The sequence below is a fragment of the Lissotriton vulgaris genome, chromosome 11 (genome assembly GCF_964263255.1).
Source record: "Lissotriton vulgaris chromosome 11, aLisVul1.2, whole genome shotgun sequence".
Classification (NCBI taxonomy): domain Eukaryota; kingdom Metazoa; phylum Chordata; class Amphibia; order Caudata; family Salamandridae; genus Lissotriton; species Lissotriton vulgaris.
The window spans coordinates 8,179,722-8,756,437 of NC_141699.1; the positions used below are offsets into that span (position 1 = coordinate 8,179,722).

The 576,716-nt window shown below is 47.4% G+C and overlaps 2 protein-coding genes across 2 annotated transcripts; one reads left to right on the forward strand and one right to left on the reverse strand.

Moving 5' to 3' along the window:
- Nucleotides 1–30,901: 30,901 nt before the first annotated feature.
- CDC45 (cell division cycle 45) lies at nucleotides 30,902–459,629 on the reverse strand. Its single transcript, XM_086942644.1, has 19 exons — nucleotides 459,445–459,629; nucleotides 445,403–445,462; nucleotides 418,503–418,595; nucleotides 402,141–402,278; nucleotides 370,153–370,299; nucleotides 344,399–344,457; nucleotides 322,380–322,428; nucleotides 313,358–313,419; nucleotides 275,036–275,086; nucleotides 258,124–258,243; nucleotides 245,781–245,912; nucleotides 245,478–245,576; nucleotides 244,607–244,768; nucleotides 190,438–190,576; nucleotides 153,578–153,661; nucleotides 116,045–116,163; nucleotides 83,103–83,179; nucleotides 45,625–45,692; nucleotides 30,902–31,085 (listed from the first exon to the last, which is right to left on the reverse strand). The coding sequence occupies exons 1-18, from the start codon at nucleotides 459,493–459,495 to the stop codon at nucleotides 45,628–45,630; spliced, it is 1,707 nt and encodes a 568-aa protein (XP_086798770.1). The 5' UTR covers nucleotides 459,496–459,629; the 3' UTR covers nucleotides 30,902–31,085; nucleotides 45,625–45,627.
- A 54,859-nt stretch (nucleotides 459,630–514,488) lies between these two features.
- Nucleotides 514,489–563,031, forward strand: UFD1 (ubiquitin recognition factor in ER associated degradation 1). The gene is made up of 12 exons (XM_086942645.1): nucleotides 514,489–514,629; nucleotides 518,426–518,558; nucleotides 535,602–535,634; nucleotides 537,296–537,417; nucleotides 538,087–538,217; nucleotides 538,391–538,463; nucleotides 540,148–540,216; nucleotides 549,900–549,965; nucleotides 554,827–554,874; nucleotides 558,006–558,094; nucleotides 561,903–561,984; nucleotides 562,901–563,031. Exons 1-12 carry the CDS (start codon nucleotides 514,627–514,629, stop codon nucleotides 562,970–562,972), a joined length of 921 nt encoding a protein of 306 aa, XP_086798771.1. The 5' UTR covers nucleotides 514,489–514,626; the 3' UTR covers nucleotides 562,973–563,031.
- Nucleotides 563,032–576,716: the final 13,685 nt, after the last annotated feature.

Here is a 576,716-nt window from a genome sequence, read left to right on the forward strand (position 1 = left end):
CCCTGGGAATGTGTCACGGACCCCTGGGGGTCCACGGACCACAGTTTGGGAAACACTGCTCTACTATATCCAACACCCAGCGATTTGCTGTAATTTTTACCAGGTAGAATGATGTACCTGTACCTTTCTCCACAGAGGCATGGAAAGTTGAGTGGGAAGACTTATATCGGCTGCAGTGGGAAGACTTATATCGGCTGCTCCCTTGCTATTCAGCAGACCTTGCTGTTATCTTCCGCCTGACTGCTGTCTCCCATATTGAGCAGTAGGTTGATTTTGGGGATGTATGTTAGGATGCAAAGTTGTGGTAGATCCAAGCTGGAATTACCTTCTCTGGCCATACTGTTGCCTTATATAAAAGAGTAGCCTTAGCTATAGTGGAGAAGTGTGGCTCACTGGTTAGAGCGGCAGTCCCCGGTGCAGAGGTCTGGCCCGGGACCAGGGTTCAATTCCCGCCTCGGCCGGTCTCGGCGGTTCTTGGGCTCATAATTCCTCGGACTTGATTTCTCGCCTCGGTGCCTACTCTGAACACGAGTCACACGCTGCAACTCTGGGCAATAGCTTGCTTAGTCTCTACAACGGCCCCCAACAGTGCTGGGGATGCCTGGTTGCACCCCGGGGATGCCCAGGAGTGGACATTTCACGGGGAAAAGCCCAGGACACACTGGGTTTCCGGGATAACAGTGTGCTTTACAAATACGGCTACATTTACATTGCAGCACTTCTAAAGATCTTGTCTGTCTATATTGCCCGTAAGGTGCCATTCACATGACTGCCAAACATATGCTGGCCATTAAATAGCAGTTCAAGTACCCTCGACCGGGCTGCCAGACGAAAGCTAGTGACGAAAGCTAGTGCTCCCAGCTACATCTCAACACTGCTCATTGGTTTCGTGTAACGGAGCGTCCAACGATACACCTATGAGGGTGTATGAAGTCACTTCATCTCCTCTTAAACTTTTCTTTGCTTGGCCCATTCAGTCATCTGGGTGCTCATCGATGCAGGGCATAATACCATTCCCCACATGCCAGTCATAATGTGGCAAGCTGGCACTAGCATTTGCCATTTTCACTGCTGTGGCAGCAATGACCCCATTTATAAAAAGAATAAAGGAAAAAAACATTGGAAAGATTTTTAATTCAACAACAGTTATAGGCACGTAGGTGTTTTTGCTGATCTTCCAACCGTCTTGTGGAAGCAGCAAGCATCATCTGGGGCGAATCTCTAGGAGCAAATTCTGGTCTGGGTTGATCAGCTGCAACAGAATACCTTAATGCTGGGTCTGAAGCACAAGTTACTACTTGTGTAACGATATATCTGTAAGAGACATTAGTTAGTGATAGATTCCTTATCTTAGAATATCCCCAGGCGTCAGACTGGATCCGGAATTTTCTGTTGCGTAGCAGTACCCTTGCGCGTCGGTAGGCGTCGTCTGCGGCTCCGCGTCTGTTGTCGGCGTCGTGGGCGCCGTGATGACGTCGTCGGAGTACTTAAACGACGCCTCCGCGTGCTGACGTCAGTTCTTAGACACAGCTTTTCCGCGCCAGATCGCTGAGCCATGTTAAAAGCCAACACTGGTGCCATTGAAACTAGGGCCCTGAAAGGGGATAACCTAAACCCTAGATATCAGTTCGCAGAACAGGGAGGATGGGTGGGTCGGTAAGGAATCTATCACTAACTAATGTCTCTTACAGATATATCGTTACACAAGTAGCAACGTGTGCATCTGAAAGAGACACGATAGTGATAGATTCCTTACCTTAGAATAGATACCCCAACAATACCGGTGGTGGGTCTGCGAACCAATAATCACACCTGAAAGTCCTGGAGGACGGAACGGCCAAAGAAGCCATCCTTCTAGACTTGACTGTCCAGGCAATAGTGTCTTGCAAACGTGTGCAGCGAGGCCCACGTAGCTGCCTGGCAAATGTCCTGCAAGGGCACTCCCCGGCCCAGGGCAGTTGTTGTCGCCGTGGCGCGGGTGGAGTGAGCCCGCAATCCAACAGGGGGCTCCTTTCTAGCCAAGGAGTAGCATGCCTGGATACACAAGATGATCCATCGGGAGATGGCCCTCTTATGTACCGCCTTCCCCTTCTTAGCGCCCACGTAGCCAACAAAGAGTTGGTCATCCACCCGGAGCTGGCGTGTGCGATCCAAGTAGAATGAGAGCGCACGTTTTGGGTCCAGACGGTGGAGCCGCTCTTCCTCTTTAGAGGGGTGCGGTGGCGGAAAGAAGGTTGGCAAAGTGATGGACTGCCCGATGTGGAAGGCTGTGACAACCTTGGGCAGGAAAGATGGCTTAGTAGGCAACACAACCATGTCCGGATGGACAGAAAGGAAAGGAGGAGTACAAGAGAGGGCCTGGAGCTCACTCACTCTCCTGGCAGAGGTGATGGCAACCAGGAAAGCAGTCTTCAGTGTAAGAAGGCAGAGAGGACAGTTGAAAAGTGGCTCAAAGGGAGCACACATCAGAAATGTAAGTACAAGGTTCAAGTCCCACTCAGGCATCACAAACGGAACAGGTGGAAATGTGTGTGTGATGCCTTTTAGGAATCGATTTACAATAGGGGACTTGAACAAAGATGGTTGATCAGGCAGCCTCAAGAAGGCTGAAAGGGCAGAAAGATAGCCCTTGATAGTGCCCAGAGCAGAGCCCTGCTGGGCAAGAGAAAGAAGGAAGAGAAGAACCTCAGAAAGAGGGGCAGAGAGAGGATCCACAGCCTTTGCTGTGCACCATGCCACAAATCTGTTCCACCTGCAGGCGTATACCGACTTTGTGGAGGGACGCCTGGCTGCCAGAATGATGTTACAGACTTCAGGAGGCAAGTCAAATGGCCTCAACTGTCGCCGCTCAATCTCCAAGCATGGAGGTGGAGACTGGACAGGTTCGGGTGGAGGACCGTCCCTTGCTGCTGCGACAGAAGGTCCTCTTTAAGAGGCAGACGAACCGGGGGATCGACTGACATACTGAGTAGCTCGGGATACCAGTACCTTCGTGCCCAGTCCGGAGCCACAAGGATGACTTGGGCCCGGTCGCGCTTGATCTTCTTCAGCACTCTGGGCAGAAGTGGTATAGGCGGAAAGGCGTACAACAGACCGCAACTCCACTCACGACGAAAAGCGTCTCCGAGCGAGTGCCGCCTTGGAAATTCCAACGCGCAGAACTGATGACATTGCGCGTTCTCTTCGGTGGCGAATAGATCTAACCAAGGCTCTCCCCACTGTAGAAAGAGACCTTGCGCCACGTCCGAGTTCAGACGCCATTCGTGATCCATCATGCACTGGCGGCTGAGTTCGTCCGCCCTGGCGTTCAGAGAGCCTGCAAGGTGTTGAACCACCAGGGTCACGCCCTGATGTTCCAGCCATTGCCAGAGGCGCAGAGCCTCCTGGCAGAGGGTCCACGACCCCACCCGCCCTGTTTGTTAAAGTACCACATGGCGGTGGTGTTGTCCGTGAACACCTGCACTACACTCCCTCAGACAGATGGGAGGAATGCCTTCAGTGCTAGACGAATCGCCCGCAGCTCCAAAAGGTTGATATGGAGCCGGGACTCCGCCGGAGACCAAAGGCCTCTGATCTCCGCCTCTCCCATGTGGCCTCCCCAGCCCTGGAGGGACACGTCCGTCACAACCACGTGCTCCGGTTGGGGGAGGGAGAGGGATCTGCCGCTGACCCAATCGCGGTCCGTGAGCCACCACTGCAGCTGTCTCGCAGTGCCCTCCGAGATCAGGACGTGGTCGGACAGGTTGCCCTGATGCTGGGCCCACTGAAACTTCAGGTCTCACTGCAGAGCCCGCATCCGCCGCCTGGCGTGATGCACCAGTAGGATGCAGGAGGCCATCAGCCCCAGAAGCAGCAGCGTCAACCTGACCGAGATCCGGGAAAACGGCTGAAAGATGGGAATCAGAGCCTGAATATCCCGGACCCGCTGTTCGGGCAGATAAACCCGAAACCGCGCCGAGTCTAGAACCGCTCCAATGAAGAGGAGCTTCTGAGAGGGGCACAGGTGTGACTTCGGCACATTGATGGAGAACCCCAGCTGGTGCAGGAGGTCTGCCGTCGTCTGGAGGTGGTTGACGACTGTCAGGGGCGAGCCCGCCTTCAACAACCAGTCGTCGAGGTAGGGGGAAGACTGAAACCCCTAACCTGCGCAGATGAGCTGCGACCACCGCCATCACCTTTGTGGACAGCCGTGGGGCCCTGGTAAGGCTGAAGGGGAGCACAGTGTACTGAAAGTGCTCGTGGCCAACCGTGAACCGCAGGTAGCGCCGGTGGGCCGGCAGGACGGGGATGTGGAAATAAGCGTCCTGCAAGTCCAACGCTACCATCTAGTCTCCTGGGTCCAGGGTAGCTAAGACCTGAGCCAGTGTCAACATCTTGAACTTCTCCTTCCGGAGGAAGCCGTTGACGTTCCGTAGGTCCAAGATAGGGCGTAGGCCCCCTTTGCCCTTCTTGGGTACCAGAAAGTAGTGGGAGTAGCAACCACACCCTACTTCTGGCCCAGGAACGCGCTCGATGGCCCCCTTGGCCAAGAGGGCCGTAACTTCCTCCTGCAGAAGTCGCAAATGATCCCCCGATACACAGTGGTTCTGCGGTGGCATGGCTGGAGGAGTCGCCTCGAAGGGGAGGGAGTAGCGACTTCGGACGATCTGCAGCACCCACCTGTCCGACGTGACAGTGCGCCAGTGGAGAAGGTGATGGCGAACCCTGCCACCCACTGGCGTCACATGGGCCTGAAAGCACGGACTAGGAGGGTTTTGCTGCGGGGGAAGGTGTGGACTACCTCGCCGTTGTCCCCTACCGCCGCCACGGCGGTTTCCACAGCCGCCACCGCGTTGGGTATTACCCTGCGGAGCGTGGCTGGCAGCACGTGTGGGTACACCCCTCCCGTGGCCACGAAAGGAGTGAAAGGCAGCCGATTGCTGGCGTGGGGCCGAGAGGCCCAAGGACGTGGCCGTAGCCCTGGAGTTCTTAAAACGCTCAAGCGCATGGTCTGCCTTGTCGCCAAAAAGGCGACGGCCATCGAACGGCATGTCCATCAGTGTGTTCTGGACATCGGCCGAGAAATTGCCTGACCTCAACCAGGCGTGGCGTCTGACCGCCACCGTTGTTGCCATCGCTCTACCCAGTGAGTCGGTGGTATCCAGTCCACACCGGATAGAATATTTGGCTGCATCCCGACCTTCCACAAGGGCTTGGCCGAGTTTGGCCCATACCTCCAACGGACATTCTGGCAGCACTCCCGCGACCGTATCCCACAGAGAGTGGGTGTAGCGGCCCAAGAGGCATGCGGTGTTGGAAGACCGCAGTCCCAGACTAAGGGAGGAGATCTTTTTGCCATACTGCTCATACCTCTTGGATTCCCTGTCCGGCGGAGCCGACGGGAATGCGGTCTGGGAATTGGAGGCCTGGATGACCAGGCTCTCAGGGGTGGGGTGGGTGGACAGGAAACATGGGTCACCCGGGGCCGGGCGGTGGCATCTGGCCACGTTCCTATCTACGGGCGAACCCGTAGCGGGCTTGGACCAAGTGCCCAAAAGAACGTCAGTTAAGGCCTCGTTAAACGGCAGCAGAGGCTCGGCTGAGCATGACTGCGGCTTAAGGACCTCGGTGAGAAGGTTAGTCCTCATGGCCGCGACGGGGAGCTTAAGGGCCAAGGCCTTGGCTGCCCTCATCAACACCACACTATAGGTTGCCCCCTGGTCCGTAGCCACGCTAGGAGGGGAGAAAAAGCCAGTGTCAGGCGAAGTGTCTAAACCACTAGCTTCCCGAAGTTCACCTGTCCAGTCCTCATAAGACTGGCACTCACGTGTCAGAGGGTCCTCAGACCCCTCCCAATCCTCCTCATCACCCATCACCTGGTACTCAGGGTCAGCAAAGGATGGGGCCGGTTCATGGAAAGTGAACTCACCAAACGGCGTCTGAATCGGCTCCAAGCGGCGCCGTTCCGGCGCCGGAACCGGGTTGAGGGAGGCGTCGGGGATGGTGCCGCCCGAGGACGGCGCCGGGGGTGACACCTGTGGGGTCGGCGCCGGGGAGGTCGTTAAGTCCACCGGCGACGACCCGGATCCGGAACCGGATCCAGCGGGGCTCTGCGGCACCAGGCCCGAAGGCGCCGGCGGCGTCAGAGCTGAAGCACCCGACGGCGTCGGGGCCGAAGCCCCCGACCCGCTTGGACCCCCAGACGGGACCGCTGTGCCCGAAGGCGCCGCAGAACCCGTCGGGGGAGAGAGGGACCTCATGGCCATGAGGAACCGCTCGATCTCCCCCGGCGTCGCGTTAGGCCCAGGGACCGGAGGGTATGAAGCCGGACGCGACGCCTGCGACTCCGACGGAGCCGCGTGGGCGGTGCCACCTGAACCCCCGGCCGCGTCGCTCTAGCGTCGGGGGGAGTCGGAAGAGGGATGACGTCTCTTCGACTTCTTGTGCTTACCTGACGACTTCGACCCAGAGGATGGATGTCGACTCCCGGAGCTATGATGGCTCCGCTCCCGCGACCGGTCCCTCGACCTCCGTCCGGACTGGGACCTCTCTCGGCGCGGGGCCGACTGATGGAGTTCGAGTCGCTTACGGGACCGCTCCCGTCTAGCTTTCAAAGTAAGGGCCCAGCAGTCGAGGCAGGTCATGTCGTCGTGGTCGACGCCGAGACAGTGGAGACACCGACGGTGAGGATCCGTGACCGACATCAGCCGGTCGCAATCTTCACAGGGCTTGAAACCAGGCATCCCTATCGGCACCGATCGGAGTCGAAGATTCGAAAAAGGATGATCAAAAGATCAAAAAAGAGTTAGTCAAAAAGTGACTAAGGTACCACTTTTTCCGGATCTGCGCTGCTGGCGCGGAAAAAAGAAGAACATGCATGGGTACTGCTACACAAAAAAAAATTCCGGATCCAGTCTGACGCCTGGGGATATTCTAAGGTAAGGAATCTATCACTAACGTGTCTCTTTCAGATGTATTGCTGTCCCCAGCATCACTGTCTCGCTGATCTGAATCGTTATCATCAGCGTTACCATGTCTTCATTCCATGGCAAGTTTTTGACAAAAAACGTTCCTAGTAATCTAGAAGGTGGGTTAGTCTAATCATCTGAAGGAGTTATTCAAGGAGGCAGAATGAGTTACCCGAGTTTCTATCACTGGAACCTGACAAGGGTTCAAATTTAATGGCAGGTCCTGGGGAAATGGATCCAGACATGCTAGAGGTAACCTGGTATAAAATCATCCATCAACCTCTATATGGAGATTAAAACATTTACGTGTAAGTGAACCATTTGAGTCCCTGAATCTGCAGGCATTTCCATTTCTAAGGAACAACCATAAAATGTAGGTTCTTAGTAGCCATAGGCCTCATCTTCTAATTCAGTCACCAGCTACTTAATAGATATAAACGTCAAGAGATCTTTCTCTGCTTGAAAGGCAGTTTTGGATACCATCTTGTCTGAATGTATGTAATGTTAACAGACTCCACCATTAGCATCATGATAACTATCTCTAACTATGCAGAGATACAGAAGAATCATCCAAAAGTTGCACGGGTGGCCCTGGGGTGATTCTTATTGGAGACAAAAATCGCAAAAGTGGTAGCGTGGACAGATTTGGTCTCTGGTGGAATACTGGAGTCATTGTTGTGGTCTGTGAACTTGAGTGTCAAAAATGGTGCTGGTGTCGATGCAGTTGCCATCAGGATAGGAGTTGCCTCTGAACTTACAGGCTGAATATGCGGTGGCATCGACTACTGTCTTAGTTGACCATGACAGATGCTTCTTCAACACCGAAGTCTTTAGTGTTGATGGCAGGCCTGGCTTTGCCGACGAGATGGTAGTTGCCAATGGTGTTTGATGGTTTAATAGCCAACCGCATTCAAGTGACACTTCTTATCGGTGTAACCATCAAAAAGATAGTTTTAGTGGCAGAATTTTTGCCCTTACTCGTTGATGGAGATGTCATATATACAGATCTTCTTGAAGAGGACTTCGCTCTGGATTCTACTGTAGAAACCTCCTCATAACCACTGATCTGCACCTTCAAGGTAGAAGCAGACGGTCTCTTGGTGGGAGCTTGACAAAGCTCAGCAAATTCGCGTGATGGGATATTTTATGCTAGCAATCTCCAATTCGCCTGTGTAGAATTCTCCAATGACTTTCCTGGAGATTCAGTATTTAAAACTCAGAGCACCAACACTTTTCTTTTTAAAAGTTTTACTGCACATGTTCCACAGCAGTCACAATTGCAGAGTATATGCCTAGCTTTGTGGAAACAAAATATACATTGTGTGTGGGTCCTCAGTTAAGTGTTCCTAATTGAGAAGCTCTAATTCAAAGAAACATTGTACCTCAGCTTCTAAATTACAGAGTAGTGCAGACACTGCCTACCTTCTGTTTAAGTAGTGAGATAGAGGTCTTCCCATCTTAAAATACAAAAAATTCAAAAGATCAATTTGAAGGGAAATGAGGAGAGTTCAGGGAACTCTTGTTGAAGATACTAGTTGTAAAGATCTTGATAGTTGGTGCCTCGGAGGAGAGTTGGAGTCCTGGGCTGATTGGTTGGACTTTGGGTCATAAAAAGAGAGATGGATGAGCTGCCTGTGGTCTATGGCTGTTTTCCAATTTGTTTTCAATGCCATTTGCTCTACTGAAATATTAAAATCTTACAAGTGACTAGAGAGGGTTCCCAGTCCAGCGTCAGGTAATACTTCAAGCATGTGAATCTATGAAAGCTCTAACGCATTACAATAGGTCTATTTTGCAATATACATTTTAGCTGTGAAAGGTGCATGGGTCTGCCACACAATCTGTCTAAGTCCAGAGGAATACATTAATTCATTCAGGAGCCTGGCAATCAAGTTCAAGAATGCAAGACTGTAGTTTAACTCTTGCCTTCCTCTGCCTGCAGAGAGCTTCCTGGTGCCTCTAAATGGTAATTGAATACCTGCAGGACAGACACAAAAGGTCTGAGAACCAGTTTTGTCTCAGTCACACCAGAGTTATCAGTAATGATGTGCAAGGGACTTTCTTGATTTTAATCACTACTTTTGAGACAAAGGGGAAACAGAGGAAAGATGGACACAAACGTCCCTTATCAGTTCATGCAAAGTTGGTAGATTGCCAATGCCTGATTTTGAAGTACTGCGGTACAAAAGGGGGTGGTGATGGACGGAGCATCTGAACCAATCAAACACTCACACCCAGTCAACAGATCTGGGTTTAATCCATCATCGTTCTTTAGCCCACTCTGCCACCCCAGTTCAGACATGGCCATATGCAAAACAGTCTGACCCTGGGCCTCGTGGGAAAAGTCCAGCCCGAACTGCCAAGCCATGCCTTCCCTGGACCGGAAACAAGCTTCCTAGGACCGGTTTCTGGCATTACAGCAGTCTTCAGCCAGGCTTGCTCGAATCCGGTGGCAAAGTGAGCAAGGGACTCACGTCTGAGCATACCCTGCCAACTTATGGCAAACAAAGCGGTACAAAAGGGGGTGGTGATGGACGGAGCATCTGAACCAATCAAACACTCACACCCAGTCTACAGATACCGCCCTGATTTTGAAGTACTGGCATTCCTTGTCATCTTCTCGAACAGGTATTGCTTTGGCGTTCCACACAGCTTGAAGTTTCTTTCAATATTCCTCCCTTTCATAGTTCACTCATGAAAGATGCTAAGTCAACAGTTTGATATTGTGGGCGCTGGCCCAACGTTAGAGAATGTGCACTTCTTACAAGATTGTGATCCTATGCTTGCTCAGGTAAAATAGTGAGGCGTGTTGTTTACCGTGATCAGTACTGAGGAAACTTGTACCCATGGTAGAAACATCTGGAGATAAAAACAAATGGCTTGCAACTCTAATACAATGTGTAAGAGGAAACACTACTGACCTGTTACTACAGAATAGCAACGCTTGGGAACCTTAGTTATAGGCATGTAACTTTCTTCTGCAATACTGGATCTTTAATAGGTTCAAAACCCCGAATCAGAATACCAAGCAGTAACACATCAACAGTGTGGAAGAGGTGACAATGATAGGAAGGCTCACCCTATCTGAAAAGATAAAGAACTCCTTGGCCCACTGCTTTCTCTTTCTGCTATTGCATCAAAGCAGAAGTGCAGAGCGAAGTGTGCCAATTTCTCCATGCCGCTGCAGGGGAGAAGCCGAGAGGGGTACCACTATAGATTGTGTCATAACTGTCCTAGTGGAAGAAGTGGGGTTGTGTCCTTTACTGTGGCCGGGTAGGACAACGTCTTGAACATTAGAAAATAAAGAACCCGGTCACTATTTAGTTCTGCCTCTTTTTTATTTTGTGCAGAATCTCACCCTAAGGTAATTAATCCTTGGGTGATGTATGTACTTTTTTTTTGAGTAATACAAGTTGTGAGAAGGTGGCCTGATATGCAGTGCTCACTATTCTAGTGAACACTATGTATCAGTCCAGCAACCCTTATTGATGATTGGTTGTAAGTCAACCTTATAGACCAGCTATCCTAGTAGCGTGGATACGAGCAGTCTAAGGCTAAAGACTAGAGAGGGCGTGTTAAGCCAGCTGTTATACCACACATATACCCCTTGAATACCCAGTGAAAGGACACCACACAAGTGTAATGAAAATAAACAGTGTATTTATTAAAATCACAACAGCCCTGTACTCTTTATGAGGACAGGGTACTAAGCACAAAACAAAACTCTTACGAAAATACTTAAGTTAGCACAGTATATACAAATGCCCGAGGGGCACGGAAAACCATATACTCTGGAAGTGGAATGCGAAATTTCTAGCAGGTAAGTACAGTACTAATAGGCTTTGGAATCGCTAGGTCTTGACTATAGAATCTTCAGATTACTTCTAGGAGGCCTAGGGGACTCGGGTGCAGAGTGTGCACTCTCACGCGTGATGCGGGACAAAGTCTATGGTAGCTAGATTTCACAGAGTTAGTGTTCTCGGGCGAACCCGACCTGGTAGGAGGAAAACGACAGTGGATTCTGACCCTTGGATAGTGAGGCTATGCTGGGGCACCGAAATGCCGAAGTTACCTAGCCCAGGGGCTGCAGCTGCATAGGTCTCAAAAGACGTCGGGAATCCTCGTAGACGGACCAGGAGCCTGGAAGAAAGATGCTGGCAGGCGACCAGTGAAGAGAGTTCGAAGTGATCCAAGCCTGGATCTTGAAGATAGATGACACCTGAAAGCAGAGGGGACCAAGTTCGTGACTACTAGCCAGTAGTCAGGTGGCACCAGGAGGGCACCTGATGGTAGTCACCTCGACTAGGTGAGTGGGTGACGCTGTGCTCGCAGATCTCACGGACCAGGAGGCGTTGTCGGCGACCAGGATGGAGGAGCGAGCTGTCCCACGATGGATGAAGCTGTCGGCGTCGCTGGACCCAGGATTGGGCAACAAAGCCTTGGCAAATTCAAGCCCACGCGGTGGACTCAAAATGGCGTCTGGAGTGGACCAGGAGGGTCCGGGGTGCCTCTCTTGAAGAAGGAAGCAAGGGCCAGTCTGGAGCAACCAGACCAGCAGCAGTGATGTCGTCGGGCGTCGTGAAGAAGGCCACAAGCCAGCCGGCTAGTAGCCACACAGCGCGGTGAGCAGGCAAAAGCAGAAGGGCCCCACGCAGATCGTGGAGATGCTGGAGGGCTGATCTTCGGTGCTGGAGCTGCTCAGGGTTGGGGCTTCTCGGACCCCAAAGCACTCACCAGTGAAGCACACGGTGGGCTTGTTGCAAAGAAGTCGTGCAGTCTTGGCGATCGTCGGTCCCTCGAGGTCTCGTCGCACTCACGGTTCTCAGCTTGGCTGTAGAGGTGAGTAGAGGTCAGAGGTGCCAGGGAAGCCGGGTCTCGTCGAGCTGGGCAGTCGGATTCCGGAGGAAGGACTTGCAGCAGACCGCAGTGTTCTTAGGATGGTGCCTGCGGATGCAGGGTTACTACTCCTTAGCCACAAGGGCGAATCTTGAAGAAGAAATCTTGATGTCCTTTCGCAGAAAGTCGTGTCTTGATTCCAAAGATGATCTGATCTGAACAGGGGGCCCGCTCCCATCTTTATACTAAAAAAGAGGGCTGACCCGGTGACTAGGTCCTGCCTATGGGTGGGACTAGGAGGGGGGTGGTTACACCCCTCGCCCATGCCGGACTTCCCCCAGGCCAGGGGCTGGTGTGCCCCTGGAACTGGTTCTGACCGGCCTATGCGTAGTGAGCACCGGGGTGCCACTCAGCAGTCACCTTCCTGTAAAGCCCTGCCTACCCAGGATACACAAAACCCTGTCTGGGACGGTGCTAGCACCGCCCTTGACAGGAAACCCTTTGTCCAGCCTCCCCTCGCTGGAAGGACTCCCAGCTGCAGGGGGTCAGACTCGTGTCTGTGGTGGCAGCATCCATTTTGTGGAGCTGAGGCTTCGTTTAACTTTAACCGGGGTTCACAGTTACATACATGTCGTGTCCCTCTAGAAGGGTGGAATGCTAACCCCGTCGCCAGAATTGGCGAGGGGTTAGTATTCCAGTTCGTATGACACCTTACTCGACATGTTTTGATAAAGCAATACCAAAGATAGCATTTAACCGCGAGGATTATAATGCACTTAAGAGTATATGGTATGCGATATCATGGAACAGCTATTAGGACTTGGTTCCGCAAGCTGCAGACAGGCTCAGCTCATGCCAGAGCACCATCTCACACGATTCCAAGCACTCTGCCTTCAGGATTGTCAAGGCCTGCCATAGGAGTGACTGATAGGAATCTGTGCGTCCATTTTAGGTTTAGATATAGGGATACTATATCTACAGCAAAGAGTGGTTACACGACTTTGCCCCAGCTGTCATGCAGCCAGTTGTGTCAAATTTAGGAGGCCAGCCAGGGGTGGCATAATACATGCTTCAGCCCCTGGTAGGCCCTGGGTACACCTATGCCCTGAGTTACAGGGTCTGATAAGGTGGCCCAGTACCAATTGGAAATGTACCCAAGGTACATGGAATCCATTTTACAGAGAGAGCAGTAGGCCTGGGGTCCTGATTGGCAGGGTCCCAGGTCGACTATGTCAAAAACCAGCTAAAACACAGGGCAAAAAGTTGGGGGCAACCATAGTCAGGAGGTACCTTCCTACACAAGTTACATCACTTTTTTTTGAAGATTTCTGAAAACAGTCTGGGGTTTTTTCGCCGCCATACAAAAAACATAAATTATTACATTTACTATAAACACTTTTTACAATCCACAATTGAAATACAATTATCAGTTAGACAATACATTTAACACAAAACATTTTTAGAAAACTTCAAGTTTGTACCCTACCAGCCCTACATTATCCTGATTCTATCTAGTCTAGGGCTGGTCACGCAAAGGCAGAAAGCTTGATATGCATTTTTTTCAATTGCATTTAGGAGGATTTTCTAGGGCTTTTTGCGGAAAGTGCATTCGTATTTACGATGAATGTGCCAAAGCCGACGCGTTTCCAAGCCCGTATCTCATTTATCGGGCTTTTCTTCAGGGCTTCCTGGGTTGCATGTGCAAGTATGGTTGTCGTTATTTTGACTCTTGACTGGCGTTTTGCTTTATAATTGATTTCGGTTGTAATCCTGTCACTACATGTCATCTGTTTAGGGAATTCTACGACTTTGCATGAAGAGGCTCTCAGGGTTTTGGCATTTGCAGTATGTGGGCAGCGCGCCAAACTATCATTTTGGGGAAGGCTTAAAGGATGATGATCTGGAGATCTAAAGAACCTCAATACGGTTGCAAAGCCTACTTTGATCAATGCATGTAGGAGTCCCGTATGAGCAAGTAATTGAAGATCAGGTGTGGTTGTAGAGAGAAAAGAGGAAAGCCTTTTGATGAAAATCAAATAGATAAACTCTACAATGCGGTGGTGTATTATTTGTTAATTGACAGAGTCATGCCTGTGCAAGAATATCCCTTCAGACAGAAAGAATGTCTAAATGAAAGAACACCCGAATTTAGGAGCGAGTCTGATAGTTTAAAGACCCCGCGTTGTGATGAAGGACTTGTCTGTCGGATCTGGAAAGGATGTTCCTTTCCAACCGCATTGAAATCAGTGTCCCTTGCACTAAATGAAGCAAGTCTGTGAACCAGTATTGTCTGGGCCAAATTGGAGTGATTAAAATCATCCGGCACACTTTTCATTTGAACTTTGCTATGGCTCTTTAAATTAGGGTTATTGGGGGAAGAGTGATCATGCCATTCAAAACAGATTCCTCCACAATCCTGCTAGTGGATATCCGATTGGCCCAAAACTGGCATTTTGTATTTGCTGAAGTAGCAAACTGGTCGAAATTTGTTTTTTTACCATGCATCAAACACATTCCATACCAGGCAGTCAGTGAGCTTCCTTTGGTGGCTGTCTGCGGCCATGCAACAAAGAAAATCCACTAGGCTGTTGCCCCAATAAGAGGTTCCACTTGTAGGGAGATCTTGTGCTTTATGGCTCAATTCCAAGGATGTTGAGCTTCTGTCACTTTTGACCATGTACCTCCCTGCTTGTTGACTTAAAAAATAGCTGTTGTGTTGTCTGTCCAAATCAACACTGACGAGCAGTGTATCTGTGGTAGGAAAGATTGTAGGCCTCTTCTGTTGGTGTGTATTTCCAGTACATTTAGTTGTTGGTCTGTATCTTGACAGATGTCAGCTCCTGGAGATGCTAGTCACTCTCTATCCCACCACTGAGGCGTTAAAGAGTCAGCCAGAGTATGAAGGACTGAAAGACTCGCCCTCTGAGTGACAGGGATCTGAGCGTCAAAAGCCTGACATCTGTGCCTATTGTTTGTCTAGTTCTTCCTGTTCTGACTGCATTCTCAGTGCTAATGTAGGCAGTCATGGTTTCACCAACAATGCGCACAGGAACCAACAAGAGCAATGCTCTTTTCGGTCTCTTACAACATACACCTTAGATCACCTGTTCAGGAATGGTAGGGACAGTGGTAGAACCGAGAAAAAGGGAATAGAATAAGAGAGAAAACAGAAAGACAGGACTCCACCATTTCTCTCTAGTCATGTGGCAGGTCAATAAGGTCTGCACAATGTAGTAGATTCTTGCAAAAGACTATCTCCAGCTCCTTGTCATTTGGAGAGCTATATGTAACTGCATATGTGAATGGATTTACCCGGCTTCTAGCTTTGTAACCAGCCACCTTAGTCATGAAACCTATTTGTAACCCATTTAAATGATCTAATGGTAGGTCAACATCCTTTTCATGGTATAGCGATCCATCTATTTCTGGTCTAGTCTCTTGATCCTTTTACCAAGTTTCTTTGTCTATAGATTGAATTCCTGCATGTACTTTGGCGAAAAATGAATCTACATTAATCAAAACAATGGACTGATCACACAACTCCTTTAGAGGAAAGAATAATGGTGGATCTTTAGTCGCTTGATTTTCATTCACCAACTGACGTGATAAGGCATCCACCAGTTTTTTAAGTCCTCACAAAACCGCAGAGGTATGAGAAAAATATCCATCTGAGTTGTTTAGGGATATGTGCTCAGACTGATTAAAAACATTGCAGCTTTCTATGATCTGTATACACTTCTACGATGTGTTGATCTCTAACAAGCAACGTAATGTTTTTTTTAACAGACCTGTTAATGACCAAATGTTTATCAGATATAGTATAATTTAACTCTGCCGATGAATGATTCTTGGAGAATTAAGCCACTGGGTAAAACTACCCAAAGTTTGGATATCTGAGACAAAATGCCACCCAATGTATAATAAGACGCATCCATCTCAACTATGAAAGGACACTCATTAGGAGGTGTAAAATTAGGGAACTAGAAAAACAGTCCATCAAAAAAAAAAAAAATGATCTGCTCCTTTTGTTATGTTAAAAAATTCTTATAGAGCGCACCTACACCGGTTGGTTTCATGGCACTATATTTAAGACTAGCTGGACCAGTTGGAGTTTATTTAAATGCTTGGGTAAATAGCCATGTCTTAAGGGATTTTCTGAAGCTCAACAGTTCAGTACATGATCTAATTTCCAATGGGAAAGGAGTTCCAGAGTCTGGGTACCAGAATAGCAAACCTGCAACCCCCTTGTCGCTTCAGCTTGAAGGCAGGAGTTGCCAAGAGATGGGTTGAACATAGGTTGCGTGAGGGAGAGTACCTTAGAATGAGGTTTCCAATGAATTTGGGGCAGTGGCCATGCAATGATTTGAAGACCAAACATCCTACTTTAAAGGTGCAGTGCTGAGGAATAGGGAGCCAGTGCAGGTTGCTCAGAAGTGGGGTAACATGTTGCCACCTGGGTTGCTGATGGATCAGTCTGGCAGCTTGATTCTGCCCTAACTGTAGACTTTTTATTGAAAATAGTGGTAAGCCAAGATACACTGAGTTACCAAACAAAAGCTACTCCCTTTTGTAATAGATTGGTATCTGGTCATGCAATTCCAGAAAATGGATTACTGAATCACCAATAAAAACTGGTAAAACCCAGTAATAACTGCTAATTGCCTTAAATCAAATGGGTGTAGGCCACTGCACTATTGCTGCAACATTTGCATCCATCTAAATGCCTTCAAGAGTAATGATACACCCTAAAACCTCCACTGTAGTGGTGTAAAACGAGCATTCCTCCATCTTACGAAAATAAATAAAGAAATGTCGATCCCCTAAGCATTGCAGCACCATTTTCGTATACTATAATTTCCAGTGTCACAATAAATCAAGATAGCTTCTAAGATACTTAGTTTATGAGCTAGTAAATGCAAACCCTCCACTACAAGGAATTGATGCACCTCGTTTTAGAGCAATACTGCAACCTTAATGACTGCGCGGGGGACCCCGTACTCTTTACCTCCTCGTTGCAGTCTTTGTCACCAGGGTGACCGTGAGGGAGCAGGGACCTCAACCACCAGCCTGCACAGAGGTGTGGACGCCACCAACACACGTTTAACGCGGCAGGAGGTGCTTAAACCCGGCCAGGGCTCCCGCAGCACAAGAGCCCGTACTCTTTACCGCCTTGCTGCCGTCTTTATCTTTGTCACCAGGGTGACTGCAGGGGAGCAGGGACCTCAACTTCCAGCCTGCACAACGGCACTGATGCCACCAACGCACGTTTCAGGAGGTTTTTAAACCTGGCCAGGGCTCCCTGGGCGCGTGATGGGTTAGGCGTGCCTGTGCCGCGCTTTGTGCAGACCCATCTACGCCCTTCCGAGACAGGAGGAGGCTGGGCCTACCCTCTTGGTCTCGCTCTCCTTGTATTTCCTCAGACCTCTGTTCAGCAGGCTTGTCCATCTCCCTGCCTCTCCACCAACTTGAACACAACTTTCCACGACAGCTGCGGAGGACCAGGTAGGGAGCAAACCCCTTTTACACCTATTCTGGTATACCCGCATTAACTGTTTGTTGGATGTGCATCTAGAGTTTTAGCATCTTAAAGTGTCAAGGAGTTGGACCGATAAGGAAAGTGTGTAAATCCTGTCTGAAAGTTTTGGATTTCGCTTTGTGAATCGAGCTGACCTGAACACCCTAACCATCTTTAAAAAAGAACTTTAAACTGTGCAGGGCCAACCCGGGCATCCTTACCCTGAAAAGATCAAGCATACAAGCAATGGGTAAACATAGGGGGGTGGCTGGGTCTACAAGTAAAGAGCCCCGCATACTGGTGGTACCATGGACGCCTTTTGCAGCGCGCAGCTGGGGTCTTGGACAAAGATTGAATTGGTGGTCAGACGTTTATCTCGTTCACCTTCCCATCTTCCTCAATTGATTTCCCTTGTCACCCCACTTGCTGGCACCCAAACTCGGTTACAGCTCCATCTGGTAGGCCGGGTTGATCAGTCGCCAGTTCAAGTAGGTGGTACTATTCTCTTTGCCCAACCGTCATCACCCGTCGTGGTGCGCACATGCAAGCATCTGGGTAAGGACTGGGCAAGCTTTCTGGAATCGGCCCGAGCTCAGGAGGCGCAAAGAAACGGCCTTGGGTGGGTTTACCCTGTAAACGAAGTAAGAAAGCGGGTCCTCTGTTAACCCCAGCAGCACACTCTCGTTAGACATGCTTCAAACTGCGTTGCAGTCAGCACTCAATACCAAATTGGACCCCATTTTACATTGTCTTGCTGCACTGGAGAAGAACCTCTCTGAACTGACAGCCTCTTTCCAAAGGGACCGCGCCTCTCTTATTAAAAGTCTCCTCCCGCAAAGCCTAGGTCGACGTCCTCGACCGCTATCTCTAGTTTCAACTGAAGTGGTAGGGGGCGGGAGCCAGAGTGGTGCACATCGCTACACAGCAGCCAAACCCCCGGGTAGTGGTCTCATCGGCACCAACTACGATTCAGACTGATTTTCAAGACCTGTCATCCATTCGTAAGGTGGATACTATTTTGAACTCCGCCTCCTCTCAGCCCCGCCAATCCCAGTGTCAAGGTAGGCAACCTGTTTTGTCCTGATGACAGGCGAGATGGGTTTGATGTCAAGCCCCGGGGGATATTAGCTACCATTCCCTTAGTGTGGCCTCCCTTCCGAGTCTACCCCGCTTGTTGTGGTGTTAGCTAACGTACCGTGTCTAGATCCTGGTATTAAGGAAGACTTTTTTCAGTTGAAAAACAAGGTGGTGCACTGGCTTAATTCTAACATCCTCCCAGGGCTTAGGGTGGAAAATCAAATTCTCATGGTGAGTAGGAGACAGTGGGTTGGTAGAACTGAGAAATCTTGGAAGGGGGGATTGTATTAATGTTAATTTTAATAACTCAATCATTGTAAATCACATCTTAAGTATGGTTGTGCAGTCTGATTATAGGTGTTGGAATTCAGCAAGCCTGGCACTCCCGTTGGGTTTCTTCTACCGACCCAGAAATTTCCAATCAGGACCTCTACATGAGCGGCTCTTTGAGGGGCGCCACAGGGGCCATACAGAGGGGTTATCAGGGGAAAGCACTGTAAACAGGTTTGCTCGCTGTAAGATTGTGATTGACACAGGGAGGTTCCCCCGGACCCTGTGTTACTCGTACCTCTGGGAAATGTCCCACCCATGGAACAGGTATTGAATAGAAGTGGAGGGTGCAAGTTCCTTTCTTGGAACATCGCGGGGTTGGCAAGTAAGATTGGCATTCCTGGATGGTTGGCATTTTTGAAAATCATGATGTGATATGTCTCCAGGAAACTTGGGCTACGGAGAATAATTACCATCTGGATGGCTACAAAACCATCTTTGTTGCAGCAATTCCGTCCATATCAGGGAGAGCTAAGGGGGGGGTTCACTACTTTTGTCTGGTTAGCGTTCCTAGATATTTCTGTTACCTCACTTTGTTTCCCCCAACGTACATGTGATGTTGCTGTCTAGTGGCAAGAGTAAGCTCCTCTTGGTACATTTTTATAACACAGGAGTCATACACAAGGACAAGGGTTACCGTGTAGCCGGGGTCAGTTCTACGGGGTGGCACTTTGAAATGTCATAGTTGGCAACACATCTTCTTAACTGGGGATTTCAACATCTATATGAGTGGGGAATATTAAACAAGGAGGTGTGGAAGCTATGGGTTGCGCACTACAAGAAAGGCCTGCACTTGGAACATACCCCACAGGGTACTGAACTTAACTTTATCCTGCTTGAATTTGATTTAACACCAGTCATGAATATGCTGCCCCAAGGTAAAACAGATATCACCCACACCTTCACTGGGAGAGCATGCAAGACCTTTATTGATTTTACTTTTGTGTCTACCCCTTTCTTTTCCTTGATCACTGATTTTTCTATCCAGACAAGTGAATATAGCGACTAAATCCCATTTGTGTTACAACAGGATGGTCCAGAGTACATGGACACACTAAGGTTGTCCCTCTCAGAGTGGTAGAGGCAGGGAGGAGCCTAAAACCTAAAATGGGGGTGTATTACCCCAGAGTTACAAATTGAAAAACATCATTTTTCCCGCGTTCGTATCGTCATTCTGGGTAACCCGCCGCCGGACATACAGAGCCCTGCCGATCATCTTCAGGCAGGGAGATCTTTTAATATTATTCCTTCGTGTTCAAAATCCAAGAACCCTAAAATACTATCCATACCTTTGGAATACAAGGCTTCACTATTTTTGGAAGTTACTTAAAGCTGCACACCTCTATCAGATCGTATCCACAGATCGTAACCTGGGTTCAACTGACTGTACAGCCATCAAAAAAAGTAACAACACCTACCTTTAAAGGCCAATAGATATCGTGAGATATATTGGAAGAGTTCACCTTTTGAGTGCATGTTATCCAACAACACCCTCTACTAAAGGCTCCGGTTGGCGGGAATTAAAACAATAACTTTTAATTAATCAGCTCCTGTAACATTTGACCAAGAGAAATTAAACAAGAAACAGAAACTGAACCCTATTAGTTTCACGAAAACTACTACTCAAATTACGTGGCTGCTCCGGAAGAAGGCGCTGGCCGCCGAAACGCGCATAGAGATTCATTGTGCCACCTATCTACTATAGATATTTTTTAACTTGTGTTTAAGTAATTTTTGTAAAATGTATTTTACACTAATAATGTGTATTGTGAGATTTTAATTTTGTTATTGTGTTTTGCCATTGATTTTTCTATTTTTAACTACCTAATAAAATACCAAGTTTTGTAGCCAGCTGTAGCCGATTGTCCTTTTTTATTTTTACTCAGTTCTAAATATTAGTTGCCTGGGTGGTTGTTTTTCAATTTGTACTGTTTTCCCTGACCTAGGAACTATAATATCCATGTCCTCAGGGGGTCCTTGTTAAATACACGTCATTGTACCCCAGAGTTACTTCACAAGTCACTGACAAACCAGTGTCGTAGGGAGTTTGTCACATGTCTTGATGGAAAGACAAGTGCCTCGGACATCTTGGGTGCGTTTGGAACTATGTCTACTGTTATACGGCGGTTACTATGGGCCCCGGGTGGGGGCCGTGAGTCAGCAGGCCCCAGATGGTTTGACTCGGCTTGTTCCCAGGCTTCCAGGAATTTGAGACAGGCCGTTAGTGTCAAGCCTCGAGATCTGGTGGCGGTCAAAGGTCTCTGTAGAGAATACAAGGCCGCGCTAGCTATCTGTAAGTCCACCCTGAAGTAGGAAGCCTGGTCCGATTTAGGGGAGGCAAGTACATTACGCAACAGCTCTAAGTTTTGGGCCATTATCAACAGTCCACTTCTATCTAAAGATAAGGTCCATCTCTTGGACGCCCACATTACGGAGGACGACTGGGTGCATAACTTCGAGGGTATCTTTCAGTCGGATACTATACCATTTTAGGGGAAGGAAAGGGTGGAAGGCAAGGTGGATCACATCTTTACCACGGGAGAGGTGAGAGCTGGTATATTGGGACTGTCTAAAAGTAAGGCCCCTGGGTCAGATGGTATTCCACCTGACCTCTACATTGCCCATATAGAAACCTTGGTGCCCGTCCTTACAGCGGTCATCAGTGCCTCAGTTCGGGCGGGTCGACAAGACTCTTGGGCTTTATAGACTATAGTTACGGTATTTAAAAAGGGTGATCGGGACAGTACCTCCTGTTACAGGCCCATTTCCCTCCTAGACTCTGCGGTGAAGGTGGTGGGTCACATGATTTTGGAAATACTTTTATCCTGGGCCGAGGAAACTAATCATCTAGCTGAGATTCGATATGGCTACCACCATGGTAGTTCCACTGTGGAGCAGTGCCTACATTTATATCTGGTCCTGAATAAGTATACCGTGGCGCGTGACTGCCAATATACCTAGCCTTTATGGACCGGTCTTCAGCCTTCAACGGTGTGAACAGGTCCAAGCTATGGCAGTTGATTTCATCCATCGGAATTGACAATATTATTTGTTTCTTAAAGGATTTATCAGGACTTCAAGGCGGTTGTCTGTTACTCTAAGGACCTGAAAGTGTCCCGCCAGTTTAACATCATGCAGGGGTGCGTCAGGGGTGTATCTTGGCACCCTTCCTTTTCAACCTATATATCAACTCCCTAGAGAAGGCCCTTCGTGCAACAAAAGCAGATTGTCTCCGGGTAGGCAATGCCTAGCCTGCCGTACTCTTATACGCGGACGATGCAGTCCAGTTGGCAATGGACATCAAGGGGTCTACAACTTCAACTCTTTCGCCTCATTTATGGAGGACCTGGATCTGTCGGTGAACCACTCCACTCCTAAACTAGGGTGCTCGTTTATACCCAACACTAATGTTTTCTCCTACGAGAGTAGTATTTGACGTCTCCTTGAGCTGGTGTCCATTGCTTAATCGGAAGAAAGGGGAGTTAGTGAAAGTCTCTGCAGCTGTCTTTAACTTTGCCAGTAGAGTGAGAGGGAAGCCAATAGGGGCCCTCTTGAAGATCTACCAAGGCAAATGCATCTCAAAGGTTAGTTAGGGGAGTGGGATATGGGGCCATATTGAGCTTGGGACCGTGCAAAGTGCTGAAAACTCTTTCCTGCGAAGAGTCCTCTCTTACCCTGAATTGTATCCCATCTTATGTTGTTCATGAAGAACTGGGGATGTCTTTCCTTTCAGACGAACTGGCCTTCCGTCCCCTGGCTTTGTGGCTCAAGATTTGGGCTATGCAAGAGAATTCACTTAGTAAGGACTTCCGACAGCATTTTCTTTTACTCGATCATGTCTAACATATTGGTTGGCTTCAGTACATAAGAATCGTCCTCGCCAGACTAGGAAGAGTAAAACTTTACGAACCCTGAGCGAACTTGTAAAAGGGACCTTTTTTTGGCCAAGGAGTGTTTTTTAAAAACACGTTATTGTTAACAAGAGTGAAAAGAGCTGTGTAAGCCCAGTGTGAGAAAGTATATAGTACTGAAAACTGTGCCTAACACTGAGCCTTATCTTCTAGGGCTTAAAAGTACTCATGATCTTTTCTTATTAATGAGGTTCCGGCTCGACCTCTTTCACTACCTATTGGCATATCCCCAAGGCTCGCACAGACGACAGTGCCTCATGCGCTGTGACCGTGAGTCTCCTCAGGACATGATGCACTTGTTAATGTTTTGTACTTTTTATGCTGTTCCTAGAAAGTTATTTATCATCAACATTCTAAAAAAATGGGTTTTAGGAGGGTTAGACCAACTTCTTTCTAGTGATTCTGTGTTGCACACTCTATTCTTGCTATAAGTGGGTATTGAGATATCACACCCAAAAGCCAGCAACATCCACTCAGGTAAGTACCTTAAAGGAACAATTTTGCCTACAGGAACACGAAAGCAAACCACTAATTCAACATTGGTTAGAATCCAAACACACCATAATGGCAGCACAAAGGATTGTGCAAGGTCAGCTAAGGCATACCCAGAATAACTTTAAGGTGCATCAAACAAATCAAACTAACCTGATCTTGATGATTTACTAAACAAAACCACAGCAATCGTGTAAGAAATTTCACTAACTCAGAAGATCAGATAGGACTATCCACTGCTTTGACATCAAGGACCTATTTCCTAATGACTCGTATTTTGAGGGACTGGGCAAACTTAATATCCATATCATTTTCAGACGAACATGAAAGTCAAAACACCACTATTTCTTCGTCTTCCAACAAATTCACTTTTATGGGAATCACCAGGAGTCACAGCGGACTACAAAATATTCACAACACGTTGGGAAATGGACTGAATTACGAACACTTTGCTCCTAAGAGTCTTTGATTAACTTTTACAATCATTCACTAAATGTCCTGACCTTCTGCGATCCAAACTATTTTCATAGTGTATGCTTCATTAGAACACAACGCTTGAAGATCGCTAACCCTGTGTGTTGATGAGATTGCGAGAAAGAAACTTGTTTTCTAAGAGGTGTTGGAGAGATGCCTTGTGTATTGGCTCGAATGGGTCCTGCATAAGGTGGGAAAGGACTACATTAAGCTCCCATGGATGCCTAATAGCAGGAAACACCTTCAAACCCTCTAGGAAATCCTTGATGACTGGGATTTAGAAAAAAGAGGTTTGTGAAGGACATTTTCTGTATGCAGGAAGAGCTGGTAAGTGAACTTTTATGGAAGAGAACTGGAGCCAAATTTTGTAAGATGTAATAAGTACGGAGGAATAACCTCTTCCAGGCAAGTTGTAGGATCCACGCTTTTGGAGGAACGCACAAGTTACTACTTGTGTAACGATATATCTGTAAGAGACATTAGTTAGTGATAGATTCCTTACCTTAGAATATCCCCAGGCGTCAGACTGGATCCGGAAACTTTTGCGTAGCAGTACCCTTGCGCGTCAGTAGGCGTCGTCTGCGGCTCCGCGTCCATCGTCGTCGTCGTGGGCGCCGTGATGACATCGTCGGAGTACTTAGACGCCGCCTCCGCGTGCTGATGTCAGTTCATAGACACAGATTTTCCGCGCCAGAAACGCAGAGCTATGCCAAAAACCAACACTGGTGCCAAGAAACTAGGGCCCTGAAAGGGGATGACCTTAACCCTAGCTATCGGTTCGCAGAACGGGGAGGATGGGTGGGTCGGTAAGGAATCTATCACTAACTAATATCTCTTACAGATATATCGTTACATAAGTAGTAACTTGTGCATCTGAAAGACACGTTAGTGATAGATTCCTTACCTTAGAATAGATACCCCAGCAATACCAACCCCGTGGTGGTGGGTCTGCGAACCAATAATCACACCAGAAAGTCCTGGAGGACGGAACGGCCAAAGAAGCCATCCCTCCGGACTGGACTGTCCAGGCAATAATGTCTTGCAAACGTGTGCAGCGAGGCCCACGTACCCGCCTGGCAAATGTCCTGCAAGGGCACACCTTGGCCCAAAGCAGTTGTAGTCGCTGTGGCTCGAGTGGAATGAGCCCTCAGCCCTGCAGGCGGTTCCTTCTTAGGCAAGGAGTAACACGCCTGGATACACAAGATGATCCACCGCGAGATGGTCCGCTCGTGCACCACTTTCCCTTTCTTAGCGCCCACGTAACCAACAAAGAGTTGGTCATCCACCCGGAACTGGCGTGTGCGATTAAAATAAAAGGAGAGCGCACGTTTTGGGTCCAGACGGTGGAGCCTCTCTTCCTCTCTCGAGGGATGCGGAGGCGGAAAGAAGGTGGGCAAGGTGATAGATCGCCCAATGTGGAAGGCCGTGACTACCTTGGGTAGGAAGGAGGGCCTTGTCCGTAACACAACCTTGTCCGGATGGACTGAAAGGAAGGGAGGTTTACAAGATAGAGCCTGGAGCTCACTCACTCTCCTGGCAGAGGTGATGGCTACTAGGAAGGCAGTCTTCAAAGTGAGAAGGCGAAGAGGACAGTTGTGAAGTGGCTCAAAGGGAGCGCACATCAGAAATGTAAGAACCAGGTTCAAGTCCCACTGAGGCATCACAAAGGGAGCAGGAGGGAACGTATGTGTGATGCCCTTCAGGAATCGATTAACGATAGGGGACTTGAACAAAGAAGGTTGATCAGGCAGCCTCAGAAAGGCTGAAAGAGCTGAGAGATAGCCCTTGATAGTGCCCATAGCAGAGCCCTGCTGGGCAAGAGAAAGAAGAAAGAGGAGAACCTCAGAAAGAGGGGCATTAAGGGGATCCACAGCCTTTGCTGTGCACCATGCCACAAATCTGTTCCACCTACAGGCGTATACAGACTTTGTGGAGGGACGCCTGGCTGCCAGAATGATGTTGCAAACTTCAGGAGGAAAGTCAAATGGCCTCAACTGTCGCCGCTCAATCTCCAAGCATGGAGGTGGAGACTGGACAGGTTCGGGTGGAGGACCGTCCCCTGCTGCTGCGACAGAAGGTCCTCCTGAAGAGGCAGACGAACCGGGGGATCGACTGACATACTGAGTAGCTCGGGATACCAGTACCTTCGTGCCCAGTCCGGAGCAACAAGGATGACTTGTGCCTGGTCGCGCTTGATCTTCTTCAGCACTCTGTGCAGAAGTGGTATAGGCGGAAAGGCGTACAACAGACCGCAACTCCACTCGCGACGAAAAGCGTCTCCGAGCGAGTGCCGCCTTGGAAATTCCAACGCGCAGAATTGATAACATTGCGCGTTCTCTTCGGTGGCGAATAGATCTAACCAAGGCTCCCCCCACTGCAGAAAGAGACCTTGCGCCACGTCCGAGTTCAGACGCCATTTGTGATCCATCATGCACCGGCGGCTGATTTCGTCCGCCCTGGCGTTCAGTGAACCGGCCAGGTGTTGAACCATCAGAGACACGCCCTGATGTTCCAGCCATTGCCAGAGGCGCAGAGCCTCCTGGCAGAGGGTCCACGACCCCCACCCCGCCCTGTTTATTGCAGTACCACATGGCGGTGGTGTTGTCCGTGAACACCTGCACTACACTCCCTCGGACAGACGGGAGGAATGCCTTCAGTGCTAGACGAATCACCTGTAGCTCCAAAAGGTTGATATGGAGCCGGGTCTCCGCTGGAGACCAGAGGCCTCTGATCTCCGCCTCTCCCATGTGGCTTCCCCAGCCCTGGAGGGACGCGTCCGTCACAACTACGTGCTCCAGTTGGGGAAGGGAGAGGGATCTGCCGTTGACCCAATCGCGGTCCGTGAGCCACCACTGCAGCTGTCTCGCAGTGCCCTCCGAGATCAGGACATGGTCGGACAGGTTGCCCTGATGCTGGGCCCACTGAAACTTCAGGTCCCACTGCAGAGCCCGCATCCGCCACCGTGCGTGATGCACCAGAAGGATGCAGGAGGCCATCAGCCCCAGAAGCCGCAGCTTCAACCGGACCGAAACCCGGGATAAAGGCTGGAAGATTGGAATCAGAGCCTGTATATTCCGAACCCGCTGTTCGGGTGGGTAAAAGGACTTTTGAGAGGGACACAGGTGTGACTTCGGCACATTCATGGAGAACCCCAGCTGGTGCAGGAGATCCGCCGTAGTCTGGAGGTGGCTGACGACTGTCTGGGGCGAGCCCGCCTTCAACAACCAGTCGCCGAGGTAGGGGAAGACTGAGACCCCCAACCTGCGCAGATGAGCTGCGACCACCGCCATCACCTTCGTGAACACCCGTGGGGCGCTGGTAAGGCCGAAGGGGAGCACGGTAAACTGAAAGTGCTCGTGGCCTACCGTGAACCGCAGGTAACGCCGATTATTATTATTAGGTTTTTGTATAGCGCGTAGTCACCCGTAAGTATCCCAGCGCCGATGGGCCGGCAGGACTGGGATGTGGAAATATGCGTCCTGCAAGTCCAACGCTACCATCCAGTCTCCTGGGTCTAGGGCAGCTAAGACCTGAGCCAGAGTCAGCATTTTGAACTTCTCCTTCCGGAGGAAGCCGTTGACGTTCCTCAGATCCAAGATAGGGCGTAGGCCCCCTTTGCCCTTCTTGGGTACCAGAAAGTAGTGGGAGTAGCAACCACGTCCTACTTCTGGCCCAGGAGCGCGCTCGATGGCCCCCTTGGCCAAGAGGGCCGAAACTTCCTCCTGCAGGAGCCGCAAGTGATCCCCCGATACGCGGTGGTGTTGCAGTGGCATGGCTTGAGGAGTCGTCTCTAAGGGGAGGAAGTAGCCTTCCGGACAATCTGCAGCACCCACCTGTCCGAAGTGACAGTGCGCCAGTGAGAGTGGTGATGGCGAACCCTGCCCCCCACTGGCGTCACATGGGCCGAAAAGCACGGACTAAGAGGGTTTAGAGGCGGATGCTGCGGAGGAAGGTGCGGACTGACCTCGCCGGTTTCCCCGACCGCCTCCACGGCGGTTTCCACAGCCGCCGCCGCGCTGGATGGTAGTCTGCGGCGAGTGGCTGGCGGCACGTGTGGGGATGCCCCTTCCTTGGCCACGAAAGGAGCGAAAGGCACCCGTTTGCTGGCGCGGGCCGAGAGGCCCAAGGACTTAGCCGTAGCCCTGGAGTCCTTAAAGCGCTCAAGCGCGTGGTCTGCCTTGTCGCCAAAAAGGCGACGGCCATCGAACGGCATGTCCATCAGAGTGTTCTGGACATCTGCCGAAAAATTGGCGGATCTCAGCCAGGCGTGGCGCCTTACCGCCACTGTCGTAGCCATCGCTCTGCCCAGCGAGTCGGTGGTATCCAGCCCACACCTGATCGAATACTTGGCTGCATCCCGGCCCTCCACAAGGGCTTGGCCGAGTTTGGCCCGTCCTCCAACGGACACTCTTGCAGCACCTCCACCACAGTCTCCCAGAGAGAGTGGGTGTAGCGGCCCAAGAGGCATGCGGTGTTGGAAGACCGCAGTCCCAAACTAAGGGAGGAGAATATCTTTTTACCATAATTCTCATACCTCTTGGATTCCCTGTCCGGCGGAGCCGTCGGGAATGCGGTCTGGGAATTAGAGGCCTGTATGACCAGACTGTCTGGGGTGGGGGGGAGGTCAGGAAACATGGGTCGCCTGGAGCCGGGCAGTGGCGTCTGGCCACGGTCCTATCTACGGGCGAACCCGTAGCGGGCCTGGACCAAGTGCCCAAAAGAACGTCGGTCAAGGCTTCATTAAAGGGCAGCAGAGGCTCAGCCGAGCATCGTAATTGAATGGGTTTGGTTCGTAGAAGTGGAAATCTCCAAACGGCGTCGGATGCGTCGCCGCCCCGACGTCGGAACCGAAGCAAAGGAGGTATCGGGGGCGGCGCGCCCGAGGACGGCGCCGGGGGAGACACCTGACGGACCGACGCCGGGGGGGTCGTAAGGTCCACCGGTGAAGATCCAGAGCCCGAGGAAGGGCCAGCGGCGTCCTGCGGCGCCGGGCCCGAAGGTGCTGGAGCCGCTGTTCCCTGCGGCGCTGGGCCCGAAGGCACCGGCGGTGTCGGGATCGTGGGGCCCTGCGGCACCGGGCCTGAATGCGCCGGCGGCGTCTGGGCCGAAGCACCCGACAGCGTCGGGGTCGAAGCCCCCGACCCGCTAGGGCCCCTAGACGGGTCCGCTGGGCCCGAAGGCGCCGCGGAACCCGTCGGAGGAGAAAGGGACCTCATGGCCATGAGGAAGCGCTCAATCTCCTCCGGCGTCGCATCCTGCCCAGGGACCGGAGGGTGTGGGGCGGGACAAGACGCCCGCGACCCCGAAGGAGCCGCGTGGGCGGTGTCACCCGAACACCCGGCCGCATCGCGCGAGCGTCGGGGGGAGTCAGAAGAGCGATGATGTCTCTTCGACTTCTTATGCTTCTTACCCGACGACTTCGACCCGGAGGAGTGGTGCCGACTCCCGGAGCTGTGACGGCTCCGTCTCCGCGACCTGTCCCTCGACCTCCCGTGGGACCGGGACCTCACTCGGCGCGGGGCCGACTGACGGAGTTCGAGCCGCCTGCGGGACCGCTCCCGCCTGGCTTTTCTCGAGAGTGCCCGACAGTCGGGGCAGGCCTCGTCGTCGTGGTCGACTCCCAGACAAGTTAGGCACAGGCGGTCGTACTCCTCAAAGTGCTTAAACCCGGGCATCCCTACGGCACCGATCGGAGTCGTTAGACTACGAGAAATGATCAAAAAGTGATCCAAAAAGTTAGTCAAAAATTGACTGGGTAACTGCTCTTTCCAGATCTGCGCTGGCTGGCACGGAAAAAAGAAGAACTGACGTCAGCACGCGGAGGCAGCGTCTAAGTACTCCGACGACGTCATCACGGCGCCCACGACGGACGCGGAGCCAGAGACGACGCCTACCGACGCGCAAGGGTACTGCTACGCAAAAGTTTCCGGATCCAGTCTGACGCCTGGTGATATTCTAAGGTAAGGAATCTATACCTAACGTGTCTCTTTCAGATTTGGGGTTTTGTCTCAAGGTGAGGGGTAAGGTGTTCCAAAGAGTGGGACCCCTGTAGGAAAGTGCTCGACCACCCTGCCTTTCCCTCTTAATCTGCGGGACTTGAAGCAAAACAGTTGGTTCCTAGAGAGCGACCTGGCTCGTAGAGTTTAAATTTTTCGGTCAGGTATTTTGGACCAGTGCCATATAGACATTTATGGATTATGCAGCATATTTTGAACTTAACCCGCTGGTGGATGGGCAGCCAGTGGAGTTTGTTCAAAAGAGGGCACGAGGGGGATCTGGCTGGAACATTAAGGACCAGTCTAGCTGCCGTGTTCTAGGCTACCTGTAATCTGCCAAGTTGTTCCTCATTGGCAGAGAGAAGAAGCCCGTTGCAGTAATCTAGCCTGCTGATCACAAGCGTTTGAATCCGTGTTTTCCTGTAACTGTCTGCTAGGTACGGGAATACACGCCTCAGAAGCCCAATGACCACCAAAACAAGATCCCGTTACCCGAGTTACGTGATCTTTTAAAAGCAGTGACTGATCAAGGCGTACCCCAAGATTTTTTACTACCTGTTTAGGGCAGGGAGCAGGTCCCAATTCCAGGGGCCACCAGTCAGGTGACCAGAGGAGGGGGGCCTCTCCGAAAAGCATGACCTCAGTCTTGCCCACATTACATTGTAGACAATTGGAGGTCATCCAATCGGCTACAGCTCTCATACCTGCAGCAAAAGTGTGTTTAACTGCTGGCGTCAGGGTCTGTAAAGGAAATAAGAGCTGGGTGTCGTCATCATACGATATAGGCGTGAACCCATATTCTCTCACAATGTCGGCCAAGGGGGCCACATACACGTTGAAGAGTGTGGGGCTTAGGCATAAGCCCTGAGGAACCCCCTTGGTGAGCTCCCTAGAGATTGAAGAATGGGAGCCCAATCGGACAGTTTGTGAGCGGCCAGAGAGAAAACTCTCCAGCCATGACAGGGCAGAACCGCCTATCCCTACCCTCATCAGACGGCCGATAAGAATTTTGTGTGTCACCGTGTTTTAATAAGTAAATTCTTTTTGGAAACATTAGTAAAATCATCAGGCTATTTAACATTTCACTGTGGAGGGGAGTATCATTTGGGGTTCTGCACATTTGTGCATTCTGAGAAGAAACTATTAAAGATATCCATTAAGCAATGGCCATTCTATCAAGTGGCTTAGGTAAGAGTAACCACTAAGGCACCTGACTTCCATCTCTATATTCTGATACATTCAATCCAAAGACATAATAGGTTAAAAGGGCTTCACACATTTTTACTCATGTTTGAGACAATAGAAGAAAAGAATGCACAAAAATAAAACCATCATTTTATTTAATAATACTTTTCCTTTGACTACAATCAAGTTAATAATTTACAATTTACACACAAAATGTAGTAAAATAAGAGCAACAATAAAACCAAACATTTACACTGTAGATACAACATACAGACTGAAACATACAAATATAGATAGGGCAGGCTGATCCAGGTGCAAAGAACTAGAAGAGAAAAATAAAAGAAAAGTTAGTAACTTGTAATCTTCATGCTTCACCTTGAGAATATTCACTGAACTCAATAACATTTAATAACTCCACCTATGAACATGTTCCTTAAACAGTTTTGTAGACACACGTCATACACTTTATATTTCATTCAAATGGTTTGTATCTACATCTGATTAATTTTTGTTCTTATCTTACAATTAATTATCACTTGATATTCACTGGGAATTTTTGCAGTTCTACAGTATTGTTAAATGGGGTTCCCCTTATTGATGTGCTTGTTCCTAAAAATTATATTGCTCCTGCAAAACAGTAATGTTCACTATAGCACAGAACTTTGATGGGGAAACCCCTGCTAGCACACGCAATAGTGACTAGGAAAGTTTCCTTCTAGGATAAGTATAGCTTTGTTTATGGGCTAAAAAAACAACGAAAGCCCCTGCTCTAGGAAATTATCATAAAATCTCAGTGAGTCCTAGTTGTGGTAACAATAGTGAAATGCGCACATCGATAGTGTTTCAAAGTCAATAGATAGCGTTGTATCAAGACAGAAATTTCAATGAAGTAGAATCCTTGTTATGGAAAACAGTTTATTGTTCCTCTTGTTCTGGCCAACACGTGTTTCATCGCAGGGAAACAGACTGCGAATCTTCAGGGCTGGGTATAGATACAAAAGACGCATTTGTATGGTAGTTTTACATGAGTGAAACGTGGTTAGTGAACCATTGGTGATGTAAAACGGGCATGCCATGGGGTGACATTGTGTCATACATGTGTGACTTGATATCTATAGTAATGGTGACTTCAGTGTATGTGAATAGTGATAATCTTTTTTATCGTGGGTATACAGATTGTGTGGATATGACTATAACAATCTAAAGTTTCAATTATTCTTAGACGCAAACACAGTGACCAGTGTGCGAGAATAACATTTCAATTAAGAAACTATGGAAAAAACATGAAGAGTGGTAGAATCGGGTGAAAAGTGTCTGTGCTTATTAACGGGTAGACACCCCCTTGTGACTTGTAGTGACTTTATAGCGTGTCAATTTTATTAAATATATTTTTATTTTTAAAAGTTTTTGTGAAATATATTGACAGTTTCATATAGTACGTCAGGCAGAAGTGAATAGTACTGTTGTGAATGTAGAAGGGGGTTTTAGCGTGTTTTTATTAGTTAATGGATTATGTCGATTTACACAACAGTAGATACAGATAGATAGAGCCCTAATACTCATCCCCTGGTATTTAGGACATGTAAAAAGTGCTCCAAGTATTAGTTTGTTGTACAGCCAAGTGATGGTGTCAACATGTTCTATATAGTCAACGATCGTTCCGTACGCCACTGGTCAATGTGAGCGCCAACTCGGAAAAGGAGGATATCTGTTAAAAAGGGTGTGTTTGGAGAAAGCACTTGTATATCTTAAGTCAGAACAGCAAACGTGAGATAACACGTGTTTGTCAAGAAACCGCATTTCATGTTGTCGCAATATTTAGTGCATGTTTCTTGGTGGGTTTGGATTGTATTTTTATGTGAGGCTAAGTTCCAATTCTAGTCTCTGACAGTATTCAAACACAGATGCGAAACTCACCCTCTTGAGAGAAAAGCCGGAAGTAGTGATGTGGCAACAAGTATGGATAATGCGCATTAAAAGCGTAGTTGGATGGTTCCTATAGGTAAACATAATATTTGTCATAAAAGGTGGTAGGACAAGACAGTAGTGTATACCGTGTCATGTAAAACCCTTATGGGAGCTGGTATCATCAAGAAAAAGCCGTACCTTAATAGGGTCATAAGGAGGCCATGACTGGGAGGAGAAGAGATTGAAGCTGTAACGCTCGAAATCAGGTTAGCAGGCGGGTACACCTGTAGACGGAGTGACAAAAAACCAAGAGGTGTGGTGTAATCCTCTTTAATTATATTTCGGTTTGTCTTAGAGAAGTAAATTGTCGGTATGAAAAGCGGGATGAATTACCTGGTTAGATTCGTTCCCCCTCCTGTGGTTCCCGGCGCCGTTTTTCGAAGACGGTCACCTGACAGGAAGTGGGGACGTCTATTAAAGCTTTACTTCCGTTTTTTTCTCTCTTACTTCTAAAAAAAACTAGAGCGGCAACGTATCGTTTTACAAGTTGAAATGTTGACCGTATTTAGAGAAAATACTACAACTCAAATAACGGATTGGGTGAATCACTGGTAATCTGATTCCAGGTAGAAATACCAGTACTTATTAGCTAGTTGGTGTTCTGACAAGCAGAGTATATTATTATTATACGGAAGCCAAGAATCAGTGCGTGTTTGCTAGTTAAGAGTTATTGGGATGAAACCTGGTTTTGATGATAGGAGTGATTGTCAAAACTGAATTATTTGCATTGATTCCTGGTTCAAATGATAGTGGTGTTCAGTGTTGTTTAGTGTATCAATCAGCAGGCGATTTGACAGCAAAGTACATAATTGTAAAGCAGAGTAATCCAGTGAGTACATATAGTTAAGTAGGCACAGTTCAAATAAACAACAATAAGAAAGGCGTTTAAGACCACATATTTTACATACATGTTGTGGTATATTGATAGGATTAAGTCTACTGGGAACATTTATGCAACTGTTGTAATGTGGAGTTGGGTTTATTGAAATGTTTAATTGTCTGTATAGATTGGTCCCAGTTCAGGTCCCTAAGAAGTATTGCATCTCAGGGTCGTAATTTAAGCCGAATTCAATGCTACGCAGACGCATGATCCAAGTCGCTTCTTTGCGTCTCAAAGCTAGCTCTCGATTGCCACCCCTTATGTGAATGGGTACTGTTTCAATGCCATAGAAACTGATGCGGAAATCTTCAATGGTTGATTGACATTTGGCAACATGTAAGGCAACAGGATATTTAGGGTCTTGTTTTTGTATCGCTCTCATGTGTTCAGAGATCCTGTCTTTTAGACACCTTATTGTGCTACCCACATACTGCTTTCCGCAATGACAATTATGTATACTACATATTTTGTAGTGCAGTTGATGTTCACTCTGATGTCATATGTGTCTCCATTGGGACCAATAAATTTCGTTGTCTTGTGTTTAGCCCATTTACACATCACACAAAAGCCGCATTTGTAGAAACCTTTAGTGCGTTGTGTCAGCCAGTCCGGAGTTGTGTCAGTTCTTGGGATGGTGGGACTGAGTCTGTTCCTCAGAGTTCTTCCTCTGCGGAAAGTTATTTGAGGAGTTGGAGGAATTAGATCCTTAAGTGCTGAATCATTTTTAAGCAGATTCCAGTGTTTGGTCATGCTGGTCCGGAGTATAGCTTTGTTTATGGGCTCTAAATCAGGGGCCTTTAGCTTTAGAAGGACATCATTTCTCTCCCAAGGAGAATTGGAGTTCGAGATGGAGGAAATCGCGAAAACCTTCCACAAATGAGGGTAGTAAGAAAAAAAGGATTAGTTACTTACCTGTAATCCTAGTTCTCTTCCAGGGGTACACTCATTAAAGTCATAAGCACTGAATAATCTCCGCCCATAAGCGGGAACCCGGAACACATAACTAAATACATATATATGTGTAAATATATAACAAGAGCACATAGTACTAAACAAATTATACACGTATACACTAATAATATGCAGCCCAACCATAACCTATCTATACTACTATTATGAAGAGAGAACTTGCACCTTTTGGCAAGGTAATCTCGGGAACCACAGCGCCAATCTACACACCCGATACATCTTTGAAAATGTCAAGGTGTGTAGATGGACATAGGCTATATAAAAAATTTTTTAAAAGTAAAATAAAAAAATTAATTTACAAAACAAAGTAGTCCCCTGAAAGTAGCGCCGGCCAGGACCTAGCGCTGGCCGCGATGAGACGTGCGTCATGACGAAGGAGGAGCGGCGGCGTCATGGAGGAGCGGCGGCGTCATGGCGGGGCGGTGGTGCAGTGAGTAGCGGCGGCGACGACAACATGAAGAGGCGGCGGTGCAGTGGTGGCGACATGAAGAGGAGGAGCAGCGGGTCAGGTAAGAAAAGTAAATAGTCGGGGCGGGAGGGAGTCGGGCGGTACTCGGGAGGCTGGAGGCGGGGGGGCGGGAGGCTCGAGGCGGGGCGGGAGGGAGTCGGCAGGTGCACCGCTCGACAACATGCTGCCCCAGCCACCTTCTGACCCGGGCTACAAATGCAGCCTGCAGCCCCCAGCCCCCTTCTGCCCCAGGCAACGCTGGGGCGGGCAGCTAGTAGGCTAATAAAGCCATAATTACATATTTTCTGCAGAATGAAAATAAACCATAGAAACAATGCAAGAAAAAGGCAGCAGCCTAAAATGCATTCCACAGACAGAAAAATCTTTTATTTTCATCAAGGAAACTGTAATAAAAAGGCAATTAGCCTATGTAGGCTGCATAAAGAAATAACATCCCTGTACAGAAAATCAGACTGGCACCTCGCCTTTAAGGCCTCCGAGAATCTGAACACTGCCTTTAAGGCCTCCAGGGGAAACTCTGCTCCCATCATGCCCCACAGGTGAAAGTTAGGTCAGTTCTTTTTTTCGGCTTGTTCTGTGAGGAACCTGGAACTTGAGCTCTGCTGAATTTGATTGTTTTTCAGTCAGAATTTGTTTTTTTCCTGTCTTATTTGACACTCTTATCCCTCTACTCCAGCTGAGAGGGCTTTACACTCTTTGGACCTGAAAAGGGTTTTTAAGTTCTATTTGGACAGGTCCAAGTCGATTCGACATTCTTATCAGTTGTTTATTAACTATGGATCGATCAGAACTGGTCATGCAGCATCGAAACGTTCCATTTCCAGATGGATCGTCTTGTGTATTAAACTTGCTTACAAATTGGCGCAAAAACCTCTGGGGTTTACCCCTAGAGCGCATTCTACTAGAGGTAGGGCTGCCACGGCAGCTCACCTACAGAATGCGCCAATGTCAGATTCGTAAAGCGGCGACCTGGAGGTCTGTCCATACATTTACCAGACATTACTGTCTAGATTCGGACACGAGAGCAGATACCCAGGTAGGCCAGGCCTCCCTGAGGAATCGGTTTAGCAGCTGAGTTATTGGCTGTTATGATATGGTTGGATCATGTACTTCTCATTTACCTGCAGGTGGTTGATGGGCTTGCTATTCTATTCAGTGCTTATGACTATTGATGAGGATCCCCTGGAAGAGAAGGATAAGTTACTTACCTGTAATCCTAGTTCTCTTCCAGGGGAATCCTCATCAAAGTCATAAGTAACCCACCCGCCTCCCCAGGTAAATGAGATTTGGTACTATTGCAATTTTATGGTTGAGCCCTGTCTTCAGGGTTATGCAAAGAACAACTGACCTAACTGTCACCCCTGAGGCATGATGGGAAGCCTGGGGTCATGGCTGCCTTAAAGGCACGGTGCCAGTTTTTGTTGAAAATGGTTTCAGTTTCTATGCTATTGTTTTACAATGCAGCCTGAGGGCTAACAATGTCCATTTATAGGCAATTTTCAGGATTTATGAGTGGTTTTACTCATTAAAACACAAAAGTTCAAGGGAAATTGGACCTAATGTGTTTTTTTGTTTCCTTACTAATTGCAGTACATGTACATGTGTTTACATTGTTTTAGCCTCAGTTTGGAGCTGCATTGGTGTGAGAAAAATAATATATGTATGTACATATATGGGGAGCAAGATATATGTGTTTTTACATATATATTTTTTATATGGTTTCTGGGGTCCCGCACATGGGCGGGAATATTCAGTGCTTATGACTATTGAGGAGGATCCCCTGGAAGAGAACAACTTTAACATCAACGAATCGGGTGGTAATTACAGCACGTGATTTACTTTTTCCCACCACATTAGTCAACTCTGCTGCATAATTTGAGCCATCCCTGCGCATAATTCCAGCAGACCTGCTTATAGTTTTTCATTAAACGACACTGGACCTTTCACAAGTAAAGCTTTGAAAGTCCACCACCACCAATCGAAAAGGAAAAGCAAACCGCGGTCCGAGTGCAGAAAAGTACAGTAAATATTCATCGCTCCTCAAACCAATCAGTTTCTCTTTTATCGAGCAGTGCCAAAAAAAGAGTGATTTGACCATGTGGGCATTTGTTGACGGAAGGGAAAGCCTTATCTGCCGAGTCCAGTCCCTGTGAGTCCTGGACCAGGGCATGCTTGGGATGTGCTTGCATAGACAGCTAGTGGAACAGTACAGTGGGTTGAGCACTTGCTGTTGTGACATGCATGCAACTTGCAGACCACGGGCAGGAATGTCGCCATGGGTGTCTCAGCCGTTCATTCCGCTACAACAGTTAAAATTTAACACTGGAGTTGATACATTACTAATTAGAGCTATGCAGTTCAGTGATGACAGAGCAACTGCGGACACCGAAGGACTGCAAACGGAGGGCCTGGATGTGCTTAATAAGACCCCATTGTGCCGGCTGCGCATGCCATCCTGCCACGATTGTAAAACAAAAAAAAAACAAGCTCTTGGCATTGCTGTGATTAGGGGGGGAGGGGGGGGGTGGGGGGGGGGGGGGGGATATGGAGGAGAAATGCCGCTCGGGAGCAAATGGTAACGAGCGCGTGAATGGGAAGAGCGGCATTGGGAGGTGGGAGGGGAAGTCGGAGAGTGCAAAGTGCAGGCGGGGAGGGGGGCGGGGGTATCGGGGAGCGGAGCCTTTGAAGTGTGTGAGGCACTGAGAGACAGATGGTGGTTTGTGACGTAGCTGGTTTGTGAACGCGCACGGAGTACATGCACTGTGGCAAATCCGCCGTTGGTTTCAAGTCTTATTTGGCCCTCAATTCTCTCGTCCATTTATCACTTAAGTGATAAATAGTCGAGACCTAAAAACAGAAGAGACCTCAGGACGCCAAGGTGGTTGCTAGATGGCTCTGGGCAAATCATTGTGATGCCACTTCCGATGTTGACACGAAAACAGCAAACCCTATTGGCATACGAGAGCTCTGCGAGAAGTTTCCAGATCCAGACTAGTGCCTGAGCAATTCAAAGGTTAGAAATCTGCAGGTAGAATATCCATCCAAATAACTGGTTTTAAGTTATGCATGATCCTGTATTTAGAAGGAGCCTTTCAGAGTTCATGAACTCCGTCAAGAATTCCACGGTGGATAAATAGAAGTAGCATTGTATTTTACAGTAGCAACAAAACAATCTGTTTCCAAGTTCCACCACACATAAATATCATTTGTTTAACAGGATTAGGTAATAAAAGCTAAAACTCAAGAAACCGTGCCAATTTAAGCAATTCGGAACTATAGCATTTCCAGCTGCTTATAACGGCTAGAACTGTGGCACTATTCCACGTAGATTTGATGAGGGAGTTCACAGAGAGGACTCAAGCACGTAAACAAATGTTTCATGACTTCTGCCAAACTTGAATGTTGGGGGTTTATGCATACACAGCTGGGCTGCTTTAAACTGCGATAAAGCAGTTAACTCAGAATGAAGATTAGGTACTGGTAAAGGAGTGTTTTTGGGTTACCAACTGCAGTCACTCCACTTTTCTAACTTCTAGGATTACTCAATCATAGGGGGTTCCAAAAGGGTAAGTGCTAACCGTCTGAGGGTCAAGTTGGAAATATCACCCAAAGTAGAAAGTTTGGAGGTGCACTCGGTCTTAAGCTGGGCACAAAGGTAGCTATTCTCAAAGCCAAGTTTAGGTGTGGAGAGGATTCCTATGAAAAAGGTCAATTTTTCTTGACGTACAGCGCATCTACTACTCTGTAAAGAAGGACTAGAGGAGTAGTCCAGGAAAAGTCAAGTATAGATTGCAAAGGGACCCTGGTAAGCATTGCCGCGTCAACACACCTTAGCAGCAAGTCTAAAATGTGACCGACATATGCAACAGGAGACAAACCCATTGTACAGAAGACAAGCACTTCTGTATTTGTATGATCCTTCCATATACTTTCATTACGTTTTAAATGCAAGCACCACTGTGAGACTTTAGACATTCTGCAGCCACAGACACCCCATTCACAAAGATAATGACACAAACTCTAGGAAGTGCAAGAAAAAGTGGTTGTGAATGATGTATAACTAAGCTCGAGTTCTGCAGGCAATGTATGATAAAGGTAGTAATAAGATCTCCAGCAAACCTAAATTCGAGTGAACTCTCAAGAACCTTTGTAACCACACAGTCTTAGTCACAATTGATGCTGCAGCCAATGGCGGAAAAGACACCGAGACAAAGCAAAATGAAACTTTTCAAGAAGTGTGATAAGAAAAGGGAATGCCCCATGAGAAACTTCCTCCAATTCATTATTTCAGAAGTCACATTGCCTTGTTTTAGCCTTGAGAGCAGGACATTCAGTTGCAGTTGAACGAATTGGTTTGTCACGCTGCCGCTTTTGAATTGCTGCCTGCATTTTAAACACTGTTGGAGTATTAGGCTACTTTTAAATCGAATTTATTGTGTTGCTGAAATTTATGGAATTGGTGCTAGCCTAACATTTTTATTTTATGCTCTTTGCTCCCTCTATAATCGCATTGCCTGCACATTAAAATTTTTTACCCACACTACTCATCACTTGGGTGAGACTCGCGCCGCCTCACTCCCGACCGCCATCTTGAGTGGGGGCTCCCAAGACGCCCCAAGACGCCTTCTCTGGTAGCGCTCTAGTGTCTTCAAGGGCTCCTTGCCATACGCTACTTAAAGAACTAGAATGCAAGTATGCAGCGGGTCCGCGCCAGGGCGGGTCCAGGGGTCAGCACCCCTCGACGGTCCTCCATGGAGACCCTACGGGCTCTAAGATTTGGTAACGAAGGATTAGATTTGACGACATTAGCTAAACTTCGGGAAGAAGCCCTGTTGCAGGGAGAGGGCGAATCCAGACGACCTAAGATCCTGCCACACCCTCACAGGACCCAGGGGCTAAAAATAGTGAAGTTGAACACACGCTCATTGCAAAAGCACCATTTGGAAGTGTTTTCACTCCTGGTGGACGGCGAGATTGACATTCTTGCCCTCACGGAGACCTGGCTAGGGGTCTCATCTACTCCCGATATACTGGCGGCATGTTATGTTATGTTATGTTATGTGGTTTTTATTAGGCGCGCAAATGCTCCAGCTAAGGAGCGTCTTGGCGCCAGACAAGGCAGCTACACAACACAACTAAATAAAACAGCACAGAACACACAAACTAAGGAAATAAAAATGTTTTTAAGGCGCGACGAAAAGAGAGCACATCGCTCATGGCGCGAATTGCCGGGGGCAAGGAGTTCCACAGAGCAGCGGCCCGCACTCGGAATGAGCGACCACCGGCCCTGCTTCGCTTAAAGCGCGGGACCACAGCCAAATCGAGATCTGACGATCTTAAGGGTCGTGCCGGAATGTAATTGGCCATGAGTGTCGTGAGGATCATTGCAGGGGACCCCTTCAAGATCTTATGGGCGACGCAGAGGACCTTAAACTGAATCCGCTGCGCCACAGGGAGCCAGTGCAATGCTCGAATGGTGCTGGAGGTGGGACAGAATCTAGGAAGACCCACCACCGCTCTCGCAGCAGCATTCTGGATCCGCTGCAGGCGCCCTATCTCAGCTACATTCAGTCCGGCCAACAAAGAGCTAGCATAATCCAATCTAGATATGACGGTAGCTTGGATCATGAGTTGCCGGGTGGGGGCATCAAAGAACTTTAGCACCGGACGGAGCCCACGCAAGATGCCGAAGCAGCAAGCAGCCGTGCGTTTAGTGTGGCATGCAAACGTAAGGGAAGGGTCCAACCAGACCCCGAGGTTTTTAAGCTCGGCGACTGGGATGGGAGCGGAACCCAACTCCTCCGGCCACCATCTCTCTCCCCACAGTTCCGGTCGCCTACCAAATACCATCACCTCGGTCTTACTAGCGTTTAGCTGGAGACAATTAAGCGTCATCCACCTAGCGACCGCCCTCAGTCCTTGTTGAAACCTAGGAGCGTCGACCTCCGCATCCCCGCTGATCGTGACCGCTAGCTGGGTGTCATCGGCATATGATACCATGGTCATACCCCATAGTTTGACAACCTCAGCTAGCGGCCTTACGTACAGGTTGAACAGCGTAGGACTCAGCGAGGAGCCTTGGGGGACGCCCAGGTTCAACGGGTGGAATTTAGACTGAAAGGGTGGGACGGTCACGCTAAAGGCCCGGTTTGATAAGAACGACCGGAACCAGTCGAGTGCTATGCCGGAAACACCAGCATCCTCTAAACGCTGCAGAAGGATAGGGTGCGAGACGGTGTCAAAGGCAGCGCTTAGATCTAATAGCACCAGCGCTGCCGTTTGTCCCGCGTCAAGCACGGAGCGGAGGTGCTCCACCATATACAGCAGAGCCGTCTCCGTGCTGTGACCTGCCCTAAACCCATTCTGCGTAGCGTCGAGTATGTCAGCTCGACAGAGATGTTCTGAGAGCGCGGCATTTACGTGTGCCTCCATCACCTTGGCCGGCCACGGCAAGAGTGAAATAGGCCGATAGCTCTCCGGCTTGCTTCCATCCAGGCTAGGTTTCTTCAGGATCGGTCGAACCATGGCTCGCTTCCACTTAAGTGGAACGACGCCAGAAGTCAAAGACGCATTGACCAAGGAACAAAGCGGAGAGATGTCATGTACCGCCAGGTCCTTGAACACTTCGGGGCAAAGTGGATCCTCAGGGGACCCAGATTTCACTTTGCAAGCCAAAGTGCCTAGGCTATCAGGATTTACCAAAGGTAAAGAACACAGCCCCTCAGATGGTGGAGGCTTAGATGATGTCATCACCGAGGGAACGACCACAGGGAAGCCCCGGTAAATAGCATTCACCTTTTCTAGAAAAAACTCTGCCAACTTTTCACAGTGCTCCAGAGAGCTCTGATGTGATGCTACAACCTTTTTGGCAGTGAGGTCTTTCATTACCTTAAAGATAGCCTTTGCTGGGTTCGAACTGTTCCTGAATTGTGTCGCATAAAAAGCGGCACGGGTTCTACACACCGCCCGATGGTACACCTTCACTGTAGCCTGATATACGACTTTCTTAGAGCTGGAGTAGGCTTTGCGCCAAGCCCGCTCTGCGCACCTGCAAGACACCTTCAGGGCTCGCAGAGAGTCATCGTACCAAGGGCTGGCCTTACCTAAACCAGTTCTGCGGGTCACCAAGGGGATGAGGGTGTCCAAGGCCCTGGAGACCCAGTCGGTGAACCTGTCGTACATCTGATCCGGAGGACCTGAGACGTCAAGCGGGTCAGCTGATAAGAGATGGAAGAACTCATCTAGCTTAAGTTTGTTCCAGCGTCTTTTTGGAACAGAACACACCATTGGCTTAGATGGACTAGCCACGATAGGGCAGTGGAACTGTATCAAATAATGATCAGTCCACGCCAGAGGTGTGTAGCTGGTGACACATACTTCCGTCAGATTGGTAAAAAACGGGTCAAGGGTGTGACCCCCTGAATGTGTGGGCTGCGTCACCAACTGAGTAAGCTGTAACGCTTCAAGGTCGGCCAGGAAGCTGGCAACTGAGGGACTGCTGGAGTTGTTAAAGTGCAGATTTAGGTCTCCAATGATGGTGAAATTGGAGCACCCCGTAGCCAGATTGCATTGCCACCTGAATACGATGCTTTGTGGTATAATCGCCCCAAGGAGAGTAAAGGGGGGCCCGCTTTCCTATTCCAAAAAAACCTCAGGGTGACACAGGTCGTAGCTGAAAATTGTGATAGCGCGGTGCTTCTGGGGATAAAAATCTCATTAAAATCCTCTTGCATCATGCTGGTGGTAGTGTACCGCCCACCACAGAGCTCTCCAGACTTCAATGAAGCCTTCTTGGAGTTCTTACCGGATCTGGGCTCCAGATATAAATCCCTCATGGTGGTAGGGGACTTCAACTATCACTGGGATAAGCTACCCAGAGACCCTACAGAGGCGGAGTTTGACAGCAACCTCTCCTCGCTTAACCTACGGCAACTAGTAGTGGGACCCACGCATGTGAAGGGCCATACGCTGGACTTAATTTGGTCCTGCATATCTCAGACAGAAATAACCGAGGTTAGCCCTTGTATATGGTCAGATCATTCCTTGATCAAGTGCTGGGTCCCAGGGGACCTTTCACCAGTAACGTCTAATCTGTTGCGGAGAAAGGTTCGATCATGGAAGAAGGTGGAGGCAGACTCTTTAATCTCTACGCTTCTTTCCATCTCACCGCCTGAGAGGAGTGAGAGAAGCTTAGACTCTGACACCACAGCCCTTATGGTCTGGATCAGCGCTGCTCTGGACATGCTAGCTCCTGAGCAGTTGGAGAAGACCAAAGCCAAAGGAAAGGGAGCACCGTGGTTTGACGCCTCACTCAGAGAAAATAAACAAGTTCTTCGCAAGGCGGAGAGAAGGTGGAGACTCCGCTACAGTCCAGCTGAGTCGGAAACCTATAAAATACTTCTGTCAAAATACAAGGCGGACATCCTGGCGAGGAAGGCAGCCTTCTATGAGGATAGAATTATAGGGGCTGTGAACAAACAAAGGGAGACATCTGCAATCCTCAGGGAGCTAACGCAGCTGGAGGGGAAAATTCCTGCAACCGACCAACCGGACTGCGAAACCTTTCAGAAGTTCTTCCTCAAGAAAGAGCAAGATATTATCAGGGATATTAGGGAGACCCCAGCGGATCCTCTTCTGCCATCTCACCCTGCTTGCAAGGAGCTGGCAGGGATGCTGAACAGAATCCCATGTTTAGATGGAGAGCTTGGCGGTCATCGCATGCCAAATAAAATCAGGATCTAGCACGGATCCATGCCCTCCGAGAATTTTTCAAATGGCCTTGACCGGTATTCCAAGTCAGCTGTTGAGCCTATTAAATGAGTCATTAGAAGCGGGCTATCTCCCATCAAATTTGAAAGAAGCTAGGGTCACTCCAGTCCTGAAGAAAGCAGGAGCGGACACCAAGGCTTTAAAGAACTACAGGCCCATCTCTCAATTGTCATTTCTGGGCAAGATCCTGGAAAAGCATATCCTGAACACGCTGGCTGGCTACCTGGAGCAACCTGGTTTACTTCACTCAAGGCAGGCGGGATTCGGCCTCAACATAGCACAGAACTGGTAATGGCCACAGTTGCTGACGAGCTGAGAGTCCGGGCAGACAATAAACAGCCTTGTCCCCTGATTCTATTGGACTTGTCTGGGGCGTTTAATACGGTCAGCCACACCATCTTGCTGGACTGTATCAGAAGCTGGGAATAACAGGGCAAGCGTTCAAATGGCTTGAATCTTTTCTTACGGGTCGGACCCAGAGAGTGCAGTTGGGAGACCAGCTATCGGAGGCAGATGCTGTGGCCTGGGGTGTACCCCAGGGGTCCGCACTATCCCCCCTGCTTTTCAACATCTACCTTCAACCCCTTGTGGAGGAGTTAATGCATAGGAACTGCCAAATCTTTAACTATGCCGACGATACCCAGCTACTGGTTCAGCTGGAGGATTCAAGGGAAGCGCAGGAATCGGTAAGGAATCTGCTTAGATTCACTGTAAATTGGATGACCAACAACCTCCTGAAAGTGAATGCCGGAAAGACGGAGGTGCTGGTCCTGACCAATCAAGTAAACCCCTGGTGCGATTTGTTTTGGCCCCCAGAATTAGGGACTACACCTATTCCTGGAAGGGTGGTCAAAAGCCTGGGGTTGAAGATTGATGAAGACCTTTCTATGTCTCCCCAAGTCTCGCCAGTGGTTGGGTCTTGTACTGGGGTGCTTAGGCAACTCCGGAAGTTAGTACCCATTCTATCGGCCCCCACACTACAATCCATAGTGTCAGCCACAGTCATCTTGCGGCTGGACTATGGGAATGCCTTGTACCTATGCCTTCCGCAGAAGCTTATGAGGAAACTACAGGTTGTACAGAACGACGCAGCCAGGCTGATCTACTCTCTACCTAGGATTTCGCATGCAACCCCCTTGCTCCGGAAGCTGCACTGGCTGCCCGTTAAATTCAGAATGCAGTTCAAATGTCTTTGCGTGGCCCATAAAGCCATTTTTGGTAAAGCCCCGGAATATATTAAACAGCGTTTGAGGAAGTACATTCCAGGTAGAGCCTTGCGCTCGAGTAAAGCCTCCAATTTGTTTCAACCCAGATTTAAGCTAAAATCCAAAGGAGGCAGAGCTGTGTCCGTACTTCTCCTGCAAATCTGGAACGAGTTACCAGCCAGCCTGAAGGAAGACTCGCAACTACTGTCTTTTAGGAAGAACTTGAAGACCTATCTGTTTAAAAAGTTAACATCCACGCCCTAATCAGGACAGAGGGTGGAGTGATTCAGGAGGCAGCAGGTTATGTACCTTTTCTGTGTGAGCGCTTAGAGACCAGTGGTGATTTGCGCTATACAAAAACTTTTTAACATAACATTTAAGAATAATGTCACTATATCGAACATAGTAGTAAAACCCCAAGAATCCCCTGGCGACAATACAAAGCTGCTTCCAAGATCAAAAAGACTGACTCTTAGTCATAAGGGGTCTTATAGGAACACAACCTGTCAATGTAGGGTTTTTGCTCAGAATAGATGTATGCAGTACAACTATAGTTCCATGGCACAAAAAGAACTCCACATTTCACCACTTTTTTTTTTACCTTTTAGGACAGAAGAGAAATGAGTGCGTCGACAAACTTGCTGCGGTCTTCAGTTTTCAAATCAATGACTAGTGGGAGAAAGGGAGAAAACAGTATGAGAAACAGCAGGTAAACATGTATTTAACATTAATAGTGCCAGATCATGAACAAATGAGTTTTTGTCCGTTCCTTTTTCCCCCACAAAAAGTAAAATATTTTCTAGGTGGGGCAGGATGACAATTTCCTGCAGATGTGCTAGCAGATGGAACCTTGGTCATTAATGGTCACCAATGTTATCTCATTGCCATAAACAAGTCACAGTAAAGAGGCTGCCAGCATCACTGTTCACACTATGGGAAAACTAAGCAGTCTGATGCAAAATCCCAGCCGAAAACCAAATATAAACGGCAGCTATGCAATTTTATGCAAGGTCCATTGGGCCGACTTGCATACATCGGTTAAATCAAGAGCACATCAGAAAAGAGGTAGAACATCAAACAAAGTGTCAATCCTCATAGGTTTCAACAGAGTAAAGACATTTAAGATTCTGATGCACAAGTAATGTCTCGTCCGGCATGGTACAGTATTACATAATAGCCGACTGTGTTCCCCCCCCAACCCCCAAAAAAAGAAAGAAAACAGTCATTGTTCATGGAGTACACAGCTTAAGTCACAACGGCGGTCTTAGGAGACGCAGACAAGGGGTACACTGTGTGCAGCAAAAGTGAAGGGTCCGTCTACTTTCGGGTGCCTGTGACAAAACAGAATAGGGCACAGAGCTATAAAAATGTTGTGGCAGGAGTAGTAGTAGTTACAAGGGCAGAGTTATGGAAACCTTTATTTCAGACCTCCCATCCGGACTTGCACTGCCTCCCCATTACAATAGGTCAGCTTTTAGAGCATTCCATTACTGCACATAATTATTTACAATATAGGGGACGATGATATTGTCAGTGACAAGATATTGTACTGCATCAGCGACTTGACAACAGCAGAAGCAACCTTGTGTATTCAGCATCACTTACGACGATGTATAGGGGGCAAGTTCATGCGACCCGTTGGTCTACAACTATAGAAGGACATACAAGCCTTTGGATTTAAATATTCAAAGACAAGTTATCTTGAGAAGCATATTAAAGCACACTAGTTGACTGAAAGCTCTATTACACAAACAGATCCACACCAAGAAACAGCACGGTGCAACAGCACCACCCCTTAATCAGAGCTCACACTCAAACAAGCACGGGCCGCATGCCATAAAGCAGAAAACAATACTCATCATTAAAAGTTCTAAAAGCCTCAAGTAGCGTGACAACTCAGGGTAGTCAAGAATTTACCAACCGCCAATGCAGTAATACCACGGACACACCTACCGCACAACTTCAAAGTTCCCAAAAGCCCTGATCCTCAAAACCACACGTCCATCACAACTACTAGCATCAGCCCTGAACATAACCTTCCATTTTGGATTGGCCTTAGACCTAAGAAAGATACCAGTAATCACAGCAATGGAAGTAGAGTCATTAGGTGGAACTAAGCGTCATTAGCAACTCACTGGATAACGGAGTAGCCCCAGCCAGCAGCAATAAAACAATCCAGCATCGCAACACCGCTAAAATAATATGAAAAGGCCACAAGACCACACTGCCACTAACAATTAATACCCAACAATTAACACCCATCACAGAACTCCCCATGAAAGAAATAGAAAAAGTATTTGCAACCCAAGAGTCAGAACCCCTTTCAGAGGGCTGAGAGCTACTGGGCCCCAACCGTGGCGGTCTTTCACTCCGGACATCCTGGGCTCGGCATACTAAGGGTTCTAAGTAACTAGGCCAGGTACCACTTCTGCACTGGTCTCTCTGTGGTAGCGCAAATCAAAATTTCCAAGGCTTTTTTGTGATAAGGTAGGCGTATGGTGAACATTGGTGCACAACTCAACATGCTCTCAGCAACCACAATAACTGAATGTTCTGCTAAATACTCGCTTATATAACAAACATTGCCAAAGCTGGATAGGTCTCATCTATGCAAGAGTTATTGGCTTTGGTAATGTGTTTTAGCTATGTTGTAAACCAGTGTGCCTAAAACTTAACGGCATAAAGGAGAATAGTGTGGAGTGTCAGAGTGAAATGGTGAAGAGTGGGGTGGGGTAGGGTAGAGTGCAATAAAGCGGAGTGGAATAGTGTGTGTATTGGGGTGGCGTACAGTGGAGTCGTGCAGAGTGGCGTACAGTGGAGTGATGTAGAGTTAACTGGTGTATAGTGTTGCAAAGTATAGCAGCGGAGAGTCTAGCGGCGTAGGGTGCAGTGGCATATAATTTAGTGATTAGAGTGTTGCATAGTGGAGTGCAGTGGGGCAGAGTGGTGTGGAGTCCAGTGGCGGAGAGTAGAGTATAGTGCTGCAGAGTGCATTGGTGTAAAATGTAGAAGTGCAGAGTGGTGTAGAGCGCAGTATTGCAGAGTAGAGTGGTGGAGTTGTGAAGAATGCAGAGTAGAGTGGCGTAGAGTCCAGTGGTGTTGAGTAGAGAGATGATGAGTACAGTACAGCGGTGTAGTGGTGCAGAGTAGAGTGTAACGGCACAGAGCTAAGTGGTGTAGAATGCAGGAGGATAGAGTGCAGTTGTTCAAATTGGCGTGGCGTAGAGTGGCGCAAAAGAGTGGCGCAAAAGAGTGGCGCAAAAGAGTGGAGTATGCATGGTGTGCTAGCACAGTGCCATTACATGCAGCACATTTTCTATTGAATTTACTATTACATTTGCACAGACATACAGTTTTACTAATACTATACAGCACACAAACGATAAAGTGTGGAAATGACATCCCCTAATGCATTGATTTGCTCACATGAAAGTTTTTGTATCCAAAACACTTCAGAATTAACAAAAAATGTACTTCATTTGAGTTTTTCGCATTTTTATATATTCTGTTGTGTGCTAGAAAACAACGATTTTTAACCCCGTATCCAGCAAGATTGTCACATAAATCCTCTCACTTTCTTTGAAGTCAGAGAAAGGAAGGTAAAGATCGAGCTCTCTTGGAAGAGCGAGCCTGACATTTGACCTCTTTCTTAGAATGCACAGCAGTGCTGGCTGTTGACATTTGAAAGTGGTAGGGCTTAAAAGTTTTATATGAGTGCCCGGAGGCGAGCGAGTGTAGCGAGCGAGTCCAGCCACCATATGGTGGGGTTCAGGGAGATTCTCCTCACACCCCTGCCCCACTCCCGAAAGTTTGAAAAAAGAGCATGCAAATGTGCATTTAAGTAACTTTGAGGAAGCAAGAGAGTTGATAAAGCACTTGTGAAAGTGTCGTTATGCCAAAGAGATGTTATATGATAATGGAGTAGGTAGCTTAAAAAAGCATGCACCTTTAATTCCAGCCACATGCCAATCATGTTTGTCCACTTAAACAAGCATGTTTTGCTTTCATGATTCCCGCACGTTTCCTCGTGTGCAATGAATGGGTGCTTCTTTCTTGCTCATAGAATATAGATGGCAGCCGTCTAGCAGAGAGTGGTGTGTGAGAGGAGAGAGAATGTAGAGACAGGAAAGGGAGCTGGGGGGACAGATCGCTAGAAAGGATGTGGGTTAGAGGAGAGAGTGCAGAGAAAGGAATGGGGAGCTGGGTGGACAGAGAGAAAGGTAGAGGGAGTGTTGGATGAGAGGAGAAGGGAGAGTCAGGAAAGGGGACGCTGGGGCAGAGAGATCGAAAGGTAGAGGGAGTGGTCAGTGAGAGAAGAGGGGAAGGGGCAGGTGGTCGAGAAGATGAGTGAGAGGGAGAGAAATAAGGAGGGAAGTGGTAGAATAACCAAAGGTAGGGGAAGGAGTTGGTGACAAGCATAGAAGGGAAAGATAATGAAAGGAGGAAACTTGGTGGGAAAGAGGAATGGGGATAAGCGGAGTGTGGGTGTCAGAGAGAGGTCAGAAAGGAAAGGTAGAGTGATGGGTGAGGCAGTGAGGAGAGAGACAGAAGCTGTGGGTGAGAGGAGAGAGAGGGGAGAGAAAGGAAAAGGGCTGTGGTGGGTGAGAGAACGAGGAGAGAAAGGCAGATGTGGTGGGTGAGAGGCAGAGAGGCGAGGAAGGAAAGGTGAAGTAGTGGGTGAGAAACAGGAATGAAAGGCAGAGGTTTTGGGATGAAACTTAGAGAGGGCGTGGGGAAGGAAGGACGGGCGAAAGAGAGGAGGGAAAATAAGGCAGTGGTGGGTGAGTCTTGTGAGAACATCTCTTCGCGGAACCACGTGTCCCTTCCTTCGGAAAAAATCTGTGTGGTAAGAATATTCAGCTCTGGTTTTCATCTTGTCCCTGGAGGAGAGTTTCTGCAATAAGAGCTGTTAAGACTCTTGTTGAGAAAAAAGCACCAAAGCTGCCCCCACCCCCTTCTCCGCTGTTCGGCGCCTTCACATCGGTCTGGTCAGTTAGTTTTTGTGCTTGGAGAATAAAACCTGGGGTGGGGGTGAGGGTGTGGATGGGGTGGGGTAGGGGGTACTGTGTGGAGAACTAATGTCAGTCTTGAAAATCTGAATCAGTGGTGTCACTTGTGGCTATCGAGTAATCCATTTCCAAGATGAAATGTGTACACTCTAAAACCTCCCCCACAAAAACACACTGATCCTTTCTTTGTAATCGGGATCAGATCGTGTGCAAACATCTCTTGTGCGCTCTTGTGAATCTCCCTGCTTCAGTAGTCTCTGGGGGACAGACCCAGCGGTGAACAAGGAAAATCATTTAAAAAGGCAGACTCGTAGAATTTTTGATGTTAACGACTTGGTCACTTTGATCTGCATTGAACTCGTGGCTGGTCTCCTTCGTGCAGCGCCTCAAGGCGCTAAGAAGAGGTCCTGTCCCGGGCTCGCTGCTCATTATTGCAAGGCAAACAGCGGCCCAAGGTGTTTAATAAATTAGAACAAAAACTCAATCCACATCAGATAACGTGTTTCCTTGAGGATACTGTAAGCCGACTCAGTGGGTTAACAGCGGGATCATCTACACATAAAATGCAAATCGAGGATCTGACCAGTGGCATAATCGCAGACTTCTTCAGCCCACATGCCCTTCCCTCCGCCAGCTACATCCTCCTAGGGGACCTCAACTTCCACCTGGAGAACAACGACGACAGAAACACCACCGCCCTGCTGGACAACCTCGCCAACCTCGGACTAAAGCAACTGGTGAACACCCCCACCCACTACGCCGGCCACAAGCTTGACCCCCGTCTTCTCATCCAGCAAGGACATCGCCTTCAGCCACGCCACCGGACTCCACTGGACTCCACTGGACGGACCACAGCTGCGTCCACTTCAGCTTTAGAAGAACTACGACTCACCACCACCCGCAACAGGTTCCCCGCCGAAGCTGGAGCAAGATCACCGCCGAGCAGCTCACCGCCTCCCTCAGCCAGAACACTCCCACCAGCACAACGGACCCCAACAAAGCAGCCAGCAACCTCACCAAGTGGCTGACCCCCTGCGCCGATGACCTCGCACCACTAAAGAACCCTCCCAGCAGACCCGGCAGCAAGAAAACCCCCTGGTTCACCGACGAACTCAAGGAATCCAAGAAGAACTGCCGCACCCTCGAGAAAGCCTGGCGGCTCGACCAGACCACAGACAACAGGACCGCCCTCAAGCACGCCACCCGCAAACACCATCAACTGATCCGCGCCACCAAGAAGACGGCACTCAAAGAACGACTAGACAACAATGCCCACGACAGCAAGGAACTCTTCAGCATCGTCAAAGAGTTCTCCAACCCCAGCGCCGGAAACAACATCACTCCCTCGCAAGATCTCTGCAACTCACTCGCCTCGTTCTTCCACCGCAAGATCGCCGACATACACAACAGCTTCGACGCACAGACCACGCACCCTACCACCGAGCCAACGCCCGCCACCACCACCCTCTGCAACTGGACCCCGATCAGCACCGAAGACACCACCCGCACGATGAACTCCATCCACTCCGGATCACCAACCGACCCATGCCCACACCACGTCTTCAACAAAGCCGACGCCATCATCGCACCCCATCTCCAAGACATCATCAACTCCTCCTTCCACACCGCCACCTTCCCGGAGAGCTGAAAGTACGCCGAGCTGACCGCCCTCCTGAAGAAACCAACGGCGGACCCCACTGACCTCAAGAACTACCGTCCCATCTCGCTCCTTCCTTTTCCGGCCAAAGTCATTGAGAAGACAGTCAACAGACAGCTTGCCGCCTTCCTTGAGACGAACGGATCCCTCGACCCCTTGCAGTCCGGGTTTCGGGCCAACCACAGCACCGAGACCGCCCTAATCCCAGCCACCGATGACATCAGAACCCTGATCGACAACGGGGAAACAGCGGCCCTCATCCTCCTGGACCTCTCTGCGGCGTTCGACACTGTCTGCCACCGCACCCTAGTGAAGCGCCTCAGCAACATCGGAATCCGAGAGAAAGCACTGGAGTGGATCATCTCTTTCCTCGCCGGAAGAACCCAGAGAGTCCGCCTCCCTCTGTTCAGATCCAAGGCCACCGAAGTCATCTGCGGCGTACCACAAGGATCTTCACTCAGTCCAACCCTCTTCAATGTCTACATGAGCCCCCTCCCAGCCATCGCACGCCAACACAACCTCAACATCATCTCCTACGCCGACGACACCCAGCTGATCCTCTCCCTCACCAACGACCCCACCACCGCCAGAGCCAACCTACACGAAGGGATGAACGACGTCGCCGACTGGATGAGGAACTGAACTCAGACAAGACGGAAGTCCTCATCTGGGATCATCACCCTCCGCCTGGGACGACTCCTGGTGGCCCCCGGCCCTGGGCACCGCTCCCAAACCTACGGACCACGCACGCAACCTGGGCTGCATACTGGACTCCTCCCTGTCGATGACCAGACAAGTCAACGCCGTCTCATCTTCGTGCTTCAACACCCTGCGCATGCTCCACAAGATCTTCAGATGGATCCCCACTGAAATCAGGAAGACCGTCACCCAGGCACTCGTCACCAGCCGACTGTACTACGGGAACACCCTCTACGCCGGAACCACAGACAAACTTCAGAAAAGACTCCAACGCATTCAGAACGCCTCCGCACGACTCATCCTGGACATCCCCCGACACAGCCACATCACCGGACACCTAAAACCTGCACTGGCTCCCCGTCAGCAAGAGAATCACTTTCAGACTCCTCACCCACGCACACAAGGCTCTCCACGACCTAGACCCCAAGTACCTCAACGACCGCATGACCTTCTGCACGCCCACCCGCCAGCTACGATCGACCAGCCACGCCCTCGCCACCGTACCACGCATCTGCAGAGCCACCGCCGGAGGAAGATCCTTCTCCTACCTGGCAGCCAAGACTTGGAACTCCCTCCCCACCCACCTTCGACGAACCCAAGACCAACTCTCCTTCAGGAAGCAGCTCAAGACCTGGCTGTGCGAGCAGTAACATACCCCTCTCCCCCAGCGCCTTGAGACCCTCCCGGGTGAGTAGCGCGCTTTACAAATGCCGTGATTGATTGATTGATTGATAATTAGTGCGTCATGTGGTATAGTGGACCCCAAAAAGAACACACAATGGTTCGTGGGGAGGTGGATGTTATTTGTATTGATCAAATAGATTTATAAAGGGGTAGCAGCAAACCAGAGGGTACAGAAACATTAGGAATCGCCATGAAGTAGGTGGTGACCCCATTGTGGAGCGCAAACATTACTCATTGAGAGTGAAAGTCGAAGCGCGCTAGACATCTTGAAATAAACTAAATATGGCATGCATGTGATTTTTACACCACCAGGTGAAAACACGATCGGGTGTAATTTGTGGCTGACCTGCACAGCCGCTGCACGCGGGGGGGGGGAGGCTTGGGCGGGGGGGTGCAGGGGAAGACGGGGGAGTGTGGAGTTAAATATAAAAAGGATAAAATACTTACCTCACAGCCGGTCCGCGTCGCCTTTGCTCCCCTTGGCGCCTTCACGTCGGCACTGGAATGGACTAGCAGCCCCACTCAGCCAATCCTGGCACTGTCATCAGCGACAGGATTGGCTTCGGGCACGGTTATTCTTCGCCCGCTGCCTGCCCATTAAGAGACTGGCTCCTAATAGGCATGCGCAAACAAGTGAAAACACAAGTGCACATGACTGGGCACAGGATAAAAATTTGCCCTCTGTCCTCACTCATGCGCTCTTGTATTGTGCTGCTGCCTGTTTACCCCCACTGGTCTGACAATCATGTCAGTCAACATGACGCCAGACTGCCCACCCCCTTCAGACTCAGAGGTCTGACGTCATGCTGACTGACATGATTGTCAGTTCTCCCCTTGTCGTCTTTGAACTTAAGTAAACTGATTCAGTTTACTTAAGTTCAAAGACGCCAAGGGAGCTGCGGGCGGGGTGGCTACACCCCCACGCCCCGCGCCTGAACAGCAATGTGAAAAGAACAAGATTTGCAGGCCTGTTCACAGAAAGGAGCACTTCTGGACGAATACAAGTAGATGTAGTGTTTACTCATTGTTTGGGACAAACACACGACAACCTAAAACAAATCAAGTCAGCAAATAAAAAGCAAGAAAATAGGAGTTACAACCCAAAAAGCTCACAGTAAGCAACGGATGGAATGCATTCCCAGGGAAGCTTTCGGAATGTCCCCAAGATGTTTTTAGCAAATCAGACAGCTGTGCTTTCTGGTAGGCTTCAATCTAAAAAGTAATATTTGTAAGTACACAAAGCAAAATACAGTACTATTATAACATTGGAATGTTGGGAGCTCCATTGAAAACAATGGAGTGCTCCGGGCTTATAATGGCTGGTATAAGCCCGGAGCTCCAACATTCCAATGTTTCTTTGTTCACAGCTTTGGCTGTGATCAAAGGCTTCAGGGAGCCCGAGGGGTTTTCAATCCCCGCTCCCTGAAGGCTTTGTTTTATTTGTTTGAACATTCTGCCATCTAGTGTCGGAATGTTCGAATAGCCTTATAGCCCATCGTAAGCAGGGCTATACCGGCTTTTATAGTCCTGTTGCCTTGTTATTGTCCCTCGCCTTCGGCTTGGGCCTTTAACGCTGCAGTGGGCCTTTAATAGCCGGTATAGCCCGCTATGGCTGGCTATAAGGCTATATTAACACCCTTCATAAGGCTTGTGTTCTAGCACAGTCCTTGCAAGCACCAGCATCCTGCTCTTCTAGCTATGGACCAGGCTGCTCTATTCATTTGGTGCATCATCCAGGGCCTGCTAGAGAATACAAGTCTTCGAAGTCCCACAATAGCTATTCAAAGTCAAACGTCCCATCACCTCTTGCGCTTCAGTCAGAGCACACGGAGTGTGCAAACCACTCCTCCCACTGAGCCACCAGCCCCCCCCCCCCCCTCCTCCCCGTGGCCCGAACCTTCATATTTTTCCTGCTCCGGGAACAGTGGGGCGACGCTCCTTCGCCTTAGCGGAGCCGCTCCAGTGCAGATGTGATTTAGTATCCATGTCTTTGAAGCTCGTGTTCTGGAGGTTGCTCATTCTGGAGTGCCCATTCCTCTGCTATGGTCCAAAGAGTCGCCGGACAACAGAAGTGTCTCCAAACCGGACAGCCCCAAACATGCTCTGGGTTGGACTTACCTGGCCTAGTATGACAATGTTTAGTTAGAACATGCGCCACGGACCGTGTGGCTGCTTTGCAGATAATCTCGCTAGGAATGCTCTTCGAAAGAGCCATGATAGTCATGTTAGCAGCTGTCCAATCCGAAATATCACAGGCGGCAGGCTTGCATGCCAACTCACAGGCATGCACAACCCCTTGTGATACCTCATTTCTTTGGCTAATAAATTTGAAAACCAACAAACAGATGATCATCCTCACTGAAGGAATGTATCCTTGGATGTACCTGCGCAATGCCCTATGGGGAGCTCGTCTGGGAAGGCAGAGCTCCGTTCTGAATGGGAAAGTAGAGGAAAGAAAAATTAAAAAAAAACATGAAACGCCATCGCCACCTTGAGGCGGGATGAAGTCTTGACTGCGAGAAAAACTCCTCGGAGATAAGAGTGAACGGTAACTAAGCCGGCAGAGCAGGACTCTTTCAGTGAACACCTAGCTAATGTTATTTATGCCAGAAGGAACGCCGATTCCAAGAAAAATAGCTCCGTTGTTTAAGAGTCTAACAGATCGACGGTACTGCAAATGGCAGATTAAGGCCCACTGTGCAGCTGGAAAGAGGGCTGCAAGTGCATGCATCAGACATTTCAAATTTCAATTCCTTTCAGGCGTGTGGCAATGTAAGGCTAAATTCTTATCTGCAAGACAATACTACAGTCTGTATCGGCTAAACTGAAAATTGCATTTGGTGTAATGAATATATCAAAATTCCTCTTTCATTATCAAATAAAGCAAAATAATGAATACTTTGAAGGTCTAAAGAAAAATATTTAATGTACACACACACACACACTTACAAATTTGCATAACATTCCCATACGTAGACCAACTCTTTATAAACTCAGTTAGAGCACCGGTGCGTTTCGAATATATTTTTTCCCTGCTGGAAACTTCACTAACTTTTGCCCAAATATAAAAAAAGCGGGAGGATCTTTCCATTGCCAATATGTAGTTATCACTGATCTTCCGATTAGTATTGCTAAAAACCCCTAATGACGCACAGCGTTTGATGCAATTCCCAGGTGACTCGAACCGCCCAATAATATATAAACTTCATCTGGTGTTACCAGTTCATTTATAAATAGAGAGAATCTCACTTTGCCTTATCCTACTGTTTCCCAACGCTCTCTCTCTCTCCAGGATCGTTTTATACAAATTGTTCTTAATGCGGTTCTCTGAGTGTACACTGGATATCTGTAGCTGCTACAGTCTTATATTACAGGAAACTAAACTACATTACCATACAAGTTAGAAGTTTTAAATCCCCATCCTTCCGAAGGTGAACACTAATATTGATCTCCTTTTATTAAATTTAGGAAATAATCAAAAGTTTTAAACTTTGATACGCCGCTAAGGAGTTTCATTAAATCAGCATTTGTAAAAAAATAATTTACTATTGGGATTCACAAATTGGTATACTCTTTCACATCACACATTCAAATTTCAAACTGCTGGAGCAACTCCAAAGGTCAGAACGGTAGTAGTATAACTAAGTTTTTTCGTTACAAAGAATACAATGTTTAAAAATTATCAATTGATCATGGTCAATACAATACACTTTAAAAATAGTGCAGAAAGCACAGTTATAAAACAATAAAAAATCAATAGTTCAGAAGAAAATATAAATGGCGGCGAATTTCACAAAATATTACAATGTACTCAACGGAAGGAAACCTACAACAGGCAACTATGCACCCTTACTGCATTAATCTGTTAATGACTAGGAACATTGCAAGAGACAAGAAATCAGTCGCTATGCCAATTGTCGTGTTACAGATTTAACTGATGTATTTGCGACGACGCGTTTCGGCGGAACTAAGTTTATTTCCACCATCTTCAGGACAATTTATAAAGAGATCATTCCGACAGGTCTTCCATAAACATATCTTGGTATAGTATCTTGATAATGGATCCTGATATCTTATCCTTGTAATGTTTTGTTTTGGCAGTATCCCAAATGTCTGCCTATTTCTTACACATCCTTATCCATTATTAGGTTTGTTTCAGATGGCTGTCTATTTTTTATTTAAAAATTATCTTCTCACAGATGTTGTTTCATTCTTATTTATTCAGCTGGCTCCTGTGGGTAACCTTACCATTTTGCGTGCGTGTGTTTCTGCCTTCTGTATTTTACCTTTATTTTCCTTCCTCGTGCGTGTGTTTTTGCCTCTGAGTATCGCGTCATTGTTCAACCCCCTGTGCCCGCCCCGCTCCCCGCCGCCGTCCAACGGCCACGCCCCCTTTCTGTTCTGTGCCCTCCCCGCTCCCGCCTCCCAGCTGCTCCTCCCTCCCACTTCACCATCAATGGCGACCGTGCGTACGCACAGGGGTCACGCGCAGCGGGCGCGCCGATTGTGCGCCGAAGGCGCGCCAAAGGTAAGCCCGTCTGCGCCCGTCCGCACCTGGACCGCGCCCAGCGCCAGGACGCCTGGCCCCCACCGAGGCAAGATGACCCGACAGACCTACGACGCCGCCGCCCTTAACGCACTCAATGCCGGCCGGAATCCCGCCTGCTGCCGGGCCGCCCCGAAACGCTTCCACGGACCCTTCACCTGCACAACCTGCAAGTTCACCTGCCTCCGAACATGCACCGCGCCCGCCAAGCCAAACCCCAGCAACGACCTCAAATGCATCCTGCTCAACACCCGCTCCGTCCACAGACACGCCGTCGAACTCTGGAACCTGCTCGACACTACTTCACCAGACGTCGCGTTCCTCACTGAAACTTGGATGAACGCCTCCTCTGCCCCTGACATCGCCATCGCCATCCCGGATGGATACAAGATCAGGAGGGACCGCGTCAACCAGACTGGGGGAGGCATCGCCATCGTCCACAAGAACACCGTCCGCATCACGACCGACGCCGACGACACCTACGCCGCCGCCGAACACCTCCACTTCCAGATTCACACCAACCCAAAGACGACCCTCAGAGGCACCCTCATCTACAGACCCCCGGGACCACGCACACAATTCAGCGAAGACATCGCAGACTTCATCAGCCCGCACGCCCTCCCCTCCGCCGACTACATCCTCCTAGGGGACCTCAACTTCCACCTGGAAAACAACAAGGACCGCAACACCGTCACCCTGCTGGACAACCTCAGACTCAAGCAACTGGTTAACACCCCCACCCACTATGCCGGCCACACGCTTGACCCAGTCTTCTCATCCAGCAAGCACATCACCCTCAGCCACTCCGCCGGACTTCACTGGACAGACCACAGCTGCGTCCACTTAAGCTTCAGAAAAACCACAACCCACCACCACCCGCAACAGGTTCCTCACAGAAGCTGGAGCAAGATCACCGCCAACTAGCTCACCTCCTCCCTCAGCCAGAACCCACCTGCGAGCACACCGGACCCCAACGAAGCAGCCCGCAACTTCGCACAGTGGCTGACCGCCTGCGCCGACGACCTCGCACCACTGAAGAACCCTCCCAGCAAACCCAGAAGCAATAAGGCCCTCGTCACCAGCCGGCTGGACTACGGAAACACCCTCTACGCCGGAACCACAGCGAAGCTACAGAAAAGACTACGCCGCTGCCAGACTCATCCTGGACATCCCTCGACGCAGCCACATTTCCGGCCACCTGAGGAGCCTGCACTGGCTCCCTGTCAACAAGAGGATCACGTTCAGGCTCCTCACCCACGCACACAAGTCTCTCCACAATCTGGGCCCCAAGTACCTCAACGACCGCCTGACCTTCCACACGCCCACACGCCAGCTACGGTCCGCTAGCCTCGCCCTCTCCGTCGTACCACGCATCCGAAGAGCCACCGCCGGATGCAGATCCTTCTCCTACCTGGTGGCCAAGACATGGAACTCCCTCCCCATCCACCTTCGGCTGGCCCAGGACCACCTCGCCTTCAGGAGACAACTCAAGACCTGGCTGTTCGAGCAGTAGCGGCCCCCTTCCCCTAAGCGCCTTGAGACCCTTCCGGGTGAGTAGCGCGCTATACAAGTATTATGATTGATTGATTGATTGATTGATTGCCTCTATCCCTCCCAACCATGCTAGAAATGCGGAGGGGAACTGGGCCCTCCATCCACTGGCGATTAAAAATGTCATCATCAGGAAACTACAGCCGTAATTCTAAGATATAAGTGAAGAAGCATCATAACAGGTCTAAGCAGCCAGTAAGTAAAACACATCATAAACCCAGAACTTATGAAATCAAAGTATATCTATAAGCAAGCATATTTGAGAGGTCTCCTTCCCCCCTCTCTTTACTACTTGCGCATGTCCGAATTATCAGGCCCCTAAGTCGAACAGGGTTCTGCATTATTCTTGCTCCTCCAGGCCACTTGGATCCGCATGGCCCCTGTCTCCCCCACTTATGGGCGAGCACTGTTCCGCTGCTCCGCTCTGCCCCGGCGATTCCTGTTCCGGTCCTTGACGGTAGTCCAGCCTTCCATCCAATCCCAAGCCGCATCCGGCGATTCAAAGAACCATGTTTTACTGTCCCATTCCACTCTCAATTTTGCCGGGAAAAGCATTGCGTACTTAATATCCCTGCTGCGCAATTATTGCTTAACAGCCTGGAATCTCCTCCTCTGAGCCGTAAAGTCGGGGAAGAAAGTTACTTCACAGTTGTCAATTTTCAACAGGGGGCCGGAACGAGAGGATTGTAAGATACTGTCCCTGTCCCGAAAATTAAATACTCTAGCAATCAGCGGCCGCGGCGGAGCTCCAGGTCTAGGCCTTCCGCCTGGCACCCTATGGGCCCGCTCTATGGAAAAGTAGCTAGACAGTGCCTTAGGTTTTAAGTGTTTGGTAATTAAGTCCTCCACATAAAGATCTGCAGCCGGCCCCTCTGTTTTTTCCGTAACGCCAAGGATTCGGATATTATTTCGGCGGGCCCTCCCTTCATAATCATCCAGTTGCTGTGCCATTCTGACCTGCCTTTTCTCCATGTCAGCCATTTGACGTTGGAGCTCCGAGGTGTCATCTCGCAGGGCCGTTGTCGCTATTTTGAGCTCTTTCACTTTCTCGGTCATTTGTTTAAAGTCAGCTCTGAGCAGGGAAACCTCTACCGTGACTGAATCCACAGAAGTGCGCATACCACCTATGGCCGCCAGAACATCATGCAGCGTTGGTTCCGATTCAGCAGGTGGTGCTACCTCTGATTCGCCCTTATCCGATCTTCGTGAGTCGCCTTACCTCCACCCTTGGTCCAGGCAAACTTCGACAGCTGCCTTTGAGCGTTATTTCTTGATCCCCCGCTACCTGTCGCCATTGTCAGGATCGTCGCGGACAGCACACAAGGGCACAGGCTGAGCGGATAGCGTCAACCCCCTCCTCACCCACGGAAACAGGAAATTGCGTCAGGCCCAGGCTCCCGTATCACCACTAAACCGTTGAAACAGCTCCAGCATCCACTTAGTGATACACAATCAATAGGTATACGATCAAGCAACACTCATCTAGCACATACACGGCCAGACAATTCCACACCACACAGCCCAATGATCTGTCCAGTCTGCACACACCGATCTGCAGCCCCCAGCTAGGCCTCCGCCTCTGATAAGGGACAAGAAGACAATGGACCCCAGTTGTATCACGCAGTAGGGGTAACGAAAATGGCAAGCAGTGTCCCAGTGTCATACAGTCTTTGGGGGAGAAATACTGGAAGCAAACAGGCTCCTTCCCCTTCGACCAGTGTGTCCAGCATCAACTTGTCCCTGCAGCAAAAGCACAACCAGACCCCCAGCAAAAACCAGGGCTCTCTCCAATTGGGCTGCTTAGACAGTCTTTCTGCCTGGGTACAAGGTCGGGCCCAAGTCTCCCCCGTTTACAAGGGGTATCTCCGCCAGGCCCAAAAGCCGGGGCCTCGTGTACCGCCACTCCCCGGCGTCTCACCCGGTCTTTGCACTGTAGTGGCCGCTGATCCAGCCGCTCTCCTGCTCACACCGCCCCCTCCAATGTCACAGGGGCATCACGGTGGCCGCCGGAAGCGCCGGACAGTGTCGCCGTCACTCGGACCCACACCTCCAGCACCGGACAGGCCGGGTCCTCGATTAGTGCCCCGCCCCAGGCCGATGCGCCCTCTCGTCCCGGCGGCACCAGTGCGAGGGAGGCTGCTCCTCTGTCCAGCGGCGCGCCAGCCGACGCACCCGCCTCACCACAGGACGCCACAGGCTAGAGTCGCGGACACCTCAGTCACTACGCCGGGGAAGCTACTACGTCCGTTCGTCCCTACGGGCCGGCACCGGCATCTTGTCCCCTCGGCTCACCAGACTCCAGCTGCGATTCCAAGGGCACAGATTCCTTAAAACTCACTCCGCTGCCACTGGGGGGGGGGGGGGGGGGGGGGGGGAGTGGGGTTTCGGATAACTTTTTATGCGTTTGTAGCTTCAAAGAACCTGGGTCAATCGGCCATATCGCGATTAAGTCGCCGTGGATGGGCAGAGCTCGTCCAGGCAGCAGCCATCACTCTCGGCTGCTAGCCACGCCCCCCGGGTAAATTCTTTTTAACAAATACTGTTTCTGGTGCTCCATCTCTTCAGATCATATGAGCCCCTCTCAATGTTTTTCAAGTTCATTAAATAGGCAGCCAAAGAAATGCGTTACTTACCTGTAACTGCAGTTATCCAGTATTGGTGTCTTTCATAGATTCACATGCTTGAATCATTCCCCGTCGTCGGGATGGGAGTCCCCGGTACATAAATAAGTAGTGTCCTATAGACATACAGAGAATAGTAGAACTAAAGGACTCACCTTAGTAACATATCCATGTCCTTTTGTAAAAAGGACCAAACTCTAGAGAAGAGCCAATCAGCTGTCATCTCCCTCTAGAACCTTCCAGGCAGGAGCCTCAGTCCCTCAGATTTTCGTACGCACTAAGCTAAGTAGGCGTGTTACTGAGAGAATTAGGTGAGTCCTTCAAGGGGAGGCAGGAGGGTTGCATGTGAATCTATGAAATACACCAATAATGGATAACTGCAGTTACAGGTAAGGAACGCATTTCTTATCCAGTATTATGGGTGTCTTTCATAAATTCACATGCCTGAATCAGAGTAGCAAGCAAAGCAGAGTGCACATTTCTGATGGTACAGTATATACAAGTCATTAGATAATAACATATCATGCGACTAGTAACAGTCAATAGACACCAATAACAAGTATCAGTAAAGAAATGTGCATACCAGAGAAGGATGGAGGGACGAAGGAAGGCTCACCTCAGTGAAATACATGGCGTAATACTGCTTGTCCCACCGCTGCATCTTTCATCAGCTCAGTGTCCAGGCAGTAATGCCTAGTGAAGGTATGCGGCGACTTCCATGTTGCCGCTCTGCAAATGTCAATGACTGGCACCCCTGCAAAGAGTGCCATAGAAGTGGACATAGCTCTCGTGGAGTGAGCTCACTTTAGAGCGAAGTGGCTGTCCTGCTTGTTCATGACAGAAAGCGATGGCCGCAGAAATCCATTGTGAGATGCTCTGCTTAGTAAGTGGGAGCCCCTTCCTAGTTCTGCTGTAAGCTACGAACAGCTGGTTAGACTTTCTGAATGCTTTTGCCTTGTCGATGTAAAATTTCAAGCATCGTTTGAGATCCAAAGAATGTAACGATCTTTCAGCTGCTGTGCTTGGATTTGGAAAGGAGGAACGCAGAACCACAGGCTCATTTAGGTGGAAATCAGACGGAACCTTCGGAATAAAACTCGGATTGGTCCTCAATCACTCTGCTGTTCTTAAACTGTAGAAAAGTATCCTGGATTGAAAACGCCTGCAGCTCACTCACCCTCCTTGCAGAGGTGAGCACAAGTAGGAGCGCTGTTTTCCAAGAGATATATTTTAGGTCAGCTCTGTGCACTGGTTCGAATGGATGTTTCATGAGCTGATTAAGAACTATATTCAGATGCCAGGTAGGTGGCAACATCCTTACAGGCAGGAAAGACCTGTATAATCCCTTTAGAAATTGTTTGATCAACCTGCTTGACCAGAGGGATGGACCCGTTGAAGTTCTCTTATAACGGGATATTGCCGCCAAGTGTACTTTGATGGAGGAGTGGGCTAGGCCTGACTGTGCCAGATGTAACAGGTAAGGTAAGGCTTGCTCTGGTGAGGAAGAGAAAGGGCGTATCCCTTGATCTGCACACCAAACACAAAATCACTTCCATTTCAGGGAATACGTTTTGGTAGTGCTATCCGCCTGTGCTCTGGCAAGAATGTTTCTGCAGTCTTGTGGAATACTCAAATTTCAGAACTCTCGAGCCAGGCGGCTAACCTGAGAGATTTCAGATCCGGATGTTGAACTTGTCTGTCGTTCATTGTGAGCAGAGACGGACACTGCTTCAGACGGATCGGCGGTCTCAGGGATAGACGGTGGAGTTCTGTAAACTAATGTTGTCTCGGCCAAGTTGGGGCTATTAGAATTAGAGTACAAGGCTCCACCTTCATCTTCCTTAGGACTCTGGGAAGCATCGGGAATGGCAGAAAGGCGTACGCAAAGACGTTGCGCCATGCGATGGAAAATGCATTCCCTAGAGACCCTGACTGGGGATGCCAACTTGCGAAGTGTGGGCATTTGGCGTTCTTCCTCGTCGCAAATAGATCGATCTGTGGCGTACCCCATCCGGAGAAGGTTTGGTTGATAATCTTCTGATCTAGCTCCCACTCGTGTGATGATGTTTTCTGCCTGCTCAACGAGTCGGCGAGTACATTGTCTGTGCCTGGGACATATTCCGCCCGTAGGGCTACGTTGTTCGTTATTAGCCAGTTCTAGATTTTTTGCGACTCGCGAGAGTGTGTCAGCGAGCGCGTCCTTCCCTGTTTGTTGAGATAGTGCATTGTCGTAGTGTTGTCTGTCCTGACAAGCACTAGGGAGTTTTTGATCCTTGGCAGGAAAGACTGCAGGGCCAGGAAGACCGCTCTCAGTTCGAGCAGATTGATATGGAGTTTTTTCTCTGCAGCTGACCATTTTCAGCTTATCTGCAGCTCCTGCAGAAAGGACCCCCAACCTTCCAAGGAGGCGTCCGTTGTAATGACATGGGGAGCTGCGGGAAGCAGGAATGTCAATCCTTGAGATAGGTTTCTTGACGACATCCACCATTGCAAAGCTTTGATCATTTGAAAAGTCACCTTTATGTGGTCGTCAAATGACCCCATGCATTGGACCCACTGCTTGGAAAGTGCCTCCTGCAGAGGACGCATCCTTAGACGGCAATGGGGGATCAATAGGATGCACGATGACATCATCCCCAAAAGGGACTTGGAGACGGACCGTCAACACTTTTTTCGAGGCCACTCCAGAGGCTAGTGATAGGAGTTTGCGTTTTCTCTCCTGCGATGGGAACACTCTTGCAGAACATGTATCCAGGGTCGCACCCAGAAAGGTGATGGTTTGAGAAGGCTGCAGGGTCGACTTCTCTTGGTTGAGCGTGAGACCCAGATGATTGAAGAGACCTAGACAGGCGTTGGAAGATCTGGAAGAGTCTTCGAAGGATGGTGTCTTGATTAGCCAGTCGTCCAGATATGGGAAGACTTGGTGGCTGTTCTGCCTGAGGTATGCCGCCACTGGGGAAAGACATTTTGTGAAGATGCGGGGCGCAGACTTGAGACCAAAGGGCAGGACGCGGAATGGGAATAAAATCATTTTCCTCTCTGTGATGGTGGTACCTTCTCTATTGCTCCCTTCTGTAGCATGGCAGCGATTTCTCTTAGAAGCAGCCGTAAGTTCTTGTGATGCATTGGGCGAGGTGGAGTTTGCGGAGGAGTGCTCATGAATTCCATGGAATGGCCAAATTGTATTAATTGAAGGACCCAACGTAGAAAGTGGGTAAGTTTTCCTCCAATTTTTAATGAGTGAGATGAGGTCTGGACTGGCTGAAGAAACAAGTCATTGTCTTCGTCCGTTATTTCTCTTTTGTCCTTGCCCCGAAAGGATGACTTTCCATACGAGCATTGTTGGCCTGGTTGTTGTTGGCGCTGTTGGTACTGAGGTCTACTCTGATTGGAAGAGTAAGATGACCTGTATTGGTAACCTCCCTTGTAGGAAGATTGACCTCTTCCTCTGTTTCCTCGAAAGGACTGATTTTTATACTGGAGCGTGCCCAGTGCCCTTGCAGTCTCAGTGTCCTTTTTGATATTTTGTAAGGCCTCATCAATTTTGGAGCCAAACAGTAGTTGGCCGTCTTATGGCATATCCAGAACCTTAGACTGCACCTCAGGACGGGATGAGGTCGCTTTCAACCATCCTTGACGCCTCAAAACCGCTGCCCCAGCTAGTTGGCGGAATCCTGTCATCGCCACGTCCATTGCACAGTCTATAATTTCTGAAGCTGATGTTTCACCCTCCAGAAGTATCGTTTTACCTCCTCAGAGGAACAGGCAATTCAGACAGGTATGGGGCTATATCAGCCCACAATTGTCTATTATAACGCCCAAGAAGAGCTAGGGCATTTGCCGCTTTAACATTCATTGCCGAAATTGTGGAAAAACGTTTTCCGATGTTGTCCAACTTCCTTCCCTCTTTATCTGGCGGCGCCGATAAAGGAGATGAGGGATTTCTGGAATTCTTCTGTGCCGCCTGCGTCATGCCTGAGAAGCATTTTTAAATTTGTAATTTGCACACTGTGTTTGATCTCGTTGCTGATTTTAATAGCACGCCTGATAAGTATTTTAAAACTGGAATTGGCACATTGTCTTTGAAACTATTCCAAGCTACTCTCACCTGCACTTTAATTCGCTCGTGGCCCCGTTCCGCCCCGGCTCTGTGCCGTTTGCTGCGGAGGGTAAGCTTGAGGAGCGTCACTTCCTGCTAGCTACACCACTTCCGCCCTGCACGGAAACTCCGCAGGTTAGCGGTCTAGTGCTCCCTCACCATTAGTACTTAATGGCGGTATGGAGGAAGCGCAGCGGGAGCGCCGACTTCGCGCCGAAGTCGCGCACAAGTCAAGCCCGTCTGCGCCCGTCCGCGGCCGACCAGGCCCAGGGCCTGGTCGTAATGCCTATTTATTTTCCTACACCTCCTCCGAACTCCTGAGACTGAAATCCTCAGGGCCTATTCCCGCCCGCGCTATCAGAGCGGCTCAGGAATGTGGCATTTTTGTCCCTTCTGATTTCCTGCCACTAGAATCCCCTCACGACCTCCCCCCTATATCGCCGCCTACTTCCGCCTCTTTACTCATTTACTATCTCAATACCCGTTCCCTCATCCGCCACCAGCTTGAGATTTTCCAACTGTTGCATCAAAGAACCATTGATATCCTTCTCCTAGCTGAAACCTGGATCACTGAAGACTCAGCCCCTGACATTCTTGCAGCAATCCCTACGGGATACTACATTATGCAAGCCAACCGGCCCGCTGGGAAGACTGGCGGCGGGGTGGCGGTTATCATCCGCTCTGAACATTCTTTCTCTGAGGTCACTATGACTCCAATTCCTAAAACTGAATGCTTAGCTCTAAAATTTACATCTGCTAAGTCGTCCTTTATCTGTGCTATCGTCTACAGACCCCCCCGACTATATGCCCCTCTTTCCCCAACTCTTCAGCGATTCTATCGCTCAACTCGCGATCAATCACGTCAACATCTTGGTGATTGGCGACTTCAACTATTGGCCATCCGCTGCCCATGAAAGCCAATCTTCCGCGGAATTTACAGACCTCCTAAATAGTATGAACTTCTCCCAGCATGTTCACACCCCTACCCATCATAAAGGTCACATCCTTGACCAAGTCTGGACGTCCAATCTCGACATCTCACCTCCCGATGTCCTCCCTTGCTCTTGGTCCGATCATTGCTTCATCTCCTTTCAACTTCATCTACACACTTTGTGCCCTCCCCCCCCGTGCTAAGAATCTCGTGGCTCGTAACTGGAAAAGGGCCAATCTACCTGAATTCCATGATCTACTGGCCTCCACTGCACCCACGTCATCGAACTCACTAGGGGACCAGGTGGACCATCTAGATGATTGGCTACGCCAGGCTAGTAATAAAGTAGCCCCTTTCAAAAAGATCAACGCTAAGCGCCCTCACGACGCACAACGGTGGTTCACGGACCAACTTAAAGCGGACAAACTTGCCTTGCGGCAAGCTGAACGCCGTTGGTGTCGCAACTACGACCCACAGCTCAAACTCGTTTACACGGACTCCTTAAAGTCTTATAAAAAATCGATTTTGATAGCTAAGACGGCCTATTTTTCTCAAAATATAATGGACTCGAACAACAAAACCAAGGAGATTTTCTCTATTGTCAACGAGCTTTCCCTACCTGACAGGGTCACCCCCCAACCCCAGCCTACCCAAACCCTGTGCGACTCGTTAAACTCCTACTTTATTGAGAAAATTTCAACCATAAAAAACAACATTCCGACCCCTGCGTCCCCTACTCCTCCTCCCCTTCCCCCCAGCAACACTAGTATCCTGACGGAGTTTCCTCCTATCTCCCTACAAGACTTTTCCTCTCTTCTTCTCAAAGTCAGCTCGGGTTCTCCCAATGACTGCTGCCCCCCGCAGATTCTGAGAGAAGCATTCCTTGCGTGTCCGGACCCACCTCTTGCATTACTTAATAATTCTTTGGCTACCGGGGAGGTCCCTCGCTCTTTCAAGCAAGCAGCCGTTTTACCCATCCTAAAAAAATCTAACGCGGACCCCACAATTCTAAGCAACTACCGACCCATCTCCCTCCTCCCCTACCTAGGCAAAATTTTGGAGACCTATGTCACCCGCTGTCTGAGCTCCTTCATAGAGAAATCCTCCTTTCTGGACCCCCAACAAGCTGGATTCAGACCCCTTCACTCCACCGAGGCGGTCATAGTAGCAGTCATGGACGCCCTTAGGAAAGGTGCAGACAAAAACATCTCTCAGGCCCTTGTCCTATTAGACCTCTCGGCGGCATTCGACACGGTCGATCATACAATCTTGATCGACCGTGTCCACAATGCCGGCATCCAGGGGGTGGCCCTTGACTGGCTTAGATCATTCCTTGACCAGCGATCACAATCTGCTCACCTGTCCACTTTTTCCGCACCCTACACCTCCCTCACCTGTGGTGTCCCACAGGGCTCTGCACTATCCCCCCTTCTATTTAATTTGTATCTGCAACCCCTCTTAGCTTCCCTCCGCAACTCCCCGGTCACAATCTTTAATTACGCGGACGACCTCCAGTTAATTTTTCCCATTGACTCCCTTCCTTCCTCCCGTCTTAACTTTCAGTCGATCATGATGACCATCGCAGAGTGGATGTATCACAGCCAACTAAAGTTGAACCCCACTAAAACTGAGCTCGTACTTGTGGGGGCTCCCAATCATCCATGGAATTCCACCTTCTGGCCAACATCCCTGGGGACGGCACCCACTCCAGTGAGCACAGTGAAAAGTCTGGGGGTGATTATCTCTGAAGACCTTTCAATGAGACCACAAATTAACTCTGTCACCTCATCCTGCTTCTTCCATCTTAGGCGGATTCGCAAAATCAGCAGGTTTCTCACCAGAGATGCCCTGATTCAAGTTATCATCGCTCTCATCACCTCTAGGCTAGACTACGCCGACATGCTGTACGTGGGGATTCCTGCATGCCACCTCCATCGACTGCAGCTGGTGCAAAATCAGGCTGCCTGCCTGATTTTCCGCCAGCCTAAACACCAGCATGTCACCCCCCCTCCTCCGCAGTCTGCATTGGCTCCCTGTCTCCAAACGCTGCACCTTCAAGCTGGCATGCTCAGTTTAAGGCCCTCTCTGATGAAGCCCCTGCGTTCATCTCTTCTGTCTTGACTCGCCACATTCCCCTTAGAGCTCTTCGTTCAGCATCTCTCAACCTCCTAGTGGTCCCCAAATTCAAACGTAAGAAGCACGGTGGTTTGAGCTTCTCTGCTCTGGCCCCCTCAACTTGGAACTCCCTGCCACCTTCACTTCGTCTTTGGCCCAACTATGACTGCTTTCGTAGACTACTAAAAACCCTGCTTTTTCAATCTGCCTATGAATAACCCCCCTCACCCTTGATCACTGCACCTGTCAAAGAGCGCCATGAAACCGTTGGTGAAAGTGCGCGGTATAAATAATTTTAACGTAACGTAACCACCGAATCAGGTTTAGGATGACATGTCAGACAGGCCGGCGCCGTATTTGGAGCTTTGTATTTTTTGTCCAAACGAGGGACCATTGGTGAAACCGAGGCGGGATTCTGCATAACTTGAACCCCCTGTGTCCAAAGATGATCAATATTCTGGATCGACCTAGTTGATTTTTTAAGAGGTTCCTTGAAATCGTACAGGAAGCAGTCCTGCTCCTGGGAATCCATTGTAATTTGGAAGCGCTTAGCGGCCCTTTCCACCACATTATGGAAACTACCGATGTCAACCGGTGGAGAATCTGAGGTTGCGGGTACTGGAGATGTTGGGGAAGGTATAACGTAATCCTCCCAGTACTCATGGACAGATTGATCGTCCTGCAATTCACCTTCCTCTTGTTGTTCCCCCTCTTCTTCATCAGAAGATTGAGGGTTTGGCAAATTCACCCTTTCCTTCTGAATAGATAAGGGCGGCGGTCGCGGTCTTGGTGATGGCGCTGCCATGGTAGTTGGAGGAGCTCGAGATTCTGGGAATCTCTGCTTGTAATCTTGGATGAGGTATCACAGATCTGTAACCAAGGACAGACCGACCATAGGTGTAATAGGCGGATGAACTACCTCCTCCTGAACATCCTCCTCATCCGAGCTCTGGCATTTAACATGCAGTTCTGAGGGGCTAGTTGCTTGAAACATATCCTGTCATCAGAATCCTCATCTTGAAGGAGACATGCTGGTGGTAAATGCTGCACACAGCTAGGAGAAGTTAACTCAGCCGTCAGCGTCTTTCTGGTGATCTTCAGACGCACAGAAGCTGTTTGAAATCCAGAATCACTCACAGCATCAACGGGCCCGTCGACGGAGTGATCGTCGACAGTAGTGTCTACAGTTTTCAAATTCTGTAAATCTGGCGTCGTCGTCGGTATAAATGGTACAGTCGACAGTGTCATCGTCGATGGCATTGATGCGGTCGTCGACTGGACCTTCGTCGACGGTGTCGATGTTGACGGTGATGATCGCGTCGTCGACGCTGTTGTCGACTAGGCAATAGTCGACGGGATCTTGGGCGTTGATGAGGTCGTCGTCGAAGATAAAGATGACGATCCCGGCGTTGTCGAGACTGTCGTCGTCGACGAAGAGACAGACAGGAGATACTGCTTTCTTGAACGCTGATGATGTCGTCGACATCGTCGTTGTCGACGGCGCAGGCTTCTTGAAGGTGTGAACCTCCTTCTCAGAAGCTGATTTTGACATAGCCTCCGAAGACTTTCTTGGGGTCTTCTTTTGAGGAGCGTCCAGGGGGCTAGGGGAAGCTACCTTTGGCCTTTTAAGAGATATTTGAGGAGGGCGAAGAGCCCTCACTTTCCTCAGAGGAATCCAAATTATCTCTATCCTTGAGCCTTTGGAGCCAGAATAAAAGGCGTCCTTCTCGGTCTTTGAGAGGTTTGACATAACTTGCAGTCCTTAGCTGAATGATCAGGGTACAGGCAGTCCTTATGCTGGTCATCTATGTGAAGTATTTTCTTTCCACAAGAGCCACATGCTCTAAAGAGACCTTTCTTTGGAGTGTCAGCCATAGTTTACAGCTTCCACTTGAAGGAAATATCCAAATGTTGAAGAAAAAATCTTTGAATAAACAAACCTGAGCAGAACTCAGGGGGGAGACTCCCTTAGCACAACGTGCGGTAGAAAATCTGAGGGACTGAGGCTCCTGCCAGGAAGGTTCTAGAGGGAGGTGACAGCTGATTGGCTCTTCTCTAGAGTTTGGTCCTTTTTACAAAAGGACATGGATATGCTACTAAGGTGAGGCCTCTAGGCCTACTATTCTCTAAATGTCTATAGGACATTACTTATTTATGTACCGGGGACTCCCATCCAGACGACGGGAAATGATTCAGGCATGTGAATCTATGAAAGACACCCATAATACTGGATAACAGTAGTTCCAATAGCCTGTAAGAGCCAATCATTCTCTTTGAAGATGTAATTTTTTTTCAAACTTATTCTAGGTTGGTATTTCCTCCCTAGTAAGCTATTAATCATTGCTTCAATAGTTTCTAAATAATTTCTTCCACAAAGTACAAGGAAGCGTAGAATAATGTAAGAGAAGGATACTCATTGTAAACTAACAAACTATGTTTAATAAAGGAAGGTTGATCCATCTTTCAATTAAACTAATTTTCTGTCTCAATGGATCATAATTTATTTATAGAGGTCATCAACATTTTCAGAAACCCGAATACCTACATACTCGTTTAGTTAATTATTATAGTTCTGGGCTAGTAAGTGTGGGAGAGCTTGGTAAGTGGTATTATAAAGCACTTCTATTTTGGCTTTATTCACTTTATAGCCTTCTACAGCTGTAAAAGAGGTAATTAACTGAAAACCTTTTCAATACAAGCTCTATTAGAATCTCGAAATACCAACATATTCAGTGTAAAGTTTAAGCTTGGGTGTTCAGGGCAAGGCTGATCTAATCAAATCTGTTGATCTGCATTCAATAATAAGAGGTCCACTAAAGACTGTAAATAAAATAGCTGCATAGTCCCCAGTTTGATATCAATGTCCTAAACTGGCCTTTAGCTTAATATTAAAGATGGTGTTGCACTCTGGTGTAAGAAAGCAATCATCCTCATGAGTCGGGAGAGAAACCCATCTCCTAAAGAAAATGAAATGAAAACTTGAAGCTCACGAGGTCAAAAGCCTTTTCGGCACCTATGAAAAAATAACGCCCCTTTGCACCTCACAAATGGAAAGTAATCTATGGTTTCCACGAGAAAATTAGAATTGGAGTTAAGTTCACGATCCGGAATAAAACCATTCTGATCCCTTTGTATCAGATTTGTAATTACAGAATCAATGTGGGTAGCCAACAATAAAAAAAATATTTTACAATTGGAGTTCAAGAGGCTTATAGGTCTATATGAATTCCCATCTCTTGGTATTTTTTTTTAATAAACATTTTAGAACTCTTATGAAAAGATGCCGAAACACTTCCTCCTGCAGCATTGTAGTTAAATAACTGGGTTAATGGAACCTTTAATTCTCTGATAAATGTTTGATACCATTATGATGGATATCCGTCATCACCAGAGACTTTACATTTGGCCAATTAGTAAAATTATTTGCACTATCTCATCTTCCTGAAATGGGTATATCTGAAGCCTCATTGGAGGAGAGAGAGGGAGAGGGAATATCTGGTTGGCTCAAACAAATGCAAAACCTTTTCATTGGAGGTACCTGTGTGTAAATGTGTAATATTTTACTTCACATAAGCTGCAGCCATTTTGGCTGTGGTGTCCATTTAGTTTCCTTCATAATTCTCCTGTCCTCTGCTGCTCGTCTTTTTACTGTGCTTGGGTTATCTATTTTAGATAACTTCCTGACTCAGCTAAAAGCAATGTACGTGCTGAGAGTTTGTAGCTGCCAGAGCACCTGGTCTCAGATGTTAACTGTCAACCATTTACTGCCACCATAAGCATTTTTGCTCCCCCTCCCACTTTGCTGACCATGTAGGTATTTATCTGCCTTTGTTTGCTGATAACTATTTCTAAAACTTGTTCTTCCTATTTCTGTTCACATGCTTACAGTGCAGGAAACTAGTATAATAGGGACAACAGTTTGTGAAGTCCGTGTACTACCTCATGCACCACTTGAGTGCTGTGTGGATGTGGTCCCACTCATGACTGATTAATAAACTTGTTATTTATTCCAACTCCAGTGGTGCTCTCTATTTTTTTTTATCTTTGAACCCGTGGACAAAAGGGTGACCCTGCACCAGTGCACTCCGAAAAAGGTACATTTCCACACCTGCTGGATCTCAATATATGATTTGGAAATGTTCAAAAATAGCCACTCTTTTTTGTGTCATCAGTGAAACTAGATTTCGTTCTAGGATCTATCAGTTTTGTTCTCACATTTTTGGGAGAGCGAGTTTTTACATGTCAGGCCAGCAGTTTTCCAGTATATTTACCTGCTTCACAGATCTGTCGCACAACGGAGAGTAAACTAATTCTCTCTCCAGTAAAAACTCTTTGAATTTATCCATTGCTATTTCCAAACAGTGATTGTTCCGACTAATATTTTGCACATTAAGAATTACTTCTTGATTATACGCATTTTGTAGTGCAGTTAGCTTATTTATTTGAGCTGAATATGTCATTTTTATTTTATAAGGACTACAGAATACCCATACTTTTTCCATAGTAGCTGTTCCTAATATTACTTGGAAAATTGTCTGATGTGCATACTTTTAGAAAAATCGGAATCTAGGACTAAAGATCTGCCTAACTTGCATTTAGAATATAACTTTAATTTTGCTGACAGATATCCTCAAATACGGTCATATGATGTAAAAAAAAAAAAATATTGGGAATGAATTTGGAAATTTAAAAAACAAAAATCCAGACCCGAGTCTGCCTGAAGACGGTTTGAGAAATAAATACATTGTTTAGGTGTAGCATTGAAAGCCCTACACGATTTCATTACCCCCAAATTTATTTTTGATACGCCCAATGCTCTTGAAAATCGTGGCTTCCTTTAGGAAGTATCTGATTTAGAGGAATGTAAAGTAATAGATCCAGGAAAATCCAAATTCCCCCACGCCCCAGTTATCACTTGTTATTGGGAATTTTGTCAGGCACCTGATTAAGGCAAAAATTGATTTTGGATCATCTTCTAGCGGGCCATAAGGTGACAATTGTAGATTGTTATTGGTTAACTTTGACTGCTGCAGCAACCCATCCACCAGCATCGCCCCAGGTAGTTTTAATTATAGCTGCTGCAAGTCTGCTAGATATTAAAATGATGACTTCTATGTGCTGCAGTAGCAGAAGATAATGCAACTAAGTTAAAACATTTAGAAAAGAATCAGACATGGTTACCTTTTAACACAGGTCTCTTGCAGCAAAACATCTGAAGGGTTTTGGCTGTTAGGCCATTTTAGAATTGCTTTTTCTGAATAATGAGGAAAGCATTTCCTTTTAAATAATTTTTCATGCCTTGAACCTCTGAGAAAATGTTTAGCAGTAATATAATTACTAAAGTTGACTGATTCCTTGTCTGGGATTTTAATAATGGGTCTTCTGGTAGCATAGTTTAAAAGTCCTTTGCTGGATCAAATGATGTATCAGTCACCGGCGGAGTGTTTCCAGCAAATTGTGTGTCCATTTAATTGGTTTGGATCATTTCTTCTTTAAGTGCATTTAATTGCAATACTCCAGACTTCACTTTTGAACTAGCCATTAACTGAAGACTTGAGCGCTTATTAAACATTGAGAAGAAGTTTGCCAATTGTGCCTGCTCTTTGTCTTTTCTAGTTTAAGTACTGGTTTCATTTTCAATGTAATTTCCTCTTTTGCCTGTTATCTGTACTACAATCCGATAATCATTAATCTTGTCTTACAGCCTTGTCAATGCATGCTCTTGCGCCTGAATACTCAAAGTATCCCCGTCTTCTATTTCTGGATTTATCAAATATTGAGAGCCAGGAGTTACACTGAACAGAGTCCCCAAGTCTCCTCCTTCGCTTGTTTATAGTCCACAATAGATTCTGTATCAGATTTTAGGCAGCCAAATTAATGTGCTGTATTAGATGGTTCCTACATACTTTCTATGCGTTCAGATCCAGTGTTTCTGCGTTTCCATGACTTTTGTCTCTCTGCTATTTTACAGTCTTCACAATTGTAACTGCTCAAGCTGAGGCAATCATGATATGGGGGTGCCGAGGCAACCATTATTTTGTATATACAGATGCCTAATTCCTCAGTTTTAAATTGTTGTATTAATTGCAAGTGATTTATTTAAATACAATAAAATTACTTACACATGATGTGGGGTGTGGCTGCATTCACATACGCTGTTAGGTGGAAGAATTTGACATCCCCTATAACGAATGATGAAGATACAGGGACCGAGAATGATTTATTTATTTTAAATCGGCCCACATTTCTTAGGTTCCCAGGCAACTTAATGTCTCTGTTGTGATCACATGGCATCAAAGTGGTCTAGTTTAGTCACACCTAGTCTACGAGACTTCTTGAGGTCTGATCTTTTTTGGCAAGTCCTTTCACTATTTGGACCCACTGAAGGCCTGGCTATTTAGACATCTTCCGGCTGGTAACATGGCATCACTCTTGCAATATGTTCAAGGCAAACCTCTCTTTTTTTTGGTATTTTGCTATCATGAAGACTGCTTGATGCCACAGAATTTTCAGCAAACTGAGGCTCCCTTAAATAGCCTCCCCCTACCACTCAACATTATCACCGTACTCCCAACCCCAACGGGAGCTCAGCTACTGCACATCAAGGAAGCCCCTCTTGTCTTCTAGGCATGCACTGTCTCAACATCATGAGTTCCTTAATCTCAATGTTTGTACCTTGGGACATCCTCAACATAAAGGGCAGAATAAACCTCTGAAGAGCACACAAATGTTCACATGGAGGCCAGGGGTGAGCTGCAATCTCAAAACAGGCAGGGGAACCTCAACAGTGCCTCTATGCTGCAGAGGGAAACAATCTCAGAGCCAGTCATTTTAACAAGATTCTGGCCTACAGTTCCAATAAAAAGCTTCCCTCCATAGTGCCAACTGCAAAGAGAGAAAATATTTTCTTCTCCACTAAAAATAATTCCAAAGTAAATTAAAAAAAACTAATTAAAATGACAGTATGGTGAAAATGAAATGAAATTCTTCACCGATTCACACAGGCCTCATCAATAAACTCATTTGAAGTGGGATGGAGCCTTTCACGCAAGTGAAAAATGTAAAATAGCATCTGTACATACCTAGTGAAAACTCAAACCCATGGAAAAGGGGATAATGAAAAAATTAAAGAAGGAAAAGGGACGGAACTACTCATTGCACCACATCAGTCCTGCTTTCAGGCACAGCGTTCCACTAGATACAATCTTCGAAGGTTATCTGTCTGCCTGGCGCAAAAGCAGCCCATGTGAGCTGGGAGTCTTGTTCGCACTGGATATCGAGGACTGGGACTACCTCTGGCTGGTCCTGGACAATATGGGGTTTGGGCCGTTGGTCTCCTCCAGGGCGGGCAGAGTCAAGGGAGTGATGATGAAAGAATTCCAAATGGGCAGAGGAATGAGACAGGGTGTCCACGTGCACCCACTGTTTGAGCTGGCATTGAACTGTGGCATATTGGGCGAGAGTGGACGCGCAGATCAGTCTCGTAAGATGGAATCATGCATAGGAGAACGCCATCTTACCTTATGCAAGCAACATTTTGCTATACCTAGCAGAATCGCACACACTCATACCAGGGCCACTGGGGTTGCTACACAAATTTGGGCAATACTCAGGGGCAGGTGTTAACTTGCATAAATCAGTGGCGTTTGTGAGATCACCAATCCAGAAAACCTTCCTCCCCCAGTTCTTTCTCGGTCCAAGTTCCTGCAGAACCCCCTCTTCCACCAAGATTTTGAAACTCTCCCTTGCTCTTACATGCACTTCTCAATCCCTCCATGCACTATCCCTATATAACACGGAGGTAGCCAGCAAAAGCCAGACACTACCTTGTATGAGCACCTCCACTTCAGGAATCATACAGAAGGCAAATCCACCACCAAGGGACTATTGGTCTACCGGTCACCGGGTCCCAGACAAGACTTCAACAATTTCATCACTGACCTCATCACCTCCTTCGTCCACATCTCCGAATAGTTCCTCCTCCTAGGTGACCTCAAGTTCCAGCTGGACGATGCCACTGATTATTATTATTATTGTTATTGGGGTTTTATAGCGAGCTCAATTACTCACGAGTATCCTGGCGCGGAGAAATGCAGAGGAGGCAGGGATAGCAAGGGAAATTACAGTAGTATTTTAAAAAGGTGAGTTTTAAGTGTTTTTTTAAAAAGATTAAAATCCTGGATACAGCGAAGAGACAAAGGGAGAATATTCCAAGCAGTTTCTGCCTTAACAGTAATGGACTGGCCACCAAGGCGGGATCGATTGAAGCGAGGAACAGCCAACAGATGTTGTGAGGTGGACCGTAAAGGGCGACCAGGCAGATACCAAGCAAAGCGAGTTCTCAGGTACGCAGGACCTTGATCATGGATGGCCTATGCGCCAGGGTGAGAGATTTAAACACAACCCTTTGTTTGACAGGGAGCCAATGAAGACTGTGCAGGTGTTGACGGACACTAGACTGCCTTAAGATATTAAAAAGGAGTCTGGCCGCTGCGTTTTGTATAACCTGGAGGCGATTAGTAAGGTAAGCGGGAATACCAGAGAACAGGGCATTAGAATATTCGAGAAGAGAGAGTATAAGGGCCCTTGCCACTGTCTCTTTGGCCGTCCTTGGCAACAGGGGAAAAAACCTACGGAGGGCTTTCAGAGTGCAAAAGCACCCACAGGTAACCTTTTTAATGTGCTCCTCAAATTTGAGGTCTTCCCCAATCCAGACTCCTAGGTTCTTAGCTAATTTGCCAGCCGCACTCGGGAAAGGGACATCAGGTGGCCATAAGGTTACCCTAAAACTGCGAGGGAACTGCCCGTAGAGAAGTATTTCGGACTTGTTTATTACATTTTAATTGGGCCTGAGCGAGCCAGGAAAAAAACGAAGAAAGGCAGAACTGGACCGCAGATGTATCCAAATCCCCGCCAGGCCAGGTAAACAGCTGCGTGTCGTCAGCATAAGCTATTATTTTTGCCCCAAGCTTCTCGGCCAAAAAGATCAGGGGAGTCAAATAGATGTTAAACAGCAGTGGGTTTAATGTAGACCCCTGTTTTACCCCTGTAGAAAGCAGTTTGGCCGAAGAAACATGGGGGGCATCCACACCTGCTATGTTCGATTAGTCAGGAAAGAAGTCAGCCATGCCAATGCGGAACCGGCAATATCAATGGATGCCAGCCGAGAAATCAGCTGCTGATGGGGCACAGTGTCGAAAGCGGCAAAGGTCTAACATAATCAGAGCCGCTCTGCCGCCTCCGTCCAGGCACTCCCTTATAGCCTCGGAGATTTCCACTAAAGCGGACTCCGTGCTGTAGGTGGCACGAAACCCAGACTGGGCAGGATGGAGTAGGTGAAAATCTTTCACAAAGGCATCCAACTGACGAAATGCTATTTTTTCAGTGACTTTGGCCAATGCTGGGAGCAAAGAGATAGGGCGGTAGTTGGCTGGAATCTCTGAGTTAAGTCCTGATTTTTTGAGAAGCGGCAGGAGTTTGGCCTGTTTCCAGCAGTCTGGGACAGTGGCCGTCCTGAACGAGAGGTCCATAATCTCTACGACCTCAGGACAGACCACCTCCGCCACACCCCCTAAAATGTGGGCCGGACAAGGGTCAGTGGGGGAGCCAGATTTCATGGACTTAAGAACAGCCAAGGTGGTTGCCACAGAGGGGGAGGAAAAAACATTAAAAACAGGAGAGATAGGGGAACAAGGTTCAGAGGGACACCTATCCTGGTTACTCGGATCCTGGCAGATAGCGCGCAGGCTGTCCTGGATCCCTACAATTTTATCAATGAAAAAAAGAGGACAAAGCCTCACACCATTGAGCAGAAGAAGGAACCAAAGGTTGTTCAGCATTGGGAGAAAGAAAACTTTTTGCAATCGAGAAGATCTCCTTGCTGTAATTATTTGCCCTAGAAATCCTGCCTGCATAGAATTCCCGCTTTGCTGTTTTTATGGCATCGTAATAGACCCTCTGTGAAGCACGTAGAGCCTCTTTGGCAGTAAGCGCGCCTCCAACACTTCCCCAGCTTTTTACAATCAAGCTTCAGTGCTTTCAGACCCTGTGAGAACCAGGGCTTGGAAGGCGTAGCACGCTTGCTCGAACTTGAGCCCTGTTTAACAGAGGCTTGCACCCCTGAGCTAATCCAGGTGTCAAATTGCTGTACAGCAGCTATAAGCCCGGGGTCAAGCACTGGGCGGCTCTGTTGAAGGATATTAGATAGGGCTGACACATTAATCTTCTGATGGAGAGCGATGGGAGGGGCCAAGGGGGAAGAATTAAATAAAGACCATGAAAACCTAATGAGCCTGTGGTCCGACCACGAAAGAATTTGGGGGTCGGAAATAGTCAGCGGACAATTAGAGCAAATTAGGTCCAGGAGATGGCCACCCGAGTGTGTGGGTAGTTTTACCCACTGGGTCAGCTGGGCCAAATTAAGAGATTCTAGCAGACTAAGTGAATCAGGTGACTCCTTCATATCAGCACGAATGTTGAAGTCGCCCAGAAGCAGAAACTTGGTGAACCTCAGAGCCCGAGGTACAATCACCTCCTCCAGCGCCTTACGGAAAAAAACGCAGGGGCCCGGAGGACGATCAGTGTGCCACTCAGAGTGATCCCAACTTCACACACCTACTGAACAGCCTCCACAAGATCAGCCTATCGCAGCATGTGACAGGACCAAGGCATACAATAGGCCATACCCTGAACCCCATCATTTCTACCTGCAACACAGCTGAGGTCAAGCAGACAAACTCCAGCTCACATGGATGAACTACTTTATTACGCACTTCTAACATTTTCACCCTCCCCGTAGCACCAGGATCTTACCCATTCAGGGATGCAACTGGAAGAAAGTAACACAACACGCAACACCCATCCGCCATCTCCAACTACACAGACAAAAGCATAGATCCTCAACAGTTGGCTCACCACCTGTGACAATGAACAACAAGCACCTCTCAGGACAAATGACCCCGAAAGGACGCACACAAAGTTGCCAGCTGGTACACGGACAGCCTCAGAACTGCAAAACGACTCTGCAAACAACTGGAAAAAGTGGCACTCCTCCTCCGAGGAGCCAACCAATAGACGTCTACAGGGACTTGCTCAGAGCCCACCACCGAGACCTAAAGAAGTCCAAGAAAAGGGCTCTAGCTCAGAATCAAAGTAAGTAACATCAACCTCAAAGAAAACTTCGCTATCGTCTAAGAATTCCTTCACCCCACAGCCTCAGCCAACTCCTTCTCCCCATCACATGACTACTACAATCACCTAAACAATTTTTTTCAAAACTAGATCTCCAACATCTGCAAGAACTGCAACACATAACCTCCTCCTTCGACCCATCAACTATCACTGGGCATTCACCAGAAGAACCCCCACATTCTCCAAATGAACCCCCATCACCACTGACGAAACCCCACTAGGGGCCCACACTAACCAGTGCCCACAGTCTCTTCACACTTGGAGGACCCACAATAAAAACAGTACTCAAAACAATCAAACACTTCCATCAACACAGCCAACTTTCCGGACGCCTGAAAGCACACAGAAGTCCCCCACACGCCTCAAGAAACCATCCATCCACTGACCCGGAAATCAATCAACACTCAACTATCCCAATACATCAAACAACACAACTTCCTGGAAGACTCACAATCAGGCTTCCGCAGCAACCACAGCACGGAGACAGCCTCAGCGCGGCAACAGATTTCATCTGCGTCATAATCGACAGGCCACATCACAGTCCTGATACTCTTGGACCTTTCTGCCACTTTCAACACTCTCCCACCACACCCTCATCATCAGGACGCACAACACACATATCCAGGACTAAGCCCTCCATTGGCTGTGCTCCTTTACGACCGGAGGAATGCAACTTATCTTGATGGCCCCTTTTACCTTTGCCCACAAAGAAGCCATCTGCGGAGTCCCTCAGGGGTCTTCACTCAGTCCCACCCTCTTCAGCGTCTAAATGGCACCACTAGCAGAGATCACTTGATCCCAGGGCCTCAGCATCATCTCATATGCCGGCGATACCAATCCATCCTCCCCCACTAAGAAGACCCTGCCAACACCAAACACAGCTTCAAACATTGCAAGGCGTAAGCGGCCAAATGGATGTGAACCAAGTACAAGACACTCAACTTCGAGAAAACAAAAGCCCTGATCTTTGGACCCACCAACTCAGCCTGGGATGTCACCTGGTGGCCTGCAGAGCTGGGGCCCACCCCCACCGATCAAGCAAGAAAGGTGGGCATAATCAACACCAACCTCTCCACAAGACTACAAATAAATGCCGTCTCTTTTGCTGGTTTCAACATCCCTGCAAGCTCTGAAAGATCTTTAAATGGCTCCAACTGGACAACCAGAAGAACGTCACGAAGGCCCCCCATTGCGGGCAGCCCAAAGTACAGCACTCTGTATTGGCATCTTCAGCCATGGGCTCCAAAACCCAGTAGCCCAATTGATCCTGAACCTTTCTAGCCACACCCAAATCAAACCACACCTCGGAAAGCTCCACTGGCTCCCCATCCAGAAACGCGGCCAGTTTAAGATCCTCACCCACCCCAACAGAGCACTGTACCACATGGGCCCTGCCTACTTCGACCGCCGTTTGAACTTCCACCAATCAACCTGAAACCTCAGCTCTACCTCCCTTGCTCTCACCCGGACACCAAGGATCCACAGGAGTAGATTTGGAGGACTCTCCTCCTGGAAATCAGTACAAGCTACAAGGCATCACCTAACTAAGGCAAAGCAATCATCCTCCTCAACAACATCAACACCACCCAGGGGTGCATTGTGTGCTGTCACAGGGTCATAACCAAAAGAAATTGGGGCCTCTGTTGATAGTTGCATCACACTAAAGGCACTAGATTGCAGTCAACCTGCATGACATTTAGATGTGCTTATGTAATTTCATTGCACTACATTAGTCGAGCTTGGGACAATGTTGGTTCGGGGATCCAAAATGGGTGTCAGCACTGGAACATTAACTGGTACAGCTAGAGTCTATCAGTGATGGGGACAGGCTTGGATATCATGGTCAGAGTGGAAGCCTGTATCTGAGTTTGTATAGTCCCACTTGGTTAGACTGCACCAGGGGAGGACCTCACAGCAGTAACCTGACGCAGTAACCTGACTGGAGGTCCCCTGTGCTTGCATAAAGCCCAAAGGACTGTCAAAGTGAGTAGCAGAGTGGCCTTGTTATAGGCTTCGATTTGCTGCTGGGTTGAAGACAGCACAACGAACTCTGGATGCAACAGGACCAGTGGAGGTAACTGTTCTGTGATTGGTGACCTTACTGGAGTGCAACTCAAATCTAGACTTCTCTTTGGAGTCAGAGCAGAGAGATGGGGCCAAGTCTCAACTGACTTTCTAATGCTTACTCTTGGATTTCGCCATCCCCACATTTCAGATGGCAAGGGGAATAGTCATAGGAAAGGTCTTGAGAGTGGGACCACAACTTGGCGCAGAATCGGAGTCAAGACCACAATTACTTCCTATGTTCAGGGATGTACAACTTTGCCTCCTGGTTCCACACTGTCTTCATGTACATGAGGGAACATTGCTTCCTGCAGTAACAGCATGGCTTGAATCCAATTGTTTTAAGTGGGGACAATGTTTTCTAGTACACTGTTTGAAGAATTGTTTGCAGTTATGGGAAGACCGACCAATGTGGGAGCAGAGCTCTGGATCCAGGTCAGACAGCACAAAAAGAAAGGAACTGACATTAGTGCGCAGGGGTGGCACTTAAAAGCAGCTCCACACGATCACTTCCAGGATAGTATAGAGTCAAAGCACACATCCACATCACTTATCGATAAGCAGGAACACTTCTAGAAAATCCTCTGGATCTAGTCTGGTACCTATGGGTTAAATATTCACATTCACTTCATGTAGCCCATAAAAAGACTGAATGAAGCGGAATGTTAGAGGTGTGGAAGTAGCAGAAGCATCCCACTCATGATTAGTCAATAGCTCTATGTTCCGGATGTCTATTATGATAAAGTCCAACTGGAAGACATCTCATAGGCACGACTAGAAAGCAAGATGTCAAGCGGCACAAACAAGAAACACTAAGTATGATATGGTTTGAGTAGAAAAGATGTTGAATGTCTTTTGCAAAATGCCATATCAATGGAAAACCACTGCACAACTGTATCAAAGACAAACTTACTAGACATGTCGAAGTGGTTGTGTAGCGTCCGGGAGCTGGTGCTCTCTGCTGCTTTTTCGAACGCCCTCCCAAAAAAACTGAAAAACAGAAAACCAACATTGGTGAGCGTGGGAACATTCACGCTAAAGAACAAGTTACTTACCTTCAGTAATGTTCTTTCTTGTGGATAGTCCATCTCAACAGAGATTAATCACCTTGCGAATATTCCCCAGGAATCAGACTAGACCCAGACATTTTAAAGAAGTACTCCTGCTTGGTAGGTTGTGTCATGCATCTCTGGGCCAACATTGCACCACACCGCTCCTAAAGTTACAGGCAGAGATGCATATAAGCGCCACACCTGGGTACTGATGTCAGATGCTTTCTTAGGCTGTCTGTGCCTTCAGATGCAGAACCGAACAATGGATTGGCATGACAAGAGTGAAGATGGATTAGTTACTTACCTCTAATCCTAGTTCTCTTCCAGGGGTATACTCAAAGTCATAAGCACTGAATATTCCCGCCCATGTGCGGGACCCAGAAAACAATATGAAAATATATATGTAAAAAACATTTTTTTGTGACATTTGTAATAAAGTTTGAAACATTGAGAGAACATATTTGAATCAGTTGTTGGTGGTGGTGTGGGGCGGGGGAGGGATGGAGTGTGGGGCGGGGGAGGGATGGAGTGTGGGGCGGGGGAGGGATGGAGTGTGGGGCGGGGGAGGGATGGAGTGTGGGGCGGGGGAGGGATGGAGTGTGTGGCGGGGAGGGATGGATGGAGTCAGGGGAATGGATGGATGGATGGATGGAGTGTGGGGATGGATGGATGAGTGGGGGGATGGATGGATGAGTGGGGGGATGGATGGATGAGTGGGGGGATGGATGGATGGAGTGGGGGGATGGATGGAGTGGGGGGATGGATGGAGTGGGGGGATGGATGGAGTGGGGGGATGGAGTGGGGGGATGGAGTGGGGGGATGGATGGATGGAGTGGGGGGATGGATGGATGGAGTGGGGGGATGGATGGATGGAGTGGGGGGATGGATGGATGGAGTGGGGGGATGGATGGATGGAGTGGGGGGATGGATGGATGGAGAGGGGGATGGATGGATGGAGAGGGGGATGGATGGGTGGAGAGGGGGATGGATGGATGGATGGATGGATGGAGAGGGGGATGGATGGAGTGGGGGGATGGATGGAGTGGGGGGATGGATGGAGTGGGGGGGATGGATGGATGGAGTGGGGGGATGGATGGATGGAGTGGGGGGATGGATGGAGTGGGGGGATGGATGGAGTGGGGGGATGGATGGATGGATGAAGTGGGGGATGGATGGATGAAGTGGGGGGATGGATGGATGAAGGGGGGGGATGGATGGAGGGGGGGGATGGATGGAGGGGGGGGATGGATGGAGGGGGGGGGGGATGGATGGAGGGGGGGATGGATGAAGTGGGGGGATGGATGAAGTGGGGGGATGGATGGAGGGGGGATGGATGGCGTGGGATGGAGGGATGGATGGATTGATGGAGTTGGGGGATGGATGGGTGGATGGATGGAGTGGGGGGATGGATGGATGGAGTGGGGGGATGGATGGATGGAGTGGGATCCCCTTACAAAGTCAACTGGTAACTTCCAAGTCCCTTCTTACAGCCAACTTGTAGAAATCATCAGTTCAGCTGATGACTTGGATTTCTGTTAAAGTATGGTTAAAGACATTTCTAGATTAATCTTGTTCTCATTTGGAAGATTTTGGTGGATACCCTTGGCTCACTAACAAACAAAAACAGGCCTCTAAACAAAGCCATGCAACATGCCACATTTAGCTCCTCCCAACATGCCACTCATCTTGACGGGTCCAAAAACAAGTTGTTACCTTAATCCCAGGGAAAATGAAAATTGTAGACACGGGTGTTTCCAGGGAGAGCAGGTATTTTGCTGACCTAAATACGGAAAAGTGATTTTTTTTATCACTACACACTCCCCAACTAACAAGTTACTTAACTTCGGTAACACTCTTTCTGGTGGATACCCTAGCTAACTGCAGATGCCTCACCGTTTACATTTTTCCAAGGAGTCAGGCTGGATCTGTAAAATCTTTAGCAGAACCCCCTGTGCGCCGGTAGAAGGCGGTTTGCAGCTTGGCACAAACATCGTTCCACTCCAGAAGTGACATGTGGGCCCACATACAAGCACTAACTATGTTGTGCACTGACGTCAGTTGCTTTCTAGATTGTCCGCCCTTCCAGATGCAGAGCCCAATAGCAGATTGTATGTGACCAGTGTACTGATCTCTAGACTTGGAACCTTCTTAGATGGAGAGCCCAGATCACAGAACAGTGAGGAATCTGTGGTTAGAGTATTCAATAAAAACAATATTACCAAAGGTAAAAAAAACTTGCCAAAAAGTCAGGCAAGACCAAGTCAGCAAAGTGCTCCTTATGATGAACCTGGCTATCCAGGCAGTAGTTCTTCATAAACATATGAAGAGATGCCCAAGTAATAGCTAGCGCAGTGGTAACAGCCTTGGCTCTGGTTGAAATTAGCCCATAAGTCTTCTGGGGGCTGCTTCTTTGCCAATGAATATATAAGTCCAAGGGGTTTTGCCCTAATACCCCCCCAGTACAACTGGGAAAAAAGCAAACAGAGGCAAACACACAAGAAGATGTGTGGGGATCAATCAAGAAAAAATATAAGGTAAGAAAAAATGATATTAGTTCCTCCACGTGGGCGCCCAGTCCCCAGGTAGTTACTTTAAATAAATCAACCACTCACCAAACTTTCCATAATTCTTTCAAAACAATTGTTATGTTTTTTTTTTTTTTTTAGATATTTTCACACAGCACAAAACATTACACATAAAACATCAGAGCTCGATGTTTAAAATCCAAAAAGTGTTCCTAGTCCCTTCGGACAGATAATATCACCTCGGTGTACTGCATGCCAAAATATGCTGAGAAGAACCAAGAGTGCCCTCCTCCTCTGTGTCTGGCCATAGCAATCATGCGGTCTAGAACTAAGTAGACAACCATGCTTTTGTGCTCATCAACTGCTGGGTGTGTCCCGTCTGATAGTAGTCTACATACACCCTGTAGAGATCTACTCACTGTGTTTTGTAAGGAAGATTGACTTCAGACTTGCTCAGCTCAGTAAAACCTGAAAGGGCCAAAAATTAGACAAACTAAACTCCCAGTCAGGAGCCTGTAATATGCCTCGTGTTCCTGATAAACCACTCCAGTGTGACTACCTGCAAGTACCTCGAAGTGTTATGGCTGACCGTGGTGGCCGATCGCACTATTCATCAAGACTGTGGTATATCAGCTTCAAAATGGGCAAGTCTTACCTGGGATAAACTTAACGGCCAATTAGGGCGGAATCAGTTGGAGCAGGAAAATCCGCGGTGCGGGGAAAGACGCCCACGCCAAAGAAAAGCTTTCTGCTGGCAATATGTTCGGCATATACATTGCGCCAAATACGTAAACCAAATCGGGAAAACTGCACGCTTCTGCAAAGGAGTGTGTATAAAGATGTAGTACACCGTCTAATCTCCAGGGGACAGCACAAAACAGGCACCTCTGACTGGCAGGCCACTTTATTCAACCTGCTTGAGCCTGCAATAACAAGTCAATGCAATCACGAGAATATCAGCCGCCCGGGGGCATCTCTATTAGTCCCGCTACTTCAATAAGCCAACTTGTGCTTGCAGCAGACACTGCGTATTGTAAAGGAATGCGTGTCTAATACCCAATATTAAAAACACCACAGAGGACACAACCTGAACAGATATTATCGATCCGACGTTCGTCACGTGTAGGAATAAAATAAACAAACATGGCAGATATCACACATAGCGGCCAAGGTTTCAGATTGCCATGTGTGAGGTTTTCATAATTTCAGTGTAATTATGAGTAGACATGTAAACAATTATGTGTGACATTTTCTCGCAAACAAAATCAAGCAATGAAGATGAGGAAAACATTTAAATATGAGAAATTACATTCTATTGAGGAACGAGAAACTGTAATATGTTAAAACAGTTGTAAAGCAACAGTAATGGAAGGCCACTAACCTAGTACAAGCCCTCGGCATTGCTGTGGTGGGGAGGGGGGGCAGGGAGAGGCAAGAAGGGAAGAATAGGGGAGAGTAAGGATGACGAGACGTACAGGGAGCAGCAGCCTTTGATGTGCCGGCCGGCCGTGGGCAGTGAATAATTAGGGGAGGAGAAATGCCAGAGCGCACGCTGGGGGAAGCTTGTGGGAGGGAGGCTGGTGGCTTTGATGCGTGCACGCGTTTTTTTTTCACGGGCACAGCATCAAATCGCCCGTTTGGTTAGGCTCTCGTTAAGCCCCAATATGTCTCGACATCTGCAATGCGCAAGCGCATTGGCAGAGGTCGAGCCCTAAAAAACACATTAGGTCAAGGAGGTCGAGCCCTAAAAAACACATTAGGTCAAATAGTCCTTGAACTTTGTGTTTTAATGAGTAAAACCACTCATAAATCCTGAAAATTGCTCATAAAAGACATTGTCAGCCATAGGCTGCATTGAGAAGCAATAACACAGAAACAAAGCATTTTCAGCTAAAAACTGGCACCGTGATCAGAGTGATGAATAACCGTGGACCTATCCAGATAGAATTTCAAAACTCTTTTCAGGTCCAAAGAATGCAGAGCCCTCTCAGCTGGAGTAGAGGGATTGAGAAAGAAAGTGGGCAGAGAAATGGTCTGATTTAAATGAAAATCTGATACCACTTTAGGAAGAAAGGACGGATGTGTCCTTAGTACCACTCTATTCAAATGGAACACAGTATACGGTTCTGAGGAACAGAGAGCTTGAATCTCGCTCACCCTACGAGCTGACGTGATTGCCACTAAAAAAGCTGCTTTCCAGGAAAGATGTTGCAAAGTAGCTTTATGAATGGGTTCAAAAGGAGGACCCATTAGTTTTGATAGAACCAGGTTCAACTCCCAGGGAGGAGAAGGGGGACGTACTGGAGGGTACACTTTTTTCAGCCTTTGCAGGAAGTCTTTTACAGCTGGCAATTGAAAAAAAGAGGTTTGGGAAGGTGACCGCCTGTAAGCTGTTATAGCAGCCAAGTGCACCTTAATAGAATTAAACTTTAAACCTGCTTTGGCCAGATACAATAAGTAAGGAAGGACTGCCTCTTCCTGACTCTGAATAGGATTATGACCATTCGTCATACACCACATATATAAATCGCTTCCATTTGCATGCATAAGAATGTCTAGTGGAAGGACGTCTTGCCTCTTTTAGGATGGACATGCAGTCTTGCGGCAGTCCTAGATGGCTGTATTGTATGACCTCAGGAGCCATGCTGCCAAGCTCAGTGACGGAAGGTTGGGATGATGAATCCTCCCGTTCATCTTGGATAACAGGTCCTGCCTGCATGGTAGCCTCTTGTGAGGAGTCACTGACAGGTGAAGCAGGTCCGTGTACCACCACTGCCTCGGCCAGTCTGGGGCGATGAGGATCATCGTCGTGCACGAGTGTGTCAGCTTGCTCACAGCCTTCGGGATCAACAGAAGGGGTGGAAAGGCGTACACAAATTCCCTTGACCAGTCTATCAAAAGAGCATTCCCTCTTGATCCTGGCCGGTAGAACCTTGAGGCGAAGTCTCGGCATTTGGTGTTTTGGTCGTCCGCGAACAGATCTATGGTGGGACGACCCCAGGACTGGAAGATGTCTTCTACTACCGCGTCGTGGAGGACCCAGTCTTTCCTGTCGTCGAAAGGCCGGCTTAGAGCGTCCGCCCTCACATTCTGCTCTCCTGGGAGGTGGACTGCTGTGACGGACAACTTGTGAGCCAGAAGCCAATGCCAGATGCGTTGGGCTGCCAATGACAGAGTCCTTGAGCGTGTTCCCCCTGTTTGTTCAGGTAGTACATTGTGGTGGTGTTGTCCGTCTGTACTAACACCGAAGTTTCTTGAATCGAGGGAAGGAACGCTTTGAGAGCTAAGTGGACTGCTCTCAACTCCAGCATGTTGATGTGGTAGGTACTTTCTTTGGGAGACCACAAACCCTGCTGACCCATGTGTGCTCCCCAGTCTAACAGTGAAGCATCTGATCAATGTCTGCACAGGAGGAGGTTGATGGAACAGAACTCCCACCTGCATATTTTGCTTTATGGTCCACCATGGAATGGACGCTCGAGCTGCGTTTAACAGAGTAATCTGGTCGTCCCAGCATCCGAAGTCTGGCATTCGGGACCAGGAAGATGCATGATGCCATCTACCCTAGCAGTGAGGCAATTCTGCGCACATTCTGAGTCTTGCTGCGAAGTACCAGCTGACATTTCAAAGTTATTGAACACTGTCTCTCTTCCGAAGGAAACACTTTTCCTACCTCAGTCTAGCATAGTTCCTAGGAAGTGAATCTTCTGGGTGGGCTGAGAGACTGACTTGCTGAAGTTGACATGTAGCCCCATTAGCTGGCAGAGCTCGATGCAAGTCTGGAATTGACTTCTTACACTGTCTGGGGAAGGACCTTTCAACAGCCAATTGTCCAGGAATGGGTATACGAAGACCCCACTGCGGCTACCACCGTCACACACTCGTGAACACCCGGGGAGCCGACTTCAACCCAAACGGCAGGACCCTGACCTGGTAGTGGGTAGGTCCCCACCCGGAATCGAAGAAACCTTTTGTGACTGGGGTAGATCGGGACATGAAAGTAGGCATCTTGCAGGTCCAGCGAACACATCCAATCTCCCTTCCTGAGAGGTGGATATATTTGGTGAAGTGCCAACATGCGAAATCTTTCTTTTTTGACATGCAGGTCATTCTGGACTTGAGTGTTCTCAAGTCCAGAATGGGTCTGTATTCCGCCTTTTGGCCCTTTTTTGTAACCCAAAATATATCGGGAGTACACTCCTTTTCCCCTTTGAGCCACTGGAACTCTCGATGGCCGACTTCGAGGAGAGTAGTTAAATTTTTTCCCAGAAGGTGTAGTTGGTGACTCAACGTTGGCATTGGGGGAACAGATGGAGGTGGGTGACTGAAACGAAGACAGTATCCATTCTGAAGTGTAGTCAACACCCATCGATCTTTTGTGATGCTTTGCCACTCTGTTAAATGCCCTGTGATGCTTCCCTCCACTGTAGCGGTCCACGGCGCTGGGGGAAGGAAGACCTCATTGTTTGGACTGGGCTTTGTTGGAATTGTTGCCCTGGCTTTGATTCCCTCCTCCTCTGGGATTACGCTTGCCTCTGTTCTGGGACTTTTGCCGTCTCTGCTGGTCTTGACTCTTCTGCCAGTGCGGGGTTTGAACCTGCTGTTTTGAAGAGTCTTTGTTGAAGGAGCGATATTTCTTTTTGAACTCATTCTTCTCAGGCCCTACTGCTTTGAGAGTGTCCAACTCTGCCTTCATACGTTGCATTTCGTCATCCGCACTTGCACCAAACAATGAAGTCCCGGCAAAGGGTAAGTTCAAGATTCTCGCTTGAGCTTCCGGTTTCAAAGCAGTCAGGCGCAACCAGGATGATCTCCTTGCTGATATTCCATGGGCATAGCCATGAGCCGCGAGGGTAGCTCCGTCAGCTGCGGCACTAATGACTTGGTTGGAGACCTGGCTGCCTTCCAAGAGAATCTCCTCAAAGTACTTAGGGTCTTCCTGAGGGAATTTTTCCACAAAACGCTGTAGGGAATCCCACAGGGATCTGTCATAACATCTAAAAAGGGCTTCTGCGTTGGACACCATGAGGAAGGAGGATGAAGCAGTACAGACTTGTCTCCACCACAAATCTTGTGTCTTGCTCTTCCTTGTCTGGAGGTACCGTGGAGGAGGAGGCGACCGCACTGGACTTTTCGCTGCTGCGATTATTTAGAGTCCGGGAGGCGGATCAGCTCTGAGAAACAGAGGGTCCTCCTCTGGCGACCGGTACTTCTTGAGGAGCCTCGCCGGAGCAGCTTTTACCGTTGCTGGAGTGAGAAATACCTCCATCACCGGCTCTATAATCCCAGGTACCAACGGCAACAGAGGTTTGGGTGCAGCCCTGTGATGCAGAGTCTCAAAGATCACTGAGGTATTGATCTGTGGAGTTGTTAAGGGCACTCCCAGTTTCAAAGCCCCCCTACCCAGTATGTCCTGAAACGTGAAGATATCATCAATCCTTGATGCTGGAGAGTCCGTCAAAGTAGGCGAGTAGTCCCTATGAGAGCGTGTAGGAGAAGAAGATGGAGTAGGACATCTTCGATCTCTCCTTCTCCTAGATCTTGTTTTCCCCAACCCCCCCCCCCTCATTTCCCCTCCCCCCCCTCCTAACAACCATCACTTCTTTTTCTCGTGGGAGCCATTCTGCTCTCTTTATTCACAGAGTTTCTTTATACTTAAACTTATTCAGCACTTACTGCACTGTTCTGTGGGAGTTCCTGGCCTCGTGCTCTCCTGCCATTGCTCTTTGATACTCATCCTCACTCTCATATGCTAAATTTCAGCAATAAATAATAGTTCCATCACCCTCTGTATTCAAAGAAATCGCTTGCATAGATATACTTCTATGAATTTGCAAGATTGGAACGATTTTGTAAAAGACACCTCCTGGAAAAATAAATTTTGTTTTTAAGCTGTCTGTCTTACAGTTCCTATCTTTGTGTGGAACTGTGTTTCTTAGAAACATCAAGTAGACAGAGTCAATAATTACATCATGACTCAGTCTTTTTAATGACATATAGAATTTTAACTTTTGTAGAAGCTGCACTGTTTTTCTGTAAATGTTTGTTTTTGTTATATGAAATGAGTTTCGTTTTCATATACATTGTTTGTTTGGGTTAACAGCCCTGAAGAAGTCCCCTGCGTGGGATGAAACGCGTCGGCTGTATGGTGTTCTATTTACACGCATGAAATAAAGATCTGAGAATCAAGAAATATCATCGTACGAGACTCATTGCAAAATTGATATTGTTAATTATATTGTGGTGCATCTGTGTTGTTGTAAAAGATTAATTCAATTCCCTAGGGAATAGGCGCAATTTCGGTGGGTGCCATTCAGTGTGCACACAACCCCTTATCTGATGTTTAGGGGAGCAAATATATATGGGGTTATTATCTGTTAGGTGCTGTCAAGAAGTAGGGACCACCGTAAGGTCTGTGCTATCCTTAGATCTTGTTCTTCGCCTGTTGGACTGCACCCTGAGCGTGACCTTTCTCTGTGCCGCGCCGGGGAGCGTGATCTTTCTCTGGGCCTCACCGGAGAGCGGGACTGTTCTCTTGGCCTGGAGAGAGGCTCTTGCATCCTAGACGCCGTCTCCTTGTCTGTAGCCCAGTGGTGTAGAGGCCTATACCAACTTGGAGACAGCCTGGGTGACTTCTGCGCGGTGTCCCTCACTGGGGAGCGTGCAGGTGTTAGATCCTGTTGACCATGCGGGGGATGTGCAGGAGAACGCCTCGATCCCTCGCTGTCGGATGAATAAATGACTACATCCGGTGATCCACCTCGATGAACAGGAGAGGAGCCTAAGGAGGATGAAGACAGGCTCACAGGAGACGCCTGGGATCTCGAGCGACTGAGAACCACGGTGTTCTGGTATTCTCTTCCTCTTGGTAGAGCGAATGCCGCTCACTGGAGAGCCATGCACACCTTCCGCAGCTGAGGCTGATCTTGGAGACCTCTGCTGACCTGGAGACGGAACCGGGCAACTCTACGTCTTGGTCTGCTGCGCCACTGCTGGCTGAGACTGCTGGGATTGTATTGGAGACCCTCGCTTTGACGACACCTGTCTCTATGTCGAACGCCTGTGAGGAGACGTCGACGGAGGCCTTCTCGACGTCGAGCGTCGATAGCTGGACGCCAACGGAGGGTGTTTCGATGCCGAATGCCCTCGACTGGACTTCGATGGATGTCTCGACGTCGAATGCCGATGTCCTAGCGGTGACGGAGAGTGCCTCGACGTCTAGCAGATGATGGGACAGCGACGGAGGATGCCTCAACGTCGACCGTCTAGGACTGGACGGCGACGGAGGATGCCTCGACGTCGAGCGTCAATGACTAGACGCCGACGGAGGATGCCTCGATGTCGAGCGTTGATGACTAGACGCCGACGGAGGATGCCTCCTCGTCGAATGCCGATGACTAGGCGTCGACGGAGGCTGCGACGTCAAAGACTGGACCTGAGGCTTCGACGGTGGAGGTCTCTACGTCGAGCCCCTCTGCTCCAACGGAGACCTCTCTCTCGACGCTGCTGTAGGAGAGTAGGGTCTGCAATCCTATGATCACCCAGATTTTTTGCTTTTGTTTCATTGGTTTACGACTTTCTCTGGCTGTGGGCCTGCCAATCAGACCCACAGCCTGACTGTTCTCTCTCTAAAATTACAACATGTACCCTAGGTGCATTTACAAATTGGTACTGGGCCACCTTATCAGACCCTGTAACTCAAGGCATAGGTGTACCCAGGGCCTACCAGGGGCTGAAGCATGTATTATGCCACCCCTGGCTGGCCTCCTAAATTTGACACAACTGGCTGCATGACAGCTGGGGCAAAGTCGTGTAACCACCCTTTGCTGTAGATATAGTATACCTATATCTAACCCTAAAAATGGACACACAGATTCCTATCAGTCACTCCTATGGCAGGCCTTGACAATCCTGAAGGCAGAGTGCTTGGAATCATGTGAAATGGTGCTCTGGCATGAGCTGAGCCCGTTTGCAGCTTGCGGAACAAAGTCCTAATAGCTGTTCCATGATAACGCATACCATATACTCTTAAGTGCATTATAATCCTCGCGGTTAAATGCTATCTCTGGTATTGCTTTATCAAAACATGTCGAGTAAGGTGTCATACGAATTGGAGTACTAACCCCTCGCCAATTCTGGCGACGGGGTTAGCATTCCACCCTTCTAGAGGAACACGACATGTATGTAACTGTGAACCCCGGTTAAAGTTAAGCGAAGCCTCAGCTCCACAAAATGGATGCTGCCACCACAGACACGAGTCTGACCTCCTGCTGCTGGGAGTCCTTCCAGCGAGGAGGGCTTGGACAGAGGGTTTCCTGTCAGGGGCGGTGCTAGCACCATCCCAGACAGGGTTTTGTGTATCCTGGGTAGGCAGGGCTTTACAGGAAGGTGACTGCTGAGTGGCACCCCGGTGCTCACTACGCATAGGCTGGTCAGAACCAGTTCCAGGGGCACACCAGCCCCTGGCCTGGGGGAAGTCCGGCATGGGAGAGGGGTGTAACCACCCCCCTCCTAGTCCCACCCATAGGCAGGACATAGTCACCGGGTCAGCCCCTTTTCTTAGTATAAAGATAGGAGCGGGCCCCCTGTTCAAATTAGATCATCTTTGGAATCAAGACACGACTTTCTGCGAAAGGACATCAAGATTTCTTCTTCAAGATTCTCCCTTGTGACTAAGGAGAAGTCACCCTGCATCCGCAGGCACCATCTTAAGAACACTGCGGTCTGCTGCAAGTCCTTCCTCAGGAATCCGACGACACAGCTCGACGAGACCCGGCTTCCCTGGCACCTCTGACCTCTACTCACCTCTACAGCCAAGCTGAGAACCGTGAGTGCGACGAGACCTCGAGGGACCGACGATCGCCAAGACTGCACGACTTCTTTACAACAAGCCCGCCGAGTGTTCCACTGGTGAGTGCTTTGGGGTCTGAGAAGCCCCGACCCTGAGCAGCTCCAGCACCGAAGATCAGCCTCCCAGCATCTCCACGATCTGCGTGGGGCCCTTCTGCTTTTTGCTGCTCACCGCGTTGTTTGGCTACTAGCCCGCTGGCTTGTGGCCTTCTGAACGACGCCCGACGACATCACTGCTGCTGGTCTGGTTGCTCCAGACTGGCCCTTGCTTCCTTCTTCAAGAGAAGCACCCCGGACCCTCCTTGTCCACTCCAGACGCCATTTTGAGTCCACCGCGTGGGCTTGAATTTGCCAAGGCTTTGTTGCCCAATCCTGGGTCCAGCGACGACAACAGCTTCATCCATCGTGGGACAGCTCGCTCCTCCATCCTGGTCGCCGACAACGCCTCCTGGTCCGTGAGATCTGCAGAGCACAGCGTCGCCCACTCACCTAGTCGAGGTGACTACCATCCGGTGCCCTCCTGGTGCCACCTGACTACTGGCTAGTAGTCACGAACTTGGTCCCCTCTGCTTTCAGGTGTCATCTAGCTTCAAGATCCAGGCTTGGATCACTTCGAACTCTCTTCACTGGTCGCCTGCCAGCATCTTTCTTCCAGGCTCCTGGTCCGTCTACGAGGATTCCCGACGTCTTTTGAGACCTATGCAGCTGCAGCCCCTGGGCTAGGTAACTTCGGCATTTCGGTGCCCCAGTATAGCCTCACTATCCAAGGGTCAGAATCCACTTTCGTTTTCTTCCTACCAGGTCGGGTTCGCCCGAGAACACTAACTTTGTCTTTACTAGCTACCATAGACTTTGTCCCGCATCACGCGTGAGAGTGCACACTCTGCACCCGAGTCCCCTAGGCCTCCTAGAAGTAATCTAGAGATTCTATAGTCAAGTCCTAGCGATTCCAAAGCCTATTAGTACTGTACTTACCTGCTAGTAATTTCGCATTCCACTTTCAGAGTATATGGTTTCCCGTGCCCCTCAGGCATTTGTATATACTGTGCTAACTTAAGTATTTTCGTAAGAGTCTTGTTTTGTGCTTAGTACCCTGTCCTCATAAAGAGTACAGGGCTGTTGTGATTTTAATAAATACACTGTTTATTTTCATAACACTTGTGTGGTGTCCTTTCACTTGGTGTTCAAGGGGTATATGTGTGGTATAACAGCTGGCTTAACACGCCCTCTCGAGTCTTTAGCCTTAGACTGCTCGTATCCATGCTACTAGGATAGCTGGTCTATAAGGTTGACTTACAACCAATCATCAATAAGGGTTGCTGGACAGATACATAGTGTTCACTAGAATAGTGAGCACTGCATATCAGGCCACCTTCTCACAGCTGCAAGTCGCCCGGTTGACGGCAGAGGAGTTATCTTGACTCGACACCAAAGTCTTCACCGTCGAGGGAAGTTGACTCGTCGTCTTCATAACCTTCGAAGACGATCCCGACGCCGAAGAAGAGCAAGTCGGGACATCTCTCGACGTCGACCGCGTCCTCCGCTTTTTCTGTCTCTTTGGAGACCTACCTCTCAGAAAGTCCATAAATTCGAATTCTTTCTCTTTCCTTGAGAGTGCTCCTTGACAAGGACTTGCAGTGATCACAATTTCCTGCAGAATGTGTGTCAGGAAGAAAACAAGTTACTTACCTGTAACTTTAGCTCCCCAGTATTGGTAACGTTCATAGATTCCCATGCTTTTGTATCATTTTCCGTCGTCGCAATGGGAGTCTCGGTAACAAAAATAACATGGCAGTAGGTACAAAAGAGAAAGAAAAAGTCCTAGGCCTCATTCCCTTTTGTAGCATATCACCCTCTTTTTGTAAAAGAGACCAAACTTAGGCATCAGCCAATCAGAAGAGCCTCACCCCTTAGAACCCTCCTGAAGGAACCTCAGAGCCTCAGATTTTCGTAGCCGTTGTGTAACAGTCACCATATCTGCAGTGCTGAGAATTCCCCGGGGAGGTGGGTGGGCGCATGGGAATCTATGAAAGTTACCAATACTGGGGAACTAAAATTACAGGTAAGTAACTTGTTTTCTTGCCCCAGTATTGGAACTTTCATAGATTCCCATGCTTTTGTATCAGAGTAGCAAGCAGTTGGCAATAAAAAAAACATTTTGTGTCATAAATGCATTGCAAAAGCCAACATGACATACAAATACAAAATGTGCAAAATAACGGAAGGTGGGATAGAAAGGAAAGCTCACCAATTATTGGAAGAGGTTTCTCAGGACAGCCTGGCCCACTGCCGCATCCTCTTGCTGTAAGGATTCCAAGCAGTAATGCTTAGTAAAGGTGTGGACGCTGCTCCAGGTAGCAGCTCTGCAAATATCCTTAATCTGCACCCCCGCGAAGAGGGCCGTTTAAGAAGCCACTGATCTTGTGGAATGTGCCCGAACCCTGCCAGTCAGTGGTTTACCAGCTGCAGTATGGCAATGTAGAATGGCACTCGTAATCCATCTTGCAATCCCCTGTTTTGACAGCGGGAGACCTTTGCTCGGACCACCAAAAGCAACAAACAATTGGGATGATTTCCGAAATCCTTTGGTACGATCCAAATAGAATTTTAAACATCGTTGTACATCCAGAGAATGCAGAGACTTCTCCGCTGGTGTAGCCGGGTGAGGAAAGAACGCCTTTAGAATAACCGGCTCGTTCAAGTGGAAGCCTTGAGGGTACTTTGGGTGTGAACCTTGGGTTAGTTCTCAAGATAACTGTGTTCCTTTTAAATTGCAGGAAAGGCTCCTGGATTGTGAGAGCCTGCAATTCTTCAATACGTCTTGCCGATGTGAGGGCAAGAAGGAGAGCCAATTTCCATGAAAGGAACTTCATGTCTGATCGATGAATTGGTTCAAATGGGCTTTTCATGAGTTGAGTGAGGACTAGATTCAGGTGCCAAGTAGGAGGCGGAGGCCTCACTGGTGGATAGACGGGGAACAAGCCTTTTAGAAATTGCTTAACAATCCTGGAAGACCACAACGAAGATCCACACTCAGACCGTCTGTATCTTGAAATGGCTGCCAAATGAACCTTTATAGAAGAATGGGCCAGCCCCGACTTAGCCAGGGACAAGAGATAAGGTAGAAGCTGGTGAGGCTTTGAAGTAAAGAGGTTAACTTCCTCTCTCCTGCACCAAATACAAAATCTCTTCCATTTGAAGCGGTAAGTCCTGTTCATGGAAGGAGCTCTCGCCTGGGAGAGGACTTCTTTAATTTCGTTTCAAATGGGGAGATTCATAAATTCTCGCTGCTCAGGAGCCATGCTGTCAGGTGTAATGACTGTGGATCTGGATGCCAAACCTGTCCTTCGGACAATTGTGAGGAGATCTGGAATAGTCCTCAAGGGGAGAGGAGGAGCTAGCGACAACAGATGGAGCTCCGTGTACCAGAACGGTCTCGGCCAAGCAGGGGCTATCAAGATAATCCGGCATGGTTCCACTTTGATCTTCCTGATAACCCTCGGGATCAGTGGGATGGGAGGAAAGGCGTAGACAAATGTCCTTGACCAGGCTATCGAAAGAGCATTCCCCAATGATCCTCGGTGGTGAAGCCTGCTTGCATAAGACCGGCATTTCTTGTTGGTCTGTGTGGCTAAGAGATCTATTGCTGGTCTGCCCCACTGGCTGAAGACCTCTTCTAGAACTCGCTGGTTCAACTCCCACTTGTGACTGACTGAGGATAGCTTGCTCAGGCTGTCAGCATTCTCGTTTAGAACTCCTGGCAAGTGTTCTGCCTTTTGCGACATCCCGTGAAGGATCGCCCATTCCCAGATCTCTTGAGCTTCCTGCGACAACGGAAGATACCTGGTTCCTCCTTCCTTGTTCACGTAATGCATGGCCGTGGTGTTGTCTGTCCTGATGAGCACTTGTGAACCTCCTAGGCGAGAGAAAGGCTTGTAGAGCCAGTTTTATTGCTCTTAGTTCCAAGAGATTGATGTGTAGCCGCCGATCGTGAGGAGACCAATAGCCACTGACATGCAGGTCTTGCATCACAGCTCCCCAACCTTCCAACGACGCATCCGTTGTCACTACTTGAGGAGACGGATCGCTTACGAAGGATAGACCTTGGGACAAGTAAGTTTCTCTGGTCTGTCCACCATAGTGCCGCTCTTCTCATCGTCGGAGTGAGGGTCACCCTGTCGTCGAATGATCCGCAAATCTGTTTCCATTGGATGTCCAGTTGTTCCTGCAGAGGACGCATTTGCAGTCTGCAGTGAGGAATCAGAGGAATGCATGATGAAATTATCTCCAGCAGAGATTGGTAGCGGCGTACTGAAAGACACCTTTTTCGTAAGTCCCGAGCCATGGTCTGCAGTTTTCCCGCCTCTCTAGGGTTGGGAAAGCCTTTTGAGAGTTTTGAGGACCGCAACTCAAGCCAACGAACGAAACGCCGTCGTGGCAATGTCCATGGCGAAGTCAACGATCTCCATTGAAGTCGCCTCTCCTTGTAAGACCTTTTTTGCCTCTGCTTTCGATTCTGGAGGAAGCTGATCCAGGAACGGTGCGACATCACACCAAAGCTGGCGGTCGTATCTGCCCAATATTGCCAGGGCATTAGCTGCCCGCACCAGAAGACTCGCCATTGAAGAGAATCTCTTCCCAGCATTGTCCAATCTCCTTCCTTCCTTGTCTGGAGGAGTCGTTAAAGGAGCAGAGGGGTTGCGGGATTTCTCTGTGCCGCTTGAGAAATAACAGAGTCCGGTCCTGGGTGGCCCGTTAAGGCAGCTGGACCAACCTCAGGCGCTTTGTACTTTTTATCCAGACGCGGTAGTACAGGGACCACCGTTGCTGGGTTTTTCATGGCCTTAAGGCCTTCCTCCCACAGATGTTGCACTATTGGTATGGACCTTGTCTTCCTATAAGGTTCCTTGAAATCATACAAGAAACATTTGGATGTCACCGCAGGCATTGCCAACTTGTATCTGCCAGTCGCTCTTTCCATCAGCTGATGGAAACCTCCTATATCCGCTGGCGGGGAATCCACCGGATCCGGACATGGAGGGTCCGGAATGATGTATTCATCCCATTCAGTAGCTTGATCAGTTTCATTATCCGAATCATGATCCTCATCCGAGGAATAATCATAGCTGTCTGCTGGTCTGGAAGGCTCTTGTGGAATTGATGCCCGTGGCTGAGGGGACACCTGAGCAGGTAAGTCAGGAACAGCTGCTGAGGCAGGATCCGAGACAGGCGCGGCTTGCGCAACTGAAGACGGAACATGCCCTGCAGCCTTAGATTTGTAATCCTGCAGCATCTTATGCAGGTCCTGCAGGAAAGAAGATAGTACCAAAACCATGTCTTGATAATAATGCTGCGATTGGGCAGCCTGATGACGATAACCATCTTCTTGGTCATACCCTCCTTCAGAGTCAGTCTTCTGACACTTGACTAGAAGTGGAGAGGGACTGTTAGCGTAGCCATATGAGTCCTGATCATCCTCATCTGACTCCTCCTCATCCAATAGTAGAGCTGGTGACAAGGGGGTTACCCTCCTAGGAGATGTCATCTCCGGTGTAATTCTGGTCAAAGAAATAGTGATTCTTTTCTCCGATGCCAAGATCATCGACGGTCCCGTCGACGATGGTACTGTGAATGCCGGCGTCGTCGACTCAGTCGACAGAACATGCCTCGTCGACGAGATTGATGTCGTCAACGTCGAGATTGACGACATTCCAGCCGTCGTTGTTGTTAATGTTGTCGTCATAGAGGCCCTCGCCGTCGACACTTTCGTCGACGATGCAGTCGTTGTGACCTTCCCGTCGACACTCTTGCAGCTGTCGTCGACGCTTCCATTCTCGTCGACTATCCCTTTGTCGTCGAAAACCAGTATCAGTTTTGGCTTCAATTTCTTGCTCCGTCGACGACGCCTTCATCGTCGATGACTTGGAACTTCTTTCAGAAGATTGGGAAGAGGGTTTCATGAAGGCTGGATCAGTCTTCAAACCCTTAGAAGGCATAGATGGTCCTACCCTCTCCTTTTCACTATGGTGAGGAGTTTCGCCTGGACCTTGGCTCTCAGACTCTCTGGGGGTCTTTTTTGAGGCCTTAGAAGGATGTTCCACAGAAGGAGAAGGGGAACCCCTACCCCTTTTGACTGACCTTCTAGATGACACAGCTGACGATGAATCCTCACTGTCACTGGAAACTGCGAGTTTCCTTGCCATCTGCTTTTGGAGCCAGGTAAGAAGTCTACCAGCACAATCCCGGAGGGTTTTGGTGGAAAAAGTGCAGCAGATCTTGCAGTCCTCTGCCTTATGATCCGGAGAGAGGCAATAAATACAATCCTTATGTTTATCGTCCACAAACAACCTTTTCTTGCCACAGGTGGAACATGGTTTGAAAAGGGCCTCCTTTTCCTTGTCAGCCATCCTTATACAATCCTGAAGAGAAATCCTGTAGAAAAGTTTTGAAAGGAACTGAAATGAGCAGAGCTCAAAGGTGACTCCCTAAGCACAACGTGCGGTAGAAAATCTGAGGCTCTGAGGTTCCTTCAGGAGGGTTCTAAGGGGTGAGGCTCTTCTGATTGGCTGATGCCTAAGTTTGGTCTCTTTTACAAAAAGAGGGTGATATGCTACAAAAGGGAATGAGGCCTATGCCTTTTTCTTTCTCTTTTGTACATACTGCTATGTTATCTTTGTTACCGAGACTCCAATTCCGACGACGGGGAATGATACAAAAGCATGGGAATCTATGAAAGTTCCAATACTGGGGCAAGACAGAGGATACACACAGGATGTGTATCAATCCAAGCCTTTTTCTTCCCACAGGAAGAGTCAAAAAGCGAAGGCATTTTGACAAAAAATTAACCTTTTTCAAACTCAAAAAAGGCAGCACTATCTCTCTAAGGAAAAAAAACGCCGAGTGAATACAAAAATTGAAGTAAATCACCAAGAATTTCTGACAGAAAGTCAAAAAAAGGTGGGAGCTGTTTGACCAGGGTCCTGACAGAAGGAGCCGGAAAGAACAACTGACCTGTCACCCCTGAGGCATGATGGAAAGTCTGGGGTCATGGCTACCTTAAAGGCATGGTGCCAGTTTTTAGCTGAAAATGCTTTCAGTTTCTTTGTTATCGCTTCTCAATGCAGCCTATGGCTGACAATGTCTTTTATGAGCAATTTTCAGGATTTATGAGCGGTTTTACTCATTAAAACACAAAGTTTTTTCTCTATGGGATTTTTGAAAATTCTATGTCTAATAACTTTGGCGTTTGTGGACGGAATTGGCTGAAATTTTCAGGAAAATGGAACATTTTGTTTCTGAGCAGCCCCTGACAATTTGGGGGGGGGGGTTTCATCAAGGGGGGGCCGAGAAAAAAGGGGGGTCCCAAAACGCGTTTTTCCCATGTTAATTTCCATAGGGCGGTTGGCCTCACTTTTAGCTCGAACGGCTGAATGGATTTGCACGAAACTTGGCAAAATTGTAGGGACTGTTAGCCCGATGTGCCTTTGCTAGGTCTCAATATATGTGCTCCAGTGGATTTTGAGTAATTTAGGTTCAAAAAAAGATATATATCTGGGCGGAGCCTAACCACACATCTGATCTGATTGGCTGTCAGCACTTCATCCAAGAAGTGTTGGCAGCCATCTTGGGACCAATATACATGATAGCACCTCATTAAAAAGCATTGTAGTTAGACGGTTTTAGGACTTTAGTTACATTATAAATCATTTGTTGATGGTACCATACTCGTTTTAGGAATTGTGGTGGGTTCTAAGGTGATTTTACCATGTGAAAAAACCTTCTGCTGTGATATCATGAATATTGTTTGAAAGAAAACTAATCTCATGATTTTCCCACAGTGGTTTGGAAGGGGATCTTTAAGCTAAACTGAAAGCATATTTTCTGTAAATTCACATTATCTTTCTCAGTCATGTGAAAATGAAGTCTGACATTCTCAGTAAAACATGTACATCCAACAAGGACAGAGACTGTCAGTTGATTCCTTTGTGTTCTACTGCAGCCTCCTAGAGTGTTCTAAAGAACAACTAGAGCGCTAACAGTCCTACTTATTACAAAGGTATGGCACACCTGAAGCCATCTTGATTGGAATAAAGTGGTAACTCTTAAAACATTTAATTTAAAAAGAAACAACATGAGGGGGTATATTTTGCCATAGAAAGTATGATTAGTGCTGCAGAATGAAAAATTAGGGCACATTTTGAGTGACTTCTCAAATCCTTTTCTATTTCATTAAAACATTCTGACATGCAGTCTCCCAAAATGGCCACCAGAGACAAAAGAGCCGAAATGTAGCCCAAATATCACCCAGATGTAGCCCAAGTATAGCCCAATGACAGAATGTCCCAGAGTGTTCTAAAGAACAACTAGAGCGCTAACAGTCCTACTTATTACAAAGGTATAGCACACCTGGAGCCATCGTGATGGGAATAAAGTGGTAACTCTTAAAACATTTAATTTAAAAAGGAACAAAATGAGGGGGTATATTATGCAATAGAAGGTATTATTAGTGCTGCAGAAAGAAAAATTAGGGCACATTTTGAGTGACTTTTCAAATCCTCTTCAATTTCATTAAAAAATTCTGACATACAGTCTCCCAAGATGGCCACCAGAGACAAAAGAGCCTAAATGTAGCCCAAATATCACCCAGATGTACCCCAAGTATAGCCCAATGACAGAATGTCCCAGAGTGTTCTAAAGAACAACTAGAGCGCTAACAGTCTTACTTATGACAAAAGTATGGCACACCAGAAGCCATCTTGATTGGAATGAAGTGGTAAGTCTGAAAACACTCAATTTAAAAAGTAACAACATGAGGGGGTTAATTTTGCCATAGAAAGTATGATTAGTGCTTCAGAAAGAAAAATTAGGGATCATTTTGAGTGACTTCTCAAATCCTCTTCTATTTCATTAAAAAAATTCCGACATGCAGACTGAAACATGCACTTTGAATACCAGCAGCAGACGTCCCTGGTGAGCAGTAGCTTTACTACAGTGATCTAATGTGCAACTAGAGTGCTAACATTCAGAATTTATGGCAAATGTGTGACACATCTGAATGCCTTCTTGATGGAACCAAAGTAAACAAGCATTGAAAATGCAATAGATCTCGCCCTCGTTTAAGTTAAAGCCATTCTGTTTGTAATGAGGTGGCTTTTTAGCTTTGCTTTTATTAGTGTTTTTTCAACTTTCATGTAAATAACATGCATCTGTATGCATATAAGTATATGTATGCATGCATTTATGTTTGTATTTATATAGATATACAGATGATATATGTTTATATATGTATGTATATATATATATATATATATATATATATATATATATATTCACTGAAAAAACCATAGGCTATAGACCATATATAGTTAGGAATTAGCATTTACAAAACCTTGAAAATTCACTGAAAAAACCATAGGTTATAGACCATATATAGTTAGGAATTCGCATTTACAAAACCTTATTTTACTCACACAAAACCATTGAAATTCCATATATAGTTAGTTGCACTAACTATATATCGCGCACCCGCAGTCCACTGCTGATGATGTCACATATTACATCATTCATGACATGGTCAGTGACATCACTGATGACATCACTGATGACATCTCAAATGACATCACTGATGACAACATCCAGTGACTGTATGTTTCTGTAAAGTTAAAATATGTCTTACATATTGAAGAATGAGTGGATGTATAAGTGTCTGGATGAAGGATTTAGTAGGTGCATGACTGACTGTATGAGAGTGATTAAATGTGTCTCACTGAGTGCATGGGTTAGTGACTAAACTGTCTTAATTTGTGCATCATTATGTCTGTTGTTCTGTAAACTGTTGCATGTGTTGATAAGTAGCTATATGAGTAACTATATGGGTTATTGATTGGTTGCCCAAGTATTTGTATGGGAGACTGAGTGTGTGTGTGGGTGGCTGGGAGGTGTATGACTCTGTGCATAGATGTGTGAGCAGTTGATTCACTAGATGTATGGTTTCAAAAGTGCATGTGGAAACTGCTGTATGGGCGGTTGACTGTGTGCATGAGTGTATTGGTGAGTGAATAGATATCTCAGTGCTACATGTCAAAGTAAGTACATATGTAAAACACAGTACATGTGAGAGTTGACATATATAAATAACTGTGCATAAGAGCCAGTGAATGTGTGAGTGGCTGTATGGATCATTGTGAACTTGTATCAGGGATTGTATAAGAGAGTAAATATGTGTTAGTATAAGTTTGAATAAGTAAAGTTTGTATAACTGTATAGTTGAGGAAATGGAGGTGTGATTGATTCTTTGCATGACTGACTAGGTGTGTGAGTAACTCCATGGATGAGTGAGTCTGCGAGTGTCTGTTTACACTGATTGTATCTAAGGTTATATTAGAGTCTGAAGAGGTTCATCGTATTATCTATCACATGAATGATATCATCAGTGATGTGATCAGTAATGTCAAATGAGATGTCATCAGTGATGTCATCAGTGATGTCATTTGAGATGTCATCAGTGATGTCATTTGAGATGTCATCAGTGATGTCATCAGTGATGTCACTGACCATGTCATGAATGATGTAATATGTGACATCATCAGCAGTGGATTGCGGGTGCGCGATATATAGTTAGTGCAACTAACTATATATGGAATTTCAATGGTTTTGTGTGAGTAAAATAAGGTTTTGTAAATGCGAATTCCTAACTATATATGGTCTATAACCTATGGTTTTTTCAGTGAATATATATACATTGTCTAGCCTTGGTTTTGGGGCTGCATTGGTGTGAGAAAAATAATATATGTACATACATATATAGGGAGCAAGATATATATGTTTTTTAATATATATTGTTATATTGTTTCCGGGGTCCCGCACATGGGCGGGAATATTCAGTGCTTATGACTATTGATGAGGATCCCCTGAAAGAGAAGAGCCCAGTTCACAGAGTGGAGAAACAAGTGTTGCAAACCTTTCTAAAATCTCATCACAGATGACTTAGATAAAGAATGCTGATCCAGTAACCGCAAAAAAATATTTAAAAAAATAAAAGCGGAGAAATAGATATTTTTTTTTTTTTTTGTTAAATTTATACTTTATTACACCTTCAAGTCACATACACAGCCAGCATCGCCTACAAACCGGAGGCCGGCGGCATCAGAAAATCACCCTCCAATCCCTGGGTAAAGGTAAGTCACACAGCCGTAAAGACCAACAGCCCGAGGGCCTGGCGGCGAAACTGCAGGTGTGGAACAAGTGTGCAGAGGCAATAGTTCATAGCAGCTACATTTGGATGATCACAACATATAAGCAGGATGCACACCCCACAACGCCAACAAAATCAGACCCAGGTGCAGCTAGGCGTGCCAGATTGGCAGGATCGAAATAGCCACCCAGGAAGTACTGCGTATATACCCAGAGTCGAGGGCATCACCAACGGGGACCCAGGGAAAGGTGTATAAAGGGGAGGAGACCCCCCCAGACAAAAACAAACCCACCCACCCCGAAAGAAGAACAAGCCAGACTACCTAAATCCGTGTCCACCACCCACCTCCCACTCTGCACCACAACCCTGGACCCCTCAGCTGAGCCAAGGGAGGTAAGCAAATGCTCACTAGGGCGGGATAACGCTCTGGGAAGGGGACAGCGGTAGCCACAAGCCAGAACAGCCGTCACAAGCAACCCCCAACACAAAACACCACAAAAATCAGGCACGACTCACCACACTGTCACAACATTAAGGCCTTCAACCGACACACTCCTCATCCATAGCTGACGCAGCCCCCTCCTCCTGTAGCACATCCAGCTCCACACTCTCTGGATCCGACTCACCATCCTCTTTCGAACTTTGAAACGCCCTAAACAAACCCCAAAAGTTTTTGGGTCTACTCATCGGAGGTAGGAGTTCACTATACACCTCCGATTGCGTGCAACAGTAAAGCAGGTCTGTTTCCCATCGTTTTTTAGTAGGGACTGGCCCCCGCATCCAGCACAGAGCTATCAGCCGCTTTGCTGTCAGTAATGCCATGTCCGCAAGTCGCCGCATAGCCACAGGAAGAGGTTGTGAAAAACCGAGTAAGGCGAGCGCCGGGTTAGGCAAGATCACCTCACCAAGGATAGCGCTGAGGTCCGCAAAGACCTCTACCCAGTACTTATGTATGGCAGGACAAGTCCAGGCCATATGGAGAAAGTCTGCTGTGTGAAAGTGACATCGCTCACACTCCGCCGACTCCCTAAGGCCATACCTGTGCAACCTCTCGGCGTGTAGTAGACACGCTGTAGGAATTTAAAATGCACCAGGCGGTGCCTACCGTTGAGCGAGATTTTCCTAGTATTAGTCGCACAATAACGCCACATGTCGTCTGAGATGGGAGATTGGAGGTCAGCCTGCCAGGCCAGGCGGGCCTTGGAGGGGGGATATTGCCGTTGTCTATCACCCAGTGACCTAAGAGCTGTGATCAGTTTGCGAGATGAGGGGGTCTTGATGACATAGGTAAGTTCCGGCATTTCCGGCGGTTCAGCTAGGTCCGGGCCTAAAACGGCGAGGGCCGCTCTACGAACTCTGTGGTATTGAAAACTATGAAGCAGCGTTGCCCCGGGACAGGATTGAAGGACCTGCTGCAACGTTTTCAGAGTGCCCTTTGAGAAGAGATCTCCCATGGTAACAATGCCTAGGTCACGTAGCGCCTTCAGGACGCCCTTCTCCGTCAATGGAGCCAACCAGGCCGCCCATTCTACACGGAGCAAAGGTGAATATAGCAGCGTGCACTCACGGGAGCCAGTCAGTGCGTGCCAAGCGTGATTCGTGGCAGCTATGGAGTCCAGATTGCCGACCCTTCTATCAGGTGGATAACATACTGTCGCCGGAAGCGGGACGGGGTCTGCGAAGAGTCGCTCCAGTTTCACATGAGGGATACCTGGATCCCCATGAATCCACGTATGTAGATGTGCACCCTGAGCAAGCCGATAGTATCGCTCCAGGTCTGGAGCCCCAAGGCCTCCCTGTTCGTACGGAAGGGTGAGCGTCTGCCACTGCACCCGCGGCTGTTTGCCCCCCCACGCCAGGCGGACAAGTGTCTGGGTAAGTTGCCGGAAAAAGGCTTTGGAAAGGACTACCGGTATATTCACGAATAGGAAAAGGAATCTGGGGAGCACCACCATTTTCATGAGTGCAATCCCGCCCATAAGGGAAAGCGGGAGCCTGGACCACACTTCGACATCATCCACCAGTTTGGAGTAGGCAACCCCATAATTCTCGCGTATCAGGACCTCCGGGTCCGTATGAATGCGTATCCCTAAATAGCGGATAGAGTCCGTGGTCCATTGCAGAGGGTACTCCGAGTCGAAAGGGAGCGTCACCGGCGTCAGGGGCAACGCCACTGATTTATTCCAGTTGACGCGGAGGCCCGAAAGAGCCCCGAACCTCACCACCTCCCGCAGAACCGCAGAGAGGTTAGTCTCCGGGTCCCGGACATATAGCAGAGTGTCATCCGCATATGTTGAGATACCGATCTGGTACGTCGGAAAGTTTATCCCTTCAAACCGATGATACTCTCGTATAGCGCAGGCGAGAGGTTCCGCTACCATGGCATACAGCAGCGGAGAGAGGGGGCAACCCTGACGCGTGCCCGTCCCAATCTCGATGGGAGCAGTGACCAGGTTACCTATCTTTAGCCTCGCAGTGGGTTTGTAGTATAGGGCTCCCAACATTTGTAGAAACGGTTCCCCTAGGCCGAACTTACGAAGGACCCTCAGCATGAACGACCACTCAACAGAATCGAAAGCCTTCTCCATGTCCAAGAAGATGGCCACAGCTTTGTTTTCGTGCTTGACATGCTGGATCGTGCCTAGGACCGTGCGTATATTATAAGTGAGATTGCGTGAGGGAACAAACCCAGCCTGCTCCGGAGCAACTAGGTCCGGGACCAGCAACGCCAAACGAGTCGCAAGCACCTTAGCATACAGTTTCGCGTCCACATTTATCAGCGATAGCGGTCGGTAGGAGCCACACTGATTAAGGGGTTTGCCAGGTTTCGGGATGGTAATAAGCAACGCCTCTCGCATGGATTTCGACATGCTGCCCTGCTGGCAAATGTCATCGAACAGGAGCATCAAGTACGGGACCAGTTGTTCCTGAAAGGCCTTGTAGAAGGACACCGTGAGACCATCCGCTCCAGGTGCGCTACCAGATCTCATGCCCCCCAGCGCTTCCGTTACCTCCTCTTTCTGAATGGGGGCCATAAGGAACTCCCTCTGCCAGTCAGCCAGGAAGGGCATTTGAATGTAACTCAAATAGTCGTCGATTTCGTCCTCGAGGTGTGCATCCCTCGAGGAGTAGAGGGCAGTGTAGTAGGCTTGAAATTCCGCCAAGATATCCTGCTCCTCCGTAACCACCGCCCCAGCAGCTGCCACCAACTCCTCGATAACCAATGGGGGCCTACTGTTGCGCATAAGTTTAGCTAGGAGTGCACCAGGCCGCTCCCGTTCCCCATACACGCGCGCCGTCGCGTATTTGCCCATGTGTTTAATTTCCCTGTCCGCTTCCTCCTGAAATTCATCTAGCAAGGACTTAAGCTTGACCGTATCAGCTGCGTCCCCCGAGTTCACCGCCTGACTATCCAGATCAGCGAGCTGCGTCTCTAGCAACTGCAGGCGTCTCCTGATAGCTTTGAGCACCCCAGAATGCTTCGACATAGTCATTCCTCTTATGTAAACCTTAAATGCGTCCCAGAGAACTTGGACGCTGTCCACGGAGCCCACATTGGTTGCGAAATAGGCCTCTATGTCTTCGGCGAGTTCCCCTCTGAAAACCTCATCCAAGAGGGAGTACGGGGGGAACCTCCACGTGAAGGGGGGAATCCTCCTGGGAGGAGCCACCAGCAACAGGAGCAAGGGCGAGTGATCAGACAGCGTGCGCGGGAGAACTGTGCAATCCTTAACCATATCTAGCAAAGAGCGGGAAACAAACCAATAATCTATGCGCGTATGAATGTTGTGATAGGCCGAGTAGTGAGTGTACCCACCCCGCCCCGAGTGCCTATGCCGCCACACATCAAGTAAATCAAGTTTCACACATTCCGACAAAAGGAGGGACGCGGAAGCTGCAGGGGACCTAGGGGGGCCCGCAGATCTGTCAAGGTCCGGGTTCAGCACCAAGTTAAAATCCCCCCCCCCACAGCATTCTAGAGCCCACAAACTGCCTGCAGCTGTCAGCAAGCGAAGAATAGAACTCCGGGGAATCGTAGTTGGGGCCATACACATTCACCAGCAGGAGATCATGATCCTTTCCAACACAACGTGCAACCACAAACCTCCCTTCCGGGTCTACCGCCACCCGGGTCAGCGACAGTCGGGATTTGGGATTAGCCCATATGAGCACCCCCCCTAGCATGCGTTGTAAACCCCGCAGCGACACAAGCGGGGCCAAGGCCCCTCACTTGCAACATAGTGCTGGAAAGTGGCAGATGTGTTTCCTGCAGTAAGGCAAGGTCAACGTGATGGCGTTGCAAATAGGCTAAGACCTTCCTGAGTTTGCGGAAATCGTTAAGCCCCCCCAGGACAGCAATCGCAGAGAGCCCAGGGAGCTCTCCGCACTCAGTGATTCAGCAGTCGACATGGCAGTTTAGAAAGTAAAATGTCGCAGAGCAGATAGTGTGGCAGACACAGTGCAGTAGTCAGCAAAAACAAACCCCCCACCCGACGAACCCTGAACCCCAAACAGCATGGCAGCAGCAGTACACAAACACAGCTAACAACCACCCACCCACAGCCGACCAACCCCAACCCGGTCAGACAGAGCATAGCACTACCCACCCTGAGCCCACCCGAAACACCCCACTACAAACCCAGGACCCCCTAGAGGGTCGGAAAGCCAAAAGCGCAGGGGCAGAGGTTCTGACCAGATCACTATACTCTCCAACAAGGGCCAGATACAGTCGTTGCTCCCAGCCCCACCCCCATTGCGTTCGGCACCCCACATAAGCCCCAGCAGCAGAACAAGCAGAGTGGTGAAGAAACAGTCCCCACGTGCCACCGGGAGCAACCCCCCCGATAACAGAAGGAAAGCAACAAAAGTTCGAGCCCCAGGTCGTGGCACCACCACGAGCCAGGCAATTCAAGAGTCACAACCAAAAAGTTATGGTGGCAAAGGAGAGACACATCGAGAACTGGAATGCAATACATACAGTCGCGGTGAAGTAGCCAAGCCAAGCTACACAGCCAGGGACAGTTCAGCCCTGACCCTCCAAAGACACAGCTTCCTCATCCTCCGTACGCTGATCCCTCGGGCTGTTGCGCTGTTCTCTGGCCCATTCCTTAAGCGATTTTTTCAGATCAGCCGGGTCGGTGAAAAAATGCGAATGTCCTTGTTTATTGATCCGGAGTCTCGCCGGGTATAGCATGGCGTAGTCGAGCCCCATGTCTCTCATCTGTTTCTTGTAGGGGGCGAATCGCTTCCGCTCCTCTTGCACCCTAGCTGTGAAGTCAGGATAGAGGGAGATGTTCATTCCTTCAAACTGCAATTCCCCCTTCTCCCTCGCCAGACGGAGGGCCAGGTCGCGGTCCCTGTAGTTCAAAAGTTTTGCAATGATTGGTCTCGGAGGGAGGCCAGGCTGCGGTTTGGGACCGAGAGTGCGATGGGCCCTCTCAACAATAAACATGGGGGAGAAGACGTCCTCCCCTAGGAGCTTGTGAAGCAACTTCGACGAACAGTTCCATCTTTCCGGTGTTGGTGGATTCCGCAACCCCCGTGATGCGGACGTTGGAGCGCCGTGAACGCGTGTCCAGATCCTCCGTTTTGTCCTGTATGACTTGGAGGAGGCGGCCGAATTGCTTACGGTCCTTATCCCACTCCGTTTGGGCCTCCTCCGCCTCCGTCAGCCTACGCTCCGCCATGTCCAAACGTTCCACATGTTTGTCCACTCTCTCGGACATCCTGTCCATACGGAATGATAAGGCGTCGATTTTCGAGCCGATCGCTGACATGCTGTCCTGCAGGCCTTTCTCCATGGCGCCGAGCATTTCACGAATGTCCGCACAGAGCGAGCCCTCCGCCGCCTGTGATGATGTTTCCGGAGGAGCACCCTCCGCGCCCTTCGACCTCCGTTGCTCAAACGTGAGCTTCGGCTGATTTCTGTCCCCTTTCCCCATGGCAGAGTTCACAGAGTATGTGCCAAGCAAGGAGCAAGAGGCGGCTCGATGTAGGGGGAGAGCCGGGGGGAGCGAACTCCGCGAAGCAGACCGGTGCGCAGCAAGGAATGGAGGTCAAAGACGGCGGCCGCGAGCCGCGTGGTACAGACTAGTCCAGGGGAAGAAAGCCAAACTCCAGACTCGGTGCAGGTCACACCGCAGGGTGTCGAGAAACGCCAGTACACACCAAAGCACACAGCCCAACACCAGTGTCTCTCCAGTCCTCAGGCCGATCAGAGTAGCGGCGGAGCCCGCCAACCGGCAGCCGTAAGGCGCAACTTCCCGCGGTCCGGTCCGTAGTCCACACCGGGGAGCCCCAGGTCTCCACCCAGGAGTTACAGCAAACACACACGAGGCAGAGGGGCAACAGCGAGCCAGCACTGGCGAGGATCGGTCCAGAATCAGCACAGGGTAGAAGGCAGTCCGGCAGATCGAGGCCACACAGCAACCTCACGCCGCACGTAGCGTTACGTAGGGCGGGCAGCCCCCAAGGATAGTCCGCGGATTGCGGCCTGGTCCGCAACTCCAAACTCCGCCGGTCCGTTGATCGATGCCACCACCGATTTCGATCAGGAAAGGTGCCCCCAGCAGCCCTAGGGGTCGTAGAAGCAGAATCCGCCCTCGCTGAGGACAGTGAGGCACCAAAAAGGATCAATTTGACGAATATTAAAGGAGCTAAGGCGAGGAGCTCAGCTCTCACACGTCTTGCATGGACGCCAGCAAGCTCCGCCCCGCGGAGAAATAGTTTTTACTAGTGCCCAAATACGTCCTTGCCGAGCCAAGTGCAAAAACAAAACAACTTGACTTGTAGTGGCTCAATTTGGCAGGTGCCGCACGAAGCCACACATTTGTTCCAATGACTGGCATACATTGAGTTTGTAGAGGGATGCCTTGCTGCCAAGATGACAAACGACCTCAGGTGGAAGGTAAAATGAGGTGAACTGCCGCCACTCCAACTCCAAACGAAACCCAATTGGACGGAATGCAGAACAAATCAAAACATTCACCCAGAGTCAAGAGATCTGGGTTAAATCCATCATTCTTTTGCTCACAATGCCACCCCAGTTTAGTCCTGGCAATATGCAAATCAGTCTTGATCCTGTGCCTCATGGGAACAGTCCTACCTGAACTGCCAAGCCAGGTGATCCCTGGACCGGAAACGAGCATCCTAGAACCGGTTTCAGGGTTTCACTCCTCATCAGCCAGGATAGCTTGATTCCAGTTGCACAGTGAGCCCAGGACCCACATTTGGGCATACCTGGCGCACTTAGGGCGAGAAAGCAAAAGACACAATTGATGGATGGAATGCAGAACAAATAAAAACATTCACCCCCAGTCAAGAGATCTGGGTTAAATCCATCATTCTTATGCTCACCATGCCACCCCAGTTTAGACCTGGCCATATGCAAATCAGTCTTGACCCTGTGCCTCATGGGAACAGTCCAGCCCGAACTGCCAAGCCAGGTCCTCCCTGGACCGGAAACAAGCATCCTAGGACAGGTTTCGGGGTTTCACCCCTCATCAGCCAGGATAGCTTGATTCCAGTGGCACAGTGGGCCCAGGATCCACGTCTCCAAGCATGGAGGTGTAGATTGCCCAGGCCTGCGTGCAACACCCTGCCCTGCGACATACAATACTCATGAAGTGGCAATTTGCTCAGAGGATAGATGCTCATGTCCAGGTGTTCTAGGTACCACAGGGTCCTGGCTTAATCTGGTGGCACTGGGAGACTTAAACAGTTGTTCCTAATTCTCTACAGAAATCGGGGAAGGGGAGGCAGGAAGGTTCTCTGGAGTCCCAAGCTCATCTCTAGGCTGAAGGATTCTCTCTGAAAGAGCCTTCTTGGGCACTCCAATAAGCAAGAGTACTGGCATTTTGCGTTCTTGGCAGTGGAAAAAAGATCGAGCCAGGATTCTTCCAAGTAATGGAGGACCCAGGGTGACACCTCCGGGTGTAACTACCATTTGTGGACCGCTAAAAGTCGGCAGCTGAGCTGGTCTGTGCTGATGTTAAGAGATCTCGCCAGGGGGTTCACCACCAGAGACACTCCCAGGCATTCCTGCCACTTCCAGAGGTATAACGCCTTCTCGCAAAGGACCTAAGAACCCACCCCTTCCAGCTTGTTGCAGCCCCACATGCAGTGGTGTGATTTGTCAGCAGCTGTACCTGCCTTCCTCTGATAGTGGGCAGGAAGGCCTTTGTTGCCAAAAGAAACACCTTCAGTTTCATCAAATTGATGTGGGTTGAACTTTCGCTAGAGACACAATCTCTCCCAATTGGCCTCTCCAACCCAGAAGCAATACATCACTGACCACTGTAAAATCTAGGTGGGGTAAGGAAAGTGGTCTATCACTAGACCAAGCTCAGGCCGCTGCCACCACTGTAGATTTCTGGCAACCGCCCCCGAAATTTGGACACATTCTGACAGATTCCCCACATGCTGCGCTCACAGTGACTTTAGGTCCCACTGCAGAGCTTGCATATGTCATATGGCATATCTCAACAGCAGGATGCAGGAAGCCAACAACCTCAGAGTCATCTGCACTGATACCCAGGAAGAGACTGAAATATCAGGATCATAGCCCAAATGTCCTGAACTCTCCGCTCAAGGAGAAAGGCATGAAACCGTACAGTTTTCAGAATGGATGTGATGAAAAGGAGGATCTGCAGAGTCTAATATTACTTCTGCAAGTGTTTGTGAACCCCAATGATATAAGGAGGTTCGCCATCATTTGTAGATGGTGGATGACAGGCTGGGGCAAGGCTGCCTTCAATAGTCAGTTCTCGAGGTAGGGAATACCAGTACCCCCAACCTCCGAAAGTGTTCTGCAACCACCACCAGTAAACATCAGAAGGGACAGTAGTGAGGCTGAAAACAGAAGGAGCACTGAAAACTGAAAATTCTTCTTGACCACTGTTGACCGCAGTTAGCGCATGTGGGCCTGCAGGGCAGTGATATGGAAGTAAGCGCCCTGTAGGTCTTAAACCACCGGTCTCCGTGGTCTACAGCAGGCAGGACATGGGATAGCGTCAGCAGGAACTGGGCTAGCATCAGCAGCTTAAATTTGGCCTTCTGCAGGAAGGCGTTGAGAGGGCAGAGATCTAAAACAGGACACCAAATAGTAGCCGCAGTAACACCCATCTCCTACTTCCTATGCTGCAACCCTTTCTATGCACCTTTTGGACAAAAGCACCTGCACTTCCTGCTGCAAGACGGACATCTGGTCCTCCGTCAGCTGCCTGATGGAGGTGGAAGGTGCAGTGGGTGGAAAGAAATGGGAGGGCATAGCCTCGTATAATTTGAGGGACCCACCTGTCCAAAGTGATCGCTTGTTAACCTTGGATGAAATATCGTATCCTGCATCCAACAGGGTTGCTGTGAGCTAGAAAGGACACCCTAACACGTTTTTGAGGCAGAAGATGCTGGAGACTGAACTGACGTCTATGCAGAATCTGCAGTTAGAAGTAGCTATCATAATGTTCTATTAACCAAGGCAACAGTGGATCAATTTTTAAAGATCACCCAAAACTCATTTTTAGGGGTTTAAGTTTGGTAAATAGCATATCCCTCTTCCACCTTAATGTGGGTTTTCCATATATGCATCTCACGTAGATCTGAAGCGGACACACAAGATAGTGTGCATCCACAGTCCATTTTTAGCACCATCAAGCACTGCTCCTACAGTGTACACAAATCACTAATAGTCACAGACATCAATTCTGTATAGGTTCAAACCTTACTTTGGCACTGACCGGTTCTCTGCTGATTGTCATGGTCTTTATTATTGCTCATAAAACAGGTGAAGATCTTAAAAATTGGCTTGACATAAATACCACATGACCGATACTAAGAAATTACTAATTTGACATTATTAGACATTATCCTCTAAAATAAGTGATTACCTCAGGCTAGTGCTGTCCCAGATTCCTAACTCTGGAGGTGGTTTACTCTCACTCAAGGCCAACGTTCTATCTTCCACCATTCTTATTTGAGACTGTACTGTGGAGCTGTATGCATCAACATTCCTTCAGATAAAAAACCCTTCTTAGCCTGCAAGGTTTCTCATCAGATTAGAGGTGATCCCAAGGGTAGACGGTGTACACAACGGAATACTATGCAACCTACACTTTACGTAGTTTATGACTACTGAACAGCCCACTCACCTGCTGATAGACGCAAAGCTAAAGATCTTGCTAGAGAGGTAAGTACGTGCAACAACCTCAAGCTGATAGAAGCAATAGCCAGGACTCACTTCTTTTTATCAGAGCTCTCGGTTTCTGGAGGAATTCCAACCATGATTACAGTTCCTTTTTCGACATCAAGGGGCGCAGCCATGATAAGTGGGAGAAGCTTGCATCTTTTGTTCTTAGTCTGGAAAACAAAAAACAGACTACTGTAAACTCACGTGGAATTATCAGCCAACCAGCCAGCTTTGTTCCAAAGCTCTAAAGGAAGCTCACCATGAAAATCCATTTAAAAAAAAGAATTATTGCATAAATATGGTATCTTTGCAGACAATGCTTTTTCCATATTGGAAGCTCAGTGCATCCATATTCAAATGGAATTTGTTTGACTTAACTCTAGCTACAGTTATCCATGTTGATATTTTTAATTGATTTAGATACTCACTAGATTACCACCAGGTTGATACTTATCAGCACTTTTATAATGCCATAATTAGCTAGATAAATTTAATTCAGCAAGCTGCATAGCCTATCCACCTTATCTCAGTGTGCAGTGCAGCCAATGAGGTGAATACGCATTAAGTCCACTTCCTATTGGGCATCATTAGCTTTTAAAAGCATTAATGTGGGAAAAAAACTTAAAATGCTTTCGGTCTGTATTTGAGTAGTTGTCACCTGCTTCAGCCATGTTTTCTTGGTCAGGCTAACACTGCGCACAGGAAGTGCCTGCCTCATACACTCAAGAGCCTTGCGTTTCAGCTCTTGCGGTGAGAAATAACTGGATAGTTTGCTAAGCAAGGAATTCTTTACATTTGTTACTAGTGAAGGCCAGTCTGTTCTCATGATCCAAACCAAGCACCAGCTCGTATTCTTTGTACGAAATGTTACCATTTGACCAATACTAGAACCTCGAATGAGATACAGTATACATTTGGATCTGGCCTGTGCTTTTCAAGCTTTTTTATCAATTCTTTTTCAGTAGTACTCCCCTGACTGGCTGGCTTTCACAGACTATTCTTTTTTCTTTGGTCAATAAAGAATTTCAGACATTTTGACCCTGTGAATTTCACTGACATTGATGATGAAGGAATAGAACCTTACCTGTAACTCCTGTTCTCTCGTAGGGGAATTTCCATTATAGTCCCTATGCACTGAATAGTTCCATCCATGTGCGGGACCCCGGAGCACTTCAATATATATCTTCTTAAGTGTAGACTTTGACTTTTCTTCAGAAAGGCCTGCAAAGCCACTTAAGAGACAGATTATGCAGCCTATATACATAGGCTACAATGACCAAATTCTTCATCATGAAGTCAAAATAGGGCCAGACTAAAGCATTTATGAAGAATTTCAAGATTTAGCAAACCACATCAATCTCCCTCACAAACCCTTTGTTAGGATAGAGATGAAGGAGAGCAGGGCAGTTAAGCCTCATAGGCTGTCATTATTTGGTTAAAAAATGAAACTATGCCTTTAAGAACCCAGAGACTACTAGTATCCCATAATGCCAAGCAGGGGGCAGTTGCTTCAGTTTGTTTTCAAGGCAATGTATGATAATACGTAGATTTCCTGGATACTTCTGCCCACTCCACTGGGAAGGAGGGAGGGTTGCTTATGACTACAGAGAGAACAGAGGTTACAGGAAAGAAACTATTCTGTCTCTCATAGGGGATTTCCATTTATAGTCATAAGCACTGAATAGAGTAGCAAGCTCATTCCCACTAAGAGTGGTGGAGAAGACCGAGGATCAACTAAGGTAGCCTTTAAGCAAATAGATTTCGGAGGAAAGCCTGCCTACTTAAGCGTCTGCTATCAATCAATCAGGGGGTTTATAGAGCGTGCTACTCACCCCAGAGGGTTTCAAGGTGGTAGGAGTGGGGGGTGGGAGGGGGGGTAAGCTCCTACTCAGTCGAAGAGCAGGGTCTTGAGGTCCTTCCTCAAGGCGTGCAGGTTCGGGGAGCCTCTGGTGCTGATTGGGAGCTCGTTCTAGGTCTTGGCTGCGATGTAGGAGTACGTCCTTCGTCCTGCTCTGCTTCTACTGATGCAGGGGACCTCTGCTAGGGCGAGGTCGGCGGACCGGAGATTCATTTCGGGAGCATGGAAAGCAGACTCTTTAGTTGAGAAATTTGGGTCCGATGTTGTGGAGTGATTTGTAGGTGTGTGTGAGAAGCTTGAAGGTTATTCTCTTCTCGACGGGGAGCCAGTGTATGTTTCGGAGGTGTTGCGTCATGTGTTCGTGCCCGGGAGGAGGGGGAGGGGGTGTACCGGCCATGAGTCTGGCCACGGCATTCTGGATGGTATGGAGCTTGTGTAGGAGGGTCTTGTTGATGCCGGCGTAGAGGGCGATACCATAGTCCAGTCTGCTGGTAATGAGTGAGTGGGTGACTGTTTTTCTGGGCTGGGGGGGGGGGGGGGGGGGCCAATGGAAGGTCTTTTGGAGGATGCAGAGGCTGTTGTAGCTGATGTAAGCGTCGGCCTTGATCTGGCGGGTCATTGAGAGGGAGGAGTCTAGGATGATGCAGAGGTTCCAAGCGTGGTCTGTCGGGGTGTGGGGCTCCCGAGGGTGGAGGGCCACCAAGTGTCTCAGGCGGAAGCAGAGGGTCCCAGGATGTGGACCTCTGTTTTTTCCAGTGTTGAGCTTCAGGCAGCTGTCCTTCATCCTAGCCGCGAAGTCCTTCATTCCTTCCTGGAAGCTGATCCTGGTGCCATCTGGATTCTTTGGGAGGGAGAGGATGAGCTGGGCGTCATCAGCGTAAGGTACTATGTTGAATGCGTGCTGTCTGATGATGGCGATGAGGGGGCCCATGTAGATGTTGAACAGTTTGGGGCTGAGCGATGATCCCTGTGGGTTCGGAGATGAAGGCTAGGAGGGGTGGGGAGTCCGATCCTCTGGGTTCTGCCGATGAGAAAGGAATGGATCCAGTTGAGGGCCGTTCCCTGTATCCCGGCGTCGTGTGGTCTGGCTGCGAGGGAGGGGTGTGAGACGGTGTTGAACACTGCGGAAAGGTCCAGTAGGATGAGGGCTGCGGTGTGCCCCTGGTCGAGTAGCATGCGGATGTAGTCGGTGGCAGCGAGGAGAGCGGTCTCGGTGCTGTCATTGCTGAGGAATCTGGACTGGGAGGTGTCTAGGATGGCGTTTTCTTCGATGAACGCGGTCATCTGGGCATTCACGAGTATTTTGATGACTTTGGTGGTGAAAGGTAGCAGGGAGACAATAGTTCTTCAAGTCTGTGGGGTCGGCAGTGGGTTTCTTGGGGAGGGGCTTTACTTCTGCTCGCTTCCAAATGTTGGTGTAGATGCCGGATTGAAGGGAGGCATGGCTGGTCAGTCGTAGTTCGGAGGCGATGGCGGCCCTCTGGTAGATGTGCGGTGGCAGGGGTCCGTTGGGGTTCCAGACCAGGTTTTCATTATGGTTGCAGTGATGAGTTCAGCCGTGGCGGGAGACCAGCTGGTTATAGTCGGCTGGTGGTCATCGGAGGGGGTAGGGGCGGTGAACGGTGTCTGGTCGCTGAAGTGGTTGTGGATGGCCTTGATTTCTGATGGAAGTAGGAGCTGAGCTTGTTGCAGAGTTCCTGGGAAGGTGTAATGTCTGGTCTTGCTGGGGGGGGGGGGGGGGGGTTGGTGAATTGCTGTAAGACGTTGAAGAGTTCCTTGGTTTTGGTTCAGTTAGCGTCGATTTTGCTCTTGATGAAGGTCTGTTTGGTGTCCCTTATGAGCTGGTGGTACTTCTTCCTGGCGCTCCTGTGGTTGTTAAGGTCTTCTGTGGTTTTCCGGCTTCCTCAGGTCTTCTTGAGGGGTCTGCAAATCCAACTGTGGAGTTCGGTGGCTGCAGAGTTGGCGTCAGTGGCAGTGATGGTGGGGGGGGGGGGGGGTCGAAGAGGAGGGTGGCGTTGAGGATTTCTTTTGTGATGTTGCTCCAGTTCCTTTGTGGCGGGTGGGGGGCCAGTCTGGGTGCGGTGGTGGAGTTGAAGGTGAAGTGCACGCAGTGGTGGTCGGTCCAGGGAGGCTGCGTGGTGTGGCAGAAGTGGATGTTTGATCTTCCTGCGAAGATGGGGTTGAGGGTGTGTCCTGCTCTGTGCGTGGAGGTGTTGACTGGCTGCTTCAGTCTGAGGTTGGAGAGGTTGTCGAGGAGGGTGAGGAGTCGGGGTCGCTGAGGTTGTAGAGGTGGAAATTCAGGTCTCCGAGTAGCATGTAGTCCATGGAGGTGATGTCATGGGGTTACGATGAGGTTGGTGATAGCTGTTATTGCCAGAGAGTGGGGTCCCGGAGGTCTGTAGACTAGGGTGCCACATAGTGTGGTCCTGGGGGAGGTTTGGATCTGGAAGTGGAGGTGTTCTGTGTTGGAGTGGGGGTTGCACCTGCTGAAGGTGGAGAGTCGGAGGCAGGTCTTGTGTGGGATGGCGAGTCCTCCTCCTGGGCGGTCCTTACTCTGGATTTTGTAGCCTTCGGGGATTGCGGTGGCGATGTCAGGGCTGGAGGAGTCGGTTGTCCAGGTCTCCATGAATAAGACGTTGGGCACGAGGGTGTCTATCAGGTCCCAAATCTCTACGGCGTGTCTGGAGAAAGCGCACGTTGAGGAGGATGCACGTCAGGGATTCAGTGGTGCAGGCGTCCCGGGAGCCTGCGGCTGACGTGGGGGCACTGTGGGTGGAGCAGGTGCGTTGGCAGTGTCTGCAGGAAAAAGGTACGTGTGAGGTGTTAGAAGAGGAGCTCTGGCAGTCAGGGTGTCTTCCGGGGTTGAGAGCGAGGAGGGTGGCGTTGTCATATCGGCGAGCCTAGGGTATCTAGGGTGCCTGGCGCTGGCCGCAGTCGGGTCGTGGACGGGCACAGACGGGCTTGGCTTTGGCGCGCCAGCGGTGCGTCTGCTGCGAGCGACAACACAGCGATCGTCATTATGGAGGCGAGGGACGGGACGTTCAGCTGGGAGGCAGGAAACGGGCAAGGGCAGGGGGGAGGGGCCGCAGGAACAGCGAGGGGAAGAGAGAGGGGCAGGGACAGTAAAACAAAACAGTGCACAGAACCAAGGAAAACAGGGCCACAGAAAACAGCAGGAATCGGGGCACAGTTAAGCAACGAGAACCGGGGCACAAATTGAACAACAGGAACTGGGCACAAGTGAATACCGAAAATCGGGGCAGAGTTAAGCAACAACACGGGCACAATTGAACAACAGAAATCAGGGCACAATTAAACAACGTAAATCGGGACAGTTAAGAAACAAAACGGGTCAACAATTTAGCAACAAATATCGGGACACACCACACAATTTGCCCAATCAAGGACAGCAGCCTCGAACACCCAGGCAGGGGGCTCAGCGGAACGTTGGAGCGTGGAAGCTTGCGGGGAGTGCGCTGGCTATGGCATCAGAGTCCAGCCAATAGTGCTTGGTGAATGTGTGAACTGATCTCCATGTGGCTGCTTTGCAAATATTCGCTGTAGGGAGATTTCTCATTAAAGCGGCATTAGCCGATTTACCTCTAGTGGAGTGTGCTTTAGGTTTAGCTGATAGTGTTTTGTTAGCTTTTTGATGGCACAAGCAAATACAGGAAATTATCCATCTGGAAATTTATTACTTGGAATAGGCTATACCTGTACGGACCGGAATAATGTTCAGGCGCGACAGGCACAAGCAGTTGGTACCCTGTCGATATACGGACCGGGTCGTTGTTGATAAACAATTGTTTCGATCCGTGGATGTCTCGTGTTTTATTAAGATAGAATTTAAAAACTCATTTCATATCCAGGGAAGAGTTCTTTCAACTGGAGTAGACGGATTCTGAAAAAATGTTGGTAATGAGATGGCGTAGTTGACATGGAAGTCCAAAAACACCTTAGATAGGAATTTTGGGTGAGTCCTCATGACCACTTTCTTGAAGTGGAAGACTGTATATGGTTTGTGAGAACACAGGGCTTGAAGCTCACTAACGCTGCGAGCTGATGTTATTGTTACAAGGAAAGCGGTCTTCCAAGAAAGGGGCTGCAGGGAGGCTCAAAGGGATCCTGCATAAGACGTGAAAGGACAATGTTTAGTTGCCAGGGAGGCGAAGGACGCCTAATGGGAGAGAACCCCTTGAACACTTCCTAAAAATCCTTTGTTACCGGGATAAAAAAAAAAATAGGTTAGTAAGGGACATTTTCTGTAGGCAGCAAGAGGTGCCAGGTGAACCTTTATAGAAGAGGATTGTAAACCAGATTTATTCAAGTGTAAAAGGAATGGAAGAATGCCATAATCTTGGCACATAGTAGGGTCCACGTTCTTTAGAGGAACACCAAATGCATAAACTCTTCCACTTGAAGGCCTATGAGGAAAGGGTTGAAGGCCACTTAGCCTCCTTGAGGATCTCCATGCAGTCTTGAGCAGGAAGCACAAGGAGGAGATCACATGTCCAATTCAATTAAAGTTGGACTTCTTGAGACCTTGACGTCTTTATGATCCAGTCGTCTAGTTATGGGTAGATGAAGTTTCGGTGCTTTCTTGGATGGGCTGCCCACACTGCCATGCACTTTGGAAATGTGCTGGGTGCTGACTTTAGGCAAAATTTAAGTACTGTGTACTGTTACTCATAATGGTCCTTTCCCACAACAAATCTTACAACTGAGATGCTTACTGGTAACTGGAATGTGAAAGTATGCATTGTGAAGGTCAATGGAGCAAAGCCAATCTCCCTGGTGAAATTGGGGTTAGATTTGATGTAATGCCAGCATCCAGAACTTCTCTTGCCGAATCCACATGTTGGCTATTTTGAAATACAGCATGTGTCTGAATTTGTTTTTGTCTTTCTTATTCACCAGGAAGTACATGAAATAAATGCCTGTCCCCTGTTGACTGCGAGGAACGGACTCCACTGCCTTCTTCAGTAAGAAGATGTTGACTTCTGACTGGAGCAATGTAAGATGGAAATTGGACAGTTTTGGAGGAATGGACAGTGGCAGAGTGGAGAACCTGAGACAATATCCATGTTGCACAATATTCAGAACCCATGCTTCTTTGTAGTATGTTAGTCAGATAATAAGAAATGCTTCCCCCGACCGGAGTAGGTAATAGAAGAGGGGGAAGTGAGGACTCATGGCTTGGATCCTGTTGCTGGTCTACCCCCTTGGGCAGGCGGGTGGGTAGAGCGTCCTCTTGTCTGTTTACCCTGTTGCTGGGACAATCTGTGGTGCTGCTGCTGAGATCTACCTGTGTACCACTGAGGCGTTTGACCCTCTGAGAACAAAACAGACGCTGGTAAGGTGGGAACGATTTTCTTTGTTCTTTTGGTTTCTCTAGACCCACTTCTTTGAGGGACTCCATTTTGCTTTTCATTCTCACCGTTTCAGGGTCAGCATGACTTCCAAAAAGTGTGCAACCTGAGAATGGCAAATTCTGAATGCGTTGTTGCGACTCCAGCTTAAGGTATGTCAATTGGAGCCAAGCAGGTCTCCTTAAGGGTCAATCCATGACAACATCCCTGTGCAGCTAGTAGGGAAAAATCTGCTGCTGCACTAACCACCTGATTAAATACCATTGCCCCTTGTTGACTATATCCATGAAGTCTTCTCTCGTCTTTTGGAAGAAGATCAGCAAAATGCTGGAAGGGCTCTGTCATATCTGCTTAAGAGAGCTGTAGCGCTGGCTGCTTTTAATTATGTTGCTACAGTGCGGCACACTTTGCTGAGTCCAATTTCCTGCTCTCTATCCGGAGGAGCAGATGATGATGATGGAGATGTTGAATGGTATTTCTTAGCCACCAATATGACCACAGAGCCTGGTGGAGGGTCAGATCAGAGGAATAGAGGGTCTTGATACCAAGGTCAGTATTTCTTTTGAAGTCCTGACGGAGCAGGCTTTATTATGAGTGGTGTCAACAGCTCAATGGCAGGCTCTAAGAGGTCAGGGACCAATAGAAGTAGAGGTCTGGAAGCTGGTGTAGAGTCTCGAATATCACAGATGGGGAAATTGTTTAAACAGACATCTGTTTATTCAGTTTGGCAGTCCCTCGCACCAGGACCTCGTCGAAAGTTATAATGTCAACCACAAGGAAGACATGAGGTGGTGGAGAGTCTGATAATGTTGGTAAATATTGGCCTGTAAACGTGGAGGGAGTATCTGTAGGTCTACGATGAGATGAGAATGGCTTGCTCTTCCTTGCACCAGAGCAAACAACATCTCATCTATTCGGAATGAAAGTCCTTTACAAATAGAAATTGAGCTCACAGGGTCCAATATATGCAGCTGTTTTAGCACGTTCGAAAACGCGACAGAAGACTGCAAGCAGGATCCTATGAGAAAGATGGGTGCCCAAAACCAACTAGGAAAAACAAGTACACCCTCAAGACTTTCTAATTCTGGAAAAAGAAAATTATTGGTTAAGAAGTCTGCATTTTTATTTTTTTATTTCCTGGGTAAAAAAAAAAAAAAAAAAAAAAAAAGTGGTGATAAAAGTAATCACTGTACGACAAGGATTAGTTACTTACCTGTAATCCTAGTTCTCTTCCAGGGGTATCCTCATCAAAGTCATAAGCATTAGAATATTCCCGCCCATGCACCGGACCCCGGAAACATTATATTATATGTGCCCCACACACACATATATATATATATATAAAAATAAGCAATTGCAGCCTAATAAACACCAGAGCTGAATTATGCTGCAAAGAATTTCCATAAACCATGAACAAACATGCATTATAAACATGAGCGACAACAACAGCTTTGTTTTAGAACTGTTTTAATGCTCATAAAGCAGTGGAAATTCTCATGAAACACTGAAAGCATAGGAAGCTCCCAGGCTGCATTGCAAAACTACAGTCTAAGAAGACTGAAAAGCTAACCTGCATCAACATGCAGTAAACTGACACTGTGCCTTTAAGGCACCCATGACCCCCAGCTTCCCATCATGCCTCAGGGGTGACAGTTAGGTCAGTTCTTTGCGGGGACTGAAAAAACCATGAAACATTTTGGTTAACCATATCTCCAACTTAAAATAATCCTTTGCCCGGGGAGGCAGGAGGGTTGCTTATGACTTTGATGAGGATACCCCTGGAAGAGAACTAGGATTACAGGGAAGTAACTAATCCTTCTCTTCCAGGGGATCCTCATCAATAGTCATAAGCACTAGAATAGAATAGCGAGCCTCACCTCATCTCCCTGCGGGCAAAGGAATAATGAAAACAGTAATATCAATACTAAGCCTAGAAAAACTAAGCTTGTACAGGTCGCAGGCTACCCAAATAGATTCCTCAAAGAGGCTTGTCCTACTTGAGTATCAGTCCTGGAATCAGATTCAAGACAGTAATGCCTTGTAAAGGTGTGAACTGATCTCCAGGTTGCAGCCTTGCAAATCTCAGACATAGGGACATCATGTAAGAAAGCTACTGTGGCCGCTTTCCCCCTAGTAGAGTGTGCTTTAGGTGACAACAGTAATGGTTTGCCCGCCAGCTGGTAAGCCAATTTAATACAGTAAACAATCCATCTGGAGATGGATCTTTTGGCAGCTGGAAAGCCTGTTCTCATTGAACCATAGTTGACAAAGAGCTGATCCGTCTTCCTAATACTTTTGGTATTTTCCAAATAAAACTTAAGCACTCTCTTGAGATCTAAAGAGTGCAGAGACCGCTCAGCAGGGGTCGCAGGGTTTGGAAAAAAGGATGGAAGAGAAATGGACTGATTAATATGAAAATCAGAGACCACTTTAGGTAAAAAGGATGGATGTGCTCTTAAGACTACTCTGTTGTGGTGGAAAACAGTGTAGGGTTCTTTTGTACACAGCGCTTGTATCTCACTTACTCTTTGCGCTGATGTAATTGCCACCAAGAACGCAACCTTCCAAGAGAGGTGTTGCAATGAGGCTTTGTGGATGGGCTCAAAAGGAGGCCCCATCAACTTGGATAGAACCAGTTTCAACTCCCAAGGAGGAGAAGGATTCGGCACAGGGGGATAGACTTTCTTCAACCCCTGAAGGAAATCCTTGACCACTGGAACTTGAAAGAAAGAAGTTTGGCTTGGTGATTTCCTATACGCCACAATGGCGGACAGATGTACTCTAATGGAAGCATACTTCAACCCAGATGTTGCTAGGGAAAGGAGGTACGGTAGAACAACCTCCTCCTGCCCCGTAGTAGGGTCAAGATGACGCTTCCTGCACCACATATAAAACCTTTTCCACTTGAACGCAGAAGACGCTCTTGTGGAAGGCCTCTTAGCTTCTTTTAAAATGTGCATACATTCAGGAGGCAGGTTCAGATGTCCGTACTGCAGGAGCCATGCTGTCAGGTTCAGGGACGGAAGGTTGGGATGCAGAATCCTCCCGTTCATCTTGCTCAACAAGTCTGGTCTGCAAGTTAGCCGTTTGTGTGGACACGCAGACAGATGTAGAAGGTCCGGGTACCACCACTGCCGTGGAAAGTCCGGAACTATTAGAATCATCTCCATGTTTGACCGGAGGAGCTTGGAAACCACCTTTGGGATCAGCGATAGGGGAGGAAATGAGTCTCTGACCAATCCATCAAGAGAGCATTCCCCTGCGTCCCTGGCCGGTGGAATCTGGACGCGAAGGTGTGGCATTTTTTGTTTTCGTCGTCTGCAAACAAGTCTATAGTCGGACGACCCCAACAACGGAAAAGCTCGTCTACCACCTCGTCGATTAGCACCCAGTCTAGCTGATCTTCGAAGTGCCTGCTGAGTGCGTCTGCCTTGACGTTTAACTCGCCTGGAAGGTGCACTGCTACTACTGTGATTTCAAGCGAGAAGCCAGTGCCAGATCGCCTGTGATTCCAGGGAGAGAGGGCGTGACCTTGTGCCTCCTTGTTTGTTCAGATAGAGCATGGTGGTTGTATTGTCAGTCTTAACCAGGACTAAGTTGGTCTTGATCGCTGGAAGAAAAGCTTTGAGCGCAAGATGCACCGCTCGGAGCTCCAGCATGTTGATATGGTAGGTCTGCTCCTGCGCTGACCACCGACCTTGATTCTGAAGGCACCCCATGTGTGCCCCCCAGCCTTGTAGAGAAGCGTCTGTCACTATTGACTGCGTTGGCAGAGGTTGGTGAAAAAGCACTCCCACCAGAACCTTCTGCGGTCGAGTCCACCATTTGATGGAAGTCTTCGCTGCTTGGGGCAGACTGGTCCGGTCCTCCCAACACCCTGTCGCTTGGTCCCATTGGTCCTCCAGAGCCTGCTGTTGTAGGAAGGTGGATATCGGACTATGGTTACCCCCAACTTTTTGCCTAGTGTTTCGCTGGTTTTCGACTTAGTTGGCCTGGGATCCTGCTATTCAGGACCCCAGGCTTCCTGCTCTCTCTGTTAAAATGGACATCCATGTACTTTAGGTGCATTTACCAATTGGTATTGGGTCACTCTTGTAAGTCCTTGTACAGTGTACCATAGGTAACCAGGGCTTAAGTGAACCCAAGGCCTACCAGGGGCTGCAGCATTTATTATGCCACCCCTGGCTGGCCCTCCAAATCTGACACAACTGGCTGATCAATCAGCTGGGGCAAGGTGGTATAATCACCCTTTGCTTTAGATATAGTATACCTACATCTAAACCTAAAATGGACACATATACTCCTATAAGTCACTCCATTGGCAGGCCTTAACAATCCTGGAGGCAGAGTGCTTGGAATTATGTGAGATAGTGCTCTGGCATGAGCTGAGCCTGTCTACAGCATTCGGAACAAAGTCTTTTAGCTGTTTCCATGATAACGCTATACCATATACTCTTAAGTGCATTATAACCTTGCGTTATTGCTAACTTTGGCATAGCATTATCAAAACAACTCCAAGCGCCGGGACGCCCCTTTGCTGGGGCAGCTGTGCGCTATAGAAGTTTGCATAACATAACATAACAAAACATGTCGAGTAAGGTGTCATAGGAATTGGAATACTACCCCCTCGCCAGTTCTGGCGACGGGGGTAGCATTCCACCCTTCTAGAGGGACACGACATGTATGGAACTGTGAACCCCGGTTAAAGTTAACTCGAGCCTCAGCATCACAAAATGGAGGCTGCCACCACAGACACAAGTCTGACCTCCTGCTGCTGGGAGTCCTTCCAGCGAGGGAGGCTTGGACAAAGGGTTTCCTGCCTTGGGCCCAGACAGGATTTTGTGTATTAGGTAGGACAGGCCTGAAAGGAATGAGACATGCCTGGGGCACACAAGGTGCCCTGTGCATATGTTGATGAGCTCCCTGGCGCTGATGGTGGTGGGGGGGGGGGGGGGGGGGGGGGGGGGGAGGGGGGGGGGGTTTCACAGTAACTGGGGATTTTGAGGGCGGGGTTTCTTTTTGGGGTTTGGGGTTTGTTTAGAAAAGCAGATGACGGACAGTGTGTTATCCGGACCAGCTCCAGCATCCTACTGACCCCAGCTGCATTTGCTGCCCAACCCCAGGGATATGGGCGGATTGGCTATATAGCAACGTTATGGAAGGAGGACGGTGGGCTATATCTTGTATAAGTTGTTTATAATACGATGCTGGTCGTTACTGTATTGTTTTACTGATTCCTGCAATAAAAATATATTTAAAAAAAAAAAAAAAAAAAAAGGTGCCCTGTGCATACACCGGTTCAAACCAGTTGCTGGGGCACTCCAGCCCCAGCTCTGGCGCGAAACCGGACAAAGGATAGGGGGTGTAACCACCCCCCTTCCTGGTCCCACCCATAGGAGGGACCTATTCATAGTACAGCCCCCTTTAGGAGAATAAAGGTAGGACCTGGTCCCATTCCAAATGAGATTATCCTGATTTAAAACTCTACAAGAAGAAACTCTGGACTTAGACGTTCTGCTCCACAGAAGACTGAAGAAATCTCCCTTGTGGGCAAGGAGTGTCCACCCTGCACAAGCAGGCACCATCAAGCGTTCCAGCGGTTCACTTTGTCATCTTCCCGAGTGGGTCCAGACTTCGGAGCCAGACGAGACCCGGACTTACAGACCTCTCCGACCTCTACCTACATCTGCAGCACAGCTGAGATCCGTGGGTGCGACGAGACACGTGGGACCGGCCATCTTGGAGAAACTGCACTTCGCTTCCAGCACGACTTCAGAGGCATCCTCGACGAAGTGCTTTGGGGATTGAGAAGCCGAAGCCCCAGCCCGAGCAGCTCCTGCACAGAAGATCAGCCCTCCAGCATCCACGAGATCTGCGTGGGGCCCTTTTGCTTGATTGCTGCTCAACGCGTTGTCTGGTCACTTGCCGGCTGGCTAGTGGCCTCCTAGACGACGATCCTTGAAATCCACACCGCTGGTCTGGTTGCTCCAGACTGGCCCCTGCTTCCCTGCAAAGGAGAAGCAACGCGGACCTGGTCCGCACCAGACGCCTTTTCCACTCCCCGCGTGGGTTGCCTTTGCAAAGGCCTGTTGACGCCGAATCCGGAACCAACAATGCCGACAGCGAGAGCCTGCGTTGGACAGCTCGTGCCTCCATCCTGGTCGAAGACACCACCTGGTCCACGTGGCTGCAGAGTCAAGCGTCCACTCTTCACCTGATCGCGACAACAGCATCTGGTTCCACTCCAGTCACTGGCTAGTGACTGAACATTGTCCCCATCTGCTTTCAGGTCTTCATCTTCCTTGATCCACCCTTGGATCACTCCGGACATCTTCCTTCTGGCCGCCTGCAGCATCTTTTCTTCCAGGCTCCATAGACTGCAAAGCGGAAACCCGACACACTTTGACACCTATGCACCCACAGCCTGTGGGTGAGGTAACAAGAGCATTTCGGTGCTCAAGGGTAGATTGACTCTCCTAGTGTCCAGATTTCCAGTCGTTTTAGTCCTAGCTAGTCGGAACTGTCTAATACTTACCTTTTCGTAATTTGTACTGTCCATTGACTTTGTTACGTATCTCGCGTGTGCGTTCACACTCTGCACACGTGTCCCGTGGGCCGCATATTACTTACCTCAGATCAGGATAGTGTAGTCCCAGCGATCCTACAGCCTTTGGACAGCTCCATTCCCTCTATCGATTTCCTTATACCATTTACTTAGTAGATGGTTTGCCATGCCCCTAGGGCACCTTTGTAACTTGTGCAACTTAACGTATTTTTCTTAAGAGTCTTGTCATGTGCTTAGCCCTCTGATCTCAAAGAGTTCAGAGGTGTATGTTAGTTAATAAATATCTTGTTTATTTTCATAACTACCTGTGTGGTGTCCTTTCATTTGGTATTCAAGGGGTTATATTTGGTAAAACAGCTGGCTTCACCTGCCAAAAGAGTTTAGCCTAAGACTGCTTTGTCCATGCTACCATTAGGATAGCTGGTCTATAAGGTGGACTTACAACCAATCACCATAAGGGTTGTTTGGACGGATACAAGGTGATCACTAGAACTAGTGAGCATCATATATCAGGCCAACTTCTCACAGCTGTAAAGGACGCATTCTCAACCTGGCGTTCGGTATGAGAAAGATGCAGGACGCCATGGAATCTAGCAGGGAGGCAACCTGTCGGACTGTTGGGTTTCGAGACTCGAGCAGAACTCTGCATTTCTGCCGCACAGCAAACAGTCTCTCCTCCGAAGGAAACGCTTTTCCCAATTTTGTGTCCAGAACAGAGCCTAGGTAGTGGATGGACTGTGTTGGCCGCTGGACTGACTTCTCCATGTTGACGTGGAGCCTGAGTTTTGCAACTGGTGCAGGCAAAGCTGGAAATCGTTTGCTACCTGTAGAGGAGATGGACCTTTTAGGAGCCAGTCGTCCAGGTACGGATAGATGAAAAGTCCCTTTTTGTGAAGGAAAGCCGCCACCACTGCCATGCATTTGGTGAAGACTCGTGGTGCGGACTTGAGCCCAAAGGGCAGCACTTTGTACTGGAAATGTTGGTTGCCGATCACAAACCTCAAGTACTTTCGGTGACGCAGTGCAATCGGAAAGTGAAAGTGTGCATCTTGCAGATCCACCGAACACATCCAATCCCCGACTTGCAGATGTGGACATATTTGGTGAAGAGCTAGCATGCGGAACTTTTCTTTGACTATGACCTTGTTTAGAAGACGAAGGTCTAGGATGGGTCTGAACTTGTCCTCCTGATCTCTTTTGGGAACAAGTAAATATCTAGAGTAGACTCCCTTGCCCCTTAGAGAGGAAGGTACTTCTTCTATGGCTCTTTTTTGCAGAAGAATTTTCACCTCTCTCCGGAGCAGTTCCAACTGGTGGGGGAGAGATTTCTTCAGAGGAATGTTCTTTGGGAGCGCCCGGAAACGTAGCGTGTATTCATTGCGCAGTATATTCAGCACACAACGATCTTTTGTGATGCTGACCCACTCTGCCAGATGATGTGAAGCACTTCCTCCCACTGGAGTGGGCAATGGCGCCAGAGGAAGTCACTGCTCAGGCTTTTCCTCCCCTCGCCGTGTTAGAGGACTGCTGGTGACCTCCTCTTCTGCCCAATTTGCCTTCTCGAAATTGGGACTTGCCTTGACTCTTGTTTTGGGACCACTGAGGGGTTTGAACCCTCTGTTGAGCCCCTTTGCCCTTGTTGGTTTTAAAGTGGCGCTTGAACTCGTTTTTCTTCTCTAGACCAGCCGCTTTCACAGTGTCCAGCTCGGTCTTCATTCGACTCATCTCCTCGTCCGCGTGTTCCCCGAAGAGAGAAGAACCAGAAAAAGGAAGGTTTAAAATGCGTTGTTGTGCATCGGGCTTGAGGCCTGTGAGGCGCAGCCAAGAAGACCTCCTGGCACAAACTCCATGAGAATAAGAATGAGCTGTTAGCATTGCGCCGTCCGCCGCTGTGCTAATTATTTGATTAGACACTAGGCAGCCTTCTGTCAGCGTTTCCTCAAAGTCCTTCTGGTCCTCTTTTGGTAGTTTGGACTTGAAACGATTCATGGAATCCCATAGGGCTCTATCATATCTACCTAACAGAGCGGCCGCACTGGAGATCTTTAGAGAAGAAGAGGCAGAATTGCATACTTTTCGACCCTACGAGTCCTGTGATTTGCGGTCTTTGTCTGGTGGCACTGAGGAAGAGGCAGACACTGCATGTGTCTTCCGAGCCGCCGCTACAATTACAGAGTCTGCTGGAGGGTCAGCCTTCACAAAGACTGGGTCGGAGTCAGCTGGCTTGTATTTTTTCTGCATGCGAGCCGGCACCGCCTTAATAGTCGCTGGAGTTAGAAAAACGCCATTAACAGGATCCATAATACCCGGAACCAAGGGTAGTAATGGACGTGAAACTGATTTTTGATGCAACGTTTCAAAAATCACTGTCATTGCCACTTGGGGGACAGACATTTCAATGTTCAGTTTCTTAGCCCCTCTCTGCAAGACATCTAGATACGTGTTGATGTCGTCCACTGGAGAAACTCTGGAGATAGGACTATCTGTCAGTGTGGGAGAATAATTTCTCCTGAAAGATCGGGTTGAGGAAGAAGAAGAAGAAAAAGAAGACGACGACGATGGAGTTCTTCGACTCCTTTGATGAGCCATGCCTCCTTTCAAGCGATCTTCTTGGACGCTCTTCTCTTCTTGGATAGCGAGATCTGGCTGGATCTTCCCTTCAGGGAGAACGAGATTTGGCCGGCTCTTCCCTTCTGGGAGAACGAGACCTGGATGGCCTCCTCATAGGCGATCTTTCAACTTGGCGCCTGGGAGGGCTGCGTCTGTCCACTTCCGCCACCAGTCTTTGAAGTGGAGACCTGTGTTCGGGACTAGCGTACTCTCGCATCCGCTTGGCAGCCCCTGAGTCTTGCCAACGATCCAAAGGTTGGTACCATCTTGGGGACAACCTCACCCCCTCCGAAGAAGGATCTGTCGGTCGTAAGGGTGTTTTACTGACCGGACTTCTGAACCTTGAGCCTGACGCTGAAGCTGAAGGACGTGAAGACTTGTCCCTTGAAGGTGTTCTAGCCCTCTTAGAGCCCTTCTTCACTGGAGATCTTCCTCTGGATGACCTTTGGGCCAGGCCATAAATGCGATTCCTCTCCCTGTCCTTAAGAGTTCTTTCTGACAGGCGCTCGCAGTGAGGACAGGTCTTTGGGTCATGATGCTCAGGCAAATAGATTATACAGACATCATGACTGTCTGTTTTGGCCTTCTTGTTTTTTAAACCTTTATTTGGAGATAAGCAAGGAAAAAAGAAGTGCATTCATGGAACATGCAGTCGTAAATGGCTAGTACAGTACAGCGAAGCAATCAATGAGTCCGGAAGACAGGGTAACATATTGATCAGTACAGGCAATAATGGATGAAGTTATACATCATTCAGAAATGGACGGCACAGGTTACACAATAAACGGATGAGATGTTACAGCACGGGCAGGCTCTGTCAATGCAAACTCCAAATAGGCCCACCCTGTTCGCCAACTGAAAGCAGACAGGCGTTGGATCTCCACTGCCACCACATGAGTGACACAGAAGGGAGTACAGCCCCCTCAACCACGCAGGAAAAGGATACAGTCCACCCCCCACCCAGTGCTTGAGGACCAGCAAATGCAGTATCATATCACAGCCATTATGCAGGTGTTACCCAACCCCAACTCGGTCCTCATGTTCAGAGTCAGAGTCCTGCACAGCTCTAGTGAGAAGGTACACCTGTAGCGGGCTCCAAAAGTCCTTGGGCCTACACCTCACGGGCATCAGTTCAGAGTAGACATTGTATTGGTCCTGACAGTATATGAGATCACTCAGCCAATCCTTAAAGCGCGGTACCCTGCCACGACCCCAACAACAGGCCACCCTGCGCTTGGCCAACAGCAAGGCTACGTCCGCAAATCTACGGTGGGGGGCAGGCACGTCCCTAGAATAACCCAGCAACATCACTAAGGGGTCAAACGCCACTCCATCCTCCGTCATAACCTGCAGGGCCGCATGGACTTGAGTCCAGTATTCCAGAACCCCCGCACAACCCCAAGCCAAATGCAGAAAGTCGGCACCCTCTGCTCGGCACCTAGCGCACCTGTCATCCTCCGCTAAATGAAACCGAAGTTTCCTTGCCGGGGTGTAATAATACCTCTGGACAAATTTGTAATGTATGATTTTCAGGCGGCAACTAGAAGAAACATTGGCAGTAAGCCCACAACAGTACTTCCATTGCTCGTCAGTAATAGGGACGCCCAGCTCAACAACCCACTGCTCGCGCACCCGACTGGACGGGACAGAGCGCTGTCGGCGAATAGCTCCGTATAACTTCGAAACTAGGTGACGACCATCTGAAACCAGCAGCACGTGGAGAGGGAGGGTTACCTCCGGCTCCGAAGGAAAATCCGGTAGCAAGGCGCGCATGCCCTGCCTCAAACGAACATAATAAAACAGCTCCAAAGGGGAGCAGGCAGCAGTTCCAAAAAAATGAGCCTGGGTACGAAAGGTACCTTCATGAAACACGTCACCCCACGTAAGAACACCTAGCCGCCTACACAACCGCTGAAACCCCGTTTCCAGCAACAGAGACAAATCAGGATGATAGGATAGAGGTAGTGCCGGCGAATAGAGAAAGGAAACGCCCAACAACCGCGCCACCCGTTTCCAGGCATCCACCGTGCAAGTCACCGTCGTTTGATGCGTGTCTACATCTGACACATTGCCCAATACCATTCCCTCCAGTGGGAGCGGATGAGCAACCCAATGTTCAGCCGCAACCTGGGGCATAAACGGCGTGGGGCGCATCCAATGGTAAGCGTAATGCGTTTGAGCGCTAAGATAGTAAAGTTCAAAGTCAGGGACGTCAAATCCTCCATCAGTGTAGGGCAGCGTAAGGGTAGCCCAGGCCACCCGCGGCTGTTTGCCCCCCCCCCCCAAAACAATCGAATGAGCTCAGAACGAAGCCTGCGAAAAAAGTAAGCCCCAGGGTGATACGGAAGGTTTTGAAATAGGTACAGAAACCGGGGCAGGACAACCATCTTGATAAGGGACGCCCGACCAGCCATGGAAAGAGGCAAGGACATCCATCTAGTGACGTCATCTGCCAGTTTAGTAATCGCTACACCATAATTAAGCCTGACCGTTTCCTCCCTGTCCAATGACACAACAATGCCGAGGTACCGCAGCTCCGAATCGCACCACTCCAAAGGGTAATCAAGAGGAAATCTACTCACAGCCGCAGTAAGCGGGAAGAGTTGGGATTTCTGCCAGTTGATGTGGATACCGGAGACACCCCCGAAAGCGATCAACTCTCGCAAGAGCGCATTAAGGTTGTTCTGAGGATCCTTTACATAGAGCGTGACATCGTCCGCATACAAAGAGATCCCGACCTGGCGCTGAAGACAATTGAAGGCGCTCTGCTGGTGTAACTGGCGAATCCTGCAGGCCAAAGGCTCAATAGCAATGGCAAACAGGAGGGGCGAGAGGGGACATCCCTGACGAGTCCCCCTAGTAAGAGGGAACGGGGGGGATAGCACCCCATTCACCACCACCCTCGCCATCGGGTCAGTATATAAGAGCTTGACCCATGAAATAAAGATCCGAGGAAATCCCATCCGGCATAGCACATCAATAAGGTAGCCCCATTCAACGGAGTCAAACGCCTTAGTGGCATCAAGGAAGATGGCGGCGACCGGGATATCAGGAGCAATGGTCGAAATAAGGGAAAACAAAGTACGAAGATTGTGGGAAGTAGCACGGCCAGGCACAAACCCCGACTGATCGGGCAAAACAATAACAGGCATGAGCTCAGAAAGTCTCATCGCAAGGACCTTCGCGAGTATTTTGACATCGCAATTAAGCAATGAGAGGGGCCTATAGGAACCCACATCCAGGGGATCCTTACCCGGTTTGAGCAGCGATGTAATAGCGACCTCCCGCATGGAGCACGGCAGACGTCCCTCCTCCAGGGATTCCTCAAAAACCTCGCGGAGAACGGGGGCCATAATGTCCACATAACACTTATAGAATTCAGCAGGAAGGCCATCCAGACCAGTGGCCTTCCCATTATTCAGAGACATGATGGCATTCCTGACCTCCTCCACCTCTAGAGGTCTACCCAAGAACGCCCGGTGATCGTCCGACAACCAACAGAGCGCCAACTCATCCAGGAATCCGCCATAACGTGTCTCCCCAGACTGCTGTGTCGTGTACAATTGGGTGTAATGGTCAATAAAAGTACGTTGAATCTCCGCAGTGTCCCGACAGCGAGTGCCATCTGGCAAAACCAATTCCAGCACGTCCGAACCATGCCTTTGATGTCTAGTAAGTGCAGCAAGGACCTTACCGGGCCTCTCCCCCCTCACAGTACCTCCTCGCCGTCCAGTATTTCCCCCTATGTTTAGTTTCCCTGGCAGCTTCCTCCTCATACTCTGAGAGCTTGGAGCGGAATTGGCTCAACAGATCGGGATCAGAGTCAGCCTGCATCCTGCGTTCCAAGTTACGCAAATCTCCTTCCAAGCCCTCGAGAGTTCGGACAATCAATTTAAGCATTCCACAACTTTTGGAGACAGTGATTCCTCGGATCGTAACCTTGAATGCCTCCCATATAACCTCGACACTGTCAACAGAGCCCTTGTTTCTAGGGAAGAACGCCTCCACCTCCTCGCCAAGCTCCGCCCTGAACACAGGGTCAAGCAAGGCAGTTGGAAAAAGGCGCCAAGGTGGACGCGGCCTGTGCAGCCCGGGAACAGATAGCACAACCTTCACCGGGCAGTGATCCGAATACGTACGAGCAAGATGCACCGCCTCCCGCAGACCAGCCACCAGCCCCCTGGAGAGGAAGACATAGTCCAGCCTCGCCCATGTGCAGTGTAATGAGTGCCCTCCCTAGTGGCAGGGTGAGAATACCTCCAGCTGTCGATCAGCCCAGCCTCCTCCACAACCCCACGCAAAACATCTCTAGCTTGCACATTGTACTGAGGACATCCGTCCGACCTATCCACCTGAGCATGAAACGCAAAATTGAAACCCCCCCCCCACACAATGTGAGCGGCATCGACAGCAAGCACATGGCCCCACAGGGTAAGGAAGAAGGCCGGTGTATCAACATTGGGAGCATAGCAATTAACAAATAGCACAGTGATTTGCCCAAGCCGCCCCCACAGCAGTACATAGCGTCCCTCATGGTCTCCCATAGATCCCAGTTCTTGAAAGGTGAGCGATCTTTTAACAAGGATAACAGCCCCGCGAGCATACGAGGAGTACGAAGCAAACATCCTGGCCGCAGCCCACCGCCCACCAAAGCTGGGGGAAGGTCCAGGTCGCAGATGCGTCTCCTGCAGGAGGGCCACATGAATAGCATGCCTATCCAAATACTGCATCACATTGCGACATTTCCTGGCATCATTAAGACCCCGTACATTCCAGGACAAAATTGATATCTTGTCTATAGTGTCAGACGACATTAGCCATATTCAGGGCCCCATAGGACCCAGTGATAAAGGGCAGCGTGTCCGACTCCCAGCGCCAGCCAGCAGCGGGCCACCAACCCAGGACGCAATCGCCCCATCACATACACTCCGCACACATCCCAGCCATTTCCAAACCAGCCAACCAGAACCCCAACAACCCCCCCCCAGCAGCACCATCCGTGCAACAGGCACCCAAGAAACACATCGCGCAGCGCGCAGCAAACACAGCTCATCCGGCACTCAACTCGCACAAGCATCCCCCATGTAGCGCGCTCACTACCATACGGCCACCAGAGATAGCGGCTACGACTCACAGGCTTAATGCGGACGAAGGCAAGGGTCCCAGGACCGATACCGTCTAAAATGACAAAGGACCAGCCGGAGCATCGGACACGGAGCCGTGCCTGCACACACAGACAGCAGTAGCAAACAGCGCAATGGCCTAAGAGACCAGAGCGAGCACGTGTCGCCCGCATCATCCCAACCCCCACCTCCTACCAGATGAAACCCCAACTATCAGGCCATGCAAACCCCCACCCCCCCCATTCCCCAACACACATCCAGTCAACCAACAAAGGATTAGAGTCCAAACCAAAGGCACTAATGGGGTACACCCTCCGGGGAACCCTCCAGAGGTGCACAGCACCACTCCCACACACCACGCCAGTGTCCGAGCCAACGAGTCCCATACGGCCCCAGGCGCAGCGCGGGGGGGGTGGGCGCCCAGAGCGCGAAAAAAAAAGGCGCCAACCAGCGGTCCCATACTGACCCCAAGAACCGTTACACAACCATACAGTAGCAAACAGTCACGGCAAACCCCCTCAACACAAAAGTAGGCGGCATCGAAGCCTTCGAAACAGTCAAGGGAGTTAGTGCACCAGAAACACGCCAACAATGTCTCAAAAAAGCAAGATCACCCCAGTCAGGCGACCTCCTCCTCAGCCGCCGAATGTTTGCCCTCAGGGTCCCGATCGCCTCCTCGGTCCGCAGCCGCTCGATCACGCTTGAGGCGCTTCACAAAGTCCTCAGCATGCTGTGGGTTAGTGAAAAAGTGTTGCTTAGCCTGATGCGTCACTCTTAGCTTGGCAGGGTAAAGCAAAGCATAGTCCACTTGTAGTTCTCGAAGTTTCTTTTTCACCCCTAGGAACTTACGACGTTGGTCCTGCACCATCGGCGTGAAATCAGGGTACATGGTGAAGGATACCCCTTCAAAGGAGAGGGCCTGATTAGTGCGGGCAGCCTGGAGGGCAGCGTCCCGATCCCGATAGTTTAGAAGACGTGCAATAATGGGGCGCGGTGCAGCCCCAGAGGCCGGCCGAGGCCCCAGTGATCGGTGCGCTCTCTCGACGATGAACTGGGACGAGAAGGCATCCGCACCAACGGCACCCACCAGGAGTCTCTCCACATAAGTTTCCATCTTTCCCACATTCGTCGACTCCGGCACACCTACTATACGGACGTTATTGCGCCTACTTCTCGCCTCCAACTCCTCATTCTTAGCGGCAATTACCCGCAATATATTATCCATCCTCGCCAACTGTGTGGTATGAGTGGCAGCAGTATCGTCGTGGTCCGAGATGCGCTGTTCCGCCGTGGTTAGGCGCTCCTCGTGCACATCCAGCTTCTGGACCACCGCATCCATGCGCGACGACAGTTTGTCCACTATCGTGGCAAACCCTTGCCTCATCTCTTGCATCATCTGCTGAAAGTCCGGGGTTTGTGGCTGCGGCACAGTATCAGCGACAGGTGGGGGGGAGACCGCGAAGTCCCAGCTTCCTGTAGCAGTCGTGTTCCCCTCCTAGCCACCCCCGAGTCAAAGGATAATTTAGATTGCTTAGTGTCCGGCTTCCCCATGATAAAGCGCTATCAGCACGGCGGGGCACAAAAGTCAAGGGCCAGACTGCAGGTCGGTCCAATCACTCGACCAATCGCCAAAATCGGGGGCACGAGCAGGCATGGACGCCCCGCCACTCCCGGAGAAACAATGGCCGCCTCCACCCTCAGGCCAAAGGGTTCGCTTCCCAGGCGCTCAAATGACAATCCGCGGCGTCTCCGCAATCAATAGTTCCGGGATAGGCAGAGGTGGAAGCCGAAATCCAGTTCCCTTCCAGGGGAGCACTCAGCAGCGTGCCCGGCCAGTCAACAGGTCCGGAGGAGAGAGGAAGAGCAGGGCCTCCACCCCACGTGCGAAGCCGCGGGCTAGCGTGGAAAGTGACGCCGGGCTACGGAGCACCCGACATCCAGAGCGCAAGTCGGGGAAACTTGGAGCCCTCGTAACTTCGGCCAGCAACCTCCGAATGGAACAGGAGTTGGACCGTGGGTGGCCAGTCGGTATTCCAGCAGATCTATAGGGTCAGATCAGGGCGCAGTGATGGTCAGCAGGATCTATAAGCGGATAATAGCTCCGGGCAGCAGGAGCCTCACGACAGTGCGGCCATTCTGCAGTGCGCCCTCTAGCGCCCCCCTTTTGGCCTTCTTGTTGCCACAAGAAGGGCAGTTATCAAAGAGTGAGGGCATTCTAAGAGAAAATGCCTCAAAACAACTGCCAATAAAGACCGATACTTACTTGACTAGATGTAAAATGTCAAAGTAAGTCAAAAAAAATCAGAATAATGAAGGAATTTTCTGACAAAAAGCCAGAAAAGATTGGAGCCGAGTTACCAGGGTCCTTCCTGAAGGAGCCGGAAAGAACTGACCTAACTGTCACCCCTGAGGCATGATGGGAAGCTGGGGGTCATGGGTGCCTTAAAGGCACAATGTCAGTTTACTGCATGTTGATGCAGGTTAGCTTTTCAGTCTTTTTAGACTGTAGTTTTGCAAAGCAGCCTGGGAGCTTCCTATGCTTTCAGTGTTTCATGAGAATTTCCACTGCTTTATGAGCATTAAAACAGTTCTAAAACAAAGCTGTTGTTGACTCATGTTTATAATGCATGTTTGTTCATGGTTTATGGAAATTCTTTGCAGCATAATTCAGCTCTGGTGTTTATTAGGCTGAAATTGCGCATATATATGTAGGGCACATATAATATAATGTTTCCGGGGTCCTGCGCATGGGCGGGAATATTCTAATGCTTATGACTATTGAGGAGGATCCCCTGGAAGAAAACTTATGATACCGGAATGGAGCAACTCAAATTAGAGTCCATCAAGATTGTCAGAAATATTATTATTGCTGCTCCACCCCAAAGGACTGTCCATCACAAAGTAGCTTCTTACACTTCCTGCCCCAATCCAAAACAATTGCTCCAATACACCTACCCACTTGCTTACTTGTACCCTCTTACTGACATTACTCCCCCCTTTAATAGTCCCACTCCATTTCTTTTTTTTTTTAACTTACAGCTTTATGTCACTATGCTTCGTATCTTATTTTAGGCATACCTCTTTTAACATGGTTTTCCCTGCCCGCTTTGTTTACTTAATGCTAGCTACATTGATGCAAACATGTAAATCTATGAAATATTCAATACTGGAGAAAAAAAAGTTACTTACCTGTACACTGTGGTCCTCCAGTATTGATATCTTTCATAGATACACACCTCCCCATTTAGGCCGACCACTATTATTCCTCATCAAAGTGTTGTGCAGTTCCTAGGAATCCCCAGGACCTGCGTACTTTGGATGACCTAAACTGAGGGCTTGGTGTCCAAACTGATTCACGACACCCCCACAAGATACGTCAGCCGTTCATCCAGCTAGCTCTACAGTGCCACTACCACCCCCTGTATCTTACAGGGGTGTAGGTAGTTTCTAGCAACCACTGAACATGACAATCCCGATTCCTCAGGGATCGTGGAAAACAGTACAGTACTTTTAACTCAGTCACACGTGCTTACTTATTCTCGGAAAATACACAGGATGTCGGTTAGGATGTTTCAATAAGTATTTATTGGTCCAGCGTCAGTCTTTGTGTAAAACATAGTAGCTGTGACAATCAGGAGACAGAAGCATACAAAAGAAATCGCAAGTACTAATATAGTAAACCGTAGATACATTTCTACCTTAGTGCTAAGAAGATGAACATATACAGTTCAGATAAGACAGTAGCACTTGCATATTCCTATAATGCACGCACTATGTAATTTGCCTAAATGTACCTAGCCTGAATATGTAGGTGTAGCATGTATAGATGTGTATGTATATATATATGCATATAGCCAAGAATACAGTGAAGAACCAACGCCCTCATCTGATGGTAGAGAATGAAGGACCCCGTCTCTGCTCTGAGGATAATACACCGCAAGGGATTTCAGACCGATTTGTGACGAAGATTCAGCATGCAGGACCCTTTCTTAGCGTGGAAGGAATTCTCAGCTCATTTGCATGGGGGAATAAGGGTCTTATATACTTGAGTGGTCACTCCAGGGTTTCTTCTAGAATCAATATGTTTTGGTAACAATCAAATGCTTTTCTAAAATAATGCGATCATGCACCGCAGGCCTGTTGGCCAAGGATGAAAAAGGTGGTGACCCTTATACAGAATCACTATGCAATCCCTGAGGACAGGTGGTATGTACTTTCTGCTACAGAAGACTGAAGAAATCTCCCTTGTGGGCAAGGAGTGTCCACCCTGCACAAGCAGGGACCATCAAGCGTCCAGCGGCTTCACTTGTCTTCCCTCGAGGATCCAGACTTCAGAGCCCGACGAGACCCGGATTCCCAAACCTCTCCGACCTCAACTCACATCTGCAGCACAGCTGAGATCCGTGGGTGCGACGAGACACGAGAGACCGGCCATCTTGGAGAAACTGCACTTCGCTTCCAGCACGACTTCTGAGGTAACCTCGACAAAGTGCTTTGGGGATTGAGAAGCCCCAGCCCCGAGCAGCTCCTGCACCGAAGACCAGCCCTCCAGCATCCACGAGATCTGCGTGGGGCCCTTCTGCCTGTTTGCTGCTCGACGCGTTGTCAGGTCACTTGCCGGCTGGCTAGTGGCCTCCTAGACGACGATCCACGACATCAACACCGCTGGTCTGGTTGCTCCAGACTGGCCCTTGCTTCCCTGCAAAGGAGAAGCACCCCGGACCCTCCTGGTCCGCACCAGGCGCCTTTCCCACTCACCGCGTGGGTTGCCTTTGCCAAGGCCTGTTGACGCCGAATCCGGAACCAACACCGCCAACAGGGAGAGCCTGCCTGGGACAGCTCGTGCCTCCATCCTGGTCATCGAAGACACCTCCTGGTCCACGTGGCTGCAGAGTCAAGCGTCCACTCTTCACCTGATCGAGACGACAGCATCTGGTTCCTTCCTGGTTCCACTCCAGTCACTGGCTAGTGACTTTGAACATTGTCCCCTCTATTTTCAGGTCTTCAGCATCTCCGATCCACCCTTGGATCACACCGGACATCTTCCTCCTGGTCGCCTGCAGCATCTTTTCTTTCAGGCTCCATAGACTTCAACGTAGAAACCTGACACAACTTTGCACCTATGCACCCACAGCCCGTGAGTGAGGTAACAAGAGCATTTCGGTGCTCAAGGGTAGATTGACTCTCCTAGTGTCCAGATTTCCAGTCGTTTTAGTCCTAATTAGTCAGGATTGTCCGTACTCACCTTTTTCTTGAACTGTACTGTCCATAGACATTGTTACGCATCTCGCGTGTGAGTTCACACTCTGCACACGCGTTCCGTGGGCCTCCTATTACTTATATAAAGTTAGGATAGTGTAGTCCCAGCGATCCTACAGCCTCTGGACAGCTCCATTCCTTCCATCGACTTCCTTATACCACTTGTTTAGTATATGGTCTGTTGCGCCCCTAGGGCAACATTGTAACTTGTGCAACTTAACGTATTTTTCTTAAGAGTCTTGTCATGTGCTTAGCCCTCTGATCTCATAAAAAGTTCAGAGGTGTTTGTTAGTTAATAAATATCTTGTTTATTTTCATAACAAACTGTGTGGTGTCCTTTCATTTGGTATTCAAGGGGTTATATGTGGTAAAACAGCTGGCTTCACATGCCAAAAGGGTTTAGCCTAAGACTGCTTTGTCCATGCTACCATTAGGATAGCTGGTCTATAAGGTTGACTTACAACCAATCACCATAAGGGTTGTTTGGACTGATACAAGGTGATCACTAGAACTAGTGAGCATCATATGTCAGGCCAACTTCTCACATGCACCATGCCACAAACTTAATCCATCTGCAGGCGTACACCATCTTAGTGGAGCGACGACTGGCGGCCAAGATTACAAACTTTGGGGGCGGGGGGGGGGGGGGGGGGGGGGGGGGGCAGGTCAAAAGAAGTCAACTGCCGCCGCTCAATCTCCATGCAAGGAGGTGGAGGCTGGACAATTCAGGTGGAGGACCGTCCCCTGTTGCTGCAACAGAAAATCCTCCTGAAGAGGATCAATAGCCATGCTGAGTAGCTCGGGATACCATACTCTTCGAGCCCTGTTCGGAGCCACAAGAATGACTTGGGCCCGGACGCGCTTGATCTTCAAGCCCTCTGGGTAGAAGTGGCATAGGCGGAAAGGCTGATAGTAGACCGCAACTTTACTCGCGACGAAAAGCGGCGCCTAGCGAGTGCCGCCTTGGAAATTCCAACGTGCAGAACTGATGACATTGCACGTTCTCTTCGGTGGCGAATAGATCCAACCAAGGCTCTCCCCACTGCTGAAAGAGACCTTGCGTCGTGTCAAAGTTTAGACGGCATTCGTGATCAATCATGCACTGGCGGCTGAGTTCGTCTGCCCTGGCGTTCAGAGAACCTGCCAGGTGTTGAACCACCAGGTAAATGCCTGCTGTCCCAGCCATGTCCAGAGGCGCAGAGCCTCCTGACATAGGGTTAATGACCACACCCCTTCCTGTTGGTTGCAGTACCACATGGCGGTGGTGTTGTCTGTGAACACCTGCACTACTCTTCCCCGGACAGAAGGAAGGAATGCCTTCAGTGCAAGTCGGATCTCCCGAAGCTCCAGAAGGTTGATATGGAACCCAGACTCCGCCGGAGACCAGAGGCCTCTGATCTCCGCCTCTCCCATGTGGCCGCCACATCCCAGAAGGGACACGTCCGACAACTGTGTGTTCCGGTTGGGGAAGGGAGAGGGATCTGCCATTGACCCAATCGCGATTTGTGAGCCACAACTGCATTTGTCATGCAGTGCCCTCCGAGATCTGGACAGATTGCCCTGATGCTGTGCCCACTGGAACTTCAGGTTCCACTGCAGAGCCCGCATATGCCATCTGGCATGATCCACTAGCAGGATGTAAAAGGCCATCAAGCCCAGTACCCGGAGGGTCATCTTGAACGGAACCCAGGATAGAGGCTGAAAGATCGGAATCATAGCCTGAATATCCCGGACTCGCTGCTCGGGAGGATAAACCCAAAACTGTGCCGAGTCCAGAACCGCTCCGATGAAGAGGAGCTTCTGGGAGGGAATCAGGGCTGCCTTCAGCACGTTGATGGAGAACCCCAGCAAATGCAGGAGATTGGCCATAGTCTGTGTAGGAGAGTAGGGTCTGCAATCCTATGATCACCCAGATTTTTTGCTTTTGTTTCACTGGTTTACGACTTTCTCTGGCTGTGGGCCTGCCAATCAGACCCACAGCCTGGCTGTTCTCTCTCTAAATTACAAAATGTACCCTAGGGGAATTTACCAATTGGTACTGGGCCACCTTATCAGACCCTGTAACTCAGGGCATAGGTGTACCCAGGGCCTACCAGGGGCTGAAGCATGTATTATGCCACCCCTGGCTGGCCTCCTAAATTTGACACAACTGGCTGCATGACAGCTGGGGCAAAGTCGTGTAATCACCCTTTGCTGTAGATATAGTATACCTATATCTAACCCTAAAATGGACACACCGATTCCTATCAGTCACTCCTATGGCAGGCCTTGACAATCCTGAAGGCAGAGTGCTTGTAATCGTGTGAGATGGCGCTCTGGCATGAGCTGAGCCTGTCTGCAGCTTGCGGAACCAAGTCCTAATAGCTGTTCCATGATAACGCATACCATATACTCTTAAGTGCATTATAATCCTCGCGGTTAAATGCTATCTTTGGTATTGCTTTATCAAAACATGTCGAGTAAGGTGTCATACGAATTGGAATACTAACCCCTCGCCAATTCTGGCGACGGGGTTAGCATTCCACCCTTCTAGAGGGACACGACATGCATGTAACTGTGAACCCCGGTTAAAGTTAAGCGAAGCCTCAGCTCCACAAAATGGATGCTGCCACCACAGACACGAGTCTGACCTCCTGCTGCTGGGAGTCCTTCCAGCTAGGAGAGCTTGGACAAAGGGTTTCCTGTCAGGGGCGGTGCTAGCACCATCCCAGACAGGGTTTTGTGTATCCTGGGTAGGCAGGGCTTTACAGGAAGGTGACTGCTGAGTGGCACCCCGGTGCTCACTACGCATAGGCCGGTCAGAACCAGTTCCAGGGGCACACCAGCCCCTGGCCTGGGGAAAGTCCGGCATGGGAGAGGGGTGTAACCACCCCCCTCCTAGTCCCACCCATAGGCAGGACCTAGTCACCGGGTCAGCCCCTTTTTTTAGTATAAAGATAGGAGCGGGCCCCCTGTTCAAATTAGATCATCTTTGGAATCAAGACACGACTTTCAGCGAAAGGACATCAAGATTTCTTCTTCAAGATTCTCCCTTGTGGCTAAGGAGTAGTCACCCTGCATCCGCAGGCACCATCTTAAGAACACTGCGGTCTGCTGCAAGTCCTTCCTCAGGAATCCGACGACACAGCTCGACGAGACCCGGCTTCCCTGGCACCTCTGACCTCTACTCACCTCTACAGCCAAGCTGAGAACCGTGAGTGCGACGAGACCTCGAGGGACCGACGATCGCCAAGACTGCACGACTTCTTTACAGCAAGCCCGCCAAGTGTTCCACTGGTGAGTGCTTTGGGGTCCGAGAAGCCCCGGCCCTGAGCAGCTCCAGCACCGAAGATCAGCCTCCCAGCATCTCCACGATCTGCGTGGGGCCCTTCTGCTTTTTGCTGCTCACCGCGTTGTTTGGCTACTAGCCCGCTGGCTTGTGGCCTTCTGAACGACGCCCGACGACATCACTGCTGCTGGTCTGGTTGCTCCAGACTGGCCCTTGCTTCCTTCTTCAAGAGAAGCACCCCGGACCCTCCTGGTCCACTCCAGACGCCATTTTGAGTCCACCGCGTGGGCTTGAATTTACCAAGGCTTTGTTGCCCAATCCTGGGTCCAGCGACGCCGACAGCTTCATCCATCGTGGGACAGCTCGCTCCTCCATCCTGGTCGCCGACAACGCCTCCTGGTCCGTGAGATCTGCAGAGCACAGCGTCACCCACTCACCTAGTCGAGGTGACTACCATCCGGTGCCCTCCTGGTGCCACCCGACTACTGGCTAGTAGTCACGAACTTGGTCCCCTCTGCTTTCAGGTGTCATCTCTCTTTAAGATCCAGGCTTGGATCACTTCGAACTCTCTTCACTGGTCGCCTGCCAGCATCTTTCTTCCAGGCTCCTGGTCCGTCTACGAGGATTTCCGACGTCTTTTGAGACATATGCAGCTGCAGCCCCTGGGCTAGGTAAACTCGGCATTTCGGTGCCCCAGCATAGCCTCACTATCCAAGGGTCAGAATCCACTTTCGTTTTCCTCCTACCAGGTCGGGTTCGCCCGAGAACACTAACTATGCATTTACTAGCTACCATAGACTTTGTCCCGCATCACGCGTGAGAGTGCACACTCTGCACCCGAGTCCCCTGGGTCTCCTAGAAGTAATCTAACGATTCTATAGTCAAGTCCTAGCGATTCCAAAGCCTATTAGTACTGTACTTACCTGCTAGTAATTTCGCATTCCACTTTCAGAGTATATGGTTTTCCGTGCCCCTCGGGCATTTGTATATACTGTGCTAACTTAAGTATTTTCGTAAGAGTTTTGTTTTGTGCTTAGTACCCTGTCCTCATAAAGAGTACAGGGCTGTTGTGATTCTAATAAATACACTGTTTATTTTCATAACACTTGTGTGGTGTCCTTTCACTGGGTGTTCAAGGGGTATATGTGTGGTATAACAGCTGGCTTAACACGCCCTCTCGAGTCTTTAGCCTTAGACTGCTCGTATCCATGCTACTAGGATAGCTGGTCTATAAGGTTGACTTACAACCAATCATCAATAAGGGTTGCTGGACTGATACATAGTGTTCACTAGAATAGTGAGCCCTGCATATCAGGCCACCTTCTCACATTGGTGGCAGCGGTGGGATTTGAGCTTGCTGTTGTTTCACCACACGTATCCTAAGAATATCTTGTTGAAAGATCACATAAGTACTTTTAGGTACATATAACTTAGCTTAGAATACTCTGAGTTCTACTGAACCAGCTGTTGCAGCTCCCCAAGGCTTAGCACACCTTGGCTGCAACTCTTAGCAAGGGATCAGTAGGCAAACACATAGTGTAGGTAGGTGCATCACTTACACCACACTAGAAGCATGTCTAACCTCGGAGAGTCTACTGAGACCCCTCTGATGGTTGAGGACCCTCCACAGGCCTCTTCTAGATATGCAGCCCTTAGCTTCCAGGAGATGAGACAAGTGTGTACCTCCAGGAAACTAAAACAGGGGTCTAACCCCACAATCCCATTTCTGATTGGTCTCTTAGAGACTTATGATGCCAGGAAAGCTGAGAAACTTCTTAGCTCTTCTCATCCAGAAGGGGACATGCCAGCCCTAGAAGGAACCAGGGGTGACCCAGATCTCATCCATCTCTCAGGTGAGGAGGATGATGATCAGGAGACATCTGGGGATGAGGCAGACAAAGGTCCAGAAATAGTTAGTCCGCTAACTAGGGACAACTTAAGCAGGCATGAGAGTGATACTAGGAGAGCCCTAGGACCCCTCTCAGGCCAGCTTAACATTGGGAATGGACGAGTTAGGTCTCTGTCAAGAGGCTCTGGCAGATCCATTCAAACCAATGGCTCTCAGGCCTCTGCTCTGAGGAGGATGACCTCCCCTCAGAGGAGAGTTTATGAAGCCAAGGAAAGGGAAGTCAATCTGAGGATTGCCAGGGAAAAACTTGCCCTGGCCAAAGAGAGACTTGCCTTTGCTAGAGAGCAGGAATTGAGTGGGTCAAAACCCACTGGTGGCAGCATTATACCTAGCAATAGGGAAAGGAGTTTTGATACAAAACACCTGAATAAGATAGTGCCCTCCTTTAAACAAGGGGATGACATCCACAAATGGAGTACTGCTTTGGAGAGGGCCTGCACTGTGCAGGGTGTTCCCCAGAGTCAGTGGGCAGCTATCTTGTGGCTCTCCTTTGAAGGTAAAGGTAGAGATAAGCTCCTCACTACTAGAGTGGAGGATGCTAACAATTACCAAATCTTGAAAAATACACTGGTTGATGGGTTTGGCCTAACCACTGAGCAGTACAGGGTGCTGTTCAGGGATACCCAGAAAACTCAGTCTCAAGATTGGTCTGACTTTGTAGATTGTGCCACTAAGGCTTTTGAGGGCTGGTTGCTGGGCAGTAAGGTTACTGATTATACAGGATTGTACAATTTGATGATGAGAGAGCAAATTTTAAACAATTGTCAGAACCAGTTGTTGCATCAGCATCTTGTTGACTCAGATCTGACCTCTCCCCAAGAATTGGGAAAGAAGGCAGACAGATGGGTCAGAACAAGAGTTAAACAGAACCAGGGCCAGAATCAAGGTGGTCAGAAGAAAGCAGACCAGAAGGGTAAAGATTCTAAGGGGGAACAAAATGACCAGAAGTCTTCGACAGGTCTCCAACAACCCAAAGAGGGTGGGGGTCAGGCTCCCCAGAAAAAGAAGAATCAAGAAGGCCAATCAAAAAGGTGGTGCCAATACTGCAAAAGTAAAACTCACTGGTTTAGTGAGTGCACCAAGAAAGGAGGAGGGCAGACTCCTGCCACTGCAGCCCCTAAGGCACCTGTGCCCCCTAGTACAGTCAGCAGTGGTAGTGCACCTCCCAAGGGTTTAGTTGGGTTAACCTTGGGCTCTGAGGGGTATGACAACTTAGTTGGCACACTCACTCAGGCTGTCCTTGTCTGTACAGGGGATGTGGATATATCCCCTGATATAAGTCCCAATACTTTGGGCAAATACAGACAGACACCTTTAATAAATGGAAAAATGGCTCAGGCCTATAGGGACACTTGTGCCAGTGTCACCATGGTGACACCTAACTTTGTGGACCCTGGACAGATCATGCCAGGTACAGATTTCCTGGTGACCAATGCAAGCAATGTCACTACCAGTCACAGTATGGCAATTGTAGCTTTCTCCTGGGGAGGGGTAACTGGCCAAAAGAAGGTTGTAGTTAGTTCAGACCTCCCAGTGGATTGTTTGTTGGGCAATTATTTGGAGTCATCACAATGGTCAGAAGTGGAGCAGAGGACTCACATGGAAATGTTAGGCTTGCCAGCACATGTGTTTGCTGTGACTAGGTCACAGGCCAGAAGATGCCCCACTGAACAGGTGCTGGATCCTGGAACAATGGACCAGACACCTCCCAAGAAGAAGAGCAGTAGGGTTAAGGCTGTGCCTTCCCCCTTGCCCCAGGTTGAGGATCAAGTCTCTGAGGAGGCTGACCTACAAGAATTGAGGGAAACTGAGCCTAAAGAGTTTGAACTTGATCAAGTTGAATTTCTGGGCTCAGGGAGACCCTCAAGAGAAGACCTGGGGAAGGAACAGTTAGACTGCCCTTCCCTTGAACCCCTCAGACAGCAGGCTGCTGCTGAGGCTGCTGGGAACGCCACAGGTACCCACAAGGTATACTGGGATGATGGACTCCTGTACACTGAGGCAAGAGACCCCAAGCCTGGCATGACCAGGAGGCTGGTTGTACCCTTGACTCAGAGAGGTTTCCTTCTTACCTTGGCCCATGAGATTCCCTTAGCAGGTCACTTAAGCCAGACAAAGACTTGGGACAGACTTATCTCACACTTTCACTGGCCTCACATGAATGAGGATACCAAGGAGTTTTGTCGCTCCTGTGTCACTTGCCAAGCCAGTGGTAAGTCAGGTGGCACAACAAAGGCCCCCCTTATACCAATGCCTGTGGTGGGGGTACCCTTTGAAAGAGTGGGGATTGACATTGTTGGCCCAATGGAACCCCAGACAGCATCAGGGCACAAGTTTATACTGGTGGTAGTGGATCATGCCACCAGGTATCCTGAAGCTATTCCACTTAGGACCACTACAGCACCTGTAGTGGCAAGGGCTCTAGTTGGAGTGTTCTCCAGAGTGGGCTTCCCTAAGGAGGTTGTCTCTGAGAGAGGTGCAAACTTCATGTCAAGCTACTTAACTGCTATGTGGAAGGAATGTGGTGTCAACTACAAGTTCACTACACCCTATCATCCACAATGCAATGGGCTTGTTGAAAGGTTCAACAGGACCCTAAAAGGGATGATTCATGGACTACCTGAAAAGCTCAGGCGTAGATGGGATGTCCTGATACCCTGCCTTCTGTTTGCAAGTCCAACGCTACCATCCAGACTCCAGGGTCGAGGGCAGACAAGACCTGAGCTAGCGTCAACATCTTGAACTTCTCCTTCCGGAGGAAGCAGTTGACGTTCCTGAGGTCCAAGATAGGACGCAGGCCCTTGTCATTCTTGGGGACCAGAAAATAGTGGGAATAACAACCACGACCTACTGCACTTAATGGCCCCCTTGGCCAAGAGGGCCGTGCCTTCCTGTGGAAGAATCGCAAGATAGTCCCCCGACTGAGGTAGCATAGCTGGAGGAGTAGTCTCGAAGGGGAGGGAGTAGCCCCTTTTGACAATTTACAGCACCCACCTGTCCGAGGTGATGTTGCGCCAGTTGGGGAGATGATGGGGAATTCTGCTGCACACTCGCGTTTGATGGGCCTGAAAGTTCGGACTAGGAAGGCTTTGAAGTGGATGCTGCGAGGATGGAGATGGACTGACCCGCCTCAGCGGTTCCCACGTCCGCGGAAGCGCTGACGATGTTGCTGCACAGGCCTGTGGCTCCGAAACGAACGTGTTGGGGCACCCCTTCCATGGCCACGAAAGGAGCGAAAAGCAGAAGGTGAAGCAGGGCGAGAGGCTGATAGGCCCGAGGACTTGGCCGTAGCCTGTGAGTCCTTAAAGCACTTCAAAGCACTATCTGCTTTATTGCCAAAAAGGCGAATGCCATCAAAGGGCAATCCATCAGAGTGTTCTGGACATCCCGTGAGAAGCCAGTTGTCCTCAGCCAGGTGTGGCGCCGAAGCGCCACCGTCATGGAAATTGCCCTGCCCAGCAAGTCGGCGGTATCAAGCCCACAACGAATGGTGAACTTAGCTCCATCTCTCCCTGGTGCTATAGCTTGGGAGAGTACAGTCCGTGCCTCCTCAGATGGGCAGCACCTGTGCAACCTTGTCCCACACAGAGTGGGAATAACAGCCCAAGAGGCATGCGGTATCTCACGAGTGGGGTATTGGGAGAGAAAGAGGGGGTCGCCCGGAGCCGGGCGATGGCGTCGGGCCACGTTTCCGGTCCACAGGAGCCCCTATGTTGGGCCTGGACCAAGTGCCCAAAAGAACCTCTGAAAATGCGTCATCAAAAGGCAGCAAGGGCTCCGAAGAGGTTGCCGCCGGCGGAAGCACTTCTTTCGGGTTAGTCCTGACAGCCACTGTAGGGAGTTCGAGTGGAGGGCCTCAGCCGCCCTACGCAACACCACTGCGTAACTGGCTCCCTCCTCCGTAGCCACGCTAGGAGGAGACAGCATGCCAAGGTCAGGTGAGGTGTCAAGATCACTGGCGTCCCCCAAGTCCTCTGCCCAGTCCGGATCATAGTCACACTGTTGTGTGAAATGGTCCTCAGACCCCGCCCAGTTGTTCCCTGCCTCCGAAGCTGAAAATAAGGAGGACAGACATAGGGGTAAAAAGGCCCCATCGGCGTTGGAATCTGCACCTAGCGATGCCGATCTGGCACAGTGTCCGGGTCGGGGCTGAAACTGGGGCCACGTCGGCAGCGGCACCCGACGATGTCAGAGGTGGTGCCGGCGGAGGGGTCGACACCGGTGGAGGTGTTATGAGGTCAACCAGTGTCGCCCGGGATCGGTACCTGGATGCAGTTGGGCCTGCAGGGCCCGTAGGCGCATCAGCGGGGCTAGACGGCCCAAAGAGTCAGGCCATGGCAGCAAGAAACTCTTGCACCTGAGCAGGCGTCGCCGACGGACCCGGGAAGAGCAGGTAGGCCAGCGGCGAAGTCGCAGGCTCTGCCGGGGGTGGCACCACCCGCACCCTCAGCCGCGTGATGGACGATGGGAAGTTGAAGAGCGACAACGCTTATTCGACTTCTTCTTGGAATGCTTCGACTTATCTGACCCCAAGTGCGAAGACTTGGATCCAGAGGAACGATGGTGACGGCTCCGCGACCGGTCCTACGACCTCCCATGGGACCAGAACCTTGAGCGGCGCGCAGCCGACTGCTGGACTTCCAGCAACTTTCTGGCCCGCTTCCGCAAAGTCTTCAGCGCCATGGCCCAGCAGTCTAGGCACGACTTGAAGTCGTGGTCGCACCCCAGGCAGTAGATACACTTGTGGTGTGGGTCTGTCACCGACATCATGCGGTGACAGTCCCCACAGTTCTTAAAGCCTGGCATCCCTACGACACCAGGTGTCTATCAACTATAAGAATTGAGACACAAAGCTTCGAAAAAAACTCAGTCAAAAAGTGACTGGGGGTACTTTCTCTTCCTGAATCTGCGCTTGCTTGCGTGAAAAAGAAAGAACTGACGTTAGTCTAAGTAGCTCCAGCGACGCCATCTTGGCGACAACGACGAACGCGGACCCGCACGACGATGCCTACCGACGCGCAGGGGTATTGCTGACGAAAACTTTCCAGATCCAGTCTGATGCCTGGGGGTAATTCTAAGGTAAGGAATCTATCACTACGTGTTTCTTTACGATTCACTACTACTAGCTACTTTACTTGATTATTGTCTGATGGTAATATTCTCAGGCATCACCAGGAACTTAACTGGCAGTTAATGGTAACTGAAACAGCAGCATATATGTACAGAGACACTTAATGAACTATACAGTGGGACATCCACTAAGACCCAGTGTCAGTTTGCATTGGGAAAACTATCCAAACGCTTTGAGGTATTTCCATTCATGTTCAAATAAAAACCTGGTCATATTTTTCATAGATAATGTACAATATTTTGTATTTAATACCTACTAGATTTGCACATTTAAACTATGCTTTCAATAAATGTAGGTTTCATTTATAATACCCCTTGTAAACAAGTTGTAATATGGGCAACACACCTAAACACACATTCTGTGGTCAAGGTGGAGGACCTCCCTCAACCCCTCGCTATCCTACAAAAAGCACTGGCAAGGCCGAGGTTATCACATTAAGGAAGCCAAATAATCAAATAGAAGCACCATTCAAACAAAAAGTAGGCTACTTACAGAGCACACAAAGGACTTGAGCAAGTACTTGCTGAGTAAACACAGGGAAGCTGGCTTAGAAAACATTTTCACGTCTGGTGTGCCCTAAAAAAAAAAAAAGAAATTATGGAAATGCAGTTCAGAGAAAATGCCACCCTCCATCAATAAAGTGTACAGAGAGGTTCTCGGTACATTCAATAACAGATGAAGATGGAAAAGTTACTCAGCTGTAATAAAGCGTTGATTTTCTATTCAAACCAAATTTCTCAATACTTGTGAGGGACCCTAGAAAACTTTCAAACATAATTTAGAAATCATTTCTAAAAGAAAATCTTTATGAAGCATGCTTCGGCTGTCCTGAAAGCTAATTAAACCTAATTAGTCAAAAAAGGTATAAATCGACTGAAATCTTTGAAAAAAAATTGCCAATTAATCAGGAAATGGTAGTCCCTGAAAAAGGCTGCTACAAAAGTATATATAAAAAATTAACCACCTTCAAGCATTCCAGAGGCAGCACCGGTCACTCACAGAAGTTTCTCTAAGGCAGTTTGTTTCAAAAGACCAGTACGCTGTAGGATATGATGAGGCCACCTGCACAGTCAATCATTCTGGTTTCTGAAGAGGAGGGAGAGATGTTCATGAATTCAGACAGAATACTTCCGATGGAGAAGAAAAAGTTAATTCGCTTCTGTAACTATCTTTCTGGTGCATACCCCACACTCCCTTCACACATGAAGTGCAGTGAAAATCTGAGGGAATCAGCCTCTTTAGGGGGTGATCTAGAGGATGCTATCACCTGATCGGTCATAGTTAAAACTTGGTCCTTTTTTTTTTTTTAAAAAAAAGGACAAATCATCCATTAAATTTATGGTCGAGTGTAATTTTAGCCCGTTAGTTATACATGCTTCTTTACTATAGTACCGTGGGACTCCCACTTCGACAACGGGGAGTGATTGAAGCATGTGAATCTATGAAAGATCCAATACTGGATAAACAGACATACCTGCCGGCTAGCTAAATGCACTTTAGATTGTTGAGTGGTCTGGAGCGAAGAGATGTGTCTTCAGGAGTATTACTGATGGTGGTTTCAGGGTCCAGTCTAAGGTTATGGGGGAGGTTGTTCCATAGCTTGTGGACAAGATACGCGAAGGAGTGCAAGCCACATCTCGCTTTGTTGACATTAGGCACGGTCAGCAACTTTAAATTTACAGACCGTAAAGGCCTCCTGGGAGTGTAAGGGTGAGTAGTTGCGAAATGATAGGTGGACCTTTTCCATGTACTGCCAGAGTAGCATTGCACAGGGCCTTAAAATGAATTATTTTCTGCACCGGAAGTCAGTGCAGAGCAGCTAAGGCTGGGGTAGCAAAGTGGTGTTTAGGGAGTCTTTCTGCCATTTCAAAGGCAACTGACCCCTTAAGGGCAGAGAGACGGAGCATTACATAAGAGAAGCTTCAACTGCTGCCCTCAAAGCGAACATACCTTTGGTGAATATCTGCAGGGCAGTGATGCTGAAAGGTTGCCACACCTTTACAAGTTAGTACTGCTTGTGAAGCAGTATAAGAAAAGACTGCAGTGAAGCACGCAGTTCCATACAAATTGCTTCAAATAATGCGAGTGTATGCTGTTTCTGGTATTACCTTGATACTGCAGGTATTGCACATTAAACTGTTTAATTCTTCTCATCATTCATAATCAAGCATGGGAATCTAGGAAATATTCAATGCTGTAGAATAAATTAGTTACTTACCTGTAACTATAACCTCCAGTATGGCTATCTTAAAAAACATAATATGCAGCCCTCTCCCTTTAGAGGCTCACCTATTCCTATCCCCACACACTTGCATTCTAAATCTAAAACAGTGATCTCTTTAAGGGGAGTGGGAGGGAGCTCAACACACTGACCTAAATGGCTTCAGTTTTGGTCTTTTCCAATTCGGTGAAAAGGCCATCAATAAACAGTTTCATGCAGTTGTGCACTGCTATTGTAAATGACTAAGGGACTCCAACAGCAACAATGTGGAATAATTTAAGCTTGAAAATGTACGAAATATACTAAAGCGAGATACCTGAAGTGACACATAAGAAAACAAGTTACTTACCTGTAACTTCATTTATCCAGTATTGGTATCTTTAATAGATTCACATGCCTGAATCATTCCCCGTCGCGAGGCGGGAGTCCCACGGTAAATGAAAAGCAGTGCCAAAAGCACTTTGTAGTAGTAGGCCCTAGAAAAGGCCTGAGGCCTAAATTATAGTAGCCTATCTACGTCATTATGCAAAAAAGACCAAAGTCTTTGCTCCAACCAATCAGCTTACAGCACCCTCTAGAACCCTCTCTGCAGAGCCAGTTCTCCTCAGATTGTCGTAGCACAAGCGGGAAGAAGTATCCCAAACTTAGAGAACTGACTCTCCGGGGAGGAGGGTGGGTGCATGTGAAACTATGAAAGATACCAATACTGGATAACTGAAGTTACAGGTAAGTAACTTGTTTTCTTATCCAGTATTGGGGTATCTTTCATAGATTCACATGCCTGAATCAGAATAGCAAGCAGTAAACCAGGCAAAGTCGGTTGCGGATGGTGGGAGACTTATTGTAGTGCACCCCCATGAATGTATAGTTAATAGATCAATCTCTAGGCAATTGTTGGTTGTTAACAAATCATGTTCACATTCAACATAGAAATTGTGCAATTTCCTACAGGAAAGGAACTTTAGCACCATAGGAACACACAATATGTTAACATATGTCTGCATATTATAAACAATATACTGAATCATATGTACCTTTTATGAAATAAGCCAATGTTAGTACCTGAATGTACTCCTTATGGAAACAGGTGACGTAAAACAGCTTGGCCCACTGCCGCATCATCCTGATTTGCTGATTGCAGGCAGTAGTGTCTTGTAAACGTGTGGACATTCTTCTATGCCGCAGAACGGCAAATGTTCTCAAGCGTCACTCCTGCAAACAAAGCTGCAGACGCTGCCACAGGAGTGGAGTGGTGTGGCTCACCGGTTAGAGGCGGCAGAACTGTAAGCAGAGAACGGCCCGGGACCAGGGTTCAATTCCCGACGCGGCAGGTTCTTGGACCAGGGTCAACGGACTCGATAATTCTCTCCTCAGTGCCTACTCAAACCAGGGAACACACTCGGCAACTCTGGGCATTAAGCTTGCCTATCTCTACAACGGCACCTCCACAGACGCCGGGGATGCCTGGTTTCACCCTGGAGATACCCAGAAAGGGACCATCTCACAGGGAAAACCAGAACGGGTTCCCCAGCGGTCTACAGCGCCAGGACACTCTGGTAGAGTAACAGTGCGCTTTACTAGAATCCCACATTTACAGCTCTTGTGGAATGAGATCGAACAGACCTCGTCAATGGTCGGTTAGCCTTGATGTGACCGAACTGAATGGCGGAAGCTATCCATCTGGAAATTGTGGCTTTAGTGACCGCTTTACCCAATGTAGTCTAGCCATAAGCTACAAACAGTTGATCTGATTTTCTTAAAGTCTTGGTTCTCTGGAGGTAGAACTTTAAGCATCGTTTGATGTCTAAAGAATGCAATGTTCTTTCCGCCGGGGTTGTAGGATTTGGAAAGAAAACTTTCAGTTTGACTGGTTCATTTAGATGAAATTGAGAAGGCACCTTTGATATGAATGTTGGATTTGTCCGCAAAGTGACAGTCCTGGGAAAAATGCAAAAAGGGTTCTTTTATAGTGAAGGCTTGAATTTCTCCCACTCTTCTGGCGGAAGTTAGTGCTAATAAAGCAACCTTCCATGTCAAGAATTTTAGGTCAGCTTTATGGATGGTCGAACGGGTGCTTCATCAGCTGTGAGAGGACTGTGTTGAGCTCCCATTAGGGTGGTGAAGGCTTTACTGGAGGATAAGCCGGGAAAAGACTACTCATGAATTGTTTAATTAGCGATGAAGAGCAGAGCGATTGAGTGTCAGCCATTTTCTTGTATCTGGATAAGGCCGCTAATTGGACCTTTATTGAAGAAAAAGAAAGACCAGATCGCGCCAAATGAAATAAATAGGGCAGTATTTTCTCTGCTGGCGCCTCTATAGGGTGTAAAGTGTTTGAGATGCACCAAGCACAGAAGCGCTTCCATTTGAGACGATAAGTTTTTAATGTACTCTGAGCTCTTGCTTTCTTTAGGATGTCTCGGCAGTCCTGAGGAATTTGAAGATGTTCAAATTCTAAGAAGTTAGGAGCCATGCGTGCAATTTCAGCGATTGAGGGTCTGGGTGAAGTATCTGACCCTCGTTGCGTGACAGTAGCGTTGGGGTTACCAACAGCCTGATCGGTGGCTCCTGTGAGAGTAGCATGAGCTCCTGAAACCAATACTGGCGAGGCCACCTGGGAGCAATTAGAAGGTGGCAACTCTCCAACTTCATCTTGCATACCACTGGTGGAATCAAAGGGATCAGAGGAAAGGCGTAAGCATAAATCCCTGACCATCGCATGGACAGGGCATTCCCCCTTGATCCCTGTTGAGGGTACCTGCTGGCGTAATACCGGCATTTCTTGTTCTGTTGGGTTGCAAATAAATCCAACGTCGGCTTATCCCATCTCTGAAACACCTTGCTCAATTGGTTGTTGTGCAGTTCCCACTCGTGGCAATCTGACGAGAACCTGCTCAGTTTGTCTGCTAAGGTGTTGTAGAGACCTCTGACGTGTTCTGCCTTGAGAGTTATGTTGTGAATTGTTACCCATTGCCATGGCTCTTGGGCTTCCCTGGACAATGTTGCTGATCTCGTTCCCCCGTGCTTGTTTATATAAAACATGCTGGTAGGGTTGTCCGTTCTCACCAGGACCGAGGATCCGGTTATCCTGGGGAGGAACGCTTGAAGAGAAAGAAAAATGGCTTTCAATTCTAGACTGTTGATGTGGCATTTTTTGTGCTGCTCAGACCATTTTTCTTGCACCTGTAAGTCCTGGAGATGACCTCCCCAGCCCTCCATGGACGCATCTGTCGTTAGAATGAAATCCGGAGGAGTTTGCAAGAATGTGAGCCCCTGTTCCAGATTGCTCAGCTGTGTCCACCATTGAAGAGCATGCACCATCCTGTTGGTGACTGTGATGGTGTCCTCGAAAGAGCCTGTCGCTTGTTGCCATTGACGATGTAGCTCTTCCTGTAAAGGCTGCATCTTTAGACGTGCTAATGGAATGAGGTTGATGGCCGAAGAGCACATCCCAGAAGTGATGCAAATAGGCGAACTGAAAGTGACCTTTTTCTTGACAGTTTTATGGCCAAAGCCTGTAGTTGGAGTTGTCTCTCTCGAGACAAGAATGCCTTACATTCTACTGTGTCCAGAAAAGCTCCTAGGAACAGAAGGTTCTGCTTTGGAACCAATTGAGATTTGCTCTTGTTGATTGTGAGGCCTAGCGATGCAAAGAGATTGCAGCATATTGTAATGTCGGACTTTACTTTGGCCTTTGATGGACCTTTGAATAGCCAGTCGTCCAAATACGGGAAGACCTGTACCTTTGCTGATCGAAGAGCTGCTGCTACAGGAGCCAGGCACTTTGTAAAAATCCTTGGGGCCCACTTGAGGCCATATGGGAGGACTTTGAACTGATAATGGGCGCCAGCGACAGTGAAACGGAGGTATTTTCGATGCTTTGGGTGGATTGGGATGTGGAAGTATGCATCTTCCATGTCCAAGGAAGCCATGTAATCTCCCTCGTTGAGGCAGTTGAGAATGTCAGAGAGAGTGACCATTCGGAATCCCTGCTTCTTGAGATATCTGTTCAGATTGCGTAGGTCTAGGATAGGTCGCCATTCCCCGGATTTCTTTTTTATGAGGAAAAAACGGGAATAGAAACCTGTCCTTCTCTGATGGATTGAAACCTTCTCTACAGCGTTCTTGAGAAGCATTGCTTGAACTTCCTTGATCAATAAGTGAAGACGAGGGGGGGGGGGGGGGGGGGGGGGGGGGGGGTGGACCCCTGGGCGGAGTTGATGCAGGTTTGGTGATCAACTTCAGGGTGTGACCATGTTGGACCGGGTCCAACACCCACTGATCTGTTATTTGATGCCATTGTTGTTGGAAGGCAGATATCTTCGTGCCCACAGTAAAATAGGGGGTTGAAGGTGGCGCCCAATTGACCTCACTGTTTCTTGTTATTGTCTCGCCTCTAATTGTTCGTGCACCTTCTTCCTCCTTGGCGAGAGAAACCAGCCGATCCAGACTGGCGATACGGGGACTGATAGTTCTGGCGGTATTGCTGCTGGTATTGCCTGCCTTGCTGATAATAACTTCCTCTGGACGAATAACCGCGTCCTCTCGCGCCTCTTAATGATCCTCTTTTGTACTGCAATGACCCCAGTGATTTTGCAGTATCCGTATCTGTTTTAATTGCTTGGAGAGCTTCGTCGACATGTTTCCCAAAGAGGGACTCTCCGTCATATGCCATGTCCAGTACTTTCAATAGGACCGGGACGCTCCTTCGCTGGAGCAGCCGTGCGCAATACAAATAGCACTAACATAACATAACATAACATAACATAACCTCTGGACGAAAGGTAGTGGCCTTCAACCACCCTTGACGTCTTAAAACAGCCGCTCCTGCCAACTGTCTGAAATTTGTGTTTGCAATATCTAATGCGCAGTCGATGGATTCCGCAGCTGCGCGCTCCCCTTCCATTAATATTTTCCACGCTCCCTGCCTCTTGTCCTCTGGAATCAGCTCTATGAAACCAGCCATTTCTGACCACACTTGGCGATCATAGCGCCCTATAATCGCCAAAGAATTCGCCGCTCTGATGGAGGCCGCAGCCATGGTGGAAAACTTTTTACCAATAAGGTCTAAACGTTGCCCCTCTTTATCAGGTGGTGTAGAAATGGGGGTAGCCGGGTTCTTCGACCTTTGCTGTGCAGCCTTAGAGATTACCGAATCGAGACGTGGAGGACCAATAAGGCACGCCAGACTATTGAGCGGGGCACGGTATTTCTTCTCAATTCTTGGCAACACAGCAGGCACAGAAGCGGGGTTTTTCATTACCTTAAGGCCCTCTTTCCAAATGTAATCAATGATAGGAATGGCTCTAGACACCTTCCTGGTTTCCTCTTTAAAATCATGAAGAAAGCACTCCGCTTGCTCCACTGTCACCAGGAGTTTAAATCGGAAATCGGTTTGCTGCTCTCTGCATTAGATTGTGGAACTCACCTACATCTTCAGGTGGTGAATCTGTAGGCTGAGGAGTCGGGGGGCGGGGGGGTGGCATGGGGATAATGTAATCATCCCATGGGTCTGATGAAGGTGCGTTAGGCAACTCTCCTTCCTCTACTTCCTCTTCTGATGACATGTCCGGGGTTTGTGGAGGCAACTCGGGTTGCGTAGGTTCCACGACTGGAGAAAGCGGTGGAATTTGAGATGGAGGAACAGAAGTACTAGGCTGAGGCATTTGTGGCGGAAAGCGTGGTTTATAATCTGCCAGCATAGCCTGTAAGTCCTGTATCAGGGTAGGCGGTAAATGAGTGACTTCGGAGACCTTAGGCCGTCTCTGATATTCCAAAGTATGAGGCACTATAATGTCCTCCTGGTAGTAATGTTCAGTGTAAGTGTCATCTTCATCATCATCTTGACACTTGATGATGAGATCAGATGGGTGACGCGCCACACCAAAAGCTCCTTCATTATCATCATCCTCAAAATCATCTTCCTCATCGGAGTAGGATTCTAGAAGATGTGAGGGCATAAGTGGCGACATACAAGAACCTTGTTGCCTCGTGTAAGATACGAGTTGAAAGGTCTTTGTTGAAAGTGGCGTACAAAAAGCCTGATTCCCAGCAATAGGCTTCACTAAAGCTGAATCCATCAGTTTTTATGGCACCGGTGACAAAGGTGCAGCTGCCAGCTGAAAAGATGCGGTCGTCGACGGGTTGATTGTCGACGACTAGGGAATCGTCGATGGAATTGCCGTCGACGGGACCGTCGTCGATGGGCTCGACGTAGACGTGACCGTCGTCGATGGACTAGACGTCGACGGAGCTACCGTCGACGGGACAATCGTCGACGGGTTTGTCGTTGACGGAGCAGCTGTCGACGGGCAGCCGTCGACTGATTCGTCGCCGATGCTTTCTCCGTCGACGAGACAGTCGTCGACGGTGGCGTCGATGACTTAGTCAACGGGCTCTTTTTAGACGGCGAAGGCTTCGTTCATGATGATGTCTACGTCGGCGAGCCATCTACGAGAGTTTTTAGCCACAATTCAAATCTTTGTACACACAATAGGCGAAGTGATAGATGTAGTGGAAATCATAGCCGTAGAAGAGGAGGTTGAAGTAGAAATAGTAGTCAGAGCAGAGCTCTTACTCACAGGTTTCTTTGAGGAATCGTTGGTGGCTGAGGCTCCAGAGACAGAATGTTGAGATCTCTGTGAAGAGCCTGAAGTGGAGTGGGAGGTTTTCGCATGTTTTCTCCCCTCACTTGTCTTATCCTCTTAAGACCTCGCCCTCTTGCTAGAGGTAGAGGCTCCGTCATCATCATCCATGGAAGAGGATTTTAGCCACAAAAGGACTCTGGCCTCCCTATCCCTTAAGGCACAGCTTTCCAAACTTTTCATGTTGGTGACACACCTTTTTGTGAAAAAAATGTCAGGGACACGGTAAAGCGAGCGAGCGCAGCGAGCTAGCCCGAACCACCCACAACCCCACACACAACCCCACATACACAAACGCCCACCCACAGACACCCAACACACACCCACACAACCCCCCCACCCACACAACCCCACCCCCACACACACACAACCCCACACACACCAGAGCTGGAATTAAAACCAAAAGTTCCAGATCACCAGGTCACCAGTAGTTTCGCCCCTAGACTAAATCTCTGTGGTCTAGAATCCCAGAATGTTGCATGTTCTTGGAGGAATTCTGTCTCGTAAAACTCTGCTCTTCATGGCCACACTTTGGATCTAGTATCCTGGCTTCAGCTGGGTTTGCTTTTCCTCACAGTGGGCACTGCCCTCACTGCAGTGAGAGCCACCACTTCTCCCCATTCTTATGCTTTCTCTCGTGGTTTTCTCTCACTTTAATCACCCGGCTCTCTTCCTGTTGTTGTATTTCTCCTCCTGTGTTTCACCCCCTCCCCTCTCCTATTACACCTCCGCCCCCAGAGCTCACCCTTCAGTGCAGGGCCTCTTCCCAGAAGCTGCTCTTAGAATGTGTGCCTTTCCATTCCTGGTGCACTACAGCTCTCTCTCAGGCGGACCTCTCTCCAGGGCCACCTCCTGTCTCTGCTGAAGACTAGAGGGCACATGTCCTGCACCCCCTCCTTTCCCCGAAGCCACGTCTTTACTGCCCCCTATACTCCCCTGCCCCGATCTCACCACTCTTCCTTTACCCATGATTCCCCTGTGCACATCTATAATGCTGCTCCCTTTTCCACGCCCACCTCTTTCTAGCCCGGGCTGTGCTGCCCACCTTTATTTATCATCAAGAAATGCTGAAAATCTACTGCTTGAACCTCCCACTTTCAAGTGTCATTGCTTGATTTTGCTCCTTGGAAAGTGTCACTCATAGTTGATAAAATGTCACTCATAATTACACTGACATTATAAAAATGCCACACATAGCGATCTGAAACCATGGCAGCTATGGTGAAGAGTCACTCCTCCCATACAGATAACTGCCTGCTTCCCTCTCATGACCCCTGCTGTGAACCGTCACTGCGTCCCTGCACACTTCTGCCTGCTTCTTACCCACGGCCCTGTGTAATTACTCCCTTCCTGTGGTTGTGGCCTTGTCACTGCCTATCCCATCTTTCTGAGGATGGTGGAAAATATGGTGAATTTCCATTCTATGCCTTTTAGAAATTACCAGTGATTGCTTCAATCTCAAACTGTAGGACAAGGTCGAAAACACAGACACAGCCTTATATAAAAATCATTTTATTTCAATAAGTTCGTTCACAACAGAAGCAATGTGGCCACTCCTATTTGAAGCAGGTGTTGCTAATGGCTGCATATCAACAATACTTTGCCCAATATTGTTGTGCCTTCAGGCACTCGAACATTTAGCAAATGGAAATTGGTACATAAATGTGTGATTGCGCTTTCGCAGTCAGATTCTTTTATTACACGGGCAATAAATTGAAGAGGGCGACGGATGATTCATTAAAGGCAGTCCAGCTCAACATGTTTGCGGCACTATTTATAGAGACCCTGCCAGGTGTTGTCAGAACAATAATTTTCGGGTAGAAGTTGGAAGTAAATAAAATATCCTCTCGTTTTTTTGTGGCTGGCTGGCTGCAGGTAATGCCCGTATGAGAGAGAAGAGCATGCTATCCCGCTCTTGTACTGACGCCGACTGGAAGGGTGCATTTCTTATCATAAAGGAGCTGGGGGCCGATTGTGGGCCATTGTGAAAATATTTGTTAATTGCAGCGCATGATGGTGCTGTAATTACCAAATATGTTCACAAAGGCTCACTAACAGCCTCTGGCTGCGCTTCATTAGGAAATAAATGCAGCACTTGCAGAAGAAGAAAGAAAATTAGCATTTTTCGCGACGCCACTTTTAAATGCGAGCGGCGGAATGCTCTCCTGGGATGTGCTGTGTGTGCGCGCTTCACACACAGCACTGCACGCTCCTGGGAACAGTGGTCATCACATCACATCCCGTCACGACACACCTATGCATGGGGCGCGACACAGTAACGTGTCGCGCCACACAGTTTGGAAAGCTGTGCCTTAAGGTCTTAGAAGGGAAGGTGCGGCAGATTTTACAATTGTTTGCCTCATATTTGGGATAAAGGGAATAAATACAGTCCTTATGATGGTCATCAACATGGACCCTCTTCTCGCAGGTCCTGCAAGGTCTAAACAAGGCCTTCTTGTCAGACATCCTGAAGCTCTGAAGAAACAACTGAGTCAAGACGCAGGGAGACTCCCTTCCACACGACGTGCGGTGAAAATCTGAGGAGAACTGGCTCTACAGAGAGGGTTCTAGAGGGTGCTGTAAGCTGATAGGTTGGAGCAAAGACTTTGGTCTTTTTAGCATAATGAGGTAGATAGGCTACTATAATGTAGGCCTCAGGCCTTTTCTAGGGCCTACTACTATAAAGTGCTTTTGGCACTGCTTTTTATTTACCGTGGGACTCCCGCCTCGGCGACGGGGAATGATTCAGGCATGTGAATCTATGAAAGATACCCCAATACTGGATAACTAATCTGTTTAATTGTAAGTAGCTAAAATAAGTTTTCAACACAAATGCCAGGGCCTGAAGAAAACCTTTACAAACAGGAGAGCTCAAGAGAAGAGGTTAGACCTGGCAATATGGGCAAAAGATAATGGGTTAGCTTCTTATTAGCTGCACTTTGCTTAAGCAAGTGAAGGCTTGACCTGGACTTAAACATAAAAACAAAGGTGACGATAACATGCAATTTTCTGAAAATATTCTCCATAATTTGCTACACTGCTGTTGAGTACGAATATTGTTTTGTCAACCAAATGTGAGCTAGACACTAACATCTTTAAGGGAACCAACTCTACCAACAATATATTTGCCTGCTCTGCAGTAGACATAAAAGATATAACTTCTACACCAGTTTCCTTTCCAACACAGTCACTTGCAATAAAAGTAGAGGAAGGGATGAAAACAAGTTACTTACCTGTAACTACAGTTATCCAGTATTGGTATCTTTCACAGATTCAAATGCCTGAATCATTCCCCGTCGCTGAGGCGGGAGTTCCACGGTAAATACAAAAGTAGTGCAAAAGGTAAATAACAGTAGTAGGCCCAAAGAAAAAGGCGGAGGCCTAGATCTTAGTAGTCTATCTACATCATTATGCAAAAAGAACCAAAAGATTGGTCTCAGCCAATCAGTACCCTCTAGAACACTCAGCAGAGCCAGTTCTCCTCAGAGTTTCGTTAGCACAAGTGGGAAATAAGTATCCCAAAACAGAGATCTGACAACGGGGAGGAGGGTGGGTCCATGTGAATCTATGAAAGATACCAATACTGGATAACTGTAGTTACAGGTAAGTAACTTGATTTCTTATCCAGTATTGGGGTATCTTTCATAGATTCACATACCTGAATCAGAGTAGCAAGCAGTATACCAAGTATACAGTCGGATGCGGATGGTGGGAAACTTGTGCTGATAAACTCCCAATTGCATCCATAGATTGTTAACAAAAGGTATAATAAACCAAACCGTCAAAGTTAAAAGCATGACCTATAATAAATAGGAAAAGAAACATGCTCAATAATATCACTATATGGATATGTAAGCATTATGCACATATTATATACAATGAGCATGTTATAATCGCAGAAATGTGCGTGTATCATGAATAATGACAACCATAGATAGTATTTAAAAGGCTGAAAGGTACCTGAAACTGGTCTCAAAGAAAAAGATGGCGTAGGACAGCCTGTCCAACCACCGCATCCTCTTGACATGTAGATTGAAGGCAGTAATGTCTCGTGAAAGTGTGGACATTTTCCATGTCGCAGCATGACAAATATTTTCTAAAGTCACTCCAGCAAACAACGCTGTAGACGCTGCCACAGTTCTTGTGGAGTGGGCTTTGACTTTCCTTAGCAATGGCCTGTTAGTCTGGTCATGACAGAAATGGATTGTAGATGCTATCCATCTGGCAATTGTGGCTTTTGTGACTGCAGTCCCCAGAGTAGCTTGTCCGTAAGCCACAGACAACTGGTCTGGTTTTCTAAAGGTCTTTAGAAAACCAGACCAGATAGAACTTTAAACATCTTTTCATGTCAAGAGAATGTAAAGTTCTTTCCGCTGGTGTAGACGGATTTGGAAAGAAAGTCCGTAATCTCACTGGTTCATTGAGGTGAAACTGTGACAGTACTTTAGGTATAAATGTAGGATTAGTCCGGAGGGTCACAGAATCCTGAGAGAAATGTAGAAATGGTTCCTTTATAGTGAAGGCCTAAATTTCACTCACTCTTCTAGCAGATGTTAGAGCTAGAAGTAAAGCAACTTTCCACGTGAGAAACTTGAGCTCGGCCTTGTGGATCGGCTCGAATGGGGGTTTCATTAACAGCATTAGGACAGTGTTAATTTCCCACTCAGGTAGAGGAGGCCGCAACGGAGGAAATGCTCGGAAAAGACCTCTCATGAATTGTTTGATTAATGAGGATGAACAAAGAAGGAAGCTTAGCACCTTTTCTGAATCTGGAAAGTGCGGCTAAATGGACTTTAACTGATGAAAAAGTGAGTCCAGACCTAGCTAGATGTAGCAAATAAGGGATCATTTGTTCTGCAGGAGCTTCTATAGGTTGAACCTTGTTAGCCTCACACCAACAGCAAAACCTCTTCCACTTTAGACGGTAAGTCTTAATCGTGCTCTAAGCTCGTGATTTAGTTAAGATGTCACGAGAGTCCTCAGGGATGTCAAGGGCCTTGAATTCTAGGAAATGAGGAGCCATGCGTGTAAATTTAGAGACTGAGGGAACGGGTAAACCACCTGCCCCTTGTTCCTCGACAACATTGTGGGTGTCGGAAGATGACGGATCGGCTGGTCCTGGGATAGTAACAGCAGTTCTTGGAACCAGTACTGATGTGGCTACCGGGGTGCAATCAGGATGAGATGGCGGCCCTTTGATTTCGTCTTGTGTAACACCCTCGGGATTAAAGGTATTGGGGAAAAAGCGTAAGCACAAATCCCTGACCATCGCATGGACAGGGCATTCCCCCTTGATCCCGGTTGAGGATATCTGCTGGCGTAATATCGGCATTTCGTGTTGTGAACAAATCCAATGTCGGCTTGCCCTAAGTTTGGAACACCCTGTTCACTTGTGTGCTCTAGCTCCCACTTATGACAGTCCGAGAGGGACCTGCTGAGCGTGTCCAACAGGGTATTTTGGAGGCCTCTGACATGTTCCGCTTTGAGGGTTATGTTGTTGTTGGACTTGGCCCTTCTGGCAGGTTCACCCCTGAACTTTTTGCATTGAACTCGGAGATAAGTATAGTGATTTCTGGTCTTTGCGCACTTTAGCACTGTGGCCCAGTGTAAAGTGCGTGCACTCCCTGAGTGCGTGTGTGAGATTGGCCTGCACTCCCATAGGAATGCATGGGGGATATGTGTGTCCATGGTAGTTCCTGATGTGTGGAGAGTGCAGGGACGAGTTTGGTATGTGCTGACTCGTGTGATTAAATGCTGCGCGATGATGTGCGCGGATTTATTGTGTCTAGTGTGGAAGTGCTACTTCTAGACTCTGTGCAGTGAATGTGATTTGACTGTCTGGCTTGTGATGGGCTGGAGCTGGCTGGTGTGCCTGGCTCCAGGAGTCAGGATGGGTCTGCCCCGGTGGTGAATGGAGAGATCTGCATGTTGATGGCAGGGAGGAGTGCACCTGGGACCTGAATAGGGCTGGTCTTACCCTCCACAATGCTGGCTTTGCCCCCTGTGGTGTGTCTGATGTCCCTGGCCTGTCCTGTGAATAGGGAGAGGGGCTGAGCAAAACAAAGTGCTCAGGAACCAGTTGCATCTGGTTTGCCCCTTGCCTGTACCTTTGGAGACAAAGGAAGTATAAAAAGAGGCTGTGACCACATGTTAAATGTTCTTGTTTCCTGACTTGAATCTACCAGCGGTGTGCTGCTGCTGGGGCCCAGGGGAAGGCATCCAGGGGCTGGGCCTCCCTGGGCCCTCCCCAGCCCCTGGATGCCTGAAGACCTGGAGTTCTTGCTTGGGTGCTAACAGGAGGGGGCTTGCTGCTAGTGGGGCCCAAGATGTACCGCCATGGGGGCTGTCTCCTTGCTGGAGTGCTCTATGTGCTGGCCCCTGGGCCCTGCATTGCCCCTCCTGATGCCCAGGACCTATGGGACCCCTTTTTTGCTTTAGGGGGATACTTCTTTGGGGGATTTTGTAGCTTTTGTGCCCCAGCGCCTGGTAGGTGCTTTATTTTGCATTTATAGGCAGAGCGCTGTCGTGTTCCCTCGGGGGGGTGGGGGGAGAAGCATTCCAGCCTTTTTGTGGACCTTGTCCACCCCTCGTTATTGCCCCCGAGAAATCACTGCCGCAGCCAAAACCGGAAGTCAGGCAGCCTTGCACCTGGTAGGCGGTGCTTTCTGGGTTGTCGAAGGAAGTCCCGGCCGCCGCCGAGCTGTGATTGGCCGGCGCCTGGCGGGAAGAGGAGATTGCTGCCCCGGAGCCACGAAGACTCCACACACTAAGTCTCGTTTCCGAGATGGGGGACCGGGTGAAGACCGGGGGAAGCGGTCACATTATGAAGGCGGGGCTCCCATGAGGAGAGAGCCCCGCCAAGCGCTACCGCCGCCCGAGTAAGAGAGCCTCCCCCGCGCCAAGCCGGTGAGTGAAGCCGGCAGGGGGAGGGTTGTAGGGAAGCACCACGCCGGTACCTCCCTCCAGGGCAGCCCCGCTTGCTAGAGGGCTACCCCAACGAGACCCTCATTCGCGGAGCCCCGGCGAGTGGGGCTCCTTGTTCCACGGCGCTTGGGGGGGGGGGGGGGGTGCGGAGGGGGGTCTCCCGAGTGGCCCAGTCTTGCAGCGGGCTGCTCCCCAGTGGAACCCAGCGGCCCCGGATGGCAGTGGGCCCCCCCCCATTTTACTGAGCCATGTGTGGCTCCAGCAATGGCCACAATGATCGAGGAGATCCCAGTGGGGGTCGAGGGCCCCCAGTGATTTCTAGAGTCCAGATGGCTCCCAGAGGGCCCAGTTGTGCCAGGGCCCATGTTGTCCTGTCCCCCGCAGTTCTTTAGGGGACACATGCTATTTCTAGAGCCTAGAGGGCTCCAACGTGTTGGTGCAGCTCTGTCCTAAGGGACCCTGTCGCAGTTTGCTTCACAGCTGCCCAGCAAGTAGTGGGCAGCTGCACCGTTTAGGTTTTCTTTCTAGGGACAGGTCTTTGGACTTAGGAGTGAGTCGCATTCCTTCGCCCCTACTTTGGCATTCCCCAGCTGAGAAGCACTTAGTGCCAGCTGCAGCGTTTAGGCCCCTTGCTCTTGTCCTCAGCTGCCCAGCAAGTAGTGGGCAGCTGCTACGTTTAGGTTTTGGCAGTGGCGTAACCTGGACCCTAATGTGATTTATGTGCTATTATGATTTATGTGCTGATGCTTTTGGGTGTTAGGAAATGTACTGTGTGTAGTATGTTTTGCACACCCTGTCTTGATGCCTCTAGATATGGTTTATGCCTAGGAGGTTGTTTTACCTAGTATAGTTGTGCTAGTGAGTTCCTGGTTACCTGCGTGATATATGCCTAAGGTGGTTAGGATTGCGTAGTGTGTACCTACCTGTTACCAGTGGTTACTGGTTGTGTTCTGCAAGTATTATTTGGTGCTACAATTATCCTATGTTCTAAGTGCTAGTTCTACCAAGTGCTTATTCCTGACAGTGGTCCATGTGGCCCTGTCCTGTGTATATAATCCCCTGTAAATTCTGCCTGTGCCAATGGCACAGTGTAAATTGTGTTTATTATCTAATGTGTTTGGTATAATACAAAGGCTATTTTTATATATAACCTTGTGTGGAGTTTCCTTTGTGGTGGACCTTGGATGTTGTTGCTGGTGGGTGCGTGCGCAAATGCTTTACACATTGCCTTCGGGATAAGCCTGACTGCTCGTGCCAAGCTATCAAGGGGGTGAGCAGGGGTTATATGGCAGGTGACTTCCTTGCCCTGACTAGAGTGGTGGTTTTTGCCTGGCTTTGGCGCAAGCCTTAGCCAACCAGAAGTCCCATTTGTAACAGTTGTGGAGTGTGACCCATTCCTACAATTCTTGAGCCTCTCTTGACAAAGTTGCCGATCTTGTCCTTTCTTGCTTGCTTGTTCACGTAAAACATGCTGGTGGTATTGTCAGTTCGAACCAGTACTGATGAACCCGCAATCCTTGGAAGGAAAGCTTGCAGGGACAGAAAAATCGCTTGTAATTCCACGCTGTTGATATGTTGTCTGTACTCTTGAGACCACTTGCCTTGTCTCTGTAAATCCTGGAGATAAACTCCCCATACTTCCGTGGAGGCATCTGTTGTCGCACAAGTTACTACTTGTGTAACGATATATTTGTAAGAGACATTAGTTAGTGATAGATTCCTTACCTTAGAATATCCCCAGGCGTCAGACTGGATCCGGAAATTTTTGCGTAGCAGTACCCTTACGCGTCGGCAGGCGTCGTCTGCGGCTCCGCGTCCGTCGTCGGCGCCGTGATGACGTCGGAGTACTTAGACGCCGCCTCCGCGTGCTGACGTCAGTTCTTAGCCACAGCTTTTCCGTGCCAGAAGCGCAGAGCCATCACAAAAAAACGACACTGGTGCCAAGAAACTAGGGCCCTGAATGGGGATAACCTTAACCCTAGATATCGGTTCGCAGAACGGGGAGGATGGGTGGGTCGGTAAGGAATCTATCACTAACTAATGTCTCTTACAGATATCGTTACACAAGTAGTAACTTGTGCATCTGAAAGAGACACGTTAGTGATAGATTCCTTACCTTAGAATAGATACCCCAGCAATACCATCCCCGTGGTGGCGGGTCTGCGAACCAATATTTACACCAGAAAGTCCTGGAGAACCGAGCGGCCAAAGAAACCGTCTCTCCGGACTTGACTATGCAGGCAGTAGTGCCTAGCAAACGTGTGCAACGAGGCCCACGTAGCCGCCTGGCAAATGTCCTGCAAGGGCACACCTCGGCCCAAGGCAGTTGTAGTGGCCGTGGCTCGAGTGGAATGAGCCCACAGCCCAACAGGTGGTTCCTTCTTATCCAAGGAGTAACACGCCTGGATGCACATGATAATCCATTGTGAGATGGTCCTCTTGTGCACCGCTTTCCCTTTCTTAGCGCCGCGTACCCTACAAAGAGTTGATCATCCACCCGGAACTGGCGTGTGCGATCCAGATAGAACGAGAGCGCACGTTTTGGGTCCAGACGGTGGAGCCTCTCCTCCTCTCTCGAGGGGTGCGGAGGCGGAAAGAAGGTGGGCAATGTGATGGACTGCCCAATGTGGAAGGCCGTGACCACCTTTGGCAAGAAAGAGGGCCTAGTCCTCAAAACAACCTTGTCCGGATGGACTGACAGGAGGGGAGGCTTACAAGAGAGGGCCTAGAGCTCACTCACTCTCCTGGCAGAGGTGATGGCTACCAGGAAGGCAGTCTTCAAAGAAAGAAGGCGAAGCGGACAGTTATGAAGCGGCTCAAAGGGAGCGCACATCAGAAAGGTGAGAACCAGGTTCAAGTCCCACTGAGGCATCACGAAAGGAACAGGAGGAAAGGTGATGCCTTTCAGGAATCTGTTAACAATAGGGGACTTGAACAAAGAAGGTTGGTCAGGCAGCCTCAGAAAGGCTGAAAGAGCCGAAAGATAGCCCTTGAGAGTGCCCAGAGCAGAGCCCTGCTGGGCAAGAGAAAGAAGGAAGAGAAGAACCTCGGAGAGAGGGGCATTGAGGGGATCCACAGCCTTTGCTGTGCACCATGCCACAAATCTGTTCCACCTGCAGGCGTATACCATCTTTGTGGAGGGACGCCTGGCTGCCAGAATGATGTTGCAAACTTCAGGAGGCAAGTCAAATGGCCTCAAATGTCACGGCTCAATCTCCAAGCATGGAGGTGGAGACTGGACAGGTTCGGGTGGAGGACCGTCCCCTGCTGCTGCGACAGAAGGTCCTCCTGAAGAGGCAGACGAATCGGGGGATCGACTGACATGCTGAGTAGCTCGGGATACCAGTACCTTCGAGCCCAGTCCGGAGCCACAAGGATGACTTGTGCCCGGTCGCGCTTGATCTTCTTCAGCACTCTGGGCAGAAGTGGTATAGGCGGAAAGGCGTACAACAGACCGCAGCTTCACTCGCGACGAAAAGCGTCTCCGAGCGAGTGCCGCCTTGGAAATTCCAACGCGCAGAACTGATGACATTGCGCGTTCTCTTCGGTGGCGAATAGATCTAACCAAGGCTCTCCTCATTGCCGAAAGAGGCCTTGCGCCACGTCCGAGTTCAGACGCCATTCGTGATCCATCGAGCACCGACGGCTGAGTTCGTCCGCCCTGGCGTTCAGAGAACCGGCCAGGTGTTGAACCACCAGAGTCACGCCCTGATGTTCCAGCCATTGCCAGAGACGCAGATTCTCCTGGCAAAGGGTCCACGACCCCACTCCGCCCTGTTTGTTGCAGTACCACATGGCGGTAGTGTTGTCGGTGAACACTTGCACTGCGCTCCCTCGGACAGACGGAAGGAATGCTTTCAGTGCCAGACGAATCGCCCGCAGCTCCAACAGGTTGATATGGAGCCGGGACTCCGCCGGAGACCAGAGTCCTCTGATCTCTGCCTCTCCCAAGTGGCCTCCCGAGCCCTGGAGGGACGCGTCCGTCACAACTACGTGCTCCGGTTGGGGAAGGGAGAGGGATCTGCCGTTGACCCAATCGCGGTCCGTGAGCCACCACTGCAGCTGTCTCGCAGTGCACTCCGAGATCAGGACATGGCCGGACAGGTCGCCCCGGTGCTGGGCCCACTGAAACTTCAGGTCCCACTGCAGAGCCCGCATCCGCCACCGTGCGTGATGCACCAGAAGGATGCAGGAGGCCATCAGCCCCAGAAGCCGCAGCGTCAACCTGACCGAAACCCGGGATAACGGCCGAAAGACCGGAATCAGAGCCTGTATATCCCGGACCCGCTGTTCAGGCGGGTAAACCCGAAACTGCGCCGAGTCGAGAACCGCTCCGATGAAAAGGAGCTTCTGAGAAGGACACAGGTGCGACTTCGGCACATTGATGGAAAATCCCAGCAGGTGCAGGAGATCCGCCGTTGTCTGGAGGTGGCTGACGACTGCCTGGGGCGAGCCCGCCTTCAACAACCAGTCGTCTAGGTAGGGGAAGACTGACACCCCTAACCTGCGCAGGTGAGCTGCGACCAACGCCATCACTTTCGTGAACACCCGTGGGGCGCTGGTAAGGCCGAAGGGGAGCACGGTAAACTGAAAGTGCTCGTGGCCTACCGTGAACCGCAGGTAACGCCGGTGGGCCGGCAGGACGGGGATGTGGAAATATGCGTCCTGCAAGTCCAACGCTACCATCCAGTCTCCTGGGTCTAGGGCAGCCAAGACCCGAGCCAAGGTCAGCATTTTGAACTTCTCCTTCCGGAGGAAGCCGTTGACGTTCCTCAGATCCAAGATAGGGCGTAGGCAACCTTTGCCCTTCTTGGGTACCAGGAAGTAGTGGGAGTAGCAACCACGACCTACTTCTGGCCCAGAAACGCGCTCGATGGCCCCCTTGGCCAAGAGGGCCGAAACTTCCTCCTGCAGGAGCCGCAAATGATCCCCCGATACGCGGTGGTGTTGCGGTGGCATGGCTAGGGGTCGTCTCGAAGGGGAGGGAGTAGCCCCTTCGGACGATCTGCAGCACCCACCTGTCCGAAGTGACTGTGCGCCAGTGAGAGTGGTGATGGCGAACCCTGCCCCCCACTGGCGTCACATGGGCCGAAAAGCACGGACTAGGAGGGTTTAGAGGCGGATGCTGCAGGGGCAGGTGTGGACTGGCTCTGCTTGCCTCCCCGACCGCCTCCACGGCGGTTTCCACGGCCGCGCTGGACGACAGTTTGCGGCGAGTGGCTGGCGGCACGCGTGGGGACGCCCCTTCCTTGGCCGCGAAAGGAGCGAAAGGCACCCACTTGCTGGCGCGGGGCCGAGAGGCCCAAGGACTTGGCCGTAGCCCTGGAGTCCTTAAAGCGCTCAAGCGCGTGGTCTGCCTTGTCACCAAAGAGGCGACGGCCATCGAACGGCATGTCCATGAGGGTATTCTGGGCATCAGCCGAGAAGTTGGCGGATCTGAGCCAGGCGTGGCGTCGAATCGCCACCGTCGTAGCCATCGCTCTGCCCAGCGAGTCAGTTGTATCCAGTCCGCACCTGATCGAATACTTTGCTGCGTCCCGGCCCTCCACTAGGGCTTGGCCGAGTTTGGCCCGTACCTCCAACGGACACTCTGGCAGCAATTCCGCCACCGTTTCCCATATAGAATGGGTGTAACGGCCCAAGAGGCATGCGGTGTTGGAAGACCGCAGTCCTAAGCTAAGGGACGAGAATACCTTTTTGCCAAAGGCCTCGTACCTCTTGGATTCCCGGTCAGGGGGAGCCGACGGGAAGGCGGTCTGGGAGTTAGAGGCCTGGATAACCAGACTCTCGGGGTGGGGTGGGTGGACAGGAAACATGGGTCGCCCGGAGCCGGGCGGTGGCGTCTGGCCACGTTCCTATCTACAGGCGAACCTGTAGCGGGCCTGGACCAAGTGCCCAAAAGAACGTCCGACAAGGCCTCATTAAACGGCAGCATAGGCTCCATGGAGCATGACTGCGGCTTAAGGACCTCAGTGAGGAGGTTAGTCCTCACGGCCGCGATGGGGAGCTCAAGGCCCAATGCCTTAGCAGCCCTCATCAACACCACACTATATGTCGCGCCCTCCTCCGAAGCCACGGAAGGAGGAGAGACGAATCCAGGGTCTGGAGAGGTGTCCAGGCCACTGGCCTCCCCAAGGTCTCCTGTCCAGTCCATGTTAGACTGACATTCCCTTGTCAGAGGGTCCTCAGACCCCTCCCAATCCTCCTCTTCCCCCATCTCCTGAGACTCAGGGTTGTAAGTGAATGAGGATGGTTCATAGGGATGGAAATCCCCGAACGGCGTCGAGATCGGCGCCGACAGGCGCCGTCCCGACGCCGGAACCCATAGAGAGGAGGCATTTGGGACGGCGTCGGCCGAGGCCGACGCCGGAGGGGACACCACACGGACCGACCCCGGGGGGGTCGTAAGGTCCACCGGGGATGTTCCAGCGCCCGACAAGGGCCGAACGGCACCCTGCGGCGTCGGGCCCGAAGGCACTGACGACGCCGGGACCGCTGAACCCTGCGGCGCCGAGCCCGAGGGCAGCGGTGGCGTCGGGATCGTGGAGCCCTGCGGCGCCGGCGCCGAAGACGCCGGCGGCGTCGAGGCCGAAGCACCCGACGGCGTCGGGGTCGCAGCCCCCGACCCACTAGGGCCCCCAGACGGGTTCGCTGGGCCCGAAGGCGCCGCGGAACCCGTCGGAGAAGATAGGGACCTCATGGCCATGAGGAAGCGCTCTATCTCCCCTGGCGTCGCGTTCAGCCCAGGGACCGGGGGGTATGGAGCCGAACACGGCGGCCGCGACTCCTGAGGAGCCGCGTGGGCGGTGTCACCCGAACCCCCGGCCGCATCGGGCGAGCGTCGGGGGGAGTCGGAAGAGCGATGATGTCTCTTCGACTTCTTATGCTTATTACCTGACGACTTGGACCCGGAGGAGTGGTGCCGACTCCCGGAGCTGTGACGGCTCCGCCCCCGCGACCTGTCCCTCGACCTCCCGTGGGACCGGGACCGGGACCTCACACGGCGTGGGGCCGACTGGCGGATCTCGAGTCGCCTGCGGGACTGCTCCCGCCTGGCCTTCCTCGAGAGGGCCCGACAGTCGGGGCAGGCCTCGTCGTCATGGTCGACGCCCAAACACCGACATGAGGCGTTCGCACTCGCTGCAGTGCTTGAAGCCGGGCATCCCTAACGGCACCGTCGGAGTCGTGAAGACTTCGAAATAGATCAAAAGATCCAAAAAGTTAGTCAAAAAATGACTAGGGAACTGCTTTTTCCAGATCTGCGCTGGCTGGCGCGGAAAAAAGAAGAAGAACTGACGTCAGCACGCGGAGGCGTCATCGGCGCCCACGACGCCGGACGCGGAGCCGCAGACGACGCCTGCCGACGCGTAAGGGTAATGCTACGCAAAAATTTCCGGATCCAGTCTGACGCCTGGGGATATTCTAAGGTAAGGAATCTATCACTAACGTGTCTCTTTCAGATAGAACAAATCTGGAACATCCTGAATGAAAGTGAGTCCTTCAGCTAGATTGGCTATATGTGACCACCAAAGTAGAGCATTTACCATGCGTGGGGTCGCTGAAGGAACCCACGGCTTGCTGCCACTGAAGGTGCATTTCTTCCTGTAGAAGTCTCATTCCGAGTCGAGCCAAAGGGATGAGATTTATGGCCGAAGAGTACATCCCCAGGAGCGATGCGAACCGAAACAGACTTTCTTCTTGAAATCAGAGTTGTAGTTTTCGAAGATTAACTTGTCATTTGTGAGATAAGAATGCCTAGCACTGGACCATGTCCAGAAGGGCTCCAAGAAATTGAAGGACTTGCATCGGACGCAACTGGGATTTGCTTTTGTTCACAGTTAGTCCTAGAGAATTGAACAGATGGAGACGTTGCAGTGGCAATCTTGACTGCTTGCTCCGAAGGACCTTTGATTAACCAATCGTCTAAATACGGGAATACTTGGATTCCCCAGGATCTTAATGCTGCTGCTACTGGAGTTAGGCACTTTGTGAAGATCCTTTGAGCCGATTTTAGGCCAAACGGGAGCACTTTGAACTGATAACGGACACCAGCCACAGTGAAGCGGAGATATTTAAGATGTTTGGGATGGATTGGGATGTCGAAGTAAGCGTCTTCCATGTCCAGAGAAGCCATAAAATCTCCCTTGTTTAGGCAACCTAAAATCTCTGAAAGTGTAACCATGCGAAATCCTTGTTTTTTGAGGAATCTGTTCAGGTTGCAAAGGTCTAGGATCGGTCGCCATTTCCCGGATTTCTTTTTGATCAGGAAAAAACGAGAATAGAAACCTGTCAGTTTCTGACGTGCAGGTACCTTCTCTATAGCATTCTTGAGGAGCATTGTAAAAGCTTCTTTGACCAATAAGTGAAGACAAGAGGGCAGGGGTTCCCTGGGTGAAGTGGTAGGTGGCTTGGTGACAAAGTCTAGGGTATGTCCGTTGTTCACCAGGTCTAGGACCCAATGATCGGATGCAATTTCTCGCCACTTGTCCAGAAATTTTTAAATGTTCGCGCCCACTGGAATGGGACGAGGTGTGATTGGCGCCCTACGGAGATCACGGTTTTCTGTTAGCATTTCGCCCTTGATTTTGTGATCGTTTCCGACTGCTCTGGTGAGAGAAACCAGCCGTATTGGATTGCCGGTATGAAGATTGGTAATTCTGTCTATATTGGGGCTGGTATGGTCTGTTCTGCTGGGTTTGATATCCTCCTCTGGACGAAAAACCACGCCCCCTTGCGCCTCTGAAGGTTCCACGTTTATATTGCAACGAGCCCAAGGACCTTGCAGTATCCGTATCGGTTTTTATTGCCTGGAGAGCTTCATCAATGTGTTTTCCAAACAACGATTCGCCATCGTAGGCCATGCCCAATATTTTTGTCTGGACTTCTGGTCTGAAAGTGGTGGCTTTAAGCCAACCCCTGGGTCGGAGTACTGCCGCTCCAGCTAGTTGTCTGAAATTAGTATTAACAATGTCCAGTGTGCAATCTATCGTTTCAGATGCCGCACGTTCTCCCTCCAGTAAGATTTTCCGTGCTTTCCTGTCTTGTGTCCTCAGGAATGAGGTCAATCAGCCCAGCCATATCTGACCACATTTGGCGGTCATAACGCCCTCGGATTGCTAGGGAGTTAGCTGCCCTGATGGAAGCAGCTGCCATCTTGCCAATCAGATCAAAACAACGCCCCTCCTTGTCCAGCAGTGTAGTAAAGTGTGTTGCCGGGTTCTTAGATCTTTGTTGGGCAGTCTGGGAGATGACGGAATCTGGCCGAGGGTGTCAAATGAGACAGGATGGATAATTGGCCGGAGCACAATACTTCTTCTCTATCCGTGGAAGCACTGCTGGCACAGATGCAGGAGTTTTCATGATCTGGATACCTTCATTCCGTATATAATCAATTAGAGAAACAGCCCTGGTATTTTTTCTGGATTCCTCTTTAAAATCGTGAAGAAAACATACTGTTTGTTCAACAGTGACAGACAGTTGAAATCTAGCAGCAGCTCGTTGCATGAGATTGTGAAATCCTCCTATATCTTCTGTTGGCGAATCAGATGGTAGAGGAGTCGGTGGTGAAGGCATAGGGCTAATGTAATAATCCCAAGGATCAACATGAGGGTTCTCTGGCAATTCACCTTCTTCAATTTTCTCATCATAGGATGTGTCCTGACTTTGATGAGGGTCTGGGGGCTGTTTTGAAGAGGTTCTGTAAATTGAAGCGTTGGGACCGGACCCTCAGGTGGAGGTTAAGGATCCGGAACCGCCACAGGCGGAGGTGGGACTCGTGGAATAACTTGCTGCTGGGGAAACCGCTGTCTATAATCTGCAAGCATGGCTTGCAAGTCCTGTATAAGAGTTGGAGGCAGAAGGCTGGTCTCAGTCTGGCGAGATTGCCTATGATACACTGTATGATGCGGGAACAATGTCCTCTTGATAATATTGTTCGTTGTAACCTCCTCCACTTCCTCATCATCTTGACATTTGATGTGTAGCTCAGAAGGATGAGCTATCCCAAATGGTCCTTCTTCCTCATCGTAGTAATCATCAGCCTCTTCCTGGGCATATGTTTCCAGGAGATGAGACGGAGTAAGAGGTGAAATATTGCAATACTCATGTCTTTGAAATGTTTTGAGCTGAAAGCTCCTAGATGGAACAGGCGTTGAATGAGTCGGAACCACAGCCAAAGCCTTAGATCAGAGGTCTTCAAACTTTTGGATGCCGAGACCCCCTTGTCAACATTTTCAAATGTAAGGACCCCCTCCTGACAAAAATTTCTAAACCTTTAGGTTATGAGGAAGGTGTGGACCAAATTATGCGACAGGCTTGACTAAATTGTGTGAGTAGAAAATGTAAATAATGTTCTGTGATGCTGCGTATTTTGGGGTAGCATTGCTTTATTATTTAGAATTTTTTTGAACACAGTAATACTGAGGAAAGATTTCACCCCATCAGTACCAGTTTATAACCAAAATATAGCAATTAACATCAGAAAGATGTCTAATCAACCTCTGTGAAGGGCCTCCCAATCCGCAGGAATATGCGCTGCCACATTAGAAGCTCACCTGGCTATGGCCGGGAGCAGCAAGGGCGCATTCAAACCGTGGCGGTCTTGTGAAGAGTTAAACAGTTTACCCATGCCCCTTTCCTCTCACCCCCTTCCTTCCATCCCTCTCTTCTCTCCTCTCTCAACCCCGGATCCCTCTCTCACATTGCAGGCAGATGGTTATTAGCCCCAGGACACCTTTTGGTAACAGTAGTGCACTACAAATGCAAATAATAGGCACAAGCAGGGGATCCACTAGACCCGAACTTCGGGGGTGGGAGGGGCAGCCAGGGCTTGTCCAAGCACTGGTCGCACACGGTGTAAAAGTCTTTCCACCTTCACCCTGAATTCCCTCACTACCACTCACCAACAATACACCTCATCTCTCTATAGCACCCGTCTGACAAACATTTCATTTTTTTATAGCGTTACTCATAGTTTACTAACTTTGTACCAGGCACTTTAACCTTCTGCACTGTGTGGGTGACAAGAGTGCCCATGCCCATGTGACTGCACGGTGAGCAATGCAACAGTGTGAGAGTAGGGTAAAAGGAGTGACTGCAGGGTGAGTGAGGTGACCATATGAATTTGGGTTTGGCTGTCAGTGAAGAGTGGGATGAATTAGTGCATGGTTAATGATGGCCTTGTTTGAGTGAGCTACAGATTGAGCAGTAAGGGGGGGGGTACAGGTAAGTGGCGTGTCACATGAGTGCAGGGTGAGAAGTGTGCTCATGTGACTGCAGGGTGAGGTACAGAGTGAACAATGCAAGCAAATTTTTAGTGCAGAGTGATCACTGAGAGCACGGTGAGCGGGTGAATGTTGTGAGTGCATGGTGATTGGTGAGAGTGCATGGTGATTGGTGAGAGTGCATGGTGATTGGTGAGAGTGCATGGTGATTGGTGAGAGTGCATGGTGATCAGAGTGTGAGTGCATGGTTATCACTGTGAGTACATTATGATCACAGAGTGCAGGGTGAGCGGGTGATCGGTGTGAGTGCATGGTGATCAGTGTGTGAGTGCATGGTGATCAGTGTGTGTGTGCATGGTGATCAGTGTGTGTGTGCATGGTGATCAGTGTGTGTGTGCATGGTGATCAGTGTGTGTGTGCATGGTGATCAGTGTGTGTGTGCATGGTGATCAGTGTGTGTGTGTGCATGGTGATCAGTGTGTGTGTGTGCATGGTGATCAGTGTGTGTGTGCATGGTGATCAGTGTGTGTGTGCATGGTGATCAGTGTGTGTGTGCATGGTGATCAGTGTGTGTGTGTGCATGGTGATCAGTGTGTGTGCATGGTGATCAGTGTGTGTGCATGGTGATCAGTGTGTGTGTGTGCATGGTGATCAGTGTGTGTGCATGGTGATCAGTGTGTGTGTGCATGGTGATCAGTGTGTGTGTGCATGGTGATCAGTGTGTGTGCGCATGGTGATCAGTGTGTGTGCGCATGGTGATCAGTGTGTGTGCGCATGGTGATCAGTGTGTGTGCGCATGGTGATCAGTGTGTGTGCGCATGGTGATCAGTGTGTGTGCGCATGGTGATCAGTGTGTGTGCGCATGGTGATCAGTGTGTGTGCGCATGGTGATCAGTGTGTGTGCGCATGGTGATCAGTGTGTGTGTGCATGGTGATCAGTGTGTGTGCATGGTGATCAGTGTGTGTGTGTGTGCATGGTGATCAGTGTGTGTGTGTGCGCATGGTGATCAGTGTGTGTGTGTGCGCATGGTGATCAGTGTGTGTGTGCGCATGGTGATCAGTGTGTGTGTGCGCATGGTGATCAGTGTGTGTGTGTGTGCGCATGGTGATCAGTGTGTGTGTGTGTGCGCATGGTGATCAGTGTGTGTGTGTGCGCATGGTGATCAGTGTGTGTGTGCATGGTGATCAGTGTGTGTGCATGGTGATCAGTGTGTGTGTGCATGGTGATCAGTGTGTGTGTGTGCGCATGGTGATCAGTGTGTGTGTGTGCGCATGGTGATCAGTGTGTGTGTGTGCGCATGGTGATCAGTGTGTGTGTGCATGGTGATCAGTGTGTGCATGGTGATCAGTGTGTGTGCATGGTGATCAGTGTGTGTGCATGGTGATCAGTGTGTGTGCATGGTGATCAGTGTGTGTGCATGGTGATCAGTGTGTGTGCATGGTGATCAGTGTGTGTGTGCATGGTGATCAGTGTGTGTGTGCATGGTGATCAGTGTGTGTGTGCATGGTGATCAGTGTGTGTGCATGGTGATCAGTGTGCGTGTGTGCATGGTGATCAGTGTGCGTGTGTGCATGGTGATCAGTGTGCGTGTGTGCATGGTGATCAGTGTGCGTGTGTGCATGGTGATCAGTGCGTGTGTGCATGGTGATCAGTGTGTGTGTGTGCATGGTGATCAGTGTGTGTGCATGTTGATCAGTGTGTGTGCATGTTGATCAGTGTGTGTGCATGTTGATCAGTGTGTGTGCATGTTGATCAGTGTGTGTGCATGTTGATCAGTGTGTGCATGTTGATCAGTGTGTGTGTGCATGTTGATCAGTGTGTGTGCATTGTGATCAGTGTGTGTGCATTGTGATCAGTGCGAGTACATTATGATCACTGAGAGTGCAGGGTGAGCGGGTGAATGGTGTGAGTGCACGGTGATCAGTGTGAGTGCACGGTGATCAGTGTGAGTGCACGGTGATCAGTGTGAGTGCACGGTGATCAGTGTGAGTGCACGGTGATCAGTGTGAGTGCACGGTGATCAGTGTGAGTGCACGGTGATCAGTGTGAGTGCATTGTGATTAATGTGAGTGCAGGGTGAACGGGTGAATGGTGTGAGTGTACGGTGATTGGTGTGAGTGTACGGTGATTGCTGTGAGTGCACGGTGATTGCTGTGAGTGCACGGTGATTGCTGTGAGTGCACGGTGATTGCTGTGAGTGCACGGTGATTGCTGTGAGTGCACGGTGATTGCTGTGAGTGCACGGTGATCAGTGTGAGTGCACGGTGATCAGTGTGAGTGCAGGGTGATCAGTGTGAGTGCGCGGTGATAAGTGTGAGTGCGCGGTGAACGGGTGAATGCTGTGAGTGCACAGTGATTACTGTGAGTGCAGGGTGAACGGGTGAATGCTGGGAGTGCGCGGTGATCAGTGGGAGTGCGCGGTGATCAGTGGGAGTGCGCGGTGATCAGTGGGAGTGCGCGGTGATCAGTGGGAGTGCGCGGTGATCAGTGGGAGTGCGCGGTGATCAGTGGGAGTGCACGGTGATCGCTGTGAGTGCACGGTGATCGCTGTGAGTGCACGGTGATTGCTGTGAGTGCACGGTGATTGCTGTGAGTGCACGGTGATTGCTGTGAGTGCGCGGTGATCAGTGTGAGTGCGCGGTGATCAGTGTGAGTGCGCGGTGATCAGTGTGAGTGCACGTGATTGCTGCGAGTGCACGGTGATTGCTGCGAGTGCACGGTGATTGCTGCGAGTGCACGGTGATTGCTGCGAGTGCACGGTGATTGCTGCGAGTGCACGGTGATTGCTGCGAGTGCACGGTGATTGCTGCGAGTGCACGGTGATTGCTGCGAGTGCACGGTGATTGCTGCGAGTGCACGGTGATTGCTGCGAGTGCACGGAGATTGCTGTGAGTGCACAGTGATTGCTGTGAGTGCACGGTGATTGCTGTGAGTGCACGGTGATTGCTGTGAGTGCACGGTGATTGCTGTGAGTGCACGGTGATTGCTGTGAGTGCACGGTGATTGCTGTGAGTGCACGGTGATTGCTGTGAGTGCGCGGTGATCAGTGTGAGTGCGCGGTGATCAGTGTGAGTGCACGGTGATCAGTGTGAGTGCACGGTGATCAGTGCGAGTGCACGGTGATCAGTGCGAGTGCACGGTGATCAGTGTGAGTGCATTGTGATCAGTGCGAGTACATTATGATCACTGAGAGTGCAGGGTGAAGCGGTGAATGGTGTGAGTGCTGGTGATCAGTGTGAGTGCACGGTGATTGCTGTGAGTGCACGGTGATCAGTGTGAGTGCACGGTGATCTCTGTGAGTGCACGGTGATCTCTGCGAGTGCATTGTGATCTCTGCGAGTGCATTGTGATCTCTGTGAGTGCATTGTGATCTCTGTGAGTGCATTGTGATCTCTGTGAGTGCATTGTGATCTCTGTGAGTGCATTGTGATCGCTGTGAGTGCATGGTGATCGCTGTGAGTGCATTGTGATCGCTGCTAGTGCAGGGCGAACGTGAAAGTGAAGGCAAGAATGAGAAGTGAGTAGTCTGAAAGCAGGGTGCATTCCCAGAAACTTGAAGCATAGGGTTTCAGATATAAGTTAAACTATTGCTATAATGGCATTAATCAGGGTTCGAGGGTGGAGGAAATAAATAATGTGCTGATCCTGCAACAAACTTCCAGTCTAATGATTAGGGTACCAGCTTATTATTTTGATGGCCCATAAATAAGCAGTCACCCACAGCTGTATTTTGTGCACTTATCTGTGAATATGTAGAACAGCAAATATAAATAGAAAGCACTTTTAATTGTGTTCTAGGGATGCCTCAATGATCCATGGCTAATAATTAAAGAGAATAAAGACAGAAAAGTCACATAACTAATTAATACATACTTTTTTATTTATAACTCAATTCAGTGTCAAGAACAGGCCTCTGAAGGATCTTTAAACAACACATAGCAGGCATGTTTCTTTTGGCAACACAACTTTATATTTCATTTCATTAAATGCATTCTCACACTACAACAGTAAGTGTTAAAATTCTAATGTAAGGAATAGGCAGAGTGGGGGCCCAGGGGGTACTGGAACCATAAAAAACGAAGCTTTGGTAATCAGTTAACAAAGGCATGTAAATATGCTAATGGTCTTTAAAGACCTGTGAAAAACTCGGCCGGAGATAAAACTCCAGACACTGCCCAGCCGAGGCCCCAGGAGCGCGAGCTGCACTGCAGCAGCCCGGGCTAAGACACAGGATGGGGGAGGAGGGGGGCTGAAGCCCTGGAGGCCAGGGCAGAAGTGACACTGTGAAGGCGCGACCCCCTTTGCATCGCTCCACGGCCCCCCTGGGGGTCGCGCCCCACAGTTTGAAGACCCCTGCCTTAGACGGAACAGGTAAAACCACTGTTGATGGTATGGTCGTCGACGGGCTCTTAGACAGTGTTGTCGACGGGTTCACCGTCGCCCGGCTCGATGTCGAAGAACTTGGGATCTTCGTCAAAGGGACAGTCGTCGACGGTGGAGAAGACAACTGTGTCTTCATCAACGATACATCTCTCGTCGACGGAGGAGGCTTAGTCGACGGTACGGTCGTCGTGTTCTTCGATGATGACTTCGTCAATAAGGCCTTAGTCGTCGATTCTTCGAAGACAGTCTTTTTTGACAAGATAGTAATTCTCGTCGACAGTATAGGAGATGTTATAGACGTAGTTGAGATAGTCTCCGTCGACTAAGGAGCAGAAGAAGTGACAGAAATTGTTGACGAAGGAGGGAAAGCCAGAGATTTTGAGAGGCTTTTACTCACTGTTTTAGTAGATGGTTTCTTAGAGTCCTTGAGAGCAGAAGTCTGAGGAGACTGCGCAGACCCAGAGGAGGTTAAGGGAGACCTCTGAGAAGGGCCAGAAGTAGAGTGGAAAGATTTAAGGTGTTTTCTCCTCTCACTTGAACTGTCCTGTGATCTAGCTCTCTTGTTGGAAGTTGAGGCTCTATCATCATCTTCAGCCGAAGATTTAAGCCACAACAGGACTCTTGCCTCCCTATCCCTAAGCATTTCAGGAGGGAAGGTACGGCAAATCTCGGAATCTTTTGCCTCATGTTTAGGGTAGAGGCAGTAGATGCAGTCCTTATGTTGGTCATCAACACAGACTCTTCTTGTCGCAGGTTCTGCAGGGCTTGAACAAGGCCTTCTTGTCAGACATAAAGAAAAAACTGAGTGGCACACACGGAGACTCCCTTCCACACGACGTGCAGTGAAAATCTGAGAACTGGCTCTGCTGAGAGTGTTCTGAGGGTGCTGATAGCTGATTGGCTGAGACCAATCTTTTGGTTCTTTCAGCATAATGATGTAGATAGGCTACTAAGATCTAAGCCTCAGACCTTTTTCTTTGGGGTCTACTACTGTTCTTTACCTTTGGCACTACTTTTGTATTCACCGTGGGACTCCCGCCTCGGCGACGGGGACTGGTTCAGGCATGTGAATCTATGAAAGATACCCCAATACTGGATAACTGCTAGGACTGAAGCTCACCGTATGACCAGAAACAAACAGACGGCGGGAAACTGGAGAAAGCAATTCTGAATTCAAAGCTCAACCAGAAGAAAAAGGTTACTTAGCTGCAACTGTAAACACTGTAGAACTTTAGGTATCTTTTAACATCCAAAGAAGTGTTCTTTTTATTACATTACTACTAGGATTTTTTTTAGATTTTTTTTTAAGAACCACTAGTTCGTGTAAATGAAAATTTGACAGCAGTTTGAGGATCAAGTAAGGGTTTGCCCTTAAGAAGATCATCCTCATGAAACTGCAAGGAAGGTTTCTTGTTATTGAAAACCTGAATCTCACTTACTCTTATTGCAGAATTTAATCCAATAGATGAGCCATTCTCCAAGAGAAGTATTTTAAATCCACTTTGTGTACGGCTTTTAAGGTCTTCTTGTAAGCTGAGCAAGCAGTTAATTAAGTTGCCATGGAAACGCTGTACATCTCAGGGGTGGAAAAACCTAAAAAGCACTTCAAGGCTCTGCTGTCCTAAGATAAGAAATGCTTGCTAAATGAACCACGTCAAATGCATGGCTAAGACTAGAGAAGGATAAATCAAGTTTAAAAAAAAAGGTATAATTTCATGTGGAAAGGTAACTCTCTTACAATGAGCACTAGTGCTCTGGTTAGCACATTTTGCCCCAACCTGTTACTGGATAGAGCATATCCTTACAGAAGACCCCTCACTCACCAACCTAGTTGGTGACATGCTTCATCATCGGGGTCCCACCCCATAGGCCGAGTGCCTACAGGGTGTGCTGCGACACCTGATTACAGTGGAGCTGGTTTCGTTTTTATGTGTACAAGACTATCAAAATTGTGTATTAAAAAGGGCCAACACTACTCACTTCAAGTATTTATTCTTGAGCGCTTGAACCCTTAGTAAAAATAAAGTGTGGCACCTTTGCCCAATTAGGAAGGCTTTGGTGTCAAAAAGTCGTGTTAAAATATATAACATATATAAAAATAGCGAAAGTGTGCTATGTGAATGTGAATGTACAAAACTATTGTTTAAAAAGGTCTACATGTTTCAACCCAAACATGGATTCAAGGGTTTTCGTCAGGACCGTAGGTGATTTGAACTGGGTGGTCCGCCCACGCTAAGGAGCGTCCTGCCCTAGTTCAATTTAGAGATCGTAAATAGGGGTCTCGTGCAAAAAGGTGCGTTTTTCACTTTTGAAAAAACGCTTGAAAGCGAAACTCTCGCTTCATAGGCACCAGCGTTACCAAGTGGACAGGATTCCGTTCTCTTGTCGCTTCTGTTCATCAGACCGATTAACCTACTTGGTTCTTGCTCGGCGTGCCCCTTTCTCTCTACCCACGAGGGTTTACTCCTTTATTGTTTTTTCAGATTAATTGGGGGACCAGGAGTTCCCACCTCACATAGTGCCTAGCATTATTATTTTCCCTCTCTCTCTCCATTGTTGTGAAAAAAAAAAAAAAAAAAAATAATAATAATTTCATGTGGAGCAGAATAAAATGCATGTATTCTTTGTTGATTACACCAACTACATAAAATACAGTAGTACTGTCACTTTGCTCCACAAGGTTTATTCGTTGGCAGTGCTCTAGCATATTTCTCTGCAATCATGAGGACTGTCCAAGAGTCGACATCCACTGTATTCCGAAATTAAGTCGACATTCTCAACATTGCAGGATTTGGTTGCAAGATCTGACCTTGATTCCAAGAAAGAAGTTCCGACAGAGGTAAGTGTGAGATCTGATGCTCTTCCAAGCACAGCAGTAGCTCTGTGAACCACTATTCTATCGGCCATCATGAGGCAGTTTTAGGCAGCGTGGTTCCTTCTTCATTGTTGTTGTTGGTATTAGAGGAAGTTGGGGACAAGCTTAAGTAAAGGTACCCGACCAAGCATTTTAGGTTTCGATCGGTCGTAAACTTGTTTACATTGAGTTTGCCATAGCAATATTTTTTTCAAATGAGTTTGGATTAATCATACCAATGGCATTCTTTCGATGTTCTACTGAGGGTGTCAGCCCAAGCATTGTTCATGTATGTGAGATGTTCGGCTGTTAATTGGATGTTGTGTTGAATGGCCCAAACCCATATCTTCTGTGCATCTTTGGATAGGAAACTGAACCCTCCGCAGAAAGCGCAAAGCGTCTCTAAATGACTACAGGTAAATCTCTAGTCCGGGGAGCAGAGTCAAAAACACAACGAACATGAAAGAATGTGCTTGACAAAACAACTAAAAGGAGGAAGATACAAAAAAGTTTATTTTATTCAAAATGTTACTATTTCAAAACATTTAATGTATTTTTTACTTTTTTATTTATACACTTGAATATTAGAGCAAAAGAATTAGCATAATAACAAATGTATTCTGTCCAATTGAATCCATACAAAAACAGATGGCATTATGGCTCCCCCAACAGGATAAATTGCGGCAAAACAATTGTAACATCCTCATACCAGCTGCATCCTAACACAATCTAAACAATCAGGCATACTGTAATCACATTCGCACTACTATCTCACTAAAACAGTCGCACATTAAAAGATTTCCATACATATAGAGACAGGAACCTTGAATGAGAAACACAGTGGTATCGTGAACAGTTTTTAAAGCCGAGTCAAAGAGGAGCACATCAATGAGACAATGGCAATCCAGAAGATAGTTGGAATAAAATAATCCAACTACGATTGTTCTGGAAAAGTCATGTACAATTTATAGTCAGTTTAGAGACATTAGTTTTGGATTGGAATCTTTTGTTTGTAGTTCCTTTACATATACCACTATGTGGTTCCCGTCAACCACGAAGCCGCCGCACATTTCGGTTTGGGGATAAGGTCTAGCCGTCACCTTCTTCAGGGCACAACTAAGATGCAATCCAGGGAATAAGCCGTGAAGGACAGGGGATAGAAAGCTTTTTTTTTTACAACTAATGTGAAATGGACACCAGGGCTCCATTCTATAAAGCAAAAAACAATTAAAAAAAAGATAATTCGAAAAATAATGCATGGTCCTCCCCGTGAGAGCAAACAAACTAGCAAATGTGTGAAGGATACAAGCTAATGAGTATCTCCAGTACCAACACCTGCGCCTAGGAATACATGAAGGATAGGCGTGCTGATACGAGAGGACGGTCATAGAAGTAGCAACCGCCAAATAGTGACGTATGAAAAACCCGAACGAAAGTTAACAGTGAACAGAGATAGCTTGCTACTGCAGAGGATATCCACAAGAGCGAGCAGGTGTATTATGAGGCTCTATTAGTAAAATAATAAACACAAGCCAGGAACAAAAGCAGCTGTAGCAGCTGGATTTTTCATTACTTTATGTTTCTCAGATCAGTTGTGCTCTATGATGTGCTCTATACCTCCAACCACTTTACATGTTGGCTTCTTAAAATCATAAAGGAAACAATTACTGTTTCGCCAGAACTGGAAGATCAAATCGTTTTGGTTCTCTGAGCTTGCTTGTGATTGATTTAAGCCTGGTTCTTTAGAAATGTTGCAAATAGTTTAATAACGCAACAGTGTTAAATATGTTCAGTTCATGTTTAACACGGGCTGCTCACTATGACTACCAAGGGTCTTCCAGCTTGAAGATGAGGATGATTTGAGCATGGAAATCTATGAAAGATCCAATATTGAAGAAGAAATAGTTCTGTGTCTTATGAATGTATACATAAAACTGCTTTGTGGAGACTGCAAACCAACTTTATTGGACGGGTCTGCAGCAGCCACTGACAAAATAAAGTGTCCGGTCAAGCAACCGTCATGCAGAATAACTTAATATCCAGATCAGAATAAGTCTCCCTTGCATCAGTAGTGGCCCACTGAGCAAAAGCCTAAGTAGGCTAGATGGTATGCCGTTCTGGTCCAAACTGCCAGTTGTTATAACAGCCCAAGTTCAGTGTACATCAAAGCTAGTAAATTAAGCAATATGAGGTGACCTTGAAGGGAGGCGGATAGGGAAAGCAGTTCTGCTTAAAGCAAGATATCAATCAGGCTGACTAGGTAGAGTCTTGGTAGCAACTTTAATAACAGTTGTGTCAATGTAGGTGCTGACAGGACATTTGTGGTGCACAACACAAAACAAAGGGTAGGAAATATGCTATTAACCACATTAATCCTCTGATTTATTAAACTGAAGAAAATTCACCAACACAACTACACAAGTCACACACACCCAGTTTGCTACCCCTGGCACTGGCCAGGATCCATCTTAGTGATGTTTCCTGGTCGCTTACCTTTGGTAGCACTTTTTCAGCTGAATACTATATCTAACCACAGATTCCTTTACCTTGGAATATTTCCCAGGCATCCGATTGGATCTACAAACTTGATAGCAGTGCTCCCACAATCCACTAGGTAGTACTGTGCAACTCCGCATAGGCTTAGTTCTACCCTGGAAGTGACTGAGCGTAGTTGATTACATGTGCCACCGACTCCAACGTCAGTTTCTTTCTTTAATCTTTCCACGCCTTCAGAGGTGGAGCTCAAAGCATTTGTCAGTACAAGCATGCAGATCTCTAATTTAGGACCTTTTTAGATGGTAAAGAGACCACCCCACAAAACAGTGTGGGAGTGGATTTGGGTTGGGAGGAAGAATGAAACCTAGGAGTCACTGGAGCAATACTCTACAGCAACAGCTCTCTGGTTGTCTTATGGTAGGATTTTCCATTCAAAGGACTGATTGGGTGGGGGCGGGAGGACTAGGTCTGTAATTCAGAAGCAACTATCTGAGGATCAAAGTGAAGTAAATTAAATAAATAGTTTGAGACCTTTCAAAATACTCTCAGATTCTGATCCATGCAACTCATCGCAGCCTGGGGTACATGTCTCTAGTTATGGACTGACCTCCATCAAGTAGCAGTACAGGAACGGCCCCTGGGAAATGATGAGATTTGTGCAGATACAACTTGCCACAGTTTGCTGAATAGCACACAGCTGCTTTTTGGCCAGATCAATCCCTTGACGTAATTTGTCCATATTACTCCTGTAAGAAACAGAAAAACAGTTATATGAAAGCAAGAAGAGAAGCATAAATTCCCAGTTCTCACCTCGGATATAAAACCACAAGGACAGATCCTTATACTCAGACTGGAACCCAGACTTACTAGTAACAAGTAAAATGGTCCAGTGGGTTAAATTCATCCTGAGATTTACCCACCCAAGTCCATCAATCACATTGGGGTGTAGAAGTGTGCCACTCAATGAATCATTGAGCAGTTGATCAATTTGAAATGCAGTGTATTAATCAGATATCTGTGCTAGATGGATAAATTACTTACCTGTAATCCTAGTTCTCTTCCAGGAGTATCATCAAAGTCAAAAGCACTGAATATTCCCACCCACGCGCAGGGACCCCTGAATCTATAAAAAGAAAATGATTTGTGAAAACATATATATATACAGCTCTATGTATATATATACATATCATTTTTCACAAACCAATGCAACCTTCCAAAATAAATCAAAGGCTAATCAATGTTCTGAAAATCTGCTTTTGCAACCATAGATTGGACAAAATAGAAAACAGGAGGACAAGAATCACTCAAACTCTCTTTAATGACCAGAAGAAAGTTAATCTGCAAAACAGCAGGCATTGTTAGCCTATAGGCTGCATTGAAAACTCAATAACATAGAAAATGAAAGCAATTGTTAGCATAAACAAGCAGCCATGACCCTCAACTTCCCATTCTGCCTCAGGGGTGACAGTTAGGTCAGTTATTCTTTGCAGAGGCCAGAGGGTCAGAGCACAAAGATGAGATTTACAACTGCTTCATTAGCCCGGGGAGGTGGGTGGGTTTCTTATGACTTTGATGATGATACCCCTGGAAGCAAACTAGGATTACAGGTAAGAACAAAAGTTACTTACCTGTAAACTGTGGTTCGCCAGTATTGGGGTCTTTCATAGATTCACATGCTTGAATATTCCCAGTCGTCAAAGTGGGAGTCCCACGGTACATAACATAGCAATATAACAATCACATAACCATAGTATAGATAAGAAATAACCATAGAGGAGCATTGAAACATAGAGCTTAATAGATAGAAAAACTTGTCACTTTAATAAAATATCCAAGTCATTGTAAAAAACTCCAGCCAATCAGGTGCTTGCACCCTCTAGAATGTTCTCCTCAGAGGCTCAGGCCCGCAGATTTTCGTAGCACAAGAGTGACATAAGAGTCAAGCAGAAGAGGAGAGCCTCGGAGGGGAGGAGGGTGGGTCGCATGTGAATCTATGAAAGACACCAATACTGGAGAACCACAGTTTACAGGTAAGTAACTTTTGTTCTTCTCCAGTATTGGGGTGTCTTTCATAGATTCACATGCTTGGATAAGAGTAGTTAGCAGTGATACCAAAACAATGTAAGGTAAACCATAAATAATCGTAAAACACAGTACGATAAACAAAAACTCCAGCATAGAAAAAAAGTGGTACCTTGTATACAGGAGGAGGGAGGCAGAGGCTCACCTTATTTAAAGAGATTACATAGGACTGCTTGCCCCATGGCTGTATCAGCGTTGTCAGCAGCTTCCAGACAGTAGTGCTTGGTAAAGGTGTGTCTGCTGGACCATGTTGCAGCTCTGCAGATGTGCTGAAGAGGTACACCAGCAAACAGCGCAGTAGAAGTGGAAACTGTTCTGGTAGAATGTGCTCGAAGAGTTGCAGCAAGTGGTTTTCCAGCTTGCGGATGACAAAAACCAATTGCAGTAGATAGCCAGAGTACAATAGTCTGTTTGGTGACTGTTTGACTTGGCCCTTCTGGCAGGTTCACACCTGAACTTTTTGCCTGGTATTATTAAATAATTATAGTGATTTTTGATTTCTGCGCACTTTCACTGTGTCCCAGTGGAAAGTGCGTGCGCCCTCTGAGAGTGCGTGGAGTAAGGTTGGCCTGCCCTCCCATAGGAATGCATGGGGAATGTCTGTGTCCCTGGTAGTTCCTGATGCGTGAGGTGTGCAGGCTCGAGTTTGGTATGTGCGGACTCGTGTGATTGAATGCTGCGCAATGATATGTGCGACATGAATGTGTCTAGTATGGAAGTGTCACTTCTAGACATGGCTGTGTGTGTGCTGTAAAGGTGCTGGCGAGTGATTGGCTGGAGCTGGCTGGGGTGCCAGGCTCCATGAGTCATGATGGGTCTGCCCGGTGGTGATTGTTGAGATTAGCATGTGTGATGTGAGGGAGTGGTGCACCTGGGTCCTGAATAGGGCTGGGCTTTCCCCACACAATGCTGGCTCCGCCCCCTGTGGTGCGACTGATGACCCTAGCCTGCCTGGTGAATGGAAAGGGTGGCTGGGGAAAACAAAGAACTCCAAAACCAGCTGCGACTGGTTTCTCCCCCACCCTGCACCCTGAGACAAAGGGATTTGCTGTATAAAAAGGGGCTTTGTTTCTTGTTCTTGTTTCTACCAGCTTGAATCAACCAGGGGCGTGCTGCTGCTGCTTGGGCCCAGGGGAAGGCTTGCCTCCCTGGGCCCTGCCCAGCCCCTGGATGCCTGATGGACTTTCCTTTGTTGGGAGCTGCTTGCTCCATCTTTGCTGTCCAGGACTTCTTGGGACCCTGTTACCCTGTTGGAGTGAGTCCCCTTTTGCCCCTAGCGCCTGGGAAGCGCTCTTGTCTTAATGTGCCTTTTATTGGGCGAGCTTGCCCCTCATTGCGGTGGTTGTCCGTGATCCGAGACTCACAGGAGCCTACCCTGCATTGTGCCCGATTCTCGCAATATTTTTTCACGGGGGCTCCCATGTCGAGGGGAGAGCCCTGCGGTGATGGCCCAAAGCCCCGGGTCCCAGGAGGGGGCTCAGGTGAATCTGAAATGGCGGCCGATGCCGCCAATGGCAGTGTGGGGCTCCCAGAGTCCAGGGAAGCCCCGCGCTGAGGGAAGACGCCGCTGAGCCTCGCAGACTCCTCTCTGATCCCCGGTCCCAAGATGGGGGACCGGGTAAGCAAGGGCGCTGTCGGGCAGAGCTCCCAGGAATCGGGAGAGCTCCGCTACCGCCGCCCAAGGAAGAGAAGCCTCCCCCAGCAGCCCAGTGAGTGTTTAAAGGCTGAAGGGGGGAGAAGCTCTTAACGTGTGTTGGTGCCTGTGTAAGGCACAGCGTCTTGGTGCATTTAGGGCGGCCCCAGATGGCAGTGGGCCGCCCCAACGTTTAATTTCGCCGAGCCTCACATGGCTCCAACGATGGGAGTATGCTTATTCAAGGAGCAGGTAGCTCCCCCGCCCCCCATGAGTTCCATGGCTCCAACGTCCTGGGGGAAGTCTGTTTCGAGCCCCCGAGTCTCCAGATGGGCCCGTGTTCTGCCCCTGAGGGCCCCTGTTTTCAGAGCCTGGAGGGCTCCATCAGATGTGTCCTATGCAGTGTCAGTGCCCCGAGTGGCTCCCAGTTGGTGCAGTTTTGGTTCCTGAGGGGCTAGTGAGAGCCCCTTGTCGCAAATTGCTTCCCAGCTGCCGAGCAAGTAGTGGGCAGCTGCACCATTTTAGGTTCTCTCTAAGGACATGTCTTGGACTCAGGAGTGAGTCGCACTCCTTCCTCCCTACCCTGGCCTTCCCCAGCTGCGCAGCACTTAGTGCCAGCAGCAGCGTTTAAGAACCGTCTTGTCCCTCAGCTGCCCAGCAAGTAGTGGGCAGCTGCTACGTTTAGGTTTTGGCGCAGTGGCGCAACCTGGACTTGGATGTAAGTTCTGTGCTAATGTAATTTCTACGAATTGTTCTTTGCTGCACCTCTGAATGTGTTTTTGATGAGTCATGTGCCTTGTTCCTTACACCTCTGAATGTGTTTATGCATCATGTGTTCTCCTGTGATGAACCTCTGAATGTGTTTTGATGCATCATGTGCCTTGCTCTTACACCTCTGAATGTGTTGGTTATGCATCATGTGTTCTCCTGTGCTACACCTCTGAATTTGTTTTGATGCATCATGTGCCTTGTTCTTACACCTCTGAATGTGTTGGTTATGCATCATGTGTTCTCCTGTGCTGCACCTCTGAATGTTCTATGCATGTGTGAAGCTTCCGATTGTTATATGTTCTAAATGCTAGTTCTACGAAGTGCATATTCCTGACAGTGGTGCCTGTGGCCCTGTCCTGTACATAATCCCCTGTAAATTCTGCCCGTGCCTGTTGGCACATTGTAAAGTGTGTGCTTCTATCTAATGCATTTTGCAATACAAAGGCTATTTTTACATATACCTTATGTGGAGTTCCTTTTGTGGGGAGCCTTGGATTTTGTTGCTGGTGGGTGCGTGCGAATGCTTTACACATCACCTCTGAGATAAGCCTGACTGCTCGTGCCAAGCTACCAAGAGGGTGAGCAGGGGTTGTCTTGGTGGCTGACTTCCTTACCCTACCTTAGGAATGGTGGTTTCTGCCTGGCTTTGGCGCAAGCCCTGGCCAACCAGAAATCCCATTTCTAACATTGGTGGCAGCGGTGGGATATGTACTTGTTTGCGCAGTACCAAAGCGACAACTGTCCCCACTACAAAACTCTGCATTTTTAGATAATCACATGAAAGGGGATTATTGTTTTTAAGTTTGCTAAAAATGTCATTTCTGTTAAATTGTGTTTTCTGGATTCACCAGAAGAGTGGGATCCAGTGGTGGCAGCGAAAATGTGTCCTGTGTGTGTTCCCTGTCCCTTTCCTGGAGTAATGGTATCTGCGTCACGTGTGGGCAGGTTGGTAAGGCAGTTTCTACCACCCCTGATTTCTCAGTCTGGGGGGGGGGGGGGGGGGGGGTGTGGATGAATGGTGTGTTGCACTGGACGTGGGTGTGAGTTCTCTAGGAGGGGGAGCTTGCTGAATAAATGGATGTGATTTCATGGGTGGGCCTGAAGCTCAAGGGAGTTTCCCATGCCCCTGTGTCATTGTGTTATTTGTTGGGGAGTGACCCAAGGAAAGTTCTGGTCTTCCAGCCCGGTGGTGGAAGTGGCTCAGAGAAGCACAAGCCTGGTCTCCATAGTCTGGGTGGTTTTTTTTGGGAACACCAGGTGAGGGAACCTAGCATGTATGTATGGAGCGTTCTGTAAGGGAGATCTCCCAGTGTGGAGAGAACGTGGAGCGCCTGTAAGCAGGGCTCCAGTAGTTCTGTTGTCTGGCAGTACCACTCCAGTTGGGAGGGTGCAGAAGTCCAGATGGAGGGGTGCAAGGGGGATAGGTTTCGTAGTGGTGTAACCAGTGGGTGAGGGGCCAGCCAGAAGGGTTGTGTCGCCAAAGAGTGACCATGGTGATGCCACTTCTGTCCTCAGTGACAGGCAGACTTGTACACGACACATTAGTTCTGTGTCCCCCTCAAAGAAGTACTGGTGTGCCAGGCATCTGACCAAAGGGTATGTCCCTCGGTTGGGGAGCTTGCGGAATACTTGTGTGCTCTTCTTTTGCTCAGATACCCAAGTCCCGTGTGTTGAACTTTTCCCAAGAACGTCTGCAGAAGTGGAGCCTGCTTTTGATTTCTGTGGTCTGTTTAGAGACAGAATTTCGGAGTTGGTAAGGTTCTGGGAGGAGAGAGGCATAGGGGATGGAGTGGTTCCAAAAGGAGTGGCTGAGGTGTCTTTCAGTCCAGTGTGATGGAAGAGGTTCAGTGTAGCCCAGCTAGGTCTCGGTGTAGGAGCTCACGTCCTGTCTCAGAGGAGAAGAAGTGGGTGGGACTGCGTGTCTCCAGGTGCCCAAAACCCAGTCTCAGGGCCTGGATTGTTTCTGAAGAGAACGTCAGGTCGGGGGCCTAGGCTGTACCAATAGGTCATTTGAGGAAGATCTCCCAGAGTATTTGAAGAACGTGGAACATCGGTTAACAGGGTTTCAGTAGTTCTGGTGTCTGGCACTACTGCTCCAGTTGGGAGAGTTGTGTTCTGGAGGGTGCTTCGGAAGTAAAGGTAGGGTGGGGCATTCTTGCCCGTGACCTCTGGTCAGCCTGAAGGTGTGGACCCTAGGTTGAAGGATCAGTGGTAGTTTGGAACTACACTGAGAAAGGGAGTGGAGAATGGCTATGTAGGCCAGGGGTTACCACCCCCACTCTGTGGATTGGCAAGGACCAGTGGTATCTGGGTGGCCTAGGGCCTGGTCCTAGCCGTGGACAACTAAGGAGTACTAGTGGGGTAGCCTGTAGGAAGGTGGATATCTGACTATGGTTACCCCGAACTTTTTGCCTAGTGTTTAGCTGGTTTTCGACTTAGTTGACCTGGGACCCTGCTATTCCGGACCCCAGGCCCTCTGCTCTCTGTTAAAATGGACTCCATGTACTCTAGGTACATACCAGTTGGAACATGGATCACCATGTGAGCCCCTGTACAGTGTACCCTAGGTACCCAGGGCATAGGTGCATCCAAGGCCTACCAGGGGCTGCAGCACGTATTGTGCCACCCCTGGCCTGGCCTTACTATTTGACACAACTGTCTGATCACTCAGCTGGGGCAAGGTGGTGTAATCATCCTTTGCTTTAGATATAGTATCCCTATAGCTAACCCTAAAAGGGACACATATACTCCTATAAGTCACTCATATGGCAGGCCTGATCAATCCTGAAGGCAGAGTGCTTGGAATTATGTGAGATGGTGCTCTAGCATGAGCTGAGCCTGTCTGCAGCTTTCGGAACCATGTCCTTATAGCTGTTCCATGATAACGCTATACCATATACTCTTAAGTGCATTATAATCCTCGCAGTTATTGCTAACTTTGGCATAGCATTATCAAAACATGTTGTGTAAGGTGTCATACGCTTTGGAATACTACCTGTAGGAAGGTGGATATCTGACTATGGTTGCCCCCAACTTTTTGCCTAGTGTTTTGCTGGGATTCTGCTATTCAGGACCCCAGGATTCCTGCTCTCTCTGTTAAAATGGACTCCATGTACCTTAGGTATATATCTAATTGGATCCTGGGTAACCTTAGCAGTCCCTGTACAGTGTACCTTAGGTACCCAGGGCATAGGTGTACCCAAGGCCTACCAGGGGCTGCAGCATGTATTATGCCACCCCTGGCTGGCCATCCAAACTGACAACTGGCTGGTAACACAGCTGGGGCAAGGTGGTGTAATCATCCTTTGCTTTAGATATAGTATCCCTATAGCCAACCCTAAAATGGACACATATACTCCTATAAGTCACTCATATGGCAGGCCTTATCAATCCTGAAGGCAGAGGGCTTGGAATTATATGAGATGGTGCTCTAGCATGAGCTGAGCCTGTCTGCAGCTTTCGGAACCAAGTCCTTTAGCTGTTTCCATGATAACGCTATAGCACCACCCCAGACAGAATTTTGTGTATTGAGGTAGGACAGGCTGAAAGGAATGAGACATGCCTGGGGCACACAAGGTGTCCCTGTGCATACCCCGGTTCAAACCAGTTGCTGGGGCATAGGAGGGACCTAGTCGCAGTACAGCCCCCTTTAGGGGAATAAAGGTAGGAGCTGGTCCCATTCCAAATTAGATTATCCTGAATTGAAACTACAAGGAAGAAACTCTGGACTTGGACGTTCTGCTCCACAGAAGACTGAAGAAAATCTCCCTTGTGGCCAAGGAGTGACCACCCTGCATTTTCAGGCACAATCAAGCATCCTAACGGTGCACTTTGTCGTCCTTCCTGGTGGAACCAGACTTCAGAGCCCGACGAGACCCTGACTTCCAGACCTCTCAGACCTCTACCCACATCTGCAGCACAGCTGAGACCCGTGGGTGCGACGAGACAAGTGGGACCGGCCATCTTGGAGAAACAGCACTTCGCTTCCAGCACGACTTCTGAGGTATCCTCGAGTAAGTGCTTTGGGGATTGAGAAGCTTCAGCCCCAAGCAGCTCCTGCACCGAAGACCAGCCCTCCAGCATCCACGAGATCTGCGTGGGGCCCTTTTGCTGGATTGCTGCTCGACGCGTTGTCTGGTCACTTGCCGGCTGGCTAGTGGCCTCCCAGACGACGAACCTTGAAATCTACACCGCTGGTCTGGTTGCTCCAGACTGGCCCTTGCTTCCTTCCAAAAGAGAAGCACCCCAGACCCTCCTGGTCCGCACCAGATGCCATCTTCACCCACAGCGTGGGTTGCCTTTGCCAAGGCCTGTTGACTCTGATTCCAGAACAGACTCCACCGACAGCGAGAGCCTGCGTGGGACAGCTCGTGCCTCCATCCTTGTCATCGAAGACACCTCCTGGTTCACGTGGCTGCAGAGTCAAGCGTCCACTCTTCACCTGATCGCGAGGACAGCATCTGGTTCCTGCCTGGTTCCACTCCAGTCACTGGCTAGTGACTGTGAACATTGTCCCCTCTGCTTTCAGGTCTTCATCTTCCTTGTACCACCCTTGGATCACTCCGGACATCTTCCTCCTGGTCGCCTGCAGCATCTTTCTCTAAGGCTCAATTGACTTCAACGCGGAAACCCGACACTTTCACACCTAGGCACCCGTGGGTAAGTAAACGAGAGCATTTCGGTGCTCATAGGTAGATTGACTCTCCTAGTGTCCAGGTATCCTGTAGTTTCGGTCTCAACTAGTCGGAACTGTCTTTACTTACCTTTTTCGTAATTTGTTCATGCCCATTGACTTTGCATTGAAACCCGTGTGTGTGTTCTAACACTGCACACGCGTCCCGTGGGCCTCCTGCTCCTTACCTAAGGTTAGGGTAGTGTAGCCCCAGCGATTCTACAGCCTCTGGGCATCCTCATTTCTTCTATCGATTTACTTACACCATTTACTTAGTATATGGTTTGTCGTGCCCCTAGGGCACCATTGTAATTTGTGCGACTTATTGTATTTTTCTGAAGAGTATTGTTATGTGCTTAGCCCTCTGATCTCAAAGAGTTCAGAGGTGTTTGTTGATAATAAATATATTGTTTATTTTTACAACAACCTGTGTGGTGTCCTTTCATCTGGTATTCAAGGGGTTATATGTGGTAAAACAGCTGGCTTCACATGACAAAAGAGTTTAGTCTAAGACTGCTTTGTCCATGCTACCATTAGGATAGCTGGTCTATTAGGTTGACTTACAGACAATCACCATAAGGGTTGTTTGGACTGATACAAGGTGATCACTAGAAATAGTGAGCATCATATATCAGGCCAACTTCTCACATAGCCTAGTTGGGCCTGTTTTTTTTAAGTATGTCCTAGTCTTATGGTTCACCGTGGCGAAGAACAGGAGGGTGTCCCTGCAGTTGCGGGCCAGCGTCCGTGTTCTATCGCCCCAAGCAGGGAAGTCCATCACGTTGGTGATTGGTCTGCCCTGCGTTTTGGGTGGAAGGGGGTTGTGTTGGACTTGGCCCTTCTGGTTATTTTTGGTTTCTGCGCACTCTCACTGTGTCCCAGTGGAAAGTGCGTGCGCCCTCTGAGAGTGCGTGGAGTAAGGTTGGCCTGCCCTCCCATAGGAATGCATGGGGAATGTCTGTGTCCCTGGTAATTCCTGATGTGTGAGGTGTGCAGGCTCGAGTTTGGTATGTGCAGACTCGTGTGATTGAATGCTGCGCAATGATATGTGCGGCATGAATGTGTCTAGTATTGAAGTGCCACTTCTAGACATGGCTGTGCGTGTGCTGTAAAGGTGCTGGCGTGTGATTGGCTAGAGCTGGCTGGGGTGCCAGGCTCCATGAATCATGAGGAGTCTGCCCGGTGGTGAGTGTTGAGATTAGCATGTGTGATGTGCGGGAGTGGTGCACCTGGGTCCTGAATAGGGCTGGGCTTTCCCCACACAATGCTGGCTCCGCCCCCTGTGGTGCGACTGATGACCCTAGCCTGCCTGGTGAATGGAAAGGGTGGCTGGGGAAAACAAAGTACTCCAAAACCAGCTGCGACTGGTTTCTCCACCACCATGTGTAGCGTTCTAATCTAGGACCTGATCGATACTGTGACCTTATGCCCCTATTCGGTGATAAATCCATTTATCCCTATATTGGCATAACCGTTCAAGTGCAATATTCAGAAACTCGTCTCTGGCCTCACACGAACAGAGCCACATTCCAGAATAGCTTTCTCTGCCACTTCCTTTGCAACCAATTAGTGCAATGACATAGCAGAAGTTACTATCTGAGATTCCTAGATTAACACTCCGAGTTCTTCAACAAGATAAAAACTCAGCAAACCTGGAAATCCCCGATTGCTGTGTTTTGATTAGAAATAGAACTCTAATGAGCACTGATAGACGATTACTTCCTAGTGACATCTGTGCCCACTCCCCGTTTTTCAACTGTGTCCTCAGTATTCTCGGCATGGTTGATTACTCTAATACTGGCTACCTTCTTTTTTGGAAATTGAGATTTTTTACTATGAGCAGGTTCCTTGTCTTTGGACTTGGTGTGCTCTCCTGGGTCTGACCGTCCTCTTCTTTCCGATTTCTGTGAAAAAGATCGAGAGGGACGTGTATCAATACTTTGATATCTATCAGGTTTTTTTAAATTATCCCTATTTCTAAGGTTGTATCTTTTCTCAGAGGGCTCCCTCTGGGGAGACTGGTGTTCTCGAGTCGGAGTTCTTTCCCTCCGTCGAGGAGACCTTCCTCTGGACTGGAAAACTTTTTCCTTGGGAGTGGATTGTTTATTTCCATCCCAGCTCTTTTTAGGAGTGTTTAAATTATTTTTAATAAATAATTTTTCAGGGTTTTCGAGCAGTTGGGGCTTTACTGGTTTTCCACCCAAGCTGTCTCTACCTAATTCTTCATAGCATTTCTCTATGATTTTGGCAAGCTCAACTGGCTGATCTGTTATATCTGTTTCCTTCAACTTCTGGCGGATCGCCACAGATGCTGCTTCTCCCTTTATATTGGCTAATAATATAGCTGAGACCTGCTTGAAGTCTTTCAGTAATTTCATACCAAGAGTTAAAGCAGGCTCTGGATCGTATTCATTTTGAATCTGTCTTAGCACTTCTGGTATTACCGCCATGGACGGAAAACCATGTGTTTTTGTGTAAATGGAAGCAAAGACTGTACCCCAAGTGTCACAGTCCTCCATGTGTGGTGCGATTCCCATAGGAAGGCAGATGGTCAAGATTCTGTGTTTCTCAATAGGGGTAGTATCCGGAAATACTGCCTCTATTTGAGTGATTTTCTGTGCTAACCAGAAAGGAATTTGTTCCCGTTTTACGGGTGTTTTACCAAGACATGATTGTATGTTCTGTGGTGTAATTTTATTAGTGTTCACCTGATGAGGGGTCAGCTGTGGTACATTAACAGCTGGTTGGACTGTTGCAGTCCGCATTACATATTGGACTAATTGCCTATGTATTTTTATAAGTGTTTTTAGCTGTACTAAGAGCTCTTCCTTTGACATTTTTGCAATGTCCGGATGTGGTGTGTAGCTGGCTAGAACCGGCCACGTTGCTCCTGGTCTACCTAGTGGACCGAGCCTGGTAATATGATCATTATGTTTTAGGGCGCCATTAAACCAGAGCAGGTGCTCTTGGAATTTTAGTGGGATTTCAGTCTCCTCGAAAGGAGCGTACTCATCCGGAGGTTTCTCTATTTTGTAATAGTGAAACTCTTTTGTTCTAGCGTTTGCCGCTGGAAAGTTTATCCATGAATAGAATACCTCTGTCTGCCAATATTCGTGTGCCTCTATCACGAAAATTACTGTACCACCTTGTGGTGTCAGTCCGTTTTCTATAAGTTTTAAAGTTAAATGTGCCGGGATGATAATTGCACCCGGTTCAATAGTCCCGTCCTGCTGAGTCGCATCTGCTGCGGCCCCAGTGGTTCAGTTTTCTCCTGGCATTGTATAAATGCAAGGTTTGCAGAGTAGGTCTCCAAGGAGACAAAGATTAGGTGCACAATATTTTGGAACACTGTATCCTTCAACGTTGAATAAACCAGAGCTTTACATAGGAATCTCTTCCTACTGAGTTCGGGCGGATTTTAACCTTTCACCCACTCCAGACGTCTATTGGAGTATTTACGGGAGAAAGGGGTCTGTGTGAAAAATGCACAACTGAGTTACTCTAAGCAGAAATCAGTATAGCCCGCAAGATCTTGATGAGTCATCTGGAGACAGTGGACACGAATGAATACATTCAGGTTGAAACTGCCGACACCAGACTTAGCGAGCCCCATGAAATATACGAAATAACATTGCGTATAGAGGGTGATTAGACTAGGAAAATAAAGGGTCTATTTTGGGATAGACTCTCAAAAAGCTATGATATTCTGTTAGCTGAAAAAGATTGGCCCCCAGAGTTTGTCAGGGAGTGCCCTTGTGGCGAAGAAATGATTATGCCTGCCTTCTCGAATCATATTCCGATTCACAAAAAATATACTTATGCAAGGAAATGGGCAGTAGCCCAGGCACCGGCATTATATAAAAATCATGTAGGATGGGATGAGGACTCGCCTCCTCACAAAATCTAGTTAAAAAGTGAACCAACTGCCCAACGGCAGTATCCCATTAAGCAACTGGCTAAAAAACAAGTCAGGGAGATCTTAGATCAACTTGAATACCAGGGGGTGATTGAAACATGCACCTCTCAAATGAACAATCCTTTGTTTCCTGTCTCCAAACCAGACAATTCATATCGTCTAGTTTTGATCTACAGACACCTTAATGCATGTTGCAAAACTTTTGCAGTACAAAACTCGCATAGTGCAGCCCTAATGAACAACATAGTTAGGAAAATATACAAACGGCATTAGACATCTCTAATGGTTTCTTTTGTCAAAACATTGCACCAGAAAGCAGATACTTGACCGCTTTCTCAGCATTTGGGTCGCAGAAAAATTTCTGTCGACTCCCACAGGGGTTCAAGAACAGCCCAGGACTATTCTCAGCTAGGGTAACAGAGTTACTACAAATATATGATGATGAGGCATTATCTTACGTAGATGATATCTCACAGACGACTTGGCTACTCACTTGAAAAGAGTGAACACCATTATACTTGGGTTCGCAGCAGAGGGTTACAAATTCAACTTTAAAAAGTCTCGAATTGCCCATCTGACAGTACTATTCTTAGGGTATGAATTATCAAGTGAACGAAAAAGCCTAGCGGACAACTTCTTAGAGAAGTGCGCTGTACTCCAAGCTCCAAAAACGCTGAAGAATTTACAATCCATACTAGGTTTTCTGAATTTCGGAAGAACATACATTCTAAATTACGCAGAGAGGGTTAAACCTCTCTACGAACTAATTAAACCCGATTTTAAACAAATCAATTGGACTCAAAAACACACAGAAATTTTGAGATCACTGCAAACAGACATGTTAGCAAAAACAAAATTAGACACTCGTGACAACACACGCGATCTTGTAATCCGAGTCATCCCAGGAGGATGCGGATTCACGTACCTAACCTCTAATGAGGGAGAAAAGGTACCAATTTCAATTAAATCTCACTTGTACACACAAGTAGAAAAAACATTCAGTCACACAGAAAGAACTGTGAAAGCAGTGCAAATTGCATTAGCAAATGAACGAGAACTAGCACACAGCAAAAGGATTAATATCCTCACAGCGGAATCCGCCTTCGAGGCGCTATTCAGCCCAGTAAACCTGCCTATAGTGTCACTGGATCCGAAATGGATACAGTGTATAGATTCTCTAGGAGCAGAAGATGTGAAATACTATTTCTCCCCGCAATTCGAAGAACTGAATGATTTAGAATATCAAGAAGAATATCCTCTGCCAATCGAACTTCTGCCTCTCCCACAGTACGCCTGTATAATCTATACAGATAGATTTGTACAGCATTTTAACGTAGAGAGCAAATCCTACAATGCAGCCTGTGCGATTGTTAAAGGTTGTTGGCTGTGGGGTAAATTCAGACCGGAAGCAACAAAAACTGAATCAGTAAGAAACTGTTCGGGTCAGAGAGCTGAAATCAGATCTTTAAAGATGGCGCTCGAAAATGCAGAACGTGAATTCCCCACACTTATGGTGTGCGATTCTCATTTATGCGTCAACTCTTACAATAATAAAGTGCAGAGTTGGATTGAAAATGATTACAAAGATGACACAGGTGCCACAATAAAGCATAAATTGCTCTGGAAACAGGTAGCTCTTTTACAGAAAGAACTACAAAAGACTCACGTGATACACGCACAGAGTCTTCAACGTGATGGCTTTCACGTTGCAGGGAATTCATTGGCTAACACAGCCACAGCTGAAGCAACTAAACCGGCTTCCATAGCCACAAAAAAGCGTACAGAAAAATACATAGACGGGGAAACAATGCTGGCAGTAAAAACTACCATAAAAGGCGACTGTGCAGCACTACCCGTGAACTATACACTCAATTATGCATACGTAATCGATGCAAACTCCGTTCCTTTTGCTCGAATCCCAGGAGTGGGGGATAGGGTAATTCCAAACACAAACAGGAGAATATTTTTAATAGCAGACGCACATATGGGTTTGGGTCCTAGGCACAGAAAGATCAAGGAATCCCTGACTGAATTACAATCAGTATACTGGTGGCCGGGAATGAGTGTACAACACCAAATATATGCAAACAACTGTGAAAACTGTAAAAGGGATCGCAGTAGTGAACTATGCTACCGGCTACCAATCAGAAACAGCGTAACGCTGTCTACATCCCATCCTGCGTCCTATTAATCGTTAAGGCTAAACACACTTAAATAATGTGGCCTCCAGCGCTCGGCTGACGCCAGAACGGTTATAAGAAAGATCTGAGAGTCTTTATCGGCACATACGCAATTACCACGTTCCATTCTGACCAGGGTCCTGCTTTTAGCTCTCGAGCTTATAAGGAGGCCATGGCCAGCATGGGAATTGGGTTGCGGTATTCTTGTCCGTCGCACCCCGAAGGGAATAGTGTGGTAGAAAGAAAAAAACAAGACAAAGCGATCTATAACAGCGAAGGTATTAGGTTCAGGCGCTGGGTGGGTCAAACATTTAATAAGTGTCCAGACCAGTCTTAACAATTTGCCAAGAAATTCTCTAAAAGGTTTCAGCCCATACGAACTATTGTTCGGAATTAGAATGAGAATTCAGGACTTAGATAGTCAGGTATCAGTGGTACAAGATAATAAAACAGACTTTGACATCAAAGATCGTTTGGCTGTTTTACAGGAACTGAATGAAACAAGAAAATCCTTAAGCAACATAAAGTTAAAGCAACAGCCAGATACCACTGACGAGGCACCACAAGCAACAGCCCCAGCAAGGCCTGTCTGGATTCCAAAGATTGGGGATCTAGTCAGAGAAAAAAATCGAGGTGAAGAAGGAATTTGGGCCTTCTTACAGAAAAGCAGTACCTGTCTTGGCAGTCACCGGAACAAGATCAGTAGTACTACCGCCCCTTGCTGGTAAAAAGGAGAACAGAGTTGTGTCTATCGACCTGGTAAAACCACAAGCATGTGGCCTATAATCAACAGTAGGCCCAGTGGACTCCCAAGAAATAACAGAATACCCAAACTTGCAACAATCCAAGAGGTTCAAACTGAAAGACTAATACCATTCGATCAGCCTGCAGTGCACAGAGAAGGACTATGCAATAATGCCATGGAACTCGTGCCTCTTGAGACACAGATTGAAACAGTTAGTCAAGAAACACCGGTCTACAATAATGTGGCATCAGAAAGTGCTACCGAAAGACAGATTGAAAGAACAATCCTAACAATTGACAGAACTGCCTCTGGTTATTTCATCGACTTCGACAACTTTTCCGAGTATCAAAGTAACCCAGAAGTGATGCCAGAAACAAAAATGACTTTTAAAGAAAAAACAACGGAACTCTTTCATCAACTGAAGGAAATCTACCTTATTTCCCCTTGGTTAGAGTTCTGGTTCGGTCTAGGTGTATTTTTCCTCCTGCTTTGGCTCATCATGGTACTTTGTTTGGGAAAATTCATTGAGGGAAAATACAGTTCAATGGACACAGCAAGTCAGAACATCAACCTAGTCCTCAAACCACACAGATCATCCCACGTGAAGAAAAGAGAACTGTCAACAGTAAATGTCACAGCCATTCCAATACCCGGTGGGGTAGTATGGGAGAAAACTGACTATGAGATCTATGGTCCGGTCGAGATCCTGAAGTATCCTCATCAACTTAAGGTTTCCTTAAGTGACTTTGTAAAACCTAGTACATTCTCTGATGATTGGGACTTTAACAGTATTAATGACATGATGTCTGATTTAAGTAATGTCAGCTAGATTCACGGAACATGATTATTTACAAGGTACATCTAGTTATGAACAGTTGTTCTGTTTTACACATTATGGCGATCATTATTTGCATAAATCTGCACAGCCTAGAAATGTTTTTAAGTATAATCAATGGGAACATTGTGCTACACCACCTAAAAGCAGTTCTAAAACATTCTTTGAGAAATTCAAGTACTTCTCAGGGTTTAACACCAGTGATGCAGAAACGTTTTATTACAAACTGTTAGATAAAACAGGAATGAAAACAATGCTGACAAACACAAAATTAATATATTCAGAAGCATTTTATGAAAAAATTATGACATTTGGTTTTGATTATTGGAAAAATAACATTGAAACAAAAACCATTTGGGGTACAAAAGATTGGCAGGTACAAGGCCTTGAAGCACTATTCAGAACCTGCATGATACCAGAACAAATGATGTTTTTAAATGACACAATTCACCAAACATCCTGTCTTGGCCTAGCTAAGATGAAAGACCTAAACAAACCGTCTATTCCGAAGCCAATACCTGAAAATGCAACGACAGATATTGAGATAGACATAACTAAAATTTTACATTTTAACAGAACACATCCTGATTGGAAAAAGTGGTTAATCTGGCCTACTGACACAAACAACTGTCAAGATAGATTCCTGAACAAAACACAGGGGTTAACAATGACCAGACAAGACCCTAGGTACTCCCAGAGACAACATCCAGGGATAGTAACAACATACAGTGTAGGGAAACTCTGCCTCGAATGGCTAGGATCATCCACACTGGCTGAAATTAAGCAACACTTGTCTTTACTAAAAGATGGTGCTGATTTGAGCGATTTCATTCTTGGTCCACGCAAACAGCGTCAAAAACGTTTCATAGCGGCCAGCATCTATGCTGCGTACAACGAGGCTTGGAAAGTCACACAAATTGAAACAGCAGAAAAAATACGAGAAATTGATTGTATTAATTTGGAAAAATCACTTTCTGTAGTGGACAATGGGTTAATGACTCTGTCCTCCAGAATATATTCGTTGGACAATATTGTATCTTCTGCCTTTGACATAATAGACAGAGACTTGCTAATGTTACAGCATGGCCAATCTCAATTACGTTCTATTGTACAATTAGGCTGGACGCTGCAAAATCTTCGTTCAGGCTATGTGCCTTGGCGTTTAATCAACACAACGTCATTGTTTTCCATTTTTAACCTTACTGATAAACAAATCCCGAGCGGGCCTGGAGACATAGAGACTCCCATCTGGCCTTGTCTGAATCTCTATTCTATACGAATTGATACTTTAAGCAAAATGAAGTCTGTGCTTTTGCAGACAACAGTGCCCATAACGTCATCAAAAGAGACGTATGATCTTCTAATTGCAAGGACAGCTACGGAGGTTCATGACCTTTTATCAACAAATTGCCCCGTGCATTTCGTAGAAATGTTGAGCCAACTCCTTAACATGTCTAGTGCCACAGGCATCCCAGGCATATTTAAGATTTTTACGGGACTGCTAACACCATTTCAAGCAATTCTGGGAATCGTTCCAAATTTTGTCCACTCTGTTTTTGGCGGCATACCCCTATTTTTGGGACTTGTAGCAGGGATTTTATTTTTGACCCTCCTGCTTCGTTATGGCAAGCCACAGCTCAGACATGACTCCTATGGGAATGGAAGAGACAATCCTAGCAATCCGCTACCGGGACAGAATAACTAGAGTCCTTGGATTGGCCAGGCTGAGAGATCTAAACATTACCTGGTTCCTTTCATTCAGACCGATATGGCAATCCTGCATCTTACCTGTACTTTGATGTATGCTATGCGGAGATGAGTGCGTGTTGGACATCTGTCTTTCACTTCCATCAGCAGTACCAATGGATATTGATACTTTGCTAAGTCCGATAACGGCTCACGCATTGTGTTGTCCCCAGCGGCTACCAATCCTGATGACGGCATTCGTTGAGATCCCTGTGCTACGATTAGGTGGTAAAAGTGGAGCGAGTGACAAAAGCAACATCACCCAGGTACGACCTTCTGTGAGCATTGCTGATCCAGCCTTTGATGACAGCAATCATTCTCACACCTGCCAAGTTCCAGCACTATCGAATTTGGTCGAACTGTCACCTGATTTTGTAGACCAATTCTTTGAGAGCCTGTCTGATATGATGTTCTCACCCGAACAGAAACAATAACTTTAGAGAAGCATTCCGACACACAGCGTTCCCATGAACTCTGAATTCGGCCTTCAGTTTTGAACAACAAAAACTGCTAAAAGCGTTGGAACTCTATTTTCCCCGTTCAAGCAATAATTCTTTTGAATTGAACACTTTTTAATATTCACCTTTTTTTTGGCACGAAAATTCTTTGCTCAAAGTAAAAACTATTCATAGAGAACAGAAGCTTCAACTTCTATTTCTAAATACATCTAGAGACATAATAACTTACACCAGCCTCTAGCACATTTTATTGCAATACATTTATATGTGATGAAATTATCTCGCCCTTCTTCTGTTTCAGAGATATTTCATGTGTAATTCTTTTTGCATAATCGTTCATTGATTTCATATGCTATAATTTTTGAATGATTCCTATGCTTCAAAAACGTACAGTACCTAAATTTTCACGTATTACAAATACGCCTATTTCAAATGCATATATGTATTTTGGGGTGGGCAATGTTACACATGCATCTTATTGCTCTAGTTTTAGTAATTTGATGGACATGAATTCGTGGAGTGGGTGTAGCGTTCTAATCTAGGACCCTGATCGATACTGTGACCTTATGCCCCTATTCGGTGATAAATCCATTTATTCCCTATATTGGCATAACCGTTCAAGTGCAATATTCAGAAACTCGTCTCTGGCCTCACACGAACAGAGCCACATTCCAGAATAGCTTTCTCTGCCACTTTCTTTGCAACCAATTAGTGCAATGACATAGCAGAAGTTACTATCTGAGATTCCTAGATTAACACTCCGAGTTCTTCAACAAGATAAAAACTCAGCAAACCTGGAAATCCCCGCTTGCTGTGTTTTGATTAGTAATAGAACTCTAATGAGCACTGATAGACTATCACTTCCTAGTGACATCTTTATTGAGGTCTTATGTCCAAAAACTTACGTCAAACAAGGCGCCTTTCAGGTATAAATATTACCAACGTTGCCTTAAGCAAACGCTGATGTGCTGTCTGCCGTTGTTTCGCTGGAGCTGATGCTGCCAGCTATCTCGCTGCTGCTGAAGAAGCTGTCATGCTGATGATACCATAGCTGCTATCGCTACTGCTATCGCTGCTAACTAGCGAACGATGGTGTGGTGAACTTAGGAGCTGAACAGCCGTCCCCTGCAAAGAGCCCAGCAGATGCAAGCTGCCCGCGGACGCTGCCCCTCCTCCTCCTCCTCGACGCGCTGAGAAGAGACGCTGTCTTTCTCCTGCAGAGAAATCCAGCTCCGGCGTTTCTGGTTTACCCTTGCGGGTGACTGGGATATCGAGTCCTGAGGGAGATACCAGACCTCAATCATTCTATTCCAGAGGTATGGTGTTGACTAAACCCTTAGAGAGAATTCTTGAAGCAAACCTTGGCAAAACCAACTTAACTCAAAGCTTACTTACTCCCCTCCCAAGTATTAGGCTTAGGTCAGGTACACTGGGGTAGGGGTAGTTAGAAGCACCAGTTGAGTATTTTAGCCTAATGTATATATGAATGTATATATGTTTTATTCCTTTTAAACCATTGTATGGCTAATAAACCATATCAATGCTTTTACAGTATTATTTCGCAATACTTATCTTACTGTACGTACTTTCTATAATAACAAGTCTTGCAATTGTGGCAATTCATTTCTCTTGTACGAGAAGAAAGACTGTTCAATAAATGTTACCTTTTATTGACAACGCCCGTCTCTCTATTCTCTACATATTGTGAAAGTAAACTGCACAACCACTGACTGAGTAAAATAACTGTCTATTGTTTCACACGACCCTAGAGATTGACTCTTGATCTGAGGAGCAAAGTTGTCATGTTGCACGGTTGTTGGAAAACTGAATCCCTTCTTGGCTGTGCCAGGGAAGCTGATCACTTCCTATTCAGTCAAGAAAGTTTCCAGTGACCTCTGAGCTAGTTGGTAACAACCCCAATTAAGTTTAGCATAGTCAGTAAAGGCCTAGAAGATCCGCACTTCTACGTCTATACTACTGTTTATGTTATTCCAATGCGCTGGGCCTATTGGGAAAATAGGAACTACACTACACCTGCACCCGGAGACAAAGGGATTTGCTGTATAAAAAGGGGCTGTGTCCCCTTACAAGATGTTCTTGTTTCTACCAGCTTGAATCAACCCGGGGCGTGCTGCTGCTTGGGCCCAGGGGAAGACTTGCCTCCCTGGGCCCTGCCCAGCCCCTGGATGCCTGATGGACTTTCCTTTGTTGGGAGCTGCTTGCACCATCTTTGCTGTCCAGGACTTCTTGAGACCCTGTTACCCTGTTGGAGTGAGTCCCCTTATGCCCCTAGCACTGGGAAGCGCTCGTGTTAATTTGCCTTTTATTGGGCGAGCTTGCCCCTCATTGCGGTTGTTTTCCGTGATCCGAGACTCGCAAGAGCCTACCCTGCATTGTGCCCGATTCTCGCAATATTTTTATTTACGGGTGCCACCCCGTTTATGTGCCCTTAGCGAATGTCCACCTCGCTTTATTATTAATTATATTTACCTCTAGGGTGCCCACCCCTCGCTACTGCCCCCGAAATCACCGCCGCAGCCGAAACCGGAAGTCAGGCGGCATGACGCCTGGCTGTAGGCAGGACTTTCGGGTTGCCGGAGGAAGTCCCGCCCGCTACCGTGCAGGGATTGGCCCGCGTTGCCGGAAAGGAAAGAGGCCGGCGCGAGCTTTCGCGGGGGGGCTCCCATGTCGAGGGAAGAGCCTTGCGGTGATGGCCCAAAGCCCCAGGTCCCAGGATGGGGCCCGGGTGAATCTGAAATGGCGGCCGAGGCCGCCAATGGCAGTGCAGGGCTCCCAGAGTCCAGGGAAGCCCCGCGCGGAGGGAAGACGCCGCCGAGCCTCGCAGACTCCTCTCTGAGCCCCAGTCCCGAGATGGGGGACCGGGTGAGCAAGGGCACTGTCAGGCAGAGCTCCCAGGAATCGGGAGAGCTCCGCTACCGCTGCCCAAGGAAAAGAAGACTCCCCCAGCAGCCTGGTGAGTGTTTAAAGGCTGAAGGGGGGAGAAGCTCTTTACGTGTGTTGGTGCCTGTGTAAGGTACAGCGTCTTGGTGCATTTAGGGCGGCCCCAGATGGCAGTGGGCCGCCCCAACGTTTAATAATTTCGCCGAGCCTCACATGGCTCCAACGATGGGAGTATGCTTATTCAAGGAGCAGGTAGCTCCCCCGCCCCCCATGAGTTCCATGGCTCCAACGTCCTGGGGGAAGTCTGTTTCGAGCCCCCAAGGCTCCAGATGGGCCCGTGTTCTGCCCCTGAGGGCCCCCGTTGTTTTCAGAGCCTGGAGGGCTCCCAAAAATGCACATGCGTGTGCAGAGCCTAGAGGGCTCCATCGGTTGAGTCCTATGCAGTGTCAGAGCCCCGAGTGGCTCCCAGTTGGTGCAGTTTTGGTTCCTGAGGGGCTAGTGAGAGCCCCCTGTCGCAAATTGCTTCCCAGCTGCCCAGCAAGTAGTGGGCAGCTGCACCATTTTAGGTTCTCTCTAGCGACATGTCTTGGACTCAGGAGTAAGTCGCACTCCTTCCTCCCTACCCTGGCATTCCCCAGCTGCGCAGCACTTAGTGCCAGCTGCAGCGTTTAGGCCCCGTCATGTCCCTCAGCTGCCCAGCAAGTAGTGGGCAGCTGCTACGTTTAGGTTTTGGCGCAGTGGCGCAACCTGGACTTGGATGTAAGTTCTGTGCTAATGTAATTCCTACGAATTGTTCTTTGCTGTACCTCTGAATGTGTTTTTGATGTGTCATGTGTCTTGTTCCTTACACCTCTGAATGGGTTTATGCATCATGTGTCTTTCCTACACCTCTGAATGTTCTATGCATCATGTGTGAAGCTTCTGATTGTTATATGTTCTAAATGCTAGTTCTACTAAGTGCATATTCCTGATAGTGGTGCCTGTGGCCCTGTCCTGTACATAATCCCCTGTAAATTCTGCCCGTGCCTGTTAGCACATTGTAAAGTGTGTGCTTCTATCTAATGTGTTTTGCAATACAAAGGCTATTTTTACATATACCTTGTGTGGAGTTCCTTTTGTGGGGGGCCTTGGATGTTGTTGCTGGTGGGTGCATACGCAAATGCTTTACACATCGCCTCTGAGATAAGCCTGACTGCTCGTGCCAAGCTACCAAGAGGGTGAGAAGGGGTTGTCTTGGCGGGTGACTTCCTTACCCTACCTTAGGAATGGTGGTTTCTGCCTGGCTTTGGCGCAAGCCCTGGCCAACCAGAAATCCTATTTCTAACAGTGACTGGATGCCCCTTTCGCATCTGTCCGTAGGCTACAAAAAGTTGATCAGTCTTACGGATAGTAGCTGTCCGTTGAAGATAAAATTTCAGACATCTTTTGACATCTAACTAATGTAGCGTCCTTTTTGCTGATGTTTGAGGATTAGGGAAAAAAGGTTTTAAAATGACCAGCTCATTAAGATGGAAATCAGATGGCACTTTGGGAAAAAAAGGCCTGATTGGTGCGGAGCAAGACAGAGTCCTTGGTGAATTGTAGGAAAGGCGGTTTTGTAGTAAAAGCCTGAATGTCACTGACTCGACGAGAAGAAGTGAGAGCCAACAGCAGCGAAGTCTTCCAAGAAATGAATTTGAGATTGACCTTATGGATTGGCTCAAATGGGGGCTTCATTAGTTGTGCCAATACAATGTTCAAATGCCAAGGAGGAGGCGGGCGACGAATTAGGGAAAACATCCGAAATAGGCCCTTGAAGAACTGTTTAATTACTCTGGAGGAGTAAAAAGAGGTGGAACCATCCTGCAGAAAGCTTAATATTACAGCCAGAAAAACTTTAAGAGGAGAATGTGAGAGGCCCGATTTTGCTAGATTTAAAAAAAAAATAAGGCAAAAGTTGGTCCGGTGTAGAATGAACGGGGTGTACGTTCGCAGCTTCACACCAAAGACAGAACCGTTTCCATTTGAGTTTGTAGATTTTAACAGTAGAGGCTGCTTCTAGCCTTCGCAAGAACTTCCCTACAGTCTGTTGGAATGTTAAGTTGGCAAACCCATAGTGCTCAGGTTCCAGGCTGCTAAACGAAGAGATGCCGGATCGGGATGACAAACCGGTCCCTGATCCATTGTCAGAAGATCCGGAATAGGGCGGATCAGAATCAGGTTGCACTGCGACAGGAGCAGGAGTTCTGTAAACCAGATTTGACAAGGCCACCTGGGAGCTATTAGAATAATGTGGCAAAGTTCCCGCCTCATTTTCCAAAGCACCCTGGGGACTAGAGGAATCGGCGGAAAAGTGTATGCATATATTTTTGACCAGTTCATAAAAAAAAGCATTCCCGCAAGACTCTGGTTGGGGAAGCAAACTTGCGTAGAATGGGCATTTTCAGTTCAAATTGGTTCTGTCATGTTATTTGCACTTATAGAGCGCACGGTTACCCTGGGGTGTCCTGGCGCTAAGTACAGGTTACTGGGAAAAGTTGGGTATGTGCTACTGAGAAAAGAGCCACATCTTCAAGCCCTTATGGAAGGAGAGGAGATCCAGGGCATTCCTGAGCTGAAAAGGAAGCTCGTTCCAAGCTCTGGAGGCACAGAGAATGAAACCTCTGCCTCCCCAATTAGTTTTTTTAAATGAGGCAATTTGCACTTGTTTGGCAACAGTGCACCGTAACATTCAGCCCGGTACATACCATTGGAATTTGCGCATAAGGAACTCTGGACCAGTTCCATTGACGGCCCTAAAGACGGTGCATAATGCCTTAAAGCGTGTTCTTAGCTTTACTGGGAGCCAGTGCAATATCTTAAGTTCTCCTTTCACAGAGACAAACTTTGATGTTCCACAGCATTCTAGCCGCTGCGTTCTGGACTAATTGAAGCCTGTTCATATGTTGTTTTTGAACATTAAGATATAAGCTGTTACAATAGTCCAGACACGACATTATGAGGGCCGTCACCACTGTCTTGAGATTGCTCTCGGTAAGGAAGATCTTATTCTGAGAACCATAAAGCAGGCTGAGATCACTGAACTTACTTGATCCACCATGGTAAGTTTGTTGTCCACCAATATTCAAAAGTTCTTGTGGGTACTGGACACAAACCAAGGTCCTCCATCCACCACTCCGGTGTCCACATCTGAGTATTGTTCCCAAATTTTATGTCCTCGGTTTTGGTGAAGTTGAGTTTTAAACAATTAAAGGGCATCCAGACCGAGATAGCACTGAGTCATGGAAGCAAACCCCAGTCTCCTTTTCAGCTCCCTCCGTCAGCGACAACACAATTTGTGTGTCTTCAACGTAGGAAGTGAGCTGGAAGCCAAAGGACCTGATAACTCCGCCCAGTGGTGCCACATATATTTAAAAAGCGTTGGGCTAAGAGATGAGCCCTGTGGCAAGGGAGTGAGAAGGGTTTAGAGGTATTGCCATCTAAATCTACGGTTTGCGACCTATCTGATAAGAAAGATTGTAAAAGTTTCCAGGCAAATCCTTCTACACCGATCTCAGACAACCAGTCCATCAACACTTTTTGATGGACTGTGTCAAAGGCCGCAGACAAATCCAGTAGAATCAATACGGTATTTCCTCCTGTGTCTACGACCTCTCTAAATTCCTCCGTGGATTTCAACAAAGCCAACTCAGTACTATGATAAGCTCTGATCCCATATTGCGATGAGTCCAGAGAGTTGTAAAGATGAAGAAAAGCACTGAGTTGGTTGTTCATTTCCTTTTCCAATATTTTGGCAGGAAAAGGAAGCCTGGAGATTGGCCTGTAGTTATTAGGATCTTTGGGGACCAGAGTCTGCTTCTTCAACAAAGGAAGAACAGAAGCCTTCTTCCAGATTGTGGGAAAGATGCTGGATGAAAAGACGGCATTTTGCAAAGGGGTGAGTGCCATTCCGATTACTTCAGGGATTTGTTTAATAATCCAAACAGGGCATGAGTCATTAGGAGTCCCGGATCGGATCGAGTTTAGAACCTTGAGCGTATCGGACGTCTCCAGGGGTGAGAAATGGTCAAGTGTCAATGAAGAGCCAGACTTGTCCACTCCCTTAGTATTGGAATTGATCTGATCCCTTTTATTAGTATTGGTAAATGAAGAAAAGAATTTCAATTTTAGGTCTAAGAAAGTCCGCAATTTTATTGCAAAATTCAGATTGGCCTTGGCTCTTGGGATTGATTGTGGAAGACAGTTTTGTGATAGTTTGAGTTGGATTTAGCTAATGCTATTTGAGTTGAAAAGAACTCTATTTTTGCTTCTAGAAGTGAATGCTTATAAGTAGTAAATCAAATGTTGTATCTTTCTGTTTCCGCATAGTGTTTGCGCCATGCCCTCCAGGATTGCTTACAAACCAGTTTTTTGGCTTTAAGCTCGTCAGAATACCAAGGAGCTGCAGGTAAAACTCGTTTGGGAATCCACTTTTTTCTGGAAACCAACTGATCGCAAGTATTAATTAACCATTTATTAAAAGCAGCCGTGGCATCTTCCACATCCGATGTAAGGTGACGCAACGTTCTCATGAGGAAGTTTTAAAATTTCTTAATATCCAGTTTACCCCAAGTCAAGTCAAGTCAAAAAGATTTATATAGCGCACTACATACCCATAGGGTCTCAAGGCGCTTGAGGAGGGGTGGGGAATTACTTGTCGAATATCCAAGTTTTAAGTTGCTTTCTGAATGCTAGGTGGTTCTGAGTAAGGCGAAGGTGAGTAGGAAGAGAGTTCCAAGTTTTAGCTGCCAGATAGGAGAAGGATCTGCCTCCCATGGTGGTTTTGTTGATGCGAGGTACAGTGGCAAGAGCTTGGTTGGAGGATCGTAGCTGACGGGAGGGGGTGTAGAAGGACAGTCGTGTGTTAAGGCATTCAGGTCCAAGTTCGTAAAGTGCTTTGTGTGCGTGGGTTAGGAGGCGGAAAGTAATCCTCTTATTTACGGGGAGCCAGTGGAGGGTTTTTAGATGATCAGAGATGTGTTCTTTGCGTGGGATGTCTAGTATGAGCCTGGCAGAGGCGTTCTGGATGCGTTGGAGTTTTTTCTGGAGTTTTGCGGTTGTGCCGGCGTAGAGGGTGTTTCCGTAGTCCAGCCGGCTAGTGACCAATGCGTGGGTGACCGTTTTACGAGTTTCGGTGGGGATCCAGCGAAATGTTTTTTTGAGCATGCGAAGAATGTTGAAACAGGAAGATGAAACGGCGTTGACTTGTCTGGTCATCGAGAGTGAGGAGTCCAGGATGACGCCCAGGTTCCGTGCGTGGTCTGTCGGGATGGGTGCCTTACCAAGGGCCACTGGCCACCAAGAGTCATCCCAGGCGGAGGGGTAGGTGCCTAAGATGAGGACTTCTGTTTTGTCGGAGTTCAGTTTCAGACGGCTGTGCTTCATCCACTCGGCTACTTCTTTCATTCCTTCGTGTAAGTTGGTTTTGGCGGTGTTGGGGTCTTTTGTGAGTGAGAGGATCAGTTGAGTGTCGTCAGCATAGGAGATGATGTTGAGGTTGTGTTGGCGAGCGATGGTCGCAAGGGGGCTCATGTATACGTTGAAGAGGGTGGGGCTGAGAGAAGATCCTTGTGGCACGCCACAAATGACTTCAGTGGACTCTGACTTGAATGGTGGGAGGCGGACTCTCTGTGTTCTTCCGGTGAGGAACGAAGTGATCCATTCCAGTGCTTTTCCTTGGATTCCGACGTTTCTGAGGCGCTGTAGAAGGGTGCTATGACAGACTGTGTCGAAGGCAGCGGAGAGGTCGAGGAGGATGAGGGCGACTGTGTCTCCGTTGTCCAGTAGAGCTCGAATGTCGTCAGTTGCAGCGATGAGAGCGGTCTCAGTGCTGTGTTTGGCTCGGAAGCGGGACTGTGAGGAGTCTAGGGATTTGTTGGTTTCGAGGAAGGCGGCGAGTTGATTGTTGACAGCTTTCTCGATGACTTTGGCAGGGAATGGAAGAAGCGAGATGGGGCGGTAGTTTTTGAGTTCGGTCGGATCCGCTGTGGGTTTTTTCAGAAGGGCGCTGAGTTCTGCGTGTTTCCAGCTTTCAGGGAAGGTGGCGGAGTTGAAGGAGCAGTTGATGACATCTCGGAGGTGTGGTGCTATGATGGAGTCTGCTTTGTTGAAGATGTGATGAGGGCATGGGTCAGTTGGGGATCCTGAGTGGATGGAGTTCATCAGGCGGATGTGTCCTCAGTGGAGATTGGGTTCCAGTCGTTGAGGGTGTTCAGGGGGGGTGAAGGTCCTGCAGAAGGTTGGGTGGGTTGGTCTCCGGGTTGGTTGTCGAAGCTGTTGTGGATGTCTGCGATTTTGTTGTGGAAGAAGGAAGCTAGGGAGTCGCATAGGGCTTGTGAAGGGGTGATGTCGTTGGAGTTGGCTGATGGGTTGGTGAATTCTTTGACGATGTTGAATAGTTCCTTACTGTTGTGGGCGTTGTTGTCTAGTCGGTCTTTGAATGCGGCTTTCTTAGCAGACTGGATTAGTTGGTGGTGTATGCGGGTGGCGTTTTTGAAGGCGTCCCTGGTGCTGGTGTTTGGGTCTTTTTTCCAGGCCTTCGAGGGATCGACAGATTTTCTTCGATTTCTTAAGATCATCGTTGAACCAGGAGGCGTTTTTGCTGCCAGGTTTGCTTTGACGTTTTTTAAACGGGGCTAGAGTGTCGGCGCTGTTGGATATCCATAGGGTGAGGTTAGTGGCTGCTTGGTCGGGGTTTGAGGAGTGGACGAGCGGGTTTTGAAGAAGCGAAGAGGAGATCTGGTTGATGGTGATTTTGTTCCAGTTTCTTCGCATGGTGGGTTGAGGATGGTTGTGGATTGTGGACTTGTTGTATATGAAGTGAACGCAGCTGTGGTCCGTCCAGTGGAGAGCTGTGGTATGACTGAAGGAGACCTGTTTGCTGGAAGTGAAGATAGGGTCTAGTGTGTGGCCTGCAATGTGGGTGGGGGTAGTGACCAGTTGTTTGAGTCCGAGGTTGGCAAGATTGTCCAGAAGGGTGGTGGTGCTGCCGTTGTTGCTCTTTTCCAGGTGAAAGTTGAGGTCTCCCAATAGAATGTAATCCTCGGAGGGGAGGGCGTGTGGGGTGATAAAGTCAGTGATGTCGTCACTGAATTGAGCACGGGGTCCTGGACGCCGGTAGAGGAGGGTGCCTCTGAGTGTGGTTTTGGGGTTGATGTGGATCTGGAAGTGGAGGTGTTCGGCGTTGGCGAGGTGGGCGTCAGAGCTGGTTGAGATGCGGATGGAGTTCTTATGGACAATAGCGATGCCTCCTCCTGTTTGTTCGAAGCGGTCCTTACGGATGATCTTGTATCCTTCCGGGATGGCAATGGCGATGTCTGGGGCTGAAGAGGCATTCATCCATGTTTCTGTAAGGAAGGCGACGTCCGGTGAGATGGTGTCGAGTAGATTCCAGAGTTCAATGGCGTGTCTGTGGACCGAGCGGGTGTTGAGCAGGATGCATTTTAGGTGGTTGGTGTCAGGTCTTTGAGTGGTGTTGGCGGATGAGGAGCTGGATTTGGTGCCGTCAAACTTGCAGGAGTTGCAGGAGAAGGGTCCATGCGTGAGTCCAGGGGCGGCTTGGACGCAGTTGGGGGAGCGGCCGGGGTTAAGGGCTAGGAGAGAGGAGGCGGCATAAGTAATGCGGGAGGGCTGGGCGTAGCATGGACCAGGGGGTCTGGCACTGGGCGCGGTCCAGGCGCGGACGGGCGTAGACAGGCTTACCTTTGGCGCACCTTCGGCGCGGCCGTAGCGCGTGGACGCTGCGCGTGGGACCATCTGACATATGTGGACAGTGGAGGGGGCGGAGCGTGGGAGGGGCAGCAGGGGGGGCGGTAGTGTGGCTGAGGGGCGGGCCTGGGGAGAACAACAACAACAAATGGAGGGTCCGAGGGCAGAGGACACAGGGGTAGCAAACAGAGAAAAACAGCGAGTGAGCACAATGTATACAAAAGCGCTGGCAAAATTAAATGCCACAGCAAGCTATCGAGTGAGCAGCAATCCTAAAATCAAATGCGCAGACAAGCAATAGAGATCACAATAGCGCTGGAGGAGGCTGATAATCTACAGAAGCGCTACGCTTGTGAGGCGCCAAAATACACAGGCAGCAGCAGTTCAGGGGGTTACAACGATACCAGGAAGCGTCACAGCAGAAGCACAGGAGGAGCGTGGTGGAGCGACCGTCCTGAAGCAGGTCTGGTTGGGAACAGATACAGATTCGGGGGGGCCCCATAACCGAAAGATGTGATCCAGTGTGGGTTGAATTAATTCCCGCTCGTGGATGGATGAGGTTCACCTGCTCAGAGTCCGCTAGAATGTTGGACGCTCCCAGAACATGCACTGCCGTCAGAGTAATTTGATGCTGGATTGCACAATCCCAGATTTGTTGAGCCTGAAGGGAAAGCAGAATGAACCTTGTGCCCCCTTGTTTGTTTATATAGTGCATGCATGTTGTGTTTTCCGTCCGGATAAACACCGAAGCTCCCTGAATGATGGTGCGAAAAGTCTTCATCGCCAGAAATATGGCTAGTAACTCCAGAAGGTTGATGTGCCAGGTCCTTTGGTGGGAATCCCATCTTCCTTTGACGGTGAGGCCCTGAAGGTGCGCTCCCCAACCTTTGAGTGAGGAGTCTGTTGTGAGTGAAATTTGAGGTGTCCACCAGAAATGGACGACCTGAAGAGACAATGGTTTCAAGAGTCCACCACAACAGAGCCACTTTCATCTGAGTGATGACCTTGATCATATCGTTGAAGGATCCTGAAACCTGAGCCCATTGTTTGTAGAGTTCCTCCTGGATGAGTCTCATTTTCAGGAGGCAGTGAGGGACTAGGGGAATGCAAGAGGACAACAACCCTAGCAAAGACTTCAACTGCCAAACAGGAACAGACTTTCTTGACCGGAAGGAGGTTGCCAAGTCCTTGACGCCTTTCAAGGGATACAAAGGCTTTTGCCAGTTTGGTGTCTATTATGGCCCCCAAGAACGTCCTGAGTTGAGCAGGAACAAATTGAGACTTTTCCAGGTGGAACGTAAGGCCTGGAAGAGGGATCTGCAAAGTAGAGTATCGGGACGCTAGTTCAAACGACTGTGCCTTCAGAAGGCAGTCGTCAAGATGCACAAGTTACTTACTTTCGGTAACGATACATCTGTAAGAAACAGTCCCTAGTGTTTGATTCCTTACCTTAGAATATCCCCAGGCGTCAGACTGGATCCGGAAAGTTTTGCGTAGCAGTACCACTGCACGTCGGTAGGCGTCGTCTGCTGAAAGGCGTACAAGAAACTGCAGCTCCACTTGCGCCGAAAGGCGCCTCCGAGCGAGTACCGCCTTGGAAATTCCAACGCGCAGAACTGAAGACATTGCGCTCTCTTCGGTGGCGAATAGATCTAACAAAGGCTCTCCCCACTGCTGAAAGAGACCTTGCGCCACGTCCGAGTTCAGACACCATTCGTGATCCATCATGCACCTGTGGCTGAGTTTGTCCGCCCTAGCGTTCAGGGAACCTGCCAGGTGTTAAACCACCAGGGTCACGCCCTGGTGTTCCAGCCATTGCCAGAGACGCAGAGCCTCCTGACAAAGGGTCCATGACCCCACCCTGCCCTGTTTGTTGGAGTACCACATGGCGGTGGTGTTGTCCGTGAACACCTACACTCCCCCGGACAGAGGGGAGGAATGCTTTCAGTCCAAGTCGTATCGCCCGCAGCTCCAGAAGGTTGATATGGAGCCGGGACTCCGCCGGAGACCAGAGGCCTCTGATCTCCGCCTCTCCCATGTGGCCCCCCTAGCCCAGGAGGGACGCATCTGTCACAACTACGTGCTCCGGTTGGGGAGGGAGAGGGATCTGCCGCTGACCCAATCGCGGTCCGTGAGCCACCACTGCAACTGTCTTGCAGTGCCTTCCGAGATCAAGACGTGGTCGGACAAGTTGCCCTGATGCTGGGCCCACTGAAACTTCAGGTTCCACTGCAGAGCCCGCATCCGCCAACGGGCGTGATGCACCAGAAGGATGCAGGAGGCCATCAGCCCCAGAAGCCGAAGCGTCAACCTGACGAGACTCGAGATAAAGGCTGAAAGATCGGAATCAGAGCCTGAATATCCCGAACCCGCTGTTCGGAGAGGATAAACCCGAAAATGCACCGAGTCCAGAACCGCTCCGATGAAGAGGAGCTTCTGAGAGGGACACAGGTGTGACTTCGGCACATTGATCGAGAACCCCAGCAGGTGCAGGAGGTCGGCTGTAGTCTGGAGGTGGCTGACGACTGTCAGGGGCGAGCCCGCCTTCAACAACCAGTCGTCGAGGTAGGGGAAGACTAAAACCCCTAACCTGCGCAGATGAGCTGAGACCACCCCATTACATTCGTGAACACCCGTGGGGCACTTGTAAGGCCGAAGGGGAGCACGGTAAACTGAAAGTGCTTGTGGCCTAGTGGGCCGGCAGGACGGGGATGTGAAAACGAATATGCTACTTACCAGTATGCATCTGTTCTTGGCATGTAGGGCTGCTGACATTCATATCTGTGCATAGATCGCCGCCTAGTGTTGGGTCCGGATGATTGCACATTGTTGTCCTGGAAGAGTCTTCGAAGTATCACAAGATAGGTGGCTCCTCCCCTGGACTACAGTGCGCATGGGCATCGACTCCATCCTCAGATTGTTTTTAGCCATTGCGACCGAGATGGAGTGAAACTAAGTGAAAGATGACCATGCTAGAAGTATGTGTGAATTCTGCAGATGCTACAGGCGCCGGGGAGGAGGGCGGGCGATATGAATGTCAGCAGCCCTACATGCCAAGAACAGATGCATACTGGTAAGTAGCATATTCAGTTCGAGGCATGTGGGCTGCTGAATTCATATCTGTGCATAGAATACATAGCAGTCCCTCCATTAGCGGCGGCCAGCTGCAGCAGTTTGGAAAAGTGTTTTTAGAACAGCCTGCCCTACAGCTGCCTGCTGTTTGGAGTGCACATCAACACAATAATGCTTTGTAAATGTGTGTGTGGTAACCATGTGGCTGCCCTACATATGTCTTCTAAAAGGATATTTCCAAGGAAAGCCATAGACCCCCAACTTTCTGGTGGAGTGGGCCCGCGGTGGAATGGTGAGAGTACGTTTGGCTTTCAGATAGCATATCTGAATACATTTAACTATCCACCTAGCTATACCAGCTTTGGAAATGGGGTTACCTTTGTGTTGTGGCGCAAAGGCAACAAAGAGTTGTTTAGTTTTTCTAAAATCCTTGGTCCTATCAATGTAATACATCAAGGCCCTTTTGACGTCACGGGTGTGGAGCATTCTCTCCGCCAATGACTCAGGATTTTGGAAGAACACAGGTAATTCAATAGTTTGGTTAATATGGAATTGAGATACTACTTTAGGAAGAAATTTAGGGTTAGTGCAGAGCACCACCCTGTTGGAATGAATTTGAATAAATGGCTCTTGTATAGTTAGTGCCTGGAGCTCACTAACTCGTCGCAGCGATGTAATCGCAATAAGGAAAGCCACTTTCCATGTTAAGAACGGAGTCTCGCAGGAATGCAATGGTTCAAAGGGGGTACCCATCAGCCTGGTGAGGACCACGTTGAGGTTCCACGCCGGAGCTGGCGGAGTCCGCGGAGGAATAACACGCTTGAGCCCTTCTAGGAAGGCTTTAATAGCAGGCACCCTGAAAAGTGAGAGGTGCTGCCTGTTTTAGAGATAAGCTGCCATCGCAGATAGATGTATGCGAATGGAAGGATAGGCCAAATTACATTTGTACAGATGGAAAAGATAACAAATGAGGTTTTGAATAGATGCATCTAGCGGGTCAATGTTGTGGTCTGCACAGTAAATGACAAACCGCTTCCACTTCGCCACGTAGCATGCTCTAGTAGTGTGCTTCCTTGCCTCTCGGATGATGTCCATGCAGTCTGGAGGCAAGTTTAGGTAGCCAAAATCTAAGACCTCAGGAGCCAGATCGCCAGGTTGAGCTGTTGCGGATCTGGATGCTGAATGTCGCCATGGATCTGCGTCAGAAGGCTGGGTGTGAGGCGTAGCCTCTGATGCGGTACCACGGACAGTTCCAGAAACGTGGTGTACCATGGTTGGCGAGCACACCTTGGAGCAACCAGGATGAGAGTCATCAAGTGCTGCCTGAGTTTGCGTGCCACCAGTGGTATCAGAGGTGCTGGGGGAAAAGCGTACGCAAATCTGCCTGACCAGTTCATCCATATTGCATTGCCCTGCGACTGCGGGTGTGGAAACCTGGCGGCGAAGCTTTGGCATTTTGCGTTCTCCCTTCTGGCGAACAGGTCTATCTCTGGATGACCCCACTTTTGGAAGTACGGGTGGAGTACTGATGGATGCAACTCCCACTCGTGCATTTGGTGGCTGTACCTGCTGAGCAGGTCCGCCATCTGATTGTCCTTGCCCGGGAGGTGTTCTGCCATGAGGAAGATGTTCCTCTGAATGGCCCACTTCCACATGCTCTGAGCCAGATGAGACAGCTGCGGAGAGTGGGTACCTCCCTGTTTCTGAATGTAGTACATTGCCGTCATGTTGTCCGTCCGGATCAACACGACCTTGTTGCACAGATGTACTTTGAAAGCTTTTAGTGCCATGAAGATTGCCATCAGTTCCAGAACATAGATGTGCATCTTCTGTTGCTGTTGCGTCCATAGGCCCTGCACAGTGTAATGGAGTACATGAGCTCCCCATCCCTGGAGAGAAGCGTCAGTCGGCAGGATGATCTGTGGCACAGGCTCTTGGAACGGTCGTCTTTTGCAAAGGTTTCGTGGATTCCACCAATGCAGAGGGTTGTATGCCCGACCGCTCACCAACACTAGGTCTTTCAACTGCCCGTGAGCCTGAGTCCACTGACGTGCAAGGCACTCCTGAAGCGGACGCATATGTAATCTCGTGTGCGGGACTATGGAGATGCAGGAGGCCATCATGCCTATCAACTGCATAAACACTCGCGCTGGAATCGAGTGTTGAGGTCTGAATTTTTGTATCAGTGATTGAATGCTGCTGACCCTCACTGAATTTGGCTGTGCTGTGGCTGCCAGAGTGTTTATCGTCGCACCCAGATACTGCCGTATGTGGGCGGGCTGGAGGTGGGATTTTGGGTAATTCAGTGAGAATCCCAGATTGTGAAGGAGGTGAATGGTGTGGGACACGTGAGCAGCACACTGCTGGGCTGACTTCGCCTGGATGAGCCAGTCGTCCAGATCAGGGTAGACGTGGATGTTAGTTTCCTTAGGTGCGCCGCCACTGTCGCCAGGCACTTTGTGAAGACCCTGGGTGCCATGGTGACTCCGAAAGGCAAAACCTTGAACTGGTAGTGTTGGTTTTGGATGGTGAACCGGAGGTACTTTCTGTGTGACGGGTGCAGTGGAATGTGAAAATACGCATCCTTTAGGTCTAAAGTTGCGAGAAAATCCCCCTGACTGAGCAACGGGAGCACTTGCTGCAGGGTCAGCATATGGAAGTGCTCCGACAGGATGTACTGGTTGAGGGGCCTGAGGTCCAGGATGGGCCTGAGGGATCAGTCCTTTTTTGGTATTAAGAAGTACAGGGAGTAGACCCCTGTGCCTCTTTCCTGCACAGGCACGAGCTCTATTGCTCCTTTTTGCAGCATGACGATGACCTCCTACTGCAATAAGTGCAAATGCTCGGCAGACATAGGACGGTGTCATAGGGGTATCTTGGGTGGAGTGGATGTTAACTCCAGACAATAACCGTATTGTATAAGTGTTCTGACCCACCTGTCTGTGGTGATGGTTCTCCAGACCGGCGGGAACTGCTGAAGTATCCCCCCCGACCAGTGTTGCGTGGTCAGGGGGCAGTGACAATGCGTCACTGTTTGTTGGTGGCAGAGGATCTGGAGTTGTTGTTTCCACGACCTCTGCCTTTGGCGCTGTTACCACGATATCCACCTCGACTCTTGTTGGTGTATGTGGACTGAGTGTTGCCTTTGTAGTACTGCGTGGTTTGTGAGAGCTGGCCTCTGGAAACGCCTCTAGTGCTTGAGCGACGAAAAGACCCACCCCGAAACTGCTGGGACTGTAAGGCACCCATGGATTTAGCAGTTTCATTGTCCTTCTTAATCTTTTCTAAGGTGGTGTCAACCTCCGGGCCAAACAGGTGATCTGGATTCACTGTTTGATTAAGGATGGTGGTTTGTATCTCTGGCTTAAATCCAGAGATTCTCAGCCAGGCATGTCGTCTTAGCATAACACTAGTATTGACAGCCCGGGCTGCAGTGTCAGCCGCGTCCAGAGCGCACTTAAGGGAAGCATTAGAGATCAGCTTCCCTTCCTGAATAAGCATCTCAGCTGCCTCCTTGTATTCATCAGGCAGGTGCTGCAACAGGGTCTCCAGCGTGACATAGTGTGCCCTGTCATACCTCCCAGCAGCGCTTGTGTATTGGAGATGCGCCAGATGTTGGCTGCTTGTGCTGTCACCCTTTTCCCTGATGCCTCAAAGACCTTAGATTCTTTGTCTGGGGGAGGAGCATCACCCGTAGTCTGAGAATTAGCCCTCTTCCGGGCATTCGAGACGACAAGAGAGTCCAGAGGCAACTGTCCTTTGATGTAGGTAGGATCAGTAGGCGCTGACTTATACTTATTTTCAATCCTAGGGTTTATCACCCTCGCCCTGGTAGGCTCCTTAAAGATCTCACCAGCATGTTTCAAGACACCTTTCAACATAGGCAGAGTTTTGACAGTCCTCTCAGAGACTGAGAAGGTATCAAAAAGGAAATCAACGTCAATAGGGTCAGCATGGAGCTGGACGTTGTGATTGTTAGCTGCCCGTTCAATGAGGGCATTGAATGCTGTAGAGTCTTCTGTAGGAGACGTCTTCACAGAATATAGTTGAGTCTTGTCTTGAATGAGGATCACCTGGGTCAGCACCAGCGGCCCAGGGTTCATTGGTATCCTCAGGGTCTGTATAGACGGGATAGCAGTACTTATCCTCATCATCGTTCTCCCCAGCGTCCATATCAGAGTAAGTGGGCGAAACATTATGAGTCTGTGGAGAAAGTGGTTCCACCAAGACAGGAGTGGAAGCAGAGTCCTTTTTCTTCAGAGGAATCTTGTAGGACTCCATTGGTTGTTCTGGGGCAATTTTCCGCTTGTGGAGGGAAAGCCTGCCCGTTTCGGCATCAATAAAGTGTTCTCGTTGCTCGTCCACTGAAGGTCGTCGAGGCTTCGGGGTGGGCACCACCGTCGACGACTTCAGCGCCGAGGAAACCTTCTCGGGGACGCTAGCGACCGCCTTAGGAGTGAAAGCCTTCGGCGCCACCTTTGGCGGCAACGTAAAATGAATGGGCGTCGACGCCTTGTGAGGTTTCTCGACCGGCTTCGGAGGCGGAGGATCTTTCGGTCCGACCGATGATGCCTTCTCCCTGATGCGCTGCAGGGAGTCCGTCACCTTCTTGGTGAAAGCGGGGGACGGGCGCGCCGGTTCGACAGGATCCCACGAGGCCTCACCAGGAGTGGACTCTCGGGGTGCACCGCTCTTGGCCCTGTTGACGCGGAGTCTCGAGAACCTTCGGGTCACTGAGTCCTTTCTTCGGGTCACCGAGAGCTTTCTTCGGGTCACTGAGCCCTTTGCTGGTGTCGACCGCCTTCGGCGCCGATGTACTCGGCTCAACCACTTTGACTTTAGTCTTCGGCACGGCAGACTTCGTCTCGACGCCCTTGACTTGAGCCTTCGGCTCGACGACACCCTTCTGCTTCTTCGGCGCAGAGGGCTCCGAGCATTGGATCCGACCAAAGTGACGAGCACTTTCGGTTTCGAGGACGGCACCAGCGCAGTTTCTTGTGTCGAGACCGTAGGTTTCACTTTCGATTTGCCAGGGTGCGGCTCAACATCAATGTCCGTGGCCGAACCCGAAGGCGGGGCCGTAGAACCCATCGGAAGATCTTGGGTAAGGCCTAGTGTCGATCCCTCGACCTGAGCCTTATGAATAGGTGCGGCCCCAGCGTTAGTTTGAGGTGGCTCTTCGTCCGAGCTATCCTCCATGGCCCCGAGGGCAGCGTCGTCGTCTCCTACCTAGTCGACAACTTCTTCAGCTTCGAACATTTCGGCATCCGCGTCGTAGTCGACGTCCGACGCGGGGTTCGATTCACTGATGTCCCTGGTAGATACTTCCGCGACGTCCCCTGTATCGAAAATGTCCACAGGCGCCGGTGCAGCTTGCTGGGCCCCCTGGCGCGCAGCTCGAAGCTTAAGCGTCTTCTTGGACCTGAAACAGGAACAAGCCAAGCACTTGGCTTCATCATGGTCCGGCGACAGACACTTGTTGCACACCGGGTGGACGTCGATGTGGGGATACTTCGAGTTGCAGACGGGACATCTCTTAAATGGACTACGGTCCATGATGAACAGTCGATAGGGTCTGAAGCGTCGACTGGGCCTTCCGCGTCGAGAGCACGCAGGAGTATGGAATCCGGCTCGGAACCGAGTTGGAAGAACTAAGACCTAACGCAAGACTATACCGACGAAGAACTAAAGACCTTTTGGTCTTAAGAAAGTTTTTTATCGATTCCGACTAGAGGGAACCCAAAGACATCCGAACCCAATGGCGGAAAAAAACAATCTGAGGATGGAGTCGATACCCATGCGCACTGTAGTCCAGGGGAGGAGCCACCTATCTCGTGATACTTCGAAGACTCTTCCAGGACAACAATGTGCAATCATCCGGACCAAACACTAGGCGGCGATCTGAATATGAATTCAGCAGCCCACATGCCTCGAACTAAGCATCCCGCAAGTCCAACGCTACCATCCAGTTTCTAGGGCAGCTAAGACCTGAGCCAATGTCAGCATCTTGAACTTCTCCTTCCGGAGGAAGCCGTTGACATTCCGTAGGTCCAAGATAGAGCGTAGGCCCCCTTTGCCCTTCTTGGGTACCAGAAAGTAGTGGGAGTAACAACCACACCCTACTTCTGGCCCAGGAACGCGCTCGATGGCCCCCTTGGCCAAGAGAGCCGTAACTTCCTCATGTAATAGTTGCAAGTGATCCCCCGACACGCGGTGGTACTGCGGTGGCATGGCTGGAGGGGACGCCTCGAAGGGGAGGGAGTAGCCCCTTCGGCCGATTTGCAGCACCCACCTGTCCGATGTGACAGTGCGCCAGTGTTGGTGGTGATGGCGAACCCTGCCCCCCACTGGGGTCACATGGGCCTGAAAGCACGGACTAGGAGGGTTTTGAGGCGGATGCTGCAGTGGTAGGTGTGGACTGGCCTCGCCGTTGTCCCTGACCGCCGCCACGGCGGTTTCCACGTCCGCCACCGTGCTGGATGGTAGACTGCGGCACGTGGCTGGCAGGACGTGTGGGAGCGCCCCTTCCTTGGCCACGAAAGGGGCGAAAGACAGCAGTTTGCTGGCGCGGGGCAGAGAGGCCCAAGGACTTGGCCGTAGCCCTGGAGTCCTTAAAGCGCTCAAGCACATGGTCTGCCTTGTCGCCAAAGTGGCGACGGCCATCGAACGGCATGTCCATAAGGATGTTTTGGACATCGGCCGAGAAATTGGCGGACCTCAACCAGGCGTGACGACGAATCGCCACAGTCGTTGCCATCTCTCTGCCCAGAAAGTCGGTAGTGTCCAGCCCACACTGGATGGAATACCGTGCCGCATCTCGGCCCTCCACAAGGGCTTTGCAGAGTTTAGCCCGTACCTCCAACGGGCATTCTGGCAGCACGGCCGCGACCGTGTCCCACAGAGAGTGGGTGTAGTGGCCCAAGAGGCACGCGGTATTGGCTGACCGCAATCCCAAACTCAGGGAGGAGAATACCTTCTTCCCGTAATTCTCGTACCTCTTGGATTCCCGGTCGGGGGGAGCCGACGGGAATCCGGTCTGGGAATTGGAGGCCTGGATAACCAGGATCTTAGTGGTGGAGTGGGACAGAAAGCAATGGTCACCTGGAGCCGGGCGGTGGCGTCTGGCCACGTTCCTATCCACAGGCTGCCCTGTGGTGGGCCTGGACCAAGTGCCCAAAAGAACATCAGACAAGGCCTCATTAAACAGCAGCAGAGGTTTGGCCGAGCTGGACTGCGGTTTAAGGACCTCAGTGAGGAGGTTAGTCCTCACGGCCGCGATGGGGAGCTCAAGGCCCAGGGCCTTGGCTGCCCTTATCGCACCACGCAATAAGCAGCCACCTCTTCCGTAGCCACGCTAGGTGGGGAGACAAAACCAGTGTCAGGCGAAGTGTCCAGACCACTGGCATTCCCAAGCTCTCCTGTCCAGTCCTCAGAAGACTGACACTCACGTGCCAGAGGGTCCTCAGACCCCTCCCAATCCTCCTCATCACCCATCGCCTGGTACTCAGGCCAAAAGATGGGGTCGGGTCATAGAAATAAAATTCTCCCATCGGCGTCGAGAGCGGCGCTGCTCCGGAGCCGAACCCGAATCGAGGGCAGGACCAGGAACGACGTCATCCTGGGACGGCGCCGGGGGCGACACCCGTGGGGCCGTCGCCGGCGAGGTCGACCGGCGGCGACCCGGAACCGGACCCAGAGGAGCCCTGCGGCGTCTGGACCGAAGTCGCCAACGGCGCCGGGGCCGAAGCACCCGACGGCGTCGGGGCCGAAGCACCCGACGGCGCCGGGGCCCCAGTCGGAGCCACTTGGTCGAAGGCGCCGCGGAACCCGACGGAGGAGCGAGCGACCTCATGGCCATGAGGAAGTCTGCAATCTCTCCCAGCGTCGCGTCCTGCCCAGGGACCGGCGAGTGTGGAGCAGGCCGCGACACCTGCAGCGTGGGCGGTGTCGTCCGAAACCCCCGGCCGCGTCGCGCGAGCGTCCGGGGGAGTCAGAAGAGCGATGATGTCTCTTCGACTTCTTGTGCTCTTACCTGGGGACTTCGAGCCCGAAGACCGATGACGACTCCCGGAACTGTGGTGGCTCCGGCCTGCGACCGGTCCCTCGACCTCCTTTCGGACCGGGACCTCGAGCGGCGCGGACTGCCGAAGCTCGAGTCGCTTACGGGACCGCTCCCGTCTAGCCTAGACGTCAGGGCCCGGCAGTCAGAGCAGGACTTGTCGTCGTGGTCTGGGCCCAGACAGTGAAGTAACCGGCGGTGGGGGTCGGTAACAGACATCATTCGGTTGCAGTCAGTGCAGGGCTTGAACTCTGGCATCCCTCCCGGCACCGTTGGAGTCGAATAGACTTCGAAAATAGATCGAAAAGGATCTCAAAAGGTTAGTCAAAAAGTGACTAGGGTACAACTTTTTCCAGATCTGCGCTAGCTGGCGCGGAAAAAAGAAGAACTGACGTCAGCACGCGGAGGCGGCGTCTGAGTACTCAGACGACGTCATCACCGTGCCCACGACGCAGACGACGGACGCGGAGCCGCGGACGACGCCTACCGGCGCGCATGGGTACTGCTACGCAAAAAAAATTCGTATCCAGTCTGACGCCTGGGGATATTCTAAGGTAAGGAATCTATCACTAACGTGTCTCTTTCAGATCCACCAAGCTCTAGGTGGGAAGGGTGTGAGGTGAGGAAAACTGGGTCGCCTGGGCCGGGCAACCGTCTTTTCCACAGGAGTCCCTGTGCTGGGCTTGGACCAGGTGCCCAGGAGGACGTCAGTGATGGCTTCATTGAAGGGCAGAAGGGGTTCAGAAGAGTAGGCCGCAGGCTGAAGCAACTGTCAGGAGGTTAGTCCTGACTGAGCTGAAGGCCCAAGACCTCAGCCGGCCTTCACACCACTATAGGCGTAGTACGCTCCCTCCTCCCTAGCCACGGTAGGGAGAGAAAGCATGCCAAAGCCTGGAAAAGTGTCCAGAACACTGGCATCACCCAGGTCCTTTCTCCAGTTCGCTTCTTCCTGCTGGTCTGCGAAATGATCCAGAGACCTCCAAGTCCTCATCCCCACCTTCTGAGCGGTAGGGAACACCAGTGATGAACAGGCAAACTAAAGTACCCTCCGGCATCAGTTCAGACGTTGGTCCATCTCTGGGATGGGCATGGTGCCTTCCGGGGGCACGGCCGGCACCAGGGACATTGACGCCGGAATCTGCGCCAGGGAAGGTCAGGTGACCGGCGTCGATCCGGATCCAGGTCTGAAAGGCATGCTGGAGGAATCGGACTGCCCAAAGACAAGGTGGAGGGCCACATAGAACTTGCAGAATTGGGCAGGGAACGCTCCGACTCCCGGAAACTGGGAGGAAGAGCGGAGTCTCCCCTGATGTAGGCACCAGAGACAGAGCCTTAGAGTGACGACGCTCCGAATCCCACGCTGCATTAGCCAACCGACGGTGAGAAGTGGAAGAGGGCCTTCGCTGATTCTTCTTGAACTTATTTATTTATTTATTTATTTAATTTGTATGGCGCATTATAACCACAGGGGTCTCTAAGCGCTGTCTGACCAGATTTACGTGATAGATGTTAAATTCACTTGGAACCAGCTGTGCACCTAAGACCTGCTCCAGGCTGGTTTAAATAGTACGGTTTTAAGTTTCTTTCTGAAGGAAAGTAAGTTGCTCTCCTTCCTGAGCTCTGGGTCCAATTTGTTCCATAAAGCTGGGATCGTGTTGGAGAAAGCACGGCCCCCCACCGTGGTCAATTTGAAGCGGGGCTGGGACAGAAGAGTAGCGTCCGACGAACGCAAAGTCCTACCCGGTATGTAGGGGGATAGTCGGGATTTCAGGTATTTTGGTGCTTTGCCATACAAAGCCTTGTGAGCAATGCACATTCCTTTGAAAATAATTCGCTGTCGAACTGGCAGCCAGTGTAACTCCTGCATCAGGGGAGAGGCATGGGCATTTCTAGGTTTTTTGAATATCAGCCTAGCTGCATCGTTCATGACTCCCTGTAGTTTGTCCAGCAGCCGCTGTGGCAAACCCAAATAAAGGGAGTTCCCGTAGTCCAGCCTAGCCAGAATAGTGGCTGAGACTACGTGCCTCAGGGTGGAAAAAGAGAGTAGGGCAGCGATCTTTCTAAGTTGTCTTAGCAAGCCTATACTGGTGCCTACTACGGTGGTAACTTGTTTTTCCATGGATAATTTATTATCCACATATAGGCCTAGGCTTTTAACTGCAACTGCCGGCTTTGGGGGAACACCCAGCTCCCTAGGCCAGAATTTATCACTCCAGGGGTTACCCGAGATGGAAATGGGTAGTACTTCCGTCTTATCCGGGTTAACTTTTAAGGAGTTCTCAGACATCCAATTGACAGTAGTTTTCAATATGTCTTGTAGCCTGGTGGATGCTCCTGGACCATCATCCAGCCGGATGATTATCTGGGTGTCATCGGCATAGTTGTACACTAGGCAGTCCATCCTATTCAGGAGGGCAATTAGTGGCTGCAAGTAGATATTAAAAAGTAGTGGGGACAAGGCAGATCCCTGGGGGACCCCGCAGGTGATCGGAGCAGGGGTAGAAAGTAGATCCCCCAGCTGTACTCGTTGTGTCCAGAAGTCCTTGAAGACTTGAAGTGCGACGAGGTGTGGGAGCTCCGCAAGCGGTCTCAAGACCTTCCTCTGGAATGAGACCTGGAATGACACGGAGCTGACCGCCGGGCCTCCAATAACTTTTGGGACCGCTCCTGCAAAGACTATGGACTCATGGCCCGGCAGGCGGAGCATGACTTCGGGTCGTAGTCACACTCCAGAAACCAATGACACATGAGGTGCGGATCAGTCACAGACATCAGCTTGTGACAGGAGTCGCAAGGCTAGACCCTGGTCCGGTGTTGGGACATCCCTCGCACACCAGGAGTCGAAAACTCGAAAAAGATGCAGATAAAACGTCGAAAAAAGCTAGTAAAAAATGATTAAGGGGTAGCTCTCTCCGGATCTGCGCTAGGCTGGCACGGAGAAAGAAAGAACTGACGTAGGCGCGCAGGGGCAGCATCTAAGTAGGCACCACTAAGTCATCCCGGCAACCACGCCGTCGCCGACGGATGTGGAGTCGACCAACGCCAGCCACAGACGCAAAGGGTACTACTATGAAAAAATTCTCCAGATCCAGTCTGAAACCTGGGGGTAAATATAAGGTAAGCAATGTACAACTAGTTGCCTCTTTCAGATATGTGTAACACTGAGTCAGATGGTGCTGGCAGCAACTACATTCAGCACCCAGAAGCCACAAGTCTGTGCAATCAAGCGCTATCTTGAAACATTTTATTTTGTTAAACCTGTATTTCTAATACCACCAAATTCATATTTATCTCGAAGCAAAGCTGCAGTGTAGTGTACCCAAATAAATACTTTTGAACTCCTTCCAGTAGGCCGCAGTGAGAACTAAGTTACTGTAGACTCATGCAGACAGATTCCAGGCAGTCCATGGTGTGCACCGCCTGCTCTGCATCTGAAGTGAAACCATGCATGTGAATTATAATGACGTGTTTCATTAAACAAACTGCAATACATGCTCACTCTATATCCTTCGATGTAAGAGGCGGGTTGTTACATACAAGGCTATTATTAACAATGCACAGGAGTGAATTCCTCCCTTCTCACTCTGTGTGGAGCAAAACAGTAGAGATAAGCATGTCTCCACACTGCTGTAAACACTGAAATAGACAACCCAGCACAGCAGAAATGTAGATTAATACATCTGCAGCACCAAACTGTGTTTAAAATGTAAAGCAACAATGTAAAGGATTACTATTTGATTTATCCATTATTGAGATGCTTATCTCGGAGATTTTCTCTGATTCTTGTGACTGGTTTCAGCCATTATTTCAGAAGGGCTCTGCACTACCAGATCCTTCGCCGGTCCTAGCTACCTTCCCATGCTAGTGTTCTTTTACTAGCCTAGCTCCAAAATACTTCTGGGTGAAAGAGTGCCTAGTCTATAGGGATGCTGCTCCATCTATCTGGTTGCCTTTATGTCCGTTACCAGTAAAAGTCAGACTTCTCTGGAGAGTCTACACTTATAACGGCTGCATACATTGCTCTATGTGACAGTTAACAATGGCTTACGCTTCATTGTGAGAAACCGGTTTGTTACCAGTGCATGGTAATCTGTTCTAGGTGTTGGGCTGAAATGCTACAGAGGTTATGCTGCTGCAGTTGTGTGTGCTTCAATTTCTAAAGTACAAATTGTAGATTGCTCGGCAGGTGGTGGAAGACAACATAAAAAACGGAGAATCTGAGACCTTGTGCTGAGACCTTGTGTACTTGAAGAGCTTTAGAAAGCCACCTCCCATCACCTAGGTGAATGGTGTAGGACTGTTATTTTAATATATTTTGTTGTATTGGAGAAACTTGTTCCCCCCTACAGTCATATGCTGAGCCTCAAAGAAAATGCTACAACAGCAGAGGTAGGTTGAGGCCATAATGGCACAGTGGTAAAAAAGTAATTGTTTAGTCAGCTCTCCAGGTAAGAAAGTTCTCTAGTATTGGTATCTTTCAATTTTCTCCAGCGGGACGCCTGTAAAGAAAGAAGCTCTTGTGGAGTGCACCATCGCTCTAGCCGATAGTGGTTTACCAGCCTTGCAGTGACAGAATTGTATGGTGGCAGAGATCCATCGGATGATGGTAGCTTTTGTCACTGCCATTACTTTATGAGAGAGTCCATAAGAGACCAACAACTGATCAGATTTTCTGTACTGCTAAGTACGATGTAGATACAATTTGAGGCAACGTTTAATGTTCAAAGTGTGGAGAGTCTTTTCAGCGGGAGGTTCCGGAATTGGAAAGAAAGTGTGCAGTATAATAGCTTTATTGAGATGAAATTGCGATGGTACCTTGGGGATGAACATAGTCAACAGTGAAGCACAAGAAAGGTTCCTGCATTGTAAAAGCCTGAATTTCACTAACTCCAGACGTGAAAGACAATTCTAGAGAGACCTTCCAAGTAAGAAATTTGAGATCTGTCCTGTGAATGGGTTTGAATGGCAGCTTCATAAGCTGCGAGAGAACCACATTGAGATATCATTCTGGTGGAGGAGCCCTTACTGGAGGGAAAGCTCTGCACAACCCCTTCATGAATAGTTTGACTCTACTAGTGGAACAGAGAGAGGGAGATGGGAGAGGACCGCGAGCATCTTGAAATTGCGGCTAGGTGAACCTTTACAGATACATGTACCAATGCTGATCTAGCCAGAGAGAGCAGGCATGGCAGAATTTGTTCAGGTGATACTTCCAAGGGATAGAGATTAGATTGCTGACACCATACGCAAAATCTTTTCCATTTGAATCTGCCATAATGCCTCTGCAGTCTTGAGAGATTTACATCTTGGAATTCATTGAATTCAGGAGCCATGCATGTAAACAAAGAGGCTGGTTTAAGGTGCAGCATCTGACTGTTATTCCTTGTCAGGAGGGTGTGAATCCTGGGCAGGCAAATGGAATTGGTCTCCGAGCAGCAGCAGCTCTGTAAACTAATGCTGTCCGGGGGATTTGTAAGCTATTCGAATGAGGTGACCGCTCTCCATCTACATCAGGATCGTTGTATAAGTGGGAAGGGGGAAAAGCGTATGTATAAATCCTGGACCATCTCACAGAAAGGGCATTTCCCCATGAACCAGGAGCGGGTATGGACTGGCATAAGACTGGCATTTGGCGTTAGTCGTGAAAAGATCCAGTGCTGGCTTGTCCCAGGGTGAGAAGACCCTGTCCAACACCAGTTGATCCAGTTCCTGCTCGTGGCAACTGTCTGTGGTTGTGTTGAGTGTCCGCTAAGGTGTTGTTTACTCCTGATGCGTGATCAGACTTTAAAGGTATTTTGTCGGCTGCCAGTCAATTCCAAAGGTCTTGAACCTCTTGTGAGACAGTCAGGGACTTTGTCCCCCAGTGTTTATTGATGTAAAACATGCTGGTTGTATTGTCTGCATGGACCAGCACAGAGGCTACTGCTATACGCGGAAAGAAGGCTTGGAGAGTGAAGAAAAAAAGGCTTGGAGAGTGAGAAAAATAGCAGTGAGCTCTAGATGAGTGATGTACACAGACTTCTGGAGTGCAGACCATTTCTCTTGAAATTGCAGGCCCTGCAAATGGGCACCCTAGCCTTCCATGGAGGCATCAGTGTTGGTGATGCAATCTGGGATCGAAGTGAGGAATGTGAGACCTTCAGAGATGAGATTGATGGGACCACCACGCTATGGTCTCACATGCTTGAGCTAATGCTGAACTAATCTTCGAAGTAGCCTGTCATTTGAACCCATTGCAACTGGAGCTCCTCCTGCAATGGCCTCATTTTCAGCCGTGAAGGCGGGAACAGGTTTATTGCGGAGGATATCATGCCAAAGAGTGATGAAAATTTGCACAGAAACTGACCTTTCTGAGATCTTTAGGGCCAGGTTTGAAAATCTCCGTCTGTGTGTGTGGCAGATAAGCCTGGTTTCTGACGGTATCTAGGTTGGCACCCAAAAGTATCCTTGTCTGACTTGTGATGATCAAAGGGAAGGACCATGAACTTGTAACGGGTAAAGGCTACAGTAAAACAAATACTTGCGATGTTTTGGATGTACGAGAATGTGGAAGTATGCATCTTGTAAATCCAGAGAGGTCATGTAGTCTTCGCTGTTTAATAGGTGGAGAATATTGGACAGAGTAATCATAAGGAAAGATTGTTTGAACATAAATATGTTGTCTCCGAGGATCTAGAATGGGTCTCCACTCCCCTGATTTTTTTATTGCGAATAAGGTAAAAACTGGAGTAGAATCCCATTCCCTTTTGTGAACAGGTGTTCAGGCTTTCTTCTGTAAGAAAAAACGAGGTGGGTGTACTCCTTTCGTAGGGCTGTTTGGTGTTCTCTGCACAAACTCTAGGGTATGCCCGTAGGCGACTAAGATGTTATCTCTTTCCATTGGGGGAGATAGTAGGAGATATTTGTGCTAACAAGGGTGGAAGGAGCAGATGCAGCCAGTACTTGGCCCGGGTCTCTGTTTGCGGCCTGTATCGTGACCCTGGGGGGTTGCTTTCTACATGGGCCTTGCTTGGTGTAGGCTGCTTAAGGTGGGTGGCGGTAGCCAAGCCGAGGCTGATAACGTTGAGGTCGTTTGTAACCGCCTCTAAAGGATGAGAACCTTCTAATTACTTGAAATGGTAGTCTCTAGAACTGGAGTGTGCCAAGAAATCTGGTGGTGTCCGTTTCTATCTTATGGCTAATAAGACATCTTTGATATGTTTCTCAAACCAAGTCTCGCCGTTAAAGGCCATGACTAGCATTTTTGACTTGGCCTCTGGTCTAAATGAGGTAGCCTTGAGCCATACTTGGGGCATTAAGACCGCTACTCCGGCCAACTAACCAAAGTCTGTGGAGGCGATATTGAGAGCCCAGTGGATGAATTACGAGTAAATGCATTCACCTTCCTGTAAAATTTTCTTTGCCTCCAGCTTCCAGTCTTCAGATATCAAATCAAGCAGGCTGCTTACATCTGACCACATCTGGCGGTCATAGTGTCCCAGGATCGCTAGTAAGTTGGCTGCTTGTACGGTGATGACAGACATGAGGGAGAATCTCTTCCCTATATTGTGCAAGTGCCTGCCCTTTTTGTCTGTTAGCACCAATATTGGTGAGGACGGATTTTTGGAGCGCCTTTGTGCTGCATAAGAGAGTAAAGAATCCAGGTTTGGATAACTGATGAGGCAAGCAGGGAAATCATCACTGGCCTTGTATTTTTTGTCAAGGTGAGGTGGTACTGGTGCTACCGTAGCCAGATTTTTCATGATCTCTATAGGAAGGTGAATACCCGACTATGGTTACCCCAGATTTTTTGCCTTGTGTTTAGCTGGTTTTCGACTTGGCCTGGGATCCTGTTAATCAGGGCCCAGGCTATCTGCTCTCACTGTAAAATGGACTCCATGTACTCTAGGTGCATCTCCAATTGGATATTGGGTCACCTTATGAGCCCCTGTATAGTGTACTGGAGGTACCCAGGGCATAGGTGCATCCAAGGCTTACCAGGGGCTGCAGCATATATTATGCCACCCCTGGCTGGCCACCTAAATTGACACATCTGGCTGATCACTCAGCTGGGGAAAGGTTGTGTAATCACCCCTTGCTTAGATATAGTATCCCTATACCTACCTTATATATAGACACATACTAACCTATAAGTCACTCCTATGGCAGGCCTTAACAATCCTGGAGGCAGAGTGCTTGGTTATGTGTGAGATGGTGCTCTAGCATGAGCTGAGCCTGTCTGCAGCTTTCGGAACCATGTCCTTATAGCTGTTCTAGGATATTGCCATACATATAATTTTAAGTGCATTATAATCCTCGCCGTTAATGCTAACTTTGGTTTGGCTTTATCCAAACATGTTGTGTAGGGTGTCATACGCTTTGGAATACTACCCCCTCGCCAATTCTGGCGACGGGGGTAGCCTTCCACCCTTCTAGAGGGAGAAGTCATGTTAAAACTACTGGACCTAGTTAAAGTTAACCAGAGCCCCAGCATCACAAAATGGATGCTGCTGCCACAGACACAAGTCTGACCTCCTGCTGCTGGGAGTCCTTCCAGTCAGGGAGGCTTGGACAATAGGTTTCCTGCCTGGGAAGGTGCGAGCACCACCCCAGACAGGACTTTGTGCATTGGGACAGGGAGGGTTGAATAGATTGAGACACTGCCTGGGGCACACTAGGTGCTCCATGCATACCCCAGTTCAAACCGGTTGCTGGAGCACTCCAGCCCCAGCTCTGGCGCAAAACTGGACAGAGGAGAGGGGGTGTAACTACCCCCCTTCCTGGTCCCACCCATAGGAGGGACCTAGAAAGTAATCCAGCCCCTTTTAGTTGTATAAAGGTAGGAGCTGAGTCCTGAGACTTTAGATTAATCCTGGAATCGAAACTTGACACAAAACTCTGGACCTTCGACGTTCTGCTGAAGACTGAAGAATCTCCCTGGGCAACCAGGCACCATCCAGCAAATCAACAGCTTGCTTTGTTGACGTACCCGCCGGAACCCGAGCACAGAGCCTGACAAGACTCAGACTTCCAGACCTCTCTGACCCTCTCTTCACATCTGCAGCATAGCTGAGATGCGTGGAGGCGACGAGACACGTGGGACCGGACATCTTGAAAAGTCTACGACTTGCTACCTGTGCAGCTCCGGAGGTATCCTCGAAGCTGTGCAATGGGGATTGAGAAGCCCCGAATCCGAGCTCCACCTGTACCGAAGATCAGCCCTCCACACTCCACAAGTTCTGCCTGGGGCCCTTCTGCTTGTGTTCTGCTCGATGCGTTGTCCGGTTGCCGGCCCGTTGACTAGTAGCCTCTATGACAGCAATCCTTATGAACCAACTCGCTGGTCTGGTTGCTCCAGACTGGCCCTTGCCTCCCTGCAAAGGTGAGACACCTAAGACCTTGCAGACCCAGACTCTGTCCCCTCTGCTTTCAGGTCCTCTTCATCCTCGATCCACCCTTGGATCTACCTGGACATCTTCCTCCTGGTCGCCTGCAGCATCTTTCTCCAGGTCTCCATAGGCTTCAACGACGAAACCAGACACATCTTCACACCTATGCACCCGCCGTCCGTGGGTGAGGTAACGCGAGTACTTCGGTGCTCCCAAGGGTATTGACTATCCAAGTGTCTAGGTTTTTAGTTGTTTCCTCCTAGTTAAACCGGAAGTGTCCTAAATCCTTCTTTTTCTAACTCTTAAGTTCCCATTGACTTTGCATTGACTCACGCGTGTGTGTAAAGACACTGAACGCGCCGCCTGTGGGCCTCCTACTCCTAACCTAAGGTTCAGATAGTGTAGCCCCAGCGATTCCCTAGGCCCAAGGCCTTACCTTTTCTCGTGACGTGGTACTTATACCACTTTCTTAATATATGGTTTGCTTCGCCCCTAGGGCCTAACTGTAAATTGTGCAACTTAAAGTAATCTAACTAAGTATCTTGTGATGTGCTTTGGCCTCTGATCTCAATGAGTTCAGAGGAGTGTTTTAGTAAATGAATACATATATATTTTATATATATCCTGTGTGGTGTCCTTTCATTTGATATTCAAGGGGTTACATATGGTAAAACAGCTGGCTTTACACGCCCTCAAGAGTCTTTTAGCCTAAGACTGTTCTGTCCACGCTACCACTAGTATAGCTGGTCTATAAGGTTGACTTACAACCATCACCATAAGGGTTGTTTGGACTGGTGCAAGGTGATCACTAGAATATTGAACATCATATACCAGGCCAACTTCTCACAATCTCTATGCCCTCACTCCAGATATGTTTGTAATAGGAATGGCGCTTGCAGAATTTCTGGCTTGCTCCTTAAAGTTGTGCAAAAAGCATCTGGACTGCTTGACAGAAGTTGGTAGATTGAATTATGCTGCAGCTCGGCCCATCGATTATGAAACCCCCAATGGCATATGGGGGCGGGAAGGGGGTACGGAGAGTCTGCAGGAAGAGGTGGCTGACGGGATGAAGCAGGGACCAGGTAATCATCCCATTCATCTTGTGGTTGGTGAGGCTAAAGGATCTTGCCACCTTCTCTCTCATCGTCTGAGGACGAGTGATCCTCCCTTGGAGGTGGTGCGATATTGAAAGCAGGTGTAATCCTAGGCGTTATTGGTGGAGGGATAATCCTTGGTGTGGCTGGAGAAGCAGGGTTGGGTGGCACTGGTTGCTGCTGTTGTGAAGGATCTGGAAAGGTCTTGTAATTCTGCAGCATGGCTTGAAGATCTTGCACTACAGAACTGGGATGTGCATTTGATCATATCTAGGCTGGGGATGCGGGCGATATTCATATGGTTCATAATGCCACCTAGGATGGACAAATTGTAACTGGTAGTATTGCTCCTCATCCTCGTTGGAATCTTCCTCCTGGTATTTCACCTGGAGCTCCGAAAGACTACGGGCATCCCCAAATGGCCCATCATTGTCAAACTCTTCTACATCCAGTAAATGACTAGGAAGTAGAGGTGAGACCTTACTAGAAAAGGTAACTTCAGGTCATAAGGCTGTCTTGGTAATTTGCCATCGTCGACGGTGCCACTGTCCACACTATTGTGGTCGGAGGTGCGGAGGTTGGTGATGCAGTTGGTGTTACTGTCAACGGCACCACTGTCACCTGTGCCACTGCCTATGGCAATTTCTTCAACATTGGACCAGTGGGAATCAATTGCAACGTCGACAAGGACTTAGAGGAGGAAATCACCTTAGCGGATTAAATGGAAGCATTGATAGTTGCTGTTGAAGTCCTCGACGATGATGGTTTTGTCGACAAAACTGTGGAGAGGGTCGCAGTCATAGTCATAGTCGATACTAGCGTAGACGGTGGTGTCTGTGTGGAGAGGATTTCTTTTGTTCGACATCTCTGAAGAGGAAGAAGGTTTTTGTTCCACTTTTTTTCTCAGATGGAGTAGTCACTGGGGAGGTTGCTGCCTCTGTGGAGATTAACTTAAGTTTCTCCTTTCGTAAGGGTTCTTTATGGTGTGTTGTCAAGACCTTTCTAATCCATCCCCCCCCCCCCCCAGAAGCCCCATGGTCCGAGAATCTTGACCCTTTGTGGGGTCAGTCAGAAGAACCATGGTTTTCCTCAGAAGAGCTGCATTTCTGGAATTTAGACATGCGTCTTGCACTCCTTTACCTGATGTTGAGCGTCTTTGTGTGGATCTTCCCACAGGACTTTTAGATCTGAAGAGGACTTTCTTAGAAGATTCAGACATTGCAGATGTAGAAAGGTGTGTTATAAAGAACAAAATTGAGCAGAGTTGATGGAGACTTCACACAATGTGCAGTAGAACATTTAAGGAACTCAGCCTCTATATGGAGTGTTCTAGAGGATGCTATTGCCCACTTGGTTATAGTTCACTGTTGGTCCTTTTTTATAAAAGGACAGATAGGCTATTAAAAGGATTTTGCATTACCATTATAGCCTTTGATACCATTACATATTGCTTTACTATGATGCAGTGGGACTCTCACTTCAATGACAGGGAGCAATCCAAACATGTGAAACATTGAAAGATCCAATATTGGAAGATCCAATATTGGAAACTACCTGATTTCTAGATTCTGGTACCTGAAGCATCAACAGGTATAATTTTGGCATTCTGGCTATTGGAAAGGCTTTGAGAGTGTTTTGAGCTCCCCCGTAACAGAGCCCAGGAACCCCCATTATGTGTCACCCAGGCTGGAGGAGCTGTAATTCTCTCTTGACCCCCATCCAAAGCATTCCTGTCTCAAATACATTAACTGTCACCCCACCATTCCTCTTTCTCCCTACCCTTCAGGGTCTCGCATCTTAAGAGAGCTTTGCTCTGTTCTACCCTTGCTGTACTTTTTCTGTATGTGATGGAGACACGGGAGGGCTCCATGGGAGTGAGTGCTTAACGTCAGGTGGAAGGAGGCGTCCACCAGCATTAACTTTTGGGGACTGGCGCTTTATTTACCTCTTCAGACAAACTCCGATCAAGAGGGGAAAAAAACACATAGTGGTGAAAAAGACACAAGATTTATGACAAAGAAAAATAGCAGGGGCCTGAAATAGTGAGATAAAGTGGCAAGGAGTGTTGGTTGGTGGATTAGAGGAATGAAGTAGAATAAAGATTATGCAGTCTTAATATTTGGCACACCCGGTGCTTTAAATGGGCCGGTACTGTCCGGTACAGAGTACCAGCACTTTTTTATTTTGAGAGGGAGAGTACCAGCACTTCACAAGAGAAATGCTACACTTTTAATTGGAGAGTACCGGCACTTCTCAGAAACAAGCAGGTACTCTGCTACAGAGTACCTGCACTTCTATTTTTCCATTTCAAGAACTGGGCTCACCCAACATTCAATAGTGCTGGCCATAGGCCTCTGATCAAATATCTGGGCACTGGCACTTTTACAAATTATGCACTGCTTGTATATGCATGGGTGCTGCACTTCTCTCCTGGAAAGAGACAAATATGCACATCTGTGATACACCTGGGACACCAAAGGAGCCAGAACAGTACCAAAGATAAGCAGCATGGCCTTCACAAAAGCCTTGGTCAACTGCGTAGTCGCCAATAGACCGGGGAACTCTGGGAACATCAGGATCAAATGCGGAATCGGCTCCTCCATCGGAGATTGAAAGCGAGAAAGATTGGCCTCTTTGCCCCTTCACATCTTTTCTTTTTATACGGAGAGGCCAGATGGGGACGGGTCTCGCTTCATTTGCTCATATTTCTAATTGGACTTCAACAGCGAAGTAGACTTTTTGCAGAAGCACTCTCTGCAGCAGGTCTGTACCCTCGACTAGGAGCGAGAGCAGCCCGTGACTTTTTCCTGGTTTCAGCCATTTATAGCTTTGTTACATGGTACTGGATTTCCGTCGGGTACACTCATCCCATGACTTGGTGTGGTGGCCGGAGTCCAAGCACCAAAGGCACACTTTGCGCAAGTCCATGACACAAATTAGTTTTCTGCAGTCCCGGCACGGTTTGAAGCCTAGAGCTTTAGGAGGGAGACCTCATTCCCTTGCACACTGCATTTTATTTTGGGAGTAGTTGAAAGACAGACAATGTGAGCATAGCTTTGGAACGAAGGCTACACATAGTGGCACAACAACATCTAGTGGCATGCTGGGACACTGCTATGAGTTTCTGGATCTAGTCTGGTGAATTTTCTAAAGGAGAGGTTTCTGTGTTTAGAAGTATCCATCAGAAAAGAAATGTACATGCAGTATATCTAAATAGAAATTTCATTATCAGTGGATATTCTGTAAATACAGTATGGCTTCATATCGCATGGACCTACATTAGAAACAAGACTGCTTTTGAGAGGAAAACATATGATACCTAGCAATATAAAATTAATGTATCATGACAGTTATAGCATCTCCACCAAGGTAGAATAATTTATGAACAAACCAATTAAGTTTACTCACTGAATTTCAACATGCAATGTTCAGAATGTCAGGAGCTACCCAAAGGAAACAGGGAGAGGCACAAAGTCTCAGGCATAAACACTATGTAAGCTGTTTAAGGGAATACCACACCTAGACAAACTGTCCAAAGCCTTGATGAAGTTATCCGTGCCATTTTCATCCTTCTCAATATTCTCCATGAGGGAAGCAGCAGCAAAAGCTACATCACTAGCCAGGAACTTGTTCTTAAAACCAAACTGGACACTGAAGGTTTGTACTCGGACATCTTTCATCCTGCAAAAGAAAGACAGAAGATTGCCCATGAGAAAGGTTAAACAAATTTCCATACTTAAATGCTTGTGTAACAAATATCATGTAGTCAGATGATGAAAACACCAATTGTTATGTAGCTTGAGTGCTCTGACTGTCAGCCAGAAGAAAATGTTATCCAACATGGCAGAAGGAAAATTTGAGCAGGACCCTGCACTCAGCTCCTGACCCTTATTTCTTAATCACGCCGTTGCACTTGCAGAAGGGCAGATCTTTTTAACTGTTCATGCCTACTGGTTCCAAACGCCGATACATAATTACCCAACCTTCCAATCTCTGGGTGTTCTATTCAGGTAAACTGTGCCAGTTACCCACTTGCCCCCAGTAGAAAATCTGCTTGTGACTAAAACCTAGGGTAACATTGACTTACACAAAGTTGGACGTAGAGTCCTTAGACAACAGATTTTAAACACACTTACATTTATCTGAAATAAACATGCATTCTTTAAGTACTTGTTTTAATTTCTACACTTGGCGACTTGCCTATTCAGGTTCGATAGGAAAGGCTCAAGCTACATCTCCTGCATACAACACTATTATGATCGCAGTTTAAGCCTTAAGCAGGTGCAGTGCTTTTTTTTAACACAGTTATGCCTTTGGTTAGGTCAAGATTTGCAATTAAAATATTTGCAGCAAGGGTGGCGCTAAGCTGGTACATGGGAAGGGAGATTACCCAAACTTGTTGGCTGATTCTTCTATCATTTCCCGTAAATTTTCCTTCAGAGAAATGTCCATGGAGTTGAACTTTTGTTTCACTTGCTTCAAGGGTAAGCTGTAGACAAAAAACAGGATTTCTATATTAAATTATTACCTTCTCTAATTGATTCACTTGCTCTTGCAGTGGAGGCATAGTTAAAGAGCACTTCCTGTTACTCGTCACGCTGCCTCTGCATTGCTAACTTTAAACTCAAGTTAATATCAAACTAAATTCCTGAAAAATAAATCTCACCACCAGAGAGAAAACCAAATCACTCACCCCATATCAGCAAGAAACTCCTGGAGCCGTTTCTGTCCTTGTACAGACCAAAGCTTGAGGCTGGCAGATGTGTAGCATGAGTTACAGATGCTCTCAAACAGGGACCAGTGCTGATAAAGGGCTAAACGCAAGCTGTGGATATGCCAGTAGTTAAGAAATACACAAGACCAGTGGATTTTGGCTTACAGGGGACAGTTCAGGTTATTTTTCAATTTCAGATAATTCAACTTTGCATAGACCAAAGCTGCATGCCTAGATGCAGAAAATCTTCCTTGCTGAAATTTATTTTCTTCTGACCTCCACAAAAGGATTTCATCATGTGATCCTTTAAGAAATAATATTTACCCAGTTTGAGTGATGTATCAAAATCACCACACACACATTTACCTATACCCAAGGTCCACAAGTCCCCAGATAGGATTGGTTAGTACCCGTCCATCTCACATTGAGGACACTAAAGACTTTCTAAAGAGGATTGAAGGCATTTAACTGGGAGAAAGACATTCTATTGATGCCGCTTTATGTGAGGTCACATTATACCAGTATATTACACAAGGATGGGCTCTCAGCCTGTGAACACTTTTTGAGAGCCAGCCCGGTTTGTTAAAATGCCCACACAAAGGAGATTGTGAAGATGATGGATTACTGTTTAAACAATAACATTTTCCTCTTTAATGCATAGGCAAATACAGAGAACGGCCATGGGCACCTGCTTCACCCCGAGCTACGCCAATTTGTTGATGGGCTGGTGGTATGAGCAGGTTCAGTTTGAAGAGGTGGAAATGGTTGTGATCTGGGTCAGATTTACTGATGACCTGTTTTTAATCTGGCAGGGGAGTGAAGAGTAGGTAAGACAGTTTGTTGAACGTTTGAATGTCAATGATTACAATTTGGAACGGACATGTAATATGTGCACAACCAATATATTTTTTCTTGATGTCGTGGTTAAAGTGTCAGGGAATAACTGACGTTTAAATTGCACAACAAACCTGTGGAAGGGAACAGCCTACTTCACACTTTAAGCAGTCACCCCAACCAGCTCAAGTGGAGTTTACCTTATAGTGAATTGATTCGAGCAAAGCAGAACTGCAAGTTACTTTAAAAAAAAACTAATTTCTGTTTATTGGCATTTTACACTTTATACATATTGAAATATATCCTGGAACAATAGTGTCAGCATACAGAATATAACGTCCATTTGTTTAATTTACATTGTGGTTTGCTCTCAGGCCATTCTATTTTGTAGTTGTAGTGATTAACTCCAAGCAGGTTGAAGTATTTCAGGAGTATTGATCAAAGTAGTTACACGTCCAGTTGTTCAGTTCAGGACTAGCCCCACCAGGAGCAGCCATCATGCTGCTCAGTCCATCTCCAACTGTGAACATTTGACTCCAAACATTCTGTAGGATGACATCATAGCAAGGTTCCACAGAGAGGAAACGAATAACTTTAGAGTCAAGATACAACATATCCCCCTTTCTTCTATAAATAAAAAACCAACAATGAAGGAACAAGAAAGAAGAACCAAATAAGGGGAGAGGCAAAGACAAGCAGAAGCTGAGAAAAGCAGAAACAAGAAACAGTTGAAAAGGCGAAACAAAAAACAATTGAAAAAAGAGAGAAACTCAAAATAAAGCAAACATAGAAACCATCCTCCCTTCCACACACAACAGAAAAGGAAAGAAACAATCAGAGAAGAGAAGAAAGAGAAGCATGAACAACTACCCCAAAACACACCCACTGGCAAGAACATGAATGTAAGGAGGCAGAAGAGGAAAGAACCAACAAAACACAAGACAATAGGATGTGGAAAACACAGAGAAAGAAAGCACAGCAGAAAAAGAGAGGAAAGCTCAGAATCCACACAAGAAATAAGAAGAAAACATCACAAAAAGAACAGGAATGAAGGAAGAAAACAAGGAAGATGAGGAAAAGGAAAAGATAATTGTCACCCACTCAAACATCATCATCAATACAAAAGAAAAATATAATGTAAAGACAGCAGTGTAAATATAATCAATATAATAACATACTTATGGGAGGTTCGGGAAGACTATAACCCAATAGCAAAACCATAAAAAAATAAGGGATAACAGCAGTAACAGATGGGACTAAGACCCATCGAAACTATAGTCGTCGTAAAAATGACATTGTGAAAACAAAAAGAGGTTGAGCGAAATCACCAAACAGACATGGGTAGGAACCCATATAATAATGCTGAGGTTGAGTGATGTCAAGAAACCAATATGGAGAGGGACCAATACCATAATGTGAGTGATATCAGAAAACAGACATGGATAGGGACCCATATATCATTCCAAAAGAGGACTAAATCCCTAGCATAGCTCCCAGGAGGAAGATAGAAATAAGTTGTGCACATGTGAGACATGTATGAGTGTACACTGAACAAAATGGAACTAAAAGGTTGAATAATATGAACAAACAGAAATGGGTAGGGACCCATAGGATAATGCGAAAAGGACTGGAACCCTTGCATAAGGACATACCCTGTGGAGAGGTACAGACAATGTGCACTGAACAAATAGAATAGAACCCATGCCGGACACCTCAAGTGGAGGTAAAACTTTGTGCTCCAGCAGTGCACTGTAGCAACGGGACTGGAACCCGTGCAACACCTCGTATGGAGGTAAAAACATTGTGCACAGCAACTGTAGCAATGGGAATAAGACCCATGCTATTCACCTTGTGTGAAGGTGAAGACAAAGTGGACCGTACAATGGGAAAAACAGTCCCAAAAATTCTATCTTTCAACATTTCCATCCATTATAGGTCTTTTGATTACCATACTACAGTTAGCCAATTTTAACATAATAAACCATTAACAAGATTCCCCTTAACACCACTCATCCCCTCCCATTCAGTGCCGGTCTGGATTACCAACCATGTACACATTGGCTTCATTTTGATCTTGATTATTGAATTTCTTAGGTTTATCACAGTTTGCCTTGTGTAGTTATGGGCATTCCCTTCCTGAGGTCTCTTGTGAGACCGACTCTTGACCTTTCTGTAAGTCCATCAACATTGTAGTTCATGCCAGTAAGCAGTCTTTAGCCTTTTCATCTTTTCTTACAAATCGCATTCGCACCACCTCTGCGGTTGCCCATTCACTCATGTCTCTCATCCAATCTACAAATTTCGGTAGCTGAGGTTGCATGCATGCTATTACTATACGTCTTTTAGCAAGAACCAACCCTAGATTGACAAAGCGTCTGCTTAGTTTTTAGGTCTCGGCTAAGCGAGCGGAAGCACGTTCTCGCCGAGAACTATTGTCGCCGGGTCTGCTTCCCAGGAGACAGCACCTCTCTCCGGGCTCTCCACCGCTCACAGGAGCCCCGGGCCGCGAGACGCTTTCACTCCGCCTGCCTCCTCTTCCGGATGCAGCCCCGCCCCCATCACAGACGACTTTGCCTGACTTCCGGGTTACAGTGGCACAATAGGCCTGGAACCCACATCTCATATCTTCTAGGACGATGGTGTTTGTGCAGTGTATTTTCTCTGCTATGAATTTTATAAGAAAGCAGAGGAGCCACGAGGCGGCCGGCAGCACCAGGTAAGTTTAATTTATTTATTATTAACACCGCCAGCGCACTCTCCACCCCCCCATCACTTTTTATTTGTGTCGGCCACCAAGTGCTGCAGATCAAGTACGGGAGATTTCTAGTCCTTCAATGCAGTTGACTTTCTTGGAGAGTAGATAAGGTCAGGGCAATTTTAAAAACAAAGTAACATAAAGCTCATGTGTGAGGAGGAGAGGATAAGCGGTGCAAGGAGAGGGAGTTTGGAAACGGAGGGTCCCCCAGTAACCATACCATTGGCAGCTATATTTTGTCCAAAGAACGCAATTCTTAAAAATACCGGCTAAATAGGCTGGAAGTTGTTTCAGTTAGAGTCACTGAAGTTTTCAAGAAGGTTTTAGATGAATGAAGTTTTATTGAGAATTTAAAATAATTTCATTAATGAGACGATACACTGTCAACATTGTTATGGATGTTCCCCCAAATAGGTAACTGTGCGTATCAGTATCATTTTTGTTTACTGAGTTTAGTCTTGTTGCAAATACTATCAGTTCATTCTGTAAATACACAGGTGATAAACAAGACCACATTACATTAGAATCATGCATCAAAAGCCTATCAAAACACTGCTCTTGATTTTAAGATACAGTGAGAAACCAAAATAGTTTAAGCTGAGTATACATGCATATCAGGGTAGTGAAACAATGGCATCCTCAGAGTAGTTTTATATGTTCCTGTGTAGTGGTGGTGTAGCATTACTAGATCATAATGTACAGAAAATGTACAGAGTTGTCCCTGTGGTATACAGGTCCTTAACACTTCACTTTTTGTGCACAGACTGCATGAATGCATCAGGATGCTTTACTTATGTTCATAACTGCAAATTCTTGCTGCTTTCCTCTAATTAGCTAATTTACTTCTCTGAATTTAAGAGGTAGACATGAGGGAGATACAGAGCCAGGTGAGTTATCCAGTGGAAAGAATTGTTGCGGATGTGGCATTGATTCCAATGCAGTGGAACATTTTGGTGCAGCACAAGGGTGTTAAGTCCTTAGTCCTTTACCCGAATGGCTGAAGCAGGACAAAGATATTTGGCCAGAAAACACTTGAGTCGGGCGGACTGGAAATGTGCTCTTGCATATCTATAGTCAGCAGCAAGAGGTCTGCTTGCATGCCCTGATGCCCAGCATCCTTTATACCAACACACTTTAAAGCAGCTCGACAGTCCCAAGGGACAATGCACGTATCTAGATTTCATTCGATATTCCCAAATGTCGCTCTGCTTTTCCAGGCTTAAGAAAATAATGCTGGGCTCATAAGTGAGTAACAGTGACTTACTTGGAGTACTCTGAAATTTGTTTTTTCTTTTTTTGGTTGTGGGGAGGGGGTGATTGGATTTGTGATGTAGTTCCCAGTTTATACGAAAAGGTGACTAGCCTAACTAAGCTGGTGAACAAAGAAATGATAGCATAGCACTAGTGAACTTGGGGTCAAAAGCGTTTGGCAAGATGCTTCTAACATGGTTGCTAAAACAGTGTGTGGGTAGCTTTTTTTGCAGGTGGCTCTATGTGTGGGTGGCTCTGTGTGTGAGGGTGGCTCTGTGTGTGTGTGTAGGTGGCTGTGTGTGTGTGTGGGGGTGGCTCTATGTGAATGACTGAGTGGCTCTGTGTGGGTGGCTCTGTATGTGTGTGTGGGTGGCTGTGTGTGTGTGTGTGGGTGCAAATGCAATAGGTCTCGCATTTGCGAGAGAAAAAGCTATTGCCATTGTAAATGACAATGCCATTTATTTATATGTTTTAAAAACAAAAACATAAATAAAAATAATGTCATGAGCAATGCCAATAGCTCTAACTTTAACAATGCCGAGACCATTGCATTGTAAATGCTTGTTTTATTTTGGGCGTGGGCAATAATCCGAGCAACACCGGTTTAATTTTTTGCCATGTTCAAACCGGCCGTTTCTCCTAGATGAGTCCATATTTCCTCCCAGTAAGGGTGTAACAATGAGCATTTCCAGATAATGTGAAGGAAATCTGCTCCCTGGGCCCCACATCTAGGAAAGCCATCTGTAAGGGTTCGATATATTGCGTGCAACGTGCGTGGAGTAAGATATGTTTGATGCACTTCATTATATTGAAGGAGTTTAAATCGGCAAATCCCTCCAGAATTGGATCAATCCCTTCAACCCCTGTACTACACGGCCAATGTTAGACTCATGATACGCTTTGGCCGTATGTGCCAGGTAAATACCCAGATATCGTCCTTCTGCCCAAGGTAAATCGATAGGCGGTCGCAGCGCCGTTTGAACCGCAGCCGTTCTACCCAATGGGACCACCGTGGAATTTGTTCGGTTGATATGGAGCCCTGAAATCATCTTGAAGCTTTGCATTTCGGATAGTAGTACTGGGATGGACCAACCTGGCTGCATCAGATAAGACTAGAGTATCGTCCGCTTATAGCGAGACCGTATGAGTAGTCTCCCCCATCTGAATTCCCCATGGCGCCATCGTGTGTCTTAGCCAAATGGCTAACGGTTCCATCGCTATTGTGAAAAGGGTGAGAGCCAGCATCCCTATCGGGTGCCACGTCGCAGTGCTAGTTGTTATTGTTATTTTTGATTTATAACGCGCCCAATCACCTGCAGGTCTCTAGGCGCTCGGAAATCGATGGTACGAACAATAACTTAGCAATACAGAAAAAGCATCCACTAGCCTAGATAGCACTCATGGACCTTCTAAACAGCAGTGTTTTTAGCCCCTTTCTAAAGCGTAGGAGGTTCTCTTCCCTGCGCAGCGACTCAGGTAGTGTGTTCCATAACTGAGGAACTAACACAGAGAAGGCTCTTCCTCCCTTGGTTACAAGTTTATACCATTCTTTCAATCCGTACTCTACCCGTGGGGGTTGCATAGAGTAGTTGAATCCATGGAAAATAGGTGTCCCCCACTCCCATTCGCCTAAGGACTTGCCACAGATACGGCCACTGCACTGAATCGAACGCTTGCTCAATATCTAAGTGCACCGCTGCACTGTCTGCCTCCATCAATCAAGGGGCCTGCCATACATGCGTCAGTTGTCTCAGATTACAGGTCATGTTCCTGCCAGGGATAAAGCCCGCCTGGTCAGAGTGGATCAATTCTGACACCTTCGGGAGGAGTCAGTCCGCCATGATGCCACTTAATATTTTCATATTCACATTTAACAGCGATATTGGTCTGTATGAGGTCGGCTGGGAGGGATCTTTATCTTTTTTTTTAAATCATGGCCACAAGCGCCTCCCCATTGTAGGTGGCAACGTACCTTTATCGAAACCCTCATTAGATACTTCTACGAGTTGGTCTGTGAGAAGAGGGGCAAAACATCTATAGAACTCCACAGGGAGCCCATCGGAGCCTCGGCTCTTGGCTGTTTTGAGACTGGAAACTGCAAGTTACTTCAATGCGACACTACTATAGGTGACTTATTAGGGGATAGATCTGTTATTACTTACTGGAGAAGCAGATCACTCAGGGATACCCTAATGTGTAGTGGCATCACCAATGTCGTTGATGAGAAACAGTAAGGATTTATCTATTTTTTTGCCGGTGGCAAATGCAAGGCCTGGTCTTCAGTATGATGTACCCTACACCAAGACCCATAGAAACCTTTATCAGTTTATAACATGTGGAACTAACTATGTCAATTATGTGTTACAACACCTGTGTGGACTTGAAATATTGCCAAAAGAGTATTAGAAAACATGCAAATGATTGCCAATCATGATAAACACTACTCAGTGGCAAGACGCTCTGAACAGTTTCATTTCATTGCCTATGGTATTGAGAAGGTGGATGCAGACCTACAAGGGGGAAATAGGATTCTGAATTTCAGGAAGAGGGAATCATGCTATATAATAGATCAACACTAAATCCTGTCATGGCCTGAGCTCCGGCGCAGAACTACATGTACATCTGGACTGAGATGTGATTAGGTATAGTGTGAAGCTTTATTGCACTTTTAGTTCTAAAGCGAAATTATTTTAATGTTTAACTTAAGTGTGGGTAGTTGTGGTTTTAATGTATTCTCTTTGCTTTACTTTTCAGGAGGAGTGGAAGGGACTCTGAACCAGGCATAGCTGAGATAAGGAGAGGTTGCACTACTCTTCTGCATGAGGTTTGGTGATTTTCACCGGAGAGTTAGACTTTTATTTATTAGACTAGCGTTATGGTTATCTGCCCACTTCGGCAGTATGTACTTTATATTGGTACATTGTGCCAGCAGACATGATTGACCAATGGATATGTGGTGATTACCACTAAATGTATTTATATACAACATAGCAGGTAGATTGTTAGAAATGGGATATCTGGTTGGCCAGGGCTTGCGCCAAAGACAGGCAGAAACCACCATTCCTAAGGTAGGGTAAGGAAGTCACCCGCCAAGACAACCCCTGCTCACCCTCTTGGTAGCTTGGCACGAGCAGTCAGGCTTATCTCAGAGGCGATGTGTAAAGCATTTGCGCACGCACCCACCAACAACATCCAAGGCCCCCCACAAAAGGAACTCCACATAAGGTATATGTAAAAATATCCTTTGTATTGCAAAACACATTAGATATAAACACACTTTACAATGTGCCAACAGGCACGGGCAGAATTTATAACAATACCCAGGCCAACTGGCCTCTCTGGGGCTAGGACGCCCTATGTCGCAATGTCAGGACAGGCTGCAGGTAGCCAAGAACACCTAAACGTGGCAGCTGCCCACTAAGTGCTGGGCAGCTGTAGATGATGGGGCCAACGTGGGAGCCTCGCAGGCTCTGAACAACTGAAAGGCCCCCTGAGCCTCGTGGGCTCTTCAAAATAACTGTGGCTCCTGGAGCCTCATGGGGCGCCGTGAGCCTCTCTGGGCTCGACAACAAAGTTGCTGGGACTGAGCCTAGCAGGCTCGGAAGAACAAATGCCAACGGTGGAGCCTCTCAGGGTTCAGGAACAATGTGGGGCCTTCGTTGGAGTCCCTCCTCTGGGGACTCGAGATCAAGAACTGCCCCCTGAGCCTCTTGGGCTCGTAACTCAAGTAGGTGGAGTCCCTCTCGGGTGACTCAGCATCAAGTGAGGCCCCAGGGGCCTCTTAGCACCCAGGCACTCGTGCTGGAGGGGAGGGGCGGGCACCGGCAATGTGCCCCCACGCCCCTCCTCTCCTTCAATGTACTCACCGGGTTTTGCAGCAACGGTCAGGAGAGTTCCCGCTCCTCGGGACTCTCGGGTGTCGCGGCCTCCTCTCGCTCTCCGGGGCTCTCCCTCGCTCTTGGGAGCCCGGGGGGGGGGGGGGGGGGGGGGGGGGAGGACGGCGGCTTCTCTGGGGGAAAGGCAGGAGCGCGGAGTAGGCTCCCGCCGCTTCCTGCTTCGCCTCGGTCCGTGGGCAGGACTTGGGAATCTCCTCGGGCCGGCAGCCAATCACGGCGCGGCCCGGGGAATGACATCACGAGGGAATCCTGGGCCGGCAGCCAATCCCAGAGCGGCCCGGGGAGGACGCGCGAGGAGTCCCGGGCCAGCAGCGGTGAACTCGGGGAGACGACGAGGGTTCGGCTCCCTCGAAAATAAAGTGAGGTAGGCACTCGCTGGGGGACCAGAAACCTTGTTTAACACGAAAAAGGGGCGAGGGTCAAATCAGTTTATACTCTAACACCCCAGACCCCAAAGTAACTCAGATATACGCACATATGGGGTGTATAGAGTGGCTAACACATACAAAATATACAAACAGAGGGCCCCAATAAGGCAAATCGCTCTATTTGAAAAAACTGCACTTACCAGCAGGCAGACCCATCATGACTCATGGAACCTGGCACCCCAGCCAATCACACGCCAGCACCTTTACAGCACACGCACAGCCATGTCTAGAAGTGGCACTTCCACAATAGACACATACACGCCGCATACATCATTTCGCAGCATTCAATCACACGAGTCCGCACATACCAGACTCGAGCCTGCACACCCCACGCATCAGGAACTACCAGGGACACATACATTTCCCATGCATTCCTATGGGAGGGCAGGCTTATCTCACACACGCACTCAGGGAGCGCACGCACTTTACACTGCGCCACAGTGTCAAAGTGCGCAAAGACCAGAAATCACTATGATTATTTAATAATACCAGGCAAAAAGTTCAGGGGTGAACCTGCCAGAAGGGCTAAGTCCAACATGGATCAATTGTTGTTAATTTCACATATGCCCACTTGGCCCCCATTTTGTGTAAGATATGTATATCCCTTTATATCCACACATGATGTATTTTATGATATATGGTTGCCAAAATTCTGCACACATTTTTGTATACTGTTGAAGTGTGTATTACCACAGAAAGCACAATTCTATTTCATGACTGTGTATATTGTATACAGTATGTATATCATTTTATGATTCTCAACACGCTTTTATAACTTGTTCGATCATGATGACCCATGGGTTTTGTTACATCCAAGATGGCAACTGTCATTCTGCTCACTCAAGTAAGGTCACAAAATCATATATTTTTTAGCACAATGTACTTTTTAGCACATAGCGTTTTTGACCATCAATAAATATGCCATTTGTTGTTTATATGACCACTTGCTCAGTAAATGGTAAGTTGCTGACGTCTTAAGATACACTTATGCATTCTAAGAACAATTGGTTTTAAAACATCCAAGATGGCGACTGGGCTAGCTTTATTTCGCAATAATGTTCACAAAGCTTTAATCATTTTTTTCTTTTTTTAACGCAATGCATTTTGTTCAGCATCTTATCACAGGTGCCATCAGCTGCTTATATGCCCACTAGGGCGATGAATGATGTAGGTTGCTGATGTCCTATGATACACTAGCATTATACTTCCCTTGAGATATGAATGGACCGTTGATGACAGTGTGAGCATACAACTGTGTATATTGCTGAATACCACAGACAACACATTGGTTAGACGTTTTCATTTTTGCTGATATTAATCACATGATTTCATAATTTGAAAGGATTTATTAAACCTGCTTCAATCATGTCAATCTATGATGGTTGATACACCCAAGATGGTGACTGTGCTGTACTGCACTTACATCTTCTCACCAAGTCCTATTTCCATGTACTGCCCGATTCTAAAATGTTGCTTCACAAGAAAATTTATGCGCAATCAAGGCAGTGGTGCTGAAACACGCTGCATGAGCTGGTGTTTCGGTCCAGAGAAAATGGATACATTACATCCACCACTACGCGTTTCAGTCAACACAGTGACCTTGCTCACACAAAGTGCAGCATTTTAATGGCGTTTAAATACACCCACGTGACAGTTGTCACAAAGAAAGACTTAACTCTTCAGATACATTTTCCGAGGCGCTTTGACTCAATTTGAACAGCTCAACAATTCATAATGATTAAAAACATAATCAATTCTTGCAATTCATATCAAAGCTACATTAAATTCACAAACATTTATTTCCCTGTGATGCCTATTTATTTTCCATCAAATAGTTAAATTCTTGGTTTAATAAATGATTTTACTGCAAACATTGTTTTTTGAGCACACCCTTTATCCTTAATAAATCATTTTGCCCATCAATGTAATTATTTACTGCATAAATGCAGGTTATAAATTCAAAGCAAATGCAATACGTTACGACAACTAATTGACTATTAATCAATCCAAACCATATCAACATAGGTTGGATTCTCTTAAAATAAACTTTAAAAGAAATATAAACTATTAACGCTTACACTTTATTTAGAAACCCGGAGGTGTGGTATAGTTGGCCGTGTCATTTACTGGCATTAGGATATCCACCTAAAGGCTTGACTAATCACTATATCCAACCTCACTCTTATATTGACTTGTCTTGCTGTGTATATGCCTTTTTCAGGGTGTTACCACTGCACTTGTTACACTTCAAATAAGCCCTCATATTTATGCTTAAATATTTATGAAAGGAAAAGAAAACAAGCAGTTTGGACAGGGAAATCATTGTTCAATATCAGCACATCTTAAAGTAATGTATACAACTCTTCCTCAACAGTCAACCCATTTGCAAACTTAGTATCGAGGCTTACTATGTATTTACATTCCATCTGTCCGAGTTGCCTTTCTCGGTCACCTCCTCTTAAAGATGTGGAGACCGCATCTATCACAAAATATAATAGAGAACCAACAGGGTTGTTATGACCAAAGAGCAGAGCTTTATTCAACACTCCCGTCAGGGATTCTAATAATCAAGAATGTACTGGTAAAATATAACCAATGTACGATTCTATTTGCCAATTCAATTTGAACAGTATTGCAGAGACGACGCAATGATAACTTAGCACAAAGTATAAAGGAGTCTCAAGTAGTCCAAATATTTTGGTTTGTTGATTTTATTCTTTTTACAGTACTCCCAGCACAAACTCTGCCATTTGGTTGTTATGAACGTATACGACCAGTCCCTGTTCTTGACTGCCCATAGTTGTTGGAAAATATGGCAGAGGTCTTGCAGAGTTGTACTGACTACATAGGCTTAGCCACATTTACAAGTAAGAACATTTACTGCAAAATATGACTTACAGTTTTACTTGCCTTTGATCTGGTAAGATTTGGAACTGAAAGGTGTGTTGTGTTCACTAGTGTTGATATCTACCTGACCTAGTTATTTGACTCATGCCTATCCTTAGCTACATTGGCTTCCCCACTTAGCTGGCTTGTTCAGTAGATGTGTGGGACACTTACTGCACACTATGGACCCAACTATCTTAGCATAGACAAGCAGTAGTCACCCTTGTATTCGCACATTTGCAAGACTCTTGCCTGTACTTAATGAAGGATACTCATATTCAAAAGAAATCCTCATGCAGTCAATAGAGAGGGAATTTTCTTCGTCCTCATTGCGGTGGTTATGTCGAGATACATGTCGCTGCAGAATACCCACATCTGTAACATACTTCATTCTAAAGACAAAATAATGCATCTTTCTTTCATCCATCTGTGGCGCAAGGCAAAATAAACACATTTTAAACACCCCATATCCATCAGGACTGCCCCAATGCCACACCAATTTAGGAAAAGGCTGAAGACGAAAATCTTTAAAGAATACAAAATCACAATGCAGTAACCACACCTTTCGGCTTCCAGAACCCAGCTTACTTTCCTATCACCCGTTGAGCATATGCTCATCTTCTACTCTGTATAGTGCTCTGCTGCCTTTTGGTTAGTTTTGCGCTATACAAATAGCGCATACTTGCATACACAACTTCATCTAACCAACCAGTCATTAAACAAAACTTATTGCATCTTAGATCATAAATCAAATTAGGAATTGCTATTGTGATCAACAGGGGGTGTCCTTTATCACCACCTCCTAGACATAGGCAATATTAAGGAAGGACTCTTCTAGAAATACAAATTTGAAAAGAGGTCACAGGATCAAAGAGCGTACAGCTAGAATACCACCTGACTATTAAGTTTTATACAGCATATACAATCAATGCAGCTGAATTCAACATCAGTGTGATGCATTACATCAAAGTAAGATGGCTGGTTGCCATGGAATAAATCACTTACCTGTAACTCCGATTTTCTAGTGTTGGTATTTTTCATATACTTGCATGCTTAAATCATTCCCAGTTGTCACTGTGGGAATCCCCAGTGGTCTTAAATAGCAGTAAATAGTGTTAAAATGGCCATAGGCCACAAGTACAGAGATTGTTTAGTAGCAGAGAAACCTAATTTGAAGCAACCAGAACTTCAGCCAATAAGGAATGAGTACTGGCTCCCCTACTCCACCTAGAGGTCACAATAGCTCAGAATTCATATCACAAAGTGCGAGAAGAGTATATAATAAAGAAGCTTCTGACCAGGGAGGACAGAGGGTCGGATATAAATATATGCAATATACCAAGGTAACTCATTTCTTATACAGCATTTGATCTTTCATATATTCATTTGATTGAATAATAATAGTAAGCAGAACATAACAATCATAGTAAATATAAGAAAGAAGGAAGCAGGCTCACCTTCAATGAACCAGGTTACAGGACAGCATGTCCCATTGACAAGTTGACTTACGCATACACAGCAAGGCATTAGTGCTTTATGGGTGTGGACCTGCTTCTCCAGGTAGCTACACAGCAGACGTCTTACAAAGGCCCACCAGCGTACAGTGTTGCAGTTGTAGCTATGCTCCCGGTAGAATTAACCCTCACTCTTCCCTGGCGTGGCGCTTCTCCTTGTTGTGACAAAGTGATGCAGGCCAAGAGCCAGTGTGCTATTCTCTTACTAGAGGCGTTTGTCTATGCTTGAGTTGATGCAGGATACAAACAGTTGGTCTGAATATCAAAAGTATTTTGTCTTGTCCATGTAAAAGTTGATGCACCTGCGCACATCAAGCAAAAGTAATTACTGGTCTGTTGAAGATTTAGGAAAAAAAGACAGCAGAAAGATAGGCTCATTCAGGTGAAAATCAGTAGGGACCTTCAGTATAAACTTTGGATTGGTCATTAAGATGAATTTGTCCTTTGTAAAAAAACAACAAAAAACAGAGAAAGCTCTTTCGCTTTAAGTGCATGCATTTCCCCTACACTGTGTGCTGATTTCAGAGCCAAGCTAAGCACTGCCCTTGCATTAATTGAACTTTAGATGTGCTTTGTGGATTTGTTCAAAAGGTGGCAGCATCTGCTGGCTACAGACAGTATGAAGCTCCCAGGGTAATGGTGGGAATCGCACAGGAGGGACTGATCTGAAAAGTCACATTATAAATTGCTTTATTATTCTCTGTGAGAAAGGTGTCAAATTATCCTCTATTATTGGAAATCATGAGATTGCTGCCAGATAGGCTCGTACTTATGAGTATTTAAGCAACTATGGAAGTATTTGGTGAGGAGTTATTGTCAATGAATTCTTTGGTTCTGCACCATACACAGAAACACTTCCATTTGGAATTAAAAATTCTGGCAGTAGCTGGTGCCCAGGCTTGAGACAGGATGTTTAAACATTCTGGTGTGTGAGATCTAGATAAACAAACTCTGGGTCATCGGATAACATGCAGTCAGGCTCAACGATCAGAGGTGTGGTGCAGAATTTCTTTGGTATGTCTGGAGAGGAAATTGGAGTAGCTTTGCAGTGGCACAGATGGCTATAGAAATAGATTCAGGAGCTGGGTGAAACACTACAGGCGATGCCAAGTTGGCTGAATGAGAATCTGGATACAATATTCTGCCTTCGCTTTTCTTTAGACCATAGAGATAAGGGGTATGCAAAGTCTGACCATTTGATCTAAAACACAATTCCCGTGGTCCCAGGTTGCAAAAACCTACTTGCGTACCACTGTCATTTCCTGCTGCCCAGGGTGGGAAGCGAGTCCAGTGTTATGTGACCTAATTTGCAGAAGAGGTAGCCATATGACAATGGAGCTCACATGTCCTTTGTTCAGTTTCATGCCAGAGCGGGAGCCATTTTAGGCGGTGTGCCTCGCTGCCGAGTACGCACCACCCCAGAATGAGGGGGCCAAGGGGCCTAATGTATCCGAGCCCTGCTGTTGAAAACACCAATTAGGATTAAGAGCAGCGCCCATCGACAGAGGCCCATTTGCGGGCATGAAATGGTTTTACAGCTCATTAGTGCTCCCAAGACTGGCAAGGAATGTTCCTTGACTTCAGTTCCCAGAATGCCCCACATGCATCTGAAATGAGCAGCCCATCTGGGGGCGTGGACTACAGCATTAAGTGGACCTGAACAGGAAACATCAAAGGATTTGTCAGTCTTCAAATGCCTCTGAAGACGGTTATTCCTTTGAAACACGTAAGGCGAAGACTTGAGGGAACAGCTGTTGATTGAATCTACTGGCGCGTTGCTGTTCATACCAGATTAAAAGCTTTGCTTCATGTTGGTGTGCGACTCACTGCTTAGGGCAAGTTTGGAGCATACACACACACATATATATACATTTTATTTTATGGACTCCGGGGTCCCCGCACATGTGCGGGAATATTCAGTGCTTAAGACTATTGATGAGGATCCCCTGGAACATAAATCTGTCTTCCTACTCGTGAAGAGCAAATTGTGAGCAGGAGGACTCCAGTGGCTGCTGCTGTGGAGAAGACACTTGCTCCTCTTCTGTATGATGGCATTTTATGTGAACTTGTTCCGGACTGTGGGCTGATCCAAAAAGAACACCAAGGTCTGAATTTCCTCTTTCCATGTCCAAGAGCTTTGCTGGAACGGGAGGTGGTATACTGCTGGAAGACGTATTCTCCAGGCACAAAGGTGTTGTAGGCTGTATTGTAGACAATATCTATATTGCCTGAGGTAGTGCCGTTAATAAGTGCAAAGTCGATCGGTGCACGGTCGACTGGGTCATTAAGGACACAAGTGAAGTTGACGGGAGCAGTCAATAGGGGCGTCGTCGACAAAGTCTTGGATGGGATAGTCAGAAACTTCAATTAGGTCATTGGCTCTATCGAAGGGTCCAGTATCCTTTCCTCACTTTGGATTCTCACCTTCTTTGTCTTGGGCGAGTATTCGCCAGCTGTAGTTGACAGGGTCATCAACAAGATCACAGTCAATGGAGGATTTACCTTTAGCTTTTTAGTCCCTGACAGTGAAGCCATTGGAGTAGATTAAATCCTCTTTTTTCTTTCTCTGGTGGAGACATACCTGTAGAGGTTTTGTGAGTCTTTTCATGCCTTTTTTTGCCCTTAATATCTTCTGAGGTGGATTCCTTCGACTTCGATCTGGCTTTAGAGCATTCCACTACAACAGGCTTTCTTTTTCTTTCAGGTTTTAAAAAACTAGCCTCAGACTAATGCTCTGAAGAGGTGTCCCAAAGCCTTATTCTTTTGAATCAACGGTTTGCATATCTTGAACTCTTTGGCCTTGTGATCAGGGTAAGGGCTATATATGCATCGCTCGTGTGGGTCATCTGAGAAAACACTCACTTGCCAAAAATAATCACATGGCTTAAACAGGCTCCTTTTAGATTTCTCTGCAGTTGCCATTTCTCAGAGGCAACAGGCCCAAGAGGACACACAAAGCCCAAAATGAAGGCCAAAATGTAACTTATCGGTTGTCGAGGAAAAGAAAAGCTCTGAGACTTCCTTCCACACAACATGCAGTATAAATCGGAGATGTGAACTCCTCTGGGAGAGGTTAGTCACAGGGCACTCTAACATCATTAGCTAAAGTTAAGGCAAGCAAGCACTGCCTATGGCCTTTACAGCTGTCATTGCATAATACTGCTATTTCAAAGTTATTGAGGGACTTCCACTTCGAAGATGGAAAATGATTCAAGCATGAGTTATCTATTAAGTATCCAAACCTGGACTAAATCTTTTCTAACTACCAGAAGCGGGATATCAGTTATTAAATATATGAAAGGCCCACATCATACATCCTTTCTTTCAAAGCTACCTACTTCATTATAGGAAAGTAGGATCTGCTTTCATGGTTACCATTTTTGCTGGTGTCATTCTGTTTTCTGACTAGTATGACTGGGATCTCGCTATTCTGGACTCCAGTCACTGTCCTCTCACTAAATTTGACTATGGTAAGTAATTTGGCACCATCCCAATTGGCTACTGTTGTACCCTTCTAAGTCCCCAGTATATGGTACTCGGGTGCCCAGAGCATAGGTACACAAGAGGCCTCCCATGGGCTGCAGCATGTATAATTCCACCCATGAGAGACCACTCAAACTGTGCCTACAAGCCTGACATTGCAACATGTGTAAGCGGGTGCTAGTACCACTCACAGCAGATATAAGTTTCCTTATATCCAAGGTCACTGCACTTAAAACCTTTAAGTCAAGAATATCATGAAAAAAAGATTTTTGATAAAATACACGCACAATGTTATTTGATTAACTTCATGTTGTCCTGATAGATTAATGGTTGTCTAAATATTGCATACTTGGCTCTAGCTTTTCCTTTCCCCCCTCACACCGCAACGAATATGGTTAGTCTGCTGCTCCTGAGGTCCCACGAACACCAAAAGGCTCAGCAACTAAGGTGGTGGTTCTGAAACTCCATCGAGGCATGCACTGACTTCTCAGCAAGTTTGAAGTCAGTATCCCTCGTCGGAACCGCTGGAATACAACCACTGTGAACCGCATCAGCTGGCCGTTGCAAAGGCTTGTTGACTCTGTCCTCCAGAGATCTTCAGGCCACAAGAAGCTCCAGCCTCCAGCATCTCTTCCTGCCTAGATCTTCGTCCTCACTTTATCCTTTGCACCGTGGGCCTGCATCATTGGTGAGCTTCTCAAGGTCCTCTTGAGACTCCTGGGGTCTCAAGAGGACCTGCCGCTAAAGTCTTCTTTAGCTGGCAGTGGGCTCCCCTGCTTGCTCAGGGCCTGCTTTGACTCTCCTGCCTTTGGTGAGTCCATTGGATCTTGCTGGTCCCGACACTGCACCTTCTTCATTTACCACGTCTGTTGCTGCTGCCAAGGCTTGACAGTGCTCCCGCCGAACACCGACCCCTTGCTTTTTGACTTCCAACGTGGGACAGCTCGTAAACGGCTCTTGGTCTTCCACAGCATTGCCTTGTCCTCACAGATGCAGCGACAAGGTCACCATCAACTTTCCTGCATCCTTTGTCATTGGTCTCCCGTGCCACTTGGTCACTCCAGAGTGGCATCGACTCTGTCCCCTCTACTTGCATGTACTTCTCTTCAAGAACTTATCCTTGGATTCCACAAGACTTTCACCTTCTTCGCCAGAAGAATCTTCACTGAACTCCCCTATTGTGGTCTACAGCGGTTTCAGATGTCACTTCGCACTTATGCACCCGGCTTCACTGGTGTAGGTATCTTGGGGTATTCACGGGTCGGGTGACTCTCCAAACTTCCATCTTCCACTGGGTTTCTTCAAGGTCCACTGGGAAGGGTCCGGCTTCAAAACTGCAACTGCGACTTCCCCATTGACTTGCATGGAGTACACAGCTGTGTTTCCACTCTGCACACAGCCTCCATGGGGTTCCTGGGTACTTACCTTGGGTAGTCCCTTGGGTCCCCAGCTCTTCTGAGTCAAGTTTTGATTTCGGTCGCAGTTCGCAATCCACTTCTTTAGTATACAGTTTAGTCTCCCCATGTAGACCACTGTGTATTTGTGCTTACTTACCTGGTTCCTTTAGAAATATTGTGTGTATTGTGTTTATCTCTGGATAGGATATATACCAAAGTGTGAGTGTGTATAATAAATATAACAATTTTTATAACTACACTATGTGGTTCTTTTCTGTTTAACCCACACTATATGATTAGTTCTGGTAAAACAAGCTGCTTAACACTCCTTCTGAACTAAGCTTGAAGGCTGCTCTCCACAGCTACCACTTGGAGATCTTTCTATGGTTGTCTAAGACCACTAAAATCATCATGAGGGTTGTCTGGATTAGTGCAGGGTGCTTCACTTAAATAAGTGTGCACCATATACTAAGTGTGAGAAGTTGGCCTGATATATGATGCTCACTAATTCTAGTGATCACCTTGTATCTTTCCAAACAACCCTTATGGTGATTGGTTGTAAGTCAACCTTATAGACCAGCTATCCTAATGGTAGCATGGACAAAGCAGTCTTAGGCTAAACTCTTTTGGCATGTGAAGCCAGCTGTTTTACCACATATAACCCCTCGAATACCAAATGAAAAGACACCACACAGGTAGTTATGAATATAAACAAGATATTTATTAACTAAAACACCTCTGAACTCTTTATGAGATCAGAGGGCTAAGCACATGACAAGACTCTTAAGAAAAACACGTTAAGTTGCACAAGTTACAATGTTGCCCTAGGGGCGCAACAAACCATATACTAAACAAGTGGTATAAGGAAGTCAATAGAAGGAATGGAGCTGTCCAGAGGCTGTAGGATCGCTGGGACTACACTACCCTAACTTTAGGTAAGTAATAGGAGGCCCACGGAACGCGTGTGCAGAGTGTGAACTCACACGCAAGATGCGTAACAACGTCTATGGACAGTACAGTTCAAGAAAAAGGTGAGTACGGACAATCCTGACTAGTTAGGACTAAAGCTACTGTGAATCTGGACACTAGGAGAGTCAATCTACCCTTGAGCACCAAAATGCTCTTGTTACCTCACCCACGGGCTGCGGGTGCATAGGTGTCAAAGTGTGTCGGGTTTCCGCGTTGAAGTCTATGGAGCCTGGAAGAAAAGATGGTGCAGGCGGCCAGATGGAAGATGTCCGGAGTGATCCAAGGGTGGATCAAGTGAGATGAAGACCTGAAAGCAGAGGGGACAATGTTCACAGTCACTAGCGAGTGACTGGAGTGGAACATGGAAGGAACCAGATGATGTTGTTGCGATCAGGTGAAGAGTGGACGCTTGACTCTGCAGCCACGTGGACCAGGTGGTGTCTTCGACGACCAGGATGGAGGCACGAGCGGTCCCACGCAGGCTCTCACTGTCGGCAGTGTTGGATCCGGATTCGGCGACAACCCACGCGGTGAGTGGAAAAGGCGTCTGGTGCGGACCATGAGGGTCCGGGGTGCTTCTCCTTTGCAGGGAAGCAGGGGCCAGTCTGGAGCAACCAGACCAGCGGTGTGGATTTCAAGGATCGTCGTCTAGGAGGCCACTAGCCAGCCGGAAAGTGACCAGACAACGCGTCGAGCAGCAATCAAGCAAAAGGGCCCCACGCAGATCTCGTGGATGCTGGAGGGCTGATCTTCTGTGCAGGAGCTGCTCGGGGCTGGGGCTTCTCAATCCCCAAAGCACTTCGTCGAGGATGCCTCTGAAGTCTGCTGGAAGCGGAGTGCAGTTTCTCCAAGATGGCCGGTCCCACGTGTCTCGTCGCACCCACGGATCTCAGCTATGCTGCAGATGTAGGTAGAGGTCGGAGAGGTCTGGAAGTCCGGGTCTCTGAAGTCTGGATCCCCTCGGGAAGACGACAAAGTGAACCGCTGGAACGCTTGATGGTGCCTGCTTGTGCAGGGTGGACACTCTTTGCCCACAAGGGAGATTTCTTCAGTCTTCTGTGGAGCAGAACGTCGAAGTCCAGAGTTTCTTCTTGTAGAGTTTCAAAATCAGGATAATCTAATTTGGAATGGGACCAGCTCCTACCTTTATTCTCCTAAAGGGGCTGTACTATGACTAGGTCCCTCCTATGGGTGGGACCAGGAATGTCCGGTTTCGCGCCAGAGCTGGGGCTGGAGTGCCCCAGCAACTGGTTTGAACCGGTGTATGCACAGGGCACCTTGTGTGCCCCAGGCGTGTCTCATTCCTTTCAGGCCTGTCCTACCTAATACACAAAATCCTGTCTGGGGTGGTGCTAGCACCTCCCAAGGCAGGAAATCCTTTGTCCAAGCCTCCCTCGCTGGAAGGACTCCCAGCAGCAGGAGGTCAGACTTGTGTCTGTGGTGGCAGCATCCATTTTGTGATGCTGAGACTCGAGTTAACTTTAACCGGGGTTCATAGTTACATACATGTCGTGTCCCTATAGAAGGGTGGAATGCTACCCCCGTCGCCAGAACTGGCGAGGGGGTAGTATTCCAATTCGTATGACACCTTACTCGACATGTTTTGATAATGCTATGATAAAGTTAGCAATAACCGCGAGGTTATAATGCACTTAAGAGTATATGGTATAGCGTTATCATGGAAACAGCTAAAGGACTTGGTTCCAAAAGCTGCAGACAGGCTCAGCTCATGCTAGAGCACCATCTCACATAATTCCAGGCACTCTGCCTTCAGGATTGTTAAGGCCTGCCATAGGAGTGACTTGTAGGAGTATATGTGTCCACTTTAGGTTTAGATATAGGTATACTATATCTAAAGCACCTTGCCCCAGCTGATTGATCAGCCAGTTGTGTCAGATTTGGAGGGCCAGCCAGCGGTGGCATAATACATGCTGCAGCCCCTGGTAGGCCTTGGGTTCACTTATGCCCTGGGTACCTATGATACACTGTACACGGACTTACAAGAGTGACCCAATATCAATTGCTAAATGCACCTAAAGTACATGGTTGTCAATTTAGAGAGAGAACAGCTAGGCTGTGGGTCTGATTAGCAGGCCCACAGCCAGGGAAAGTCGTAAACCAGTGTAGCAAAAAGCAAAAATCTGGGGTGACCATAGGATTGCAGACCCTACTCTCCTACACTAAGCCAGCCTCATTACTACTGATCTAACTGGATTACCTTGCAGTCTACTAGCCAACACACACTATCCATACAAACCAAAGCCTTAATATTGACTACAAAACTAATAATCCTTCGCACACTCCTATCTCATGCTACATGCTATCTGGCTGGTTACTTACAAAACATAGCCTTGTAGAAACTTTCTATACCGGGGTACAAAGCGGTCAATGGGATGTTCCCGGACTACTTCTCTGATGATATATACCGCTACACTGCCCCTCTGAACTCAAGATCCGTAAACCTAGAACCTACTAATCTCACTCAAACCACTTCTGTGGTGCATCTAGGTGCTGGTCTTTCAAACACCTAGGAACCACTGACCAACTCATACCACCAGCCATTCTTGCATGCGTTTCACTCCACAAGTTATATCAAAATATTTTAAAATGTCATATGCAACGATTACTAGAAAGTTTAAAGTGTGTAGTACAGCACTTAGCACAAATAACACGAACAAACAATTTCTGGTGGATACCCTAACTGCACATTACTCACCTGTAGAATATCCACAGGCAGCAGACTGCACCGGGAGGTTTTCCTTAGCAGCGCTCCCAAGCACTAACTCTGCACTGCATCAGATATGATAATAATAAATAATAATAATAATAATAAATTGATACTTGTATAGCGCACTACTTACCCGCAAGGGTCTCAAGGCGCTTGTACGAATACCGCTGTGGAACCCGTCCTGGCTTTCCCTGTGAGGCGTCCACTCCTGGGCACCCCCAGGGTGAAGGCCGGGCATCCTTAGCGTTGTGGGGGCCGTTGTGGAGATTAAGCAAGCTATTGCCCAGAGTTGCAGAGTGGGACTCCGTGATTAGAATAGGCACCGAGGCGAGAGAATTATAAGGTCCGTGGAATTTTTTGAGCTCAAGACCCGCCGAGGCGGGAATTGAACCCTGGTCCCGGGCTAGACCTCTGCATCAGGGTCTGCCGCTCTAACCATTGAGCCACACTTCTCCATGATGGAGAAGAGCTACAAATAAGTGATACACCCATCATGCGGAGGTCAGTTTTATTTACCATTTTCATTCCACACCTATAGGCATGGAGCAGTAAAGAAATTGTAGTAACTTTGGGCCGATCTCGAAATTGGGACTTTACAGATGACAAAGAGGTCATTCCACAGTACAGGGAGATAAGACAGCAGTGACGAATCTGCAGTTAGACAGAGTTTCCACCAGAACTAGCATTACCAAAGGAAAGCTATTTTTTCTTCTAATGGATACTTCTAACAGCAAATCCTTACCTTTACAGAAGATACCATAGCAGTACCTCCATACAGTATAAGGCTTAGGGAATGTACTCAAACCATTAAGTTCCACAAAACAGAGTGGTTAAGTCACGACTATCAAGGCAGTGATTCTGAGTGAATGTAAAGAGTGAAATCCAAGGTGTAGTTTGTCCAGAACAGAAACCCCAGTGCCAAGCAATTTTTGTCATCCTCTGGTCTGGTTGAATGGACATCAGACCTTTCAGGGCTCCTTGTGGACTTCATCTGTGCCTAAAAATCTGACACAAAGCTTATCATCTACCAGACGACGAACCTTCATGCAGTCAAAGTAATAACTTAACACCCTCATTGACTCAAGGCATTAGACCTTCGTCTTTGAGGGATGAGGCAGAGCAGAGAACTCTGGTGGAGCAGGTGAATGGCTAACAAGAAAGTGTGTCACATGCTTGGCACAAAAGGCCACCCGTGTCATAAGCACCAACTTCTCAGAAAAGAAGAGGACGTAGGGTGGGTTGGCCAACATGGAAGGGTGTTGCATACTTGGTAAATAAGGCCACATGTGCCATGAACACCAACTTCTCAGGGAAGAAAGTGGTGTGAGGTGGCTACACTGACCATGCCTGAAGTTCAAGTCGACGGGAGAGCAAGAAGGAAAACTGTTTTCACCACCAAGAGCCTTAAAGAGAGGTTGTGCGGAGACTCAATAGGTGTATACATAAGAAGTGTTAATGCCAGGTTCAGGTCCCATTGATGTATTACAAACCGTTGCGGAGGGTAGGGCAGTAGCAGGTTAAAGATTTAATGGAAAAAGGTCAGTTGTCTGTTAAAGTACAGACAAGCACGAAAGATAATCCTTCACGGTACATACTGCAAGACCATGCTGGGGTAACAGAAGACCAAACATAACATATGACAGCCTGGCCTGTAAAGAACCAATGTTTCAGGCACAACCCAAGGCAACAAATATATCCCACACAGATGGGCTTGGTGGAAGGGCGCCTGGCAGCCAGGAGAACATCAACCACCCCAGTCAAAGAATCAGACTCATTCAGGTGCTACAGTTCAATCTCTACGCATGGATACGTAGGTTAAGGAGATTCAGATTCATAACCTTGCGATTTGCTGAGGCAGAAGGTACCCCTGAAGAGGTAGCCTGATTAGAAGACAAGCGCTCAAACTCCATGTAACGCACTATTCAGGCCCAGACCAGGGCAATTAGAATGACTTGGGAGCAGGTCTGTTCTGATCTTCAGAATCTGAAGAAGCAGCAGCAATGGGAATGTGTACAGGAGCCCCTCATTCCATTCCAGCCGGAATGCATTTCCAAACAAATGTCTTAGAGGAAACTGAAATCTGTCAAACACCCGTTTAATTTATAAGCTTTGGCATTCAAGACTCCCCCAAGTAGGTGGAAATCAGGAATATTTTCTGCTGGTCCAGCCCCCTCAAGAGGCGCAAGGCCTCCTGGCACAGTATCCAGAAACCTACTACGCTCTGCCTTTGGCAGTACCACATGGCGGTAGTGTGGTCATGAGGACCTGCACAAGTCTCCCCTTTCATGAATGGCAGGAAGACTGGGGGCAAAACAGATTGCTCAAAGCTCTAGCAGGTTGATATGAAAGCATCTCTCCGTCAGATAACAGAGGCCAATGATATCCCCCTCTTCCAGATGCCCTGCAAACCAGCATCTGTCACCACCATGAAATCTGTGTGGGGGAGGGAGAGTGGCATGCCACAGGTAAAGCTGGCATCAACCAACCACAAATGCATTTCCTGCACTGCCTCCTTTGAAATTAGAATAGAGTCAAAGAGGTAGCTTGATATTGGGCCCACCGGGACAGGAAAGCCCACGGTAGTGCAGCATGGGCCACTCATCAATTGAGGTGTGAAGGATACACAAGGCCAGGAGATCAACAAGACAAACATTTCCACAGAAGTCCAGGACTGATCCTGGGATTATATCCAGAATGTCCTGGACTCGCTGCAGAGAATGAAAGGCCCTGAATGCCTCCTATCTAGAACTGCCCCAATGAATAGAAGACTTTATGTGGGGCTAAGGTGCGACTTCAGCTTGTTGATGATGAAACCCAATGACATCAGGAATCTAACCATTGTCCAAAGGGAGTGCATGACAAGCTCGCCTTAATCAGCCAGTTGTCGAGTACTCCTGGCCTCCAAAACGACAACCGACATCACTTTCATGAATACCAGAGAGGCAGAGGTGAGGCAGAAGGGAAGTACAAAATACTGAATGGTCTTAGCCCACTTTGGACCACAAGTAAAGACTGTGGGACTGAAGGCCATGCAGGGAATAAGTGTCCTCAAAGAATAGTATTAAGTCTCATAAGGCCAGAGCAGAGAGGATCTGAGCCAGCATATGCATTCTGAATTAGTCAGTCTGCAGAAAGGCATTCAGTAAGCAGAGTTCCAGAAAAAGAATCAGACTCCCATGGTCTTTCTGAACAAGGACGCAAGACAAATAGCACACCTCACCTTTCTCAGAGACTGTTATCCATTCAGTGGCACCCTTGGAGAATAATAGATGGACAATCTGCATCAAGATTGTCAAGTGCTCTCCTGAAAGATGCTCTGGCATGGGGAGAAAATGCCAAATATTGCCAGTCATGAGTTGTTGAGTGTAAACTAACACAGCCTGGTAGCTGCTGCAACAGGGGAGAAGAAATTGGAAGACTGTATTCCCTTCTGTTATGTACAAATGGGACTGGGGGTGCAACCACAACCAGAAAGGACTGGGTTGGCTACTATACAACATGCTTAGTTCGCTGGTGCTGCCGGCAAAAAAGCCCTCTAGAGTAGCCCCTGAATTTCCTGAACTAGTGAGCAAACATCTTTGCAGGAGTGAATGAGCAGACAGATCTGGCAGTGGAGGAACAGTTTCTGAAGTATTCTTAAACAGAATCGTCTTCTCTTCAAAGAGTTTGGACCCATCAAAAGGCATAGTCACAACAGATGCCTACACATTACCAGAAAACCCGGTCAACCTCATCAAGGCATGCTGTCTGAACACTAGACTGCTGCCAACAGCTCTGCCAATGCAGACAGTGGTGCCTGAATAATGCATTTTTGGAAGTGTAAAAGCAGAGCATCACCTATGTAATGAGGGGGAGATCAATTTCTTGAGTGACCACGTCTGCATCCTGTACTGGGTCAGAAAAAGAGACAAAAAGAGAATGGAGTTTATGTTGGTAGTGGCATCAAGGCAGAGGTTTCAAATTGGAGTCCAGATGTATGACAACCGGTTGCCCTTTAGTAATTTAGTATTGAGACATGAGTCTAGACTGTGCTAAAGTCGGCTCGAGTCAGACCACTGGCACTATTTTTCCAACCAGAGGAGTCTATGTTAGTGCAGCAGTCTGTATAGAAGTCAATGCAGGCCTGAGAGACGGTCCTGAGGGGAAGAGTGTGTCAATGGAGGATCCGCTGGCAGTACTAAGACTGTAGTCCTCTGTAGCTCCATGGGCCAGACGGCGCACCAGAAGAGCTGGATGTGCATCAAAAGTCTGCAGGGTGGCCTCCTTGAAAGCCACTTTCTGCTGCAGAGTCAGAGGTGGTAAACTCTGGGCGTGCTGTGATCAATTGCAGAATTGGTTCAGATTTAGGGGACTTCAAAGGAGTGTCATATTTGCCTTGACACACTTATGCAGTCAAGAGACAGAGTAAAGGGTAGAGTATCACTTTGTTCTCTTATGCTTGTGCTTGGATTAGATTTAGACTTAACGAAAGACCTCCAGTATGAAGTAGAACTCTCGCCGGACAGCCTCGTGAATAGTACTTGAGCCTGGGGCTGCTACACAGAGATCCATGTATCCACCGCTTTCACTTCCCAGCCCAGGATCGCTTTTGGGTACAAGGAGGCACACCTGTAACATGTCCTGGAGTCATGCCAATAGTAGGGTGGGCAGGACTCGTGTAATTCCATGGAGTTACACAAGCAGCGGAATTCCAATCGCCGTACATGCTTGAGCAAAGTAAACCAGTTGGTCCCCACTTCAGAGGTCCGGAGTGAGTTACCCTGTTCCCCCTCGGTGGGAATGTTGCATTGCGTCACTTTGGGAATGTGTTATTATATTGCGCTCCGTTCTTCCACATTAGCACATTTATAGGGAAGGTGTTGTGTTATACCTTCTACGCCATGCGGCAAATGTTCGTCTGGTTTAAGTGGACGTGGCAAGAAGATCAGTCAATTACCCCAGGAGACAAACACTGCAGGTTTCTATCGAAAAACCTTCTTTAAAAGAAAAAAGTACATTCAATAAACCATTGATTCTTAAGTTTCAATACACAGCCACTATTTTGAGGACAGCAGACAGTGTAACACCAATATTAACCACATGAGCTGCAGAATTGGGGGAGGCACTCACCTTGGGCATGTGCAGTGTGTCTACTGTCAAAGTAGAGTACCCGGTGTTTACTGGTCAGTCAGGGATAGGAGTTGGAGCCCTCGCAGTGCTTCAGCTGATAACAGTCTTGGGGATATCGGATTGGGGAGATAATGGGGTCCCCAGTCTACAACTGGAAAGGAGATGAAACACTCCTGAGCCCTCTGACACAGCGGAAAGTCTGACTCCTGGAAGGCAGAGTCCTTATCGCCGGCACTGCTGCCATCGCAGTCTTTGTTATCTAGGGGGGGCAAGTGCTGCGTTTGGCGGATTTAGGGTGCATCAGTCCTGGGGAAGAACCCGTTCAGCCGAAGCTCAGGCTCATATTGGTGGTCAGTTTGGCAACCACAGTCCGGGTGAACAGAAAGAAGGCTTGGTAGAAGGGCACGGAACTCCTCGGTGGCCATTGTACAGGTTCTGTTCAGTTGGGCTTTTTTCTTGTGGCGAAAAGATCTTAGGAGGCATATTGGGGGTTGTGGTCTTCATGCCACAAGCTCAGCATCTGGACCTAGCGTAACTTGTGCTAAAAACAACTGTTTTCCAAGGTGCACTGCGAAAGCTGCCTTGAAATTTGAGCCTGTGCTTGATGCCTTCACACAAATGTGTCTGAATCACAACATCTGAAAGAAATGGACTAGGGCATTCACCAATTTAATTGGAGTCAGTTTTTTCCTTCGTTTTGCAGCATATTTGGCAAAAATGATTTGTGTGGGTGGATAACGGAAGAAGGGTTCTTCTATAGGAAAATGTGTTTGAATGAGATTCATAGATGGTACTTTGACGCATCGGCACTCTTCCCCACTATCTTTCCAACTTCCACATCAGAGAGGAAAAACAGAGGTTTCAAGGCAGTTAACAAATCATGGCTGACCTGGGAGTCACTGAGCAGGCACATGTGCTTCCTCAAAGCCTTCTAAGAGAACAGTAACACCCAGTGCCAGAAGTATTCTGGTCTACTTTGCCCGATGAGCCCTTTACCTTCAAATAAATTAGGGAAGAGCAGGCACGCTGATAAACTCCGCTCCGCCGGCAGTATGGAGAGTTTTCTGACCAAACTCTTTGCTAATAAGTGGAGTGTGGAGTGGCAAAACTTCGCCGGCGGAGCAGAGTTCACCGCCCACCCCTAGTCTTAAGACCAATAAAGTATTGAGCGAAACTGTGGACTAACGTTAGAAGGTTTGGTAAGATAGGAACCAACGTCAACAAGTAGGGGTGGCACTTTTTTGCGGATCTGCACCAGCAACTTCGCCGGCGGTGCAGAGTTACCATAAAGTTTCCCAAAACCATCCACCGGCAAGCAGGAGTACTGTTGAGGAAAAACTCCAGATCCAGTCAGGCACCTGGGGATATTGCCAAGGTGAAGAATCTGTGGTTAGGCACAACCATTAGGAATGTGTATTTATGCTTGTCTGTCAATCTAGATAAACTAAAATCGTTGCATTTGCTGTCAGATATAGAAACGCACCACTATTGACACCACAACTGATAACACTATTTGGTGTAATCCACCTCAAATACAATCCTCATTGCACTTTGTACTCTTTACTGACTTTTGTGCAAGACTTGTGTTCAAATGGTATCGCTGCTTCTAAATAGTTAGCCATTACAAAAGCTATTTACCACACAATCACCAGAAGACAGCACAAGTAGCACACCACACCCACAATAGCTCTGCAGCTATCACCTACACTAACCAGTAATAATGTAAATGAAAGCAAGGCAATGGCCATTTGTTAACCTCCAATTAAAGACCAAAAGTCCTATGTCACAATGCACATGTACACATATATACACACACACACACACACACTTTGCACAGACAGTGCATTCCCCACTAAACTGAATTATATCTCCTTCTCCGCTCTGTCCAGACTTAGTGTTTAATTAGCTGATACTGCATTTGCAAATATTAGTCTTTTGCAGGTAGTCTAATGCAAATGTTAAGGAGTATTAAGTGTGTTCTTACTGAGTGATTTTGTCTTGAACCCATTGATCTGTCAGTCCAACAATTGCCCACCTGCAAGAAGGAACAAAATCAAGTTAGAAGGCAAGTCTGCACATCGAAAAGGAGAAAAATCACAATCATCCTCATTTACACTTAAAACACACTAACTCTGCCCTTTAAGTATCTTAAATACTCGCATGCATTTGAATGTTTCCCATTAGAATAGCAATTTTTAGCAGACACTAAAGTAGTAAAGACACCAGAATCCTAGGTTACCTATCAGCCTTATTATTTAAGTCTTTGGTCTGGTCAATCAGGTATGGTTTCCTAACAACTTGGCCCTAAATGTTGTTGCAGGGATTCTGCTGAGTCACAGAACTATGCTTGGGATCATGAAAACGTAGTAGGCAGGGACTGAGTCATCCTACCACCTCAGTACCCATGAGCCCAGGGACCGACTAGCTATAGTATCTCACATGCCCTCCCACTCGCTCACAGAGAAACAAGTGATTAGACAACCCAGAACACAACACTCCCACCCCCTCTCAGGAATCAAGGTTGCAGGCCACAACCTTTTGCTCTCACTCTTGTACCAGGCCACAATAAGATTAGACAGACACGAAAAAAGTTTAAAATGTTTATTTTTACTAACATGGTCTAGTATGCATTATACGTGCCACAACAAGTAGAAAAAAGCCGAACACAAATACGCTTAGCATAGCAAGTAGTCTGTAAATTAAATCATAAAAGGTGCTGTCCCTCTATACAACAGTGAAGCCTACCTCCCCCTCCCCCCCCGCCCCAGTCATCACCCACCCCCCACCCCTCTTCCCTGATTATATGTTAGAAGATATCTTGGTGTTTAACAGCAGACCCGGTACCTCAGTCCATAGATGGAAGATCTACATCACAGGTGCTGGCACACTCCCTTCTCTGGAAAGATTTCTCTCCAACTGTTTGTTACCCACCTGTGCATACATACCTATATGACTAAGGTACATGTTCCCAAACAACAGCTGAATCTGCGTGTTTTGTCTAGGTACTAGGGTCCGACTAGAACAGAACAACAAGGGGCATTGTTGTTCGACCATGTCTGCAGTATTCAGACTAAATCCCAGGAAAGAACAGAACGTAAAAACAGCAGGTTCTGTGGGAAAGTTAGTGTGGCACAAAGCAAAATATGTTCGTATAGTACCATGTGCAAAGCCAAAGATAATCCACCATGGGCTCATGCTAACATAGGGAAACTGACAATGGCCACCTGGCCCACGTGACAATACAAGTTCAAGAGAATGGGTGACTACATACAAATCCTTGAAAACTGTCAGACTACGACAAAAATTATAAGTGACAGATAATCCTATTTCTCGATCATGGATAGTATACTCCTACTATGTTTACCTTTTTTAAACTGGAAAAGAAGGGAGGAGACATACACTGTAAACAAAGGTCAAATAGACGTTACACTTATGCCTTGGAGGGCCAGACAGTTCATTTTTGAAGAAAAGGACTGAACATATGTGAAAAAGAATGGTTTCTTATCTGTAATCCCAATACTCTCAGGAGAATCTCCATTGAAGTTAAAAGCAAATGTGCAGGGAGTCCCGGAGCCCTTTTCATAGTATTTCTTGTTAAGTGTAGATGTTTATCTTTCTTTAGGAAGGTCTGTAAAAACACTTAGGATAAGAACATTAGGCAGCCTATAAGGAAGGCTACAATGGCCAATTCTTCAGATTATACAAAAAAAGGGTAAAGAAACCCATACATATGTGTATTTAAAGCCAAATAATTTCTTAGACCGCTTAAATACAACAACAAACCCTTTTTGTTTAAGTAGACGATGAAGGATGGAAGGACAGTGTAGCCCTGTAGGCTGCCATTATGTGTGTTAAAATAGTGTCTGTGCCTTGAGAGAACTGAGAGACCACCAGTATTTCATCATGCCCAGTTGCTACACTTCTTTGTTGACGAGATGTGGCAGTAATAGAACAGTCCAATAATCGCCTGCATTATCTCCATTGGGGAGGCTGGAGGGTTGCTTATGACTTCAATGGAGATTCACAAAGTATGTAGAGAAGGAATTTGCACAGCTTTGAGTGATCAAATTTTTCAGCAAGGTTGAGCGGTGAAGCGTGAGGTAAACGCTGTCTGGACCGGTCAGCGTGAGGTCAAGGACTAATACAAGGCTACCCCTGATGAGAGGTAGACCCCCCAGTGCACAGCGTAGAAAAGACACACGGGTCTAATGATTTAAAGCAAACTTCATAAGTGTTCAATCCAAATGATTTACTAGTTCATCATGGTTTAGTGCATATACATTGAGTTCCATGTATAAAACATCGTGATCCAAATGCAAATGAAGATTAACATCAACAGAATGATAGTTCAACGATTATAAGTCCCGATGCATTTCGGGCTAAAACAAAGCCCTTCCTCAGGGGATTGCTCTACGAACAAAAGAAATGCCATAATCAAATCCAGTTTGAGTATCCTCAGCAACCTACATGAACAGCCTTGAAGGGTGTGAGACGTGAACAGGTAGAAACCCAGCGTGTGTTCACTAAAATAGCCACGTTTCCCAAGGTGCATGTAATAGAAGGCAATAGAAAAAATAATAATAAAGTGACAAACTGATCCTGTTAAAAACGGAAAACCAAGTGGATAGATAGAATAAAAAGCAAGAACTCCCCACGTGAACACAGTGAGTTAAACCGAGTGAATCACCGTGTTGAAACGGAGCAGTGACTGATAATGCGACGCGCATGTGTCACAGAGTGCAAAAGAACCCGCTAACCAAAAGTTGGAAAAAGATGCCACCCAACTTAGTAACGCGCCGGCAGGAAGACCGCCGAAAGGCTAGTAACAATAAATCAGTCCCCCAACCAGAGGTACTCACAATGTGCGCTGTTAACGCGAACCACCTTCAACAACCCGGATCACGGAACAAACGCGCCCGGACAGTGTCAGTATATGAGCAAGCGTGTAAACATGAAGGATGGACTAAGGTACACCTGAGAGTGAGCGCCATCTTGGACTGGTGTAACCACATTAAACACGAAAAAAGCAGGAACGAGTCCCACATCATAAACCAAAGTAAACCATGACAGAGAAAATAAGTAAAAGCAAAAATGAAACGCGGACAAGACCACAGAAGAGAAGTGCAAGAGGTAAACACAAGAAAAACATACAATAATAAAGGGAATAACAGGCGTATGTAGTGTGACAGATGAGAACAGGCAAGATAAATCACAAATAACATAAAAATTCCATGCGATCATTGAGCCCGTGCGGCTGCATGGTCGCCATGTAACGAATCCAGAAGTTTTCCCTCTTCAATAAGGTTTTTTTGTTGTCGTGTGTTACTGGTACTTGCTCCAGGATGAGGTATTTTAGTTGAGCAACAGTGTGATTGTGTTCCAAAAAATTTGTAGCAACAGTAGATCTCATGTTGCCAGTCCTTATGTTGCTCTTGTGTTCCAACAAACGTGTCCTGATTTTTCGTTCAGTGTGTCCCACATAACACTTGCCACAGGGGCACTTCAAAAGATAGATGACATTCATGGAATTGCACGTGGCATTCACCTGTAATTTTATAGGGTACCCCTTCATGGGGTGGTTGACAACATTCCCCAAAATACAATTGTGGCAGTTACTACAGTTGTGACAAGGGCGCAGACCCTTGTAAGTGACCGGTTGGCTTTCAGCTTTGGGTTTACATAGCATTTCTTTTAGGTTTCTTCCCCTTGTATAGGCGAACATGGGTTGTTGTGCGAAGGCTCCCTGGAAATCCGGTTCCAGGCTGAGTAATGCCCAGTGTTTGGAAATGATGTTTTTAAACTGTTTACTCAAAACCGTGTACTTGGATACAACAACCATTCTGGAATTTTCGGATTTGGTGTGAACCTGTAGTAGTTCATAACGGGTTATGTTCCCACACCGGGTAACAGCCTTTTGTAGAGTTTGTGGCGGATAGCCACGAGCCTTGAACCTTTCAACCATGTTGTTCATTTCAATTTGACAGGTTTCTTTAAGTCACGATGCGTTTGACACGCATCAGTTGAGATAAAGGGAGATTCTGTTTTAACCCCACTCGATGAAAGCTTTGGTAGTGCGACATTGAGTTCCGATCCGTCGGTTTTGACAGGACAAGCATCCATTTCCTTGATGTCAAGGTGGTAAGACAAGATGGCAGAGTAACTACCACCATCTCCCGAAAACCAACGGATCGGAACTCAATGTTGCACTACCAAAGCTTTCATCGAGTGGGGTTAAAACAGAATCTCCCTTTATCTCTAACTGCCACAATTGTATTTTGGGGAATGTTGTCAACCACCCCATGAAGGGGTACCCTATAAAATTACAGGTGAATGCCACGTGCAATTCCATGAATGTCATCTATCTTTTGAAGTGCCCCTGTGGCAAGTGTTATGTGGGACACACTGAACGAAAAATCAGGACACGTTTGTTGGAACACAAGAGCAACATAAGGACTGGCAACATGAGATCTACTGTTGCTACTCATTTTTTGGAACACAATCACACTGTTGCTCAACTAAAATACCTCATCCTGGAGCAAGTACCAGTAACACACGACAACAAAAAAACCTTATTGAAGAGGGAAAACTTCTGGATTCGTTACATGGCGACCATGCAGCCGCACGGGCTCAATGATCGCATGGAATTTTTATGTTATTTGTGATTTATCTTGCCTGTTCTCATCTGTCACACTACATACGCCTGTTATTCCCTTTATTATTGTATGTTTTTCTTGTGTTTACCTCTTGCACTTCTCTTCTGTGGTCTTGTCAGCGTTTCATTTTTGCTTTTACTTATTTTCTCTGTCATGGTTTACTTTGGTTTATGATGTGGGACTCGTTCCTGCTTTTTTCGTGTTTAATGTGGTTACACCAGTCCAAGATGGCGCTCACTCTCAGGTGTACCTTAGTCCATCCTTCATGTTTACACGCTTGCTCATATACTGACACTGTCCGGGCGCGTTTGTTCCGTGATCCGGGTTGTTGAAGGTGGTTCGCGTTAACAGCGCACATTGTGAGTACCTCTGGTTGGGGGACTGATTTATTGTTACTAGCCTTTCGGCGGTCTTCCTGCCGGCGCGTTACTAAGTTGGGTGGCATCTTTTTCCAACTTTTGGTTAGCGGGTTCTTTTGCACTCTGTGACACATGCGCGTCGCATTATCAGTCACCGCTCCGTTTCAACACGGTGATTCACTCGGTTTAACTCACTGTGTTCACGTGGGGTGTTCTTGCTTTTTATTCTATCTATCCACTTGGTTTTCCGTTTTTAACAGGATCAGTTTGTCACTTTATTATTATTTTTTCTATTGCCTTCTATTACATGCACCTTGGGAAACGTGGCTATTTTAGTGAACACACGCTGGGTTTCTACCTGTTCACGTCTCACACCCTTCAAGGCTGTTCATGTAGGTTGCTGAGGATACTTAAACTGGATTTGATTATGGCATTTCTTTTGTTCGTAGAGCAATCCCCTGAGGAAGGGCTTTGTTTTAGCCCGAAATGCATCGGGACTTATAATCGTTGGACTATCATTCTGTTGATGTTAATCTTCATTTGCATTTGGATCACGATGTTTTATACATGGAACTCAATGTATATGCACTAAACCATGATGAACTAGTAAATCATTTGGATTGAACACTTATGAAGTTTGCTTTAAATCATTAGACCCGTGTGTCTTTTCTACGCTGTGCACTGGGGGGTCTACCTCTCATCAGGGGTAGCCTTGTATTAGTCCTTGACTTCAATGGAGATTCCCCAGAGAGAGAATTAAGATTACAGGTAAGAAACCATTCTGTCTCTCTCAGGGATCTCCATTGATAGTTCTAAGCAACAAATAGTGGCAGACCCATCCCCACCAACAGCGGTGGAAAAGAGTGAGGAATGATCCAACGACTACATTTAAGCAAACATTTCTCAGGTAGGCCTGTTCTACTTGAGCATCTGTTCTAACATTTGAGCCCGAACAATAATGTTTGGTAAACGTGTGAACAGATCTCCATGTAGCCTCTTTGTAAATTTCAGTTATACGGACATTTCTCATCAAAGCGGCAGTAGCAGCTTTCCCCCAGTAAAATGAGCTTTAGGTCTAGCAGACAGTTTCTGATTCGCTTTTTGGTAGCATAATAGGATGCAAGATACTATCCATCAGGAAATGGCTTGTTTGGAAGTAGCTAGACCTGTACGGACTGGGCTATAGCTTACAAACAATTAGTCCAATTTACATATGTGTCCGGTTTTGTCAAAATAAAACCTTAAGACTCATAACATCTAGGGAATGTAGAGTTCTTTCAGCAGGGGTGGAAGATTGCTCAAAGAAAGTTGGTAAGGAAATCGTCTGACATTAAAAAAAAACGAAAATACTTTAGGAATGAATTGTGGGCGAGTCCTCATCTCTACCTTGTTGGAGCGAAACACAGTGTATGGTTCGTGAGGACACAATGACTGGTTTTCGCTAACGCTACATGTGCATGTGATGGCTTTGTGAAAAGCAGTTTTCCATGAGAAATGTTGCATGGAGGATTTGTGAAAGGGTCCTGCCTGAGAGACTATATTGAGCTCCCAGGGAGAAGTATACCCAATGGGAGAGGAAGCCCTTCTCATCCTTTCTAAGAAATCCTTGATAATAGACATTTTGAAAAAAAAAAAAAAGGTTTACCAAGGGCATTTTCTGTAGCACTAAGAGCTGCAAAATGAACTTTTATGGAAGAATTCCAAGCCAGATTTTGCCAAGTTAAGTAATTATGGAAGAATTAGGTTGTTGGGTCAACATTCTTGTTATAGTACCAAATGCAAAATCTCTTCCATTTGAATGAACAGGCTGAACAAGTTGACAGTTTAGCCTCCTTGATAGTGTTCATGCATTCTTGAAAAAGGTTTAGGTGCCCATACTGAACTAGCTCAGGAGCCAAGATTGGGGTCAACCACCTGGCTTCGAATTTCGAGAAGATCCGGTCTGCACGGCAGCTTGGGATGTGGATGCTCTGACCGATGAAGAATGTCCGTGAACCATCATTGACGTAGCCACTCCAGAGAAATCAAGATCATTCTGGCGCTCAAAAAAGATAGCTGATGAGGACTGATGGATCAGGGAGATTGGAGGAAAGGCGTAGAGAGATTTGTCGGACCAGTCTATCCACAGGACATTCAACAGTGTCCCTGTTTGGAAGTACCCCCAAAGCGAAGCCTGGGCATTTTCCTTCTTTTGCAGTGGCGAAAAAGTCGATGTGATGAAGATGTTTTGCACGGAGTCATCGTGAAGCACCCATTCTGGGTTTTCCTGCAAGACCCTGCTTAGGTAGTCTGCTTGAACGTTTTGAGCACCTGGGAGAGGAGTTGCAGTGGCCCACCGGTCTCTGCCTATCAGCCACTTCCAAACTGTATGGGCCTCTTGTGATCAGTGGCATGGGCCTCGTGGGATCAATGGCCTGGGCCTCGTGGGATCAATGGCCTGGGCCTCGTGGGATCAATGGCCTGGGCCTCGTGGGATCAATGGCCTGGGCCTCGTGGGATCAATGGCCTGGGCCTCGTGGGATCAATGGCCTGGGCCTCGTGGGATCAATGGCCTGGGCCTCATTCTCCCCTGCTTGGTGAGGTAATACATGGTGGTCAGAGATTGATTTGGTAGGTTCTCTCTAGGAGACCATGTTTTTTGGATCTGGAGGTGCTCCATGTGTACTCTTTATCCTAGCAATAAGACATCTGTTACTATGGTCAAGGAAGAAATATCTTGGTGAAATGGAATCCCCTGAAGCAAATTTGGAGAACACCATTTCAGAGACTGTTGCATTGAGGGGCGGGGGGCGGGGGGGTGTTATACTATCCTCCTAATTGCCCAGGAGTTGGTCCCACTGATCCGAGGCATTTCTGAAGAGGGCACATGTGGACACGGGCATTCGGAGTTAGAAAGATACGTGAAGCTATCGAGCTAAGGACCGAGGAGAGACAACACTGTCCTCACTGTGGGGCGAGAGGCTTACATGAGGGATTGCCAGTTGAAACTGATTGATTACAGTCCATCCTCTGAAAGACACACTTCTGATTGACTGGTGTTGACTGGGGCCCCCAAATAATGCATCGTCTGAGCAGGAGTAGATGGTGATTTGCTGTGATTGGTATTAAGCCCTAATCGTTGAAGGTGGTCACTCGTCCAATGCTAATGCAGAGTGGCTTCCTGAGAAGTCGACACCCTGATGAGTCATTTATCTAGATAGAGGTAGACAAAATGACTCCGGAGGTGGGCAGCTACCATTGCCATGCACTTCGAGAAAGTTCTGGGGGCTGATTTGCGGTCAAACAGAAGCACTTTGTACTGGTAATGCTCTTAACATACGAGGAACCTCAAGAACGTGCAATGCTTCTTGACTATTTCAATATGGAAGTACGCAGCTTGGAGGTCTATTGAGCAGAGTCGGTCTCCCTTGTGTAACTGTGGATAGATCTGATGCAGTGCCAGCATTCAAAACTCTTCTCGTTGATTCCATATGTTGGCTAGTTTCAAATTGAGAAATGGTCTGAACTGTTTTCTGGGACCTTGTTTTTTACCAGAAAGTATCAGGAATAAATGCCAGTTCCTTGTTTGGTCGGGAGGACGTCTCTACTGCCTTGTTATGGAGAAGGATGTGGACATCCAAGTGCAGAATTCGTACATGGTGACTGGATGGTTTTGGTGGTATATTTGGCATAGGACTAGTGAACCTGAGAAAATGGTCATTTTGAACAATATTTGTTACCTAGGCATCTTTTAGGATGGACTGCCACTCAGCCAGAAAATGTGAAATTGATTCCCCTACCAGAGTTGTTAAGGAAGAGGAAGAAGGAAAGATTCAAGGCATGTAGTCTGCTGTAGACTTTCCAGATGACCAGGGTAAGTGGCTCTACCACTAGGCGCTATTGCTGTTGCTGCTGGTAAGGCCTCTGATGTTGGGATTGCAGGCGACCATGGTACAAGAGAGGGGTTTGAACCGTCTGAAGGAAAAAACAGCACTTGGTAGGGCGTATGTAGCCTTCACTGTTCTTTTTGTTTTTCCAAGGCAAACTGCCTTGAAGTTGTCCAATTCCAACTTTATCCAGGCCATCTAGTCGTCCTTGTGACTGCCGAAGAGTGTGGATCCAGAAAATGGCAAATTAAGGATACCCTGCTGTAATTCATGCTTGAGGGCTGTAAGTGGCAGCCATGAATGTCTACACAATTTCACCTTGTGACACTACTTGTGTGCCGCTAACAAGGATGAATCTGCTGCAGCAATGATGATCTGGTTGGAGACCATCATCCTTCCCTTGATGACCTCAAGGAAATTCTTCTCTTGTCTGTGGGTAGGTCGTCAGCAAATTTCTGTAAGGAGTCCCAAAAGGCCCTATCGTGCCAGCCCAAAAGAGCAGACGCACTGGGTGCCTTACTGGTAGTAGCAGCTGTACCGCATACCTTGCAGCCCACTGAATCCAGCGTTTTACTCTCCTTGTCTTGAGGTACAGTAGACAAAGGAGTTGTCAAATCTTTCTTCGCGACTAAGATGACCACAGAATCCATGGATCCGGAGAAAAAGCGGATCCTGCTCTGGAGGTTTGACACGCCTTGACGTCAAACTCCTTCAATGTTGAGCCGGTGTATTCACCTTCCATGACAATCTACCATATCTCGACGTCTATCTGGGCCTCCTCATCCACGTCGACCCTGCCCTTGACTGAGAACAAGTTAGTTCTGTGCCTAGTCTCGACATCCATCTTCTCAACGTCAACCTGGAACTTCGTAGTTTTTGGGCTGTACTCTTCTTTTTAGACCTTCCACACCTGGGGTCCTCAGAGGACAGTGGAAGAGCCCTGGTAGAGGACTGACCCTCTCCTCGCTCTTCTGATGTCCCACCTTCAGAATGCATCGGTTACCTGCGTCTCTCTTTTGTGCATTAGAGGCTAGTTTTCTCCCTTTCCCTCGGGGTACGCCGGGAAATATTCCTGCAGTGCTGTCATTTGTCAGGAACATGGCTTACGGGAAGGCAGATGGTGCAGACGCAGTGGGGGTCTGACTTGGCCTTCTTTCTCCCACAGGCAGGACACATGCCAAATAAAGATGGCTTTTTATTTGACTAAATACCACAAATTCCGGTCAGAAAAAGGAAAAGAAAGGGACAGTTAAAAACCATCTTGTGAAATAGTTGTCAAAAAATCCAAGAGATTTTTTAAGAGAAAAAGCCAAAAAGTCAAGCTCAGTGCTCCAAAATCCGGTCACCAGATGCTGGATAAAAAGAACTGAAGCAACTACCACCTGCTGGGCATGATGGGATACTAGTGGTCTCTGGGTCCTTAAAGGCAGAGACACTGTTTTACACTAACAAAGGCAGCCTACAGGGCTACACTGTCTTCCATGCTTCTCTACTTTTACAAAAAAGGTTTGTGAAGATGTAAGTTGTCTGCGAAAGTATTTGGTTTTTAATATACATATACATGGGTTTCTTTACTTGTTTTAAAGTATAATCTTAAGAATTGGCCATTGTAGCCTTCCTTTTAGGCTGCATAATGTTCTTAAGTGTTTTTCAGGCCTGCTTGAAGAAAGGTGAACATCTACACTTAAGACCTACTATGAAAAGGGCTCCTGGAGTCCCCGCATGTGGGCAGGACTATTCAGTGCTGTTGACCATCATTGGCGATCCCCTGAGAGAACTATAATTTCCTACTTTAAGTTTCATTCATGAAGAGGCGTGAATTACAGTCATGGATCCATAGAGAATTGCCACAATGGAAAACTATGATCACAGTTTATTGTCCAGTATGTTATATGGTTCACATTTGGGTCACGCCCAGATAAATGTCTTAAGGTTTACTGAAAGGGCAAGACAGAAATTTTAGAATCAATCATTTTTATTGAGCAGCAAAACAACGCATAACAGCTCAACTGCCTACATCCACTGGCCGGCAGAGCAAAATCCAGTAGTACTAACAAAGCGATTGGGTCTACATCCTGGAGGGCAATGCAATTCTATGAGGAGCAGCCAGCACAGTCATCAATTTACTGCAATTAAAATAGAACAGGAACAACTAATGAAAACAAAGCCCCCACCCGCCACCCCAACCCCCCTCCCACCACCCTCCTCCGCATCAGCCTTATCTACCCCCTATACGCTCTAAGTCACACCCTCCCCCCAGCACCTCCCAGAGCAGTCAAGTCCTTTGGGCTGTACCCCGAGGTTCCATTGGGATAAGATCTGCAGATATTTTGGCCACGTTACATCACGCAGATCTCTGGATAGGAGATGAATGAATGGTTCCCACAACTCCGCATAGGTCGCCCCCTTGCCATCAATGCACAGCGAGAGGAGTTCCATAGCCAATAGATGCCACAGCCGTCGAATCCAATCAATAGGGTCGGGAGAATCAGTTGATCTCCATTGTGCAAGGATAACTAAGCGCGCTGCTAACAAGGCCAACGCAATCTGCTTACCCCTCATAGATCGCCAAGGAAAGCTTTTGCATGTGGAAGCCTTAGCAGCACATGTTCAGGAGCCCTAGGGAACGTGATGTGAAACGCATCGTCCAAATCATCAAGGATGGCCTTCCAGTAGCGCTCTAGCTTTGGGCAGTGCCATAGTAGGTGTGTCAGGGTGCCCGGGGCACCACAACCCCTCCAACACAGGCCTGAATGTTTCTGGTCCCAGGACTTAATACGAGCTGGGGTATAGTACCAATATGCCACAACCTTATAGGCTGACTCTGCACCCGCCACATTAGCAGCAGTGTGGTGCGCGTGGTAGAACACTTTCCCACTCCTTATGCGACAGCAGGCGGGCCAACTCCATTTCCCAGCGAACCTGTGCTTTAGTATGCGGAGCTTTAGGGCGAGCAATGATCATGGCGTATAAGTCAGATATAAGTTTGCGATCATCTTTCTTGCAGACCACCCAACGTTCAAGGGTTGTTAGCGGGCAAGACATAGCCGCAACGTTAGGGGGCTGAGTGACCCAATGCGCCACCTATGAATAAGGAAATGCGTCAGATTCTAAGAGAGAGAAATGGTCCCGGCGGAGTGAGGGGAACGAGATTAGACCATCAAGATCAAAGAGGTGGCCCACTTGCTTGAAACCTTCCTCCCTCCAGCGCTGAAAGATCAGGGACGAGCAGCCAGGCGGGAAGTCTGGGTTGTCTACAATCGACGTTAAGGGGCGAAGGAAAGGTGGTCCAATCTTTAGGCTGCGCCAACTGGTCTCACGCCTTCATAGTTGGAGACGTCACAGGCGAAGAATATAGACCTCAAGCTCTGTGCTTTCGAGGGAGCCATAACTCACGCAAAATTTTGCAGCCCGCCACCGTCTGATCCATAAAGTTCCAATGTTTACTGGAATAAGGTCTGTTCCATTCGAGAATGATTCGCAGACAGGCCGCCTGGTAGTACGCTTTCAGCGAGGGAAAGCCCAGCCCACCACTGGCCTTAGGGGCCATAAGTAACGAGAAGGCAAGCCGCAGACATTTGGGATTCCATAAGAACTTGGTAATTAATCCTTACAGTTTCTGTATGGTACCCGGCGGGGGGCTCGGAGGAAGCAGCTGAAACAAATACAGAATGCGAGGGAGCACCGCCATTTTAACTGATGCTAGCCTACCGAACCAGGCTAGCTGGAGACGGGACCAGTCTGACCGGGATTTGGCTGTTTGATCGACTAAAAGCTTGTAGTTAATAGAAACTGTCTGGGCTATGGAGGGTGCAAGGCGGATTCCTAGGTACGGAATGTCAGAATGAACCCACTAAAGTCAAAATGCTGTTGTAGATCCTGCACTTCAGTAGCAGGGACCGACACAAAGTATCTGTGACTTCGAGAAATTGACTTTAAATCCCGCAACACTGCCAAATTCGTGCAATTCTGTCAATAGGTGCCGCAAGGAGGTGCGAGGGTGAGTGAGCGAAAGTATCACATCGTCCGCGTACAGACTGATTTTGTGCATGTCTGCGCCAAATCGAACCCCCTCAATGTCCCCTTTAGACCGCACTCGCTGAGCAAAGGGCTCCATATAGAGCGCAAAAAGCAACGGGGACAGGGGGCATACCTGTCTCGTCCCGCGAGAGATGGGAAAAAAAAGTTGACCAGCAGCCATTCACCCGGACCGCCGCTGTCGGGCCGCATACAGGCAGCGAACCCTTCTTAGGAAGTTAGCCCCCAGGCCGAAGGCCTTCAACACCGCAAACAGATACATCCAATCGACGCGGTCAAAGGCCTTCTCCGCGTCTATGGATAAAAAGAGGGCCTGCGTACGAGAGCGGTGGACTAAGTCCATGAGGTGCAAAAGTCTTAGTGTTGTGTCCCCCTCTGCCGCGTTGGGATGAATCCCGACTGGTCCGGGTCTAGGATACCATCCATTAACGTGCTCAGGCGCGCGGCCTGAACGCTAGCGAAAAGCTTGGCGTCAATGTTGAGGAGGGAGATTGGGCGGTACGACCCACACTCCATGGGGTCCTTCCCGGGCTTGGGAATGACCGTGATGGCGGCCTCAGACATGGAGGGGGTCACCTCCCATGTCTCCAGGAAGTAATTAAAGAGGAGAGTTAGAAAGGGCACCAATTCTAGGCAAAACGTCTTATAAAAGATGGCCAAGAAGCCATCCGGCCCCGGGGATTTAGCCAGTTTCAGCCGTGCAATTGCGGAAATGACTTCCTCAATGCATATTTCAGCGTCCAGAGCCTCAACCGAGGCCCGAAAGAGGGGTGTTACACCACAGGAAGCTAGATACGCCTCCACTCGCTCAGGGTCCGAGGGTTCCCAGTGGTACAAGGTGTTATAAAAGCGCCGGAAGGAATCTGCAATGAGGGAATCAGTGGTGTGCTCCACTGGGGACGCTAGCACCTCGGCGAGCGCCGTCTTCAAAAAGTGCTCTTGGCGTTCGTTTGGGGCATACAGTGAGCCTACTGTGAAGTGAGTGTTCCCCCATAGGACCCGGACCGCCAGAAAGCACCCCTAATCTCAACTACTTGGGATAGGACTTTACAGTGGGCCTTAGTGCTAAATAGGATAGCTACCCCATGTTTTTTTGCCAGACCAGAGGACCACAACTGCACGGGGAAGCGTCTGTCCTTCATCCTCTTAGAATCCTTGGAGAGGAGGTGAGTCTCCTGCAACAGGCACACGTCCACATCTGCAGCCTCTAACAGCGATAGTATGGCTGCGCGCTTAATAGGGTTATTGAGGCCCCGAACATTCAAACTGATAATCTTCAAATCCTTACCCATATTTGCCAAGGAGGGACAAAGGAACTAGACAAAGCAGCTGAAACAGGACCACCGGGGTGCCCACCGGAGGCACCCAGCCACCCCAACCTACACCTAACCCCCCCCAGAGAACTGATGCGGAGCCCAGATAACCACCCCTCCCTAACCACCATGCTACAGAACTAAACCCCAAAAAGGGGGAAAAGCAAACTAGAAAAAGACCAATGTTCATCAAGGAAACCATTTTTAAAGGGGACCGTGGCTCCATTCAGCACCGCATCTAACCCTGATACAGGGCAATACCTTTCACTGGGGACAGAGAGGAGTGAGTATCACAGTCTTAACTCCCAGTGTCCCCTCCCAACGCTGCCATGCAACTCATCCTGGGCCAAGCGATTAGCATTCAAGCAGCACCCTCGCCGTCAGTCACCTGAGCCACCGAGGAAACGGCAGCCTCTCTTTCCATGAGGCCTGCAGAAGGGCCCGGTCTCCCCAGCGGAGGCGACCTCTGTGAGAAGGTGGCCTGATATGCAGTGGTCACTATTCTAGTGAACACTATGTATCAGTCCAGCAACCCTTATTGATGATTGGTTGTAAGTCAACCTTATAGACCAGCTATCCTAGTAGCGTGGATACGAGCAGTCTAAGGCTAAAGACTCGAGAGGGCGTGTTAAGCCAGCTGTTATACCACATATACCCCTTGAACACCAAGTGAAAGGACACCACACAAGTGTTATGAAAATAAACAGTTATTTATTAAAGATCACAACAGCCCTGTACTCTTTATGAGGACAGGGTACTAAGCACAAACCAAAACTCTTACAAAAATACTTAAGTTAGCACAGTATATACAAATACCCTAGGGGCACGGAAAACCATATACTTGAAAAGTGGAATGCGAAATTACTAGCAGGTAAGTACAGTACTAATAGGCTTTGGAATCGCTAGGACTTGACTATAGAATCGTTAGATTACTTCTAGGAGACCCAGGGGACTCGGGTGCAGTGTGTGCACTCTCACGCGAGATGCGGGACAAAGTCTATGGTAGCTAGAAATTGCAAAGTTAGTGTTCTCGGGCGAACCCGACCTGGTAGGGAGAAAACGAAAGTAGATTCTGACCCTTGGATAGTGAGGCTATGCTGGGGCACCGAAATGCCGAAGTTACCTAGCCCAGGGGCTGCAGCTGCATAGGACTCAAAGGACGTCGGGAATCCTCGTTGACGGACCAGGAGCCTGGAAGAAAGAAGTTGCTGGCAGGCGACCAGTGAAGAAGGTTCGGTGGATCCAAGCCTGGATCGATGGAAGATGACACCTGAAAGCAGAGGGGACCAAGTTCGAGACTACTAGCCAGTAGTCAGTGGGCACCAGGAGGGCACCGGATGGTAGCCACCTCGACAAGGCGTGTGGGTGACGCTGGGCTCGGAGATCTCACGGACCAGGAGGCGTTGTCGGCGACCAGGAAGGAGGATCGAGCTGTCCCACGAAGATAGAAGCTGTCGGCGTCGCTGGACCCAGGATTGGGCAACAAAGCCTTGGCAAATTCAAGCCCACGCGGTGGACCTAAAATGGCGTCTGGAGTGGACCAGGAGGGTCCGGGGTGCCTCTCTTCAAGAAGGAAGCAAGGGCCAGTCTGGAGCAACCAGACCAGCAGCAGTGATGTCGTCGGGCGTCGTTCAGAAGGCCACAAGCCAGCCGGCTAGTAGCCAAACAACGCGGTGCACAGCAAACAGCAGAAGGGCCCCACGCAGATCGTGGAGATGCAGGGAGGTTGACCTTGGGTGCTGGAGCTGCGCAGGGTCGGGGCTTCTCGGACCCCAAAGCACTCACCCGTGGAGGACACGGTGGGCTTGCAGTAAAGATGTCGTGCAGTCTTGGCGATCGTCGGTCCCTCGAGGTCTCGTCGCACTCACGGTTCTCAGCTTTGCTGTAGAGGTGAGTAGAGGTCAGAGGTGCCAGGGAAGCCGGGTCTCGTCGAGCTGGGTCGTCGGATTCGTGATGAAGGACTTGCAGCAGACCGCAGTGTTCTTTAGGATGGTGCCTGCGGATGCAGGGTGACTACTCCTTAGCCACAAGGGAGAATCTTGAGGAAGAAATCGTGAAGTCCTTTCACAGAAAGTCGTGTCTTGATTCCAAAGATGATCTAATTTGAACAGGGGGCCCGCTCCCATCTTTATACTAAAAAAAGGGGGCTGACCCGGTGACTAGGTCCTGCCTATGGGTGGGATTAGGAGGGGGGTGGTTACACCCCTCTGCCATGCCGGACTTCCCCCAGGCCAGGGGCTGGTGTGCCCCTGGAACTGGTTCTGACCGGCCTATGCGTAGTGAGCACCTGGGTGCCACTCAGCAGTCACCTTCCTGAAAAGCCCTGCCTACCCAGGATACACAAAACCATGTCTGGGACGGTGCTAGCACCGCCCCGGACAGGAAACCCTTTGTCCAAGCCTCCCTCGCTGGAAGGACTCCCAGCAGCAGGAGGTCAGACTCGTGTCTGTGGTGGCAGCATCCATTTTGTGGAGCTGAGGCTTCGTTTAACTTTAACCGGGGTTCACAGTTACATACATGTCGTGTCCCTCTAGAAGGGTGGAATGCTAACCCCGTCGCGGTTAAAGTTAGCATTTAACCGCGAGGATTATAATGCACTTAAGAGTATATGGTATGCGATATCATGGAACAGCTATTAGGACTTGGTTCCGCAAGCTGCAGACAGGCTCAGCTCATGCCAGAGCACCATCTCACACGATTCCAAGCACTCTGCCTTCAGGATTGTCAAGGCCTGCCATAGGAGTGACTGATAGGAATCTGTGTGTCCATTTTAGGGTTAGGTATAGGTATACTACACCTACAGCAAAGGGTGATTACACGACTTTGCCCCAGCTGTCATGCAGCCAGTTGTGTCAAATTTAAGAGGCCAGCCAGGGGTGGCATAATACATGCTTCAGCCCCTGGTAGGCCCTGGGTACACCTATGCCCTGAGTTACAGGGTCTGATAAGGCGGCCCAGTACCAATTGGAAATGCACCTAAGGTACATGGAATCCATTTTACAGAGAGAGCAGTAGACCTGGGGTCCTGATTGGCAGGATCCCAGGTCGACTATGTCAAAAACCAGCTAAAACACAGGGCAAAAAGTTGGGGGCAACCATAGTCAGGATGTACCTTCCTACACACTCCCCTCGGTCTGCCATTCAGTTGAGCGCCTGCGTCACCAAGCGGGAAAGTAGACCGAACCAGCAGGGGTGTCCGACTTCTCCAAGCTCAATGCCTCAAATGCTGCCTCCAGGGAGCGAAGCTACACGAGTTTCCCCTTGAACTTAAAAATTATGCGAAACGGATGTCCCCACGAGTAGGGGATGCCTTGCTCCCGAAAGTACGTGGTGATTGGCTTGAAGGTGCGACGTTTGATGACGGTAGAGGCCGCTAGGTCTTGGAAAAGGACAGGCTGATGCCCCCGAAATTGGACTGAGGGGAGGGCTTGTGCCTTGCGTAACATCCGTTCCTTGATCTGAAAGTCGTGGACACAGACTAAGATGTCCGGTGGTGGGGCCTTAGCATTCCTCGGCAAGCCAACTCGTCCCGCCGCATTTCATGGACATCAAAGGAGAGTTGGGAACAAATTTCCAGGAGGTCTTCCTTAATGGCGGCAAAAAGGTACAGCAGGAAGGCTTTAGTCGCCGGAGCCTCCACATCCTCCAGCTGAGCGGCCTGAATATCCGGTTGCGAGACAGCCCGGCTCCCTAACTTCAGCAGGGAGTCATTCGGAGCCTTGTCCTTCTTACCTCTGTTAGTTGCTTCGGGCCCGCAGACCCGTCTCGGGCAGCCACTGAAAAACACCGCCTGTCGATATTCAGGCCTATGGCGCACCCCCCCTCCTCCCCCCCCTCCTGTCACCAAGCTCCCGGCGCAATCAGCTCTACGCCGGGGTAGGCCCCATGTCCACCAACCGCAAAGTCAACCACGGTGGAGGGCCTCCGTAGGCTGCAGCCCTGTAACCTCCTGCCCACCCGGGCACTGTTGCAGACAGCCCAGCCAGGCTCCCACTGGACCCACACCGGGCGCAGGCCAACCAGGGGGTAGTTAGTACGGGAGGCTGCCCGACTCTGGACCCCTTGAACTTTGCGGGAGCTGCAGCCCAAACCGATAGTCACAGGGTCACTCACCGCTCCTCTTCTCCACTCACTCGCTCTCCCCTTTCAGGGCCACTCCATAGAGCTTGTCCGGCTCCTCTCCCGCGGCGTGCAGGCACCACAAGCGACCCACCAGCCCAGCCACCATGTGCAGCGGGATGCTCACTAGGGAGGAGCAAATTCGTGGAGCCCCAGAGTCGCTGCCCGCCGAAATGAGGGTCGATGAAGGGCCCCCCACGGGCCCCGCAGCGATTCACCCCAGGCGCCCCCAAGGGGGAGGGGCCCACCAATGCCCCTGCAGTCTGGCGCTCTCCTTACCCGCCGGATCACAGGCCGAAACAGAGTGTCCCTAGGCCCTGGAACCGCGGCCTGTAAGCACCGAGCACAGCCTGTTGCGATCCAGCCCAGCTGGGGGAGTCGCACCCACCGCCGGACTCAGGGCCTGTCTCCGCCGGCACTCGCAGGGAGCCCCAAGCTGTCACCGGAGCCCAGGACTCTGCCTCGGTAGCGGGAGAAGGGGGCCGGGTCCCCCTGATGCGCTGTGCTGCCCGCCAATCCGCGGGTTGTATCAGAGCTCCGCCGCTCCACAAAGTCTCCAAGCCTCACTCGTTAGCGGCCGCTGCAGGGGGTGGCCCTCCCACCACCAAGCTCGCTGCCCTCTGCTTTTAGAACCGGCGCGAGGCCCCACCACGTCCGCCGAACTGCGGACCGATCCCCAGCCGACAGGTGTCAGGCAGCCGCCCCTCCACTCCTCACCACGTCTTCCAGCCCGAGCAGCTCAACCGCCGCAAACACAGCAGGAGCAGACGGGCAGCTCTAAGTTATCCGGGGCCGGCTCCAACCCGGGACGGGGCCCGAACCCCCCGGCCTCAGCAGCCGCCGCCGCCAACAACGCTTGTCTGTACCAGGGCCGGCCGCTCACAGCCCGGGATGCGCCTCTCCGCTGCTCACAGGCCTCAGCTCAGTTCACCACACGGCCCGCCATGCAGGGAGGACGCCGGGGTTGCGCTGCTGCAAAAGTGCGGATCTCCGTCAGTTAACACCGAAATAGCGGCACCAACGGGACTATGATAGCGAGAGGTCTACCTTCCACTCCTTGAACAGCACAGATGGGCACCAGGTAGGGCGATTAACAAAGCTAGATGCCAGGCGGCGCCGGAGGGACTGAGATACACGTCCTAGACCGCCGCCATCTTGGCCACGACCCCCAAGACAAATTTTAAAAGAGACTAGAGGATAACTACTGGTGGCAAAGCTTGGCTAAACCAATCATGAAGGTTTAGGTAAAGTGTAGTCGGCGTCAAATTTAAGTCATTACTGCTGCAAGCAAAATATTGGGCCTCCACTGCGAAACATGAACATGTGTGGAAGGGAGAGTGACAAGAACATACTTCAATAAGGAAACATGCCTGCCTTAGAGGCTGCGGACACACTGGAACATTTTATCATATAATATGGGACTGTCCGAATATACAATCTTATTGGGAACGGGTGATGACTGAGATCTCGGCGGTGGGAGGGACTGAGGTACCGCGTGATCCCAGATGCTCCCTCTTAAATATTTGGCAACCCACTGATCTAAATTTAGCATTACAGAATTTGGCCACGCTTGGAACAACAATTGCGAAACGGAATATAGCCAAGAATTGAGCTGGATTTTGTATCCGGCTCAATCTGTTTTGACTAACAAACATACATCTCTCAATCGGGAGAGTATATTAGAATGCTTAAATTGTGAGAAAGGTACTTCCATTCCCTAGCTAAATTATGTGCAATCTTCCTCCAAAGACATTTGATTGAATAAGTGGTTTACTGTTTATGATTCTTTGACCAAATCAAATATTCAGAAAGTTACAAAGCTCTTCACAAGCCCTAGGGTGACATCTAGGGAGAAAGAGTAATTGAGTCAATCTTCTCTGCGTGATTATGATATTGTACAAACATAATCCTGCCTTGAACCTTATTTGACTTGGATCTTGAGTCCTTGGGAATGAGCTCCCTAAAACAAATTTCGGCTGGATACTATTAGTTTTCCCTTGGGCCAATATGAAAAATTATCCATGTTAATTTGCCCGTGTGATGAGATCGACCTACAAACTCTATATCATTTTGTTTTCTGTTGTAAATATTGAGAATTCCAAACAATTTTTTTTAACCAATTCATAAATGTTATAGTTTGCCGATATAAGACTGCTTTGTACTTCCTGCATATGCTCTCAAATCCTTTTATTTTCTTTAATGTTGGGAATTTTTGCAAGTCAGCTGGACACAATCCGAATTCTTTGACTGTTTGATATTTACTTTTTTAGCATTTTGCACTAAAATGAATGTCTTCTAACTGTCGGTGATATTGCTGTATATAAAGCGTTTAGGATTGTTCTTAAACAATAGAATTTGATTGATTCAATGAAAGAAAATAAAAGCATAGAGAACTGGCTTAGTAGAAGAAGACTCACGCTGCTGAACAAAAGGAAAGCATTTACAAATGCAATGAGTTTCTCCATGCCTATCTCTCTCCCTTGAACCCTTGGCCGCCACTTTACAGAGGCAAACATTTTACCACAAATTATCACAATTGTGCCAGAGCCAGAATGCTGCAAAGGGAGTCCCACAAGGTGTGTTAAGGCCAGCATTATATCACGAATTCCCATCATTGTGCGAGGGTCAGCATGTTGTCAGAAATTATCTCTACAAAGCCAGGTCATCAAATTTCCAGAGACTACAACGATTGTGCCATGGCTAGCAGATTGCCAGGGATTACCACCACTGTGCAAGGTTCAGCATTTTACAGAAGGCAGTAGAAATAGCACGCCAGCCCCAAACACACCGAGACGCGCAGAGTTTACTGACAGGCACACAAACACGCGCATACGCACACAAACACACACTCTGAAAGAGGCGAACACGCACTGGTGAAGACACTTTCGTTCTATTTACCCTTCTTTCTGAATCTTGCTGCTGCTTTGGCACCTCTTTAGCTGCCTCTCCCACATACAGCTCCTAACAGGACCATTCAGGAGAGGCTGGGAAGGAGGAGCACCTCAGACAGCCCGAGAAAGGTGAGAGGGGTGGGGGTCTTCCTGACAACAAAGAACATAGTGGCCAGCAGAGCACAGTAAGAAAATCTGTTTTTTCCCTCTGTAACTGTAGTTCTCCAGTATTGGCATCTTTTATAGATTCACATGCTTGAATCATTCCCCCAAGTGCGAGTCCCACTGTACCATAATAAAGCTATGTGTGTCAGTATAATAGGTTCTAATGGCACTGATCATTGGTTCTATAGCCTGTCTATGTCCTTTTAAATAAAAGGCCAAACTATAGCCAATAAGACAACACTACACTCTACCACACAACCAAGAGAAGCAGAGTCCCTTCAAGTGAGCTACTTCAGTCTACGAGAAAAAGGGGAAGACTCTCAGGGGAGGAGGGTGGGTAAGAAATGCGTTCCTGTAACTGCAGTTATCCAGTATTGGTATCTTTCATAGATTCACATGCCTGAATCATTCCCCGTCGTCGGGTTGGGAGTCCCCGGTACATAAAAAGAGTAATGTCATAAAGACATATACATAGTAATAGGCCGGAGGCCTCTCATTAGTAACATATCCATGTCCTTTTGTAGAAGGACCAAACTTTGGCCAAGAGCCAATCAGATATCACCACCCTCTAGAACCTTCCTGGAAGGAGCCCTAGTCCCTCAGATTTTCGTAAGCGCAGTGCTAAGTAGTACCTACTGAGAGAACCAAGGTGAGCCCTTCCAGGGAGGTGGGTGGATTGCATGTGAATCTATGAAAGATACCAATACTGGATAACTGCAGTTACAGGTAAGTAACGCATTTCTTATCCAGTATTAGGGGTATCTTTCATAGATTCACATGCCTGAATCAGAGTAGAAAGCAATCACCAGCACATTTCGTATGGTACAACATGTAAAATCACTCGATATTAGAATACCAATTGTGAAATATAACAAGTACCAAAATACCATATAAAACAGAAATGTGCGAGTAGACTGTAGGAAGGTGGGATGAAAGAGAGAAGGCTCACCTCTAGTGAAATAGATGACGGAGCACAGCTTGTCCTACTGCTGCATCTTTCATAAGTTCAGTATCCAAGCAGTAGTGCCTGGTGAACGTATGTGGTGTCTTCCATGTCGCCACTCTGCATAGGTCTATAATGGGCACTCCTGCAAAGAGCGCCATTGAAGTGGAGACAGCTCTGGTGGAATGAGCCCGAACTTTAGAATGCAGAGGATGACCTGCCTGTTGACGGCAGAAAGTAATGGCTGCAGAGATCCAACGAGAAATGCTCTGCTTAGTTTCTGGGCCTGCTGAAGGCAACAAAAAGCTGGTTGGATTTCCGAAACTGTTCTGTTCGGTGGATGTAGAACTTCAAACAACGTTTGAGGTCTAAAGAGTGGAGAGACCTCTCTGTTGCAGAAAGTGGTTTTGGGAAGAAAGTCCGCAAGACTATAGGTTCATTCAGGAGAAAATTAGACGGAACCTTCGGGATGAATTTAGAGTTGGTCCGTAAAAGAACTATGTCCTGTTTGAACTGCAGGAAAGGATCCTGAATAGAGAAGGCTTGCAGCTCACTTACACACCTTGCTGATGTGAGCGCTATTAAGAGAGCGGTTTTCTAAGACCGGTATTTGATGTCGGCTCTGTGTATTGGCTCAAAGGGATGTTTCATCAGTTGAGCAAGCACAATGTTTAGCTGTCAGGTGGGTGGTAAAGCTCTCACCGGAGGGAACGTCCTGAACAGGCCTTTTAGAAATTGCTTAACCAGTCGAGTGGACCAGAGGGAAGTACCAGATGACGAACGCCTGAACCGAGATATGGCCGCCAGGTGGACTTTAATAGAAGCATGGGCCAATCCTGAGTGCGCCAAATGGAGCAGGCAAGGTAGAATTTGTGCAGGTGTTGATGAAAAGGGGTGTATCTGGTTTGCTTTACACCATACACAGAACCTTTTCCATTTTAGGGAATAAGTCTTGTTGGTACTGTTGGCCCGAGCCCGGGCTAAGACTACCCAGCATTCTTGAGGAATGTCTAGGTTCTGAAACTCTCTGAACTCAGAAGCCAAGCCGATAATCTGAGAGATGCTGGATCCGATGCTGGACTTGCCCCTGGTTCACTGTGAGGAGAGTCGGGCAAGACTTGAATAGAATCGGCGGTTCCAGCGACAGGAGATGAAGCTCTCTGAACCAGTGCTGGTGCAGCCACGCTGGGGCTATCAAGATCAGGGTGCAATGCTCTGCCTTCAGTTTCCGGAGGACCCTGGGAATTAGGGGAAATGGAGGAAATGCGTATGCAAAGACGTTGCACCATGCGATCTAAAATGCATTCCCTAGCGATCCCTTCTGGGGATGCCAGCTTGCGTAATGTTGGCATTTTGCGTTGTGCTGTGTTGCAAACAGATCCAGGTGAGGCCTGTCCCATCGGGAGAATACAGAGCTGAGAAGTTGTTGATCCAGCTCCCACTCGTGGCACACCGAGTGTTGTCTGCTCAGAGAGTCCGCCAGGACATTGTCCGTCCCTGGGACGGACTCTGCCCGAAGGGAAATGTGTTCAAGTAGCCATTTCCAAATCCGTTGAGATTCTTGAGACAACGTCAGAGAGCGAGTTCCCCCTTGTTTGTTTAGATAGTGCATTGTGGTGGTGTTGTATGTTCTCACAAGCACTGGGGAATCTTTGATCCTGGGCAGGAACGCTCTTAATGCCAGGTAGACTGCCCTTAACTCGAGGAGGTTTATGTGCAGTTGCTTCTCTGCAAGGGACCACTGCTTGTTGATTTAAAGTTCCTGAAGGAACGCACCCCATCCTTCCAAAGACGCATCTGTAGTTATAACATGTGGCGAAACTGGATGTATGAACGAAAGAACCTACCTCAGATTCTGTGGATGAAGCCACCAGTTCAGAGCATGGACGTTGGTAGGAGTTATCCGGATTACGTCGTCGAAAGATCACGTGCATTGAATCCACTGAGCGGATAGCGCCTCCTGAAGTGGACGCATACGAAGGCGGCAGTGTGGAACCAACAGGATGTTCGAGGACATCATCCCTAACAAGGATTTGTACAGGCGCACCGTGATGGACTTTTTGAATTGAATCCGGGCGGCCAAGGTCCTTAATTTCAATTGACGTTCCAGAGAAGGGAAAGCTTTTCTCTGAGTAGTATCTAGAACAGCTCCTAGGAAAGTGAGGCACTGGGACGGCTGAAGGATGGATTTCTCTTCGTTGAGAGTAAGTCCCAGACTGTTGAAGAGCTGAAGACAGGCGTTGGAGGACTTGGTCACGACTGCGAAAGTAGGTGCCTTGACGAGCCAGTCGTCTAAGTACGGGAAGACCTGGTGATGATGTTGGCGGAGGTACGCTGCTACTGGAGAGAGACATTTGGTAAAAATGCGTGGTGCCGACTTCAGGTCGAAAGGAAATACCCGAAACTGGTAGTGCTTGCCCTGCGAACCTGGGGAATTGCTTGTGGTTCCTGTGGATTGGTATATGAAAGTACGCGTCTTGAAGGTCTAAAGACACCATAAAGTCGTTCGCATTGAGGAGTTGCAGCAACTCCTGGATGGACACCATACGGAATGACTTTTTTGAGGTATTGGTTGAGGTCTCTTAAGTCCAATATAGGTCTCCATTTTTTTCTCCATCTTTCGAATTAGGAAGAATCTGGAGTAGAATCCCTTGCCCTTCTGATTCCGGGGGACTCTTTCTATCGCTCCTTTTTTGAGCATGAGGAAGTTCCAATTGCAGCAGATGCAGATTTTTGTGCAGCATTATTATTGGCGGCTTTTGAGGAGGAGTTTCCACGAACTCCAGAGAGTGTCCGAATTGAACAAGTTGGAGGACCCACCGATCCGTTGTAATTTGTTGCCAATTGTGAAGGAAGGATGAAATTCTCCTGCCAACTTTGCAAGATGGAGAGGAAATGGAGACCTGTGGCAGAGAGAAGTCATTACCTTCTGGCTGTGTCCTTCTCCCCTACTAGGAAGACTTGTTGTAGGAAGATTGGTTTTGCAGCTCTCTTTGTTGGTACTGGGGGTTGTACTGCTGATTTGAGCTGTACGTGGATTTGTACCCCTGATAGTCACCTCTCGAGGATTGACCTCTTCCTCTCGAGCCCCGAAAGGAAGGATTTTTGTATTGGTGGGTACCTAGAGCCTTTGCGGAATCAGTATCTTTTTTGATACCCTGTAGCATCTCATTGATGTGTTGCCCAAAAAGAAGTTGACCGTCATACGGCATGTCCAATACCTTGGTCTGAACTTCAGGCCAGAAAGATGTTGCTTTAAGCCAACCTTGGTGCCTCAGGACTGCAGCTCATGCCAGCTGACGGAACCCCGTGGATGCAATATCCATCGCCACATCAATCATCTCCGAAGCGGAATGCTCGCCTTCAAGGAGAATCTTTTTCGCCTCTTTCTGCTCTTCTGGGAGCGAATCCAAATATGGAGCGATATCTGCCCACATTTGACTGTTGTACCGTCCTAACAGTGCCAAAGAGTTTGCTGCAGGCACTGTTAGTGCAGACATGGACGAAAACCACTTCCCTATGATGTCTAGTTTTCAGCCTTACTTATCTGGCGGCACAGCCAACGCAGCAGATGGATTTTTTGACTTGTGCTGCGCTGCCTGGGTAATGACGGAGTCCGGCTTTGGAGGACCAGTAAGGCAAGCTGGAGCTGTGTCCAGAGCTTTATATTTTTTTGTCCAGTCTGGGCAGTACTGGAGGCAAAGATGAAGGGTTTTGCATTATTTTCTCCCCTTGTTCCCAGATGTAATCAATGATGACAATGGACCGTACAGTCTTTTTGAATGGTTCCTTAAAATCATAAAGGAAGCAATCCTGTTGTGCCGACGTTACCTGGAGTTTGAATCGTAACGCCGCCCTTTCTAGGATATTGTGGAATCCCCCAATGTCTTCCGGGGGTGAATCCGCTTGTGCCTGTACAGGGGATGCTGGACCTGGAATCACATAGTCATCCCATTCATCTTGTGTGTCTTGGAGCTCCCCTTCCTCCTGTTGTTGCTCCTTTTCTTCGTCTTCCTCATCAGAGGATGGCGGAGGACGCGAAGGAACCGGATCTGGTTGAAGGACTAGAGGAGGAGGTCGAGGCCTAGGTGGCGGTGACAACTGGTGGAGGAGTGGACGGAAACCTTTGCTTCTAGTCCGCAATCAGAAACTGCAGATCTGTCACTATGGAGGCTGGGAGACACACCATAGGCTGTGGAGGAGGAGTAGGTCGGAATTCCTCCTGGTACTCCACTTCATCCTGTTCTTGTTCCTCACAATCTGAACTTTCATGTAGTTTTACGTGTAGTTCAGATGGGCTGGTCGCTGTTCGGAACATAGAGCCCTCATCAGAGTCCTCAGTATCCAGAAGATGAGCAGGTGGGAATGGCTGGACCATGCTCGGAGAGGTTAATTCCGGCGTGAGAGTACGCGTGGTCATCTTGAAGTGCGTATAAGTATACTTCAAGGGAGGCAACTCTACCGTCGTCGAGCCCGTTGACAGAGTGGTCGTCGACGGGGGAACGTCGACAATCAAGCCAGATTCCGTCGTCGACTGTCTTCTTCGATGACTATGTCGTCGACGATGGTTGCTTCGTCGACGCTGGTTTTTGACGACAATGGTTTAGTCGACAATGAAGTTGTCGACGGAGCCTTTACCGTCGATGACAATTTCGTCGACTATGATGAGGATTTCGTAGACAATGAAGAGGACTTAGTCGACGATGAGGTGCTTGTCGACAGTGGCATCGTGGACTACTTTTTGATGACAATAATAGATGGAACAGACCTACCCATCGACGACAACGAGGATGTAGTAGTCGTCGACGTTGATGTTAAAGATGACGCCATCGACGTGGAGATAGTGGCTGTCGACGTTGTCACAGGCAGAGCTGAAGACGTCACAAAAGGTTTCTTGAAGGTAGGGTCTTGAAGAGAAACCTTCACTGCCATGGCCTTAGAACGAACCTCTGAAGACTTGGGCGTCTTCTTTTGAGGTGGCTGCAAAGATGGTTCTGCGGATGACGTTCTAGGCCTTTTGGGAGAAGAGTGTATACTCCTAATGGAACACTCACTCTCACCTGAAGAGATTGGCTGGTCCTTGTCCTTAAGTCTCTAAAGCCATATCAGCAGGCAGCCCTCTCTGTCCTTGAGAGTTTTGGCTGAAAAAGTGTGGCAGACTTTACAATCCTTTGCTGAATGGTCAGGGTAGAGACAGTAAAGGCAGTCCTCATGCCCGTCATCTACATGAAGCCTCTTCTTGCCACAAGAGGCCCAAGATCTAAAGAGCCCCTTTCTTGGAGTATCAGCCATGGCTAAACTGAAAATCCCTCACAGAAAGACAATTCTGAGAAACATATGTGGAAAAAATCCAGAAATACAAAGAAGCTGAGCAGAGCTCAGTGGAGACTCCCTTAGCACGACGTGCGGTAGAAAATCTGAGGGACTAGGGCTCCTTCCATGAAGGTTCTAGAGGGTGGTGATATCCGATTGGCTCTTGGCCATAGTTTGGTCCTTTTTACAAAAGGACATCGATATGTTACTAATGAGGCCTCTGGCCTATTACTATGTATATGTCTTTATGACATTACTCTTTTTATGTACCGGGGACTCCCACCCAGACGACGGGGAATGATTCAGGCATGTGAATCTATGAAAGACACCCCTAATACTGGATAATCAATATTCTTCTCCAGTACTGATCTCGCTCTCTGGACCTCGCTCTCACAAAAGTCCTAAATAGATCTTTTAGGACGGCACTTCACTAGAACATCTCAAGCTAGAAATTGCTGCCAGATTAACTCGGAGGGAAGAGTGGGTTAATATGTGGGTTAATATGTATTTTTTGTCAATGGATTAAATATGGGCAAATTTGTTTGGAGGAAAAATGATTCATTTTCTGTTTTGCACACCAGATGCATAAGTGCTTCCATTTGCATTTGTACGTTTTGTTAGTGGTCTCTGCACCCTAGCTTTCACAAATATTTCCCTGCAGTCTGAAACCATATCTAGCATGGTAAACTCATTGAACTCAGGAGCCAGATCGATAAGTGTAGTAATGTTGGGTTGGGATGACAGACCTGCCCCTGGCTCATAGTCAGCAGCGTTGGTAATGGTTTGAGCTGAACGGGAGGTTGTTCGGACAGGAGCTCTGTGAACTAAAACTGTTTGGGCCACCTTGGAGCAATGAGGAGAACTCTGTTTGGCTCTTTATTTTCATGAAAAAACCGTGGCACCAATGGAATCAGGGGGAAAGCATAAGCATAGATGCCTGACCATCTCACTGAAAACGCATTTCCCTACGATCCCTTCTGGTGATGCCAAATTGCGAAGATCTGGCATTTTTTGTTATCCTTTGTTGCAAACCGATCTATGTTTGGTTTGCCCCATTCGAAAACAGCTCCAACGAACAATCCTCTCCACCCCCCCCCCCCCCCCCCCCCCCCCCCCCAGAACCTAAACCGCCCTCTAACAACCCCTCGGAACTTAAAAACGACCGCCCCATATCCCTCCTCCCATTCCCGGCCAAAGTCATTGAGAAAGCCGTCAATAGCCAACTCGCCACCTTCCTCGAATCCAACAACTCCCTCGATCCCTCACAGTCCGTCTTTAGAGCCAAACACAGCACCGAAACCGCCCTCATCGCAGCAACAGACGTCATCCGAACACTACGGGACAACGGAGAAGCAGTGGCCCTCATTCTACTCTACCTCTCCGCCGCATTCGACACGGTCTGTCACAGCACCCTCATACAATGCCTCAGCAACATCGGCATACAAGGAAAAGCCCTGGACTGGATCATCTCGTTCCTAGCTGGGAGAACTCAGAGAGTCTGACTCCCCCCATTCAGATCAGAGGCCACCGAAGTCATCTGCGGTGTACCGCAAGGATCATCACTCAGTCCCACCCTCTTCAACGTTTACATGAGTCCACTCGCTTCCATTGCGCGTCAACACAATCTCAACATCATCTCCTACGCTGACGACACCCAGCTGATCCTTTCCTTCACGAAGGCATGAAAGAAGTAGCCGTATGGATGAAAAACAGCCGCCTTAAACTTAACTCAGACGAAACGGAAGTGCTCATCCTAGGATCATCCCCCTCTGCCTGGGACGACTCATGGTGGCATTCGGATCTGGGCTCAGCACCCATACCCACAGACCACGCACGTAACCTTGGCTTCATCCTAGACTCCTCACTCTCGATGACCAAACAAGTCAACGCCGTCTCATCCTCCTGCTTCAACGTACTTCGTATGCTCAAAAAAATCTTCCATTGGATCCCCGCCGAGACAAGAAAGACTGTCACCCACGGACTGGTTACGAGTCGACTAGACTACGGAAACACCCTCAACGCCGGAACTTCAGCCAAATTACAGAAAAAACTCCAACGCATCCAAAACGCATCAGCGAGACTCATTCTGGACATCCCTCGCCAAGATCACATTACCGGCCACCTGAAAGACCTCTACTGGCTTCCTGTCTCCTTACCCACGCACACAAGGCCCTCTAAAAACTAGGACCCGAATGCCTCAACACTCGACTATCCTTCTACACACCCACCCGACAACTAAGATCCTCCAACCAAGGCCTTGCCGCAGTCCCGCGTATCCAAAAATCCACCATGGGAGGTAGATCCTTCTCCTACCTGGCGGCCAAGACTTGGAACTCACTCCCCACTCACCTCCGCATTACACAGAACCACATCTCCTTCAGAAAAGAACTTAAAACCTGGCTATTCGATAAATAATGAACCCCCTCCCCAAGCGCCTTGAGTAGTGCGCTATATAAATGCTTGAACTATGTTTTAGAACCCAATTCCCAGCTCTCCTGTGCTTGAAACAATAGCGAAGGTGAACGTGTTCCTTCTTGCTTGATTATGTGAAACATGCTGGTGGAATTGTCCGTACAAATGAGTACCGATGAGTGTGCTACCTTAGGGAGAAAAGATCTTAATGCCAAAGCAATGGCTTACCACTCAAGGAGATTTATGTGGAGCTTTACTTTCTTGGAATCCCATTTTTCGTGGATCGTTAAGTCCTGTAGGTGAGCACCCCAGCCTTCCAGTGACGCATCCGTCATCATAACCTATTCAGGGATTTGGGCTAGAAATGATAGGCCCTTGGATAGATCTGATGTCTGTGCCTACCAGAACATGGCTTCTGTCATTGTTGGGGTGGTGTGAACTATGTGCTCAAACGAGCCTTGGGTCCGCAGCCATTCCTTGTCAAATTCTACTTGGAGTGGCTACATCCGTAGACCGTTCTGAATGAGGGGAATGCACGAAGAAAGCATTCAGAGGAGCAATTTGTATACTCGAACAGAAACTGACTTTTGTGGCCAATCTTTTTGCTAGTTGTCAAATTGTTCCTGTCTTGATGGGAAATCTTTGTTCAGGACCATGTCCAAGAATGCTTCTAGGAATGTCACGGTTGTTGTGAGATTCAAGTAAGATTTCTGGTCGTTGTCTGAGGGACCTAGTGTGCGGAATAATGTTAGGCAGGCTGTTGTGGCCTTTACTGTTGGTTGTGCCAGTGCATTTATCAGCCACTCTTCCAGGTATGGGAAGACCTGAACCTCGCGTGATCTGAGATAGGTCGCCACTGGAGCTAGGGCTTTTGGTGAAAATGCACAGTGCTGATTTTAGTCAGAAGGGAATGAGTGTAAACTGGTAGTGGTTGCCAGCTACCCTGAGTTGCAGAAACCAGCGATGTTCAGGTGAATGAACACATGGTCTAGGGGGCAGTCTTATGATCCACTAGTTTGAGAAGGTAAAGAATATCTTGGAGTGTCACCATTCGGAAGGATTATTTGTTCAGAAATGTGTTTAATTTGCGGAGATCTAGAATGGGACAACAATCTTCTGACTTCTTTCGAATGAGGAAGAAATGAGAGTAAAATCCCATGCCCCTCTGTGGTTTCACGAGGACTATTATCGCTACTTTTCTCAGCATGAGCAGTTGCTTCAGGTGTGGAGGGGCTGGTCCCTTTGGCAGGGTGTTTGATAGTGTTTTGATGTACTCAAGGGTATGACCCCGGGCAAGCACATCAAGCACCCACTTGCCTGAACTTATAAGGGACCACTGATGCAAATGATGCATAACCCGACCTTCTAGTGGAGTGTGCGAGTTGTAAGGGGTAGCTGGCATTATGAAAGGGTCACTGTTTTCTGTTAGAATCCCTGCCTCGGGAAGAGAACTCTGATTGCATGTTGTTAAGACTGCTTTTGGTGGTTGTCTGTAAGTCTGTTGCTGTTGAGGATACTGTTGATGGTATGGAGTCTGGCCATACTGGTATTGGTTTCTGTAGGGTTGAAAAACACCTCTATAGGAATATGTTACTCTGCCCAATGCTCATCAAAAGGGCTACTTCCAATACTGAGGGGTTCCCAGAGACTTGGCTGAGCTTGTATTTACCTTGATGGACTGAAGTGCCTCGTCCACATAATTACCGAACAACGATTCACCATAAAAAGTTGAATGTAGTATTTTACTTTGGACTTCTTGGTGTAAAGACGTGGCTTTTAGCGATCCTTGTTTGCGCAGGACTGCCGCACCAGCGAACTATCTGAATCCTGTCACTGAAACATCAATAGCACAATCTATGATCTAAGCCAATGTTCTTTCTCCTACTTGGACGATCTTTCAGGCTTCTATTTTGGCGCCTTCAGAGTCTATGTATATAGAAAGGCCTGGCCACATTTGGCGTTCGTAGTGGCCTAATTTTGCAGTAGAGTTTGCTGTTCTAACTGTTGTAGCTGCCATAGAAGAGAGTCTTTTCCTGATGTTCTCAAGCCTGCGACAACTCTGGTCAGGAGTTGCTGAGATTGGGGTGGATAGGTTCTTGGAGCGATGTTGGGCCGTCAGGGATACCACTCTGGTATTGTTTGGCCGATTAAGCATGTTGGAGTCTTCAGGAGATTCGTATTTTTTGCAAATCAAGCCCAAGGTTGGCAGCAGATACTGTGGCCAGCTTTTTCAAGATTTTGAGGCCTTCTTGCCAAATAAAGTCAATGATGGGGATAGCCCAAACAGATTTTTTGGTGTGCTCCTTAAAATCTTAATTGAAACAATCTGCTTGTTTAGTGAGAAGCAGAAACTCAAACCTCTTGGCAGCCAATATCCTCAGGTGGGGAATCTGTTGATGACGGTAGTAGAGGGGATGGAGTTGGGATTAGATAATCATCCCATTTGTTAAGGACTGAGGCAGTGTCCCTTATTCCCCATCATCTCTCTTAGTTTGTGGAAGAAGGTTCATCGGCTGGAGGATCAGCTAGGATTTAAGGCAACAGTGGATTTGAGGTTGCAGGGGCAGTCACATGTCCTGATGGACGTGAAAGGCATTCAGAGTTGGCAATGGCATGGGCGTCTTTTTTGATGGAGCTGTATCCGCTGGTTCAGGGAACCTGCTATATTAGTCCTTGAGCATATTTTACAAGTTGCTCACTAAAGACATGGGCATTTGGATGGATTGCTCTTGTTGTTCATAAGAGGAGTATTCTTCCTGGTGCGACTCACATTGCTCTCCAACAGTATAAGATTCATCATAGTACAGCCCATCATCATCCTTGTCCTCCTGACACTTTACATGAAGTTCCAATGGGTTGTGAGCAACTCCAAAGAGACCGTCATCTTCGGAGTCATCATTGTCTAGAAGATGTGCTGGTGGAAGGGATGAGACCTTACTCAGAGGTGTGGGCTGGTAGAATCTCTGTTGGAGATTTATTTCTTGGGGCAATCAATTTCAGGGGCAAAAATGATGCATTAGTCGACGGATTTCAGCGGCATTGCCAGTTCCTTCATCAACGACTCCTTCGTCATTGAATATCTCAGCAACAATCTTTCCTTCGTCGACAGGTCCCTCGCTGGCATGTCTCTCCTTGTTGGGCTTAAGAGATAGGCCACAAACTGCAGTACTTTAGACGACGATAAAGTTGTCGGGGTATGTTTGAGGATTCTCGCTGTAATAATGGTTTTCAACGGCGATGAGGAAATGATCATGGGTGATGCAGCTGTAGTGAACTTCGATGTTGAAGTTGACTTAGAGAATTTGAATTTTGAGACTGAAATCTTTGATCTTGATTGACGATAAAGATTGTGAGGCATTCTTAGTCTGAGCCTTTTTCAGGGAAGAAGTAACCTCTGAAGAAACGTTTATTGAGGGAACCTTTCCCTTTTTTGAGGAGGATGGACGTTTGTGTGTTTTCCTTGTCCAGAAGAGCTATGGTGACATTTTTTCAATGCTTTGCGAGGTGATGATGAAGACAGCTTTTCACCAGATCTATCCCTTTTCTAGGATGTCAGTCTTTGAAGACTCATCACCTTCCTCATCAGAAAGAGGGAATTCCTTCATTTTAAGCTTCTGGAGACATAACAAAAGTCTTCCTTCCCTGTCTTTAAGCGTTTCCTGAGAAAAGGTGCAACAAATCTTGCAATCTCTCACTGTGTGCTCCAGATAAATGAAATATTTCCATTCTTTATGTGGGTCATCAGCATAGAGCCTCTTTTACTAAAAAGTGCTGCAATGATGTCTAGTTAGAATATGAACAAGTGTTACTTACCTGTAAACAGGTGGTTCTCCAGTATTGGTGTCTTTCATAGATTCACATGCTTGAATATTCCCCGTCGTCTGAGTGGGAGTACCACGGTAAATAAAATAGCAATAATATGCATATATAAATATATATGTAACTACATAAAACCTGAAATATGGGTCAGAAAAAAGGGCATAAACTGCCCATGAAGTTCCTTTCATGGAAATTGGCTCTCCTTCTTGCCCTCACATCGGCAAGACGTATTGGAGAATGGTAGGCTCTAACAATCCAAGAACCTTTCCTGCAATTTAAAAGAAACAACGTTATTTTGAGAACTAACCCAAGGTACCCTCGGACTTCCACTTAAAGTAGCCGGTTATTCTGAAGGCGTTCTTTCCTCTCCCGGCTACACCAGCGGAGAAGTCGCTACATTCTCTGGATGTTCAACGAAGTTCAAAATTCTTTTTGAATCGTACCAAGGGATTTCGGAAATCCTCCCAATTGTTTGTTGCCTTTGGGGGTCCAAGCAAGGGTCTCCCGCTTCAAAACAGAGGATTGCAAGATGGATTACAAGTGCCATTCTACATTGCCATACTGCAGCAGGTAAACCGCTGACTGGCAAGGTTCGGGCACATTCCATAAGATCAGTGGCATCTTCAACAGCCCTCTTCACAGGGGTGCAGGTTAAAGATATTTGCAGAGCTGCCACCTGGAGCAGCGTCCACACCTTTACTAAGCATTACTGCTTGGAATCCTTACAGCAAGAGGCCCCAGTGGGCCAGGCTGTCCTGAGGAACCTATTCCAATAATTGGTGAGTTTTTCCTTTCTATCCCACCTTCCGTTATTTTGCACATTTTGTATCTTTATGTCATGTTGACTATTGCAATGTTTTTATAACACTAAATATTTTTTTTATGATAACTGCTTGCTACTCTGATACAAAAGCATGGGAATCTAAGAACGTTCCAATACTGGGGCAAGAAAACAAGTTACTTACCTGTAGCGTTGGTTCCCCAGTATTGGTAACTTTCATAAATTCCCATGCGCCCACCCACCTCCCCGGGGAAAGCTCAGCCTTAAGCAGATATGGTGACTGTTACACAACGGCTACGAAAATCCCAGGCTCTGAGGTTCCTTCAGGAGGGTTCTATGGGGTGAGGCCCTTCTGATTGGCTGATGCCTAAGTTTGGTCTCTTTTACAAAAAGAGGTGGATATGCTACAAAAGAGAATGAGGCCTAGGCCGTTTCTTTCTCTTTTGTACCTACTGCTATGTTATTTTTGTTACCGAGACTCCCATTCCGACGGCGGGGAATGATACAAAAGCATGGAAATCTATGAAAGTTCCAATACTGGGGCAATCTCAAGGATTGAAAAAAGGCTTGGAAAAGGGAAACTCCCATCAGACAATGGACGGGGGGGGGATCTGAGGGATTGGGTGTGTTCTAGAGGGTGCAGGCAGGCCCGTATTGGCTAAAGTTTAAAGTTTGGTCCTATTTGTGAAAGGACTTAGATAGGCTAAAGGACCAGTCGTTCAGTGCCATTAGTACATATTAAAGTGACACATATTGCATTATTATAGTACTGTGGGACTGGCGGTGCACTCAATAACTGGGTTGCCCTGCTGGACCTGGGCTACCTGCACCAGACCACGAGAGACAAGCTCTTCAAACCACAAGGGCTTATAATGTAAACCCGCTTACACTGCAACTCCTCTCAGTTACAACAGTAAGTATTGCAATGGGACAGTCACATCATGCCCATGATAATGAAATGCTTCCAATTTAAATTGAGGCATTTGACAGTGGCAGGGTAAGCTGTATAACCTTAGTAATGCAAAAGGAAAGATACACTGGGGAGAGGAGGTGGCCTAATGGCTAGGGTGGTTGACTTCGAATCTGTGGACCAGGGTTCGAGTCTCAGCAATGAGGCTGAATGCAGGAGAGTAGGGTCTGCTTCCTATGGTCACTCCCAATTTTTGCTTTTGCTTTACTGGTTTTCGACTTAGATGTGGCTGTGGGCCTGCTAATCAGACCCACAGCCCAGATGCACTCTCCAAATTCACACCATGCACTCTAGGTGCATCCACAATTGGGAATTGGTTCACCTTATCAGCCCCTGTAGAAGTGTACCCTAGGTACTCAGGGCATAGGTGCATCCAAGGCCTACCAGGGCTGCAGCATGTATTATGCCACCCCTGGCTGGCCACTCAAATAGACAACTGGCTGATCACTCAGCTGGGGCAAGGTCGTGTAATCACCCCTTGCTTAGGTGTAGTATTCCTATACCTACTTACATATAGACACATAGTAACCTATAAGTCACTCCTATGGCAGGCCTGAACAATCCTGGAGGTAGAGTGCTTGGTTATATGTGAGGTGGTGCTCTAGCATGAGCTGAGCCTGTCTGCAGCTTTCGGAACCATGTCCTTATAGCTGTTCTAGGATATTGCCATACCATATACTCTTAAGTGCATTATGAACCTCACGGTTAAATGCTAACTTTGGTTTGGCTTTATCTAAACAGGTCGTGTAAGGTGTCATACGCTTTGGAATACTACCCCCTCGCCAATTCTGGCGATGGGGGTAGCATTCCACCCTTCTAGAGGGAGAAGACATGTTAAGTCCAACGACCCCAGTTAAAGTTAACCAGAGCCCCAGCATCATAAAATGGATTCTGCTGCCACAGACACAAGTCTGACCTCCTGCTGCTGGGAGTCTTTCCAGTCACGGAGGTTTGGACAATAGGTTTCCTGCTTGGGAAGGTGCAAGCACCACCCCAGACAGGAGGATGTGTATTGGGACAGGGAGGGCTGAATAGATTGAGACACTGCCTGAGGTACACTAGGTGCTTTATGCATACCCCAGTTCAAACCGGTTGCTGGGGCACTCCAGCCCCAGCTCTGGCGCGAAACTGGACAAAGGAAAGGGGGTTTAACCACCCCCCTTCCTGGTCCCACCCATAGGAGGGACCTAGTGAGCAAACCAGCCCCCTTTAGCTGTATGAAGGTAGGAGCTGACCCAGGAGACTTTAGATTAATCCTGTAATCGAACTGAAGACGAAACTCTGGACCCTTCGACATTCAACTGAAGCTGAAGATTGAGGAATCTCCCTTGTGGCCAAGGAGTGAACACCCTGGGCAACCAGGCACCATCATTCCTATTGACTCTCGCGTGAGAGTACCGACTCTGCATGCGCTGCCTGTGGGCCTCCTACTCCTAACTTAAGGGTCAGATAGTGTAGCCCCAGCGATTCCCTAGGCCCTAGGCCTTCTCCTTTCCCGAGTCGTGGTTCTTATACCACTTACTTAGTATATGGTTTTACGCTCCCCTAGGGCCTAACTGTAAATTGTGCTATTTAAAGTATTTCGGCGTATAACTTATGTGCTTTGGCCTCTGATCTCATCTATGCTCGCAATTACCAATAAAGGTTTTGAAAACTTAAAAAAAAAAAAAGAGTTCAGAGGAGTGTGTATATATATTATATATATCCTGTGTGGTGTCCTTTCATTTGATATTCAAGGGGTTACATATGGTAAAACAGAGGGCTTTACACGCCCTCAAGAGTCTTTTAGCCTAAGACTGTTCTGTCCACGCTACCGCTAGGATAGCTGGTCTATAAGGTTGACTTTACAACCATCACCATAAGGGTTGTTTGGACTGGTGCAAGGTGTTCACTAGAATAGTGAACATCATATACCAGGCCAACTTCTCACACTGAACATCCTGTGATTCTGGGTAAATCACGTAATCTCCCTGTGCCTAACAAAAAAATGAATGTGTCCTCATGTAATGCAACTGGTGCTATGTAAAGCGCTCTGATACCCGATTCGGGTCAGGTTTGTGCTATATAAAACTCTGTAAAATAAAAAATATATATAAAAAAAAAACATGTTTCAGCTTGCTAGCAAGGTGTTGAATGCTCATATTTCCCTACATCCTCTATAGTTTTCATATCAAATCACTGTTCAGCGGAGACAAGGAGACGAAAACTACACAACAAAAACGGTGCTCACAGGGAGGGAGCTGATTTTTCCTCCTCAAATGCATGGGGAGCGCAAAATAACGGATGAGCATCTGAGAAGGATAGCGATTAACAAAAAAAAAACTAAAACGTGCAGACACTGCCAGCTACCAGCAAAAGGTTGTTTAACATGAATCATCCACAAGTCAGTCTTAGAGAATTAAAAAGCATAAAACCTAAAGGCACCTGATGCATTCACAACCCTCATACAAGTGTTAAGGTGTCAACATGCCCAATTAAACATTGCGCATTTAAATTTAAGTGAGCTTTCCAAAGCAGATACCTATAGCATCATAGGAAGCGAAAATAATACAGATGCATGAAAAAAGAGCAGAGTCTACAAGCTGGATTAATAAAATACGGGTTATTGATTAAGTCAGTAGAATACATAAATGTTTAATGGACTAAACTGAATAGAGTACATACCACAGCATATCATTGGAATCTTTAGACATAATCCATGCCAAGTCAAACATCACCATGCTAGACTGCAAAACAGGAAGCAACAGCAATATTTTACTAACAGCTTCAACATTGCAGTGAAAAATCTAATCTAGAAACCTTTAAAAGGTATAGAATTCTGTCTACACAAATAAAACATTTTTTCAGCAGTCGCCTTTGGGGACCACATGAAAAAGGACTAGAGAATGGGTGTGTGGTGGAACATCCAGGCAATCATGTAAGAAAAGGAAATGTTACTTACCTGTAATGATAGTTCTTTAGAACTTTAGTACACTGCCAATGGCAATCAATCAGAAATGCCAATTTTATTAAATTAATACTTGCGCATATTAAACATTTTTGAGAAAATAAAGCTGCAGACCCTAGAGACTTCGAATGCCTTATTATTTTGGGACGATGGATTTGCTTTGGTTCAGACAGCACTGTGCCAAGAAGGAACGAAGACCCAAGAAAGAACTTGGATTAAAGACAGGCTTTCCTTCTCAGTGATGGTATTCTCTCGCATACTCATAAACAGACAAACAAAATAGTAAAGCTATCATATACACAGCCCTGGGCGACGCTTCTGGATGTGAAGAAAAAAAGCAATAAAGCTCAAAGTCAAATAAGTTATGCAAGAAAGTTTGACCCACTATAGTGGAGTCATGGAGATAGAGTCAATACAGTACTGTTTGGCGAAAGTGTGAACACATTTCCAGGCTGATACCCTGCAGATCTTTGAAGCTGGGGCTTTTTTTTTTATCAAGGCAGAGATAGCTAATTTACCCTTTGTAGATTGTGCTCTATGCTTACCAGGATGTTAGCCTTCTAATAACACGTGCACTAGCCATCTTCTGGAGTGCAGATTAAGCCATCCCAGTTTAGGCCACTCCATAACTTATAATTAGTTTTGTTTTTGGTTCTTTCAAAGTAGTATTTTAGAGCTCTCTTCAAGTCTAGAGTATGGGGAGCTCTTTCTGCTGGAAAGGAATGATCCAGAATGAAACTTGGAAGTGAATGCATCTTCTTGACAAAGATCTGATGACTGACTGGAAAGAAGGAGTTAAGGATACATTGTAGCAGTGAAAAACAGCTATTGTTTCTTTGAAGTATAGTCACAAGAAACGCTACTTTCCAGGAAACAGGTTTTAAGTTTGCTTGATACATGGGTTCAGATGGAGGGCCTATTAATTTTCAGACAACATTTTTTAAGTTCTCATTGAGGCAAGGATTTCATAACAAGAGCTCAAAAGTCAGACAGACGCATTCAGCAATTGGAAACTGGGAAGAAATATTCTCTTGAATATCCTGAAGAGCAAGTTTGACTAGTGGGGTAGCCTCTTAGGAGGTTTAAGCAACAAGTTGAGTAGATCCAGATATCACCACTGCCCTGACCAGTCTGGGGCAAATATTATCAGTCATCTCACACTGCATCATCTCAACAGTGATTTTAGAAAGCAAGTGGTTAGTAGAAAAAACATAGGCAAATTGTCTCGACCACTCCACCAACCTACCATAGTCCTTGGATTTGGTCACTGGGAAACTAGACAAAAAGGTATAGCATTTTACAATTTCTTTTGAGAAAAAAGATCAATTTGCGTAGTTTCTAATTCTCGAAAAATGTGTTGCAAGACAACGTTGTCCAATTCCGGTTCTAGTAAATGTCTACTGAGCTCCTCTATATTCCTGGAAGATGAACTGCCATCAGAAAATAGTTTCTCGCAAGTGCCCAGTGCCATACAATTGGGCTTCTCTTGATAAGACCCTTGATCTCTTTCTACTTTGCTTGTTAATATAGTGCATGGTAGTCATGATGAGGATTTTGATCAGAATTGTCAATGTGGAAATAAATGGGATGAAGGACTTCAAGGCTAGATGTACATCTCTCAATTCCAGTACATTGACGATACAAGCGTTTCAATCAGGGGCCACATGCCTTGAGCAGAGAGATCTCCCGTGTGGGCTCCACAGCCTTGCAATGATGCAGGTGTAGTGACAGAGAGGGATTCTCAGTAGCATGTTCGTTCTCTTGCACCACCACAATACAGACTGAATGGCATGATTGGACAGTTTTACCTTCTCTTCCCAATATCACATCATCTCACACCATTGGTCTGCCTAACATTCCTGCACCAGACACAAGACTGGCACTCAAGACTTGAAAAATGCACAAGGTCATGCTGCCCAGGAGAAATAAGACCTGTCTTGCTGACAGAGCTTTTGTAATCATCAGAAAGAATCTTCGAAAGCATAGATGAGACTTTGCCAGAAATGTATCTACATGTGATCTCAAGTATTGAGCTCCTTGCAATTGATGCAGGATAGATTTTGCCAATTTTATTTGGAGACCCAGTACTGAAAGAAGAGACAAAATTGTGCCAAAGTCTTGCTGGTGTTTCAATGTAGTGTTGGCCTTCACCAGCCAGTCCAGGTACAGACAGACAAGTGAAAACAGACATAATTAAAAAATATTGATACCACCCAGTCTCTCTAATGAAGGTGGGGGAAAATCTGGTGAAGAGCAAGCAAGCAAAAATGTTCCCTTTTAATATGTTGGCATGTCTCGGGCCCAGAATGAACACCTCAAATTTGACTTTCTGTGAACCACAGTTTTGAGGTTTGATAGCCCTTTTGAGAAGATTTTTTTTATTACTTCTTGAACTAGATAATTTAACTGTGATGGATTGAATGATGTCAGAGATATGGAAGGAGGAGAAAAATGGAATCTGCTTTTGTAACTTGACTTCACAATGTTCAGCACCCAAACATTTTTGTGATGCTGTGCCAGGTGAGAAAATGGTTGGACATGTTTCCCCTCAGTGTAAGACTGTAGGGCGTGGTCTGAGAGGGAGTTATTGTCTCGCCAGTGGATCCTTCCACGCAGCCGCAAAAGGCTATTGAGAACCTTTGCTCATTTGCTTTCTTTGCTCATGAAAAATCCGCTTTTCCTATACACTGCATGTGCTGTTGCCTTCACCAAAATTGAACATGAGCTTTTTGCTGACCTCTGTCGAACCAGTTACTTACCTTTGACAATGTACTTTCTAGTAGAAACTACCTAGCCACAGATTCCTCAACTGTCAAATATTCCCTAGGCGTCAGACTGGATCCAGAAACGTATTTTAATACCTCTGAGTGCCGGAAGATGGTATCGTGCCGCTCCACATTGACACAGTTCTGCTATGAAAGGGACTTGACTTGCGGGAGCCTATTAGGCTCCACCCTTCCACTCTAGTGCGCTGACATCCGTAGCTTTTGAGACTGTTCGCTCCTCCAGACGTGCAGCCTCAAATGCCAATTGGCATAACATACTGCTGATTCCTAGGCGTGCAATCTTTTTAAAGGGTAGAGTGCAATCACAGAACAGGGAGGATCAGTGAAGAATCTGTGGCTAGATACAGTTCCTACCAGAAATAACACTACCGAAGTGAACTTGTTTTTTTGACAGAGACATTGAGGCGCAGATTCCTCACCTTTTGAATATATACCAAAGCATGAACTATTTGGAGGTGGGTCCGTGAATCGACTAACCAGAAAGTCCTGCAGGACTGTGGAAAATGCCCCTCTCGCTGGAAAAGACTGTCCAGGCAGTAAAGTTTTCTGAAAATATGGATGGGTACCCACATAGATGCCTTGCAGATGTATAGGAGAGGGACTCTGTACATTAACGTAGTTTGTAGCAGCTTTGGCCTCAGCGGAGTGGGAGTGCAAGTCTTCAAAAGACTACTGTTTTGCGAATGCATAGCTGATCTTAATGCAGAGCACAATTCATCTCAAGATGGCAGGCTTCGACACAGCCCAGCTTTTTTTGCTCTAGCGAACCCAAAAAAGTGCTGATCGTCAACCTGGTATTCTTTGGAATGATCGATTTAGAAACTGAGCACTCTTTTGGTGTCCAGGCGATGGAGTCTCGCCTCAACCTTAGGTAGGGGAGAGACGGAGCATAGAACGTAGTTAGTGTGATGTTATGACTGACATGGAACAGTGTAAATTTTCGTTACAAAGGAGGCTCTAGTTTTTCGATCCAGCTGAAAGAGGATGGTGGTGTGTATGGTGGATGAACATAGAGCCTGAATCTCACTCACACGCCATGTAGAGGTGATGGCAATCGAGAACAGTTTTAATGGTGAGTAGCTGCTAAGGACAGCTTTGGAGCAGTTCGAATGGAGTACACATCACATAAGTAAGGAGAAGATTGAGGTTCTACTGAGGCCTCAAAAACAGGCGGGGAAACGTGTTGTAGCAACTTCAGAAATCGCGTAACAATTTGTGATTTAAACCAGGAGGGCTGATCAGGCAACTGTAGCCAAAGGATAACTCAACTGTGCGAGAGAAAGGCCTTGCCTTTAGAAAGACAGAATAAGATGGTTTCTTAACTGTAATCCCGGTTCTCTCTTGAGGGAGTCTCTGTTGAAGTCATAAGTAGGGCTCTCCGTTTTATAGTATTTTTTTATTGTTTTTTTTACATGTCCGTCTGTATTTATCCATATTTATATTTTGGTTATTTATCCATGTTTATTTTGTGTTTTGTGAACAGATGAGATGACAACTCGTATATTTCTGCATTTATTTAACAGATAAGCCTACACTCATACTTTGATGCCTGCCAGGTTTTAGCAAATTACACAGCCAAAAATAATAAAATAAACCCACATAAAAAAAATATATCATATACATGTTGAGATATGCATTAATTTAAGCACAATTCATTGAGCTTTTTAGCTTCCATGCTGCGAATATGTATTGCTATTGGCCGAAAAGTCATTAACCTAAGCATGGTGAGTCACTCAAAAGATGGCAAATTATCTGTATTTTTCCGCTTTTAAAAATAAACACAGACAGGAAAGACAGTGTGTTTGGTCTGTATTGATCTGTAAAAATCAGTAAAAACGGGAAACGGGGAGCCCTAGTCATAAGCATTTGAATAGTTCCACCAAGTGCTGGATTCCTGGAGCACTACTTCATAGAATATCTTAAGTGTAGGCATTCGCCTTTGTTCAGGAAGGCCTGCAGAAACACTGAAGAACATAATATGCAACCTAAACCCAGGCTACAGTGGTGAAATTCTTCCGATTGTACTTACAAAAGGGTCAATGTACCCATTTATATGTATAATTTAGGTACATGTCTTTACAAAACAGTTTAAATCTTTCACAAACCCTTTTCTGTAAGAGTAAGATGAAGGATAGTGGGACACTGTATCCCCATAGGCTGTTATTATATGAGTTTAAAAGAGTGTTGGTGCCTTTAATATCCCAGAGACCACCAGCATCCCATCATGCCCTGCAAGTGGCAGTTGCCTCCGTTTTTTTTGAAGGGCAGTGTTCGTGAAAGATAAGTCCAGTAATTTCCTCTGCTATGTCCACTGGGGAGGAGGGAGGATTGCGTAGTACTTCATTGGAGATTCCCACAAGAGAGAACTAGGTTACAGGTAAGAAAGGATTAGTTACTTACCTGTAATCCTAATTCTCATCCAGGGGTATACTCAATGTCATAATCTATGACTAATCCCCGCCTCTCCCCTACCTCACCTCTCCTGGACCCTACTCAGGAAGACGGAGGCCCTGCTCTGTCCGTCATTGCCTCGTTGTAGGCGCTGACGGACAGAGCGGGCCCTCCGTCTTCCTGAGTAGGATCCAGAAGAGGTGAGGTACATTCCCCGGTCTTCCTGGATGTGAGAATACTCCAGTTGTGGACACGGAGCAAGCTGTTAATGGACTAATATGTCCAACTATATCCTTTTTTGATTCACCTTTTTTATTTAGTTTATTCACACTAGCGGTAGCAAAACATTTTGAGAACAGAGGCCCTGAAGAAAGCCTGTGGAACCCCTTGTCCTGTTGGCTGAAACATGTTGGCCTGTTTTGTGGCAGTCGATATTTGTTAAGTCTGCCTTGTCGTTTGCACTGTTCTTGGTTTTAATTAGAGGGTGAAATAACCATTTGAATAAAATATACTGATTACCTTTTCACCACTCTATTTTATCTCACCACTTATTATTATTGTTATGTTTGCACTGCACATATTCCCATACTTTGGCGTCTATCTCATGGTCAGTACAGTGGTTGTGGGTTTAACTCACTGAGATTTTTCCAGCTATTGGGTGTGGATATGGTCCCAATGATCAAGGGATATACCACCCCATTTTTTCTGGATGACCAAATGAGAATATAGATCGTAAGATTTTTTGATGGGAATCCATGATCATGATTTCTCCGAGTCTCACTGTCCTTCACCTGTGATCTTGATTTAGCTGCACAAGTATGTACCTTCGATACTTACAGACTGTATATTGATCTGGCATTCACAACCAAACTAACAGTGGCTGTAATTGAGAGTAGGATCTATTGTACCTAGCTCTTCTGTATTAGACCCCTGGTTCTCTGTCTGTTGTTATACTTTACTTTGGGGGATGTAAACCACGGCAGGTCTGTAAATATCCCTCGGACCCTTTCTCTACCTGTGGTGTTATTTTGGAGGAAATTACAAATCATTAACGTAAAGTGGGCTAACTAAGATACATAATCTTCCCAAATTTAAGTAATTCAGATCAACATGCCAAGCCCTGTGAAAAATGGCAGTGAAAGAGATAGGTAGAGCGGGTCAGTGGGCATCCCCTTTAGAAGGAGGAAATGTCTTTTCACAAGTTGGAGAGCCAACCTCCTATCTCTGTCCTTAAGTGTTCTGGAAGGAAAGGTTTTGCAGATCTCGCAGCGAGACACTTTATAAGAAGAAGAAAGACAAATATACTGATCATGCGGGGTCATCCGCTTTTGTCTGCAGTAAGAGAGGGACTTGAAAAGGTCTTAGTGCCAGTAGGTAACAGGCAGCAGTCTTTATTGGCCAGTGGGTGGTGAGGGTGAACTCATAAATCCGTTAAAAACTCCTCACATTCCCTGTAGCGTACTTCAAAGCAATAGCAGCAGCAGTATCTCATCTGCTGTGGGGCGGGAGGCCACCCCGAATTGCGCAAGACAAGTTAACTAGAAGCTGCTCCGATGGGGGAATAGCGCTTCCAAATATCGAACTGTATTATTGGGCGGCACATCTCAAGCAGATTAACTTCTGGCTGCACGCCCCGCAAACCGAACCGGCATATCTTGCTGATAGATGCTCTCTGGAGGGTAAGGGACTGCTCCGTAACCTTAACTCCCGGCGCCCCCCCCCCCCCCCACCCCCTCCCCTCCCCAGACTTGATAGGTCCAACACAGCACTCCGTGCAGTTATGGTACAAAGCCAACAGACGTCTCAAATGCTTGGGTGACATCACCCAAATGACACCATTATGGGACTCTTACCAACTTGGCTTCCTCCGTAATAGTAAGGGGTTTTAGGCTTGGGACGCCATAGATATATCAGTGGTGGGTGATCTCTGGAAAAAGGGTAGGGTGGTGGAGTTTTCCCACCTTCAAGCACAATATGAGATGTCCCAGACGGAGAGGTTTAGATACTTACAGATTAGGCACGCACTACAGGAGACTATACAGACAGGCACCCTCTTGCAGGAGTCATCTCCCCTTGAGGACAGACTCCTGACAGAACACATGCAGGACAAGGCCACTTCCATCACATACAGGAAACTTGTCAATAACAACCTGCCAGACGTAACGTCCGCATTGAAACAGAAATGGTCGGTGGAAGTGGGCCCCTTTGAAGACTCTGAATGGCAGGAGGCCCTCTCATCACCACGGGAAACTGCCATTCCCTCCAGGCTGAAGCTGGTCCAACTTAAGGTACTGCATCCCATGTATTATACCAGGACGACCCTGCACATAATGGGGAAAGCTGAGCACAAATTCTGCATACGTAACTGTGGGGAGGAGGGAACATTCTTCCACACCATCTGGGACTGTAGACACATGACACTATACTGGATAGCAATAATGCGCACGATATCCCAAACGCTTGACATCTGCTTGCTGCCGGAACCTCGCCGCTGTTTGCTCAATGTGTGGGAACCTAATGATCTTAGCCACCGGCAGCAGGATTGGATGATGTTGGGTATGTTTATGGCGAAGCGCAACATCGCCATGTTGTGGGGGTCGGCTGTATCACCGACGCTTAATAAGTGGTGCAAAGATATGGATGAGGCAATGGTGGCAGAAAAAGCTGTATACATCCACCGTGGCTGCCCGGGGAAGTGGGATAAAATCTGGGGGGCTTGGAACAAGTTTCGGGGTAACATTTGTGAGCCACCATGTGTCGTTGGGGTGGAGGAAGACCTAGACTGATTAAATACGGCCATGATCTAAGGGTGGAGAAATGCAATGTTAAAAGTACTATGTTAAATGTTTATTACCCTACATTCAATGCAACTGAAATGCCCGATGTAGCACGATTGTGTGATGTGAACAAATTTGTGCAAACCGACCAAATTGTTTGTTTGTACAGAAAATAAAAACATTTAAAAAAAAAAATAATCCTCACATTTTGCTGAAAACTGAAGCTAGTGTTGGTTTAAGAGGCTCTCTTCATGGCGGCTTTAAGGTCCAGGGAGTGTACTCGAGCCCAGAGACTCAGGTGGAGGTTCCTGTCCGACATCTTTTCAAGCTACCAAAAAGGATTTTTCTTTGTCACTTTTATTTTCCTACTCACTCTTGTAACAAAGGTGGCCGACATAAGACAATGTCAGAGAAGTTGGGGAATTATTACTTCTACTAGTGAACAAAATCAGATTCTGTAAGCAGATAGTTTTACTAAGGACCATATCCGACCTAGACACATTGATAACCATGCTGACAGCCCGTATCACGGGATACAAAACAAACTGTATTTTACATTAGGCTTTGCCCTTGATCAAGGTTACTTTGAACCCAAGTTCCCAGGAACCTCCACAGCCTGGTATGCTAGTGGATCAAGAACTCCTGAGCAGGCACGCAAAAGACTTCTCAAAATGGTTGAAGTTATGGTTTTCGCTCAAAGAGAAGGGACTAGACATTAAAGATGGCTAAGGCCCCTAACTTATGTCTTTGGAATTATTATTTAGGAATGAGAATGGTATACTCACAGAAGTACCGTGATATTCATACTGCTCATAGTCGAAGAGAATTTCTTGCCTGTTGACAAAGAACAAGTTCATTTTCATTCAGTGGCATAAGTTGAAGTAGACTTGCATCAGTAAAGCTCTTCAACCAGTACAAAGATGGTTAATTCACGTGCGGGTATCAGCAAACAACATTTTTATCAATGTTCTGTGTTGACATGACTTCATAATGGATCAAACCACTTTGAAAAAGCATATAGAATTGTAGAACCAAAAGTTGTTCAATGCATACATTTTGTACAACAGCAGCAGACTCGAGGCACTGCTCCCCAAATAAGGAAACTATATCAAAGACCTTTTTGTTCCTTTGATTTTTGTCACTGCATATCTAAATGTATGTTCTGCATCACAAAATTGTTCCCATTCAAAACTACGTTGCTTCAATTCATGCAAGATTATTAAGCCAATGACCCATCAAACAAGAACATTTTATGTTACAGTTTTGTACAACTTGTTCAAGTTATAGAAGGCTGTTGCAGCACCAAAAAGGACATGCAATAAGTGGTCAACTGTGCACAAAGAAACTGAATCGATCTGAGTGAAAACTCCACAGGTGTAATAGAGGAAATATTTAACTTCTAGTATGGGAAATGTACTAAGTGTAATGTATGGAAAAACAACCTCCACAATTATTTACAGTTAGTACATGGAAAGGAAAATCAAGTATTTAGCCCATGAGAGGGGTGAGGGCAGGAGCAGACCATGGAGTTGGTAAGGGTTAGGCAGTGGCATGGATGTTGATCATCAGTGTAAGCAACTACGATGTGAAGAAGGTGAAGAGCTTGAGGTAGCTTACATGTACGCTTAAAATTATGCTGCAAGCATTCACATGAGAACTGCAAAGAGTGGACTGCAATACCTCAAGCAGAGGAAACTAAGAAGCAGGCAGAAAAAACACCTACACTGGTGGTGGGATGTGTAAGAAGGGAAAATAGGGGTGGGCAAACGCCAGCAGTTATGCTTTAAGCATTCAAGCATGGCAGGTGAGGTGCAGGGAGCAGTGGCTGGATAAGAACTGGCAGTTAAACCATCCATAAAGTGAACATAGGGTGACTTCAATGGAAAGAGTAGTAAATGGGGCAGTGGGGCCTAGTTATCAATTTAATTAATCTAATCCTAAACTCAGTAATTTAAGTAAAGGGTGCGTACCCACTACCTGTTAAGACCCCACAGGTAGAAAATACTAGTAAGAAAACAGGGATAAATCCCTGTGTGGGTAGCACTGTTCCTATGGCACAAATGCCCAGTTATTAAAGGAATTTGTCAAATGAAACCTTTATGAACACAAGATTAACCAGTACATTTTCTTCACTTATAATTGTATTGACATTGCGGCCTTAAACAAAACACAAACATTAACTTCAACTGCAAGTTATTTGCTCATAACCATTTTGAGTGGATATAATTTCCACCTCTACTTTCAAAATTTTCAAAAAACAATTTACAATGGATATTTGAACCTGGTGTTAATGTACATGCAAAAAAAGGAAAACATTTTCCTTTTTTTGCATGTACATTAACACCAGGTTCAAATTTTTGGTACATTGAGGCATCACTAATTGTCACCTTTAATCGCAGTGTTGTTGAGAAAACCTCCTCCGTACACATTACATAAGAGTGATTTCATTTTGTTTGTTTACAGATGTGCCCCTGACGAAGGGACCATGAGGTCCCGAAATGCATTGGGCTGATTTCCCACAAATCTGCTAAACTTTTCTACAAGAGATTTAATGTCTACAACATCCATTGTAAATTGTAAATTGTTTTTTTTTTATTTTGAAAGTAGAGGTGGAGATTATATCCACTCAAAATGGTTATGAACAAATAACTTGCATTTGAAGTTAATGTTTATGTGTTTTGTTTAACCCCTTAACTGCTGCCGTCGGCCAACGGTCGTCACGAGCACTACCTCCCCAGTGCTGCGCACGACCGTTGGGCGACGGGCCAGCATTCGTTCTTCGAACGTTCAGCACTGGGCGCTGAACGTTCGACGCTCTGATGAGGTTAAGGCCGCAAGGTCAATACAATTATAAGCAAAGAAAATTTACTGGTTAATCTTGTGTTCATAAAGGTTTCTTTTGACAAATTCCTTTAATAACTGGGCAATTGTGCCATAGGAACAGTGTTACCCACAAAGGCATAACCAGGTAAGCCATGGTGACGCTTGGAAGAGTGTAGTTGAGTTGAGGGAAGGCCAGGTGAATGAAAGAAGGTCATCCATGTGCATTTCTGGGGTTCCAGCAAATGTACAAAGAAAGCAATTTGGTGCAAAGGAGCAAGGCATAGTTTGCAGTTACTCAAAGCATTAAATCAGGGACAGGGAGGGAGGAAATGTCATGTGGAATATATAACTAGGACAGGTGATGGCAAGGAATAGGATATAGCACTCTGAAGATTTTGTACTCTTGAGCTAAAACATTCATGGCCCCATCACCCACCTTTAAGCTGCTCCCAATTCCAGAATATTAAATAACTTTCTATCATGATTATCACCATGTCCCAGGGATAATTTGCTGACTACCCAAGAAATAAATACTTTCCTTACTAAACTAAGTTTATCACTGACAATGAATTAACATAACGACCTTGTACTTGTGATCGCCCCTTTTCTAAAGAAATGCAGACATCCAAAACATTCTTACTTATCACCTGGAAAAAAAAGTTACTAGCAATCCTAGTTCTCCCTCAAGGAAGCTTTTACTGAATTCATAAAAGCTTTTCACCCGGGTGAGAAATCACAGAAAAATACAAAAAGAAAGTTATTTCAAATGCTAATTTGTTCTATATTTTTAAGAGTATTAAATATCAAGTATTTCACTAACGGCAAAAATAAAAAATTGAAAAAACAGGCAGATTGGCAGCATAGCCACAGGGGAAAACCTCTACTCATTTCTGAATGCCTCACAGTCCCAGGTTGCAATACAATCTGGAGGTCAGTTTAGACAACTTGGTACTGATCTTCTACCTAACCTCTGTTTGAGATGCAGGAAATCAAAATTAATTGCTTTGACTGTGTACTCACTCTATCAGCAAATTGTCCAATGGCATTCTCAATAAAGGCATATTTTCTTTGTAAGTTAATGTTATGATTTACAAAATTTTGTAAGACAACTTTTTGGGGAAATAAGAAATCATAGAAACCACTGGAGATTGCAACACCCAATGAAATAAGAGTCTGCTTCATTTCCTAAAGTGAGTGGTGACTACTTTGAGTCACCCCGGTCAGATACTGGGCAGCCATTTCATTTTTAACTGATTATGCAGCTAATGGCTGATGGGAGCATAGATTATGAAGCGGAGGGAGATTTCATGACTTCGAGCTACTGATACCATTATTTAACGTTTTCGCCTTTAGACAAAGGATTATCACAAGATTCATAATTTAAATTAGATTTCACAACAGTAGCTCACCATAAGCAGGTGGACATTGGAGATTTTGTAGCAATTTAGGTTTGAGAGACGTTTCATCCACCCTAATCAAACTTGTATGGGTTAAAACAGTATCTACGTCCGATAAGTAGCTCTACAAAACTATCAACTAATGAGACAGCTTTCCCCGGAGGTGGAATGGAACTTTAGACTACTAGTTTTCTGATGGAACAGGATTACATATTCCACAATTCATTTACAAATTAGTAGCTTACTTAACGCTTTTTCCAAACATAGTAAACACAATATTGTCAAGCTTGTTTGAAGTAGTTTGTAGATAATACTACAGACCTCTTTTCCCATCAATCATGTTTAAGGTCTGTTCTCAGAGAAAAAAAAAAAAAGAGAAAAAAGTAGACAAACTTATGGCATTATTGAAATGAAACCCATCACCACAAAAAGAGTGGCAGGAGAAGAAAAAAGGTTCTTCACTGTGTCTGGATCATTCAGGCCATGCTGGCAGACAACACTAATAAGAAAGTACACTTTCCAAGTGAAAATACCAAATACATCCTCTGCATTACCTTTGCGGTGAGGGGACACTAAAACGAACTGCATCATAATCCAATCAGTTCATGTTGGCAGTGACAACGCCCTCCTGTAGTTGCATGCACAAGTTTGGGCAACAGGCACTCTGCAGGTTGGGGAAGTGGGTAGTTTTCACTTCACAATGAAGGGAGGGGGGGGGGGGGGTTAATGGGGTTGCTTTTCTTAGTTGAGTTAATGGAACCATTTGCTCATCAACGGAATGTGCTGGCAGGTGCGAGGGTGGAATATGCTGCAAGACTTAAGAGTGAGGACAAAGTCGCTTCACATGATCACATAAATGGTGGGGACGGATTAGTTACTTACCTGTAATCCTAGTTCTCTTCCAGGGGTATCCTCATCAAAGTCATAAGCACTAGAATATTCCCGCCCATGTGCAGGACCCCGGAAACACAATCATATATGTATCTCTCTATATATCTCTCTATATCTCTATCTATCTAGATCTATGCAACTGAAGCCTTATACACACCAGAGCTGTATAATGTTGTAAGGACTTCCCATTATATCATAAAACATATGTTAGAAACAGGGAAAAACAGCAAAACATGTTTTGAAACAGTTTTAATGCTCAGCAGTCAGCAGAAAACTCTCACATAGGACTGAAAGCATATACAAGGTTTTCTTTGTCCCTTGTTGCTAGACTCGCTGCGGTGCTCTTAGCTCCCTGACCAGCGGCCGGGCTTGGCTCTGCCCCACCATTGCCAGAATCGACCGGCCGGGCTTGGCTCCGCTGGTCCAACTGTGGTGACTACAATCCCCAGGATTCCACGGGGGAAATAGACGACGCCACTACCCAGCGCGCCAGGAGGCGCATAAAACAACGACAGGTCCCTCGTCCCGCGAGGAAGCATATACAGCTCCCAGGCTGCATTGCAAAAACACAGTCTAAAAAGACTGTAAAGCTAACTCATAGCAACATAGAGATAAACTGGCACCGTGCCTTTGAGACAGTCATGGCCCCCAGCTTCCCATCATGCTTCAGGGGTGAGAGGTTAGTTCTTTGCAGTGACTAAAAAGCCATGGCACAAAGATTTGACAATACCTTCAAAATACCATAATCCTTTGCCCGGGGAGGCGGGAGGGTTGCTTATGACTGATGAGGATACCCCTGGAAGATAACTAGGATTACAGGTAAGTAACTAATCCATAGTCATAAGAACTAGAATAGAATAGAGAGCCTCACCTCATCCACCTGCGGGCAAAAGAAAAATAAAGGTAAATTAACCAATAAGCTCAGATAACTAAGCCAGGATAGATAGAATACTATCCGAACAGATTCCTCAAGGAGGCCTGGCCCACTTGAGTATCAGCCCTGGAAAGGGATTCTAGACAGTAATGCCTGGTGAAGGTGTGAACTGATCTCCAGGTCACAGCCTTGCAGGTTTCTGACATTGGAGCATCATGCAAGAAAGCTACTGTGGCCGCTTTACCCCTAGTGGAGTGTGCTTTAGGGGACAAGAGCAAGGGTTTATGCGCCAACTGGTAAGCCAATTTTATACAGGACACTATCCATCTTGAAATGGATCTTTTAGAGGCTGGAAAGTCTGTTCTCATTGCACCATAATTCAAGAAGAATTGGTCCGATTTCCTTATGCCCTTGGTACCCTCCAGATAGAATTTAAGCACCCTTTTGAGGTCCAAAGAATGCAGCGACCTCTCCGCAGGAGTCGCGGGGTTTGGAAAAAAGGACGGTAGGGAGATGGACTAATTAATGTGAAAATCAGATATAACCTTAGGCAAAATGGCAGGATGAGCCCTTAAAACTACTGTGTTGTGGAGAAAAATAGTATAAGGCTCTTTTGCACACAGCGCTTGGATTTCACTTACTCTGCGCGCTGATGTTATTGCTACCAGAAAAAGCGGCCTTCCAGGTCAGGTGCTGTAATGTGGCCTTGTGAATGGGCTCAAAGGTAGGACCCATTAATTTGGACAGCACCAGATTAAACTCCCAGGGAGGAGAAGGATTTCGAACCGGGGGATATACCTTCTTCAAACCCTGTAAGAAATCCTTAACCACCTGAATATGGAAAAAGGAAGGTTGGCTGGGAGACTTTCTGTACGACGTAATGGCTGACAAACGAACCCTTATTGAAGCATATTTCAGACCCGCTTTAGCTAGATACAGAAGGTAAGAAAGAATTACATCTCCTGTCCCTTCGTAGGGTCAAAATGATTCTCAACACACCACAGGAAGAACCTCTTCCACTTGAACACCTATGACGCTGTCGCGGAGGGCCTCTTAGCCTCTTTCAGAATATGCATGCAGCCCTGCAGTAGATTCAAGTGTCCGTATTGTAGGACCTCAGGAGCCATGCTGCCAAGTTCAGGGAGGGAAGATTGAGATGGAGAATCCTCCCGTCCATCTTGGTCAGCAGGTCCGCTCTGTACGGCAGCCGCCTGTGAGGGAGTACTAATAACTGAAGAAGGTCTCGGTACCACCACTGCCGCGGCCAATCTGGAGCTATCAGAATCATTTTCATGTCAGATCTGAAGAGCTTGGACACCACCTTTGGGATCAGAAGCAGAGGAGTAAAGGCGTAGGCAAATGTCTGACCAATCCATCAAAAAGTGCATTCCCCCTTGTCCCTAGACAGTGGAATCTGGACGCGAAGGCGTGGCATTTTTTGTTTTTGTGGTCTGCAAACAAATCTATTGATGGACGACCCCACTGATGGAAAATATCTGCCACCACCTCCTCATGCAGCACCCAGTCTGGCTGATCTTCGAAGTGCCGACTGAGTGAGTCTGCCTTGACATTCTGCTCTCCCGGAAGGTGCACTGCCACTATGGAGAGGTTCCAAGCCAGAAGCCAGTGCCAGATCGCTTGAGCCTCCAGGGAGAGAGGTCGAGAGCATGTACCACCCTGTTTGTTTAGATAGTACATGGTGGTCGTGTTGTCTGTCTAGACCAGGATCGAGTTGGACCTGATCAACGGTAAGAAAGCTTTCAGAGCCAGATGGACTGCTCGTAGCTCCAGCATGTTTATGTGGTAGGACTGTTCCTTCGTGGACCACCAGCTCTGCATTTGAAGGCACCCCATGAGTGCCCCCCATCCCTGCAGAGATGCATTCGTTACCAACGACTGCACTGGAACTGGTTGATGGAAAGGGACTCCCACCAACAGATTCTGCGGCAGAGTCCACCACTTGATGGAGGATTTCGCTGCTTGGGAGAGCACGATCTGATCTTCCCAGCGACCAGTTGCTTGGTCCCATTTGTCTTCTATGTCTTGCTGCAACAGTCGCATTCTCAGCTTGGCGTTGGGGATGAGAAATATGAAGGAGGCCATTGACCCCAGCAGAGATGAAACTTGCCGGACTGTTGGGCGTTCCGTCTCGAGCAGAACCTTGCACTTCTGCTGCATCGAAGAAAGTCTCTCCCCCGAAGGAAACGCTCTTCCTTTCTTTGAATCCAGAGTCGATCCTAGATAGTGGATCGTCTGGCTGGGCTGTTCTACAGACTTCTCCATGTTGACATGAAGGCCCAGATCGTGTAGTTGCTGTAGACAGACTTGGAAGTCGCTCCTTACTTGCTGAGGCGACGGTCCTTTGAGGAGCCAATCGTCTAAGTAAGGGTAGACGAACAGACCTTTTCTGTGTAAGGCGGCTGCTACCACTGCCATGCACTTGGTAAAGACTTGTGGAGCAGACTTGAGCCCGAAGGTTAAGACTTTGTACTGGTAATGTTTGTGACCGACCACAAACCGCAGACACTTGCAATGACGTGAAGTAATGGGTATATGGAAGTACGCATCTTGTAGGTCCACCAAACACATCCAATCCCCTGTTTGTAGATGTGGACATATTTGGTGAAGGGCCAACATGCGAAACTTCTCCTTTACGATGACTCTTTTCAGCAGGTGAAGGTCCAGGATAGGTCTGAACTTGTGCTCCTGGTCTCTTTTGGACACAAGGAAGTACCTGGAGTAGACTCCCTTCCCTCACTGTGCGGAAGGAACCTCTTCTATGGCCTTTTTTCATAGAAGGGTTGCCACTTCCTGCCGGAGCAACTTTAGTTGGTGAGGACAAGATCTTTTTGGAGGAATGTCCTTTGGAAGCACACGAAAACGTAGTGCGTATCCATTGCGCAGTATATGGAGCACCCAACGATCTTTTGTGATGCTGCACCACTCTGCCAGATGTGAAGCACTTCCACCCACTGGAGTGGGCAACGGCGCAAGAGGAAGCCACAGCTCATTGCTTCCCTGCCGATCTGGCCGTGGTAGAGGACTGCTGCTGGTGACCACCTCTACCTCTGTTCGATTTACGGCCCTTATATTGAGACTTGCCCTGGTTTTTTCCCTGGGACCACTGAGGGGTTTGAACCCGCTGTTGGTATCCCTTGCGCTGGTTGGGCCTGTATCGCTTTTGGAACTCCTTTTTCTCCAAACGCAGGACTTTGAGGGTATTGAGTTCCACCTTTATCCTGCCCATTTCTTCATCTGTATGGGTGCCAAACAGAGATGAGCCAGAGAATGGGAGGTTTAGGATTCCTTGTTGAGCATCAGGCTTGAGTGCTGTCAGCCTCAACCAGGAGGACCTTCTGGCGCAAACCCCATAGGCATAAGAATGCGCCAATAGATTAGCGCCGTCTGCTGCTGTGCTGATCACTTGGCTGGCAACAAGTGACCCATCAGTAATGATCTTTCTGATCCTCTTTTGGCAGCTTCTCTATGAAGCGGTCCAGGGAGTCCCACAAGGCCCTATCATATCAGCCTAACAAAGCTGCCGCACTGGAGACTTTCAATGACGAAGCCGCCGAGCTGCAAACCTTACGTCCCCAAGAGTCCTGGGACCTGCTTTTCTTATCGGGGGGAACTGACGAAGACGCAGCCACAGGGTGAGTTTTCCTCGCTGCCGCAATGATCACTGAGTCCGCAGGCGGATCGGTCTTCAAGAAGACAAGGTCTGAGGAAGCCGGCTTGTATTTCTTCTGGATGCGAGCCAGTGCGGCCTTGATCGTAGCTGGCGTCAGGAAGATGTCCATCACTGTTAAAAGCAAAACGACAATCATGAACATTATCTGCGCCATCTGGTCTGATGGAAGTTCCTTCGCGCACATAAACTGCAGTCATTCTGACCGACCGCAGCCATTTTGTATTCTGTAGGTCACTTGTTTCACCCTGCCCTCACTAGCATCCATATGACCCTCTGGCCAAACCTGGTATGTGTGCTGAGGCCATAACTAACAGGCATGCCTGCCTTTGGTGGTATCTTCAAAAAGACATTCTATTGCCACAACAAACCTTAGCGCCCTTTGGCTACCCCACCACCTCTTCCTGTCCTCAATAACTAATGAACGTATGAACTTTTGCATTCTTCTCCCCTCCCCACACTTGTGTACTAAACCAAAGATTTCAGATACCGAGAGGACCCGTGCAAACATGGTTTATTGCACCCCAAAGAATCCGCCTTTCAACGGACAATGGAACTTATTTCCTATCAACAGTAAAAGACACTGAAGCCTGACCAGTCTCACATGTTCTCCTACCCCGAGGCAAGGACCAGCTAGCAGATAATCATCACTTGTCCGTTTGTTTATGGATGGGAGGGTATGAACCAACTTGTCCGGCTTGTATGGCATCCTGTCCGGGGCAGGGATACCAAGCTTACATCACACTGATCATAAAGATTACTTTGTCCTGATACTGGATAAAAGTGGCCTGCAGGTGAGCAGTGTCTGCAGTTGACGTGGTCTCCTCTCGAGAGTAATAAACCTTTTTCTTGCCTTCCAGTTTCAAGTGCCTGCCTCATTATTTTGATAGTAAATCCAGTGAATTAAGGATGACCCTACGCCGGGCAGCATTGGGGGTCTTAGGAGACTCGCTGCTTTTCACAATTGGCGTCCCAACGCGGGGTCAATCAGCGACATGTGGGTCCGGTGAGAGAGGTCCTTACGACGGAGTGAACATCTAATGACTGGAGTGCACCTGCCTGAAAGAAACCCTCGTCTGGCTGCCAATCAACTGAACTTCACCGGTCCGAACGGACCTCTCTCAAGTGACCTGCGGTCCTGACTGGGACCTTAGAGGAGTGCCGCATAGATATTGGAGTGAGAGGACAAACCGGCGCTGGAAGGGGAAGACGAAGAACTGTCCATACGGTCCGGGTAAGGTCATGAAAAATTGACTTTTATTGATTGAATAGTTTGATCGAATACTAGTATTCCTTTTTGAGTTATTTGAAACATTCCCTGCTTGCAAACAACAGAGAATAGGAATATTCTCTCTTTGCAGACAGCGAAGGACAGGTAGTGCAGGCTTTGTGTCTAAAATTGTTTGACATTCATGTTGACCGGTAAATAAGTCATGTCTGTTTTCTCTAGATTGTTTTGTAGTTGTTTTAGACCAGACCATTTGTTAGAGGTCAGTCAGCCGGCACTGCTGGAAGGCACCTCTAACAAAGACATGGACGTTAAAAATGAATTAGCCTCGTTAATATTGATTGAACAGAAGTTACTATTTGCAAATAGTAAAGGGCAGGTAATGCAGACTTCTTGTCTGAATTTAGGATTAATTGAGAGATTTATTTTAACCGATATCCATCATCCCGGTCTTTTCTAAAGTTGTTGGAAAATGGTTGTTTAAGCTTGAATCGTTTGTTAGATATAAAGTACGGTATTTGTCCCATAATGTATGACTCATTGTGGAACAAATACACAAAGAAGAAACTCGATTTTCAATGGCCAGTAGAATGAGTAATACAATTCTAAAAAGTTAAAAAGATGCAGTACGCAGAAACAATGCTAAAAGAATAGTCAAGATAAGTTTTATTTACAACATAAGCAATTTGTAAGATCGTGGCGTTTAGATATGTCAATTAAGAGGATAGTAAATTCAGCCTCTTTTACTTCGCAGCTCCCTTGAAGGAGCAAAAGCACACATTTATTTCATTGAACATTTTGGTACTACTATTATATAGTTTCCAAGGGAGTACTTTAGCCAGATATTGGTTGACTGAGCCCCAGGTGCATTCTGGTTCTTGGGGTCCTAAACATCGTAATCTTTATTTTGCACACCATGTGTTTCACCTACCTTCCCACCCACGTTCCACTCTAATAAACTTGCCGACCTTCAGAGGGGTTTTTTCAAACGCTCCTGAGCCTTACTAGGGGTATGCCATCCAGTCTAACATTAGACAGAAGTGAGATGTAAATCTATTAAATGAAAAGAGAGAAAATATCTTCCCTAACACATTGCTTGCATTGCCAAAGCCAGGGCTTGAAGAAACAACACAAGAAAGCTCATTTTAAGTGTTCGCATGACCTGAATGAGCATTTAAGGAAAGTCTTGCTCTGTTTTAACCACCCACAACCTCCTAGGAAAAAGGTAATCTGTTTAGATTGTAATATGGAGAAGCTTTTCTAGCCACCGCATTTTAGGAGTCAGGCGCAAACACATTTTAGTGGAGAAGTGTGGCTCAATGATTAGAGCGGCAGACCCTGATGCAGAGGTCTAGCCCGGGACCAGGGTTCAATTCCCCGCCTCGGCGGGTCTTGGGCTCAAAAATTCCACGGACCTGATAATTCTCGCCTCGGTGCCTATTCTAATCATGGAGTCCCACTCTGCAACTCTGGGCAATAGCTTGCTTAATCTCCACAACGGCCCCCACAACGCTAAGGATGCCTGGCCTCCACCTTGGGGGTGCCCAGGAGTGGACGCCTCACAGGGAAAGCCAGGATGGGTTCCACAATGGTATTCATACAAGCGCCTTGAGACCCTTGCGGGTGAGTAGTGCGCTATACAAGTATCAATTTACATTTTTTTTTACATTTACGTTTTAGAAAGGCACAGCTTCATTTATGTTACATAGAGTGGTGCACCCTACACAAGCATTTAAGGCATGTCCTAGTCAGTGGTTGCGGACCCCATGGGTAAGTCTGCCACCCCTGGCAGTTACAAATCTGAGGTTTCCTAGCACAGCTGTACCCACACGTTTTTAGGTCTCTGCTATAACGCGCTGAAAAGCGCGTTCTCGCCAGGGAACTAGTGTCGGCGTCTCAGCAGTCTGAGACAAGACCTGGCCGCACGCAGAATTTTCCCATAGGATAACGTTGTGCGCGCGGCCAGGTCTTGTCTCCACAGCATTCCAGGACTGACCGGATCGCGTTGCGCGCCTCTCTGGAATGCAGGGGGAGTCTGCAGAGAGGCGCGCGGCGCTGATAAACAGGCAGGCAATATTTCCCCTTGTGTTTTGGAACGACTGCAGCAAGCAAAAGGGAACTAACTGTTTTAAAACACTTGATGAAATCTTGATTCTTAAATTAGTAGAAATATACAACTTCGTTTTTTTTAAACAAACAATGCTGTTGCTAGCAACGTAACGTTTACCTACAGGGAAAAATGCTTATCAAACACTATAAATTAAATGGCACAACTTAAAAAATGACAGTAAATGACAATTCACACACATATCTTTACCGTGAACTAGCAAGCTGACACATTAATGCCACAGCACAGCCACTGACTAACTTATTTGATCACACAAATCACTAAAGTTTCAACCACACAGTACAAAAATCTAAATAGCATACTTGTCGATCAAAATGACTGACAAGTCAATCAACCAATGGAAAATGAACACATACCAAGAATATCACTGTTCCGCTATCTTGTTCAATTAGCAGCAAACTTAGGATCCAGTTGGAAGAAGCTTGCAAGATGCTTCATGTTAATTCAAACGAGGAGACAGTCAAAGGGAGGCTCATTCAGTTATGTTTCAACGGACAGTGACTTCTTATAAATGAGACAGGAAGTAACACTGATCGATTTTTTAAACTAGTTTAAAAACTTTAAATTGGACAGAATTATGGGGATCAATCCTTTTCCTACTTCAAGTTTTAAACCAGGGGAGGTGGTGTCCCAAGCGCACGTTTCCAGTTCCCACGCCCCTGCCCTCCGCATTGTGAACCAGCCACAGCTCCACCCAAAGCTTCCGCCACGTGGCTCTTGGAGGGTGTCTGCCTGGTGTTGCTTGACCTGGCCCAGCGAGGAGTGACTGCTCGAGAGGCCTGTGACAGTGGAGCAGCGTGAGGGTTCGGTAATGCTCTGTCGGGCTGCACTGGAACCCGGGGACTGGAAGCGAGTAGCTGTGGGGCAGGACTCGCCGCTGATAGCCCATTGGCTGATGGCTCATCGAGCAGTCCGTCTGTGGAGGTGCCCACTGAGGTGGGTAAGTGCGGGCCCATCTCTTTGCAGGGTAAGTCCTTCATTGAGTTTTTGAAGTCCCCAATATCACCAGATACTTTTTGGTAAACTGTAATAGGGTAGGCATTACCTGTTTTGGAGAGGGACAGCACGCATCACTGCATGGATTAGGAATAGGGCAGCAAAGGCAGTCGGCTGCCATTGAAACACTACCGCCAAATTTGAATTAGTGCTGCTGTTCGTTAAGGCACCAACAGGAGTTTTGATGATGCTGGTTGGGGGTTTAAATCATAAACTAGAAAGTCTTACTATGTGGTGCGGGCTAAAGCCTGCCAATGATCCATCTATTCATTCACCCTGACAGGGTGAATGAGAGAAATGTCGTGCCGCGCTAAGATGGAATGACCAGCGCGCCACCTACAAATACTGCAACATAACGATGACACATGGACGGAGAGGTAAACAAAGCAGCATTATAAAATGAAACTGCATGCAAGGCCAGATCTGGGCGGGGATAGAGCACTGGCAGCTCTGCTAGGCCATGACTGTCTCGGGGAAGGGTGACGGTCGGGTCCGTGTGCGTTGAGCAATGAGTTCTCAGGAAGCGTGTGTGCTCTGAGTTCTTACTTTGACTGGCCAGTAGAGCCACAGACCCGCAAATACACCAGGGCACATATAAGCACGCACACATCCAAGCACAAGCACATACATGCACATAAATACACCAGGGAACATATAAGCACACACAACGAAACACACGCACATAAACGCACAGACATGCAAATACACCAGGGCACATATAAGAATGCAAACATATGCAAGCACCAACACAATAACACATTTCTATATTGCCATGCAAGTACACAAGCAAACACAAACATAAGCCCCAGATGCATACACACATATATAGGCACTCACGCAGCCCACACAATTGCACATGGTTCCATTCGGCTACATAAAAACGCACACTGAATGCCACACAGAAACACGTAAAAGTTTTTTTAGATATGCCACGTGGATCCATGCACACACGAGGCATACACGCTCTCAAGCCAACACACACATCCAAACGCGCACATATGGATCTGTGCACAATGTGTCACACACACATGCACGGGCAAACACGGCCACCTGTTCACACATTCATCACTGCTCTTGTGCTGCATGGAATATTAGTTGGTGTTGCAATATTTAGCAATGCCAATAGCTCAAACTTCCGAGACCTATTGCATTGCAAATGCTTGTTTGATCTGGAGCTGCACTGTTTCCCCCATCCGCCCGCAAACTGATCTCCATGCAAATATTAAACGAGTTTGTTAGGGGTCTTGCCACTGTAACCAAGATGTACACCCTTAGAAACAAGGATGCACCCAATGAAACTTGCCACCTCCTATAGTTTCCCTATTCTGTGAATGGGGATAGCCCCAGACCACTGTAGATTGTTTTGTTTTTTTAAATGAAAGCATTAATCCATCTTCCCCCTACCTTATACTGAATACCTCTGGCATCTGACCTTTTCCTGCACGCGGTCTGTAATGCTGCACTTGAATGATCCATGTAGTGAACGTTCTGCCATTAGTTAACCTTGCTGCACTAAATCTTTCTGGGCTTCAATACCAAGGTGCCAAGGACTGCATCTCGGAGAGGAGTCTGATTCATGGTGGGTTAAAAATCTTCATCATCACGAGTATTGATGTGCTTTAGATGCTGCCCCCTCACCCCCTTTTCTTTAGGTTATAATGGTGTTTCAACTGAAGGGTGGAAAGGATTAGCACACTGTCTTTTATGCAAAAATAGGCTAGTGTTATGAAATTGTCCTTTGTGTGTAGGGACTATCTGAGTGCGTGAAATGTTTGTATAGTATGTATGTGTACGTGTCATGTGTGTATGGGTCAATATGAGAACGCTTTTGTATGGCTGGGTTGCTAACCAGGTGGCCAATGGGATGTGAAAAACAGGCCCGAAACTGGTGCCCACATGCGAAAGACAAATGTGACACATTTCTTACTAAAAATGTGTCTCCTGGAAGCCAGTAAATGGGAGGGCAGTTTACATCAGGAGCCTGAAGGTTTATTGCAGTACAAAGAGCCCGGCTCCAGCAGGTATCACAAGTGTGCAACCTTTCACTTTTCCTAGGAACACTTTATATCCTATTTAGACCAAAGTGACTAACACTAATGAGAATGATGAATTTGATTTATGTACTGACCAAATGGAGAAGTGAAGGGTCCCCTGGGTTGGGGTTCATCCTATCTCCCTCCACCCAGAAGTTAGAGACATGGTCATGTTTCAGATTTACCTCTTCTTCTTCCATCCACATTGAAACATAAGAGCTGTACCATTGCACATCTGACTTGCATCCCTACTTTACACCTATACCTCAACTCGTATTATCGTTGCTAGAAGTTGGGAGACACCACTGAGTATTAGTATGACTGTGCTTGTGGGTTCCAGAAGCCCAGGAACCAAGGGACGAGACGCTGTCCTCTGATGCAGCGTTTCAAAGATCACCGTTGTCGCCACCTGAGGGACAGACATTTGGATGTTGAGCTTCTGAGCCCCTCTCTGAAGCACATTATGGTAGGTGTTGATATCATCTATCGGACACACCCTCGATACAGGGCTGTCTGATAGGGTAGGGTCTTCGATCTTGGGGAAGAGGAAGACCACAACTGTATCCTTCTCCGTCTGCGATGGGAACTATGTCTTCGTTCCCGAGACCTGCCCGCGCGTTCCACACGTCTGGGAGAACGCAATCTGTCCACCTTCTGTACCAATGTTTGTAAAGGTGATCTATGGTTGGGACTGGTATATTCTTGCATCCACTGGGTCGCCCCCTATCCTTGCTCCAGTGATGCAGGGGGAGGAGCCATCTCAGAGACCAGTGCACAGCTGGGGAATCCTACATATGCTGTGGTGTAGACTTATGAGTATGTCTGCTGGATTCTGGAGAGGCTGACCTCGAAGGACATCTGGAGGAATGAGAGGAAGAATGACGTGAGGCAGATTCCGTTACCAGAACCACCGAACCTTCTCTATACCTCATTGAGGCAGGCCTTGATGTCTGGCTGCGCCTCTCGACGTCAAACCGTACCTTCTCCTAGACGTCGATCTCCGGTCTGATGTAGGAACGGGTCTCGCCGCTTACTTACTCCTCGACGTCGGATCTCTAGCAGAAGACGCCTGGACCCCCCTTCTTCTCGACCTCGAACGTCAACTCGACGGCAAACACCGCCGTGCAGATCCTGATGAAGGGGCTCTGCTCCTAGACGCCAAACGTCCCCTTGATGACTACGGCGGAGGGCTCTTCCTCCTCGACGTCGATCGTCGTTGGGAATACGTTGGAGGTTTGTGTAAATGTAAATGTAAATGTATAGGCATTTATATAGCGCACTACTTACCCGTAGGGTCCCAAGGCGCTTCGACCGCTGCGAAACCCTTCCTGGCTTCCCTGAGAGATGGTCCCTTAATGGGTATCTCCAGGGTGAGACCAGGCATCCCCGGCGGTCTGGTGGGGCCGTTAGTGAAGATGAGGCAAGCTAATGCCCAGAGTTGCCGAGTGTGATCGCTGATCAGAGTGGGCACCGAGGCGAGAGAATTATCGAGTCCGCTGACCCTGGTCCAGAAACCTGCCGCGCCGGGAATCGAACCCTGGTCCCGGACCGTCCTCTGCTCTCGGGTCTGCCGCCTCTAACCAGTGAGCCACACTACTTCACCGATTTGTCAATCCTCGACGCCGATCGCCGGCAGGTTGACGACTGCGGAGGACTCCTGCACCTAGACTTCGATCGCCGCTGGGCTGACGACGGAGGAGAACCTGCCCTCTGCGCCGAATGTCGCACTGACGACGGCGGAGGGCTCCTACTCCTAGACGCCGATAGTCGCCGGGTTGACGACGGCGGAGGTTCACGAGTCTTCGACGTACCTGAATGTCGATGTCTTCGACAGCGAGCCAGCCGATGGCCTTTTCTTAGATAAATGACCTACCAGTGGTGGATTTTTCAGCGCAGAGCCAGACGCGGAGGTAGAAGGGTGAGGGATCTTGCTTCTTGAAGGAGAGCTAGACCTCTTGGAACCCTTCTTCACCGAAGATATGCCTCTTTATGGGCTGGCAGAAAAATCTTCAAGACAAATTCTTTCTCTGTCCTTTAAAGTTCTTTTGGACAGGGTCTGGCAATGAGGACAGGTCTTAGGGTCATGATCTTTAGGCAAGCAAAGTATACAGACCTCATGAGAGTCTGACCTGGCCTTTTTACCACAAGAAGGGCAGGGGTCAAAAAGAGATGGCATTTTGAGTGGAAAAAATGGCCAACGCTGCCAAAAAAAAGACAGAACCTTACTTCAGAAGATGGAAGATGTGAAGTAAAGATTTCTCAAAAAAAGTGAAAAATATTTCTGACTAAAATCAGAAAGAAGTGGAGCTGTGTAACCAGGATCCTTCCTGGAGGAGCCGGAAAGAACTGACCTGTCACCCCTTAGGCATGATGGGAAGCTGAGGGTCATGACTACATTAAAGGCACGGTGCCAGTTTATCTCTATGTTGCTATGAGTTAGCTTTTCAGACTGTGTTTTTGCAATGGAGCCTGAGAGCTGTATATGCTTTCAGTCCTATGTCAGAGTTTTCTGCTGACTGCTGAGTATTAAAACAGTTTCAAAACATGTTTTGCTGTTTTTCCCTGTTTCTAATGTATGTTTTATGATATAATGGAAGTCCTTACAGCATTATTCAGCTCTGGTGTGTATAAGGCTGCAGATATATATATATATATATAGATATATATATCTATATTTATATATATATATATATCTGCATATATATATATCCATCTGGGCGCAAATATTCTAGTGCTTATGACTGATGAGGATCCCCTGATAGAGAAACATCAATACATTCACTTCTGGACCTGGAATGTGAATGGGCTTGGCAATAAAATTAAACGTACTCTGGTTCTGCAACACATCAGGTGTCACTCCCCGGACATAGTGCTGATGCAGGAAACGCATCTCCGAGGTAACCATTATAAGGCCCTAGACCATTTTGGGTATAAACTAGTGGGCCACGCCTGGTACTCGACGGACTCATGAGGGGTGGAAATTTTGGTCAAGACGACACTGCCCTTTGCAACTACTCTCAAGTGGTGTGACCCTCATGGCTGCTATGTTGTCCTATTGGGCACGTGGGAGGGCCACACCTGGAATCTCTGCTCTCTATATGTACTGCTGCAGCTCCAGGCCACTGCTCCCCTGAAAATGAGTGCCCTTCTACTAGACCTGCCCACTGGGGTTCATCTGCTGGGAGGAGACGTGAACCTATTGATGGATCCCTAGACAGACAAAGCACTGCACTGGGGCAAGCAGATGGTGAGGCTCTCCCAGCCTTTGTATCTGGAATGGGTTTGACTGATCTTTGAAAAACTGACAACTCGCACCTGAAGCAATACACTTATTCGGCACCACATGGCTAATTTTCATGACTGGACTACTTTTTCCACATATCTGGCCATGTGGGAGATTTTTGGGAGGTTAAGCACTATGCACAAGGGATTTCGAATAATTCCCCATTGAGAGTCCAATTCTGGGTTCCCAGGTTTGACACATCCACCTTCCCTAGAATAGATCCCAGGAGGCTGCAGGTTGGCGAGGTCATGGACAAGCTGCATTCAGCGACTAACTTACTTTCAGAAGAACCAGGGGACGGTAGAGTCACCCTGTAAGTTATGGGCGGCCTTAAAAATCAGTTATTCGGGGGAAGGCCCAGGCACTGATTGCGGGAGGAAGAGGGACAAGGCAGCGGAATGTAGGGCAATTAAGCAGGAAATTATCACTCTAGGGCTAGAGCGGCGGGTGAGGCGGATTTATGTCAAACTCCAACTGCGGCAGCATGACTTAAGGGTACTGGCGAAGGATGTGGCGCGGGCGCATGCACAGACCATTCAGAGCTGCTTGTATGAAGTTGGGCACAAGGCCTCCAAACCACTGGCTTGGCTAGAGAGAAGAGAAAAGGACTGGTCCTGGATGGTAAGTGTCCGCGAAAAGGTGGGAGTCATGCACACCGAGAGAGAGGCGATAACAGAAGTGTTTGCATCTTAGAACAAAGAGCTTTACTTACCCACGAGCACCAGAACAGGGGTGGATTGCAAGAAGTTTTAGCAAAACTTACCTTTTCAGACACTGACATCGGAGGCAACAGAGACAATGGACAAGGACTTCACGAGTGATGAACTAGTGACGGTCCTCAGATCCCTGCAATCAGGGAAGGCAATGGGAATCCATAGGTCTCTGTGGAATTTACTACAAAGAAGGGGAACCCCTCAACACTTAAAGGCAGGTAGACGGGGAAAAGTAAACTGACGACCAGTTCGGGACCCGGCGCGTATCCGTCGTGCGTGTGGACGTTTGAAAGTCTGATCTCCTGGAATCACTACTGATATCCGCAGTGCCTTGTGAATTATTTACCTGACAGTGGAAATCTGCCTCCGAGTTTACCTGGTTGTTGTGGACCGACATTAGCGTGGAATTTTATTGGATAGGACTCAAAAAATTCACTTTTCCAAGAAAAACGAATAGAGATAGAACGGAAGCCCTCCTTATTTGGATTGTACTTGTTGAGGCCTATATTTTCACCTGAATACGTGTTGCACCTCCTAACTTCGAGAATGACATCCTTCCCCACTATGCCTTTGTATACTCCCTCCCTGATGAAGGTGTAGCCCCGAAACGCGCGATGGCGTTTTCTACATCTGGGGACCATCTGAACGATCTGGGACTGTCTTCCAACTTTTACCTTCAAATCAATCATTGGCTATGATATTTTTGTGGAGTGGTGTGCTGTTTGTGATTGGAGTTGTATGTGTGCTGGTATGAAAGTGTTGGTTGGCATGTGGGCTACTGTGAGGATGTGATTGAGTTTTTTTATGTATATCCACTATATTAAATAATAATGATCTTTATCCAATTTCAAAGATGTATGCTATTATGATGTATTGGGGGAAAAATGGTGTTTTATTTAATAAAATCTTTATGACTTTGTAATCCTACTGTGAGATTTTTTATGTGGGGTTCAGGTTTCAGTATAAATATATTAGGACCTTCCCGAGGCCTACACCTGAATATTATGGGCAGGTAATTTCCTTTTGCCTTGTTCTCTCTGTGGAATTTGCCATACCCAAGTTAGATATGTTTCAAGCAGCAGGGGAAAACCGGTTGTCTCCCAGAAGGTCAGCGCACAGCAACAATTGTGGTGATACACAAACAGGGCAAGCCACCAGAGGAGTACAGCTCTTACTGACCCATCTTGTTCCTCAATGTCGAAGACAAATTTTTGGCCAAAGCCCTAGCGACTAGGCTTCTACACTTCTTCACATCTATTGTCCATGTGGACCAATCGGGACTTCATGCCACGCAGGAGCACACAACTCAGTTTGCAGGCAACTAGAGGGAGTCCTGCACTTGACTTGCTAGCCAAAGGCTGAGCATTCGGTACTGATGGCGTCCACGCAAAGATGGCGGTCAACAGCATCAAATGGCCGTACCTGTTCACCATGTTGACCACCAACCTCTCATGTACCCAACCCTCCTTTCTCGCTCCCACACACTCCCCTTTACCTCCGCCATCAACCCTTACAAAAGAGGGCTGAGGTAAACTGGTCATTTGGATAGTATGTTGGACAGTTTTTTAAACACGTAGATTGCACATATTTTAATTTGTGGAGGTTAGACCTGCATGTTGGAAAATGCCACCTATTACTCTCCAATTCAAGACTTGGACTGGATTTTATTTTGTTAAAGAAGTGTTAACGGGTCCCAAATACACAGCCAGGAGTACTCTGTTCATGAGTATCAGTGTAGATACTCTGATGCAGAGCAGGTTTTCCAGTTTCCGATTTCAGCAACAACCTCCAAGTCACATTTTCTTCCCCAATGCCCTTATTTTAAAGGACCAGTTCTGCCCTGTTTTTCATGGACTTCTCAGACTGCGAAATCAATACCAGAAACTCCCTGAAGAGGATTTACCTCACAGAAATCAATGCATACCTCCTCTGGCCTACAGAGCAGCTGTCTGATCATGTGCCATCTCCCCTGTGGAGTAGGTTATCATTTTAATGGGGTCTTTTCCAAGACTAATAATGCACGTCTTTGCAATCAGTCTCTTCGAATGTGTACCACACCCCAGTAAAATGGGTTTTGGGACTGAGGAGAAATCAACACATGCTTGCTAGTTAGGCAATTCATACTAAGAATTCAACTTACAGAGCAGGCAAACATTGCATCCTTCAAAATATATATTACTTGCCATAAAGTGTTAACCAGCTTACAATGCCACACAGCAAACAAAATCCTTGCTGAATTAATTGAACCTTCTAGATCACTAACTGGACACAAAGTATACTTTTTACTCCCTTGAGCTGCATACATGGAGTATGCCTCCTGCTCAGATTCAGTAATGCCATAAGTAAGGTCACAGCAATTAATCTCAAAAACACTTCAATGCATTAGATTATTTACATAAAGCAATTGCATTTTTATGCATGGATCTAATTTATCTGCTCAGACATGACACTATATCAGACCCAATCACCACTTGATGCTGAAAATAAAAATAAAGGATATTGCAGAGAAACGAGAACAACTCAATAAGGCAATGTGTATCTTTTTATAAAGGAAGGTAAGAAAGAAATTCTGATTGTCTCGATTAAGACTGCAAATTGTTTCATCTTGTTTTGTATACGTACCCCAGGATACATATCAAGGCGATATTTGAATGGTATGAACATGGTCTGAACTCAGTTTCTTTTTTAGACTTTACTGACGAAACAATTAGCAAAAGTAAAAGCACAGAATCATAAACTAGGCTCCATACCTGCGTGATTCCCATGCTCTCCGAGCTCGTCGTTTCTCTATTTTCCTCTCTAATGCTCCCTGTTGATAGATACAAGATTAAAGGTAATAATCAGACATTCAGTTTCCATTATTCACAAAAGTGACTTGAAACATGTTCCACCTAAATATGCTAACAAGAGAAAACACAACTTGCAAAAAGAGCAGAACGGCGAGTCTGAATTGCTTTTCCAATGTTATGCAAAGAAACGGCAATGGCTGAAACCGAATTTAAGTCAAACCTACAGATGTGGAGCTCAGCATATCTTCTGGAGTCTAAGCAAATAAGGGTGGCATTAACGCTCAGTGTTCATTCCTTTCCTGTACTTAAATGATACCATCCTACACATCATTAGGACCCAGTTATGTGAAAAGACATTGTGACTGCAGTAAAAAGGGGCTTAATCAATCCATCAGTCATTTATAAAGCGCACTGCATACCCACAAGGGCCTCAAGGCGCTGTCGGGGGTGGGGGGGGGGGGGGGGGGGGTGCTACTGATCGAATAGCCAGGTCTTGAGTGTCCTCCGGAAGGTCAGCAGGTCTTAGGTCTGTCGTAGGCTCAGTGGGGGGAGCTCCATGTCTTGGCGGCGAGATGGGAGAAGGATCTCCTGTCGGTGGTTGTTATTCGGATGCGCGCAATGGTGGCGAGTAAGAGGTCGGCGGAGCGGAGCTGGCGGTTGGGAGTGTAGAAGGAAAGTAGTCTGTTGAGGTAGGCTGGGCCGGTCTTGTGGAGTGCCTTGTGTACGTGGATGAGTAGTTTGAAGGATATCCTCTTGTTTTTTTTTTTTTTTTTTTTTTTTTTTAAAACTTTTATTTATGAATGCACAATACACAGCGTCTGCCTACAACCCCGCAGGGCCGGCCGCTATGACATAAACGGATGGTTAAAAGGTAAATTCGGAGACAGTACGTTGTTAAACCAATCTCTCGAGACTACATTGTCGGATGGAACATAGCGCCATATCAAATAGGATAAGAAAGGTTTAATTTTATGATTTTGTCGAAAAGAACACACAAACACATGGTATCATAATGGCAAGGGTCGCTGGAGGGGGGGGGGAAGGGGGGAAAGAACGCTAATAAATAAGGAAACACATATGGCGAGGGGGGGCGAGCACGCGACAGAAAGCAAAGGCTATACTGGAAATTGGAAAGGGAACGTCAATCATGGAGAGGAGGGGAGAGGAACCTCATAGTCCAGCGGAGGGGAGCAAATGTCTCCGCGGTACGAATTCCACTGAGCCCAGACCCTGGACCATTTCTTGGGACGCCCCCGCGCCTCATACACAGTTTTTTCTCGGAACATGCACCAGTCCATGTTCTCTTTCCAGGCACTGAGCAATGGTAATCTAGGGGAGCCCCAGAGCTGCGCTATATCTCTCTTTGCGACCATGTTGCCCAGAGTAACCCAAGGTGTCTGGGCAGCATTACAATCAGACGGTTCCCACACATTGAGCAGGCAACGTCGTGCTTCGGGAAGGAGTGGGATCCCGGTGACACGACCCATAACATCATGCACTCTAGACCAGAAGGCTGCAATCATCGGGCATTCCCACAGAACATGAAGGAAGGTACCATCCATACCACATCCACGCCTGCACCGTCCATCCGAAACCAGACCCATTCGCACCAGACGCATTCCGGTCAGATACACACGGTGAAGGATCTTCAACTGGACAAAACGAAGCCGAGCCGGGATAGCCACCTCCTTAGGGGAGGATACAGCTGACTGCCAGTCCTCGTCGTCAAGTTCGAGCCCGTCAGCCGTCCAGGAAGCACGAAGTTTCTCAAGTTGGTCAGCCCTGTTGTTGACAAGCTTTTTATATATTAAGGAAATAGTGCTATCGGGGACATGGCCGTCTAAAACACGATCCTCCAAAGGGGAGGACTGCGGGATATCGGTACCAGATGGAAAGACGGAGGACAAGGCATGTCGAACCTGCATATACCGGAAGTGCTCCCTATCATCGAGCCGGTATTCCAGTTTCAATACCTCGAAGGATTTAACAGCGCCCCGTGCCCATAGATCCTCCACCTTACTGATCCCAATCATGTCCCACTTCTCAAATCCTTTCGTCTTCCACAGATTACCCAACCGATCCGAGTCATACAATGGCGTCATACGTGTCAGCCTACCACCCCAGCCCGTGGCCACAGTAGCATCTCTCCATGCCCGCACTGCACATTTCGTCGGGCCTGTAAGGAGTCGAAGGGGTGCCTTCGAGTACAGAGCCCTATTAAAGTTGCCACCGGGCAATAATAGTTTATCCAAAGCAAAGGCGGGAGCAGGTTCCGGAGCGTACGTCGCGTGGTTGATAGCGCTCAGGTGTGAGGCCCAGTAATAGCGTCTAATATCCGGCAACGCAATACCACCATCATACCGTGAGAGGGTGAGCTTGGACAAGGCAATCCGGGCACGACCATCCCAAATCAGTTGTCGCTGTAAACTCTCAACCTCACGGAAGTAGCGAGCAGGGACAGGATCGAAAAAATTCTGCAGGGCGTAAAGAAACCGGGGGAGCGACATCATTTTAAAGAGTGCCGCTCGGCCCAATGGGGATAGGGGCAATTCACGCCACCGTCGCACGTCCTGCTTGAGTCTATGGAGCGGAGCATACAAGTTCCGCTCGTAGCGAACCGAAGAGACCATAGAGACATAGATCCCCAAATACTTGAAGCCGTCAGTAGCTACTAATATGGGAAACCTGCGAGGCAGAGGCGGCAGCGCCCGGCTATGACGTAAACACAGGACTTGGTCCAGTTGATAACTAATCCCGAGTTCTTACCGAAGGATGTGAGAACGTCGAAGAGGACGTTAAGCGACTTTTGAGGGGAAGTAAGATAAAGAAGGATATCATCTGCGTACAAGGAGACACGATCCTCAAGATCTGGAGACCATCTGATCCCCTTAATAGAGGATTCCCACCGAAGCCACGCAGCAAGGGGCTCAAGCGCCAATGCGAATAGAAGCGGGGAGAGCGGACAGCCCTGACGAGTGCCACAGCCTAAGGGGAAGGGGTCAGAGCATCTACCATTTACCACTACCTGAGCCAATGGTCGTTCGTAGAGGAGCCTGACCCATGCGATGAAGTTAGGACCAAAGCCAAACTTAGCGAGAGCCGCCCAGAGATAGGGCCATTCGATAGTGTCGAAAGCCATAGTGGCGTCTAAGGAGGCGACCACTGCCGGCTCGGCGAGAAATGGAGCCCTCGCGAGAACACTGTGGAGCCTACGCAGGTTAAGGGCCGTGTTCCTGTGCGGGATGAAACCGGATTGATCCGGATGGATCAAGTCGCAAATCACCTTCAGCAACCGATTGGCCAGAACCTTGGCCAGGATTTTGGGTTCCGCGTTCAGGAGAGAGATGGGGCGGTAGGAAGTGCAGCGGTCACGAGGCTTGCCATCCTTATAAATGACCACTATGGTAGCAAGGCGCTGCTCGAGGGGGAGGCTTCCGGCCTCAACCGCCTCAAGAAACATGGTGCGCAGATGGGCGGCCATCTTGTCCGGACAAAGTTTGTAAAGTTCAATGGGCAGTCCATTTGGGCCCATCGCCTTTCCCGAGCGCAAAGATCGGATAGCAAGGGCAATCTCATCAACGGTGAAAGGGGCCTCCAAGACAAGACCATCTTCATCTGAAACAGTAGGCAGGGCGATATCTCGCAATAGCAGCCTGGAATCAGCCTCATCCCGATCACTAACAGGCGTATAAACCTTTCGGAAGTGGTCTACAAAGCAATCAACAATTTCACCAGGATCGGAAACACTCTCACCGGATTCGCGAACAATGACAGGCACAACACGACTCGCTCGTTCAGCCTTATCCAGCCATGCCAGGAGCTTGCTAGCTTTGTCACCCACATCATACAGTCGGCCTAGTTGATTCGCTCGCATCAATTTAGCAGCATCAGTGACACAAGCTTTATAATCAGCTTGTTTTAGTTCCAAAGTGTGCAACAATGCAGGCGTGTCATCCCCACCCAACTCACTTTCAAGGGCAGTGATCTCAGTTTCAAGAGCCAGAACAGCCTCCCTCTTTACCCTACGCTCAGCAGCAATGAGTGATAGAGCGGAACCCCTGATAACCGTCTTGAAGGCCTCCCAAAGAACAATAGGGGAGGTGACCGAGCCCACATTCTCATCGAAGTAACAATCTATTGCCTTCACCAAATCTGAGCGGAGCCGGGGGCTTCGGAAATGCCAGGGAGGGACCGGGGGGACCCCGTTACCAAGTAGACCACCCACAGAAATCCTAATCATCAAGGGGGAATGGTCCGAGATACCCCGGGGAAGATGTCGTACCTCCCGGACAGCGGACAGAGTGGAAGCTAACAAAGAAATAATCGATACGAGAGAGGCTGCCATGCGCACCAGAGTGAAAAGTATACTGCTGGAGTGTGGGGTGTAGTGAGCGCCACACATCCACCAGGCCAAAAGTATCAGCCATCTCATTGAGCCACATCTGGGACGGCAGCAGGACTCTAGGGGGAAGTCGATCACATTCACCAGACATAACAGAATTGAAGTCCCCGCCCAAGATTAACAATCCATCAGGAAGGCCAAGAAGAGTCCTGCCAAGATCAGCATAAGTGGTAGCCTGCAACCCCGGGGGAATATAAACAACAACCAGCACAATCTGTTTACCCTCCCACCTCCCGGAGACAGCAGCATACCGCCCGCGGTCGTCGAGGATAACCTCGTCAATAGCAAGAGCTAGGGAGGACTTCACCATGATACCCACACCCCGGGACCCAGAGGTGAAACCAGCATGTGCGACCAGGCGATAACCCCGGCGGTCGAGGGCCTTACAAGCATTTCCAATTAAGTGGGTCTCCTGAAGGAACACAACATCGGGGGCATGACGCCTCAAAAATTGTAACACAATGCCCCGCTTGATCCTGTCACCCAACCCGTTGACGTTCCAAGAAAGAACCCGCATTTCACCCCCCCCCCCCCCCATTGCGGCAAAGGCGATCCACCCCATCCCCCCTCCACAACCCCAAGTTCGGAATAATTGCAATCAGTGAAATACCATGAAAAAAGAGACATAACAAACAAAACGAAACACAACCAAGTCCCCAGGAACCGACCCCCGTTACAACACCCCCCTCCCTGCACCCCTGCTGACTAAAAAGCCACCCCCAACTGCAGTGTGCCTGTCGCCCCATCTTATCTACACAAAGAACCCCCCGAGGAGGAAGGGAGAAATCACCCGTTCCCGCACCGCCACGGGCATAACCATAGAGCACACAGTTAATTTACTCTGTACAGTACGTAGTCTCAATCTGAACCTCCGGGGGCCCATGTTACTCCTGGGCCGTTGCACCACCTTCTGCACCACCAGGGCCTCCGCTCTCAGAGTCATCCGTCGGTAACGAGTCCAACCAGTCGGCAGCACGCTCCGGCTGATCAAAAAAGTAGGCGCGTTCTCTAAACTCAATCCGCAGTCGGGCTGGAAACAACATGGCGTACTTCAGTCCCCGGTCTCTCGGGCGACGCTTCACTCCGAGGAACCCAGATCGTTGTCGCTGCACTTGGGGGGTGAAGTCAGGATAGATGGAGATAGAGTTATTGTCATATTTCAACGGGCTGTGCGGCCTGAAGGATAGCGTCTCTATCTCGATAGTGAAAAAGCCTTGCGATGATAGGCCTCGGCGGGCCTCCTGGCTTCACCTGTCCTCCTGGAAAACGATAGGCGCGCTCTACGGCAAAGAACTTACTGAGTCCAACCGGAGCAAGTTTAGCAACGATAAGTTCCTCGACCAATAAGTCGATCGAGGCAGCACCATCACTTTCCGGCACTCCAACTAGGCGTATGTTGTTCCGCCTGGCCCTGTTGTCGTAGTCCTCCATACGTTTAAGCAGCAGATCATGCGAGGCACGCAGGTTCCCAATCTCGGACTGCGCCTCCGCCATGTCCGTTACCAGGCTCGACGCCTTCAGGTCTAGTGCCTTCACCCTCTCATTCGTTTTGGCAAGATCGGCCCGAATAAGAGTAACATCCACAGCCACCGTGTCTATCTTGGACACGATGGCTTCGTATTGCTGACTCATATCGGCCTTAAGTCCAGAGATGGCAGCCAACAGGTCTTGGAGCGACACTTCAGAAGAAGACGACATGTCCGTTTGAGGTCCTTCAGCGCCCACGCTTGTGACACCGGGGGAGCCTCTCGGCTGGGTGTAGCGTTCGATCATATTGGACTGGATCGACCCCCCCGGGTTACAGTCTTCCTGCGTTTTTCGGCCTCAGGTTTTGTCGCCATGTTGCAATCGATGGCGGCCGAGAACCCAAGAGAGGCAGTGGGACGGAGAAAAATCCAGAAACTCCGAAGTGCAGGTCGAAGAGGGAATACCGCAGGCCTCCCTGCCAGCCCAATGATGGGAAGTGTGCACTGTGAGGGCAGCAGGCGAAGACAAAGTAGGAGGAGACAGAGACAATGAGGCCGGAAACCGAAAGTGAAAGTGGTACACCACCGGTGGGCCAGATGCCAGGCAGCCGTTGTTGTTGCATTACAGTTCGGCCACAGTAGACAGCCGAGTCCCCGGTCGCGTCGGTGGGCAGGCCAAAAAGTTGCAGACGACAGAAAAATGGTCCCCGAGGTCCGATTTCGACCAAAAAAGGATCGTCAGCATCAGTGAGAGTAGCACTTCAAAAGCCCATCGAAATGATCAGGATAAGTGTAGGATAGATAAAGAAGGGCGGCGCGGGTCTCGGGAGCTCTCTGCTCACGCGACCATCTTGGATGCCCGCGTAGCTCCTGGATATCCTCTTGTTGACGGGGATCCACTGAATGTTTCTAAGGTGGGGGGTGATGTGGCTGTGGGGTGGTACATTGAGGATCAGTCGTGCCCAGGCGTTTTGGATGCGTTGTAGTAGTTTGATGAGCTTGTTCGGGGCTTCCGCGTAGAGGCCGTTTCCGTAGTAGAGTCTGCTGCTGACGAGGGCCTGGGTGACTGTCTTTCTTGTATCTGACGGGATCCATCTGAAGATCTTGCGGAGCATGCGGAGGGTGTTGAAGCAGGAGGAGGAGACATCGTTGACTTGCTTGGTCATTGAGAGCGTGGAGTCTAGGATGATTCCCAGGTTGCATGCGTGGTCGGCGGGTGTCTAGGCTGCCCCCAGTGCAGTCGGCCACCAGGAATCATCCCAGGCTGAAGGGTTGGAGCGAAGGATGAGGACCTCCGTCTTGTCAGAGTTCAGCTTCAGATGGCTGATTTTCATCCAGTCGGCGACAGCCTCCATTCCTTCGTGGAGGTTGGCTTTGCAGTGATGGGGTCCTTGGTGAGGGAGAGGATCAGTTCAGTGTTGTCGGCGAAGGAGATTATGTTGAGGTCGTGCTGTTGGATGACGTGTGCGAGCGGGGCCATGTAAATGTTGAACAGTGTGGGGCTGAGGGAGGATCCCTGGGGTACGCCGCAGATGATCTCAGGCTTCGGTTTGGAATGGGGGGTGGGGGGCGGACGCCTTGGGATCTGCCGGAGGGGAAGGAGTTGGTCCATTCCAGAGCCTGTCTCAGACCCCTGCGGCGTGGAGGCGTGCGTGTAGTGTGCGGTGGCAGACGGTGTCGAAGGCGGCGGAGAGGTCTAGGAGGACGAGTGCTGCGGTCTGACCGTTGTCCAGCAGGGTCCTGAGGTCGTTGGTGGCGGCGATGCAGGCGGTCACAGTGCTGTGGTTGCTGCGGAACCCTGACTGGGAATGATCCAGGATTCTGTTCTCTTCGAGGTATCGGGTTAGCTGTCTGTTGTCGATCTTCTTGATGACCTTGGCCTGGAACGGGAACAGGGAGATGGGCCGGAAGTTCTTGAGATCTCTTGGGTCTGGCTTGGGTTTTTTGAGTAGCGTGTTGATCTCTGCGTGTTTCGAGCTTTCTGGGAAGGTCGCAGTCTTGAGGGAGACATTGATAACGTTCCGAAGGTGGGGTGCGATGGAGCTGCTTGCTTTGTTGAAGACGTGGTGCGGGAATGGGTCTGACGGAGACCCGGAGTGGATTGTGCCTATGATCTTGATGGGGTCATTGATGCTCATGCGGGCCCAGGCAAGCAGGGGGTCGTGGTTGATGGTGTGCAGAGAGTCTGTTGTGTTGCCGTCTGTTGGGGCTGTCTGGGTGTTGATGCTGTCGTGGATGTCTGCTATCTTGTGTAAAAGAAGGTGGCGAGGGTGTCGCACAGGGCTTGCAACGGCGGGATGTCGTTGGTGTTGGGAGCTGGTGTTGGCGAGTTCCTTCACGATGTTGAAGAGCTCCTTGCTATTGTGTGCGTTGTTGTTGAGGCGGTCTTTGAAGGAGGTCCTCTTGGCAGCCCTGATGAGGTGGTGGTGGTGGTTGCAGATGGCGTCCTTGTGTGCTGCGTGGCTGTCCAGAGTGTGTTCACTGTGCCATTTCTTCTCTAGTTTCCGGGAAGCTTGCTTGGAGTCTAGGAGTTCTGGGGTGAACTAGCTGGCCCTCTTGCTGGTGTCTCTGTTGGGGGGTTTCTTCAGCGGTGGGAGGGTGTTGGTGCAGTCATCGATCCAGCGTCTGAGGCTGTGGGCCGTGTCGTCTGTGTTGGAGGGTTCAGTGGGTGGACTGAGAGCAAGGTTTGCACGTAGTTGGTCTTCTGTGATTTTGCTCCAGCAGCAGCGGGGGATCAGTTGGGTGCGGTGGTGTGTGGTGGGTTTCTGGAAGGTAAAGTGGATGCAGCGGTGGTCAGTCCAAAGGAGTTTGTGGTGTGGTTGAAGGAGACGTGCAGGCTTGAGGAGACGACTGGGTTGAGCGTGTGGCCGGCGGAGTGGGTGGGCATGGTGACTAGTTGCCTCAGTCCGAGGTTGGGGAGGTTCTCGATCAGGGTTGTGGAGTTGCTGTTGTGCTCAAGGTGAAAGTTCAGGTCTCCGAGGAGGATGTAATCGGTGGAGATCAGGGCGTGCGTGCTGATGAAGTCAGCAATGGAGTCGCTGAACTGGGGGCGGGGTCCGGGTGGTCGGTAGACGTGGGTGCCTAGGAGGGTGGAGTATGGGTCTGTGTGGATCTGGAAATGCTGGTGTTCGGCGGTGCAGAGTGTCGTTGTTGCTGGTCGAGACACTGATTCTATTCTTGTGGACGATGGCGATTCCTCCTCAGATTCCGTTGGTGCGGTCTCTGCGGGTGATCTTTTAGTCGTCTGGGATGGCTATGGCGATGTTGGGTGCGGAGGAGTCGTTCATCCAGGTCTCTGTCAGGAAGGGGACGTCCGGGCCTCTATGTAATTTGTTTCTCAGTAGGGATTTGAATAGTGTACAGATGTGCTCCTTATAAGATGGCCTTTGTGTATTGTGTGCTGTTGGCTCTGCCTTATTTCCACCTTCAGATTCCACACCGAGACACATAATTGCTCTTAAGAGTTATTATTGCCCAAGGCTTTACATTTATTTCATGATGTCTAACTGTTTGATAGCATATTTCTACTTCACGGTATAGATTCATAAAACGTGACATTTGGAGAAAGGCACAGTCGCTTCAGATGAACATGCACACTTCTATTTTCACCTTACATCATAGATCACAGAGTTGAATTTTCCCAAAATATGATTGAAAAATATAATTTAAGACAACGCTTCTTTGCAAACCTCTCGAGGAGCGTATTTACGACACACCACCTCTAAAAAGTTTAGGCTTGGTCAAAGATTGTCACCTAGTATGCTGCCAGTTTTCATATTAAGCGGATGTGCCATTATATTAATTACCAAAAGACACAATTGATGGACGGAATGCTGGACAATGCAAACATTCACCCCCAGTCACAAGGATCTGGGTTTATTCCATCATTCTTTTGCTCACACCACCAGTTTGGACCAAGCCATTTGCAAATCAGTCTAGACCCTGTTCCTTGTGGAAACAGTCCAGCCCGATCTGACAAGCCAGGTCTACCCTGGACCGGAAACAAGCATCCTGGGACCGGTTTCAGGGCATCACCCTTCATCAGCCAGGCTAGCTTGAATCCAGTGGTGTAGTATATTAATTACCAGCATTTTTTGATGATCAGTTACACTTTTAGATAGTCTGAACTAAAGGGGGCTTTAATAATTAGTAAAGGAAACTACCAGATACAAGGTGAGGCGCACACTCATACCCAAGGGTAGAGAACCTTGCATGAAGGCACTTACTGTAACCCACTCCATCCGATCACGATTGATTACCTAATCACCAAGTAATTCATTCACCCCCGGCTATAACCAGAGTACGACCCCACGTAGAAGCACCTAAAATCATATCACAAGTGGTTCCTTCATTTTTTATGTCATTTTTTGGCAAAGAATATAAAGACGTAAATCCAGTTTAAAAACACCTCCCCCATTCTTTGGTCTACAACTCTGTCAAAGTTGCACAAGAGAGTCTACTCTAAAAATAAACTTCATTGGATGAATACTAAATATTCCAAGAGCCTCTGCTAGTAAGGTTAGCCCACCGATAATATGGAAAGGGCCATCATAACTTAATTGCAATTCTTCAACGGAAGACAGCCTAATATTTCCACAAATTCTGGAATGCCATTTTTATCACCGTTAGAGGCAGCTCTCTGCTCATTCGTCCATTCTGACATTTCTCTAGCAACATCGATTTTGTAAAACCATAGGACAAGTGGCTTACCGTTTGTAATGTTATGGCGGTTATCTATCACAACTCATAGGCAGATTACTTATATAAACTTATTCCCATGTGCCAAACTATACTAAAATAGAACAGCTACGGCACTGCAAGATGATAAGATAGCCACAGGGTCCTGAAGGGATATTGTGAGCCCATGGTAGTTGCTTCTGCCTGTACAGGGCAGAGCCATACACAAGAAAGAAATAAGAAATGAAAGGCAACACTGCTGTGAGAAGAAGTGGAACATGACAAATGGTGAGAACGCCCCTAAAAGTGATGCCTTACCTCATGGCGTAGGCACTGAAACTCTCAGGGTGGCGGGGTCTCTACCAGCCAACTTGTACCATTATTTGTTACACCAAGGTTATTTGCTTCCTGTGTGCTCTGCCAAGAGTTGGTATCTCAGAGACCAAGAACAAGTTATTAACCACTCTGAATTCTGCAGATTTGCTTTTATGAAGGCTTACTGCCCTTCTGCAGTGCAATATATTCAGTCTACTCATTCTTTGAAAGATAAGGTGAGGGACAAAGGGCCAGATAGAATTTTTTTTCATGCAAATTTTCCTTGTCCCAGGAAAATATGGTAATGAAAAGAGGACCTCAGAGAGACCACACTCTTGTGCTATCCTAGTCAAAGTACTACCGATTAAGAACCAAGTCAAAAGCTTAAGTGGCTACGCAGACAACAGTTGACAGGACAGACACAGAAGAAAGGTAAGGGTCAATTTTTTTCTCTGTCCTCATTGACCAGAAAATAGCTGCTCCAACTATAATGGTATACAGGAACTGTACATTCTAGCCCTTTTCCGAAACCGTCCTGTGTCTCAACCCCAGGAGCAAAGCTCCCCTGCCATCTACTTCTCCCTAACGGGACAAGGGGGAGGTCTTTAGAAACAATTGAGTATAATCATCAGATGTGATTTCCAATTCAAGCATCAAAAAGTTCCCAGAATTTCAAAGTCTGATATGATCGGACTGCAAAACGGTCTCCAATGCTCTCACAAGACTAACTGGAGCTGCCTTATTCATAGATTATGAAAACAAAAGATGCTATCTATGGGGGACAAATCACTATGAGACAGAACACCAACACTCACAGAAATCAGAGGACATTGCACAGCAATTGTTAGGTAAAATACCAGGCCTTAATGAGTTCCAAACCAAATTCTTTATTTAGCAAACTCTGACTGAACCCTAACATGAGTTATACACAAATGCAAGACAGACAGGCAATCTACAAAAGGACCTAGGCGAGGTACACATTACTGTTCTGAAACCAGACTTCTCACCAGGAAGATGAACCTCTAAAAAAAAAACAATCTACTTCATTAATTCGAAATCAATAATTCTAGTTACAGTTCTAGAAAATCACCCATTTATGGTAGTTGGGGATCAAGTCTAACAGGAAGAGAGCCGCTCTATGCCTAACCGATCGCCACAATAACATCTAGATAGTATTCAATGCCCTAGTTCTGGCAGACTAAGACAACCATTAGCCCTTCTAGAATGAGATTTTGATAAGGCATTTGGAAATCTTTCATGGAATCATTTACACTCTCTCCGGGCTCATATGGGATTGTGCCCAAACTTACTCTCTTACACTCATCTCCTGCATAATAAACTGACAGCACACGTGAAAATAGGGGAATCCTGATGGAACCTTGCCCATCCTGCAGGGAACTTGAATGTACTCAAGTAATCCCATGTCATTAAGGCCACTTGTAGCATGCCGCCTAAACAATTTTGGTTCACACTCTGGACTGCACATAACCAGCAATAAAACTAGAATCTGCAGTGGACTATGTGGCCTGCTGGAGCAAGCCAGAATACAACTCAATGTGCCAGATATCTAGGGACTTGGGCTATCCATAACTGCAAGAATCACCTTAATTAACATGATTCTTCATAAGAGCATTCACGTTTTTTTTCTCTTCTGTTTTTAAGGAATCTCACATTCACCAAGAGCGTTTATTTGGCAGGGTTGGCACACAGATGTAGCAATAACCAACTCATGTAAATTCACCTATTACAAGGAATCAGGCATGGCTAGCTCCATATCCTACAACAGAGCTACACAACTGGTGAATTTATCCCACATTAAATCAATAAGGGGGTTTGTAAGCGCGCTACTCACCCGTGAGGGGATCAAAGCGCTGGGGGGGGGGGGGCGTCTTATGTTCACAGGGAGCTCGTTCCAGGTCTTGGCTGCGATGTAGGAGAAAGCTCTCTCGCCGGTTCTGTGTCTGCGGATGCAGGGGACCTCTGCTAGGGCAAGGTCGGAGGAGCGGAGGTTCTTTTTGGATACTTGGAAGGATACTCGGTCGTTGAGGTATTTGGGTCCGATGTTCTGGAGGTATTTGTAGGCGTGGGTGAGGAGTTTGAAGGTGATCCTCTTCTCGACGGTGAGTCAGTGGAGGCCTCGTAGGTTTTGGGTCATGTGCTCATGACGTGGACCGACGAGTCTGGTTGTGGCGTTCTGGATGGTTTGGAGTTTGTGTAGAAGTGTTTTGTTTACTCCTGCGTAGAGGGTGTTGATGTAGTCCAGCCTGCTGGTTATAAGTGCGTGGGTGACAGTCTTTCTGCATTCGGGGGGGGATCCATTTAAAGGTCTTAAGGAGGATGCGAAGGCAGTTGAAACTGCTGGATGCGACGGCGTTAATCTGGGGGTTCATGGAGAGGGAGGAGTCAAGGATGATTCAGAGGTTTAGAGCGTGGTCTGTCGGGGTTGGTGGGGTCCCGAGGGCGGAGGGCCACCAGGTATTGTCCCAGGCGGAGCTGCAGGGTCCGAGGATGAGGACTTCAGTCTTCTCAGAGTTGAGTTGTCCTTCATCCAGGCTGCCACGTTCTTCATTCCTTCCTGGAAGCAGAGTCTGGTGTCTTCGGGATTCTTCGGGAGTGAGAGGATGAGCTAGGTGTTGTCGGCATAAGAAACAATGTGGCTGAGCCCATGCTGTCTGACGATGGCATCGAAGGGGGCCATGTAGATGTTGTAGAGCGTCTGGCTATAAACACAGAACTAGGAGCAATGGGATGTGGGTGTCCTCTCCCCCATTTGCACTACATATCTGGTGGCAACTCCATCAATATACATCCCACAAACAAGGAGGGAACAAAACTCTTTTCCCCAAGTCACTACCCTGAAAGGATTCAAGATGTAAGACTTCCTTGGCATTCCTTTTTTTTTTTTTTTTCTTTATTGAATTTTAAACATTTAATGCAAGCAGGGGACAGCTCAAAAATAACAGAAAGTCCTATTCAAAAACAGTTCATAATGAGAAAGAAAGACAGTTCCATAAACCACAATAAAGAAAAAGCAAAAAGCATTGTCCAGTAACCCAAGCATTGTCTAAACAAAGAAAAAAGAAAAGATGTTAACATTAGCATTGTCCTGGATCCTAAGCAGGAAAAATCAGTTCAACTCAGAATCCACTGCTCTAAAGGCGCCCAAAGATTTGCACCGAGCATTCTTTTTTTTTCGACCCTTAGTCCTGTATATGGCTCTTTCCAAATTATAGCCATATTCGTGGATAATAGACGGGATCTCCAGGTGAAAAAAGAGGGGGGGTCTGTATTGATCCACTCTTGGGTGATACAAGCCCTCAATAGTGCCATAGAAATAAAAAGAAAATTTCTATGTCCATCAGGGAGTTCAAGTGCGGATACCCCAATTAACACTAATTCTCCTGTCAGGACAATTGTGGGGCCACATAGTAAAATAAGAAAGGTCTGAATTTCAGATAAGAATAAAGACAGCCGAGCACAAGTAAAGAACATATGAAGTGCATCGGCTGCAAACAGTCCACACCTACAGCGGTCCCCCATTTGCTAATTTTTGAAGGTGAATAATATAGGTCAAATAAGGCCATGTAATGCTGGGTGCGGGCTCTGCCAGTGATTAGTATAGTGTTGGCCAATGTTATCGATTTTTATAACTGAATATCATCAATACCCAATTTTTCGCCCCACCTCCTTTGATGAAAATCAATATCATCTGGAAATGAAGCCATAAATAAATTATAATAATAGCCTATCGTTTTTTTAGTAAACATACTATCGATGAGTGGAATTCTCCGGAGCCCAGATCGATCTTGAGGTCGTAAAGTATTAAAGAAACTATGTATCTGGACATACTTGAAGTAATCATTGGCGGTTAAGTCATATTTATTCATTAGTTCCGAAAAGGCGATTAACTGATCATTCTGCCACAGATCACCAACACAGAAGATTCCAGAGTTACGCCACCTAGTCATTACATGGTCCTGAAAAATTGAAGGAAAAATACTTACGGATGTGAGAGGAGTATACAGCAAGATTTTCTCAATCCCCATTTGGCGTTTGATTATCCTCCAGACTCCATATGCAGCTTTCAGGGTCTTAAACTTTGTTGTTTTTTTTAAATAGCTAGGCTCTATAATTTTTAGAAAGCTGCCTTGACACTCCACCCCCATTGCAAATTCAAAAATCAGGAGGAAGCATCGCTATCGTCCATAAGAACTCCATCCGCATCTCAACCAACTCTGACGTCAACCTTGCCAGCGCCGAACACCTCCACTTCCAGATCCACACCGACCCCAAAACCACACTCAGAGGCACCCTCCTCTACCGGCCCCCAGGACCCCGTGCACAATTCAATGACGACATCATTGACTTTATCACCCCACACGCCCTCCCCTCCGAGGACTACATTCTATTGGGAGACCTCAATTTTCACCTGGAAAAGAGCAATGACAGCAGCGCCACCACCCTTCTGGACAATCTCGCCGAGCTCGGACTCAAACAACTTATCTCTACGCCCACCCACATCGCAGGTCACACACTCGACCCTATCTTCACCTCCAGCAAGCATGTCTCATTCAGTCACACCACAGCTCTTCATTGGACGGACCACAGCTGCGTTCACTTTATCTACAATAAGACCACAAACCACAACCATCCTCAACCCACCCTGCGAAGAAATTGGAACAAAATCACCATCAACCAGATCTCCTCATCGCTTCTTCTAAACCCCCCCGCCCACTCCTCAAACCCCGACCAAGCAGCCATTAACCTCACCCAATGGCTATCCAACAGCGCCGACATCCTAGCACCGTTGAAAAAACGTCAAATCAAACTAGGCAGCAAAAACGCCTCCTGGTTCAACGATGATCTTAAGAAATCGAAGAAACTGTCGCTCCCTCGAGAAGACCTGGAAAAAAGACCCAAACACCAGCACCAGGGACGCCTTCAAAAACGCCACCCGAATACACCACCAACTAATCCGGTCTGCCAAGAAAGCCGCATTCAAAGACCGACTAGACAACAACGCCCACAACAGCAAGGAATTATTCAACATCGTCAAAGAATTTACAAACCCATCAGCCAACTCCAACGACATCACCCCCTCCCAAGCCCTCTGCGACTCCCTAGCTTCCTTCTTTCACAACAAAATCGCAGACATCCACAACAGCTTCGACAACCGACCTGGAGACGAACCCACCCAACCTTCTGCAGGACCTTCACCCCCCTTGAACATCCTTAACGACTGGAACCCAGTCTCCACTGAGGACACAATCCGCCTGATGAACTCCATCCACTCAGGATCCCCAACTGACCCATGCCCTCACCACATCTTCAACAAAGCAGACTCCATCATAGCACCACACCTCCGAAATGTCATCAACTGCTCCCTCAACTCCGCCACCTTCCCGGAAAGCTGGAAACACGCAGAACTCAGCGCCCTTCTGAAAAAACCCACAGCTGACCCCACCGAACTCAAAAACTACCGCCCCATCTCGCTTCTTCCATTCCCTGCCAAAGTCATCGAGAAAGCTGTCAACAACCAGCTCGCCGCCTTCCTTGAAACCAACAAATCCCTCGACTCCTCACAGTCCGGATTCCGAGCCAAACACAGCACTGAGACCGCACTCATCGCAGCAACAGACGACATTCGTACTCTACTGGACAACGGAGACACAGTCGCCCTCATCCTCCTCGACCTCTCCGCTGCCTTCGACACAGTCTGTCATAGCGCCCTTCTACAGCGCCTCAGAAACGTCGGAATCCAAGGAAAAGCACTGGAATGGATCACCTCGTTCCTCACCGGAAGAACCCAGAGAGTCCGCCTCCCACCATTCAAGTCAGAGGCCACTGAAGTCATTTGTGGCGTGCCACAAGGATCTTCACTCAGCCCCACCCTCTTCAACGTATACATGAGCCCCCTTGCGGCCATCGCTCGCCAATACAACCTCAACATCATCTCCTACGCTGACGACACTCAACTGATCCTCTCACTCACCAAAGACCCTAACACCGCCAAAACCAACTTACACGAAGGAATGAAAGAAGTAGCCGAGTGGATGAAGCACAGCCGTCTGAAACTGAACTCAGACAAAACAGAAGTCCTCATCTTAGGCACCTCCCCCTCCGCCTGGGACGACTCTTGGTGGCCAGAGGCCCTCGGAAAAGCACCCATCCCGACAAACCACGCACGGAACCTGGGCGTCATCCTGGACTCCTCACTCTCGATGACCAGACAAGTCAACGCCGTCTCATCATCCTGCTTCAACATTCTTCGCATGCTCAAAAAAACATTTCGCTGGATCCCCACCGAAACTAGAAAAACGGTCACCCACGCACTGGTCACGAGCCGCCTGGACTACGGAAACACCCTATACGCCGGTACCACTGCAAAACTCCAGAAAAAACTCCAACGCATCCAGAACGCTTCAGCCAGGCTCATACTAGACATCCCGCGTAAAGATCACATCTCTGGTCACCTGAAAAACCTCCACAGGCTTCCCGTAAATAAGAGGATTACTTTCCGCCTCCTAACCCACGCACACAAAGCACTTTACGAACTTGGACCCGAATGCCTCAACACACGACTGTCCTTCTACACCCCCTCCCGTCAGCTATGATCCTCCAACCAAGCCCTTGCCACTGTACCTCGCATCAACAAAACCACCATGGGAGGTAGATCCTTCTCCTACCTGGCAGCTAAAACTTGGAACTCTCTTCCCACTCACCTTCGCCTTACTCAGAACCACCTAGCATTCAGAAAGCAACTTAAAACTTGGATATTCGACAAGTAATTCCCCACCCTTCCTCAAGCGCCTTGAGACCCTATGGGTATGTAGCGCGCTATATAAATCTCTTGACTTGACTTGAAAAATTGAGGGTGAATGGCTAAATGGAATTCGTGCTCTCCCACCAATGATCAACGGTGAAATAAACTGCAAGACAGAGGCAAGGTAATAATACAAAAAATGAGGGATACCCCACCCACCCCTAGACTTAGAGAGCATCATTTTCTCATATGATCTGCGCTGCCGCTTATACACCCACAGGAATCTAGCTGCCATCCTTTCTAATTGTTTGAAACAAGTGGGCGGGAACTCTAATGGAATTGTCCTAAACATGTATATAAACTTTGACAAAATCATCATTTTTAAGACATTACATCTAGCAAATAGAGCTAGATAGAGGGGATCAATGCGTTCTAACGATGAATTTGCTTTTTTCAGGACAGGATTCATATTAAGCTCTGGAATGGCCGAGACTGGAACCGTAATTTTAATGCCCAGATAGGTCGCCACTGAAACTTTATTTAATTGTGATGGAGGATTCTGACCTACAAAGAGAATTTGGGTTTTCTGTATATTTAACATGTAACCCGGGAAAGCACTAAATTGAGTCGCTAGATCTTTCATTATTGATATTGCCCCTTGAATATCTGTTGTCAAGACTACTATATCGTCTGCATACGCGAGGGATCTGTAGCTAGTAGCGGCCACATGGACTGGTATTATGGCCTCTGCATGATTCAATTTGTTAAGAAAGATATCAATATATAGGGCGAAAAGGAGTGGTGAAGACGGACATCCCTGTCGGGTGCCTCGACAAATGCTGAAAGGAAGAGCTTTCTTCCCACCAATTTTAATACAAGAGGAAGGGGCCTCATAAAGGGCTTTCAAAGCTACAACCATCTTGGGACCAAAGCCCTTTAGCATGAGTAGATCCCAGAGATATGGCCAGGCCACCCTGTCGAATGCCTTTTCGGCATCCAACAGGGTGATTCCAAGATCTATATTTGACCCTTGAGCCCAATCCATTAACGCAATCACCCGTCTAACATGATCAGCCGTATCCCGATTAGGGATAAACCCATGCTGGAGGTGCGAGACGATGGAGGAGATGATTCCTGACAATCAAGAGGCTAAGATTTTTGAGAAGATCTTGCTGTCAGCATTAATAAGGGAAATCGGTCTATATGAGGCTGGGTGGAGAGGCGGTTTCTCTTTTTTAAGAAAGGCCATAATAGTTGACGGTCGCCAGGAAGGCGGCGCTGACCCTTTCTGTGCTTCCAGACATGTAAAGAGTAGATCCTGTTTTAACACCTGACGAAAAGTTCTATAAAACTCAAGAAGGATTCCATCCGGTCCCATAGCCTTTCCAGCAGCAAGTGAAAGAATTGCCAGGTCTACTTCTTCCCACGTAATATCCTCACCTAAAGCGGCTGCTTGTATGGCTGATAATTTCGCGATATTGTCATTGCCAATGAAATTTAAGATAGAGTCGGATGCATACGATATCACCTCCTCAGTATATAGATTGCTATAAAAGAAGCGGAAAACCTCCAAAATTTCATCAGGTTGATCGTGAATATGTCCCAAGTCATCCTGTATTTTATTTATAGAGTTAAATGCCTCTTTTTGCCTGATTTCTTTAGCCAAGAGATGGCCTGAATTTTCTCCGACCTCATACAGCTGTGATCTAAAAACTGAAACCTGCTCTGCAAGCTTAGAGGCAAAGATCTCATATAGCCTGGATTTGTGTATGGAGAGGCTAGCTTCTCGGTGTCTTGTGAGTTAATAGCTATAGCTAGTTTTACCTCCCAGTCCTGTACTTCCTTATAGTAAGATGTTAACTTATCCAGATACTTCCTTTGCTTATTAATTGAGAAAGAAAGGGTCTCCCCCCGCACCCCTGATTTAAACGCATCCCATACAATTTGAGTGGAAGCAGATCCTCGATTAATCTAAAAAAATTCCTTGATCCATTTCCCCATATACTCAATATAGCATGGATCTGCTCAAAGTTTCCTTTCAAATGACCATGCAGATACATTGGCTAGAGACCCAGAGTCTGTTTTGATCTCTATCACTATGGGGTTATGGTCAGAAATTATTTTTGGAAAAATCTCGTAATCACATTTAGATATCAAACAGGAGGGTATGAAGAAGTAATCCAGCCGAACGAATTTCTGATGGGGCGCGGAGAAAAAGGTATATCCTGATAAAGCCGTACTTTAGACATATTCTACATCATATAGCCCAAACTCAGATACCAAGCCGCGAAATGCTTAATAGGTTTTTTTTTTTTCAACCCAATATAGGGCGACTGACCGGATATCAAAATTTCCTTCAAGATGAATATATAAGTCACCACAAAAAATAAGAGGGGACGGCCAGCCTGCTAATTCTACACTCAACAAATTTAAGACATCTGGGTCGTCTGAGTTTGGGCCATAGATAGAACAAACAGTCCAGGAAATACCGGCTACAGAGATTTCAATTACTACCCATCGACCAAACTGATCCGATTTGCTACGTTTCAGGCTACCCTGTCCTCTTCTACCAAGAATTGCAACCCTCTTAGTAGTGGTGCCTTGCCGGGTGGATCCCAGTACTCGCATACCTAAATCATTCAGCCACCCTCTGTCATTCCATGTCAGATGAGTTTCCTGTATGCAAAGGAGATCCATCCTCATACTCTGGATTATTTGTGTGCAGATTCCTCTTTTCTTCTTATTGTTGAGTCTGCAAACGTTCCAGGAACACACTCTAAGTTTACTCATCAGAACATATAAAATGATACATGGACAATAGCTCACAAAGTAACGTGTTCTCTAATTTGTACTTTAGAATTTCCAACCAATAAATGACTTGAAAAAAAGACTTCATAATTCCTGTCTCTCTTAAGACAAAAAGAGCTACCCTTGCTTGCCCCACCACCATACTCTCCCCCCTCCCCCTAGAACTCCTCCCCCCCCTCAAACCCAACCCACAAAAGGCACAGGGACTGAACAGTCCCTGAAAGTGATGGCCAGAGAAGCATAGTGCATCTCACCATTCGCTTCCCATCTCATAATATAAAAGTCTATAAGACAATTGTAAGATAAAAGGGCTGAACATCCAAACTCCCACACATTTTCAGAAACAAATCCTTTCAATACAAAAAGAGAAGAAAACCATATAGCATAACCAAGAGAGGCTTAATGCAGCCAACCAAGACATTTCGTAACTCAATCACTGTACTTCAATATTCAATTATCCCAAAGATTTTTAAGTAGTTCAGTGTAAACCCCTCATAGTCGTACATCTCAAAAGTGAGGATTAGATTTAGAAAGACTCTAATAACTCCTTCGCAGCCTTCTCGGTGGTCAAAAAGTAGGTTCTTTCCTTGTGTATAACTTTAAGCTTTGAAGGGTTAAGGAGAAAGGCCTGGGATCCCTTAGCCTGAAAGGATGGAATCAATTGACGAAACTGCCAGCGCTGTTTAACAGTAGCATGGCAATAGTCCGGACGAACAAAGAATTCCAGACCTTTCCCCCTTCGTTTCCGATCTGGACGAAGTCATACAGAGCCTCTCGAGCTAGGAAGTTGTTTAGACTAATCAAAATAGCCCTAGGCATGTTTGAGGCAGCCCTGGCTTGCTTCTGTTGAAATGGAAACTTATGAGCCCTTTGTATTTCTGTCTCCCACTGCCACTGGGAGAGCTCGGGAAATGCTTCTGTAAAGACCTCGATGACAAACTGCCTAACGTTGGACCCCTCACTGGATTCTGGAATTCCCAGGATCCATAAATTATTGCGCCTAGACCTATTTTCTAAATCAACCAGCTTCCAGTTGACATCTTCCCTTAGTGTATCCAAAGAAGAGAGTTGAGATTTTTGTTCGACTATAGCATCTTCGATTGCCGATATTCTGCCTTCAGCTTCCAGGACTCTAGTTGAAGTTTTATTACATGTTTTCACCACGCGCCGGAGATTATTTTGAAGCCTCCGCACTGCCCCTTGCGTACGTAAATTCTCCATTTTAGTTTCCTCACGATGTTGGAGCATAACCTGGTATAGCATACTTAGCGTAACCTCAGGTAATTGAAATTGATCCCCCGGAGTTGCTACTGTAGATACTGTAGATACTGCTGTAGTCATCAGTATTGGGGAGGCTTGAACATTGCCGTTGCCGGTTCAAAGAGACAGTTCTTCCTGGGGCTAACGGAGCCTTACGCACGGTATTCTCTTCTGTCCCCCACTCCATTCTAGCCGAGACAGATATTTTGTTATCGCCATCCTCTTCAATTATTAAATCCTGACCTTCCTGCAGCGAGGCAGTTAGACTTAAATTGTCCCTCCATTCCTCCTCACCGTCCAGGCTCCCCAGCTCCAAGGCATTGGAGAGATCAGACATTGAATAGAAATTACCAGCAGAGTCGACCGATTCGGTGTCCACGGTAGCCTCCGATGATATCTGTTCCTGCATGTAATCAGAGAGTAAGGGGACCGGAGGAAAATCGGAGGGAGCCGGGGGAGTGGAGAGACCGTCCTGGATATGAATCAACTGACTACCCTGGGGGCTTCCTTCCACCTGAATTGGCAAGAGAGACATTACCGGAGCCTGTGTCTGTGCCGACAGATCAGAACTGGGCGAAAGGGGTATAGCCTCTTTACATCCCCCAATATTATTATCCCCGGTAATAGCTTCTGGATAGATAGTATTAAAAACGACATTCTGAGGGATATTTCTGCCATTGACGGCGTCTTGCCCAGTAATCACAAGGGTTGCAGTAATCGCATTCTTCTTTTTAAACATGCCAGGGATTTTTGGAGTTGCACCTGAACTACAACTCCCAGCATTCACCACTGATGTTTTCGGTTTAGTGGAAGGCAAACCCTTACCAGTCTCTGGCAGCTCCACAGGCTCAACGGGGGCTGTAGCGGTTGAAATCATGCCAGTATTCTGTAGGGATTCCGCTACCAATAATGTCCCATTTGCGCCCATGGCCGGTATTGCAGTTGCCGCCGTACCAGATACCGCAGTTGCGGTTGCCGCTCGTGTCTTTGGCTTGGAACCCTTGGAGGCAGGAGCTGTGTTGGGATTTTTTGGAGCCATTACTGGCAGTACGAAATCCGGAGAGTTGTGCTGCACGAAACACTGCCCACGATCCAAGCAAAGCGGATGCAGGCTGAAGCCCAGCCCAGTCAGCCGGACCGGATCAACGGCCACAGAACGCCAAAGTAAAGACAGGAGTCGGCTGTGACAGCCGTGCCGATCCAGCCGCATATCACAGGTACCGTTACCACAGTATCCACAATCCCAATGCAAATGTCTATAATCCGGCAGAAAATCGGTCACGGAGACGGTGGGAAGCGATGCGTTGGTGAGCACAGTTCAGCTGCTCCCTCGGATGCGGCACGCATCCGCCATCTTGCCTCGTCAGACCTCCTTGGCATTTCAACGCTATGTAATAGTCCCACTACTAAACTGGTAAACTTCTTTCAGGAGATATCCAGAAGTGTCCTGAACTTCAGACCAAGGTGGGAGACCATATCCACACAATATGGTCATGCCGGATTATTCATCTTTTCTGGGAAGACATGACGCTTTTAAGAGTTCTGAGCCACCCAAATGACTTGTATCCTAAAAGAGCACTGCTAAATATCCTAGGAGACTAAGGATTTACATTTGTAGAATGGGACCTGCTGAAAGAGGGATTGTTCAGAAGGTAAAATGATCTAGCTTAAAACAGGAGTTCTAGAGCCCCTTAGTATCACAAAGTGGAAACAGGTTTAGACTCATGTTGTTTTTGAGAATGTCCAACATATGCCAAGAGAGGCTAACCATGAAAACATCCGAAAATCTGAGAAAAATTGTCATTATATCGAGAGGTGAGAGGTGCAAGATTATAATAGACTTAGAACTGACTCGCACAACATAATTTTGTAATACTACACACTTTCAAAGAAATAAAAGTGAATATGAAGGAGTCAAACCATGTAATTACAAATTCGTGTTTAGGGATCTGCATGTACCTTCACTGATTACTGGTGATCAGTAAGATTGTTTTCTTTTTCCTTCATTGTAATGATGAAAAATTGCAATAAAAGATTCAAGAAAAACAAAAGATACAAAATGCCATTAGTTCTAGGAGACAATGAATTGATACAACCCTTTGAGATGGATTCTGTGTAAAGTTTATCACCATCTGTCAAATATTTTAAAACCTGCCCTGTGGAGATAGTAAATAGCACTCCTTCTTGCAAGCCCTAACTGCTCCCGTTTATACAATCGGCAGGTAACCAGGTCAATGGTGTCAATAGTATCCTAGACCGACAAGAAAAAGAACTTGCATGGTCAGGTGAACTAAGCATTGCAAGTGCGACCATCTCTCAAGGAGTGCTGGAGTACCTAGCAAGAAGATACATTTGTGTCAGTGCCTAACTAACTTCACCACCATGAGTGCCCACCTGTTTTTTACTCTATCGGGTGGGGCAGTGGGAAGAGGGTTTTTTCTGTATCTGGTGGCGAGTGCCTGATCAACCAAACTTTCTGGTGTTGGGTAAGCAGACAAAGTACAACATAAAGCAGCTTTATGCTAGCAGGAGGTTGCATATGAAAGCACAAATAAGGCCTGCAATTTAGCTTAATTATTTTTATGACAGTGTAGGAGAGGTTTCAAAGACTGCTTGCCCAACAACTTTCAGTGGACAAATCAACTTGCGGCTTCTCAGTCTCCAAGGTTTCACAGCTTTACAGATAACTGAAGAGAATAGGGACTTTCAGCAGTCACTGGTGCCTCAAAAGATGGGAATTAGTTCTCAAGTGAACTATCTAGCTTGAGTGAAGAATCTGTTGCTCTCGGGTTGATGGAAGGAGTCACTCCATCTCACTTTCATCACTCTCATCGCCAAGAGGTAAATCTTAAAAAGTTAGGGCATCAGAATCTAAAGCAAAAAAGGCTGAAGAAAAACTAGGAAACACCTCCACTTAATGCACATTATAGATTTGAGTTTTCATTTATTCTTTAATGCATTCAGAGAAAAATTCCTGCAAAGTTTGAAGAATAAAATCAGTCTTTGAAAACAGATCAGATTTTGGCAGTCCCATGAACAGATAACTGCAGTCAAGTTGATCGAGCTGGCATCAACACAAGAGTTTCACAAGGCAGTAAAGCCTCCCCTGTAGTTAAGGGTGATTCCGAGGGAGTTGGGAGCTAGGCCACACGCACTGCACATGACTCACCTGAAGATAAAGGCAAAATAAGATTACTGGTGAAAGGAGGGAATGAACAAAAGGGGTTCTGTGCAAAGGTGGCAAACGGGCCTTCTGAAAAGCATCAATCTGCCTCCGAGGCGGCAGCAGCAGGGGCAAATCTCACAAGTGAGATTGTCAAAAGCACAGGGACCAACTCAATATAAGTCCAACCACTCCTTGAACTACCTGTGTTTCTTCTCCCAAAAAGTTGAAAGATCACTAGTCCTTTTGAGGTTTGTGTTGTTGCTCTATTCAATTGGTAAAATGTAACCCCATGGGAGATCTAGGAATCGGTGTACATGGGTCCCAGGTAAAGGCCATGCAAGAAGGCACTAGAACAGGAGAGAACTTGCGGAAGTTGGCATTAGGGACGGACACTGCATGCGACATTGCAAAGCTTGAAGCCTGAAGACTTCAAAAAAGAAAAAACTTATTAGACAAAGTATTCGGTTATGGTGTGGAAAAAGAGGAACGGTCTACTTGCTGTGCTTCATATGATCTTTTAATGTCACCTACAGAACCCACCTTATGAGTGCTAGACGTGGTGCACCCCCACCTGGCAATGGTGATAAGTTATTTCTGGAAAAACAGTCTGAATCCAGTCAGGGGCCTTGGAGTACGATTCCTAAAATTAATGTGCAGGAGCAATTATCAATTGGAACAAAGTGATATCATTCCCTTGTAATATCTGTGAACACAAATCCTGTTAAGGCAAATTAAATAACTCAGTTAAAGTGAACTGATAGTGTCCCAGGGAGACTAGGTGTCACAGTACTGCTTGAGACTTTAGGCTACTGATCAGGATACCCACATTCATTCCATGATGACATTAAGAAACCGCACCTCGTCAAACCGCTGGCGTTTCCCAGATGGCTCAGATCCATCACTGTCATTCCCAGAATCGTCTCCATCCTCGTCCTCATCGTCTCTGAAGATGTCATCGTAGTTAGGAATTTCAAGGTCATCATCCTGCTTAATCAACAATTTTATCTGCAAAGAAGTAAACACAGAAAGCTAAAAGTGAATATATTTAGCCATATGCTAAAGGCCCATTTATTCAAGGTATTTCCATTTGTCTCAAAGAATTCTAAAGGATGGCTTGCAGTGGTCTTATACTGCCCTTCCTAGATTATCTGAGAAGAAGGTGCTGCTAGTGCCGTTCCGTCATGGTATCACAAGACTGGAGACAAGTCTACAAACAGCAGCACTCATAAGTTCCCTTTCAATTAGATTAACGAGCTATAAATGTTCACTATTTAGTCATTCAGAAAAGGAACCAGCAAGAAGGAGAGTTGATGAGAAAACAGGACTGGTTCGGTGTAATTGATGACCACATGCAATGATGGAGTGGTTGGCCTGGTGTACTATATAACTTTTCCTTTTTTAGGTAAAAAACACATTTTATTCCTTATAGTCATTACAAACTTGTGCTGGACTTCAGTGTCAAAATCTCTTCCCAATAGATTTTATTTAAAAAAAAAATTTTTTAAGGATTTGGCTGTCCTCCATTTTGTGACCCGCCTGTAAAACATGAAACTGGAAACAACATTAAAAGGATGTGCAATGGGCAGATGTATTACAACAACAAAAGGTAAAGACATTTTCTTTTACTTCCGACCAAAACATGTACATACTTTAAAGCTGTGCTGCCCAACCCCACCGACTGTTAGAGGACCATCCTGCACCACAACGAGCTTGGCTACTGCTGCCAGCTGTTCTTTAGAATTACAGCTACTCCAATAGTAATACCACTACAAACCATCCCTTGCTCACCAATTTGGTATTAATAACACTATTAGCCCTATGTGTACATCTTTGGTTCTACTTCATTGGAATCTTCATTGAAGACCTCACCAACCCACTCTCCTCCCAGGCATCACTTAAAAGATCAGAATCCAGCGTTTTTTATCAGTCAACTGTAGCATCCGTCAATGAATAAATGAATGTATATATTTTATTGTATCAATTAACAAAAATTGTTACAAAAAGTGTCCTATAAAATATTCACAAATTTTGCTTACTATAGTAGTCCTCATTAACTGCTACAAATTTGGATGCACTAGATCCTGTAAATCAAATCCTAAAAATACAGATCATAGATAATAAAAACATTAAAACCCATGTGTATCTGTCGGTGTAGGTCCTAATTAGATAGCGGTGTGAATGGCTTTCTTAAAGGAGCACTGACCTGGTTGGCTAGATACAATTGCTACCTGGGTAACTGCTTCATCTCATGCTTTTCTTTTGTTAAAAGAGTACATGGAAAGTGTTCTAACCACATCGTTTCACACTGGTGATGTTTTAATTGGCCTATATTTAGATGGGGAAGAAACCCAGATGAAAGGCAGGATAGAAGTCTTGAAAGTATATTTCTATGACAATTTATTTCACAAAAATGTATATACTCCGGATTCCTTCACATTGACAGGATTTTTCAGTATTTGACTTCAGTGTAGAATCACATGATAGAAAGCTATGTTTATAAGTAGTTAACATTTTGTTAGTTACCTTTTCCTTACTAGCACAGTTGTTGCTTACTCAATTGCTGCTACTAATACTGATGACTATTTAATGGCCTTTTGCTACTGCAACTACTGTTCGTGGTGGGTGCTGTAACCTCATTGTGTTACTACTGCAGCCGTTATCTCACTATTACAATTACTATTACTACTACTTAGGCCTGGGCGTTAAATTCCGTTCCGCTCGGGGAATTTGGATAATTTTGCATTCCGCGGAGAACATGAAATAGCCAACAATTCCGTGATCCGCGGCTTCGTGGAATTTTTTGCTTGTTTGCGCTTTCAAAATGAGTGTTCACAAGATATTTCTCCCCGAGCACGCAAACAGCGTTCGCAAACAGGAAAAAAAGCATCGCGAACGGGCGGAACAAGCAATTCCGCATGTTTACGGAACTTTTGCGTGCTTGCTGAGATTTACCATTTCGCAGAGCTTTGTGTAGCACCACTACGCAAATTCTACCCACCCCTAGTACTACTGCTGCTGTCTGTAATGCTACTTGTACAGCTGCAACATCAAGTACTATTAAACGTAGTTGGAATATTTTACTACCACTTGCACTGTCGCAAGTATTACTGTGGTATTGCTATTAATGGCAGTCTTAGTAGTACACCAATAGTTGTTAGTTTTGGGGTCCTAGTATCCATGATTACAATCAGGTAATGTTCCCTTGTAAATCCTAGGATCTCCAATGATAGTTCAACACTGCTAAGATTAGCAAGACCATCTTTCTAAAGGAACCTAGGGAGAAGCAGCAGGATGGTAAAATAAGTCTTGCTTTAACCCATTAATTATGTTCTGTAAGGAAGCTTTATCCTCTTGAGTGTCTATTCTGAAGTCAGAATCAAGTCAGCAAAGTTTAGTGAATGTAAGAATAGATCGCAAGGTAGTCACTCTACAATACGATTGATTAGGAAAAGCAGCTTGTCCCAACCAGAATATGTTTTTCTTCTACCACATCGGAGAGTATTAAGCTATACAATTACCCACCTAGAAATATTATTTTTGGTAAACCGGTGCTAAGACTGGTGTGGTCTTTCTAAGGGCTTTGGTTCTATATAGGTAGAAATGCAGGACCCTCCCGACCAGGGGTGGCAGAATTTGCGTAGTTGCGCTACGCAAAGCTCAGCGAAACAGTAAAAAATCTCAGCGAGCAAGCAGAGTTCCGCAAACACGCGGAATTGCTTGTTCTGCCCGTTCACAATGCTTTTTTCCTGTTCACGAACGTGGTTTGCGTGCTCGGGGGGAAATATCTCGCTAACACACATTTTGAAAGCAAAAAATTCCGTGTCGTCCGCGGACAGCAAAATTACCCACATTCAACGAGCGGAACAGAATTTACTGCCCAGGCCTACTCCCAACATCCAGCATGTGCAGAGATGCTCTACTTAGACAAAGACTTTTGGAAATGTGTAGACAGGAAAACCATCTGATTAGTATGAACATCAGAGAACACTTTTTGCTCAAAATTACGATAGGTTCCCCTTTTCACTCTGGAAGACATTAATTGTCACAACACAGAGTGAGTTACAGTTAGTGTAGTCTGGTTAGCAAGCTTAAAAGAGTGCAACGAGGTTCCTCCACCTATAATAATTTGAAGGTGGTGGATAAATTGTAAATGAAAGTTATAAATATAACACATTTTAAAAGTTTGTGTAGTTTAAACTTGGTTTGTATAGGGAAAACAAGTCGTGTCTATGTTCCGAACTTCGGCGAGAAAGCAAAAAAAAAAAAAAAAAAAAAAACGGAGCAGGCTCTCCAGGACGCGGTTAAAAGTATTTATTTTACAAAAACGCACTCAGCGTTTTGGCAGGAGCCTTTTACGAAGGGAAAACCACTCCATCTTTGTTTTTTATTAATTTAAATATGTGCATGTCATCAACATAGAAAAAATAGATTTTATCCATTGTGTCCTACTGCCATAACTATATAAAAACCCCAAGTGCCACAATATTTTCAAAATAGAAAAGAAATGCGTTACTTACCTGTAACTGCAGTTATCCAGTATTGGTATCTTTCACAAATTCACATGCCTGAATCATTCCCCGTCGTCGGGGTGGGAGTCCCCGGTGCATAAATAAAGCAATGTCACATAGACTATATATATATATATATATATATATATATATATATATATATATATATATATATATATGTGCGCAGACTCCAAAGAACGCCACTTCCAGTCCCAGCGCAACCCAGGACTAGCGAAGCAAAACAGGAGACGGACCACAGCTCACAATTCACAGGTTGGTCTTTATTGCAGGAAAGGTTGGTAGCAAGAGGGCAAGATGCGTTTCGGGCTCAAAGAGCGCTTGTTCACATGCAATGACCAAACGATTTTCTTTTGTTTTTATAATGCAGTGAAGCCCGCCTCCCCGCCAATTTTCAAACAGGTCACCGCATCTTTAGTCATGATAGGTATGAAATCTGATTTTCCTTTGAATGGCGTGATACCGGGACCTTTTTGAGTCATGTTGATTTTTTTCTTATCTTTTTTGTGTGCTTGTATCACCATCACCACCCGTTGTTTGAGAGTTTGTTGCACGATTGAGGTCATGCATATCAAGAAACACTGGTACATCACTTACTGATAATTGAGGTTCATTATCTGTATTGTTGGTACTACTATTATTTTTCAGGACCCATAGTAGACTTTAATTTCTGCAGCGCAAAGAATTTTTTCAGCTTCAATTTACTAATATATCGGTACACATCGACTCTAGTGGAGGCATATTTGAAATTTTGTTCAGGGCAGAAGTTTAAACCAAGCATCAAAAGTTGCTGTTCCGCTTTTGTGAGGATTACATCCGATAGATTCACAATGGATCTCCCCATCTCTACTTCTTCTTTTTCCATGATTTGTTTGTCTTTTTGCTCTTTCCCCCTTGGTTTAGGTTTTCTTCACCTTTCGCGTCTTTTTTAGGTCGAGCAGCGTAGTCTGCTGGAGACCTTATGTTGCCCGTATCTGGGAATGTGGACAGCAATGTGCCACGCACTTTTCCTTTCCAGTTTTCACCGCGGGAGCGTGCCTCTCAGACGCGCTTGCGCAGACACGCACACACAGCCCCTGCTTTCGCTTGGCTTGCATGCAAACACGGCGCACACACACACACAGCCAGCCCCCACCCCCTGCACACACACAGGCGCGTGCGCATACACACGCTGCCGCCTCTGCACACACACACATACAGACACGCGCACACAGACACGCATACACACGCACGCATACGCCCGCCGCAGCCCCCAACCCCTTGCGCACACACACAGACACACACCCCCGCCCCCCCTTACAACTAAGCCCTACTCACCGCATCGCCACCACTCCTGACTTCGGCAGCCACCGCGGGGCTCTCCCTCAGGCATGGGAGCCCCGCCCGCGTCACCAATGCTGCTCTCTGACACTCCGTGGATGCGGGCTTCACGTAGAAGGCGGAAGTCCCGCCCCACGACCAGCTTCACGCTGCCCAACCTCCGGTTGCTAGTTTTATATGGACTCGCCTCTACGTCTGGACGATATGTGTTTGAAATGTGCAGTCAGAAACACCCTCTGTTGTTACAATTGCTGCAGAGCTCAGACACTGGCTGGCCCTGCCTCGTAACGCGTTGCAGTTGTCGAATGGGATTGTTTCTCGGCGTTGCCAGGCATTGTTCGAGGCGCTTCGAGTGCCCGTTACGGCAGGCAGGAGCTTGGATGTTCTATTCAGTGCTTGGTTTTGAATTCAGAGGGGGCGAAATGTGAGAAGGTGGCCTGATATGCAGTGCTCACTATTCTAGTGAACACTATGTATCAGTCCAGCAACCCTTATTGATGATTGGTTGTAAGTCAACCTTATAGACCAGCTATCCTAGTAGCGTGGATACGAGCAGTCTAAGGCTAAAGACTCGAGAGGGCGTGTTAAGCCAGCTGTTATACCACACATATACCCCTTGAATACCAAGTGAAAGGACACCACACAAGTGTTATGAAAATAAACAGTTATTTATTAAGAATCACAACAGCCCTGTACTCTTTATGAGGACAGGGTACTAAGCACAAACCAAAACTCTTACAAAAATACTTAAGTTAGCACAGTATATACAAATGCCCGAGGGGCACGGAAAACCATATACTCAGAAAGTGGAATGCGAAATTACTAGCAGGTAAGTACAGTACTAATAGGCTTTGGAATCGCTAGGTCTTGACTATAGAATCGTTAGATTACTTCTAGGAGACCCAGGGGACTCGGGTGCAGTGTGTGCACTCTCACGCGAGATGCGGGACAAAGTCTATGGTAGCTAGTAATTGCAAAGTTAGTGTTCTCGGGCGAACCCGACCTGGTAGGAGGAAAACTAAAGTGGATTCTGACCCTTGGATAGTGAGGCTATGCTGGGGCACCGAAATGCCGAAGTTACCTAGCCCAGGGGCTGCAGCTGCATAGGACTCAAAAGACGTCGGGAATCCTCGTAGACGGACCAGGAGCCTGGAAGAAGGAAGTTGCTGGCAGGCGACCAGTGAAGAAAGTTCGGTGGATCCAAGCCTGGATCGATGGAAGATGACACCTGAAAGCAGAGGGGACCAAGTTCGAGACTACTAGCCAGTAGTCAGTGGGCACCAGGAGGGCACCGGATGGTAGCCACCTCGACAAGGTGAGTGGGTGACGCTGTGACCGCAGATCTCACGGACCAGGAGGCGTTGTCGGCGACCAGGATGGAGGAGCGATCTGTCCTACGATGGATGAAGCTGTCGGCGTCGCTGGACCCAGGATTGGGCAACAAAGCCTTGGCAAATTCAAGCCCACGCGGTGGACCTAAAATGGCGTCTGGAGTGGACCAGGAGGGTCCGGGGTGCCTCTCTTGAAGAAGGAAGCAAGGGCCAGTCTGGAGCAACCAGACCAGCAGCAGTGATTTAGTCGGGCGTCGTGAAGAAGGCCACAAGCCAGCCGGCTAGTAGCCACACAGCGCGGTGAGCACACAAAAGCAGAAGGGCCCCACGCAGATCGTGGAGATGCTGGAGGGCTGATCTTCGGTGCTGGAGCTGCTCAGGGTTGGGGCTTCTCGGACCCCAAAGCACTCACCAGTGGAAGACTCGGTGGGCTTGTTACAAAGAAGTCGTGCAGTCTTGGCGATCGTCGGTCCCTCGAGGTCTCGTCGCACTCCCGGTTCTCAGCGTTGCTGTAGAGGTGAGTAGAGGTCAGAGGTGCCAGGGAAGCCGGGTCTCGTCGAGCTGGGTCGTCGGATTTGTGAAGAAGGACTTGCAGCAGACCGCAGTGTTCTTAGGATGGTGCCCGCTTGATGCAGGGTGACTACTCCTTAGCCACAAGGGAGAATCTTGAAGAAGAAATCTTGATGTCCTTTCGAAGAAAGTCGTGTCTTGATTCCAAAGATGATCTAATTTGAACAGGGGGCCCGCTCTCATCTTTATACTAAAAAAGGGGGCTGACCCGGTGACTAGGTCCTGCCTATGGGTGGGACTAGGAGGGGGGTGGTTACACCCCTCTGCCATGCCGGACTTCCCCCAGGCCAGGGGCTGGTGTGCCCCTGGAACTGGTTCTGACCGGCCTATGCGTAGTGAGCACCGGGGTGCCACTCAGCAGTCACCTTCCTGAAAAGCCCTGCCTACCCAGGATACACAAAACCATGTCTGGGACGGTGCTAGCACCGCCCCGGACAGGAAACCCTTTGTCCAAGCCTCCCTCGCTGGAAGGACTCCCAGCAGCAGGAGGTCAGACTCGTGTCTGTGGTGGCAGCATCCATTTTGTGGAGCTGAGGCTTCAGTTAACTTTAACCGGGGTTCACGGTTACATACATGTCGTGTCCCTCTAGAAGGGTGGAATGCTAACCCCGTCGCCAGAATTGGCGAGGGGTTAGTATTCCAATTCGTATGACACCTTACTCGACATGTTTTGATAAAGCAATACCAAAGTTAGCATTTAACCGCGAGGATTATAATGCACTTAAGAGTATATGGTATGCGATATCATGGAACAGCTATTTGGACTTGGTTCCGCAAGCTGCAGACAGGCTCACTTCATGCCAGAGCACCATCTCACACGATTCCAAGCACTCAAACTTCAGGATTGTCAAGGCCTGCCATAGGAGTGACTGATAGGAATCAGTGTGTCCATTTTAGGGTTAGGTATAGATATACTACACCTACAGCAAAGGGTGATTACACGACTTTGCCCCAGCTGTCATGCAGCCAGTTGTGTCAAATTTAGGAGGCCAGCCAGGGGTGGCATAATACATGCTTCAGCCCCTGGCAGCCCTGGGTACACCCATGCCCTGAGTTACAGGGTCTGATAAGGTGGCCCAGTACCAATTGGAAATGCACCTAGGGTACATGGAATCCATTTTACAGAGAGAGCAGTAGGCCTGGGGTCCTGATTGGCAGGGCCCCAGGTCGACTATGTCCAAAACCAGCTAAAACACAGGGCAAAAAGTTGGGGGCAACCATAGTCAGGATGTACCTTCCTACAGCGAGAATGGGCGCGCGAGAGCGCAAATACTCCGGGCATTTATAAAAAAGACTTTGTGCATGTAAGTGATTTATATCTAGACTAATCTGTTCTCTTTGGTGTCATTCTGCACCTGCACATGATGACAAGCAGAGTTACAATAATTCATCTTTCTGCTCTCTTTTCTTAAAACATTTTGGTTGGGGCTTCGCGGTATGCGGTTGTAATTGTTAAAAATTCACGGTTTAACTAATGTGTTTACTTTATCTCGGGCTCAAGCACTTTAAGTTTGTCTCGGCCTTGCTGATGAGCTCCCTGCTGCAAACCTGGCCATCAGCCGAGCTTTAACTTCTCGTCGATGGTTTCTGTACCGCGCTGATGGAGTCCCGCCGTGCCCGTTTCACTTTCACGAACTGTACATGCCTTTGTGCACGCTGCTCTTCTCTTATATATGCTGTAGCATATTCACTTCCAGATCGGGTATTAAGGTTTTAAAAAATAAACATGTGAACATTGTTTTCAGAAATGGAAAGATGTGCCCAGTATTCCTCCGCATACAAATTGGTTATCTTTAGCAGTGATGCAAACAGGATTGCTGTTATTTAAGTACTGCGCATTTCTCCCATTACCCGGCGCTGGCGCTCTGAAGTAACAATTAAATACAACTATCACATACAATTCTACTCAAAACTGCCACAAGTATTGGCACAGCCATTAGTTCTTGCAATAATGTGCCAGAACACCTGCATAAATGCTCTATCACAACAGAGCCTGCCCTATTGGCTTTGCCAGTGCGGAGGAAGAACATAGCAAAACAGATGTTTTTTGTATAGAATGACGGGATGAGAAAGCGAAATTAACGTGGAAAACAAATTAACGTGGAAAACAGCTTGATAATGGAGTGTACTTTTCAGATGCAAAGTGGCCCCTATGGCATGCCAATGGTGGCACTTTTTTGAAGGTTGAATAATACACCTTATAGCCAAAAGCACAAGGTCAGAGTAATGCTTCTCTGGGTGGAGCCGAAACACATTCTCTGTACATTTAAAATAATTTGTAATAGTGTCAGTGACAGCTACACTGTCAAGTCAGACATACTATGAACGAAAATTGTAGTTTCATACTGTGCACATATCCGCCATCTAGTGTCTCAGTTGTGACTTACACGTTTCCTACAACACAGATTGCATTACAAATGCTATAGGTGTCACGTTTGCGAAAGTTAAAACTATTGGCATTGTAAATGACAAAGCTATTATTATCGCTATTTACAAAACCAACACATAAATAAAATATTTGTCACTTACAATACCAATTGCTCAAACTTTCCTAATGCGAGACCTATTGCATTGCAAATGCTTGTTTATTTCTGCGGGTGTTGCTTCCTTTTGTAGACGCGGTCTCAGTGTGCGCAGTCTTTCGGCTACTAAAAAAGCAAGCTCTTCATCAATATCAAAAAAGGGCATAGGAAGGCCAGCTGCAGTTAAATCTTCACTCGAGCCAATTGATCCACTAGAGGTTGAGGCTGTATCAGAGTTGGAACTCACAGTAACATGGTCTTGTGCCTCAGTGCCTGGTGCCTCAGTTGATTTAGCTGTAGAGATTAAATTTGGCACTGCATTCCCCTTTCCCCTGAACTGCTGGCGTTTGGTAACATTATATTTACGCGCAAAAGTAAATATCTGGCCATTTGCGTAGTCCGCTGCATCTCGTGCAAATTTGCTGACTTTCCTTGCTTTAATTTTGTCTGCGTGTTTCTTAAGTCTATCATGCATTGCTTCTTTTAACTTTTTTGTGGCTTCAGTTTGTTCCATTGAATTAATTTGCTCTTGAATTTTGTCAATTGTGGTCAATATTGCATCCCTGTCGATGGCAGCATATTTGATCAGAAGGTGTACTGGGTTCATAGAGGCCGCCAGGTTGCTTTGGCCCCATTCCTTTAACATCAAGGGGTTAGGGTTTTCGAAGCTCTGGGCGAGCATTATTCTTAAACCCCTTGGCACACGTTTGACATCTGCATATTTTGAAAGGGAGTAATATTCCCACCATTTCGTGACTTCTAGGCGTTTTTGCTTTTCTAACGCCTTATACAGTGCTTTGATGTCTGTATCTTCTTGAGTCTCAATGTTAAGTGCTGTTATATTGGCACTGCTACCTGGCGTAATGACCTGGTTGAACAGCTGTTCCGCTTCCTCCTCCCTCACACGGAACTCCTCCGCAGACATAATCCTCTGCCCCAACCTGACTTTCTCTTCTGCAGTTACGCCTCAGATATTAGCATCGGCGTGCTATTTGTGCTAGTACCTCACCGGGGACGTAATCTCTCCACCTCCGCTCTGCCGTGCAGTATCACTCACCACGTTTTGCTGACAACACGCTTTGGCTGAGTCCTCCGACTCGGCCGCCGAATATCGTCCTCTACGCTGACATTCAAATTTGCTGAACTTCTGGCCGCAGGAGGGGGCATCCACTTGAAATTCCGTCCGGAAACTTGGCAAAAGATAGCTTGACAGTGGACGCCTGCTTTCTGGAGAGGGGGTCAGTTACGGAAACAAGCTGATTTCCGTGATTCAATGTGCGCAGACTCCAAAGAACGCCACTTCCAGTCCCAGCGCAACCCAGGACTAGCGAAGCAAAAACAGGAGACGGACCACAGCTCACAATTCACAGGTTGGTCTTTATTGCAGGAAAGGTTGGTAGCAAGAGGGCAAGACGTGTTTCGGGCTCAAAGAGCCCTTGCTCACATGCAATGACCCAACGATTTTCTTTAGTTTTTATAATGCAGTGAAGCCCGCCTCCCCGCCAATTTTTAAACAGGTCACGTGATCATAGCAATAGAGAAAACACTCTATGGTATCGCTAGAGACATGTGCAAATATACAAAATAAGTTACTTTACAATGAAAAATAACTTAACATGATGGAAATAATTAAAATATATATTCTATACACACACATATATACACACACACACATATATATATATATACATACACATATACACATATATACACATATGTACATATACACATATATATATAGTAATGGGCCAGAGGCCTCATTAGTAACATATCCATGTCCTTTTGTGAAAAGGACCAAACTTTAGCCAAGAGCCAATCAGCTATCACCACCCCCCTCTAGAACCTTCCTGGAAGGAGCCCTAGTCCCTCAGATTTTCTACCGCACGTCGTGCTAAGGGAGTCTCCACTGAGCTCTCAACATCATCTCTTACGCAGACGACACCCAGCTAATCCTCTCCCTCACTAAAGACCCAAACACCGCCAAAACGCCAAAACCAATTTACACGAAGGAATGAAAGAAGTAGCTGAGTGGATGAAGAACAGCCATCTTAAACTTAACTCGGACAAAACGGAAGTCCTCATCTTAGGGTCATCCCCCCCCTGCCTGGGACGACTCATGGTGGCCACCGGCCCTGGGAACCGCACCCATACCTACGGACCTACGGACCACGCACGTAACCTGGGCTTCATCCTGGACTCCTCCCTCTCGCTGACCAGACAAGTCAACGCCGTCTCATCATCATGCTTCAACATCCTACGCATGCTCAAAAAAATCTTCAGTTGGATCCCCACCGAAACAAGAAAGACGGTCACCCACGCACTGGTCACAAGCCGACTGGATTACGGAAACACCCTTTACGCCGGAACCACAACCAAACTACAGAAAAAACTCCAACGCATCCAAAACGCCTCAGCCAGACTCATTTTGGACATCCCTCGGCAAGCTCACATTTCCGGCCACCTGAGGGACCTCCACTGGCTCCCTGTCAACAAGAGAATAACGTTAGTCTCCTCACCCACGCACACAAAGCCCTCTACGACCTAGGACCCGAATGCCTGGACACGCGACTTTCCTTCTACACCCCCTCCCGCCAACTATGATCGTCCAATCAAGCCCTCGCCCCAATTCCACGCATCCACAGATCCACCATGGGGGGGGGGGGGAGATCTTAATTTATTCTTGAATCCATTGCAGCATTATTCACAGCACAACAAACCAACGCGTTTTAAACTCCCCACTAACTTGATCACGGTTGTTTCAAACACTGTTTGCTGGTTGTGTTTTAAAATGGGAGTTCCCATCCCCCTTGGTCACGTGATAACACCAATTTGTTTTCTTTCACAGTTGGATTCTGGGATATGTAGTTTGTGTTTTAAATAAATGCAAAATAACAAAATTTAAACCCATTCCTTACATTTAAGTTCCCTCATGCCCTGCTGCTCTCGGTTATATGCTTATCAACGTATATTTAGTTGTGTATTTTTTACCAACAAACGATTTTTAACATATTTAAAAAAGACGGAATAGTCTTTCGAATGCAGGTTCATTGCTCATGAGTCTTTTCACTTTAAACATTTTAAGCCCTCCAGTGGACTGACATTACTGAGGGATTATGTAATTTTCTGGTTGCTTATGGGTATCTATGTTTATTTTAAAGGGTCCCAGATTTATTGTTCAAATTACTTTTAAATTGACCTGTTACGTGGGCTTGTGGGACGAGAAAAATAGTGGAGATTATCTCGAGAAGTAGTCTTAGTTTTTTCATATATGTACGTAAAGTTCTTCCGACTGATTCAGTCCGAAAGGGGTCATCGTTCGAAAGTTCAAAACGTGACGCGACTCCTTTTGGCGTAGTAGTTTTTCACGATGTCCACCTCTGTCCGACAGCGACATCGTTTCCAATCCCAGGAATTTTAGCAGCCGCCAATTCCCGTCACGGTGTGTTTCCATGTGTTTGGCCACTGCATTTCCTCTGTCCTTATTTACAGAGCCCTTACATGTTCCAAAATTCGCTTTTTCAGCTCACAGATTGTACTTCCTATGTAATGTAGCTGACAAGGACATTCAATCATATAGACAGTGTACTGACTTTTGCAGGTGATCAATTCTTTTATTTTCCAGATCTTTTGGTTTGCCATAGTTACTTGTTTGGTGGGTGTGGCTACCTCGCAGACTTTGCAGTTATAGCATTTGGTAAATCCAATGGTTTTTAACCATGTTGTTTTTTTCTTCTTGCTAACAAAGTGGCTATGTATCAGTTGATCTTTTAAGTTTTTTGCTCTTCTGTATGCCACTGCTGGATGATCTCCCATTTTTTGACTTATAGTCGGATCAAGTTTTAGAATTCTCCAATTCTTTTTTAGGATTTGGATTACTGGTCTAGACTCTTTGTTGTAATCCAATATTAGTCTAATTGGTTCCTCCGTTGTTTTTTCTTTTGTTTGTGGCTTCAGACAGTCTGTCCTCAATTTTTCATTTGCTCTCTCCCAGAGCAAATATATATTATATATATATATATATATATATATATATATATATATATATATATCTCTCTCCAAGATGTGTCCATCAGTTGAGTCTCACTCGGCCAACAGCAGCTCTCTTTTCATGGTATGGACGGATACCGCTACAGTCATTCACAGCCTCCGTGTAGGTATGCCTGACTAGTTTCGAAAGCTCCTCAGCTTTCTCTTCAGAGGCTTCCACGGAAAGGATGCGTGTATATGACATACCCATTTAAATACTGCACTCCCTCCAATGGGACTCTGTGCATTATGGGAACTGTGGTTCGTAATCTTGTGTTGGAGTAAGAATTTTTAGCTGCACAGCTATCCAAGGACACACCTGTCACCTGCACAACATGACCCCTGTGTGGGCCCTGCTGTTTGGAGGTTACAGGCCTCAGTTACGTTGCCCTGAGCACTGCCATTTTCTCTTAGCTTAAGCAGAAGCAGAAAGCAGGTCTGACCCAAGCTTCACCCAGCTGCTCTTGTCTGCAAAGCTCAGCACCCCTGCCAGGCCCCCCCTCATTGTATATTTCGCACATACTGTAGAAGTCAAGTTCCTCTATAAATCTTACAACATGCCCCACGTCCCCCACCTAAGCCATGAATAGAATAAGGGAAGTTCCCACCACAGCTACGTCAAGCAAGATATCCGATAAACTGAGGATAAGTGTAGCGTAATATTATCGCAGACTGCCTGATTGACACATGAATAGAACCCTTCAAAAGCAATAATAACACATTTCTGATTAATGACAAACTTCCAGTCAGAATGGAAGGAACTCAGTCTAGGCTAGCGTACTTGCCACACAATTACGAGAAGGTAGTCACATCTACACTAATGATGGGAAAGTCACCAGGCAGGGGCGTGAGAGGCGATAGAAGGATATGTGGTTCGAGGTGACGTAATATAACGTGACAATAGGCCCCTCACCCCTGAACAAGTATAAAAGGGTGGTCCGCCTGATTATCGTTGAACTACTCCCAGTCAGCACATGGGTGGCGGACAAGAGTTTTTCCCAGGGGTTACTCGAGATAGCCCTTGTTTCATGTACTTAGGTTTCATGTACTTAGATTCTGCTCCATTGTATATTCTGCTGTAATGAAATGCTTTTTCCTTGTTGCATTTAAAGTTGTATTCCATTATTTGAAATGTTATGTTTTCTCTGACTTTGTTTTATCCACACTGCATTTAAAGTCTTTGAACTTATACTTTCAGGACATCATACATGCAGTGGTGAGTGTGCCTAATGATATGTGCTTAACCTTTTCTATGAAAGCTGCCTCAAAGCTCAGAAGTGTACTTAAAGAATAGTCTCTCTCTCTCATAGCTGCTGTAAACTGTACTTTGTAATCTCATACTGGTCCATGTGACTTTCAAGAGAATGCTGGGTACAGGACCAAGTACTATATGGCTTTTTATGCTATCATTGCTTATTTCTAGAAGCTGTGTCTTCAAATAAATTGTACAACTCTCAAAGCTTCAGTCTCCAAAGCTCATATGTATACTTTTTCCTGTTTTAGAGCAAGAGGTCCAGGACTGCCCCGGTGCAAATTAAGCCGCCCTATTCCCCTTAGTTCTCACTCACGGTCTCGCCAGCGCGGCTTCTGAAAGCTGCTGCACTGAGTCCCCCTGGCCCCTCCTGCCCCTAATAAATCATCCCCTCCAACAAGTGGTGACCTCGACGTGATAATAAGGAGTTAAACTGACAGGATGCAGCTGGTTCCTAAGGAGGAAGTACTAAACTGCTAAACGACTCTGCAGCCGTCCTGCTGGACCATTGAGTGGGGAGCGCAGCGCTGAAGGGTAAGCATAATACATAATATTGTGTCTGCCCGCCGCTGCGCTATCTCTCTCTTGGGTGCGGCCGAATGGTGGGCTTTGTTGTGATACAGCGGTACATCTACCAATGGTCCAGGCTTCCTGTCTGTTAACCTTGTTTTTTGATTCCGCGCAAAGGAAGGGATTGTGTGCTATGTGGAGACTGAACCTGACAGTTGGGTAATTACTGAGATACATGTGCTTTTTGTTGCTAAAAGTAGCTTCATGTTTATACTGTTTCTTCTGTGATTGCTAAGAAGGATTGTAGCAGTCGAATTGAAAAGGCTTATTCTATATTTACTCTTAAAGAGCGGTGCCTCTCTAGAGAGGGGGAGGACCTTTAATATATCTTTTAGGCTTTTTTAAGTGACCCTCTGAAGTTTCAGGGAAGGAGGACCGCACGTGGCAGGTCTCTCAGCTTATTGTGGAGCCTCTCCAGAGAGGGGGAGGACCTTTGATACATCTACAACAGGGTGTCAAGGAAGGAAAGGGTTGCGTCTAGCATCTTTTTCAGTATATTCGTGCAAGTGATCCTCTGTTTGATAGGAGTGACAGAGACGAGGTAATCTCTCATGTCAGTAGTCCATGAGAAAGAAGGAGTTTCAGCAGGTCCGATTAGCTACCGTGACCTTTGATCTTTCCTTAATTTAGCGGTGATATCCCCTGCTGTATGTCAAGGGAAGAGTTCTGTGCGGGACTAAGAAGTTTATATGCTCATATTGGAGGCATTATATTTTTGCCAAAATAAACGTGATTTATTAATTATTGTTGGTACACCCCACATGTATAGGGAACATAGAGCGTGATTTTTGTAAAAGAATTGTTGAAGTGTTTACATTTTACTTTCCTCTTATTAGATGCCTGTTTAGACACAGACCGGCATGTTAGCGCCTAGTGTTTAATGGTGAATGTATTTTTAGGTTCATAGAACAAACTTGTGTGATTCTTACTGTTTTCATGGTCTCTTTTTGTTGGGAGTCACTGGCTGGCACAGAGGCTGACTATAGCGAGACTATATTATTGATACTTAAGTGCATTGTGATCGTTCATCTTTCCTTGACTGATTATAAACTGTGAAGATCGAATTTCTGTGTAACACTGTGTTGTCTGGCCTCATACCAATATTACCACTTAAGGGTAAAAGGCCCGCTAAGTAGAAACTGCTGTGCACAACTGTGATGTCTGGCCCTGTACCATCATTATCATTTAGGGTGGGGGCCCGCTAAGTAGAAGCTGCTAATATATTTTGTGACCATCATTTGAAGACTGTTCTTTTAGCGAGATTCAATAACTAGGGAGATTGTAAATGCATTTTTGTGTATCCCATGTATGTTGATCTGCCACTGACTAACTGAAGAGAGTCTATAAGCTACGGCATTTCGAGCACCACGGTTGTCATATATATATATATATATATATATATTGTTTTCCTTTTTTTCTTGCTGCTGCTCCCCTGTGTGCATCTGGCATTCAGGATTTCCCCTTCCCTCTACAAGCACTGCAGGCTCACGAGGGAAGTCTCAGGGAAGTGCTCTGCGTTATTTTTGAACTACAGATCGTTTAGAATAAATAAGAAATGTTTTTATTTTTTTAACTGCATTGAATAGGATACATGAGTATAAGAGGTATCCAGTCATCATAGAAGCATTGTGCTTGTGGTAAACTGCCCCGACCCCGAAAACAACTGACAGGAGGTCAGCCAGATGTCCGGTACATATATGTACATATAACAAAGAAAGTACAGATGAGCTATAGGGGACAACAAGTTGAGGTAGTCCTACACATATTGAACAATAGAATTGTATCAGTGCAGAACGTGAGCGCACAAACTCAGAGAATTTAACAGAAAGGAAATTTCCTTAATATCTAAAGCGTGGAACTTGTTGGGAATACCACTCACACAGGGTACTGAGATAAGGGCATCCACATTGCATCTAGTGAAACTGTGCCTCCCAGTGCCAACGTATACATCCCCCACTGATGACACACAACTTACACTCCAGTCAGTAGGTAGTGTAGTAAGTAACGAAAGCCCTGATACTGCTCACCAGTGTTCACTCACACCGCCTCCTCCAAGCACCAGCTGCCCGGAGGGGCAGGGAGATTCACAGGATACCCTCACTCCACTAGGCTGTGAGCATCACGCCCACGAGCTGCATGACCAGCTGCAGCAGCAGCCATCACCAAGACTCACAGAACTATTACAAAGACACCCTTCTACGACGCATTATCCAGAAATGTGGGCATATTTACAAAGCCGCATGTTAAAAGGAGATTAGTTTCGCCACATTCACTGCCACAGATAGCCTACCTCAAAGACAACTCGACTCTAGGAGATGAGCAGACAGCCCACACAAGATCCAAGACTACAGATTACGGTACACATAGTGAACGGCTGTGTTGTTGCCCTTTCTGAGGATACAGCAACATCCCCTGAGTCTGTCTCACCCCTGACATGTACAGTCATTTTGACGCTAATCTCAGCCCTAGGAATTGACATAACATACTTGCAGCAGGTAAGGCTGACAATAATACCCGGTGGCGTTGCACACTTACGCCAGCCTACACACAACACAGAAGGATAAAGTCAACACCCACAGTACATCCACCAGCCTATGACGCAGATGACATTAATTTAGGACAGGGTATAAAGACTGACATAGAACTCTTATCAGATGTCCAGGCAGCCGTAGGCCATGACGATGCCTCAGCCCCAGACATCTCAGATAATTCACAAGATAGTACATCAGAGAGTACATTAGGCCAGCTATCCCTAAGTTCGCAAAGTCCAGTACTGCAGGATGCAGCTTCAGTGATGCCAGGTCAAAGTGACACGCTATTGATAATAAAAATGAGACGTGTCCAACTCTGCAGCCCCCAGCAGGAAGAAAATAAAGAGAGCCATGAGGCCTCTGGTGCTTCACAGCACAGCTCCTACATGACACTCCCCAGACCTGACCGCCCAGTACCCACTTCCCTCACTGAGGATCACGATACCCCAAGAACAAGAACAAGACATTATGGCCCATTCCGATTCCCGAGCCACCAGCATTACAATACACAGAGTCAGTATAATGAGTGGCAGCCCCTTAACACAGGTCCTAATAGAGAGGAAGAACACCTGCTACAATTCAATGAAGTAAGGAAAGACAGTGAACAGTATCCCTCTGAGGTAGTAACTGAGGGAGACATTAGCAGGAATAGGACAGAAAGTGACCTATGCCAAAGAACAGGTAAAGAAGTAGGGAACATATCACACACACAGTACTCAGGAAGCCCCACAGAAAATACAGTAGCACTCCAGCAACTGTCATTATACCTAGCAAGTATAGGGGATGGAATGACTGAGCAGATGGGTGCAAAGAAAAAACAAGCCCCAAATGAAGTAGCTAGTAGTGTGAAGGAGGTAGAGCCACACAGTGGTGGAGTCCAATCTATCATGCCACAGCAAGGGCCATGGATAGACTTACATCAGGAAAATTAAAGTGCAGCCACACCACAGATCAACATAGCAGCTTCTCTCACAGCCAACTTAAGTGTGCCCCAAGCTCCGTCTACAGTCATTAATTGTAACACTCAGGTGACACGACCACCTATGCCTCAGACATCACCTCCAGTGGTTACACCACGTAGGCTAGAGAGACCACAGCTAGAGCGAGACAATTTGGATCTGCCAAAAATGTGCGAACAGGCAGAAGAGAGGAGAAGGCAGAGAAGAAGAGAGATAGAAAGAATTGCAGTACTGGGTGACTATGGGCGACTGGATGACGTCCAACAGGAATATGATGCATCAGGTACAGCAGGTCTGCACACCGCCAGATTTGGTGTACTGCACCATATGACCCTTGACAGGCCAAGACCACCACTGATCAATGGTCTGCCGCCAAATGAGATAGTAATACTTGGAGAAGGGAGTGACCTTTATGTCAATCCATTCTCAGATAAATTGGCAGACTGGACAGAAGCTAATGCATCTCGAATGAAGGTTTGGCCCCAAGAGGGTTCCTTTGAGCCAGATGAAATGGCCACTGCTGAAGAATGTATATTGCAGGGAAAAGGAAATGACGATTGGAACTATACCTACATGCGCGAAGGCCTAAGGGTCTGGAAGAAATACGCACGCAGGTATTGTCACACAAGACCCACAGGGGTAACACACCAGCTGCCCCTGCTGTCCAAGGAGGTCAATGACCCCCCTACCTCAGTAACTTGGTCCCTAACGGACAAAGAAAATTTGAAGAGAGAACTCCCACCCCTCATGGAGGGTGCGGGAAAGTGGATAGAAGCCTTTGAAAATGACACTTCAAGTGTGTCATTGGCTAGTTGGGATATGAAAAGTCTACTCACATCCCTGATTGGAAAGGATGCAGAGGATATGTTTTCACGCATCAACACAAGGCTTTGCACCACTAATTCAGAATTAGATGGTGATCCTTTCAATAAAATAAGATCAGCGCTATGGAACAAACTGCGCCAGAAGTTTCCAGATGTCTCAGACATCGGATCTCTAATGTCACAAATAAGGCAATTAGCTATCAAGAACACAACTGCTGAATTAGAACAGCAGAAATTAAAGAAAAGAAAGACTCTTGATGCAGTTAGGCTAGATACACCAGTGAGTCAAGTGACTACTGTCACCAATGTTTCACAAAGTGCCTTAAATATACCAGGAGGTAACACACAGGTAACACAACATCAGATACAACAGGTACCTCAGCAACACATGCCTGCGTACAAAATGGTGCCCCTGACACAAGCCCCTGTATCACAAGGAGCTTCAGTCCTGCCCCCCATTGATTTGGTTTCACAGGGCACCATCCAGCAGCACAAGGCTGGAGGCAATTCAAGTCAGGATAAGCCCACAGACAACTCTAGTGTGTCCCTTGTTGTCATGTCTCACAAAGATTAGAGAGGACCCAGTTGTGAATGTCATGATTAACAACAACACGTATAGTTTTTTGATTGACACGGGTGCCATATTCACCTGTATCAAGGAGAGGGCACTGCCCATTTCCAGCCAGAGCGCAAACACACTAGATTTCTCTGGGGCGATATTAGTCCCTTTCACAGAACAAGTACGAATAGAAATAGGAGATAAAGTTATTGAGGAGCGTCTACTTCATGCACCACAGTCCACGTGATCGGATGGCCAAATTAAATATGAAAGATAAGAATATGTTTCAATGAAAAAGGCACAATGCCCTTTTCGGTTCCCAAGTGCACGCAGACTGTCAGTTCTATGTTTGCATTTTTGTTGAGAAATAGATAGTTATGTTATGTGAATGGTCAAATATAATTCACACTGTATATTTCGCCAAATATTGCAAAATAGAGCAACTAAATAAAATTATTTATTCTTACATCCCAAAATTCAGCAGCAGCTGACACAGGCACAAGAAAGATATAAAATGATGGAATGGAATGCGCACTAGTTGCATCGCATTTCTTTTCAGATGTAGACATGAGATCATGTGCTGCTAGGCCTATTGAGCATTTCATCCTTCTAAGGTGGATTCAAGAAATACCTTGGGTTGGGGACAATAGAGATCTGCTGTTTATCATAAATATACCATTCTGAGTGAACATGTGCATTACAAATACGCCATCTTTATTTCTATAATACGATACGTATATTTTACATATTGCAAATAGATACAGCACATGTTTTCAGATATTAAAAAGAACTGAAAAGCCAACGGGGTTGTTTTTTTTTTTTTCGGACCGCGTTCACAAGTAGCTTTCCTGGCCAAGTGCATATTCTGGGCGTAGAGCCAAACAGGAAAAAGGCTTCCTGTAGTCGACAGTTACCAATAAGATTGATGAGAAAGGGAAAAGTATTGTGTAATAATACGTTGGTCTAAAAATGAGTGGCCCAAGATCACACAGTTAGGTGAAATAAATAGTAAGGAATATGTTAAGATGGATGAGAGGAGATAAGGAATACGTTTTCAGATATGCACAGCTGTACAGTAGTTACTTCACACAGGCCCAGTGCTGGGAAAGGAAAAATGAATACAGATATAAAGTAGATTTCAATGTTAAGAGGACGTATGCAGGGAGAAAGCAATGCTCAGTATTAAGATGTTGTCAGACTGAAATGTGCGGATTTTAGAGGTGGTCGAATATCTGAATTATGAATATGAAAGTAGTAGCCAGAAGGCCCGGACATGCACCATCTCTATCCCCAGCACAAACTGACTGTGCCCCCAATTCTGCTTGCCCAAAATACACCCTCAACAGTGCAAGAAGATACATCATGCCCATACACTATTGGTTATACACAGCACTATGATTGTATTGCACAGCTGCACCTTAGAGAGACACAGAGAAGTGCCCCACCTGAAGAAAAAATTGAGGAAAGAGAGGGGAGTACAACAGGATATTTCATATTTTATTTTGCAGACAAATGACAGGAAAGCCTGTCATGCCACAGGCCCTTCTGCAAATAGCACTCAGTCAGTTGCACCTTCCTACACAGGCCTCACATGATATCATGTCCACAACTTTGCAGACAGAGTGGTTCATCCCCAGTGCACATGAACAGATACAACTCTTTGTATCCTTTTTTAGGGTCCTTTTTAGAGAGCTCCACATTAACTATGTAGACTTGATCGACAGATGCCTAATAATAAGACACATCATGTTAGTGGTGTGCCCCTTTTCACGGGTGGATTTAAGTTGGACCATGTGTCCATTATGACGCAAAGGCTGCAGCTAACTTCCTACTTCATGAGGTCATATGTCACTGAGGATTACTGGATGCCGTTGCAGTGACCCGCAGTGACAGTGACAGTCATTTTTCAGACATCATTCTTTTGAACAATTGCGACAATGTTAGGCCTGTTCAAAGCCAAGATCAGTAAGATAAGTGCCACAATTGGGAAGGAATGGCTATATTGCCTTCTCGTTGCTCTGTCTACACTTAGAAACACTCCCAGCTCTGATCATCACATCACATCTCATCGGCTTGTCACTGACAGATCAATGAATATGGTTGTTCTCTCCACCAGACTTAAAATAAGATACTGGGCCCTCTTCTGATATTATAAATTATGAATCATTGTTTATTTATGTGCACTAATGCGTGCTCCAAAGTTCCTTTCCATCCAGATATCGAGGTAAAGAACAAGGGTCCTATCTCTGATGAACTTCCACCTATCTGCTTTGGGACACACATCTTTGTAAAGTCCGGAAGTGGAGAGACTTTAAATTCAACGAACACTTGCAAATGAACTTTGAGGTTCCACTCGTCACCATCCAAGATCTGAACATTGAAGACATCATGTACCCACAGACTTTACAAGAATGTGAAGATCGTATGATGGCCTACGGACTGAGACGCAGCAACAGAACCACCCTCCATGTCAAGATTTTAATTAAAAAGATATGTACAGCAATTATTTTCTTTATTATGTTTATAGCTTCAGCAACAGCATTCCACTGGTTAGCAGTGCGATCAGAGAGAGAGAGAGAAGTTACTAGCAATATTAAATTTGTAACGACCATAAAGCTTCCCATGCACAAGACACTTCCTGCTAAAAAGCAAACTGGGATAAGCACCAGTAGTAACTATGACACCTCTGTGCCTATCTTGACACTTTCTGTACACCATGCTGACCCTACAGGGAGGGACTTGACACTCGATATCATCTTGATCCCCACTGTGCCAGGTACCCCAAGACGATCCCGCCAAAATAAAAGAAGTCAGACATAGAATGAGTAGCGAGATAGTGCCAGTTAGATATACATCGCATACCCGACTTATGGCAGACTGGGTTAGTAATTTCCAAGACACAGTTGTTTACACCTTCGACCAGCACTCTATGCCTAGTTTTTCCTCCCAGCGCCCTGGTGTGTCAGTACAGAATGATGGTACCCATAACGCATTGTTAGATAACATGTGGTACAGAGACATGAGGGAGGTGGGAAGAAAGGCCACAAATGAGTCATGCTTTGTATGTTCTCACATTCCACACGCTGTAGCCACAGATGAATTGATCTTTCCTAAAGAAGTCCCACCACCCACAGCCAAATGTCTTTTACACTTGTTTCTTTGCCGCATACATGGTCAGATACAGCTCCACTCAGCCAAAGTGGATGATGCATTTGTAAATACAACAGAGTGGGATGACAAGTATGAGAACATTTAGGGACATCACCAATACCTTGGAAATAGAAAGGAGAATGGAGGTTTACCGTGATATGAACGTACCTGCCGACATAACGCAGGATTGGGAACATCACTATAAGAAACTAGGGTACTTCACCTTCCCAACACCCCCATCGAAATGCCACTCACCTGAACATCACCGATGTAACTACACCCATGACACATGCCCTTGTCAGTGGAGACATATTCTGCACCTGAGGGCCAACATTTATTTCGACAATAAGTGGAATGGTCCATATGACTTAATATGTAAGGCAGCCTCCTTAGGTAGCACAGCTATAGGACGAGAGCACAAACATAATTTAAATGTAGAGATAGAAAGAGAGTGTGATGAGATATGGGGTAGGGAAACTAGAAGATACACGTCCAGTGAGGGTACACCATACACACAGGAAAAAGAATACAAGCTAAAGTCTCCTCTCCTTTGCTTCCTAGGTAATGGAACGGTACCTGTGGGCAGGAATGCCAGTTACAAGAGCACTAGTCTTAATTCGAACTTGAAGTACGGCACATCCATCCTCAATGGTATCTATTGGATATATGGAGAAAATTTGTATCTTCAGTTGCCTCCCCAATGGCAAGGACTTTGTTCTATCGTGACGATGCATGAATGGCATCTCGTCGTCCCAGCAGCGAACGAACATTTCCCGCATCCACACACACCCAATGGCAGGTGATGTCACCCTGCCCCACCACCGAAAAAGAGAAGTCAATAAGTACTCCTCAGATGACACATTCCATGAGGTTCCGGAAGATTTCAACGATGCTGAACTTTTCTTTGGGGGAGTTATCCCCATGTTCCAGATCAAAGCCAATGCTCAATGGCTCCAAGTAACGAGATATGAACTGATGCAGCTTGTTAACAACACCCGTGATGGGTTCAACACCGTGGAAGAAGAACTACGACCTTCGAGACTAATGGTTCTGGAACATCGCTATGTTCTAGACCAGTTAATTGCGATGAATAGTGGTGGATGCGACAGAATGGGAAAATAGTCCTGCTGTGTCTTCATTTTGGCCGATGATGCTGATAATGGAACACCTACAAAGGCCATTGAGGACTTGGACAATTTGGGGAGACAGATGCCTGAGGATGGAAGTGCAAAAGTAGATGTTTTAAGTAATTGGTCCAACTTGGACTGGATGCCTTCATGGCTATCTGCAGTACTAAATTTTATAATGCCTATAATATGTGTGCTTGTGGTTGTGTAATTTTGAACACAGATTATGTTGCATTATGTTGGAAGATTAAGGTCTAAGATAGTTGAGATGAACTACACAGGTACACGCAGGGGACAAGGGGAAGATGTAGAGATAGCAATGATGAACATAGAGTACCATCCCTGACCCTCACTTAGCGCAGCTCCCCTCTGAAAGTCAGTACCTCCCTATGAGACTATGTGTAAGAGATTGAACAAGAAGAGGATTTAGGAACAAATTCTTCATAAAATTGCCCTGGCCATCCCCCATCTCCAGCTAGGTATGCAGTTCGAATGGTGTTTAAAGATGTTTGATTAAGTTCGAATTTCGAACTTGAGGGGGGAATGTTGGAGTAAGAATTTTTAGCTGCACAGCTATCCAAGGACACACCTGTCACCTGCACAACATGACCCCTGTGTGGGCCCTGCTGTTTGGAGGTTACAGGCCTCAGTTACGTTGCCCTGAGCACTGCCATTTTCTCTTAGCTTAAGCAGAAGCAGAAAGCAGGTCTGACCCAAGCTTCACCCAGCTGCTCTTGTCTGCAAAGCTCAGCACCCCTGCCAGGCCCCCCCTCATTGTATATTTCGCACATACTGTAGAAGTCAAGTTCCTCTATAAATCTTACAACATGCCCCACGTCCCCCACCTAAGCCATGAATAGAATAAGGGAAGTTCCCACCACAGCTACGTCAAGCAAGATATCCGATAAACTGAGGATAAGTGTAGCGTAATATTATCGCAGACTGCCTGATTGACACATGAATAGAACCCTTCAAAGCAATAATAACACATTGACGTAATATAACGTGACAATAGGCCCCTCACCCCTGAACAAGTATAAAAGGGTGGTCCGCCTGATTATCGTTGAACTACTCCCCGTCAGCACATGGGTGGCGGACAAGAGTTTTTCCCAGGGGTTACTCGAGATAGCCCTTGTTTCATGTACTTAGGTTTCATGTACTTAGATTCTGCTCCATTGTATATTCTGCTGTAATGAAATGCTTTTTCCTTGTTGCATTTAAAGTTGTATTCCATTATTTGAAATGTTATGTTTTCTCTGACTTTGTTTTATCCACACTGCATTTAAAGTCTTTGAACTTATACTTTCAGGACATCATACATGCAGTGGTGAGTGTGCCTAATGATATGTGCTTAACCTTTTCTATGAAAGCTGCCTCAAAGCTCAGAAGTGTACTTAAAGAATAGTCTCTCTCTCTCATAGCTGCTGTAAACTGTACTTTGTAATCTCATACTGGTCCATGTGACTTTCAAGAGAATGCTGGGTACAGGACCAAGTACTATATGGCTTTTTATGCTATCATTGCTTATTTCTAGAAGCTGTGACTTCAAATAAATTGTACAACTCTCAAAGCTTCAGTCTCCAAAGCTCATATGTATACTTTTTCCTGTTTTAGAGCAAGAGGTCCAGGACTGCCCCGGTGCAAATTAAGCCGCCCTATTCCCCTTAGTTCTCACTCACGGTCTCGCCAGCGCGGCTTCTGAAAGCTGCTGCACTGAGTCCCCCTGGCTCCTCCTGCCCCTAATAAATCATCCCCTCCAACACTTGTAGCAGGGAGGCCGGGCGGGAATTAAACATTGCTCCGGTTCAGGACTGGTGGAACCCTAACTCACGTCCTACCTCTCTTTCATCGTCCCAGGACCCGTGGGAGACGGACTCGGTCAGCTGGTGGGAGCAGCCCGGCCCGCAAGGAGAGGAATGTACCTTTTACGGGGCCGGCTTCGAGGCAGCGACACGCCCCCCTGCAGCGTCACTGCTATGCCAACCAATCAGCGGAGGAGAACCGGACAGGCCCCTGGATGACGTGCAACCAATGGAGCCGCTAAGAAGCCCGGAAGGAGGAACAGCGGTGTGCATCGACACCGAGGCGGAGAGGAGCGGAGAGCGAGCCAACGTGGAGAAGCCCGAGGGAAGCGAGACGAACAGAGGAGCAGAGCCAGGAGGCCAACGTTTCCGCTCAGCGCCCAGCCACACTCACGGAGGAGTGTGGCTCTCCCAGGTGCGTGACCGGGTAACCGGGTGGCTGGGGAGGCGGGGAGCCTCCGTGTAAATGTGTACAAAGACCCCATTCTTCCCTACCTACCTGACCCGTCCCTATCCGCGCCATCATCTCTCCCGACCCTTACTCCCTACCTGAACTTACCTAGTATCTTCCCAGCACCGAGCACAGAGTGTAGATAAGCGCACCGGTGTCCTCACTTCCCCGGGTCCCCCTATTGGGTATAACTACTCTCCTGAACGCCTTACTGAGAGTGTTCTTTTCTCTCCTCCCCGCATGTGGCGCTGGAACACCGCCAGGGACGACGACCGCGCCCCCAGAGAACAAGAACGCAGGCGTGCAAGCCCAGGAAGATCCAACACCCTAGCTGACACCTTGGATCCGGCAGCCCTAGCCCGCGAAAGACTCACTCAGAGACGCAAAAAGACATTTATAAAAATAAAACCTTCTTTACCACGCTCCCGAGTCAGTGTCCCTCCTTCTGAAGCACCACAAATCTTCATCCCCCTAATTAGATACACGCATTATATTCTGTGTGAGCGGACCCGTCCTAAATCCTCTGCTGTTGACCCACATAGCCATCCAGCTTTTCTTAAGACCACAGCTCCGGCAAGTTGAAAACATTCTGCAGTCAGTACATATACAGATGCATAGGTCATAGTGCCTGGTGTTAATTCTCCTACTTTTAAAATGGCCAAGGCCTCTGTCTTTCTGTCTTTTGGTAAATGGTTTAACAGTGGTGCAATATCAGATCACATTTGCCTGTGGAAACAGCTTAGAATAGCCTTATATAGCCAATGAATTTGCAACTGATAGTTTGTGGCCACCATATCAGAGACTCTTTTTCCAATGTTATGCAGTGATTCAAGTTGATGCTTCTGCTTTTTCCTGGTGTGATGTATCTCAGGAGACCTGCTTCTATGTTTATATATATTTTTTACTTCTGTTATGAGGTACATTCATTTTCATTTGTACCGGTTTCAGAGATAGTTTTTTTCATGAAATCCTCTGTAAGAAACCTCACTTATAAGGAGATGTGAGCAGGTCACCCCCCACGCCGCACGGCTCCTCCTGGCTGCCCGAATCTCTGCCCCTCTGCTCGACCGCTGCGCGGGTTCGCCCCTAGTAACCGGTAACTGTGCTCTACTTGCTGTGGACTGTATCTGTATTTTCTATCTTGTTTCTTTGTATAGTATTTTCAGACGCTCCTCTTCGCCCCTGCCCTCTGTGCACCCCCCCCCCCCACTCCTCGATTCCCGCCGCTGTTCCCCTGCGGCCCCGCTCCCTTTTTCCATTTGTTCTCATGCCCTCGCCCATTGGCCGTCCCGCTCCCGCCTCCCAGCTGCCCCCCCCTCCCACTTCGCCTCTTATGGAGGCCGCGCAGCGGACGCGCGCCGCAGGCACGCCAAAGGCACGCCAAAGGCAAGCCAGTCTGCGCCCATCCGCACGTGGACCGCGCCCAGCGCCAGAACCCCTGGACCCCGCAACGCTAGACTGCCCTACGACTCCAGCACCCTCCACGCACTCAACACCGGACGAGACCACCCCTGCTACTGGGCCACCCCGAAGCTCACCCAAAGGCACTTCGCCTGCCGGAACTGCAGATTGAACAGCATCCAGCCCACCAAACCACCAACCAGGGAACTCAACCACCTCCACTGCATCCTCAACACTCGCTCCGCTCGCAAACACACCATCGAACTCTGGGACCTGCTTGACTCCTCCGCCCAGACGTCGCCTTCCTGACGGAGACCTGGCTGAACGCCACCTCAGCCCCAGACATCACCATAGCCATCCCACAGGCCTACAAGATCTCCCACAGAGACCGCACCAATGGAGTGGGAGGGGGAATCGCCATCATCCACAAAGACACCATCAGAATCTCGACCAACACAGACGACACCCTCACCACCGCCGAGCACATGTACTTCCAGATCCACACCGACCCAAACACCACCCTCGTCTACAGACCTCCCGGACCATGACCACAGTTCAGCGAAACCATCACTGACCTAGTCAGCACTCACGCCCTCGCCTCCATGGACTACATCCTCCTCGGGGACCTGAACTTTCACCTCGAGAACAACAACGACCCCAACTCCACCGCCCTGATAGACAACCTCGGACTCAAACAGCTTGTGACGAAACCCACCCACGCCGCAGGACACACACTGGACCTCATCTTCTCCACGAGCCCCCACGTCTCCTTCAACCACACCACTGAACCCCACTGGACCGACCACAGATGCGTCCACTTCACCTTCAGGAAACCCACCACACACCACCGCACCCAATAGCTGCCACGCCGCTGCTGGGGCAAGGTCACCAAGGACCAACTGACTACCACCCTCGCCCTGAGACCACCCGCCGACCCCACTGACCCAGACACCGCCGCGACCAACCTCAAACAGTGGATCAACTACTGCGCCAACGCCCTCGCCCCTCTTAGGACCTCCACAACCAACCACACCAACAAGAAAGCCGCCTGGTTCACTGAAGACCTCCGGACCTCCAAGCGCACTTGTCGGAAGCTGGAGAAGAAATGGCTCAACGACCGAACACCTGACAGCCACACAGCCCACAAGAGCGCCACCCGCAGACACCACCAACTCATCAGGACCACCAAGAGGACCTCTTTCAAGGACCGCCTAGACAACAACGCACAAAACACCAAAGAGCTCTTAAGCATTGTGAAAGAACTCTCTAACCCCAGCTCCAACACCAACGACATCCCACCATCACAAGACCTGTGCGACTCCCTGGCCACCTTCTTTCACCGCAAGATGACCGACATCCACGACAGCTTCAACTCCGACACCCCCGCACCCACCACCGAGTCCACCACCCCTGCGACCTCCATCCGCACCAGCCGCCTGACCGCCTGATCCAAAGTCAGCGACGAAGACACCATCAAAACCATGAACTCCATCCACTCCGGATCCCCATCTGACCCCTGCCCTCACCCCGTCTTTAACAAAGCCAGCACACCATCGCGCCCCACCTCCGAAAAACAATCAACAGTTCCTTCGAGACAGCAACCTTCCCAGAAAGCTGGAAGCACGCCGAGATCAACGCCCTTCTGAAGAAGCCCAAGGCGGACCCCAAGGACCTCAAGAACTTCCGGCCCATCTCCCTGCTCCCGTTCCCATCAAAAGTGACAGAGAAGATGGTCAACAAACAGCTAACCCGCTACCTCCAAGACAACAACATCCCGGACCCTTCCCAATCCGGTTTTCTCAGCAACCACAGCACCGAGACCACCCTCATCGCCGCCACTGACGACATCAGGATCCTGATGGACAAAGGAGAAACGGCCGCCCTCATCCTCCTGGACCTATCAGCAGCCTTTGACACAGTCTGCCACCGCACCCTATCAGGACGCAGGAATTCAAGAGAAGGCCCTGGCCTGGACCACATCCTTCCTCTCCGGCAGAACCCAGAGCGTCCGCCCCCCCACCCTTCCGCTCGAAATCCACAGAGATAATCTGCGGCGTCCCACAGGGATCCACCCTCAGCTAGACGCTGTTCAATATCTACATGGCACCGCTCGCTCAACAACACAACCTCAACATCATCTCCTACGCCGACGACACCCAGCTGATCATATCCCTCACAGAAGACCCCCACACCGCCAAAGCCATCCTCTACAGAGAAATGAAGGCCGTAGCCGACTGGATGAAGGACAGCAGACTGAAGCTGAACTCAGACAAAACGGAGGTCCTCATTCTCGGACCCACCCCATCAGCCTGGGATGACTCTTGGTGGCCCACATCGCTAGGCACAGGCACAGCCCCAGAACCCACAGACCACGCACGCAACCTGGGGGCCATCCTCGACTCCACCCTCTCCATGACCAGGCAAGTCAACGCCGTCTCCGCGTCCTGCTTCAACACCCTCCGCATGATCTTCAAATGGATCCACACGAGGAAAACCATCACCCAGGCCCTCATCACCAGCAGACTCTACTACGGGAACGCCTTCTACTCAGGAACAACAACCAAGCTCCTGAAACGACTACAACGAATCCAGAACGCCTCGGCACGACTGATCCTCAACATCCCCCGACGCAGCCACATCACACCCCAACCGAGAGGCCTACTGGCTCCCCGTCAACAAGAGGATCACCTTCAAACTCCTCATCCACGCACACAAAGCCCTACACAACACCGGACCTACATACCTCAACAGCCGGCTCAGCTTCCACACCCCCACCCTAAGCCTCCGCTCAGCCAACCTCGCCCTCGCCTCAGTTCCTCATATCCGGAAAACCACAGACGGCGGCAGATCCTTCTCCTACCTTGCCGCCAAGACCTGGAACGCTCACCCCACCAGCCTACGACAGACTCAGGACCTGCTGGCCTTCAGAAAACTCAAGACCTGGCTCAGTAGCGGCCCCCCTGCCCCCAGTGCCTTGAGACCCTCACGGGTATGTAGCACGCTTTACAAATGCATTGATTGATTGATCTAAATGGGACTTGCTAGACACACAACTTTTGGTAGAAATGAGAAGGACAATACCCTCTCAGGGTGTTGTCTTCACTCTAATTGGCTGAAGTGTGTTGCTTTCGAAAACAATGTGACTAGCCGGACTGTCAGGCAGGAAACTGTTAACCGCATCGATGCTGCGGCGATTTTTGCGCTGTGCGGCTGTTTTCCCTTTTCCGCGTTACATGACGAGCTGAGCTCGGCATCAGCACACGCCACCCGTGGCTGATGACGAGCTGAGCTCGTCATCAGCAGCGAAGGGTTTAATACTCAACCCCTAAACATAGAGGCAATAATCTCATGCAATCAAATAATGACATGCCTCAATCAAGCATCATCAAATCACATTCACCTATAAGTTTATAAATAAAGACTTCTCAAAAAAACAGAGTTTTGAGTAAATTAAGCTGATGTATGAAAATGAACCTCAGCAGCTTTTACTTAAGAAGCTGATCTATTTTGAGCTGCATGGCATTGTGTAACGCCTAGTCTTGCTTTAATAACCTGCCTAAGTGATAGTTTAGCATTGACACAAAGTCCCTAACTGAAACAGTCCCAACTCGGGGTATTCTCTTCCCTAAACTCCAAATTGGCACGTACAGGACAGGGATGAATGTCCATAGAATCCTCTCTTCAGGTCCACAGAAACTGCTACCCACTCACTACCCTATCGCCATTCAAGGCCTCCATACCATGGCTGCACCAAAAGTCTGTCCAGCTAAACCGACGCCCCCAAACATGTAGACTTAACTAGGCCATATTCTGATGTATGGACTGAAAAAGGGAAGATTTAATGCTCTGTGAAAACGGCTAGAAAGGGAAATAGTAACCACAGACTCAACGTATACGACTTACTGGTGCCGATGGCTGGACTTACCTGCGTGTCATTATACACATTGACAACATCAATGGGTCGGTGTGTGTCACAGACATAGAAAACAGTGTCTTCTTCTGGCTGCAGAGTTTCCAGTAGGTCAATGTTGGCACCGCAGTTTATGAGAACAAAATAGCGATACTGGAAAGAGAGATAAGGGAGCAAATTAAGGATAATGGTAGGCGGGGTGTGGCAACAAATAGTTCCACAGCATGCAAATGCACTCTGCAGCAAAAGTTTTTGTTAATACGTAGCATGCTAACCATATTGAATACTACGCTTCTTGAGACTGAAAACTAAAACTGCAACATGTATCAGAAAGATATGATCAAACCTAGAAAATTCATTCATTTAACTGGGCAAGATACTATAACAAATAAAATCAAATTTAAACGAGATAGTTCATATGAACTTTGCTGCATTAATTGAAAATCTGAGTTTGTGCAGCAGATTACTGCACTCAGAGGTGCACTTTATTCCAACAAGCAGAATCGATTTTAAGAGGCAGTCACTCGAGTAAGGATAAACATTGATTCCTATGCACTTCAAATAAGCAATAAATACTGTGACCTTAGACAACACTCTGTACTAAGGAGAAAAAAAAAAAGAATCAAATAAGGAAAAGTTGTTTACTAGTAGTGGTCATCCTCGAGCACAAATCTGAGGAAGGGCAAAATCATGCCAACATTTTAACTGGATTTGAAAGAAGGTCTAGCATCAGAAACCAATTCCCAGCTTGCTACATCGAAGCCAAGGATTTTATCTTGAACTTTTCCTCTCAGAACTGATTGCTCACAAACCTCCTCAGTTAGTTTTCTTTATAGCATAATATATCTATCATAGCAATCGAAATCACATTCCTAATTTTAGGTATATACAGACTCAATCTCTTGCTTCTGAAGTAGGGGTGGTGCTTCCTGAATGATAACCAGATAAAAGGAATGAGATGGGAATAATAGTACCATTTTGGCATATGAGTTTTTTATATATAGAATTTAATCTTAAGTGATAAAAAAAGCTTTCATTTGGCTTATGAGGGATTTTAATGTATAAAAGATAGGGCCCTTTAAGGATGCGACTGGCGTATGAATGAATGAAGAATATTTCTATAGCGCCCATCTACCCGGAGGCCTCGTAGTTAAGGGTTCATTATTATCCTGTTTTTTGTATATACATGTGGTCCTCTTATTAATTTGTTTCATATTTTTATTTGTAGAGTGAACAACATGGTGTTTTTTTTTAAATAAGCGTGTCCAGAAGAAGGTAGTGTCTAACATAAATCCACCGAAACGACATGTCGACAACTTGTTTTGATTGTATTTTTTTTATCATCACTTGTATTTGTTTTAATGTATTTGAAGAGAGTCACAGTGAAAGTAATTTCAGGATTAGTGTAGTCAGTGTAGTCAGACCCCCAGGATATTGCGGCATGGATTAGCAAATTTAGAGGCACAAATATGGAAAGTTGGCGGCACAAATATTGAAATTTAGCGGCATTTTTACGGCACTTTAGTTTACAAATAATCATTCATTTTCATCCTGAAATCAATGGAAACTGTTTTAGCAGAGTATTCCTCTTTGAAATTGGCCTGTTTAAAGTGTCTGCAGCTCTACAGAAGCACAGCTCCAGTCATAACCTCGTGGGAGGGAGCTGTATTTCTCCCTGGAATGTTCTAGTGCCCATGTAAGCACCCCTGAAGGGGTAACAAGCGCTATATAAATGCCAAACCTTTTTCCCTCTATCCCTCCGCCATCCTTCTGAAACCAAATAACTGACTAACCTATCCACCACTCAAATTACTTTCATATTTCACTATACTAATTCAACACTAATCCTTTGCGTGCTACACGCGTCGTCAGGGGGAGTAAGCACTATATAAATGCAATTGCAATACTACGACCTCCCTTGGGTAAGGTTTTGGGAGACACTGCACCCTGGCACCCCATTAAGGGGAACACGTAACTTTTTTTGTAGGCCATGGCAGTTTTTTGCCGCTCTGCCACATAAACTGACAATAGTGCTGCCGGTGTGGGTAGAAAGCCATTGTCTGTATTCCTGAATGTGTGGCGAGAGCAGAAGGGTGCCGTTAATGAGCTGAAGTGGATCCAGAGTGCAGGGAGTCTGCATTCCCCCAAGCCCCATAGGTCATCAAGCCATTCCGAATTAACCCCATCACCTTATGGAAAGTGTCATTTCTGTCTGGGTGGTGTCGCATCTGGGGGAACTGGCAAGGGATTTAAAACCATGTGCTGTCCCCCAGGTAATCCTCTTTGGTCCTAGACCTCTGGATCAGAAGAAAAAAAAAAAAACAAGAGGTAGAGGACACGCTGGTCTCCACTTATGACTCTGCTTTATGTTATCAAGTGCCTGTCTATGTTCTGTGTGCAAAAGGGTGACACTCCTTATAACCGGAGGCAGGGCACTTTCTTTTTCTATCAGACACTGACTTTTGTAGCTGGCCTAGGTAGAATTCTTCAGATTTGGAGTACAAATCCCCGAATTACAGGATCAACTAGCAGACCATTCGGCGGAGGTGTGTTTGGGGGTGGAGGGGTTGCCCGTGACCTACTCACCCTGCGGCAGTAAAAAGATCATTTTTATGCCATAAAACCCCTTCATTTGAAGTTTCTTTACAATAGCCATGAAGGTTTGAGCTAGGGACAGGGACTGGTTGTAGAGGGAGTTGGGTGTTGAATTGCCTTTCAAGCCTACCATGGGGATACCCACAGCATGACCTCGTGCAGGGACGATTCCGGATGCAGTTTCCTGGTTCTGTAACTATACAAACTCTGTATTCAACTGCAGGTTATGTGCTTGTCTGAGTAGATCTTATGGAAATGTTTCCTGGTGGTGGGAATCTGACACGTGGGGAGGTGTAAATATTGTACATGGGTGAAATAGTATGTCATCATTATGTGCATCGTCCCGATAGGTAACATGTTTTTCAGTTTACGCATTTGCATACAATCTGCACCATTCCTAAACATGCGACTTTATAAGTTTTGAAGTCAATTTGAGCTATGGTCTACTGTTGAATACCGCAAACTTGTCTAGTGTACTTCTTTCTTAATTGGTGGTGTGAAGGTTGGGGCACATATGAGCACACTGAAGACCGTAATGGTTTAACGTGGTTTGAATTATAGAAACGCGCATGTCGTTAAGTGGCACAGCCAGCCAGTGTATGTTTGGAAAGACCCCCTTCTATTCAGACCTGGTACCTATCCTCGGACGTTTTACACAGTCCACCTTCCTCAAAGCAGTTTTTGTTCCTCCCCGAATGTCTGCCTGCAGCAGCTTCTGCTCTCTGCACCACCTCTCAGCCATTCATATAACTCACCTCACTGCAAACCCTGCACCGCCCAGCCCATCACATCCTCAAAATTTTCAAAATTTCGCAGGCAGTTGTGTAAAAAAACAAAAAAAACGCTGCATTTTTACAAAAACTGCAGATTTCGCTATTGTTTTGCAAATCACACAATACTGGAGGGTCTGTGTAGTTTATAAATACAATCTACAATAGGAAGGAATATGGGTCCTTCCGTTTTCATAATATGATTTTATGACTAAAAACTGTTTGATGGAATTGGATTACTGCTTATTCAACAGAAGAATAACCTTCGGTGATCTTTTATAATATTGCTGATTTCTTTAAATGTATTTTAAGGTTATAAAAACAGAAAACGTTTTAATGAAGGAGGAGACATTTTTTGCAAAAAACAGGTCTTATAGGTTGGTATAACTGTGTGTGAATGGTTGTGAAAATAACAGTTGGAAATATAGCGCGGACATGACCCAAGTGGATATCAGAGCGCTTTACAGATGTACAGAAGTACAAACAGCATTGAATGTAAATAACAATGATAAGTAAAGTAATGGAGAAGATAGAGGAACAGTAAAATATGCCCAGGCAAGAGAAAATACCATAGCATATAAGTTCAACAGACAAATAAAGGGGTAGAGCACAAACCAACATCGTAGACATAGTCAAAAGCAAAGGACCCTCTCCTGGCGGTAGATGCCGTCAAACAAGGGCATTCATCCATAGGGCTTTGTTCTTTTTTTTTTTAAATAAAGCGTAGAGGGAATCAGTCTGCTGTGCGGAGTCAAGGAGTTCCAGACTCAGGGCAATACCCAAGAACACCTGATTACAAGTTTTCTTTTTCTGGAATTTTTGAGGTTTTAGCAGCAGAGTCATGGAACGCCTAGAAGATCAGCTCCCACCAGAGAGCTCCAGTTTTTGGGCTCGGTACAGAGGGGTGTCAAATTGAAGGGCCTTGTGAGTCATGCACGCAATCTTGAGATGAATCCTAGCCTCCAAAAGCAGCCAGTTTAAGGGTTTAAGTACAGGCGAGATGCGGCTACTTCTTCTGGAACCTGTGATGAGCCTTGAAGCTGAGTTCAGGGAAGCCCTGAGCGGAGCCAACTTGGATCTGGGTAGCCCACAGAGTGTTGCGCAGACATAGTCTAGCCTGGATATTACTAGCGCTTGAACTGCAGACTTGAAGTCTTCCGGGGGAGAGGAAGGGTTTATATTTCTTAGAATACTCAAGTGGAAGTTGGCATCTTTTGGGGCTGAGCTAATTTGTTCCTGCATGCTCAATGACTTGTCAAGTATAATTCCCAGACACCTAGCAGAGTCAATGATGTGTGGGGGACAGTTGAGAGTTTTTAGGTGGTTCAAGTACTCAGTAATAATGGCAGTCTGTTTGGTTGGTGCTATCAGGAGAAATTCTGTTTTGGAGGAGTTGAGCTCAAGATGTTGGGAAGTCAGCTAGTGTTGAGTTTTGAGAAGGGTTGAGTTGAGTGATTTGATGTTGTCTGGGGAAGGGATTTTCAGGTAAAGTTGGTTGTCATCGGCAGACCTGTGACAGTGAATGTTGGATAAATTGAGTAAATCTGTAAGAGGCTCCATGAACAAGTTGAAGAGCGTGGGAGCGAGTGCAGAACCCTGAGGGACCCCAAGAGTGGATGGCAGGGAGTTAGAAAGGGAATGATTGACTTTAAATCATTGCGTTCTGTTGATGAGAAAGGAGGCAAACCAGTTTAATACAGGGCCAGAGAGACCCATCCTCCATTCCAGTAAGTCAAGGAGGTTATCATGCTTGACCGTATCAAATGCTGAAGATAAGTCCAGGAGGATTAGAAGGCAAGCTTCATTCCGATCCAGCATTTTTAGAGCGTCATCGACTATATGAGTAATAGCTTTTTCAGTACTGTGGCCCTGGCAAAAACCTGATTGGAATTGATCTAAAAGCTGGAACGAATATGCTACTTACCAGTATGCATCTGTTCTTGGCATGTAGGGCTGCTGACATTCATATCTGTGCATAGATCGCCGCCTAGCGCTGGGTCCGGATGATTGCACATTGTTGTCCTGGAAGAGTCTTCGAAGTATCACAAGATAGGTGGCTCCTCCCCTGGACTACAGTGCGCATGGGCATCGACTCCATCCTCAGATTGTTTTTAGCCATTGTGGCCAAGATGGAGTGAAACTAAGTGAATGATGACCATGCTAGAAGTATGTGTGAATTCTGCAGCTGCTACGGGCGCTGGGGAGGAGGGCGGGCGATATGAATGTCAGCAGCCCTACATGCCAAGAACAGATGCATACTGGTAAGTAGCATATTCGGTTCGAGGCATGTGGGCTGCTGAATTCATATCTGTGCATATAATACATAACAGTCCCTCCATTAACGGCGGCCGCCCGTGCCAGCTGCAGCAGTTTGGAAAAGTGTTTTGAGAACAGCTGCCTGCTGTTTGGAGTGCACATCAACACAATAATGCTTTGTAAATGTGTGTGGGGTAGACCATGTGGCTGTTCTACATATGTCTTCCAAAGGAATGTTTCCAAGGAATGCCATAGAGGCCCCCAACTTTCTGGTGGAGTGGGCCCTTGGTGGAATGGTGAGAGTACGTTTAGCTTTCAGATAGCAGATCTGGATACATTTAACGATCCACCTAGCAATACCAGCCTTGGAAATAGGGTTACCTTTGTGGTGTGCTGCAAAGGCAACAAAGAGTTGCTTAGTCTTCCTAAAATCCTTGGTCCTATCGATGTAATACATCAGGGCCCTTTTGACGTCAAGGGTGTGGAGCATTCTCTCTGCCAATGACTCAGGATTTTGGAAGAAAACAGGCAATTCAATAGTCTGGTTGATATGGAATTGAGACACGACCTTAGGAAGGAATTTGGGGTTAGTGCGAAGCACTACCCTGTTAGAATGAATTTGAATAAATGGCTCTTGGATAGTGAAGGCTTGCAGTTCACTAACTCGCCGTAGCGATGTAATCGCTATGAGGAAAGCCACTTTCCATGTCAAGAACTGAATCTCGCAGGAATGCAGTGGTTCAAAGGGAGGGCCCATCAGCCAGGTGAGGACCACATAGAGGTTTCACTCCGGAGCTAGTGGAGTCCGCGGAGGAATGACTCGTTTGAGTCCTTCTAGAAAGGCCTTAATGGCAGGCACTCTGAAGAGTGAGAGGTGCTGCCTATTCTGGAGATAAGCGGCCATCGCAGATAGATGTATGCGAATGGAAGCATAGGCCAGATTACATTTGTACAGATGGAAAAGGTAACAGAATAGACGCATCTAGCGGGTTAATGTTGTGGTCCGCACAATAAATGACAAACCGCTTCCATTTCGCCGCATAGCATGCTCTGGTGGTGGGCTTCCTTGCCTCCCGAATGATGTCCATACCGTCAGAAGGTAAGTGCAGGTAGCCAAACTCTAGGACTTCAGGAGCCAGATCGCCAGGTTGAGCTGGTGCGGATCTGGATGCTGAATGTCGCCATGGCTCTGCGTCAGAAGGCTGGGTGTGTAGCCTCTGATGCGGTACCACGGACAGTTCTAGAAACGTGGTGTACCATGGTTGGAGAGCCCACGTTGGAGCAACCAGGATGAGAGTCATCGAGTGCTGCCTGAGTTTGCGTGCTACCAGCGGTATCAGAGGTGCTGGGGGAAAAGCGTACGCAAATTTGCCTGACCAGTTCATCCATATCGCATTGCCCTGCGACTGTGGGTGTGGGAACTTGGCGGCGAAGCTTTGGCATTTTGCGTTCTCCCTTGTGGCGAACAGGTCTATCTGTGGATGACCCCACCTTTGGAAGTACGGTTGGAGTACTGAGGGATGTATCTCCCACTCGTGCATTTGGTGGCTGTGCCTGCTGAGCAGGTCCGCCATCTGATTGTCTTTGCCCGGGAGGTGTTTTGCCATGAGGAAGATGTTCCTCTGAATGGCCCACTTCCACATGCTCTGAGCCAGATGAGACAGCTACGGAGAGTGTTCCTCCCTGCTTTTGAATATAGTACATGGCTGTCATGTTGTCCGTCAGGATCAACACAACCTTGTTGCACAGATGTACTTTGAAGGCTTTGAGTGCCATGAAGATCGCCATCAGTTCAAGAACATTGATGTGCATCTTCCGTTGCTGTTGCGTCCATAGTCCCTGCACTGTGTAGTGGAGAACATGAGCTCCCCATCCCTGGAGAGAGGCGTCCGTTGTCAGGATGATCTGTGGCACAGGCTCTTGGAACGGTCGGCCCTTGCAAAGGTTTTGTGGATTCCACCAATGCAGAGAGTTGTATGCCCGACCGCTCACCAACACTAGGTCTTTCAACTGCCCGTGAGCCTGAGTCCACTGACGTGCCAAGCACTCCTGAAGCGGACGCATATGTAGCCTGGCGTGCGGGACTATGGAAATGCAGGAGGTCATCATGCCTATCAACTGCATGAACACTCTTGCTGGAAGCGAGTGTTGAGGTCTGAATTTTTGTATCAGCGATTGAATGCTGCTGACCCTCACTGAATTCGGCTGTGCTGTGTCCGCCAGAGTGTTTATGGTCGCACCCAGATACTGCCGTACGTGGGCGGGCTGGAGGTGGGACTTCGGGTAATTCAGTGAGAATCCCAGATGGTGCAGGAGGTGAATGGTGTGGGACATGTGTGCGGCACACTGCTGGGCTGACTTTGCTTGGATGAGCCAGTCGTCCAGATAAGGGTAGACGTGGATGTTCCGTCTCCTGAGATGCGCCGCCACTGTCGCCAGGCACTTTGTGAACATCCTGGGTGCCGTGGTGACACCGAAAGGCAAAACCTTGAACTGGTAGTGCTGGTTTTGTATGGTGAAACGGAGGTATCTCCTGTGTGAAGGGTGCAGTGGAATGTGAAAGTACGCATCCTTCAGGTCTAAAGTTGCGAGAAAATCCCCCTGCCTGAGCAACGGGAGCACTTGCTGCAGGGTCTGCATATGGAAGTGCTCCGACAGGATGTAGTAGTTGAATGGCCTGAGGTCCAGTATGGGCCTGAGGGACCCGTCCTTCTTTGGTATTAAGAAGTACAGGGAGTATACCCCTGTGCCTCTTTCCTGCACTGGCACGAGCTCTATTGCTCCTTTTTGCAGCATGACGGTGACCTCCTGCTGCAATAAGTGCAAGTGCTCGTCCGACATAGGACGGTGTCTTGGGGGCATGTTGGGTGGAGTGGATGTTAACTCCAGACAATAACCGTATTGTATACGTTTTCTGACCCACCTGTCCGTGGTGATGGACTTCCAGACGGGCAGGAACTGCTGGAGTCTCTCCCCAACCGGTGTTGTATGGTCGGGGGGCAGTGACAAGGCGTCACTGTTTGCTGGTGGCAGAGGATCTGGAGCTGTTGTTTCCACGTCCTCTGCCCTTGGCGCTGTTGCCACGATATCCACCTCGACTCTTGTTGGTGTAAGTGGTCTGGGTGTTGCCCTTGTAGTACTGCGTGGACTGGGAGAGCTGGCCCCTGGAAACGCCTCTAGTGCTGGAGCGACGAAAAGACCCATCCCGAAACTGCTGGGACTGTAAGGGACCCATGGGTTTTGCAGTCTGTGTCCTTTTTTATCTTTTCTAGGGTGGTGTCAACCTCTGGGCCAAACAGGTGATCTGGGTTAACCGTTTGGTTTAGGATGGTGGTTTGGATCTCTGGCTTAAATCCAGAGATTCTCAGCCAGGCATGTCGCCGAAGCATAACACTAGTGTTTATAGCTCTGGCAGCGGTATCAGCTGCGTCCAGAGCGCACTTAATTGAAGCGTTAGAGATTAGCTTCCCTTCCTGAATCAGCATCTCAGCCCCTTCCTTGTATTGATCAGGCAGGTGTTGCAACAGGGTCTCCAGTGTATCGCAGTGTGCCCTGTCATAGCGCGCCAGAAGTGCCTGTGTGTTAGAAATGCGCCAGATGTTGGCTGCCTGTGCTGCTACCCTCTTCCCCGAAGCCTCAAAGACCTTAGATTCTTTGTCTGGGGGAGGAGCATCACCCGTAGTCTGAGAATTAGCCCTCTTCCGGGCATTCGAGACGACAAGGGAGTCCAGAGGCAACTGTCCTTTGATGTAGGTAGGATCAGTAGGCGCCGACTTGTATTTCTTGTCAATCCTAGGGTTTATCACCCTTGCCCTGGTGGGTTCTTTAAAGATCTCAGCAGCATGCTTTAAAACACCTTTCAGCATAGGCAGAGTCTTAACAGTTTTTTCTGAGACTGAAAAGGTGTCAAAGAGGAAATCGACATCCACAGGGTCAGCATGTAGCTGGACATTGTGATTGTTAGCTGCCCGCTCAATGAGGGCATTGAAAGCAGTAGAGTCTTCTGTAGGGGACGTTTTAGCAGAAAAAAGTTGAGGGTCTTGTCCTGATTGAGGATCCCCAGGGTCACCACCAGCTATCCAGGGTTCATTGGTATCCTCAGGGTCTGTATAGACAGGATAACTGTATTCATCCTCATCTCCCTCACCAGCGTCCACATCCGAGTAAGTGGGCGACACATCATGAGTCTGTGGGGAAAGGGGTTCCACCAAGACGGGAGAGCAAGCAGAGTCCTTCTTTTTCTTGAGAGGGATCTTATAAGACTCCAAGACTACAGTGGGCGTTCCGGGGTGATTTTCCGCTTCAGGAGGGAAAGCTTGCCCGTTTCGGCGTCGATGAAGTGTTCCTGACGCTCGTCGAGGACGCGGGTCGTGGACCACCGATGACGCCTTTGGCGCCGAGGAGACCTTTTCGGGCACGCCGGCCACTGCCTTAGGAGCGAAAGCCTTCGGCGCCGTCTTAGGCGGCAACGTGAAGTGGATTGGCGTGGACGCCTTAAGTGGTTTCTCCTCAGGTTTCGCAGGCGGAGGATCCTTCGGACCGACCGACGCGGTGCCTTCAGGGATGCGCTGCAGGGAGTCCGTCACCTTCTTGGTGAACGCGGCGGATGGGCGCACCGGTTCAATGGAATCCTTCGAGGCCACTCTTGGAGTCGACTCTCGGGGCACGGCGCCCTTGGCCTTGTCTTGCGGGCGCGGGGTTGTGAGGACCTTTGGGTCATCGAGCTGCTTCTTCGGGTCACCGAGAGTCTTCTTCGGCTCGCCGACAGGCTTCTTAGGGTCGCCGAGGCTTTTTCCGGTGTCGACCGTCTTTGGCGCGGCAGACTTCGTCTCGACGCCCTTGACTTGAGCCTTCGGCTCGACAGCCACCTTCGGCTTCTTCGGCGCCGAAGCCTCCGAGGCCTTGGGGCCGACCAAAGCGATGCGCACTTTCGGTTTCAAGGCTGGCACCTGCGCAGTATCTGGCGTCGAGACCGTAGGTTTCGCTTTCGGTTTGCCAGGGAGTGGCTCGGCAACAATGTCCGTGGCCGAGCCCGAAGGAGGGGCCGTGGAACCCATAGCGAGATCTTGGGTAAGGCCCGAAGGCGATCCCTCGACCTGGGCCTTCTAAATTGGCACGGCCCCAGAGTCAGTTTGAGGAAGCTCCTCATCCGAGCTATCCTCCATGGCCCCGAGAGCCCCGTCGTCGTCCCCTACCTCGACGACTTCTTCGCCCTCGAACATCTCAGCATCTGCGTCGTAGTCATCGTCGACGTCCGACGCGGGGTTTGATTCAGAAATGTCCTGGATAGATTCGTCCTCGACATCCCCTGCATCGAAGATGTCCACAGGCGCCAGAGCAGATTGCTGGGCCTCCTGGCGCGCAGCTCGTCGAAGCTTAAGCGTCTTCTTGGACCTGAAGCGTGAACAAGCCATACACTTGTCCTCATCGTGGTCCGGCGACAGACACTTGTTGCACACCGGGTGGACGTCGATGTGGGGGTACTTCGAGTTACAGACCGGACATTTCTTGAATGGACTTCGGTCCATGATGGACGGTCGATAGGTCAGGAGCGTCGACTGGGCCTTCCGCGCCGAGAGCACGCGGGAGTAGAGAATCCGGCTCGGAACCGAGCTAGAAGTAGTAATGCCGAACGCAAGACAATACCGACGTATAGACTAAAGACCTTTTGGTCTCGAGAAAGGTTTCTATCGATTCAGACAAGAGGGAATTAAAGACATCCGAACCCAATGGCAGAAAAAACAATCTGAGGATGGAGTCGATGCCCATGCGCACTGTAGTCCAGGGGAGGAGCCACCTATCTCGTGATACTTCAAAGACTCTTCCAGGACAACAATGTGCAATCATCCGGACCTAACACTAGGCGGCGATCTAAGCACAGATATGAATTCAGCAGCCCACATGCCTCGAACTTGGTCATTACAAAGTTGGACAAGAACACATTTCTCAAGGACCTTTGCAAGAGTTGGAATGTTAGTGATAGGACGAAAGTTATTACGGTCCTCTTGATCCGCCGTGTTTTTTTTTTTTTTAGTATGGGCCAAACCTGCCTAGCCTTCAGTCAGGAATCACGCCTTGACGAACGGTGGTATTTACTATTTTTGTCCAGAAGGGGGACTAAGGACTCTTATCTCATTGAAGAAACTAGAAGGCAGAGGGTCACTTAAGTTGTTAGAGGGTTTCAGAGTAGAAAGCAAGTCTAGAATAAAAAAAATCATCATAGGGAGTGAATTGGCTCCATTAGGATTTATTTTTGGATGAGAAACCCATGTCAGGTAGAGGCTGAGGTGGAGTGAGTTGGTTCCAGCAGGAGATATTTTTGAGTGGGGGAACAAAAGCAGGCAAAGGATGAGGTGGAGGCAGGGAATTCGGATTAGTAGGGCATAGGAAAGTTGGCTGTTTGCCTTGTAGAGCTCGAAGCTCATTTTCAATCTTAATAGTATTTCCAAGGAAGAAAGAGGCAAACCCTTCAGAGGTTGGCTGTGTAGGCGCCTGAGATGGCGGAAGGGTGGGAAGATAGTTGGATTGGAGTTCAAAAAGTATTTTGGTCTGTTTCTGGCATGATCTAGTTGGCTTCTGAAGAAGTTCGATTTTGTCCTTCTGATAGGTTTACTGTAGGAGCTTCACTGTAGGATCTTCTTCTAATCTCAGGAGTAGGAGGTGTTCTGGGGCAGGGCTTCCCTCCAAGATCGTTCAGTCTAAGATTGCGTCTCTGAATTAAGCTCTCGTTGAACCATGGTTTGGAATCTTTAGATGACTGTCTTAAGTTGTAAGGGAACAAAAAAAGTCTTAAATACTCAGTAAAGAGGCGTTGTAATGCTCCGTGAGGTCCTGTACCTCGAACATGTCAGTAGGAGGCAGCAAGGTGTTCTTGTTGAGGGATATCGGGTCAATCATGTTTGAGTTTCGGAAGGATAGTTTACAAAGCCTGGGATTCTTGTCTTGTGATCTTTTCTTGGACCAGGCCTTGATGATGTGGAAGGAGATATAATGATGATCAGACCAGTCACACAGGGCTATCAAGACCATTTGAATAGCACTGGGTTTAGCTAGAATAAGGTCCAGGATCGAGCCTAGAATGTGTGTAGGACCATCACATATTTGAACTAGGTTGAGGTCCCCCAGGAAGGTTTTGAGAGTGGTTGCTACCGGAGATTTCAAGTCATTCCAATGCAGGTTGAAGTCTCCGAGGAAGATTTGGAGATGAGGACCCGCGCTAGAAGAAAGGATTTCCATGATATCTTCAATGCAGGGGAGGTTGTCACCTGGCGGATGGTAGAGACTGTGCAATTTGCATAGTGGCCTGCTGTTGCTGGTGAAGTCAATGCAGAGGTATTCGCAAGAGGTGACAGCGTCTATGTGGAATTGTTTAACAAGGAGGCTTTTATGGTATACAATGAGGTAGCACTCCCCGAAAATGAGAAGTGTCCCCCTGGCTCCTAGAAGTCCTTATATGAAGGTTTCACCATTAGGCATCAAAAAGTAAATGAAAAGATTTGTTGTAGATATGCTCATATTTAATCCATCTTGTTGTATTCACAAGGGAAAATTTCAATTTTAGTATAATCCTCCAATTGTCAATCGTGCACTCAAACAATCCCAATGCATTTCGGCATATCACAAATGCCTTCTTCTGGGGATATATATTTTCTGTCAACAAAGAAAACAATAACTGTATAAGACGTAATGTGTGCCGGAAAAATACCCAATTAATCTCAGAAAGAATGACAGTTGATGCAAGACTCTATAAAGCAAGACTAGTTAGTGAACCACCTGTGTAAAAAGGTGCTACGTAAAAGGTAGAAAATGTGCCTTCTATCGGTGCTCGGGTCCGTGACAGTGCTACAAAACGGCGTGTGAGAGGCGGTGAAGTGATGGCGTCTAAAACACGAAAAAACGTGATTTGGAAAGCTTTAAACGAAGACTGGAATGTCGTGTTAGTGCTTAGTTAATTACATTACAAGATCATGCCGAACCTAACTCAGAGTAAACTAAACGGTGCGCAATTAGTTATGAGTGCTTACCGTGGCGTGCACGGGCGAGGTGAATGTGGATGCGGCTGTTCTCTGCCGGGTCTGGGCGTGGCTGAACCCCGGATGTTGTTAAATGCCTAGATGTTGCTAAGCAACTGGTTGCTTAAGGTTAAATGTTTATAAAACAAAGTACGTGACTTCGGTAGCATTACGAAGGGTGAAGTGTCAATGAGAAAAACTTCGGTGATGATTACGTGTGAATAAAAGAGTGATGTTAACGTGTAAATAAAACGGTGGGGATAGTGATGTTATCCACGAGGCTGAAAAGAACAATAAAGTTTGTGCGGGCTGAACATGCAGTCAGTTTAAAGGGGACGCAGTGATGTGTTTGGGGTTAATAGTCACATGGTATAAAGTGGATCACAAACCAATGCTGAATTGCAAAAAAAGATATGAAAACATATAAAGAACAATATTACTTGCATAAACAAAATATAATATATGCTGTCAGGACTAACCATTGCTCGCATTCTGGAAACTCTCTACATAATCACAGAATTATAAGTAACATGAGTATTCCACACGATCGTTAAGACCATGTGGCTTCATACTAGACAGTGTAAAAATCCAATAGTTCTCTCTCCTTAACAGTTCATTATGATGGTCTTTGCCTTCTTCCTTTGTAATGGTTTCCAAAGCGCAGTAGCGCATTTGGCTGATGCCAGGTCCCGCTTCTAGAAAATGCTGGGCGACTGCTGATGGCTTGCTTGGTTCTAATGTTGGACTTATGTTCATTTAATCGTGTTTTGAGTTTTCTTTGTCCAACATAAATTTTTCCGCATGGACACTTCAGCATATAGACTGCGTTGGATGTATCGCAAGTCGCCGTGGCTCTGATCTTTATTTGGTGTCCTTTCATGGGATGATTAATAGTTGTTCCTTTGATAACACTGTTGCAGTGGTTACAATTCCAACATGGAACTGTTCCTTTGAATTCGGTAGTGCTGAGATTGGAATGTTTTATAAGTTCACCCAAGTTTTTGGCTCGTGTGTAGGCAAAGATGGGCTCGGTGTCAAAAATATTGTTAAAATCTGCTTCAACCCTGAGAATGTCCCAGTGTCTTTTAATGATCTGTTTGAACTTTTTGCTGACTGTCGAATATTTGGAAACCATGGTAATAGAGTCTTTTTTAATTATTGCTGTATTGGATAATAGGTCGCTTCTGGATTGAATTGCACAACGCTGCTTGGCCTGCTCGAGGATCTGGTGTGGGTAACCTCGGGATTTGAATCGTGATGTCATGGTTTTGACCTCTTCATTGAACTGGTTAGTGTTGGATGTTATCCTTTTGGCTCTGATGAGTTGACTGTATGGCAGATGATTTTTGAGGGGTTGTGGATGGAAACTTGAGTAGTGTAAAGTGTTATTCCTGTCCGTTTTTTTTCTGAATAAACTTGTTTCAAATCCAGTGGTCGTATTGGTGATCCTGACGTCAAGAAAGGTTATGGAATCTGTTTGTATTTCATGAGTGAATTGTATTAGTTGGTCGATAGAATTTAATTGAGTAAGTTCATTTTGCTAAATGTTTTGGGGATCCTGCCATATTAAAAAAAATTCATCAATAAATCTCACAAACATTTTGAGATGGTTAATCCATGTGGTCTTGCAGAGGATGTGATCCTCCTCGAATCTATGCATGAAAATGTTCGCATAGGCAGGTGCTGCCGAATTGCCCATTGAAGTTCCAGTCATCTGTTGGTACCATTCATCTTTCCATATAAGAAAACTGTGGAATAGGGTGAATTCTAGTAACTCCATTACAAAAAGCTTGAGATCATTGTTCAATTCGGTCCTCAATAAGCAATGTTCTATCGCTTCAATCCCCATGGAATGGGGGATGGACGTATATAAAGAGGTGACGTCTACTGTGCACAGTAGAAGATTATTGCAGTCCTCTAGTTCCACACAATTAAGTTTGTTGAGAAAATCAGTAGTGTCTCTTATGAAAGTGGGTGTAAAGGTGACAATGGGTTGAAAATACTTGTCCAAAGATTTGCCCACAGGATCGTGAATGCTGCTTTTATGGTATATACACATGCAATCCCACCACCAGGTCTGTCAGCTCTGTCCAGCCTAATGAAGTTATGGTTCAGGGGGGGGGGGTGTGAGGGGGGGAGGGGGGAGGGGGGGGGGACTAGTATGTCAAGGACCGGACCCGAGGAGTCCTTTAGCCAAGTATGAGGATGTCCAGATTCTGAGCCAGGATGAGTTCAGCAATGTCTGTGGCATGTTTCACGGCTGATCTACAGTTGATGAGCATGCATTTCAGATGTGGAGTTTAGCGGAAGCAGGCGGAGACACTTTGGGTTTCAGTCCAGGGGCCCGGGGCACAAAATTGTTAAGGTTTTCCTTTTAACAGTCACTGACAAATAATTTCAATTTGCTTTTAAAAGTACCAAACAAATAGAAGTCATGATACCTCCAATGCCTTACAAACTAGGCCAAGAAGAGGTCACCACAATGTGGAGTGGTTCCAGCAAGCACCACTGTACCTAAAACTTTGAGGAAAATGATGTGTGAGCAGAACACCTAAAACACCTTTGAACAACACATGAAATCATAATTAGGTTTAAAAGAGAAGAAAATAAAATCACTACAGGATTCCTGCTTCAGGTAGCATTGAAACAAAATGCATTAACTTTGTTTGAAAGTTTTAAAACGGTTAACTTGAATGAAAAAGTGCTGGAAAACAGAAAGGACTTCGGCTTCACAATATTTTTACCTGTTCTTTGTGTTCTAGAAATGCAGTTTCAAGTTCCTGCCAGCCAGAAACTGGGACCAACGTGTACTGCACATGGTCACATTGGAACAAAGCCTAATTGGGAAAACGGTAGAAAAAGGAGTTAAAGCCAAAAATAAAAATCTATTCTGGTTAGAGATGTAGGTACACTTTTTAAATGCATGTTTAAAATACAACCACTATATTACTGGCATTACATTAATTATAAACCACAAATGGATATTTTTATCTCAGCTTTGTTTAGTAGAAACCTGAGTTTGCCACACTATACAACTTTGTTTTACATAGCAAAGTTCTATTCCTTGATCTATATAGGGTGAAAAAATGTACATTTATTTTGAGAGAACATAGGGGCGATTAACTTTATCGCAGGCGGCACAATTCTATGGCAGGGCCAGAGGCTCAAAGTATGCTTCTCAATCTTCACTGCAAAATGAAAGACGTCAATAAAAACACATATTACACATCCCATGAAACCAATCAATCAAGGCCAATATGCTCCTATATTAGAGCCATCATAATCGCTTCTTTGCTGCTGCAGCCAAGATTTAAAATCACAATTGCTATCTTGTTTATTTTGCATTTTCATATAGTAAATACACTTTCAGGTTATTCATTTCACTGCTATGTTGTGCTACATTTCATGCATAAAGTTAAGGTGTTGTCCATATTATGTTTTCACTGCCTTGATTATTTTGTTGAGTGCTATGCCTCTCTCCTGGGTGCAGGTCAGAAGAGAGACTCGCTCCTCTTGGGACAGTCTTTACACGGTCCTCTTTCTAAACTGGTTTCATGCCTATTACATTTTGGGGCAATCGGCATGCTTACTTCCAACCATGTCCAAATCAGCGGAGACTGGAGGGGCTGTATAGTACTTCTACAGGCTTGCCTGAGGAGTGCGTTTTCTGTTTTCTCATGTCCTAGATCAGCTTGGGGATGCTACCCTATTGTTCTTGTGGTACAACTCCCCATATTGACCCCTTATATCTACAGGATGTGTAGTGGTGCCTTAATAATCAAGATAGTCTTACGGCAGAGTCGGAGGACACGGCCAGGGAGGAATTTGATGGCATAAACACTGCTTTAGCAGCTGCACTTCAACCCTTCACTCTATATTTAAAACGTTACATGGAACATTTGCCACCGTTTGAGAGAGCTTCTCAGCTACCCAGCTTTTGTGATTCTGTGCCTGCACATGAAGCTATGGCAAAAACAGACAAGTGGTATCATTTAGAAGCTTTTGACAATATTTCCCGATTATGTAGAGTGCTCATCAGCCAGAGGGTGGTGTCTGAGTCATCGGGGACAAAAGGTGGTGGTGATGATGCCGATTCAGATGCTTTGTCGGGCCACTCAGATCACTCCTAGGAATCACAGGACCTCCTGTTCTCCATGCCTAAAAAGTAAAAATCCGCTGGCTGGTTTTGTGATGTGCCTGCAGCGGTTGGTGAGACTTTGAGAATGTCATCTTCCCTTCCTGTATACTTAAATCCTCAGGCAACCTATCTACTTACTTACCTATATAAAATTGCATAGTCGACAAGAGCTCAAGAACACAAAAAATATTAGAAGATACAAAATTATTTTAGTTTCAATATTAAAAGTATTGTATGCACATTTTACATTAAAAAATAAACATACAGAAATATAGCTCTAAAACACACCAGTGCATGCATCCACATCTTACATTACCCAAACACAATAAATTACACTTGATAGACGATTGAGAAGGCTTTTCAGTCGATGTGGAGAATCCGTCTGCGCCACACGGATGGCATCGGCCCTCTATTCGGATTGAACCAAAAAGAGGAACAAAGTACTCAAATTCCTGCCCAACGATGAAGTTTTCTGATAAAATCATCATATAGAAGCAAAGATGTTTTGCCATGACGGTGCAAAGACACCAGGGACCATTTGTTTGATTTGCAAACTTCTTCAAGCCATGTAGATTCTCTCATCTCTGGGATAGGCATGTTTCCCAGCAATTGACATGAACATACTCCTTTTAACATTGCAGTAAAGTGTTACATTACTTCCAATTTGCTGCATCGACTATGCGATGTACAAGTCCCTACAAAGCAAGAAGTAGGCTGGTATCAGCCAAACCACAGAAATATGGTTATCTCGATGAAGGCCTGTGATCTAAAACGCACGTAGCGAGATGTGCTAATTGTATCATGTACTTCTAGAGATATACTTAGTGTATTATGTACTCCAGCTGCATCATATATACAAATTGTAGATGATATACGGCTATGGGAAAAATTCCTCTGCCATTCCTCGAGAAAAGAAAAAAGAAAAAAACATGATAATATAGGATTACGGGTGGTTATCCGGATTAGGTCCAGAAAATTTTGGAATTTCATAATATATATATATTAGATTTGTGGCAAAGAACTCACCTGTTTGGGGTTCAATCCTTCGCAGGCAAATTTGTTTGATTGATTTATGCGGCTTTGCCTGAGCCGCGGAACGAGCCCATGTGCTTCCAGCATACCAGCTGCTGCGCACTACAACGCTGCCGCATTTGGAACAGGAGCCGATTTTTGTGAAAAGCAGGTTGCAGCGGGGACCCAAGCTCAACATCGCAAACCCACGGGGGTTTCGCTATTGAAAATTGGAAACGACACGACACCTCACTGTCAGGAATACCAGCACTACATCATCCAACAGGCAACAGGGGTGGCCACGCCCAGAGGGGCGGGGTTAAACATTAAAATATGGTGCCGAAAATCGCCGTGCCTCTGTATCCGGTGCCTTTGAAGAAGTGTTTACACACGAAACGCATCAGGCAACACTGGACGTTACTCTTTCTGTGACGCTGAGCAGCCTCCTCGCTGTATTTCACATTTAAGATTTGTGGCAAAGTACTCACCTGTTTGGGGCTCAATCCTTCGCAGGCAAATTTGTTTGAATGAATATATATATATATATATATATATATATATATATATATATATATATATATATATATATATATATATTCACTGAAAAAACCATTGGTTATAGACCATATATAGTTAGGGATTAGCATTTTCAAAACCTTAATTTACTCGCACAAAACCATAGAAATTCGCATATATAGTTAGTTGCAATAACTATATATCGCGCACCCGCAATGCACTGCTGATGATGTCACATATTACATCATTCATGACATGGTCAGTGGCATCACTGATGACATCTCAAATGACATCACTGACGACATCACTGATGACAACATCCAGTGACTGTATGTTTCTGTAAAGTTAAAATATGTCTTACATATTGAAGAATGAGTGGATGTATAAGTGTCTGGATGAAGGATTTAGTAGGTGCATGACTGACTGTATGAGAGAATGATTAAATGTGTCTCACTGAGTGCATGGGTTAGTGACTGAACTGTCTTAATTTGTGCATCATTATATTTGTTGGTCTGCATGTGTTGATTAGTAGCTATACGAGTAACTATATGGGTTATTGATTGGTTGCCCAAGTATTTGTATGGGAGAGTGTGTGTGTGGGGGGGTGGATGGGAGGTGTGCGACTGTGCATAGATGTGTGAGCAGTTGATTCACTAGATGTATGGGTTCAAAAGTGCACGTGGAAACAGCTGTATGGGCGGTTGACTGTCTGCATGAGTGTATTGGTGAGTGATTGGATTTCTCAGTGCCACATGTCAAAGTAAGTACATATGTAAAACACAGTACATGTAAGAGTTGACATATATAAATAACTGTGCATAAGAGCCAGTGAATGTGTGAGTGGCTGTATGGATCATTGTGAACCTGTATCAGTGATTGTATAAGAGAGTAAATATGTGTTAGTATATGTTTGATTAAGTAAGGTGTGTAGAACTGTATAGTTGAGGAAATGGAGGTGTGATTGATTCTTTGCATGACATACTAGGTGTGTGAGTAACTCCATGGATGAGTGACAGTCTGTGAGTGTCTGTTTACACTGATTGTATCTAAGGTTATATTAGAGTCTGAAGAGGTTCATCATATTATCACATGAATGATATCATCAGTGATGTGATCAGTAATGTCAAATGAGATGTTATCAGTGATTTCATCAGTGATGTCATTTGAGATGTCATCAGTGATGTCATCAGTGAGGTCATTTGAGATGTCATCAGTGATGTCATCAGTGATATCATCAGTGATGTCATTTGAGATGTCATCAGTGATGTCATCAGTGATGTCACTGACCATGTCATGAATGATGTAATATGTGACATCATCAGCAGTGGATTGCGGGTGCGCGATATATAGTTATTGCAACTAACTATATATGCAAATTTCTATGGTTTTGTGCGAGTAAATTAAGGTTTTGAAAATGCTAATCCCTAACTATATATGGTCTATAACCAATGGTTTTTTCAGTGAATTTTCAAGGTTTTGTAAATGCAAATTCCTAACTATATATGGTCTATAACCTATGGTTTTTTCAGTGAATTTCATTGGTTTTTTAAAAGCGAATATCTATAGCTGTAAAATATATTCTTTATTACGTGACGTATCACGTAGCCACGTGAGACGCCTCATGACGCGTCACATAAACGTGACGTATCGTCTCTGCAGCGCAAACAAAACCCGTAACGTAAGCGCGCCAGAGCACGCTTACAGATATATATATATTTTTTTTAACCTTAATTAGACAAAATCCACACGTGCACATATCTTGAGGTCTTGCAAAGGCACATCAAACAAACAGTCCCTACAATTTTGCCAAGTTTGGTGGAAATGTATTCCTTTAAATTTTATTTTACTATTTCTCTTGGTTTTCCCCTTGTTACGCTTACCGGAACGCTACCCGGTGCGCAAACCGGACGCTCCAAAAACACAAGATGTCGGACTCCCGTTACGCTACCGTTTAGCTGCCCGGTTGGCGTACCGGGAAGCGCCTCTACCGCGAAAAATCGAAATTTTTGGGTTTTTTCCCTTTTGCCCTGGGGGTCTACCTTGCCCCTTTCCTTCATTTTCCCCTTCGTTTTTCACCACCTCTTGTCTCTCGATCCTACCGAGAGACAAGATGGCGGCCGCTCCGGACTGTTTACAAAGTTGACAGCCAATCAGCTTCTCCTCAGACTCCCGTTACGCTGCCGGTTAGGTGCCCAGTTAGCTGCCCGGTTCGCGTACCGGGATGCGCCTCTACGGCGAAAAATCGCAATTTTTTTTTTTGTTGCCCCGCGGGGCACTTTAATATCCCCCTAATCAATCCTAGGGGGTCAGAAGGGGTCTACCTTGCCCCCTTTCCTTCATTTCCCCCTTCGTTTTGGCCTCCTCTTGTCTCTCGATCCTACCGAGAGACAAGATGGCGGCCGCTCCGGACTGTTTAGAATGTTGACAGACACCGGAGAGCCAATCAGCTTCGCTTTGCAAAGCTCCGTTACGCGAAAAGTACGCGAACCGGTGCGCTATCCGGGACGCTGTCACAGATATATCTATTTTTTTAAACGTTCATTTCTCAAAATCCACTGGAGCACATATATTGAGACCCAGCAAAGGCACATCGGGCTAACAGTCCCTACAATTCTGCCAAGTTTCGTGCAAATCCATTCAGCCATTCGAGCTAAAAGTGAGGTCAAACGCCCTATGGAAAAAAGAATGGGAAAAACGCGTTTTGGGACCCCCCTTTTTTCTCGCCCCCCCCCCCCCCCCCTTGACGGAACCCCCCCAAATTTTCAGGGGCTGCTCAGAAACAAAATGTGCCATTTTCCTGAAAATTTCAGCCGATTGCGTCCACAAACGCCAAAGTTATTAGACATAGAATTTTCAAAAGTTCCATAGAGAAAAAATCCTAACTATATATACCTACTGGCGACCGCCAGTAGGTAATATATATATATATATATATATATACACACATATACATACACACACATACACACACATATATACATATACACATACACATATATATACACACACACACACACACACACACACACACACACACACATATACACTGATCTTCCCCTCCCGGGCCAGATATGGTAGAGGAAGTGCAGAAGAAGTGGCCTCAGGTTCGGGAAACAATTCAGAACAGGTTCCTCCACTACAAATGAAGCTTATTCAAGCGTCTGAGTTTATTCTGAGGGCCACATTCGATACTTTCTTCACAACTTGTGTTAAATACCACAGCCTGCATGGGTGTTTGAAACCGGTCAGATTTTAAGATCGAATTTATGTGCACCTTGTACAACAAATCCCTTCCAAGCAGCTCATTTTCCCCCATCACTAAATTTGTTTTATAAACACAGAACTGCTGAGCAAAGCAGCTATTCACCTGACCGCCTCATCCTAGAGGTTTTTGCAATACCATTTTTCTGGTAAACAAACAAGGATGAGGTTACAGTTTAGTTCTGAATTTAAAGAAGTCCAATAGTTGGGACCTTTACAGGCAATTCAAGAACGTGGGTATCCATCTTTTGAGAGGGCTGCCTCTGGAGAACGATAAGATAGGCATCTTTATGCTCCAAACAAACTATCAAACCTTTCCAATCTTTGTCTCGCACAGCAGGTTTTTACAGTTCCAGTGGCGGAAACTGTGGTACAAATAGGTCATGCTTCCCTTTGGCCTGTCCTAGGGCCTGTGTATTTCACCAAGGTGATGTAGCGGATTGTAGATCCTCCGAGGTCCAAAGCAGTTTGATTGATTCTCTATCTGGACAAAGCGATTATGATGGATCAGGACAGAGTGCTCTTAATGACTAATTTGGATGGACAATCTCGGTCTTACAAGAATTGAGTTAGGTGGTGAATTTGTGTTGAGTTTGTTGCAGTGTATCAAAGCTTTTTCTTTTTTACATCGATGCAGTTACGGTTCAATAATTATTGTCAACCTAGAAGACAAAGGACATCAAAGAGATATTTGGCCATGAACAAGGAGATGATATACTTCTGAATAATTAACAGGATTGTGGAACTCTTGGTGTGGTCCATCTAGACCGTTTTTCCGGGGTCTTTCAGAGGCTAAAAATCCAAAACCTTTAAAAAGGGTCTGGCTTATGCAGTCCACATTCAACTTTCTTGGGAGGCCAAGGCAGAACAGTCTCGGTGGCTGAACCATATGGAGGTGTGGAGCGGTAGGGTAATTTTAGGATCCAGCTGGAGAGCATAATAGACTCCTGTCAAGAATTGGGGGTGGGTAGTCAGGTGTGAGTCCATCTCCACCAGCAGCTAGATGGAGCTTGCCAAGGATTTTTGGCATTACTGCCCTCAATGGAAGATCCCAGTGGTTGCGGAGTATCTCCTAAGACAGAGCAATGTCTTGGTAGATGGGAACTCCAGGTTCCTCCTGAGGGATGTGAGATTAGAAGTTGCACCCACATGTATTTCAGTGCCTTCCGAGTCGGAGGGAGACAGGGCCATATGTATCAAGCAAATTCGCATTCGCAGAATTTCGGCGTTTGCGAATGTGAATTTGCTAAAAGCTGGTGTAAAACAAGGAATCGCAAAATTTGTGATTCCTTATTTTGCAATTGCATTTAAGGAATCGCAAATTTTGCGATTCCTTAAATGCAATGTATGAAGCAAAAAAAAAGCAAATTGTCCTTAAAGAATCGCAATTTACTACCAACTTCAAGGTGGTGGTAATTTGCGAATTCCTTGAAAAATGCAAATTTTTGCATTTTTCAAAGTGCCAGGTGACGCACATACATGCCCTTAGGGCATGTATGTGCACCCATGCTTATTTCAGGGGTGCAACAGGGTGTCCTTTGGACACCCCTGCACCCTTAAAATTATTCTCAATTTGAGATTCTCAAATTGCGAATCGCAAACTCAGAATAACTTCCCATTCATTCCTATGGACCTTCTGGCCCATAGAAATGAATGGGAAAGTATTCCTTAATTGCGATTCGCAATTTACTTATCGCAATTAAGGAATACTAAGAATTCACACAAAAATTGCGAATTTGTACATGCATCCCAATTTGAGATTCTGAAATAGCGATTTCAAAAAAAAAAAAAAAAAAAAAAAAAAAAAAAAAAAAACGCTATTTCAGAATCGCAAATCTGGTTGATGATGCATATGGCCCATAAATCTTTTTGCATCTCATGTTAACATTTAACTGGAGACTGTTTTCAGTTGACACCAGATCCAAGAGCTTGGACAATGGATGTTTTTTTCCGATCTGGAGTGGCACTCTACAGTACTCCTTGCCTGCCTCCATTCATGAGGATTCTGAGCATAGCAGCCTAGGTTTGATTAGATTTTAATTTTTGTAAAAGCGCCAAAAAATACCCCGAGGCGTCTTGGCGCAAAGTAACAAGGTAGAAAAAAAAACACAGATCAAAGACCACAGACACTATTCATGAAAAGACCATGTTTTTAAAGACTTCCAGAAACACAGAAGAGACAAAGCAGTTTTAATTTCCAAAGGAAGCAAGTTCCAATTCTCAGTGGCACAAACCACAAACCTCCTGCCACCCCCAGGAGGAGAGAATATGCGATGGCACCACCAGATTTCGAGCCAAACTGTAACAAAGAGTTCTCTCAGGCGCATACATTCTGAGTTTCTTCTTAAAAATAAATAACAGTACTTAGTACCAGAAGCGTCTTATAAGTGATACAGAGCACTTTAAACAATATCCTCTTGTGGACAGGAAGCCAGTGTAGAACTACTAGGGCTTGAGAAGCAGAATGGAATATCAGGATATTCAGCAACATCCTTGCTGTTGAGTTCTGAAGAATGTGAAATTTTTTCAAAAGAACATTTGGCAGATTCAGATATAGTCTATTACAATAGTCCACTCTGGACATTATAAAGGCCAGAACAACGGTTTTCAACAGATAGTAAGAAACAGAGCTATTTTCCTTATCAAACTATGCAACAAAAAGGAGGTGAAAATAACGATACTTACCAGTAGGAGTAGTTTTGCAGCTTGAAGAATTTTCTGGATTCACATGCTGTGCATTACTCCGCCATCTAGTGGTTGCGTCCGGAATAGTATTTTCTTTTCTTTCTTTTTTGTTTTGGGCCATTTGGTGCCAGGTACGTCCCCTTTGTGACGTCAGACGGCGCCCAGGAGGTCGTTGCGCGTGGTAGGCATCTTTGGATTCTTTTTTTCTGTTAGTGTTTTTTAGTTAGAAATCCTGTCTATGGTTATGTAAATTTCTTCCGGACCGGTTTGTTTTCTTCGCAGGGGAGGACGCTTGGGTCGCATGTGAATAAAGAAAATTCTTCCAGCTGCAAAACTACTCGTATTGGTAATTAACCATTTCGTTTTGCAGCACGAATCCTTTTCTGGATTCCCATGCTGTGCATCAGATTACATAGAGGTTTCTCCCATCTTGGGGAGGCTGTGGTAAGAGGAAGACTTTGCGAACAGGTGTCGGAGTACTTTCTGTCCTATTTGTGCTTCATTATGTCCATACAGTAATGCTTTGTGAACGTGTGTGGTAATGCCCATGTAAACTGCTGCACATATAGAGTGTATGGGTACACTGGCCATAAATGCCAGGGTTGCTCCCTTTTTTTTTATTGTGGAGTGAGCTGTTGGCTGTGTTGTTAATTCCTTATTAGCGGTGGCATAGCATATTTGGATAGCTCGGACTATCCATCTTGAGATTGTTGCCTTTGTGACAGGCGATCCATGTGCGTAGGCCACAAACAACTGTTTGGATTTTCGGCCTTGTTCTATTTTTTGTAAGTAGTAAAGTAGTGCCATCCTAACATCCAGGGTATCGAGGCCTTTTTCTCCCTTAGTTTTTGGTCCAAGTGGCATTTGGATACTACTTTTGGCAGGGACTCTAGGTTGGTTTTGAAAATTTTTGCATGTATTGTTCCTATATGGTTAATGCTTGTAACTCGCTTCCTCTCCATAAGGATGTTATGGCAATGAGAAAGGCTGTCCTTCAGGTGATGTGCTCGAGTTCTGCCTTATGCATTGGCTCAAATGGTTTTGTCATGAGGTGCGTGAGCACTGTATTTAGACTCCACATGGGCACTGGTGCTGTTCTAGGGGAAGCAATTCTTTTTGATCCTTCTAGGAATTGTTTTATGACAGGCCTTGTGTGCTTTTGCATTCTTCCCCACACCCCGATGTTTGCAGCGATCGCAGCGAGGTGCACCTGTATGCTTGAGTAGTTGATGTGACTGTCTAGGAGAGGAGTTAGATGGGTTATCACTGTGTTGTGATCAAATTTATGTGGTGATTAGCTGTGCACCAGGTGATGTATCACTTCCATTTTGCGGCATAGCATTTTCTTGTAGTTTGCTTTCTTGCCTCTATTAGGATTTCCATTGTTCGTTGAGGCAGGTGGAGGTGGCCAAACTCTACGTATTCAGGTGCCAGGCCGCTAGTTGTAGCGTCTTTGGCTCCGGATGGAAGATTTGGCCCTCTTACATTGTCAATAGGTCTTTGTATGTTTGGATCTTGATCATCTTTCCCCTGTACAGTTCTAACAGGCTTGAGTGCAAAGTCTGTCTTGGCCATAGCGGGGCAATGTCAAATATTTTTGTTCCTGGTTGTCTTGTCCTTTCTAGTACTCTTTGGATCAAGAGTATTGGAGGAAAAGCGTATGTAATGCCTCTGACCAGTTTAGCGGCAGGGCACTCCCTCTTGACAGGTTGTGTGGAAACCCCGAAGTAAAGAACTGGCATTTCTTGTTCTGTATTGTTGCAAACAGGTCTATCAATGGTGTTCCCCAGAGATTGAAGATGTATTGTGCTGTTTTGTGGTTCAGTTCACATTCGAGGGGAACAGTTGTTTTGTCTGCTCAGCTAATCTGTTGTTGTGTTGTCTACTCCTGGTAGATGTACTGTTTGCAAATTGATCGTGTGGGATACTGCTCATTGCAAGATTTCCTGTTCTAGCTTGCTCAGTGGGAATGATTTTGTACCTCCCAGTTACTTGAGGTAGAACTTTGTTGTGGTCTGTTTGGATCAACACAGTTTTCTCCTGAATGGGTTTCTGAAATGCTTTCAGTGGTAGGAACACAGTTTATTTCTAAGTAGTTGATGTGTTTTATGGAATCCTGTCAGTTCCATTGACCACGTACTTTCAGCTGTTTGAGGTGCGCTCCCTATCCGCTGAAGGGATGCATCTGTAGTGATTGTCACAGAATCGCTACACTTGTGACTGTCCATTGTGCTGTTGTTGGAGGCCCACCATTGTATTTCTGCTTTCAGCCTGTGCATAACATCGATCCTCCCACTCCCTGTGGCTTGGGACCAGTTTTTGGTCAGCCATTCTTGATGTGGGCGCATGTGTGAGCACCGCCCTAGGAAGCCTTGTCATGGTATCTCCTCTCCCCGTGCGCCCAGGCACATCAGACCCTCAGCCCCAGGAGCCACCGGGGGCAGGGCACAGGCCTGCAGCGGTGGACTCCTGCCGTGCATATCTGGATGGATCTCCTGCTGGAGTGGGTTAGGTCTGACAGACTCCACCTCAAGCTCCTGTCCGGGAACAGGAGCAGTGGGGGCCTTAGGGTAGTACTCCAGTACCATGCAGGGGGAGACAGGTCGCCCTCGCGGTAGGAACAGCCAGTCTGTTAATGAAGAATGGGAGGGGTATTACAGAGGTCGGCACAGGTGGGGAGGCCTGTAGAACGATTCAGAACACCACAGGACGGCGAATCACGGCCTGTGAAGTCAAACTTCCAGCACAGGAGTGATCTACACCCCTCCTCCCCCAAGTAACGAATGCGGATAGGTTTACACTTGCTGTATTTCACTTCTGTTGCATTTTTTACAGTTAAAATCGACGATCCAAAGTAGGTTTTGTTGTAACGATGTTTTACAACATCTTAATGCTGGATTGGGACTTCAGCAAAGGTATTACGATGTAGCACTCGTCAAGGAGAGACGAGATTGTGGGACGTGGTGCAACCTTTTATGGACCAAACCAAAAGTGAATTCACAGCTGTGCTTAAGTTTGGAGGCCCCGACTGGACTCTTGCGGAATAGTTCTCTGCCACCGAGTGCAAAGGAGAGGGGCTCACTTGACTAGAAGTGCAAATAATGGCATACCGCGGAGCATGCTGGGAAACCGGCCTCCACGCAGTGTAATGCTGCATTTATCCTTAGTAGTAAGTCAGAGGCTAGTGGATGGCTCCCTCCTGTATACCTAGGTCACACCTCCAGAACTCACAGATCCGTGTCATGTAGAATCCTTGGGCCTGAAAACTGTTGAACGCACCATGCTTTGGAGGGCCTGTATACCCCATGACACCTGTCGCACAGGGCATACCTGCACGAGGTGTCTTTGCTCTCACTGAGTGATACAGTGTACACTTTCCCGACTGTTAGACACTGGTCATTCACTACTGTGAAAGAACTGTAGGCACGCTCCTGTAAACAGGAACTTTCACACTATGGCACCAGATTAACAAGCAGCGCCACCTCCCACTGCAAGGGCAGACAGGTGGGGTGAATGATTGGCTAGCAAATAAACGGGCCGGCTTCACTAGGTTTATCAACGATTCCGCAGTATCACCTAACTAATCGTACACTGGGCTCATTGCCCCCAGGGCCTATCCCTTGTCTGGCCTGCCTTCACAATATGTATATTTACAACCAATAGCCTTCCACCTGTATTTGTTTTCAACTAGGAAAAATTACTAAGGAGGCCCCCTTTAGGTAGTTGTCTGGGACAAGGGGGAGTAAGTGTAAGAAAAGTAGGGTGTGCCACGTTTCTGGATTCACAAATCCTGTTATTCAAATTGGACAAATCAGCATGTGTGTGAGCTTAGGGTAATCTAGTTTGGATTTGGCAGCGATATGCACTTGTTATTTGGTATAATTATTCATACATAGACATTCATAGACCCTTGGAAAACTTTATAAGAAAACACATTAGAGAAGACATACTTTAAAAAACATAACATAAAATACTTTTACTGTAGGGTGACTTTAAATAAAAATTGATATGCATACAACTTAAGTTCTGGTAGAAAAAAGTACAAATTTATTCTTTTGATACAAGTTTAAATATATCGTGGTGTTAAAAACAGTAGTAAAAACATTTGAATGAACACAATATTACATATATAAAAACAATTTTAGTACATAACATCAAGAATCGAAGATTTAGGTCGACGCGGCGTTTCGGTTTTCCTTTATGAGACACCTTCTTCAGGACCGATTCTTAAGAGTTCATAATTTTCTCTTATCGTCCACTTTCATCAATACCCGTGGAGAGTTTTGCCTCAGTCTTGTGCGATCTGTTGGCCTCAAATCAATAGAATCTAAAGAAGATTATCTTCTTTCTTTAGATGACAGGCCTTATGCGCTGTACGAGGGAGCCACCGTTACGTCCTTTGGTGTAGAGTTTCTTTCAATTGTTATGGTTGCAAACCGCTGCAGTAGGCTGCACCTATTCCGGGATATGCTCAGGAAGTTTTTGAAGATTGTCCTCCTGACACGTTTTTCTGTTGCCACAGTGCCTCAGTTCCTCAGGAAGGAAGAATGGGCGACGCTGTTACGAGGAGCAGGGAGGCTGTATTTACTCTAAAAGAGCACTGTGGCAACGGAAATCACAATATCTTTATATTCTTAGTGTCGGCCATTTATTGAAAATCGTTTATTGTAGCAGGAAACCTTTGACAAGAGTGTAGATGTGAACTTTTAATCCCACTCTATTTAAAGCGCAGAGACTGCAAATTACTTTTTTATTACTTTGAGACAATAAGTATCAAGTCTGCTGAAATGGAATAATGTTTCGATACAGTTCACTGGCCAGCAAAAAAATGCTTGTAGAAAATGGCCAGAGAAGGCGAGGGTACGGCCAGAGGGGCTGATTTTAGAAGTGGGGGGGGGGGGATAGGTTTGATTCTCCGCAGCTCAACATCCTGTGATTCTGGGCAAATAACTTAACATCCCCATGCCTTAAAAAACAAGCCCTGGGCTCCCTACTGGAGTAAAGGCGTCTCTCCCTTTCGCAGCGTGTGCAGCCAGAACAGTGCGCGCACCTCCGGACAGCGAGCGACACGCACCGCAGCAGGCCACCGATGGGGGAAGCAGCACCACTGCCGAGTGCACCTGAAAGAATATAGTGCTCACTGACTACAATAACGCGACCGTGTAACACCGCAAGTAAAAGGTCCAATCATTATGAGCGGTCACAAAAGGAGACAGGGAGGTAACAAGGATGGACTAAGAAGACTCGTATTGAATTGGAAGCCAGCATTTACCGAGGAAAAGGACACCCATCAATTAAGAAGAATGGCCAGAGAGTGGGCGAGGCTTCAGCATCGTACCCTACTACATCATGCCTCACAGATCGAGCAGCAAATGCGCGCTGCAACGCTAGGCTCGACCTAAAAAAAAAAATTAAAAAAAATTTAAAAAGGCTGTTTGGTCATGCTTATGACTCCATTGACCACAGCACAGGCCCGGGGCTACCTACCACGTGGGAGGCATGCGTTCTTGGGCTATACAAGAGGACTAAACAAAATAAAACACAGGCCCGGTTCTGGGACCTAGGCCTTATCACGGCCAAACGCCTGCTCACCAGACACTGGAAAAGGAGAGAACCGCCAACCCCCGCACACTGGTACACATCCTTTATTAACTGGGCCAGAGCAGAGGGCACGGCGCTGCGCGGAGAGGAGATAGCAGGTTTGAGGCAGTTCCCGATCGCACACGTCTGGGATGACATCCTAGGAACCCTGCGGGGGGAGGGCGAGGCCAGGGGGCTCATGCAGAGACAACTGAGAGGGGTAGGCGCCCCGCGAGCGGCGACAACATAGATAGGACTGCGCGCTGAACACCCCCCCCCCCACCCCCCCAGATGAGCAACACCGACCCCCGGAACACAGGCCGCGACCACAATTGGTCACACACACACACTGGGGCTCTCCACCACACAATGGCCCGGCCACTGCACTTAGCACTATAGCCTAGACACCGCCCCCACGAGTACACTCCCCCCCCCCTATTCCCGACGCCCCCTACACACCCCCACGTTAAACGTTTCGCACTCCTATTCTTACTAGCTGTGTGTATACCCACCATCACACAGCGGCGGACAGATGCCGCTACTTGAACCCTCGGCAGGGAACGCGGGAGCAGGTGACACCCACAGTCAGTGCAAATGGGGAGACACATATGTCTTGCCAAACACGCAGTACACTGAACCGGCAGTTGGGGTGACATTACCGCTCACCGGGCCCGTGCCCCACCAGCTTTACAGCTACTCATGCAAGCGAGCCATAGATCCCACATTTCACCGACGCGCCACCAGCGCATACCTCACAAGTTGATGGGACGATGGTGCCGTGCGCGCCGTTGGTACGTGATGCGGCACTGGCACCACAGACACACTGGGACACACCGTAGTGAGCAGCCCTGTTTTTATGCTGAGGAGTTAATGGTTGAGTTATAGAAAAATGTAAAATGAGACGTCAATTACAGGAAAGGTCGTGCTGTAAATGTGAGGAATATGTACAAACTATCAGTGACAAAGCACGCCAGACAACGAACGAGACACTGCATAATGCCTTCCCCTGTACCCTATGCCCCAACAATGCACAGAATACTTGCAGCCGGCCCGCAGGGTTGTAGGCTTGGCTATCTGTATTGCATTTTTTCTCACAATAATAAACGTCTTCAAAAAAAAAAAAAAAATGACTCCATTGACAGCAAGGACAGGTTTTCTGTAGCCAGGAGACGTTATTTGATCGGTGAAGTAGCAATTCTGGATATGGATCCTGCAGATGAGACTTAATGTTGATGGATGCTCCGGACTTCTGAATCAGATTTACATGGTTTTAAGTGCTTGGACTTTGTTGGGTTTCTGATATTTTTGATAGCTGCGTTTCGGTCTTCATTGTTGCCTGGTATTGCAAAGAAAGAGGCGGGATCATGGAGTCTAACAGAGGAGTCATGTTGGTCCAGATTGGTTTAATGGGGGGTGTAGTTTGTTGTGTTTAACTGTTTTTATTTAATTAACAATGTGTTATAATGTTGTGAGCTCTGCATAACTCAATCCTGTGGGCCTTTATGAAATGTTCTCCATCTAGGGCATTCATGAGGTCATGGGCTTCCATTGTATGCGAATTGTGACATGGCAGTTGTTTGCTGTGACTGGCCTGGCCAGTGATGGGACCAAGGGGTTTCAAAACTGTGCACAGGCCAGCAGTGGTGGCTGGTGACCTTCAAAGTGGTGGGCGTAATCCTTGGCTCCAATTCCAAAGAGCTTTTTCTTGAAGGGTTGTCTCACATTTTCTTGTGTTTATTGTATCACTTGGACTCACTCAGTCTCACCAATTCACAGGCTCATTCATTCCACTCTGTCTTACTGTGATTCAGTCTCACACACAGTAACTCAGTTACACTCACTGTCATTCTCCCTCACTCACATTCATTCTCACGCATACTGGTCCTTATTGTCACTCATTCTCACATACTTTGACTCATTCCTTCACAGACTCTCTCGCACCTTTACTCACAAACATGTCACACAGACATGCTCACAGTGCTGGAATTAAATGTGCAATGGCAATAAATAGGGGTAAGGAGGATGTCCAAACGAGAAATAAGACCATATACAACGTGATACTAGTAAGTTCAGAATGTTTATATACATAAATCTTCACAGTTCTATTCAAAATAAGTGCGCAGTGTCCCCAAGTGAACATGGAACTCCTAAAACAGTGCGTGACATTTTTTGACATAAAAATAAAGTATCCATAATAACAAAGTCAACCATTAATTTAGTACAGGATAAATCCAGTCTTCTAATGTGTTAATAGAGACTGGTAAATGGTTCGCTTTCAGTACTGTCTATGGCGTTTCAACCCGGTTAGCAGTAGGGGGTCTCTTCAGGACTTATCAATACAGGGACATCTGTAATAAGGCAGTCCAAGTGAAAATGGTGCATCCCAAAAGAAGTGAAGGTAAAGGAAGGGTACTCACATGGGACCCCAGCCTGGAACCTAGTGAGGGGAAAGGCAGCCTAGAGGTGTGCTAAGTATGATGACCAGCATCTGTTTCCATATAACACAGCAGTTCGTGTAGTGGATAATTGTTTGAACACGTCTGTGTGTGTCGTTTTACCGGGTTTTGTGTTGTAGCAACATTGACCGGAGGATTACACAAGGGACGCGTCAGGGAAGAGATCCGCACGAGTCAATCAATCATTTGTAGGGCGCAATACTCACTCGTGAGGGTCTCAAGGCGCTAAGGGGGGGGGGGGCAGCTACTGGTCGAACAGCCAGGTCTTGAGGTGTCTCCTGAAGGTCAGCAGGTCTTGGGTCTAACGCAGGTGGGTGGGGAGAGTGTCCCATGTCTGTGCGGCGAGGTGGGAGAATGATCGGCTGCCGGTGGTCGTTCAGCGGATGCGTGGGACGGTGGCGAGGTCGGCAGAGAGAAGGTGGCGGTTCGGGGTGTAGAAGGACATTCGTTCGTTGAAGTATGCAGGTCCGGCATTGTGGAGTGCTTTGTGAGCGTGGGTGAGGAGTTTGAAGGTGATCCTCTTGTTGACCGGGAGCCAGTGTAGATCTTTTAGGTGGGCAGCGATGTGGCTGTGGCGAGGGAGTTCGGGGATGAGGCGTGCGGAGGAGTTCTGTATGCGTTGGGAGTCTCTTCTGGGTGGGGATCCATCTGTAGATTTTGCGGAGCATACGGAGGGTGTTGAAGCAGGAGGACGAGACGGTGTTGACTTGCTGGGTCATAGAGAGCGTGGAGTCCAGAATGATTGCATACGTGGTTTGTGGGTGTCAGGGCAGCTCCCAGCGAGGTCGGCCACCAGGAGTCGTACCATTCGGAGAGGGTGGAGCCGAAGAGGAGGACCTCCGTTTTGTCTGAGTTAAGTTTCAGTCCGCAGGTCTTCATCCAATCTGCAAAGGCCTTCATTCCCTCTTGGAGGTTGGATTTGGCGATGGCCGGGTCTTTGGTGAGGGAGAGGATCAGCTCCGTCGTCGGCGTTAGAGACGATGTTGAGTTGGTGTGCTCGGACGATGTTGGCGAGGGGTGCCATGTAATGTTGAAAAGGGTCAGGCTGAGGGATGATCCTTGGGGTACGCCGCAGGTGATCGTGGTGGCTTTGGTTCAGAACGGGTGGAGACGGACTATCTGGATTCTGCCAGTGAGGAAGGAGGTGATCCAGTGAGGAAGGAGGTGATCCAGTCCAGGGTTCTGAGTCCATCTGCTCTTGTGAAATAATAATGGTCATTTCACAAGATGAGACTCCTGTGGATCTCTTCCCAAACGCGTGCAACAGAAAACATATTTCGTGTTCCGTCCAGACTCCAGGCACCTGACCTCCTTTTCACATCAGAAGGCACATTTCAATTTAAAAGACTACCCTATGATTTGTGTTCAATGGCAAGCATCTTCCAAAGGCTACATTTAAAGTTTGTTGGCTGGTATATAAAAGTATTCTTTTTTCAAGTAGACATACTTGTGTTTGGTGAAAGCACTGATGTGCAAAATAGGTGAACTTTGGGGGAAGCGGTTGCTCGTATTTTTAGAGATGGGCTGACTTTGCGTAGAAAGTGTACGTTTTGCTGCAGGAGGTGAATACTTGGGTTGGTTGATAACGAAAAATGATGACAAGCTAGAAATTGACTTAGTGAGTGCGATTGTAAATGTGGAGGTACCCAATGTCAATGTGGAGGTACCCAATGTCAAGGATAAACTTCCATATCTTTCATGGGCTAAGTGGAATACTACTCCAAGTTTGAGCATGATTTCGTTCATGAGATAGACGCTTTTAGATTTTTGTTGAGGAAAGGCAGGAAATTCGCTTTGATTTGTGGGAAAGCAGTTTGCCATTCCTCACCCAAAGATAACAATGCCAATGCAGGGGTAGTAGTGTCGTTTCAGACGGGGTTAAAAAGGATTATCACCATGGACTCCAGAGCAGTTGGTATTGGTACGGTGTTATCATAGGTGCACGAGCAAGTGGGAAGAACAGTGGTGTTGGCCTAATTTTCTTTGTCGGGTACAGAAAGAAACTACTGTGTCACCGAGCAGAAGGCTTTGGCTGCTGCTTGGGAAATCAATTACTTCCGGACCTTTATATAGGGAAACAAATTAGCATTGTGAATGGATCACAAGCCCCTACTCAAGGTTCTAGGTCCATCAGGCACAAAAGTAATTGCTAGGTTGGCGGTGAAATTGCAGGGTAAAATATGTACCTGGGTGGAAGAACAAGGTAGCTGATGGTCTGTCGAAGCTACCTGACAATGCTGCTATAGCCCCAAACATTTTTTGGGGCAGTATCAAATGATGATTTCAGTTTTAAGAACTCAGCAGTAGTAGAACCATTGGTGGACAGCAGTGGTCTCTCGATTTCTTGGTCAACGTGCTCATGTAAACCATCTCTAGACCCTTGTGACTTGCTGACTTCAGGATACACCTTGACAGTTTGTAGAGCTTTGGCATTGGCCTTGCTCTCTATTGCAGCTCTTCATTTTGCTGGAGTTGTTCAGAGTCCCCACTCAGCCGCTTTTGGTGCTGGGTTGCTTCGTTTAGGGACAGCTCCGCACGCACAATCCCATCCCTCTCTCTGGGAACACTTCACAGCAGGCTGTGGTATGAGTAGTCTTTAGTTGTTTCAGAAAGTAGACACGTTTTTTCACATTCAAATGATTTGATAAGCAGACAATTTAATTTTCAAGTGGCTTAGTGCTTAAATGTCTCTTGGTAACCACCTGGTAGATCTCAGCTTTTCAAGACCTGGTTGCATCTGCCTTTTGCATTATCCCTCCATATGACACAACTTTAATTTGCATAGTACTTCTGTTTGCAGCCTTTTTCATTCGATTCTTGGCCACTGATGAGTACATTTTCAATGATGCTTTCTTTGCCCGCAAAAGCTTTACACAGGCAGGTATTGCGCTGAGAGTCCACAGGTGCCAGAGTCATTTCTGCACTATAACTGCGGCACACATGGTACACGCAAGCAGTTTACTGGACTACGGCAAACTATCTGGGAGAGCACTGTTGAAGGATTAGTTACTTACCCGTAATCCTAGTTCTCTTCCAGGGGTATCCTCATCAAAGTCATAGCACATGAATGTTCCCGCCCATGTGCGGGACCCCGGAAAACATATATCATATATATATATATGTAGCTCTACATATAAGTATATATACATATATAAACACCAACAATGCAGACCTCTCTGAAAAAGCTGAACAATGCTGCAATAGAATTCTTTGCACATAAAACATTCCAATAATAGCAGGGAGAAATACAACCTTTGAAAACGGCTTTATTATACAGTAGAAAAGGTAATCCTGCAAGGAAAGTGAAAGCATTGTGAGCACATAGGCTGCATTGTAGAAAAAACCATAGAGTAGGAAGCTGAAAAGCTAACTCATATAGACAGTAACAGAAAAACTGGCACTGTGCCTTTAAGGCAGCCATGACCCCTAACTCCCATCATGCCTCATGGGTGACAGAAAGGTCAGTTGTTCTTTGCGGATAACCGCAGACCATTTTTTAACAAAACAGATAAATATATTTCATACGACTACTTGCCCGGGGAGGCGGGTGGGTTGCTTATGACTTTGATGAGGATACCCCTGGAAGAGAACTAGGATTATAGGTAAGTAACTAATCCTTTTCTTCCAGGGGATCCTCATCAATAGTCATAAGCACATGAATAGCAAGCCATATCCTCATCCTGCGGGCAAGTAGACAGAACTATTCAGACATCAAAAAACCGCCATTAGGTGAACACAGACTCAGAAATCTGCAAGGATGCTTGGCCCACTTGGGTATCTGCTCTGGAGTCTGAATCCAGACAGTAACGCCTGGTAAATGTGTGAACCGATTTCCAAGTTGCCGCTTTGCAAATCTCGGCCATCAGTACATTATACAAAAAAGATACTATTGCCGCTTTGCCCCTAATTGAGTGAGCCTTCGGGGTAGCGAGCAAAGGTTTATTTGCCAACTGGTAAGATAACTTTATACACAAGACTATCCATCTTGCGATGGTCCTTTTAGAAGCACAAAAACCGGTTCTGACCGAATCATAGTTTACAAACAAGTGGTCAGACTTTCTCACAGATTTCGTGGCTTCCAAGTAAATCTTGAGAACCCTCTTAAGGTCCAGCGAATGCAGGGCACTCTCCGCTGGTGTCGAAGGATTTGGAAAGAAAAAGGGCAAAGAAATTGTCTGATTTACATGGAACTCAGACACAACCTTAGGTAGAAAGGAAGGGTGGGTTCGCAGAACGACTATTATGGTGGAAAACTGCATAGGGTTCTTTAGATGATAAAGCCTGAATTTCGCTAACTCTGCACGCCGAAGTGATTGCCACCAGGATCACCACTTTCCACGACAGGTGTTGCAGAGATGCTTTATGAATGGGCTCAAAGGGAGACCCCATCAACTTGGACAATACCAGATTCAACTCCCAAGGTGGAGAAGTAGGTCTCACAGGAGGGTAAACCTTATTTAGCCCCTGTAGGAAGTCCTTAACCACCTGAAGCTGAAAAAAGGAAGGTTGGTTAGGAGACTTACGATAAGCTGTAATGGCTGCCTAAATGTACCTATAGAAGAGTATTTTAACCCAGACCTGGCCAAATAGAGTAAGTATGGTAGGATGACCTCCTCTTGACCAGTAACTGGACTCCAACCCTTCTGAACACACCACAAATAAAACCTTCCATTTCATAGAGTATGAGGTTCTTGTGGAAGGTCTCTTTGACTCCCGTAGAATGTCCATGCAGTCCGAAGGAAGGTTTAGGTGTCCATACTGCAGGACTTCAGGGGTCATGCTGTCCGGCTGAGTGAGGGGAGGCTGGGATGGACGATCTTCTCCCCCATCTTGGAAAGAAGGTCCGGCCTGCATGGAAGCCTCCGATGAGGACGAATTGACAGTTGCAAGAGATCTGGATACCACCACTGGCGAGGACAGTCCGGCAATATTAGTATCATTTTAATCCTGGATCTCAGGAGCTTTGCCACTACTTTCGGAATGAGAGGGAGGGGTGGAAAGGTGTATGCAAACGTCCCTGACCAGTTTATCAAAAGTGCATTCCCCCTCGTTTCCTGGTCGGTAAAACCTGGATGCGAAGGTGTGGCATTTTTTGTTGTCTTCGTCTGCGAAGAGGTCGATGCTGGGATAATCCCACTGCTGGAAAACGTCTCCTACTACGTCGTCGTTGAGCACCCAGTCTTCTTGCTCTTGGAAGAGACGACTCGGAGTCCGCCTGAACATTCTGTTCTCCCGGCAGATGGACTGCCCTGATCAACAGGTACCTGGTTAGCAGCCAGTGCCAAATAGCTTGGGCTTCGAGAGACAGAGGACGAGAGCATGTTCCACCTTATTTGTTTAAATAGTACATGGTGGTTGTGTTGTCCGTTTGAACCAATATTGATTCAGACTGAATGGCTGGTTGAAAAGCCTTGAGGGTCAAGTGGACTGCCCGCAGTTCGAGCATGTTGATATGGTAAGTCTGCTCTTTGGGGGTCCATCTCCCCTGCGTTTGAAGGGGACCCAGATGTGCACCCCAGCCCTGAAGCGCGGCGTCTGTGATCAGGGATTGCACAGCAGAGGCTGATGAAATGGAACTCCCACCATGAGATTCTGTGGATGCACCCACCAGAGGATGGATTTCTTTGCAATGAAGAATAGTAGAATCCGGTTGTTCCACTGACCGGAAGACGGACTCCATTTGTCTTCCAAATCCACTCAAGCTAGTCTAGTCTCCTTGGGGGAAATGGAGTTTGCCAATGTAGCTGGTTGGCCACCCAACTGTAAGAAGTATTTGCAATACCCCTCCATTAATGAAATTAGAGTAGAAGCCCTGAGGGATACAGGTGCCAGTATCACTATGGTGAAAGATATACTGGTTTCCCCAGAGCAATACTTGATTGGGAAAACTTACCCAGTCACCAATGCTGACAGCATTACCACCCAACGCCCTATGGCTATGGTGATATTAGGTTGGGGGGAGGTTACTGGCCTGAAACTGGCTTTGGTCTCTCCACAACTACCAGCTGACTGTCTGCTTGGAAATGACCTGGAAGCCTCAGCCTGGGCTGAGGTGGAGCAAGTATCTCATGCAACCATGCTGGGTATCCCTAGACTGGTGTGTGTGCAAACCAGAGCACAGAGCACAAAGAAGGGTGAACAAGTAGGTGTGGAGCCTGAAAGTATGGCCCAATCAAACAAGGGAAAAACAAGAAGACTGGGGGACGAGCTTCTACACAGCAAGCGTCTTAGGACCCCTCTGCTCAGGGAGAGGACTTAGAAACCCTAGAGGGAACTGAGCCCATGGAGCTTGAGCCTTATCAGGTTGGACTCCTGGGCCCAGGAGGACCCACTAGGGAAGAGCTTTGCCAGGGTCAGTGAGACTGCCCCACTCTTGAAAGCCTGAGGCAGCAAGCTGTTTCAGAAGCACAGGGAGAGGTCAGTGGTACCCACAGAGCTTATTGGGAAGAGGGATTACTGTATGCAGAGTCAAGAAACCCCACTCCAGAAGGGTGGTAGTGTCACAGAAGTACAGGGAGTTCCTCCTAACTTTAGCTCATGACATCCCACTAGCTGGGCATCTGGGGCAGAACAAAACTTGGGAGAGGCTAGTTAGTTAGTCACTTCTACTGGCCCCAGATGCACCAAAAGGTGAAGGAGTTTGTGAGCTCATGCGTCACCTGTCAGGCCAGTGGCAAGACAGGTGGCACCCAAAGGCCCCCCTGATACCACTGCCAGTGGTGGGGGTACCCTTTGAAAGGGCAGGTGTGGATATTGTGGGTCCACTTGAACCTCCCACAGCCTCAGTGAACAAATTCATTCTAGTAGTAGTGGATCATGCTACTAGGTACCCTGAAGCAATTCCCCTTCGGGTTACTACAGCTCCCACAGTAGCCAAGGCTCTCCTGGGTGTCTTCACTAGGGTAGGGTTTCCTAAGGAGGTGGTTTCAGACAGAGGTTCCAACTTCATGTCAGGAGTGTGGTGTGCAGTACAAATTTACTACCCCATACCACCCACAAACCAATGGTCTTGTTGAGAGATTCAACAAGACATTGAAGGGTATGATCATGGGACTCCCTGAAGAACTCAAAAAGAGATGGGATGTCCTGTTGCCATGCCTGCTTTTCGCTTACAGGGAAGTGCCACAGAAGGGAGTAGGATTTTCACCCTTTGAACTTCTGTTTGGTCATCCTGTAAGGGGACCACTCTGTCTTGTGAAAGAGGGTTGGGAGCGGCCTCTCCAAGAACCCAAACAAGACATTGTGGACTATGTGCTTTGCATAAGGTCCAGAATGGCTGATTATATGGAAAAGGCATCCAAGAATCTTGAGGCCAGCCAGGAGCTGCAGAAGCACTGGTATGACCAAAAAGCTCCCATGGTTGAATTCCAACCTGGGCAACAGGTGTGGGTTTTGGAGCCAGTGGCACCAAGGGCTCTCCAAGACATATGGAGTGGCCCTTACCCTATCCTGGAGAAAAAGAGTGAGGTCACTTACTTAGTGGACCTAGGCACAAGCAGGACCCCCAAAAGGGTTAACTATATGAACCGCTTTAAACTCTACAATGACAGGGCGGACCTCACCATGCTGATGGTGACTGATGAGATACAGGAAGCAGAGGGTGAACCTCTCCCTGATCTCCTCTCTTCCAGCCCAAAAGATGGGTCAGTAGATTGAGTGGTCTTTTCAGACACCCTCTCTACCCAACAGCATACTGACTGCAAGCAAGTCTTGCAGCAGTTTGCTAGTCTCTGTTCCTTGACCCCTGGCCTGACCAGCTGGTGTAACCACAATGTGGACACTGGTGACAGTAACCCTGTCAAAAACAAAATCTATCGACAGTCAGATCAAGTCAAGGAAAGCATCAAAGCTGAAGTCAGCAAGATGCTGGAGCTAGGGGTGATTAAACCCTCTGAGAGCCCCTGGGCTAGCCCAGTGGTTCTGGTCCCCAAGCCTCATCAACAAGGTGGAAAGAGAGAGATGAGGTTCTGTGTGGACTATAGAGGACTCAACTCTGTCACCAAGACAGATGCTCACCCCATTCCAAGAGCAGATGAGTTGATAGACAAGCTAGGGGCAGCCAAATTCCTCCCCTCACAGAACTCACCTCCAAGAAAATGCCCAAGAAAGTAAACTGGACTGTTAGCTGCCAAAAGACTTTTGACACCCTGGAAGATGCAATGTGCTCAGCACCCATTCTAAAAGCACCAGACTACTCCAAGCATTTCATAGTGCAGACTGATGCCTCCTAGCTGGGGATAGGAGCAGACCTATCCCAGGCCAATGAGGAAGGCCAAGACCAACCGGTTGCTTTTATAAGCAGGAGGCTACTCCCCAGAGAGCAGCGTTGGAGTGCCATTGAGAGGGAGGCCTTTGATGTGGTTTGGTCCTTGAAGACGTTGAGGCCCTACTTGTTTGGAACTCACTTCCTGGTTTAAACTGGCCACAGACCTCTCAGATGGCTAATGCAGATGAAGGGGGAAAACCCAAAACTACTGAGATGGTCCATCTCCCTACAGGGAATTGACTTTGAAGTAGAACACCGACCAGGGACTGCCCATGCCAATGCAGATGGACTTTCCAGGTTCTTCCACTTAGACAATGAATGCTCCCTAGGGCAAGGTTAGTCTCATCACCTTTCGTTTGGGGAGGGGGGTGTTGTGTGAGAAAGTGCCATCTTTCTTGCATTGGTATGCCCCACTTTTTTCTAAACTACTGATGTGCTTTGAGTGTGCCCTGGGTTCCTGCCAACCAGGTATCCAGGACCTGTGTTCTTTCCCTAAAACTGTGTTGAAACCAAAAACCCAATTGGCATCTCTGGCCACCTCTCAGCCCCTAGTAAATGGTACCCTAGGTACCCAGGGCATGGTGACCAGAGAAGACCCCTGAGGGCTGCAGCACTTATTGTGCCACCGTCAGGGTCCCTGTACCCTGACACCCACACACTGCCTTTGCAGGATGAGTGTCTAAGTACAGAACCAACCTAAGAGTCTACATGGCACACATCCCTGTGTGCCATGCTCACAAGACCCACTGCCCTGGCATACTTCAGTCACCCCTCTTGCTAGATGCCCTATACCAGTGGTGTGGGCACAGGTGCGTGAGCCCTGTGCCCCTACAGTACCCAGGGCCATTCCTGGGCACTGTAAGTGCAGTGATGCCATTAAGAGTATATGGTGTTGGGAGTTGGTCATTGCGAACTCCACAGCACCATAATGGCTACACTGAAGACTGACAAGTTTGGTACCAAAATTCTCAGCACATTAAACCCGCACTGATGCCAGTGCAGGATTTAATGTAAAATGCACCAGAGGGCATCTTAGAGATGCCCCCTGAAAACCTAACCTACATACCACATCTGGGCTGAGTGGCTGCAGAGGCTGCCACACAGCAGACATGTTGCTGGACCCCTGGGTGGAGAGCCCCCCCCGCTCTCCTGGGCCTGCAACAATGCACATCCTGGGCGTGGTGCTAGGTCTCCTTGCCCAGGATGGGTAGGGGGGAAGCTTCAAAGGCATGCCACCTCTGTGAGCGTCTCAAGACCATTTGCTGTACTCAGCAACCCCCACTATGGCGGGAAGACTGGCAGGAAAAACCTACGTCAGGAAGGGGGGTGTGCCAGCCTGTGCCAACCCCACCCCTCAGGTGGAGGCGGCGAGGTGAAGCACGGAATGTTTGACATGAACGTCTTGACTGTTGCAAAGAGAATGTTTGTAGATGCAGAGGCAGATCTTCAAATAACTGGTCGTTCCCGGGGCATTCCTCTGCCGGTTTTATTCAACATAGTTGAAAAATTCATAATTTGCTATGTGCGCTATTGAAAAACGCTTGGCTTCCACAGCTGGTATACAGATTTGTATATTTACTGCTTAACAGCTCAATACATCAACAAGTGGGGCGTAACTGAGAAAAGTGTACACGCAAATATCTTATGATTTTATGCAACAAACATTGCAACAGAAAAACAGAAGTGCTATAATTATATTCAAAGTAATACAAAAATATAAATAAGACTTACTTGCAGGATTTTACAGGCACACAGCGAATCAACATCTGAAGCAACAAAAAGTGAAACCCGCTGGAAGAAGAACAAAAATAAAGATTGCTATAGTTCATATTGGTCTAAGCAAAGAATGTCACTTTTTGGTGGATAATTTGGAGTATTAAAATAATACACAAGTATACAGATGAAAATGATATTAAAAAGGGTAAACAGTCTTGTGCAAATCTATATACCAAATCTTATTTCAACAGGAAGGCTAAGCAATATTGATTATGCAATGCGTAGTGTCTGTAGAAGAGGGAGGAAGAAATGTTTAGAGAGGGTTGAATGGAGTTACTGACAATCGTTGGTTTCCAAGTGTGGGAGAAATGCAGATGACATTGCGTAAAAGTTGTGACAGATCCTTTTACGGCTCTCTTCTTAATATGACCTTAATATCTCAGTGAATAAAGTTATTTATTTATTTCAAAGGTTTTATATAGCGCTACTGGACCCAAGAGTATCAGAGCGCACTACAAGGATGGTGAACATAATGAGATAAAATTAACAATTAAGCGAAAAAGTGTTACAGTATGATAATGCATTCAGCAGGGCTAAGGGGGAAAAGAAACAGAGAAGTGGAAAGTGAATATTAAAAGTTAGGAGAGAAGGGGGTGAAGAGAGGGGGAGTGAGAAAATGAAGGGAGTGAGAAAATGAAGGGATTGAGAGGGGGTGGGAAGAGGAGCGGACAAGGGAAGAGAGAGGAGTGGACATGTTCAGAGTCAGTAACATTAGATACCCCAGTATTTGTTGAGAAGAAGTACTTTGAGTTCCTTTTTGAAGATAGGGTAAGAGGGGTTGCAGCGAAGATCCTTAGGGAGAGAGTTCCAAATTGTAGGAGCGTTACCAGAGAACGCACAAGATTGGGTCTTTTGACATTTGAGTCTGGGTGGGATCAAGACAAGGGAGTTTGTGCTCCTCAGGGACCTGGAGCAACCAGCTTTGTGTAGTTTTGTTGTAAGGTAAGAAGGGGTGTTTTGGTGAAGAGCTTTGTGAGTGATGCAGGCAATCTTGTAGGTGGATCTTCCTTCTATTGGGAGCCAATTGAGATTTTTGAGGACAGGGGAGATGTGATCAAATTTTTTAGAATCAGAGATTTGTCTCGCAGCTAGATTGAGGACAGATTTAATCGGTGCAAGATGGATTTTAGGGGTGCCAGCCAAAGTGGTGTTGCCATAGTCAATCCTGGAAAGGACAAGCGATCGTTTCAAACTTGTTGTCCAGTCTGCTGGAACAAATGGTTTAAGTTTCTTGAGGGGGAGAAGGGTGAAAAGCGCACTTCTGGATGCATTTTTAATGTGGGGGATGAGATTTAGATTCTGGTCGATACTGATGCCTAGGGATTTGACAGAATTAGAGGTGGAGAGTGGGCAGTTAAGAGCTTTGATGTCCTTTATCCAGAGTTGCATGGGAAGGGAGTTGTTTTTGGGGGAGAAAAAGGATGATTTCAGTTTTATTTGGGTTCAGTTTGAGATGGAACCAGGTTTGAATTCTGGTCAAGGTCTCATTGAGGTGGAGAATGTCTTTGTGGGATTTGATCTTGTAATAAATGGGTGTCATCGGCATAGAGGTGGTAATTGATATTAGCTTGTTTGAGGATGAGGGTGAGTGGTTCCATGAACAGATTGAATAGGGTTGGGGAGAGGATGGATGCTTGAGGGACGCCGAGTGAGACAGGTTGAGGTTTAGAGATAAAGTGGCTGAGCTTGATTTGCTGTGATCTGTTTTGAAGGAATGAGGAGAACCATTTGAATACATTGCCATCTAATCCGAACTGGTCTTTGAGAGTGTTGAGAAGGGTGGGGTGGTGGACGGTATCAAATGCAGCCGAGAGGTCGAGGAGGATTAGTAATGAGGATTCCCCTTTGTCTAAGGAGCGATGAATGTCGTCAGTGATATTTAGCATAGCAGTTTTCTGTACTGCATCCCTTTCTAAAGCCGGATTGAAAAACATCAAGGAGGTTGAAGGAGGCTATATGTTTCTCTAATTGCAATAGGACACATTTTTCGAGGGCTTTAGAGAGGAATGGAAGGTTAGAGATAGGGCGAAGGTTGTTAAGGACATTGGGGGTCAGCAGTGGTGTTTTTGAGAATGGGTGAGATTTGAACAAGCTGAAGGGAGGTGGGGACACAGCCAGTGGAAAGAGAGGAGTTGATGATTTTGGTCCATATAGGGGCAATGATAAATTTAAGTTCTTGAACCAAAAGGGCGGGAAGAGGATCTTTGGAGTGGGAGGATGGTTTTAGTTTGGCAATGATATTAGTGATCGTAGATTCAGATACTGGACTAAAATCACTCCATGAGGCATTGTTTTAGCAGGGGGGCTTATTTTCGGAAAAGTATCTTGTTGGGGGAGAGCAGGGAGGGAATGAGAGGGATCGAGAGGTGTGGAAAAAGTGGACGGAGGAGAGTTAGGAGTGTTGGGGAGGGTGTATAGGGTGGGGGTAGGTTGTAGTGAGAGTGGGAGGGAAGAAAAGGATAGTTCGATCTTGTTGATTTTGTTCGTAAAGAGGGCATCAAGAATAGAATTGTTATAATGTTTAGTTAGTTAGGTCGGTGGTGCTGTCAGAGAGAGGGGGGAGAAGTAAGTGGTCCTTAATTGTGGCTTCCAATTCGCCAGGAGGAATAAGGTCAAGGTTGAGTGTGGATTTCTTAGGTAAAGAGCTGATGGGGGCGGCGGGGTGAGTCATGGATCTATTCATGGTGAAGAGGATATGGTAGTGGTCAGACCAGTCTACTTGAAGTATATTTGAGAGGGAGGCAAGGTCGTTGTTAGTCATAATAACATCAAGGGTGGCACCTTTGTTATGGGTGGGAGAATGGCAGAGTTGGGTCATATTGGTGATGTCCATGGTTTCATTAAATAGGATGACAGTAGGATCATCACTTTTGTTCCAATGGATGTTGTAGTCACAGAGGAAGAGATTTTTAGAATGTGAGAGCGATGATTGTATGATAAGATGTCAACTCTTCTGTAAAGGGGATGTTATTTCCAGGGGGATGATAGATAGTGTGCAACCGGGTGGTGGGGGAGTCAGGCATAATGAGATCAGCGCAAAAGGTATTCAAAGGATGAAGGGTCTTGCAGATGAACGAGCAAGATGTTGAGTTCAATTTTAAAAATTATGGCAAGTCCTCCTCCTGTTTGTTCGATTCTATCTTTTCTAATGATAGAGTAACCAGGGGGGATAAGCAATGGAGTGGGAGGTGAGCCAGGTTTCAGTTAGGAATGCAATGTCAATATTTTCATAAGAATGGTTTCAGCAATCTCAGTAGCGTGGCAGGAGGCGGATCTTCAATTAAACAGCATGCAACAGAGGGGAGTGGGGTCGGGCAATTTGGAGGGGGAAAAGTGGGGGATAGGTCTAAGTTGTTGGGGTGGTCTAGGGGAAGTCGGAGGAAGGGAGAGTCTGCTTAATCCTAAGGGAATTGGGATGGTAGACAGTTGGGTAGGGAGGATAGTGGACAAAGGTGGTGAGGGAGAGGTAGTTAAGTTAGTGGAACTGTTAGCTTCAGAGGTTTTTGGGTGAGTACCAAGTTGTGGCGGTGTGGGTATGTTGGTAGTGTAGGGAGTGACGATTAAGGAGGGTTGAGTGGGTAAGGTGCTGGTTGTGAAGTTGCTAGAAATTAAGTTAGTGGAACTGTTAGCTTCAGAGGTTATTGGGCGAGTAGTGGGGGGACAAGGGGGGATAGGTTTAAGTTGTTGGGGTGGTCTAGGGGAGGAAGGGTGAGTCTGCTAGTTCCTAAGAGAACTGGGATGGTAGACAGTTGAGTAGGGGGGGGGGGGAGATAGTGGACGAGGCTGGTGAGGGAGAGGTAGTTAAGTTAGTGGAACTGTTAGCTTCAGAGGTTATCAGGCAAATACCAAGTTGTGGCGGTGAGGGTATGTTGGTAGTGTGGGGAGGAACGATTAAGGAAGGTTGAGTGGGTAAGGTGCTGGTTGTGTAGTTGCTAGAAGGAGGAGTGTTTCTGTTGGGGATAGAGTTTGGCGGACAATATGTGGGTGTGTTGAGGAGAGTGTTGTGCGAGGAGATGGTTTTAGTAAGGAATGAGATATCGCTTCTGAGTGAGGAGAGTTCTAAGATGAGGGACATAAGGACAAGTTCAATGGTAGGGGAAGTCAGTGCGTGTGTTGATGAGTGCTGTGGATCCGTATTTATTGGGCTGTTGGTCGAGTTAGGGTTGTTTAGGGGGGGATAACTTGTGGATGATGAGGAGGAAAGTCTGGAGGGGGGGTGAGATTATAATGAGGGGGAGGATCATTTTTGGAGACCGGAGGTGAAATAGAGGAGGATGTACGAAAGGTATTCATTTCGGACAGACAGTTCGGTGAAAGTGGCATAGAGGAAGTAGGAGGTGGTGTATTTTTTGGATTGTGAGTTGTTGAAGAAAGCATGGAGGTCTTGGAGGGTGATTGTGGGGGCAGTTAAGGGGAGTGGAGAACTGAGTCAGAGATAGGTGTGGTAAGGGAGTCAAGGGGAGGGAGGAGCATAGAAGAGTGTGTAGTTGTAAAGGGGGGATACTATGGGGTAAGTGGCAGATGGAGAATTGATAAGGGAGACAGGGGGAGGGAGGAGTATATAAGAGTGTATTATTGGAACAGGGCGGAATCTGGGGATAAGTGGCAGAGGGGTAAGGGATGTGGCAGTCAAGGGGAGGGAGGGGCATAGAAGAGACTGTATTAATGGGACATGGGGGTCCCAGGAGGTAAGAGGCAGAGGGAGAAGCGGGAAGGGAGTCGAGTGGAGGGAGGAGCGTTGAGTAGAGTTTGTTTTTGGAATCGGGGGAGATCATATGGCAACTGGGGGATGCAGGTGGTATCTTTGTGTGGATGTATGATGTGGTGCAAGGAGGGGGGATGTTTGAGAGGAGGTTGAAAGGAGAGGCGCATGTACCAGAGCATATTAGATTAGGAAGAGGCCATAGGGAGGAGGGAGAAGTGAAGGGAGATAAAGACATTAAGAATTGGGGAAGGTCAGAGAGACTAGGTAAGGGAGACGGGGATATGGGGGGTGATGAATCAAGGGGTAGAGGGGGTGAGAGGTCCGGGTTCGGGGATTGTGCGAGGGTTTGGGATAAAGTGCTAAAGTGTTGTTCATTGGGAGTAGGAGAGGGAAGGGGAAAATCAGGAAGAGGCGATAGGAGGGAAGGAGAGGTGGGGAGAAGAAGGGAATAAAAGTTGGGGTAGGTCAGAGAGACGAGGTAATGGTATCGGGGATGAGCGGGGGGTGATGAATCTAGGGGTAGAGGGGGTGAGAGGGCAGGATTCGAAGATATTGTGAGAGTTTGGGATATAGTGCTAACATAAAAAAGGTTATTTAACCTGAATCAATGGAAGCACACCATACGGCTGGGTATTAGAAATTAATGTAATACATTTTTCACTTACTCAATAGCAATAAGATTAGGCTGCAGTGAAACAAGCTGCTTTACACTCTTTCTGGACTAAGCTTGAAGGCTGCTCCCCACAACTGCCCCTTAGAGAGCTTTCAAAGGTTGTCTAACGCCACTAAAATCACCATCAGTTATGTTATGTAAGAATTAGCAACTTCAGATACATTCCAAACTTATGCCACCAACAACCAGAGACATCTGGTAACCTTTCAAGAGATACTAGTTAGTTGCCTCCCAGTAGCTTCTCAACACACACAGATAGCTCAGAGTGTGAGGATACTCAGCTTAATCCTGAAAAGGCAATATGAGGGACTGAACAAGCCTAATATTAACTATACAACTGTGCGCCAGTATTGTCTAATGGAATTGTAATACCAGTCACCGCATGCAATAACCAGGCTGAAAAATGCATCACCAATTTCCTGAACTGCGTTTATAGATGGTTATACTATGAAAAGACTGGTTGAAAGCCTCTATTAAAGTTTACTGTACTAGCATTGTAGTGCCACAGCTGAGATGTCAAGACCAAAGCAGGGGTGTGGAATTAAATAAAATCTCTATTTGTCCAAGGGGCAGGTTACTTCATAAATCTACTAGCCTTGTAACAAAATCCACTTGTCCCTTTTGTGTCATGTAATTCGGGAACAAATTATAGTAGCAATCTCCTTTTCATAAGAGCTCTGAAATTGCCTCTCTGAATATGCCAGGGCTCACACCATAGTAGGGTGTGAATACTAGCAAATCCCTTATGTTGCCACATTTCTGCAGATCTACATACTAGGGCTGAAGGTAATAGAAAGCAACAATTCCAGGGCTGGAATGCCCTTTTGAGTATGTGTAAACCTACTAACTTGCATGTTTTAAGGGTTTTCACCGACTCTTCTCTAAGCTTTGAGTACCATACTGGGAAATGTACTCCTGACAATGGCAGACAAACTTATTCCAGGTTTGCAAAAAAGTGGTTGGAGGGGGAAGTAAACTTGCAAACACTCAGATTTTCGCATGAGCAAATCTGCATCTGCATATTTGCTCATGCTAAAATGCAGTTCACAAATATTTTCTAGGAGTACTATTTTTCAGCATACCCCTGTAAAGTCTAGTGAACTCACGAAAGCCATATATCTGCACTTAATGCAAGGTCACGGGCGCACTTTTGAGAATGTAATAATTGGGCCCCTAATTAGGTCTGGCGTTAACCATGACCTTTTGTATCTATTAAAATGCTGTCTCTGTCTATCAGCTAGATTCACTGTGAGTGAACGCATTCTATTCTTTCACAAGGAGCATATCAACACACAGTTGTTTAGTTCAGGGCCAGGAACTACTGTGGCAATGTGTGCTTTTTGAGACTAAAACTATTTTTGCTTTTGCCAATGTTGGTTATAATGGTGAGGGCCCGGCTGCTCCCACACCGATATGGTTTTACAGAAACCACCGATATAGTTTTACGGAAACCATGCCAAAATAAGGCACACCTGCTTACCGTCCCGGGTTTCAGACTCAAAACCCGAGGGGGTAAATCCCTGGCGGTACTGGGAGCAAAAGCATGGAACACTCTCCCCCCTCAGCTGAGATTATTGGACAAGGAAACAGACTTCCGCAAACATCTAAAAACCTGGATCTTTAATCTCCAAGACACTACTGCCAGAAGCCTAGTGTAATCCTGGTCTTGGTCAAGTAAGCATAGAGACTACCTAACATCTGGTGGTCCTCTCTGGGGCGCCTAGATGCTCCTTGGAGCGATTGTTGCGCGATACAAATTGGCATTTACATTACATTACATTACACATTGACAAAACCAAAAGGCTGACCAACAATCATAGACCTTCTGGCTTTATCAATGCTTGTTTATTTTCGTCACCCGTAATCTTATTGAAACTAGTTGCACTGATTATCCATTACAAATATTTTTGTGAAATACTAGATATATCAACATATTTTACTAAATGATGCAGCAAAGAAACGTAACCTTAAGTTTTACAGTAGTTTAGCTAAATGTTTTTGCATTTTTTTGTGAACATTTTATTTTGAAAGCAAAGAATCATCAATCTTGCTTTCAAGTGTCTGCCAATATTTGCATATAATTAGAGAGAATTCTGGGAGTATCGCATTGCTCAACATTAAAAATGTGTATACACATTTTTTAACTGGGACCACTGTCAGTAGTGCAGTCTGAGCTTACAATATTTACTTAGGGCACTCACCCTAATAATAAAGGCTTTGCATTAATGAAACATTAGATTTGTGCCCTTATTTCAGGTCTTTGAGATTCTAAAGGTACCCGAGGATTTGTTGATTTCCCTGGAAGGAGCCAAGTAAACATCTAAAATATAGCAAAAAAGTGTTATGTGCAAAATTGTATATTGCGTTTAAAAAACAGCACCAATAATGGATTGCTCTGCCAATATCACCATCTTCCCAGCGTTCAGAACCGATTAGAGTTGTAAAAGAAAAACTCATTTTACCAGTTATTGCATGTTCCCAACTGGTAGTCCGTTTTTCCTAATGTTTAATGTTTCAACCAATTTGCAGTTTGTGGTGGAAACAGGTGGGAACCCAGAAAGTTACACATTTCTCAAAACTAGACAATTCAAAATTCTGCAAAGGGTCATCATTTGTGTAGATCACTCATGGTTTTCCTAAAGAAACTAATTGTTGACATCAAAAAATAACCAAAGCAAGTAGGAAAAACAACAACTGGTAGTGCTCTTTCACCTACATTTTTTGCCTTATTTACAAAAGTACATTAACGTTGCATCCATCAGACCCTTCTGGTTACAAAGTTATGTAGTATTTGTTAGGTGCCCAAAAACAAGCAGTACTCAGAGCCAACAACTGAGCTGCGACGTATGATTTTTCACTGTATACCAACCATGCCAACATTCTTATGGTTACATCGAATGAATTAAAAATAGGAGTATGAAGTGCACCATATACATTTAAAATGTGAAGACCCATACTACCATGTGATTGAGAAGCACTTTACAATATGTTTCTCTCTTGTACACGGTCTTACATTTCATAGCCAAAAAGGGAGATAATTCCAACATGTTGTACTACTCTGTGTTGCCACACCTCTACTGATAAAAATTAAAAAAAGATACCAAGCGGGTGTGGCTCGGCCAAAGGGCTGCGACAGTCATGAAAATCCGAGCCTTTTAGGCTGTGGAATTTGGGCTAGACTGCCAAACAGGGAAATCAAACAAATTCAGATTTTGCTGAAAGAAAGAAGAGCACCCAGGGGAGTGGAGGGCCAAGGGACTTGTGTGGATTCCATTGCATTTTATTACGCACAGTGCCCTGCAAACCCCAGGATTTGGCTAAAATTACACACTTTATTTACATTTCTTTAAAGGAACCTACCAGAATTTGAGGGGACCCACGAAACTACCACCCTACATTCCCATACACCCTCCGATAAAGATAGTATCTTACTTCACATGGTTCCTCGTTTGACTGTCCCTGTTAAGGACGCTAGGCCCAGACACACAAGTGGGGTATCATTTTTGCCAGACATAGGGAACACCTATGAGGACACATGGGGACAAACCTCTGCACAGAGAAGGTGGGAGGAACCATAGGTCCATACCAAGGATGGATCTCTCCCCCAACACAAAACAGTAATCTCTTTTATCTAGTGAGGTGGATCCTCTGTGGGGTAGATCCCCTAGCAGGGACTCACCAGGGAAAGACTGCCTCTCCTGTGTTGATCAATGCTCAGGGGGCAGTTATACCCCCAGCACCAATCAAAAGTGAAAGCAGACTGTGCATCAAAACACAGCGTAATCAAAATAAACTCTGAAAGTGAGAGAAACTTCTCTCACATCAAGACTTAGATCCTGAAAAAGAAAAACGCTTCCCATGTTTTGAACAGAAGCTTTTTCTTTTCCTGTGCTGAGGATGACCCATTACCGTCTACTGCACCAAGGACGCAGTGCTAAGGACATCAACGGGTCGTCCTCAAAACTAAATAGGTTAATCAAAGCTCCTATTGGATTTAAAATACAGATTATATATGCAAAAAAAAAAAAAAAAAAAAAAAAAGAAGAGAACTCTGGGTAGTTCTTAAGTTTAGGTGGAAAGCAGCTCCAGTACAGAGCTCTCAACACCAGCGACACTAAATTTGCTCACCACAAATGTCTGCTTTACTATCAAAGTCTTTAAGAGTAGGATTAGCACAGTGCCATCCACGCAGAGATAGAAAGGGACAAAGTCCTTTACCATTTCCACAGCAAAGTCTTTAACACCTTGGCTGCTAGGGGTTTTCCCGTGCTGCGCTGACTTTGGATGATTACCATTGTTCATGACAAGGTCAACTCGTCATTAGCGCAGGGCAGGTAAAGCCCATGACGAGTTGACCTTGTCATCAGCGCTGAAGGGGTTAAGCCTAGGATTAGTACAATGCTATCCATGCCGAGCTGTAAAATGGCCAAAGCATTTTACCACTCCAGGCTCAGTATTACAGCTTTGGATTGGTAAAATACCATCCCAGCCAACCTGAAATTAACAAAAGCAGCCCCGGACGCGTGTTTCGCTCTCATTAGAGCTTTTCATAGAGGCATAGCCCTGTCCAGGTACAATGGAGCACCCAGTGTAAGTCCCAAAAAAAATATCCTTTCAGGCATAGTGAGGCAGTCTATCTGTGCATACATGCGTAGATGACAGAGCGCTTACAACACTAGCTCCGAATGTGCAGATGCATCTGATTTTTTAGAAAACTCATAACCAATTCAAAATAGTTTTTAGTCAGAAGTGGATTGCAGTGGCAGCCGACCACCAATAAGAGACAAAAGCCATGCCAAAACAAGTCACGCATTGCCAAAACTAAAAAGCTGACCACCAATGTCAGACCTACTGGCTTTGCCAAGGCTTGTTTATTTTTGTTTCCCATAATCTTATTGAAACTGGTTACACAAATTGTCCAATATGAATATTTTTGGGAAATACTAGCATCCATCAACACATTTTACTAAATGATGCTGCAAACAAATGGTACCTGAAATGTTACACTAGTTTAGCAAAATGTTGTTTTCCCTACTTTAATTTTTTAGGAGCATTATATATTGAAAGCAAAGAAACATTAATCTTGCTTTCAAGCTTCTGCAAATATTTGCATCTAATAAGAGAGCATTCTGAGAGCATCATGCATAGTCTCATGTTGCTAAACTTTGAAACCGTGTGTACACATTTTCATACTGGAACCACTGTCAGTAGTGCAGTCAGATTGTACATTTACTTAGAGCGCTCACCCTAATAATAAAGGCTTTCAAATAATGAACCATAAATACAAGTTTGAATAGCATTAACACATGCACACAAATATTAACTTAACTACAGGCAGTACCCTTCCCTGATCCTTAATGTGGTACTGGAAACTGGTAGCCAAAGGGTTTGTGCTGCAGGGGGTTGGGCCTACTTATCCCAAGGAAACAATACACATTAAAAGTTGTTGCCCTTGACCCCAAACAATATGTCCTGGGCGTCAGGCTATAGGAATTCCACATCCCTGATTTGTGAATACCTGTTCTTCCAATCACTAAAGCAACATTTTAGTGAAGCAAATGGTTTCAGTGGTTACAGCACCGATCACTTTACATATTTTAACAAAACAGGATTTAATATATAGCCTCTCTTTAGCTTAAACTAGAGATGCTCCAAACGTTAAATCAATCTCACTTGTGGATGGGCAATAGTATATTTTCAACTACTAATGTTGTAATAGTTGACAACAAAAAAAACGAATTGCCTTGCAGACTTCTCTGATCCGCTGTCTTAAGCTTCTTGGAGCACTTAGCCTTCACATGCAGGAAAATATATATATATATATATATATAACTAACTATGTCAACAGATCCATACCTCTGATGGTAAAAAAAATGAATCTCTCTTTTCCTTCACAGGCATGTGATTTGCTTGCATTGATTACACTAGTACGGTCACTCCTTTTCAAGGTAAAAAACAAACTTCCAAGATTAAGACCATCTTAGTGCCAGATCATGTTGCAGCTTGCTTTTATGTTTGGGAATACACCTACCAAGAACAAGCAAATCATGGAGGATCTACTAACTCAAAATGCATCGTAGTAAAGTCTCTTGGGATATCAAAACTTTATACTCTGAAAATAATAATGGTCGGACTTAAAAAAAAGCAGCAATGTTATAAATAGTCCCAATTCACACACACACACACAAAAAAAAACAAAAAAAATCAACTACGAAGTGAGGCAAATGCTGAAATATTTGAAATGCTTCATTTTAGACTGGCTGCCTCTAAAATGTCACATTAATTACTACTGCGAATATATAAAATGTACTGTGGAGAGCAAGAACGGTCATTGTCAATTATCGAACAATACATATATAGTTTGAGCACTATCAACAAAGAGTGGCAAGATGCTATGTCATGTGATATAGCAAAACAATTTACCTTCATTGCTCTCCTCTCTATACAACCACTACACATACATCAGAATACAACTGCTCACAACATAAACTTAAGTAGGAACAGAGTTTTAAAAAAGGGTTGTTTTTCTTGTTTTTTTAACAAACAGATTTGGCCAGCAGACAGCCTGAACATTATTTATTTGGCACTTGCAAAGGAAACAACCAACTATCAGTATGACATTGTAGACCATCCGGTAGTACAGGATGGCTTTTTAATTGGTTCCAAGGCATCCATCACAGACCGAAGTTGGATTAGGTCTGTGGACATGTGAGGTCTGCAAGCTGGGAAATGTACCCAAGGGAAACTGGTCAAACCTAATGGGTGGCGTGACAAGCCGGAGGGCTGTACCAGGTAATTTAAATATCTTCTTATTCAGTATAAGGGCACGCTGCTAAGAAGATCTTTTTAAGTATTAGGAAGTTAATGAAGGCATCTGATCTGGTTCCCCATTAGCCATAATTATGACGGCACACTTGGGCAGTGTTGAGTGTACAAAAGCGGCTTTCACACACACTGGCACAAAAGCATCTTCCTCATGTAGAACACTGATGGAGTTGAGAAATAGAATAGTGACAATAGAGGAAACTTGGACACCCTCTCCTCCTGCGAGGGCCAGAAACTCTCCTTTACCGTGTCGTGTAGTTCCTATATTACCCATACAGGACCTGCGTGTTTGGATAACAAACTGTAGGATTGGTGGCAGACTGACTGAGCACCCACACCAAGAATGTTAGCCTGTTTGCATTTAGCTAACTCACAGTGCCACTAGAATCTCCTCCTATCGGGGAGAGAATAGTTTCTGGCAACCTCAGAACATGACAACCCTGATCCCTCGTGGAAACAATGTACTACTTTTCGCTCAGCCACTCGTGCTCACTTATTCGGTCTCAGAGAGTAACACAGAAGTAACAGTCTTGGCGTGTTTACAATAAGCATTTATTGCACAGTTCTTCTAGTGTAAAATAGATGTGCTGCAACAACCGTTTGACAGTAGCAGATATATATAAATAAAATCAGCAGTACAGTAAATATAAATGGATAGTACAGTTTTAACATTTATTTTGTAATAATCATAAATACATATATGGATATAAAAAGTATGATGAAAGAAAGCACATACTTCGACGATGCCTATCTAGATGTACCTAAGTGTACCTGGCATACAAGTAGGTGTGAAGCCAAGAATCCTTGTAGGATTTAGTCAAACCCCATTACCTGAAGTCTGAGAATGTAGGAGCCCATTCTGCTCTCGAGTTGGACACCCCGCAAAGAATGTTCAGACCACTGTCAGCTGGAGCGTCTGCATAAAGGATGTGTCGGCCTAGAAGTCTTGGTTCCTGCTCTCAACCCTAGCAAAGACGTGCTGTGGTTCTACAAAAAGTATCTAGGGTTTCTTTGTCCCTGGTCTCCTGTATTAGCCATTGTTGGATTTGAGAATGACTTATGGGATGGACCTTGTACGTAGATATGGTGGGGTAGATGGAGTAGCCCCTGCCTGGTGTTTGAGAACTCTTATGACTATTCATTAATATTGTGCGAGTCTATTAATGAAGTTATAGGACGCTATTGATTAGGAAAAACCCTCCTTCCTCACCAAGGACTAGAACAAAGGTTCAATCCTAAAGGCTTGTTACGCTGTGGTGTAAGAGAGATAGTGTAGTTGACGGTGTATGATATTACCCGGCCTATATTAGGGAACCTATATGAAAGATAACTGTCCATGCAGAAAAGCTTCTAGGCAGACCGTCAACCTCACCAGCAGTTGTAGACTTCATGTGTGATATCAACAAGCATCCTGGGTAGAGGCCATGCCCTGGAAAGTGTAAAACTAAACCACAGTATAGACATAGACCGCTGCAGCAGGCACTCAACCCGCTGGTGAGGCTCCAGTAACAGAGACATCCGCGTTCTAATAAACAATAAACTCGCCCGGCTGTGCGTCAAATGCCTCAGCACTCCGATTTAAGCAAATTAAGCACCTCTTGGGATGAACTGGGGCGATTGGGACCCCAGTCTATGCGGACACAATGTATGAGACCCAGCCGCTCCGAAGGGCCTCCGCGGAGCTCCCTCTCCAGACAGCCCCCCTGGCGCAGCTCCCAGCCCTGTGCTCACTCCTGAGGAGCTACAATAGCACTGACAGCTCCAGTCGCCATTTTGCCGCAGACCCCCCCTCACCTGACTGACGATTACATCGTAGAAGTCCCGACGGAAATCGGTCACGAACATCTTTCCCTGAGAGGGGCCGGCGGGATGAGAGGCGCGGGAGACGGAGCGCGGGGCGGCTCTGACAGGACGCGCGCTCCCTCAGGTCACTGCGCAGACGCTCGTCAAACCTGGCGCCAAATCCTCAGTCCCAGCGACGTCCCTTAGCACGCGCTGACATCCACATCGGGGCCGTCCAATGGAAAGACGGCGATCGGTGACGGCGGACCAATGAGCGCTCGGCGGCCTGGAAGAGGTAGTTTCTCATTGGAGGAGCGTGGGGACGGCCGTGTTCACTTGGCAGATTGACGGCTCATGGCTCGATGAAGGCGGAGAGCGGTTCTCAACCAATGGGATGTCAGTCCAGAGATAAAGGACGTTCAGTTGCCCTGAACTATGCCTCAGGGCACCAGTGGGCGTGTCTAACACTGGAAGGTCACATTTACTATCCTAACTCCAGTCCTAGATCATTTAGGGAAAGAGCAACTTCCCCCAACAATAATTGGGGAAAGCTAAAGATTCCCCAACTGTTTTAGGAAGAGTTGAAAAGCTGTGATTTTGAATGGGAAAAAGTGCAGCCCTGAGGGCGCAGATTGGGGAAAAAAACTAGGAACACCAGCTAAAGGTCATTGCAATAGCATACATACCAATAGACCCGGTCTAGGCAAGAAGCTCTTGATTTTATAAACTAAAAATTGCTTTTATTTTAGCTGTCTCATGCCTGAAATTGGCTCTGGTTCAATAGAAATCAATTAAAGAAATACATTTATTTATTTATTTATTCATAAGGTTTTACATTCTCCTGATTATTATTTCAAAATCTCCCACGTTTCTCTTCTAAAGTGTTAGCATGTATGCAATATAACAATAGGAGTCCCATATAAAAAATTAATCTAATTTCAGCGTAACCACAGGAATGACGAACTTTGTCAAGAAAAGGAGCAGACTAGGAGACGCCAGAGTCCCGGTCAACTTTTGGACCACCCAATCTGCGATCACTATTGGTGACTGTGTATGAACCATAATTCCTGTGGTTTGAACAAAACAAACTCTCAAAACAGTGTTAATAAGGAGGAGAAGGTCCTCAACAGTGTTGCTTCCAATAAGAACACACTGTATCAGCACGAACCAGTAAACACAAGGGTGATCGGTTCTGACCCCTTTGTTTGAATATCCATAAGCCAGTGTACTTCAAACAGACATCTGGCCTTTTCACGTGGAGAGACTATTTCTCCCTTCTCAATATAAGGATCAATTTGGGGAGAAGTATATTGATTATCTGTTAGCCTGAAGAAGGTGGGATAGTATCAGAGACCACCGAAACGCGTCGCTTCTTGGTTTTAAGAACATTTTTTGTATTTAAAGGAACATCTGTGAAAACAACCCCTGCCCTCGACAAAGGAGGTCCACTCAGAACATTTGTAACAAGCTTGCGTGGACTAATTGAATACTTATGCATATACTATATGTGAGATAAGAGCATTGACAGGGTATTGCATTGCAAGTATTTTTATATGTGGGGTAGGATGTGTATTTAAGTGTCAGATATCGCATTTCTAATTTTCTCCCTCTTTGTGTCATTGTTATTAACAGGAACAGTGACTATTGTTTTATATGCTTTGCAATGAGATTCTCCATGAGAAGTCTTTTTTAACTAAAAAAACTTTTAAACTTTTTTAACATATAGACTAATAAAGATACGAGATCTTTCTACAATACTTTTTTGATTTCTAATTGGTGCTGTTGGGATGAATGAATATTGGAAGTAGTATGTGTCTGTTGTATGCACTAAAACAGAGCCCAAAGGGATTGTTGTTTTAAATATGATCCATACATTTCTACAACCGAGCATTTCAACACTCCTCCTAATAAAAATTGTACCCCACTTGTGTGGCTGGGCCTTTCACCCAGGACAGCAATCTGTCAAAATTTGGACCGTGAGAAGCCGATGTGTTGTCAATTACGTGTTCACTGGTTTTAGTCCTTCCACTGACGTGCATTCATTCAACCAACACAGTGGAAGCAGCACTTCAATCAGGAGAAGTGTGGGAAAGAAAGTTTGTAAGACTTTGGCCATTGGCTAGAAGTGCCTGAGTATTCCACAGTATAAATGTGAGGAAATGGGGTGTATTTTATGGTGTGGTAGTTTCACCTCAGCATTTAATACACCTACCAACCCCTTTAGGACCCTTGGATTTCATCTGCTAAACTCTCAGCTCAATCCTGGGTAGCTGTAGCACTGAGCCGCAAGGCTAAGACAGAAGAGCAAGTGTTAAGCATGACCAAAACCATTTGAAGAAGAAATCAATGCAACACTGAAGAAATCCGACACCAATTAAAAAGATTTGGTTGTTTTTTTAATAAGAATTTAGACACTAGAATGAAACAGATCCACTGAAGGGTTCCAGAGTTATAGATTTGACAAGAAATAGTAAATCAGTGCAATTTCACTCAATGTCAACGAATTGGACACTTAAAAACCTTTCCAAAGAGAACTTAGGTAAGTGTCATTGTGGTTCGTTAGAAGTACGTCGGATGACCAACCCTGGGAGGGAGCTTGTCAGGAGAACCAACAGATTCCTCAAGAACAGCTACCTTCACAGGGGGAGAAGTCCTTTAACAGTTCCATGTTGCATTGGACTCCTATTGAGTGGTCCTGATGCAAGGGATGAAGTATGCTGAAGATGCTCTCTGGATGCCGTAGATTCAACATGGTCAACAGGGGTCTTCCTGCAGGGATTTCTCAGTCCATGAAGAGGGTGAGTGTGTCCTGGTTGCAGGGTTGAGTCCCCATGAAGTTCCCTCTGGTCTGGCCAAAGACCAATCGCCACTGGACTATCATTTGCTTGTTGTTGCAGTTACTGGCTAATCCTTCCTGGGTCAAAAACTCTCTTTCTGAGGGTCCGAGAAATTCTCCAGGAGCACCCATGGGTCCAGCGAACTCGGATGCAGCATTGTGCATCAGTTCTTCGTCCTTGGTGCTGCATGGCGGCGGTGATAGCGGCTTGAAGACTTTGTGCTACCAACTTGTCCCAGCAGATTTTTTCAGCTGTTGTGTCCATGTTCTGCGAACAGGAAGCCAGTCAACTGGTCCTTGGAATCCTTCTTCAGCCCTACTACTTTATATCTTCAGAAAATGCCCTAAGGGTGGGATGCAGTTATTATTCAATGGGCTACCCAGATCCCTCCCTCCTGATGATTCTGATGGAAGTAAAAAACATGTTTTAAGCTTTGTTCTAAAAAGATGGTGATTGGTTTTGAGGAAGATGTGAAGTGGAGGTTAGTTCCATTTTTAGGAAGAGAAATATAGGGGCATATGTATAAAGCTATTTTGAGGTCGCAAACACTGTGATTTGCAAAAAAACGATGTTTGCGATCGCAAAATAGACTTGTCCAATGTATAACATAAGTTTGCAGTGCTAAATAGGCCTTGACAAATTTTGTAAATATCTATTTTGCGAGCCCCAAAGTTTACGAATAATCATTGCGAATTCGCAATTAGTGACACTCTATTTGCAAAAATCGCCAATAGAGGAATCGCAAATTGCCAATTCGCAAAGATATGTATAAAAAAATCACAAATTGCGAATTCCTGAAATTTGCAATTTTGCACATGGATTTTACCACCAACTCAAGGCAAGTGGTAACCAGGTGCAACATGTTTAAACAAGACCACAATGCAACAGGCACTTTCACAATGGCAGCACTGTATGTGGTAGCCAGGAGGAAGCGAATTCGAGCTGCAGAACAAAGATGGAGGCAACAGGAATGGATCTTCAGGGTGCGCATCTCTCTGTTCCAGCAGACTGACGAGGAGATCCATGAGAAGTACAGGCTGGACTCAGCTACCATTAGGAACTTGATAGATAAGCTAAAACCCTTGCTGGAGCATCCAACATGCAGGGCCCAAACCATTCCAACCCATGTGCAGGTCCTGTGTTCACTGCACTTACTGGCCTCAGGGAGTTTCCAGGGGGTGATAGCAGCAGCAGGAGGGGTCTCCCAGAGTTGCCTGTCGTGCTTCTTCCATGCATTCTTGGATGCAATGGTACAGAGGCTACATCATCACATCCAATTCACCAGCGCACAACAGTCATTACAGCAAACAGAACAGGGCTTCTACCAGATTACCCAATTTCCCCACATCATTGGCTGCATAGATGGAACCCATGTAGCCCTCTCACCTCCATCAAACAATGAGTATGTATTCAGGAACCGCAAATCGTATCAATCACTCAACATACAGGTCATCCGCAATGCTAAATATATAATCACCAATATTGTTGCAAAATACCCTGGCAGTATACACAACTCCTTCATATTTGAACACAGTGGGATATACAGAGGTCTCACTGGTGGGAATTTTTGCGATGGCTACCTGCTAGGTAAATGTATGTCTAACACTCTAACATACAGTTAAAGACTGAAGTGAGAGGACAGTGATTAACCTCATGTTCTTCATCCTGTAAGAGACAGTGCACATGCTGTGCGAGAGCTCATCCTAACACCATACATCAATCCAGCCAATGCAAGGGAGCGAAGATATAATCGCGCACACAAATCTATGCACTGTGTAATTGAGCGGACGTTTGGGATACTAAAGAGCCGGGTACACTGCCTGCATAAAAATGGCGGAGCACTACAATACAGCCCAGATACCTGCTGCAAGATTGTGGCTACTTGTGCCATGCTCTAAAAAATAGCAACTAAAAACGGCATTCCAGTTGATCTTACTGATACAGATTAATCTGAGGATGAGGGCCCAGGTCCCCGTTGCAGACCAGAGGTAGTGTAGGGGCAGCTGCCGGCCGTCAGAGATGTGATGAGATAACACAAAACTATTTCTAGGTGAGTAATGATGATACATTGCAAAAGATGATTTGTGCATAACTGTGTTTTATTATGCCTTTAGCTGTAGGTAAATATCAGTCACACAGCCTAAACACACAATCTATGTGTGTCACAACATGTTGCACATGTTATGCCCACAGTCATGGGTGAAGTCCAAACAAAAGTCTACATGCAATGGGTTGCTTCACCCATTGGCATTGTGCTGTGGTGTGAGTTTATTTTTTGCGCACGTCCTGCTGTTGTACGCTCAGGCTGCAGAATCCTCCCCCTTGAGGCAACCGGTGTTGCTCCCTGCCTCACACTGCGCCGTCTGGGTTCGGCAATTGGTAGGGTGATGCTGCTTCTGCTTGAGAGCTTCTCACTATCCCCAGAGCACAGGAGTCCTATTCCACTTATAGTAGCTGTCTGCAGCTGTTCTACAGCATTTGTCACCTGCACCAACCCTTTGACCACATCCTGGCATCAGTGTGCCATTTCAACCTGCATGCTTACTGAGCGGCATGACAGCAGGGAAGTGGCAGTACACATGCAGTTGACCGCCTTGCTGTAGGTGTCCAGACGGCTGTAGAGTCGTTGTCTCTCCCTGCGTCTGGCTGCCTGGTCTCTCTTCATGGTGGCACACAGTTCTTTAATTGCACCCGTCATTTCCATGATGCCCTCCTTCATGTCACTCAGGTTATGGTTCACAGAGACCAGCTGCCGGCGTATTGACCTCATTGATTTCGTTTGCAGGCGCTGTACCTTTACCATGGTGCCTTCCAGTCCGGCAAATACCGTGTGATCCTCAACTTAGCTGCGCTGGGGATTACCCTTGGACAGCGTCTCCTGCATGTTTCTTCCCTACGGTGCACAGGGGGCTGTTCTTGGACCTGTTCTGCACGCTGTCCCTTGCCTGGCTGGGCCTCATCCCCTACGGACTCTGGTTCTCCCTCTAACAGTGGAAGTGGAGGCACAGCATGGCGCTGTAATAAGGTCATAACTCAAAATAATTCACATTCATGATATAAGATATAATATGGGCATTAAATAATTAATTGTCGTTCATGTGTCTTCTTATAGAAGGTGGAAATAAACGGAGGCACAGGGTTCTCCAGCGCCAAAGCGCGTTTCGGTGTCGAACCCACTGTGGGTCACACCTTCGTCAGGGCGATCAGATCAGTTGTGGGACACAAGAAAAACAAATAGATGTGCCTGAATGGAGGGCATCTAAGACAGTCAATAGCAGAGGAAGAATCGGTGGACACAGATGCTCAAAACACAGTCGAGAAGTTAAAATATGACAGCTGATGGGTAGACAAGAAAATACTCCGGCTCCACTAATGTTGTGGTTCAGCAATAGAAGGATGATTTAAGGATATAGGTCCAATCAGCAGGGGAGTCACGCTCAGAGGCGGGTACTCAAAGAATATTAGGATACATCTTCACTTCAGAAATCCAACGCGGTGGCCATGGTCCTCCTGCGGCATGGGCGGGGCAGACTCCCTGGTTAGAATCAGAACAGCGGACTCCACCAACTCCCCAAGTGGCGTAGAATCAGTTTCAGTGGATGTTCCCCACCAGTCTTCTTTGCCTCTACCAGCCTGGTTGCCACCTTGTCCTTGGACCTGGAGCGCATATCGTACCAGCGCTTGCGCAGGTCACCAACAGAGTGCTGGGTCACACCGATGGCATTGACCTTTGCCTGGATGTCCAGACATATTTTTCTTTTTTGAGACTCTGGCATATGGAGTGATTTTTTGCCAAAGAGCAACGCATGGCTTCGGACCATTTCTGCTATGAGCAGCTCCTGCTCTCTCATACTGAGCTTTTGCTTCCTTTTCCTCCCAGCCTCCTCCTTATCCTTCTCTTTCTCCTGGGGATCTATTTGAATTTGTTGGAGTTGCAGTACAAAGTGAATTGCTTCTCCCCCCAGCCTCTCCACAGCCTCATGCAATCAGGAACAGCATGGGCAGTCACACTTCCTATTTGTGATGTCATCAAGCTGCACCTGAATTGCAGATTCTCTATTTAAGCGATTAATTATTTGCGAATTCGCAATTAAGGAATCGCTAATAGCAACTTCGCAAACAAATTCTGTGAATTTTTAGTAATCACATAAATTTTGCGATTTTTTTATTTACATCGCATTTTGCGATTCTCAAAATGTGATTCGCAAAAAATCGAATTTTGAGAATCGTAAATTCAGATTTTCATACATACGCCCCATAGTGAAGGCCCAGGGGAATGAAGGGGCATGGATCTACCAGAGTAGAACCCCCACTGCTGGTCCATCAGGCCTCCTTCCCTCTCGTATCCCCACCCTCGCCAGGGGTAGGTCATCCACACCCTCTCCGTCTGAGGAGAGGAAAGGAAGAAAAACACATGTGAAAGGGAGTGCAGTGAGTGGGTGAAGGGCAGGCCAATGGGAGACCACTGCTCAGTGAAGCTGCCCTATTGCCAAGGGTCTGGGGCCATAAAACAGCAGGCAGCGGTAGCCGCGGCCATTGTTGCTGCCACCTGAAGGGGAATGTTTGAAGAATTCTTCACACGGTTCAACATAACCCTGACATGGAGGGACCCATGGGCGCCTTCCAGGCAGCTGGAACTGAACACAGATGTGGTGGTAAGCCTGGGGATTGGCATCGTTATGGGCCAGGAATGGTGTATGGTGGGGTAGACAGCAGACTGTAGAGCAAAGGGGCTCATAAAACAAAGCACTTTTCAAACTATTTCCAGTAGTGGCGGCAGTGCACATGTGGTTGGATCAGCTAAGAAACAAGGTCATACTAAGGTTAGAAAATAAAGGAGTGGTACCATTCACAAACAATGGATCAGCGAACTACTCAAGGATTTCCTAAACCTATTAAGGTAGGTAGTGAGGTACCAGCTGCAGTGCATCGTAGATTTGAAGGTAGGGCAAGTAGTAGGCAAACTTTAACTCAGTGGCAGACTTTCTCTCTCAGCCTCCCCAGACAGACCCACGTCTCAGCCTCAAACTCCGCAGACGTACCCGACTACCCACATCACACCGCACCTCAAGAAACTACACTGGCTCCCAATCCAGATGAGATACCAGTTCAAGATGTTGACCCATGCATACAAAGCCCTGCACAACGAAGGACCAGTTTACATCAACAAATGAATGAACTTTCACCAACCAACCAGACACCTGCGATCCACCTCCCTCTTCCTCGCAGACACCCCCCAGATCCACTGAGGCAACAGATGGGGACGCTCCTTCTCTCACCGGGAGGCCAAAGCCTGGAGAGACCCTCCCCTGCACCTTAGGACCGCCTCATCACTCCGGGAATTCAGGAAAGGACTTAAGACCTGGGTGTTCAAATGAAAAGAGCAACACGAAGCTGCTAGCAACTCCAGCACCTTGAGACTACCACGGGTAATTTGCTGCGCTTTAATAAATCCTGATTGGTTGAAATCCAGGAGCTGGCACCCTACACAGACGTGGAGATGACACCCCTTCCCCGAGGTTTATGGGAACTGGTAGTCCGGACCCAAGTGCCCTTGTTGGCAACACCCTTGCATCAAAGTTAATGGTCATACATCGTAACCACATGGAGAGGTTTCAAGGAATAACTGGGGTAGGGATCTTGCGGAATGCAGAAAAGATACAGAAGAGGATGGAGCATTTCATTACGTTGCCATTCGACAGTGGAAAAAGCAGGACCTGAGCCCAAGTGCACATAGCATCAGTTTATTTTTTTTGCAGAGTTTTATATAGCACGAACTTGACCCGAACCGAACCGGGTATCATAGCGTTTTACATAGCACCAGTTACGTTACATGAGGCCACACATTCATTTTGTTAGGCACAGGGAGATTAAGTGATTTGCTCAGAATTACAGGAGGTTTAGCAACATTACCGAGACTCAAACCCGGTTCCCCAAGTCCAAGGTCAATCGCCCTAGCCGTTAGGCCAACTCCTCTCCCAGTTGCACATTTCACATGGTTGGTGGGAGTTTACCTTGAGATCAGTGATAAATGTGTTTAAAAATTGAGTGCCAGGGCTCTTCTCAGGAGACCACTGCAGTATGGACCACACACTGCCCCTGCCAGCGCTGCCAATGCCAGTACCAACAAAACTACTAACCCTCGAACCCTACACAAGGAGGGCAACTCAGACTAATACCAGCCACCCAAAGCGATAACAATGGCTTGGATGGCAGGTGCCAGTCATTTTTGTTGTATACTGAATTTTAAAAGAACTGTTGTTGCACTAATTTCAGAATTAAACAGACAGCACCACCATGTGGTGTAAGTACCGGTGTTTATAATTAAGTGCTGGTGCCAAGCACCGGACACCACCAGCTCAAATTAAGCACTGCTTGAGATCCGGTTAGCAGGAGAGGGCTTGCTATTTATTTTTTTTATAAATATTTTTATTGGTTTAAACAACAACAAGTCACATATGTGAGCGAGACGTGTAGCACATTACATCATGACAATATACCCAGTGTATTAGACAATTCCCACTATCAGAGTACATTGTTACGGCTCCGTCCAGTCCATTGCATTTCGAGTTCTTCTGTTGGGGACACACATAGATCTCCTTGGTGGGCGTTTCACTTGCCCCACTTTTTATCCCATGTCTTCGGGCACCCTGTGCTTTGAAAACCTCTTTTTCTGCAATCATACACTTTTCGCACTCCCTGACCCACACTCGGAGCGAAGGCCTATCCGCCACTCCCCACTTCCTCGCTATCTGTAAGGGCTGTTGGCTCCCATATATTTAAGAGACCTAGCCGAGGTGTAAGGATGTGTTGTTTCCCCAAGGCCTCGAGAATGTGTTCCGTGGCTCCCTCTCATATGGGTCGCACCCCCGGGCATTCCCATATCATGTGGTAAAAAGATGCCTCTTGTTGTCATCCTCCAAGGTATTGTGCACTTGACCTCGAGCCTATCATCGCAAGGGTGATACCCGTCAAGTAAGACCTATGTAAGATTTTTAGTTGAATAAGGCGATACCGAAGTGTTATGGCTGCCTCACGGGGCGCCGCCTGCCATTCGTCTTCATCCATAGGTCCTACGCCCATCTGCCAACGCTCCAGCAGTTTGCGAAAAGTATCAGGTAGTTTATTGCATAGTTTCCTATATGTGAGGGATATGGCCTTGGTGAGCAATGGTCTGTCGAGAAGCCTGTCTTCTAGCGGGGAAGAATCTGGGATATCTGTCATGTCTGGGATAGCTGTGGTGAGGGCATGCCTGATTTGTAAATATCTAAACACCTCTCCTTGGGCCAATTCATACGTCTTCTGTAATTCGTCAAATTTGAGAAGGGCACCGAGGGCTTGCTGTTTAAACACAGCGATGGGGGGTTTATGCGAATGTACCAGTTCAGACACATTATGAAGATGGCCCTTGAAGCAAGAGGCCTCCGGGCATATGAGTACAGCGCGCACGCATTCAAGCTCGGGTTGCCACCATGGCTAAGGGGTGCAGTTTCGACGAAGAAGAAATCAAAAGGGGAGGGAGATGAAATCAGAAGCTTTCGGATCTCGGTCTCGGAGAAGAAATTTTTAAACAAGCAGCAGAAAGCAAGCGTTAACAAGCTGGGCAGACACGGCCGACCGGCCGTGAAAGCCTTCGATGCTGCAGGGGGTGGAGCAGCACCAAGCTGGGCAACAGATGGCTGACAATTAGATGCTGTGCACGCGCAATTTAGGTCAATGCGCTTGCGCATTGACTTAAAGCGAACGAGCACAGCATCAAATCGCCAGTTAGTTAAAGTCTGTTTAAAGCCCTATAGTCTCGCTCCGCTCAATGCGCATGCGCATTGATAGGTCACGAGACCTAAAAATGACCCTGTCTTGGTCTCCATAGCTCCACGGCGTGCAAGAGGAAATGAATCAGGAAGAAAATGTCATGGGTCGTGGGATATTCCTACCTATCACAGCCCAGCAGTGGCCTGGAGGGAGAAACAAATATGGGGGTGTAAGGCTGGGTGACACGGAATTAAAGTAGTTTGGATTTGCAGAAATGAGGTAGGCTCAGCTCATTCTGGAAATCAAAAAACCCACCTGGAAACATCCCCTCCCCGACGCAGAGGTAACACACCTCAGGGGTGACAATCTGGCAGAAATGGACAGAAGGAACCTACTGGGCCACATAACAAGTGATCTTTCCATAAGAGCAAGGATGATGGGGAAAGCTGCAACGATAAGGTCAGAGGCAGGGCTTTAAGTGGGCCGGGTCCTGCCAGTGCTCAGAACCGGCAGTGCGAAAAAATAGTTGCTGAGACAGGTCCCTACCAGCCTCTCCAATTTTGCCCTCACCCTCAGGGTGAAAAAAAAATCTTAACTCTGCAGCAATGCCACCCTTCACTGCCTGTGAAATACTTCAAAGAGACTCGGTATAGTTCTTTCACAGTCTCATCATTTCAGAATAGAAGCATTTTCAATATTATATACAACAAAGCCATAGTGGTTGCCTATTTATCTTATACAACTGACAACCATTGACAAAGCCAATAGTCCTGGCTTGTTTTAAGTGTTATGTTACTTGAATTATATATCTCAATGCAATGACAAAAGCAGCACAATACTAGTTGGGTGGCACACTATGCTGAGCAAAGATGTTTAGCTTTAATGTTTTTAAGCCACACCCTTAACTACATAGACCATGCGCCTTTGAGAGACCCCCAGTTTGTTTTACTCCACTTAAAGCCCTGGTCAGAGGTCATGCCCAGAGTCGAGGGACTGGTAGCAGAGAAGCACAGCATGGTAGAAAGATGAAGGAAGGACACAGTTGTGGCAATGTGCAGACTCCACTGGGGCTTCACGGCAGTGCAGGAGGCCCTCATACATCTCAAGATGCTGGAATATTTAGTAAATGATGGGACACACTTCGGGGGACTGAGCCTCGATATATTGATTTTAAACACTACAGGGATATTGGAGCTGGTGGGCTGGAGATGGGGACGAGAAAAGCTGAGATGGGGGCAAGGTACAGTTAGGAAGTGGCGGTAAAGTGTAGGGCAAGTGGCTGTTGCCTACACTCTGCTGGACCGCATTCACTGAGACTAAGCGCTTTCAGTGCAGTGCCACGTGCCCCGCAGGCCCCTTTATTGACACCCTCGGACTGGGCCCGGTCATGAGGGGTGCATGGGCTGCAACATTTTAATGGAAAGCACGGGTGGCTCTCTACATCCCTCCCTTATTGTAGTTTGACCACAGAAAAGAAGAGAAAAGGTGAGGGAAGATAGAAAAAGAACAACGGAAAACTGGAATGACTATGCAGAGTACGTATTGATATGTCAGCACATGAAGTCTCTTCGTTTCTGACTTGGAGCTGGGTTGGGCCGCAACAGGTAGCGCTGACTCCTTGGTTCTGGCCCTGGACTAGCACCAGCCGCTGAAGCAGCCTCGCCTTGCAGAGCATTGAACCAGGACACGTTCCTCACTATGGTGTGAATACCACACTGGACTGTAATAAAGGTGCCGTCCACTCGGGTCGGGTCACCGTCCACACTTCGGCTCATAAGGGGTGCGGAACTTCCATCCGGGATGGCGGTCCTTTAGCAGCACCCAGGCTCCTACGTGCAATGTCGGAGTCTTTGCTCCCCAATCCTTGGTCGCCTTGTCACTGGTTGCTTGCCGCCTTTGTTGGGTCCACTCCATGTCCAAGCTTGGGGGTGACATTCTGAGGCAACTGTTGAGCAGTAAGAAGGCAGGTGCACACCCGTTCATGGAATGTGGTGTTTGTAAGAGGCGAGCAGGGACTGGTGCAGTGGCGTAACGAAACTTGAGGGGGACCCCCTGCAAACTACATGGAGGGGGCTCCCCTCCTATCCTCCGTGCCAGTCTAGAGCGCTCAGGCCAGCGACCCGCCATACTGCAGGGGATGCGGGCGATTGTTACGCCACTGTCACCAATGCAGCCGTTATAAGTAACACTGGATGGTGGAGTTAAAGGTTGGGCTTAGTCTGCCCGCAGGCTGTCATAGGTGGTAGTCCATTCATTACAGGGTCCCTGCCATCAGTAGGCCGGGGAAGTTTGCCAATTTTAGGTGGGTTTCCTGATGCAGACTCCTGTCATGATATGCAACGTCGTGCCCACTCATCGTTCAGTTTTGTCAAAAGTGCATCCACTGCTCCTTCTCGTTTCCGTTTTAAAACATTAGACAATGCGACAATGCAGTATTTCAAAAGCAGATGTAACTACAAAGAGCAAATTTTGATAATACATTTTTATTAGTAGACAATAGCAATCTTAAGAGGCATTACACAGCTTCATACACACTGTGACCCCAATTCCATCACAGTCTCTCTCTCTCTCTCAGTGAGTCAGTCTCTCTCTCTCAGTCAGTCAGTCAGTCTGTCAGTCTCTCTCTCTCTGTCATTCAGTCTCTCTCAGTCAGTCAGTCTCTCTCAGTCAGTCAGTCTGTCAGTCAGTCAGTCAGTCAGTCTGTCAAACTCTCTCTCTCTCTCTCTGTCAGTCTGTCAGTCTGTCTCTCTCTCTGTCAGTCTCTCTATCTCTCTCTTTCTGTCAGTCTGTCAGTCTCTCTCTCTCTCAGTCAGTCTCTCTCTCTCTCTCTCTCTCTCTCTCTCAGTCAGTTTCTCAGCCAGTCAGTCTCTCGGTCAGTCAGTATTCAGTGCTGAGTCAGTCAGTCTCTACTCTCTCTCCACTCTATCTCTCTCTCCATTCTCTCTCTCAACTCTGTTCACTCTATCTCCACTGTCTCTCTCTCCACTGTCTCTCTCTCCACTTTCTCTTACTCTACCCTCTCTCCACTCTCTCTCTCTCTCCACTCTCTCTCCACTGACCCCCTCCACTGTCTCCCTCCACTCTCTCTCTCCCTTCTCTCTTTCTCTACTCTCTCTCCACTCTCTCTCTCCACTCTCACTCTCTCTCCACTCTCTCCCCTCTCTCCCCTCTCTCTCCTCTCTCTCTCCTCTCTCTGTCCACTCTCTCTCCTTTCTCTCTAAACTCTCTCTCTCTCTCTCTCCACTCTCTCTCCCTCCACTCTCTCTCCACTTTCTATCTCTCCACTCTCTCTCTCCACTCTCTCTCTCTCCAATCTCTCCACTCTCCAATCTCTCCACTCTCTCTACTCTCTCTCTCCACTCTCGCCACTCTCTCTCTCCACTCTCTCTCCTGTCTCTCTCCACTCTCTCTCTCTCACTCTCTCCACTGTCTCTCCACTGTCTATCTCCTCTCTTCTCTCTCTCTCTCTCTCTCTCTCTCTCTCTCTCTCTCTCTCTCTCTCTCTCTCTCTCTCTCTCTCTACTCTCTCTCTACTGTCTTTCTCCACTGTCTCTCCACTCTCTCTACTCTCTCACCACTCTCTCTCACTGTATCTCTACTCTCTCTCCACTCTCTCTTTCCACTGTCTCTCTCTACTGTCTCTCCACTCTCTCCCTCCACTCTCTCTCTACCCTCTCTCCACTCTCTCTCTCTCTCCACTCCCTCTCTACTCTCTCTCCACTCTCTCTCTCCACTCTCTCTCCACTATCTCCCTCCACTCTCTCCCCACTCTCTCTCCACTGTCTCTCTCTCCACCCTCTCTCTCCACCCTCTCTACTCTCTCTCTCCACTCTCTCTCTATCTCCACTCTCTCTCTCCACTCTCTCTCTCACTCCACTCTCTCTCCACTCTCTCTCACAAAGCAGTGTGCATTGCCAAGGGCGTCCGCAGAAATGTTTCCAGGGTGGGGCAAATTTTTAACTTCATCACCATCCACCTTGCACCCTTCTCCCCTCTGCCTTGCACCCTTCTCGCCCTCCCCTTGCACCCTTCCCCCTCCCCCTTGCACCCTTCTCCCCCTCCGCCTTGCACCCTTTTCTACCTTGCACCCTTTTCCCCTCTGCCTTGCACCCTTCTCCCCTCTGCCTTGCACCCTTCTCCCCTCTGCCTTGCACCCTTCTCCTCTCTGCCTTGCACCCTTCTCCCCTCCCCTTTGCACCCTTTTCCCCTTTGCCTTGCACCCTTCTCCGACTCTACCATGCACCCTTGTCCTCTCTTTCTTGCACCCTTCTCCCCTCTACCTTGCACACTTCTCTACCTTTCACCCTTCACCCCTCTGCCTTGCACCCTTCTCCCCTCTGCCTTGCACCCTTCTCCCCTCTGCCTTGCACCCTACTCCACCTACGCCTTGCACCCTTTTCTACCTTGCTCCATTCTCCCCTCTGCCTTGCACCCTTCACCCCTCTGCCTTGCACCCTTCTCCCCTCTGCTTTGCACCCTTCTCCCCTCTGCCTTGCACCCTTCTCCCCTCTGGCTTGCACCCTTCTCCCCTCTGCTTTGCACCCTTCTCCCCTCCACTTGCACCCTTCTCTACCTTGCACCCTTCTCCTCTCTGCCTTGCACCCCTCTGCCTTGCACCCTTCTCCCCCTCCGCCTTTCACCCTTCTCTACCTTGCACCCTTCTCCCCTCTGCCATGCACCCTTCTCCCCTCCACCTTGCACCCTTCTCTTCTCTTCCTTGCACCCTTCTCCCCTCTGGCGTGCACCCTTCTCCTCTCTGCCTTATTTATTTATTTATTTATTTATTCATTTGTATCGCTCCTGAATCAGCCCCGAAGGGGTATCTCCGCGCGTAGCTTCTGATAGGGTATTAGGAACAGCCAAGGACATGAGACTGCAAAATAACAGGAGAAGTCATTAGTCTTGTGTGCAAAGATATGTTTTTAACTTCTTTCTAAAGGAGAGAAGATTAGGGGTGTGTCTCAGCTGTGGGGGCAGAGAGTTCCATAGCATGGGGCCTTTAAGTGAGATGGCCCGTCCTCCCTGTCTTGCTCTCGTCACCCTAGGGACCTGTAGCAACATAGTGCTGCTAGAACGTAGGACACTCCAGGTGAGTAAGGGACAAATATGTCTCTTAAGTATTTAGGGCCAGACCCGTAAATACATTTGTGCATTATACAGCATACTTTAAAGTTGACGCGTTGTCTCACCGGGAGCCAATGAAGTTGAGAGAGGAGTGGACGTGAAGGAGTTCGGGGCAAGGCATTCAAGATGAGTCTTGCTGCGGTGTTTTGTACCACCTGCAGTCTGCCCAGTTGTTCTTGATTGGCAGAGATGAGGAGTCCATTGCAATAGTCTATCCGACCTATGACCAATGCTTGTACCAACGTCTTCCTGTGGATGTCAGGCAAGAAGGGGAAAATGCGTCGTAATAGCCCAATTACTCGGAAACAAGTGCCCGTAACTTGATTGACATGATCTTTTAGTATCAATGCTTGGTCTAGGTGCACTCCCAGATTTTTGACAGTCTGTTTTGGTACAGGGACAGGTCCTAGTTCAAGTGGCCACCAGTCGGGGGACCATAGCAGGGTGGCCCCTCCAAACAACATGACTTCGGTTTTGGTCACATTGCATTGGAGGAAGTTATGGGCCATCCAATCTGCCACGGCTCTCATACCATTTTGAAAAGATTGTATTACTGTCGGTGTGAGGGTTTGGAAGGGATACAGCAACTGGGTGTCATCAGCGTAGGAGATTGGGGAGAACCCATGAGATCTTATGATGTCAGCCAAGGGGGCCACATATACGTTAAATAACGTGGGGCTTAAGCAAGAGCCCTGAGGCACTCCCTTGATGAGCTTCCTACAGATGGATATGTGGGAGCCTAATTTGACACCTTGTTGACGGTCCGCAAGAAAGCTTTCTAGCCATGCCATGGCAGTCCCTTTTATTCCCACCTCCCTCAAGCGGCCGAGAAGAATTTTGTGCGACACCGTGTCGAAGGCAGCGGACAAATCCAATAGCACCAGAATCACTGAGCCCCCCCCGTCAAGTGACATCCTGATGTTATCAGTCACTGACAGGAGAGCTGATTCTGAGCTATGGTTAGGCCTAAAACCAGATTGAGAGTGGTCTAGGCCGCCCGCTGCCTCGATGTAGCTGGACAGGTGCGCGTTGACATGTTTCTCGGCAAGCTTACTAAGGTAGGGTAGGAGGGAGATGGGCCGGAGGTTGGAAAGTTCCGTCCAGGGAAGAGCAGCATTCTTGCGGATGGAGTTCACCACCGCTCTCTTCCACTCAGTAGGCACGTGTCCCTTCTTTAAGGACTGATTTATTACATCTTGAATGTGAGGGCCCAACAGAGGACTCAGAGAGACTAAGGTTTTGGCAGGAATAAGATCCTCAGGAGACCCAGATTTTACATGGGTCATTAATGTTTGAAGTTCTTTACTATTGATAGGGGGAAAGGTGGTCAGTGAGAAATGTGTATTCTTAGTGGGGAGAAAAGCATTCTGGGTACCTTTTTCTGTTTGGGACGCTAGGATCTTACCATAGATGGAGTCAATTTTATTTTCAAAGTATAAGGAGACTTCCTCACACAGACTTTGAGAAAAATCATCTGGGCTTACACAGGCCGTAGGCTTGACAAATGTCTCAAGAATCCTATATAGCTCTTTAGGTGAATTGCCAGCTTCCGTAAGTTGTTGGGCTATGCTATTTTTACGGGCGGCTTTAACATGTTCATAATAATTTGATTGTGCTGCTCGGTGGGCCTTCTTATTTTCCTCCGAATGGTATTTTCTCCACCTCTTCTCTATCCTCCTACATTCCTGCTTCTCCGATCTAAGAGCCTCTGTGTACCATTTTTCCTGTTTAGCCACGGGAAATTGCCTGAATGCTTTCAGGGGGGCGATTTTATCTGTGGCTACAGTGAGTGAATTCTGAAATGTTGTTAAACTATATTCCACTTCATCTGTGTCCTTAATGTCGGGTTTTTCCCAGACCTTTTGTAGTGCCTCCAATGTGAGTTTATGCCACTGTCTGCGCGTTATAGGGGGTAGGGATTTTTTACTGGATCCTTTGTTGATTTTGAGTATGTTAAACTCTAACAGAAAGTGGTCAGTCCACTCAAGTTGTATTGGTTTGTTGCAGGATATGTTCTCAAAATTAGTGTATATCAGGTCAATACAGTGTCCACCTTCATGTGTGGGGCCCTCATTTCTTTGTATAAGGCCTAAGGTCGCCAGATCAGCAGACAGGCTCTTGGTGACAGATAGTTGAGGCTGATCAGTATGTATGTTAAAATCCCCTAAGAGTAGGAAATCCTCTTTAGCCCGTATATGAGGGCCAAGTATTTGCACCCTTCTCCTCTCTGTCTTGCACCCTTCTCCCCTCTGCTTTGCACCCTTCTCCCCTCTGCCGTGCACCCTTCTCCCCTCTGCCTTACACCCTTCTCCCCTCTGCCTTGCACCCTTCTCCTCTCTGCCTTGCACCCTTCTCCTCTCTGCCTTGCACCCATCTCCCCTCTGCCTTGCACCCATCTCCCCTCTGCCTTGCACCCATCTCCCCCTCCACCTTGCACCCATCTCCCCTCTGCCTTGCACCCATCTCCTCTCTGCCTTGCACCCTTCTCCCCTCTGCCTTGCACCCTTCTCCCCTCCGCCTTGCACCCATCTCCCCTCTGCCTTGCACCCATCTCCCCCTCCACCTTGCACCCTTCTCCCCTCTGCCTTGCACCCATCTCCTCTCTGCCTTGCACCCTTCTCCCCTCTGCCTTGCACCCATCTCCTCTCTGCCTTGCACCCATCTCCCCTCTGCCTTGCACCCTTCTCCACCTCCGCCTTGCACCCTTCTCCTCTCTGCCTTGCACCCATCTCCCCTCTGCCTTGCACCCTTCTCCACCTCCGCCTTGCACCCTTCTCCTCTCTGCCTTGCACCCATCTCCCCTCTGCCTTGCACCCTTCTCCCCTCTGCCTTGCACCCTTCTCCTCTCTGCCTTGCACCCTGCACCCTTCTCCTCTCTGCCTTGCACCCTTCTCCCCTCTGCTTTGCACCCTTCTCCCCTCTGCCGTGCACCCTTCTCCCCTCTGCCTTGCACCCTTCTCTTCTCTGCCTTGCACCCATCTCCCCTCTGCCTTGCACCCTTCTCCACCTCCGCCTTGCACCCTTCTCCTCTCTGCCTTGCACCCTTCTCCCCTCCGCCTTGGACCCTTCTCCTCTCTGCCTTGCACCCATCTCCTCTCTGCCTTGCACCCATCTCCCCTCTGCCTTGCACCCTTGTCCCCCTCCGCCTTGCACCTTTCTCTACCTTGCACCCTTCTCCCCTCCGCCTTGCACCCTTCTCCTCTCTGCCTTGCACCCTTCTCCCCTCTGCCTTGCACCCTTCTCGCCCCCCAAAGCCACTTGCGGACGCCCACATGGTGTTCTAACAAGAGTCCTTACCTGAGGGTACCATTTTGCTGCCTCATCCCTTCTCATACGAGCTTTGCCCTGGAGAATGCTGACTCTGAGGGCTCCCACTCTCACCCTTGACAGGGTCCCGAGCAGTGCTCTGTGCTGCACTCTGACTGAAGAGAAACATTGTAACTTGATACTTTGTTTCTCTTCAGTCAGAGGGAGGGGGCGAGGGGCTCAGAGCAGGCTGCAGACAGCCTGCACCTGCTTTAGATGGAGAGAGGCGTGCTTTAGCACAAGCCTCTCTCACAGCTCTCACTGAAGAGCTGAGAGGTGCCCGGGCCCCCTTCATTTACTGAAGAGAGTGGGGACCGTTCCGCACCGCGGGGGGCTGCGGGGGCGTTTGTTACGCCCCTGGACTGGTGCAGACACACTTCGGGGTCTTGTTGCTGATCGACGTCGATCCTGATGGCCCTGTTCAACGTCCGCATAAACCGCTCCACTTCCCCGTTGGGCGAGATAGCAAAAGACACACAATTGATGGACAGAATGTAGAGCAAATCAAAACATTCACCCCCAGTCAAGAGATCTGGATTAAATCCATCATTGTTTTGCTCACCATGCCACCCCAGTTCACACATGGCCATATGCAAATCAGTCTTGACCCTGTGCCTCATGGGAACAGTCCAGACAAAAACTGCCAAGCCAGGTCCTCCCTGGACTGGAAACAAGCATCCTAGGACCGGTTTCAGGGTTTCACCCCTCTTCAGCCAAGATAGCTTGAATCCAGTGGCACAATGAGCCCGGGACACACGTAGGGCATACCTGGCGCACTTAGGGCGAGAAAGTAAAAGACTCACTTCCCTCATGACCTCATTCAGCCAGTGCTCACGTGGCACCCTGGCCCATTTATTTATACCCTTGGACCGAGCCCGGTCACAAGGGGTGCATGGACTGCAACATTTTACCGGAGAGTCCGGGGGACTCTCTACAGTGGCCTCTAGGAATGTGAGTACCTCAGGGGCATGGTACAGAAAGACAGTCTGCCCAAAACAAAGTCATGGACAAGGGCAACAAAGGTGTCCAGGTAAAGCACTCTTCCCTTAACCCTTGGGCTTTGAGAAGCCAAACAACACGGCAACCAGCGGGAGACCACAACGTCATTCAGAGCAGTGCCTCGTGGACACAGCACCGTCAGCCCAGTTGGGCAGAGAGTGCCCGAACCAAGATGGCAGCCAGTGGAGCCCAGAAGTGGCCGTTGACATCGAAAGAGGAAGCTGAACTGAGAGTGATGATGATGAAAAATGTGAACAGCGAGCTTCACACGGGTGGACAAGACTGTTCATAAAAGGACAGAGTTTTACGAGTAAGTCCACCTGCGAGTGAGAAAAAGCTGCCTAATAACCTGTGGCCAGTTCATTCAACAACATATGGAGTGTTTCTCCAAACAAAGGACGGGAAGGACCCCAGTGCGGGTTTTATGAAAATGTGTCCCCACTGCAACAAGTGCGGCGGACATGCGGTAAGTTCAAAAGAGCGGAGATAAGCTGCCTGTTTTGTCGATGTAGCTAAATTTTATCTTCAAAATATTTAGGGCCACTGCGTTCACTTTTCTAAGAACCAGGCAACCAAGTTTTATTTTTTGTGTGTAACTTTTGAACTGAATTTGTATCAATTTCAACCAACACAATAACCTTCTTCCATTTCAAACCAATTGCAGGCAGGAGGGGAGAGTGGCATGTACGTCATTGCCGTATGGAAACAGGTAAGCAGTCAGATGAAGCCAGTGAACAGGAGATGTGCACCCATGAGCACAAAGGGTATCCAAATTTCATTTCAGATCCCCACAGTCTCATCAAAAATATGGCAACAAGTGGAACTTGTCTGTAAAGTACAGAATCAGACAACCGGCTGGTCCACAGCTCAACTCTACACTAATAGTCTAGTTAGAAAGAGTCACTCCAGGATCCGGATCCAGCACAGGCTGTTTAAATAAGACAGTGGCTCCCAAATGTCTTTAAGGCTATTTCTGACAGGTAGCCTGGCAGCGAATGTGTCCTAAAGGGGGAACAGCGTTTACAACGCAACTTTTACCACGCAGTACCTTTACCACGCAACTTTTACAACGCAAGTCGGTACAACGAATTGCGCTGGGGGGCGTTGTAGGATAGGGAATAGTTTCATTTACTATCCAAAACCTTCCCTACTATCCACGGGGACTGGAGTTGGAATAGTAAATTAAACTATTCACTATCCAGCGCCCCCCAAAGCAAGTCATTGTAACGACTTGCGTTGTAAAACCTGTGTGGTAAAGGCATGCGTTGTAAAAGCATGCATAGTAATTACATACATCCGTCCTAAAGGTCATCACAATAGGTTGCTTCACTGAGCCACTTTTGAGTCGATGGTAGGAGGCCCTATAATCAAATCATGATTGGCCTAACGGCTAGGTGGCTCGGCTAGGTTGGTCGACCTCGAATCTGGGAACCAGATTCGAGTTTCAGCAATGACGCTGAACATCCTGTGATTCTGGGCAAATCACTTAATCTCCCCGTGCCTAACAAAAATGAATGTGTCCTCATGTAATGCAACTGGTGCTATGTAAAGCGCTCCGATACCAGGTTAAGTTTGCGCTATATAAAACTGTTTAAAAAAAAACTCTACGGTTTTTCAAACACGGAAGCATTACTGTTGATTATCTACAGCAATTGGGAATCTTATGCACATAACCCAGAAGGGCTGTGAGAGGGGCAGATTCCAAAAGATGAACATTTCAGAAGTCTGCCATGCCAGGGCACTGCCACGCTAAAAGCACAAAGTCTGGAACTGGGCAGGAGCATAGATGACCTTGGGAAAATTCTCTGGTCTATTTTATTCAGCTTGACTGGCATGTAGTAAGTACAAGCGAGTAGGGTATTTAAAATAAATGTGCTTTTGTCTATAATTCATGGATATCATTTTGGTTTGATGACAGCAGTACAGGCAAGCTACTGCTGTTTAAGCCTCGTCACTAAAATTCCTAAAAAGGACCTCGTAAATAGCCAGGACCTCGTAAATTACAGAAATGAGTTGAAGGAATTCCTTAGATTAACTAGCCAGGACCTCGTAAATTACAGAAATGATTTGAAGGAATTCCTTAGATTAACTAATGCCACCAAAATTCCATGGATAAAGTACATCAGGGATATGTGCACGACTCTCGGAGTGTTAGAGCTATGGACAGAGCCAGAAACTGCGTCCGCAAGGATCTCTAGAAAAGCACTCTCAAATCTATTCTATAGTTTCATGCTCCAAAAAACATTGAACTCTACCCGGAAAGGGTCTTTACTGACACATTTATCAAAACAAAAGACTCATATTGCCACGAACACGCATTAGATGGCATGTCACCAGTGTTCCCGCGGAAGATTTACTTGCAATGGAGGTACGGATCTCTTCCTTTAAGGTCCCTCACAAAATCTTGGGCTGGCTGTTTGGACTCAGGGGTGTGTCCAGCTTGTGCTTACAAACTGGAAAGTGATCTGCACGTGGTCTTGTTTTGTAGAGCCTATAGCAGAATCAGGAGTTACTGGTTGGTTCCTCATTTAAAAAACCTGGGCTTTAGAACATATGCTCCGGCCTACAGAGTTCTTAAGACAGATCTATCTGCACCAACAGAGTTCGCTATGGCTAAATTTCTGTCTGCAATGTGGCGACTGCGTGCAAGAATAATTAAGGACACTATAACGGTGTAAAAAATCGTTTCTAATTCTCTTGCACAAATCCTCTGAACTTGTTTTTAAAAATGTTATTTTATCAAGTATTGGTGTAACCATCACCTTTGGAAACTGTTTTTCTTTAAATGGACATTATATTTCTATACAGTTTTTTTTAAATAGCTAATGTGAATAATTAATTTGTACATCTTTTATGATCTCTCATGATCGAAATAAAGATTTCTATAATAATAAAAAAAAAACTTTGATTATTAATCCACACAGTTATTGGCCTGGCAGTCATGGCAAAGTATATTTAGAATCACTCAAAAAACACCCATTTTCTGTTTTTATCCATATTTAAAAATAAATACAGACAAGAAAATAAATGATTTCCTGTCTGTAGTCATCTGTAAAAATCAGTAAAAACAGAAAACAGGGAGCCTTAATTATAATAGTTCAAGTATATGTATATATTTGCTATGATTTCGAAACCCATCTACTCGTGTTGGAATGCTCATTCATATACTGTAGGGGACAAAATGGTGATGATTCTGCACGGAATGAAGAGAATAAAGTATTAGTGACCAGGAGCGGCTATCTCTAACTAGGAAATGGTCTAAGGTGATAACCTGACCATCTAAACAGGTTACAAAGGCATGCCATCCCTGATCAGAGGCAATAGGGTTTTGTCTGTTAAATGCATATTAGGAGCACCTAATTGCCAAACAGCAGCCCGTCCAACGGTCTCCCAAATAGCCCAGTGAATGGCTCACACATCAAGTATCTGATGCGTAGTTTTGGGTAGGGAGAGAGTATAGATTGTATGGAGCTTGGATTTTAAAAGTACAATTGTGCCGCATGTAAATGCAGTTCCATAACTGGAATCGTGAATATGCCTTTCTCAAATGGGAGCATCAGGACATCCCACCAGATCCTGAGGTGCTTCCCCGCCCAGACCAGCCTGGAGAGTAAGGAATTAAGTTGTTTACAAAAATACTTTTTCAGTATGTTAAGTATATTAGTGAAATGTATGTATGTATGTGTATTGCGACTTATATAGCGCACGTATCACCCGAAGGCATCAAGGCGCTTGCCTTGGGAACCCGTCCTGGCTTTTCCCTGTGAGATAACCCCTACAGGGCATCCCCAAGGTGAAAGCCAGGCATCCCGCAGCGGGTGGGCCGCCGTAGTGGAGATTAAGGAAGCTATTGCCCAGAGTTGCAGCTTGGGACCCCATGATTAGAGTAGGCACCGAGGCGAGAATTATCGAGTCTGTGGACATGTTTGGGCTCAGGACCCTGCCGCGTCGGGAATTGAACCCTGGTCCCGGGCCAGACCTCTGCATCAGGGTCTGCCGCTCTAATCAGTGAGCCACACTCCTCCACTTGATACACTAATTTGGGAAGGGGAGTAATTTTAATAATTGTGATGCAGCGAGCCACTGAGATGGTAAGCCTTGAGCCAACCATCTTATGGGGTCTTTACCCTTCTATCTCATCACCCTTAACAGACCTCCTGGACGGGAGTTCTCCCCCCTCTATCTATCATGGCAGGGCCCGACCTGTCCCCTACGGACGACAACTATCACACCATTGACTATTCTCCTAAGCTCTCCAAAACCGCCAAGAAATCTTTCAAACACTCGATCCTAAAAAGTCACCCCGAGACCCTGGTTTCCGACCTGCTTTTCAGCGTGGACAAGGGCACAGTCATCAATGACCTTATCTTCTACTCCAGAAAAACGTCCCTTTGGCGCAAAGCCTTCTCTAACCTCCTTAAGGTACATAAAGCCAGAAACATTCCATACGGCAACAAACTCACGATCATTCCATCCGCAAACCTGCGTGTGGACATCATCATCACCCTAACGGCATCGTCCTTATACAAGCTCCTTCTCGAGACCTCACTAAGGGGTAGATTAGGATCGCGGTTTTCCCGCATCCTCTGGGCCGGCGGAAGCCACCGCCGGCCGGAGGATGCAGGAAAACCGCTGCTGAGCCACAAAAGACCCACCGCCATATTAGGATGGCGATGGGTCTGGAAATTTGTCCGCAGCTCTTCCGCCGTGGTCGCCTTCCGACCGCGGCAGAAAAGCTTTAACATGGCTGGCGGTGTCTACCAGACACCGCCAGCCATATTTGAATGGTGTAAGATGTATGCTTTTCCGCTGCGGCTTTTCCGCTGTGGAAAAGCATACGGACCTTCACTTCGGGGGCCCGTTGCGGTCCCCCTGTGCGAAGGGGGGGTGGGGGATGCACATGGGGGGTACCTATGGTACCCCCCTGCATTTGCGTGAACAAAGCAGCAGGCACCGCGCGGTGCCTGCCGCTTTGTGCTTGCAAATGCACAACTTACATTTTTAACATTGCGGCGGGTGCTGCTTGAAGCAGCACCCGCCGCAATGTTAAATATACAGGATGTGACCGCCAGGGTGGCGGTCACATCCTAATTTGCAGGGAGGGACCGCCACTGCCCCTGTGGACGGTCCCTCCTACTTTATGGTGGCAGATGGACTCAGGTCCGTCCGCCATCATAATCGACCCCTAAATTTGCAGACTTCTTCACTGGCCTTAGAAAATATATGCACGACCCTCCTCTGCCCACGCCCCCCCCCCTGCAACACTGCTCGTCCAATCGCCAAGGGTGCCTAGCCTTTATCTAAACTCCCATGCTGGAGGTCACGACACGGGTCGACCTAGCTCCACTACCACACCAACAACTATGTGCCTATACTACCGATCTCAGGCCTGCTAGCTCCCACCTCTCCTCTGGCTTCTTTAATGCCCCCGACGGCTCACGCCTCTAGCAGTCTTAGCCCCACTACCCTGCTACCATTACATGCCAACAGAAACGTTCCCAGACCCATTACCGCCTGCCCGCAAAATCTTCCCCCATCTGATTATTGAAACCCCTGCTAGGGCTCACAACACTGGTCGTCTTAGTCACACCACTGGGCTACCAGCTCACCCCGCCAGAATCACTCCCATCCCATCGGCCCCCTGCCCAGAAGTGCTTCCTTCTTTTAGGGATGTTGAAACCCTCCAGCACAGCGTCACCAAACTAACCCTGAGCATCCACAATGCCATTCTGGATGTAAAGAAACTCCTGCACCTCATCAAACTCTCTTGCTCGTATCTCAAGCTCTAGCAGAGCTCTGTCCTCCCCCCTTACTTCGAGCCCCTCCTTCACCCTTTACCGCTATTCCTGTGAAACCTGCGCCGAAGCAAGCAGCCCTGCCACCTATCGGAGGACGAAGGTCTGGCCCTCCTCCTTTCCTACAATCCTACCCCTATCACGACTAGCCCTCTAGACCTCACAGAGGATGAAGTTGCAGCCCTCCTCTCTAGCTACGAATCTGACCCGACAACCCCTTGCCCCTCAGACCTGAATGACAAACACCCTATCCGCATGGTTATTATTATTATTATTATTATGTTTCTTATATAGCGCCAGAATCGACCCCCGAAGGGGTATCTCCGCGCTTGCCTTGGGAACCCGTCCTGGCTTTTCCCTGTGAGATAGCCCCTACAGGGCATCCCCAAGGTGAAAGCCAGGCATCCCGCCGCGGGGGGCCGTTGTGGAGATTAAGCAAGCTTAATGCCCAGAGTTGCAGAGTGTGAACCCATGATTAGGTCAGGCACCGAAGCGAGAATTATCGAGTCCATGGACATTTGAGCTCAAGACCCTGCCACGTCGGGAATTAAACCCTGGTCCTGGGTCTGACCTCTGCTTCAGGGTCTGCCTGCTCTAACCAGTGAGCCACACTTCTCCACTGCAGCCAACCCCAACAAACCCTCTACCATCCGTATCAGAGGAGTAGTCAATAGCAACCTAGCGATAGTACCCATCTCTGCCCCTACCCACGACACACACTCTGACCCCCATCTATCTGGGCTCCTAATTAACTGCCGTTCTGCAGTAAAGCACGCCTCGGATGTCGCTGATCTCATCCTGAGCCATAAATCGGACTTAGCGATCTTGACGGAATCTTGGCTCACCGAATCATCTTCGCCCTGCCTAGACCTCTTAGTCCCACCCAATTACAACATCGTAAGACTAGACAGGCAATAAAAAAAAAAAAGAGGTGGCATTGCCTTGCACTCTCTATTTGCAACAACAACACCCAACTGTGCAGACTACATATATTTTACCACCCCCCAGGCAAATAAGACACATTCACTAACCACCTTATGGAAATCATCACAACCAAGGCTTCCCCTAACTCTAATGACATTTTCCTTGGTGATTTCAACTTGCACTGGAACGACCCCAAAGACCCGCAGGTCAATGCCATCAGAGACTTCCTGGCTGACCAAGCCCTTACCCAAGCCTGCACACTCCCTACTCACACAAAAGGCACAACTCTAGATCATCGCCAAAGGAATCAGCAGTCAAACTTATCTCTATAGACCCATGTGACTGGTCCGACCACCACGTTATTTCCTTCCTTCTGCCCGGCACGCACAAGACATGGACACCACAACCTGTAATCCCCAAACAATGGGTTAGAGACACAAAGGACCTAGTTCACGGACAATTGGCTATGCGCTGTGAGACTGACCTCCCACCCCCTCCTCATCTCACCTCGGTCCACAGCCTCACTGAGCAGTACTCCTCTACCATAGCCAACATTCTTGATGACCTCGCTCCACTCAAACTCTAAAGAACCCAGAATAAAGACCGGAATCCATGGTTCAACGAATCCCTCAACAAGGAGAGGAGATACCTTCGGCAGACAGAATGTAACTGGAAACAGCACCCATCAGCAGTCCACCTAAAACTTCTCCGACAGGCCAGAAATGCCTACAATAGGAAAATCCTCAACTCAAAAAAAGAGTTCTTCAGAACAGAACTAGATAACACCAAAAATAGACCTCGCAAATTATTCGACTTGGTCAAACACCAATCCAACAAACTAGCAAAAACCTCTAAAGAAACTCCTAAATCGCTAATATCTTGCGAAGAATTCTCCTCCTATTTCTGCAACAAAATCTCTGCCTTAGGAATCGAACTTGAATCCGCAACTCTCTCCCTAACTCCGTTGGCTCTCTCTGCGCTGCCCTCCCAGACATCACCCAAAAATCATGCCCATTGGTCCAGCTTCAAAGTCTATGATGACCACGCCGTCTCAAAAATTCTTTCCTCCCTAAACCCGAACAATCACTCCAATGATCCTCTCCCCTCTAACTGCCTAGCCGCCGCCTCTCAGGCTATCATCCCTTCCTGGACTGCAATAATCAACGCCTCACTCCTACAGGGATCGATACCTGACAATCTCAAAGCTGGCCAAGTTGCCCCCATTTAAAAAAACCTACGCTGAATCCTTCCTCCCTTGACAACTATAGACCTATATCCAACATCCCACTCCTAGCCAAAGTTCTGGAAAAATGTGTGCAACAGCAGCTGAGCCTACACATCTCTAACTTCCACTTACTAGATGACTTCCAATCTGGGTTCAGACCTGAACACAGCACCAAAACCACCCTCCTCCACATTGTGGATGATGTTCTACAAGCCCTGGACCAAGGCAATACCTCTTCTCCTGATCCTCCTAGATCTATCTTCGGCCTTCAGTACGGTCAACCACGAAACACTCCTTGAACGCCTCAAACTCAGGATGGGTTTGGATGGCAACCATCTGCTCCTTCCTCCAGAATCGCTCACAAAGAATCCTAACTAACGGCAACCTATCTGCACCCTCCCCGATCACAGTGGGAGAACCTCAAGGGTCAGCCCTGTCCCCTACCCTTTTCAACCTTTACCTGGAACCACTCACAGAGGTGCTACGCACCGCCAATATTGCCTACCACATAGATGCCGATGACACACAGATCTACATAAAAATCTCTTCTCCTAAGGACATTCTCTCCCTGAATGAGGCCTTGAAGCTGACTGTCCACTGGCTCACCTCCAACCAGCTCAAACTTGACGCAAAAAAAACGAGTTTCTTCTTATCTTCCCACCCAAAACAAATCCAGACATCCAAGAATGGATCAAGGCCATCCCAGCACTAAACTGCTCTCCTACCATTGTGGACTCTGCGAAATCCCTGGGAATAACTCTAGACGGCAGCTTGAACATGCGTGGCCATATCAATTCGATGGCCAAAGCTGCCAGATTTCACTTGAGTTACTTAAGAAACTTGAAACCCTTCCTTGACCCTCCCGACCTAAAAATGGCAACCCAGGCAGTAGTCATCTCTAGACTAGAATACGGCTGCTCTACTCTTGCAGGTCTACCTAAGAACTCTCTGGCCCCACTGAAAGCCTGCCTCAATGCCGCCGCCAGACTTCTAACCGGTTCAAGGACATTCTACCACATCTCCCCCAGCTGAAAGCCCTGAATTGGCTTCCTCTCGAGGCCAGAATCCAACTTAAGATGGCTTGCATTACTCACAAGGCTTTATACTCTAATTCCCCTGCTTTCCTTGCCCAGAAACTTGTTTTAGAGGCACCAGAAACTCACGGTCTGCCAGAGACCTTCTCCTCCAACCAGCTTGTTTCCGGAAAAAGAAAACTTACAACCGGGCCTTCTCTGGGTCTGCTCTAAGAATATGGAACTCTCTCCATCCCACCATCTGAAGACTGTCATATTTTCCACCCTTCAAAAAGGAGACCAACATTTTCCTTATGGGCAAATTCCTTGCCTAATGACCGCATTTCAATCGACTCTACGACCTGCACCACCCGCCATGACGGCTTATCCTTGACTTTCCCAGATAATTCCTTCCGGCCCTCTGGGCTTCTCATCCGGGAGCTAAGACTACCTACTCTCTTGTATAATAACTCTACCTGTATAATAACGCTACCTGTTTTTTATCCCAAAATTTATCTCGAACTTGAGAATGCCTGGTTTTCTTTTTTTCTTCTCCTACATAATGTACGTAACCCTTGTATCCCTTTGATATCCTCCCCTCCTATGCCTCTTGTATACCTGTAAAGCGCTCTGATACCCATATGGGTCTGGTTCGCGCTCTATAAAACCTTAAAATAAATAAATAAATAAACTTGGAGGGATGGGTTTTAATTTGATTTATTGGCAATCTGTGGATGCCTAGAGATAGAAAATATGTGATAGCAAGTCATAACGTTTTGCCTTTTGTGTGTTACCACTCCACTCCCAAAATACCTTGATGTAAATGGAATTCTTTTCCTAATTTTTAATATTGTGAATTTTCCTATTAAAATTTACAATTATAGTAAATGTGATTATATAAATTGACAATATTTATAATAGTAATATGATTATATTAAGTACACCAAGTAAAATTCATAAACGTTTTAATTTATTTCTTTTTTCAGAGCTGGTGGTGAATGACCGTGCAGCTTCATGAAGATGACTGAAACAAGAACATCCTGTCCCTCTGACGGCTAAACACAGAAGCCCTTTTTTGGGTCAGATAATGGAAATGGTTTGTAACAACAGATCAGACCTTACTCACGCAGACCTACATAAGTCATGAATTAAAAAAGACAAAGATACTGTTACGCTGTTATGAGAGCTGTTATTCTGGTTCGAAACTGGATCACCCCATTTGTTGGGCCACATGATCTCATTAGTCTTTCCACAGCCAAAAAGGTATCTCAAGACATAGTATTCGACATAATGAAGGTGCATGAAATAGGTGCACAGTGCTTTACAGACTTCAAACTTGAGCGACTTGAGAATAATCCACCTATTAAGAAGTTTCATGACCCAATGAAAATGAACAAACTAAAAACCTTCACTAACATGTCCAATAAGAAGGCAGTGAACAGCAATGGCAGGACAATCATAATGAAAGCATACAAAGCACTATTTGGTCGGATCATTATGACAGCCCTGAATCGTAACCTTCAAATGGCAGATGTACTCTCTCATCCCTTAGAACCTTTACCGTGGGCTTTAGCAACTCCAGAAGGTCTGTTGCAAAAGACAAACATAGCTGTTTTAGCAACATACTTACAGAAAAACATTACCCCTGCTGAGGAAATACCCGGAAATTCAGTCACGCTTATTGATGGTATGGTCCTTGTTCAGAGAGTGAAAGGAGAGGAATCAAACTTTAGTGAGGTAGCTATGTCTGTCTTGTCCATTGCTTCTTGTGAAGGAAATAATAGTCAGAGAATTGATGTTGTGTTTAATACATACAATGAGACGTCTCTTAGGAATAGCGAAAGAACAATCAGAGGGGAAGAACCCGGGCACCAGTTACAAAGCATCTAACCTTCTCAGCTTATCATACAGTGGAGGAAATTCCTAAACCATGTGAGGAATAAAACAACTTTTGTTGCCAAAAGTAGGAAATTAGAGTATTTTATAAAACTTGAGAATAAAACACTGTTCACAATCGGTGAAGATAAATTGTACAAAAATCCCATCTGAAGGGAACCACTAAGAGCCAGATCTCAAAAGTACACAAAAGAATTAGATGGTCGTTTGTTGCTGCATGCTGCACACACTGCTAATGAGGGATATGAGGCAGTAAAGATAAGCTCAGATGATACAGATTTATTATGTGCTTGGGGTTCCATGACAGAATCATGGCTAAAGTGTTTCTGAAATGTGGTATTAAAATATACACGTGTGTCCTCGACATTGGAAAAATAGCTTCAACTCTTGGTGAAAATGTTTCTCGAGCTATGATAGGTCTCCATACGTTTACCGGATGTGACATAGCAAGTGCATTTGCAGGGAAAAAAAGTAAGTGCATTCAAAATTTTGTCTGCCAACAGACATACACAGGAAACATTTTTTGCAGCACGGAGAGAAATGGGATCTCTCTGAAGTACTAATGGACAAATGGGAGCAATTCTTGTGCTTGCTGTATGCACCAAAAAGCATCACGTGAATGACTTGAGATATCACCTATTCTGTGCAAAGGAAGGTGAAATAGGTCATCCACTTGCACCTTGCAGGAACTATCTGAAGAAACATGCCAAATGTGCGAATTACCAAGCCGCTAGAAGCAAGAAATGTCTTCTATATGATCTACAGACACCTAGTCCAACTGAGAAAGAGTGGAAGTTGGAAAAATACGAGGGAGCCAGGCAACTGGTAGTAATAATATAATCCATATTTGTAAAGCGCGAACATAATCACTGCTTAAGGTTTCAAGGCTCTGGGGGTCATAGGTCAGGAGATTAAGTGAAATATTGCCTAGAGTCACATAATGCTGACCTGCCACTGGGGCTTGAACCGTGGCCTCTGTGCTCCGGAGCGGAGTCAGCCACTCTGGCCACTGCGCCATACCTCTCCGCCATGCAGTGGACTGGATTGAGTGGCAGCCGGCACCTCAGGCTGTGTTAGATCTACTAGCTTGCAACTGCACTAGGAACTTCAAACTGCCAACATGTCTGCTGCCGAAATGACCTCAAGTGCACTGACATGTGCAGACTTCCCGCCTGTGAAAATTACACAGGCGCAGAGAATGATGACACCTATTCAGAAGAAGAAGATGATGACGGCAAGCATTATTGATAACATTGTGTTTATGTTCACTCATGACATACATTGACTATGTAAGACGTAACAACTATTATTATTTAAAATTGTAAGTGAAAATAATGCATATAATCAATATCATTGTATGAGGAATACAAGGAAGTTTTATTGTTATTATTTTAAGGACTATATTGTTATTATTACAATTAATAATCATAATTATTTTTAAATAATATTGAATTTAACCAATCACTTGGAATTTGATTTATTGTTCCTCATATTATGATGAACGTTATGCTGTTTATCAAAAATATGAAAACAATTATTTTTTGGCTATGGTTGCTAATCCAATAATATCAGACAAAAGGCAAAGAGTGATGACTTGCTGTCACATATTTTTAATTTCTAAGCATCCATACATTGCAAAAGAATCATGTTAGAACCCCTCCCCGCGAGTGGTACCAATACCTACATTTAGGGTCATGGCTTGTGGCCTATGGAGAGTTTATTCCATCGTTCCATTTTTCACTGAATGTTGGAGGTAACTTGGCTATGATTGCAATTAATAGTTGTATCTTTGTCTCTAGTTAGAAATATCTCCAACTTTCTGACCTAGTCAGCGGCGATTTTAAGGAGGTACTCTTTAACAATAGTTGGCCTAGCCAGGAAGGTCTCTAATTGTTCCAATTTATAGAAATGGCAGCAAAGGTTCTGAATCTAATAATCTCTCTAATTACAGGGGACACATTTGAATTGATGTTTTAGATTAATAAAAGTAGATTGTCAGCATATAGCAAAATAAACTTTGTTGGAAATGTGCTCTTTCTGCAGGGTCACCCTTGATATCTTAGCATTTGCAGAACCCTTTTTTTGCTGATTATAGAACTCTGTGCACTTTACCGCTGCTAATCAGAGGAAAAGTGATAGTGCTTCTCCTTTCAACATGTTAACATTTGTAGACTCTTATCTGGCACATTTATTTTACTCAGAAGCCCATAGTAGATGGTACCCAGTGTACCCAGGGCCTGTAAAATAAATACTTCCAGTAGGCTACAACACTCATTGTGTGATCCACTGCAGTGGCAACGTAAAGCATGTCTCCAGGCCTACCATTGTAGCCTGGCTCTGCAGTTTTAAACTGCAAATTCTACCTGTCAAAATAATCCTTTTTTGGCAGGCCTAATCCTTCCTTTTAAATATTTTCACACTTAAGTAGAACCTATTTCCCATATGGTAGGGTGCATGGTATTTAAAAGTAGGAGAAGTACAAGTTTAATGTTAAACACGTTGTCACGGGGTCAAGACATGCCCCATAACGGACTCTTAATCTCGCTTTCAGGACTGGTCCGGGCCCTTTAAGGACAGCCTGGACTTCCCGAACTGGAACTTCACCCCTATGACGGCGGAGTCTGCAAGCCAATCGGAGTCGGGCTCAGGGAGGACAAAGGCGGACCCGGAGGACGCGGAGTTGTGGATGGTGCGGCATGAGTTGGAGCCGGGAAGCCGAAGAGAAACTACCCACCTTGGAGGACTGGACGTGGAGGATGCCGGAGGAGTGAGATCCGCCGCTGGAGCGACGGCCCAAGCTGAAGTCGGGGAAACCGGTATCCGCCTGCTGGACCGAGAGAACGAACCGGAGGCGTTATCACAGGAGAAGCCAGGAGGCCAACGTCCCCACGCATCGCCCAGCCACGCGCAGGAAGACGCGTGGCTATACCAGCGAGACAGGCCGAAGAGGAGGACTACGCCAGCCCAAGAACGGAAGCCACCCCCTTCCCGCAAGAACCTTTTGCCCTATGGACACAATTTGAAATTCGGTCATTCGTTAACTTTGTAGAACCACTCAATAAATCAGTTATATCGCACTTCAGTGTTGGCTCCTTCCCTCCTTGTGAAACCTTAAGGTTACACATGTCCTTACAGTGACTAGCATTACAAAGTAATTTTCACTCTAGAAGCTTTGGATGTTCCATAAGAAAGACTGGGATGGAATACTAAGTTTAGTAAATGGTATTTCCGCCTGAGAAACATCCACAAATTGAATTTTTGTACTTTCTGAAATATTTATCACAAGCTGAATTCATTGGTGAAGTCTGATTTATAAGAAATATTTTGGAAAGATACATTTTAGAAAGCCACCTTTGTCCTGCCTGAAGTCCCAAGAAGCTAAATCTGCATTTTGCTCTTTCCCTTCTGCCAACCAGTGATTAGCATTTCAATAGGCATGAATGAGGGTGTGAACTTTCTCCCAGGACAGGGACAAATAGCCTTGGGTGTGAGGAGGTGTTGTGGCCTTAGCAGAATCGCCCGTGGGCTGGGCCCAAGGACTTGATTAACTTCAAAGTGGCTTACTCAGAGGAACAGCCACCCCCCTCATAGTTAACAGGTTTGGTGTAGTCTCGGTGTAATGTCATAATTATTATTAAACAAAGGCGTCCCACCTGTTCTAGCAGTGAGGGTCCACACCTGTGACTAAGTGCTTTGTTGTCTCTTCTGTTGCCGCCACTCTTCGAGCCAGGTGCTTCCAGGGAACACAGCAGTTTAGCAGAGTTCTGTAAATGTGGTCCTGGTCCATGCACTGTTACAATTTACACATACAGCCCTGCCAAGTACCACCCATCAGGGGTTAGACTGACGCATTTTAGTGTGGTGGTCCGCATCACTACACTAAAAGCCATGAGTCACGCATTTATATCGCCTCCTGACACCTTTAGCACTAACTGGCACAAGCTGAGACGGATGCCGGAGTAGCGATCCATTAGGTAAAGCAGTGTGAGCCTGGTGAGTGCAGTGCACACATTGTGTACTGCCTGACCACAGCCTACTGCATACAGTCTGCGAAGCTTTGCAAATTAGAGTTGGCACTGTGCAGTGGCCTGTGGGCTGGCTGTATTCAATCAGCAGAGACTCGCTATCAGGCTGGGCAGCAGCGCAGCCTCGTGTCGTGGCTCTCACAGTGGACAACAACAGTCTATATCCGCAGTGATCGAATCACCTAGTAGTGCGCTTGCAATGAATGATCCTGGGGCAGCATCTTTGCCTTGCTGGTTGTTTGGCAACTTGCGCCACCCCTACACTGAAATGAGTGGCGGGCAAATTAAACTTTCTCTTTCTTGTAGAGCACATGCTGCAGGCAGAGAGGCTGGTGCCCTCTGGTCAACTTGGCACCTAATTGGCAGGGCCCTCTTTGTGTGTTCATCTAAACATGCCTTGCCGTCAGCGTCCCTTGCACCATGCAGAATGTTATTATTCTTTGCATCCTGTGTGATGTGCATACCCCATGGAAGGCACCCCTGCTGCTCGGGCAGGCCTTCCGTAAAACATACAGCGGGGCATCCCTTTTGGCGAGATCGAACATAAGGCTTTGTTCTTCGCAGACGATATCCACCTCTCCCTTATGAATCCGGCCCAGTCGTTGCGCGTGGTACAAGGGGAACTGCGAAGTTTCGAGCAGGTGGCTTGATTCAAGGTAAATTATACAAAATCTTTCATACTTAACCTTACTCTTCCCTCTGCGACGTGTCTCGCTTGAAACTTATGAAACCTTTTCAATGGGCGAAACACTCCTTACTCTACTTGGGGGTGCGTCTCACGGCTAAATTGAGCGATCTTTATAACATGAATTACCCGCCTCTACTAGCCCAGTTCCAGCAGGATTGCAAGCCATGGTCACCTCTTTGTATTTCATGGCTGGGGCGGATTAATGCTGTTAAAATAACGGTCTTACCCACATTTTTATACTTGTTCCAAGCGCTCCCCATAGCCTTAGAGGGTTCGCTATTGCCAACATTACGCACGTTGGTCACTAAATTCCTCTGGCAGGGGGGAGGGCTCGCCTCCCTCTTCACGTACTTCATCGTACGCGGGTTCAGGGAGGACTGGCCTTACCTGACTTTGCCTTATATTACCAGGCTGCTCAGCTACGGATGGACACTGAGTGGTCAGCCAAGGTATCCGAGAAACATTGGCTTCACATGGATCACGCCGTTGTGGGGAGGTATATTTGGGATGTGCTATGGAAGCCTAAACAACACCGCCCTGCCAACGCTTATATTAGCACCCCCACCCGTACGACTCTCACCACATGGGATAAGGTTACCAAGAGGATGGGATGGATGTCTATCCCTTCCCCGTACACACCTATCCATTTTAATACAGATTTCCCTCTGGCGCTCCGTGAGGGGCCTTTTGATTGTTGGAGGAAGGGGGATTGCCTCAAAATAGCGGATATGTTTCGTGATGGGGAGGTTCTGACTTTTGATGAATGCAGGAAGGCATTCACCCTCCCTTTGAGTGAACAGTACCACTACTTACAACTTAAGCACTGGGTCCTGACGCCGCCTTTTCGAGAGGCGGCTGTTAGGGAACGTACGGAAATTGAGAAATCTGTGACCCTGCGGGCAGGGTCCATGAAGGGAGCTATTTCGGCGTTATACGAGATGCTACTTTCCACTACATTTCCCCCCCGGGCGGGGTACATGCACTTTTGGGAGCAGGTTTTGGGGAGGGACATAGAAGATAGGGAATGGTTTCATGTTTGGAGGGATATTTTTAAGCATAATCGATCCTTAGCTCTACGGGAAGCCCCTTACAGACCCCTCTACGACTGGTACCTCTACCCTACCAAGCTTCGGCATATCTTTCCAGACACATCAGACTTATGTTGGCAGGGATGCGGCCTGCAGGGGGACTTCAGGCATATACGGTGGGACTGTCCTAAGATCCGTCCATTCTGGGATGAAATCCTCTCTCACATCAACGATATCCTGGGCTACCCCATTCACACCTCCATAGACTTCGCCCTTCTAGGTCTCCGAGACCCTCTTTTGGTTAGACAAACTAAAGCGGACAAAGCGATCATGTGGACATGCTTGGGGGCGGCCAAGCTCACTTTGGTGGCTGCATGGAAAAATCCAGAGGCCCCGGCGATTTCTTTATGGCATGCTCACCTATGGAGGATCTTGTCCATGGAACGCCTGGTGGACAATCTCCAGACTGATTCCGACGACTTTACACTGCACTGGGGACCTCTGGTGTCCTACCTAACCCGGAGCCTGCTGTCTGCAGTTTGTCTGCCAACTGTGCGGGCTATGCATTTATTTCAGTTTTAGCAGCCTCCGGTTGAAGATGGTGAGCCTTGGTAGTTGCCTAGAGTGTACTATGGTCTAGTTTGTGCATCGTCAATACTGCCTATATCACTGCTTATTTCTGTCTCTGTTCTTTACTGCTTTATTTCTTTTATTTTTATTTCGTCACCACCGAATGGGGCGGGAGAGGAGATTCTATTGGATTGGGGGGGGGGGTTACTTGTTCAGAAATTAGCATCATTTACCTGGTACGGGACGGTGACCGGCCTGTGGACTTTGCGAAGCTGAACCCACCATAGCTCCTTATGTCGCCTCCCGGGCAGTTGCACGCCCTTTGTACTATTAAGACTGCAGTCTTTTGTATTTGATCATGTTTGGTGCTTAATAAAAAGACAACTTTGATAAAAACAACATACAGGGGGTCCTTTAATCATCAAAAACTGCTGCCAGCCACAGCGAGACACTCCGGAGGAGAGCTGCCTGTGACTCTCGATCAGGTCTCTTGACAGAGCTTTAAACTGCAGCTGTAGCCCTTCACCGCCCTCCTCTGTTGAATCCCTGACACAGCTCAAGACTGTAAATAAATCTAGTTGGCAAGGCTCTCAGCTTGGAGACACACTTCCATGCACTGGTGGAATGCAGCAGTCATGTTATTCATGCACTCTGCCTAGTGTTGACACCTTTCCAAGAGATGTTTAGTTGTTGTTTCAAGGGTCTGCTAATGCCTGGACGTAATACTAAATAGAACTGGAAACAACATCTTATTTCTTTATTTGTAACATGCCATTTCTGTATTTGTTTACTTTAAGTATTAATCATGGATCAGCTCTAGAACATATTTAAAGGGGCTTTCTTCTTATATTTGTACTTTGAAGTATGTACAGATAAAGGGAAAAAATATTTACCGGATTTAAGTGATTTTGATTATTTTTGTTCTGGTTGGAACAACAAAATATCTGCCCTGTGTTCATTTGATCTCTGCAGCATACATGTGCTTACCTGTATTAGGGTGCAATGAAGTGCAACGGCATGGGGGTGTGGGACATTTTATGATGATGTATTTACTTTTATATCTTCTGGGAACCCAAATCATTTTGTGTCAGTATTTTAACCTTCCATTTCAGTTTTTTTTAAAGGAGTTTCAAGACTGAGCTTCTCATTGATCAAAAGGGTGTAATTTCATAGTATCTGTCTTTTTTCCATGCACTTCATTGCTTCGTTTTATTCGCAAAAATATGTCACACTATAAGTCACACATTTGGCAGTATAGTTTCCCTCATTTAAAAAAAAAAATAACTATTTTTATTAATTTTATCCCAGTCTACTGCATCGCATGATGCATCATGGTAAAATGTATTTCAGAGTTTACATTGATTACCCTCATAGAATATCGGCAGGAGTAATTGGTTCATTATAACATAAACAGTTCTTAATAACATCTAAAATTTCAGATCTCAGAATCATTCAACCCTTATAGATGTCTATATTTCTGTACTTATCTCTTCTACGTGTGGTAGGTCCACCTTGTTTCAGCAGCACCTACTTCTACCATGGACCAGCATATGTTACCCCTCCCCATGCCCCTGGGGGGGCCTCGATGTTTATGGGAGGGCACATGGCATTGTCCAAGGTTAGGCCCCCCCGAGCCGCAGTGATGCGGTCGAGGAGGGAGGCCTGAGGCGAGCATGGACACATGGCCTATCGCATATATGCCCTTAAGGTCAGTCTGTCGCTTATCCTTCTGGTGGGGTATCTTGGAGTAGTTGCAACTCTTGTAGTATGTTCTCCCACAGTCCACTATAGGAATTATTCGTAATCCCATTGACCTCTTCTCGCCGCAGAGCCACTGTCTCAGCCCTATCCCATTTCAAAGTTGCTGCCTGCCGGTGCAGTTCGTTCAGGAGAGTGTGTGCCTTCCAATGCATTGATGTTAAGCGGTGCGCTATTAGCAATGACAGGTCTATGAACTAAGGAGTCACCTTTTGGGACTTTCTTCGCTTGTATAGGCCTAGCATTACCCCATCCAATGTATGTAGGGTCGTACGACCTGTCAGTGTTGCTAGTGTGTCTGTAATCACTCTCCATAATGTCGTCGCTGCTGTGAATTCCAGAACATATATATCAAATCCGTGTTGGGCGTGTGGCATCTAGGGCACAGGTGGGAAGCCTGAAACATTCTATGGAGGCTGGCAGGGTATGTTATGTTGGCTGTATTAGAACTTAGCATTGCAGGATAGTTTCCGTGGATATTCTGTGGCCCTTTCTGACTCTTTGAGAGTCAAGTCCCCGCCTACATTTCTTTCCCAACTTCGGCGTGTTGCTATTGTGCGTCAATTGTCGTGTGTGCTAGAGTCTTGGCAAACCAGGTGGCCAGGCGGTGGCCACTACCCAAGAAGTGTAAAGTGTGTACAAGGGGTTGCTGCTCAGGTTCCGTGTCAGTGATGCTCCATAGATGGCCTAGCTCAGCTAGCAATTTGCCATAGGCCAGGAAATGTCCCGCCAGCAGTTCATATTCCTCCTGCAGTTGACTGAAGGGCATGAGTGTTCCATCCATAAGCAAATCTCCAAGATTACTCACTCAGGTGTTCACCCTTGTCACCAAGCCATCCCACCCTATAAGTTCCCCGAATGGTGCTATAGTACCGATCCGTATAGCTGGAGAAAAGGGTACTGTAGTAAAGTAAGATCTGCTTTCATGGTTACTCCCACCCTTTGCCTGGTATCAGTGCGCTTTTGACCAAGTCTGTTGGGATGCTAATCAGGACCCCAGCAACTGTGCTCTCTCCCCTAAATTCGTTCTGGTTATTTGGTACCTTCACAATTGGCTACTGGTGTACCCTTATAAGTCTCTAGTATACGGTACTAAGGTACCCAGGGCATAGGAACACCAGGGGTCTCCTCTGGGCTGCAGCATCTATTGTGCCTCCCATGGGAATCCACATAAACTGTGACAACAGGCCTGTCATTGCAACCTGTGTTATTTGGTGCTTGCATCTCTCACAACAGGTATAAGTGTACTTATATCGGAGGTCACTGTACTTAAAACCTATAAGTCACCCTTATGGTAGGCTCTTCAGTCCTGAGAGCAGAGTGCTTGGATATAAGTGTGAGGGTGCCCCTGCATGAGCAGGACACCCCTACCAACCCCGGAGTCAATTCTCCAGGCTTTGTAAGTGCGGTCAGCCATCTTAAGACATATAGTGGACATCAGTCAATACAAGATGTCTAACTATATAGTCGTTATATATTCCATCGGACCCTCAACCCATCCTTTTGTTTTTTTGTAGTAACTATATAGTAGCCTCATCGAACCCAGTCATGTTTGGTATCAAACATGATGGAATCGTACCCCCACACCGATTCCGGTGCTGGAAGTATGATCCCATGTACTCCCGGTAACAGCCTTTCAGGGTCTGCAAGCAAGATAGTGCTGCTGCCGACCACAGGTACGAATGTGCCCTCCTGCTGCTGAGCCAAGCTGGAGCACGGGAAGGTAGAACAATAGGTTTCCTGTCACAGGGAGATGGGACCAACTACCAGACAGGACTTAGGGCCCGATGTAGGTAAATCCCATTTACCGATTTTGAAATACCGAATTGTACCGATTCGGTATTTTAAAATCGGTAAATGGGATGTAGGTCCCAACATCTGGATTCGTTACCGAATCCTTAACAATTCTTTAATTACCGATTCGGTAAATACCGAATCGGTAATGCCCATTCATTCCTATGGGCTTTGAAGCCCATAGGAATGATTAGGCATTACCGATTCGGTATTTACCGAATCGGTAATTAAAGAATTCACAAGCGTGCAGGGGGTGTCACTTTGACACCCTCTAGCACCCCCAAAACGGGCATGTGTGCAATGTGGCACACAGACATGCCCTAACGGCACGTCTGTCTGTCACATGGCACATGTGTACATGCACAGATGTGCATGTACACAGGAATCGGTATTTTACCATGGATTTGTATTCCATGGTAAAATACCGATTCTGTAAGCCATGTGATGATGGAACATTGGCTTCCTACATTACATTTTCGGTAATTTTACCGAATCTTTATCATTACCGAATCGGTAAATATTACCGAATCGGTAAATTTACCGATTCGGTAATGATAACGATTCGGTAAAATTACCGAAAATGTGCCCCTACATCTCGATAGCCCTTTACCGATCGGAAACGGTCGAAAATCGGTATTTTCGGCCGATTCCGATCGGTAAAGGGCTACCTACATCGGGCCCTTAGTGTATTGGGCTGGGGTGGGAGCACTTTGCAGCACCACCAGACTGCTTTGAAGGGTACATTTGGTGTCCTCCTTGCATACTCCAGTTTGAGCCAGTTCAGGCATCCTTGGTTCCCGCTCTAGTGTGAAACTGTACAAAGGACAGGGGAGTATCCTCCCCCTGGCCAGACCCTCCTCAGGGACGGACCCCTCCGAGTCGTTCCAAGCCTCCTACAGGTACCATACCATGTGAGTCACAATGCGTATACTTCTGCAAAAACTCTTGCAGGCAATACAAACCAGATTGTTGGCCTCATAGGGAGTCCATGCCCCTGCAAACAGTGCCTTTCCTATCATTGTCAGTGCTCTGGCCACTGATAGTCTGCTTACCTCATTGGTCTGTCTACCAGCCAACCATCTCGATGTCCGCTGCAGCTGTACCGTTAGGTAATAATATTCAAAGTTTGCCACACCCAGACCCCACCTATACACTGGCAGTTGAAGTTTGCACAATGCCACAAGCTTCCTCCCCTTGTTCCATTTTAAAAATCCCAACATCGCATGTAAGGCATGAAAAGCGGATCCTGGGATTGACACCGGAAAGTTATGAAGGGAATATAGAAGCTGGGGAGCATCACCATCTTTGTGTGAGATACGCGCACCTGCACCATAAGTGGCAGGGTGCTCCAGAATGTCATCTGGGGGTGGAGAGAGGAAATAGCTCTGGTGAGATTTCCATCTATATGGTCTTGAGTGCTGTGTTATATATCTGTTAGCGCTGCGGGAGGAATAGGCAATACACTGATCCTAGTTTTTAAAGGATTTATTTTAGAGTACAAAGTGTCCGAACTCTTCTTCTTTGCTGTTGTCTTCCCCCTCGGAGATCGGCTTCTAGCTGCCTTCCTGATCCCAGACTCTGCAGCTGAGGCGCGATGGTCCCTGTCGAGTCTCCGTCGCGGGACAGGCTCGTCAACCTCCGTCGTGTCGTTTGTATCAATGCCCAGTGGAAAAGAAAGATAGCAAGTGTCAGTGGAGTGCTCCCAATGGTTTTAATACCTATAGGGAAAAGGAGTGAGGACTACCCTAACCGTGCACCTGTCTACTGAAACGCGGTAGTGAGGGTAGGAAAGAAATTGTGCTCAGGGAAAAGGGGCACCAGGACCAGATAGGGTTGCCTCAGGGTACGTCCGTACGTGTGGTTCTGCCCGTGACCCAGCCCCGGACTTTGTCACGTACCTGACGGAGCCATACACCTCCCGCGGGTGTATGGCTGGGTGGCTCGTACTATCGGTGGCCTCCTGGCTTCTCTCCCTCAGTCGTCCCTCTCGTGCCTCCGGCTCTGTTCTCGTCTCGTCTCTCCTCACTCTGCTCCGCTTCGCTTTCTTCTCCAACTCCGCTCCGTTTCTCCGTCTCCTCCTCCTCGGTGAACAAGCACACCCCTGATACGTTCTGTGCCGTATATGACGTCTCCGTGTCCTGACGTGACTCCTCCCATGGGTAATCCCAATCTTCGTTAAAGGGCCAGAGTTCTGATTGCGAGTCTGCGTTTGTGTTGGGGTTCTGTAGAGGGTACAATTTGTTAAAGGCAGAGTTTGTCCGTATTGTCTTTTCATCTTGATCACATTCCGCATTTCTGGACACCCCCATATTGTTACATACCTCCCCCTCCAGACACTCACGATCGGTGAGTGAATGACGTGACAAGAAATCAGCCCCTACATTTTCAATACCCTTCCGATGATGGACAGAAAATGAGAATGGTTGTAGAGACAAAAACCATCTAAGCACCCTCGCATTATTTGATTTATTGCGGGCCATCCACAGCAGTGGAGCATGGTCGGTAAATAGATCAAAATGTCTCCCCTCTAGGTAATAAGCAAGTTTCTCGCTGGCCCACTTGATCGCCAGACATTCTTTTTCAATGGTAGCGTACTTTAATTCCCTGGGGAAGAGTTTTCTGCTCACGTACAAAATTGGGTGATCAAGCCCATCAGGTCCTATTTGCGAAAGCACCGCTCCAATCCCGTAATCCGATGCATCTGTGTGCAACGAAAATGGGCGAGAAAAATCCGGAGAAGATAATACAGGTGTTGACGTAATGATGGACTTCAATGTGTAAAAGGCCTCCGTCATCCGCTCAGTAGGATGCACCGGAGTAGACGGCTTCCCCTTATCTTTCAGTGCATCCGTAAGGGGTGCGGCTTTGTCAGCAAACTGTGGGATGAACCTCCTATAGTATCCGACAAGTCCCAAAAAAGATCTCATTTCCCTCCTAGTTGCTGGGAAAGGGGTGTCCGAAATAGCCCTCACCTTCTCGATTTGTGGCTCAATCATTCCATGTCCCAGCACATAGCCAAGATATTTAACCTTTTGGAAGGCCAATTTACACTTTTTGGCGTTCACTGTTAGGCCAGCAACCCTTAATGTCTCCAAAACAGAGGCCAGATGATTCAGATGCGACCGCCAATCTGGACTGTAGATGACGATGTCATCTAGATAGGCGGACGTAAAGTCATTCAACCCAGCTAGGACTCTGTTCATTAAACGTTGGAACGTTGCTGGCACCCCGTGGAGGCCAAACGGCAAGACCGTAAACTCAAAATGACCATCTTCAGTCGAAAATGCCATTTTTTTCATATCCTCCTGACGCAGGGGCACCTGCCAATACCCTTTCGTCAAATCAAGGGTAGAAATGTATTTAGCATTGCCCAACCTCTCAATCAAGTCGTCCACTCTTGGAATGGGGTATGCATCAAACAGAGATATATCGTTCAGAGCCCGAAAGTCCATGCAAAAATGGCGACTGCCGTCCGGTTTAGGAACCATTACGATGGGGCTAGACCAATCACTCTTGGATGGCTGGATTACACCCAGCCGGAGCATCTCCTCTACCTCAGCCTTGATAGCCGCTCTCCTGGCCTCGGGGACTCTGTACGGTTTGATCCTCACTTTTTTTTCTGGTGGAGTATCGATACAATGTTCAGCCAGAGAAGTTCTCCCTGGTCGGCTGGAAAAGACGTCCGTAAAATTAGTTAGAGTAGCTTTCAGTTCCATTTGCTGCTGTCCTCGCAGTTCATCATTTTGAACCAGCATGTCAATGGTGGAGCTCTCAGATCCCGCATTGTCCGCCAAGTGAACAGCGGCAGGGGGCGGCCCCAGCCATTTCTTCAAAAGGTTGATATGATATGACTGGTGTTTGTTTGGAGCGATCTGCAGTTTATAGCTAGTACGCCCTATGACAGCCGAAACCCTATATGGGCCCATCCACTCCGCCTTAAACTTATTGGAGGAGGAAGGTAGTAGAACCAAGGCCCAGTCGTCCACCTTTAGTTGTCTCCACTTTTTCCCCTTATCATACGCCTTTTTCTGGACTGTCTGGCTGGCCGCAAGATGGTCCCCCGCCAGTTCTCTTAATTTAGCAAGCTTAGATTTCAAGGCCGTGGCGTAATCAAGGGTAGTGGCGACCTCCTCAGACTGTTCATTGACCCACGCATCCCTGGTCATTTCAAGTAACGAGCGAGGTTGGCGGCCGTAGAGAAGTTCAAAAGCAGAGGCCCCCATACTACTCTGTTTCTGGGCTCTAATTGTGTATAAAGCCAATGGTAGCATTTTGTCCCAGTCAGACCCACTAACTTCCATCATTTTCCGGAGAGTCGATTTAAGGGTACGGTTGTAACGTTCCACCAGTCCGTCCGTCTGAGGATGGTAAACAGAGGTACGGATCTGGTGGATGTTCAAGGTACCACAAATTTCCTGCATCAGCTTGGAGACGAAGGGAGTACCCTGGTCCGTTAGGATTTCTTTCGGGAACCCTACCCTACTAAACAGTTCAATCATTTTATCCCCCACTTGTTTAGAGTTGGCAGCTGACAAGGGAAATGCTTCCGGAAACCTGGTGGCATAGTCGACTACGACCAAAATGTGTTGAAACCCCTTTTTAGTTTTGGGTAATGGGCCTATAAGATCCATCCCGACCCTCTCAAAAGGTTTCCCAATAATCGGTAATGGTTGCAAAGGGACGGCAGGGGGTCTGACCATATTCATTCGTTGACAAATGTCACACTTTCGGCAATAGGATTCAGTATCTCTATAGATCCCGGGCCAAAAAAACTGTCTGAGTACATTTTGGGTCGTCTTTTCAGCACCGGTGTGTCCGGCGACCAGGTGGCTATGAGCAAAAAAAAGAACCTGCTCCCTGAATGACACCGGTACAAGAAGCTGAGCCGGTGCCCCCTCCTTCCCAACTCTGTACAGCAGGTCATCTTTTATGATGAAGCGGGGAAAACTTTTGGAGCCTATGTCCCTCTGGTGTGCCTGTTCCCACGCATTCATCAGAGTTGGGTCACTGATTTGAGCAAATTTAAAGCTTTTGTCTAAGACCCACGGATCATGAGGGAGTATCGCATGTACAGGTTCACCGCGTACCCCAGTGGATCCGAAAGCTCCGGTCCCCCTATCAGTGTCTTCCAGGCTGTTTACTTCGGACAATGTGGTAGACGCTATGCTCTCGCAAATTAATTGAGCCACCCGGTCACCTTTATTGACTTTAAAAGGCTCCGTTCCAAAATTAAAGAGGAGGATATTCACATTACCTCTATAATCCTCATCTATAACCCCTGCTCCTACGTCAATAAAATATTTGGCGGCTAAACCCGACCTAGGAGCGATTCGGCCGTAGGACCCCGGGGGAACTGCAATTTGTAAGTCTGTTTTAACTAGAGTTTTTTCTTTACTGGGCAATATATAGTCATATGCGCTATATAGATCGTACCCGGCTGCCTTGACTGAACCTTTCGTGGGAGAGCATGCATTTTTAGTTAATTTTACAAACCGTAGGCAGTCAGGGTTGGGCGTTTCCCTTGGTCCCGTATTAGTTGTATAGGGATGCCCCGTTGTATCTGCTAGTTTATCTCTAAACATATTTAGGAAAGCTGGATTGTCCGTTCCTATTATCAGATCTTCCGGCAGACTTTCCATTACCCCCACTCGGACTTCAGGAGTAGTCCCTAAAGTGGACTTTATAACAATGTTGGCAATAGGATAGGGTTTTACATCCCCATGGACGCACTTTATGTTAACCACCCCTTTCGAGACGTACTGTTCTGGATGGACGTAAGATGCTTTGATTACTGATTGGCGACAACCTGAATCTAATAGTGCTAAGAGAGGGTACCCATTGGCTGTGACACTTACTCTAAATGTTCCGCCCATTTCCGCCGAAAACATGACCGCTTTGGGGAGGTAACCAACCTCCATCGGTTCTTCTTCATTTCTCTTTCTCGGGCACATTCTTGCAATGTGTCCCCACTGTCCACAGTCAAAGCATTGTGGACCTGAAGGGATGGTGTTTTCCGTTCTCCATGTTCTAGGGCGTGTCATTTCCTTTCCTTTTGCAGTAGGTTTTTCTGGTCTTATCATAGCTTTTCGCTCCCGATCTGGTTCAAAGGGAAAACCTTTTGGCTGAGCCCGTGAAAAAGATGAAGCCATTTCGACCGCTTGAGCAGTGGTTAAATTATGGTGCTGCCTTAGCCACTTTTGGGTGGCATAGGGGAGTGCCTCCAGAAACTGTTCTAAGTAAATACGGTCAAGTATTTCTTCCTTGCTACTCGTCGCGGGGGTGAGCCATTTGTCTGCTGCCATTTTAAGTCTCACAAACAAAGTCTTGGGGTTTTCTCCTACTGAACCTCTTTCCCTTCGAAACCTTATCCTATATGCTTCGGGATTTAGCCCCAGATGGTCGAGAATTATTCTTTTTACCTCATTGTATGGGGTATTCCCATTGGGATTGGCCACTTGGTAAGCTGCCTGTGCTTCTCCCCCTAAAAGCGGCGCCAAAAAAAATGGCCATTTTGCTACGGGCCATCCAAAGGCTCTGGCGGCCCTTTCAAAATTTAAAAGGAAGGAATCCGGATCTTCACCTGACCGATATTTCTGCAGGGAAACTGATGGTGTTCCATGTGTTATTGTCCTCTCCGTGGCTCCTCCTCTATTACTAGTGTCGACCCAGGCTTGATCAGGTTTTTCCTCAAACGCTTTTTTTATAGCTTCTCTGTCAGCTTGTGCTGAAGCCAAGTGTTGCTCTAATACCCACTCGATCCGCTCTTGTCCTTTCACTAGTTGTTGCACTACGGTTTCCATCTTCTCTCCACAGATGGTGCCTATGCCCGCATTCTCCACCACTGTTAGCGCTGCGGGAGGAATAGGCAATACACTGATCCTAGTTTTTAAAGGATTTATTTTAGAGTACAAAGTGTCCGAACTCTTCTTCTTTGCTGTTGTCTTCCCCCTCGGAGATCGGCTTCTACCTGCCTTCCTGATCCCAGACTCTGCAGCTGAGGCGCGATGGTCCCTGTCGAGTCTCCGTCGCGGGACAGGCTCGTCAACCTCCGTCGTGTCGTTTGTATCAATGCCCAGTGGAAAAGAAAGATAGCAAGTGTCAGTGGAGTGCTCCCAATGGTTTTAATACCTATAGGGAAAAGGAGTGAGGACTACCCTAACCGTGCACCTGTCTACTGAAACGCCGTAGTGAGGGTAGGAAAGAAATTGTGCTCAGGGAAAAGGGGCACCAGGACCAGATAGGGTTGCCTCAGGGTACGTCCGTACGTGTGGTTCTGCCCGTGACCCAGCCCCGGACTTTGTCACGTACCTGACGGAGCCATACACCTCCCGCGGGTGTATGGCTGGGCGGCTCGTAGTATCGGTGGCCTCCTGGCTTCTCTCCCTCAGTCGTCCCTCTCGTGCCTCCGGCTCTGTTCTCGTCTCGTCTCTCCTCACTCTGCTCCGCTTCGCTGTCTTCTCCAACTCCGCTCCGTTTCTCCGTCTCCTCCTCCTCGGTGAACAAGCACACCCCTGATATGTTCTGTGCCGTATATGACGTCTCCGTGTCCTGACGTGACTCCTCCCATGGGTAATCCCAATCTTCGTTAAAGGGCCAGAGTTCTGATTGCGAGTCTGCGTTTGTGTTGGGGTTCTGTAGAGGGTACAATTTGTTAAAGGCAGAGTTTGTCCGTATTGTCTTTTCATCTTGATCACATTCCGCATTTCTGGACACCCCCATATTGTTACAATATTGAATCCTAAATACCGAAACGTGTGAGGTTCCAATCTCCTCACGTGCTCTCCTACTGTTATCTCCAGTGAAGGACAGTTGTCACGAAGTGGTAAAGCACATGATTTTGCCCAATTAACTTTAAATCCCGATGCCCTCCTAGAATCCTCAAGTATTCCCACAATTTCTGGGATCCCTGTGCAGATGTCATGTATATACGATACGACATTGTCCGCATACATCAAGACTATGTGCATTTCATCAACTAGGGGGATGCTCTATGTCCCTCCACTATGGCAGAGCCGTTGAGCCAAAGGCTCCCTTGCCAGGGCAAATAATATCGGTGAGATCGACAGCCCTGACAGGTGCCCCTACTTACCAGAATTGGGGCTGAGATACGCTGACCCGTTTTCACTTGGGCCATGGGTGCTGTATAAAAAAGCTTGATCAACTCTTGTAGTCTCCCTGTTATACCCATCTTTAGTCAGTGTGGAGAAAAGGTAGCCCCAATCGAAGGTGTCCAATGCCTTTTCTATGTCTAACACCAAGCAGGCAGCAAAGGGCCACTGTGTTGAGGCTTGCTCCATCACTCGATGCAGACTTTAGACATTCAGTGCTGTGGATTTATCAGGGATAAAGCTGTTCTGTCAACATGTACCAGATGGGGCATATGCTCCATCAGTAGGACCGCTAATAGTTTACTCTGGAGCTTATAATCTGTTCCTAGCATTGAGAGCGGGTGATAAGATGTAAGTTCTAATGGGTCTTTGTCTCGTTTAGCCATTGACACTAACAGGAACTCTTTCATGGACCCCAGGAGGCAACCCTCATCCAGAGCAGCCTGGTATACCTCTAGCAATTTTGGGCCCAGCAGCGACTCAAAAGCCTTATAAACTCGATGGGTAATCCGTCTAGGCCCGGGGTCTTTTGTGTTGCTGTGAACCTGATGGCACCACGGATCTCCTGTAGCGTGAGAGGGGTGTTTAGTTCCTCCCTTTCCTGGGGATCGATGGTAGGTAGTGTGAGGTGTTCCAGGAAATCAGATACATATGTGTGGTCTACCACTGAAGGGGGATCATAGCTGGTAATACATTGTGAAGGCTTCATGGATGTCAAATTAGGTAGTATATATGCGGGCCAGAGGTTATCTAATTATTGTGGTTGCGATCACTGGTGTCGTACTGTGGAGGAGCCAGGCCAGCCTGATTTATTGCCTTTGGTATGCTATCAAGCCCGATATACATAAAAAGTTCAGGAAATGGAGCCCCTCTATTAGCCATGCATGGCTTGCCTGTGCCTCCTCCAGTGTGAGCTGCATTATGAGGGTGTCCCTAGTTGTAAACTCCTGGGCACTAAGTGATGACTCAATCTGCATTAGTTCACTATGGAGCTTTGCCCTGGCCCCCCACCACTGTTCTGGTGAATTGCCCCTCACCACAATCTTCAGTGCCTCCCACTCAACTAGTCTAGAGGTGGCTGTGTTCCAGTTATCCTCGAAATAGTGGGCAACAGTTTTGTGTGTCTCTTCTCTGAAGGCTTAATCTTCTAGCGTCACCGGCTGTAATCTCCACGTGGGGGCTGGGGGTCGCGGTCCCCCATCTAAGATGGATCTGGAATGGGTTGTGTTCCGAGAATATCTTTCCTAGGTACTCAGCATTCATTACTTGAGCCTGAACTGTGTGATGACAGAAAAATATCCCCCGATGCCCTGGTGTAGTCTCCACCAGCTATCATGTAGTGACCATTGGCTAACCCATTGAGCGAGACAGGCTGCTGCTGATATCTCTGGGGAGGCTGGCTATGGTGGTGTGTGAACGATCTAACTGTGGATCGTGGATGCAATTGAAATCACCTCCATTTATCTAAAGAATTTGGGCTTAGCGGGTAAGAGCCAGGGAGAGACCTGGCTCAAATACTGATTTTGCCATGTTTGGTGCATAGATGCTTCCTATTAGAACTGGTCTACCATTTAATATGCCTTCCTCTAGAACATGGCACTCCTCTGTGTCTACATCCACAGCAATGTGCCGGAATGGACTCTAGGTCAGATCCATATAAGCGCTGTAGGAGAGTAGGGTCTGCTTCCTATGGTCACCTCCACTTTTTTGCTGTGATTCACTGGTTTTTTGACGTTAAGTGTGGCTGTGGCCTTCTAATCAGACCCACAGCCCAACTGTTCTCTCTCTGAATTCATACCATGTACTTTAGGTACATACCTAATTGGGTATTGGGTCACCTTTGTGAGCCCCTGTATAGTGTACCATAGGTACCCAGGGCATAGGTGCATCCAAGGCGTAACAGGGGCTGCAGCATGAATTATGCCACCCCTGGCTGGCCATCCAAACTGACACCACAGGCTGAACACTCAGCTTGGGCAAGGTGGTGTAATCAGCCCTTGCTTAGATATAGTATTCCTATATCTACCCTTATATATAGACACATAAATACCTATACGTCACTCCTATGGCAGTCCTTAACAATCCTGAAGGCAGAGTGCTTGGTTTTATATGAGATGGTGCTCTAGCATGAGCTGAGCCTGTCTGCAGCTTTTGGAACCATGTCCTTATAGCTGTTCTATGATATAGCCATACCATATACTCTTAAATGCATTATAATCCTCGCAGTTAATGCTAACTTTGGTTTGGCTTTATCAAAACATGTCGTGTAAGGTGTCAAACACTTTGGAATACTACCTCCCCCCCCCCACCAGTTCTGGCAGCGGGGGTAGCATTCCATCCTTCTAGATGGAGAAGACGTGTAGTTACTGCTTCACCCGGTTAAAGTTAAACAGAGCCTCAGCATCACAAAATGGATGCTGCAGCCACAGACACGAGTCTGACCTCCTGCTGCTGGACGAAACTCCGTCAGGGGAGGCCTGGACAATAGGTTTCCTGTCAAGGGAGGTGCTAGCACCTCCCTAGACAGCCTGTAGTGGATTGGGGCAGGGTGGGTTTAATGGAAACTGCTGTTTACAGACACTGCCTGGGGAACACAAGGTGCTCCATGCATAGCCCGGTTCAAACCAGTTGCTGGGGCACTCCAGCCCCAGCTCTAGCGCAAAACTGGACAATGAGAAAGGGGTGTAACTCCCCCTTCTCAGGTTCCACCCATAGGAGGGACCTAGCAGGTAATCCAGCCCCTTAGATTAGTATAAAGTTAGGAGCTGTGTCTAGAGACATTAGATTATCCTGGAAAGAAACTCTGAAACGAACTCTTGGACCTTCGATGTTCCATTTCGACTGGAAGACTGAAGACATCTCCCTTGTGGTCAAGGAGTGACCACCCTGTCCAAACAGGCACCATCAGTAACTTGCCGGTTTGCTTTGTCGACGCTCCCGCCGGAATCCGAAGACTTAGCGACGCAGAATCTGGACTTCCAGAATTCTCTGACTCCGACCCACATCCACAGCAAAGCTGAGACCTGTGGCGGACACAAGAGACATGGGACCGGACATCCTGGACTACGTGCTTTTTGCTACCTGTGCAGCTTCTGAGGCACCCTCGAAGTTGTGCATTGGGGTTTGAGAAGCCCCAGACCCGAACAGCATTTGCACCGAAGCACAGCCCTCCACACTCCACTAGTGCCGCGTGGGGCCTGTGCCTGCATTTAAGCTCAACGCGTCTTCGCGGTTGCTAGCCCGTTGGTTAGTGGCCCCTCTCAAGACTTCTTTTTGAAACACCACGCTTGCCTGGTTGCTCCGGGCTTGCTCCTGCTTCCCTGCAAAGGAGAAGCTCCCCAGACCTTGCTGGTCTGAACAGAAGCCTATCTTCTAATCCTGCCTGGATTGCATTTGTCAAGGTTTGTTGGGTCCAATCCGGATACTGACACCGCCAACAGCTAGATCCGTCATGGGACACCTCGACTCCAGCTCCTGGTCATCGTCGACACCTCCTGGACCTCGTGGCTGTGGAGACAAGCTTCCCCTCTTCACCTGATTGCATCCCTCATTGCCTGGTTCCTTCCTGGTCACTGGCTAGTGACCCAGACTCTGTCCCCTCTGCTTTCAGGTTCTTCACTGCTCCGATCCACCCTTGGATCCATCCGGACACTTTCCTCCTGGTCACTTGCAGCACTTTCTTGCAGCTCTCCGTAGGATTCATCGACGAAACCCGACACGAAAGAATACCTATGCACCCAGCTTCACTGGGTGAGGTAACTCGAGTACTCCGGTGCTCCCGTGGGTAATAACTATCCAAGTGTCCTAGTTTAACAGGGTTTTCCCGTAGTCCACCCCGAAGTGTCAGAAATCTACAACTTTGTAACTTTTACGTTCCCATTGAAACTCTATGGTAACACGCGTGTGTGTTTAGACACTGCACACGCATCCTGTGGGACTCCTACTTCCTAACCTTTGGTTGTTCAGTGTAGCCCCAGTGATTTCCTAGGCCCTAGGCCTACTCACCTTTCCTGAAGTGGTTCTTATACCACTTACTTAGTATATGGTTCGTGAGGCCCCTAGAGCAGAATTGTATTTGTGCAACTTATAGTATGCTTATTGAGTAACTTGTGCTGTTTCTCGAACTCTGACCTCATAAAGAGTGCAGAGGGGTTGTGTTAGTAATAAATACATATATATTTGATATATACCTTGTGTGGTGTCCTTTCATTTGATATTCAAGGGACTATTATTGGTAAAACAGCTGGCTTCACATGCTCTCTGAAGTTTTAGCCTAAGACTGCTTTGTCCATGCTACCACTAGGATAGCTGGTCTATAAGGTTGACTTTACAATCATCACCATAACGGTTATTTGGACTGGAGCAAGGTGCCCACTAGAATATGCGACATCATATACCATGCCAACTTCTCACAAGCGTCCCTCTTGCAAACCCTGAATAGTTGGTGCTATAGCACTGCCCTCACCAGCGCCTATGCAACTGGACCTTCTCTCCCTTTGCTATGCGAGTCTCTTCGCATAGCATAATCTGTGTCTTGCGCCTTCATACATACAGTTGCACAGCGAGCCTCTTGTGTGTTGTCCCCATCCCTCTAACGTTCCAGGTTAAGACCATTTTCGACCATGTGTTGTACTATCCGTGGGGTGGAGATGGGGGTGCCAAGCCTGATTCCGAACATAGTGGCGACAAAGGGGTTCTTTCAGCTTGTGATTGTAGCTTGATCCAGGGGGAGCCCTGTCACTTACATCCAGTCTGTCTCTACCTGCATGATCTCTATAACAAACTGATAATAAACCCCATCTAAACTTCAAACCCAGGATGGTCTCAAAAGGGGTGAATGCCCAAACCTGTAACTGAACATCACACATGTGGGAGCTCAACGATATGCTTGCATATGTCTATATGAGCCTTGTGGAGAGATTTGTTATGGGGAAGAAGTGAGGTAAAAGGAGGGGAAAACAAAGGGAGGACTATCCAGAGGTTTTTTGATGTCCCTCTCAGCCGTCTAGAGCTGTAAGTACTTAGAAGGGCTAGAGCAGGCCAACTGTTGTACTAGACCCATGTTTACGTCTTCTATTACTTTCTGAAGCGCATTCGGCTTGCCACCATGTCCCATGAGTTTCGTTCATAAGTGAACTGAAACCATGAAATGTCACACATAGCAATCTGAAAACGTCACAGCTATGCTTCTTAAGAGTTTCTTGTTGTTCTATCTAATGAGTGTCATTTATGATATTTATATATGTCCCTCGTCTTCATTGCTTGATTTTGCTTGAAAGAAAGTGCCACTGACAGTCGTTGAATGTCACTCACAACTACAAGTAAATTATGAAAATGTCATACTTAGGCAATCTGACACCTTGGCAGTTGTGCACATAGTTCTAAAGTTTCCCAGGTTCTTGCATGATGTGCTGCTCCAGTTCAAAGGGGTACAAAACCTGGACTGGAGCAGCACATCAAGGCTTGAGCTGGGAAACTTGGCAGGGCAGTTAGAAAAGCAAAACTACAGGTCCTCAAACGAAACCTATAGTTGGTTGGTGTCGCACATGATGGAGAATGTTTGGACCTATGTCTATTCAAGTACAACGTCTTCTCTATATTTCCCCTTTGAGCCTCACCCCAATCCACCTTCCCTGAACTGTTGAATTGCAGTTTTGTTTTCTTGTTGATAAGTGGCACGCTGTCACAGCTGAGTTGGTTGTTGCTGTCCTTTTGATCTGTCTAGTCCTATTTCTTCTGCGATGGGCACACCGCAGTAACCACCAGCAGCAGCCGCGGTGACAGAGCACTCTCACTGTGCCACTTTGCATAGAAAGAGGACTAGATGAATTTCATTCCCCTGGGTAAATGTTGACGCCATATTGAAAGATATTTAGTAAGTGAAAAAATTATGCATTGATGTTCATTGAAGTAACTTTGACTTTTTAATTCAAAGAATAGTAAGACAAGGAATATTTTGCATTTTATAGTAAGAAGCGGGGATATCTGTTACTTGTTGCTATATTATAGATAAGTACACCAATATCTCTTTGCTAACTTGAGAATGTGAATTGGGATATTTTTATTAGGTTGTTTTTTTAATGTGATAATTATAGAGGTCTGGCTGCAGGGCGACGTTTGATTGCAGTGACTCAAGCTGAAATCCAAGATGGCCGCCGGAAGAAAGGAGGTGGACGCTGCCTGACAGTGCTGGTCATGCTGGTCCATCTTCTGTTTCCATGGCGCCGGCTCTGACACTCGGCACAGTTTGGTTGTTATTATTATTATCCTCACTGAAAAGGGCAGACAGAAGCGTCCTGGGGAAGAGGGAAGACCCTTAGTAGTTTTAGAGCCCCCTTGTCTCCCAGCCACCATGGTAAGTCTTTCATGTGGGGAGATTCTAAGCTTCGACACAACTTGGGGATCTGTGACTTAAACCGGGGACATCTGATGGCACAAATAAGGTACATTTGATGATGTAGAGACATGGAATATGGGGCCACAAAGAGGGACCTGTGGAGGGGGCGTCTGATGGGTGGGACAAGTACAGGGAGCACGCTTTTTGGTATCAAGGGAAGATATCAATGGGCCAAATAGAAGACATGGAGAGTTATCCAAGGGGCGCAGTGGGGTGAGGAGCACTTGGGGGCCAAATAAAAGAGCAATTGAGCAGAAAAAGTGGGGCGCCTAGGATCCAAAGTAGGGACATTTGTGGACCCTGACATAGACAAGAGGGTCACATTATATTGCTTTGTAATATGTATATAAATAACGGCCAAGGTTTCAGAATGCTTAAGTGTGACATTTTCATAATTTTGGTGTAATTATGATTGACATTCAACGACTATGAGTGACACTTTCTCACGAGCAAAATCAAGCTATGAAGCCGAGGGAAGCATATATATATATATGCAACGAAAAACTGTAAGATGTTGAAGCAGCTGTAATCGAAGGGCACTCACCTAGTAATCTTGCAAACTGATTGTATAGTAAAACAATTGTGTAACTGTGTTGTATATTTTAAATATTTGATCTGGAGTAACACAAACTGATGATTTAAAAAGTACCAAAGTAGCTGGGGTTGGCTTTCCTAATAAAAATACATTTCTACCCAAACTAATCTCTTTTAGCATTAGGTTCTGTGATATGTATAATGCATGTACTTTGCAGCAGGCTTATTAACCCTCTGCGCTACTGGTGAGTCAACTTGTATGATGCAAGAGAACAGGGTTTTCGTATACAGGAAGTGATGGCGCTCAGCTAATTAACGTTGGTTTGTTGTACATAAAACAATAAAGTATGGTGCTAACAGGGAAGGGGAGATCCACGCACGGAACCTGGGCGTCATCCTGGACTCCTCCCTCTCCATGACAAGACAAGTCAACGCCGTCTCCTCGTCGTGCTTCAACATCCTGCGCATGTTACGGAAGATCTTCCGGTGGATCCCCACCGAGACCAGGAAGACGGTCACCCAGGCCCTCGTCACCAGCCGACTGGACTACGGCAACGCCCTCTACGCCGGAACCACCGCCAAGCTCCAGAAGAGACTCCAGCGGATCCAGAACGCCTCAGCCAGACTCATCCTCGACATCCCACGACACAGCCACATCTCCGGACATCTGAGAGACCTGCACTGGCTCCCCGTCAACAAAAGAATCACCTTCCGTCTCCTCACCCACGCACACAAAGCCCTACACGATCAAGGCCCGAGCTACCTCAACAACCGCATCAACTTCTACGCTCCCAAACGCCATCTCCGATCAGCCAGTCACGCCCTCGCCGCCGTCCCCCGCATCCGAAGAACGACAACAGGAGGAAGGTCCTTCTCCTACCTGGCCGCCAAGACCTGGAACTCCCTCCCTCCCGACCTGCGCCTGACCCAAGACCACCTCTCCTTCAGGAAGAAGCTCAAGACCTGGCTGTTCGAGCAGTAGCAGCACCCCCTTTCCCCCCCCTCCCCCCCCCCCCCCCAAGCGCCTTGAGACCCTCCGGGTAAGTAGTGCGCTCTATAAATGTCTTTGATTGGTTCTTTAATTGGTCATGACACCAAAAAGACAGCTGGCTGTTTTGTGTCATGACAAAACGGTAATACACTCAGCTAAAGTAGGCTGACTTGCATGACAATAGCTTTACATGCAGCATTGCAGTAATCTAACTTAAAATGCATTAGTTTAACGCGAGACGTGTGACATTTGGCAGCACTGTATATAGCTCCCAGGATTCAACCATTCTGTCCACTTCCAATATGGCAGCACTCCTCTCCGGCCTGTGCAGATCCTTAGCCAACCTAGAGGTGTGGCTACCAAGGTAGCTACAAGCCCCATGAAAACCGGTTTGGCAACTGGTTTCTCTCTCCTGTCCCTAGTGCCAGCCTGTCTGCCTGAACAATCGGACAGCCCCTCTCCCAGGTGTTCTCCATTTGCTCTTCAAATGCAGCTTCTCCTTTGTAGCTTGCCATTTGTTCCAACACCCGTGTGGCTTCCTGAGGAGGGAGATGACACCTCCTTCCAGATCAGGCCCCTATTGTTTCCTTTCCTGGGAGTCTTTAGCACGTCTTCCCAGGAGTGCAGACGGCTGTTTGCAGAACAGATTCAGAGTGCAACGGTAAACAGGCACTGGAAAACTTGGACATCAAAAGTGGCAACTTCTAAAGTTGCATTTTGCCCACCAGTGATATTACATTTGATGTAACATATTAAATCAATTTTAATGCACCGATTCTTTTGATACCCTACAGTACCAACTTTACTGGTCCCATTCGGAAGTTAGCAAGGCTAAGGTGTTAGCCTGTAACCCAGTACTTGCTAATTGTGCTTCCAGCCTTTCCACTGTAAAAACGACAGTGCTGGGTTTTTACTGCTGAGATTAGCCTTGCTACAAGTTCAGGACTGCCTTAAAAGGAATCTGCCTTTATTTTAGAAAGCACTAGGGACTGTACTAGGTATGGAGGGCTTGAGTGAGAGCAGGTATTTAGGATTACATGTAGTGCGGAGATCCTATTGAGTGTTAGTCTGTCACCCAAACTGCTGATTTCCCTATAGGCAAAGCCGCTCTCTGAACTCTGGCTCTAAGGGACTGATTACGAATATAGGCTGTATTTATCACACATGATAGTGATACCATGGAATACGTTATTTATCGAGTGCGATAAATACCATCTATACAAGTTGTTGGGGAATAACATGACGATTTTGGTGTTTGTTTAATGCACCAAACCTGCATAACAGTAAATATAGTATGGTTTTCCCTCATTAAACTTCGGCAGGTTTGACCTGTTGAAATTTAACCAAGGTTGCCCTATTTAACATATCTGACAATTATCAGATGCGTTAAGTAACAAACAACTTGTAATTCTAACTCGGGCGTAAATAAGGGTTTGCGCATGGCTGAAATTTAACAAGGACTCTTATTCAGGCCCTTTAATGGTTGTTCAGTCTCGTTACATCGTTAGCAGACACTTGTGGTTTGCCAATCTCATCCATTGTCTCATATTTGGCTGCACGTACCATGGGTCTTGCACTTGTTGCTTCAGAGCGAGTGTACATGACCTGACCTGGCTATTAGCATATGTCTGACATGATGCATGCCTCATGCCAGCTCTCTTTATGTCCTTGTTTGCTGACACCACTCCTCTGGCTATAGCAGCATATGTGCTGTAATATCCTTGCATGGCCCGATGCTGAACAGTATGTCTATCAGTCCTTTTCCAGCCCTGTCCAACTTGACTGGGTAGATGTCTGGGGGTGGCACAGCCATTCAACCCTGTGCTGAACGGACTCTCCCAGTCCATCTAATGCTATAGACTGGTATCACTCCAGACCTTGTTCAGCCCAGTGCTGATGAAGTGGCACGAGAAGGCTGGTACTGACAGCTGCTCAGAAGTGGCCCAAAAAAGTAAGACACTACCAATCTCACTTGTTGTCTGATTGTGCACCACAAGTTATTGAAGCTGTCCCATAGGGTACAGAACTGTCTTTTTGAGGCATTTGCTTTCACGCCTCCAAGCTATATGCGTACGATTGAACCTTATCCAACACTTCACCCAGTCTGATCTTTCTTGTCCTTATCTCTGTTAGAACAGTTACGAGCGGTGGTGATATTTGGCAGTGATCATCGAGCCAGTTGAATACGTTTAGTGATGACTAACTTGTTGTCCCCCTTTTCTTTTCTAGTTTTCCTTCAACATGTTTGACCACCCGATCCCGCGGGTCTTCCAGAACCGCTTCTCGACCACGTATCGCTGCTACTCTGTGTCCATGCTGGCTGGCCCAAATGACCGCTCGGACGTGGAGAAAGGAGGAAAGAGTATGTGCCTCAAGTGTTGTCATTTGTATGCTTCCATCGCTTGTATGAAGACTGATCAAGATGTGACAATGGTCCTGATTTAGAGTTCAGTAGTAGGGTTACTCCATCGCAAACGAGACAGATATCCATCTGTTGTATTACAAGTGCATTATACAGGAGCTTAGCTTTAAGGTGGTGATTGGGGTGTTACAACCCCCTAATTAGTTTATTTTCTGATGAATAGTTGGGTACATGTGCTTTGCATTAGGTATATTGATGTGTCTGTTGGATTTCAGCTGGGATTTTTGCATGCACACTGACAAAAACACAAACCCTCTCTCTGATCTCTGTTTTGAAAGTCCTTACAATGTTGGTTATTTTTTTACAAAATACTGTGTTCCTCTCGCGTAGTATCCTATCAATTTGCATTCCTCTCCCTTTCCACTGCCCCTTCATTCACTCTCATGCACCCTGCTTGTTGTATTTTAACAAGATATGCCAGCCTGATTGTTGCGAAATCTGAAGCTCCTCCCTCCCCATTCTTTCTGACCTAGCTACGCCCCTGGCATTATATCCAATGGCAGTTGTAATACGGTTGACAAGATATCCATCACATGTGTGATGGAGTAACCCGTCGGTGAACTGTAAATCAGGCCCTATGTTTGTTTTACTCCTCGTTTGTTACCTTGTGATAACAGAAGACAGGGAAAGAGTTGGTAAAATATTGAAACCACACAGCTCAAATGTGAGCTCTACGCAGTGATAATTGTAGTGCTACAAGCCAAAACACGCTATAACTCATTATCACATGATGTTTAATGTACATGATTTTAAAATGTATGAAGAGGGATCTTCATGCACATTCCAATTTAATGTAGCTAGCTACAGATCAGCAATGAACAATCAATATGCTGATGACATTAAAAATAATTGTAATTTAGTGAGTTGAGCACCAGTTGCAAAGATCTGTGTACAATATGCAGGTTCGATTGCCAGTAGTGTGTATTCAGCCTTTTTAGAGTACATTTATTTGGATTATGAAGGCCTGTTATCTTAGCATCAAATGACAATTCAGTTCTTATTGTGGCATGTAAATCATTACCATGGTGTGTGTGTCTGCGTGTGTATATATAATTTTGTATATATATGTGTGTGTGTGTGTGTATATTTGTGTGTATGTATATATATATATATATATATATATATATTATGCATGATTTTCAATTTCTTTATATATGTGACATTTTATACTTAGTGGGACGTTTTCCAAATGAATACAGAAATTATTTCAGGTTGCAGCTTATTTTTCCTGCATTTCTGCTCAGTGTACTGTGTTTGTTTAGTGAAGGATTATCTGGTCCCTTAAAAGCAAAGGACTGTGGCCGAGGTAGAGAGAGAAATATGGGGTGGGAAGGAGGTATGGCTGACCCTTTTGACTCTCATATTAATCCCAGTGCACCACTAGTCTCCCTACTGTGCTATGTGCAGTGCACTGAGATAACTAGTGGTTGTGCAGAGCTTAAATAGATATCAGCAACTATAAGGAATTGACGTTGTACAAAGATGGCTTGTAAAAGTGGTTCAAATAATTCCAGAATCGAGTATGTATTGTCTCCTCTGTCAACCTTCTTTTACTGGATGAGTCACACTAGATAACTTACCTAGCAACAGATCTATTTCTACTGAAGTGTGAAGGCTCTTCTAGAATGCATCCAGAGTGCGCAAGCATTAGTGCATATAATGAGCTGGACATGTAATGTGTTTGCATGGTAAGCTGGCATCGCTATGGTGTAGGAGATCAGATTGCTCGTCCTGCTGGACCCAATGTGGCAACTTTGCCCAAACAAAAATGAAACCTTACCAATGAAGAAATGAGCTCCTTTTTAATGCAGGGGAAACACCTTTTATAGTGGGACACACTAGGGGGCTGACTGGGCAAAGTGGACATGTTTGTATTGCCTTGAACTTTTAAAGTGCTGCACCTTGGCAGAGCTTCCATTCTCTATAAAGTGACTCTGACTCCTGACAGTTAGCAGGTGCTGAGGCTGAGAGATTTACTTTGGTACAGAGTATCTTGGGGTCCCACAATTCTGATGAATATACTTTTATTGATTGATTGGTATAGTCCTTATTGTATGACCATAAACTAATCTCAAGAGCTTAACTAGCCCATAGTTTTGGGAAGGGGTTAGGTTTTGGATGTGGTTGACGTGTAACTGACTGACTTATGCCTATCCAGAACCTCAAGTCTGATTGATATATATATATATATATGTACATATATATATATATATATCAATCAATCAGTTTTATACATTAGTAGAGAAGATATGTGGGACCAACCCTCCACCCTTGTTACCTACTTTCCAAGGAGCTTTTCTACCCTCCTGAAACCTTAACCTGTCACTGGCTCAAGGCACCAGGCGGGGCTGGCCTTTTCTCTCATGTGCAGTAAACGTGTTCCAAGAACTGTAAGAATGGAGGCCATCCAGTCAAACCCTGTAGTAAGATCAGGTAGGTCAGGCGATAGAACAGTAGGCTATTGGCCCTGATACTGAGATATCTGAGTCCCCGGAATGTCTTAATTTCAAACGTTAGCAGGGTCGATTCAGCGTTTCTGTAGGGCTCAACAAAATGTCTGCCAATAATATGTATGTATATGCTATGGACCAATGTAAATATGATAATGATAAGAAAATATATACAGACCTGCTTTAAAATGTTAATAATAAAGCTTTGTGTCCTACCATTTAATGCTCTGAAACCTTTCTCTAAACATAAAGCATTCATACTGATCACATCTTCAGTCCAGCGCACAACTGGTTTCAACTCTAGTTTCGGGACCCCCCAGTGCCAGTCCTCGTCATCCCCAATAAAATCTTCATCTGCCACTAGAGGTTCAAATGTTTGGTTAAAGTCACCTGCAATGACAGTCGGGTTATCTCGGGAGTAAACGTCAAGTAAGGAACCCAAGGCCGCCAAAACCTCTGACCTCCCACCGCCTGTACTCCTCATATATACATTGTAGATGACTACTGAACCCAAAATATCAGAGTTGATTGTAATTAATTGAATGTCTCTATGCCAGGTTTCTATAACTTTGACATCCAGTTTTGATGACTGTCGAACCTGAAATGGTTAGACCACCCATTGGTCTTCCCCTTGGGCCTTTAAGGGCTGGCACAGAGTAATTCAAGTATCCTTGGGCAAAAAGTGGTTCACATGACCAGTCTCCTAAAATATACATATATCAAAAGAATTGACAAATCGAAGCCAGTCTCCAGAATCCAGTTTGGAACCCAGGCCTGCAATGTTCCAAGAAAAGAATTTCCCCACAATGTCCACAGTGCCATCCGAGTTCGTCGATAGAGAATTTAATTACACTTACTTCTCCATCAGAGCCATCTGCTCGCACAAAGGTGTTTCCGATATTAGAACCCGATAAAGGAACAGCAGCACACATATCCGACTCAGAATTTACAGCAGAATTGGAAGGTAACTTGGAGGGTACGGTCTTTTTACTACTAACCAGATAGTTTATTTCATTTGTTGGACTTCCTTGGAGGGTATAAGTAGCTTCAGGAGAACTAAAGTCCTCAGCAATAGAAGTGTAAATTGTATTTAACTCAACAAAGACATTAAGTCTACCTCTACCTGCCTTCTCATGTCAGTCGCAATCATTCAGGTCTGACAATGCTGCAAATCTGTTCTCAACACTAATACCCCACTCACTTGATTGTGGGACCCTGCCCCAATTATTTGTTCCCAGGTTCCATTTTGTTTTTAAAATATTAGGATTCACTGTATTACTTCTCCTATAGAAAAAATCCAAAGTCAGCGGGACAATCTCAGCACTCCTGCGTTGAGGGGGAAATATATGTCGCAATAGCTCGGGGAGTATCTCTGGACTTAAAAAGTGCAAAACTACACAATCCCCCTTTAGTTTTTTTGCGCTAGGCCCTATCCAGTCCACCCTTCTTGCCATTGTGATCTCCCCTGCTAGCTGCTGTTTTCCTCTCGGAGATATCAACATGTTATTGCATAACCAGTGGTAAGCTTTACTGATCAAAGAAGAAGTAGATTCGATTTGACCTGTTTTTAGAGGAGGCACATTTGCCAAAACCAATACCAGAGGAGAGGCCTCCACAATCAGTTGGACAGGGCCTTGATCCACACTATTCCCTATGGGATTTGATGGTATATCTTTCCTAGCTGGTGCCCTTATGCCTTTATCAGCTACCTGCTGAGTAGGAGGCAGAATTGATCTCACATCATCACTACTACTCGCCATCCCATCTCTAAGGGAGTTTATCAATAGTACAGCCTTATTTATAGCTAAAGTAGGTACATTATCCACCTCCTCCACTGCCTTGTTTAGCAGTCCCCCTAGTCTATTTACCTCAGCTGTTAATAGGTCAATTTTAGCTACCAAAGGTTTGATTATTGAATTGAACTTTAAGTCAATCATACTAACTAGCCTATTAATCAAATCATCACCTAATATCTCCTTCTCAGCTTGTTCACCATTCACTTCAGATATAGCAGCGACTTTCAATGGAGATATAATTCTTTTCTTACTGGAACGCAGCCCACCCCGTTTACTCTGACCCTTTTTGCATGCTCTTATAGCTCTAGTCACAGGCACAGGTTCGGGGGGAGGTGAATCGACTACTGTCAAGTTTAACTGATCACCTTGATCATCATCTAAGTTATCAGCCAAAGGTGTAATCAGGTCGAAATTAGGATCCACGTTAAAACATGACTCAGAAGGTAAAGCATCAACACTATGTACTTGTACTTGTGCCGGAACTTCTATGACAATAGGATCTGGAGGTAAACTTTGCGTGGAGATGACCGGTGGTGAGCTCAATCCCAACGATATCCGCCTAGTGCTATTAATTTTGCTCACAACCTGTACTAGATAATTGTCTATGGTATTAGGTACAGATGAAGACCATTGTTTAGACATTTTGGAAGTCGTTGGTTAGTAATTAAATCAAAATATCGCCTCCAGACCAAAGAACGCTAACAAATTTGAAGAGTCTACAGCGTATTCCAGTATATATTATCAAAGATATATCTTACTTAATGAATGACACCTATGAGGGCGTGGCTTGGGCGCCGATGGCGATGGTCGCCTGAGAGCTCGGCTCCGGGACTGAGCCCGGAATTATCCTGTAAATCGGAGGCTGCGGGGCACCCCAGACCCCGCATTCTGCTGAGCGGGCCGACGGAGACCTGCCGGGGCCCCTGGTGGGGCTCGGACGAGGGTTGATCCGGAGTGGAACCGAAGTTTGCGGAGTTGCGGAGTGCGACCCAACATGGCGCCCGGACTTCTTTGTCCCCCTGGTCGGACCCATTGACTCGGAGGAGCGTCGCGAGCAGCGACTTGCGCCCGGCTTTGCCATCCCCGGCTGCTCTGTGCACTAGATATCAATTGGATCGGACTTTTTACAACGAATCTGCACTCGGCTGGGTGACCGGGCGGATGCCAACGGTATAGGGGACCCCGGGAGCGGACGCCCTGTGATCCAGGAGGTGGCCCAACTCACGACACCGCACCTAGCTACGTTTTCCTGGCCAGTCCACTTCCATGGGAGGCGCGACACTTTGGCGCCACAAGTCGACCGGTGGAGTTGGTGACCCTCACCCCGGGTCTCTAGCGGCTGAGCGGGCCTGCCCGACTCGGCGGCGGTTATCTCCGCCCCCTCATCGGTGCCCTCGGACGCCGTGGCGGTGGCGTGAGCCGCAGCGGAGAAGTCTCCACAGGCCCTGGAGAGGGAGGTCTCCCATACTTGATTTGAAGACCAGTAACCGGGAGGGTCGTGGTCGGCATCTGCACCCGGAGACGCCTACTCCAGGACCTTCACGGAGTGCCCCCGGTGACATGGGGAAACCTAGAGGAGCCAAGGGGACTACCCCGACTGCCTCGGACTCGGAAGCCCAGGACAAAGAGGAACATGGGGACCCAAAGAGTTCTGGTGGCGCACCGATGCAACAACAGTTCGACCGCGTCCTGGAAGCGATAGCGACCACGAGATCGGCCCTCCAACAGGACATTGCCCAGGTGGCGACGAGCCTAGGCCTCCTCAGAGCGGACCACGGTAAACTGTCGGACCGGGTCAAGGAAGTGGAGAGCTCGGTGAAAACCTTGGAGCCGGCGCAGCGAACCTTGGCTGCAACGATGAAGGATGCCTTATCCCGAATTGCGACCCTGGAGCAGAGGGCGGAGGATGCGGAAGGCCGCAACAGAAGGAACAACATCCGTGTAGTGGGCCTCCCGGAAAAGATCGAGGATGGCGACATGGTGACATACTTGGAGACCTGGCTCCGTGACACGGTGGCCCCGGAGGGGCTATCCTCCTTCTACACTCTGGAGCGTGCCCACAGAGTCCCGGCGCGGCCACCGCAACAAGGACGCGCCCCGAGACCGGTGGTGGCGCGGTTATTGCACTTTCGGGACAGGGACTTAATCCTTAATGCCGCCAGGCATAATGGTCCATTCAAAGTGGCGAACAGTCAGGTGAACATCTTCCCGGATTACACCTACGAGACTCAACGCAAGCGGTTCTCCTTCCTGGCGATCAAGCGCGAGCTCAGGAGCGAGGGCATCCAGTACTCGCTCCTTTATCCTGCAAGGCTCCGCATCATTGTCGATGACAAAACTCAGTTCTTCGACACCCCGGAGGATGTCTGTGCCTGGCTTGAGCTTTACAGGGCAGGGAAAGATGGCTTCGGCTCCTCGTCCCAACAGGCGGATGAGCCGGAACAGAGACGGCGGTCCAGGAGGATCAGGAATCGCCGCGGCCGCACGGGAGGGCCCTCAACTGCAGAGACGTCGTCGGAGCGGAGGGGAGTGTTGGAAGTATTGTCGGAGTTGTCTGGTGCACGAGACGAAGCCATTGAGGAGGAAGACAACCCGGGTGATGAGGAGGCACCATCTGAATCGGAGGACTCAGTGACTGACAGTGCCCATACACCGGTGATCACACCGAAATCGGTGGAGGACCTTTTGGATGGACAAGGGTAACGGGGTGTGCTGCCTTATTTTGGGTGGGGGCCCGGCAGGGGGGAGGCGGTTGCCGTCCATTGCTGCTGACAAAGAGGGTGGGAGGGGTGGGGTGCCCCTGTTTCTGCCCCGAGGGGGTTTTTGGTACTGTTTAGGGCTTGTTTTAGTCCTGGTGGCCTGAGCGTCGAGGGCCCACTGCCTCCGCCCGGCCCGCACCTGGCCCTTAAGGCCTTCCTACGGTGGCGACCGTAGGAGTAGTAGGGGTTATTGGGTTGAGGGAAGGCGAGGTTTGGATGGGATCTGGATGGCGCAGTTTGGGTCCTGTTCTGGGGTGGGTGGGTGAGAGTTCGGTTTGTTCTTGGGTTGTTTGGTTTTGGTTGGGGAAAATGGCCGCCATCAGTGCTGGGATGGATGATATCTTTTCTCTGCGGGAGCCCGGACGGGGAGACTGTGCGAGAACAATATGGGACAATGGCTGATGTTGCTAACTTGAAATGTGTTACTTGGAACGTAAGGGGGCTTCATACTATGTCCAGGCGCCACAAAGTCCACGCTTATTTAGTGCGTAGGGGAGTGCAAATGGCGCTGTTGCAGGAAACTCATCTGACCAGGGCGGAAGGGGCGGCGCTACAGCGTAGATGGAGGGGGCAGGTCTTTTCCACGTCGTACTCCGCGTATGCCAGAGGGGCGCTAATATGGATCAGAGCGGGGGTCCCCTTCCAAGTCACGAGAACAGTGATATATCCAGAGGGACGTTACGTGGCCATCTCGGGCACTCTAGGAGGGAGGGACTTGAATGTTTGCTGTGTGTACGCTCCTAATGTGGACCAGACTGCCTTCCTCTCCAGGTTATCGGGCTCGTTGGCCCACTTTTTCTCCGGGCCCCTTCTGCTTGGGGGAGACTTCAACTCCGTAGTGGACGTGGATATTGACCGCTCCCATCCACCACTTCCCGATTCTCCGGTTCGTCGCACGGCTAAGGGTCGTCAGGATTGGCAGACCCGATGGGGTTTGACGGACATCTGGAGGGCGCATCACCCCGCATCTAGGGATTATTCATACTTCTCGGGCCTGCATGAGTTGCATGTCCGACTGGATGCCTTTCTTGGGTCGCCCGAACTGGTTTCGGCAGCGGTCCGATCTGAGTACTTGTCCAGAACCATTTCAGACCATAACCCACTCCTGCTGGACCTTCGCTGGTTCCCCGGGACGCCGGCGGTGCCCACCTGGAAGCTGCGACCCGAGATTCTTGAGGACAGTGTTTTCAGAGCGGACCTGGGAGACAAGGTATTGGAATATTTTGCGTCCAACGGCGGCACCGCGAGTACACGAGCGTTAGAATGGGACGCTTTTAAGGTAGTGGTGAGGGGTTACTGTATTTCTAAGAAAGTGGGTATGAGGCGCGTTATCCTGGCTGACTTAGATGCAGCGGACCAGCAACTCCGCGAGCTTGAAATTCGCCGCCCTGGACACCCGGAATTGCAGGTACGAACGGCGGAGGCGAGGGAAAAGGTAGCGGCAGAGGTCGAACGGCTTCGCTGTTTTGATTATAAAGCCTATACGGTCCGATCCATCGCAGAGGGGGACAGATCGAGCGCGCTGCTGGCATGGTTGGCCAACCCTACGCGCCAGTCCCAATTGACGACAAGTATGCGTGAGGCAGACGGCACCGAGGTACACACCCAACCGGAGATTCTTAGTTGCTTCCGGCATTATTATGAACGTTTGTACCGCAGTCGCTCCGCACGAGACCCTGCCCGGCTCGATAATTATCTACGTCCACTGGAGCTCCGCGTAGTGGAGCAAGAAGTGGCGAAGGCCCTGGGGTCCGACATTGAATTGGGGGAGATCCGCGGGGCCATTAAACGGATGGCGAGAAACAAGATCCCGGGCCTGGATGGCCTACCCGTGGAGTTTTATGCAGCTTACGCTGCTCTCCTAGCCCCTCGATTGTTGGTGGTCTACAGGGAGGCGAAGAGGCTGGGGCGACTCCCGAGCTCGATGTGTGAGGCGCTGGTGGTTCCTCTCCTCAAACCGGGTCGAGACTCGTCCGACCCGGGGTCTTACCGCCCCCTATCAATGTTGACGGTGGACTATAAAATACTGAGCAGCATCTTGGCCTCGAGGCTGCTGGGACACATGAGTTCCCTAGTGCATGAAGACCAAGCTGGTTTCATCCCACGGCGAAACACGACTATGAATATTCGCAGGCTGTTCCGTTTGCTGGGGGAGCCATTTGTGGATGCCCCGTCCCCGGTCGTCTTGTCGGTGGACCTAGAGAAGGCTTTTGATAGCCTGGAGTGGGACTACCTCTGTACGGTGCTGCGGAAATTCGGCCTCGGGGAGGGCTTTGTCAGGTGGACCGCGGTTCTCTATGCCTCTGCATCAGCCAGGGTCTGGGCGGGTCCTCTGATTTCCTCACAGTATCCGGTAGAACGAGGCACGCGGCAAGGGTGTTCACTGTCCCCACTTCTCTTTGCGCTAGCGGTGGAGCCACTCGCGCTGCACCTTCGGTCGGGAGCCCACTATACGGGCTTATGGACGCCTGCGGGCCCGCATTATGTTTCGCTGTATGCGGACGACCTGTTGCTCTTCCTAGAGGACCCGCTCGACGCTTTACGTGGAGCGGCGGTGGCGCTCACAGAGTTTGGGGAGGTTTCGGGCCTCCGAGTGAACTGGTCCAAGACCTGTCTCTTTCCGGTACGCAAAGGTGCTCCCGCCCCTACCCTAACTAGGGAGATTCGATGGGAACCCGACTGCTTTAAGTACCTTGGGGTGTTCGTCTATCACGACCAACCCGACCTCCTGGATGGGAACATTGCCCGCAGCATTCGAGCACTTCGAGGCTGCATGGACTTTTGGGCCACGCTGCCGCTTTCGGTGGCGGGACGGATCGCCCTGCTTAAAATGGTGGCGCTTCCCCGGCTATTATACTACTTTCGGACTCTACCGATCTGGGTTCCACCGGCCACGTTTCGACTGTTACGCTCTATGGTGGTCGGATTCCTCTGGGGGTCGGGCCGCCGGCGGGTAGCCCTCAAAACCCTGATGAGGCCGAAAGACGAGGGGGGGCTCGCGGTGCCGGACTTTGAAAAGTATTATCTGGCGGCGCAGCTCCAGACCTTCACCCAGGAGATCGCCAGGGAATTCCGGGGCCCGGGAGACAGGAGGGGAACGGGCATGGCCAGGCATGTTCTCTCCTTTATAGTGCTGCGACAACGTTTGGCCCTGCGGGATTTGTCGATGGAGGAGCGGACTGTCCGCCTGTGTTGGAATCGGGCTCACGCCCGAGGCCAACTGAGAACACCATATGCACCTGAAATACCGTTGGGGATGCTGACGGCCCTCCCCCATGGAGGGGATTGGTCACGTTTGGCGGCCTGGGAGGATGCCGGCTTACAGCTGGTTGGGGATCTGTACGAGGACGGAGCACTCTTGTCCTTCCAGGATCTTATCGACCGATGCGAGATCCCCCGTGGTGATTTTCTGCTGCACTCGGCCATTGTCCGAGCAATCCAGGCACACTGGAAGAGCGGGCAGGAGGAACCCCCCTTATCTCAGGTGTGCCAGTACGTGATGATGTCTGCGGGCACGGTGAAGGCGGTCACTTGCCTTTACGGCAGGTTGATTAACGAAGGGTTGGCTCCCCTTACCACTCTGAGAAACCGCTGGGAGGAGGACATTGGCAGGGAGATCCCGGAGACGACCTGGGCCCAGTTGGTGAGACGAGCCTGGAAGGGCACACGTAACGCCCGTTTCCAGCTGGTCCACTATTACGTTCTCCACAGAGCGTACCTGACCCCAGTGAAAATTAGGCGGTATTTTGCCACAAATTCGGCGGAATGCCCTAGGTGCCCAGCTCAGGAAGCGGACCTCCTACATATGCTATGGGCCTGTCCGGGATTGTCATCTTACTGGCAGGAAGTAGAGAAGACCCTGGAGGATGTGACGGGGAGATCCTTATCATTTGATGCGGCGGTGGGGCTCCTACACTGGTTCCCCCATACCCCCAGGAATAAAATTTCTAGTAAATTTATCGACCTAGGGCTCCTCCTTGCTAAACGAGAGGTGACCAGGAACTGGAAGGCACGAGTTGGTCCGACAGGCAGCAGATGGCACAGTGAGCTTTTGAAGTGGGCGGCGGGGGAGAGCGCGCTGAGATATCAACTAGCTTGGAGGCAGCGTAATGAGAAGGCGCAGGAGGCCGCGTTGGAGTGGGAAATATTTGTGCAGGCCCTCAGGGATTATTGTGCCCCCAGCGACTCTGAAGATGAAGAAGCGACTCGCCCTGAGTCCCGGTAAACGTTTGCACTGTTAGTCCTATTGCTTTCCCCGTGGGTCCCATGGCAGATCCTGTGGCGGTAGCTCCCAGGCGCTGGTGGCGGGGGTGGGTGGGGTTTCTTTTGGTTAGTAGTATTTTGAGGGTGGGGGTTTTCTTTTGGGTTTATAGGTTTTTTTGGAAAAGCAGATGACGGACAGTGGATCATCCGGACCAGCTCAAGCATCCTGCTGAGCCCCCATTGCATCTCGCGGCCCGACCCCAGGGTTGTGGGCCGGATGGCTGTGTACGAAACTTACGGTGGGGGGCCAGAGGGTTTTACTATGTTGATATTGCTTGTGATACAATGCTGGTCGATATTGTAACGATTTACTAATTCCTGCAATAAAAATATATTTAAAAAATAAAAATAAAATAAAAATGAATGACACCTATGGGCTCAGTAAAAGCAGGCAGTGGTCCTGGCCCAGCCCAGTTCCGGTCAGTCACAGACTATCCGCCCTTTGTCCGGGCTTCGTTCGGCGCGTCGCCGTGCGCGTCTCCGCGGGACGAGGGTCCTGACGCAGCTTTAAGCGCCTCCTGGCGCGCTGGGTGCTGGTGTCAGCCTTGAGGAGCCAAGAATCCTGGGTAATGCAGTTTTTCAACTGACCGGCGGAGCCAAGCCCGGCCGGTCGTCCGAGGAGGTTGGGGGCGGAGCCCAGCCCGGCCGTAGATCAGGAAACAGGTGAGCCCCGGTAGCAGGAACGAACAACAAACAGCAAGGGACTCAGCCCCTGACGCAGCTTTAAGCGCCTCCTGGCACGCTCGGTGCTGGCGTCAGCCTTGAGGAGCCAAGAATCCTGGGTAATGCAGTTTTTCAACTGACCGGCGGAGCCAAGCCCGGCCGGTCGTCCGAGGAGGTTGGGGGCGGAGCCAAGCCCGGCCGTAGATCAGGAAACAGGTGAGCCCCGGTAGCAGGAACGAACAACAAACAGTAAGGGACTCCGCCCCTGACGCAGCTTTAAGCGCCTCCTGGCGCGCTCGGTGCTGGCGTCAGCCTTGAAGAGCCAAGAATCCTGGGTAATGCAGTTTTTCAACTGACCGGCGGAGCCAAACCCGGCCGGTCGTCCGAGGAGGTTGGGGGCGGAGCCAAGCCCGGCCGTAGATCAGGAAACGGGTGAGCCCCGGTAGCAGGAACGAACAACAAACAGCAAGGGACTCGGCCCCTGACGCAGCTTTAAGCGCCTCCTGGCGCGCTCGGTGATGGCGTCAGCCTTGAGGAGCCAAGAATCCTGGGTAATGCAGTTTTTCAACTGACCGGCGGAGCCAAGCCCGGCCGGTCGTCCGAGGAGGTTGGGGGCGGAGCCAAGCCCGGCCGTAGATCAGAAAACAGGTGAGCCCCGGTAGCAGGAACGAACAACGATTTAGCCAATACCATTGTGTCTCCTTTGACCCAATGGCGAAATGTTGACTACAGGTTTAATATAGTTTTTCTTTACAAACTGCATCCAATGAGGCTCGGGTGCCTGAATAAAAGATACTACGTATCAAGTATTCACTGGCTTTACTCCTCGGATTGAGGTTCCACTTTAAACAACAAAGGTTCCATCCATGTCCATAAAGTAATTTAGGATGGGAGGGCTTGTTCAATGCCTTACTGTCGATTGAACAGGGACAGCAAGAATCTGGCAGTCAGAAAGAATGGCCTGGTGCACTGAGCGCAGTCCTAGTGGGAGATCTAAATGCACTATCAGTTTATGCATGGGCAGTGGGTGCTGATGCTGGCTGCTAAAGGGCACTCACAACAGTTTCCTCTGGGTGTACCAGTCTTCAGAGCCTTATACCATAGAACTGATTGATATCAATCATGATTTCTATTGGCGCGAGCACCCACAGGCCCAGTGTCACCTGTTGGACCCACAGGCTGATGCAGTATGGATTGAGCTTTGGGATTTAGAGTCGGACCCTACCAAGGATTGTAAAACACTACATTGGTACGGCCTAAAGACCCAGTTTAAGTACTCTGTTCAAGAAGAAAAACGTTTGTGTCCCAGTGAGGCTGGAAATGGAGAGGTTGGGCTTTCATGGGCTCGCTATTGATTCCGGGCAGATTGTAAAAGATTGCCCTTCCTGTGAATCTTCAGGAGAGCCTTACACTGTTTGCCATGAAATAGTCTGACAGAGTGAAGCTCAGAGGTTCTTAATCTGAACCTAGAGCTCTTTTTAGGTCTCGCCTGAGCCAATGCGCTTGCGCTTTGCTCCGGCAAGATTATAGTAAACCGAAAAGAAAAGTCTACCAAAATGGCTGTAGATCGCATACAGTTCATGTGATCTATGCACGTGCACAGAGCCAGCCACATAACACACCACCATTTGTCTGTGCCTCGGCATCAGACTTCAAAGGCTGCCGCTCCCCCGCATCAGACTTCAAAGGAATGCGGTCCCGCTCCCGCTCCCCCACCACCCCGCCACAGCAATGCCGAGTGCTTGTTTCTGGATGAAAATGAAAGCCTACCATGCTTGTTTGCAGTAGCCTTGCTCCTCAAATGCTGTTGCTGTGTTGCCATCTCTCTAGAGACACTCAGCTTGAAAACACTCGACTTGCTAGCTGCAATGCTACATCCGCTATGCTTTGCCTCTAGACACGTTGATCCCTCACAGACTGTGCTGACTCTGCCCCTCCTGATTCTGAAACTGACCAACGCAGTCACTACGCAGTCTCTTCTCTATCTTATGATGTCTGTCCTGCCACCATTTACTTCGGACCCTCACCCTCACACCTCCTCACCCTCACACACCCTCTCACCCTCACACACCCTCTCACCCTCACACACCCTCACTCACCCTCACACCCTCACGCACCCTCACACCTTCACCCACCCTCACCCACCCTCACCCACCCTCACCCACCCTCACTCACCCTCACTCACCCTCACCCCCCACACCCTCACACACCCCTCACCCTCACACACCCCCTCACCCTCCCTCACCCCCTCACCCTCCCTCACTCTCACACATCCTCACCCATCCCCCTCACCTCATCACCATCACCCTCCCTCACCCTCCCTCACCCTCACACCCCCTCACCCTCACTCACCCTCACACACCCTCACTCACCCTCACTCACCCTCACAACCTCACACCCCTCACCATCCCTCACCCTCACACACCCTCACCCTCGTCACCCTCACCCGTCACCCTCACACCCCCTCACACCCCTCACTCACTCTCACACCCACCCTCACTCACTGTCTCCCACCCTCACTGTCACCCACCCTCACTCACCCACCCTCACTCACCCTCACTCACCCTCACCCACCCTCACCCACCCTCACCCCCTCACAACCCTCTCACCCTCAGCCCCCCACACACCCCCTCACCCACCCTTACCCTCACCCCCATCACCCTTACCCTCACCCCACCACCCTCTCCTCCCTCACCCTCACACCCCACACCCTCACACACCCTTACCCTCACACACCCTCACCCTCACACACCCTCACTCACCCTCACACCCTCACTGACCCCCTCACCCTCACTGACCCCCTCACCCTCAACCCCCTCACCCCGTCACCCTCACTCTCACCCTCACACCCCCTCACCCTCACACACCCTCACTCTCCCTCACACCCTCACCCACTGTCACACTCCCTCACTCACCCTCACCCCCACACACTCAGGGACACCACCACATCACTCAGGGACACCACCACATCACTCGGGAACACCACCACATCTCTTGGGAACACCACCACATCTCTCGGGAACACCACCACATCTCTTGGGAACACCACCACATCTCTTGGGAACACCACCACATCTCTCGGGAACACCACCACATCTCTCGGGAACGCCACCACATCTCTCGGGAACACCACCACATCTCTCGGGAACACCACCACATCTCTCGGGAACCCCACCACATCACTCGGGAACACCACCACATCACTCGGGAACACCACCACATCACTCGGGAACACCACCACATCACTCGGGAACAACACCACATCACTCGGGAACACCACCACATCACTCGGGAACACCACCACATCACTCGGGAACACCACCACATCACTCGGGAACACCACCACATCACTCGGGAACACCACCACATCACTCGGGAACACCACCACATCACTCGGGAACACCACCACATCACTCGGGAACACCACCACATCACTCGGGAACACCACCACATCACTCGGGAACACCACCACATCACTCAGAGACACCATCACATCATTCAGGGGCACCACCACATCACTCGGGAACACCACCACATCACTCAGAGACACCATCACATCATTCAGGGGCACCACTCAGGGACACCACCACATCACTCAGGGGCACCACTCAGGGACACCACCACATCACTCGGGAACACCACCACATCACTCGGGAACACCACCACATCACTCGGTAACACCACCACATCACTCGGTAACACCACCACATCACTCGGGAACACCACCACATCACTCGGGAACACCACCACATCACTCGGGAACACCACCACATCACTCGGGAACACCACCACATCACTCGGGAACACCACCACATCACTCGGGAACACCACCACATCACTCGGGAACACCACCACATCACTCGGGAACACCACCACATCACTCAGAGACACCATCACATCATTCAGGGGCACCACCACATCACTCGGGAACACCACCACATCACTCAGAGACACCATCACATCATTCAGGGGCACCACTCAGGGACACCACCACATCACTCAGGGGCACCACTCAGGGACACCACCACATCACTCGGGAACACCACCACATCACTCGGGAACACCACCACATCACTCGGTAACACCACCACATCACTCGGTAACACCACCACATCACTCGGGAACACCACCACATCACTCGGGAACACCACCACATCACTCGGGAACACCACCACATCACTCGGGAACACCACCACATCACTCAGAGACACCATCACATCATTCAGGGGCACCACTCAGGGACACCACCACATCACTCAGGGGCACCACTCAGGGACACCACCACATCACTCAGGGACACCACCACATCACTCGGGGACACCACCACATCACTCAGGGACACCACCAGATCACTGGGGGACACCACCAGATCACTGGGGGACACCACCAGATCACTGGGGGACACCACCAGATCACTGGGGGACACCACCACATCACTCAGGGACACCTCCACATCACTCGGGGACACCACCAGATCACTCGGGGACACCACCAGATCACTCGGGGACACCACCACATCACTCGGGGACACCACCACATCACTCGGGGACACCACCACATCACTCAGCCCAACCACATCATCACTCAGCACCACAACAGCACTGTCCTTGCTTGCTACCAACAAGTATTGCCATAGCCAATAGGACTCGTGTTAGGAAAGTGTAAGCTATTGGCTTTGTGAATAACAATGCTATTAATTTATATATTTTCAAAGCCAACACATATTAAAAAAAATGTGTCATTTACAATACCAATAGCTCACACTTTCCTAATTAGAGACCTATTGCATTGCAAATGCTTGTTTTTTTTATGTGTTGCTGGATTTCATATTCATCAAATTCTGTGGCATCTACATAAAGTTCTGCACTTGTGTCAGTTTAGCGGGGGCGCTTGGTCCGGAAGCAAGGTTATCTGTTCTCCTTGATATGATTTTTGTTTACATTTGTTATAGTAATGATGAGCTGGGTTCAGTACACACCACGGACCCAGTGCAGGATGTAGCGCGTGATGTTTGCTACTTACTTAATGTTGTCTTTTCTTTTTTTTCTGTAGTAATTATGCCACCGTCCGCCTTGGATCAGCTAAGTAAGTATATTCAACTAAAACCCATTAGAAGTTGAGTTTGAAAGCCTAGTTTTGTGTGAACACTTACTAGCTGGCACCCTAGAAAAAGCTTCCTTCTGTTTCTGCTCGCTTTATTCATGGGCTAGATTTGACTATTCAATCTCTAGTGGCTGCTGGGAATTTTCTGCCAGTCCTCAGCAGGATATCCCCAAGTGGTCTGTCCTGACCCTTAACCGTATATTTGGGGTGTAAACAAAGTTGTTTTTTAATTCCATTTGTGCCTGTTTATATTTTGCTTGTGTATAGCACACCTGGGAAGATTGCAGGGTGACTGTGTGTACCTGTGTCGTTTGCTGATCAGCCTAAACAGCAACGGTCTTCCTACAGCTTGATTATCCTTCTTATATAGATATTTCATACCCATGGCAATGATTCTCATTACCCTACACTAGGGTTCCTGATTGGATTTAGCACTTGCCCTTGAACTCCTCATTACAGAACTTGGTTCCCAATAAATCACTTCCCTTGCACGCTCTGAGATCTTTTATGCATTGTCAGACGGAACTGAGAGACAGACATTGGCTGTGTTATGGGATGAGGATGTGCAGTGTGTAACAAGCATGGATACCAATCACTTACAAGTGAAGCCAGGTGGCATTACCCTTGCCATCCATGGAACATCATAGGGTTCTGTTGGCATAATCGCAACATCAAATGGTGTCCTACATGGGTCCAAGTCTCTTTTTCATGTTAGAAAATCCATTAATTGTACAATCTTCAGTGACTACAATTGAAAAAGTAACGTATGACAGAAAGATGTATAGATGATGCATTTGAAGAACTAGCTCCTTTGGCTAGGGTTTTTTTCCAATCTCTTGAGTCCCATTCCATCCACAAGCCCTTCTATACGACACAACCTACCTCGGGCCCACCCTTCCTTCCTCCAACATAGACATAGTTTCTTTCGGTACCAGTGCAGCTGACCAAGAAAGGATAGACCGAAATGGAACTAGAGCCACTTGTAGGTGCCGCAAAGAGCAGACAGACAATGAATAAGATCTGACTCCATCAAAAAGAATAATAGGTTTAAAGTAGGAAAGTGACAAGGACATGGGAAATAGCAAAAGAACAAGCAGAAGATTGTACAATGGTTTGAGGAGGAGGATAGAAATCATAAGTTCAGTGGCAAGGGTAGATTTTGTTCAGGGAAATGTAAATAGAAAATGAGACCATGGCATACCCAAATGGCACAATAATTTTTTTGACTGAAGCATCTCAGATTTTAAGTGCTGCATGTGTCCTAGGATGCTTGAATCCGGTCCAGGAAAGACATGGCTTGGCAGTTCGGGCTGGACTGTTCCCATGAGGCACAGGGTAAAGGCTGATTTGCATATGACCATGTCTGAACTGGGGTGATGTGGAGTGCAAAAACGATGGATTTAGGCCCAGATCTCTGTACTGGGGTGAATGTATGACCTTGTTCTGCATTCTGTCCATCAACTGTTGTTTTTGCATGTGTAGTAAGGCAATTTTAATAGCCAGAGATTATTGACTCCACTGCATTAGAACCACTGCATGCATTTGAACGCCCTACAAAGTAGAGTTCTGTAGCTTGCCGCAGATCAGTGTCGCCAGCCCATATGCTACCTTTAATGATTTTACTGCATTTTCTTCTCTTCCAGGTCGACTTAATATAACCTACCCTATGTTGTTCAAGTTGACCAATAAGAATTCAGACAGAACGACACACTGTGGCGTGCTCGAGTTTGTGGCTGATGAGGGCATCTGTTACCTTCCGCATTGGGTACGTGCACAACTGGGTGAACAACTTCAGGTATAAAGTAATTTTCCTTTTAGCAAGGAACCCCGTACTAAAACATTTCTGTTAGTGCAGCGCAAGAGCAACATCCAGATGTTCTGTGAAGAAAGGAAAGTTAGTGCGTAGAATTTTGTCCAGAAGGACACTTTGTTTCAAAATAAATTACTATATTCCCCTAAAAATTCAGACACAAGGCAGGCATGAATGTGCAGAAATTAAGCCATTCCCTGAGAAAGAACCATCCACTGGGATTTGTCTTCCTTTTCTGCCAGCATAATGTGTGTGTGTTTCAAAGGAAGGCACTACTATGTCTTCTAAAGACAGGATACAAGACACCACAGAACCACTGATGTTCTAGTTGAAGGTGCACAAGCTCCATCGTTTTGAGCACCTGTGCTAGATAAATAAGCATGTGACACCCGTGGCGAATTGTAGCATTTGTTGGTCAGTATAAAAGATGAACCGAGTGAGCCCAGCTTCAATTGGTTTCAGTTGGTGTTTCAGGCCAGGTAATGAAGCCAAACATGGGCAATAAATGTCTTTAAGGAAGCTGTCCTGTCTTGGATACTGAAGGGACAGGTATTCCTTTCAGTAATTGCTTTTTGCTTACAGATGCCAATGTCTATCTTTAAATCACACCCTTTGTTTCTTCAGATGATGCAGAACTTACTTTTAGAAGAAGGCGGGTTGGTGCAGGTGGACAGTGTTAATCTTCAAGTGGCCACATACTCCAAATTTCAACCACAGAGCCCAGATTTCTTGGACATCACTAACCCCAAAGCAGTGTATCCTTTCCACAATGGTTTCAGACCTCTTTATTTGGAGGGAAGGGGTAGTGTTCACTGTCCACCCATGTTCTGGTCAACGACCGTGGTCGATGATCCTTCCAGCGGGTGCATGTCTCGTTGGGTGCATGTTGTCAAAACAAGAGTGTCTTTCATCTTAACTCTGCACTCAGATTGGAAAACGCCTTACGGAACTTTGCCTGTCTGACCAAGGGAGATGTGATTGCCATTAACTACAATGAAAAGGTAGGGATGCTGATTCAGTGATTTCAGGGGAGGGGAGGGGTGGAAGGGACAGCACACTCATGGAATACAGAAATATCAAGCTGTCCCAGGTCAGTTGTGAATAATGCATCAGTCTTGTTTTCATTCTGCTACTTTAAGACCTGCACTTATAATGGGAAATCAAAACTACGAGGAAAAAAGCAGCTTTGGCGAAGCCAGTAGGTCTAACATTGCCAATTATAAAAGTATGTCCTGGCACCGTGTGTGGATGTGCTCTAATTAAAAGCGCAGATTGCCGAAACTCACAATGAAGATAGTTGATAGCTGAAGTGGACCAACTCTCTGGCTCATGCTATATGCTGTAGTGGGTGAAATAAATGTGTGAATGACACTACAACAGACCAATTGATGAAGAGGGCTGGCTAAAAGCCCTCACACATGTATATTATATAGTTTTAGTAAAATCTGTAGGTCTTGCTGAATGCCACGCCTACAAAGACTACATAAACGCTTTGTGCATGGCACTGGATAACTTAAGAACTTTACATGAAAAAAGATGCACATTTTGAATCAAAGGGCGCCTGAGAAAGCAGAGGAACATACTACCAAACATTGCAAATAATGCCAAAAAAAACCCAGAAGAGTTTGCTTTGCAATTGTACAAGGTCATTTTCTGTGTTTGGTGAATGATGGGGTGCTTTTAAGCAAGTTGTGGTCAAGCTGGAAAAACTTTATTAATTATCCATTGCTGGTGGTACTGAGTACATGTTGGGTAAAGCGTTGTCAAGTCATGGGTAAAAAGACATCTCTTCTGTTCAAAAGTTTGGGAGCAACAAAATCATGTAGTATACTGTCCCGGAAGGGGAGCTGTCGATGTGGGTTCAAACCTCATTGTGCTCGACAGTTTCAAGTTGTACAGATAAAGCCCAACGAGGCTGAACATGCCTGGGTTGCTTATATTTCCATCCAGTGAAGTTATCATCATGTTTTTGGGGCACAACTCAGATTGTTATCCTTGTAGATGAAGGAACAAGTAAGTTAAATATGAAGGAATAGAATGCACTAGTTATTACCAGGTGTACTTATTAGTCAAGCGTTTACGCTCATCTTAGGCTTTGAATCTCTTATACTGATTGTTTCTCTTTTTTCCTTGTTCTTGAGGGTTTCCCTTGACTCTGCTGATCCTTTTTATATTATCCCCGAAGTTTAACCAGTACTCTGATTTTCCCTTTCTCATCCGGCCCCTGTGGTGTTTCCAAGCTTTATAACTGCTTTCCTTTTTGTAATCACTGAGGATTTTTGACACTCCACTGGTACCTTCATTTTGCACTTTCCTGAGACCCTGCTGCTCCTTTCCTTTTGCTGTCCTATGGGTTATCTTGAGGTCCTGTCCCCACTCTCCTTTTTCCATTCCCTGGGTCTTTACTGATATATTCCTTTCCTGACCTCTCAATCTTCCTGATCCTCTGTCAATGTTCACTTCCTTCTTCTGGCCCCTGTGGTTCGCTAAGGCTCTGCTGATACTTTGTTTTCTAATCCCTAAGTTTTTGTTAAGCTAGGCTGCAATCTTTCTTTGGAATAACTCAGGAGTCCTATGTGTTGAGCTGGCCCCTCTGATGCCCCATATCCCTGCTTCTACTTTTCTTCTCCTGTGAGATCCTGCCACCTTAGATACATATGTCTAAGTTTTATGCTTTTGTTGCAGATCTATGAGCTGCGTGTTATGGAGACTAAGCCTGACAAAGCCGTATCCATCATTGAGTGCGACATGAACGTAAGTTTTACTTAACCTTTGAGACTATATTAGTTATGGGGCTGGAAGGATTTTTCAAGTCTCCATGTACTAGTTCTGCTTCTTCTCTCTGCCTGCACAAGTTTTCCTCCATTTCCTGCCCCCACAGATACCACCACTCCAAGCACTGTACAGAGCTAGCTCCAGACCTGGCCCATAACATTATTGCTTCCACTCTGCCTCTGCCATTCCTGCCTCTACCATCACTCTCTCCTCCACAGATCTACCTCCACTTGCTACCTGTACTGTCTTCAGTCCCAGCCCATCCTTAGCAGTACTGCCTCAACTCCATGTCTGTACAGGTACTGCACTCCGTACTTTTTAGTGTAAGCAGTACACTGCCACCATCTAACAGCACTTCCTCCACTACTTGCCTTCAGGTTGAGTAGTATCCCAAGGACTAATGCCAGCACCAGGATGTCAGTCATACTAACCTACACTACTGGACATGGCAGGCTGAGCGATTCCAGGCAAGGATTAAGTAGTGCTTTTGTACACTGCCTAAGACTGCCTGCCTAGTACTCAAGCCTGAGCCACAAGCCAGGAGTCTCGAGTTCTATGCAAATGCAAACTGCGATTTGGACCTGCAAACAAAATAGACCAAATATCCAACCACCATTTCTGAAACTAGCCCAGAATTAGGTTGCCTGTATGAATAATTTGTTTTAATGCACAGAGAATTTCCCTGTTTTGCATTCAACAGTTCATTGTGGCAACTTTAAGCAGCATGGGGCAGAGCGTCAGCAGCTTCATTCGGTGTTGGAGCACACCAGACTAAATTAAACACTTAATGCCCCCTCTGGTGTACTGGTACAGACTGCTTTAGAATCTTTCAGATTCTGATAGGAAAGTTTGACTTTGTATGTGAAATTCTTTCCTTGGTTCTGCTGGCAGCTGTAGAGGTATGGAAGCCCCATATGACCAATCTTTATCCTCCCACCAATCAACCACAAAACTATGCAGCCATGTTTGAATGGGAGCCAGTATCCAAACTCGCAGGAGCCGCTTCATTCCATCTGCTGAAGGCTGCCAGAGGAGGAAGGAGGGCTGCTGCACTCCCTCCCTCTCAACCTCATCACCTCAACAGAACCTCGCCTGTCTGTTTTCCATATTTCAGTGTCTACAGGCGGTTTCACTGGTTGCTCTGCCAGATACCTCGTTTTTGACAAGTGCATTTTGATTAGTGCCCTTCAGGGGGTTGGATGATTGGAGACGCAGCAGTTCTAACTTTTCGTAACAGCAGCTTAAGTGGCAAAGCTGTTTTTCATTCCCCAAAGCCAGCACCTGGTGTAAGATGATCCCTCTTCTCAGTGGGCACTAAAAGTAACATTGCTGATACATTGGAGACCAGCATGTTTCTGTGCACAGACTATTACAAACAACACCAAAATACCCCCCAAAAATATGCTTATTCTGCAAGGTGGCATCACATTTGGCAGTAACCCTATCACATATGTCTATATCACCAGACCATCTCCTTGCCCCCACTAATATCAGTGGTGCAGCTGGTGTCGCCTGGATATAATACTCCAGGTGAGGCTTCCAGACCTGGGCACAGTACCCCAGAGGTCTCTCCAAGAACATGAGACAATACACCAGAGGCTAGCTCCAGGAAATAACCTGTGTCTCTCTGACTGGGACACAGTATGCCTGAGCTGACCTCTAAATGTAGTAACAATACTCCAGGTGGGGCTAGATACAGTTGCTTGAGATGGGGCATGAAGTACACAACACTATACTCAGATTTAACTTTTTGAACAATATACAACACCCCAAAAAGGGTCACCGTCCACCAGATGTGACCTCTCAAAGCGGTACTCCACAAGTAGCATTGTAACCCACCCACATTCCTTATGTTGTTCCAGCAGCTTTGGCATATTTATTACCCCCACACAGATGCTACAATATCAATAGTAAAATTAGGACAAGAGCTGGGTCACTTCAGCCATGTAACAAAAGGCTAACTGCCTTTCGGTTTTCCTAAGTGTGTGAGGAATGTGCCTCTGCAATAAAAGAGAACAGACCCCGAAGAAGGGTAAATGGCTTTTTAGTATCTCTTTCTTCTCTCTGAGAATGTCTTAAATCTTGAAATGCAAGACCTGGATGAGGCTCCTGGACTCTGAATCTCCAGCCCACCAGTGTGTCAGGGACACCATCTGGGTGCAGGTGTGCATCTGGAGGTGGGACTGCCAGACCTGCGACGAAGCAGAGGAGGCTGACGACATGCGCAGGGCCGGTTGCTGGCTTGCCAACTGGGCTGTGAGGAATACCCAAAGATGGTGGTTGCTGGGGCTGCATTGCTTCCTTCCGGGCAGCACTGGCAGCTGGGAAAGAGATGTCCTTGGACATCGCATACCGGGCATTAGAAAAGACCTCTGGTGATGCCTGGACTGATACTGAATCTTCGGACAGGGGCTGTTTTGGTGTGCCTAAGACTGCATAACCTTCTGTGGTGGCAGCCGGAAGCACCAGGCAGAAACAGGAGGCTAGAAGGGGAGCCACATGCAATTTGAATTTGAATTGGACTGGGTTCTAGGGATTGGGGACCCCTGGAGGCTGGAGGGGTTTTGATTCTCGGGCTCCTTCGAGGGAGATCACTCACACCAGGGGGCCCAGTTCATCATTATGACCCCAGGCTGTGGGGTATGGGGACTTTTCTCAGTGTGAAATAATTAAACTCTGGAGGGTTAGCGGGGAAATATATTGAAGTTCTGGTCTAGGGCATGGCCTATGGGAGCCTGTCCAGAGAATATAGCTGGAGACTGACAGCAACAAGTTGCTGGAGCCCTCGGTGGGGGACCAACATTGAGGCATGCTAGCCCCGCCTGCCACGGCAGCCCTCAACAAAAAAGCAGAAGAGGACAAATCCTGTTCATAAAAGCAAGCAGCTGTTGAAAGAAGGTAGGGATCCCAAAGATAGCCAAACAATAAAGCTGCTCCCTGGGCCTCTGCTGGACTGAGTATGCACCACTGGGGCGTGAAGAGGAACAACCACCACAGAAAAGGCAAAACGTAGATATGATGAGTGGAAAGGGAAAGAAAGAAACTTCCACTATAGACCTCCTTTAAAACGAAGCAGGAGGCACCTGCATGAACAAGAGGAGCACCCCAGGGTCAAGCCTGGAGTGAGGTACGGAACCCCAGCCTGATCCTGATCAGGGCATCACCAAAGACGTCTTGCTGCAAGCCTTCTTTTAGGTCAAAGATAACATCCCATCTGTCAAAACAGAATTACAAACATGCGTTACAACATTGTCGACTTGGGCAGCTGAGTTGATGACATGGAGAAAGGTCTTCATGAACAAGTGGACGGCTAGTTCTCCAGTGTGCAGAACGAGTCACTCAGTCACCACTGTCGAGAGAGGGCTGAGGACGGGCAAGGTTTCGTGCCAAAGTTCTGCTGCAGTTCTCGCCCGGCTGTGACTTTTCTTCGTCCTTCTTCTGTTGCTCCATCAAATATGAGTTCTTGGGTTCAGGGGTGCCACCTAAACACTTAATTTAGGGGCGGTATGGGGAGTGACATGTAGTAGCCAATGGGCTATCTACCTTTAGGGTGTTTCCACCCTCTATATTACCTTTTCCATTGGGAAGTGGGTATAACCCTGACCCTAGAATGCTAATTCTGTCCAAAACAACATGGGGTAATCTGATAAGTGGGGTCCACACTAGCTGGCCTACCCTAGGGTGGTCCTGGCTGAATGTGTGCACACCTCCTAATTTTCTCGCCTGTCTTGCTGCCAAAACGTTGGGTCAGGACAGGGGGGTGGGCACCCCCACACTCTGGAGAGACCCGGGGTCGCATAACAAAGGCGGCAGGGCCTTTGAAGCTTCCTGCTCTGGAATGCCCATCCAGACTTGGAATAGAGGTGCCTCAGCCCGGAGCAGGCTTTGTTCATGTCTTCGGAGAGCAAAGGCTCTCACTTTAGGAGTTCAGAAACTGGTCTATGGTGGCTGGCTGGTCGAGACAAACTAGTAGTCTGTAGGTTTTATGGGGTCATGTCTAAGGTTCCCTCTTAGTGCATTTTGTAATAACGCAAAACCAAAAGGGATGATGGACGGAGTGTTGAACAATGCAAGCACTCACCCCCAGTCAACTGATCTGGGTTTAAACCCTCATCATTCTTTAGCTCACTCCGCCACCCCAGTTCAGACATGACCATATGCAAATCAGTCTGACCCTGTGTCTCATGGGAACAGTCCAGCCCGAACTGCCAAGCCATGTCCTCCCTGGACGGAAACAAGCATCCTGGGACCGGTTTCTGGCTAATCAGCTGTCATCAGCCAGGCTAGCTTGAATCCAGTGGCAAAGTGAGCAAGGGACCCACGTCTGGGCATACTCTGCCAACTTAGGGCAAACAAAGCAAAACCAAAAGGGATGATGGACGGAGTGTTGAACTGGAGTGGCGGAGTGAGCTAAAGAATGATGATGGATTGAACTCAGATCAGTTGACTGGGGGTGAGTGCTTGCATTGTTCAACACTCCGTCCATCATCCCCTTTGGTTTTGCCTTTTGTAATAACTCCAGCACTGGCATCAGTGTGGGCTTATTGAGACTAGGTGTTTGGTACCAAACATCTTGGGATACAGTGAAGGCATCATGTAGCTGGGGAACTCCTACTGACGAGTCTCCAGCCCATGTCCTCCTTATGGCTTCCTTGTGCATTGGCAATATCCAAGGGTGAACTTAGAGATCACCAGGACATATCCACACTCGCAGATATGCCCACACATTGGGATAGGGGTGACTTATTGTGGTATCTTGGTATTCTCTATGCTATCCTTCTCTACCTCTAATAGAATGTTCATGTGATGCATCTATCAGAATTTTGGTGATCTGCCTGAGAGATTACAGTTGGCTGGGCTCAGCACCATGATGGATGCTCCTGGTGGGGTCTCTCTATACAACTTGGAATAAAGCATCTCTTAAATACATCATTACTTGTGGACTTCTCATCATTACATATTGGCGACGATCTTAAGAAAGAACATACACCTGTCAAGTCTGGAAGTACTTCAAACCGTTTGAAATTAAGAAAGGAAACTACAAACCATGAAAGGACCTCCTGCAACAAGAAAAGCTACCTCAACTGCCAGCATGACCTCACCAGTGACCTACAATTGGTCGCCCACAGCAGTCTGGCAGTCGTCCTGTGTACCAGTGAGTCTACAAATTTTAAGTTGGAGCTGTGCCCTCACGCTGGGTAAGCCTGTTTGTTTTGACTTTGGGACTCACGCTGTATCCTCACATGAGGGTAAGCATTTTATTGGCCAACTCTGCATTTTGTCCTATTTACAAGGAGAGTCTACTTTATGCTGTGTTGGAGCTGTTCCCTGTAATGGGTTAAACCAGAATCGTTTCTGCTCCTGGCTTATCCTGTTTTATGCCTTCACATGTGAGTTGGCATTTACTTTCTTCATCTACGCGGTTTGGGGAAGAATTCTGTTTGATCTAGTATGGATATATTTCCAGCAGTGACTTTTCTCGATTGAAAATTGTTCTATTTAAAGTTTTTTCTTTGCCCAGAGGATTTGAACTTGTCTGCTGTTCCTACAGAGTATCATCCTTTTTTTTTTTCTTCAAAAGCACAAAGCACCGTGTGTTTCTCTGCAGTCTCACCAAGGATCATTCTTGCTGTTTTAACTAGACCACACGATATCTACACTGCGCAGTAAAGTATTTCATATGACATTTTACAAACGTGTGACTGAGAGCAGTTTAAATCATAATGGCATGCAGAGTTTAAAGGCAGTTGCGGTGATTCTATTATACGTTCATTATTTTATCGTTTTTGAGGGAAAATAGAGTCATTAAAGCCAGCGTCTGTTCAACTGTCTTTCCACATTTAAATATGTTGCGCTTGTCTTTCGCTCTGCGCGCACTCACCTCATGACTTCTTCGAAGCTCCTGTGACGTGCTGCCTTCCCTGCACCATCAGCCGATACTCTGTGATGTTAAGAAGCGCCGTGAGCCACCCGGCTTTGCGTCACTGTGCGCGCCGACATGTTTGTTTTAGGGGTCCTTGATGTTACCAGCGCTGTTCACGTCGTCTGCTTCTCCGTTTTTCGGAGTTTTAGTGCCAACTATTCTAGCAGTTTTTTCACACGTTTAAATATTGTGATGCATACGTTTATGTTTTACGATGCAGCAGACTGCGGGACAAGTGAGAGTTTTCCCTCATCTTCAACAGAGCGCTATAACAATCTTAAGGTACTGAGCACATTCTCCAAGAAAATTTACGGAGTCTTATGGAAGTGCTGTCATGAATCTCAGTGTTTTCTTCATTCTTATGGTTATTTTTATCGGGGGCAGGGATCGAGCTCCGGTGTTGCCTCCATGTTGCCTCCACTTTTACACGGTGACAGACACACCAATGACATTAAAGGAATAGTGTTTTGTCTTAATTAAACCTGCTTGTCTACTTCATTCCGGTGACAGGCACGACACTGTCATTGCGTTATTTCAAGCTTTAACAAAGAAATGGGGGTAAAGAATATGTTTTTTCTTCACGGTCATATGAAATTTTTCATTGTAAAATGTTTTATTTTACAGGTTTATGTGAATTATTTGCTTTTTGTGTATTTTTACAGTATGCTAAGTTTCTATAAAATTTGTACTTTTTAGCTGTGGTTAGCATAGGGGTGGGTTTTTAGTCCCATTTCCTTTAGAAACATGTTTTCTTTTTCTTTGTGTTGGGGGTGGGTTTAAAGTCCCATCACCCCAGTATGCCAGTTGGCATAATGTGTTCGCTACATTTGCTGTGGGTTTCAGTCCCACCTGTTTGATTTGCTATGGGTCCCAGTCCCATTTGTTTACAGTTATTGTGGGTTTTAGTCCCATCTGTGTAATTCAAATGTTTTCGCGATGGGTCATAGTCCCATTTGCTTGCAGTGGGTTTTAGTCCCATCTGCTTAATTTAGATGTTTTTGCAGTGGGTTTTAGTCCCATTTGTTTAATTTGCATTGTTTTTGTTATAGATTCAAGTCCCATTTGCTTGCAGTGGGTTTTAGTCCTACTTGCGCAATTTCTATGTATTTGCGATGGGTTACAGTCCCATTTGTTTGTAGTGGGTTTTAGTCCCATCTACTTTATTTAAATGTTTTTTTGCTATGGGGTTTTATTCCCATTTTACTGTTGTGGGTTTAAGTCCCACCTGGCACCATGTCAGTTGTCTTTTTGTCTCCTTTCAGAGGAGCTTTGCTAGGGTTATAGTCCTATAGCATTATTTGTCTAGTGTTTTGAACATGTTTTGTGATTTTATTCACATATACTAATTTACCAGTTATTTTTAAGAGTCTAGGTTTTACATCCACATATTTAGCTTCTGTTTTCTCTATTCATTTGCTTTTATGCTTTCTATGCTAAATATGTTCAGATTTGATGTATTTTTATTGTAACTTTTTGCACTGTTATCTCTTGCATTACGTTATTGTATTTTGCTTAGAGGTAATAGTGTTTTGATGAGGTTTCACCTCTACTTTTCCTCATCTTCCTTTTTCTTGCAATGAAGGTTTCTTTTGTTCTTTCTCTTTTCTATTGCATTCCATTGTTTTCTTCTTTTTAATGTTTTTTAAGAAGAGAGGATGGTTTATATGGTGTAAGAAGGGAGGATGGTTTATACGTTTTTTCCATTCTTCTTTCTTTGTTCTCTTTTTATGAGTATTTTCTCTTTGCTGTTCCTTTTTCCGCTTTTGCTCAATTCACTTGCTTTCATTTCCTCCTGTTCTCCGTTGCTGTTTTTAGCTTTTTGTTTTCCGTTTAAGAAGAGAGGATAATGTGGTATCTTGGTATTCTCTATGCTATCCTTCTCTACCTCTAATAGAATGTTCATGTGATGCATCTATCAGAAAGTTGGTGATCTGCCTGAGAGATTACAGTTGGCTGGGCTGAGCACCATGATTGATGCTCCTGGTGGGGTCTCTCTATACAACTTGGAATAAAGCATCTCTTAAATACATCATTACTTGTGGACTTCTCATCATTACACTTATCTATACCACATGTAGTGCTGGCAGGCATGGCACACAGGGATGTGTGCCTTGTTGACTCTTTGGTTTTCTCTGCACCAAGACACGCAGACTTTAATGACAGTTCGCATGAGCTTAAACAGACCGAATCAAGCCGAAACCTGTCTTGACTTGTTTGTGTCTGATTCAGAGAGGACTTGGCTTGACAGTTCGAGGTCCTTTTTATTGTTTTTCTTTTCTTTCCATTTCCTCAATTCCATTGAGTTGCACCTGTCACAATAAAAAAACAAGCATTTGCAATGCAATAGGTCTCGAGTGATGCAATTTTATGCTATTGCATTGTAAATTACAATGCCTTTTATTTATGTTTTTAAAAAGAAAACAAAAATAAAAGGCATTGTTATTTGCAATGCCAATAGCTCAAACTCTCATCTATGCAAGACCTATTGCATTGTAAATATGTGTTCGTTACTGGGGCCTGGTTTTGCAGCAGTGTTACAAAATTGCCAGGGCTGCTTTGGGTTCCCAGTCTGGCCCTGCCTGTGATTCTGGAGAAATCACAAAAATCCCCTTCCATAAAAAAATAGTAATAATCATACCATTTAGTGCAATGTAACTAGTGCTCATGTAAAGGGCCACAATGCCCTTGGGCTGACTTCGCGCTATATAAAAACTGCAAAACAAAACGCTGTGTAGTTAATGTTTGATGCACATCCCGTGTGTATAGTGTGTTTTAGCTCTCTTTGCCTGACGTTCTCTTCAGCCCACAGGCATTATTACCATTGGGTCCTGCCACAAAAACCTTTAATCTTTCAGTCCGCTCTGAGCGACAATATGTAATATTCTTGAATATATGGTTTCCAGTAACTGTGCAGCACTCGAAGCCCGGCAGGTTTTCTGTCACGTTTTGAAAGCTGTGATGGATACCTCAAAATACTCACTTTCTGAAGTGTTCCAACGTGAGCAGCAATTGAGTGTACAGGGCGGGGCAGGCTTTTACATACATTGGGGCTGTCTGTTTAACCTGATACTGTTTCCCTGGGAGTGGTAACCCGATGGAGATAGTATCTTTTCTGTCAGAGTAGAGATGGCGGAACAACGTAATTGCTGAAATGTATGTTTTTTTTGTCTTGTGTGCGGTGGTTGCTAGGCTGGCTGTTGAAATATGCGAGCCCCTGGAAGGGAAGCTGTCCCTTCGCTCTCTCAGCTCACTGCAGTTTGACACCGGGTTGTAGAAAACAAGCTGGCTCCGTGGAGTCGACGGGGGGAGGGAAACTGAAAGCGCACGATGCGTGCGCTGCCAGCCTCTGGGGACAGGAGTTGTGCGTGCATACGGAGTGCACATCTCCTGTCCGCGCGTGCCACCTCCTGTCTCCCTTTGGGACAGAAAGCAGCAACAATAGAAGCGCATGCGCTGCGTTCGCTAGCGAGACCTAATGATAAGCTATGTGACATGTTGCGGCCAGAAAGCAAGTACCTCATGACTAGTTAATGTCGTAGCTGCGCTTGTGTATGGTTCTAAAGAGATGATTCGATCTCATCAGTTTTCTTGCACTTATCTACGTGCATGCTCAGTTTCAGCAAAATAAATGAGCTTCCTTGTTACACAATGCTATTTAATTGGTAAGTTTATCATCGACTGGCTTAGTTACTGTCAATTTCCCAAGATGCAAATAAGTTGTGTTATCTTTTCTACACAGGTGGATTTTGATGCCCCTCTTGGATATAAAGAGCCTGAAAGACATGGGCATCGTGAAGAGATTACGGTAAGTTGTCTCACAGCAATCACCGTGCAATTGCTGCTGCACAGGTGGTAAAGAGCAAATATTGCATGAAGATATTAAATGTTTGAAACAAGTAACATGTAATCAAGTTACCTAGTTTTTTTTTTTTTACAAAATAGACACGATCTGTATGTCTTTCCCAAAACAATCCAGAATGACAGCCTCCTTCTAGAGCGGTTGTGGGATTTTGTTTGTCAGTGGGCCAGCTTTGAGATGCTTATGTCATAGAATTTTGAACTCAAGGGGCCTGTTATTTATACTCCTTGTTTCAACCATACCAGCCTAATCGCTGCCTGAGGTCCTCTGATGCCGCCTTTGAAGGGCGCTCTTTCAGCTGTCTTGCCACTAAACTGTGGCACACAATGCCATTAGATTTTAGGCAGGAATGGTCTAAAAATGTTTTCAGAAAGAAGTTAAAAACCTGGTTCTTTACACAACCTTAATACACTAACCTTTTAAAGTCTGCTGAAGCCACCCTTCTGTGTGGAATCCTAGCGCGGGGTCACTCCGTTTGGAGTAAGCATTGCACTCTACAAATTACTGTACTGTATAAGGTAAACTTTGACAGTCTTGTGCATTGTGTGGCTTGTTAATAGTTGCAACTCTGTGCTGATGATCTTTATAATGGTATAGAGACTTCTAGCCACAGATTCCTTACCTTAGAATCATCCCCAGGCGTCAGACTGGATCTGGAAATTTTTTGTGAGCAGTACCCCTATACGTGGTAGGTGGCATCGATCGGCGTCACGTGGTGGTGGTGGCTTAATCTGCGCCAAAAGGGATGTGCTCAGTGCCTGTATAGGCGCCACGCCAGAGCTCTGCAGTCTGTTCTTTTCGCGCCAGTCAGCGCAAATCCGCAGATAGCTTCCCTTTAGTCAATTTTTAGTGAACTTATTTTGATGTTTTGTTGAGTCTTTTTGAGGTTTTTTTCTCCTGGTGTGACAGGAATGTACTTCCAAAAGGCCAGCTTCAAGCCATGTGACGCCTGTCACCGCTCAATGTCAGTGACTAACTCGATGTGCGTCGCCGCGACAATTCAGGTCCCGGTTGAGAGAAAGGGCCCAGGAAACAGTCAGGGAGTCCGAGAACCTCGTCTCACTCGAAGTTGTTGGGTCATTCGGGTTAATCCCACAAATAGAAGAAGTGGAAGAAGTGTTCGACTTCTCCTCATCCGTCTGCCGATGAGATGAGGGAGCATAGACAATCGAGGCCTGACTCTGCTGTTGAGTCAGCCCCTGGGCCATCTATGCATCTCCCTAAATTTCCGGGAGCTGGAACGACCCCTGCGCAATTAAGAGAATTTTATGAGGCTATGCATCTCATATTTGGGTGGCCTTTTCCCTCTGGCGCGTCTGGAGAGGCCCTTACTGGATCCACGCCGACTGCTCCGGCCCTGGTGCCAGTCAGGCCCATTGGATCCACAGATGGATCTGGAATGGCACTGGTCTTACCTTTCCCGACCCCAATGCCGACGCTCCTCATTCTGATCCCCAACTCCGACATGGGTGTTGTCCGAATCCGGCACAGACTGGAGACATGTTTTCCAGGCCAGAGCCTGAGCCCTATTCGTGTGGGCTGGGACTTGTGGTAGTCAAGACGAACATCTTGACAGAAGTGCTTCAACTGGAAGTGCCCCTTTCTGAACCACTGCTCCAGTTTAATGAAGCACTTACTGATGTCCTGCTTGGGACATGGTCCAAGCCCAACACAGAGGCTCCTGTGAACAGGACTTTTGCCCGCACCATTCCCCTACCCCAGGGGACCCCATCTTCCTCATGCCACACCTTACCCCGGAGAGCTTGGTAGTCCAAGCCTCTACTACCCACGTAAACCCTGGTGCATTCTGAACCACACCACTGGATCGGCAATCCAAGAGGTTGGACAACTTAGGCAGGAAGATGTTTTCTTCCACCAGCCTGGCACTGCTGTCTGTAAACACAACGTGTCTTTTGGGTCGCTATTCCTATGCTCTGTGGGACACGGTTGTGCGGGTGCTGCCAATGGTCCCAGAGGAGGCCCGGGCTGTACTCTCCCAGGCGGTTGCAGACAGGAGAGACCAAGCTAAGTTCTGGATCAGATGTGGATTGGACACCACCAACTCACTGAGTAGAGCACTTTTGTCGACAGTGGCCTTGGGGTGCCTCGCCTAGTTAAGGAGGACTGGCTTTTCTGGGAATGGCCAAGCATTGCTAATGGACAAGCCATTTGATGGCTTCTGTCTCTTCGGAGTTAAGGCGGATTCAGTGCTGGAGCACTCTAAGGACTGCAGAGCTACAGCCAGGTCCTTGGGCCTTTCCATTAATTAATTAATTAATTAATTAATTGTGGGTTTATATAGCGCTAGGATAGACTCCCGGAGGAGTATCTCCGCGCTTCGACCGCTGCGAAACCCTTCCTGGCTTCCCTGAGAGATGGTCCCTTAATGGGTATCTCCAGGGTGAGACCAGGCATCCCCGGCGGTCTGGTGGGGCCGTTAGTGCAGATGAGGCAAGCTTATGCCCAGAGTTGCCGAGTGTGATCGCTGATCAGAGTGGGCACCGAGGCGAGAGAATTATCGAGTCCGCTGACCCTGGTCCAGAAACCTGCCGCGTCGGGAATCGAACCCTGGTCCCGGGCCGTCCTCTGCTCTCGGGTCTGCCGCCTCTAACCAGTGAGCCACACTACTGCACCCACACACCATGACCCCTTGTCACCCCCAGTCCGCCTTTCGCTCATTTCGTTGCTATGGAAGGCGCTTCCAGCTGTGTCTGTACCCGCAAAGCCACAGCGGCGCACATGCTTCACAGCCTCTGCGTGTCCGAGGACGCGGTACCTACAGACTTCTTGGATCGAGCAGCCAGTGGACGGGCAAGTTCATCCCCCTCCCCTGCCAGCCACTGCCTACACGCCCTTATAGTCTGCCCCTTTATCATCATAATCATTCACCACCACAGGGGCAGCCATAACCACCTGAACCGGGGGCAATCAGTATTTAATCCAAACAAATGTTCAAAGTGTTTGAGAAAATACAATTACGTATACAAAAATGAATAAACAATTGATTTAGAACAACAACCACATCAGTGCACACATAGAACTGTGAAAATACATGTATATAGTGAAAAACATATATGTAGAAGACTGCCCATACAGGAAAAGTCTACAAAAACATACACATTTTATTTAATAAAAATATGTAATGCTGGCACATATAACTTTTAGTAAAAATACACAACCAGACAGGTGGCAACCAAACGGAGGTTACATAAAAGAAGAAGTTTCAGAACAACACTGAAACTACAACTAACAAGACAATGTGTCCTCCATTAATTGTGGCCACAATTGCGTCGACTGCATTTCGATCTTTGTTATTAATCCACGGTCATCTTCAGGACATAAAATTTACTGAGCATTCCAACAGACAATTTCCAATCAATTAATGGAAGGCGAACATACCAACAGTCAATGGATAATAAAATAGATTTGATAAAGGCTATTGGCTGGAAACAATTTTATGTTCATCTTCAATAACTTGGTTACCTCCGTCACTACTTAGAGATAAACCGGCTAAATCAGCCACGGGGTATGAAAACCCTTTCTCCCTTATACTTGCTTCATGTGTGCGGTCAGAATTAATCCCGTCGCACTGCACGATAATTCGTCTAGGAATTATCGTGCACACACGTAAAGTTGTGCGTGATAGTCGCCATGTTTCCAGTGCGCTAACCTCACTGGTGGTCAGCTTGAAATCCTCCATGGTTACTACTACAATAGGTCGTCAGGTGGTCAGCGTAGAAGCCCCTGCTCACCAACACCCTGGTAGTTGATGGAAAAGTTCCCCACCTGCTTCTGGAGAAGCTTCTCCAGTTGTTAGAATGTGCACCATCCTGCTGCTGTGGGTACAAAATATTTCCTGGACCCAGTCTGAGAGACTCCCTGGTTGACGGTGTGAAAGCCACGTTTTCCTGGTCAACATGTGCGTTATTAGTGAAAAATATTTTGATGGCGATTGCAGCAGCCCCTACAGTTGTCAACCAACAGAAATCTGTTATGATTGTTAAATCCAGGGCTGTAAGTGGGCCGGGTCTCACCAGTGCTGAGCACCAGCAGTTTTTTAAAGGAGGCCTCGAAACGAGTCTCTAGAGTCTCTATCTGGCTCTGGCTCTGTTTTGTGCATTGGCTCTGGCGTTCCGTTTTTATCCGGATTGCAAGGACAGAAGGCACATTGATGTGTGCGTGCTCACACTGCTCACTTCTCACTAGTGGAGAAGTTACGGCATGACGTCATGCCAGATGAGTGTTGTAGGGGAAGGGGAAGTCTTTAAAGAGAGTAATTTACTCTCTGCATTTCCCTTCTCTTTTTGAAAGCAGGAGCAGCAACATTGTTGTGGTGTCACCAGGGCTTTAAGTGGAAGCTTTTTCAATATTCTATACAAGCCATAGTTGCTGCTTATTTATCTTGTGCAACTAACAGCTATTGACAAAGCCAATAGTCCTGACTTGTTGTAGGCATGATGTTACTTTTATCATATATCTGGATGCAATGACAGAAACTGCAAAATACAAGTAGGGCGGCAAACTACTATGCTAAGCACAGATTTTTTGATTACCTGTTTTAAGCCACGCTCTTGATTACAACGGCCACGCCCCTTTGAGAGACCCCCCCAGTTTTTTCACCCCACTTAAAGCCCTGGTTAAATCTCATGCACACCTGTCAGTTACTGCTGGGAAGTTGTTTCAGGTGGCTTGTAAGTGAGTAAGCCATTGGTTACCAGTGTAAAACCGTATCTTGCATCGTTCCATGCTGTGTGACAAGCTGATGTCGGTTAATTCAAATTATTTTTTCTTTATGTTCTTTTAATAGGACATTGAAGCGGACAACCCTGAATACATGGCCGACCTGGGATTCCGGGTGAGTTCTTTGAGCGCTTCTGTCGTCTAAGTAGGAGTACGTGCTCCATAGAAATAGTTTTCCTTATTTTGGAGTCCAAATCAAGCATTTTTATCTGAAAGAGATTTAATTCTAATCCCTGGCTCACTCTCTTCCCCTTTATAACCTTTTTCCCTTTCTCCTTCCTCTCACTCCCCTGATCTTTCTCATTTTCTGTTCCTCTCCCTCCATGTGGCCCAGTGTGGTTAAGACCACATTCATCCAGTCTGCCCATTTGCCATCTACTTCTAACATGCAAATGTACATCAGGATGATGAACTTTGGTCCCAAGGTCTTTTTTATTTATTTATTTATTTATTTATTTGAAAAGTTTTATATAGCGCGAACAAGATCTTTACAGATATCAGAGCGCTTTACAAGGACAAGGGGGTGATAGAATAATAGTATGTAATAGTTGAGGTAATTAGGTACAAGGTGCATAGTTACATAGATATCTCAAAATACAAGAGGTAGGTCAAAATTGAGGTAGTGTAGGTACAAGGTGCATAGTCAACAGGTGCACCAATAATATCAAAGTACAAAAAGAAGTAGCATATACTTGTTTAAGCGTTCTCAAAATGCTTTTGAAGATAGCGTAAAGGTAGGCATAGTTGAGGTAAATGAGTACAGGGTGCATAGTCATACAGGTGGATCAGTAATACAAGAGTAGGAATAGTTGAGGTGGTGTAGGTACCGTATGCAGAGTCAGACAGGTGCGTCAATAATATAGAGACTACCAAAGAGAGAACGTATACAATCAACTAAGTCGATCATACAAGTAATACACATAGTCCAGGGGGTCAGGCAGGTAGTAAGAGCGGATTCTTGAGAAATGCTGAATAATAGATCATGTGAATTTAGCCATGAGAATCGCTTTTACTTCTTTCTTAAAAAGTTTGTTGGAGGAGATGAGCCTGGTTTCAGGAGGGAGTGAGTTCCAGATCCTGGGCGCCATTCCTGAGAAGGAGCGTTTATAGGTTTTTTCCTTCCGAAATCTTCGGGGCTTCAACAGTAGATTGTTTGTGCTTCTAGTAGTTCTAGAGCCACCAGAGATTGTCAGCTTTTGAGTGAGGTAGGCGGGTGAGTTCATGTGTACAGCCTTGTGTGTCATGCAGGCGATTTTCAGATGTATTCTGGCTTCAAAAGGTAGCCAGTTCAGGGATTTAAAGTCAGGGGAAATATGCGAGTGCTTTTTTGAGCCAGTGATGAGTCTCGCTGCAGCGTTAAGGGATGCTCTTAGGGGTGCCGTTGTAGTTAGTGGGAGCCCGCAGAGGGCGGTGCTTCCGTATTCTATGTGCGGGACGACTATGGATTGTACTGCAGTTTGGAAGTCTTTGGCTGGAAGGAAGGGTTTAAGTTTTCTCAAGGTATTGATTTGGAAATTCGCACCTTTGGTTGCCTTGCTGATGTGCTGCTGCATGTTGAGATTGGCTTCAAGTGTTATGCCTAAAGATTTTGCTGAGTCTACGATGGTAGGTTGAACATTGAGTGCAGTTAGGTGTTTAAGCCATGTTTGAGCGGTAGAGATTTTTGCGGGAGGTGCGATCAGGAGGAACTCGGTCTTCAGCGCATTGAGTTTGAGGTGATTCTCGGCAAGCCAGGATTGGGTGTTTCTGATCGTGGTGTTCAGAAGCATGATGTCCTTGGGAGATTGTATTTTGAGATAAAGTTGGGTGTCATCGGCATACATGTGAAAGTGCACGTTGGATGCTTGTAACAAGGTAGTGAGAGGTTCCATAACTAGATTGAACAGTGTTGGGGAGAGGGAGGATCCTTGAGGGACGCCTAGCGAAACAGGTACCGGAGAGGACATCAGGTTGTTGCTTTTGAATCTCTGAGATCGGTTGTGTAGAAAGGAGTGAACCATTTGAGAACCGTCCCAGAAATGCCCATTCTTGTGTTTAGTAGTTCTAGTAGGTTCTCATGTTTAACTGTGTTGAATGCTGAAGAGAGATCAAGAAGGATGAGGAGACAGTTATCGTTTTGGTCTAGGATTTGGAGAGCGTCGTCAACTATGTGGGTCATCGCAGTTTCGGTACTGTGCCCTGCTCGGAAGCCTGATTGATGGATGTTGAGGAGATCAAACTTATCTATGTGTTTAGTCAGTTGTAGCTGTACGCATTTTTCCAACAGTTTAGCGAGAGTGGGAATATTTGTAATAGGACGGTAATTGTTTAGATCAGTGGGGTCTGCTGTTGGTTTTTTTAGTAGCGGTGTGACTTGTCCGACTTTGAGGGCGTTAGGGATGGATCCTTGTTGAAGAGAGCTATTGATAATCTTAGTCCAGAGTGGGAGGAGCAAAGGGATAAAGTCTTTTACAGCATTAGCAGGGAGGGGGTCAGTGAGGTGATTGGATGGTTTCAGGGTGCTGAGCAATCTGCCGATTTCATCTTCGGAGTAGGTGCCAAAGGATGACCATGTAGCATTGTTCTTTGGTTCAGACATTGCTGTGTGTTGGGGGTTGGAGTAAAGGATTGCGTCATTGAGGAGATCGCTTCTTATGTTGTCAGTTTTTTGGTTAAAGAAAGCAGAGAAGTCTTCACAGGAAGGTGTAACGCCCCTGGAACTGAGTGTTTGGGGTTGTTCTTTGGATTGTGTTCTGATTAGCTCAAACAGTTTTCTTGGGCGGTTCTTTGCTTGGGCGAGCTGGAGGCTGAAGAAATCTCTTTTCGAGCGTTTTATTTTCCTGAAGTAGGCGTTTCTCTGTTTCTTCAGGGTTTTAAGGTGCAGTGCAGAGGGGGCTGATCTCCAGGTGTGCTCTGCCATTCGCATGGCCCTTCTATCTTCATTGAGGCTTCCGTCATACCATGGGTTGGAGATCTTGGACGAAACTCTTTTCAGTTGCATGGGTGCGGCCTCATTGATTATTGTGGTCATAGCATTGAGATAGTGGTCAGTCAGGAGTTGGACATCCGTAGCACCGGGAGGGGGGAGTAGGAGATTGCAGCTGTTAGTCGGTAAGGAGTTTGGGTTGAGTTTCTTCATGTCTCTTTTCCAAACTTTGGGCTTAGAGGGTTGCACTGCGTTAAATTTAATCTTTTCATTGATATCTACACCCTCTTAGAATGTTTTGCAGCAGTCCATGTTTTGAGTAACACATGCTTCTTTTACAGGCATTCACAGGCTCTGGCAATCGTTTGGATGGCAAGACAAAGGGCATTGAGCCAAGCCCCTCGCCCATCAATCCCGGGGACATTAGGAGGTAGGCTATGTGTCCAACGCTGTCCACACTGCACTGGTTGTCCGTGGTTCCCATCACCTTTTTCACTTCCAAAACTTCATGGGCCATTCAGTGGTTCACCCTCCTGCGCCTGGTATAGGGGCCCTCCTGGCCCTCCCTCTCTCCGCCATGTGAATGCTCCAGGTGATTTTTAAAGAGCTGAACAGTAGGCCACCTTTTCTCGGTCAGGGATACCCTTTAGTTGCTCTGCGAGAGACCCAGTTGTCACATCAAGCTCTGGCAGTCCTGAAAATAGTCCTTTTACATATTAAGCCATAAAGGTCTCTTCCATTACTTCTCTTAGAGCACTGGTTGTGTTACTTTAAAAAGTATTTCACATTAATACTGTGATATTGCAGTTTACAGTGTTGAGCTACCGCATATATACATGAATGTAGGTTTATCACCCAGGTTTCTTGTTAAAATGTCAGCCATAGATTGTGGGGGACAGCTAAATAGTTAAAACCAGAGCGATGTTGAATAAAATAGTCAAAGTTTTTTTTCTTGATGTTCCTTTTTAACATAGTCATGACACTAACTAAGTGAAGAGTTTTGCATTTATTTTTAGAGGCATTCGACAATGCTGATGGTGTCTGCCTTATCATGTTTTAAGGCTTAAATTGACCTTACATGTCTGCCTGCTTTAAGGAAGGTCAGTTTCACTTCTGTGACATGAAACTGACTGAGACTTCAGGCTCCAGCAGCTCAGTTGTTTCTGCTGGTGCTGAGAGAAGCACTTGGTAATCGCACGATAAACACAATCCAGGTGAAGAATAAGCATATAGAAAAACTAAGAAAGTAATTAAATCACTGTGGGAATACATGTACAGTTGGCGGAAACCATATAAATAAACCAAGCTAAATATCCATCCTACTAAAAACATGAACATCAAAAATCACTTTAATCCATTTAGGTATGTCATCAATATAAAAATAATATATGCGAAACCTAAATAAACAATTTAGTTTAACACAATAAGTTTACTTTTAAGTAGTAAGTAGGAGTCACAGTCTTCGTCCATTTTTTTGTTAAAAAAACAAACTTCCTGATTTGCCCAAGAAAAAAAAAACCTCCCTTCCAATATTGGACAACGCGTGGACGCTCAAAAGCAGCGGCACACATTTCGGTGGAGTTTCATGAGTAATACACCTCCTTCCTCAGGACAATGTAGCCTTGATTGATACTGGAAAAGTTGTGATTCATGAATCCAAGCAGCTTGAACTGGGGTCTGTTCATACAACACAAAATAAATTAACAATTTAGAAATAATTATCATTAACAAAGTAACAAGCAGGACAATGCTGCAATGGCATCAACCACAATAAAGAACCAAAGCATTGTAAGTATTCGCAGTTCAACTAAAACCGATAAATAACTTAAGACAAACAAACATACTGTCCCATCTGATGTAAAATAGTGTCTTGTGATAAGAGGATCAGTAAAGAGATAAAAAGTAATAGGCATTCCTCATCAACAATGAATTGCTATACATAGAATGTAACAGCCTCTTGTCAAACATGATGTAATTCAGGATAATCTCTTATCAAAGAATGTAAAACCTATTAAAGAGGCGGTTTGTTTAAACCAATTATTGGGATAGGAGAAATAAAAAATGATGAATGGAAAAAAGTCTTGAACATCACTTAAACAGTCAAAGGTTAATATATCCTGATATAGTTAATCATTATATAGTTACAAAGGCATATACATTGTACGGAAGATTTTATTTTTAATGCAATAGAAATATGTGACCATGCATATATGAGAGTTCCATAACTATTTAGATGAATGAGGCTGAAGCCCAAGTTCTTTTATGAGGTTATGTAACTCAGAGGTGACTTGCAATATCCTGATCATGTACACCAGGGGGTACTTTATCCCATATAATACATGGCCACACCATCACGTTTCTCACAGCCACTTAATGTTTTCAAACATGAAGAACAAAAATAAAACCTCTAGTGCAAAGTTAAACACATCAAAAACCTGTTAGATATTTGTTGCAAATAGAAACAGTTCAATACAAGTAAGTTTAAAAAAGAAAAAAAACTGCAGTAGCTGTGAACGTGTAGAAACGCGCACAAAGATTCTAACTTTTCTCTATGTAAGGAGTGTAAAAAAGAAGCATATTCTCCTGGCTTGTCATTGTAAGCTATTAAAATAGAGCAGAAGAAAGAAAAGCAACGTTCCCTTACTTTAAACAGCTATTTCGATTATGCTCCGTGACCTGACCTTCTTATATATATATATATATATATATATATATATATGAAGCTTTGTACATCACATTTAATTGATTCCAAAGGCAGGTCTGACTAAACGAAAAAAGCAATCACTCTAAGCAACCAAAGTTTGTGAATGTAGGATTAACAGAGCAGAGTATAGAAGGTGCTGCTAGACCTTACCTGAAGACTGATGCCAGGCATTGTCTACCACAAACAAAATGGACTGTAACTTTAATTCCTACTTACTAATTAGGGGCTTCCTTAAAATAGATTTCTTAATTCTTTTTGTATAGATTATTTTTATATAGATGTGAATGACATCATATGAGTAAGTGGATTCAGTAAATAGATTTTTGATTTATATGAGAAGGCTGGATATTTAGCGTTGGTTTGGTTGTATGCTTTCTCTCTATATGCATTCCTTTGTACGTTTCCTCCAATTGGTTATTTCGATCCCTTTGTTATTTTATATATATATTTGGGGAAAGAGTGTTTTTTTTCATGTATTAAATGTTCTGGTAATACAACAGCCATTGAAATAAAATCTCCAACATTAAAAAATACCCCCTTAGTGCCTTTAAAAGTCCCTCTAGGTCACCTGATGTGGGAAGTAGCTGTAAGATGGCCACACCGTTTTAGACTGAAATCCTGTCTCTGGTCAAGTTAATGCTCACTCATTATGGCTGCTTCCCTGGTTCCTACTGGAAAACCTTCTTAGACCTCCTGTTAAATGAAAACATGCAGTACAGGTTTCTGCCCTATGTATGGAGAACGTAAACACTGGCACCCAAAGACAGGTATTGGCATCTGGGGAAAGTCAGAATATAGCATAAATGTGGGCTGTGTTCCATGGCTTAGCTGAGCACAAGGTAAGGATTACACATAACTCACCGCGCATAAGCCTAGCAAATGCTGAGGGCAGGGACTCTAAACTCAAGCACACAGGACTTCTTGCATCAGAAGCTCTGAATCTGAGCTGATGTATAACCACAGAGAACGGTCAACATGGTTTCAACTATACTGACATCTACAGATGAAAGCAAAACAGCTGAATCAGATATGATTATTATTATTATTATTCTGAGTTTTGTATAGCGCCTGGTTACCAATAGGCATCCCAGCGCTTATCAGAACATAACACTACTAAAAGAAAGCAGGGATTAAACGGAGAACAGAAAAGTTTTTAAAAGTTTACGGAACCTGAGAAGACTGGCTTTGGAGCGCAGTTGTAGGGGCAATGAGATATAAAGGAAAATAACTAAGAAAATAAACCAATCTTAATGTATTTTAAATAGTAACAGGTATAGTTGAAGGGCCAGTTTATATCACTTTCATTGCACTTCCTTACAAATATACTTTCAGCCACAGAAACCTTGTCTAAAGAGTTGTTCCAAGTAACTAACACATGTGAAGAACTGATGAAAAGAGGACCTAAAATCGAAAGTTTGTTTTGCTTTGTCTTGGTGATTACCGCCTTGGATGGGGTATGATAAACATTAGGCAAATGGTATGAAGCAAAGGCCTAGCCTTCAGATCTTCAAATTTCTTGTCCTTCTTTTCACAGAGGAATTCCTAACTATGAGTTTAAAATTGGAACACTTACTTTCATCCGGAATTCGCGCCCACAAGTCAAGCGAGTGGAGGAGGTGAGTCGACAAGCCCCTAAATACTCGTGCAGGCGACTGCCCCAGCAGGTCATGGTGTGATCCCTGGTCTGATCCAAAAGGGGCATGGCATGCAAATGGGAGTTATAACCCTTCCCCCAGCACCTGGGGCACCTATGGCATTAGAGTCTAGGAACTTGATGAGAGCGCTGGACACACCCTTCAGCACAAGTTCACACAATGCACAGGTGCCTGAGCTGGGACCGTACATGTGGTTGTAGGTGGCCGTGCCAAGACCTACCTCCAAATTAGAGCCAGAGCAGTTCAGCACCTGGTCATGCTATCAAAAATGAACTCTTCAGTTTCCAGATATGGTTACAAGTATAGTCTGTTGGTTGGCCTGAACGGTGCGGTCGTGAGAGTAGGTCTAGTGAGTGATGGAGGTATGTTGAGGGTCTGGTGCAGCCATAACGTGGCCTACTTCCTTTGCATTCGAGTGCTTGGTGAGATTCATCACTTTGCACACAGTGATCTTGTGAGCTTAAGTGGCTGAACTAGGAACAACTCTCACATCTTCCTAATTCCAAACATCATTTGTAAGTTGGACCCCTACTCCTGATGAGGTGTAGACGGGCTAGGGGGGTTGGGAGTCTGTGCCGCCTTAGAGGGTTGGGGAAGCAAACCGGATCCCTCACTATGGATATCCTGCTATGAAGTTTTCCCTTTCCACCGCCTTTTACTGTCAATGTGTGGAAATATATGGGAAGTGCCATCTTGAGGGTGATAGTGTATTCACAGAGGGAGAAGCTGCTAGCTGTGCTGGGTGTATGTGGGCTGTCGCTGTACCAGGATCACAGCATCCAGTGTGCATGTCCCAGGAACTTCCTTTGGATATTTCTACCTGCTCATTGTGTTCAGCTGCCTTAACTGGATGTTCTTTTCTTCCCTCCACATTCAGGACGATACTGCACGGTTCATTGCGTTCTCCGGCGAGGGACAATCACTGCGTAAGAAAGGACGAAACCCATAACTTATTCAGCCTTGAACCCGTTGTAGAAAAAAAATAAAACCAAAAAAAACTTTGCAAGATTCTGACTTTCCTGTTTTATGAGTCTGTTGGGGGGGGTGCTTGGGGGGAGGAGTGCTTAAAGAAAGTTTAACGGCTGACATTTCTTACTGTTGGATAATTTCTTTGCTTTTTTTACCTACAAATTTGGACCTCCTCACACCGCATTGCAGGACCACATTTTCTGTGCCACCTTCAGAGGCTAAACCCCACCTATGCCTCTTGTTGTTGGTTTCTGTGGTACCTTTTGTTACTCATCAATGGTTGGTGGCAGATAGATTGTCCTTGAATGTAGAGGTGTTTTATTTATTATCTGGGAAGAAGCTTCTGGTCCTCTGAAAAGTAATTTCAATATCCACTAACTGGAGTTCGACACCGCACTCCATCCATCGTGCAAGTTGCTCGGTCATAGAACATGCCTTTGTGCACAGAATGGTGATTCCTCGCATGAGGGTCACTCGCTGGGGGTGTGGCCCTCTTCAGGTATCGGTAACTGGCAGCTTCCCTGCAAGACTCCATGGTGTGTACCAGATTTCAGGTTCTGGGTGTCAAATAGATGTCCAGCCAGGGTTGACAAGTTCCTTCCTGCCTCCCTTTGAGGAGAAGTAAGCACATCTGACCATCAGTTGTGTTTGGTTGTCTGCTGTATTTTCACAATGGTAGCATCTCATCTGATTGGGGATTGGCTGGAACAAGTACTCCGTATGGCCCTGACTCTTGGATGCACTGTTTCTGTGCACCCCCAGGCTGCGACCAGGTTGTTTATGTAGGAGGTTGTAAAACTGTGCACAATTGCAATCAATTTATACAAAGGAAAGGGTTGAGGCAAAGAAAGGATGAAGCTGCTTTAATCTGTGGCTTGAGAGTAGTGATGATGGTGCTTTTGAATCCAAGGAACACAACCCTGTCTGTTCCTTCAAGGGTAAAACCCAAAACGCAATGAGAAATAAGGAATCAGCACCCATCCAAGAAGTATTTCATTCATTAATTTCAAAGGTCCATAATATGTATGAGAGTCCTGTGATAAATGAGTCCGGAATTCAGTAAGATTTTTCTTTTCCAAAGTTCTTTATTTTGACAATACAGGTCAGGAAAAAATCCAAGAACACAAATGGATTCCCTTCTTAGCGGACGTGTTTCGTCTCACACATTGAGACTTCTTCAGGGCTCCAAAAACGAGTAATAGTCAACATTCAGTACATCTTGTTGTCGTTTCTTGAAAGCAGCAAATTAAACTAATTTCTTGGAGGCAGCAGAATAATCTTTATATCTTGAAGACGTGATTTAACAGAAATGTAGTTCATGCAGGTACAGTAGTCCCTGTCTATAGCCTCCTTGGGCCTGTGCTGCTGTTCTCGTCGTGCTCGAGCTTGTTAAACAGAGAAGGGCATGGTGGCCAGCGCAGGTTTACACATCACAGGTAGGACAGCATCTCAATTGCAAGCAACCACAGCATGGTTACAGTTAGAAAAATGTAAGGATAACTATCACAGCATCCCTAAGTTTTAATTCCAATTATTGATGCTCCAAAACAACACACACCTGACAAAAAAGGGGAGTTTGTGATCTCCCAAACTCAAGCCATAAAGTCCATGGTCAGAATCTTGGTTAGAGCTATATCCTGCAGCTCTGCCTTTATCGATTTGTTTATTTATCTTAACACTCCACACTTGTGTAGCACTTCTCCATCACAAGAGTGTTAAGGCATTTTACAGATAACTTAGTAGCACACATTACAGAGAAACATTAAACTGAACAGATTTGCATCAGAGGAACATATGATCTACAAGAAACCTATTGGAGAGAAATCACAAAATAGAACAACATTGTAATATATAGACTGCAGGTGTTGGGGCTTTGGGGAATTAACTTATGAGGAGCTGGAAAATATGAATTTAAGTTTTTTCTCAAAGGAAAAAGGGTGGTCTTGGTTCTGATGCCAAGAAGCAGAGTATTCCAGGCGGTCGTATTGGCACGAGTGGAAGTGTAGGAGTGATATCGTGGAATTTATTTGTGGTATTGACTTATCTGGCTGTGAATAAAGAATTACCTTGATGTTCTGAGTGTTTTCTGTGCGACACCTGCTAGCTAAGGGCTCCGGGCGTCCAGTCTAGAGACAACAAGAGCATCAATTTCTGTTTCAGTTAAGCTGGGGAGATTAAATGCATTTTTTTTTGGGATTGAGGGTAGAAGTTTTCACAATTAGTCACCCTGTTAATGTTTGGCAGGATGGGGGTAGATTTTAGAGTGAAAACTTGAGGCTTTACAATGGGAGTGCATGAGTGTCCAAAGCTTAAAATGTGTATGATATCGGGTAGTGAAAGGTCGAATTTACTCCTTTGAGATAATGTAACAAGCATTTACAATGCAATGGTCTCGTCTTAGTTAAAGTTAGAGCTATTTGCATTGCAAATGTTTTTTTTCTTCATTTTTTTGAAACCAATAAATATATGGTATTGTCATTTACAATGGCAATTGTTAAGCATTAGAGAGTAGTAGAGAGTATTAGCAGTGATTAATTGTTAGTAGAGAGTGACTAGTTGATTAATAGAGAGTATACTTGTATAGAGTAGTGTAGGAGTGAGTTGTAGGCAATAGTAGTGAGTAGTGTAGATTAGTGGAGAGTAGTGTAGAGTGAGTAGTAGATAGTGTGTAGAGAGTGTGTAGGAGTTAGAGGGTAGTAGAGACAGAGTAGTAGTGAGTAATGAAAAGTAGTAGATATAAATATATGTAGTGTAGTGAGTTATAGATAGTTTATGGAGAAGTACATCTATTTAGTATAGTGAGTAGCGAATGACTTAAAATAGAGTATATATTAGAGAGCAGTAGTTAGTACTTTTTAGTATTAGAGAGTAGTAGAAAGTGAGTATAAAATTGTGGATAGTGTAATTTAGTGGGTTGTGAGGAGTGTGACTTGTATGTAGTAGAGAGTAGTTAGAGGGTGTATTAGAGTGTTATTAGTTGAGTTAGTAGTAGAGTGTGAATTGATAGTATTCAAGAGTACTGGAAATTCAGTAAAGTGTGATTAGCTTACAGTAGTAGTTGAGTGAGTAGTTAGTAAAGTGTAGTAGAGTATTATAGAGTTTTAATACAGAGTATTATAGTGAGTATTAATGAGTAAGTAGTAATTTGTAGACATAGTTATTAGAATAGTTTTAGCAGGGCATTATAAATTGAGGATTGGAGAGTTAGTAGTAGAGTGAGTAATAGTGAGTAGTAGAAAATTTTATATAGTGTGTAGTAGAGTAGTAGTAAGTACTATAGAGTAATAGGGATTAATATTGTAGAAAGTTATTAGTATAATTATTTATAGTAGTGGAGAGTGTGTAGTAGAGAATTATTATTAGTGAGTAGAGTAGTAGAGAGTATTAGGATTAGAGTATTATATAGTATTTTAGTGAGTAGTATAGAGTATTTGAGGTGTGACGAGTTAGTAGTATATTGTAGATATAGTTATTAGTATAGTGTGAGTAGGGTATTCTAAAATGAGTAGTAGAGAGTTAGTAGTAGAGAGTGAGTTGTAGAGTGATTAATAGTGACTAGTAGATAGTTTTATTTTAGAGGAGTATAGAGTGTGTAGTAGAGTGGTAGTGAGTACTATAGAGTAAGAGGCATTAATAGTGAGTATTATTGAGTAATATTTTTTGGGGAGTAATTGTGTAAGTAGTAGTGAGTTGAGTTAGCTGTATAGAGTGAGTAGACAGTGAGTAGTGGACTTTAGAATGCAGCGGTCTCACCTTTGCAAAAGTTAGAGCTATTGGCATTGTAAATGACAAACTGTTTATTTATGGGTTGGTTTTGAAAACAGATAAATAAATGGCATTGTCATTTACAATGCCAATTGCTTAATCTCTCGCAAATGTGAGACCGATTGCATTTGCACACACACACACACACAGAGCCACACACAAACACAGAGCCACACACACACACAGAGCCACACACACACACAGAGCCACACACACACACAAAGCCACACACACACAGAGCCCCCCCCACACACACACACACAGTCACACACACACAGCCACACACACACACACACACACACACACACACAGCACATGCAGGCGTAATCAATTATGAGTGTCATTGTGTATTTCATTTTTGTATGTATGTACTTGTATTTGATGTATGAACTGCATATATGATTGTGTGTGTTCCTGGCTGTATAAGTGCAGGCAAATGGTGTGTAATAGGATGTGGGCCTGTGTCCTATGTGTATGTGAGACTGCACTTGAGATATGGTGTTTCATTTGTTTGTGTGATTGGCCTAATGGCCAGACCTGGCTTCGAACTGGGAAACCAGGTCCGAGTCTCGGCGTCCACACAACAACCTGTGATTCTAGGCAAATCACTTATTTTGCCCCTGCCTAAAAAAAATGAATGTGTCCTTTTGTAACGCGACTAGTGCTCATATAAAGAGCTCCGATATTTTCGGATCGAGTTCACCTATATAAAACTGCAAAAAAACAGTGTGGTGCCCATTCACTGCTTGTGCGTGAGTTGGCATCAAAACAAGCATTCTGGAAACATGTGCTTCTTAATGTTCTTGTATGGCTAGCTACTGTTGCTGCACGCTCCGTCACGTCACCAACAGGCGGGTTAGTAGAAACAGCACATCAACCGAGAAATGTTCAGTCTGGAGGACACAGGCGAGTGTTGCTGCGCACTCCGACATGTGTCCAACTCCTGTAAACACTGCGAGCTCCTATGCGGGGTGAGCCCGCGCGCTCGGAGCATATTTTGTGTGTAGGAGAGTAGGGTCTGCAATCCTATGATCACCCAGATTTTTTGCTTTTGTTTCACTGGTTTACGACTTTCTCTGGCTGTGGGCCTGCCAATCAGACCCACAGCCTGGCTGTTCTCTCTCTAAATTACAACGTGTACCCTAGGTGCATTTACCAATTGGTACGGGGCCACCTTATCAGACCCTGTAACTCAGGGCATAGGTGTACCCAGGGCCTACCAGGGGCTGAAGCATGTATTATGCCACCCCTGGCTGGCCTCCTAAATTTGACACAACTGGCTGCATGACAGCTGGGGCAAAGTCGTGTAATCACCCTTTGCTGTAGGTGTAGTATACCTATACCTAACCCTAAAATGGACACACAGATTCCTATCAGTCACTCCTATGGCAGGCCTTGACAATCCTGAAGGCAGAGTGCTTGGAATCGTGTGAGATGGTGCTCTGGCATGAGCTGAGCCTGTCTACAGCTTGCCGAACCAAGTCCAAATAGCTGTTCCATGATATCGCATACCATATACTCTTAAGTGCATTATAATCCTCGCGGTTAAATGCTATCTTTGGTATTGCTTTATCAAAACATGTCGAGTAAGGTGTCATACGAATTGGAATACTAACCCCTCGCCAATTCTGGCGACGGGGTTAGCATTCCACCCTTCTAGAGGGACACGACATGTATGTAACTGTGAACCCCGGTTAAAGTTAAACGAAGCCTCAGCTCCACAAAATGGATGCTGCCACCACAGACACGAGTCTGACCCCCTGCAGCTGGGAGTCCTTCCAGCGAGGGGAGCCTGGACAAAGGGTTTCCTGTCAGGGGCGGTGCTAGCACCGTCCCAGACATGGTTTTGTGTATCCTGGGTAGGCAGGGCTTTACAGGAAGGTGACTGCTGAGTGGCACCCCGGTGCTCACTACGCATAGGCCGGTCAGAACCAGTTCCAGGGGCACCCCAGCCCCTGGCCTGGGGAAAGTCCGGCATGGGAGAGGGGTGTAACCACCCCCCTCCTAGTCCCACCCATAGGCAGGACCTAGTCACCGGGTCAGCCCCCTTTTTTAGTATAAAGATAGGAGCGGGCCCCCTGTTAAAATCAGATCATCTTTGGAATCAAGACACGACTTTCTACGAAAGGACATCAAGATTTCTTCTTAAAGATTCTCCCTTGTGGCTAAGGAGTAGTCACCCTGCATCCGCAGGCACCATCCTAAGAACACTGCGGTCTGCTGCAAGTCCTTCTTCACGAATCAGACGACCCAGCTCAATGAGACCCGGCTTCCCTGGCACCTCTGACCTCTACTCACCTCTACAGCAAAGCTGAGAACTGTGAGTGCGACGAGACCTCGAGGGACCGACGATCGCCAAGACTGCACGACTTCTTTGCAACAAGCCCACCGTGTGCTCCACTGGTGAGTGCTTTGGGGTCCGAGAAGCCCCAACCCTGAGCAGCTCCAGCACCGAAGATCAGCCCTCCAGCATCTCCACGATCTGCGTGGGGCCCTTCTGCTTTTGCGTGCTCACCGCGCTGTGTGGCTACTAGCCGGCTGGCTTGTGGCCTTCTTCACGACGCCCGACGACATCACTGCTGCTGGTCTGGTTGCTCCAGACTGGCCCTTGCTTCCTTCTTCAAGAGAGGCACCCCGGACCCTCCTGGTCCACTCCAGACGCCATTTTGAGTCCACCGCTTGGGCTTGAATTTGCCAAGGCTTTGTTGCCCAATCCTGGGTCCAGCGACGCCGACAGCTTCATCCATCGTGGGACAGCTCGCTCCTCCATCCTGGTCGCCGACAACGCCTCCTGGTCCGTGAGATCTGCGAGCACAGCGTCACCCACTCACCTAGTCGAGGTGGCTACCATCCGGTGCCCTCCTGGTGCCCACTGACTACTGGCTAGTAGTCTCGAACTTGGTCCCCTCTGCTTTCAGGTGTCATCTGTGAGAAGTTGGCCCGATATGCAACGTTCGCTATTCTAGCGACCGCTATGTATCGTTCCAACGACCCTTATGGTGTTTGGTTGTAAGTCAACCTATAGACCAGCTATCCTAGTAGCGTGGATACGAGCAGTCTAAGGCTAAAGACTCGAGAGGGCGTGTTAAGCCAGCTGTTTACCACACATGTACCCCTTGAACACCCAGTGAAAGGACACCACACAAGTGTTATGAAAATAAACAGGCTATTTATTAAGATTCACAACAGCCCTGGACTCTTTATGAGGACAGGGTACTAAGCACAAACCAAATCTCTTAGGAAAATACTTCAAGTGCACAGTTAAAACAAGTGTCCGAGGACACGGAAAGTTTAAGGTCTCGGGCGGACCCGATAAGGCAAGTCGGAAGCGAGGGACTCGGGACCCTAGAGTAAAGAGGCTATGCAGGCACCGAAATGCCGAGTTACCTAGCCACGAGGGCTGCGGCTGCACAAGTCTTACAGGCGTCGGGGTCTTCGCTGACGAGCCAGGAGCCGGAAGTAAAGGAGTTGCTGGCCGGCGACCAGTGATGAATAGTTCGTAGAGATCCAAGCCTGGATCAGAGATTGTTGATACCTGAAAGCAGAGGGGACCAAGTTCGTACTACTAGCCAGTAGTCAGAGGGTACCAGGATGGCACCGGTTGGCCGTCACCTCGACCAGGTGAGTGGGCGACGCTAGGCTCTGCAGTCTCACGGACCAGGAGGCGTTGTCGGCGACCACGGCGGAGGTGCGAGCTGTCCCACGAAGGATGATGCTGTCGGCGTCGCTGGGCCCAGGATGGGGCACCAAGCCTTGGCAGATCTCAGGGCCACGTGGTGGGCCTAAGATGGCGTCTTGAGTGGACCAGGAGGGTCCGGGGTGCTTCTCGCAAAGATGGAAGCAAGGGCCAGTCTGGAGCAACCAGACCAGCAGTGTTGATTGTCGGATGTCGTCACAGAAGGGCACAAGCCAGCGGCTAGTGACCAGACAACGTGCTGAGCAGCGAGCAGAAGGGCCCCACGCAGATCGTGGAGATGCTGGGAGACTGCACTTCGGTGCTGGAGCGGCTCAGGGTCGGGGCTTCTCGGACCCCAGAGCACTCACCAGGGAATTGCTTCGAAGGTCGTGCTGGTTAAGAGCGTGCAGGTTCTGATGATGGCCGGTCCCTCGAGGTCTCGTCGCACCCACAGATCACAGCTGAGCTGATGACGTGGGTAGAGGTCAGAGGTGCCAGGGAAGCCGGTTCTCGTCGAGCTGGGCCGTCGGATTCCTTGAGGAAGGACTTACAGCAAACCGCAGAGTTCTTAGATGGTGCCCGCTGATGCAGGGTGACTACTCCTTAGTCACAAGGGAGAAATCTTAAGAAGAGTCTTGAATGTCCTTTCGTAGAAAGTAGTTCTTGATTCAAAGATGATCTAATTTGGAAGGGTCCCCGCTCCGGCCTTTATTCTAAAGAAAGGGGTGGGTACATGACTAGGTCCTGCCCTAAGGGTGGGACCAGGAAGGGAGGTAGTTACACCCCTCTCCCCTGCCGGACCTTCCCCAGGCCAGGGCTGGCGCCCCTGGAACTGGTTCTGACCGGCAGATGCGTAGTGAGCACCGGGGTGCCACTCCGCAGTCACCTTCTCGCAAAAGCCCTACCTACCCAGAATACACAAACCCTGTCTGGGACGGTGCGAACACCGCCCTTGACAGGAAACCCTTTGTCCAAGCTCTCCTCGCTGGAAGGACTCCCAGCAGCAGGAGGTCAGACTCGTGTCTGTGGTGGCAGCATCCATTTTGTGGAGCTGAGGCTTTAGTTAACTTTAACCGGGGTTCACAGTTACGTACATGTCGTGTCCCTCTAGAAGGGCGGAATGCTAACCTCGTCGCCAGAGTTGGTGAGAGGGCAGCATCCCGATTCGTATGACACCTTACTCGACATGTCTTGATAACGCGACACCGAAGTTACCGATGTGGTACGCGTTATCATGGAACAGCCATTGGATCTTGGTTCCGCAAGCTGCAACCGGGCTCGGCTCGGGCCAGAGCCTAATTCACACGAGCCCATGCACTCTGCCTTCAGGATTGTCAAGGCCTGCCATAGGAGTGACTGATAGGAACTCGAGTGTCCATTGTATGGTTAGATATAGGGCTACTATATCTAAAGCAAAGTGTGATTACACGACTTCGCCCCAGCTGTCATGCAGCCAGTTGTGTCAAATTTAGGAGGCCAGCCAGGGGTGGCATAATACATGCTGCAGCCCCTGACGGCCCTGGGTACACCTATGCCCTGAGTTACAGGGTCTGATAAGGTGGCCCAGTACCAATTGGAAATGCACCTAAGGTACATGGAATCCATTTTAAAGAGAGAGCAGTAGGCCTGGGGTCCTGATTGGCAGGATCCCAGGTCGACTATGTCAAAAACCAGCTAAAACACAGGGCAAAAAGTTGGGGGCAACCATAGTCAGGATGTACCTTCCTACACAACCCCCCCCCCCCCCCCCAAACGAAAGGAGATAAGGCTATCCTTGTCCAGGTAAGCCTCTATTACCTAAGTGGCCATATAAGGAAGGACCAGCTCTGGCTTGGTTTCCCCCTGTGTCATGGTCCACTAGGCAACCCCTCACCCTAAGGGTATCTGAGGATCTCCACCATAGGGAATCTCTGTCTCTGGTGTGTCTTGGGAAAGAAGAAGGCTGATGCTGGGATGGAGTACTGAAGTGAGGCTCCTCTACCTTTGGGCTCAACTTCCTCCAATCACCATTCATCATGTCTGCCTTCCTTTCTTTAGCTGAGATGCACTGAGCTCTCAGGGTCAGCCTCTGGCTACCTAAAGCTGGAGGCTGAGTCCCTCTGTTTGGCTTACTGGAGGGACAGGTCAGGTCTGGGGTTTTTAGGCCCCATGTTTGGCTGTGCCCAACAGTGTCCAGCTGTGGGAGTTCCCTAACTACTTTTAAGGGGGATCCCTCAGGAGTCTGTTCTATTTTCACTTGGCTAGGTTTACCAGCTTCAGTGATCCTAATCTGCTGATTAAGGGGTTCTTTTGGACAGGGGGCCCTTTGGGGTCCACCACTGGCCTCCCTAATCTCTTCAGCCCTGGGCTGACTGAGACAGGGTAGAGAGGTGCAGGTTACCCGCTCCAGACTGGGTCCCACCTGGGAAGGGTCCACTGCCATCAGGGGCTCTGCCAGGCTAGGCCTGACTACCTCTGGGGCAGTTCCTTCAACAGGGGTAGAGTCTATTCCCTGAGGAGGCTGGCTCTCACCTAGTGTCTGGGAGGGGGAAGACTCTTCTTCCTCCTCAATGCTCTCCGTTTGAGTGGAGTGATCCATTGTTTCAGGCTTCACAACCTCACTATCTGTCTGAGTAGAGGCTGAGACCATTTCAACCTTGCCAACCTTTTCAGGAGGGCACTCAGTCTGTGTTTGGGCTGTGACTGTCACAGCTCTCCTATCCTGCTCTGGAAAGTCTGTCTGAGCCTGGGCAGTGGCTACCACTGCCCTTCCAACCTTTTCAGGGAGGAATGGTGCTTGGACTGGAGCTGTAGCTATTACTGCCCCACTAACCTGTCTGGATAGGCCTATCATTCTGGAATGAGTTTCTTGCTCCACCTCAGCCCATGCTGAGAGTTCCAGGTCATTCCCCAGTAAGCAATCTACAGGTAGGTTATCTGTCACTGCCACTCTCATGGGCCCTGTGACATTACCCCAGCTGAGCTTGACTACTGCCATGGGATGCCTTCTCTTCATTCCATGAATGTCCGTCACCTGATAAGTAAAACCAGTGGTCAGTTGAGCAGAGGGGACCAGATGGTCACTCACCATGGTGAGGCTGGCCCCTGTGTCTCTGAATGCCTCAACTTTCTGACCATTCACTAAAACTTCTTGTCTATACTTGCCCAAAATGTGGGGTCCAGTAGTGAAGTTGGCAAACCCCATGCCAGTCTCACAGACAAGAGTGTGGTCAGGGAACCTGGCTAGGCCATAGTCCTCCTGATTGCCCAAAGTAATGCCCTCCACATTCTTGGGGGCACTCCCACCACCTGGGGGATTACCACTAGTGGTAACAGGAGGTCTGGGAGTGTTACTTGGGGGTGTGTTTTCCTTATTGCTATTTTTAGGGCACTTGGCATCACTTTTGTAATGGCCCACCTGTTTACAGGTATGGCAATAAGGTTTCTTCTGCTCTGAAGGAGTGTTCTGGGACCCACCACCCTTGTTGGAGTTTTGGGGCCCTTGGGAAGTCTTCTCTGTGGATTTATCCCCACCCTTCTCTTGAGGCTTGGTTGATTCCTTTTTCTGGTCACCACCCTGGTTTTTAGGCCTAACCCTGGTTCTGACCCATTTGTCTGCCCTCTTACCCAATTCCTGTGGAGAGGTCAACTCCGAGTCTACCAGGTGCTGATGTAATAGCTGGTTCTGACAATTGTTTAAAATTTGTTCTCTCATCATCAAATTATACAATCCTTTGTAATCAGTAACCTTACTACCCAGCAACCAGCCCTCAAAAGCCTTAGTGGCACAATCGACAAAGTCAGACCAATCTTGAGACTGCGTTTTCTGGGTATCCCTGAACAGCACCCTGTACTGCTCAGTGGTTAGGCCGAACCCTTCAACGAGTGTATTTTTCAAGACTTGGTAATCGTTCGCATCCTCCACCCTTGTGGTGAGGAGCTTGTCTCTTCCTTTACCTTCAAAGGAGAGCCACAAGATAGCTGCCCACTGACTCTGGGGAACACCTTGCACCGTGCAGGCCCTCTCCAAAGCAGTAATCCATTTGTGGATGTCGTCCCCTTGTTTAAAGGGGGGCACTATCTTACCAAGGTGTTTCGTATCGAAACTCTTTTCCCTATTGCTAGGTACATTGCTGCCACCAGTGGGGACTACCCCACTTAACTGTTGCTCTCTCGCAAAGGCAAGCCTTTCTTTGGCCAGGGCAAGTTCTTCCCTTTCGATCCTCAGATTAGCTGCCCTTTCCTTAGCTTCGTATACTCTCCGCTGAGGGGACGTCATCCCTCTTTGCGAAGAGTTGCGAGAGCCATTGGTTTGAAGGGATCTGCCAGAGTCTCTCGACAGAGATCGGGCTCGTCCATTCCCAATGTTAAGCGGACCTGACAGTAGCGCTGGGGGTCCCCCAGTACCACTATCATGTTTGCTTAAGTTGGACCTGCTTAGTCTAACGACTTCTACCTGTCCCTTATCTGCCTCATCCCCAGAGGGATCCTCATCCTCATCATCCTCCACATCTTCGTTCTCAGTTGCGAGGTGGATGAGGTCAGGATCGTCTCTGGTTCCCTCGAGGGGAGGCATGTCTCCTTCTGGATTAGAAGAGCTAAGACGGGTCTCAGCTTTTCTGGCATCATAAGTCTCCAAGAGACCAATCAGAAAGGACGTGGTGGGGTTAGACCCCTGCTTGATCTTCCGGGAGTGACACACCTGTCTTAACTCCTTGAAGCTCAGCACAGTATATCTTGAAGGGATGACCTGTGGAGGGTCAACTGACACAAGGGGAGACTCAGAGTTTCCTCCTTTGTCCGACATACTGTTTCTAGTGTGGTGTAAGTGATGCACCTACCTACACTACGTGTTTACCTACTGTTCCCTTGCTAAGAGTTGCAGCCAAGGTGTGCTAAGCCTTGAGGAGCTACAACAGCTGGTTCAGTAGAACTCAGAGTATTCTAAGCTTTGGTTATATGTACTAACAGTACTTATGCGATCTTTCAACAAGGTATTCTTAGGATACGTGTGGTAAAACAACAGCAAGCTCAAATCCCAACCGCTGCTCACCAATGTGAGAAGTTGGCCCGATATGCAACGTTCGCTATTCTAGCGACCGCTATGTATCGTTCCAACGACCCTTATGGTGTTTGGTTGTAAGTCAACCTATAGACCAGCTATCCTAGTAGCGTGGATACGAGCAGTCTAAGGCTAAAGACTCGAGAGGGCGTGTTAAGCCAGCTTTTTACCACACATGTACCCCTTGAACACCCAGTGAAAGGACACCACACAAGTGTTATGAAAATAAACAGGCTATTTATTAAGATTCACAACAGCCCTGGACTCTTTATGAGGACAGGGTACTAAGCACAAACCAAATCTCTTAGGAAAATACTTCAAGTGCACAATTAAAACAAGTGTCCGAGGACACGGAAAGTTTAAGGTCTCGGGCGGACCCGATAAGGCAAGTCGGAAGCGAGGGACTCGGGACCCTAGAGTAAAGAGGCTATGCAGGCACCGAAATGCCGAGTTACCTAGCCACGAGGGCTGCGGCTGCACAAGTCTTACAGGCGTCGGGGTCTTCGCTGACGAGCCAGGAGCCGGAAGTAAAGGAGTTGCTGGCCGGCGACCAGTGATGAATAGTTCGTAGAGATCCAAGCCTGGATCAGAGATTGTTGATACCTGAAAGCAGAGGGGACCAAGTTCGTACTACTAGCCAGTAGTCAGAGGGTACCAGGATGGCACCGGTTGGCCGTCACCTCGACCAGGTGAGTGGGCGACGCTAGGCTCTGCAGTCTCACGGACCAGGAGGCGTTGTCGGCGACCACGGCGGAGGTGCGAGCTGTCCCACGAAGGATGATGCTGTCGGCGTCGCTGGGCCCAGAATGGGGCACCAAGCCTTGGCAGATCTCAGGGCCACGTGGTGGGCCTAAGATGGCGTCTTGAGTGGACCAGGAGGGTCCGGGGTGCTTCTCGCAAAGATGGAAGCAAGGGCCAGTCTGGAGCAACCAGACCAGCAGTGTTGATTGTCGGATGTCGTCACAGAAGGGCACAAGCCAGCGGCTAGTGACCAGACAACGTGCTGAGCAGCGAGCAGAAGGGCCCCACGCAGATCGTGGAGATGCTGGGAGACTGCACTTCGGTGCTGGAGCGGCTCAGGGTCGGGGCTTCTCGGACCCCAGAGCACTCACCAGGGAATTGCTTCGAAGGTCGTGCTGGTTAAGAGCGTGCAGGTTCTGATGATGGCCGGTCCCTCGAGGTCTCGTCGCACCCACAGATCACAGCTGAGCTGATGACGTGGGTAGAGGTCAGAGGTGCCAG

Coding starts and splice junctions, on each gene's coding strand:
- CDC45 (XM_086942644.1), bottom strand. CDS start 459,495: ATGTTCGTGACCGATTTCCGTCGGGACTTCTACGATGTAATCGTCAGT. Junction 275,087..313,357: donor GATTCCAATGATATGCTGTG/GTATGTACTCTA, acceptor TCCTTCTTGCAG/GTGGGCAATTGTTGGACTGA. Junction 45,693..83,102: donor CAACCACTTCGACATGTCTA/GTAAGTTTGTCT, acceptor TTCTCCCACTAG/TCATTGATTTGAAAACTGAA.
- UFD1 (XM_086942645.1), top strand. Junction 554,875..558,005: donor TGGCCGACCTGGGATTCCGG/GTGAGTTCTTTG, acceptor CTTCTTTTACAG/GCATTCACAGGCTCTGGCAA. Junction 558,095..561,902: donor AATCCCGGGGACATTAGGAG/GTAGGCTATGTG, acceptor TTCTTTTCACAG/AGGAATTCCTAACTATGAGT.